This window comes from Chiloscyllium plagiosum, unplaced genomic scaffold (genome assembly GCF_037043375.1).
Source record: "Chiloscyllium plagiosum isolate Xiang-an unplaced genomic scaffold, Cpla_swu_hap1 HiC_scaffold_17, whole genome shotgun sequence".
In the NCBI taxonomy this organism is placed as follows: Eukaryota; Metazoa; Chordata; class Chondrichthyes; order Orectolobiformes; family Hemiscylliidae; genus Chiloscyllium; species Chiloscyllium plagiosum.
Window position 1 is genome coordinate 58904328 of NW_028270155.1, and position 576716 is coordinate 59481043.

At 42.6% G+C, this 576716-nt stretch overlaps 3 protein-coding genes across 16 annotated transcripts in view; 1 reads left to right on the forward strand and 2 right to left on the reverse strand.

Annotated features, from left to right (window-relative positions):
• Positions 1-18626: 18626 nt before the first annotated feature.
• Positions 18627-91747, forward strand: psme3ip1 (proteasome activator subunit 3 interacting protein 1). Its single transcript, XM_043707145.2, has 7 exons — positions 18627-18735; positions 18910-19038; positions 46212-46310; positions 48521-48642; positions 56354-56487; positions 83934-83998; positions 91091-91747. Exons 2-7 carry the CDS (start codon positions 18924-18926, stop codon positions 91312-91314), a joined length of 759 nt encoding a protein of 252 aa, XP_043563080.2. The 5' UTR covers positions 18627-18735; positions 18910-18923; the 3' UTR covers positions 91315-91747.
• Positions 91748-97147: 5400 nt separating this feature from the next.
• Positions 97148-360090, reverse strand: cpne2 (copine II). 4 transcript variants are annotated; one of them, XM_087995968.1, is made up of 16 exons: positions 359953-360086; positions 322507-322698; positions 312342-312521; positions 312180-312254; positions 310431-310502; positions 306355-306438; positions 290686-290775; positions 285845-285943; positions 253291-253377; positions 252962-253021; positions 210256-210389; positions 183347-183401; positions 157517-157568; positions 155179-155312; positions 117083-117319; positions 97148-97749 (listed from the first exon to the last, which is right to left on the reverse strand). In XM_087995968.1, the coding sequence occupies exons 1-16, from the start codon at positions 359953-359955 to the stop codon at positions 97642-97644; spliced, it is 1662 nt and encodes a 553-aa protein (XP_087852094.1). In that variant the 5' UTR covers positions 359956-360086; the 3' UTR covers positions 97148-97641. The 4 variants fall into 4 exon arrangements, with proteins under 4 accessions (XP_087852094.1, XP_043563078.1, XP_087852096.1 ...); XM_043707143.2 differs by lacking the exon at positions 359953-360086 and adding an exon at positions 359716-359923; XM_087995969.1 differs by lacking the exon at positions 97148-97749 and adding an exon at positions 116584-116644 and having other exon boundaries at positions 359953-360089.
• Positions 360091-398770: 38680 nt separating this feature from the next.
• The window catches only part of nlrc5 (NLR family, CARD domain containing 5), a 179509-nt gene continuing 1563 nt past the window's right edge, over positions 398771-576716 (reverse strand). Inside the window, exons 1-55 of one of the 11 annotated variants that reach the window (XR_015759976.1) lie at positions 551477-551614; positions 535513-535814; positions 534165-534239; positions 530866-530946; positions 529274-529393; positions 523357-525106; positions 513871-513954; positions 512869-512952; positions 512693-512776; positions 507970-508059; positions 505371-505433; positions 505211-505270; positions 498151-498234; positions 497392-497475; positions 496773-496862; positions 489737-489799; positions 488207-488293; positions 487476-487559; positions 485745-485828; positions 484261-484350; positions 482543-482590; positions 481111-481200; positions 480833-480916; positions 479388-479471; positions 478580-478669; positions 475571-475615; positions 474101-474151; positions 473037-473120; positions 472581-472664; positions 471500-471589; positions 468971-469033; positions 465748-465831; positions 458521-458604; positions 454797-454880; positions 453727-453810; positions 449059-449124; positions 448265-448312; positions 447972-448055; positions 445941-446024; positions 443905-443988; positions 438441-438524; positions 435835-435924; positions 433529-433612; positions 428547-428630; positions 425391-425474; positions 424226-424309; positions 421647-421730; positions 420453-420536; positions 419946-420029; positions 414166-414249; positions 412465-412548; positions 411599-411700; positions 405357-406875; positions 402247-402330; positions 399006-399051 (exon numbers count right to left, since the gene is read on the reverse strand). Coding sequence is in view for 8 of the 11 variants with exons in the window: in XM_043707149.2 (XP_043563084.2) it covers positions 398970-399051; positions 402247-402330; positions 412465-412548; positions 414166-414249; positions 419946-420029; positions 420453-420536; positions 421647-421730; positions 424226-424309; positions 425391-425474; positions 428547-428630; positions 433529-433612; positions 435835-435924; positions 438441-438524; positions 443905-443988; positions 445941-446024; positions 447972-448055; positions 448265-448312; positions 449059-449124; positions 453727-453810; positions 454797-454880; positions 458521-458604; positions 465748-465831; positions 468971-469033; positions 471500-471589; positions 472581-472664; positions 473037-473120; positions 474101-474151; positions 475571-475615; positions 478580-478669; positions 479388-479471; positions 480833-480916; positions 481111-481200; positions 482543-482590; positions 484261-484350; positions 485745-485828; positions 487476-487559; positions 488207-488293; positions 489737-489799; positions 496773-496862; positions 497392-497475; positions 498151-498234; positions 505211-505270; positions 505371-505433; positions 507970-508059; positions 512693-512776; positions 512869-512952; positions 513871-513954; positions 523357-525106; positions 529274-529393; positions 530866-530946; positions 534165-534239; positions 535513-535814; positions 551477-551544 (6138 nt within the window). In the remaining 3 variants the exon portion in view is untranslated. Of the gene's footprint in view, positions 399052-402246; positions 402331-405356; positions 406942-411598; positions 411701-412464; positions 412549-414165; positions 414250-419945; positions 420030-420452; positions 420537-421646; positions 421731-424225; positions 424310-425390; positions 425475-428546; positions 428631-433528; positions 433613-435834; positions 435925-438440; positions 438525-443904; positions 443989-445940; positions 446025-447971; positions 448056-448264; positions 448313-449058; positions 449125-453726; positions 453811-454796; positions 454881-458520; positions 458605-465747; positions 465832-468970; positions 469034-471499; positions 471590-472580; positions 472665-473036; positions 473121-474100; positions 474152-475570; positions 475616-478579; positions 478670-479387; positions 479472-480832; positions 480917-481110; positions 481201-482542; positions 482591-484260; positions 484351-485744; positions 485829-487475; positions 487560-488206; positions 488294-489736; positions 489800-496772; positions 496863-497391; positions 497476-498150; positions 498235-505210; positions 505271-505370; positions 505434-507969; positions 508060-512692; positions 512777-512868; positions 512953-513870; positions 513955-523356; positions 525107-529273; positions 529394-530865; positions 530947-534164; positions 534240-535512; positions 535815-551476; positions 551615-551757; positions 551860-562059; positions 562541-562676; positions 562873-576716 lie in introns of those variants that run through there. The other 10 variants (XR_015759975.1, XM_043707155.2, XM_043707156.2 and 7 more) reach the window with 10 other exon arrangements.

The window sequence follows — 576716 nt, forward strand, 5'->3', positions numbered from 1 at the left end:
CGACTGCATTATCTTTTGTCCACCTTCTCTGTTACTTAAACAAAGCATTAGATTTGCTGCATTACATTCTGCATCCTCTTGGTGGTGTCCTTCACAGCTTGCTGGAAGCAGCTTCATCTGTTTACAAGAGGGAGCGATAAGTTGTGAGTCTTTAAGCGCTAAAAGGGGAAAGATCTACAGGGCAATGAGAAAAGAACAGAGGAATGATATTTATTGGAATGCTCTTTCAAAGACCTAATACATGTCAGATGAGCTTCTGTCTTCACTGAATCATTGTGTGATTCCATGTTCCTGATCTGCTCAGATATTTTACATACTTCCATTAACTTTGTTGGAATTTCATAATTGTTTGGGATTTTAGTTTTTCCCAGTGTAATATTGAAGATACGTTTCTTTCGCACCTTTCTTGACCTTTAGACATCTCAAACTGCTTGGCAGCCAGTGCAGTCAGTATCGTCGCGTAGGAAATGGATCAGCCAATTTGTGCACGTGCTCCTACAGTAACAATTAGGAAACCAAATGCTATGTCGGCTTGATGGCAAAGAGTTCAAAGTACAAGAGTGGCTAAGACCTGCTTGCAACTATGTAGGTTTTGATGAGCCCATACCTGGAGAACTTCCAGAGGAGGAAGTGCTGGATGTCTTGAAACGGGTAAAGGTGGATAAATCCCCAGGACCTGATCAGGTGTACCCTGGAACTCTGTGGGAAGCTAGAGAAGTGATTGCTGGGCCTCTTGCTGAGATATTTGTCTCATCGATAGTCACAGGTGAGGTGCCGGAAGACTGGAGGTTGGCTAACGTGTTGCCACTGTTTAAGAAGGGTGGTAAGGACAAGCCAGGGAACTATAGACCAGTGAGCCTGACGTCGGTGGTGGGCAAGTTGTTGGAGGGAATCCTGAGGGACAGGATGTACATGTATTTGGAAAGGCAAGGACTGATTACGGATAGTCAACATGGCTTTGTGTGTGGGAAATCATGTCTCACAAACTTGATTGAGTTTTTTGAGAAAGTAACAAAGAGGATTGATGAGGGCAGAATGGTAGATGTGATCTATATGGACTTCAGTAAGGTGTTCGACAAGGTTCCCCATGGGAGACTGATTAGCAAGGTTAGATCTCATGGATTAGATTAGATTAGATTACAGTATGGAAACAGGCCCTTCGGCCCAACAAGTCCACACCGACCCGCCGAAGCGAAACCCACCCATACCACTACATTTACCCCTTACCCAACACTACGGGCAATTTAGTATGGCCAATTCACCTAACCTGCACATCTTTGGACTGTGGGAGGAAACCGGAGCACCCGGAGGAAACCCACGCAGACACGGGGAGAACGTGCAAACTCCACACAGTCAGTCGCCTGAGTCGGGAATTGAACCCGGGTCTCTGGCGCTGCGAGGGGAGAACTAGCCATTTGGATACAGAACTGGCTCAAAGGTAGAAGACAGAGGGTGCTGGTGGAGAGTTGTATTTCAGACTAGAGGCTTATGACTAGTGGAGTGCCACAAGGAACGGTGATGGGTCCTCTACTTTTTGTCATTTACATAAATGATTTGGAGCATAAGAGGTGCAGTTAGTAAGTTTGTAGATGACTCCAAAATTGGAGGTGTAGTGGACAGCGAAGAGGATTACCTCCGATTACAATAGGATCTGGACCAGATGGGCCAATGGGCCGAGAAGTGGCAGATGGAGTTTAATTCAGATAAATGTGAGGTGCTGCATTTTGGGAAAGCAAATCTTAGCAGGACTTATACACTGAATGGTAAGGTCCTAGGGATTGTTACTGAACAAAGAGACCTTGGAGGGAAGGTTCATAGCTCCTTGAAAGTGGAGTCACAGGTAGATGGGATGGTGAAGAAGGTGTTTGGTATGCTTTCCTTTATTGGTCAGAGTATTGAGTACAGGAGTTGGGAGGTCATGTTGCGGCTGGACAGGACATTGGTTAGGCCACTGTTGGAATATTGCGTGCAATTCTGGTCGTCTTCCTATTGGAAAGATGTTGTGAAACTTGAAAGGGTTCAGAAAAGATTTACAAGGATGTTGCCAGGGTTGGAGGATCTGAGCTACAGGGTGAGGCTGAACAGTCTGGTGCTGTTTTCCCTGGAGCGTTGGAGGCTGAGGGGTGACCTTATAGAGATTTACAAAATTATGAGGGGCATGGATAGGATAAATAGACAAAGTCTTTTCCCTGGGATCGGGGAGTCCAGAACTAGAGGGCATAGGTTTAGGGTGAGAGGGGAAAGATATAAAAGAAACCTAAGGGGCAACTCTTCGATCCAACCCGTCCATGCCGACCAGATATCCCAACCCAATCTAGTCCCACCTGCCAGCACCCGGCCCATATCCCTCTAAACCCTTCCTATTCATATACCCATCCAAATGTCTTTTCAATGTTGCAATTGTACCATCCTCCATCACTTCCTGTGGCAGTTCATTCCATACACGTACCACCCTCTGTGTCAAAAAGTTGCCCCTTAGGTCTCTTTTATATCTTTCCCCTCTCACCCTAAACCTATGCCCTCTCGTTCTGGACTCTCCGACCCCAGGGAAAAGACTTTGCCTACTTTCTCTATCCATGCCTCTCATAATTTTGTAAACCTCTATAAGGTCACCCCTCAGCCTCCGATGCTCCAGGGAAAACAGCCCCTGCCTGCTCAGCCTCTCCCTATAGCTCAAATCCTCCAACCCTGGCAACATCCTTGTAAATCTTTTCTGAACCCTTTCAAGTTTCACAACATCTTTCCGATAGGAGGGAGACCAAAATTGCACGCAATATTCCAACAGTGGCCTAACCAATGTCCTGTACAGCCGCAACATGACGTCCCAACTCCTGTACTCAATAGTCTGACCAATAAAGGAAAGCATACCAAACACCTCCTTCACCATCCTATCTACCTGCGACTCCACTTTCAAGGAGCTATGAACCTGCACTCCAAGGTCTCTTTTTTCAGCAACAATCCCTAGGACCTTACCATTAAGTGTATAAGTCCTGCGAAGATTTGCCTTCCCAAAATGCATCATCTCGCATTTATCTGAATTAAACTCCATCTACCACTTGTCAGCCCATTGGCCCAACTGGTCAAGATCCTGTTGTAACCTTGAGGTAACCTTTCCCATGCACAAAGCCATGTTGACTATCTGTAATCAGTCCTTGCCTTTCCAAATATATGTACATCCTGTTCCTCAGGATTCCCTCCAACAACTTGCCCACCATCGACGTCAGGCTCACCGGTCTAGAGTTCCCTGGTTTGTCCTTACCATCCTTCTTAAACAGTGGCACCATGTTAGCCAACCCCCAGTCTTCCAGCACCTCACCTGTGACTATCGATGATACAAATATCTCAGCAAGAGGCCCAGTAATCATTTCTCTAGCTTCCCACAGAGTTCCAGGGTACACCTGATCAGAAAATGGAGGAGATACTAAATGAGTATTTTGCATCCTGGGGATTTAAACCCCTTTACCCGTTTCAAGACATCCAGCACTTCCTCCTCTGTAATATGGACATTCTGCAAGATATCACCATGTATTTCCCGACAGTCTATATCTTCCATATCCTTTTCCACAGTAAATACTGATGCAAAATACTCATTTAGTGTCTCCTCCATTTTCTGTGGCTCTACACAAAGGCCGCCTTGATGATCTTTGATCAGCTGTGCTCAGATGGTGTATTTCTGCTCCTGTTGTCTTCTCAGCAATGTGATGGTGATCAGATAATTTGCTTTTGTGACTTCATTGAGAAATGAAGGGGTAACTCCCTTGCTGTTCTTCAAAGCCATTTTAAAATCTAGGTGATCATACCAAGAGGGTGATGTATTAAAGGTAGTATAGATGGCTGGGGATGCTGGTTATGGTAGTGAGCTGCTAAACCATGCACACAATCACATTTCAGAGTTTTACCCTTGACGGTGAGTTTTTGGAAATTTGTAGCTCAGGTTCTGGATGTGAGTTTGCTTGCCGAGCTGGAAGGTTCATTTTCAGACGTTTTGCCACCATACTAGGTAACATCACTAGTGAGCCTCCGATGAAGGTCTGGTGGTATGGCCCATTTTTATTTATGTGTTTAGGTTTCTTTGGGTTGGTGATGTCATTTCCTTTTTTTTCTCTGGTGGTAAATGGGATCCAAGTCAATGTGTTTGTTGATAAGAGTTCTAGCTGGAATGCCATGCTTCCAGGAATTCTCAGACATGTCTCTGTTTGGCTTGTCCTAGAATGGATACGTTGTCCCAGTTGAAGTGGTGTCCTTCCTCATCTGTATATAAAGATACTAGTGAGAGTCGGTCATGTCTTTTTGTGGCTAGTTGATGTGCATGTATCCTGGTGGCTAGTTTTCTGCCTGTTTGTCCAATGTAGTATTTGTTACAGTCCTTGCAAGGTATTTTGTAAATGACATTAGTTTTGCTTGTTGTCTGTTAAGGGTCTTTCAAGTTCATTAGCTGCTGTTTTAGTATGTTGGTGGATTTGGCAATCATTTCCTAGACGTCTTTGATGTCGGGGAGAGTGGCGAGGGTTTCTGAACGCGTTTTGTCTGCTTGTTTGGGTTTGTTGCTGAGAAATTGGCGGACTGTGTTCATTGGGTACCCATTCTGTTTCAACACAGTCTAGATGATTTTCCTCTGTTCTTTGTCACACCTATGTGCTGCAGTGTGTGGTGGCTCGTTGAAATAACGTTCTAATGTCGCTTCATTTGTGGGTGTTGGGATGATTGTTTCTGTAGTTCTTACCCTTGGTCTCTGATGCCAGCTGGAGCAGTCTTAGCAAGTTGCCTCGGTGCTTCCTGCTCCTGACCTCAACTTGCTGAATTCTACATTCTGGATGAGGACAGTGTTGACTTAATTGGTGTATTAATTAACCTGTCAAAACATTAAGCTTGCAATGTATCAGACCATAGGCTGTCTTTGAAACCAGCTCCTAAGCCCCATCTCAGGAAAATATTGATTACCTTCACAATAGGATGGACTTGCTCTCTGTTATTTGCAGCATAAGATAACAATAATCTGTGTCCATCATCGTCTGACAAGTGAAGTACTTGTTTCCATAACTTATTTAAATTTTGCTGCAGCACTATAAGCTTCTTGACAGAGGTACCATCTAGATGGAAATGCTGCAATCCAATTCATTTCTGTTATAGGTACTACACAATATGTGTTCTAATTAGAACAAGCAAAGCTGTTTGCTTCAACAGAGAGATAAAAAGTAGATCTGTCCCAATCATGGTTAAAAATCGCACAACACTAGGTATAGTCCAACAGGTTTAATTGGAAGCACACTAGCTTTCGGAGCGACGCTCCTTCACCTGATGAAGGAGCGTCGCTCCGAAAGCTAGTGTGCTTCCAATTAAACCTGTTGCACTATAACCTGGTGTTGTGTGATTTTTAACTTTGTACGCCCCAGTCCAACACCAGCATCTCCAAATCATGTCCCAATCATGGTTTGCTTCATGTTTTAGTACTGTGAACCAATGAGTTAGAGCTATATTAGGTATGAGTTTAATTTGCAATAGTATACTTCATCCACCAGGTGGTATTAGATGACTGTTTTCTTTCAAATACATTTTACCACACATCTCAAATTTTATATGTCCTAATTACCACCAACCAAATTTTGCAAATTGTCATCTCTTATTGTCAAGAGGTGATGGTAGTTGATGGATTTGCCTTTTGTGTCACATTCTTTTCCAATACGACATTGTCACTGAATCTCATCATGCTGTTTTATTGCTTTATTTGGGGAATCTGCCAAACATGTTTGACAACCTTGAAAATAAAATTCACCTTTTGAGGTGACTGTATTCAGTGGTTGGTAAGAGTTTAATGTGGTGGGTTATAACTGAGTTTTTGTGTGTGGCAATAAAACTGTATGGTGTATAACACGTTTTTACCATTGAAAGAGATTAGAGGTAATTGATACTAATTACTGTGTTTACACTGAGGTGAAAAATAGTTTTGGAAGAAATTCAGCTGTAATTGATCATTCTGTGTCATAAGATATAGGAGCAGCAGTAGGCTGTTCGGCCCCTCGAGCCTGCCCTGCCTTTCAGTAGGTCCATGGCTGCTGTAAAATTCCTCACATGCACTTGCATGCCTCTTTCCCAGAACTCTTGATTTCCTGACTGATCAAGAATCTATCCATCTCAGCATTACGTGTACACAAGACCTTGTTCCACCATGCAAATTGGACCTTCAATTAATTGACTTTGAAAATGGAACTAGTACCCCCAACTGTTGCAAAAAACCCATTTTACAAAAAAGTAAAGACTTTGAAACAAAAATGAATTGCTGGAAAAAACAGTCACTGGACCCAAAATGTTAACTCTGCTTTCTCTCCATAGATGGTGCCAGACCTGCTGAGTTTGTCCAGCAATTTCTGTTTTGGTTTGATTTCCAGCATCTTTTAGTTTGAAAAGTGTGTTAATGTCTGATCTGTCGAGTTTGTTCTTCCAAACTGAGCTTAACCAGGCTCACATCAAGTGTCTTGAACTTCACTCAGCTGTAATCCAGTGCTTCTGATATACCAACCCCAATCTCTTGTTTCCTTATCTCTGGATGCCCCTTCTCTCATTATTCTCATTTTTATTTTCTATGCTGCTGATCATCTGTGTTACTACATTCCTAAGCAGTATTGAATCATCGAATAATAGAACCCCTAGAGTGTGTAAACAGGCCATTTGGCCCAACAAGTCAGGCTGTTAAAAGAATTGAGGTGGGGGTTGAGTAGACATGTGGACAAAACTGTATCAAAATCTTGTGGGGGTTGAAAAGGGAAATAAAACAAAGAGTCATGGAGAATGCAGGGGAGTGAATCAAAATCTTTAGAGAGAATGTTTTGAGGCAACGATATTGATAAGGTGAAAGGAAAGGCAGGGAAAACAATACAAAAAACTTGTTATTGTAAATAAATACAGGGAGAGGATTTTTTTCTGTTGGCAGTGTCAGTGGAGATAAACAAGATTATTCTAGACAAACAAAAACAGGAATTCAAAGTCTGTGAGAAGATTTGTAGCTCGGGTGCTCGTTTGTTGTGGTTCTGTTCGCCGAGCTGGGAATTTGTGTTGCAGCACGTCTGCAACACACATTCCCAGCTTGGCGAACAGAACCAAAACAGGAATTCCTGGCAAAACTCAGCAGGTCTGGCAGCATCTGTGAAGAGAAAATAGAGTTAGTTTTGATTCCTGTGACCCTTCAGAATTGTTCTGAAGAAGGATCACAGGACTTGAAATGTTAATTCTGTTTTCTCTTGACAGATGCTGCCAGACCTGCTGGGTCTTTCCTGCAATTTCTGTTTTTGTTTGCTGTTTTATTTATTAAATATCATAGATATTTTCCTAATCCTGTTCAGAGATATTACACACATCGGGAGAAAGTGGGACTTGAACCTAAGTCCTCTGGCTCAGAAGCAGGGACATAACCACAGTATCACAGAGCTCTTAACAAGACTATTATATACTTGTGGATGTCCTAAGGAGTTCCATGTGGCAATTGAAGAACAAATACACTTTTTGGGTATAACAAGGTTTGAAGTTAGAGCACAGATGGACCAGAAATTAAAGACAGTATACATTTATGTAATTTTAAAATTTGTATAATAAATTCCCTTCATCACATCCATGATGAAAAGTGCTTATGTAAACTTGCCATGTTTTTATTGCACTGTTTTGTCACTGGTCAAACTATATTAGCTTCGCTGAGATCTGTGTCTTTATAGACGGAACAGTTTACATCAATAGCTTCCATGTCTGTGAGTGGACAGAAGAATTTTATTATAGACTACACATCACATGATGATAACATCCTTATTAATTTGTTTGACTTATTGTGAGCTGTGAGTGATCCATTAGTGTGTGTACCTGTTTAGACACTTTTGTCAAATGCACCTTGGTTCAATTATACATTAGGTGTTTTGCCTGTAGACGTGCAGATTGCATGCGACTGGTTTGGCTGTAATTTCACATTTCATAAATCAGAACTGAATTCGATGACCAAAGCAATCTTCCTATCCAAGGAAAATGTTTAGAGAGACTATGACATCTAAGAAAATTTGCATGTACAGGTTGCAACATCTACCATTAAAATACAGAACAAAAGCTAAAAAAAATTATATTTTTAACATCAATCTTATGTTTTCCATGAAGCTGAGGAGTCTGAAAGAGAAGTTTGGGTGGAATGCTGTGACCATTCATATGTCTTGTTTGTGGCTGGGCAGAAGTTTAGAATTGTTCTGCCCAATAACCCAGTTGTTTGCAATGTTTAGTAATTCTGGAGAAGTCCAACGCTTGAATCTTCAAAAATTTTCCATCATTTTTTAAAAGAGATTCTTTTAACAATTCAAATCACTCAGCATAGGACAGTCAAAGGTCTACAGGGAGATAGTCTGGAACAACAAATTCTGCCTTGGATGTTTGGTTGAGAGACAGAACTTATTGTACTTTGATGTGTCATTTCCTGAAGTGAACTTGTGGGACATTCTTGTAAGTGTGTGTGAACAGAAATTGTACTGGTCGTATCAATTAAAATTCATGATGTTCTTTTTTTCTACTCGAGTATTGATTGGTAAGAGAGACATGAACTTGGAGCTATTACCTGTGTACCAGAATGAGAGCTCTAGACACAGTCTTTTGATTATGGGTTTAATAGAGGAAATTGTACTCCAGAAGAACGCCTTATGACAGAAACGCTGTGGAAGATCTCAGTGTTACTGTTGCAGAGTGCATAAGTGCTATGATCAGTAGCTGCTCTTCCTAGCTTTCAATGACAGAGGTCTTGGTTATTAGCTCTCCATTAAATCATGTCCCTCCATTAAATCATGTCCCCCACATTGAATGAGCTTCACCCTTGGTTTACAGTATGATTTGTTCTTTGGATTAGAGGCAGATAGTAAAATTCCCTACTGGGTCTCAAGCCAGAGAACAAAAGCTATCTTGTCTTTTAACTTGTACATGAGATGTAAACATCATCATCAAAGAGATTTATTTGCCAGCAGGTCAACACTACACCAACAGTGTGTGGTTATCGGAATACTTTGACTGCAGTAAAGGTGGTTTGTATTGCAACTTTTGTGTAAGGTGATGTTTCACAAGGAAAACTATCAAAGCTTTGAGGACTAATCAGGAGATTAGTTTTGAGAGATAGAAACATAGAAAATAGGAGGGAGAGCAGGACATTTAGCTAATTGAGTCCACTCTGCCATTCAACATGATCAGGGCTGATCCTATATCTAATAGCCATGCTCCTGCTCTCTTCCCACATCCTTTGACACTTTTAACCTCTCGAACTCTATCAATTTCTTTCTTTGAGTATATTCGGTGACTTGGTCACCACAGCCTTCTGTGCTAGAGAATTCCGCAGGGCCATTACCCTTTGAAATTTCTTCTCATCTCAGTGCGAAATGGCCTGACTTTATCCTGAGGTTGTGACTCCTTGTTCTGGAAATATCCTCCCTGTATCCAGCTGGTCTAGCCCTTTCAGAAGTTTATATTAATCCATAAAATCCCACCTCAGTCATTTAAACTCCAGTTAATACAAACACAGTTGACCTAATCTCTCCTTATTGGACAAACCTACCACCTCTGGGCACAGCTTTGTGAACATTTGCTGCATTCCATCTGTGAAACGTTCAATTTTTTTCTCAGGTAGGGAGACTACAACTGCTCACAGTAGCCCAGATGTAGTCTCACAACTCACAGACAACTCGGAGAGTAATAAGGGTATAGAATGCTTTGCCTGCAACGGTAGTAGGTTCGCCAACTTTAAGTATATTTAAGTCATCATTGGACAAGCATATGGACGTACATGGAATAGTGTGGGTTGGATGGGCTTCAGATTGGTATGACAGGTCGGCGCAACATCGAGGGCCGAAGGGCCTGTACTGCACTGTTATGTTCTATAATGTTTTATGTAGATGAAGGTCCTGTACAGCTGAAGGAAGACTTGTAAGCATCCATACTTGAGCCCTCTTGCAATGAAGGCCAACATACTATTTACCTTCCTAACTGTTTGCTACACCTGCATGCTTGTTTTCAGTGACTGGTGTATAAAGCCTCTGATTTCCCAATCTGTTGCTACTTAAATAATACTGTTTTTCCGACCAAAGTGGACAACTTCACACTTACCCACTTTATACTGCATCAGTCATGCATTTGCCCATTCACTCAACTTGTCTTAAACACCTTTACATCTCGCCACTCAATCTGACCCAATATTGTATTGTCGCCAAACTTGGAAACATTACATTTGAAATCCGCATCCAAATTGTTGATGCATGTTGCGAATGTGGTAGACTAGTCAGGAAACTGCTGGGAGTAGTCGAGCGTTGAGCTGAGAATGACATGAATGAGGATGTTAGCAGAGGACAGGCATGGAGAGATTTGTGGAGAAAGTTTCAAATTGCAAGCAATGCTTTGGCCTGTAATTGACTTGAAAAAATTTCAAAACTATGAAAAATGTAGTTGTGGCCATAAGATAACTGGAGTAGCAGATAACCATCAAAAGCCTTAATCAATCACCTGATGTGCTACAAACACGGAATCCACTGGAATCAAATAAAGTCTGCAACGAGATACTGATGAAGTAGTAAACAGAAAATAACTCTGTACACTTTGTTCACTAAAGTGTACAAGAAAACTATCCATCTAAAATTTGAGCCTAATTTCTATAAAAATTGTAAATAGTTTTTAAAACTATATTTTGAAGATGAACTCTGAGTTAGCATTGTTCTGAGTACTGTCAGAAATGGGATTGACAGCTAAATTCTCAGATTGTTGCTTCTGACTGTTTGCATTGGAGAGATTTTTAAGGCATATGTTTAGTGAGAAATGTTAAAGTATATGTTTAGGATTGAATGGTGCCATTGAAGAAGTCTAATTCGTCAAAAATTGTGCTAATACTTACAGACTACCCACTCTGAATTTGCCCAGGTCACATAAATGAACCTATAATTTCTCAGTGGTTAAAAATTCATGTCCAAAGATTATTTATTAGATTTTAAGTTAACAATGTTAGACAATAGATTGTGAAATCTCTGCTGGCTTTATAAAAAAATGATACATTAAGTGTACATTGTTATACTCTAATTGGATTTACCTTAAGCTAATTCTGTATCTAAATGATGACTGCCTTTTCTTGAGAGTATTTAATTTGCTTGTGGGATTGAAAATTTGAAACATAGCAATCATTTATCAACACTTTGTCTTAAGGTGAGTACCTCTAAACTATTTGCATGTCGGTAGATAGCTATGACCTTTCTCCTGATGAGGTAGAAATCTAGTTGCTTGATGAAATTCACTTACTATTTAGATTGCTGGTACAATATAAATGTTACTATATTGCAAACTTGTTGTTCACATTGCAGTGCCATTACTGAGAGTTTGTGAAAGCAAGAGTTGGTTTTCGGTATTTTTCCTTTTGAAATGACTTTGCTCAAAGAAATGAGTGATAATTGCAATTTCATGACTGCTATGAGTAAATGTCTGCATTACAAATGTCATAGGAGTGTAGGTTCCTTACTCTTACTTTGTTGAAAAGGGAGGAACGATATCCCACAGATTTGATACTAACGTTGGAAGTGCTTCCAGGATGAGTTAGGAATTTACAGATCTGTTATAAAACATCTTTTTGAAAATCTGAAATGCTTAAGGATGCTCAAGACACAAGAGATGAAATGTAACTAAATATTAACAATGAATTGAAGAAAAATTGAAGAAAGCTGGGGCTCATTAGTACATGAACAGTAGCAGAAGATTGAAAAAGACCTGATGTTAAAAAGTCAAACACAATCTTAGAAAATAGAAGCCATTACTTTGACATTGAGCAGAAAAGTATTCACGCTTATTGTAAAAGAGAATTGAATATTTAATAAAAATAAGCTAATTTATTGAATTATTTAAGAATGATGATCAAGTGGCTGGGTAGGGTCAATGATTGTGAATTTGAAGGCAGGAAGGAATTGCATCGAAGTTTAAAAATACTTGACTTTGAGGGTGACCCATTTAGCAGTAATAAGGATGGATACAGTTAAAAATGTAAGGGGACAGCATGGCTCAGTGGTTAGCACTACTGCCTCACAGGACCAGGGACTTGGGTTTGACTCCACCCTTGGGCAACTCTTTGTGTGGAGTTTGCACATTCTCCCCGTGTCTGTGGGTTTCTTCTGAGTGCTCTGGGTTCCTCCCACCGTCTAAAGATGTACAAGTTAGGTGGATTAGCCATGCTAGAATTGCCCCGTGGGTGAGTTAGCCATGGGAAATGCAGAGTTACAGGGATAGGTTTGGGTGGGATGCTCTTTGAGGGTTGGTATGGACTTGACAGGCTGAATGGCCTGTTTCCACACTAAGGATTCTATGATTCTATTCTGGATAAAAATCTTCAATTATTTAATATTGAAATTATGTCATAGCTTCTAAATGGATCTATTGATATGAATACATAGAATAGTTGAACATATGTAGAGCTCTGGAACTTACATCTTAAGAAGAGGCACTGCAAAATTTTTGGAAAGTCCATCAAAATGTGTTCAAGACATTAGCCATTCTTTGTGAGTCTATCAATTAATGTAATTTGACCTATTTCCTCAAAACATATTGAGTTTTATGTATTAATGAAAGAATCAATAACCTGGATCTTTGTAGGGAGAGTGTGCTGCATTGGATTAGAACCAATAGACCTTTCTATAAAAAGAAAGATCAAAATGCTCAACTTTGATTAATCATTGGCGCAGTGATATATAGAACTGTTCTGTAAACAGTGACTTCAATAAGGTATCCAAATATAGTCAAATGAATCCTGCAGTGGAAGAAGGTGAGATAAATGGTCTGATTGGGTCTGAAGATATAGGATCGGCACTAGTGAATGAGATGTGTGGCCCTTTTCCTGACTTGTGTTTAAGACGTAGTCTTTAAATAATGGTGAGTGCTGAATAAGTATCCTAGAAATAATACTTTCCATCTATTTATTCTGATCCATCAGAACCTCTGGAATCAGATTTTTATTTTCAAAGAACTTTTTAAACGTGGAGTATTTCCTTACCTTAGAAACACAAATATAAGGAAATTGTTGCATTTAAGTAAAAATAAGATATTTTGCAGTTGCAGTAATTAGGTGTAATCAAAGCATGTATCCCTTTGAGCCAGGATGATTAAGAAAATAATTTGCTTGGGTGACCACTATTATGAGACATGGTATCTTCAGGCACCAAACTACCCTTTGAAGAATTGTTGTGTAGGAAAGTGCAGTAGCCAGTTTGTATGCTGAAAGGTGCCACAGACATCAATGAGACAAATAACCAGATAACTTATTTTAGTGATGCCGATTTTGGAACAAACATTGTTAGGGAATGGAAGAATTCCCTTGTCTCAGTCCCCACTCTGTCTTGAGTAGTGTCATGGGTTCTTTTGCATCTACCTAAGGAATTAGACAAAACATTGATTAAAATCTCAAACAAAAATAAGCATCATTGACATTTCCAGTGGCTCCTTCAATGTTACACTGAGTGTCAGTTTAGATGACATGCTTAAACTTTGGGACATGAACAGTAAAATGATTGGAAAACTCATAACCTTAGGAAAAAAGGAGGTTGCAGTAGTTTAGTGGTGGACTGAGTTATGCTATCCGTGCATAAATTAGAATTGCTCTAAATTGGAATCCTAGGTAGTTGCTGGTACCATTTCATGTGAAGTCAAATATGTGGCATTTCCCAATTTCAGTTAGCTCAGTTGGTTGAATGGCTGGTTTGCAAAGAGCGTGATGTCAGGAGTGTGGGTTCAATTCCCTCACCGGTTGAGGTTGCCATGAAAGACTTCCTCCTTCTCAACCTATCCCTTTACCTGAAACGTGGTGACTCTCCAGTTAAACTACTGCCGGTCATCTCGTTCTCTCGCGCTCTCTCGCTCTTGCTCTTTCACTCTCGCTCATGCTATTGCTCTCACTTGCTCGCTCTCGCTGTGTTTTTCGCTGTCGCTGTCTCTGTCTCTGGCTCTGGCTCTGGCTCTGGATTTCTTGCTCGCTGTCTCACTCTCACTCTGTCTCTTGCTCTCATGAGAGAATAGCCCTACAGTCTTACCAACTTGGCAACCTCTGGAATCAGTCTTTTTTTTTTCAAAAACTTTTATTACCCAGTTACTATTCTTAAATCTCCCTTTTATATCTGTGAAGCTTTACCTCCAGTATAGTTCTCAAACGAATCACTCGCAAGTGAGAATGGAGTAAAAAAGGCATTTGACAGATTGCAGAAGTAATTGGTTTTGGTGCTTTTGCATTTCTTGATGATGTGAGGTGTTTTAGTACATGAGTGACATTAGAGCCAGAAAGATAATTGGCATTCTGTTTGCAGCCCCTTACATCTGAAGTTTGATCAGTGTAGGCTGTTTTAAATCTAATTTAAATTAATGAATGTAACGTGCAAAATATGATCATTCTCAACCTTCATATCCATAACGAATTAAGCATTGATAAAAGTAATTGGAATTTTTGTTCCTCTCCATTGAGATTTAAGTTTTAATTTTGCTTAAATGTCAGCCTGTACCACATTAATATTAATTTAGTTTTTAAAATTTGTTTCAACTTGCAATGCAAATTTCCCTTGGTGATAATTTATATTGATGATGTCAACCTCTTTCTCTTTTTGTTTGTTTCCTTTTGTATAAAATTATCTTCTGAGGGTATGAAGTCTGCCTGGATTGAGTTGTATTCTTTGCTTTCTATTTTCCTTTTTCCCCTCATCACCCCAGTACGGAGCTATTTTCTTGGCATCCTCTTTGGCTGCAGCATTTTCACTCAGTTATTATAACCAGTGCACTGTCGGAAAAATTGTACCACAGTCAATATACTTCAATAGTTTTGCGTTAGTTTCAGCTGATGCCTATATTGCACTCCAGGACTTCTGTTATTTTGGAGCTATGAATCTTATTCCGCCCAGTAGGAGAGGATTCTGTCAGTATTGGTTATATGTTTAAACTGAGCTGCACTTCCCAGATCATAAATGTTTAATGGTTTCAGAACAAGGCCAGGCGTGTTTGCTTTCTCAAATCTTTAAAGTCTTTGCAGCACATTTATTGCCATTTCTCTGAGTACTTTTGAGGCAATCCTCAAATATTTCACAAGCAAAGAAGCTACTTTTCAGGTGGAGTCACTGTTGTAACATAGGAAAAGTAGCAGCTTTTTTTGCACAACACGCTCTGACAATCAACAGTGATATGAAGAAATATTTTCCTTGGGTAATGTTGGTTGAATTTTCTAATTTTATTGAGTCAAAATTTGTCTTTGTTGTACAGGAATAAAGCATTGTAAAATCAATGTGAATAACTGACAAAAAACATTAGGCATTTTGAAAAGAAACTATAAAAGCTGCCAGGAACACTCTGCAAATGCGCTGAATGGTGTATAATGATTATTAGCTTGTGTAAAGCCTTTGTCCAGCCCTGGTGTTCCAGGAGACTATCTTGAATTCTAGCAAGTATAAAATAAGTCGAACATTGAGCTCTTGTACAACAAAGCAAGTCTATAGGTACGAGGTGTAAAAACACTGGGAGAAAGTTATTTTTAAAGTGACACTCTGAAGTATCTTTAAATTGAGCAGAATAATTAACTAGATCTGCAAGCAGTCTTCCAATTATTATTACCACAATTTCCAGGTAAAGCAAAATGGATTTAAAGTTAGTTGAGGCTTCAAATGTTGGAATTATTTTCTTCAGAGAATTGTATATTTTCCATTGTTCAAAGCTGTGGTAGGTAATTTCTTTAATCTGTCAGGAGGCAAGGGATGTAGGAAATGGGGTGAGAAAATGGAGTCGAGGTAGAAGATGGTCATAGAGATCTACAACACAAAAAAAGGGAATGTCTGCTATGTACATGTGAAGATTTGGGAGGGCTAGTAACTGGATGCAAGAATGATGCAATTTCTGCTTTTGTAATGAGAGCAGAAATGGTATCGATACAGTCATCGGTGTATTGGAAAAGGTTAACGGAGGAAATGAGCAATTCAGTACCCGATACGTTCCAGATATCCCACAGAAAATGGCAAACCTGGTACCCACCTGGAGTTTTGCTTAAACACTTTTATTTGGAGGGAATTTTTTTTTGGATTAATTATTGTCACATGTACCTACATATAGTGAAAAGTTTTGTTTTGCGTGCAGTACAATCAGACCATAACATACAGGCATCATAGGGTGATAGAACAGAGTGAGGAATACAGTGTTACGGCCACAAAGAAGTTGCTCAACAAGCAAGATCAACATTAGATTTGAAATTTGAGAGGTCCATTCAGAAGGCTAATAACAGTGGGGAAGAAGCTGTTCTTGAACCTGTGGGTATGTGTGTTTAAGCTTTTATATCTTCTGCCTGACAGAAAAGGTTGGATGAGATTATAACCGGGATGGGGTGGCATTGTTGGCTGCGTTTCCAAGGCAGCGAGAAGTAGATGGTGTCAATGGATGGAAGGTTGGCTGGCTTGCGTGATTGACTGGCCTGTGTTCACATCTTTCTGGAGTTTCTATGGTCCTGAGCAGAGCAGTTGCCATACTCGATGCAACACGTACAATGATGCAGCTATACGTATTCTATCTGGATGCATCAAGTTGTCATAGGAGAAGCTATTCAGTATGACAAAAAGTTCTGTCAGGCAGAAGTGGGTGCTACTGGATGGAGACTGTTGAACCCTGTATATGGAAGAAGACAGCTCCCAAATTGTCTTGGTTAGGTTCGATGTAAAGGAGTTGGGTGGCCAGGGTGAAAGTCAGACAGTTAGGATCAGGAAAATGGAAACTGCAAAACTAGTGAAGAACATTAAAAAAAGCCTTGGAGTTGATGGGAAGAGAGTGGACGTGGGGGAAAAGTAGATTGGAGATTAAAAAATATCATTTCCCAGGGGTAAGAACAGGACAGAATAATGTTTGTGGATCTTGGATTGCAGATAGCAGCTTTGTTTGCGGATTGTGGATTGTATCCCTTGGTTACATGGAAGTAAGACTTTCAGAGAAAATGAAATCACTGACTTCCTCTGAGAGAGGGTCATGGGACCTGAAACATGAACTCTGATTTCTCTTCACAGATCCTGCCAGACTGTTGAGCTTTTCTAGCAACTTCTGTTTTTGTTTCTGATTAATAGATCTGCAGTGCTTTTCTTTTAATGAGAGAATTTGAGTTGGACCATGTCAGGGCATCAGTTTTCTGTGACAACATTCAGAAGTGGGTAAGAGGCTGGAGAGTGGTGCACAGGTGGAACAACAATTCAAAAGGTGGGAGGAAGGGTTTGCTATGCATGGGTGAAGGGTAAGACCCTTGCTAAAGAAGTGGACATTGAAATATATGGTGGGAGAAGAGCTCAATATCATACTGTGCTCCGACACCATTTGACGAGATGTGTATGTTGATGAAGCTGTGGATTTGCTGGGAACCCATTGTTTGGTCACAGAAGGATGAATCAGAAAGGATTGTAAGAAGATGGTGAGGGGTAAGATTGGTCATATGAAAATTAAAGGGAAGAATGATCTGGTGCAACATAGGTTTAAACAACACTTGGATACTGTCATCCTTGATACTTGGAAAGAAAAAGTGCAAAGAATGACATTATCTGCACCCAGTTTTGAGATAGTGAGTTGGTCCTGCTGGAGGGAGGGCTCCAAGGTTGCATGTAATAGCATTGTGTTGTTCAGGATGTGGCAGGAATGGCGGTGCTGTGGTAATGCCACTGGACAAGTAATCCAAAGCCCCAGGTTAAAATTCCGAGGAGAAGGTTTGGATTCCCGTTCTGGCAGATGGTGAAATTGAATTTAAAAACAAAAAAAGGGTTTGGAGTTAAGAAGCTGACTCAATGGGTAATATGAAAACCCATCTTGTCCACTTAAGTCCTTTGAGGAAAGAAATCTGTCAGCCTTACCTGATCTGGTCTACATGTGACTCCAGACCTACAACAATTCAATCGACTCTTAACTGCCCTTGGGCAACACAAAGGGAAATTAGGAATGGACAATAAAAATGCCAATAAATGAAAACAACAAAAAACACACTGGAGCAAGGCATGTTGAATATTTTGGACCTATCTGTAACAATGGGTGCATCTGAAACATGTTGGTTGGGAATTTGATTGAAATCCACGTGACATTGACTGGAATCGGGGATAAATACTGAGGAAAGATGCAGAATTGTGACAGGTGTCTGATCAAACAGGAAGGAAATCAGAAAATGGTGAAGCTGAGCAAGGTCACCTTTCATGAAAACAAGTCTGGCATCACCTGTGAGAGTAGAAACTGAGTTAATGTTACAATACCAATATGGCTCTTTGGAGCTGAAGAGAGAGGTGGAAAAGTCATGGCTTTTATACTCCTTTACTTAACCACATGCTGCATTTCCTTAATTTGAATTGTCAACCCTGACCCCATTTTGACCTCTCTCTTCAGCTTGCATCTGTTGTAATGAAACTCAGCATTGGTCCAAGGAACACCAATACAGCTTTTGATTTGATGCTTGACATTGGGCTCAACAATTCATTATGTAATCTCTGCCCCATTTTATTGGAAGGCAATTATTGGTGACAGTTCTGCTGACTTTTTCTTGAAACATCTTTTGTCATTTCTGACTACTTTTGCCTTGCACCATTGTACTGTTACTCATTTCATCTCCACTCCATTTCACTATGTTATAGATCCTCCTTTATGTTCTTGATGCATAAAGTAGAAAAAGCAGTCAGATTCACTGAGAAAGTAGTCCATCACTGAAAGCACAATTTGAAGACTTGCAGCCAGTAGGTAACTGATCTTGAATTCTTTGTCGGAATTTAGAAAGAAGAGCATTAGCACAATTCTGTATTGGTATTTGCATGATGTACTATTCAATTTTTCTTGAAATGTAAGTGTCTGTTTTTGGCAAAAAACTTGAGCTTGCTCAATAGTAGATAAAATCATCAAATTCGTGTATTACAGTCTCGCCTTGAAGCATGGATGAAGATAGCCTCATTAAAAGACGATTTGTAACTGAAGCTGAATTAGATGAAAGACGCAAACGAAGACAGGAAGAGTGGGAAAAGGTTCGGAAACCTGAAGATCCGGAAGGTACAGTACTGTGTCTGAACAATTGCTATGAACTGAGTCTTGTGGAAACTAAACAGAGTTTGTGGTGTAAGCTTTTAGGAGGACCTTTTAAATATTTGTATTCAGTGAAGGAGAGAAACATTCTGCTTTGGTCCACAAGTGGGAATTCCATGGTTTTGTGGTGGATCAGGAGCTCCTATCCACTGGACCTGCTCCTGAAACAAAGTAGCAATCTTTGGAACCCATTGGCAGTTCAGGGATGAAATTGATTTGTCCCTAACAGGGAAAGGTTGGAAGTGTGCTGAAAGACTGGTGAATGTGAGTGTAGTGCAGTGGCCATCATTAAAGGAAAGATACTCAGTAATCTGAAACATCTGAGGGTGGGTAAATCACCTGGGCTAGATGAACTACGCCTTGGGTTTTGAAGGAGATTGCTGAGGAAATTGGAGAGGCATTGGTGGTGACCTTTCAGGAATCGCTGGAGTCAGGAAAATTCCCAGAGGACTGGACAATGGTTAATGAAAACTTCTGTTTAAGAAAGATGTGAGGTAGAAGACAGGAAACTATAGTCCATTTAGCCTGAGCTTGGTAATTTGTAAGATATTATTATTAAGGATGAGATTGTGGAATACTTGAAAGTGCATGATAAAACAGCACGGTTTTGTCAAGGGACAGGGGGCCATGCATGACAAATCCATTAGAATTCTTTGAGGAGGTAATGAGCAAGTTAGACAAAGGAGAACCAGTGGATATGATCTACTTGGATTTCCAGAATGCCTTTAACAAGGTGTTGCACAGGAGGCTGCTAAATAAGATGAGAGCCCATGATATTAGGGGAAAGGTGCTGGCAAGGATAAAGGATTAGCTAAGTGGCAGATAGCAGAAAATTGAGATGAAGGCATCTTTACAGGATGGCAGCCATGGAGTTACACAGAGGTCAGTGTTGGGACCACAACTATTTACGTTATAAATAGTGAGGGCATTGTTACTAAATTTGCAGATGACAAAGGTAAGTTGGGGGGAGGGGGACGCAGGTAGTGTTGAGGAAGCAGGGAGGTTGCAGAAGGACTTGGATAGGCTAGGAGAGTGGCCAAAGAAGTGACAGATGAATTAGTATGCGGGAAAGTGTGAGGTTATGCACTTTGGTAAGAAGAATAGAGGAGTAGACTATTTAGTAAGAGAAAGGTTTCGGATACATGAATTTCTTTTTAGAATTTAGAATCCCTACAGTTTGAAACAGGCCCTTCGACCCAACAAGTCCACACCGACCCTTTGAAGAGTAACCCACCCAGACCCATTCCCATAACCTGTATTTACGCCTGACTAAATCTCCCTGTTTCTGCGTGGGTTTCCTCTGGGTGCTCCGGTTTCCTCCCACAGTCCAAAGATGTGCAGGTTAGGTCAATTGGCCATGCTAAATTGCCCGTAGTGTCAGATGCAGGGGTAAATGTAGGGGAATGGGTCTGGGTGGGTTACTGTTTGGAGGGTCGGTGTGGACTTGTTGGGCTGAAGGGCCTGTTTCCACGCTGTAGGGAATCTAATCTAATCTAATAACCTACACTATGGGCAATTTAGTATGGCCAATTCACCTAACCTGCACATCTTTTGGATTGTGGTAGAAAACCGGAGCACCAGGAGGAAACCCACGCAGACACTGGGGGAATGTGCAAGCTCCACACAGACACTTGCCCGAGGCTGGAATCGAACCCGGGTTCCTGGTGCTGTGAGACAGCAGTGCTAACCACTGAACCCAATGCACAGGGATTTGGGAGTCCGAGTTCAGAATTCTGCTAACATGCAGGTTCAGTTGGCAGCTACAAAGCAAATGCAATGTTAGCATTAATTTCAAGTGGGCTAGAATACAAGGGAAGGGATGTACTGCTGAGCTGTATAAGGCTCTGGCCAGACCGCATGTGGGCCTCTTATCTAACAGAGGACGTGCTGGTCTTGGTGGGAATCCAGAGGAGGTTTACAAGAATGACCCGAGGGGTGAAGAACTCATCCTGTGAGGAGCAGTTGGGGGCCTGTACTCGATGGAGTTTAGAAGGATGAGGGCAGATATAATTGAAACTTACAGAATACTGAGAAGCCTAGATAGAGTGGACATGGAGAAGATGTTTCCAATAGTAGGAGAGATTAGAACCTGAGCACACAGTTTCATGGTGAAGGCGCAACCCTTTAGAACTGAGGTGAAGAGGAATTTCTTCAGACAGAGGGTGGTTAAGCTATATAACTCATTGCCGTAGTGAGCTGTGAGGTCAAGTCATCGAGTATATTTAAGATTGATAAGTTCTTGATTGTTAAGGGGATCAAAGGTTACAGGTAGAAGGCAGGAGAATGTGATTGAGAAACATGTTAACCATGTTTGAATCGTGGAGCAGAACTGTTGAGCTGAATGGCCTAGTTCTGCATCCACATTGTATGGTCTTCTGATCTTGCTCACAAAAGTTCTTCTAATCTTCCTGACATTGCAAGATATTTTCTGTTTGGCTCAAAGCAGTTCAAACTGAAATGTAGTGGGAATGCATTTTAGTCTTTAGATTTAGGTTACCCATATCTGGTGAAATTGTTTGCATTATTTCTTTGGAGTTTGTGAAGGTAGAGGGGGTTCTTAGTCATGATCTTTCTCTGACACAAAGTCTGCATTTCAAAGACCCAAAGATTTTGAACTCTTGTAAAAAGTCTATCTTCGGACATTGCAACGAGTCAACTCACGTAATCCTTATTTACTGAAGCTAATTGTTTTCACCACTGGGTCTGTTCCCCAGTGCTTGGAGATGACAAATGTATTATACAAGTGCAGTAGGGGTACAGTTGCCACTAGTTCCATTGTCCAGTCAGGCTAACAGAGCTGTTTACAACCTTGGTGTCATGTGTGATGCCAAGTTGAGCTGTCAAACATATGATTTGTTCATCATAAAGTCAACCTGGATCCTTCTCCTTAATGTGATCCAGTTAACCACTTTAAAATATTCAACAAAATTGGCATGGCACTCCTTGGAGTCAGCATGGAACATGAATTTTGTCTGAACCCCTGCAGTAACTCAGGTAGGTACTTGGGCTGATTTCACTATATATTGGGCTGATTTCACTATATATTGGGCTGATTTCACTATATATTGGGCTGATTTCACTATATATTGAGTACAGTCCTTATTTAATTTTTAAAAAGATCTTAGAACCCAACTGAAAGGGTATTCTGACCAGTGCAGTAATACAAACATACTAAAGAAAATGTTTTTCCTCCTTTAAAAACAACAGCCATTAAATTGCAGACTAGGCAGAGTACTGGTTGATTTTATGCAGTCTGTGTGTATTCTGATGTACCTAAATTTGAATCAGAATCTTTAAGATAAGTTTCAGGTGGAACTAATAGTTGGCCATGACACAGTAATAATAGCCGTTATATATATTGAGTCCTTCATGTAACATTTCAGAAAAATGTGATAATTCAAAGCAACACAACAAAACACCTGACCCAAGAATGGAGTACAGTGTCTGGTGAGAAAAAAGCCAACTTAACTAGAAACAAAATACACAAGGTGAAAGTTGAAATGAATATTGAAGATGAAAAAGCCCACATTTCAAGTGGGTCTCTTCATCAAATCTCTTCTTTCAAGTGTATTTTTGGATGCTTTGCATTTTTACCATCTTCCATGTTAATTTGGATTTGTATCCCTTTTTTTAAAATCACAAATAAAATGTTTTTTTAAACTGCATCGCTACAATTTTAACAGATTTATTTAATAGTTGTGCTGACTTTCAGTATTTAACTATGTTGCCCTTTAAATACTAAAGAAAGGTATGACTTAAAACGTGGTGAGATAGTTTTACCATTTTAACTTCTGAAGGTTTAGAGTTTAAGCAAATACTTGTGATCTTAATCTTTAATTTTCCCCAGCACTACTGTACAAAATGATAGCAATCTTCAATTATAATGCCATTTTTTCTGTGTAGCTCTAAATGGTATGCTCAGAACCTTTTTCCCCAATAAAGCATTCTGGTGACCTCACAGTTTTCTGGAAAATGCTCAAAAATCCAGCTTTTCGACTTTCTAAAGGTCCCTGCCCTTTAACCCACCTCTTATGTTCAAACAGGGTTTCAGCACCTAATTACCTGAATTTTATCCTCCAAGTCTTTGAAGATGCCAGAGCTATGAAATATGAGCCAGGTATTGCAAGTTAATATCCATTTGCTGTCATTGACTGAATGAGTTATTTATTGTCATATAATTGAGAAAGATACATTGTAAAGTGTTTTGTTGCCACAATGCATCACCATTTTGAGTTATAAAAATAAGTTAAAAAGGTGGGAGAAAGTGAGGACTGCAGATGCTGGGCATCAGAGCGGAAAAATGTGTTGCTGGAAAAGCGCAGCAGGTCAGGCAGCATCCAAGGAGCAGGAGAATCGACATTTCGGGCATAAGCCCTTCTTCAGGAATCGGGTTTGATCCCAGCTTCAGGTGACTGTCTGTCTGTCTGTCTATGTAGAGTTTGCACGTTCTCCCCATGTCTGCGTGAGTTTCCTCCGGGTGCTCTGGTTTCATCCCACAGTTCAGATCTGCAAGTTTGGTAAATTGTCCATGCTAAATTGCCTGTAGTGTTCAGTGATGTGTAGGTTAGGTAGATGCATTAGTTAGGGGAAATGTAGAGTAATAGGGTAGGGGAATCGGTCTGGGTGGAATACTCTTTGGAGGGTTGCTGTGGACCCTGTTGGGCCAAATGGCCTGTTTCCACATTGTAGGGATTCTATCAAATCACTTAAATAGAGTTCATCTGCTGTACAAGGGGTCTTCCAACACGGCTCCACAGCTCCTGCAAGGTGTCCTGCACCTCAAGGAGTCCCTGCTCCAGGTACAGCAATAATGGCCCTGCCAAGAGTCCACAGTTCAAGGTTTCAGGGCTGCCAGGAATCCCCTCTCTAGGCACCGCGTCCACTGCAGTGACCTGTTGCCACTACAAGTTGTTCCCGCTCCAGTCGCTGCTGCTGACAACCCGCTGCTACCAAAAATGGATTCTCCGGGCATCACCGCCTCCGCAGCTGAAGACCTGCTACAGGTGATGACCCGCCAAGTCCACGCTTCAGGCCTACCGCAGCCAGAAATTCCCACGCTAGGTGCTGCCACTAATGCAGCCGAAGACCCACCAAGTCTACGACTCCCCTGCTCTGGGCGCTGCCACCAATTCAGCTGAAGATGCACCGACTCCACGGGTCCCTGCCTGGGAACTGCCACCAGTGACGCTGAAGATGCACCAAGTCCACAAGTCGCCTGCTCTGAGCACTGCCACCAGTGACGCTGAAGATGCACCGAGTCCATGAGTCCTCTGCTCTGGGCGGCACCACCAATGCAGCTGAAGACCCACCTAGTCCACGAGTCCTCTGCTCTGGGTGGCACCACCAATGCAGCTGAAGACCCACCGAGTCCACAAGTCCCCTGCTCTGGGCGCTGCCATTAGTGCAGTCGAAGACGCACTGAGTCAATAAGTCCACGTTTCGGACCTACCGTGCCCAGGAGTCATTGCTTTGGGTATTGCCACAACTGGAGCTGACACCGCTCCACTTTTCCCATGATGTCAAAAGATGAAGAAAAGAAAAAAAAGAAGCAAGAGAAAAGGACAGCGAGAGGAGGATGTGGCTGGCTTGGAGTGATTGGCCTCAGGAGCAGGCACCATCATCTTTCCCCTGCCCAGCCCAAGTTGTTGCTGTCCATCTAACCACACTGTACTAAATGATTGATTGACTGACTTCATGGCAGTTTCACTGAAAATTACCCTCTGCTGCAAAGTGTCATGGTAGAAATTGCCACATGGGTCAGGCTTCATTAACTTTACCAGTACCCAGTGCTTTATATCGATACATGTCAGTCATTTTAGCTGGAACCCCAAATCTACTACTTGCCTATATACCAGGCAAAGAAGGAAGAAGTTCGAGCCTTGTACAAGTCAGTTTGCAGATGGAAAAGACAAAATCCGGAGAAAACCCATATTTTAACCCCTTTTTGACTTTTTTTAAACAAATTTCCTCCCAATCATCATTAGGAAGTTACTTTTAGGGGAGCTGTATCTATATAAATGTAGCTTAAATCAGATGGTAAAATTGGATCCAGTTATTGTGCCTCATGACAGCATTGTAATCAAACTAATAACAAATTAATGGCTTCATAGGGAATTATTTATTTAACTTGTACTAATAGCCATAAGTTTAAAAATTATTTGTGGATGCTTTGGAATTTTGAAATGAGCCTGGATTTTACCACTAAATGCTATTTACCACTGACTTTATAATAACAAAGTTCCTGCAGGCCCTGGAGCCATCAGGAAGGTTGATCAACTGCTCAATTTAAGAAATTGAATGGACTGCAAATCAGAAAGTGACAAATGCTGAGTATCCTTCACTTGTTAATTAATTTACAGATGTTGAAATCAACACTGGGAAATTAGCGTCCAAGGAAGAAGCAGAGATATTATAAACAAACTTAAAGTACTTTATAATGCTAAAAATCCTGGAATTTTAAAATCCTGTTGGGGGGAATGTGACTCCAGACTTAAACTTTAGTTTTTAGGACAGAAAAGTTGTTAGATTGTAGTTTGTACCTGGTTTTAAGTTACTCTTTATTCAACAGGGTTGAATTTTCTAGTGTTTTTTGCAGAGGAAGTAATGTATAAAAAAAAGAAAATTCATGTCATACCAAGAATTCTATGTTACTTTCATTAGTGAAGATTTGGAGGTGCTGGTGTTGGACTGGGGTGTACAAAGTTAAAAATCACACAAAACCAGGTTATACTCCAACAGGTTTAATTGGAAGCATTAGCTTTCAGAGTGCTGCTCCTTCATCAGGTGGGTGGCGCTCTGAAAGCTAGTGCTTCCAATTAAACCTGTTGGACTATAACTTGGTGTTGTGTGATTTTTAACTTCATTAGTGAAGACTGGAATAGTGCAACCCATGGAAATGCAGACGGTCACTGACAGCAAGTGTGCCGGAAGTTAGTCAGTTTTACAAGATAATATTGCTGACACCGACAGTCGTACCGTCATTACAATTGCAAATTTTGCGCTATTAAATATTATCCAAAACTTGAACTGAGATGGATTTACAATTCGCTTTATAAACCTATTTTATTTATAGTTTCTATATTTCTATATGACCTGAAAAAAACATATTTGACTACTAGGTATCTTTTTAAGATTTAAATCAACCTTACATAATATGAATAAAGCAGTTACATAAGATAAACCACTCTCCACAGATTGACTGTTTTTTTATAGAATTGTTTAGGCCAGTATGTAAGAACATTGATTAAAAAATTGCAACCTGTTACAAAATTGTTGCTTGGTTTATTTCACCATCTTTTAACATGCTTTTTGACTCTTAGAACATAGAACAATACAGCACAGAACAGGCCCTTCGGCCCACGATGTTGTGCCGAACATTTTGTCCTAGCTTAAGCACCCATCCATGTACCTATCCAATTGCCGCTTAAAGGTCACCAAAGATTCTGACTCTACCACTCCCACAGGTAGCGCATTCCATGCCCCCACCACTCTCTGGGTAAAGAACCCACCCCTGACATCTCCCCTATACCTTCCACCCTTCACCTTAAATTTATGTCCCCTTGTAACACTCTGTTGTACCCGGGGAAAAAGTTTCTGACTGTCTACTCTATCTATTCCTCTGATCATCTTATAAACCTCTATCAAGTCACCCCTCATCCTTCACCGTTCCAATGAGAAAAGGCCTAGCACTCTCAACCTATCCTCGTACGACCTATTCTCCATTCCAGGCAACATCCTGGTAAATCTTCTCTGCACCCTCTCCAAAGCTTCCACATCTTTCCTAAAGTGAGGCGACCAGAACTGCACACAGTCCTCCAAATGTGGCCTAACCAAAGTCCTGTACAGTTGCAACATCACTTCACGACTCTTGAATTCAATCCCTCTGCTAATGAACGCTAATACACCATAGGCCTTCTTGCAAACTCTATCCACCTGAGTGGCAACTTTCAAAGACCTATGAACATAGACCCCAAGATCCCTCTGTTCCTCCACCTCACTAAGAACCCTACCGTTAACCCTGTATTCCGCATTCTTATTTGTCTTTCCAAAATGGACAACCTCACACTTGGCAGGGTTGAACTCCATCTGCCACTCCTCAGCCCAGCTCTGCATCATATCCAAGTCCCTTTGCAGCCGACAAGAGCCCTCCTCACTATCCACAACTCCACCAATCTTCGTATCATCTGCAAATTTACTGACCCACCCTTCGACTCCCTCATCCAAGTCATTAATAAAAATTACGAACAGCAGAGGACCCAGCACTGATCCCTGCGGAACTCCATTTGTAACTGGGCTCCAGGCTGAATATTTGCCATCTACCACCACTCTCTGACTTCGACCGGTTAGCCAGTTTTCTATCCAATTGGCCAAATTTCCCTCTATCCCATGCCTCCTGACTTTCCGCATAAGCCTACCATGGGGAACCTTATGCTTCACAGCGCCAGAGACCCGGGTTCAATTCCCGCCTCATGTGACTGACTGTGTGGAGTTTGCACATTCTCCCCGTGTCTGCGTGGGTTTCCTCCGGGCGCTCCGGTTTCCTCCCACAGTCCAAAAATGTGCAGGTCAGGTGAATTGGCCATGCTAAATTGCCCGTAGTGTTAGGTGAATGGGGTAAATGTAGGGGAATGGGTCTGGGTGGGTGCGCTTCGGCGGGTCGGTGTGGACTTGTTGGGCCGAAGGGCCTGTTTCCACACTGTAAAGTAATCTAATCTAATCTAATCTAATCTAATCTAATCTAATCTAAATGCCTTACTAAAATCCATGTATACTACATCCACTGCTCTACCCTCATCCACATGCTTGGTCACCTCCTCAAAGAATTCAATCAGACTTGTAAGGCAAGACCTACCCTTCACAAATCCGTGCTGGCTGTCCCTAATCAAGCAGTGCCTTTCCAGATACTCATAAATCCTATCCCTCAGTACCCTTTCCATTACTTTACCTACCACCGAAGTAAGACTAACTGGCCTGTAATTCCCGGGGTTATCCCTATTCCCTTTTTTGAACAGGGGCACAACATTCGCCACTCTCCAGTCCCCTGGTGCCACCCCTGTTGACAGTGAAGATGAAAAGATCATTGCCAACGGTACTGCAATTTCCTCTCTTGCTTCCCACATATCCCATCAGGCCCGGGGGACTTGTCTATCCTCAAGTTGTTCAAAATGTCCAACACATCTTCCTTCCTAACATGTATCTCCTCCAGCCTACCAGTCCGTTTCACACTCTCCTCTTCAACAATACGGTTCCTCTCATTCGTAAATACTGAAGAAAAGTACTAATTCAAGACCTCTCCTATCTCTTCCGACTCAATACACAGTCTCCCACTACTGTCCTTGATTGGACCTACCCTCGTTCTTGTCATTCTCATGTTTCTCACATACGCATAAAATGCCTTTGGGTTATCCTTGATCCTATCCGCCAGAGATTTTTCATGCCCTCTCTTGGCTCTCCTAATCCCTTTCTTCAGGTCCCTTCTGGCTATCCTGTATCCCTCCACTGCTCTGTCTGAACCCTGTTTCCTCAACCTTATGTAAGCCTCCTTCTTCCTCTTTACAAGACATTCAACCTCCCTCGTCAACCAAGGTTCCCTCACACGACCATTTCTTTCCTGCCTGACCGGTACATACATATCAAGGACACGTCGTATCTGTTCCTTGAAAAAAGTTCCACATTTCCACGACATCCTTCCCCGACAGCCTATGCTCCCAACTTATGCTCCTCAGATCCTGTCTTACAGCATCGTAATTACCCTTCCCCCAGTTGTAAAACCTACCCTGTTGCACGCACCTATCTCTCTCCATAACCAAGTTGAAAGTCACAGAATTGTGGTCACCATCACCAAAATGTTCACCCACTAACAAGCCCATCACTTGTCCCGGTTCATTACCGAATACCAAATCCAAAATGGCCTCCCCTCTGGTCGGACAATCTACATACTGTGTTAGAAAAGCTTCCTGGACACACTGCACAAACACCGCCCCATCCAATCTACTTGATCTAAAGAGCTTCCAATCAATATTTGGGAAGTTGAAATCGCCCATGACTACTACCCTGTGGCTTCTGCACCTTTCCAAAATCTGTTTCCCAATCTGTTTCTCCACATCTCTGCTGCTATTGGGGGGTCTATAGTAAACACCCAACAAGGTGACTGCACCTTTCCTATTTCTGACTTCAACCCATACTACCTCTAAAGGCAGATCCCCCTCGAACTGCCTTTCTGCAGCCGTTATACCATTTCTAATTAGCAACGCCACCCCCCCTCCTTTTTTACCACCCTCCCTAATCCTACTGAAACATCTGTAACCAGGAACCTCCAACAACCATTCCTGTCCCTCTTATTTTATAATTTTAAAAGCATTTACAGTTTGGGCATCTAATTGAACTGCACTATTAGTGATTTACTTTGCAACATCAGTTTTTCTTAAGTTGCAGTCAAACAGCAAGTGAAACCAATCAGTCCTCTTTTACTAATGTATGCAGCATTACCCCCAAGTTTGGTGGCTACCCTGTCAATCAGATTTGTATTAGCTTCCAGCTATGCCCTGAGGAGCACATGAGTTACTCCTGAATTTTTAAGTACAAAGCTGACATCGTACTGGCTCCAATGTTCATGGGCAGGTAGTTGTTGCAAAGAGGGATCGGGGCCACTATGTTCCTGCAAAGTTTCAATATTGTTGTCTTTCATCCCCCAACTAGCAGCCAGCCAGATTGACAACCTGACTAACAGCAAGAGGCTGAACCTGGGAAAGGCTGATGACACTCCATGGTAATCAGGAGAGATCAAAGGCGTGAGGTCTTTCCATGCTTGTGTGAGCCAAGATTGCAAAATTGCTACAGTTGTGTGAAAGATCTGTGCTAAACTCTAAGTAATGTGCTCTAAGTCCACCACCAAACATTTGGCAAAGCCTAGTAATTGGCAGAGAATGATGGAAAGATTCCTGGGTTGGGAGACTGTTGGAGCCTGGCACTGAAGGGGAATGATGGTGGATTGGGGTGGAAGTTCAGCTGCTTGGCCATTGGGATGGTGATGCTGGGGCATTTGGCCAATTACAGCAATAAAGAGAAGCTGTGTTTGACAGATGTGAGGCTAAAGTTTTGCTTAAGGAGCAGGCGAAGCATTCTAGTTCTCTCTGGCCTGTTAGTGACAATCATCTGCTGGAACCAACAGCTCCGTTTTCATTAACACTGAAAATGCTGGAAATGTTCAGCAGATCTGGCAGCATTTATGAAATGGTGGGGGTGGGGGGCAATTGAAGAAACATTTCTAGAATTATGAAATAAGCTCCTATATGCTGCTGACAGATCAGTTGCTTTTCTCCAGGTAGGAAGAATTTGCTGCCCTATACACACTGACCTTCTAAGTGTCCTTTTCCACTACCAACACTCCCATTCCTGACCCTCATTCAGGTGACTGCTATTCATTCCAAAAGTCCGTACCTTGCCTAATCATGGGCACTAACTGGGGGAAACTGGTGGTAATTTTCAAAAGAAGGTTTATTTTTCCCATGTTTGACCTGTTGTGATGAAACTGATATCCAGAGTGAATTTTAAGGAGTTCTAAGTCTTCTCCCTCCTTACTGTACACCATAACGCTGAGCGCTCTGGTGGGTCTTTCCTGTTGTCATGCCTCACCTGGATGACTCTCAGGCTTGGGATGATAAGTGGCAGGTTTACGTTCACACCAGAAGTATGTCAGGCACAAAACCATCCCAAGATGAGAGAGTTCCGTCTCCTTTGAGTGGTATTACTATCACTGAATCAATCACAATCAACATTCTTGAGGTTCCCATTGACCAGAAACTAAACTGGACCAGCCATATAAATACTCTGGCTACTAGAGTGGTCATAGTTGGGAGTCTGCATCATTTTAGTCACCTGTGTCCCCAAGCCCTGCCCACTGTTTACAAGGTAAAGATGTCAGAAGTAGGAAAGAATTTATTTCTCTTGCTTGGTTCAGTCCAATACCAACAAAACTGGAGTTTGACAGCATCCAGGACAAAGCAGCCTGCTTAATCAACATCCCATCTATCACCTTAATCATTCACTAATTTCTCAACCAGTGCACAATGGCTGCAGTGTATACTATCTATAAGATCCACTGCTGCAACTTACTGACTCTGTTTCCAAATCTATAACCTCTATAACTGGAAGAACAGGGACAACAGATACATGGAAACACCACCTGCAAATTCCTCTCAGTAAGTCTCTCAACATTTTGACGTGGAACTGGCTGTTGTTCACAGTCTCTGGTTCAAATCCCTTGACTTCATTTACATCTTGGGTGTAATTTCATGACACTGACTGCGATGGTTCAAGAATGCAGCAGTTAGCAGTATCTGCTGGGTTTGCTAGTAGTGCTCAAATGGAGAAAGGAACCCAGGTACAATGATGTTGCTGAAAGATGTTACTTCTATGAAAATGACTGTCAGGTTGCTGTTTGACTTGTCTATTGAACTGCTCTCCCAATTTTAGCCAAGATTCCCAGATATCAGTGAGGACATTGCAGGGTTGACTGAGAGTAGCTGCACATTTGTCATGTCTGAATCATCTATCTGCTTTTACTTGTATCATAGCTTTCTCTTATCTGCTTTAATACAACTTGATTTGGCCATTTCTCAGGGCAATTATAGTCAACTACTCTGCTGTGGGTTTGGCATCATGTAGCTCAGCTGGTTTCCTTCCCTCAATGATATTAGTAAAATAGACAGGTTTCTAAGACGGTTCAGTAGTTTAATCCTACAGACACGGGTTTTTTTATTTCAGATTTAGTTAACTAACTCAATATATTTACCCTTTGAGATTTGAATTCCAGATTACTAGTTCAGTAACCACTGTACTGTCATGTCTGAAAGAGTAATGTCATTGCTTGTGCTTTGTACACCTAGTAACTTTGTTGTTTGAGAAGAGAGCTGTTTGAAAGTGGGTTATGTTGTTTATGGTGGAGGTAACAATCATGCCTTCGCAAGTGAACAGCTATCATTCACAGAACATCATTCTCAGAAATCATTGGTTTGAACCCATGATGTTTTTATGATGTCAGTAATGACATTCATCAAAAGTTATAAATGGACTGTTCACTGTTTTAAGAGTAATTGTCTCATACAGTTTTTCTAATTCTGTGCCAGGATAAATAGTAGCCCCTGTTCCCTACTCTTCTGGGTTACTAAAACTATGTAGGATGCAGGAAAAAAATGTGTATTTGACAGTTTGCAATATATTGCAACTGAAGAGCTGTGGTTAATAATGCTATAATGTTGATGTGGGCTGATGGATGCTGTCACAAGAAGTTGTGTGAACGAATCGGTTATGTTTCACAGCTTCTTCTCCAACGTTAAGTAAATAAAACATAAAAGAATTGAAGATAAATCTTAACCACAAAGGAGCAGAAAATATCTTTGTTCTCTCTAGGCTTGACTATTCAAACTTATTCTTGGCTAACCATGGTTGACTGTCTAATATTGAGGTCAATCATAATTCTGCTGCCTTTCCTAATGTGCACCAGATTCAATTCAGTCTATGCTTGGTTGCCTACCTTGGCTCCAGTTAAACAAGCTTTGATTTTAAAATAATCTTTTTTTTTCAAATCTGACTGTGGCCCCATTCCTGTTTCTCTATAATCTCAATTTCCACAATCTTTTGAGATACCTGCATTCCTCCAACTCTGCTCTCTTGAGCAACCCCAATTTTAATTGTATTGACAATGACAGCTGCCCTTTCAATGGTTTAGCAACTCTGTGATCAAGAACAATTGAACTGCTCCCCAGACTTTACTCTCTCCAAACAACCTATATTTTATTGTTTGTATATACTGCATGTGTAGGAGGGGATTTATAAGGGGATTATAGTTTAACTAAGTAATTACATAATTTCCTTCCTTCTAATCTAAGTTAGAAAAACTGTGAAGTTAAAAGAGGAAAATAAACCTGTTTTACTAATAATGATCACATAACTACTGTTTTATTTTTGCAAAAACATATCTGTGCTGTCTGACTCTTATGACTGCATGATTCAGTGATATCCTTTTAAAGCAAGGAAATCTGATATGCTAACAAGGCTTGGCCTATATGTGACTCCAAGCTCATAGCAATAGGATCGATTCTCAGTTGTACCCTGTGCCTGACGAAGTCACTGAAAAGGCTGGCTTAAGGATAGAGGGACTTGGAGATATTAAAAATTATTTTCTTCTAGCTCCCTCTTCAGTCCACTCTTATCTTTCTTTCCTTTCCCTAACTCCATGGTGCCAGGCTTTCTTAAATCACATTTTACACATTTTGAAAAATCAGCACAAAAAATAGACCATATATATAAAGTAAGTTTCCAGGCATATTGCAGTTCCTTCCATCCCGATTTTTCTGAATTTCCAGGTTTTGTCGACAAATCATAACTGAATAAAGGCTTTTAAAACTTTGTTTTTGTAGCATTTCTATAACTCCTTTCATGACATCAGAACTTTCAGCATATGAGCAATGTTTTCTCAGTATTTTTTTGCTGAGTGCACCTCCAAACTCCAGAAGCAGAAGTGCCTATTGACGTGAGTGAATGCAGCCGTGCAGCTTAGAAGGAACATTGCATGATGGACACTCTTGTTGTGTACACCACAGACAATTTGTGCGCAGTGAGCTCCCACAAATAGCAAAAACAATGAGATAATCAGTTGTAACCAGTGGTGGAGTAAATGATGTGGGGAACTGCTCTGATCTTTGAATTGTGCCATGGGATCTTTTACAATGACATAAAAGGACAGATGAGCCTTATTATGCATGCTTTTTCTAATAGCAGTAGTTGTGAAGTGTACTCACCTTCTCTGATTTATAAGTGGAATTATATCTCAAATAATGATCACTGTAGTTTAATTTGGTTGAATAATTTATATTGGTTTGGTTTGGTATTAAATGTCCTTTTGGCTTCTGAACAATGTTGCTTTTTCGCGTACACACACACTCATGTTTTCCGTTTCAGTGACTTGTAAGAGTTTTTTTTAACTTGAACACCAAAAAGCAGGCCATTTTTATTTTGTCCTTCATGTACACTGTGCCTACTTGATGCAGTTCATATAATCGTATTCCTGGAAATTATTTTTAAAAACCCCTTGTGATTGATTATTTAGACTTTTTTTTTAAACATTTGTGTAGCTGTAGGAAATGGAGAGAAAGGAGAGAAAACAAACTTTATTTTCCATTAGCCAAATAGCAAGAGTGCAGTCATGCATCCACTTTAATTATTTTGTTTATTTATAAAATCACAATACTGGTAGTGTAAGAAAATTGGTAGCTACAGTACATAAATTGAAAAAGTTGAATTGGTTGGATATTTAATGAGGTCATCAACATGGCAAAGCAATGCAAATACATTTCCTGAACTGCAATGTATGTAGTGGTAGCTGTCATTTGTTGTACAATGCTATTATTCTTTTACCGTCATTGCAGTAATTGACTGCAGATGGACAAGTCTATTTGTTGCAACCCTGTTTAATTGGCTCCTGTCTTTTGCCATCCTGTTGATCACATACATTGTCCATCTGGAGCCCTCTATTGAGTGAATGACGGCTTCTGGAGACATCTGTCATGTTGATGTACATATGTATCAGTCGTATTTGTTGATAAGTCCTGTTTCAGCATCCAGCAGATTACAGGGGCATTGAGTGAATATCTAGGGAGCTGTAGCTATTATGCCTTGGAGCTCACCTAGGGAGCTTAGCAAATGTATAAAATTCATGTTGCTAACTAGTGAAAGAGTTGCAACCTCAATTTTGTAGTACAGTAGCGCCTCGATTTACGAACTTAATCCGTTCTGGGACGCGGCTCGCGAACCGAAAAGTTTGCGAACTGAATCAATTTTTCCCATTGTTCGGATAGCGTAAGAATGCTTGGATGGCTGTTCACAGCGCACGCGCCAAAGACGAACTGAATGAGATCACGCGGGGCCCGAGAACTTTTGCGTTCAACAAGCGCGTAGCACACGGGCTGTTTGCCTTTGTACCTTCGTTCGTACCTAGAATTTCGTACGTACGTTGAAGCAAACTTTTACGCACAATCGTGTTCGTGAACGGGGTCGTTCGTATGTCAAGGCGCTACTGTATTGGATGTTAGTGACCACTTTTTTAAAAATCTGTGACTCTGCTGTGTACATTTATATGTTTATCTTTAAGACACAAGTTTATCACCTTCACTGACTTGGAAAAGTAACTTTCCTGGATATTGATGTGACACATACTAGAAGGTTCAAGTAAAAAAAAACTGTAAAATTCTTCCTCTTTTTGTGGCTATATTTGGAACCATTTGATATTTCCATAATGTGGCCCAGGCGTTTCACTCAATTAGTCTTCAACTTCATAGTTTGATATAAAGTCATTGCAATAGCTTGCCCAGAGTCATAATATAGAAAGTTTGAGTTTTGTACCTTGGTTAGTGTACTCTATCTTTTTGTATGAATTTTTGCAATTTTCCAGATGGTGGATTGATGAACACTTCAATGACATATGGCCAATTCTGAACAAAGAGACTGGTTTCTACTTTTGTTACAGCATAACTTAGCAGGGTGTACTTTAGAATAGAAACATAGAAAATAGGAGCAGGAGTTGGTCATTCAGCCCTTCCAGTCTTATTTTCCAGTGTAATCATGGCTGATCATCCAACTCAGTATCCTCTTCCCTCTTTCCCCAAAAACCCTTTGAATCCTTTCGCCCTAAGTACTATACCTAACTCCTTGAAAACATTCTCAACAGCTTTCTATGGCAGGGAATTCCACAGTTTACCCACTGTCTGGGTAAAGAATGTTTTCATCTCAGTCCTACCCCAGACTGCAACCCCTGGTTCTAGAGGCCCCTGCCATCAGGAATGTTCCTGCTGCATTTATCCTGCCTAGCTTGTTAGAATTGAACTAAACACTTCCTGAATATCTCCCATTGGTTGATTTGACTGTTTGAACAGTTCAGAGAAGTTCATTACGTTTACTTCAACGTTTTTGCACTGGGACCCCCTCACTCTGTCCCCAGCCTGTATGCACTGGGACTCTTCACTTTGCCTGCAGTTTGGTTGGAGGAGACTAAACTCTTCAACCTGCTATCTAACTTCATAATGTGCTTCAGGTTCCCAAAAACCATCTAAACTGTCAACTGAATGGTGTGATCTGAGCACAGTCAGTCCTAGAATTCATCTCTCTTGCCAATGATTGTGGTGCAGTGACCTTTAGTGAGAACCTGCAGTGAACAGTGTGAAGAGTTTATTTAGGGCCAACAGCTATCCACAACATGTTCAAGGTTGAGGAAAACAGATTGTGTCAGTTAGCTGAAATTCGAAGTGACTGATTAAGGAGGGGATTTATTCTTTCAAGAAATGTGGGAATCACTGGCCAAGTCAGCATTTAGTGCCAATTCCTAATTGCCCTTGACAAGATAGTGGTGAACCACTTTCTTGAAGTTGAGCAATCTAAGGCGTGAGTAAACCTGTAGTGCTATTCGGAAGGCAGTTTTGGGATTAACACCCACAATGAAGGGATGACTATACAATTTCAAGTCAGAATGTTGTGTAGCCTGGAGGGGAGCCTGCAGGCGGTCGTGTTCACAAGCATTTGCTGACTTTATTCTTTAGTATAGTACAAGGTCGCAGGTTGGAAGGTGCTGTCGAAAGAGATTTAGTGAACTGCTGGTGTGTAAATTTTATAAAAGTACAGAGGAACCGCGATTATCCAAATATCGGATTATCTGGCAAGATCGCAAAGTGCCGATGCTTGGCTAAACTATGCTATCTGGCATTCGATTTTCCAGAATTCAATTAACCGAGCAAAATACTGCCCGCGCATGTCCTTTGGATAATCGAGGTTCCTCTGTATATGCTACTGGCACTGTCTGTAGGTGTTGAAGGGAGTGGATTTTTAAGGTGGTGGATGGTTTGACAATTGAGTGTGGACTGCTTGGTCCTGAATGATGTGGACTACTTGAGTTTTGTTGGAGCTAGATTCATGGAAACAGGTGAGAACTATTCCAACACACTCCTGCCTTGTGACTTGTAGACAGAGGACTCTGGACTGGCTTTTCCAGCAACAGTATTAATGTGGCTCATCTAGTTCAATTTCTGGTTAACGATAAGTGCCCAGGGTTTTGATCATGGAATTTCAGCAGTGGTAATGTTATTGAATGTAAAGGAGAGAGGTTAATTCTCTGTTGATGACAGTACTTGTTACCTGATGCTGATGTGGCATGACTCTTCTTTGCCACTTAAAAAACAAAGTCTGAAAATTGTGTAGATCTTGTTTTTCAGAGGTATGGACTACTTTAGTATCTGAATATTGTGCATTTGTCAGTGGAAATACCCATTATAACCCTGTGATGGAGGGAAGGTCATTGTATAAGCTTTCTTGAACATTTGAATATACCTGAACCTTGTGATCTACCCTGAGGAGCTCCCTCAGCAATGTCCTGATCCATGTGATTAGCTTCCAATAATGACAATAATCTTCATTTGTGCTAGGTATGACATCAGCTAATAAATGAAGCAATTTTCATTGGTTTCAGTTTTGCTAGGGCTCCTTAATGCCACACTTTCAAATGTTGCATCGACTTGAAGATTGTCACTTCCACCTTGCCTTTGGAATTCAGATCTTTTCTTGAATGTGTTTGCACTAAGGCTACAGGCCGGATAGCCCTGGCAGAACACAACTGAGTGTGGCTGAGTTGATTATAGCAAGTGCCCCTTGATAGAGCTTTGATCCCTTGCACCACTTTACATATGACCGGGAACAGATTGATGGAATGGGAGCTGGCCAGTTTGGATTTGTCCTGCTTTTTGTTTGTGCCTTGTTGGTTTTGAATGGATGCATTTTTCCTTATCACAGCTAACATTTACACGTGTTTTACATATTTATCTTTCCTTTACCATCATTAACACCCTTTGTCTTCTACTTTGAACACTCTCACCATCTGTCCTATTTGCTCCCACTCCGTCAACAATGTAAAAACAACAATTTGCCAGTTCCATTTCGTTCTGAAGAAGTCATATTAGACTTGAAGCATTAATTCTGCTTTTCTCTCCACAGGTGCTGTCAGACCTGTTGAGATTCTCCAGCACTTTTCATTTTTTTAATCTCCTGCGGCATACAAGATGTATTGCCTTGAGATGCTGAGAGAGTCGAGCTTTGAACCTGTCTGTTTGTAGTCCACAAATTTCTGGTGCGATCTTATTGAGAAGGTGATATAGAACATCATGGACCTATTATATCTGTAACTGAAGTTTTTTGACTTGATTCTCAGATTGCGAACATTGTCAGTGCCAGAAGTTATTGCCCATTCCTAATTGCTGTTGAGAAGACAGTGGCGAACAATTGTTTAGAACCATTGTGTTGGTTCCCTAACCCTAACCTGTAATGCTATTAGGGCTTCCACTCAGTGATTATTGAAGGAAAGACAATGTAGTTCCAGGATGGTGCAGGACTGGAGTGGGAATTTGCAGATGATAGTTTTTCATGTATCTCCTGCTTTTGTTCATCTCAAGGGTGGAACTCACTGGTTTGAAGGTACAATTGAAGGAGCACTGGTGTGTTGCTGCCCTACATCTTGTAAAGGTGCACACTGCTGCCACTATGTCCGTGATAAAGAGAGAGCAAACATTTATGGTGAAGAATGGAGTGATGATCAAACAGGCTGCTTTGTTTTGGATGGTGTCAAACTTATGTGTTTTTGGAGCTCCATTCACTCAGCTAAGTGAAGAAGATTCTATTACAGACCTGAGTTGTGCCTTGTAGATAGGGGGCAGGATTTGGGAAATGAGAAGGTGAGTTATGTGTTGTAGAATTCTCAGCCAGTGAAGACAGGAAATACTGTTGTCCAAAAGGTGTTTTTTAAATACCATCTTATTAAAGCTTTTCCATTCCAAATTCAGTAAACCTCTATTTTGCTGTAATGTTTAACAAGTCCACAACATTGTCATCATATGGCACTACATTAACACAGCAAGCCAAACCCATTTGATATCCCTTACTTGTTCAGCAAAATGCTTGGTTACAAAATACCATACACAAGAAAGTTGATGGGATTTCAGTGATGCAATTCCTTTTGGTGAGGGGGATGTTTATCCAAAGTTTCTCATGCTGCACATTTATTTATAGTGCAGCTTCCAGTAAATTGAGTTGAGCAGTTGAACGTAATGTCTATGTGAAATTTGCTGTGTCCTCCCACAACACAATAATAACTATCTTTCCATTTCTTTTAACATTTAGCAAGATTGTTTGTGCTTTTATAGCTTTTACATGTAAACAAGCAGTTACTGACCAATGAATAATCAGTGGCATGGTTGGATCCAGTTTTGGAACTTGCAGTCTGATCAAAAGCATGCCCATGATCAGGCAATTCCTTAAAAATCTTAGGTAAATTGTGTTACCTTAGGTAAGTATTTCGTTGAGATTGGATAGAACGATCTCTCTTCCATAAAAGTGGTGACTTTGCAGAAGCCAACATATTTGATAAGCTGCATTTGATAATTCTTTAATCTCACACATTTTCATGGGTGTTTATCAACTGTTCTTTTTACAGCAGGTTACTACATATGCACCATTGCTTAACCAATATGTTGAAGAGGTGACCTGTTTTCTGTTTTGTACCAAGTTTTTGTGTCACCTGTCTCTTTCATTTTATCCAGGTTACCTTTTTGTAATTAGCCCAGAAACATTGGAAATATTCTAAGAAGTAAAGGTTAAAAGGACCTTGATTAAACCATGCAATATGTTTGTACTTGAGACTCTATTTTTAACTGTGTACAAATAAAGATAATTAATATAGTATTGGCCACAACCTTACAACATCCTAAGATGCTTCACAGATAGTGAACTATAGTTGGCTATTGTTACAAAGGATAACGTGGAAAACAATTTTGCAAGTCACCAAAATAACAATAAGATAAATGAATAGATAATCAGTTTTACACATGCTTGTTGAAGGATAAATATTATTCAAGACACGGGAACAACTTGCCTGTTCTTTGTGCATTAGGGTTGTCCATCCTTTTTGCATGAGGAGAGAGTAATATTAATTTTCCTGTCATTTTTGGGGTAGTTGCTGGGGCAGTGAGCAACTATCAGCAAGTTATGATTTTACACATTGGAAAATTTGAATTTTAGTGAAAAAACATCCAAAGCAATAAATTCATAATTTAAATAAGCAATAAAAATTACCATTAAAGGTTGCCAAGCAGAACTAACTAATAAAACCTTTTCTCGCTAGCTGTTGATGTTGGGTTTCAAACTACATAAGCTCAGGTTTTGATTTACTAGTCCAGCAACATTACCACGACTTCCCCTAAGCTGTGTATATTCCTGTTTTTTTTTGTTAATCTGCTGTCAAAAATAGTTTGTACTTCAGAAAACTGTTTGGTCTTGTAGAGTTAACTTATCTAACCTGTTTATTAGAGCATGAATCATTGATCTCGGGACAATTTCCAGCTATTTTTAATAACCTCTCTCAAGACATTGCTTACGCTGGAAGGAGGCACATTCTGTATCAATTTGTAATATAAGCACTAAATGCTGGGTTATGTTGTTAAATAAAGATTTTGGAATGTTCAGTTGGCTGTTCATTCTGATAGGAGGTTGATTTGAAATATTGAATATAACCAGTTAAAAGTAAGTAGTATGTGGCTCAGTTCAGGAGAGCATTGTTTTGTTATTGCCTGCTAAGTGAATATGCTTAATGGATATACAAACTGTACTGTTCTATTCAGGTGCATTCTGTAGGTTTTAGAATAGTGGTATCTCTTCAAAGATTGAAGTGTGAATGGTTCCATAATCTTTCACTGTGGAGAGTAGATGTAATTTACTTGCATATCTCTTCCGTTCTATTTGTTGTATCAGACTAATGGTGGAGGAAGAAATAGCTCAACAAGTATTTTTTTCCCTCATTTATCCAAACAGATTTTCAGATGAATTTTACACATAGGAAATCATTGACAGGTGTACTCAGCCCTGCTGAATCTGAGAAATATTCATGACAGACTCAACATTATTTTTACTTGTACGTTTTATCAATTGCTATGCAACCTGTGCTAAGATACTTCGGGGTGTAATGTATTTTTGCAATTTTTTAATCAAGTAGAGTTTGCAAACAAGTGGTTTAAAAAAAAAATCTCTAATACGTAATGCGAAGTTAAATCTTTGAGCATCATTTGTGTTCCTGTATGTTGCATACATTTACTGTAGCCATTGTATGCATTGTAACCAGTTGTGTTGCACTGTGCATACAAAACTGTTCAGCTGTGAGACAAGGTGGTCAGATCTGAGAGCAGGCAGTAAAGTCTACCAGATTAGTGAAAAGAGATGACTTGAGGCCCCACCGCTCTGTATAAGACTATAGGCTGTATGTGCATAAGTAGGCCATTTAGCTGTTAAGTCTGCTGTGCCCATTTGGTGAGATCATGGTTGATCTGTTAATCCTCAGTTCAATTTTCCTGCCTTTTCCCATAATCCTTGATTCGCTTACTGATTTAAAAATGTGTCTATTTTGGTCTATTTTAACAATCCAGCCATAACAGCTCTCTACGGTAAAGAATTCTGAGATTGACTACCCTCTGAGAGAAGAAATTCCTTCTCACCTCCGTCTTATATGGGCGAATCCCTATTCTAAGATTATGCCCTCTGGGGCTAGACTCTCCCACAAGGGGAAACAACCTTTCTGTTCTACTCTGTCAAAGACCCTAAGAATCTTGTTGTTTCAATAAGGTTGCATGTCATTCTTCTAAACATCAATGAGTACAGGCACAACCCGCTTAATATCACCCCATAACACAGTCCCTGCGTATCCAGTATCAGCTTAGTGAATCTTCTCTGGACTGCCTCCAATGCCAGTATACCTTTCTTAGAAAACTCAGTTTTCCAGCTGTGGTCTAACTAGCGTCTTGAATGGTTTTAGCAAAACCTTCCTGTGGAGGAAGAGCTAGGAAGGACATTTTCCAAACGTATCAGAATTAGATTGTGTTCTCATGTACACTTAAGTATAGGGAAACATGAGGACAGTGAAAAAGTGTACATTCTCCAGAGTCGTAGAATCATAGAGATGTACAGCACAGAAACAGACCTTTTGGTCCAACTCGTCCACGCCGATCAGATATCCTAAATTAATCTAGTCCCATTTGCCAGCATTTGAACCATATCCCTTTTAAACCCTTCCTGTTCATATTCCCATCCAGATGCCTTTTAAATGTTGTACCAGCCTCCGCCATTTCCTCTGGCAGCTCATTCCATACATGTACCACCCTCTGCATGAAAAAGTTACCCCTTAGGTTCTTTTTAAGTCTTTTCCCTCTCACCTGAAACCTAGTTCTGGATTCTCCCCACCCCAAGGAAAAGGCATTGTTCATTTACCCTATCCATGCCCCTCATGATTTTATAAACCTCTATAATGTCACTCCTCAGTCATCTTGCTCACAAAACCAGAATATAAGAAATTTTTTCTTAAAAAAGTGTCAAAAGGTAAGAAAACATCCACATCTCAAATTCTAAAGTATTATCTTAATACAAGTGTTTGGAACACTCAGCCACCAATGCAGACACCTGGGCCTAGCCACGGCCTAAAGTTTTGGTCAGCCTGTGAGTCTCATATTGATTGCTGAGAGGAGCTGCGTTATTGTTGCTGTTGCTGCCTCCGATTGCAAGAGGGAGTTTGCTGCCACTGCTGCCCCCAAATGCTGGAAGGTACCATGTCATTGCTGGCGCTGCCACATCCAATCACCAGGATGGCCAGGACGCTGCCGCCATTACTGCATATACTGCAATCCCTTACATCAATTCCAGTACTGGGAGGAATGTGCCAAAATGAGGTCTCTTGGGGAGGGATTTTGATTCTCTATTCATCCACTGGGACAAGGCAACGACCTTAACTAGATTTGCAATCTTCTCGCCCCAGGCCTGTTCCTAGAGATGAGAATCCATTGTGAAATATTATTTAGCACCATTGCTATTATTGGTGGTCAAAGATGCCCAGTCTGTGAAGCTTATAGTACTCTGGATAGGTGATGTTCAACCTCCACTAGAAACTGGAGAAATGTCAGTCAATCAGAACCTCTCAATGAGGGACCTCACAGCCTCACTCAGTGCAATCATGCAGCAGCAATAAAGGGAGTCCCATTGGGATAATTGGTCAAGTGGAAGGGAATGACAGTTCCTCCTAAATTCTCACATTCAGAAGGTGACCATCTCAGCATGTGTACTGACTACCACTTACTTGTCTCGCATAATGCAACTTAAGGATTTATAACGAACAGTGCACACTGAACACAGTGCATGAGTATCATGAAAGATGGGTAAGGTGACCAAATCTGTGTCAAAAGATAATTAATAATGACGAATAAAATAGTATTACTGAAAAGTTACAGAAAACAAAATGCGCCAATCAGTTCTAACGCTTATTGCTTCTTGTAAAACCCAGGAAAGGATGTGCAATTTCTAGTCTTTATCTCAGGCATTCTGATTGCACCTTAGTTGAGTTTCAGGCAATGGAAAGCAAGAATTTCTGTTTCTTCATCATTTGCAAATGTTTGGTGGATGGTGGGGTCCTGTGAAATAAAATTCCAAATTTGCTTGGATGGGAATTCCACTGAAATAAGTTCTGCTTGTGTCGATATGGAAATCAAGATAGCAATTTTATGACGAACTTTCAGTATACTTGCTGGGTTCTTCCACCACTACTTGTATTTCTAGTTGGCCATATCAGAGCACAATAGTGTTTAAGGGGCAGGAGATTTGTGTCCTGTAATGTACAATGTATAATTCTGCTACTAAAGTAGAATTTTTATCACTTTTGAGGTCACAAAGTCTGTGTGTGGTGTTTAATTTAATTTTTTGATTAGGGAACCTTGCAAATTGGTAATTGAATGAGTTTCAATTGACAGTATAAAGCAACTTTTCCATTTATTGTTTGAAGATGGTTTTGTAGCAGCAATAATGTTTGATCATAAAATATTAGCCAGTTGTACTCTTTGATGATGGATCACTTACAATGGATAATGGTCATCTGGAGCAAATTTTGAAGAAAAATGGGCTTCAAAATAAACATAACCATCTTAAACTGGTATTCTAGGACAGACAATGCAAATTAATGTTGTGTAAATAGAATAATTCAAGCAAACGAAAAACTGAGAGCAATACCTAACACATTGTGTATTAACAGGATAAAACTACAAGGGCATGATTGAGATGCAGTATTTTCTCCATTTAAATTTGCCTTTCTTCGACAAATCTATCTGTGTTGTTTTTGACATTCCACTTATAGATTTATGATTAATGAATTCTTCTTCTTTTCAAAATTACCTTCAGACAAAATTTGCATTTATGCAGCGTTATATCACATTCTCAACATGAAGTGCAGTCGCTGTGATGTAGGGAAGAAATGACAGCTAATTTGTGCACAGGATCCTTAATAGAAATGAGTGCGTAACCAGATGATTTTTTTTAAGCTGAAAAGAGGAATGTTGTCCAGGGCACTCACATAACTTTCTATTAAAATTTGATTACGGGCACAGGAACCTGCATCCATTTCAACAGATAAATGGGCCTTTGTTTTAATATGTCAACCAAAATACACTGACTGAAACTCCTTTTAGCACTGCACTGAAGCCTTGTTGAAAGTTCACATTCAAATCCTAAGAGTGCAATGATCTGAGCTGAACTGATACTTAGAAAGGTAAAAGGAATTACTTTGTTAGTCCTTTTGGTTAGTAGCCTTGTTTTTTTTCAAAATTGTACTGCATTTATACTGTATCAAATGTTGTTACTGAGTAAGCACCATCTGCCTGATAATCTGTGGGAAACTTGTCCAGCTGTGCACAGGTGCAATTTGACCAACTAACCTTTTTTCAGGGGATGTCTGGGGATTGGAGCTCAACCTCTTGGCAGTAGTCAATGGCATCCAATTTACTGTGTGAAGTGAAGGCCTGGATTTTGTGCCAGTAGTGGCATTAAAATTGGCTGTGTTTGTGCTGTCATTACGTTTTTGAAACTGAAAGCAATGTTCGGATATGGCATGTGCAAATAAGCTCGGAAAATCAGAAAGTGCTATTAGTGACTGCATTTTTCCAGAGGGTGCACTATTGAGGCACTGCCAACTGCAATTAAATGGAAATCTAAGAACTGATGAGAACGTCTACCTTTTGCATTCAGAAGGAAAAGGTATATCATGTAAAACCAAGTGTAATTGAGATTTTAATGGATACTGAGTTCACAAATACTGTTAAATTCCTCAATGTGCTCAAAAGTTAATTTTATGGAGGTTTGGTGATAAATGCTTTCATTTAAGGGATTCCAGATTTTTAAAATGAAGTTTCATATACAATCTTTAAAAATATCTTTTATATTAATGCTGTGTGTATGCCTCAACTGTTTATACCATTCTTGGTAAAATCTAATTAAAAGCAAAGAACAATCAGGGCATTTTACTTCCCGGTTTGCTGTCTGTGCCATTGGTTCAATACAATTGGCTAATGACATCACAGCTGCTAGATTAGTCAAGGCCTCTTTGACTTGGTGCCAGAAACAACTAGATTTTTCAGGAACAAAAGAAATCTTGTCATGGAAATCCAGATTGTGATTGCTTGGTCAGTGAATGCTAAATCCAGCCCAAGATCCGCAAATTCTCAGAATCGATGATATTGTATGATATGTTTTGTTTTATATAATGCGGACTAGAATTTACAAAATTAAAAAAAAAACAATTCATGGGATGTTGGCATCGTTGGCTAGGCCATCATTTATTGCCCATCTCTAATTTCCCAGAGGGCAGTTGGACGTCAACCACATTGCTGTGAGAATGGAGTTGCGTGTAGACCAGATCAGGTAAGGACAGCAGATTTCCTTCCCTAAAGGACCTTAATGAACCAGATTTTTTTTTAGCAATACTTAAAGTGGTCATTTTTAAAATTCCAGGTTTTTAAATTGAATTCACATTTCACCATCATGAACCCAAATTCTCAGAACATTAACCTGGGTGTGCGGATTACTAGTCCATTGACACTACCATTTTTTCCTCCTTGGACAATGCATGAAAGCTGAATTATTTTAATTTTAGTACACAAACAATTGCAACATAACTAGATATATTGGAAAATGTTAACAAACTCACGGCACTATCTGTGGTCATACATGTTCCATTTATTCTTTTGCAGAATGTCCAGAGCAGGTCTATGATCCTCGATCATTGTATGAAAGGCTTCAAGAGCAGAAAGATAAGAAACAAGCTGAATTCGAGGAGCAGTTTAAATTCAGTAAGATGATGCCTTCATATTGATTCATTGAGACCTGTGCTTAAAAATGTTAAGTATAGCGATTTCTGTAACCCAACCCTCAAAATAACTGGCGCATAAGAACATAAGAAATTGGAGCTGGTGTAAATCATATGACCCCTTCAGCCTGCTCTGCCATTCAATCTGATACAGCTAAACTTCTGCCTCAACTTCATGTAACCTACTTGTTCCCCATATCCCTTCATTCCTTGAGCAACCAAAAATCTATCAATCTCAGCACTGAATATACTTAATCATGAAATATTTGCAACCCTCTGGCGTAGAAAGTTCCAAAGATGCACAAGCCATTGAATGAAGAAATTTTTCATCTCAAGACCATAATGATTGAACCCTTAACCTGAAACGGTACTGTTATTGAGATTCTTCAACAAGTTTGTACCTTGTCAAGTTTTGTCAGTATTTTTGAGAAAAAGTTCCCATTCATAAAACCCATTCAAACCCATTAAGATTCATTATTGGTATTCTCAAACACTATGAAACAACCGTCTGTTCGTATCTCACATCAAAGATAGTAAATTTTTTAGTAGCCTCTTCAAACTTTCAGTCAAGTTGTGCAGTCAGAACTCTCTGAGAAAGATCATTGGTTTGAAACTCAGCCACACACTCATGGGGAAATGTCACCAATGGGTGCTTGCGAAACTGCATAGCCAGGTGTTTTTTCCTTAACAAAATATGCCTGCCAATTAAAGCAGTACAGCAGAGGATTTTTTGTAAACTCTACTAGTGACTGCAAACTCTTTTTCAAAGTGTGTGACATTTAAAAAAAAGTTCAAAATCCAAGGTACACTGTCTCAGAATAAGGAATAGGCCATTCAGGACTGCGAAACGAGTTAGAATTTATTCACTTGTTGATTGAGGAATCTTTGAAATTCTTTACCCCAAAGCTCATTCATTGAGTATGATCAAGACAAAAATCAATATAATTTTTCATGTGGAGACATGGTGAAGGAAAATAGCATTCAGACAGAAGATCAGTCATGATCTCAAATGGCAGACCCTTCTGTTTCCTGTATTCCTGGTTTGAAGCATCTTGGGATGTTTTATTGCATTAAAGAAGCTTCATAAATTCAATTACTTGGTTTCTGATTCTATTACTTTGTTCAGCTACCATGTTTGGCACATCTCATTAAATGCTCGGTACCAAGACTATGTGAATTACGAGAGTCAACATCAAACATGGATTCAAAAATATTGAAATTATAGAATAGTAGAACACTCTGAGTACATTGTGGGTGAAAAAAAAAGTGGTTAAGATGTTACAGAAGCCTTCCCTGCATGCTGAATATCCAAGTTAAGTAATTATACTTCGAATGTTGAAAAATTACTATACTGAGGATGAGTGTTGAAATGCATTTACAATCTGCATCAAATTACTTCAGTGCTTTCTTTCCAGTTAGTGCATGTAATTTACTGGTATCCCTCATCATGATGAAGCCTGACCTCAGCAGCTTTGTTTCAGCGTCAAATGCAATTTCATTTGCTGAATCTTGGAGCGCATTTGATTATTACTATATGACTCCAAATTCAGCTGACTTAGAGTCATAGAGATGTACAGCACGGAAACAGACCCTTCGGTCCAACTCATCCATGCCGACCAGATATCCCAACCCAATCTAGTCCCTCCTGCCAGCACCTCGCCCATAACCCTCCAAACCCTTCCTATTCATACACCCATCCAGATGCCTTTTAAATCCATGGAAATATTACCTCTCCAGTTGAATAAGAAGTACTTTTGCTTCTAGGATTTGTTAAAATGGCTGTTGTGAGAAGTAGAATACAATGAAGGATCTTTCAAAGTCATATCTGAATATACTCCCATGACTGCACTGTGACTAGTGAATATCAGCATTGAGATGGGGGAAGCAGATTCATTTTGATGATTGTGTTTCTTCTGAGAGAGGTTGCTGAAACATTCAGTAACTTTTATGTTATTTTATTTTTTTGTAATGTGTGTGTATGCATACATATTCAGTGCATATTATGAAAGTTATTTATATTTTCCTGTATTTACTTCCTTGTATGGGCCAAAGAAAAAGAGCTGATCAAATTAAGCTTATCTTCTAAAAGCGTCTCTGTTTATTGTGTCTGTGGAATAATTTGTGAATAAGCCATCAGAAGAAACTACAAGTTGATTTTATGTTAAATTAACACGTTTTAATTTTTTTTTACAGAAAATATGGTAAGAGGCCTAGATGAGGAGGAAACAAACTACCTTGATGAAGTTGCCAGGCAACAGGTGCTCTTAGAGAAGCAACGTAGGGATGAAGATGATAAAGAGTTGAAAGAATATAGAATATCCTTTTGTTGGACCCCAGTTGAATCTTGATTGCAATGATGTAGGAACTTAGTGTCTGATTTCATCATAAAGCTTAAAACTCTGTCATAGATCCAATTCAATGATAGATGACTTTAACATATATTTTCCTTCTGGATATTTGACTCCAAAGACAGTATCTCCCTTTCATTTTTCTTTCAAAGTTTGCTTTGCCAATGATAATTATGTTCTAGCTTCATCAGTAAAATTGAGTTGTTATTTTAATAAGTTAAAACAGTAAATTCGGCAAGTACCATGTAATGAGGGAATACAGTACTCCAACAGTTTACTAGTTGTGCTTCTCTGATGTAGTTTATTCAAGTCACACTTTCTGAATTTCATCATCTCATTGCTTACATCAATTTTCTTCGCTTGTATATACTCTCTCTCTTTGACATTCTTTTATTGTCTTTTCTCTCTGCTTTGCACTTCAGGTAAGTCCTTTGTTTCATGTTTTCTCTCAATATACATTTGTTTTTTTTTATTTCATTGGACTTCCACTTTTTTCCCTCTTATTTATCTAAGAAGCCATTAAGCCACAGAGAGCATTCAAATTTTTGCTGCTGAATTTATCCTGTGTCACTTTTTCTCACTCTCTTCCCTCTGTCTCGAGTGTTTTGGAATAGACTCCCTCTTTCTCTGGAATATTTTCTTTCTTTGTGTTGGACCTGTTGTATACTTTGTCTACTTCTTCTATGCATGCACTGGTTCTCTTATGTTATCCCACCAATTCGGTTCCCCAAGTTCTGTTTTGCTTGTTTCATTTTCATCGATCTACACTTTTCCTCTTCTTACATCTGCACTGTTCCTTTCTCTTTGATTTTCATCTTTTCCTCCCACTTTCCAGCTGTGTCCTCACTCGTTTCTGTGATTTTCCCCTCTGTTTCATCATGTCCATAGCAAAACCTACTGTATATGCAGCAAACCAGATACCTGAAGATCCATAGTGAACCAGCCAATCAATGCTGATTAATGTGTGTCCTTCTTGAAGCAGAGAGACTGGGGAAGTGCTCACTGGTCATTTTATCAGGAAAGAAAGAAACTCCTTTTTGCATCAGGTGGTTGAAGTGCCACTATTCTCTTGTTCTGCGATCTGACTGCTTGGAGGATCTCTTACACTTTCAAAGCATAATACATCATATCAAAAAGATGGATAGATTCATTTGGATGGAAGGTGGCCAGTTTACTGACCTTGACTTCAAAAGGCTTATGAGCAGTGAAGAAACAAGGTTTGAACAGTTTTTAATAAATTTCCCTGAGGAAATAAGCAGAAATTATATTTTCAGCAAAGCATACATTCTTTAAATTAAAACGAACAACCCTAATATTCTGAATTTGATATGTTGTTTACTTGAGCTGCCTGTGGTTGAGTGTTAAGCCTGTTGAGGACCTGCTATATTTAGATAGCTAACATAGAACCTTTTCAAAATCTTCAGTGGTACAGACAATCTCGGCAATACATTTTATTGTATTGGTTAATTTAATGATATATTAATGGTGTTGATTTGTGAAGAATTTAATAACTTAAGGATGATGAACAGAATATATTATTTAACTGTATAGACTCAGAGTAAGAGGACCAAGGGAAATCAAGTTTAATCTTTGGTGCTGATGATGTACATGAACGTTTACTTGGTTCTCATTGTAAACTCTTTAGCATGTGCTGAACCATAGATTTTGCATTTCATTTTAAACTGTGTCATTTAGCCCAAGTTAAGCTATTTATTTATAAAATAACTTGATGCAAAAGGCTAGTAACCAACTTATCCTTCAAACAAAAGCAACATGTCTTTTGTGGGCTCTTTGAGTTCTTGATTCATGCGTTGTTGTTAATAAGCAGCCATTTGTTTGCCTAGTGTGGCACATTAGTCATAGAGTCATAGAGATGTACAGAATGGAACCAGACCCTTTGGTCCTACCCGTCCATGCTGACCAGACATCCCAATCCAATCTAGTCCCACCTGCCAGCACCCGGCCCATATCCCTCCAAACCCTACCTATTCATATACCCATCCAAATGCCTCTTAAATGTTTCAATTGTACCAGCCTCCACCACATCCTATGGCAGCTCATTCCATACACGTACCACCCTCTGCGTGAAAAAGTTGCCCCTTAGGTCTCTTTTATATCTTTCCCCTATCACCCTAAACCTATGCCCTCTAGTTCTGGACTCCCTGACCCCAGGGAAATGACTTTGTCTATTTATTCTATCCATGCCCCTCATAATTTTGTAAACCTCTATAAGATCACCCCTCAGCCTCCGACGCTCCAGGGAAAACAGCCCCAGCCTGTTCAGCCTCTCCCTATAGCTCAAATCCTCCAACCCTGGCAGCATTCTTGTAAATCTTTTCTGAACCCTTTCAAGTTTCACAACATCTTTTCGATAGGAAGGAGAGCAGAATTGCACGCAATATTCCAACAGTGGCCTAACCAATGTCCTGTACAGCCACAACATGACCTCCCAACTCCTGTACTCAATACTCTGACCAATAAAGGAAAGCATACCAAACGCTGCCTTCACTATCCTATCTATCTGCAACTCCACTTTCAAGGAGCTATGAACCTGCACTCCAAGGTCTCTTTGTTCAGCAACACTCCCTAGGACCTTACCATGAAGTGTGTAAGTCCTGCTAAGATTTGCTTTCCCAAAATGCAGCACCTTACATTTATCTGAATTAAACTCCATCTGCCACTTCTCAGCCCATTGGCCCATCTGGTCCAGATCCTGTTGTAATCTGAGGTAACCCTCTTCGCTGTCCACTACATCTCCAATTTTGGTGTCATCTGCAAACTTACTAACTGTACCTGTTATGCTCGCATCCAAATCATTTATGTAAATGACAAAAACTAGAGGACCCAGCACCGATCCTTGTGGCACTCCACTGGTCACAGGCCTCCAGTCTGAAAAACAACCCTCCACCACCACCCTCTGTCTTCTACCTTTGAGCCAGTTCTGTATCCAAATGGCTAGTTCTCCCTGTGTAACCTTGCTAATCAGTCTCCCATGAGGAACCTTGTCGAACGCCTTACTGAAGTCCATATAGATCACATCTACTGCTGTTTAGTGTTTAGACATTGGATAATAAATATAGGCATGGAAACCTCGTGGGTAAAACAAAATGTAATTTAAATTTTGTAGTTCTGAACTGCTTCCAAGATACTGAGACAGCTTTGTCATTTGGCAGCGGTGGGAGCAGCTGTCCAGTTACATGCTGTATTGGTGAACTGCCTCAGGTGACGCCACAATAAATCCTCGAGCTTTGTTCTCAATCTTGGGTACAGAGTCACAAGATGTAAAAAGAAAAGAATCTGGAGATTTGCAGCAGAACAGATCTGGAAATAACCAGTAAAATGCAGATTGGAATCAGAATGAGGGGCAAGAAGAATTTTCTAATTGTAGGTGAGAGCAAACCTTGTGACATAATAGAAGATAGTCCAGCAGGAAACACTGAAGAAACTTATTTATGTAGCGAGTAGGAAGAAAGTAGAACTTGCTAACACAAGAAATAGTTGTCTTAAATAGCACCGGGATATTTAAAATTGAAGCTAGTTAAACCCATGAGGGGAGAAAGGAATAGAGAAGTATATGTTGATGGGATTTGATGAGGAGTGAGAAGAGATCTATCTGGGGCAAAACTGCCAGTGTGAAATAATTGGTTCGGATGGCCTGCCCATTTGCTGCACATTTTATGCAACTCCATTCAACTATTGAGAAAAGTTGAAGTAAAGATTTTATTATCTGATAGCTTTCATTTTAATAAAAGAAGTGAATTTTGTGAAATGAAGGCTGTCCTTGAACCATATTGACTTCAGCTTTGTTAGGTCTGTCTGACGCTTTACTTGTTTGAATGCTACCCTGATGTCAATGGCAGTCATTCTCACCTCCCTTATAGATTTCAGTGCTTTTTGTTCATGTTTGAACTAAGGCGGTAATGAGGTCAGGAACTGAGAGGATCTGGCAAGCAGGGAACCCAGACTGAGCACATTATTGCTGAGCAAGTGCTGTTTGATGGCACAGTCCATGACACTTGCCATAACTTGGTTGCTGAATTGTGTTGCCCATTGCCTGCAGTGCGTCAGCAAAAAATATAAAATCAAACCAACCTGGTACTTCAGAAAACTTCACTGCATCTCTTGAAGTGCTCAGATATTTAGTGGCTAGAGCAGATGCTGGGAATCTTGCAGAAAGTGTAAAGACCATATTGTTTCATTTTACTTCTTTTTGCTTATGGACTGAATTGGTAAAAAGACCACAAAGAACTGAGGAAAGAATTGCTGTAGTTTTAAAAAAAGGTGGTTATGGAACCTCACTTTGTGTGGTGAGTATACTGCAACTTTGTTGAAGCAGTGGGGTTGGGGATGCAGGGTGGGAGTGGTTTTTGTACATGACTGCTCCAGGGGTCTGTGTACAAAGTGAGATTTGGCTGTCAACAAGTTGGTACTTGGTCTTTGGAGTTGTGACCAGTTGTGGATGCCAATGGTTATCAATCTGATTGGCATCTGGGTAGCTGAACAGCTTCTGGGTGTAAATGATGTTGTCAGAACTACTGGAAAGAGAGATGGTGTGCCTTGCTCTCTAGCAAGATACCTACAGCATGAAGAAAGGCAGTTTATTTTCTCCCAACAGTTGCTGTCAGCAGTTGTGTTTAACCAATAACTCAGAGACTTTATAATTTGTGAATGAGTCACTCTGTGCCTTCTGTGAAGAAGTGAAAGAACCTGAAGGAAAAGATCAAAGAACTGAAGGATGTATGAAAATAAGAGGGACACACCATCAAGTTCTGAGACTGGTGCTATTGAATAGTTTCCTCTCTATGTTTTTTGCTCTCTACCCATGATAGCAATGTTTTTCATCTGTTTGCCTGTGCAGTATGATTTTCAAAGGGGATTCAAGTTTTAACTAGTAGAGTTGTATATATATACAGGTTAGATATGCTTTTCTGCAGTTAGAATCAATCAGGTCGTAATAAATAGTAAATAGAGAAACACAGTCTCTGTTTTCCATGACCTTGAGTTTATTTAACAGGTAAAGTTTGGACTTTGCAACTTGTATACAATCTTTAACTTTTTTGATGACGCTGAGAGTAGCTTGGCCTCCTTTTCAGTGCGTGAGGTGGAACAGAAGTGAAGCTGGCCTGCAGAATGGCACTACACAGGTAGAAAGGAAGAACAATACCCTGTATCTTCATTGGTCTAGATGCAGGGTTTAAAAAGCAATTAGTTGTGAGGGTCAGTACCAGGAGTTCAGCATCGAAGACCATGTTGCAGTGAAGGCATTCAATTACCTCAAAAGAATTGACAAGATCAGGAAATGCATTCTCAAATGCCATATGCATCCAATTGCAACACTAGCTTCAGACACCATTCAATTCATCACACCCTCATCACTCATCAACCATCAGCCTCCAGCAGCCAGGATTTGTAGCTGATGTTCATATGCTACACCTCACCCTCATACACAATGTTGCATGCCATATACCCATACCATACAACTTGCAGATACTGACAGCTATTTGACCATGATGGCCATGACAGCCAAAATGATTCCACAAGGTTCATATTCCTCTTTTTTTTTTGCAAGGGCGAAAGTGCACAACCAGAGACAGCATGCACTCACTGGATGTGTACAAAGCAGTCCTGCTCATCTTGACCCCGAGGGAGGATACAGTACTGACTGTTTTCCAAAGTGACCTTGCTACAGCTTGGCCAGTGGCAGGATTGAAACCCAATGTTCCCTGTAATTTCCCTTTGTTGTGTGTGGGCCGTTTGTTGCATTTTACAGCTGCATCATAACTTGATCTCTCAAGCTCAGCTACCAGCTCAGATACTAATATTGTAGATATTGCATACAAAGTAAGATTTGCATGTGATAAGACACTATGCATAAATGGGCTACAGCTAATGCAAGTGTAGGAGTTGGTGTTTGTTTGGTAAAGGGTCATGCCTGTAGAGAACTCAGATGAGGAATTCAGTCAATGTCAAAGCACGCAGGAATCCAGCACCAACTTGACATGGGGATTACCACATAATAAGGAGCCCACTCATTGAGGCATGCGAGTGGTGGCCAACTCCACAAGCATAGTTCTGCCTGATGAATGAAGCAGCACCTGATAAACCATGCCTCATCTTGCACTGCAGCACAAGCAGCATCCACCTAATGTTGGGTGCTGCATTGGTAGCTCAGATCGCTGACACTGTTGAGTAGATACAAATGTGCAAAGAGGCTCCCAGGAAGTTAGAACACTCCTGCAATCTGTGCTCCTCTTCCTCCTCACTCTTCTGGCAGCTTGTCCTTCTCTGTGAAGCCTCTGCCTATTTACCTGGCAATGTTCAATGCCACAAGAAACTGTACTCTATCACCGTATCATTGATCACCTGTCTCATGTAGAAGCTTTCAAGTAAGGAAATGGCTTTTACGGTCAGCCACACCACACCCTTTTGACTTTAGCAACTTGAAAGAACAATGGAATGCACCAAACATTTGTGTCCTCTTGTTAACAACCAATCTATCAGTAGTTGTTGACATCTTTAGAAAATATTGATTGGGATGGTTGATATCGATTGATCCATTTTTCTTGATGCGTGTTTAGCTGTTGAGGTTAAGCAGGCCATTGGCTAGAATGTTAAATAGCAGCACTGGTGACAAATCATCATTGCACACTGAGAGACGTCATGAGCTGCTTGATCTGGATGTTTCTGAGATGGTGACAATATTTAAACCAATTCTGTGTTTTGAATAGAAAGTGCTAGAAAAACTCAACAGGCCATTATTTGTGTGAACAGACACTGAGTTTTCATTTGGGGTCTGGCCAGGTTTAAGGAAAGGCAATCATTTGCTGAGATTTAATGTGTGTCATGTCTACCAGTTGGAGAGTCATTGGGAGATCCACATCACTTTTCTCTGGAAGCCTAGATTTATTGCATTCCAGTCAGACACTTATCTGGGCAGTTTTGTACCTTGCATTAAGCACCCATGAGGATAGGGAGTAGGGTTCACTGGTAAGAGGAAGAGGGTGGCTTCTTGCAGGATCTCTACTCCCTAATGCTCAGTCCCTCAATCAGGCATAGATGCCCAAACACATTGGAAGCCCCCATCTCACCCTACTTCACGCCATAGCAATTGAAATGGGACTTCGCGTCTACGACTAATTGAATACCAATGGCAGTGGAGTAAAGCCTTTTAGGCCCAGACTTGATTGGAGGAAAGCATCTCCATCTCCACTCTGCTCACTTGGACCTGATCAAATGTGACCGACCACACACACACGACACACACCTCAAAAATATGCATTAATTCTGCATATCAACTGTGCCTTTGACTTCTCAGATACTATCTGACCTGTTGTTTGTTTCTAGTATTTTCTGTTTTCATGTCAGATGTTCAACATCTAGAGTATTTTGTTGTATTTTGTATTCATGAACTTTTTGTAATGACCATTCCTCAATTTGTATTTTTACAGCTGGAACCTGTGTTTCAATTACTATTTTGCCTTTGTTTGCAGTAGTTTTAGGTTTAGCATTTCTATATAGTGTACTCACTTTTATTTTTCCATGTTCAGTTACATCAAGGCTGAAAAGCCAGTTGTTCCAATTTCTTCTGAACTTTTGGAGCACAAGCTGTTAAAATTCCCTGAAATGTTGTTCAGAATTGGCACTGAATAATTTGTTTGGTCCTTAACAGAGAACTAACAGTGCCCGCACAAAACTTGCAGCAAATACTGACTCCAAAAAAGAGACTGAGAAGAAAGCAGCTGCTAAACCAGCAGAAAACAAGAGCAAGTTCTCTCAAGCAAAGCTGTTAGCTGGCGCTGTAAAACGCAAAAGGTTAGTGTCCTTTTAAAAGGCAATACCAGTGAAAGACAGAATCATCATTTGAAAGTATGATGTTAATGCAACCAAGTTGAAGCAAGGTGTCCTAATACTCAGTGACCCATAACAAATGTGGAACTAACCAAACTGCATGGTAAGATTTGTTATACTTGCTCCAACAAATATCTTTCTTCTCTGCAGCTTATTAATTCTTTGTTATTCCTGTCTTTCAATGTATTAGATAAGTAAATATGCTCACGTGTGCCATAATGATGGCTGTAGCTAGGCTGTTTGCCTACGGCAAGTAACATTAGCAGGCCATGACTTGTGGGTCATGATATTATAATGTTCAGAAAAACATGGCTTACTTTTTGTCCCTGTTCTATCCTTGGAATACCGAGATGAACTTAAATGCTTCAGTCACTGCTCTGATCACCAAGTAACTCTCAGTCAGGGTTTGAAGCTGATGTCTTCCTCATCTGTTTCTCAGAGTCTTCAGAGGTGCCTTTATGCTGGGGTGGGGGGGGGACCTAATATTCTTTGGCTGGTATCTTTTGTTTAAGATCTAAATGACTCTCCAATGGAGCAAATCCTGAGGCTTTATGTTTGTGCTCTCTGTAATACTCCTCCCTGTAATGTTGGATGACACCTCATTTGTATATTCAGTGCACAGTTGAACTCCAGAATCTATCATCTTGTCTTCAGCAGTTATATACTGAATTATTACGATGCTATTATATTGCTTTTTTTTGTGGTCTCTGGGATCTCATTAGTTTTTCCATTTGTTAAAATGGGCTTAACTTGGAGAATAGATTGCGAAGCACTGGTCTAGATAGAGGGAAAAATGTCTTCCCAGTTGGAAGAACCAAGAATTGGAGAATACTGATATAATGTGAATGGCAAAAACAAAATGATGAAATGAGAAAGAATGAATACTTTTCTTGCATCATGCCGATCGGATCTGCAGTGAACTGCCTGGGAGTGTGGTAGATGATACAATTCCGAGTCAGTTGTGGATTTTAAAAGGAAAATGGATGGTGTCTCTGTGTTGGTTTCAGATTTCCAGCATCAGCAGTATTTTGCATTTATTCACGTATTTGGTTGGTTGGTCACTGGGCTGTTAATTGTTCATCCTTCCCGCTATTCTGGATAATTCTGAAATCTCAAAACAGGAGTTGATGGAAAAGCTCAACAGGTCTGGCAGCATCCGTGGAGAGAAAAGTGTTAACGTTTCAGGTGCTTCCTCAGACTGATGGTAGCTGGGAAAATGCTGCCATGTTCCTATCTCCCAGGATGTTGCCTGGGCTGGAAAGTTTTGGTGAGGAAGAGAGATTGGACAGACTGAGGTTGTTTTGTTTTGAACAGAGGAGGCTGAGTGGGGGCATGATTGAGATGCATTAAGTTATGAGGAGCATAGATGGGGTAAACAGGACGGAATTTTGCCCTTGGTGGAAAGATCAATGTTAGGAATCTGGATCTCGGTGCCTGTAAGGATGGTAGAGGCTAGAAACCCTCATAACATTTAAGAAACTTTTAGATGTGTACTTGCGAAGCAAAGGCATACAAGACTATGGATTAAGTGCTGGAGATGAACTTAGAATAGTTAGAGTAGACAGTTCTGAAGAGAGTCATCCCAGACTAGAAATGTTAATTCTTCTTTTCTCTTCCTCTTGCCTGGATGGGCGCAGCCCCAACAACACTCAAGAAGTTTGACCCCATTCAGGACAAAGCAGCCCACTTGATCGACATGACATCCACAAGCATCCACTCCCTCCACCACTGACACTCAGTAGCAGCAGTGTGTACTATCAACAAGATGCCCTGCAGAAATTCAACAAAGATCCTCAGACAGCTTCTTTCAAACCCACGACCACATCCATCTAGAAGGACGAGGGCAGCAGAAATATGGGAACACCACCACCTTCAAGTTCCCCTTCAAGCCACTCCCCAACCTGACTTAGAAACACACTACCGTTCCTTCACTGTCACTGGGTCAAAATCCTGGAATTCCCTCCCTAATGACATTGTGGGTCAACCCACAGCAGTTGGACTGCAGCGGTTCAAGAAAGCAGCTCACTACCACCTTCTCAAGGGCATCTCAGGATGGGCAATAAATGCTGGCCCAGCCAGCAACACCCACGTCCCAAAATGAATAAATGAGATGCTACCAGAACTGCTGTGTTTCTCCGAATTCTGAGTTTGAACCAAATTCCTGAATTTGTTGAGTGACACAACTAACCAAAAGATGGTCATTGCAATAATGATGTGCTGCAGAAGATGTATTGTAGAGGTGGTAACATGTAAGCCAGAGAAAGTGGTAGAGGCGGGTACCGTTACAACACTTGAACAACATTTGGACAGGTACATGAATAGGAAAGGTTTTGAGGGATATGGGCCAAACACAGGCAAATGGGACTAGTTTAGCTGAGGAAACATGCTTGGCACGGATGAGTTGAACTGAAGGGTCTGTTTCTGTGCTGTATGACTCCATGACTCTAACGCTGATTACATTTGATCCCACCTGGAAACAAGGATAGGGCTAATTGCAGAGTCAATGAGAGATAACTCATTCTTTTGAGGTCAGTGAGCAATGCTTCTGTGGTTAATTAGTTCGTCAATGAAATGTAGTGAGAGGCAGTGACTCCATATTGTTAAAATGTTACCCTTAGCCGGCTATATGCAGTGGGGCTATGCTGAGCCACTGCATAGCTGGAACTGTGCCAGTGATTGGATACTGCAGAGCAGCTGTATAAAGCATAGTGGAAGGTGATTTTGGAGAAAAGATTGTGTAGCTGTGAGGTGAGCAGTTGTTGGCAACAATGTGGCAGAGGAAGCTGGGACTCTGTGTTTTGTCATGTGAGTATAATTTTGCTGGAGCAGTGGGACACAGTTTCAGAAGCAGACCAGTTCAGCTGGAAAAAAAAACACGTGATGCTGCGTCTAGCAGCTCATGGAAATCCAGATACATCACCAGCTTGATGAAGGTAGCTTGGCAAGAAGCTGAAATGTGCTGCAATATGCGTTTGTGAGCATCCTTGGGAAATTCAGGGCATGCCAGCATGGGAGGAGATTGAATCACCAAGATGAGTCCAGTTATTGAGACAAATTGTGATGGAGCAGTTTTGAGGAAGTCTGTCGACTAGATCTTAAAGTGAAAAATTGGAGTCCGTTGCAAAGAAGGCAAATTTATTTTAAGACTTGTTTGACTCTCAGTCTCACCTAATGGCTGGATGGGTTGCTGGAAGATATGAGCTCTGTCTTACCAGCTATGGAGCACGGCTTATTTACTAATTCAAGGTATTAGAGTATACTTGTTACTTTTCTAATCTTATAATGTAAAGTTTGTTTTATTTGTTCAAAACCATGGAATCTAATGGCTTTATTCTCTCATTAAGTATCTGAAGCTTAATATTCTTTATAAAGAAAAGTTTCTTATATTGTAACAAATTTGATAGTCTCATCAGGCATCATGCATAGTTGAATAAATAGATATTACAGAGATCAGTGTTATTGGTATATATTGTGCTTAGTCAAACAATCTGAATCGTTTTGTGATTTAAACAAGAGTCATGCAGATCCACCCTCTTCTCAACAGATGATTTTAATGTTCTCTCAAGCTATCTCTGAAGACATTTTAAAATCAACACACTCGTAGCAATATGCATTCCAGTTGGGAGCAGATATTATAAATACTCATATCTAATGTTTTGTTCATTATCGCCTCCTGATGGGTTAGCTAACTAACTTCAGCAACTCATTATGTCTTGCACCTTGGTGCACTGCATTCCTGGTCTCTAGTCTTAATTAGCCAGTTTATATTCTAGTATTCCTCTGTATTTCATGCTGATAAGACAGAAAGGTATCTTGTGATTTACTAGTCAGAATGCAAGATTTTCTTTTAATAACGAAGTGAGGGAAAAGTTATGATATTGTAATTGGTAAATCTAAATTAATCTTTTTTGTTTATTGCTTTTAAAACTTTTGGATTTTCTGCTAACAGAATTCCTATTTCATGCCTTCGCATCTTGAAGTTTGTGGTCGGTTGCTTTTTGGTTGCATTTGATTCGTGGTATTGTTGCAGTCCTGTAGCGTCCACTAACTTTTATAAAGGAATATAAATTTGCCCCTAGCCAAGGTAAAGAATCACAAGATGTGATTTCATGTTTTAAGACTTGCACTATAGCAAGCAAACTAAAATCAATATTCATAAGACCATAAGAAATATGAACAGGAGTAGGCCATTTGGCCCATTGAGCCTGCTCCACCGATCCATAGGATTATGGTTGATCCGACATTTCTCTTATCCACTTTCCTGCCCTTTCCCCAGAACCTTTGATTCCCCTACTGATGAAGACTTGTATTATTTTCAGCTGTCCACAAGGTCTCTGCCCCCAAAGCTCTCTATGGCAAAGAGTTCCAAAGACTGTCAACCCTCTGAAAGAAGAAATTCCTCCTCATCTCAGTCTTAAAATGCCACCCTTTTATTCTGGGACTATGCCCTCTTATCCCAGACTCTCTCCCATGAGGGGAAACGTCCTCTCAGCATTTACTCTATCAAGCCCCTTGAGAATCTGACGTGTTTCAGTGAGATTACCTTTCATGATTCTAAATTCCTATGAATTGTCCCAACCCGTTTATCTTTTGATCATAAAATAATCCCACTATAGTGTGGATCATCCTAGTGAACCTTCTTTGAACTGTCTCCAAAGAAATTATATCTTTCCTTAAATAAGGGGACCAAAACTGCTCAAGATGTATTTGAGTATTTCAGTTGTAGTCTCACCAGCACCTTGTACAATTGCAGTAAGATTTCCCTACTATTAAACACCAACCCCCTTGAAGTAAAGGCCAACATTCCATCAGCCTTTCTGATTACCTGCTGCACTTGCTGTGTTTCATGCACAAGCACTTACAAGTCTGCAGGTTTTCTCCATTTAAATAATACTGTTAATTTGTTCTCCTTTCCAAAATAAACAACTTCACATTTTTGCACATCATACATCTTTTGCCAATTTATTGCATACTTGTGTAATCTTTATTAGTACCTCTCATGAACCATTTGTAGCCCCCTTGCAACTTGCCTTTTTTATACTGTCTAAAACTTTGGCTACAAACATTTGCTTCCTTCCTCCAGGTCACTAATATATATATTGTAAGCAGTTTTGGATCTAGCACTTCGTCCTGTGGAACCTCACTGGTTACAGGTCATAAACGTGAGAAAGAACCCCCTTCTCCCCATTTCTTTCCTGGCCATTAGCTAATTCTCTGTCCAGGCCAGTGTATCACTTTTAACTCTGTGGACTCTCATCCTATTATTTAACCTTTTATGAGGTACCATCATGAATGCCTTCTAAAGGTTGGCTTGATGGTGGGAAGCAGAAGGTAATAGTGGAAGGATGCTTGTCGGACTGGAGGCCTGTGACTATTGGAGTGCCTCAGGGGTCAGTGCTGGGTCCATTGCTGTTTGTTATCAATGTCAATGATTTGGATGAGAATGTACAAGGCAAGATTAGTAAGTTTGCAGAAGACACTAAAATAGGTGGTATCGTGGACAGTGAGGAAGGTTATCAGAGATTGCAGCAGGACTTTGATCAGCTGGGGAAGTGGGCTGAGAAATGGCAAATGGAGTTTAATATAGATAAGTGTGAGTTCTTGCATTTTGGAAAGTCAAATCAAAGTAGGAGTTTCATGGTGAATGGTAGGGCCTTGAGGAGTGTAGTGAAACAGAGGGACCTTCGAGTCACAGGTAGACAGGGCAGTGAGGAAGGCTTTTGGAACAGTGTCCTTCATCAGTCAGGGCATTGAGTAAAGAAGTTGGGAAGTTATGTTGCAGTTGTACAGGACAAGTGAGGCCGCACTTGGAGTATTTTGTTCAGTTTGTTAAAGGGAGGATGTTATTAAACTGGCAAGAGTGCAGAAGAAATTTACAAGGATGTTGCCAGGACTCAAAGGTGTGAATTATAGGAAGAGGTTGGACAAGCTAGGACTTTTTTCTTCAGAATGTAGGAGACTGAGGGGGGATCTTGTAGAGGTGTATAAGATCATGAGAGGCATGGATAGGGTGAATGCACTAGTCTTATTCTCAGGATTGTGGAATCGAGGACTAGAGAGCATCAGTTTAAGGTTAAAGGGGAAAGCATAAAATGGAACCTGAGGGGCAACGTTTTTTATACAGAGGGTGGTAGGCATACGGAATGAGCTGCCAGCAGAAATGGTTGAGGCAGATACATTAACAACACTTAAAAGATATATGGATAGGAGAGGTTTAGAAGGATATGGGCCAAGTGCAGGGAAACATTTTGGTCAGCGTGGACCAGTTTGGGCTGAAGAGCCTGTCTCCATGCTGTAGGACTCTATGACTCTCTATGACATCTACTGGTTCCCCTCCATGCACTCTGGTTGAGACTTCCTCCAAAAACTCTGATGAACTAAGCATTGCTCTGGAAGCAATTAATATACTAAACTATGGAGAAAGTATTTTCCCTATTAATTAATTCACAAAAATGCCACACTACCCTTATACATCATAGTGCACTCTCAGCAGATATGCAACCTTGACATTCCTCCCGCTAATCCAACAGGTTGTGTTCCCCTGTTACATCAGGATGTGTCTTCCAGAGTCATTTTTCAAAGACATTTTGCAAAATCTCCTGAATTTGGGTCGACTGCTTGGTCTTCTAAGTATCTACAAATTCTATCTCTTCAAACAGGAAATCTGTTCTCACACCTTTTGCTTGCTAGTTAACACAGAAATGGTCTCTCTTCCACTTGCACAACAGTGCTATTTTTAGTCTTTACCTCAAAGTTTCAAAGTCTGACTAAGGCTAAGAGTTTGTTTCCAGCATTAAGGTATGAAAGCTGACACTTGACATTTTATGAGTTTCATTACAGCCCTGAATCCCATTGGGGACCAAATCACATGGGCCAGTTTCCAAGCAGAGTTCAGCATAATTACTGCCTCTCCCTGCCCAGGATATATAATTTTGCCTTAATCTTTGAAAAAGGATTATGACACCATAGGTCATTGTCAGGCGGCATGAAGAGAAATCCCAAAGGAAACTATGCCTTGTTGTCACAAATGTACAAAGGTTTGAAAGTTATGTAAAATTCCCCAGTTTCTTTTTTTTCCAGATCAGGTTGGCAGAAAGCACAAACCAGATTTCTGCACTTAGCAAGGATGACTATTTACTTGTAATAACTTGTAATTATTCTTATTATAGGTAAACAATTATGAACTTGTCGGCTTAATGGAAGGCCAGGCACCAGAAAAGGCAGTTCTGTGGTCTCTGTCCACAAGGTTTACTGAAATGATTTTTTTGCTGATTAGAACACTGCTTTTTGATTTTCCTTCGACAGATACTTTCACCAGTTTGCAGGTGAAACACGGTGACTGGCTCCCACTTACAAAAGCTTTAAACTTAGCAATTAATAGTCACACTTTACAGCGATTGAGAAAGGAAAATAGACTGGCTGTCTTCAGGCTGCAGATGCTTTTTACCGTTGAATGAAAATAGCTCTTTCTCCCCCTAACATTATTTCTGCCAAAACTTTCACATCCCAAGCCGTTCACCTGCCAGGGAGCCAGTCACATAGTTTTTGGCAGGCGAAAGGCCTTTGTCATTGATAACTGGGTCACTGGTCCATAGACCAATTACTTGTGGCTGGTGAAAGCTCCAATCCTACACACCCATCATCTCCAGCTCTTTTGTAAACTAGGCTTCCATTATTGCTTGGACAAGTGTCTGTACAAATAGTACTTTCAATAAGTGTCAGGTTCCTTGCTTTTAAAAAGTGCAGTACATCTCCAACAATCCTTAGTTTTTAAAACAGTTCTTCTCCCAATTCAGCCAACAATCAAAATTGCGAAAGAATTGAAACCAAAATAACTGTGGATGCTGTAAATCAGAAACAAAAAGAGAACTGAGGAAGGGTCACTTGACCTGAAACATTAACTGTTATTTCTCTCCATGGATGCTGCCAGACCTGCTAGGCTTTTCCAGCAATTTCTGTTTTTGTTACCTTGTCACCTTGCAATGGAAATTCTTGATGGGGGAGGTAAAGCTACACTGTCATTACCTTTCAGTTAGCCCCCAAGATGGGTCATCAGCACGGAAATGCCTCTCCTTGTTGCATGATTGAAATTGAAGCTTGTTGAATTGCATAAGTTTGCAATTCTGGGAGTCTAGGTCAGTTGCTGTTTGAACTCCAAAGAGAGAACAAGACTCCAGGCTGAGTTGGCAGCTTGCTTTGTACCCTCCATCTCTAACTCCAGCTTACTGGCTGTGAAGAAGCCTATACTTTGCTGGTAAGTAGGAATATATAAGAACATAAGAAATAGGAGCAGCAATAAGCCAAACGTCCCATCACACCTTCTCCACCATTCAATATGATCATAGCCCAATTTTTTTGTGAGCTGAAAATGTGTTGCTGGAAAAGCACAGCAGGTCAGGCAGCATCCCAGGAGCAGGAGAATCGACGTTTTTGGCATGAACCCTTCTTCAGGAATGAGGAACGTGTACCAAGCAGGCTAAGATAAAAGGTAGGGAGGAGGGACTTGGGGGAGGAGCGTTGGAAATGCGATAGGTGGAAGGAGGTCAAGGTGAGGGTGATAGGCCGGAATGGGGGTGGGGCAGAGAGGTCAGGAAGAAGATTGCAGGTTAGGAAGGTGGTGCTGAGTTCGAGGGTTGGGACTGAGACAAGGTGGTGGGAGGGGAAATGAGGAAACTGGAGAAATCTGAGTTCATCCCTTGTGGTTGGAGGGTTCCTAGGCGGAAGATGAGGCGCTCTTCCTCCAGCCGTCGTGTTGCTATGGTCTGGCGATGGAGGAGTCCAAGGACCTGCATGTCCTTGCTGGAGTGGGAGGGGGAGTTGAAGTGTTGAGCCACGGGGTGGTTGGGTTGGTTGGTCCGGGTGTCCCAGAGGTGTTCTCTGAAACGTTCCGCAAGTAGGCGGCCTGTCTCCCCAATATAGAGGAGGCCACATCGGGTGCAGCGGATGCAGTAAATGATGTGTGTGGAGGTCCTAGGCGGAAGATGCGCTCTTCCTCCAACCGTCATGTCCTAGGCGGAAGATGAGACGCTCTTCCTCCAGCCGTCATGTCCTAGGCAGAAGATGAGGCGCTCTTCCTCCAGCCGTCGTGTCCTAGGGGGGAGATGAGGCGCTTTTCCTCCAGCCATCGTGTCCTAGGCGGAAGATGAGGCGCTCTTCCTCCAGCTGTTGTGTCCTAGGCGGAAGATGAGGCGCTCTTCCTCCAGCTGTCGTGATAAGTACATTTTTTTGTGAGCCCAGCTCCACTTACCTGCCCGCTCATTATCATCCTTAATTCTTTTACTGTTCAAAAATCAATGTTTGCCTTAAAAAGCATTCACTGAATAGCCTCAACTGCTTCACTGGGGAGGGAATTCAACTGATTCACAATCCTTTGGGTGAAGAAGTTCCTCCTCAACTCAGTTCTAAATCTGTTCCCCCTTGTTTTGAGGCTATATCCCTTAGTTTGAGTTCCAATGGAAACAGTCTCCCTGCTTCTATCATATATGTCCCCTTCATAATTTTATATGTTTCTATAAGATCTCCCCCCCACTCATTTAAATTCCAATGAGTACAGTCTACTCCATCTCTCCTTAAAAGCCAACACTCTCGGCTCTGGAATCAAACTAGGGAATCTCCTGTATGCCCCCTCCAGTGCCAGTATGTCTTTTCTCAAATAAGGAGACCAAAACTGTACACGGTATTCCAGGTATGGCCTTGCCAGCACCTGATAACTACAGTATAACCTCCCTATTTTTGATCTCCACCCCCCCCCCCCCCCCACCCAAAAGCACTAAAGGAATATGTTCCATTTTCCTTCATATTTATCTGCTGCACCTGCAGTTTTGTGATTCATCCTACAGGGTCCAACTCACCAAGCAATTTTTTTTGAACATTGACCTTTTGGAAGTTGTAATTCACACGAGTTTATGTCAACAGCACAATATGTAAATTGCAAGCAGAAACAGAAATTGCTGGAAGAACACAACAGGTCTGGCAGCATCTGTGGAGAGAAATCAGAGTCAACGTTTCGGGTCCAGTGACCCCTCTTCAGTTTTGTTTTTATATTTATTTCTGATTTCCAGGATCCACGGTTCTTTGGTTTTTGTTGATGTAAAATGTGAGTTTTCATCATCTCTATTCCTGTACTGTTTTCCTTAATGTGCTGAGTGTTTGTGAATGTTGGTGGACTAGTGAAGCATTTCCCTTGCAATTTGACTACTTTGTTAACAAACCCTATTTTTTATTTAATTTTCAAGGATTTACTGTCGTTTTAATGTTAAAATGTGGAATTGAGAAAACATGGTTTGGGGAACATGCTTTGGCCTACTTCAGTAAGGTACAGGAATGACAAGAGTATGTCGACCAATATTTTGCTTTCTTGGGCTTAAGACTGGCAAAGAAATCCTAATTTAAATTCACTCCCATTCTCCAAGTCATCCTGATTTCATCATTATGTTTCCGAGGAACAAGCAATATCATTACAAATGTAATAAGTACATTTTGCTTCAGAAAGATTGATGGCTATTCCTGGGGAGTGTCGAAAAGTCTTGCTGGAGGCTTCACTCCTTGCTTGCTCCCTCCCCTGTCTCTTGCTCTGTGTTTGATATAGACCTCTTGCTCAGACCGAGATGGTGTAGTGAGACTTCAGAGAGGGGAAGGTAAGAAAAACAAGAAAATAACTTATTTTTAAAAAAAGGAAGCTGAAGCTGAGGTTCTACCTAATTATTACTGTCACTGTTGAAAATGCAGCAGTGTTTTTTTCCACATCTTAAGTGAATAGTCTTAACGAGTTTGGTGGCGAAGCTGTCAATTGAAGCCAGCTGCTGCAATTATCCATTATGCTGATTATCTTCTTTGAAACGTGATGCTTTGGTTCCAGTGCTCTTGAATCTGGAGCTGCAGTAGCTTCCTCCCACCTGTAGAACTGGGGAGTTAGTGGAGGAGGAAATTTCATTGACTCCGGGTGATTACGTCTTGGGTACAATATGTCATGTTGTTTAACCAGTTTTTTTTTACTATGCCTGCTTTAGTGTCCTGATTCATATCAGTTTGGCTCAGTGTTCTGGTTTCCCTTGTGCAGCAATTAACATAATTATCAGTGAAAATTTTCAAATTGTAATTGAAGGGTAGTTTCTTGTGGATAATGGAATATCTGTACAAGGGGTGGGGTGGAATATCAGGCTGATTCAGATAGGGTCATCGACCAGGAGTATACCATTCATCCACTGGAACCTTCTCTGCCAGTCAACTAGATCGTAGCTGATCATCTACCTCAGTGCCGTTTGCCTGCCATGCCCCCATTTCCCTTGAAGTCATTAGAATTTAGCAATCTATCAATCTCTGTCTTGAGCATAATCAGTGACTAAGTTTCCACATCTTTCTCATTGTGTAATACTCCCATCTGACAGAGACTGTCCTTATTGATTCCTTAATATTTGGCTTGCGAAAATAATCTTGTACTTATCCCAGGAATCTGGCCTCCATTGCATTTGTCGCTAGCTTCCTGTTCTTTATTATTTGGAAATGAGATTTGGGGATCTCTCAAAACATTCCATCCAATTTAAGTATGCACAAGCTCCGGGGCACTTTTGAGTTTGAGTTGCTGTTGAGGAGAGTAACTACTAGGTCACAAATATTTGAGGAATTTCAAATATATCAGGAATATGATTTCATGATGCTCGCAGTCGGTGGGTGGAAAATCAACCAACTTTTGAAAAATACCTCATGGAATGAAATCAGAGCATTGTCCTTTGGAGCAGGCTAGCTCTCTTCCGTTCTCCATAGGGATGGATGTGGGCCTTCATGGTGGCATCCATTAGTCTCGCATGACCATGGATCTATGCCTGGGAAGTCTTGCTTCAATCTTTGTTGGTGGATCAACGTCTGTCGTTGCTGTAGAGGCCCACGTGGGAGTGGCAGTCTCGGCAGCAGCAAATGCACTTGAAGGCGCTGTCCTCCAGTGTTGTCTTGATGCTGTTTTTTTCCCCGTGGGTGCGCTTTTGTTCAGCACCAAGCCTCATAACTTCCTATAGTTCGGTGCCCACAACTGTACACAATGTTGCAGCTGAAATTTAACCAGTATGCTATGTATAATCTCTCTGCTGCTGTTTTTTATGTCCCTATGAATGAAGCCTAGAATACTATGTGTTGTATTAACAGCTCTCTAAACCTGTCCTGCCACCTTTAATGTCTTATGCAAATATACTGTACACCCAGGTCTCTGCTCCTGCACACTCTTTAGGATGGTAGCCTTTATTTTATACTGCCTCTCTATGTTCTTTGTACCAAATTGTATCAGCTCATTCTCCTCCATATTGAACTTCATCTGCTGTCTATCTGCACACTCCTCCAACTGGTGGTCAATGTCCTTTTGAAGTTCTACACTGTTGTCCTCACAATTTATAGTTCTCCCAAATATTATGTTGCCCACAAACTTTGAGATTGACCCCATACCCCAAGATCTAGATTATTTACATATATCAAGATAGAATATATCAGGATAGAAGAGGGACAGGAATGCATGTTGGAGGTTCCTGGTTACAGATGTTTCAGTAAGATTAGGGAGGGTGGTAAAAAAAGGAGGGGGGGTGGCGTTGCTAATTAGAAATGGTATAACGGCTGCAGAAAGGCAGTTCGAGGGGGATCTGCCTTTGGAGGTAGTATGGGCTGAAGTCAGAAATAGGAAAGGTGCAGTCGCCTTGTTGGGTGTTTACTATAGGCCCCCCAATAGCAGCAGAGATGTGGAGAAACAGATTGGGAAACAGATTTTGGAAAGGTGCAGAAGCCACAGGGTAGTAGTCATGGGCGATTTCAACTTCCCAAATATTGATTGGAAGCTCTTTAGATCAAGTAGATTGGATGGGGCGGTGTTTGTGCAGTGTGTCCAGGAAGCTTTTCTAACTCAGTATGTAGATTGTCCGACCAGAGGGGAGGCCATATTGGATTTGGTACTTGGTAACGAACCGGGACAAATGATGGGCTTGTTAGTGGGTGAACATTTTGGTGATGGTGACCACAATTCTGTGACTTTCACCTTGGTTATGGAGAGAGATAGGTGCGTGCAACAGGGTAGGTTTTACAGTTGGGGGAAGGGTAATTACGATGCTGCAAGACAGGATCCGAGGAGCATAAGTTGGGAGCATAGGCTGTCGGGAAAGGATGTCGTGGAAATGTGGAACTTTTTCAAGGAACAGATACGACGTGTCCTTGATATGTATGTACCTGTCAGGCAGGAAAGAGATGGTCGTGTGAGGGAACCTTGGTTGACGAGGGAGGTTGAATGTCTTGTAAGGAGGAAGAAGGAGGCTTACATAAGGGTGAGGAAACAAGGTTCAGACAGAGCATTGGAGGGATACAGGATAGCCAGAAGGGAGCTGAAGAAAGGGATTAGGAGAGCTAAGAGAGGGCATGAAAAATCTTTAGCGGATAGGATCAAGGATAACCCCAAGGCATTTTATGCGTATGTGAGAAACATGAGAATGATGAGAACGAGGGTAGGTCCGATCAAGGACAGTAGTGGGAGACTGTGTATTGAGTTGGAAGAGATAGGCGAGGTCTTGAATGAGTACTTTTCTTCAGTATTTACAAATGAGAGGGAACGTATTGTTGAAGAGGAGAGTGTGAAACGGACTGGTAAGCTAGAGGAGATACTTGTTAGGAAGGAAGATGTGTTGGGCATTTTGAACAACTTGAGGATAGACAAGTCCCCCGGGCCTGACGGGATATATCCCTAGCATTATGTGGGAAGCAAGAGAGGAAATTGCAGAGCCGTTGGCAATGATCTTTTCGTCTTCACTGTCACCGGGGGTGGCACCAGGGGACTGGAGAGTGGCGAATGTTGTGCCCCTGTTCAAAAATGGGAATAGGGATAACCCCGGGAATTACAGACCAGTTAGTCTTACTTCGGTGGTGGGCAAAGTAATGGAAAGGGTACTGAGGGATAGGATTTATGAGTATCTGGAAAGACACTGCTTGATTAGGGATAGCCAGCACGGATTTGTGAAGGGTAGGTCTTGCCTTACAAGTCTTATTGAATTCTTTGAGGAGGTGACCAAGCATGTGGATGAGGGTAGAGCAGTGGATGTAGTGTACATGGATTTTAGTAAGGCATTTGATAAGGTTCCCCATGGTAGGCTTATGCGGAAAGTCAGGAGGGATGGGATAGAGGGAAATTTGGCCAGTTGGATAGAAAACTGGCTAACCGGTCGAAGTCAGAGAGTGGTGGTAGATGGTAAATATTCAGCCTGGAGCCCACTTACAAGTGGAGTTCCGCAGGGATCAGTTCTGGGTCCTCTGCTGTTTGTAATTTTTATTAATGACTTGGAAGAGGGAGTCGAAGGGTGGGTCAGTAAATTTGCAGATGATATGAAGATTAGTGTAGTTGTGGATAGTGAGGAGGGCTGTTGTCGGCTGCAAAGAGACTTAGATATGATGCAGAGCTGGGCTGAGGAGTGGCAGATGGAGTTCAACCCTGTCAAGTGTGAGGTTGTCCATTTTGGAAAGACAAATAAGAATGCAGAATACAGGGTTAACGGTAGGGTTCTTAGTAAGGTGGAGGAGCAGAGGGATCTTGGGGTCTATGTTCACAGATTTTTGAAAGTTGCCACTCGGGTGGATAGAGTTTGTAAGAAGGCCTATGGTGTATTAGTAATCATTAGCAGAGGGATTGAATTCAAGAGTCGTGAAGTGATGTTGCAGCTGTACAGGACCTTGGTTAGGCCACATTTGGAGGTCTGTGTGCAGTTCTGGTCGCCTCACTTTAGAAAGATGTGGAAGCTTTGGAGAGGTTGCAGAGAAGATTTACCAGGATGTTGCCTGGAATGGAGAATAGGTCGTACGAGAATAGGTTGAGAGTGCTAGGCCTTTTCTCATTGGAATGGCGAAGGATGAGGGGTGACTTGATAGAGGTTTATAAGATGATCAGAGGAATAGATAGAGTAGACAGTCAGAAACGTTTTCCCCGGGTACAACAGAGTGTTACAAGGGGACATAAATTTAAGGTGAAGGGTGGAAGGTATAGGGGGGATGTCAGGGGTAGGTTCTTTACCCAGAGAGTGGTGGGGGCATAGAATGCGCTGCCTGTGGGAGTGGCAGAGTCAGAATCATTGGCGACCTTTAAGTGGCAATTGGATAGGTACATGGATGGGTGCTTAAGCTAGGACAAATGTTCGGCACAACATCGTGGGCCGAAGGACCTGTTCTGTGCTGTATTGTTCTATGTTCTATCAAGAAAAGCCACAGACCCAACACTGACCCTAGGGAACTCCACTACAGACTTCTTTTCAACTCAAATAGTAACCAGGCGCCATGACTCCATTTCCTGTGTCTTGGCCAGGTTTGTATCCATCTTGCTACTCCATGTAGTTTTACACCAAGATCTATAACTTTACTAGCAAGTCTTTTGATTGACACTAAATCATTTTGGAAGTCCATGTGAACTATTAACAGGCTTGTCCTCATCAATCCGCTCTGTTCCCTCTATTATATTATATCTTGGTGATTTCCACTATTTTATTGTCATGATAATCTATTGACTCACTTGTACTTTCAATTCCATTAAACATTTTGTATCAAATTACATTTGATTAAATTTCATATTTTTTAACCGTATGCCATAGTATTGAAGTGGTGAAGAAATCAGGCAGGCAATTTGCCCAGTTTGACTGTTGAAATTCCACAATTTGTCTCCAGAAACAATTATTAACATATTAAATATATCAATTCTAGAAGTTTGTGATCTCAGTATTTGAACACTAATGTTGTGAGATGTAAATGTTTCCCCCAGGAGATAACACGTTTACAACTAAGTTTTATTTTGTAATTTGAAAATGAACAGCATTTTGATCTTGTCTTAATTTTGAAAATTGGAAACTGTAAAATTTGGACAAATACAACATTAGAATGAACTAAAGCTTTTGGCCCAACATACAGCACTTTATGGAGCTAGCTGACTCTTCTAAAACTGTTGCGATGATGTTATTCAAGAGAAAATTGAATCAGAATAAGGCAGCATTTAACAAAGAACTAATGGCAGATGTACTAGGCAAATCTAATATCAGGATGTTTATCAGGAAGAATTTAAAGCTACTGAGAAAAAGGGCTCCACGTACCACTAGTTGGTAAAACTGATCCCCCTTTCAGTGAAAAAAACTAAACTAGGAGAAAAATAAACAGAAAACTGTGGATGCTGAAAATCTGGAACAAAAACAGAAATTGTTGGAGAAAATCAGCAGGTTTGGAAACATCTGTACAGAGAAAGCAGAGTTAACGTTTTGAGTCCAGTGACCCTTCAGAACATTGTGAAGAAAGGTGACTGGACTTGATCTGTTAACTCTGCTCTCTCTAAAATAAACTAGTAGATTTTGCTTGATTCTGAGAATGTTGTAGCTCAACAATCAAAATATTGATGATGCAAAAGTGGACTGCCACAAAATAAGTTTTGTAGGATATTTTGAGTTGATGCAGACAATTTACAGAGGCAGTTTATGAGGAGACATATGAACTGATCCATTTACATTGAGAGGATAAAGTGGGAAAAGTGAAGGTGGCGGGATTATTTTGGATTTTCCCAGTAATGAATGGCATAGACTCAAAAATCTGCTTCAGTGCTTTAGACTGTCCACTATTCATTGATGCAATAGATTTTGCAAATTTCATAGTTTTTATTGCATAGATATTTGCTGCAGCACTAACTGCACTGACTGTTTATATTCCAATTATTTTCTTAGTTGGACAGAACAGACTCATAAGGATATTGGTTTACAAATGCCAAAATCTCTAAGAGACCATTAGGTGTTGCCTAGAGATAGACTTGATAATTATTTGACCATATACTGCATCACAGTAGGTTCTAATGCTTTTTACTTGCATGGGTGCCTTCCTGCAAAGATCATTATCAGAGACTGGAAGTAGGATGTCTGCCTTATTTCTTTATCTTGCACCCCCTTTAGCTCTTAAAAAAATAATTATAGAGACAACAGCAGTACACAGAACTAGGCGCTACCGACTCCTATCTAACCACTTTACCACATGGTTTTTAAAATCAAGAGCATTTATTTTGTATTCTTTGCGGTTCAGATATATTTAGTGTCAGGTTATGATTGATAGATTTTTGCAGCTAAATTTGCATGATGCATCCAAAGTAGTCTTCACATTCTTTTGTTAGTAATTTACTTTGTTTCTTTCAGCAGCAATTCATGGTAATTTAGAAGATTTCAGAACAGCATGCGATTCTATATTTTTTTTCCAAGCTTTGAACTCCATTCTGCCAGGTTTACTTCTTGAACTGGAGCTGATGTGACATGTCATTGACTTGTTCAGCAGCAGTCAAAATAAAAATAGTGCTGTGTGCTGTTCAGAAGCTGCTTTGTTCTCTTTGAAGTAAGTAAAACAGAATCACTTCAGATTTGCTGCATATTTTAAATTTTTTTCAGGAGGTGGGCATCCTTAATTGTCCTAAGGTGGTAGTGATGAGACATCTAGTTTTTTAGACTTGTAATGAAAACCATGCTGGGGCCACTTTCTAAGGATTTTACACCGGTTTTGTGCAAGGCTGAGATGATGTGTTGGCTGAAAGGCATTCATCAGTTTGTTTTGTTTTATGACAATTGATTAATCTCCTAATCCTTTCTTGTTTTTAAAATATAGTTTTATTGAAAAATAGATTTTAAAAAATATTACAACAAATACAAAACAATACAATTCAAAACAACACAAGGAAAGAACACAAAAAAAGTGTTTAAAAAAACCCAAAATGTATAAATATATATGGAAAAATATATATTAAAAAAACTATTTAACTAAATAAGTAATAACCAACAATAAACTAATAAATAGTAATAACTCAACTCAGCCGAGCAAAACACTCATACGTTCGCAGTTCCTCCTCCCTGGATACTGGATTTGAAAAGCACAATCATTACGACTATATGGAAGCCCTTATTAGTGTGACAGATAAATCTGTATCCATATATTCCAAAAGGGGCCACCATGTTTTATAGAAATTCTCAGTTTTGTGGTATACCATACTTGTGAGAAAATCCAAGGGGATATGCTCCATAACAATCTTCTGCTAACCCGACAGGCCAAGGGGGTTTTCCGATGCCCAACCTAACAAGATATTCTTACTTGCGCAGAAAGTGAGGATGTTGAAAAGTTTTTTTCTTATGCACATCTATAGGGAACACACTGGGCAGGCCAAGAAGAAGAAAGATCGGGTCCTTCTCCACCCTTACACCCAAAATCCCCTTCATTGCACCTGCCACAGCGCTCCAGTATGTTTGAAGCCTACCATAGGACCAAAGACAATGGGTAAGAGTGCCCATACTAACTCTACTGTTGGGGCATGTCGAGGATACCCCTGGTTTAAATTTTGGTAAATGATCTGGAGCCAAGTGGACCCTGTAGAGAATCTTCAACTGTAAAGCATGGGTCCTTTTGCAAATTCGTATCTTGCTTGCGTTTTCCCAAATATCTTCCCATGCCTCTGAGGAAACCTTAATGCCTAACACTCTCTCCCACACCCTGCAGAGTCGATCAAATTCATTTTGAGGGGGCACCTCCCCAATTGATGATATAAAGTGCTGATAGAAAGTGTACTATTAGCACTGAACACCCTCGTCTCTGTCAGATTTGTAAGGATCTGTCAAAAGTGTAGTGTATTTTTGGAATAAAATCCCTAACTTGAAAAAGCGTAAGAGACCCCTGTTCACTCGTATTTCCGTGCTAACTGATCAGAAGACATCATTGTGTCTCCCTCAAATAAATCACTCATGCAAGATGCATCTTTAGCTGCCCAATGTTTGAATCCTGAATCTATCATCTCTGGTTGAAAATCCGGCATACCTACTCTAGGTGTAAGAGAAGATGTTCTGCCAATATTGCCTTCCCTCTGCCAAATTGCCCTCCATGCTTTAACGGTATTGATAACTGTTGGGTTATGGCAATATTCCCTAAGTGTCCTCATTTTATCCAAAAACCGCAAGCCAGTCAGGGAGCACCTTGATTGGGAGGTTTTGATATCTAACCATATTGAAAGTGGGTCCCCACAAGCCCAATCACTCACGTAGGATAAAAGTGAGCTTAGTTGGTAGCTTTTAATGTCTGGGAGATCCACTCCTCCTATTCTGTGAGGCAATTGCAGTTTAGCTAATTTACTAAGGGGCCGCTTACGATGCCAAATAAAAGAGCTGAACCAGCCGTTCAGTCTCCTGAACGTTTGCTTATCGAAAATCAGGGGGAGCATCTGTGTTGGGTACAACAAACAGGGGAGAATATTCATCTTAATAAGTGCTATCTGACCAAACCACGAGACTGGAAACACCTTCCATCTTTGAAGGTCTTGTTTGCTTTTCTCAAATAATTGAACAAAATTAGCTTTGAACAACCAGTCCAGAACTGGAGTAATGAATATGCCCAAGTACACAAAACCCCCCTGTGACCACTTAAATGGGAATCAATATTCACCCTCAAGACCTAGTACCTTCGTAAGACAACCCACAGGCATAGCCTCTGATTTCGCAAGATTAATCATGTACCCCAAAAAGGCGAGGAACCGAAACAGCTGAATTTGACAAAAAAAAGGACATCGTTAGCATACAATGAAATCTTCTGCAATTTTGACCCCACTTCTGGAGCTGATATACTGGGATCCCTACAAATGGCCTCCGTCAATAGTTCGATCACCAAAGTAAAAAGCAATGGTGAAAGGGGACAGTCCTGCTGGCTGCCCCTAAAAATGTTAAAATTGCTGAATCACACTCCATTGGTGATGACCGTATTGGGAGGGTTACTGTACAGAACCTTTACCCATCTTATAAAGACTTTGTCCAAGCCAAACTGCTCTAGAGTATAAAAGGGTACAGCCACTCAACTTGGTCAGATGCCTTCTGTGCATCTAGAGAAATCACCAATCCCTGTATTGACTGTGTTGACACACTTGCATTAAGCATCCCCCTAACATTATTGGAGGATCTGCAGCCCTTTATGAAGCCCGTCTGATCCCCTTTAATAATAGAAGATAACATAGTCTCGAGCCTTAACGTGAGAGTGGATTTTAAACATCTTTGAGTGGATTTTAAAGTCCACATTTAAGAGTGAAATGTGCCTGTACGAAGCACTGTCCTCCAGGACCTTCCCTTTTTTAAGAATAAGTGAAATATTGGCCCCTCTCGGAGATGGCAGAAGACAATCATGGCTGTATGAGTCATTTGAACATGTTGAGCATTGGGGCTGACAATATGTTTATAAATTCCTTATAGAGTTCGCTGGGAAGTCCATCAGGATCAGACACCTTTACACTCTGAAGCTGCTTCCCAGCCTCCTGCTCCTCTTGCTCTGATGAGGGGGCTTTGAGAAAAGATTCTTATTCGGGGGTCACACCTGGGAGCTCCAGATCCTTGAAAAAGGACTCCATCTTGGCCCACCCCTCCTCATAGCCCTCTGATTGGTATAATTCAGAGTAAAATCTCTAGAATGCCACATTAATCTTTTTGGAGTCACATGTTAGGTTCCCTAATCGCTGTAATGGCTTAAGGGGCGCTCGCTTTTCCTTATGAGATATGCTAAGTATTTGCCTGGCCTGTCACCATGCTTATGTAACCTTTGCTTTGCGAAAGTAAGTTCCTTCTTTGCTGTCTGCGTGAGCATGGAATTCAATGCAGACCGCAGCACTGTAATCCTCTGTAACTTGACCAACGAGGATCTTGTCAAAGTAAGCCTTCTCGGCTGCCTTTAACCATGCTTTGAGGAGATGTTGCTGCTCACCCTTCTCCCACTTCCTACTGGTGGAGTAGGAAATAACTAATCCCCTGGCATTGGCTTTGGCAGTTTTCCAAAGGACAGACCAGCTACTAACTGAGCCTGAATTAATGTCTAGGACCGCCCAAAATTCCTTACTCCACAAGTACTCCACAAACTTATTATCCTTGAGGATAAAGGGATCCATTTACCAGTGCCTTGCACCCACTGTAACATCCTTAACCTTAATCATAACGTACACTGGAGCATGATTGGAGATGGTAATATTACCAATCGTACAAGATGCCACCAAGTCCAGGGTTGCCATGGGGTCAGAAAAAAAACATTCCTGGTGTGACTTCTGTGTGGATTGGGAAAAAAAAGTAAAATCCCTGCCTGTAGGGTGGAGACATCTCCAAATGTCTACCAACCCTAACTCCATACACAAATCCACTAATTGTTTAGTTTGTACAGAGGGATCAGGGGACCTCTGGGCAACCTGTCCACTGTGGGATTCATAAGACAAATACAATCTCCCCCTATGATGGTATGCCGGGACTCGAGACTGGTCAGTTTAGAGAACGTATCTACCAGAAATTTGAGAGGATGGGCCGGAAGGCAATAATAATTTAAAACACCATATTCTTCCCCGTTTCTCAGGACTTTGAGAATTACAAACCTCCTGTGTGTATCTTTAACACACTCTAGTCACTTAAATGGGAGGTTCCTCCTAACCAGTATTGTCGCTCCCCTACTTCTGGTTTAAAAGATGAAAAGTAAACCCGATCAAAGCCATTCTGCTGTAGCTCCCTATCATCCAAGTGTGTGTCCTGTAACAAAGCAATATTTAATCAAATGATTAACATTTTAGATTCTAGAGAGAAGGAACTTGAAATGCAAATCGCCGAGCCTTAGTGTCACAAGATCCATTGAACATAAAAACCACATAAACTAAGACCACTGCAGTTAACAAACCTACAAAGCTATCAAAGGGATTATATACAACAAAAACTAAAAAACAAACCAACGAATAAAGCGCCAATGGCGCTGAATAGGGGAACTCACTCCCTGCCTAAAGGGGGCAACTACCTATCCCAAAATCCAATTTCCCATCCCATTGCCAAGACTGCAGCCCAGGCATTTAAATTACCTGAACCGGGTATCAACTACCCATAAGTAGGCATCTGGACATCCCAGCTATTTTCCCTCCTCCTAGCTAGAGCTGCACTGAAAACATGAGCAGAAAAGAAAGAAAATACACTGTGGAATAGCAATGTAAATAAAGAATTTTTTTTTTAGAAGAAAGGGGATAAATACCCCACCCATCCTTTGGTATAAGTTAACTTAAAAATTGAAACCGCCGCCAAACATAGTTTAAGTCAGATTATTACCAATAAAAAAAGTAGGAAAAGAAAGCCCCAACTGGACTTCCTCTTTTTTAGGGAAAAAACAAAGGCATAACTAAACAACACTACTATTAGTAAATCATTCAGATTAAGTTAGTTTGTCCACAAAGTCTATTGCCTTCTGTGACGTGTCAAAGATAGGTACGATTCATCTAAGGTGAATCGAAGCACTGCCGGATATCTCAGAGAGTACTGGATCCCAAGCTCCCTCAGTCGTCTGTTGACACTGTCATAGGATTTTCTTTTCTGGATCACAGCTGCCTCAAAGAACATGATCTTCGCGCCCTTGTAAATTAGGGCCTTTGGATCCACCCCCTGGATTCTGGAAGCTTCCACAATTCTCTCCTTATCTCAATAGTGATAAAACCGCACCAGGAGAGGGCGAGGACGTTGACCCAGACCTAACCTCTGTGCCAGTGAGCCCTCTCGATCTTCAAGCCTGTCATGCCAGCCTCCAAGTTAAGGAATTTCGGCAGCCAGTCCTCAGTAAATTCCACCGGCACTCACCTTCCTTACCCTCCTTACAATCTGAATATTTTTTCTCCTGCCCCTGTTCTCAAGATCACCCACTTGGTCATGCAAATTGCGGACCTGGATCTCCAGGGCTTGGATCCTATCCTTGGAGGAACTGGTATCAGCTTCCACCGCTGTGACTCTGTGTTCAACCTCATCTGTCCTTTTTTCCCTGGTCTTCCAGCTGCTGTTCATATTTCTACAGCATGATAGAGACCGGGGCCAGCTTCTCCTCTATCTGCTTATCAAACATCTCGTGAGATTTCGTGAGTTCCTTCACTAGGGCCTGGTAAGTAATAGAGTCCCAACCGCAGGCCCAGCCTCAGATGCTTCTCCTCCCTTCGGCATCTGTGGATAAGTTGATTTTCAACAATATTCTGGGACTCTGCAAAGATGGTCTGGGTTGGGGTGGGTTATAAGTTTGTTACGCTTGTGCTGCGGTGCAGTGCGGAGCTGTGCAATGCGATCCTCTTAGATCGCTGCCATCTTGGATGCCACCCAGTCCCTTCTTGACCTCGCTTTTGTAATCTCTACCTTACTGCCGCTGCTTTCTGGAGTGTAGCACCCAATGGGAGCAAGAGATTTCAAATTTTTCACCTCTCCGTTGGAAGTGGATTCAGCTGGAAACATTGCATTTCAGGTTTTGATATTAGATTATGCCATTAATACATTAAAGAATTTAGAAGTGTTGCTAACCCTATGTTAGAGAATGATGTGAAGAGGAACTGCAAAAAAAGTGGGAAAGAAGTCGCATTATAAGAAAGAAAAATATTGAACGTTCAGGACTATCCTATACCCTATAATTGCTATAGTTCTATGATTGAATGTGCAGAGAAAAAAATCCGAGTAAATTGTCAGCAAAAGAGTCAAAAAGGAAAAAAAAAAGTAATGTTCTTCAAAGGATTATAACCTCAGCCTAATCCAGAAAATGCAGCTGCCGGATCAGCTAACTATGAGACAGGTCGGCTGGAGGGGAATGGAACTGGTGTGCAGTAATGTAGTGTTTTATATTGCCAGATCATAAGCAGTGATCTTTTGTGCAAACAAGAACAATCTAAAGCTTAGGCATTGAATGCTACCTGTTGATTAGTGGGGAACTGTAAGTTATGAGTATACAATTGATTCCACCCTTTGTGCCATCCTGAAAGCTAAGGAAAAGAGATGACCTTTAAACAGAACTTAGTTGAAAGGAAGGGTGAATTGGTTCATGAAATGAATGCAGAGATGACAAAAATGATGTCTGTGCAATTAAAGCTCTGAACACTGCTACCCTGTTTGTGGAGGATGTAAATGAAAGAGAATGTCAGATGTAAGGATGAAGAGGCCTGGTTTTCCTTGCAGAACAGGGTCTTGCTGCATCAAAGACTGCCCTCAGTGTGCATTAAATGTATCACAAAATGGCAAAACTGCAAGCAAAATGTCAAATAATTTTTGGTTGCTTGCATTTCATATTGCTGATGGTTCAGAAATCAATCAGAATCACAGTTGTGTTTCTTTTCCTGTGTCCAAAGCTATATATAGCCATTGTTCTGGTGAGCAATAGCAAGACTACGGTCAGCACATACTGAATGCATTTGACGTAATGATAAGCTTGAGTTATTTTTCTTTAAATCTGCAATCTGGAAAGATTGAAGCTTTTGTACATTTAAAATAACACTGCTAAGTTTAACTTATGCTCTGAGGTTATTTAATTTTCCTCCATAGTAAAACATATTCTATTGTAAATAGAGGGTATGGAGGTAATATATTATATTGTAAATAGGTTTTGAGCAAATTTACGATTATATAGATTGAAGATGAAATAATAGGATGCAGGCATGAATGAATTATGGTTTCAAGAGGGAAAGGTCAGTTGTTCTTTGATTTGATAAGCTTTTGCTTTAGCCTCCCAGATTTTAAACAACTCCCATTGAATTGATTTAATTTCTGTCAAAATGGTCAGTGTATTTGAATAATAAGATGAGTAGAATAATTTCAACCTCTGCACAGCAAAAAAAATCAAATGTGTATATCACATGTCACTTTATTTTCTATCGTATAATGAGTATTATTTAAATGATAATTATGCTATCCATATTTAGAACAACTTATTTCAATTGAATAACAAAGATCTTCTTAATTTTGCAAGGTATTATAAATTGTACAGTACGGTTCTCCCTGGTTTGTGTTGAGTTAGCTTTTGTCAGTCCGATTTTGACAGTCAGAGTAATTTCTGCAATGAAGAGTTGGCTGTGACTGAAAGGTCAGGTCAAGGCTACTAGAAACAAACTGAATGAGGCACAACAAATCACAGGTGGAGTTAAATCATTGTCAAACTTTACGAAAGAAATAAACTTTTAGTTGCACTTATTCAGGATATTTCCTAGAATATTGAACAATCAACGCTCCAAACTGGAGGGAAATGGTCACAGGCCCTGTTCTGACCCAAGGAGCAAGTATGTGTGGCTGAGGGCAGCAGGAATGGAAGGGAGAAGATCATACCTTGAACCAAACTGGCTGCAGAAATGGAAATTTCTTAAAGGGCCACCCCAGGTGAATCCTTTTCCTTGCAGAGTTGAATGATAACAGCAATTACTCATACATGAAGATTAATCAAGTGATGAAGAAAATATTCAGTGAAATCCTAATGTTCACAATGGTTCTGTAGAAAGTATCACTTCATTCTTCATTAGCAGACTTACAGCATCGCCTGTAAATTAAGGCACAACAGATCAATAAAGATTCCAGATGAGACAAAGCCAGCTGGTTGAGCCAGATTAGATGTTGGATTCTGAAATTGGCCTCAGCGAGTAAAGATTGTGGAGGGGGCAATAAAGTGACACCAAGGTTTGTATCCAGTGATTTGTGCTTAAAAAAAGCACAAATATATGCTAAATGAGAACAGAATTAAATTCGGTATTGATAGCCATCATGGTTAAACAGTTCGCCAACAGACACTGCTTAGGCACTTTGTTTTATTAATTTATAAGATGTGCACATTGTTGGCTGGTCCAGCATATATTGCCCATCTGTGATTGCTATGGAGAAACTGTTGGTGAGCTGTTGTCTTGCACTGCTGCAGTGCATGTTGTATAGGAACAAGTTTCAAAGTTTTAATGCAGAATCAGATTACTCAGCACAGAATTCTCAGCCTCTGTGAGCATAGTAGTTATTAGGCTGGTCCACTTCTTAAACTGACACAAGTTCACAACTTGAACTTCTAATTGATTCTTTGCCTGTTTGGGATCATACTTTGTTTTCTATTCTTGCTAATCTGTCCCTTTTTTTAAAGTATCATGACCAAAGTTGTTGACTATATTCCTGGTGTGGTATGGCCAATGCATTACTTCTGTTGTGGCTTTGAATCCCAATATATTGGTTTATTATACTGCTCATTTTCTCAATAATTGAAACTGCTGCGTCTCCTCTGCTGATTCTGTCCCTTTACTTCACACCCTCTGCTGATTCTGTCCCTTTACTTCACACCACACCATTTTTGTTTCTTTTTTTGTCCACAGCACAACATGTTGCAATTGTTCAAACAGAAATTAATTTGCCATTTGTTTCCCTAATTGCATTATATATCTAAGATTTTTTTCAAATTATTAAATCCTTTGAACTTCCCATTTTAGTGTCTATAAATACTGTATAACAATTACACTAAGTTTCTGATCCAGGCCATTTCAGTATGTAAGAAGTTATAATCTTATATTATTCCACCTAATATCTTCTCCTTTCTGATATGATACCTTTTAAGTCTCTGTTATTTCATTTTTTGATCCAAACTACACAATCATATTGTTTCTGATGAAGAATCACCAGATTCGAGATGTTAACTGTTTTCTCTCTGTTGATGCTGCTAGACCAATTGTGTTCCTCCAGCACTATCCATTTTTGTAACCCAATCATCTGTTGGATTCATGTGGGTTTTTCTTTCTTTGTAAGTCTCACAAGGTTCCTTGTCCAAAAATGTTTAAAAGTTCAAATCCAAATTTAGATTAGATTACATTACATTACCTACAGTGTCGAAACAGACCATTTGTCCTACTAAGTCCACACTGACTCTCCAAAGAGTAACCCACCCAGACCCATTCTCCTACATTTAGCTTGGCCAATTCACCTTACCTGCACGTCTTTGGATTGTGGGAGGAAACCCACGCAGACACGGGGAGAATGTGCAAACTCCATGTGGTCCGAGGCTGGAATTGAAGCTGGGTCCCTGGCGCTGTGAGGCAGCTGTGCTGACCACTAAGCCACTGTGCTGCCCAAATGAATTATGTGGAATTGAAGAATATTCACAGACAGGATGTTCTCTTTCTAAATCGATATTGGTACATGTCCAACCTATTTAGTGTAGTTCCTACAATTTTACCTGCTCTTGAAAGACTAAATACTTCCTTCCATGAGATTGTCTCCATTATAGATATTTTCATTTAATTTTGTGAAAGGGAAGATATTAACTTTTTCTGCTAGAACTATAACTAAGTGGTCTGAGGCAAATCCAGTATTCTTAACGCAGAAAGAGATCATTTACATCATATTCATATATTCTTGCTCTGCAGACATACTTAAAGCTGTGCATAATGTAGTGAAGGGAATTCTAAACATAAACTGATGTTATGTGCCCCTTCGTTCTCTGTTTTAACAGCAATAGGTACTCAGCGATTGTTTTTGTAACTCTTAATTTTAAGTGTTTTAAAAAATATTAATACATTATTGATCTCTGGAAGGGGAGAAAAAGTTTTCAAAATGTTATTTCCACTTTTATAAATTTATTTCCTTGTCACTTGATTCCAGCTCATCAAGCTCTGAAGTAGTTAAAAAACAGAAGGTGGATAACATTGACAGAAGTGATCATGATGGTAGGTGTTAATTTCAAAACTGTCTTTACCGTCTCTGCTATCTGTTCTGTATTAGCCAGAAATAACTCCAGATTGAGTAGTGTGTTACAGTCTGTTTAACATTCACCAAGAATGAACTGTGAAGTCACTTTTTTGATTATAATCCTCTGTATATTTGTAGCATTTTGCTTTCTATATACCATACTAGTTGTAAATTGTTTCAGCTGGAATCTTAGAGTCATACAGCATGGAAACAGACCCTTTGGTCCAACCATCCCATGCTGACCAAGTTCCCAAACTAAACTAGTCCCATCTGACTGCATTTGGCCCATATCCCTCCAAATCCTTCGTAATCACGTATCCTTTAAACATTGTAACTGTACCTGCATCCACCTCTTTCTCTGGCAGTTCATTCCACACACTAACCACTGTGTGCATGTGTGTGCGCGTGTGTGTGTGCGCGCATGCGTGCGTGTGTGTGTGTGTGTGTGCCTTTTTAAATCCGTCTCCTCTCACCTTAAAAAAAATGTGCCTCCTATATTTGAACTCCCCCCACCTTGGGGAGAAACACCTTTGCTATTCACCTTATCTATGTCCCTCATGATTTTATAGACCTCTATAAGGACACTCCTCAACCTCCTACGCTCCAGTGGAAAATGTCCCAGCCTATCCAGGCTATTTTTATAACTTAAATCTCCATTCCTGGCAACATTCTGGTAAATCTTTTCTGAACCCTATCCAGTTTAAAAATAGTATTTCTATAACAGGGTGACAAGAACTGTCACAATACTCCAGAATAAGCCTCACCAACATCCTGTATAACCTCAGCATGATATCCCAACTTCTATACTCATAGGTCTTTCTGTTCTTCAACTCTACACAGAGCCCTACCATTAAATGTGTAAGCCCTAGTTATTTTTACTTCTGCCCTGTCCCACCCAAAGCAGCAAGGAGGCTGCTATTTTTTTCATTGCTTCTACTCTATCTGGGGTGCAGTTCAATAGGCATTGGCCACTGTGAACTCACCCCCACCAAAGGCATAGCATCTGAGTCTGATCCTGCTCTTAAGTACATGAATGTGTAGTTATAGCCACTGTATCATGGTTATGGCAGGAGCTGGTTTCTTTTTCAACGTTCTCCTCCTCTTCCCCCCCCCCCCCCATCATTGTCCACAGGCATTGATGCATCTTCTCACTACAGTTTGACCAACTATGCACTGACAAAGAATCCTCCTCATCTCAGCATTTCAGTACCACATCGGGTGCACATTTCCCATTGATTGATCAGTTAGTCTTTAGCAATATCTCTTTGGTTTGCATTGTATTTGGTGCATTATGATTTTAATCTGGTACCTATTTTGATATCAGACATAACCTCAACTACAAGTTTGGGTACTGTACTTTTCAGTTCTAGGTCTATATATGTTTAGGATCACTATCATTGGTCTCACCCCTTGGGTTAGGCCATTAAAGTTTGCCCTCGCTAATATCTAGTTATGTGAAATGATTAGATTGTCATATCTAGCAGTGAATTATAACAATGAAAATCCCTTTAAAGAACTGGATACATTACTGATTGGGTGACTTGTGAGATTATTCTATCCTTTAACAGGAAGTCTGATGAACTCTAATAAAACAAATTAGTCTTTGGAATATGTGGATATAAAGACTAATAATTAGATCTTGTTTTACCTTACTCCATGACACATGATATATCTAATAGTGAAAATGAAGCATGCTGTACTTGGTGTTGTACACTGCTGTCAAATCAGTGCATGTCACAGTGATATTGAGCTTGCACTGCTACATTGTACATTGGTAATGCAACTTATATTAGCAAGATCCACATATTGGACTAACACCCTTGTGGAATCCATTAGCACTATGCTTAAAATGGGAGTCGATTCACTCCCTGAGACTCTTCCTCACCAGAGTGTTGTCTTTGCAATTTATATTTTCTTTTTTGCTGGAAAGGCTTGATCCCTGACCCTGACCATTACCCAGGTTTTTGAATTTGCCGGTTTGCTTGACAGTTCAACTGCTACCCACCAGGAAATTCTCTCAAGCTTGGTATCTGGCGATGCTCAGTGGAAATAGAAACCTTTTTGACCTTATTTGTGTGAACATCACCAGGAATGTGTTACAATGTATTAATGGCCTGCTCAACATCTTAAAAGGCTGTGGATAACAGTTTTGATGGCAGTCCTAACTCCCTCATGTGAGCACATTAAAATATCAAGCCCCGTTTTGTTCTTATGATGCCAGTCTTTCATTTTGTCATATCAGATTTTTACTTTAGTCATCAAATTTTGATTTTAAAAAGATGCTGGGCCTTTACTGAAACTGTCTTGAAAAACCTATTGTAACTGCAAAATGCCTTCTCAACATGCAGTTGCAAATTGTGAAATATGACAGTGGGATATAACCTTTTGTCCAACTTCAAGTTATGCTCCAACTGTTTACTGGGAGTACTCAGGAGTGACTGAAACAATCTTTCAGTCATTTCAGCTGGTGCTGCTTAACTTTACTAGCAATTTCCTTGTTTTAAACCATAGTCCTAACTCCCAATAAGTAGCTGACTTCCACAAAGAATTATGACATAGTCATAAAACACATGTATGCTTGATGGATTTTGAGCACTAGAACATAGTAGCAGAACATAATGAAATAATTTGTAATTTTGATTGCCTTTGGAATGCTCTCTCCTTTTTTTGAGGACACAGACAAAGAATTGCAAGTTCTAAAAATATAAACGGAATACGCTAGAATATTCAACTGTATTTCTTCAAAATGTAGCGAATCATAGCGTGACAGCCAATGTGCACTTGTACTGGGGCAAAGGCCCCAGTAGAAAGACTAGCTAATCTGTTTACAGGACACTGGGGATATAATTGTTGGCCAGGGCAGAGGAGAATTCCACTTCTTTAATGTCTCAATGTCTCAATGACTTGTTGACTTAGATTATGCTCTAGTCATATGTTGGAGCATGGGTCCAGGAACCTTTGACTCTCTCTCATCATGTAGTCAGTTTAGTCCAACAAGCCCGCTTCTTTTCATCAGTCAGTGAAATTGGTTATTCTGGATTTTGTGTTTTACAACATATCCGTAATATATAATGAAATCTCTACTGATAGATGCTTTTTATTTTAAGTTAAACCTCTGCAAATGTTGCTTTGTAAATGTGATAGTGTGTCAGTGTTGTATCCTTTGACACTGTTTGGCAAGTACAGGCTTTGGATTGGCTGTTGGATCATGATCAATATTATGAACCGTAGATGGAGAAAACCGAAGTCAAACAAAGTATACCAAACAAGTATTCTGATGTAGAAGTTTCGTAAGCATTGGAAATTAATAATCAACTTGTCAGCCCTGCACGGAGTAAACCTTTCAGTCAGAGCAAGCTGATCATCTCATCTTCATTCCCAGTCCACATAAATAGCTTACTATCAGTGACAAAATGTCAACCACTAAAATAGCTGGCTAGCTGGAATATTTATTTTTGGGAAATTTTTCACTTTGCAGGAACTCTCTCAGCTCCAATGGTGGAAATGTTCTTGAGTTATTTGGATTCTGTTCCATGAAGGCTGACACTGTGGGAAGAGACTTTCTTGTGAGGAGGTGGAATTATTAGATGGGAAATTACCCTGTTACATGGGAACGTGGGAAAAATGAGCAGGAGCCATTTGACTCCTTAAGTCTGCTCTGCTATTCAGTTAGATCATGGCAGGTCTCTATCTATGCCATTTTTCCTACATTATTCCCACCTCTTTTGATATCTTGGAGATCTATCAAATTTTGCCTTGAATATATTCCATTGTTGAAAATTACACATTCAATAAGCTACAGACTAGAAATTGGTGCAACTCTAAAAATAAAGTTTCAAAAATAAAAGACTTCAGACTGAAGAAACCTAGGAAAGTGGGAAGAAAGGAAGGTTCTGTTGCTCTATTTTTCTCTCTCCCCTGACCAACAGGTAGGATGGTGCACTTAAAATATAGGTGACGGGTGAATCCATCTGCTTAATCTCCACGTCACTACAAAACTTCACTCACAGGGATTTTCAGTCAGAGAGAAGTTATCCTCTGTTAGTTTGATGAACATATAAATTGGGAGCAGAAGTTGGTGATTCAACCCATCATGCTTGCTCCCACCATTCATGGCTATCAATGCATATTTTGAATGGCAGATTCCAACCTGCCCCCGATAATCTTTGATTCCTTTGCCTAACAAGAACCTGCCTAAAAAATATTCAATGACGTCACCTCCACCACCTTCTCTGGCCAAGTGTTATAAAGTCATACAACGTTCTGAGGGAAGAATATTCTCTTCATCTTTGCCCTAAAAGAGTAATTCCTAATTTTTAAATAGTGCCCCCTAGTTCTGGACTCACCCAGAAGAGTAAACATACTTTTCCTTGCGCACCTTATCAAGATTGTTCAAGGTCTTATCTACTTTAATTAAATGACCCCCCACCCATCTAATATAATGAAAACAAGCCTAGCCTGTCCAATTTTTCAACATATGACAACCTGCTCATGCCAGGTATCAATCCAGTAAATCTCCTCTGAATTACCACCAGTATGTTTATACTCTTCTTTAAATAAAATGATCAAAACTGCAATCGGTATATGAGATGCTGTCTTTCCAGTGCCCTGTAAAATTAAATCTTTCCTGTTCAATTCCTCTCATAATAAAGGGCAGCATCCCATTGGTCTTCTTGATCACAGGTTGTACCTGCATACTAACTTGTTGTCACTCATGCACTAGAACGCCCAGATCCCTAGGCACTTTAGAATTCTGTAGTTACTTCCCATTTGCTTATTCTTCCTGCCAAAGCTAACTTCATGTTTTCCCACATTATATGCTATCTGCCAAACTTCTGCACTTTAAGTACTTATATCTGTTTGCATCTTCCTTATGCCCTTCTACACAACATTCTTTCCAATTTAGCTTTGTGTCATCTGCAAATTTAGCTATCATGCCTTTGATCCCCTCATCTAAATCATTGAGAGAATTTGTAAAAGGCTACAGGTCCAGCAAAGATCTTTCATCACATCCTGCCAATCAGAAAAATACACATTTGTGCATACTTTGTTTTCTGCTAGCCAGCCTACCTTTGGCAAGCCTAAATATTGTCACCCTCTACGCCATGAACCACTACCTTGTGTGATTAACTTTGATGTGGAAAGGATTCCTGATGAAAGGTTTTGCTTGAAACATCAATTTTCCTGCTTCTCGGATGCTGCCTGACCTGCTGTGCTTTTCCAGCAGCACACTCTTGACTTTGATGTGGAAACCCTTGTCAGATTATTTCTGGAAATGCAAGTACAGTACATCTACATGCTCACCCAGTTTTTTCCCAGTCACAGGCTGGTTCTCACCTGTGCTTGTGGATGAAAGGTCAACAACAAATGTCAGAGAGAAACCACCTGTAATTGGAGCCTTAGATATGCTGGCAGTAAGGGGGTTGCTGAAAGCTTGGAGCAGGAGTCTTAAGGCTGAGAACCTGAGGCAGAGGGCGGGAGGCTGGAGTGGCCACTCTTTTTTGTTGAGATTGGAGTGCTGAGAGCATCCTTTTTGTTGGACTGACTATCTGCTTGGCTGATGTGGAGGGGACAAAGATGCTGGAAAGAGATAATTGGATTTGCAAGGCCCAATGTACAGTGATGAATAAATTAGGATACCTGTGTGTATCATTGTTGATGGCCCTGGGCCATTTAAGAAGTAAGTAAAATCTCTGTCACTCCCCAGTGTTCTCCTTTATGTGCTTTCTTGGGTAGATTCCTTTGGCTACTTAACCAACTATCAACGTTATTTTTAGATAAGTTAATGTAGTCAGTTTTTTGATATCCCATGAGCTACCTCCTCCGTGTTTAGGCCTTTCCAGTAGGTAATGTCATGAAAATCAGGATTGGATGTGTTTTTTTTTAACCCCTTTATGTCTGTCCCTCAGCCTATGTGGACCTGTCAGATGGGCCTTTTGGTCTCTGACTGTCTACCTTCCAGTGGGATAGTATCTTGTCTTTGCTTGCCCGGACGAGGATGCCAGGGGTGGGAGGATACAGGGAAGCTGGGTGGGGAGGTGAGATGCTGGAGGCTGCAAAGTGGGTGAACAGAAACTCCAAGAAGATGGGAGGGTAAGGAGGCAACAAAAGGCTAGGAAGGGGAGGGAATGTGCAAGGGTATAGGTGGGAAAGGGAGGAGTACAAGGAGGTAGTTTGGTGAGGGCATCTGCAAGGTCAAGGAAGAGACAGGGTGGTTGCAAAGTTTTAAACCTAACTAAAAAGGAAAACTCTGTAAAATAGGAGCTAGGAAATCTTGAAATCACTGGTGTAATGAATTATTTTACAAATGATTTATTTGTGCCCTAGTGGGATGCACGCTAGAAATGGTTTGGAAGAGCCGTTCACATACTTGGGCTAAGTTCTGTCAAAGCAGAAGAGATCTTGCATGTGGGTGGTATTGTTGATGAAGTTAGTTCCTTGTGCATCTGCCAAGGATGCCTGAATAGTTAGGAAGGAGCTCATGCTGTGGGAAAGAAATCACTGTTTGAAGTATTATTAGATGTTGTGTGAGTCGCCTTCTTTGAGTTACTTAAGCTTTTCATTAGCTGCTACACCACAGGGCTTAATGTTAGGATCAAAATATCTTTGTGTCAATAGCTTTTGCAGTGCACTTGAATTTTACAAATTAATTTTAAAAACAAGCCCCATCAAAATCCCACAGTTGTCAGTAGATGGATATTTGAGAATATGATGTCTAATTTCTAATACCATGTTAGATCCAGTAGTATTAAAAGTTATTTGCATCATTGTGGGATTGATGTGTAACTACCTTTCTGTGGATATTGGAAAAAGTTAAACTGTAGTTAGGCTGTACTGTATATATTTTTTTACCGAGGCGATTCTGATCTCTGCTGTTCATATATTTTTTTCTTTACAATCCCCAGGTTTTTCTTTTATTATTCCCCGCCAAACAGTGGTAGTGCTTATTTTCCCCAGCACCCATGTTGTATGTGCAGGTGTGAGACACAGTGAAAAACAACAAGTGCATAGATCTTTATTCATTTTTAGGCTGTACTGTGTTGTGTCACTTAATTTGATTCTTCTTACAGATGATGACCCCTGCAGTCAACCAGAGTCTGATTTCTTAACTGGCACAGCAATCCAGCATCCTTCAGCAAGTGTGTGTGTTGGAATTCTCCCAGGCCTTGGGGCTTACTCAGGGAGCAGTGACTCAGATGCAGAGTCCAGCTCAGACAGTGACATTATCATCAACACTGGAGGTCGAATCATCTCTTCAGTCTTTCGTTCCCACCCTATTCCTGAAAGCCCGTGAAGTGAAATATTCAAAATGGTGTTTTGTTTGTGTAAGGGTGCTTTGTAACAGCAGGTTCCTGCATAAAATGGTAAAGAAAAGGTTTGTTTTTGGCTCCTTCACCTCTGACAACCTTGTGCGAATACAAAATTTCAAATCCTGATTCAAACTCTGATTAGATATTGCAGCAGTTAACTGTGTAGAGGTGAATGCCTTTGGACTTGTATCCAAGGGCGAGATACATTGTTGAATATTGTCAACATTTTAAGTGTAAATAATCCTTTTTACACTTGCATGCTGAAGTAATACAGCTACTTATAAGTTAAGACAATAGAAATGGTAGCCATACTTTGGCTGGTAATGTACAGTGATGAATAAATTAGGATACCTGTGTGTATCACTGTTGATGGCCCTGGCCATTTAAGAAGTAAATAAAATCTCTGTCACTCCCCAATGTTCTCCTTCGTGTGCTTTCTTGGGTAGGTTCCTTTGGCTACTTATCTTTATTTTTAGGTAAGTTAATGTAGTCAGTTTTTTTGATATCCCATGAGCTACCTCCTCCATGTTTAGGCCTTTCCAGTAGGTAATGTCATGAAAATCAGGATTGGGTGTGTTTTTCTTAACCGCTTTATGTCTGTCCCTCAGCCTGTGTGGACCTGTCAAATGGGCTTTTTGGTCTCTGACTATCTGCCTTCCAGTGGGATAGTATCTTGTCTTTGCTTGCCATACAGTCACTGCAGACAGCTGTCTTCATGGTGAAATGTCAAGTTGAACTTGCTCATAACTAATTTGCTTCAGCATCTCAGTGCTGAGATCACTAACAATTTGCATGTTCACATGAAGTATTCATCTACAGTTAGTCAGAAACCTCAAAGAAAGAAAAAGGCAAAAATAGATTAGCAGTAATAAAGGTTTCTATTTTTACAGTGCCTTGCACACCTCTTAGTACAGCTCAGTGTGTCACAGCCAAGTGTATTCAGTGTTGTTTTGCAACAAGATGTGTCAGCAGTTTGCACAAAGCAAGTTCTCACAAAGTAAGATGAGATAAATGTAAAGTGAAGCTGTTTTGAGTGTTTGTGTTTGAGAGTTAAATTTGGCAAGGACACTAGGTGAAATCTGATCCACCCCTGTGGAAGGTATTAAAAGTCTTCTTGTTTAATCAATGTTATGAATCCTGGAAAACTGAAATTAAAAAACATCCTGGAAATACTCAGTAGGTCAGGTAACATCTGTGAAGAGAAACAGAGTTTGCGTTTCAAGTTGATCATGACCTTTCATTCTAACAGTTTCTGATGAAACATTTTTTTAAACCCTCATTGAAGCAGGCAGAATGGTGCTTTGATTAATCAGAAAGATAGCTTTTTCACCAAAGTTGGATTCCCTCTATTGTGCTGAAGTATCAACTCCAGTTCTTTAACCCATGATTTTCTCGGTGTGAGAGTGCTTCCCCGAAGCAAAGCTAATGCCCTAATTATACCATGGCTGTGCTTTAAGTACTTTGGTGGCTTTGTGGACTTGACTTTGTATCTTCCCCATGTTGGGATCAAATATGTGAAAATTGCTGCCTTGTAACTCTGTTATTCACAAAAATGGCAATACAGATGAATAGCTGGTGGCTGAATACTATTTACATATGGTGCTTCACCCCAGAAAGGACAAAACTACCTTTTTTTGTTGTATAGGTTTGATATCTGTCCCAGTATGAGATGAATGCTTGCTACTACTCTACTACAGATATGGATTAATTATAAACTGTCATGTTCTTGACCTCCTGAATTTTTTTTTTCAATAGTTTAGAGCTTTAGGTGGTAATGCACAATCATTCGCATTGTTCACCTTGGAACTTTAACACTCACGTTAAAATTGGCTTTCAAAAATGTTAAATGACATTTCTCCATGTGATTTTTAAAACATAATTTTTTAAAGATAAACATTTGATTTACCTCCGCACAAATTGCATCTGTTTTTCACCCTAACATAATTAATTGAATATCTAAGTTGAAAACAAAAGAGAGAAAAGGTAATAAAAACTTATATAAAAGTGGCATTTAAAAAAAAATGGTGTTTTAAAATTTTTTGGGAAAGAAGATCTTAAATTATGAATAAAATACTGCATGATGAAGTCCATCAGGCCTGTTATTTTTTAAACTGGCAAGCAAATATGTTCCTTTTTGTTTGATTTGTATGTGACGTGACATGCCACTTGTTTGCCATATTAAGACTTCCCTCTACTCCATCGGTGTTACTGCCACAGGACCACAGCACACAGATTCTGGTCTCCCCTCTTTACCTCTAGTGAGAACATTCCCTCTGTTTAGTGTTTACCATCACAATTGCAAATATGTTTTGAAAGTGCAGACTGTATTCTCACAATGATTTCTTGATCTGTTGACTTGTCATTGGTAAGCAAGCGTTTGAAGGAAGAAAATTGGAGAGTTTGTCCAATAAAGCGGTTCCTGCACATAATCTAAGAAGTTGAATATAGGGCAGTATTGCACAAGTCCTCTCCTCCGTCCCCCCCGCCCCCCCCCCCCCCCCCCCCCCCCGTAGACTGTAGACATAATTTTCTTCAGCTAATTTGTATGACATTAAAGTTTTCAGTCTTCACTTGTTACTATAATTATTTGTTTATTTGGAGAAAATGACTTTACCAGATTTTCTTTCCAGTGAATCAGTTATAAACTTGCAACATATGCAGTTTTGTAGAATATTTAAAAAGAACTTACTGTTGCTTTTTACTTTTGGGAGTAGCATTTCTTTAAGTATGAGGTGTGTATTAATTTCCTGTGCCCCTCTTCCCTGTCACAGCAGCTACGTAGATATTTACTTGGATAATGTCGCTTAGTGGGCTTACATCGTACTATATGCCACCAAGCTGTATAGCTCTCACTTCTCTGAACATCATCAATTCATAAAAGACTTTCCATTTGAAATTAATCTTATAATTGCATGACCTTTGCTCAGCCTTCCTTTTTGCTGACAATCATTATTATTTTCAACAAGTCCATATTTGCAGAGTCTGCTGCAGAGATTTAAATCATTTTGTTTTATATCAAAAATCATCTAATTTTTATTTTAGTTTAGGGCAGAGAGTCTACTATTGTCCATGTATTCGGTGAAATCTGAGAGAAGCAATGGTACAGTAGATATAATTACTGGGCCAGTTATTCAGAGTAGTTAAGCAACACCATTACTGAGTTGGTCAAGTCCCCAAGGACATTGCTGCTAGACTTAGTCTGTGGTGAGATGGTGAGGAAACCAACAACAAAAAAACTTGATTTCATCCTCATCAGTGTGCCTGCCACAGGTACATCTCTCCATGGCAACATTGGCAAGAGTAACAGTCAGACAGGATTTGGGGAGAGAAAGTACTGTCTTCCCTTTGACAATAGCCCCCATTATGCAGTATCTCCCTAACACTGTGTTAAATGGGATAGATGATAAACAAGTGTGGCAATGCATGACTTGGCATTCATAATGTGCTATGAGCATTCATCAGCAACAACAGAGTCAAAGTCCAACACAACCTTCAACCTCATCGCTTGGCAAATCCTACCACCACCTCCCCTCCCCCAACACCCGACTCTGCCATCAAGCAGGGAATCAACACTGCTTCAATGAAGAGTGCAAGAATGTATGTCAGGAGGAGCACCAGGTATACCTAAAAATGAGGTGTCAACCTGTTAAAACCATAAGACTACACGTGCTTCAAACAGGATAAGTAGCAAATGAGCTAGAGAGCTATGCAATTTGACAACCAATGGATTACATCTAAGGTATACAGTCCTACTGACTCCAGTAGTGAATGGCAGTGGACAATTACACCACTCACTGGAGGAGGAGATTCCACAAACATCCCTATCCTTAACATATCAGTGTAAAAGATGAAGCCAAAGCGTTTGCAACAACACTCATCCAGCAGTGCCGATTGGATGATCCATCTCAAAATCCTCCAAATCTCCTTACAGATTCTAGTCTTCGGCCAATTCGATTCACTACATGTGAATGGCTGGAGGTAATTGAACTGAAGACTTGTGCTTTAGAACTTGTCATACCCCTAGCCGAGCTGTTCCAGTGGAGCTACAATACTTGCATCTACTTGACAATATGGAAAATTGCTCAGGTACGTACTTTATGTAAGAATCAGGAGAAACACAACCCAGCCAGTTGTTAACCCATGAGTCTGCTCTTGATCATTGTCCTGGGGATTACCATTGACCAGAAACCAAACTGGACTAGCCATGTAAGTACCATAGCTCCAAGAACAGGTCAGGTATACAGAATCCTGCAGCATGTAACACACCTTCTGACCCACCAAAGTCACCATCTTTGAGGCACAAGTCAGACTGTAATGGAATGCTCCCCCTACCTGGCAGATCCAACAACATTCGAGAAGCTTGATATTATCCAGTACAAACTATCTCACGTGATTAACAGTAGCGTTAGTGAGTATCATCTACAATTACACTTCAGAAATACACCAATGTTCCTAAGGCAGCATCTTCCAAACCCATGACCTCTACTATCTAGAAGCTCAAGAACAGAAGATAACCACCACATGCAAGACCCCCTCCAATCCATACAATATTCTTACATGGAAATATATCACCATTCCTTTACTGTCGCTGGGTCAAAAACCTGTAATTCCTGCCCCAATGGCTTTGTGTGTGAACCCAGAGCAGGTGGACTGCAGTGGTTCAAGAAGACAGCTCACCACCACCTTCTCAAGGGGAATGAGGGACGGGCAAAATCTGCTGGCCTGTCAGCGATGCCCTATCCTAGCAATGAATAAAAACAATTAGTATTCTCTCAAGTCAGTATATTCCATTTGAAATCAATTAAATTTAATGAAGGGAAGTTAAGATAATTTGGAAATATCAAATTTGATTAACTATCTAAAACATAATAAAGCGGAAGGATACCCAGTACAGTGATACTATACAGCCTGGAAGTGTGAAGAGTTTTTTTTGATGTTCAAACTCCACGTCCTGACTAATCACACTAACTCTACTGCTGCAGGGATGAAACACTGCAGTAGTAGCACATTCAACCTTGGCTGGGAAATCGAATGAGCCAGAGGTGGCCTGATACATGCATCTACATGAGTATTTTCTCTTTTTGTATTCCACCAATTCTTTTGGATATTTTCTTAACCGGCCTATTCGGAGATCTTATTACATGCCACTGGAGTAGGTGAGACCTAAATCAGGGCCTCTTGGCTCAAAGGAGGGGACATTACCACAGCACCACAAGAGCCTTTGAGCTATATGGATTTAATTTCAAATCAATCTATTCAGAGATGTTATTACACACCTCTGCAGCAGGTGAGACCTGAACCTAGGCCTCCTGGTTCAAAGGTAGGGACACTATCACTGTTCCACAAGTACCCTTAAAAAGCAGGACAAATCCAATTGATTGCCATGACTTGAAACTGGGTCTGTTAGCTTATAGATAGGGATGTTACCACTGTGCCAGAAAAGCAGTCAAGCTGTTTGGAGAGTAAGCAGTTGTTTAGAACCTGACCAACAGGGTAATTCTCCAGTGGTCATTTTCCTAACCTTAGCTTTATTCAAGCCTTTGCTAGATGATGAAAGCACGACAATTGCAGACCTTTTATTCTGCATGGTTCAGTTAACATTATGTGCTTCGCATCACTCCCCTGTTCGTGTCTTATGAATCTTCTTTATTTGAGCTTTCATTCCTGGTAGATTGATTATTTCCTCTTGTCACCCTTAGTACTGAAGTAGTGATGAACTAATGCCAATCTCCTAGAAAAGCAATCTTCTTAAGTTAGCTATTAAGGCCACTTCAACCGTAATGAAAAGTACTTCCAAAGAAATGTCAAAGCCAAAACTTCTGGTAAATTCAACTTAATTTACTGAAACATTGCAACTGTAAGTATTACAGGTAAATAGTGTAAAATATCCAAACATAGTAGTTTGACAAAAAAGCAGTTTATTTTAATCATACAGACAACATTGACACAAAATGAGACTCATTACTTTCAGTTCTGTCTTTCCTTTACGTCAATAATGTTGTTTTCAAACTGTTAAAATAATTAAAAAACTTGGATACATAACACCCAATATTACAAAGGTACATTCAATACTTTAACAGTGGTAACAAGGAAAGTTGTTGACCACTTTTAGTGTTAATTCTTATACTTGTACAAAGCACCAGATTCTCCTTACAAACAAATTAAGACTTCAGTATTGGAAATTTCCATTTGTAACAATGAAAACATTACAAATGTGCTGCAAAACATGCAAAGATTTAGTCTGTAAACGTTTTCAGAGGACATGGTGGGGAATTTGGTATCATGCAGGTCCAAAGAGTGATGGTTTGGTGTTAGGCTGGATCAGAATTGACGGGCGGTAGGTTTCTTTGCTTGAAGTATTGAACAACTTGCTGGGGTAGTTCTGCCAGGACAGATTTGGCCAATGTTTCTTTAGGAGCCTGAACAACATAAAACAAGATGAAAGGTTTCAGTGTTAATTCATACAAGGCTCAGTGGCATGATTTTTGCTCAGAAAAAGAATTTGCAGAATCTTAAGTGAATTAAATCTGATCAAATTCCTAGGACCTGATGACCTACACCCCTAGAGTTCTAGAAGTGATACTTACAGAGGTAATAGATACACTGGTTATAGATACACATTCTAGAATGGTCTCGATGGATTGGAAGTTAGTAGAGGTAACATTGCTATTCAAAAAAGGGAGATGGAGCAACTACAGGCCAATTAGCCTGATATTAGAGGTTAGGACAATGCTGGAATCTATTAGGGTGGCACGGTGGCTCAGTTGTTAGTACTGCTGTCTCACAGTGCCAGCAACCCAGATTCGATTTCACCCTCAGGTGACTGTGTGGAGTTGGCACATTCTCCCAGTGTCTGTGTGGAATTCCTCTGGGTGCTCCGGTTTCCTCCCACAGTCCAAAGATGTGCAGGTTAGATGAATTGGCCATGCTAAATTGCCCGTAGTGTTCAGGGGATACTCTTTGGAGAGTCAGTGTGGACTTGTTGGGGCAAATAGCCTGTTCCACATTGTAAGGATTCTAAACCATGAAATATTACTAGTGAAGTCTTAATGATTCACGTAGAAAGCCATAAGATGATTGAACAGTGTCAGCATAAGTATGTGGGAGGGAAATCATGTTCGACAAATATATTGAGGTTTTTGAGAATGCAACTGAAAAGATAGATAAAGGGGAACCAGTCGATATATTTGGATTTCCAAAAGGCATTCATTCAGCAAGGTGCCATACAAAGTAAGGGCTGATGGAGATGACATTAAGATAGTAGCATGGATAGAGGATTAACGGAAGAAGCAGAGTAGAAATAGAGTAGCATTTTCAAGTTTACAAGTTGTGATTAGTGGTGTGCCACAAGGATTGGTGCTAGAGACTTTAGCCATTTATAAACCAAACTTTAAAGGGTTCAGAAAAGATTTGCAATGTTTTGCTTGGGTTGGAGGGTTTGAGCTATAGGGAGAGGCTGAATAGGCTAGGGCTGTTTTCCCTAGAGCGTCAGAGGCTGAGGGGTGATGTTATAGAAAAATTCATGAAATCATGAGGGCATGTATAGGGTAAATAGTCAAGATCTTTCACCAGGGTAGGGGATTCTAAAACTAGAAGGTTTAAGATGTAAGGAGAAAGATTTAAAAGGGACCTAAGGGGTAACTTTTTCATGCAGAGGGTGGTGCATGCATGGAATTAGCTTCCAGAGGAAGTTGAGGAGGCTGGTACAATTACAACATTTAAAAGGTATTTCGATGGGTACATGAATAGGAAGGGTTTAGAGGGATATGGGCCAAATACTGGCAAATGGGACTAGATTTATATAGAATATCTGGTCAGCATGGACAAGTTACACTGAAGTGCCTGTTTCCATACTGTACAACTCTAGGACTTCAGTGAATAGAGAGTATTGTATCTAAGTTTGCTGATGAAACAAAGCTGGGTGGGAACATAAACAGTGGGGAGGACCCAAAAGCTTGCAGAGATATAGACAGGTGGTAGACAGATTATTATGTGGAGAAATGTAGGGTTATTCACTTTGGTAGTGGATTGGAAAAAGAAAACAAAAGCATTTTAAAAGGCTTGGAGCTGGAAAACATTAATGTTCAGAGTCACTGGGGTGTATTCTAAAAAGTTGGAAAGTAAGTACAACAATTGGGAAGGCAACAAGCATGATAACTTTTATTACAAGGAGATTAAAGCAGAAGAATAAGGATGTCCTGCTACAGTTGTACAGGGCTTCAGGAAGGCCTCATCTTGGAGTACTGTGCAAAGTTGTCTCCATATTTAAGGAAGAACAACATTGGAAGTGAGGTTGAGATTGACTGGTTGGGGAACCTGGAATACCTGATCAGTTTGAACTGAAATGAAGAGAACTGTTGAATAGATTTCAGGCTGAGGTAGACAGACCTTTAGTCTCTCAGGGATTCAAGGAATATGGTGGGTAGAACTGAGGCAAAAGACTAGCTATGATCTTATTGAAACACAGACCAAACTGACAGGCTCTGGGGTCCACTTTTGTTTTCAATCCTTATGTTTAATCCAAGTCAGACAGACTCAATGAGTAAAGAATCCTTGACTTGCCTTGCATCAGGCATGAGTGCTCCATGAACATCTTGTAAGGTTGACATACCATACTTAACTAGGGTTTATTGAAACAAACAGCAAATGCTGGAAAGTGTTGATACATTATATTTTAAAAAAAGAGAAAAAAGGATTCAGTGAGTCAGGCAGCACCTGTGATGAGGAACAGACCAAATCAGTTGAATTTTACAGCTACTGTCATCAAGGTGGTTTTGAACATAAACTGAGTCAGGAGCTTGGTCCATCTCTTTCCTGCCTAGCCCTAACTGTTCCCCATAATTCTATGGATGAGAAAGTTGCCGATTAGGCCTCCCATCCCGGGGCCCATTGAATGCCTTATCTGACCAAGGACTTGGCAATTAAAGGCCTTAGAGTCGAAGAGTGTGGTGCTGGAAAAACACAGCCAGTCAGGCAGCATCCGAGGAGCAGCAGAGTCGACAATTTGAGCATAAGATCTTCATCAGGAGTCCTGATGAAGAGCTTATGCTCGAAACATCAATTCTCCTGCTCCTCGGATACTGCCTGACCTGCTGTGTGTTTCTAGCACCACACTCTTTGACTCTGATCTCCAGCATCTGCAGTCCTCACTTTCTCCTAATTAAAGGCCTCAATCACCTCCACTGCCATAAAATGCTGAGCAGAGCTGGGGTCTTCTGGTAGTGTCCCCACCTCTGAGTCAGAAGGTCTGGGTTACAGTCCCACCTGCTCCAGAGCTGTGTAATAGCATCTCTGAGCAGGTTGACTAAAACTATCAGAAATATTGGGCAGTGGCAGTCAGACCATATTTAAAATGGGAAGAGTGATGGGGGTGCTCAATGTGCATTGTGCACCCCCCCCCCCCACTTCCTCAGTCCTGATCGCTTGCCCTCCGAAACCTATCCCCACCCACACCATCCCTCTTCCCTCGGTTACCCTCGTTCCTCCCTTTAAGGCTTTCCAATCTCTCCCCGTCTACATGTCCTAGACCTACCTGCCACTTGCTAGTTTTCTGTGTGTGTCTCCTTGTAGTCCATGACATCCTCTACTCTGAGCTGCGTTGCTGCTGGGACAGCTAAAGCTGTTGGCCAGTTAAATCAGCAAGCAACACTGGAAGGTGGGGCTTGATGCCCGCTGAATGGCAGAAGGTGAGCCCTCAGCCTGTTTAGTCCAGCCCAACCCAGCATGCTGTCTACCATAAAATGCAGCCCAATGTCCTGTTCTCAGAACTCTTCTGATGAAAGGTCATTCAGCCTCAAACATTAGATTAGATTAGATTACTTACAGATTAGATTAGATTAGATTAGATTACTTATAGTGTGGAAACAGGCCCTTCGGCCCAACAAGTCCACACCGACCCGCCGAAGCACAACCCACCCATACCCCTACATTCTGTTTCTCTCACAGGCACTGCCTGATAGGCTTGAGTTTGTTCTTTTGTTTTGGATTCCTGGTATTTTGCTTTTGTATTGGCAACATAAAATGGTAAACGTCCTTTGGTTGGAAGCAATTGTGTGGACGTTACTGGAAATGATTAGACCCAGAGTGATTGAGCATTTAGAAAAATACAAGGTGAACAAAAACGTATTTGTGAACAGTAGGTCATGTCTGACTAAGTGAATTAGTCACCAGCATACTGTTCGGGCAAGTGTCTATTAACGTCTGTATGGACTTCCAAAGGCATTTATTAAGATTTTGCACAAGACTGTCCAAGATAAAAATGTGATTGCATGAGTCAGTAATCGCTTTAGAGGTAGGAGACTGAGTAAGAATAAAGATAACATCATCTGATTGGTGCAATTTGACAAGTGGCATTTGCTATCAATCTGTACTAAGACTTCAGCTTTTTAACTTGACTCAGTCAGATAAAGGAATATAGAAAACCTGAAAGCTACCTGTAAATGACTCTTCCTGATCTCCTGGGCTGAATTCACTGCCTACCAGTTTTCCTTTCAGCCTGATTTCTGCTGGTACTCAACCAAACCATTGAAGGTCTATCTTCCAGTCTTGACTCCCTGATGTACTCCTGACCTCATTCTGGTACATGCTACTCCCTCAGTTCTAACACTAAAGCTTCCAGGAGATCAAAAGTGCAGATAATGGAGGGCACTGCTGTCCAGGGTCACACTGTGTGGGTACTTGAGTTGCTTCATTTGCAGTAACTCTTTGGCGAGTGCAAGAAACACTAAATGCAAAGTCGACTCAGAACTGGGAATTTTGCTCAGCTGCATGGCAAGTGAAGAGTTATCTGTTTATATTCAAAGCATTAGATGAATTTTATAATAATCTACTTTTCCTTGTAGCTGTCAGCAGTAAAGGAGAAGGCAATATTTGCCTGGTGACAGCGGATTAGCAGCTTAATATTGCTTCAGCTAATAATCAAGCTAATCCACCCGGAGGGGGGTCAAGTGGGTGGTTTATACAGCAGTGATTCTATTTAATGTAGCTATGAGAAATTATTATTACATCGAGCAATATGTATTGGAACATATTTCCAAGCTGAAATTCTTCTGAAATGGATCACTTGTGATGTGAACGGACATTGAAGGAGGTCATTGCCTCCTGTCTTGATCTATTGGGGTGATATTGAGAAAAGAAACCAAGCTAGGGCAGCTGGTAAATGCAGTGACTGTAGCATTGCCCCTCTTGTATGCCTCTGACCACAGGTTTACATGTGAGCAGTAACTGGTAATGTAACCTAGCAACGGTGCATGTAATGAGATTGAAGAGTCACTCAGTTGAAGAATGGTATGCACACACATCTTCTTAGGGATGTCATTTTGTTTGGACAGTAATTCTGTTGCTGTGGTGGAATCCATTACATACCAATCCAAAGTCTTCTACTGAAAGCCGAGCTTACAGACAAGAGAGGTTATATATGAACGGGAGAATGATGTGGTTTGTGCATGGGAAATCTCTGATGGATAATCAGTTAGAATGAACTAGGAAAAGAAAAACTCTCCAGGGTAGCTCATTCCATACACACACCACCCTTTGTGTGAAAACGTTGCTCCTTAGGTCCCTTTTAAATCTTTCCCCTCTCACTCTAAACCTATGCCCTCTGGTTCTGGACTCCCCCACCCCAGAGAAGAGACCTTGTCTATTTACCCAATCCATGCCACTCATTATTATATAAACCCCTATCAGGTCACCCCATAGCCTTGAATGCTCCAGGGAAAACAACCCCTGCCTATTCAGCCTCTCCCTGCAGCTCAAACTCTCCAACCCTGGCAACTGGTACAATTACAACACTTAAAAGGCACCTGGATGGGAACATGAATAAGAAGAGTTCAGAGGGATATGGGCTGGTTGCTAGCAGGTTGGACTAGATTGTATTGGGATATCTGGTCGGCATGGACAAGTTGGACCGAAGGGTCTGTTTCTGTGCCGCACATCTCTATGACTCTATGACTCAGTTACAGATATTTTTAATTCTACATGTTATGACATATCTCTAGAGAAAGTGGGACTGGAATACTGGCCTCGAATTCTGGCCCAGAGAAAGGGGCACTACCACTAGAGTCCTCTATTGACCACCTGTGATGGCTTTTAACTATGGACACCTTTCACACTGCAACCAGTTTCAAATTGGCATGTTACAGAGTTTGAAGTGGAAATGAGATTTTAAACCGAGACATAATTTTTAATGCACTTTGGGATATATCATGTTTGTGATGAAGTGAATTTGTAAAAAGAGGTTGGCTATTGGCTTCAGGAGGATATTTGAGGTGGTCAGATTACAGGATGGTCCAATAAGGGAGGTATTCATCTAAAGTCTGAAATTAAATTGCATGTAAGTATTCCAGAGTTAACTACTCCCTCCCTATTCTTCCTTAATCTGTCTGTAGCCTTTCAAGTAGTTGAGCACACCTTCACCCTGCAAGGCCTCTTCACTCTAGGAATCTGGGTGAAAGTCCCTTTGTCCAGCTCCATCTCCAGTTTTGGCCAGAGTTTCACCTGCAATGGCTTCTCTTTCTGGTCCTGCCCAGTTATTTGTGAAGCTCCCCCCCAAAAAAGATTTACCTATGGCCCTCACCCAGTTCCTACTCCTTGACAACATCATCCGAAAGCACAAATTCAGGTTCCACGTATATACTGAATCCATCTACTACTAGATCAACACTGACCTTTCTCAACATCTCCACTGCCTCTGGTAATTGTAATTTCACCCACTTTCTCTCTTCCCTATTTACAGGCTATACTGGAATGATTTTTGTATGCGCTACATGAAGAAATGAGTAAAATAATTATTCATGACTTCTGCCATTTCTTTACTATCTACTGTTAACTCCCCAATTTCACTCTCTAAAGGACCAATGCTTACTTTACTTGCTCCTTTTTTCTTTAGATTCCTGCAGAACCTCTTGATATCTGCTTTACATTTCTAGCTGGCTTCCTCTCAAGCTGAAATTTATTAGTACCGATTAAGCTTTTAATTATTCTCTGCTGTTCTTTATATTCTGACCAGACCCCAGGCTCCTTAATTCTCTGCTGTGGATCTGAAGGATAGTGCAATTGTGACAGATTTTATGCTGGTAAAAAGTGGGGAGGAGCAAAAGGGAAGGTCGGGGACAGATTAGAGAGTTCTCAGCAGCTTAAAACTCATCATATTTCCACATCTCTTCACACTGTAAAAGAGTTGTATTGGGATTGAAACATTAACACTGTCTCTCTCTCTCTCTCTCTCTCCCTCTCTGAGATGCTGCCAAGTCTACTGAGTTTGTTCAGCACTTTCTATTTTTATTTCCGATCTCCACATGTGCAGTATTTTGTCTGTGCTCATAAATCTCTTCCTGAAAATAAAGCTGCTTAATATGATTAATTTCTATCTTCCTGACTGGTTATCTTCTTAGATAGCCAAACTTCAGCTGATGGAGCAGTTCTCCAAAAGCTTGTGATTTCAAATAAACCTGTTGGACTATAACCTGGTGTCATGTGACTTCTGACCTTGTCCATCCCAGTCCAACACAGGCACCTCCACATTATGGTTGCTCAAAGGATCTCCAAGAAGATTATGCATAGCAACACAAACACCACATTGCTGCAGAGATTAAAGAAAGCAGAGAACATCCTGAAGGGACTACAGATCGCGAACTCATTCAAATCGACCTGCAACATGGACTAAGCTGATACACCCTGCCATCGCACTTCTCTGACACTCCTCAACCATCTTGTACACCAACTCCACAGCAGACGTTGTAACCTTGAAATCGAGATAGACTCCATTTTCTCAGCTTGCTCTCATGACACACAGACTAGCCATGAGTCACTGCCAAGCAGATGAGGCAGCAGAAGAACGCCACCTACATGCAAACCAAAATCAGGAAACTGGAGAAATGTGGCATCACCACCAGCAGTAACCAAGCCTCCCTGGCACCATGGTTGGAACCGGTACCACCACAGAGAAGTCCATCGTCAACTTATCTGACCACATCGTTCAACCGACCTCACCCGGCGAAGGGGCAGCGCTCCAAAAGCTTGTGATTGCAAATAAACCTGTTGGACTATAATCTAGTGTCATGTGACTTCTAAATTTGTTATATTCTTGACTGCTGTCAAGCCCTTGTCTGATCATCTTCTTGTGCTGGTCAACAAGATGTCTTGAGCTTAGCCTCATTTCCATCCTTACTGACTGACATTGGATCTCAATGCCTAGATCTGAAACTCCTGTTGTTAAATTCCTTTATCTGTTACCCTGAACGTTTCCTAGCTGTGCATTGAGCCATCTTGGATCTATGCTCTGGAATGTCCTCCCTTAAAATTCCTCTGATTTTCCATCTCTTTTCAGATCCTCTTTCAAATCCATAAATTATTTTTAGCTACTCCTGGTATCTGCTTTCACCTGGTTTCCATTTATTTCCTTAAGCCTCTGCATTACACCGTAGGCCTTTTTCATGTTAAAAACAATTAGCTGCTGTTCAAATACACCTTTTCACAATTTTATTAACTTGAATAGAAATTTTGACTATGAATTGTTCAGATTGTGACATATACATTGACCCTTATGGAATTCAGGACTAAATATTTCTTTGGAAGTCAAGCTGATTACAATTTCCAAATTTTACTTTTGGCCAACTGTTTTTTTTAGAGTAGGGTGTTCTTCTTTAAAAATAAAACTATTCTAAATGGGGTAGCCTGATGGCTCACAGTGCCAGGGACCTAGGTTCGATTCCTTCCTCAGGTGACTGTCTGTATAGAGTTTGCACATTCTCCCTGTGTCTGTGTGGGTTTCCTCTCATAGCCTAAAGATATGCAGGTTAGGTGGATTGGCCATGCTAAACTGCCTGTACTATTCAGAATTATGCAGGCTTGGTGGTTTAGCAATGGGGAATGTGGGGGTTGGGCCTGGGTGGGCTGCTCTTTGGAGAGTCAGTGTGGACCTTATGGGCCAAATGGCCTTTTTCCACACTGGAGGGATTTTATTCTCCGATTCTCTAAAATGGATAGTTCATCTTCTGTATTCAGTTTACCTGAGTTCTTTCATTGAGTATTATAGGTTTTACATCTGCTTTTCAAAACCAACTCAGTTAGAATTTCTTCTGCTGCTTCAAATCCCAGGATCATCAGAATGCGGCCCCAACGAGGACAGGATTATCACTGAAATAGGTTTGAGTCTTAATACTAGCCAAGTTTGAGCCCACACAAAAACTGAAGTAATTTGCTTCAATATAGTTATTAAACCCTTTATCCAGTTTGACACTGGTTGAAATTTTTTTCATTCATGCTCCTCACAGTTGGTATCCCATCATAGAGTCATAGAGATGTACAGCACGGTAACAGACCCTGCGGTCCAACCCGTCCATGCCAACCAGATATCCCAACCCAATCTAGCCCCCGACCCATATCCCTCCAAACCCTTCCTATTCATATACCCATCCAGATGCCTTTTAAATGTTGCAGTTGTACCAGCCTCCACCACTTCCTCTGGCAGCTCATTTCATACGCATGTTCCAAATTCCATTTCATCTCTTTTTTTAAATGGAGAAACTGAATGGAAAATGAAGACTGAGATCTTCTCATGTTCAGACCATGTCTCTTAGCAGGAGAGTCGCCAAAAGGGAAATCCACAGTCCACTAAGGTGAGAAATCTTGCCGGATCCTCTGGTAATCAGGCAGTTGATTGCCAGTGAGCTTTCAATAATTAGGAACTTGGATTAGGAAGTCCTGCCAGCCTCTGAACCTGGCAGTGCCACAGCAGCGGCTGTAGGACCAACCTCTGAGACTCCCAGGATTGCTGATGGGAAGGGTAAATGGTGTTTGTGGGAGATTGGGTTACATCAAATAAGTGGAGCCAAAGGACATAAAAATAAACTTCAACTTCAGTCCTGTAATCATGAAAAAATCATGAGTTTCTTTTTCACAGAAACAAGCACTGATTCCTAACACAATCTGCAATAAATGTCCAACTTGGGGAGTTGGGGTTAGGGGTGTGGTCATGGGGACAGGGAGGCAGGAATGGAGCTGGGGAGAAAGGTTACTTGTCACTTTCCAACCCCTGCTCTCTCTCCAGTCCCTCAGTCATGCCAAAATTGGTGCAGATTGAGGGATTTTCTCTAATTTTCTGCCCGGAACTCAATCAGGTCAAGAATAGGAAGGTGCGGTGTTCAGGTCTGCCACCATCTTAATTAAACTGATTTCCCTCTGCCTCCAGATCCCCAGAAGATGTCTCCTAGTGTAGAACATAACCAGGGTTAAACAGGATGAGGTGAATCAAGCAGTACTGGTTAGGTAGATCATGATAGACAAGAGTTCTAATGCAAGACCATTCTAAGAGAAGTAAGTCTGCAGTTGTTCAGATGAAAGATCACAGGCATGAAACATTAACTCTCTTCCTCTCTTCATAGATGCTGCCTTACCCACCATGTATTTCCAGCATTCATCCATTTTTACACCTAAAAGCATTGGCCTGCATGAGGTGAAGAATAGCCAGATAAGAGATTTGTCACAATGGGGGACAGCTAGCAATTTATACTGAAAGTCCTGTGCATTCTCTTCCCCTTCACATTAATGATTTCACAAAGTTTTCACACAGTATCATGAACTCACAGCAGTAATCTGTCTGGAATTCGTCACCAGTTAGTCATTTCCTCTTAGAAATTCTGTGAAGCCATGCACAGTTCAAAATTGTACATTTAGTTGCAATTCCAGGACTGGGGATCAAATTGCTTTGTGAGAAAGGAGCTCTAATTTATGTAGTTCCAGAACTGCACTAAGTGTCAGGGATGATTCCCTCCCTAGCACTGATATATCTGTTTCAAGAAACAAAACAAACAAAAAACAACAATCAGTTAACTATGTTGATAGGTAGGAGACATGTATTGGGGGGAGTTAGCCAGGATTTCATGCAGGAACTCAGTTGTGCTGGTGTCAGGAGATGATGCAATATGGCCTGACGGTAGCAGCTGCTTTGCTAGTTCAGAACAGGTTGACTGAATGTGTGTGTAAGTTTTCCACACACTCACCACCTTCTGTTTGAAAACTATTGCCCCTCTGGACCCTTTTGTAGCTTTCCTCTCTAGTTTTAGCCTCCCCTACCATGGGGAAAGGCTAACTACCTTGTCTATGCCTCTCATGATTTTAAAGACCTCTACACAACTCTGTGTGGTATAGATCATAATGCAGTGAGTTCCTGATGGCTGGGTCTCGCTTTTGTAAACGTGGCAGCAGACTACATCATGCACCCTCCCCAGACTCCACTAGACTGCCCCACCGTCTCTGAGGGTCATTAAGAAAAAGACGCCAAATCACAGAGACCCTGGACCCATGAAAAGATGCTGAAGGAGGGTCATTGGAGACGAAACATTAAGTGTTTTCTCTCCATAGATGCTGCCAGACCTGCTGAGCTTCTCCAGAAATTTCTGTTCCAGTGACAGATGCTGGGTCGACGGTGCCAGGTTCATTGTTTGTACAAGGCGCAGAGGATTTCCTGTGTTTAATGAGCAGCAGCCGCACTCTCACAGTTGGCAGTGAAGGGGAGCCATGGCAGTGCCACTGCTGGTGCACAGTTCACCAGCTAATTCATTCAAATCGAACTGTGCCTACATTTTATCAGCACCTCCCACCTGCTCCTGACAACACTCTTCCAAAGTAAATAATCGACCATCAAGGGCAACAATTTGTTGTTGGGAATGGCTCTACAGAGCCACTGCCTTTCGGACAGGTGTTAAACCAAGGCCCCAAGTGCTCGCTCTCAGGTGGATTTCAAAGACCCCGTGAGTGCAGTCAATATTTACCTTTCAGCTGATGTGAACGATCTGGTCATGATCCCATCGCTGTTTGTGGCGTTTGTTGGACTGTGTAGACTTCACTCTTGCAATAATTACTACATTTCAAAAGTATACCACTGGTTTTGAAATGCTCTGGGATACCCTGAGGTTGCGCATGGTGCTATATAAATGCAAGTCTGTTTGTTTTCTTCCTCTGAAGTCTCTGACTTTTTTTACTTTAGCGGGCTTTGGTTCTACCCGGAATGAACTGTCCTTCACCGCCTTGCTCGCCTTCCCAGTGCACGGTGAGTCCTGCTCAGCTACCAGACCCTGGAGAACCACACCCCCGAAGCTAATGCTGTTCTCTTCCGAGTTGAGCTTTCTGGTAGCAGTCACTGGAAAGCCAACAGCAGAGCGTACCTGAGTGACTCCCTCATCTTCTCCTTCACCCTTCGGTGTGAATGTCTAACATATCCCCCACTAATTCCTGCCTTTAATCGGTTAATTAGACTTGGATTGAAGTAGAGATCCACCAGGTCAACTCAAGCCATGTTAGTTTTCCCACTTTGTAATCTATTTACTAACTGAGCTACAGGAGCTGCTACACTAGTAATGTGGAACCAGACTGACGATATCGAACTTTACTACCTACTCACAACTAGAATGATAGTTGAGTATTAAGGACATTGGGATACACATAATTGACATCAAGCAGACAAATCCTTTCTGTGATTTTGTTTATATACTCTAATATTCTTTCCTTTTTAGACACAAATTTTTATTTTATTTCCAGTATAAATATGATTTCTTCTCTATCAGTGATTCATTAACACAGGACTCTTCAATGAGTCAAACAATTCCACATAACACCCACTTTTTCACCTGATTTGATTGCTCATAAACATCACTTCTATTCACATTTCCTACAGTTACAGCCTAACTAGAGATAGGTGGATTGGCCATGCTAAATTGCCCATAGTGTTCAGGGATGTGCAGGCTGGGTGGGTTAGCCATAGGAAATGCTGGGTTACAAGGCTAGTGTGGGATGCTGTTGGAGGGTCGGTGTGGACTCATTGGGCCGAATAGCCTTCTTCCATACTTCAGGGATTCTATGATTCTATATATGTACAACAAGTTATAGAAGGATCAAATGCATGAATGTTCTACATTTCGTAACACATTTCAAAATCTGCTCAACTCAACTATTTTTCACAATTCAAGGCCCCAAATCTGTTCCACACACTGAGCCGAACCAATACATCATTGAAATTCAATAGGTCAGAGCAAAACACAATGGCAAGTAAATTGGTTCTTGGGAAATCTGGTCCTGCCAATTGGTGCTGAGCCTTTTGAACTGAGGAAGGATTGATTAGAGAGGGCCACCCACTGATGTGTGCTCCTTCTAGTCTTTGGCTTGTTTCAGGTCATTTCAACAAAAAATAATTGCACAAACGCCATTGGTTGGCTAGTTCAAAACCAACATGAGATCTTAATTTTACCCCAAGGCCCCCTGAATTTAGAATGCTTTCATGTTTTAAAATTGAGAGACCGTTACCTTGATTGTAATTTAATTTTCCTGAGTTTAAATTTAAGCTTGGCTGCAATTATTAAAGATTAAGCATAAGCATAGAATTTTGCTCCCTTTGTACAAAATTTCACTGTGCACTTGGGCAGTTCATATGGGACAGCATCAATTCTGGTTTCCAGTGCCCGCAGTTCTCTGTTTTTGTTTAGTGTGCCATGTAAATCAGTTTTCTATATATTTTAATCATATATTTATATTTTCATGTGACATTCTGGAATTCAATTGTGCATAAAACACATCTATAACTTTTAAAATACGTTATAGGCTTTTGATATAAAGTATCATATTTTACAATATAACTGATTAACAGAATATTTCACATGGATAATAGATGGACAGTTCAGGACTATATGAAAAGTCTGTTGGTCTCAGTTGAACAGACAAATACATTTCACAGAATATAATTACAGTAATGAGAATGGATAGCACGTATATTTGACTGCAAGTTATGCCTGTTATTATAGTTATATCAGATCAGACTTGTAGAGATGTAGAGTGGGTATTCAGAACTTTAAAAGTAATAGGCTTAACATTAATAATGCATTTACATGATTTGGATTAGGTAGCTCAGAGTGCTAAAGTGAGCTGCACTCACTAAAAGCAATGACAGAAGTGGTGTACACATCACTCAAACAACAGGGCAGTCTTAAAGAGGTGAGACAGTCATTGGAAACCTAGACTCTTCATTTGCATTATATTCGGGAACTTGTAAAATAATAATGGCAATGAAAAGACGGCTTGCTATGGATCAATAATTCTGACCAAGGGATCCAGATCATGTTGTAAAGTCTAAGAGCTCCTTCCCAATAATAATTGCATTTCCATCTCCCCCTGTCCTTTACAATCTTTCCTTATGATAAATGTACAGCCTGTTCTTTGCTTAGCAATTGTTTGGCCTTTTCTCTGATAACTACTGCTGCTCTGGTAACTAGTTGGTGGATGTGAGTACATTAGAATACAAGTAGTAATGGGATTTGGCAGACTGTGTAATCAATGCAGCCAAAACATTTTGGATTCATCTTTATGTATCAGCATTTTGGGATAATTTGTTTAATGGTGCGTATCTGTCAGAAATGTAGGCTGAAGTGTAAGTGCTTTGTAACATATATCAAACGAAACCTAAGGAGTAGAAGTAGGCCATTTGGCCCCTCAAACCTGCTTTACTATTTAATATGACCATGACAGATCTAATTGTACCCTTAAATCCACATTGCACCTACCTCTGTCAACTTTTCACATCCCTGCTTACCAAGAATCTACCCAACTTCTGTCTTAAACATCTTCAAAAACCCTGCTTCCAACACCTTTTCAGGGTCAGAGTTCCAAAGACTCAAGACCCTCTAAAAGAAAATATTTTACCTCAACTTGGTTTTAAATGGGTGAGCCCATCTTTTCAGATAGTGATCCCTAGGTGTAGATTCTTCTGGAAGAGGAAACATCTCCCCTCTACTTCCCATATTGAAACTGCTCAGGATTTTACACATTAAAATCAAGCTGCCTCTTACTTTTCTGAACTCCAGCTTTGATATAGGTCGCATCCAACTAGAATACAAGCCTGGATTAGTGGTGCTGGAAGAGCACAGCAGTTCAGGCAGCATCCAAGGAGCAGTAAAATCGACGTTTCGGGCAAAAGCCCTTCATCAGGAATAAAGGCAGAGAGCCTGAAGCGTGGAGAGATAAGCTCGAGGAGGGTGGGGGTGGGGAGAAAGTAGCACCTAGAATACAAGCCTACCTAGTGCAACCGTTCCTCATAAAACAAACTTCCTATTCCAGGTATTAGTTTGGTAAGTCTTACAACTATTTTAATTATTCCTTAAATAAGGTCACAGTGCTCCAGATATGATCTCACCAGTATTCTATACAATTGAAGCATAACCCGCCTATTTTTATACTCAATTCTTCTTGCAATAAATAATAACATGGTTTAGTTTACCTGCTTGCATGATGTACCTGCACAGTAGCCTTTTGTGATTCATGCACTAGAACATGGATATTTAAGCTTCTGTATTAAAATTTGAAGGTTTCAGCAAGCACTCAACTATTTGAGGGAGAAATAATGCAATTAGAGCCAGCAGCGTGCAAATAACCTGTAGTCTGAGGGTAATTAATGTATGTAACTTGCTGTTTTACAAATAATTTATTTCCAGAAATGTTGTTTGATATTTACAGCAATGGGATAGTTGGGATCATGCCAATAGCTCAAAGTCCCATCATTTATACTGGCTGGTGCCTAATAGACATTCAACAATTAAATTGACATTTACATTGGCGAGACTAGGGACTTGGACAACACACTGTCAGAGATTACAGGAAATTACCCCTTATTATTATGTTCGTCACAAATGAATCTGGCAGGCAACATTAAATTAATAATGCAGGTTTTCGGCTTTGATTTAATATACATTCACTCTATCATGCAATTTGTAAAATCTTTACATTCACTGTTCTTTGGGTAATGCTACATTTTTTGGCAACAGGTTTGAGATGAGAGGCACCCCATTTACTCTGTTGCTTTAGTTACATGCATTAGTGAGCTGGATGACCTATGCTTTGGTGCAGTTTCGCCCATAGATGTGTGCAGCCTGATCTAAGCAGTGGAGCACTTCTGATGATTTTAAATGTAAAATCTGAAATGCATGCATACATTCTTCAACTTAGTCATTCGAAAGCACTACCAACATAACTATTTCTGAAGAAGTGTCTCGCTGGACTTGAGACATTAACTCTTTTTCTCTCTCCACCGATGCTGCCAGACCTGCTGAGTCGCTTCAGCAATCTCTGTGCTTGTCTCAGATTTCCTGCATCCGCAGTAATTTGCTTTGACCAACAGGATATTTGTCCCACCCATTCGGAGGTACCAACTGCCTGTTTGGTTACTATGTCCGTCAAACGAGAGGCAAGAGGCAAGATTGAGAAAGTTGAGAGCTTAGAGAAGGCATTGCAATAATAAATGGGCCTTATTTTGTAAGTAGGAAATGTAAATGCTTTAGAATTTTCAAGTTCTATTGAGAGACAGGGATGCTCAAAAGTGACAAATGTGGAACAGCTCCGAAGATTCGGGATGAAGCCGATGCTGACCTCAGAAGGATGACAGACAGTCAACAGTAATCTGATCAAATCTGTTAATAATCTGTGAGAGGAGTTCACAAAGGAATTTAAAGTGATACAGAAACAGTTTATAACCCAAGGGACAAGGCCTCCACTCAATGAAGAAAGCTATCTGTGAACAACTAAAGTGATGAGCAAGAATATAGATCTAAAAAAATTGGTGTACAAAATGCAGACAAAGGACAGATCCTGGTAAATGAGAAGAGGGAGAGAGAGAAGCTCCAAAAGGTGACAATACAAAGTAGGAAGATGAAAAGAAATTTGCAAGGAATGTCAAATTCCACACAAACTAATTCCACAATTACTTCAGGGACAGGACAGAGCACTGTGGATACCTTGGACATTGGTAATGGTAATGTTGTAACTGAAAATGAGAAAAGGATCAGCATGCAGATTGCTTACTTTGTGTTAGTGTTTAGAATAGAGGATGAAGTCAGTGTGCCAGCCATCCTGAAGAGAATACACGCCTGAAAATTCGGATTGATTCTTCACAAGAGGTGACCAAAGTGGTGGACGCGACAATGTCTAAGTATCTTAATTAGTTGATAAGGGAGTGGTAGCTAGGGTTGAAGCTCATGAAATTGAAAGGTAAACTATTAATCTGGTGAGGAAATTGGCTGCGTGCCAGGGACAGAGAGTTGGTGGGAGTAGAATAGGCAAATACGCCAATTGGCATGTAAGAAAATAACTTGGGCATCAACTCAGCATATATATTATCAGCTTAGGTGATGGGATAAAAGCCATGTATCTAAATTTGCTGATGACACAAAGTTGTGCAGTAAGTGTAACATTACAAAGAGGTGAAGCGAATGGACAAAACTGTGGCAAATGGATCTTGGTGAGAGTAAATGTGAGGTCATCTACAATGGACCGAGAAAGGACAAAGCATGGAGTCTTCTAAATGGTGGGAAGTCAGAAATAGGAAGTCAAAACGAGACAGAGGAGGCCAGCAGTTAGATCATTAATATGTCACAGCAGGTACAGGAATCCTGGTCTTTCTATCGAGAGGATGAGAACATTAAGGGGTAGAAGTCATGCTTAAGTTATACAAAGATGGAAATGTGTTGCTGGAGAAGCGCAGCAGGTCAGGCTGCATCCAGGGAACAGGAGAATCGACGTTTCGGGCATTAGCCCTTCTTCAGGAATGAGGAAAGTTTGTCCAGCAGGCTAAGATAAAAGATAGGGAGGAGGGACTTGGGGGAGGGGCGTCGGAAATGTGATAGGTGGAAAAAGGTCAAGGTGGGGGTGATAGGACAGATTGGGGTGGGGGCGGAGAGGTCGGGAAGAAGATTGCAGGTTAGGGAGGCGGTGCTGAATTTGATGGATTTGACTGAGACAGGCTGGGGGGAGGGGAAATGAGGAAACTGGTGAATACAAAGCACTACCTCACCCGGAGCACTGTGGGTAGCACTGTGTGTAACATCTTAGTTACACATTCCGGGCCCTGGGTGTGAATGGAGCGTGGATTAACTAGAATGGTACCTCGACACCAAAGATAACACAAGGCGAGATAACACAAATGAGGGTAATTGTTTTGGAATTTGTCAGCTTTAGCAGTGATCTGATTGAAGGTTATGCATTATTCAGGGGATTTGGGGTAGGTAGACACTATTTCAGCTGGTTGAGAAATACTGGACGAGGAGGCATTGTCTAAAATTAGAGCTAGACCTTACAGGAGTGAAATTAGAAAATACTTCAACATACAGATGACTGTGTAAGTTTAGAACTATAGTGCTATTGATGCCATATTAATTGTTTAATTTAAAACTTAGACTGATATATTTTTATTAGTTCAGGGTTAACAATATTGCAGTTAGGTTGCAGAACAGCTATGATCGCACTGAATCAGAGATCAAGTTCAGGGGATTTAGTCCTGTTCCAATGTTCCTCTATCTGAATAAAGAACAAAGAAACTTTAAAGCCCAGGAACAGGCCCTTCGGCCCTCCAAGCCTGAGCCGATCCAAATGTACTGTCTAAACCTGTCAGTCAATTCCTAAGCATTTGTATCCCTCTGCTCCCCACCTACTCATGTAGATGCATGTTAAATATAGTATATGTTGCCTAATATTAATGAACGTTTAGTAGAGCTTCTGTTCTTGGGTGAGTTGTGACCTAACCATTGACCCATTTATAGGCTGTGACAGGGAGTGGTACCCAGAGCAGTTTTACACAGGAGGGTAATTCAAAGAGTAGGATTAGCCCTTCATCCATATGTAACTGTGCAACACACAGTCATTCCCTGTAAGAGGCAAACTTAGAACTGCCTTTCACCTTTGGATTTGTGTGGGGTACAGGGAGACCTAAAGGACATGTGCCAATACCATTTTGGATAAGGCCTCCTGTCAGTGAGCAACGCATCAGTTATTGCATCTTCTTCCAGTTGAAGGACATTGCTCCCAATTGGTGCATGGCCCCAGTGCAGTCCACTTCAACTGGAGCTTAGTGTGTGTGGAATTGTATGAGTCAGGCAAAAGATGATGCAATGCACTGGCTTTTGAATGCTTGACAACTATTCAAACCTTCTCTCCTCTTTGCTTCAGTATTTTCTTCTAAAACTAGAATCCCATAATCTGTGAGATTATGGGATCATGTTGGTGGAAATCTGGAAAACACCCCCTTAAAAGGTAGTTGCTGGGTGAGTGAAACATTTGAGACTGGGGGCGGGGGAACAAGCCCAGAACTATTGTATAGTTATTGCAAGCACATGGTCCACTGTTAAGCAACACGTAAACATACTTGCGTTTCTTTATTTTTAATGAGTATATTCCCGCCTAGAATTTTATACATCACCTTACATACCCTCACCCAGCAACAGTTTTCTCAGTTCACAGGTCTCTCCAGGGCATAGGAAGGGCAGTAGGTATCTGGTTTTGTAGCTGAAACACACACATACGAACAGATTCAAGAACAGCTTCTTCGCTGTTATCAGATTTCTGAATGGACCTCTCAAATTTTAAGTTTGATGTTGACCTTGTTCTCTGTGCACCTTCTCTGCAGCTGTAACGTTGTATTCCTCACTCTATTCTATTACCCTGATGCATTTGTACTGCATGCGAACCAAAACTTTTCACTGTACCTAGGAATGTGTGACAATAATAAACCAAATCAAAAGTCAGTGTTGTTGAGTAGTCAAGGGTAATTCCCACCTCATTTAGTTTCCCTCCTTGAGGAGGTGCCTGGTTTCTGCTTGGAACCTCCCTAAGGCACAGCTCGGATTGGATCAGAGACACACAACCTCACAATGACACTTTTCCTTCTTCCCCAGCAACTACATGACATGGTTTCTCTCAGACGGACTAGTCAGGTAGACTTACGTTTCGGAACTCCCGGAATGGCACAAATTGCACAATGTCCCGCGTGGCTTCTTCCCCAGTGTATGACCGCAGAACTCGACTGTCTCCATCCAGGAACTCCATGGCAGTGAAGTCCGCATTGCCAACTCCTACAATGATGATGGACATCGGCAGCTTGGCTGCCTGCACAATGGCGTGTCTGGTCTCGTCCATGTCACTGATAACACCGTCCGTTATGATCAGGAGGATAAAGTATTGCTGTCAATAAAGACAGAAAACCCTTTAGCAATAGCTATTGCCATTGTGCACTATAATTATGTCAAATAGTACTGAGATGCTTCTCTACCTACTAAACATAATTTTCTATAGAAAAAAAGATGTCCATGAGGGGCATGGGTAGGAGAAATAGACAAGGTATTTTCCTTGGGGTGGGGGAGTCCAGAACTAGAGGGCATAGGTTTAGGGTGAGAGGGGAAAGATATAAAAGGGACCTAAGGGGTAATTTTTTCATTCAGAGGGTGGTGCGTGTATGGAATGAGCTGCCAGAGGATGTGGTAGGAGGCTGGTACAATTGCAACATTTAAAAGGCATCTGGGTGGGTATATGAATAGGAAGGGTTTGGAGGGATATGGGCCCAGTGCTGGCAAATGGGACGAGATTAAGTTAGGATATCTGGTCGGCATGGATGAGTTATACTGAAGGGTCAGTTCCCATGCTATACATCTCTATGACTCTAATGGACTAAATATTAAATTGCAACTGAGAGGAAATTCTTTGTGAATCAGATGCATGCTGGAAGCTGTGCAAGTACTCAACAGTGGAATGGGCAAATGGAATTCATTGGCAGTAAAGAATGCATTCATTTTCTGTATTCCCTGGTCATTTAAATGAAATTAGCTTGGCATTTGTATTAATTTAAAATATAAAAGATACTGTGTGCAAAATACCAAATATGTTGCTTATGAATAAAACTGCAGCACCAGTAAACAATTTCAAAAGCTTCTACAAAACCATTATTATCTATTCAGAATGGAGATGACGCTTTCTTAGACCCACAGCAATAATTCTTCCTTATATCTACAGAAAGAAAAATGTAACCCTGTAATGATACAGAATATTTGACATAGATCATAAAGGAGGATTAATAAATCAATGGATTGAGCAAGATTGGCCACATAAATTGTACATTCAATACAATGACCATCAAATTAATGTTTGACAAGTGCCAAGTCCTCAGGATACTGATTATTATTGCACAAGTCACTGCCTGTACAAATGAACATTGCTTTCTTCATCTGAGTGGTGACACAGAAGTGAATATGGTTTTATTTGTCAATGGTGTCTGAAAGAATGTAGTACATGATTTGGATTTGGGTAGAGATATTAAACAAACAACCAAACTCTCCCCCCCCATCCCTTCCCACCACCGCCTCCCTCTCCCCCCCCCAGGCTCAATTTCCAGTCTGTGCTGAAGTTGTTGTACAGAATGAACCAGGATAGGGCTCAGTGCCCCGGCTTTGGGAGAGTTCAAGATTTGCTGCTGCAGTAGCTCTCCGATGTTTTGGGTGGAAAGGTTCAGTGTGCAAAAGCCAGCCGCAGGCACACTCAGAGCCAGCTCCAACATTGTTCACTGAACACGACAAAAGGTCCACTCGATGAGATACCAGAGGAACATGGGTGGATTATTACCTCAGCAAGAGCCAAGGGATTAAGACACGTGAGAAAATGGAGGTAGCAATTCGCATTATTGGAGCACCTTCAACACTGCATAATTCACAGGAGCATTATCGACACAGAATTGAGACGCAGCCACACGAGGAGGAATTCAGACAATTGAACAGATGTGGAGTCAAAGATGTGGTTTGAGGAATATCTCAAATGAGCACAGGTTAAAAGAAGAAAAAAAAGAAAGAATTGAGTTGATGTAACATCTTCCACAACCTCGGTACAAACCCAATCACTACCACATCCAATGAAGCATGTTAGAAATGTACAGCAGAATGTTTTTAGGGTCTGAGCAATGTGGGCTATGGGGAGAGTCGAGGCAGAAGTAGATGAGAAGGTTGCAAGGCTGATCTTGACATCCGGCCAATCATGCTCCACCTTTTATGCTTTTAAATGGTGAGACAACATTCTCGACAGGCAATGGCAACTTGTATATTAATTGTTAAGTGCCTTCGTCACGGCCCGATTCACCTCATTAATATTTAACTTTTTACCTTACCAATGTGCCAATCAAGCTAGACTTTGAGAAAATTCTACATTGAAAGCAGAGCAGGTACTTGGCAAATTCAGTTCACTGCTTCTTCCCAATAATTTCCATGTGGTGTACAATCAACTGTATTGCAGGACATCCTTGACCATGGACATTGACATCTGGTAGTTGCCAACCTCTCAGTGGCATCATGACACATGTCTCTGGAAGCATAGACTTGCACTGCAGGGTGCCCCAGTAGTGAGCACTGAAAGGCTACAGCAGGGACACTGCACACACAGGGTTAGGCACTCAGCTCATCAATTAGATGTCTGGGTTCCTCATCTTAGCGTTTGCTCACTGAGCTCCTAGCTGAAGGCTTGTGCAGTCACATAACCAAGCAGCTGTGTGGCTCAGCTCAGTCCAGGAGGAAGAGGACATCTTGCTATGCAGCAGTGTCTCCCGTCAATGTGGTACCTACAGCACATATCAGAGTAAACCCACTGCATATGCAGCAAGCAGGGAGCCATGGCTCAACGCCTTCAATCACTAACCGTCAGCCAAGTCCTTGGAGGTATCAGTCCATCAGGGGGTCCTGGCTCAGTCTAGGGTACAGCCTCCAATACCTCACCCAGGGGATCAGCCGCAGTCAGGTGTCCAGTCAGAGGAATCTGAATGAGAGGGTTGGTGAAGTGGATCCCCAGTTAGTCCCCAGCAGCTCCATAAGCAGCCACTTCAGGGGCTGGAGGGTAGGGCTTACATGATCATGGTAAACTACAGCCATGAGTCGGGGCTGAGCCCGTCTGGTGACATGCTCAATTGGGTGAGGGGCCACAATCTGTCCAGAGAACCTAAGGGGGTTGCTGCCGTGAGAAGAAAACCCGACAGATTATTCTGCAAGACTGGAAGCTGCAGGCTTTTAGGGGGAATGGGCAACAGTGTGTGCAGTAGGGATGGATATGGTAAAGCATGGATGGAAAGGGAACTATATGGGAGGGGTATGACCACACTTGACATGGTAATCTCCTACGTCAGTGGCTGTAGAGGAAAGGTGGGCAGGTTCAGACTCATCTCGATGGGTGGGGACTTGGGGAGGTGTGAAGCTTGTGCTGTTTGATGGGAAGGAAGCAGACACAGACGGATAGGGATTTACAGAAATGTAGAAATGGAGGCTTGAACCACTGGCCCAGGAGTGCTTACTCTCACCTTCCACTCAGCAGGAAATCGACAGTATGCAATGGGGAAGGAAATGGCTGTGTACACACCTGGTGCGGGTGGGGTGAGTGACTAGACCTGGAGGCAAGGTGGCTGTGAGACTCACTGATGGGACAGCCTTTAGAAAGAACATTACACACAGCCTCCTGCACAGGACCACAACCTGCCAGCTCCCTAATAATAGGAACAGCAGCAGGCCATTTAGCCCCTCCAGCTTATTCCAAAATTCAATGAAATTATGGCAGATCCGTAACTTAACTCCATAAGCCTGCCTTTTGTCCATATCACTTGATACTTTTGCTGCACAAAAACCTATCTCAGATTTAAAACTAACAACCAGTCTGGATCAACTTCCCTTCACGGAGACAATTCCAAACATCTACCACACTTTAAGTGTTTCCTAACATCTTACCTTAATGGCTTGGCCCTAATTTTCAGACTATGCCCCCTCATTCTAGAATTCCTAATCAGTGGGAATAGTTTATCTTTATCTACGCTGTTTTTTCCCATTAATATCTTGAAGACTTTGATCAGGTCATGCTTTAACCTTCTTAATGCTAGAGAGATCATATCTAATTTGCATAATTGTTCTTTCTAACTTAATCCCTGAAGTCCAGGTATCATTCTTGCAAACCTATGCTGTGCTCCTTCTAAGGCCAATACATCTTTCCTGAGGGGTAGTCCCCAGATCTGCTCACAGCACTGCATGGGGTCTAACCAGGGGTTTGTATAACTGCAGCATAACTTCTGCATCCTTGTACTGCAGTCCTCTAGATATAAATGCCAGCATCCCATTAAGCGTTCTTGAATATTTTCTGCACCTGGTTGTGATATTTTAAAGATCTATACACCTGAATCCCCTAGTGTCTTTGGACATCCACTGTGTTTAACTTCATACCATCTAGAAAGTGCCCCGATCTTTTTCAGTCCAAAATGGATAATCTTGTACTTGCTTACATTGAACTCCATTCACCTAGTCCATTAGTATCTCTTTGGAACTTTATGCTACCACCTACATTCTCCACAGTGCTGCCCGACATTGCAATCCTTGGCCATCCTAATGTATTGCATCCATGTTTGTGCTGCACCTCCCTGACCCACACATCACTGACCAATGCACAGTATGCACAACATTCTTGGCTGGGAAAGAATAGGATATTGTTGGAGGAGGATGAAAAGGAGTTAGCAGCACCTCGAGATCTAACTACATCTTGTATGCTTGCTCTCAGATGCTGCTTCAGGCTCGCAGCACATACATTGATCGATGGGGCATCATGTGCTGGAGAATCGCTGTGCCATCTTCCCCTTCTCCCAACGTATTCAGATTCTGATGGCAATAAACATCTGAATGCCAGTGCTCATCTGGGTACATTGTGGATGGCACCAGTGCTAAGGATCCTAGTCTTTTCAATGGACATCCAACAAGTGGTGAGTTGTTCTGGAAATGGTGTGTGTGTGGTAAGGCAGGACTGGAACTGAACCTGAGGGTGCTGTAGGTAGGTAATGACAAGAATTTGATAAGATTCAGCGAGAAAAGCTGATAGGCTTCACGGTGGAAAACCCCCCAAAAAGCTCAACACAACTTGTACTTAGCCCAAAAAATAAGATTGAGTCTAGAGTCTTTCTGGTTATGAAGTCAGAAAGGTGGAGGTATTTATAGAGAAAAACCCAGAGCTCAGGGTTTAGAGTTGAAAGCACAGCTATCAATGTTTGAGTGATGGGAATCAGGAATACATAATGGGGGAGCACAAATACTCAACTGCTATAAAAAGGCTTTATTTATCAAGTCATCCCTACATTTAACACACTGTAAAAATGTAGCTCATTTTCTATCTCTTATACTGGTACTTCTAAAGTAATATTCTTCATAGATTAATGCGATATATTTGCAATGTCTGGGATTATTTCTCCAGTTCTGTCAATACTCTGTGATAAAGACAGTTCACAGATGACCAGATCACCTCACAGACTTAGTTTTTAAGTGGTGTTGCCATGGACAGCTTCAGTACCATCAAGTCAAAGGAGGTCTACAACACAGGAGAATTATAATGTCAGGGTTTCAAAGGAAAATCCTTGAGACTGGGTGATTCAGACAGAATCTTTAAAGGCGAAATGACCATGATCAAGTACATATCAAGAGAAAAGCATAAACTGCATGTTGTGCTATCACTGCCCGGTCTCAGTGAGGTGACAGACACTGTCACATCCTGAAAGATTGTCTGGATATATAACTGCAGGCACAAGAACCCTCCATCGGAAAGGTGCAAATAGCGCTGGTGTCTTCAACTCAGGCAGAGAAATTGTGGACCCTGTGTTACGGATTAGGCTCAGACCACTCAAAATGTTCTTGAACAGGCAACCCTTACCATAACTTTGCATTTTGTTTCAGTAAGTGTACAGTGAAAATTACCCGGAGTAAGTTAGCTAGGTTGACTACCACGTTTTAAAACAAACAAAAATTTATTCACAAAATGAAACACAAAGAACAGAATAAAGAGCCCCTACAGAACTCAGTCTATTGCTGTGGTTCTGTTCACCGAGCTGGGAATTTGTGTTGCAGACGTTTCGTCCCCTGTCTCGGTGACATCCTCAGTGCTTGGGAGCCTCCTGTGAAGCGCTTCTGTGATGTTTCCTCCAGCATTTATAGTGGTTTGTACCTGCCGTTGTCAGTTCCAGCTGTCCGCTGCAGTGGTCGGTATATTGGGTCCAGGTCGATGTGTTTGTTGATAGAATCTGTGGATGAGTGCCATGCCTCTAGGAATTTCCTGGCTGTTCTCTGTTTGGCTTGTCCCATAATAGTAGTGTTGTCCCAGTCGAAGTCATGTTACCTGTCATCTGTGTGTGTGGCTACTAAGGATAGCTGGTAGCTATCCTTAGTAGCCACGTGTCGTTTCGTGGCTAGTTGGCGTTCATGGATACGAATCGTTAGCTGTCCTATTTCATCCTTTTTCATCTCTGTACTAAATTAGTCACCTCAGAACCAGGAGGGTTTTATGACCCATCTGAAAAAAAACCAAGGACACAGTATCCTGGAGAAAAGAAGCAGCTTTTAGAAAAAAGGGACCAACTTTGTGACATCTCCCCCCTTAAAAAAATGAACCATCAACATCAAAAGATGGCTTCATTTTTGAAACACTTCAAAAACACACATATACACTATACTAATTACACACATGCAAACGTGTACAACCACATGCGAATTCAGGCCGTGGCACACCTGCCACTGAAGGCCTCTGTATATCACTTGAGCCTCGATAACGCATCGGCAATCACGTTTTCGTGACCTGCCACACGTACAATTGTCAAATTGAATGGCTGCAACAGCAGCTCCATCTACACAGTCTGGCATTTTTGTCCTTAATTTTTTCCACAAATCTCAGTGGGTTATGGTCAGTGGAAACGATTGTCTCAGATGCATTGTTGGTAATATAAATGCTGAAACGTTGTAATGCCAACATCGAGCTTAATATCTATTTCTCCACCGCTGATTATTTCTGTTGATGAACTTTCAACTTCCTGGAAAAATACTCGATGGGTCTTTCTCGTCCCTCATCATCCTCCTGCAGGAGCACTGCACTGACACGCACATCACTGGCATTGATAGCCACCTTGAAAGGCTTTGTGTAATCCGATGTGGCTAATACTGGGGGGCAGTGGTTAACGCAGCTTTTAGGCTGTCAAATGCCTTTTGACAGTCTGCTGTCCGCTGTAATTTCTTGCGCGTTTTTAACATTTCGGTGAGTGGAGCAGCCACACTGCTAAAGTTCGGCACAAATATTTGGTTAAACCCAGTCAATCCCAGGAACCATAGTCCTACTTTTTTCATTGCCGGTGTGGGAAACTCCTCAATTACTTTTGTTTTTACATCCCATGGGGCCATTTGTCCATGTCCAATAACATGGCCCAGGAAGGTGACTTGGGCTTTGGCAAATTCACTTTTAGCCAGGTTTACCACCAAGCCTGCCTTCCAAAGTCGATCGAACAAGTCCGATAAATACTATAAATGTTCCTTCCATGAGTGACTAAAAACCACCAGGTCATTAATGTAAACAACACAATTGGGTAACCCAGCAATGACCTTATTAGTCAGTCTCTGAAATGTGGCTGGAGTGTTTTTCATACCAAATGGTATGACTTTGAACTGATATAGTCCATTTGGCGTTACGAAAGCTGAAATCGCCTTTGCTCTCTCTGACAGGGGTACTTACCAGTAGCCTCTGAGCAAGTCCAACTTAGAAATGTAAGTTGCTTATCCTCCGTTTTGGGCACAGTCCTCTAACCGTCAAATTGGATATGCGTCAGCCTTTGTAACGGCATTGACTTTGCGATAGTCCACACATAACCATTGGGTACTATCTGGCTTTGGCACCATGACTATGGGTGAGCTCCAGTCACTGAAACTCACTTTGATTATGCCATTGTGGAGCATGCGCTCTATCTCCTTCTGAATCTGTCCCAACTTTAAAAGGTTATGCCTATAAGGATGTCATTTAACCGGAACAGCATCTCCTACCTCTACATCATGCACAATTAGTTTAATTCCCAGTTTATTTCCACATCTCTCCCATGTGATAGTAATAACTCTTTCAAGTTATTTCAATTTTCTTCAAATTTCAATAATTTATCCCAATTTTTGACAACTTCCTATTGTCCAATTTGATTTGAGGAATGTCCAATTCAGAATCCTCTGAATCTGGTTCTTCCTTCTGTGCTGTAATCATTAATACCTTCTCTCTTGCTTTCCTTCCCTATCAAAATACCTTTTGAGCATATTCACATGACACACACTGTGAGATTTCTTTCTGTCTGGAGTCCTTATCAAGTAGTTCACCTTACTCAATTTCCTCTCGATTTGATAACATTGCTTTTAAAGGCTCACCTGTAACTGGAAGTAACACCAATACCTCATCCCCAGTTGCAAAATTGCGAATTTGTGATTTTTTAAAACCTGCTTCCTGTTTATTTATATGTTGTGATACTTCGAAATGCTGTCTAGCCAACTCTCCAGCTCTATTGAATCCTTCTCTGAAATGTGACACATAGTCCAAGTGGGTGTTCTCTGAATTCTGACTTATTAATTTCTCCTTAATCAATTTTAACAGTCCTCTTACTTCATGCCTAAAAATTAATTCAAATGGACTGAATTTGATCGATTTATTTGGAACATCTCTGATCGCAAAAAGTACAAACGGAACTCCTTTATCCCAATCATCTGAATAAGCCTGACCAGGAGCCCTCAACATGGTCTTGAGTGTTTGATGCCATCTCTGAAGTGCTCCCTGTGATTCTGGATGGTACACAATATATCAGAATTACTTTATTCCCAAGTAATCCAGAACCTCCTTGAATAGTTTGAATGTGAAATTTGATCCTTGGTCTGACTGGATCTCTATTGGTAGTCAGTATCTAGTAAAAAAACTAAGTAATTCTTCTACAACCCTTTTAGCTGTGATGTTGCGTAATGGGATTGCCTCTGGAAATCTAGTTGACACATTCATTATTGTTAATAAATACTTATTCCCACATTTTGTTTGAGGTAGGGGACCTACGCAATCAGTTAAGACTCTTGTGAAAGCTTCCTCAAATGCTGGAATAGGTATTAAAGGTGTTGGTTTTATTACTGCCTGTGGGTTTCCGATTAGCTGACATGTAATGACATGTCTGGCAAAATTCAACTACATCCAGGCCAGTAAAATGTCTTTGTATTTTAGCCTATGTTTTCCTCACTCCTAAATGGCCCCCAAGTGGTAGGTCATGCGCCACTCACAATACCTCCTTTCTATACACCTCCTTTTGTGGGCAGCACGGTGGTTAGCACTGCTGCCTCACAGTGCAAGAGACCCGGGTTCAATTCCCGCCTCAGGCGACTGACTGTGTGGAGTTTGCACATTCTCCCGGTGCCTGCGTGGGTTTCCTCTGGGTGCTCCAGTTTCCTCCCACAGTCTAAAAATGTACAGGTTAGGTGAATTGGCCATGCTAAATTGCCTGTAGTGTTAGGTGAAGGGGTAAATGTAGGAGAATGGGTCTGGGTGGGTTGCGTTTCGGAGGGTCGGTGTGGACTTGTTGGGCCGAAGGGCCTGTTTCCACACTCTAAGTAATCTAAACTAATCTAATCTAATCTAAGTAATCTAATCTAATCTAAGTAATCTATACCCTACTGGCAAAACAAATTGATGAACCTCTGCCCATTTCTCATCTGCTTGAATATGTGATGGTCTCCAGTTCCTTATTAAGATTAGATTAGATTAGATTAGATTAGATTACTTACAGTCTAAGGCATCATTTGTTAAGTAATAACACACAGGGATGCATTCACTCTCCTCTGTAAATGTCTTTTGTTACAACTATTTTAACTTCTCATCTTTCTGCTGTAATTCAATCATCTTAGCAGAGCTAAAGATACTTGCATGTTACCTATTTGCTCCTGCTCTGTCCAACTTATCTGATCAAAAAAAGTCTTGGATAAAGCTATGTCAGCTTTCTTATCTGTGCCTTTTCATCTCTCCTCCTTCAACCTGTGCCTCTGTGATCTTGTGCCCACACAATCTGGGAAAATTCCTTGATAAACATCCTTCATTTCTTCAGTTGCCTGTGTCTCCACTGGCTTTTCAACTAGGGTAGGCACCACACCTACCGGTGAGTCAGCTATATCATTTTCAAGGACAAACTGTATTCCTGGAGCTGAGAGTTTGTCCAGTACTCCTATCACAAATTTTTCACTCTTCTATGGACTCTCTCGCCTCACTTTACATAATTGAGCACTTTTTGTCACACCATGAATTCCTGTTACCAGTACCTTTTCTGGCAATAGTCCCTCAGGAGTACATATCTCCTCATCCTTCAGTATTACAGACTGAGAGGATCCTGTGTCCCTTAATATTGTAACCTGCTTACCTATGACTTCTGGTCTATGTGAATAAACTTTACCCTTGCTTGTATATTTTTAAGCAGATCTGGCACTTCCTCCTTAATCAATCTCTGATCATCTTGTACACTCTGAGGCAGTTGTCTAACTTCCTTTGCGCTTTTTGTTACTAGTCAAACAAAACTCCCAGGCTTGTCTGGTTTTCCTACACCTGACTTTCTCCTAGCCCACCAACACTGTGATTTTGTGTGGCCCACTTTATTACAATGAAAACACCGGAGCTTTTTAACTTCTTTGTCCCCCTCAAGGGTTCCTTTTTGTATCCAGTGGTTAGTTCTCTTTATGATCTTCACTGAGATCTACCTTTCCCTTTCCATGTGAGGATTCCTCTTTGCCCCAATTTTTATCTCTTATTGATTCTGGAAGATAAACCAAGTTTTGTGGACCAACTCATAATCATCAGCCCCTTCAGTTGATAACCTTGCTGTTTTAACTCTCTACTCTGCCATATGAGTTCGCACTACCTCCCCACTAAGGTTACCTTCAGCCTTTATCTCCAGCCTTTTATGCTGACTTTCTTTTTTAAGTGTCATTTACTGACGTTCAAAACCTCTCTCTTTTTCTTTCGCTTCTGTTGTTCTCTCTTTTTCTCTCTTCTGCTTTTAATTGTAACTCAAAATGTTTCATTTCTGCTGCCCTTTCCCCATCTCTTGCCTCTAACTCAAACTGCTTCATTTGCAATTGAATTCTTGTCATCTCTGTAGATTCTGATGGTTTCTCCAGCAAGTTTAAATGCTGAGCTACTGCTGTAATTATCTCTCCTTTCCTCACAGAAGCAGGCAGGTCCAATTCCAGTTTCTCTGCTAATTCCTGCAGCTTGGTCTTATTCAGCTTTTGTAAAACTTCCAAAGTCACCGCATCCATATCCAGAAATTTCTGGTGACTGAAAGAGCCATTACTATCCCAAGCTTTGTCTACCAACCAAACCAACACCCAAAATAAAGACACTAGCACCTACTACTCACTGATTAAAATCATGCAAAGAGCCCCCAGTCTGTTATGGACTAGGCCAGACCACTCAAAACAGGCAACCCAGACCATAACTTTGCAATTTGTTTTGGTAGGTGTACAGTGAAAAACACCCAGAATAAGTTAGCGAAATTGACTACCAGGTTTTAAAACAGTCAAAACTTTATTCACAAAATTATAGAGTGAAACACAAAGAATAGAATAAAGAACCCCTACTGAACTCAGTCTATCCAAACTCAACTTAATTATGATGTTCTGAATCTACACAACAGTCCCAATAAGTAAACCCTTTTAAAACACAGTAAAAATGGAGCAAATGCTTACTGGTTGAAGTTAGAAGGGCAGAAGGAGAGAGAGAGAGAGAGTTTAGCAGCCTGTTTCCACACAGCTCACAGTTGAACTCTGAACTAGTTCTGGACTGAACTACTCAGCTAGAGAGCTGACCACTCCTCTTTCATTATACAGGTCATTTCTAAAACATGACCACTTTGGCCTGAAGTCTCAATTGTTTACATATAAACAAAAAGCCTCTCAACATCCTTTTTCATCTCTGTACCAAACTCAGAGCTGGGAGGGTTTTATGACCCGTCTGAAAAAAAAATAAAAGACACAGTATCCTTGAGAAAAGGAACAGCTTTTAGAAAAAAGGGACCAGCTTTGTGTCAGCTTGCACAGGGCTTCGTGCTGGGCTCACAACCTTTTCCAATTTATATCAATGAAGAAATGGTAGCCAAATTTGCAGATGTCACAAAGATAGCTCAGAAAGTATATTATGAAGAGCACATAACAGGATACAGATCATTATTGACGGGTTAAATGAGTGATCAAAGATTGGGCAGATGGAGGATGTTGTGAGAAACTGAGAAGTTGTTCACTTTGGTAGAAAGGATGAAAAAGCAGAGCACTACGTAAATGCACAACATCTGCCGAATTCTGAGGTACAAGGGGTTCTAGGGGATTAATGGCTCACAAAACGTTGGTCTGCCTCTCGACTAATTGAGTTTGTCACATAGAACTTATTAGTGACTCATCATCTCTCCCATTCCTTGATCCAAAGGATGTTTACTAGTGGATCCTATTCGGGAAGGCTGCTCCAAACGAGAAGTTAGGATGGAAGGCCAGCAGTTGGTAAATTGATGAGATCATCACGGAGTGCTCAGTAAGGTGCAGCATGAATAGTTAGTGGGTTTTTGTCAGGCACCGGATGAGCACATGGGACAGAGTCTCAGTGATGTAATGGTGTTCTTTATGAATTAGTTAATTAGTGTTGGAGTGGTGGGATCTTCCCAAAGGGCATTCCAATGGGCTGAATGACTGCCCCTCATCATTATCTAACTTACGATCATGCGCCATATTAACCATCTACTATCTACTGAGTATTTTTTTTTAAAAAAGAGAAGTCTAAAAACAACACATAAATCATTCCATTTGTAGAAATATTGAACCAGGCAGCTAGTGAAGTTGTTCTCAGACATTATTTTGGTTGTCTTTTGTGATGGCAAGCTGCCAAAGTCAGTTAACATCTGAATATAGATACTGATTCTCCCGGGCTTCTGTTTACCAAACAGAAAGTACTGAGCCCTATAATGATTTTCTAGACAGAAGTACGCTGCTCTTCCTGAGCATAATAGGTTCAGAATGAAATGACTAGGTTGAGATATGCATGAGCTTGGCATTTATGAGTATGGAAAATGTGCTACATAAAGAAGCCTCAAAATAACATGTCAAAAAGTTTCCAATTGTTTTCCTTCAGTGAATTTGATGACGCTGTATTTACCAAACCAAATAGATTCCATCAGCAAAGACTCAGCAGCAGATAATGCGAGGGTATATATTTAACAACATAATATTCTTACTTTGTGCAAACGGAAGCTCTCTGATATTAAATAAAAGTAGAAAATGTTAAGAAGTTCAGCAGGTTCAGCATTTTACGTGGAGTGAGAAACAAAGCTAATATTTCAACTCACTGGCCTTTGAAAGGAAGTTGTTCTGCTAAGTTCTAAGTTAGTTGCTTAAAGCACCTCATCAGTATGTGACAAGTATCATCCAATTGTCTATCTTTAGCAACTGCCCTTGGAAAAGTTGCTATTTAGTGAGAGTTGGAAACAAATATTGATGTTTGTGAAGACGGTAAAATATGAACAAAATATGTATGGATTACTGAACAAAAAACAGCCTTTGAAAAATAGGAATATGATTTAGTCATATGAATTGCTGAAGGTTTTATTTAGAGAGAACATGACAAAGTTCTCAGTTTACGTGAAATGCTTGAACCATAAGTTCTCTTTTCTCCATTGAAAATGCATGACACGCCATATTCTTAATGAAGGTGGAATGAGATGTAGCTGAATTGAGAGATTGTATATGACATGACTAATTCCAGAAATGTGCTGAATAATTCAAGGTTTTATCTTTACTGGTTTGCATATCATTTTCTAAACATGCTTTTAAATAGGAGCTGCACCTCTTGCATTATTTTGTGCAAATATTATATTTTTCATAACAATCATGAGCCAAGGGATATATGCCACCTGTTTAAAGAGCAATCTTGCAAGTGTTTTAACATGAATTTAATAGCAACAATAATAGCTGTGGTATATTCTCAAGTATATATTATTTTGTTTGTCAAATGTTTTACTCATGTTATATCATGATACATCCAGCCTTAAAATGTAGCAATCAGTACTATCAAAGGGCTGTTGGCAAGCTTTTTCTGGAGCTAGTCATTGCCAATCCTTTTTAACATTTAGCATACCTTCCAACTGACATTGCGACGTCTTTGCGTAAACATTAAACACTACATTGTATGTCTTTATTAAAACCCAGTAAATAGCACATAGCGTTCACCTCGTTCTTCACTATATCCCAACACTCGTAGAAAACAAAAAATATAGTTGACTTCACAGGACTGGAACAAAATAGAAAACAAAATCGAATGTACGCTCAACCTCTGTCTGCCTGGGCAGATAAGAGCCTCAAGAATCCTACAGGACTACTTGAAGAGTTGTCTGGCTTTCTGGCTCTCTCCAATACTTGTCCTTCAAAACGACCAGTAAAACCACATTAACCTTGTTGCCGTTCACGTGTTCATGCTGTGTAGAGAACAGCTACCTTATTTTCTTACATTGCCACACTTCAAAAGTAAATTAATTGCAAGTGAAGCATTTTACGATGTGATCTGACATTACTTAAAGGCAAATCTTTTTCAACCAATGCTTAGGAACAAGCACGTGCCCTAACCGGGGCGGCACAGTGGCTCAGTGGTTAGCACTGCTGCCCTGCAGTGCCAGGGTCCTGAGTTCGATTCCTGCCTTGGGCGACTGTCTGTGTGGAGTTTGCACATTCTCCCCGCGTCTGCGTGGGTTTCCACAATCCAAAGATGTGCAGGTTAGGTGAATTGGCCGTGCTAAATTGTCCATAGTATTAGGTGCATTTGTAGGGGAATGGGTGTGGGTGGGTTACTCTTTGAAGGGTCGGTGTGGACTTGTTGGGCTGAAGGGCCTGTTTCCATACTGTAGGGAATCTAATCTAATCTCATGACAGTTATATAAGGAACTGCAATCATTGGATCTGGTATTTCTCCCTTATCCTCCAACTCATGGTTGATCTACTCTGATATTGTACACATAGAGATAGCTAAATATGAATTCCTCCCATCTTAAACCAATGAACATGAGAAAATATCCAAATAAACAGCCTCCTGACAGAATTATATCCACAAGTGAATGACATGATCCATTAGCCAAGAGCTTCTCAGTAGTTTCTGCATATCACTGAAGTACTATGTATATAGGAGGATTCAAAGCATTAATTGTCCACTCAAGGCCATGGGCCGGCAACTCACCAGTGCTTCCCACCTTGTCTGTACAGACTTGGACGGGGGAAGGGTGGACCGACAGTGGGTACATCACTGATGGCGTGGTGCCCTAACTTGTGAGTCCAGCCCCCTCTTCTCCTGTCTGTGAAGGAGGCCCATCAAATTTAACCCAGAATCAAGGCTGGGACTGCAGTACTAACAGAGTACTCTGCTATCTGAGGTGCTATTGGCTATGTAAACAACGCCGTAGCACTATTCTGAAGATGAACAAGAGAGCTCCCACTGGTGTCCTGGCAACCATTACTCTCTCAATCAACACCATAAGGACATTGGAGAAACTCAACAGGTCTGACAATGTCTGTGGTGAGAAATAGAGTTACTGTTTTGAGTCTGATATGATTCTTCTTCAGAACTGATTAAGAACTAACACTGCTTCTCTATCCACTGATGCTGCTGAGCTTCTCCAGCACTTTCTCTTTTTATTTCAGATGTCCAGCATCCACAATATTTTGCTTTCACCACAATAACATTTGCTGGTCATTGTCACGTTGTGGTGAGTGGGAGCTTGCCTGTTGGCTGATTGGCTGCCTGTGTCTCTTATACTGCAACCGTGACTACACTTCCCAAATACGTGACTGGTTGTAAGGTATTTTGAAATGTCCTGAGGCCACAACAGGCTCTATGTAAAAGCACGTTTTTCCTTTCACTATGCTTCTCCAAGCCTCAGCAGTGGGAAATGTCCATAACTCAGGACTAATTAGTTTGAACAGCTCATTCATCAAAGACCATCTGTGATTCAGGTCAAGTTGACTCTGACTTGAAAATATGCAAATTCGATTTTGCATGTGCATTCTGACACTCCCTTCAAAATGATTTGTCCATTGACCAGATTTGCGCCCCAGGGAGGTGATATTAAGTAAATGCCAACGAAGACTCCATTTAGATCAATGAGTTGCGATTGAATCTGATATCTTGAGTAAACAGAGTAATTGACAGGTCCAGAGAGGAAATCAAAACGACCTTTCCACAGTCATTAATCACAATCAGATTAATCACATTGTCCTGCAGGGATTTCATGTTGGTCCGTATGTGCCAAATCATTAACTGGCAAATGGGTCTTTGTAGTTAAAGCTGTAAGCACAATATTGTCACAAGAGCATCGCAACAGTATTAATGCCAGGCAACAGCTGTAATTGAACACTGAATTCAACTCTGAACATTTGTCACTCACCAGTGAACTAAATCTTTATTTGACCCCTCTTTCACATTTTATTTTTTCTGCCAAGAAATCATGCATCATTGCCTCAAAGAAAAGTGCTAGCTGGTGAAACATGGCCCTGTAGCTAATATGATTGTTAATCAGGTAGCAGGAAGATTGAAGTAGCCAAGGTTCACTCAGTTCTCCGACAGGCAATTACGAAGCAGTTTATTAACCAGAGAGTGGTGAGAATATGGAGCTCACTGCCATGGGTGTAACAAGAAGCGAATGCCAAAAATATGGATGGCACAGTGGAGCTCAGTGGTTGGCACTACTGCCTCACAGCGCCAGGAACTCAGGTTTGATTCCAGCCTCGGGCGACTGTCTGTGTGGGGTTTGCACGTTCTTCCCGTGTCTGCGTGAGTTGCCTCTGGGTGCTCCGGTTTCCTCCCACTGTCCAAAGATGTGCAGGCTAGGTGGATGAACCATGAGAAATGCAGGGGTACAGGGATAGAGTAGGGTGGGGGGGGGGGGGTCTGGGTTGGACACTGGACCCAATGGGCTGAATAGTCTGCTTGCACACTGAAGGGATTCTATGTTTAAAGGGAAGCTGGATAAAGAGAAGGAGAAAAGAACAGAGGGGGATGTTGATAAGATTAGATTAATTTGCAAAAACGGGAAGCAACGAGGAATTAGTCATAAAAATCAACAGCACAGAAAAAGGCTCTTTGGCCCATCATCTCATGCCAGCCAGAAACATAAACAACCAACTAACTACTCTAATCCCATTTCCTAGCACTTGGGCCATAGCCTTGTAGACCTTGGCTTCACAAGTGTACATCTACATACTTCAGAAATGTTATGACAGGTTTGCGACTCTAATCTCTTACAGGCAGTGAGTTCCAGAAACCCACTACCCACTAAGTGAAAAATATTCCCCTTACGTTACGAAAATCAGAATTATGACAGTCAGCCGAGCAGCTAACTTAAAAAGAAATCCCAAAGTCTTCTATGAGTACATCAACAGTGAAAAGGTGGTAAAAGGAGGAGTAAAGCCAAGTAGGAACCAAACAAGACGATTTATTCAAAGAAAGGAGAGGCAAGGCTGAGGCGTTAAATTAATATTTTGCATCTGTCTTTGCCTATGCCCAGGCCATGATGAGGGCGAGGAAACTCAGACACAAAAATTGATAAAAATAGAGGATAAGCTGTCAGTACTAATGTTGACAAGGAACTGGGAGTGGATAAGATGCGTCTAAAGATAATGAAGGAGTTGAGAGTGAAAATTGCAGCGGCACTGGTCTTAATCGTCAGGGCTGGTGGTGGAAGACTGTAGTGTTGCACACGTTACATCCTTGTCTACAGAAGATTGGAGGGATAAGTTCAGCAATTACGGACCAGTCAGTTTAACTTTGGTGGTGGGGCAAGCTCTGGAAACAGTAACTTGGGATAGAATTAATAGTCACACAATAGTTTACAAAGAATGACGCCAGGGATGAAGGGCTTGTCACGTAAAGAGTGGCTAAGGACTCTGGGTCCGTACCAGAGGGAGTTTAAAAGATTGGGAGTGGGTCTGATTGAAACCTACAGAATACCGTGAGGCCCAGACAGAATGGATGTGGAGAAGATGTTTCCACTCAGAGGAGAGACTAAGACCCGAGGGCACTGCCTCAGAGTGAAGTGATGACCCTTTATAACTGGGATAAGGAGGAATCTCTTCAGCCTAAGGAACTCATTGCTGCAAAAGACTGTGGAGACCAAGTCATTGAGTATATTTAAGACAGAGATAGATAAGGTTCTTGATTGGTGAGGGGATCAAGGGTTATGGGGAGAAGGCAAGAGAATGGAGTCGAGAAATTTATCAGCCATGATCGAATGGTGTAGCTTTAGAATGAGTGTAGAATTATACCGAATGGCCTAATTTTGCTCCAAGGTCTTATGGTCTAATGGTCGTGTGGAAAAATGTGGATTGTTTGGAAGTGTCGGTATGGATTTGTTGATGGAAAATTGTGTGTCACTAACTTGCTGGAGGTTTTGAAGAGGTAAGAGATACGGTTGATGAGGGGAGATCCATTGATGTGGTAAACACAGATTTCTGAAAGGGCATTCGATACAATGCCACACAACAGGCTTGCAATTCAGGTGCAAACTCGTGTGGACCACCACTATTTTGTTGGATCAAATGGCCCATTTCTGGATTGGACATTCTCTGCAATTACCTACTCCTGAGGGGAGTGCATCCCACTCGCTTGGGAAACCTCTGATAGCACAGGTCAGTCAGGAAGTGGAGAGACAAATGTGTACTCCACCAATTGCTGTCAGAGTTATGGGACTGTCAGGCCAGATTTAAACACTGTGCAACAACACATTTCATTTCCATAGCATCATTATGTTTCAAGGTGCTTTACAGTGGCATTATCATTGAAAATTGCAAGAAATTTACCAAGGGCTTCAAGGTGTTATCAGGGGGACAGAATCTCTTCTGCATATTATTGGGGATTCTCTCAGCCTTCCTTATTGCTAATTCTCTGTTATTGTTATCTCTCAGTTGGTTGTAGTCCCATTGTCATCCACTACTCATCTGATGGGACCCACATTGCCACCAATCCCCACCCACAATGGCAATATGGGTATGTTCCAAAAACAGATCTCTTGGCAATGATTGAGGTCTGCAGTCCTGATTCATAAGCCCCCGGCTTCTCTAACCCCAGGGAGGGAGAGTGTGGCTGCTATTTCGCCATTGGACCTGAGTCACAGGCAATTCGTAGCCAGTCCAGATGGAATTAGTGAACTCAGTCCAAAATGAGAATGGGAACCGCATGATCTTCTGCACTGACTATCCTCAGCAGGGGTCCTGTGTGCAGGATGACTGGACTGTGGACAGGTTTGACTTTGACTGCTGACATCAGTTTTTCATGCATGTTGCAAGCATGTACATTAAAATAGCTCCAATTCAGAACACATTATCCAATATTACAGTAGGTTATAGAGGAAGGCTGGTGGGAGTGCTCAGCATGGAGTGCTGAGGGTGTGTTGCAAACGGTCATTTGGGTGGGGTGATTGAGGATGAATTGAGCAGGGGGCGTGCGGAGAGGAGAGGGGAGTGAGGAGCAGGGGAAGGGGAGAGAGAGGAGAGGGGGACAGCAAAGAGTGGAGAGGGGAGAGGATGGGGGCAGGGAGAGAGAGGAGTTGTGTGTTGGGAGGGGGGGAGATAAAAGAGGAGAAAGAAAGGGGCAATGAAGGAAGTGGGCAGTGAGGGGAGGAAGTGGGGAGAGGAGTTTCAAAAGGGGAGTGCTGGGAGAAGGGTGTGGGGAGAGGAGAGTGTGGAGAGGATGTGTCAGCAGAGGGGAGTGGGAGAGGGGAGAAGGAGTGGGGTGTGAGCGGTGTGCTGGAGGAGAGAGGAGTGGGGAGTGAATGGGGTGCTGGGGGAGAGAGCAATGAGGAGTGAGTGGCGTGCAGGGGGACAGAGGATTGGGGAGTGAGCAGTGTGCTGGGGGAGAGAGGAGTGGGGAGTGAGTGGTGTTGGGGGAGAGAGGAGTGGGGAGTGAGTGGTGTTGGGAGAGAGAGGAGTGGGGAGTGAGTGGTGTTGGGAGAGAGAGGAGTGGGGAGTGAGTGGAGTGTTGGGGGAGAGAGGGGTGGGCAGTGAATGGTGTGCAGGGGGAGAGGGAGCAATGGGCCGTGAGTGGTGTGCGGGGGGAGAGAGGAGTGGGGAGTGAGTGGAGTGTTGGGGGAGAGGGGGTGGGGAGTGAGTGGTGTGCTGGGGGAGAGAGGAGTGGGGAGTGAGTGGTGTTGGGGGAGAGAGGAGTGGGGAGTGAGTGGTGTTGGGGGAGAGAGAAGTGGACAGTGAGTGCTGTTGGGGAGAGAGGAGTGGGGAATGAGTGGTGTGCTGGGGAGAGGGGAGTGGGTAGTGAGCGGTGTGCTGCGGGGAGAGGAGTGGGGAGTGAGCGGTGTGCTGGGTGAGAGAGGAGTGGGGAGTGAGTGGTGTGTTGAGGGAGAGGGGAGTGGGGAGTGAGTGGTGTGCTGGGGGAGAGAGGAGTGGGGAGTGAGTGGTGTGCTGGGGGAGAGAGGACTGGGCAGTGAATGGAGAGCTGGGGGAGAGAGGGGTGGGGAGTGAGTGGTGCTGGGGGAGAGAGGAGTGGGCAGTCATGGTGTGTTGGGGAGAGTGGAGTGGGGAGTGAGTGGTGTGCTGGGGGAGAGAGGAGTGGGCAGTGAGCGGTGTGTTGGGGGAGAGAGGATTGGGGAGTGAGTGGAGTGTTGGGGAGAGAGGAATGGGGAGTGAGTGGAGTGTTGGGGGAGAGAGGGGTGGGGAGTGAGTGGTGTGCTGGGGAGAGAGGAGTGGGGAGTGAATGGTGTTCTGAGGGAGAGAGGAGTGGGGAGTGAGTGATGTTGGGGGAGAGAAGTGTGGGGAATGAGTGGTGTGCTGGGGGAGAGAGGAGTGGGCAGTGAGTGGAGTTGGGGGAGAGAGGAGTGGGGAGTGAGCGATGTTGGGGGAGAGTGGAGTGGGGAGTGAGTGGAGTGTTGGGGAGAGAGGGGTGGGGAGTGAGTGGAGTGTTAGGGGAGAGAGGAGTGGGAGTGAGTGGAGTGTTGGGGGAGAGAGGGGTAGGGAGTGAGTGGAGTGTTGGGGGAGAGAGGAGTGGGCAGTGAGTGGTGTTGGGGGAGAGAGTAGTGGGGAGTGTGTGGCGTGCTGGAGGAGAGAGGAGTGGGCAGTGAGTGGTGTGCTGGGGGAGAGAGGAGTGGGAGTGAGTGGTGTGCTGAGGGAGAGAGGAGTGGGCAGTGAGTGGTGTTCTGGGGGAGAGAGGGGTGGGAGTGAGTGGTGTGCTGGGGGAGAGAGGGTTGGGGAGTGAGTGGTGTGCTGGGGGAGAGAGGAGTGGGGAGTGAGCGGTGTACTGGGGGAGAGAGGAGTGGGGAGTGAGTGGTATGCTGGGGTAAGGAGGAGTGGGGAGTTAGCGGTGTACTGGGGGAGAGAGGAGTGGGCAGTGAGCGGTGTACTGGGGGAGAGAGGTGTGGTCAGTGAGTGGTCTGCTGGGGGAGAGAGGAGTGGGGAGTGAGTGGTGTGCTGGGGTAGAGAGGAGTGGGCTGTGAGTGTTGTGCTGGGGGAGAGAGGAGTGGGGAGTGAGTGGTGTGCTGGTGTAAGGAGGAGTGGGCAGTGAGTGGTGTGCTGGGGGAGGGAGGAGTGGGGAGTGAGTGGTGTGCTGGGGGAGAGAGGAGTGGGCAATGAGTGGTGTGCTGGGGGAGAGAGGAGTGGGCAGTGAGTGGTGTTGGGGGAGAGAGTAGTGGGGAGTGTGTGGTGTGCTGGGGGAGAGAGGAGTGGGAGTGAGTGGTGTGCTGGGGGAGAGAGGAGTGGGCAGTGAGTGGTGTGCTGGGGAGAGAGGAGTGGGGAGTGAGTGGTGTGCTGGGGGAAAGAGGAGTGGGAATGAGTGGGGTGTTGGGGGAGAGAGGAGTGGTTAGTGTGTGGTGTGCTGGGGGAGAAGAGTGGGCAGTGAGCGGGGTGCGGGGGGAGAGGAGTGGGGAGTGAGCGGTGTGCTTGGGGAGAGAAGAGTGGGGAGCGAGCGGTGTGCTGGGGGAGAGAGGAGTGGGAGTGAGTGGTGTGCTGGGGGAGAGAGGAGTGGGCAGTGAGTGGTGTGCTGGGGGAGAGAGGGGTGGGAGTGAGTGGTGTGCCGGGGGAGAGAGGGTTGGGGAGTGAGTGGTGTGCTGGCGGAGAGAGGAGTGGGGAGTGAGCGGTGTGCTGGGGGAGAGAGGAGTGGGGAGTGAGCAGTGTACTGGGGGAGAGAGGAGTGGGGAGTGGGCGGTGTACTGGGGGAGAGAGGATTGGAGAGTGAGTGGTGTGCTGGGGGAGAGAGGAGTGGGGAGTGAGTGGTATGCTGGAGGAGAGAGGAGTGGGCAGTGAGTGGTGTGCTGGGGTAAGGAGGAGTGGGCAGTGAGTGGTGTGCTGGGGGAGGGAGCAGTGGGGAGTGAGTGGTGTGCTGGGGGAGAGAGGAGTGGGGAGTGAGTGGTGTGCTGGGGTAAGGAGGAGTGGGCAGTGAGTGGTGTGCTGTGGGAGAGAGGAGTGGGGAGTGAGTGGTGTGCTGGGGTAAGGAGGAGTGGGCAGTGAGTGGTGTGCTGGGGGAGGGAGCAGTGGGGAGTGAGTGGTGTGCTGGGGGAGAGAGGAGTGGGCAGTGAGTGGTGTGCTGGGGAGAGAGGATTGGGGAGTGAGTGGTGTGCTGGCGGAGAGAGGAGTGGGAGTGAGTGGGGTATTGAGGGAGAGAGGAGTGGGTAGTGTGTGGTGTGCTGGGGGAGAGGAGTGGGCAGTGAGTGGGGTGCTGGGGGAGAGGAGTGGGCAGTGAGCGGGGTGCTGGGGGAGAGGAGTGGGGAGTGAGCGGTGTGCTTGGGGAGAGAGGAGTGGGGAGGGAGCGGTGTGCTGGGGGAGAGAGGAGTGGGAGTGAGTGGTGTGCTGGGGGAGAGAGGAGTGGGCAGTGAGTGGTGTGCTGGGGGAGAGAGGGGTGGGAATGTGTGGAGTGCTGGGGGAGAGAGGGTTAGGGAGTGAGTGGTGTGCAGGCGGAGAGAGGAGTAGGGAGTGAGCGGTGTGCTGGGGGAGAGAGGAGTGGGGAGTGAGCGGTGTACTGGGGGAGAGAGGAGTGGGGAGTGAGTGGTGTGCTGGGGTAAGGAGGAGTGGGGAGTTAGCGATGTACTGGGGGAGAGAGGAGTGGGGAGTGAGCGGTGTACTGGGGGAGAGAGGATTGGGGAGTGAGTGGTGTGCTGGGGGAGAGAGGAGTGGGGAGTGAGTGGTATGTTGGGGGAGAGAGGAGTGGGCAGTGAGTGGTGTGCTGGGGAGAGAGGAGTGGGAGTGAGTGGGGTGTTGGGGGAGAGAGGAATGGGTAGTGTGTGGTGTGCTTGGGGAGAGGAGTGGGCAGTGAGCGGGGTGCTGGGGGAGAGGAGTGGGCAGTGAGCGGGGTGCTGCGGGAGAGGAGTGGGGAGTGAGCGGTCTGCTTGGGGAGAGAGGAGTGGGGAGCGAGCGGTGTGCTGGGGGAGAGAGGAGTGGGGAGTGAGTGGTGTGCTGGGAGAGAGAGGAGTGGCCAGTGAGTGGTATGCTGGGGGAGAGAGGAGTGGGCAGTGAGTGGTGTGCTGGGGGTGGGAGGAGTGGGGAGAGAGTGGTGTGCTGGGGGAGAGAGGAGTGGGGAGTGAGTGGTGTGCTGGGGGAGAGAGGAGTGGGGAGTGAGCGGTGTGCTGGGGAGAGGGATGGGGAGTGAGCGGTGTGCTGGGAGTGAGAGGAATGGGGAGTGAGCAGTGTGCTGGTGAGAGAGGAGTGGGCAGTGAGTGGTGCTGGGGGTGAAAGGAGTGGAGAGTGAGTGGTGCTGGGGGAGAGAGGAGTGGGCAGTGAGTGGTGCTGGGGGTGAGAGGAGTGGGGAGTGAGTGGTGCTGGGGGAGAGAGGAGTGGGCAGTGAGTGGTGCTGGGGGCGAGAGGAGTGGGGAGTGAGCGGTGTGCTGGGGAGAGGGATGGGGAGTGAGCGGTGTGCTGGGAGTGAGAGGAGTGGGGAGTGAGCAGTGTGCTGGGGGAGAGAGGAGTGGGGAGTGAGCGGTGTGCTGGGGGGAGAGAGGAGTGGGCAGTGAGTGGGGTGCTGGGGGAGAGAGGAGTTGGGAGTGAGTGGGATGCTCTGGGAGAGGAGTGGGGAGTGAGCGGGGTGCTGGGGGAGAGGAATGGGGAGTGAGTGGTGTGCTGGGGGAGAGCGGAGTGGGCAGTGAGTGGTGTGCTGGGGGAGAGAGGAGTGGGGAGTGAGTGGTGTGCTGGAGGAGAGAGGAGTCGGGAGTGAGCGGGGTGCTGGGGGAGAGGAGTAGGCAGTGAGTGGTGTGCTGGGGAGAGAGGAGTGGGGAGTGAGTGGGGTGTTGGGGGAGAGAGCAGTGGTGAGTGATTGGGGTGCTGGGGGAGAGGAGTGGGCAGTGAGCGAGGTGCTGGGGGAGAGGAGTGGGGAGTGAGTGGTGTGCTTGGGGAGAGAGGAGTGGGGAGCGAGCGGTGTGCTGGGGGAGAGAGGAGTGGGCAGTGAGTCGGGTGCTGGTGGAGAGGAGTGGAGAGTGAGCGGGGTGCTGGGGGAGAGGGATGGGGAGTGAGCGGTGTGCTGGTGAGAGAGGAGTGGGCAGTGAGTGGTGCTGGGGGAGAGAGGAGTGGGCAGTAAGTCGGGTGCTGCTGGAGAGGAATGGAGAGTGAGCGGGGTGCTGGGAGAGAGGAGTGGTGAGTGAGCGGTGTGCTGGGGGAGAGGGATGGGGAGTGAGCGGTGTGCTGAGAGTGAGAGGAGTGGGGAGTGAGCAGTGTGCTGGTGAGAGAGGAGTGGGCAGTGAGTGGTGCTGGGGGAGAGAGGAGTGGGCAGTGAGTGGTGCTGGGGGTGAGAGGAGTGGGGAGTGAGTGGTGGTGGGGGCGAGAGGAGTGGGGTGTGAGCGGTATGCTGGGGGAGAGGGGTGGGGAGTGAGCGGTGTGCTGGGGGAGAGGGGTGGGGAGTGAGCGGTGTGCTGGGGGAGAGGAGTTGGCAGCGAGTGGTGTGCTAGGGGAGAGGAGTGGGGAGTGAGTGGTGTGCTGGGGGAGAGGAGTTGGCAGTGAGTGGTGTGCTGGGGGAGAGGAGTGGGGATTGAGTGGTGTGCTGGGGGAGAGAGGAGTGGGGAGTGAGTGGTGTGCTGGGGGAGAGAGGAGTGGGGAGTGAGTGGTGCTGGGGGAGAGAGGAGTGGGCAGTGAGTGGTGCTGGGGGCGAGAGGAGTGGGGAGTGAGCGGTGTGCTGGGGGAGAGGAGTGGGGAGTGAGCGGTGTGCTGGGGGAGAGGAGTTGGCAGTGAGTGGTGTGCTGGGGGAGAGGAGTGGCGAGTGAGTGGTGTGCTGGGGGAGAGGAGTTGGCAGTGAGTGGTGTGCTGGGGGAGAGGAGTGGGGAGTGAGTGGTGTGCTGGGGGAGAGGAGTTGGCAGTGAGTGGTGTGCTGGGGGAGAGGAGTGGGGATTGAGTGGTGTGCTGGGGGAGAGAGGAGTGGGGAGTGAGTGGTGTGCTGGGGGAGAGAGGAGTGGGGAGTGAGTGGTGCTGGGGGAGAGAGGAGTGGGCAGTGAGTGGTTCTTGGGGGAGAGGGGTGGGGAGTGAGCGGTGTGCTGGGGGAGAGGGGTGGGAAGTGAGCGGTGTGCTGGAGGAGAGGAGTTGGCAGTGAGTGGTGTGCTGGGGGAGAGGAGTGGGGAGAGAGTGGTGTGCTGGGGAGAGGAGTTGGCAGTGAGTGGTGTGCTGGGGGAGAGGAGTGGGGAGTGAGTGGTATGCTGGGGGAGAGAGGAGTGGGGAGTGAGTGGGGTGCTGGGGGAGAGGAGTGGGGAGCAAGTGGTGTGCTGGGGGAGAGGAGTTGGCAGTGAGTGGTGTGCTGGGGAGAGAGGAGTGGGGAGTGAGTGGGGTGCTGGGGGAGAGGAGTGGGGAGCAAGTGGTGTGCTGGGGGAGAGGAGTTGGCAGTGAGTGGTGTGCTGGGGAGAGAGGAGTGGGGAGTGAGTGGGGTGCTGGGGGAGACAGAACAGGACTGAGGTCATGATTAATTGTTCTCCCGGAATCTGAAGGGCCACACACCCCATGAGGAGGAGTGGGTTTGGAAACCTCACTGACTCTGTCGAGAGGTTGAGTTGGTTAGGTTTATTTTCATTAGCAAAAAGGAGATTGAGGGGGGACCTGATTGAGGTTTACAAAATCATGATGGGTATAGACAGGGTGGACAGAGATAAAGACAATGACTGCAGATGCTGGAAACCAGAGTCTAGATTAGAGTGGTGCTGGAAAAGCACAGCAGTTCAGGCAGCATCCGAGGAGCAGGAAAATCGACGTTTTGGGCAAAAGCTCTTCATCAGGAATACAGCTGTATTCCTGATGAAGGGCTTTTGCCCGAAACGTCAATTTTCCTGCTCCTTGGATGCTGCCTGAACTGCTGTGCTTTTCCAGCACCATTCTAATCTCGACTCTAGATTGAGATAAGCTTTTTCCCAGGGTGAGGGATTCAATAACGAGAGGTCACGCGTTCAAGGTGAGAGGTGAAAACCTTAAGGGGGATACATGCAGTATGTACTTTACACGGAGGGTGGTAGGTGCCTGGAATGCATTGCCAGCAGAGGTAATAGAGGCAGGAACAGCAAATTCATTTCAGGTGCGTCTGGACAGATGCATGTGTCGGTGGGGAGCAGAGAGATACAGATGCTTAGGATTTGGGCGATAGGTTTAGACAGTAGATTTGGATTGGCTCAGGCTTGGAGCATCTGAGGGCCTGTTCCTGGGCTGTAAATTTTCTTTGTTCTCTTTGCTCTTACATGTTCTCTTCTTGGAGTATTTAAGAAGAAATAACTTGTTTTTTCAAAGAAATTCTACTACCCTTGGACCTGTGAGCAGGTCTGATCTTAACTGCATACTGTTTGGCAAAGTGAGCCATGCTATGTTACAGAGGATTGGCTGATCAGTGTAACGTATCCCTGAAGAAATACGCATCAACATTACCGGCTACACGCTTCAACCAGAGCAGCCTGAGCAGCAACAGCACCCCCTCCAGGAATGTCAGCAAACTACAACCACAACAGAAGTTGGTGGTGGGCAGGGGAGCGGGAAGGAGCAGCAATGTCTTGTTACTGACATCAAAGGGAAGAGGAATGAGAGACTGTAATAATGAGTCACAAGGTTATTTCTAATCAAGAGTGTGGGTGTTGCATTTGCAGCTGAATTCTCTTGGTCATGACATGAAGGAGCAGACCAGTCAGCACCACCCCAACTCCCAGCTCCTTCTTGTATCAAAACACAATGGTATCCTCAATACTATGTCCAGCTCCCTTCAGAATGCTTCCATGCTGCAGTGATCTGAGGGTGTTCCATGTTTTAATCACGCTGTGCATGGAGTAATGCTTCCTTAACATCATTCCTCAACATGCCACAGCTTGCTCCTATGTCTCCTTGCCTTACTGTCTTGGTTTATCTCAAAACAATTCTCTAGGTTAATCTTTTCCGCTGCTACTGATATGCATCTTTTTAAATGTCTCCTGCCTAGGCTGAAAATGCTCTTGATGTCCACCTTCCAACCATTTCCAGGACTCCGAGATCTCCTAGTTGGTGATGAGAATAAAGTTCAAGGTGAGGCCACTATAAAGATTCAGCACGGCCGCATCATGTTTAGAGTTTACTATTCCATTTGTTTCACTGCTGCCGTGCAGATAAGGAGAACAATTAACATCAATATCAATGATTAGTCATGTCTAATGTTGAACCTAAATTGTCCCAATATCCTTTCTTTTACCCCTCAGCCATTTTGATGCTATTCCTACCTCCTTCCTTTGCAATACGTAACACTTGTCTGATCTGTATTTATCTCCATATAACTTCCTGCCACCATCTCTATAGCTTGCTGTTCCTTCTGACTTTAGTGGCAGTTATAAGTTTGACAGCTTTACTCCTTTATCTAAGTTATTAATGTAGATGGTGAAAAACTGAAGGAACAGTACAGATGTCTGGGCAATCATCATTTGTCACATTCCTCCAATTTGTACTGAGTCCCTTTAACTCAACTCTCTAACTTCTAACTCCCAACCAATTACCAAGCCCTGTCACCAGCCTACCTCCAATTCCCACTTCCTCTGATGTTTGTCATTAAAATCTTCTGTACAACATTCTCAAATGCCTTTTAGGAGTCCATATAAATGACATCCACAGGTGTCCACATTGTTAGTGATCACCTCACAACATACAACTCAATTAGGCAGCCACTTTGTAAATGTTCAGTCTCTGTGTTCCCTAATGGTTCATTCCAGTCATTTCCAGCTTCCTGGTTAAGCAACCACTTGACGTTAAAATTCTCATCCTTGTTTCCCAATCCCTTCCTAGCTCTGTAATCTCCGTCAACCCCATAACACTCTGAGCTGTCTTTTTCTCCAGTCCTCATATTTGTTCTGATGTATAATTGCTTCAGCCAGTATCCTGGTCTCCAAACTTCAGAGTTCCCTCCTGACCCCAGTCTGCTTGCTTTGCTTTTTAAACGACATTCCTTAAAACCTAGCCCTTAGTGCAAGCTTTTGTTCACCTGACCTAATAGCGTCTTGTGTGACCCAGATTTACATATGGTTTCACAATCTTCCCCTGAAGTGCCTGTGATGATTAATTCCAGTAAAGAGGCACTAGATAAGTTGTTGGTATTGTTTCCCATTACTGATGTGAAACCGCCAGCTCCACAGTTTCCTGAAGCTCCCTCCCTCATTAAATGATATTGCTTGCCTTATATAGGATTGCAATTAATGGGGGTGATATCATGTGAGTGCTGCGGGCTGGGCATAGCATTCATATTGAAAAGCTCTTAGCTAGCAGTTGAACCATTTAAATTCCCTTATCACAGAGTCCAACCTCTCACAGCTTTAAAAACACTAATTTCAGGGTTATTATAACATCTGAGCGTATTTTTCAAAGTCAGCATTTATTAAGTTCCGGTGTTGTATGATATTGGGCAGACCCGTTAAAAGCATACTGACAAATCATGTCCTTAGACAAGAGCTCTTCAAAGGCTCAATTATGCAGTAGAGTATATGTTTGGAAATCCATCATTAATATGTTATAAACTAACACAAAGTAAAAATCTACAAACTGCCATGGAGTGATAAAGAAGGTTTCTCATGGAACTTTGCCTTACATACATATTTTAACCCCAATGTCAGTTATGAAATATATACTGAATGTGCAATTCACAATGCTTATTAATTATACATACATGCATCTATCTCTATCCTCATAAACTGCCAGTTTTAGATCACTACCATCGATCTGCAGGCTAACACTGCTAACAAAAGTCGCATTAAAAAATCAACAAGCACAACCTGTCGATAAAGTTGATATTGATTCTCCAACACTACGAAGCTGAATAAATGTCACATGCAAGGAGAGCCTAAGTTTCTTTTCCACTCGATGGTTTAAACTTGAGTTGAAAAGATTTCCTGAAGTAGCATCTTGGATCCAACTGCACTTGCCTTTGTTTACAAAATGGCTGCTGCTTGCCTCCTGAATCGTACTTTATAAATAGTACATTGGCTGTGAAGCACTTTGGGATAACTTGAAACCATGTAATGTGCGATATAACTGCAGACTCTTTATCTTCTCTTTATTGAACAAAGCAAATCTTTTCCTTGGAATATCAAATAGATTGACTGTGGTGACATTTCAGACTCTTTGTACCATCACCTGAACTCAAACAGGCTATTAATTTAGCTGCCACTTCCCACGACAAATACTGTAGGCCCCTTGATAACTGGGTTTCCAAAACTGGAAGGGGCAGTCTTAAAATCCCAGTCAATTATAGGTGACTATTGTTATCATCTTATAGAGACCAAATCCCAGTTATTTTACTAAAACAATGAATGAGGCCACAAAATTCCATGGTTTAAGACTGTAAAATATTTAGTATACAATCAAATAAAGCAAACACAAAACACTATCGTAAATAACCTCCAATACTCTAAAACATCCAGAATTTGCATGTTAAACATGATTGAAGAGGCAAATTGCAGTCAATTATGTGCCATAAATTACGACACTGAGCAGCAAAGACATCTAAGATGGATCTCCCGAATTAGATTAGATTAGATTGCCTACAGTGTGGAAACAGGCCCTTCGGCCCAACCAGTCCGCACTGACCCTCTGAAGAGTAACCAACCAAGACCCATTTCCCTCTGACTAATGCACCTAATACATACTGATGCTACTGAGCATCGATGATGGAGGGAGTGGATGCTTGTGGATTTAGATTAGATTCTCTACAATGTGGAAACAGACCCTTCAGCCCAACCAATCCACACTGACCCTCCAAAGAGCAACCCACCCCCCTCTGACTAATGCACCTAACACTACGGGCAATTTAACATGGCCAATTCACCTAACCTACACATCTTTGGACTATGGGAATTGGAGCACCCGGAGGAAACCCACGCAGACACGGGGAGAATGTGCAAACTCCACACAGACAGTCACCCGAGGCTGGAATCGAACCTGGGACCCTGGTGCTGTGAGGCTAACCACTGAGCCACTTAGCTCAGCACACTGCGCAACACATAAGTTGTTAAGCTCAATCACAAAGTTCTTAAATTCAGTCTTCCTTGCAATATTTCAGCTCCTCGCTCTTTAGGAGCTAACAATCCTCTATCAACACTCAAACTGAGTTCCACAGGTATGGCATTCACCAGAAAGGGCAAACATCTGCAGAAACCTCTGAACTTGGTGTGGATGGTGTCAGTCCCACCAATGTTACTTTAAAGCAACAAAAAACAGGGATAGGAAATTACTCCCTACTTCAGGATTAAGCCTGTATCTGCCTGTACTGCACATGTGTGCTCAGGAAATGCTAATGCTGAGCTTGGATGGCAGAGTGCCCTTTTTTATAGCCCCAACCAATGACAGTCCTCCCAGAAATTTCAGTTTCCAATCTCAGTTTTAGTTTTCATTTCCTTAGAAACTGAGAAAATCGGTTTCAGTTTTCCACTTCCTTTTTTCAGTTCCTGGTATCTGTTATGATTGGCCTCAAATCAGACAAATTTCTAAGGCACAGATTCCGTCAGCACTAAAGCTTTTCTGTTTCTTTGCAACTGCTGTACAGGTTTTACCATCTGTACAACTCCCCTCTGTAATTGGGGTGAGTTGTTGGAGAGAAGTATACCTCACGTACTGATGCACAGTTCTGCAAAAGATGTCATGACTTTATTTTCCAATATAACATACCTAGGCACTGCAGAGACGTAAGAATTCGGAAGAGAAAGTGGGGTTGAGGGGGAGGGTGGAGGAGGAGGGCGGACAAAGACGATAAGGCCATAGGATGGAGGCTTGCAGGGCGAGGAGGAGGTGGGCGTGAGGAGGGAGGGAGGAAGAAGGTGATTGACAATGAGCTGAAAGCATTCTCGTTGGTGGCAGTTGTGTTCCTGCGGCACACCATTCTCTCAGCAATGTAGAAACAGCCTGCCCTGTACATTACCACAATTGCCAGAGAATATCCTCCTTAAGACAGTTCGTCATGTCCTGTAAAAAGTCCACATCTCACCTTCTGTAATCTCGGCAGATTTAGGCTGCTCCTTAATGAGGTTTAAATCAAACACCACAAGTATAATTTATCCAATTCTCCTATGTGAAGTTACAATACTCGCCTGCATTTAATTGCTCATTAAAAATGTTCAGATGCTTCACTCAAATGCTTTTAATTGGATTCCAGTGAAGAATACTGCTCGCTGCAACAAAGACTGATTTTTCCATAACTGGCTGAGAATTTTTAACATGATAAGAGCCTTTAACCTTTGACTTGGTTGATTTGATTAACTCTCACACTGAGCTTCACATCAAAAGAGCATCGTGCAAATAATATTGGACAAAATGCCTGCAGGATATGAGTAAACTATATTTAGGCTCATCTCGTCTTTCTGCTGTGCATTCAATTACATTTTAGAATTAATGCAAAAAGATCAACAGCATAAATATATTTTGCAGGGCAGCAGCTTGTTGCTGGCAGTTCTCGGCTATTTTACCCAGTCTCTTTGACCCTTTAGTTGTGTCTTTTAATTTTTCTTTCCTTGGTTTGCCTAACATTTCTCCTCATAGATTGTCCTGTGATTTGTTTTGACATTAAGCGTCTGTTGTCTGCAGTTATGAGCCCAGTTATTGAGTGGCGGTGGACTACTGTATCGATGTGTGGTTGTATGTCAATAGAACTGAAGCCAGTCCTGTCCCACTGTATGGTCTAATACATGCAGGTAACTGGATGGTAATTCTCAAGATCAGGACAATGTAAAGAGCCATGTCCTTGATTACCAATACCAACAACCTGAATTATGGGGAAACGGGGACTCCCTAGCCTCCAAAATAACCAGCTGTGTGCTGTTGTCAGGGATGCAAAGATTAAAGATGCAGTCAGAAAATCTCTTCAACTAAAGCTGGGCAACAGGACAAGAAAGCATAGGCTCCAAGGTATTAAAAGAATACTTCACTGGGACCACTCTGGAAGAGGTCTGTGATATTGACAGCACTGTATTAGTAGCAGGAGTAGGTCATTCAGCCCTTCAGGCCCAGTCTACTACTCAACAAGCTGACAGCTGTACTGACTGCAATCTTAAAATCTCAGTCTTGTCTGCCCCGATTGGTCTTTCAGCCCCTTGCTAGTAAGAATTTATTTACCTCTACCTGAATAATGTTCAAGGACTTAAAGGTTGGTGTGGGAGAAATAGAGTTTTGAATTCATGGGGCACTGGCACTGGGAAGAAGGGACCTGTTCTGATCTTCATCTGAACTGTACTGGGAGCAGAGTCCTAGCGAATCACATTACAAGGGCGTGAAACAGGGCTTTAAACAAAATGGGAGGGAGAGGGGTGGATGAGGGTTCACTTATATGGGAAATTAGTAAACCTAACTTAAAGGAGGAGGTAGGAGTGCAGGTTAGCAATGTGGCGGATGGCTACTAGATAATAAAGGTGAAAGACAGAACAAGTGAATATCTTCATGCACCAAGGAATTATAAAGAAGTAGGGAAATTTAACAGTGGGACAAATTTACAAGCTTTGTATATAAATGCACGAAGCATTGGAAAATTAATGAGTTAATAGCGCAAATAGAAACAAAAGGGTACGATTTGGTAGTGATCACTGGGACACGGTTACAGGGAGACCAGGTCTGGGAACTGAATATTCAACGGTACTCAGCATTGCGGAAGGATAGACTGAAAGGAAAAGCAGGTGGTGTAGCTTTGCTGATGAAGAAAGGGATCTGTGCTGTAATGAGAAATGACATAAGCACCAGAGATCAAGATGTGGAATCAGTCTGGACAGAAATAAGCAATAGGAAAGGGAGGAAGTAATAATATAAGTCTCCAAACAGTTGCTCCCTAATGGGCACAGTATAAACCAGGAAACATTCGAGGCTTGCAAGAAAGGAACAGCAATAATCATAGGTAATTTTAACATGACTATAGATTGGAAGAATCCAATTGGCAAGGGTAGCATAGAGGCACAGTTTATAGAATGTATTAGAGATTGCTTATTGGAGCAGTATGTTGTGGAACCAACCAGGGAGCAGGCTACTCTGGATTTGGTATTGTGTAATGAGGAGAGATTAGTTAACAACAACATAGTTTAAGGATCCTCTAGGGACTAGTGACCACAGTATGTTAGAATTCAATGTTCAGTTTGGGGGTGAGAAAGTGGAGTCCCACATTAGTGTTCTGGAATTAAACAAAGGAAATGATATAGGCATGAGGACAGATTTGGCGTAGGCAGATAAGGCAGGAAGGCTAAAAGGTAAGACAGAGGATGAGCAGTGGCAGATGCTTAAGGAGCTACTCAATTCCTCGCTTCTACAATATATCCCGTCGAGGAGGAAAGATGGTAAGCGAGGGTAAAAAAAATCCATGGTCAAATAAGGAGGTCAAGGACAATATAAAGTCTAAAACCAAGGTATACCATATTGCAAAGGCCATTGGCAGGCTGGAAGATCGGGAAACTTTCAAACTTAAACAAAGGATACTAAAAACTTAATAAAAAGATCTAAGGCAAATTACGAAAGAAAACTAGCACAAAGTATGAGAAAGGATAGCAAAAGCTACTATAGCTACATAAGAGGGAAAAGGCTCGGTAATGTTGGTCTCTTGGAAGATTAAACTGCAGAGTTAATAGTGGGGAACATTGAAATGGCAGAGATGCTGAATCAATACTTTGCCTCAGTTTTCATGGTGGTGGACAATAGTACCGTTCCTATTGTAACAGGCAAATCAGAGGCAACAGATAAGGTAGAACTTAGAACAATCAACATTAATAGGGAAAAGGTACTCAGCAAACTATTAGGATTGAGGACAGTCAAGTCTCCTAGGCCTGATGGCCCACATCTTAGGATATTAAAGAAACTAGCAGCGGAGATAGTAGATCTATTTGTTACAATATTCCAAAATTCCCTGGACACGGGAAAGGTTCCAGTGGATTGGAAAATGGCTAATATAATGCCCTCATTCAAAAAGGGTGGGAGGCAAAATGTGGGAAATTACAGACCAGTTAGTTTAACATCTGTTGTTGGAGAAGTGTTAGAATCAATTATCAAGGAAGCAATTTCAGGACATTTGGAAAGTCAAAACACTATCCATCAGAGTCAGCATGGCTTTATGAAGAGCAAATCATGTTTGACTAATTTGCTAGAGTTCTTCAAAGGTGTAACAAGCAAAGTGGATAATGGGGATCCTGTAAATGAAATATATCTGGACTTTGATAAGGTACCACACAAAAAGTTAATTCATAAGGTTGAATCATATGGATTAGGGGTAATTTATTAGCCTGGATAGAAGATTGACTGATGGTCAGAAGATAGAGAGTAGGGATAAATGTTTTTTTTTGGATGGCAAAATGTAACTAGTGGGGTGCCACGGGGTTCGTTCCTTGGACCCCAGCTATTTACAATCATCATTAATGACTTGGATACAGGGATATAAGCCTCTATAGCCAAATTTGTGGATGACACAAAAATAGGCAGGATGGTAAATTGCAATGAGGAAATAAGTACCTTACAAATGGATATAGATCGGTTAGGAGAGTGAGCCAAAATGTGGCAGATGGAGTTTGATTTGGATAAGTGTGAAATCATGCATTTGGGTCAACAAAATGGGAAGGCGACCTATTATCTAAATGCGGAGAGACCTTGGCGTGCTCTGGTGCAGAGGGATCTGGGCCATCCTCGTTCATGAGTCACTGAAAACTAGCATGCAGCCACAGCAGATAATAAAGAAAGGGAATGGAATGTTGGCTTTCATAGCTAAAGAAATAGAATATAAAGGTAAGGAAGTACTGTTGGAACTATACAAAGTATTGGTGAAACCGCACCTGGAGAATTGTGTGCAGTTTTGGTCCCCTTATTTGAGGAAAGATGTAGTGGCATTGGAGGCAGTTCAGAGGAGGTTTACTAGATTGATCCTAGAGATGAGGGGTTTGTTGTATGAAGAGAGATTAAACAGTTTAGGCCTATACTCTCTGAAATTTAGAAGAATGAGGGGAATCAAATTGAGGTATTGCAATCCAGGATTGCAACACGGTGGGATGTGAGGAAATCTCTCAAATCGAAAAAAAAATTGATAAACAATCAACATTTTAAAGCTGCAACCTTAAAACGCCCCAGAGCTTTCAACTGGTAATAAACACTCCTGAATCAATCGGGAACATGGGAAAATTTATATTCATTCCTCTGGTCCATACAGGGTTTCACACATAGTTAAAGGCAGTTGCTTCATTATCCATTTGACTAGCCGCTCATGCCTCCTGAGCATCACTTAATTATTGCAAAATGAAAAGGTTTTTGGGCATGAAGTAATTTTCCACATGGTCTCTAGTTTGAGTTCCTTTCTGAATACGTGTTCACTCGGGCTCAGCTGCTAATGTTCCAGACTAGGTCACGCAGTTAACACCACTCCCACAAGGGCAAAAACATGTGAGCTTCTGTATACTGGAGGCAGCTACATCTGGGAAAATAGTAGCTCCAACCACACAGCAGCTCCTGCAGTAACTCAGGGCTTCTACGTAGGACTTATTACTAACGGTGGTACGGGAGAGAGGGAGGGGGGTGATTGAAGGAAGGAGAAATAGTCTACTCTTTTAACAGCCAGTACCTGCTAGAAGCAATTCAAGGGCCAAGGATGTCTTTGTTACAGATATCGACTTGGAGATACTCTGCTTATCAAATTGCTGATTCCGTGGATGGACACAACTTAGGCTATTCATCCATTTGGCTCAAACTGCATTTCTTCTACATTCTGAATAAAAACTGTCAGAGGCTGAGGGGTGACCTTATAGATGTTTATAAAATCATGAGAGGCATGGATAGGATAAATAGACAAAGTCTTTTCACTAGGATGGGGAATCCAGAACTCGAGGGCATATATTTAGGGTGAGAGGGGATAGATATAAAAGAGACCTAAGGGCCAACTTTTTCATGCAGAGGGTGGTACGTATATGGAATGAGCTGCCAGAGGAAGTGGTGGAGGCTTGGTACAATTGCAGCATTTTAAAGGCATCTGGATGGGTATATGAATAGGAAGGATATGGGGAGAAAGTGAGGGCTGCAGATGCTGGAGATCAGAGCTGAAAATGTGTTGCTGGAAAAGCGCAGCAGGTCAGGCAGCATCCAAGGAACAGGAGAATCGATGTTTCGGACACAAGCCCTTCTTCAGGAATGAGGAAAGTGAGTCCAGCAGGCTAAGATAAAAGGTAGGGAGGAGGGACTTGGGGGAGGGGCTTTGGAAATGCGATAGGTGGAGGGAGGTTTTGTCGGTACGGCGGGAAAGGAAGAAGCGGAGGGCTTTAAGTCCTTCGTGAGGGGGATGGAGGTGTACAGGGATTGGATGTCCATGGTGAAGATAAGGCGTTGGGGACCGGGGAAGCGAAAATCATGGAGGAGGTGGAGGGCGTGGGTGGTGTCCCGAACGTAGGTGGGGAGTTCTTGGACTAAGGGGGACAGGACCGTGTCGAGGTATGCAGAGATGAGTTTGGTGGGGCAGGAGCAGGCTGAGACAATGGGTCGGCCGGGGCAGTCAGGTTTGTGGATTTTGGGCAGGAGGTAGAAGCGGGCGGTGCGGGGTTGTGGGACTATGAGGTTGGAGGCGGTGGGTGGGAGATCCCCTGAGGTGATGAGGTTGCCTCCCTCCACCTATCGCATTTCCAAAGCCCCTCCCCCAAGTCCCTCCTCCCCACCTTTTATCTTAGCCTGGTGGACACACTTTCCTCATTCCTGAAGAAGGGCTTATGCCCGAAACGTCGATTCTCCTGTTCCTTGGATGCTGCCTGACCTGCTGCGCTTTTCCAGCAACACATTTTCAGCTAGGAAGGATATGGGCCAAGTGCTGGCAGGTGGGACTAGATTAGGTTGGGATATCTGGTAGGCATGGACGGGTTGGACCAAAGGGTTTGTTTCCGTGTTGTACATCTCTTTGACTATGACTAAATAAACGTTATACAATCACAAAGCATGGAAAGTGGCCATTCAGCCCAATGGGTCTGAGCTATAAATTAGTTGCAATGTGCTGCTTTGTCCCCAGTGCCCGGCAAAAGGTTCATTTTCCAATAAATATCCACTTCCTTTTAAAATTAATGTTACGGGCATTGCTTTCCTTTGAGAAGTGGAGTAAGGTGTGGAGTACAGATTCCTCTCGATGCCCGTAAGTCATATTCAGGAGAAAGCTTGGATTGAGAGATGATTCCTATAAAATTAAATGATTTTCCTCAAGCAATTGATCATCTGGCTTGAGTACCAGGGCACTCCTGTATTTCACCAAAATCATCTCATCTATTCCTGAGCTTTGAACAAGTATCTGGATGTAATCCAACAATAGGGTGTTCACAGCCAAGCCTGGTCACATATCCTGTCTGTAATGAGACAAAAACTCCCACTGCAGCAGTGCGTAAGTTCTACATCACTTGCTTCATTTTATATTCTAAGCTTTTACATTCAAAATTATTCCCACTTAATTACCTTGGGGGATTTCTTTACTCTGGACAAATACATGAACGGAAATGACTGCTGTTGACTGATATATTACTGCGTCGACTACTAGTTAACTGACATGAGTAAGGAAATCCCTATTTTCCTGGTCAGTTCTACTCCACACCCAATAACCCCTGCAATACAACAATAAAACTGCTCCATATATCCATCATAAGGCTCATTATGGAGCTTAATGTACCCTGAACAGCAATTATGGGCTCTGAGAGGCTTCTTCACCACACATACTGCAGCAGTAATGGATCTGCATTAACTGTAAACTCAAAAAGTGCTGTTATCTTAAGGCTTTTACAGATTCTTTCCACTTACCGCTGCTACTTTCTGTGGGATGGCTTGGCTGGCAAATCGTGCCACGTGATTGATTATTGGCGAAAAGTTGGTAGGTCCATAAAATCGAATGTGGGGTAGACAGGTAGTGTAAGCTTGCACAATGCCTTCTACACCTGTAGCAAAAGGAAACCAGGAGATTACAGCTGAATTCATCTATTACCATCAGTAATAGAAACTCATTCCCAGGGTTATAATGGACATACCCGCATTAATGTGGACAAAGGTAGTTTTAGTACAAATTTCTTTATATATTCATTTACACATTGTTATTTAACCTACAAGTTAAAGTTGTTATATGTGGCTGGGTTCCAAGACTTGTAACCCAGAGAAAGCAAAATTAAAATTACCCCAGAAGAGTTTGAAATTGCAGATAAAAATCTGCAAATTAAGGGCAATATACCCCTTTCATTATCTCCCTAAAAGCTTTGCTTGCCTGTTTTCTTTAATTAGCAAGTTTATCAGAGCTCACATTAAACTGTTACAGCATGTGCCAAGAAACCACACAAATTCCCCTCTTCCTCAGTAAAAAGTACCTTTGATCCATAAAGTATATAATGTCTTCCTTTATTTTTGCATTGGTTATAAATAGGGATTTGTAGTCCCCACAATAGCCTCTGAGGAACCTGAATATTGTGTAGCTGCTATAAGAACAATAGAATGGCTCATCATCATCTTCTCAAAACAACTAGGAATTGGCAATAAATGCTAGCCATACCAGTGATGTCCATGTGCTTATGTGGAGTCATAGAGATGTACAGCATGGAAACCTAGACCTTTTGGTCCAACTCGTCCATGCCGACCAGATATCCCAACCTGATCTAGTCCCAACTGCCAGCACCCGACCCATATCCCTCCAAACCCTTCCTATTCATATACCCATCCAGATGCCTTTTAAATGTTGCCTCCACCACTTCCTCTGGCAGCTCATTCCATACATGTACCACCCTCTGCGTGTAAAAGTTGCCTCTTAGGTCTCTTTTATATCTTTCCCCTCTCACCCTAATCCTATGCCCTCTAGTTCTGGACTCAGTAGTGTTGCCATCATAAAGAAATGAGAGAGGAGTATGAGAGCAGAAGAATAGAGCCCCCTTGGATGACTTTTACCTGAAGGATGCCATGTGATGTGCTTCAGTGTGATTTATTGTCAGATTACAAAGTGGCTTGTGGCCATGGAAACCTAACTGTACAGTTTTAATTCGAAAAAGAGCCCGTTCTGACCCTTCAAATTTTAGGGAAGTACAAATTATTTTTTTGGTTAAGATTTAAAGTAAAATGAATCAGCTAAGACCAAGTTTGGACTGGGTTCAATTTGCAGGAAGCACAATCCCTTGACCTGCTCAGATTTCAGGATCAGTCCGTTTTTCGTGACAATGAACAGAATTTGTTGTTCAGTGTGTTTGGTTAATGCCAAATCACAGCTGTTATAAATCATTCAATAGTTTAAGAAAAGTCTATTAAAAAAAGCATAAAATCTTACAAAAGGAGTCGGCATTTCTCACAGAATCATTGCTCACTTATGGAAGGAAATACTACCAGATCCTTATTGATGGGAGATACTGATGGAGCAAAGGGCCCTACAGAAACAAAAAGGCTGAGTTCATTCCTTTCTTCCTCCTGTCTGGGTTCCTTCTTCGTCCCGTACAAAATTCCCCGAGAGAAAAACATGTAAGGATATGAGATTCTCACTTCTCCCCAGCTGCTTTTCCACCTGCATCATTGCACAGTCTAATGGCATCCAGGAGACTGTGCAGAGATAAGGACTATCTTTTGCCTGAAATGTCGATTTTCCTGCTCATCGGATGCTGCCTGACCTGCTATACTTTTCCAATCTTAACTCTAATCTCCAGCATCTACAGTATCCACTTCTGCCTCTTAAAACCAGAACAGCACAATGCAATGGCCATTACATAATACGTAGAGACTTTGTTTAGGACTAATTATTTGAAACTAAGTATGAAAGGTTTGGACACCAATAATATGAACAATTTATTAAAATGGGAGCAGTTTGACAGGATTATTAAAGCATTCATTTTCTCTAGAAATTGCAGCAATCCAAAGACAATCTCTTTGTAAAGTCAGATGTTCACATGTGTAACTTCATAACAGCAAAACACACAGAAAATAATGTTAGCAGTAACCAGCACACTGGAGGATTTAAGAACTTGTATCATTGCAGTGAACACTGCTAATTATTGGGAACTGGATGCCTCCAAACAAAACTAGCTGAAAAGAACACAGTACTTGCAGATAGAAACCCGACTCTGGGAATCAGAGCGAGTGCAGCCAGGTGGAGAGAGTTACAGGAGAAGAAACTAACCTGTACAAAAGGGGTTTGTAGGATTGAAGTTGATGGCAAATTCATGAGACACCTAGGAAAACAGAAGCAATGAAACACATCAGTCCATGTTATCCTGATTCTTCCTGAAAGCTGTCAATAAATATGATAACAGCTTATGTTGGTTCTTTCTGAGTTGTATTATAGTCCCGCTCACACCTCCCCATATGTCTTTAAACTTGTATTTGTTTTCCTTACAGTTCCATTGTCTATCTTCTTAGCAACAAGGGTTGTCAGTTTGCTCTAAGGTAAACATTAATGCAGCTCTATGACTATTTTCCTGGATCTGTGCACACATCCGGTCTGGTCCCAAATTATAAACAGAACCAAAGACCTAAGCGCAAGCCTATGGCCTAGTCTCACCCTTTCATAGAAAATCATCTGAGAATAAGGAGTGACAGCAGTGTAGTGGTAACCTCACTGAGTTACTAACTCCAAGGTCCAGGCTAATTCTCTAGGATATCGTTTCAAATACCACCATGTTAGTTGGTGAGTTTAAATTTGATCAATAAATCTGGAATTAAAGCTGCTCCCATTAAAGCATATGTGGTTTATTAATGTTCTTAAGGGAAGGAAATTTGTCATCCTCTAGAGCTACAGCAATGTGGTTGACTCTGCAATTGTTTAGTAAAACACTCAGATTATAGACAATTAGGATTAACAAATGAAGACTTTGTCTGATATAGCACCATCCCATGAAAGAATAAAAATAAAAATAACCAGATGACTGGTTACTGAGAGGCAAGTTAACTTGCAGCTTAATGTGTTGAAAATATGAAAATCAGATTGGAATGCTTGATGGAATAAAAACCAACTCTGAAGTCAGTAAGGTACACTTTATAGCAAGGTATTTTGGAGTGAGGTTCAATTTTCAGAGCTGTAAGGCACTGGCAATGATCGCCACACCAATCTGGTTGCCACACCAATCTGGCAATGGTACTGGAATGCTGCCTGCTGAAGATAACAAATAAAAGAAGGGCTGAAGGATATTCGCACACTGTTAGGTTGGTCAAGGTCAAAATATGTCACACATCAATTGTAAAAAAAAAGCTCTAATCCCTGCATGTCATGGTATATACTCATGGAAACACAGCTGTAAAGATTGGCAATGCACGCACGTGCTTGCACACACACGTACACAAACATACAGACACACACACAAACCTACACACACATACACAAACCTACACTCGCAAACACAAACTTACACACGCACACATAAACATACAGACATACACAAACACAGACACAAACCTACACACACAAACATACAGACATACACAAACACAGACACAAACCTAGACACACACACAAACATACAGACATACACAAACACAGACACAAACCTAGACACGCACACACAAATATATAGACATACACAGACACAGAACCAACCTAGACACACACAAACATACAGACATACACAAACACAGACACACACACAAACATACAGACATACACAAACACAGACACAAACACAGACACACACACAAACATACAGACATACACAAACACAGACACAAACCTAGACACACACACAAATATACAGACATACACAAACACAGACACAAACCTAGACACACACACAAATATACAGACATACACAAACACAGACACAAACCTAGACACGCATACAAACATACAGACATACACAAACACAGACACAAACCTAGACACGTACACACAAATATACAGACATACACAAACACAGACACAAACCTAGACACGCATACAAACATACAGACATACACAGACACAGAACCAAACTTAGACACACACACAAACATACAGACATACACAAACACAGAACCAAACCTAGACACACACACAAACATACAGACATACACAAACACAGAACCAAACCTAGACACACACACAAACATACAGACATACACAAACACAGACACAAACCTAGACACGCATACAAACATACAGATATATACAAACACAGACACAAACCTAGACACGCACACACAAATATGCAGACATACACAAACACAGAACCAAACCTAGACACACACACAAACATACAGACATACACAAACACAGACACAAACCTAGACACACACACACCAACATACAGACATACACAAACACAGACACAAACCTACACACACAAACATACAGACATACACAAACACAGAACCAAATCTAGACACGCACACAAACATACAGACATACACAAACACAGAACCAAACCTAGACACGCATACAAACATACAGACATATACAAACACAGACACAAACCTAGACACACACACAAACATACAGACATACACAAACACAGGCACAAACCTACACACACAAACATACAGACATACACAAACACAGGCACAAACCTACACACACAAACATACAGACATACACAAACACAGACACAAACCTAGACACACACACAAACATACAGACATATACAAACACAGGCACAAACCTACACACACAAACATACAGATATACACAAACACAGACACAAACCTAGACACGCATACAAACATACAGACATACACAAACACAGACACAAACCTAGACACACACACAAACATACAGACATACACAAACACAGGCACAAACCTACACACACAAACATACAGACTTACACAAACACAGACACAAACCTACACACACAAATATGCAGACATACACAAACACAGGCACAAACCTAGACACGGACATAAACATACAGACATACACAAACACAGACACAAACCTAGACACGCACACACAAATATACAGACATACACAGACACAGAACCAAACCTAGACACGCACACAAACATACAGACAGACACAAATCTAGACACACACACAAACATACAGACATACACAAACACAGGCACAAACCTACACACACAAACATACAGACATACACAAACACAGAACCAAACCTAGACACACATACAAACATACACAAACACAGGCACAAACCTACACACACAAACATACAGACATACACAAACACAGAACCAAATCTAGACACGCATACAAACATACAGACATACACAAACACAGACACAAACCTAGACACACACACAAACATACAGACATACACAAACACAGATACAAACCTACACACACAAACATACAGACATACACAAACACAGACACAAACCTAGACACACACACAAACATACAGACATACACAAACACAGGCACAAACCTACACACACAAATATACAGACATACACAAACACAGAACCAAACTTAGACACGCACATAAACATACAGACATACAAACACAGACACTAATCTACACACGCACATAAACATACAGACATACAAACACAGACACAAACCTACACACGCATACAAACATACAGACAAACACAGACACAAACCTACACACACATACAAACATACAGACATACACAAACACAGACACAAACCTACACATGCACACAGACATACAGACATACACAAACACAGACACAAACCTAGACATGCACACAAACATACAGACATACACACAGAACCAAACCTAGACACACAAACAAACATACAGACATACACAAACACAGACACAAACCTACACACAAATCTACAAACACACACAAACATACAGGCACACACAAACATACAGGAACGCACACACACAAACATATAGGCACACACAAACATACAGGAACACACACGCACAAACACACACATACAGACACACATATACAAATATATAGGCACACACACACATACAGACATGCACACATATACACAAACCTACACACACATGCAAACATGCAGACATGCACAAACCTACACGCATACATAAACATACACAAACCTACACACACATACACAAACATTCAGACATACATACACATATAGAAGCCTGCACACATACCTACACAAACATACACACAAATGCTCAGACAGACATACATGCATCCAGACTTACATGTACAGAGATATAAAGAGAAAGTGTAAAGCATTGTTCAAAATGCTAGTTCCTCTAAAATCTGCTGAATGTTTTATGTCTGAAAATGCAACTAAATCTTCATCAGCCTTTTAAGTGTTCAAATGACCCGTCAGGTTAATAGTCAGCACACATATTATAACATTGATATTTCATAGTGGCTAAAACGACAGGTCAGCAGGAACTGTATCCACTAATTCACTGGGATGCTGGTGATTGAAATGTTTTCTCTTTTAGTACCAGTTTATGATGCATGATGATATACTGGTCTCCCAGTGCCTTCACAGTGAAGATGACTTTTGTGGTTATTTTTTGGAGTGTAGAATTTATTTATAGTGGCTCACTGGATCAATAAGAATTCCAACATGGAAAACAAAGGCTGTGCTTCTACTTTCGCCCTGATGAAAAGGCTGAATTGTTCAGCACCTGACCCTCATTTTGAATTCTCAGTCCTTCGGGTGACAAGCTTATAACTCTGGACTTAACAAATCACAGCTAACATTAGTTTTTAAAATTCATTTCTCAGAAGAGGGTGCTGCTGGTAAAGCAGGTATTTGCTGCCCCTCCATAGTTGACATTAAGAAGGTGATGTGTGTTATCTTGACAACTGAATGCCTTGCTAGGCCTGTTCAGTCACAAATGAACCACATTGCTTAGAGTTTAGAATTCTGAGCAGGCCAGACTGGGTAGGGATGGCTAATTTCCTGTCCTGAAGTACAGTAGTGCACTAGAGAACTTTTATGATAATTCAGTAGTTGCATGATAGCTGTCATGATGAGATTTTATCGCACATTTAGTTGCTTAACTGAATTTGAATTTCCCAACTTCCACCCTCGTAGGAAACATTACACCAATGCACAAACTTTGAAATGATTCCAAACCTTTGATCAATATCAGAAAAAGGGTCTCAGAACTGATCCCTGGGGAATATCACTCCAAACCTCCCTGAAAAATACCCATTGACTATTACTCTATACTTTTGATCTCACAGCTAATTGCTACTGTCCAATTTACCCCATGAGCTATGACTTTTCTCACAAGTCTGTTGTATGGAATTGCATTGAATGCCTTTTGGAAGTCCTTGTACACCACATTAACAGCATTCCCTCATCAACCTTGTCTGTTAGCTCTTCAAAACGTCCAGCAAGTTAGTTGGACTTTATGTTCCCTTCATAAATCCTTGCTGGCTCTTCCACATTGACCATAGCTTCTGAGGTCATTATTAGTCCTATCTCAAGTATTAGTTTCCAGAAGTTGTCCCACTGCTGAAGTTAAACTGACTGGTTCATTGCTGGGCTTATCCTTACAAAAGTTCCGATCAGTGCATTGAGGTTTACAGAGGCAGAGAAGAAACGGATTGTGATATACTGTCCCAACCACTGTCCTACATGGTCAGCTCTTATGAGAGGTGTATGAGAGAGGTCTTGGACAACCACGATGCGGTGTAGGTGACCATGACCGGGGAAAACACTGCAATAACCCTGCGGGGTCAGATGAGAGTTTGGCAGCTCAGAGAGACAGAGAGTTTGACCTGGAGGCGGGAGGTATTTAATTCAATATGATCATTGCTAACCCAATTACTACACACTCCCGATAGCAACGCAGTCCTCCCCTGTTCATGGAATCTGGGCAGAATGGCGTAGGGGTCTGAGTGATGTCTGGCACAATCGGGTAATACGTTTGCTGAGGCCTACCTCAGTGTGGAGAGGAGCTTGCTGTAGCTTTTATACATCTGATGAGCACCACGGTGGCCTTCTTACACGGCAGTGGGTGAGTAGCTGATTAAGGAGCTACTTCTGCTTGTTAAACGCCTCATTAATGCCACAGTACAATGGAACAGAGATCCTTGCCATCTGACCTGACAAGCTTGATGTCAAGAAAACGTGCCAGCAGGAAGCAGAACGGGCATGATCTGATCCATCTCCCAGCCTGCTCAGGACAACCCTGTGAGCTCGGTTAAACTGCAGCTCAGGGCAGAATCGACGGGCACCAGCTGCATGCCCCTATTGCCCATGAACTTTGGCATCTGGCAGCAACACTCCTAAGCACCTCTCTGGTTAACTTGCAGACCACTTAGGAGGCACAGACTGGCACTGCAGGGTGCACTGGCAGCTGGCTGCTGCAAGGAAGGGCACCTAGTTCCTGGCTGGAACGGGCAGAATTGCAGGGTGGTTCACTTGCTCTCTGGGCACTCAGTGCTAACCTGCACCCTTGCACCATCCATGCCTTGCCTTGCTGTGCCGTGCCATTCCCGTTAGTGTACAGGGACCAAACAGGATCTGTTCCATTGTACTGTGGTGCTCTTTTGCTCAGACACACAGCCAGGCTACTGCCTGACGGCAGGGAGGTACCGCACACCAAGATGTCAATTGAATAGCTCTGCCTGTGTAGCCAATACAGAACGCAGTGAGCTCAACTAAAACGCCCTGTCAGAAGCTGGTGGGAGCTAGTTCTCGGTCCAGTCAATGAGGGAGCTGCTGTAGTCAGGGGTCACAGTAACATCAGTCAGGGGCACAGTCTGCACACACTGCACACGCTTCAACACAGTCTGTCATTCATTTCAGTGGCTCACGGCCAGGGGATCTGACCTTGGGAGCTAGTCAGCAGTCAGTTCCATGGGACAATCACAGGCAGCCATGGAAACTGGAGAGCTGCAAAGACAAGGGTCAGGGTTCAGGGGTCTGCTCCATGTCCATCAGAGGGTTGGGGCAAACCGCTCCCTGGCAGTCCGTCCATCAACCTTTCAGATAGGTTTGAGGCAGCCTGTAGGGGGCAGTGTCAGTGGAATCACTACCAGAAGAGGTGAGGGAGTCAAAGCTGAGCTAGGGAAAGCAGAAACATCTGCAGAGGTAGGGAAAGGACAGTGAGGTGTGAATCTCAATGTGTATGGCGGTATGTGGAACAGCATTCAAGGGCATGGCTGACTGACTCTGGGTGGTGGGGTGGGGCGCAGTTTTAGTTTCAGTCACCATCACCAGGACCTCCAAAGGGACAGCGTGGAGAGGCAGGATGGGCATCATTAAGGTCTAACATCAGGAGAACAGTCATAGGTGAAGTTCGATCTAGTGGGTGTCCTTATGAGTGGCGATGGTGAAAATGGGCTGTCAGGCTAATGTGAAGTTAAAGGGGAGATGTAGGCTCATGGGATGCGGGTGGAGGGGGAGGGCAGTAATCAGGCAAGGCCCAGAGCTGACAATGTCCACCATTTGCTGTCCTTCCTGCCACTTCCTACTGATCTCCAGAGACACAGTGCTACGTGTTAAGGGCTGGAACAATATCCAGGGTGTATGCAGTCAGTGTGATTAGCAAAACATGGGAGATCCATGTTTGCTGGATACCAGGATATTGTAGCAGCAAATACACGAAGCAGCCATTTGCTCAGTCCTGCTACAAGTAATGCGCAATCATTTCATCGGACATTTGCTATGTCTGCAGACTGAGGGCTCTCAGGGGTCAGAGGCTGGTCAAATGCCACTATTGCGTGCAATTTGAACTTGGGCATCCCAATGATATGAAGTTAATAACAATGACATTCCAGAAGGCCAATGCTGACCACAGGCAAACCACTATTTGTTAAACTTCCATGTGTACTTCTCACATCATTTCCTCACTTGTCCTGTCAGTCTAATGATGGTCTGTACTGGATGCAGTGAGGGGGTTGAGGGTTTGATGTGGGCCTGGCCTAGGAAGGGTGTCAGAGCACTGTACGCACTCTCCCACTGGCACTGGGGGACACTCAGCTGCTGAGGTCCCTTTACCAAGTTGCTGCCCAGACTGAGCCTGAGTGGGGAGGGGATGATTGTTCTCAGGGAGCAGCTCTGCTGTCACTGAGCACCGATGTGAAATCAATATTTCAAATTAGCTGTATTACCACATGCACAGTACAGTGAAAACCTTTTGAGTCACCACTTACAGTGCCATCTGAGGTACAAAGATACTGAGTTAACAGCTTCTTCAGTTACGAGACCAAACATCAGAGAAATAAAAAGTCCAGCACTGCCGAAATACAAGTTCAGAACTTCCACCCCAGACCACACTGACCCCTGGCCTCCAGTCACACTGGGCCTTGGCTCTAGACTGCGCTGGGCTTCACCTCATGAGACACTCGAAGAATCACCTCGAGACCGGAGGACCACACTGAGGCTGTGCCAGGCCAAGAGACTGCCATGTACAGTCGGAAGACCAGCATGCCAGGCTGAGAGGACGCCATGTCAGGCTGAAAGACTGCCAAGCCATTCCGAGAGGATGCCACACCACTCTTTGGGTCGTTCTGATCGTGACGTGGGTCATTTCCACTGAGAGACATGATGTTGCCGCTGGTGGGATACTGCTCTCTGTGGCTGCCTTCCTTAACAGGGTGACGATAGTTACAGGATGATCCAGGCTGAACACACAGCTCAGCTACATTGGGCCACATTGAGAGGTTCCAGCAGACCATCACCTACTGTCAAACACTCACTGCTGATGATGCTGCTGAAATCTGGTTAGCAATGCTGGGGGGTGGGGACTGCTCCCATTTGCAATTGTCCAATTGTTTTCTGTCTGCGATATTCCCAACCGGACAAAGTCAATCTGTGACTCTCCAGTGGCCATGACTCAGAGGGTGTTCACGTGGAATGTGGTAAAGTGTGTGACCTGGTGGTTGAGCTGTGACTAGTGGGAGTATGTGTGAGCTCAGACCTGCTGAGCTGTTCCAGCAATTTCTGCTTTTGTTTCTGATTTACGGCATCTACAGTTCTTTCGGTTTTTAACCATGATTCAGCCTTGATTCCACTGCCTTTCAAAGAAGGGTGTTCCAAAAAAAAACACAGCCCTCTGTGAGAAATATTTTCCCATAAGAACCAGGAGCAGGAGTAGGCCGTCCGGCCCTTCGAGCCAGCTCTGCCATTCAATAAGATCATGGCTGATCTCTTCATGGACTCAGCTCTACTAACCTACCCACTCACCAAACCCTTAATTCCTTTACTGTTCAAAAATCCATCTTTGCCTTAAAAACATTCACTGAGGTAGCCTCAGCTGTTTCACTGGGCAGGGAATTCCACAGATTCACAACCCTTTGGGTGAAGATGTTCCTCCTCAACTCAGTCCTAAATCTGCTCCTCCTTATTTTGAGGCTATGCCCCTTTGTTCTAGTTTCACTTGCCAGTGGAAACTACCTTCCTGCTTCTATCTTCTCAATATCCTTCATAATTTTACATGTTTTGAAAAGACCCCTCTCATTTTTCTGAATTCCAATATTTGCAGTCTACAGTCGCAGTCTACTCAAGCTGTATCCCAAACACCTCATCCTGACCCCCAGCTCCAGAAGATACACCTACACACACACGCGCACATACACACAGACGCACACATACACACACACGCACACAGACACACACAGATGCACACACACAGACAGACAAACAGATAGACACATAAACACAGAAATACGCACACACACACGCGCACATACACACAGACATACACAGATGCACACACACACACAGACACACATACACACACACACACACGCACACAGACACACACAGATGCACACACACACACAGACAGACAGATAGACACATACACACAGAAATACGCACACAGACATAGACAGACAGACATACACACACAACACACACAGACACACACTCTCCCGCTTTACATCCACCACTCCAAGACCCTCAGGATCTCACGTGCAGGTTCTGATCTCACTTCAATAAACTGCAATGTCAGACCTACACAGGTGTCCCTCTTATCGATGACACCAGATCCAGGTAAAGCAGGAATCAACAAAGACTGCTCTTTCTGACTCACAGTTTGAGAGTTGTTTGGCTTTGCCTTGTGATGTCTTCCTTCAAACAATTGGGATTCTGTTTTCAGGCAGTAAGCCTCCAGCTGGTAGTCTGACTTGGTAGGGGGCGGGGGGGATGTCACTGGCAGAGATAAGTCACTGGGACCTGCGCCTGGGGATGTGGTTTGTCTTCTGCAGCTGCACACTGCCACGGGCAGCTGGCATCTCTGTCAAAATGAGGCACCTCGCATCTTGTGGTGGAGTTGGGTTCCTCGGAGCCTGTTCAGATGGGTACAGATTAAAAGCTATGGCTCTCCAGGCACTTTCCATTTCTGAAAGGGCTGTAGGACAGCTGCTGCAAGTCAAACTGCTGAAAGCGGAACCGTGAGTAGGCCAAAGATGCACTGAAATGGCTCGCAGGCTCTCTGTGGAGGAACAACCAATGTCCTCCTTCATGGTACTAATCTGTGATGACCTCAGTGCTCTCCTGCCCTTAAAAAACTGGGTTTAGGAATGAGTGGATTGTCTTATACATAAGAACACAAGAACTAGGAGCAGGAGTGGGCCATCTGGCCTTTTCAGCCTGCTCCGTCATTCAATATGATCAGAGCTGATCTCTTCATGGCCTCAGCTCCAATTACCCATGCTCTCACCACAACCCTTAATTCCTTTACTATTCAAAAAATATCTATCTTAGCTTTAAATTCATGCACAAGGACACCCAGGTCCCTCTGCATAGCAGCATACTGCAACTTGTTACCAACCAAGTCATAGTCCATTTTACTATTACAGAGAAACCTCCATTATCCAAACGAGAAGGTTCAGGAGGGTTTCCTAACTCAGTACGTTGACAGGCCAATGAGGGGAGAGGCCATTTTGGATTTGGAGCTCAGCAGAGCATTTTGGGGATAGTGACCACATCTGCCTCACATCTACATAGCTATGGAGAGGGAGAGAAGCAGGCACAATGGGAGGATATTTAATTGGGGAAAAGGAAACTATGATACTATCAGATGTGCGTTGGGAAGCATGGACTGGGAGCAATTGTCCCATGGAAAGGGCACTATAGACATGTGGAGACTGTTTAAGGAACAGTTGTTGCGAGTGATGCATAAATGTGTTCCTCTGAGACAGGCAAGAAGGGGAAAGATAAAGGAACCTTGGATGATGAGAGCGGTGGAGCTTCTCGTCAAAAGTAAGTAGGCAGCTTACATAAGGTGGAGGAAGCAAGGGTCTTGCTCAGCTCTACAGGATTACAGGCAGGTGAGGAAGGAGCTCAAAAATGGTCTGAGGAGAGCCAGGAGGGGGCACGAGAAAGGCTTGGCAGGAAGGATTAGGGAGAATCCAAAGGCATTTTACACGTATGTGAGGAATAGGAGAATGATCAAAGAAAGAGTAGGGCCGATCAGGGATAGCATAGGGAACTTGTGCATAGAGTCTGAGGTGTGAGGGGAAGCCCTAAATGAGATTTTTGCTTCTATCTTTACAAAAGAAAAGTGAATGAAACCATTGGGGAGCAGGTAAGCATGCTGGAACGGATAGAGATTGAGGAAGCTGATATGTTGAAAATTTTGACAAACATTGAGATTGACAAGTCGCCAGGGCCAGACCAGATTTGTCCTCAGCTGCTTTGGGAAGCGAGAAATGTGATTGCTTCGCCGCTTGCGAAGATCTTTGCATCCTCGCTCTCCACCAGAGTCGTACCTGAGGACTGGAGAGAGGCAAATGTAATTCCTCTCTTCAAGAAAGGAAATAGGGAAATCCCCAGCAATTACAGACCAGTCAGTCTCACGTCTGTCGTCTACAAGGTGTTAGAAAGGATTGAGGGATAGGATTTATGACCATCTGGAAGAGCATGGCTTGATTAAAGGCAGTCAACATGGCTTTGTGAGGGGCAGGTCATGCCTCACAAATCTTATTGAGTTCTTTGAGGATGTTACTAGATAAGTTGATGAAGGTCGAGCGGTGGATATTGTGTATATGGACTTCAGTAAGGCATTTGATAAGGTTCCCCGTGGTAGGCTTGTTCAGAAGGTCAGGAGGAATGGGATACAGGGAAATTTAGCTGTCTGGATACAGAATTGGCTGGTCGACAGAAGACAGTGAGTGGTGGTGGAAGGAAAATATTCTTCCTGGAAGTCTGTGGTGAGTGGTGTTCCACAGAGCTGTGTTCTTGGGCCTCTACTCTTTGTAATTTTTATTAATGACTTGGATGAGGAGATTGAAGGATGGGTTAGCAAGTTTGCAGACGACACAAAGGTTAGAGGTGTCGTTGACAGTATAGAGGGCTGTTGTAGGCTGCAGCGGGACATTGGCAGAATGCAGAGATGGGCTGAGAGGTGGCAGATGGAGTTCAACCTGGATAAATGTGAGGTGATGCATTTTGGAAGGTCGAACTTGAAAGTTGAATACAGGATTAAAGACAGGATTCTTGGCAGTGTGGAGGAACAGCGGGATGTTGGTGTGCAGGTATATAGATCCCTTAAAATTGCCACCCAGGTGGACAGGGTTGTTAAGAAAGCATATGGTATTTTGGCTTTCATTAACAAGGGGATTGAGTTTAAGAGCCATGGGATCTTGTTGCAGCTCTATAAAACTTTGGTTAGACCGCACTTGGAATATTGTGTCCAGTTCTGGTCGCCCTATTATAGGAAAGATGTGGATGCTTTGGAGAGGGTTCAGAGGAGGTTTACCAGGATGCTGCCTAGAATGGAGGGCTTATCTTACGAAGAGAGGTTGACTGAGCTCGGACTTTTCTCATTGGAAAAAAGAAGTAAGAGAGGGGATCTAATTGAGGTATACAAGATAATGAGAGGCATAGATAGAGTTGATAGCCAGAAACTTTTTCCCAGGGCAGAAATTGTTAACACGAGGGGTCATAGTTTTAAGCTGTTTGGCGGAGAGTGTAGAGGGGATGTCAGAGGTGGGTTATTTACGCAGAGAGTTGTGAGGGCATGGAATGTGTTGCCAGCAGCAGTTGTGGAAGCGAGGTCATTGGGGATATTTAAGAGACTGCTGGACATGCATATGGTCACAGAAATTTGAGGGTTCGTACATTAGGTTTACCTCACATGAGGATTAATGGTCGGCACAACATCGTGGGCTGAAGGGCCTGTTCTGTGCTGTCCTGTTCTATGTTCTATATTCTATGTTCTATGAGAAGGGAGGGCACTATTTCATTTGGATATTTGATTATTTGGTTAATTGATTCAATGTCTCTCCTCTGGGGCTCTGAGTTTTCGGAAGTTTCCTTTATCCTCGCTCTGCCTGCCTTACTCCCTCTCTCTGTCTCAGGATTTGTTTCTGAGCAGAGACACACTTGTGTGTGAGGGACCTGCAGCAGTGCTGAAGCCTCCCGCACCCCTCCCCCATCAGTTCAATGGGATTGACTTGCTAAGTCTGCTCCCTGTTCAGGAGACTAGGCAGCAGCACACCACCCGCGAGCCCCTCTCCCCCCCCCATCTGCCCCCACACTACCCCAATCCACTGTCCACCCTCCCACCCTGGCTCCAGGGCAGCAGTCTTTGGGGGTTGAGTCTCGAAATAGCGTATATATACACACACACAGACACACACACTGCAACCACACACACACACACATACACACAAAACCCCATGTACACACACAGCCACACACGCAACCACACACAGACACACACACACACAAAACCCCACGTACACACACAGCCACACACGCAACCACACCCACACCCACACACACAAAACCCCACGTACACACACAGCCACACACGCAACCACACCCACACCCACACACACAAAACCCCACGTACACACACAGCCACACACGCAACCACACCCACACCCACACACACACACCCACACACAAAACCTTTTACTGTAACGTTTTGACAGGTGCCACCTTTGCCCTGTACAGGACAATGTTGGAGAGATTATTTTGGGAAAGGGGTTTAGGGTATACCCCTGTGTAGAGAGAGAGGGCTGGAGGTCAGTCATATGGAGAAGGTGCCTGGGCTCCCGTCGATGTCCAGGACTGTTCTCGGCAGCATTTCAGTCAGCAGGGGTTGTTTTTAATCATTGTAAACAAAAGACACAATCAGTGTTGAAACACTTCTTTGATGTAATATTTCTATCGGGACCCTGAGATCTTCTTTGGATAATCCAAAATTCAGATAATTCTTTTTCGGATAATCTGTACTCCAAGCAAAATGGATGACTTCACATTTATTAACATTGTATTCTATTTGCCAGATCTTTGCCCATTCACTTAAAGTATTTATGTTCCTCTGCAAAGTTTCACAATCCTCTGCACACTTTGCTCTGCCACTCACCTTAGAGTCATTTGCAAACTTTGACACACAACATGTGGTTGCTAACCCCAAATCATCTATGTAAATTGTGAATAATTGCGGTCCCAATATTGATCCCTGAGGCACTCCACTAGTTACTGATTGCCAACAAGAATAGCATTATGAGATTCAGAAGATTTGGAGGGGAGAGGGGGTAATTTGTTGTAAGATTGTCCTCTGCAGTCGTGGCAATATCTGGCTACATTTGGACAGGTAAATGCTCATCCGAGAAAAGGGACTGTTAATGAACTGGCCAACAGAGGAGGTTTGCTGGGATGCCCAAGTCTGCAAGAGACCAGCAAATGAATGGTAGGCTTAGGTATCCCAAGAGAAAATGGAAGGAAAGTACAGAGAAACATTGTTTCAGGGCTGGAGGCAAGGGGAAAAGAGGAAACAACCACTCATGATCACCACACACACACACACACAGTTGGAGGCTCCGAAGATTTAGAAAGATATTTTCACCAAGATGGTCCGAGAGCAGCGGGTGGTTTTGACATTGAAACATGAAACCGAGTTACAATTGATTTGTCGCTGCCAAATCTAGATCGTTGATCTGGGAGACAGATGCACCTCAGGCAGCAGGACTGGGTGTGGACTTGGCAGGTGAATGACCAAAGTGAGAGAGAGAGAGAGAGAGAAGAAAGGTTTCACCTCAAACAAGGGCATAAAATGATGGTGAGATGAGAGTGCTTGACATAATATCATAGCGAATGCCACAGGCTGGAGAGTTGACAGTTTGGAAGTTTCATTGTTTAGTGTTAACAGAAAACTTATAGTTTGATTAAAAATTAAGCTTCCAATGATTTTAATCTATCCTTGTTCTATCCTGTAAACAATAAACTGACTGCAAATGTTTACAAAGTGCAATGTTCTTTGGTATCTTATGATCATTGAGTTAATTTAAAACATTTTATACAAAATAACTCATGTCAGTTTACTTTAAGCACAGAAAGCTAACAACATGAATTAACCTTGTTAAACCTTGGGAAGTGCAAAATAAAATCAGCTAGATTGTTGGATGAAGTTGCTGCTGGATGGTCCTTGTTGGAAAGGAATGTGTGGGGTCAGTGAATGAGGACTGGCTCCTACTTGACCATCCACACCCATCAGGTAGCCCTCCCACCAGCTCCATCCACTGTTTCACAAGTGAGGGGCCTTCACTGGTTCTGGGTGTTTGAAGTTTAATATTTGCCTCATCATGGGGTAGAAATAGCCCCAAGTACTTAGACCAGATGTCATGCTGAGTACATGTACCTACAGATTAGGTCCTGAACCTTTGCAGACTGTTTCAGCAGACAATTTGCCAGCCTGAGTTTGGGAAGACAGAGAGGCTTTTGCTTGTTCCCAGTGAGATTGAAAGCAGGTGGTACCCCGTAAAGTACAGTTCACTGTGACTCCAGGCCGTGGGCAGGGAAGTGGCTGCAAGGAGTACTCCGGCCTGTACCCCCTTCACCACACCCCATTGCCAGAACTCTCCTCTGAGTACTGCAACACATTCCCAGGCCTTCTGCTGCAGCAATCTGTACCAGCCACTTTCTGACCCATGCTTTCTCCACCATCTCCTCACTTCTACCATTCACCAGCGACACTATTCCCCCTTCTCAGAACATCTCACTGGCCTAACACATGCCCCGTGTGAAGACTAGGTCAAGGACATCAAATTCAGGAGGATGTGCCAGGAGCCAGGAGAATAAGGCTTGTCAGGTTTTTAATGCACCTCTGCCCTCTTTCCCCTCTCATTAAATCTCACCTTTTCACTCAAGGCATCATAGGTTGCATGAGAAGCAACTCTTTAGTCTCGGCTCCCCCAGTGGCAATAAATAGTTCTCCTCTCTGAGGAAACAGAAGTGTGACTGACTGTAGGTACCTTAACATTAAAGCCAGTAAAAACGCTAGTCTGTACCGCAATTTCAAAATTACTCCTTGTTTTTCTTTGCCTCTTCCTTTCAATCTGTCACACAGGCGAAGAAGAACGGAAATGACTGGTATTTAATGTCTTTGTTGCTGTGAATGGGGACCTTTTTCATGGACTAGCTTTTCCCTCCAGGTGTTCTGCATTACTGTAATTGGTCTATCGTGCTAATTATTGTGGCATACAAATCATTAAAGAAAGAAAAATCACTAATGTAAAGATTAATTTCAGCTAAATTGATTGCATTGAAAATTACAAATGCTTGCACCAGTGATGCTTTATTCAAAAGTCTCCTCTGGCATTTACACTTTTCCCCCATCTAAGTACATCTCCATGTAAACAGCTTGCTGTTTGATGGGAATATAATTACTTTGCTATTATATACCCACATATATTTTTTTGCTGTTCTAAGTTGTTTCAATCGTTAATGCCATTCACATCAAGCGCAAATGGCATCATGTAACCACGGTGACATTCACAATATGATGCAGTGGGTCATTCATACAGCATTTTCTCTCCTCTAGCTTTTGGCAAGATAGTTGTTCCAAGATTACATCAGCCCTGGCTCAGTGGTAGAACTCTTACCTTTGGATCAGACCCGTTTGGGTTCAAGCCTTAATACAGAGGCTTCATTGAATCCCTACAGTGTGGAAGCAGGCTATTCGACCCATCGAGTCTACACTGATCCTCTGAAAAGTATTCCCACCCTGCTACCCTATCCCTGTAACCCTGCATTTCCTGTGGCCAATCCACTTAACCTTGAACAAATCATTCAGCCCAATGCTTCAACCAAGTATGAAGGATTGCTGCACTGCCGGAGGTGCCTTCCTTCAACTGAGAGGTTAAATCGAAGACCCATTTACCTTTTCATTTGGCATAAAAGCTGCCATGGCACAATAAAAAAAAGTACAGAAGCTCATAGACTGGCCAATATTGATCCCTCAGCTGGTGTCAGTAAAAGAGATTATCTGCTCATTAATTCACGGCAGTTTATAAAGCATAAAATGACCATTTGAGATGTGGCAATTGCAGAGTCACATTTGTGCAGTCGATGGCTCCTGGACCATTGGCCATACTGCTGCCCAAGAACAGACACATGTCTTCGGTACCTGTTTCCCACTACCTCAAGAAAAACATTGTGAAGTCCCTATCCTTACACATAAGGTGGCAGCACCCTGAAACCCATTAAGAATGTTAACATGTTTGCCATTACATGAATATTAATCAATGAATGCTAGAGCACATTATATTTTCCCTCCTTCTTGTTCCACAGTACCCTGGTCTTTACTTTAGCAGCCCTTTATCCACACAGTTGGCATTGTAGATATTTTTCAGTAAACCTGTTCAGATGTTTTCTTACACACCTCTAAAGCAGGGTGAGGCTTGAACCTTGGGTCTTTTGGCTCAGAGGTAGTGACACTACCACTGCACCTGAAGGGCCCCTACATTTAACACAGTAATGCATTGTACACGATCAGTAGCATTAATCGTGTGGTTGCTCATTCTTTATGTCATCTGGGTTCCCCACTCTGTTCACTATTGGACACAACAAACCTATTGTAAAACTATACTTCTCTATGAGATATCATCAACATCCAGAAGAAATTGTTCACATAATGTTCCCCTTCCGGGTTATGCCTGAGTTCGGGATCCTGAGTGTGGGAACACTGAGACAGAAACATCAACTGTCAATGTGTTCACTCTGAATTGTCGACAATGTCCATGTCTTGTAATCCAGATACATATCCTTCTCTACATTAGTTAATCCATATTTTAAATTGTTTTGTATAAACTATGCTGGACCAAACAGTAAACCATGGGCAAAAATTTGAAATCAATACAGCCTCAAGTTTACACAAAACACAGCATGCATTGGAAGCAAAATGGCAAACACTCCTCTTTCTCTAAACAAAAATGTACTCTGTGTGATTCCGGTCTTTACTGATTTATGCGTCTTTAGTTTTGACTCCTCTTCCCCATTTAAATTCCTATTTTCCAAAAAATGACCGAATGAAACCTGCTTGTTTTGTTTGCCAAAACAGAACACTCTTTACACTCGGAAATAAATTTGTCAATTAAAATGTCTTTTCCGCATGTTAATGAATTTGTGAGAGGTGCTGCATATTGCAAGTTGCTGTTGTGGATGGTGTGGTTAACAAAAAAGATTACCACAGGCACTTTTCCACCAACGCTATTTGAAGATTAAATACTAGCTTTCCCAATTTTAGTCTCGAGATACTGCTGTGTCATGGCAACAAACACATCCACAATGAGCAATTATCATGCCCCTAATGACGTAGGCTCTTTCATTCACAGTCTACAGATCTTAGAGAGAACGGTCCACAAAGATTTATACACTCGGCACAGTGCAACTGGAGTCCAGATTCATCATTCACTGAAGTGCATCTGTAGCTAATTAACAAGGATGTTTTGAATTTGGCAATAAATGTGCACAATCAATAATACAATAGATGCATTACGTAGTTCTGCAAGTAACTGACAGTAGAAATGTCAATTTAGAAAAAGCAAAACAGATTACTAATGACAGAATTTACATGAAAAATGGCAGCCCATGTCACTTTACACTCAACTATTTCATTCACTAAATGCACATTTCGGAACTTGCCATAGCAACGTAGCTCTCAAAATAACTGCAAATCAGACCAGGAGAGATCATCATTATGATCAATGCAATGCAAACACAGAATAAAGAATGGGGAATCACAGGCTGAGTTAGCATCATGCTTATTTGCATTTCAAAATTTGCCTCTGCAAAATAGATCTGAACATCTGAACAAATATGGAGTAGCATGCTATTCATCGAGATACCTTGGCAGCCTCAGATTTCCAGTGAACATTCGGAACTTTCACCTCTTATGAACAATTATTGCTGGGTCAATTCATTAGACAAGGGATCGAAGCATTGTGGACCTGAGATATATGAATGGAGTTAAAATATGGAGCAGAGATTATCTAATTTAGTAACATTACAGTCTTGTGAACATTGCTTCTGTATCAGCCTATGGGATAGACTCTTTCAGGAGACAGTGGAAATAGTTAATGTTAACAGTGAAAATTAGACATTTCTTTCAGAAAGTAGGCTTTTTTGAGATTCACTATATGGGCAAGTTGAGGCACAACAAGAGAGCATTGCACATTTTGGAGGAAAGAGGTGATTCAGATCCGAGGGTTCTCAGCACTCATTTTCCTCATGTTGTTTCTGGGCCGGTTGTAGATAAACTGAAACCTTGACGGCTGAGATTCATCAGTAGCTCCACTCTGGGTGTAAACATCAATGATCAGGATGGTTAAGGGCAGTCAGGTGCAAATTCTCACACACCCCCAAAGCCCCACATACAGCAGTGACATAAACAACCACATTATTTTCTTTTATGTGATTCTGGCTTAGGGGTAAATACTTGCCAGGACATTGGAAGAGCCCTTCTTTGAAATAACACCATGAAGGCAGTACACAGTGAGGGCTAACTTCTAGGACTCACATCACAGGCTCCCCTTAACTCCTGTTAAAATTGTGAGCACGTCAAGAGTAAAGGGCAGAAGTCAACAGGACAACACCTTGCTGAACTGCTTATATCAGAATAAAAATCCTTGAATCAAATCAGTTTTGTTCTCTAGTTTATGTTTGACAGAGGGGAAGAAAGGACAACCAGGTCTAAAGATTTGTAACCGTAGATCATTCACAGGGAACCATTGTCATTCTCCAAGTTCAATTAATGAGAGGCAAACATTAGATCTCCTGCTGCTGCTTAACTGATTCAATGTTTCTGCTCAGGCACCTGCTGCTGTTTCCCATAGGGGAGATTATATTTGCTCCCAGAACAATCTTGTTTACATGATGCACACAGACAAGGCCCTATTAGATTTGTCTGTACGTGTTGTTAATCATAGGCAATTTGGCAACAAATGGAAATTAACATTATTAAGGATTTGCATATAGCTGACAAAAGGCACATCTTTGTTTTGCGCTCATCAGAACAATTTGCAAGAATTTCAATGCAAAGGGAGAGCACTGTTTTAGACTGTATAAAATGAGAATGTTGATTGGTAGAGGTATTACCTCTAGATTATGACATTAATTAATTAAAATCTACTTAATTAAAAGGGTTAATAGACCTAATAGCCCAGATATGAATCCTTAATGACTGATCTTCTCCTGAACACAGCAGAACCTTGGATTTAATTAATCGATATCACATCTTTGTCAGCACCTGGCAAGGTTACAGGTTCTTCTTGGCCACTCGCTCCTTACCAGGTAGGAATACACATGCTGTGATCAGGAGAAGGCCTCCAGAAACATAATGGTTTCTCTCAATAGCAGTCACTGAGGCAGCGGGAGAAGCTTGCAGAACTTAGCAGCACTGAGAGGACCTCCCACTTCTATGGGTGTGGCAAGGGGAGGGGAGTGGGGGGGTGGGGTCAAGTTCTCAATGTAACAGCATGACACAGAGCTAAGTACTGCCAATAAGTACCAACAGAACAGACTGTAGAACAACAAATGGAAATTGCACTGCCACAAAGATGGCTCAGTGGTTAGCGCTGCTGCCTCACAGTGCCAGGGACCTGGGTTTGATTCCACCCTCGGCTGACTGTCCGTGTGGAGCTTGCACATTCTCCCCATGTCTGCATGGGTTTCCTCTGGGTGCTCCAGCTTCCTCCCACTGTCCAAAGATGTATAGGTAAGGTGGATTGACAGTGATAAATTGCCCATAGTGTCACAGTGATATGTAAACTAAGTGGATTAGCCACGGGAAATAGGGGATAGGGCTAGGTCTGGGTGGTTTACCCCTTTGGAGAGTCAGTGTGGACTCAATGGGCTGAATGACCTCTATTCAAACTGTAGGGATTCCATGACTTGCTAGCATTTGCTCTGTTCAAATAGCAGCTTTCCTAGTCCATGACTGCTTCTGAAAATCCGCACAGATCTAATTCACAAACAGGGACAGTTTTTTTAAAATCTCAAAAAATGAAGCTCAAGCTGACCATCCATTTGCTCTGTCATCTGTCAGAATATTTTATACTTGATGAGTCATTCCAATGCTTTAAAGACAGTATTTAATGTGTGCTGATTTGCTTCTATTGAGGAGTTGTGATGTGTGGTGACCATTACCCATCTGTCCAGCAGAGATATTGCACAGAGATAGGCCCAGCCTCTGCAAATGATGGCCTTTTCAGACATCACAATGCACTCTCTTTCTTGCACTCATTCAGTCTTTAGGAGTCGTACAGGGTGAATATTACAGAGGATTTAAATTAACCTCCCACAATGATGAAATCGCAAGAATGTACTTCATCCAAACCTGTGCAATCCATGTGAGGCTTACTGGATGGAATGAGTAAAGTTAAAATCACTGCAGTATCATCCCACTCCAGTAACTGGATTTCAACACTGCTCTGTTCAAACAGAAGAGGGTTCCATTGTATCATATAGTGTATTCAAAACATCATATTCTTCAAATACCATCTGCAGACATTAGATTAATATCAGTCCCGTCACAGTCACAGCATCCAATCTGATTTGCTGTCGGTTCAATTGTACTAAAAATAGTACAGTCTGTTCATGTAAACTTTAATAGAATAAAGGTTGTGATTCCAGAAGGCAACATGGTCCCAACACATATGAAAAAAGGAGCTCACTTGTTCTGTTCAATTTACAACAGAGTGAGCAGGGTAAGCAGCTCCCAGCTTTCAAATCTCGTCCAGCAGTCTTGGTTTCAGAGGAGATACTGCCTCCTGAATCAGAAGTGTCCAAAGAATGGCGATTTCTGCACTCAGATGGATTAGGATCTGAATTAAATTCTAGGAGGTGAAACGCAACCTCGAGTTTGGCACTGTCCCTTCACTTCATTGCCCTCGAAGCATTAGGATTACTATCTTCAAGAAAACATAGAAACTGTAGTTTGGCTTTTGATCCTTGAAACCACAGTAGAATATCAATTAGAATATTTATTTCATTAAATTAAACCATATCTTTGCAGAGTGTCATTGTGAAAATAACGACCAGAGTGTTTGATTGTTTACCCTCAGTGTCGACAATATAAGATAAATACGGTTATAATTCTGAACATATAACTAAAGGAACAATATAAACAAAACATGCTATTTATTGGAATCTGCAAGCAATGAATCAACCTGTGGTGATTATTTGGCATCCCACCAGGAATCTATTTCACGTTCCCCATACACACCTCCTTCTCCCCATTCCCCACACTCACCTCCACAGCATGGAAACAGAACCTTCGGCCTAACCTGTCCATGCTGAACAGATATCCTAAGTTAATCTATCCCATTTGCCAGCATTTGACCCATATCCCTCTAAACCCTTCATATTCATATACTAATCCAGGTGTCTTTTAAATGTTGTAATTGTACCAGCCTCCACCAGTTCCTCTGGCAGCTCATTCCATACACACAACACCCTCTGCATGAAAAAAAAGTTATTCCTAAGAGAACTTTCAAATCTTTCCCCTCTTACCCTAAACCTATAGAACATAGAACAATACAGCACAGTACAAGCCCTTCAGCCCTTGATGTTGCGCCAAACTGTGAAACCAATCTGAAGCCCATCTAACCTACACTACTCCACTATCATCCATATATTTATCCAATGACCATTTAAATGCGAGGTTGGACTAGTACCAATACAGGTTTAAAAAGAGAATATCCTGTCAGTGAACATTCTTCGATTCCACATACTTCATTTGGGCGGCACAGTGGCTCAGTGGTTAGCATTGCAGCCTCACAGTGCCAGGGACCCAGGTTTGACTCCCAGCCTTAGGTGACTGTCTGTGTGGAGTTTGCACATTCTCCCTGTGTCTGTGTGGGTTTCCTCCCACAATCCAAAGACTGCAGGTTAGGTAGATTGGCCATGCTAAATTGCCAATAGTGTTCAGGGATGTGTAGGTTAAGGGTAAGTGTAGAGTAATGTGAAATGGGTCTGGGTGGGTTACTCTTCGGAGGGTCAGTGCAGACTTGAAGGGCCTGTTGCCATGCTGTAAGGATTCTATTCTACTACTATTGCAGGCAGGGCTTTCCATGCCTTTACTACTGTCTGAGTAAAGAACCTACCTCTGACATCTGTCCTATATCTATCACCCCTTAGTTTAAAGCTATGTCTCCTCATGCTAACCATCACCATTCGAGGAAAAAGGCTCTCACTGTCCACCCTATCTAATCCTCTGATCATCTTGTACGCCTCCATTAAGTCACCTCTTAACCTTCTTCACTCCAACAAAAACATCCTCAAGTCCCTCAGCCTTTCCTCATAAGACCTTTCCTCCATGCCAGGCAACATCCTGGTAAATCTCCTCTGCACCCTTTCCAATGCTTCCATGTCTTTTCTATAATGCAGTGACCAGAACTGCATGCAATAATCCAAGTGCCGCCCTCCAGTTTTGGACTCCCCTACCATGGGGAAAGACCTTGTCCACTCATCCTATCCATGCCCCTCATGATTTTATAAACCTCTATCAGGTCACCCATCAGCCTCCGACGCTTCAGGAAGAACAGCCCCAGCCTGTTCAGACTCTCCCTATAGCTCAAATCCTCCAACCCTGGCAACATCCTTGTAAATCTCTGAACCCTTACAAGCTTCACAACATCCTTCCTATACCAGAGAAACCAGAGTTGAAAGCAATATTCCAAATGTGGCTTAACCAATGTCCTATACAGCCACAACATGACCTCCCAACTCCTTTCGTTCATGCTCTGCTCAATAAAGGCAAGCATATCAAACACTTCCTTCACTATCTAGTCTACCTGCGACACAATTTTCAAGGAATTATGAACCTGCACACCGAGGTCTCTTTGTTCAGGAACACTTCTCAGGAATTTATTATTAAGTGTATAAGTTCCACTTGGATTTGCCTTTCCAAATACAACACCTCACATTTATTTAAATTAAACTCCATCTGCCGCTCCTCAATTCCCTACAGTCAGTACATTACTGACCACTTGTCAGACTTGGAACATATCCCCCACATTCAAGCCCTTCTGTGCCTGCACACAATAAGGGTGGCATGATGGCTCAGTGGTTAGCACTTCTGCCTCACAATAGTGTTCAGGGATGTGTAGGTTAAGGGTAAGTGTAGAGTAATGTGAAATGGGTCTGGGTGGGTTACTCTTCGGAGGGTCAGTGCAGACTTGAAGGGCCTGTTGCCATGCTGTAAGGATTCTATTCTACTACTATTGCAGGCAGGGCTTTCCATGCCTTTACTACTGTCTGAGTAAAGAACCTACCTCTGACATCTGTCCTATATCTATCACCCCTTAGTTTAAAGCTATGTCTCCTCATGCTAACCATCACCATTCGAGGAAAAAGGCTCTCACTGTCCACCCTATCTAATCCTCTGATCATCTTGTACGCCTCCATTAAGTCACCTCTTAACCTTCTTCACTCCAACAAAAACATCCTCAAGTCCCTCAGCCTTTCCTCATAAGACCTTTCCTCCATGCCAGGCAATATCCTGGTAAATCTCCTCTGCACTTGGGTTCAATTCCAACCTTGGATGACTGTGTGTGGAGTTTGCACATTCTCCCTGTTTCTGCATGGGTAAATATATGATAGGGGATTGGGCCTGGGTGGGTAACTTTGGAGGGCTGGTTGGGCCCAAAGGCCTGTTTACACACTGTAGGGATTCTATGATATACCTTCCCCTTGATCACTATCCTGCGTCAGTAATACTGCTACAACTCACAGTTGTACCCTACCAGTGCTCCAAGGCCTCATATATAAACAGCACCCAGTACTTTATATTTAGATAACATATTCCTGGAGCAGTAATGTGAATGATTGAATAAATAGTTTGAAACACTGGATGGTGAATTGGCAATATAGGACTCTGCTAAACATGGGTTGCTGCTGAACTGGAAGTAATCAAGATTGAATGGAGTTTTATTTATATCACTTAACTAGTAATGATGAATAAAAAGGCAGGGAATTTATTACCCATACTCTCCACCCCCAACCAACCTGCATGTGAATACATTGTTCAGGAGCTCTATTGACTACAATTGATCGGTGACAGTGAGGGTCAGTAGTGAGAAAACCATGAGGAAACAGGTTTGTTACTGTGAGAGAAAATTAAATCCTTTTGTAACTGGACAGCAAGAAACAAACACACTGTGAATCATTCACATTTTCAACAATTGTGTTGTGCTTCTGTTCAGGTTTAAAAACATTCTAATTTTTTTGTGAGCAGTTGAACTTATGAAATGGAGGGGCCTTCGTGCAAGGGGGTGGAATTTAAAAAGAAATCTAGTGTCAATACTGAGCGCAGACGCCATACGGACTGAATCCTTCCATAATATTTCACAACAGTGCCACAATATTGGAAGGGCTTTCTCAGTCTCCACAAGTTTGATAGAAGCTGAATGTAAAGCTGCAGGCTGCCAAACTGAGGACTTGTGACTAGCAGTCGCTTGGCAGGACTGAGCTTGAGTATTGCCAATAAGACTAAACAGGTTACTAAAGCTTTTCATCTTGCACTCTTCGGGATAAACACAAGAATGTCACATGTCAAACAATCCCAACTATTTATGCCACTGGAGAAACGAGGTGCTGATTAATTTGACGAGTTGATTCCAATTAGCTGACACATGAACTCCCAGTCTTGCGGCTATCCAAACTCTATTCATGTAAAACTCAAGTGAGAGAGGACACTTTCATCTCATCGATTTAGCACTGCACACACACACATATATACATAGAATTGCATATATACATAGGTAACTGGTAGAACGACCCTGCTTTTTCCTGTTATATCCATTATTAAAATACAGGATCCTGACAGGTACAATATGTATAAAACATGTCTGACTTACAGCAAAGTAATTGGAGTTAGGAATTAATGTCAAAAATTGAGAAGCTCACCTTCCAGTCAGGAGGTAACTGTGCACCAAAGCCCAGGGCTGGAAACATCTTGTCACTGTGGTATGCCAGAAGGAAGGATGAAAGGGAAAAGAAAACAATAGGTTTTTTTTCTTTCAATTACATTAAGAATTCTAACAGTTCTTTCCAGAGCCAATTATTTGTGATGATCAGTGGCACATAGAATATCTTAATTGCCAGAACTATCAACAATCTTAAAGGGGTTGATATATAAAATTCAAATGTCATATGACTGATAATATACAAGATAGTGTATAGAAAAATAAATACAATTTGGCTCCATTATCTAATGGTGACATTAGTAGCAATGAAAACAATTCCAAAAGGATCACATATCTTTAATGGCTAGTGAGGGAAGAAATCTATTTAGCAAACATCCACATTGAGTTGAATTATGGTTCCAGGGTTTCATTCCAATATATATTAATACTGCCTCAGGCAGAAAAAGTCTTGAATCGAGGCAGAATGTCTGCAATCCTTAATTTATACTAGCAATCCTTATAAAGAACAATCAAACAGCTGGAGGGCTGTCTTGTGATGGATGATTTCCATAAAACTAAATTCCTGTAGCTTTACTGACAGGCAGGAATCTTAATACAGACATCAAGGCTCAACTTTAGTAAATTCCAACATTTAAAAGGCATCTGGATGGGTATATGAATAGGAAGGGTTTGGAGGGATATGGGCCGGGTGTTGGCAGATGTGACTAGATTGGTTGGAGATCTGGTCGGCATGGACGAGTTGGACTGAAGGGTCTGTTTCCATGCTATGACTCTATTATGATAATGTTATGGAAGTGCCAATCTGTTGATGTTTCAGACAAATGTATCACAGGCTGTGCAAATTAAAGATGTGGATTATCATAACAAGCATCACTCAAGATCACCCTCGCTAATATCAAAATATTATTAAAACTTGACGTAGCACCAAATGTTTTAATTAGTCAGATTAAGGGTGTGCTTTTTTCAGGCCTCTGTGGTGGTTAGTCTCTGGCTTGGCAGAAGCACGTGGCACCACGAGGAAGATTGGCATATGTGACACAGTATGACAGCCAATTGGGAACAGAGAGGGTGGCATGGGATAGGTGATGGTGGGACAGGGCAGGTAGTGAGGACAAAACAACTGAAAGTGAGGGGTGACCATCCACAAAGCTAGCCTTACGAGAGAGATTGTCTAGCTAGGAATGACAAGGGTGCCATGGGAATAGTCTGGGAGAGAAGGAAAGGAATAGGATGCAGATATGGCATAACAGAAATGGCATGCGAAGGACTGAGTGACATGAGATGAGGATAACATGAGTGGGAGGCGGCGGCTTGGCAGAGGTCGACAGAATAATGGATTTGTTTAAGTCTGGCAAGAAAAGACAATTCACTGATATAACCGATGATTAAAAAGCTGTTCTTTGTGCTTGAAACAAAGAGTCACTCGATTTGAGTGAAAATGTTTCAGAGAAATTCCCTGGGGTATTGAGATAATAGGCCAGTGGTGAGTCCATAGGCTAAGAAGATGCCAACAGTTCACACCCTCTGAAGGTTATACCCATGCTAAATGCCAACAGCCAGGCACCTCAGGAATTTTGACTGCGACTTTCACTCCCTGATTGGGAATGCAGAGACTCAGGCTCTGCAAATCCGAGCAAGGAATAAGTGCCCTGGAAGGTTGGAGTTTTGTTCTGAGGTGGCAGACTTCCTCAGGAAGTGGGCAGAGAGATCTCGGAAGGACAGTGGACCCTGGTGGTTGTGGGCTGGTTCCAGGGTTGCTTCCATGCCTGTCCTGACATTTTCACCAGGATAGAAAGTCTTGCTATTGTGGCCAAACTCTGAGCTGAGACTGAAGCAGTTATAATATTGCTACAAGGATTGAATCCTGAATAAGGCCAAGTACTGAACAAGGTCGTTGTAAACACGCAGTTTACAAACAAAAAGAATGTTTACTCCTCAAATCAAACTGAATTAATCAGAAACAAAACTGAGTTTTCGGAAACAGTTCCTGATTAGACTTTTATATACTGCTTTAAACAACACACAACACTAGGCTCAATGGAAGTCATCTTTATATTTGGTTTCACACATGAACAGTTTTATGTAGGTTTTTTCAGAATGAAAAGTCTAGATTCTGTTCAAAACTTTGGTAAAATAAACATGAGAATTCCTGTACTTCTGGAAGAGCTGTCACAATAAAGATATTGACTGCAAATGTTCTGCAGGTCTCCCTGTGAGTGACCTAGGAGATTTATTGAGTGATATGAAGGAGTCAATGGGAGTGGAACTGTTGCTCAACTAACAATCCAGAGACCCAGGTACTGTTTGAATCCCACCATGACACATTTGAATTGTGGAATTTGAACTGAACACAAACAAAATCTGGAATGAAAAATCTGATGATGACCATTGTCAATTGTCATTAAAAACCTTTCTGGTTCACAGACATCATTTGAGCAAGGCAATCTGCTAACCTTACCTGGTCTGGCCTATGTGTGTCTCCAGACCCAAAGCACTGGTATAGCAAGCTACTAAATTGTATCAAACCACTAAAAAGTCTCAAAAGAGGAATGGAATTGGATGAACCAAATAGCATTGACGATGGAATGGGAAACAACAATGGTAAGCTCAGAAATGTTAACCCTGCAAAGTCCTCCTTACCGAACATCTGGTGGGGGAGGTGCCAAAATTGGGAGAACAGCAGTCTCCTTGGTTGTGTCCTGTGCCATTGGCAGATAAGAATGGCCACCACATGGTACTTGTGGAGACAAAGTCCCAACTTCACATTGAGATTAACCTTCAACAGTTCCTTTCTCCAAGGTCTGAGGGCAACAGTGACTTCTACAAACTGGAAGTCACTGTGTTGACATGGTGATCAGCATGCTCAGACCCTCCAAGACACTTCAGAGTGGTCACACTGCTTACAGGAACATTGTTCTTCATTGTGTCATGTGGTACCAATCTGGTGCTAAATGGGATAGACTTAGAACAGATCTAGGAATGCAAGACTGGGCATCCATGAGGTGCTGTGGACCATCAACAAAATTGTACTCCAGCACAATCTGCAGCCTCAAGGCTTGGTATATCCCCCAATCATTACCATCAAACGACAGGATCAGTGGAGAGTGCAGGAGGATATGCCAGGAGCTACACCAGGTATGAAAATGGCGTTAACCTGGTGAAGCCTCCTAACAAGGACTACTTGCATGTCAAACAGCATTAGCAACAAGTGACAGACACAGCTAAGTAATCCCACAATCAACGGATCAGTTCTAAGCTCTGTGGTTCTGCTACATCCAGTTATGAATGGCGATGGACAATTAAACAACTCACTGGAGGAGGCTCCACAAATGTCCCCACCCTCAACGATGAAAGAGCCCATCAGTGCAAAAGATAAGGCTGAAGCTTTCACAGCATTCTTCAGCCAGAAGCGCCGAGTGGATAATCCATCTCAGCCTCCTCCAGTGGTCCGCATTATCATAGATGTCAGACCTGAACCAATTCAATTCACTCCACGTGATGTCAAGAAATGGTTGGAGACACTGGATACTGCAAAGGATCTGGGCCTTGACAACACTTTGGCAATAGCACTGAAGACGTATGCTCCACAACTTGCCGCTCCCCTAGCCAAGCTCTTCGAGTACAGTTACAACACCGGACAATGTGGAAAATTGTCCAAGTATGTCCTATACATAAAATGCAGGACAAATCCAACCCAGCCAATTACCACCCATCAGTCTACTCTCGGTCATCAGTAAAGTGATGAAAGAAGTCATCAACAGTGCTATCAAGCCAGCATCATCTCAGTAATAACCTGCTCAGTGATGCTCAGTTTAGGTTGCACCAGGCATTCAGCTCCTGAGCTCATTACAGTCTCATTAAATGGATAAATAGCTGAATTCCAGAGGTGAGGTGAGACCGACTTAATATCAAGGCACGATTTGACCAAATGCTGCACTAAGCAGTCCAAGCTGGAGTCAATGGATATCAGGGGAAATTCTCCATTGGCTGAAGTCTCACCTGGCATATAGGAAGATGTTTGTTCATGGTAAGTCATTTCAGCTCCAGGACATCTCTGCAGGAGTTCCTCAGGTTAGCGTGCTAGGCCCCATCAACTTCAGCCGCGTCATCAATAACCTTCCCTCCATCATAAAGTTAGAAGTGAGGATGTTCGCATTCACCACTCCTCAGATGCTGAACAGTTCATGGTTAAATACAGCAAGACCTGGACAAAATGCAGGCTTGGACTGACAAGTGGCAAATATCATTTACACCACAAAAGAGCCTAGCAAAAATGATCTCCAACAAGACAGAATCTAGCTATTGGCCTCAGCATTCAGTGGCATTGCCACCTCTGAATCTCCCACTATCAATATCCTGGGGAGTTATCATTAACCAGAAACTGAACTGAACTTGCTATATAAATATAGCTACAAGAGCAGGTCAGAGGCTTGGAATCCTGTACCGAGTCACACCTCCTGACTCCCAAAGTCTGTCCACAATCTACAAGGCCCATGTCAGGAGTGTGATGGAATACTCCCTACTTATCTGGATGGGTGCAGCTCCAACAACACTCAGGAAACTTTACATCATCCAAGACAAAGCAACCCACATGATCAACACTGCATCCATAGATAGCAACTCCTTCCACCACCAATGCTCAGTAGCAGCAGTGTGTACTATCTACAAGATGTCCTGAAGAAAGTCAAAAATCCTTAGACAGCAGTTTCCAAATCCACAGCCTCTACAGTCTAGAAGGATGAGGACAACAGATATATGGGAACGTCACCATCCGCAAATTCCCCTCCAAGTCTTTTAGTATTCTGCCTTGAAAGTATTGACTGATTGATTGCCATGAGTACTGAAGTACAGTGAAAAGCTTTGGCAGATCACAGTAAGCACGGGTGTACAGATCAGAGGTTGGAAAAGACTTAGACAGAGGCATACAGGTTACATTGCGCAGGGTGTGCACTAAGCAAGATCAACATTAACAAGATCAGCTTTATTTGAGGCCACAGAGTCCATACAGCAATCTACTAACAGCAGCTAGGTAGAAGCTGTTCCTGAACCTGCTGGTGTGTGTGTTCAGGCTTCTGTGTCTTCTGCCTGATGGAAGAGGTTGTAGGAGATCATTACCAGGGTGTGATGGGTCTTTGATGGTGTCGGCTGGCTTTCCACGGCAGTTGTTTCTTCATTGTTGCTGGGTCAAAATTCAAAACCCCCTCTTTAACAGCACAGTGAGTGTCCCTACACCAAACCGAGTAGTTCAAGAAGGTTGCTCAGCATTACCATCCCAACTGCAGTTAGAGGAAGAGCAACAAATGCTGGCTTGTTCAGCAAAGTCCACGTCCCATAAATGATTTGAAAAAACATTTTTGCCATTTCACTGTTTACTTACAAAAAAACAGAAGGAGCTGGAAAAGCTCAGCAGGTCGAGCAGCACCTGTGGAGAGAAATCAAAGTTATCGTTTCTGGTCTGGTGACTCTTCATCAGAAGGGTTTGAGGCAGGGTCACTGGTCTCGAAATGTCAACTCTGATTTCTCTTCACAGTTGCTGTCAGACCTGCTGAGCTTTTTCAGCTACTTCTGTTTTTGTTTCTGATTTACAGCATCTGCACACCTATCTGTTCATATTCACTGTTTATTTACTTTCACTATAGAGGGGATAAAAGCACTACAGCCCTTCGTTCCTTCCAGTTTGACCTTCATGACATATGTTTTACAGTTACTCTTATGGGACTGAAGAGAAATCAGTTGAATTATAATATGAAGTTGCTCATATAAAATTCTTCTTTATGATCACAGGGTTACGCTGAGAGAATGGCAAATCAGATTTATTAATCAATTGATCATAAAAATATTGAACAAACCCTTCAAAAAGTGAGCATCAGTTACTATAGAAACGGACATGTGGTTGCTAGGGGGACCAATGGACATGACTGCATTTCATTTTTAAGATTCTAAAAAGGAAAGAAAATATTGTTTCCTCTCTTCCCCTGCCGTCCCAGGTCAAGATTCACGTTTGGCATCAGTTTGCTCGGAGTGTTGGAACTTTGACCATTCCCGTGTGCAGAAGGGCTTCCAAATAACTTCCCGAGAGCATGACAACAGGGGTCCCCACTGAAGCTGGTGGAGAATCTATTCATAGTCCTGGTGATGTGGTTTTGGAAAGGAAGTACTTTTTTTCGAAGCCGCTCCATGAAATCACTGCCATTTGTAAATGAAAGCCTTGACTGTCAGGAATCAACTGCAACCTCACAGAGGCAATCAGCTGGAAATTACCCCCGGAAGCGGGTGTTTGGCCTGACATCTCCTGATTTGGTAGCCATCCTGGGTATGAGCTGTAGTCCTAATCCCTTGTCCTCGACTGCTCCATTATTTTCTTTGCCTTTAACAGTTCCTTCAGTGTCAGACATGGTTCATTAGGTGGCACCCTCCACCTCTAAATCATAGAGATTAACATTCAAACCCCCTTCCGGAATCTGAGTTCAAAAGTCTGAGGCAGTGTTTTGTCGCCAATACAGAAACAAAAGAAACCCTGCATTTATACAGCCAATGCATGACCACACATTGCTCCAAAACACCTTACAACCAATGAAGAACTTTTAAAGTATAACACAGAACCTTAATTAGCCAAACGAGATGGGGCGGGTACTATTTCGTTTGGATAATTGATTATTCAGTTAATTGATTCAACGTCTCTCCTCTGGGGCTTGGAGTTTTCGGAAGTTTCCTTTATCCTCACTCTGTCTCAGAGCTTGTTTCTGAGCAGAGACACACTTGCGTGTAAGGGACCTGCAGCAGTGCTTAAGCCCCTTGCACCCCTCCCTCACCAGTTTAATGGGATTGACACGGCAAGCACTTGCTAAATCTGCTCCCCATTCAGGAGAAGAAGCAGCAGCACGAGCCCCCGTCCCCCACAACTCCGTCCAACCCCACCCCCCCAATCATGTCCCCATCTGCCCCATCCAAACCCTCCCACGTCCGCCCCCCCAACCCTGTCCAAAACTCTCCCCCATCCGCTACCAACCCTGTCCAAACCCTCCCCCGTCCGCCCCCAAACCTGTCCAAACCTTCCCCCCCGTCCGCCCCCAACCCTGTCCAAACCCTCCACCGTCCGCCCCCAACCCTGTCCAAACCCTCCCCCGTCCGTCCCCCCAACTCTGTCCAAACCCTCCCCCGTCCGTCCCCCCAACCCTGTCCAAACCCTCCCCCTGTCCGCGCCGCCAACCCTGTCCAAACCCTCCCCCCGTCCGCCCCCCAACCCTGTCCAAACCCTACCCTCGTCAGCCCCCCAACCCTATCCACACCCTCCCCTCATCCAACCCCCAACCCTTTCCAAACCCTCCCCCTGTCTGCCCCCAAACCTGTCCAAACCATCCCCCCGTCTGCCTCCCAACACTGTCCAAACACTCCCCTGTCCGCCCCCGAACCTGTCCAAACCGTTCCCCATCCGCCCCCCCAACCCTGTCCAAACCTTCCCCCCGTCCGCCCACCAACCCTGTCCAAACCCTTCCCCGTCCGCCCCCAACCCTGTCCAAACCGTTCCCCATCCGCTCCCTCAACCCTGTGCAAACCCTCCCCTGTCCGCCCCGCCAACCGTGTCCAAACCCTACCCCCGTCAGCCCCCCACACCTGTCCAAACCCTCCCCCTGTCCACCCCCCCCAACCCTGTCCACACCCTCCCCTCGTCCACCCCCCCTTTCCAAACCCTACCCCCATCCACCCTTCAACCCTGTCCACACCCTCCCCCGTCCTCCCACAACCCTGTCCAAACCTTCCCCCCATCCGCCCCCAAAACCCTGTCCAAACCCTCCCCCATCCGCCCCCCCAACCCTGTCCAAACCCTCCCCCATCCATCTCCCCAACCCTGTCCAAACCCTACCCCCCTCCGCCCCCTGAACCTGTCCAAACCCTCCCCCCGACCCTGTCCAAACCCTCCCCGCGTCCGCCCCCCTCGATTCTGTCCAAATCCTCCCCCCACCCGCCCCCAACCCTGTCCACATCCTCCCCCCGTCCGCCCCCCCCACCCTGTCCAAACCCTCCTCCCATCTGCCCCCCCAACCCTGTCCAAACCCTACCCCATCTGCCCCCTAGCCCTGTCCACACCCTCCCCCTGTCCTCCCCTAATCCTGTCCAAACCCTCCCCCCATCCGCGCCCCCAACCCTATCCAAACCCTCCCCCGTCCGCCCCCCCAATCTTGTCCAAACCCTCCCCCGTCCTCCCCCCAACCCTGTCCAAACCCTCCCCCCGTCCGCCCCCCAACCCTATCCAAACCCTCCCCCCGTCTGCCCCCCCAACCCTGTCTAAACCCTCCCCCCGTCCGCGCCCCCAACCCTATCCAAACCCTCCACCATCCTCCCCCCAACCCTGTCCAAACCCTCCCCCATCTGCGCCCCAACCCTGTCCAAACCTTCCCTCCGTCCACCCCCCACTATCTGCCCCCTCCCACCTTCCGCACCCCCACTTGCCACCTCCCCCTCACTTGCCACGGCAGCCAGACTGGACACCAACAGTAAGACCGGGTCTGCCTTTGGGGGGTGAGTCTCAAAATAGCATGCGTGTGGGGAAGGGGGTTTTAGGGTACACCTCTGTGTAGAACTCCAGGGAAAGTGTGGGGGGGAGAGAGAGAGAGAGAGAGAGAGAGAGCGGGTGGTCAGTTATTTTGACAGTGCGTGGGCTCCCGTCGATGTCCAGGACTGTCCAGGACTGTAAACAAAAGACACAATCAGTGTTGAAACACCTCTTTGATGTAATGTTTCTATTGGGAGCTTGAGATCTTCTTTAGATAATCCGAAATTCGGATAAATGATATTCGGATAATCGCGGGTCCTCTGTAATTGTTTTAATGTAAGAAACACTGCAGCCAATTGCTGCACAGTGAGCTCCCACAGACAGCAATCTAATGATGAGCCGTGAGTCAGTTTTCGTGATGTTGACTGGGGATAACTGTCAGCCAGGACACTCCCTGTTTTTCAGTAAAATAGCGCCAAGCAATTGTTTGGTACGAGGCTGCAATTTAGCATCACATTCAGAAGCGGTTACCACCAACTGTGCAGAGCTCCCTTAATGGACTGTCAGCCTCGATTTGATTTCATTAATCTATTCCTACAGACCGACACAGTTTCTGCTTCGAATACGAACTTTGGTAGTATATCCCACAGTCTCCTAGCCATCCTTGTGTATGGATTTCTGCTGTTCTCTGGCCTAAACCTTTTATATTTAATTTTCTTTTAACGATCCATTTACTAGGATGCTCAAACACTGGAAACAATCATGCCCCATCTACGCTGCATCATCCTGCTGTAATTTTAAATCTACCTTTCAAATTTTTCATGTCTTTACTACTTAGAGTCATAAAGCTGTACAGCACGGAAACAGGCCCTTCGATCCAACTCTCCCATGCCGACCAGATAAGCTAAACTGATCTAGTCCCATTTGCTAGCACTTGGTCCATATCCTTCTAAACCCTTCCTAATCATATACCTATCCAGATGCCTTTTTCATGTTGTAATTGTACCAGCTTCCACCGTTTCCTCTGGCAGCTCATTCCATACATGCACCACCCTCTGCGTGAAAAAGTTGCCCCTCGGTCCCTTTTAAATCTTTCCCCTCTCATCTTAAGCTCTCCTACCCTGGGGAAAAGACCTTGGCTATTTACCCCATCCATGCCCCTCATGATTCTATAAATCTCTATCTGGTAACCCTCAATCTCCGAAATTCCAGGGACAACAGCCCCAGGCTATTAGACTCTCTCTATAGCTCAAACCTTCCAACTAGGGCATTGTCCTTTTCAGAACCCCTTCAAGTTAAACAACATCTTTCCTATAGCAGGGAAACCAGAATTGCATGCAGTGTTCCAAAAGTGGCCTAACCAATGTCCTGTACAGCCACAAAATGACCTCCCAACTCCTGTACTCAATGCTCTGACCAATAAAAGCAAGCAAACCAAACACCTTCTTCACTATCCTGTCTAACTGCGACTACACCTCCAAGGAACTATAAACCTGCACCCCAAGGTCTCTTTGTTCAGTAACACTCCCTAGGAACCTACTATTAAGTGTATAAGTGCTGCCCGGATTTGCCCTACCAAAATACAATGCCTCACATTTATCTAAATTAAACTCTGTCTGCCACGTCTTGACCCGATGGCTTATCTGATCTTATCTTATCTGAACCTTCTTCACTATCCACTACACAAACAATTTTGGTGTCATCTGCAAATTTACTAACCATACCTCCTCTATTCACATCTAAATCATTTGCTTCAATGACAAAAAGCAGTAAGCCTTGCACTGATCCTTGTGGCACACTGCTGGTCACAGGCCACTCTGAAAAGCTACCCTCTACCACCGCCCTCTCTCTTCTACCTTCAAGCCAGGTGGTGGATTGCCCCGTTGTGTCCAGGGATGTGCAGGCTGGGTAGATTAGCCATGGGAAGTGCAGGGTTACAGGAGTGAGGTGGGTCATGGTGAGATGCTCTTTGAAGGGTCGGTGCAAACTTGATGGGCCGAATGGCCTCTATCTGCGTTGTAAGGGTTCTATAAGGAGGACCATGTATGTAATAAATTTAATCGCTTACCTGTACTTCTGTATTTCACGAATTTTTCCCTTTGTCAATGTTCACCCACAGCTATTTGCCTTCTGACCAAGAACTGTGCAATTTGTAGATGACAGGTGGGTAACACCATAGAGGAGAACCACCATGTGTTTTACGGCACTATCACCAAATGTTTGCAAAGCTGGGTTACCTTTAGCAGGCATTACTTCTGAGCAATCCAAAGCAGCTTTCCAGTTCTCCCTTCCCGACAGCACCTTCCCCTCCTGAGGTCGGTTAAATCAGGCTACAGATCAAACCCAAGACCGGTGTGCTTTGCCATAGCTCAGCTCAGAGTGGGAAAAGCCCCGCAAATTCTGTTTTCTATGCAGCAACACCATTGTGCAGAATCTGATGCTAGCAGATGCTAGTTACAGCAGGAAGCATTGTTGCGAGATACAAAGGAAGTTCAACTCAGAGGTAAATGGAAAACAATATGTGTTAAAACCACTTAAAACACTTGCTGCATAAAGTCACAGAACATAGAATTGTAATCAGCCCGACAAAGCATCTCTGCTAACAGATACAAGATTGGGGATGGAGCTAATGCTAAACGACACCTCTTTCCAGTATATTTTTAAAGCTATAAACTCGTATGATCATATGTCAGGTCTCAGTGTTGAAAATGTTCAACATCAATTTACATCTAAGCCCTGTGGGTGAGAAAACGGGCACACATTTTCTGACCACAACAAGTGCCCTTAAAATAATAGCTTCCAGTTGTGGGTGTGCAGTCAATACCCACAGAAAACGTGCACATCATGTACACCATCTAACAACAACTTCTATTTATATGGCACCTCTAAAATTAAAACATTTTCAGGCTTTTTGCTGTCACCTCATTTATTGCCCGTCCTTAGTTGCCCTTGAGAAGGCGGTGAGCTGGCTTTTTGAAGCATGGCAGTTCACCTGCCATAGTACCCCCACCATTAGGGAGAGAATTCCAGGATTTTGACCCAGTGACACTGGAGGAACAGTGATATTTTTAAATCAGGATGGCGAGTGGATTGGAGGGGAGATTACAGGCCGTGTTGTCCCTATGTATACAGTGCCCTTGTCCTTCTAGATGGAAGAGGTTGTGAGTTTGGAAAGTACTGTCTAAGGATCTTTGGTGAATGTTTGCTGTTCGCCATGTAGTTAGTGTACACTGCTGCTCCTGATTGTCAGTGGTGGAGGGAGTGGATGCTTGTGGATGTGATGTCAATCAAGCGGACTGCTTGGTCCTGAATGGTGCTGAGCTTCATGAGTATTGTTGGAGCTGCACTCATTCAGGCAAGTGAGGAATATTCCATCGCAGTCCTGCCTTGTGCCTTGCAGATGATGGACAGGCTTTGAGAAGTCAGGTGGTGAGTTATTCGCTGCAGTACTCTTAGCCTCTGACTTGTTCTTGTAGCCACTGTGTTTATGTGGTGAGTCCAGTTGCGTTTCTGATCAATGGTCACCACCAGGATGTTGACAGTGAGTATTCAATGATGGCAACACCATTGAATCTCATGGGGTAATGGTTAGATTGGTTTTTATTTGAGATGATTATTTCCTGGCATTTCTGTGGTGAAAATGTTACCTGCCACATGTCAGTCCAAGCCTGGATATTGTTCGGATCTTGTTGCATTTGAACATGGATTATGTCACTATCCGAGGAATGGTGCTGAACATTGTGGAATCATCAGCAAACATCCCCACTTTGGAGCTTATAATGGAGGGAAGAAGGATGGAGAAGCAACTTCTATCAGGAAATAGATAAGACACCAAAGAATTAGAGGAGTACAGGTATCTGCTGTGGGGTTGGATGAGATTATAGAGATAGGAAAGTGGCAGGGCCATGGATGGATTTGAAAACAAGGGCAGAAATTTTAAGACTGGGGCAAAGATAGATAATGAGGTAGGAACAGGCAGTTTTAGTGATGGTTATCAGTATGAGGGCTGAACCTTGTCCTGGGGTAAAGTGTGACACCAAGTTTGCAAACAGACTGGCTTAAACCCAAATTGTTGCCAGAGACAAGAATGGAGTTGGTAGCTTGGGAATGGAAGATAGAGCAGGAGCAAAAAAAAAACCGGCTTCGGTCTTCTCAATATTTAATTGGGAGACAATTTCTCCTCCTGCAGTATTGGATGTCAGATAAGCAGTCTAATAAATTAATCACAAGAGAAGTTGAGAGGATGGTGATGGTGATTTAGAATTGGTTACATGGATATACCCGGCTTATGTGTAAAAATTATGACTGTGCTTCTAGACAATGCCATGATGGTAGTGTGTAGCATGAAACAGGAGTGAATGTGCAATGTCTATTTGATGTCAGCATGCCTAGATTGGAGTTCAACATTCCAACCAACGTTCTTTCTTAACTTCACAACCATGTATTCAACAGCATCAAGTACTCCCTACCGTTGCTATTTAAAGAGATCATCAAATTAACTTACAAATTAATTGCTGGTTGATTACTTCTGATTGTTGCCTTGATGTGACAAGTGTTTGTAACTTCCTATTGTTGTTTTAAATTGCTGATGTTTACAGGGAGCCGTGTGGCAGCTGCTGAAGAACTATTTGTTGAACTTCAAGATTTCTGCATTAATCAGTTACTTCCAGGCAGGAGGGCACAAGTAGGCATTCCCTTTAAAATCTGACTCAGCATGACTCAGAGAATGAGCAGAGGGCATGCAGAACAGGGCAGGCGGCTTGAAGGAGGCGGATTGGCAAAGGGTTCTCAGCAGGGAGACCACATCAGTCAGAGAGTCATCCTCCTATTGGAACAGTGTGCCACACCTGCTCTTTCTGGATGGACATCCTCATGCAATCTACCATATCCTATTGTAGAACAAGGCAAGGACTACACAGTTTATGGTAACAAAGGTCACTGTGATCATGGATTTGATTTGATTTAGTTAATTATTGTCACATTTACCTAGATACAGTGAAAAGTTTTGTTTGTGTGCTGTACAGGTAGATCAAATTTAATGTTGATCTCACTCTTTGTGCACCTCCTTTGCAGGCATAACATTCGCTCTTGTTCTATCATCCCTACGCATCTTGTTGAGATCCATTCAGAAGTCTGATAACAGTGCGGAAGAAGCTGTTCTTGAATCTGTTGGTATGTGTATTTAAGCATTTGTATCTTCTATCTGATGGAAGAGGTTGGGAGAGATTATAACCAGGTTGGAATGGGCCTTTGATGATGTTTGCTGCCTTTCTGAGGAAGTGAGAAGTATAGATGGAGTCAATGGATGGAAGGTTGGCTTCTGTGATGGACACCCCTGTCACAACTCTCTGTAGTTGCTTACAGTCCTTGGTAGAGCAGTTGTCATACCAAGCCATGTTGCATCTGTCTGTTTCCAGGCTGCAACTGGAAACTGGTCTGAAGTCTCTGAGGCTTGCTATTCACATTTCACTCTCCCTCGCCATTGTGAGTGAGCCAGTAGCTGTGTTCTGTTTGTAGGATTCTCCATGCCATTGGCAGCATGGATATTGTTTTGTGGAGCCTGGAGTCATCTCTGTCTACCTGTACAGCACACAAACAAAACTTTTCACTGTATCTAGGTACATGTGACAATAATTAACTAAATCAAATCACATCCATGATCACAGTGACCTTTGTTACCACAAACTGTGTAGTCCTTGCCTTGTTCTACAATAGGATATGGTAGATTGCATGAGAATGTCCATCCAGAAAGAGCAGGTGTGGCACACTGTTCCAATAGGAGGATGACTCTCTGACTGATGTGGTCTCCCTGCTGAGAACTCCTTTACTGTTGAGCTGATGTGTGACCACAGCCAGAAAATGGTGCTGATCACTGCCTGGGATCAGTTCTGCAGTTACAATGCCTTCCTTCCGCTGTGCCAGTGAAATTTGAGCCACCATAACAAAAAGGGGCAGCACGGTGGCACAGTGGTTAGCACTGCTGCCTCACAGTGCCAGGGACCTGGGTTCAATTCCCGCCTCGGGCGACTGTCTGTGTGGAGTTTGCACATTCTCCCCGTGTCTGCGTGGGTTTCCTCCGGGTGCTCCGGTTTCCTCCCACAGTCCAAAGATGTGCAGGTCAGGTGAACTGGCCATGCTAAATTGCCCATAGTGATAGGTGCATTAATCAGGGGTAAATGTAGGGTAGGGGAATAGATCTGGTTGATTTACTCTTTGAGGGTCAGTGTGGACTTGTAGGGCCAAATAGCCTGTTTCCTGTAGGGGCTCTAATCTAATCTAAAAACCAAAGGGTGGCTATTGAGTGGCAAGAGCTGTCTGCTGATGGCATGGTTCACGACTCAGATACACACATGAGCAACATTCCGACAATATGAGCCATGTTGCCCCACAAGTTGTAGCAGAATTAATCACTGGCTTACTGTGAGAACATTTCCACTTCCCTGGAGGAGGAGCCCTGATGTACAGAGCAGAGTGGATGCCCAGATTCATGGTGGTCTGCTGAATGATGAATAACTTTGCTATCATTAAGAGACAGGTCTTTACCACAAGCTACACAACTGAGGAGCTGGAGCACCATTCAGAGGAGGAGGAAGAGGAAGGGAAGAGGCAACAAAGATAGCTCCTTTCAGTTGAGGGAATGTCGGCATGTCTGTCCCTTCCTGGTTAGCTCCTGCTGCCTCTGTGTCTACTCCAGGTTGGTCTGTTCAAGAGAGGGAGGTGTGTTAGTGAGTGCAGTGCAATCTGTTGAGCTGAAGTGACTGTAATGATTGAAAAGGTGTCCACATGGACCAGCTGTGAAACATGGGCGTGAGGCGTACAGCAGGGGAGATGAAGTGAAGCATCTGAACGCTAGCTCTGAGCCTGGCTGACAGTGATTGGTAGTGGGTGAACGATGGGTTGTGGTGACATGAGCAGCAGCTGAAGCTTCCCGTGGCAATGGCAGATTATAACAACTGAGGCTATGTTTGCTGACTCAATTACATATGTCCAGTCAATGAACAGCACTGAAGGCACTGGCTGGAAACTCAAATCATTCAAAGTGACTTGGGTGCTATCTGCACTTCAATCAATGGGTGGGATCAACTGCACATCACTCTCCCCCGGGCCCACCAACAAAGGCTTTTCAATTTAGCTCCCAACATGCTTCTATGAGCAACATCTGACTGTTGTAAATGCACAACTGTAGATTACATTCACCCCAACTGTAGATTAAATTTATCCCAACTCAGTTCCATATCATCTCCAACATAAGCTCTAAAGTATTTGCTCTGATCAAAGTTAAAAATCAGACAACACCAGGTTATAGTCCAAAAGGTTTAATTGGAAGCACTAGCCTTAGGAGCACTGCTCCTTCATCAGGTGGTTGTGGATCAACCCATTGATCAAACATAGGAGGGAGTTCATTAACTATTTAGCAGCAAAGAGCAATTCAGTGACGGGGCAGTAATACACATTTCAATCATAAATCTGCAGAACTGTCGGATTTTAGCTTAAAGAATGTCAGGTCAAAGCTTACAAAGGCTTCTTCTGATGAGTTTTCCCCACATTTCCAGCTGTTTCTCAAAACAGTAAGTCAATATAAGATGTCTCTATATAACCTGTTTCCAAAAACAAACCTGATGGATTTTCTTGATGAAGGCTTTTGCCCGAAACATCGGCTCTCCTGCTCCTCAGATGCTGCCTGACCTGCTGTGCTTTTCCAACACCACCCACTCAACTCACTAGCTACTCATATACAATAGCTACAGAACGGTTACTATTCAGCTTTCCCCTCCAGTGTGGCCTTTGGTACAGCATCAATGCTGTACGAACACTACCTTCAAGTTACTCTCTGACTCACCCACCCATCTTGACGAGGGTATGTGTCAATAGCCCTTTATCACTGGGGGCTCATCTTGTGTGAATTCCCTACCAAAACCATGATTGCAAAGACTGCAGCAGTCCACAGTGCTACCTCGCCAACTCCTTGTCAGAGTATGTGAGAAAGGGCAATGATTGCATCCTTGCTGGAGTCATGCATATTCTGAAAATAGATAAAAATAACACCCTTGTTTTTATGAAGTTCCTACCCCAGCGGAAACAACACCACAGACCACCAGCTATTCACATAAGCAAAGGCTTTGAGACACTTGAGCCGTGCCTCTGTTGTCACACTCTCAATTATGCAAATTTTGGTGTGACACGTTAAAAAGAGACAAAGAAATCTAATCATTACCAATCTGCAGGAAAACCCTACCCAGTAATTGAAAAAGCTTCTAATTATACTCCCAAATTACAATTAAGAAAGTGCTTCTTTCCTTCTGACCTCGACCCAATCTAAAAATCTGCTCGAAGTAACTGGCTTTTAACAGAATGCAAGGAGTCACGGCAATTATCCCCTGTAGCTTCAAAAAGGATGTATCAGATTATCTACAGCAGCAATTTAGTAGTTAAATAAAGCTTTGAACACTACATTTGTTAAATGCTCATGTATTTATAAAACAATGTACCCTTTGGGATCAGCTCTTTGGAAGATTTATCCAGAAGTAAGTATCCTTTTTATTTAAGAAATCATCCTTTTGACAATCTAATCCTGCTTCAAGTCAGCTTTAAATTGACAAAGGGACCATCTAGTGATCTACTGCAGGAACGGGTCAATAGTGGTTCCAAAACTAAAAGCAAGAAGAATGCACTTATCAATGATCAAGTTTCCCTATTGCTAAAGCCTACAGTTTACTGAACTACTGAAGAGTGAATTTTGCTTTCAGGTAAATGTTAAAAGGAGAACTCCAGTAATGAGGGGCTCCTCTCTTGTGGCATTACCCTATAACACAACCATAATCCTCATGAAACTATTTCTGATTTGACCTCTGGACTGTTTGGAGTTACTTGAGTCCACCAATGTTTAGAATTTGTTCATGGGATGTGGGCATGGCAGACTAGGCTAGCAGTTGTTGAAATTCATGTCAATGTTTAGATCTCATGGATTAGATGGACAGAAATGGAATCGTGTTTCTGAGCTGTGAATGTGGATGTCAGAGCATCATTTGTGGAGTGCTGGGGTCCTTCCATGCTGTACATCTCAATGACTCTATGACTCTAACTCACACCAACTAAAATCATGTACCACCACTTTGCTTATTGACCTTAACTGCCTTCCAGGCCAATAATATCTTGACTTGACAATACTCACCTTTCATTCAAATCCTTCCACAGCCATTGCTGCAATCTCTTCCATGCCCAAAAGCCACAGAAATATCCAGGTTTCTCCAATTCTGGTTTCTTGCTCATGCCTTTCACCTATCAAAGCCTGCAGTGCGGAGTTCTGCCTCACTTTCCTCCTTTAAGGGCAGAATATTGCCAGACCTTCAACGACATGGACCAGGCCGAGAAGATGGCAAATAAAAGCAAACGAGATGCCCAGTGAGGAGCTTCTCAATGTCATAGCAAAAAATTCCACTTTCCAACTGAGTGTTGAAAGATGACAGGCCTGTTTGTGTGCATTAACATCTCATCTTTACTTAATCTCACCTCATGATTATGCACAGTTTCCTTTTCTTCCATCGCCACGTGACACCGAGAATTCCCGACATGGAAGTCAGAGCGGGTAATGAGCGACTTCAGCTGACTGCTTGCTCCTTCAGGTCTCCCAGATTTTGGACACTTGGCACCAACCTCTCAGTGAGCAAGTGAGGACTGCAGATGCTGGAGATCAGAGCTGAAAAATATGTTGCTGGTAAAGCGCTGCAGGTCAGGCAGAATTCAAGGAGCAGGAGAATCGACGTTTTGGGCATAAGCCCTTCTTCAGGTTTATGCCCGAAATGTCGATTCTCTTGCTCCTTGGATGCTGCCTGACCTGCTACGCTTTTCCAGCAACATATTTTTCAGCACCAACGTCTCAGGGAATGGCCAATGGGCAGTGAGCACGTGCAGGACAATTTGCATGCACAGAGAGGGATCCAGCTCATGGACTGGGCCAGGCTGCATCTCAGTGACCCTCCCTTCCTTTGGTAGGGCTCACTCACTCTGTGCCTACTGGGATGCTCACAGCATCTCTGCCTTGCCTTGCTTTCTGGTACTATGTTCCGTCAGCTGCACCTTAAAGGCTCTCTGTACTTCTGTCTTCCTTATCACAGACATAAAACTAGGTAGCCAATCCTTGTTGTTAGCAATGATTAGTCAAGGGTGTGGATATGTTGTTGTAAGGTGCTGTGTGACATTGACCTTGCAGCCACACCATGGGGCAGCAGTATACACAGCAAGCACACTGCATGGGCTTCAACTAAATGTCTGAAAATCTAAGTGTAGTCCTCAGTCAAGTTAAGGGAGACTATAGTCAGTCAGTCAATCAGCCAGGGGGCCCTGTGTACTGTCATTGTGTGATCACAGTGCAGTGGCTTGGGCACAATCAGTCGTCCATTTAGGGGCAGTCGGAATCATGGGGTCCACATCGACTCTCCGAAGAGCAACTTACCCAGAACCATCCCACTACCCTATCCCTGTAACCCTGCATTTTCCATGGCTAATCCAACTGGCCTGCACGTCCCTGGACACTATGGAGTATGGTCAATCCACCTAACCTGCACATCCTTGGACTGTGGGAGGAAACCGGAGCACCTGGAGGGAACCCACGCAGACACAGGGAGAATGTGCAAACTCCACACAGACAGTTGTTCGAAGGTGGAATTGAACCTAGGTCCCTGGCAGTCTGAGGCAGCAGTGCTAACCACTGAGCCACCATGCCACCTGTGTGATGGAGACTCATGCACTGGGAGGGCTGGAGCAGCCATCTGAGGAGGAGGAGGTTGAGGGAGTATTGAGGGGAAGGAATACCACCTTCTGCATGATGGAGTACGATTGCTTTGGGCACTACAAACCAGTGTTGGTAACTGGGTTCCACCCTTAAATCTGTCTTCATTCAGTATTCGATATGTGGTATTTCCTGTGTAACCTGAAACCTCATTTCACCGTGTTCCGTTCATCACTAGCTTTCCAAAGTAGAAACAAATGATTTAAAAGGCATCAAACTAGCCTACTATGAATGCAAGGTTTACAGACCTAAGGTTTTGTTCTTAAAAAGGATGTAAACTTACCTTCAAATGGAGATGGGCAAATGGATAATGAGTTCCCTTGACATCATGATTAGCTGGTCATTGCCATTGGCTGAGGGAGTTTAGTCAGGTGACTGACACAGCCTAGATATCTAACTCCCAATGTAATGTATATTGAAGGGATAGGTGGGGCAGAGCGGGGTATAAGGAAGATGATCCGGGGGGGAAAAGCCACCATGGGAAGACCAGGGGTTCCCCTACCTCAGGGTAGGCAGTGTGACTCGGTGCTGAAACAGTGATGGATGGAGGAATGTGCAATTGTATGTTTAATGAGACCTTAGCCAAGCCATGTTCATGGTGAAGCGCATCTCCAGACTGCCAACACTTGGCTCAGTGCACAGCCCAGATGGGCCCAGGAATCCTGGGATATCCCAGCAGTAGCGAGATCTTCTGCCTATGCTGAGGGGCAGAATCAAAAAAATGGGACAGGTGCATAGCTAATAAGTTGAGTTTGGGATGATGGGGCAAAAAAGCTCACAAAGCCTTATGGAGAGGAACTTGACAAAAATATTATTTAGCCTAGGATTCAATGAAGCAACTCAATAGTTACTTCATCAGCACATTCCTCTGTTGTGAGGTTTAGAACATGTCCTAGCAACAAGTTTCATGACAACAGGGCCTTTAACTTAGGATAACATCTTAAGTCAGTGCCTAGGGAGCGCTGTTGTGCAAAAATTGACATTGACCAACAGAAGGCGATTTTATAACAGGTGAGTAAAAGTTTGGTAACAGAGATGGATTTTAGGGAGTCCCTCAGGTACAATTGTCAATGCCACAGCAATGAAAATTGGGGAAGCACAAGAGAGACCAGATTTAGAGCAGCAAAGATCTCAGAGGGCTAGAGAAGCTTACAGAGATACAGAGGGGGGAAGCCATGGAGGGAATGAGGTTGAGGCATTTTCAAAACAGGGGCCAGTGCTTAATGATGGCAAACAGGATTTGATGGGAATAAGGGTATGACATATGAGCAGGGTTTTCAATGAACTCAAGTTTACAATAAACAGAAACAAATGTATGTCTGACAGGACAGCAATACCCTTTGTACAGCAAGTACTTAATTAATACAATAGTATTTCTATATTTAAAGTTGAAGATAGAAAATCCCCCCAAAAAATGATTATTTTAAAAAATCCCAAAAAAGTGATTAATTTAACAATGGCAATACAAAAATAATGGAATCTTAATCCAGAGATTGAACGAGAAAATCCTCTGAAATCCGAAAACTGGACATCGAAAATGAAAGGTTATGCCGGACTAACTCTTTATTGATTCTTTGACGAGGTAACAGAAAGTATAAACAAGGTAAATGTAGCAGATGTAATATATTTAGGGTTTCAAGTAGTTTTGATGAGATACTGCATTGTAGTTTAATTAGATAGGCACAGAATAGATAGTGAGCTGGCTACAAAATAGTCAACAGAGCATTACAGATTGAATTTGCAGATTTACTGCAGTTCGAAAATGTTGTTTCACATGGATTTACGCTAAAGTTACTGCTGTTTTAAATTTTAGGAAGTGATATAGACTTGTGTAGCAGAAGCATAATTTTAAAAACTTTAAGCATGCACATAAAACCAAACTTAGGCTGTAGTTAATACAAAAGAGGATTGTGATAAAATATAAGATGACATTAATTAACTTGCAGAATGGGTGATTAATTAGGAAATGAATTTCGAAACAGACAAGTGTCAACTGGTGAATTTTCATCAGAAGAATAAGGAGATTACAAATTACTCAGATAATAAGTGTGTAAATGATGTGAAGGAGCAAAGGGATCCAGGGATAGGATGCACAAATCACTACAAGTATTGATAAAGACAAACAAAAGACTGGAGATTATTTCTAAAGGGATACAACTGAAAAATTGGGTAGTCACCATGAAACTTGTTTGGAACCTTGGTTAGATATTACCTCGAATATTGTGTACAATCTGGTCTGCACCTTCTAGAATAAAGGACAGGCTGCAAGATGCTTGCAAGGATGAAACTAAAGTTGAGAAGTTATGTCTATCAGGAAAGATTTAATAAACAGGAGGTTCTTTTCTTTAGAAAAGAGCAGGCCAATGGACATCCTAAGGGGCTCAAAATAGTGGATGTTAATAAACTCTTATTACTTGTACAATTAAAGACCCAATGAATGTATATAGTCACTGAGGGTTGAATTTATGCTTTGTTTTAACCATGTCTGAGTTGTTTCATGTTTTTTGCAGGGATTTCTGCTGTAAGGTCAAGTGAGATTCCTTTTTGCACCTGACCAAACTCAAGTCTTGAACTACCTACCTCACCTCTACAGCGTCTCTCAAATCCAAATCTAGGCCCATCTCACCACATGCTTTCACCACTTAGCAGACATCCTGGAATTTACCAGCACCCCCTTGCATCAGTGCCATCTCTCAAAGCCCTTTGAGCATGCAGACAGCACTGTCAGTCTGGAGCTGCTATATGCTGTCCTGAAGATTTGCTCCAGGACACGCATATGGGAAAAGAACTGCTCCACGTTACAGGCAAGGACTAGGAGCACTTGCTGTATGTGCTGGTGCCCAGGCAGGACTTCCTATTCTTCCAGGACCAGCAGAGGAGGCCATGACACCACACCATGCCAGGCTGGTCTGAAACTGGCACCTGGGTGAAACCAATCTCTCTGGAGGAACGCCCAGCACAGTAGGAAGAAGGTCAATCACCTTTTCAGCTCTGACCAGGTAGGTTATATCATCTTCTCTCCAATATCTCACTCTATCTCAATATATCACACTTATTATCTGAGTAATTTGTAATCTCCTTATTCTTCTGATGAAAATTCACCACTTAACACTTGTCTATTTTGAAATTCATTTCCTAATTAATTGGATTGGATTGGTTCATGCTGTATCCCTCTCACCATAGCCTGCAATATTTTCCCTCACTCACCCTCACCCAATCCAACTCCACCCCCCAACCCCCACCCCCAATACCACTACCCCTGCATGCCCTCCACACTGTCTATTCACTGTCTCAGGACACTTCCCCTCCTGCATAACATTCCAAACATGTGCAGGTTAGGTGGACTGGCCATACTAAATCACCCGTAATGGTCCAGGGATATGCAGGCTAAGTGGATTGACCAGGGGAAATTCGGGAGGGAGGGGTCTGGGTGGGCTGACCTTGACAGGGTTGATGTGGACCCAATGGGATGAAAGGCCTGCTTCTACACTGTATGGATTCTGTCAGTCATTCACTGTTGTCTCCCTTATTTCCTGCCTTTCTCTTATTCCAGGAGGAAAACAGCTCACAATAGAGCAGAAAGATTCAAGATAGAGCAGGCCAACACTTAGCTCCTTTTTCCCAGCTTTGTGCCTGCACTAAACAGCAAGGTGAGACAGAAGTAATATGAGTTTTGTATCTCTGTCTGAGGGGCAACATGTGAAAAGGCAAGGCAGGACATTGCGAGGTAGCAATGCTGTGAGCATTCTGGTTGGCTCAGAGCGAGCAAGTGCTACACGCTACAGCCTGGCTCAGCATATGAGCTGGGAGTGTGTCCCCGAGTGCACAGTGTTCTTGCAGTGTCTTTACAATAAGAGTGGACAGTGTAGCATTGAAGTACAGAAGTAATTGGATTGGAGATGTGCCCTCAGGGTTCTTAGAGGTTGGCACGCCAGAAGCCAATGTCCGCAGATGTCAGGCACCTGTAGATGGGCGCACATGCAGATGTTGGTGTCCAATGTGGTGGCGGTTCGGAAGAAGCAGTCAGTTGAATTTACCAGGTACTTGTTCTGGTTTCCATTTTGACTCATTTCAATGTCTAACTTCTTTGGCAATAGGGAAAACTGAATATTAACGAGGCATGATGTAGAATCAGCAAAACGCGTTTAACAAACGTTCCGAACTGGCAACTCGCTGCTGCCCAGTAAGAACCCCCACCATACTGCTCAGAAAAAGTGTGAAAGGGGTGAGACACTCCCTGACCTTATGGGTGTCACGCGCTACAAATCTCACCATCGCCCGCAACCCCCCCCCCCCCACCATGTCCTTCAAAACCCTATAATACTGCACCAGAGTAAATCCCAGAAAGAATTTGCAAGATCCTTTCTTGCCCGAAGGGTGGCAGGATTGTGAAAAGGTGTGGAGTGCAAATTCAGGCTGACGCTGGTTGAGTTGAATGGTCTGCTTCTGTGCAGAATAATTTGGTCCATTAGATTTTTTTATCTCCCCACTCAGGCAGAGCAAATCATTTTCACAAAGAACACATACAGAGATTGTTAGGTTTCAATTAAGCTACTGGTTGCAGAACACAAGATGACTTGATGGAGTTAAGATCCAGAGCAGCCATTGATTGGTGGAACAGGCATCAGGGGCTGAATCATCTGCCTCAAAGAGATGGAGGCCTGAGGGAATTCATCATAATTGGGCAGGCGGTAAAAGTTCAAGCTGCCCATGTCGGGTTAACGTTTTGCTATTGAGTTCTCAAATCCTTTCAGGCAGGCTGGCTTTCCCAACCTTCATGGTTCGGAATGCATTTTTCATTCATTAGCATGCCATAATATTCATTAATATCCATACAACCTCATTAGCTGGAAATGGGAAACTCAGCTATTCACAAACCTGACCAAATCTATGAAGCATGTACCTTCGGTTGTATAGTTCCTCTACCAACTTCTTCTGGTGAGTACGAACTTCTTCAGTAGTTTGGCTCCTTCATTACCACAGTCCTTGTTTCTGTAGACGCTTGGGTGAAGGCTGACTGGGTCATATAGCCTACCTGGGCAAGACAGCCACAATGGCTGGATGTAGGAAATCTGACCAGGGCATGAAATGGGGCAGGAAGCCTGGAGAGAGATGCGGTGGCTTTTGTCGAGGTTCATTACGAGCAGCTCCGTGACGCGGGACTCTGTGCTCTATTGTCTGTTACCTGGAATGCACACTGAGACAAACATCAACTGTGCCTGGAAGACCATCATCCTGGTGAAAGATGCTCTTTGGTCTGTCTGAAACTTGTTGGTTTTCTGCAACAAGGAGTTGACCTTGAACGAGTGTTACAGACTGGCACGTTCCAAGGTCCAGGACTACGTGCTGAGGGTCGCACTAAAGCTTGGGAGAGCTGCTGCTAAGACACAGTGGGGAAAGACCACTGTCTGAGGTCTTCCTGCTGAAGTTACTTGGGGGTCTGTTCAGTTATCATACCCTCCTAGTGCCTCAATGAATGTAAAAATAGTATTGTATGTGTAAGAGAGGTCTTTGGTTTTCTGGATAGAGTCAAATCCTAGTTTGCAGAACAGAATTGTGTTTGTGACTATGTATATATACAAAGATACATTTTAATGAATAAAGTGTATTTTTGAAGTAATATAAAATAAATGTGGCCTTGATATGCTACTGTACAGAACCAAACTGCATTTGTGACTATGTATATACATAATGGTTTCTTTTATGAATAAAGTATATTTTTGAAATAAAAAAAATTACATGGGGCCAAATAAGGAATACCTTGGGTTTGTTTGCTGGCAAGAGTCAAATTCCAACATTTGTTGGTTTTCTTCATTTGCTACTGTACAGAACTGAACTGCTTTAGGGACTTTGTATGCATGTATATTTTTTAATGTGCAAAATATATTTTTGAAATAAAAAAATGAAATGGGCCTTACAGAGACTCAAATATATGTAAATATATCTTGTACAAGTAAGAGATGCCTTGGGTCTGTTTGCTGGATAGAGTCAAACTCCAATGTTTGTTTGTTTTTCCATATGCTACTGGACAGAACTGAACTGCTTTAGTGACTATGTATGTACATAAAGATACTTTCATGAATAAAGTATATCTTTGAAATAAAGAAAATGAAATGGGGCTAAACTTGAATTGGGGAAATCAACTCAAATGGCCATTTTGTTGGATGTGCGCTCTTATTTCTTGCAAGCCTTTGGTGAAAGCTTTCAGATGTGCATGTTGTGATGAAAGATCAGTGAGATGATGGTGTGTGAGCTGCTGAGTGTTGAAAGTAGCTCCTTTTAAGTGTAAACTCTGGCAGATGCGTGAGAGGCAGCAGCACTATTGTGTCACTATTGTTATACTGGTAGCTGCAATGAAGTGACAGGCACTGGAACGCAACCTCCTTTGTAACAGTCCCCTGCAGTGACCGCCCCTACAATGCTAGCTCATACTCACAGTAGCTTGCAGCATTGCGTAAACATTGGCACATACCCTGGCAGAGGGCATTCATCCTGCAGCTAGCTTCTCTTGAGTAGCTCACAGGCACTGCCCTCTGTCCAAGGACTTTCTTCAGTCAGACAAGATGGCCTCTTGTGATCATCCATCAGGAAATAGTTCTCCCTTTGGACACCTTTCAAGAAAACGTCACAGGAGACATCGCTGAAGCTTGGTGTCAATCATGCCTGGCCTCCAACACCTCCAGGGATTTCCTGGGGTGATGAAAAGGACTTGGCTGATGGTTCCTGGGGTGCAAAGTTTGCCGCTTAAATCTGGCCCAGAGATGTTGGTACTCGCAAGATCCCAGTGGGGCCTGAAACTGTTTGTTCAAAAAATTCAGCACTTTTTCCCAGCAGGAAGAATGCAATCACAGGGGAAAACCTAATTCGACTCTGAACGGAAGTCTCTTGATGCTTTTATGTCTGGCTCCAAAATTTGTCTCAAAAAAATGAAAATTCCACCCTACATTCCTACAAATAGGAAACCTACCCACTAATAGACAGTAACTGTTTTATGTCAAAACAGCAAAGGTGCTTTCTTCATTTTGGTAAATCGTAAAAATAATCACCATTTAAACCCGATAAATGTATAATAAGCTGCGGACATTAAACTCTTCCCCACCAATTACTGCACTAAGAGGCTGGTATCTGTAGAAGGACAGGAACTTGGAATCATTTCCAGTGAAATTATTGTGGAGAACAATTTAATATCCTCTGGACTTTACTCCAACAACTTTAAATTAAGAATAGCAATTTACAGGATCTGAAATTATTCGTTGAGCAACAGAATAGAACCAAAAACACCTTAAAGTATGTATTTCTGCTGAAGTAACTTGAGTCGAATGCTAGTCATTCGATGAAGTTATGAGTAGATTAAGCATGTTCCAGGGACTAATCATTATAAACTACATTGTTGAAGCTCATTTTACATTATTTTAGACAAGTGTTGAGCTTGGCTCTAACGGAGTGAATGGGAAGTGTTCCACTACTCTGCCTTGCGATGAATTATGATTACAGTAGGAACTGATTGTAAATTATATGCTAGTACCTAGCATATGCATTAACCCAATGACTTGCACTTCCTTCCTATTAACTACCTTTGCGAATAGAAAACATATGGAAAACTTACGAGTCATAATCTTGGATGATTTGTCCCACTGCCCAAATAGCAGCAAGGTACTCATTGGATTCCATGGAGTTAATGTAATGCAGAGAGCTGGCATCACGAGGGCTTCCATTAGATGCTGTGAAGTCAATCCCGACCTGCGAATAAAACACAGCACGCACTGTCATTAGACAACAGCCAAGCCAATCAGCAGTACCCAAATTTATAATTTAGGGCGGCACGGTGGCACAGTGGTTAGCACTACTGTCTCACACCGCCAGAGACCTGGGTTCAATTCCCACCTCAGGCAACTGTCTGTGTGGAGTTTGCACATTCTCCCCGTGTCTGCGTGGGTTTCCTCCGGGTGCTCCAGTTTCCTCTCACAATCCAAAAAATGTGCAGGTTAGGTGAATTGGCCATGCTAAATTGCCTGTAGTGTTAGCTGAAGGGGTAAATGAAGAGGAATGGGTGGGTTGCTCTTTGGAGGGTTGGTGTGGACTTGTTGGGCTGAAGGGCCTGTTTCCACACTGTAAGTAAGTAATCCTCTCCTATATTGTGCTGGGGTACAATTCCATTCTGAACTTTGCCTGTATCTTTCCAAAACGAAAACGCTTCATTTGTGAGCTTAACCACGGTATATCGATAAGTTGTTCATGTTTTGAGACCACCCTTGCCCTCACTGGGTGTTCACACTCATGTACATTCCACCAGGCCTAATCTGGAACTAGATTTCTCTGTTCTTTTCTCCCTCTATGTCCTAGTTTGTGGTCCCTCCGGAGCTGAGCAATTCCATTGCTAGGATTTGCTGCCCAACACAGATTTTACTAGCTCTCCAACTTCTTAATTTTTTTTGTGAACTCGCACGATGTTTCTCCTCAGGACTTGCTTGCCCGGAAGGCTGACTGTATATTAGGAGCACCGTAGTACACTTTGTTTAACATGCTGTCATCTTTTGATCTTACATAGGAACACACTCTGACATTCTGGAAAGTCACTTTCTATGCAAACTGTACAACCGAGGCATGATTTCTGGGTGTCAAGCTTCAGAAATATCAACCATGTTTTAAGTACCAGGAAGATCCTTATATTCACCCTTGTATGTAACCAGTGTTTGAGGAGAAAGTGAGGTCTGCAGATACTGGAGATCAGAGCTGAAAATGTGTTGCTGGAAAAGCGCAGCAGGTCAGGCAGCATCCAAGGAACAGGAGAATCGACGTTTCGGGCATAAGTTTCCTGAAGCAGGGCTTATGCCCGAAACGTCGATTCTCCTGTTCCTTGGATTCTGCCTGACCTGCTGCGCTTTTCCAGCAACACATTTTCAGCTGTAACCAGTGTTTACCTAATTAGGTGTAACCTTAAAGGGAACTCACATATTTCACCATGATATAATGGTCTTGAAATTGGATCATGCAGCACTATCAGGTTGTAAAGGATTTCATTTGGTATGCTTGCTCTTTCAGTGCTAGCTATATTCACATTGTATCAAGGTGCCTGCTCATAACAAGCATTAGGCCCAGTGTTTTTACAAATCGGTGACCTAACATGTGGTTCAGATCCCTTTCCAACTTCAGCAACAATTAGTCTTAAAAGGATTACTAGAGGTTGTCACTGTTATATATATTTATCTACCTGAATTAAGTGGCAGAATGTTCCACATTAAATCTCTGGGCTTTTATCAACTACTGGTAATATCAGCTGATTTTCAGCCCATACGCAGAAGATATCCAATAATCCTACTGGCCATTCTTCATTGTATTCAGTGCTACCCATATGCTGCCAATTGGTGTTTTCTATATATCTGACCATGCATGGTGACTCATTTCTCCTGCTACTCCAGTTCATTAACTTTGGGTTGTATTTACTATAGGAGATACACGTCGTTAAATGCTGCTCAACATAATGTTATTAGCAAATTCTAAGCCCAATGCTCCTGATCATATCCAGATATTGTCACCCTCTCTTATGATGGGCAAGAAACCCACCAGCAATGTTATAAAAGATATTGCACAATGTCTTAATGCACTTCACGTTGACTGACTTGAGCTCACTTCGGAATTACTCTCCCTTCCCGAACAGTTCAAATTTTAAAGCTAATTGACAACAAGGAACAAAAAAGCAAAATTTAACCATGTAGGTGACATATAGAAAAAGGATATACTACCGTAGAAGCCCTACAGTGTGGGAGCAGGCCATTCAGCCCATACCAACCCTCCAAAGGGCCACCCACCCAGACCCAACCTCATCTCCTTAACCCCACAGCTTTCACTACGGGAAAGTCAGCATTGTCAATCCACCCAACCTGCACATCTTTGGACTGTGGGAGGAAACTGAAACACCCTAAAGAAACCCACGTAGAATGTGCAAACTCCACACAAACAGTCACCCAAGGGTGGAATTGAACCCAGGTCCCTGGCGCTGTGAGTCAGCAGTGCTAACCACTAAGCCACCATTACTCATATATCATCTTTATTTTTACGGAAAGGACTGAATGATTCCCCTGACGCTGGCACTTGTGGCAGATGCCAATCCCTGTAGCTTAACTGTGTGCACACCAGTGTATGTTTACAGCACGTGGTCACCTGGTTGCTCACTTCCAGTTCATAGTTCCGTGTGAGGGTGCACACGGTGCAAAGAGTGGACTGGCCAACTGGAAGCACCTCTGCTGGACATGGGCACTGCTGAGGCAGAAGGTCAGTGTGTGGGCACCTCAAAACAGAGATGCTCTCAAAACACTGCAATATTCTCATCACAAAACATGTCCAAAGCTGTTAGGACTGCTCCCCTTCTTGTCCATAATAAGCCTGGTAAGATTTTGGCTATGGCTGTGGCTGTTTCAGTCTTTGTAGGTCTGTCACAGGGGCATGGAGAGCAGGATCTGATGGCATTTTGGAGCCTCTCTCCAAATCATTGGGCTCTGAACTCAGTGAGGAAGTCACCCACAACTGGGTAAGACCTTTGTAAGGTCTTAACTGGGCTCCATGAAACTTGGCTTGCTGATTGCCATGGTAACTCAGCAAGGGAAACGTTTCTGGGATAGCATTCTGATGGGGTTTTGAACCATTTCTCCACCTGCCCTGCCATGAAAGAACTGCATGGGAAAGTTCCAGCTATGGTTTCCTGGACCTTACTGCAAATTCCTGGAGATTGTCTCTCTAGAGGGACCACACTCAATTCTGTGCGGTGAGTCTGAAAGACAATTTGAAGTACTTGGATCAAGCTGGAGTTATTGGCTTGGACTGTACGGAGTACTACTTTCCCTGTCAATGGTACGGTACCTCCTAATGGGCTGCTTCCATGACAATCATCATTATCCTCCAGAATTAGGGAAATCAGTCATAGTCATAGAGTCATATAACACGGAAACAGACCCTTTGGTCCAACCAATCCATGCCGACCATGTTCCCAAACTAAACTAGTCCCACCTGCCTGAGATTGGCCCACATCCCTCCAAAACTTTCTTATTCATGTATCTAAATGTTTTTTAAACGTTGTAACTGTGCCCACGTTCACCGCTTCCCCAGGAAGCTCATTCCACACACGAACCACTCTCTGTGTATCAGTCTTTCTCCTTCAGTTTATATTTGCCACTTTCTAATCTAATGGAACATTTCCTGAATCCAGAGAATTTTGAAAAATTAATACCAACACATCAACTATCTTGTTGGCGACTTCCTTTAGGACCCTAGGATGAAATCTAGAATTGGCTTGGAGGCTGGTGAGTTTGATTAGTACCACTACCATCATGACAGTGATTTCAATGTATTCTCGCTCCCTTCCCCTACCTGATGTACAGGTACTACTTGAATGTGCTTTGTATCCTCAAAGAGAAGACAGTGGCGTAATTTGTTCACTTCATATGCCATTTCCCTATTACCTACTAGTCACACCTTGTCCTCACTCTCTTTAAAAAAAAACATTCACTTTACTTTCTAGATAATCATCATGCCAACATTTATTACCCACCCTCAATTGCTCAGAGGGCAGTCAAGAGTCAACCACATTGCTATGGGTCTGGCGTCACATCCAGACCTGAGCAGGGACGGATGGCATTTTCCTTCCCTAAAGGGCATCAGTCAGCCAGATGGATTTTTCCTGACAATCAACAACGGATTCACGGTCATCTTTGGACTCTTATTGCAAATTTTCATTGAGTTTATATTCCACAATCTGCCATGGCAGGATTCAAACCCAGGTCGCCAGAACATTTCCTGGATTAACAGTTCAGTGATAATACCACCAGGCAATCTGACCTGTCACTATTCATTGCACAGCTAGATGTTTTATTCCCTTAAGTTTGATGTTCTCCTCAACTTCTTTAGATAACTACAGATAGCCCATCTGCAATTCATCTATTCTTTGTATTCTGAAATTTCCCCTTAAATGTCTATCACTATTCTCTATTGAGCTATCCATTTTTATTGGAGCAGAAGAATCGACGTTTCAGACATAAGCCCTTCATCAGAATGCTTATGCCCGAAACGTCGATTCTCCTGCTCCTCAGATGCTGCCTGACCTGCTGTGCTTTTCCAGCACCACACTCTCGACTCTGATCTCCGGCATCTGCAGTCCTCACTTTCTTCTATCTAGTTTTATGTTTATTAATTTCAGCTAGCTCAGCTTTCATGCCCACATGGTAGCCTTTATTTAGGTTTAAAATAGACCCAATCTTTTCTCCAAATTGTGATTTGACCTTCTCGCTTTCAAACTGAATATAAAATTCAATCATATTGTACTAGCCGCTACCAAGGTGTGCATTAATCGGAGGTCACCTGCTCTCTGATTGGTTCCAGAATATGCAGCTCACCGAAACTATGTCAACAGCATTCTATGAAATCCATTTGCTTTTCACCTGATTTTCCAGTTTATCTGTAAATGAAAATCACCCATAATTATTACAGTCCCACCATCACAAGCACCCAATTTAGCTTCTTGCATACTGTGTCCTACACTATGATTGCTATGAGACGGGGCCAGTGGACAACTCCTACTAGTAGCTTCTTTCTCTGGCTATTCCTGGGTGCTACCCAAACCAATTCTGTATCCCAATCTCCTGAACAACAGATATTTCCCACAATTGCACAACTGTCATGCTTAACTATGCTACCCCTTCACTTTTACCTAGCCTTCTGCACCTCTTCAATATCATGCATCCTTCAGCATTCAACATCTAATCCTTGCCATCTACAACCACATCTCAGGAATGGCTCTCAACTTACACATTTCTTTCGATCTGCACAATTGATTTGTTGACCTTGCCATGGATGCTAAGTGCATTTAGATACAACACTTTTATCATATCATAGAATCCCCATAGTGTGGAAACAGATTGTAATCAACCCAACAAATCCACACTGACCCTCTGAAAAGTAAGCCACTCAGACCCATTCCCCTACTCTATATTTCATCTGACTAATGCACCTAACCTACCCATCCCTGTAATACTATGGGCAATTTAGCATGGTCAATTCACCTAAACTACACATCATTGGACTGTGGGAGGAAACTGGAGGAAGCCCATACAGACACGGGGAGAACATGCAAACTCCGCACAGACAGTCACCCGAAGCTGGAATCGAACCCAGGTCCCTGGCGCTGTGAGGCAGCCGTGCCAACCATTGAGCCACTGTGCTGCCTGTATTCATTTTGTACTGCCTAGACTTCACCATTGGCCCTTTTTTCTTTTTAGCTTTCCTTTCTCTCTGTCCCGTCCTGCCATCCTTTGGCCTTCATTTCCCATTATTATTTTACTGCCATGCCTCTTTGCCTCAATGTGCAGCTTCTACCCAAGCTTGGTCCTTCACCCTTGACTTCGTTTAGTTTAAAGTGCTCTCTGCTTACGTGGCCCCTGAAAACACCAGTCCCTGACAGTACAGGTAATCTTCTGAGGCACTGCACTGACAGATTATGGTCTTTGCAGGAAAAAGAATTTGTCCATACATTGGATCTTGCGATTGGGGAAAGAGTTATGAAGACTGCCAATCCCTGCTGTATTCCCAGTGCTAATGCCCTGGCCAGAGTCTGCCTGCCTGCTCTGAGTTGCATCAGGTAACCAAGACTGACAGTGAACACTTCCTGCTGCATCTGAAGGTTAACTGTGGTCCAACAAATCCACTTTCCATCTTGCATTAATTGACACATGCATCTCCATCAAGGATGGACACCTCAGCTACCGCAAACCCACAGACAACCTCACCCAAAACATATTAAAACAGCCATCGCCTATGGACAAACCCTACGCATACACCGGATCTGCTCAGATGAGGAAGAACATGACAGACACCTGGAAGTACTCAGTGATGCCCTCACAAGAATGGGGTACAATGCCCAACTCATCGACCGCCAGTTCCGATGTGCCACAGCAAGGAACCATAATGACCTCCGAAGGAGACAGACATGTGCTGCAACCGACAGGGTACCCTTCATTGTTCAGTATTTCCCAGGAGCTAAAGAACTACACCATGTTCTTTGTGATCTGCAACACATTATCAATGAGGATGAGCACTTCGCCAAGACCTTCCCCACACCTCCACTGCTCGCCTTTAAACAACCGCCAAACCTCAAACAGATTGTTGTTCGTAGCAAGCTGCCCGGCTCTCAGGACAACTCCATACAATCCTGTCACGGTAGGCGCTGCAAGACATGTCAGAGTATGGACATAGATACCACCATTACGCGTGGGGACACCTCCCACCTTGTATGTGGCAGGTACTCATGTGACTCAGCCAACATTGTCTATCTTATACGTTGCAGGCAAGGATGCCCAGAGGCATGGTACATTGGGGAAACCGAGCAAAGGCTACGACAACGGATGATTGGGCACCGCACAACAATCAACAGACAGGAGGGTTCCCTCCCAGTTGGGGAACACTTCAGTGGTCCAGGACATTCGACCTCGGATCTTCGGGTGACCATCCTCCAAGGCGGACTTCGGGACAGGCAGCAGCGAAATGTGGCCAAGCAGAGGCTGATAGCTAAGTTCGGTACCAATAGAGAGGGCCTCAACTGGGACCTTGGGTTCATGTCACATTACAGGTGACCACCATTGCACTATACACACACACAGATACTCCTACACCCACACGCACTCTTACACACACACAGACACACATATACACAGACGCGCACACAGACACCCATACACACCCTTACAGACACACACACTCCCACACTCATACATGCACCCCCTCACAGACTTAAGACACTCTGCACTCACTACACACACACACAGATACACTTTCTCACACTCACAACCCCCAACCCAGACAGACAGACACACACACAAACAGACAGACAAAGACCCACATGCACACATATATTTTGAGGGGTGAATTTGTACTTGCAGGGTTACATTGTACTTTGCTCAAAAACTGCATGAATTCATGTAGAACTCCGTTATCTCACTTTTTAGATTAGAATCAATCTAAACGTCATGGCATAGACAGAGAACACAGGGGGCCAACACCTTCAACATATTGTCTAGCTATCACCATTGTTAACAGCTAACCCGAGAATGCAACTTTTTCAAAAAAAGGTTTTGTGATTTACACATGAAAGAAGTGAAACTATCATGGTATTCTAACAGATGAAAGGCTTAACAGACAATTAATTTTTCAATATATAATTTCAGTTACATCACAATTTTTGCTATAAATTCTGTGTGTTAGGATCGAGCCCTTCACTGCCACCTGATAAAGGAGTGTCGCTCCGAAAGCTAGTGCTTCCAATTAAACCTGTTGGACTATAACCTGGTGTTGTGTGATTTTTAACTTTGCACACTCCAGTCCAACACCAGCATCTCCAAAGCAATAATTGATGTTCTCTTTCTAAGTTTGATTTCTTGAATGGCAATCCTGATAAAAGCAAAATGAATAGTTTTAAAAGTTTTATTTATAGAAATAGTTTCTGCAATATTCAAAGGGGTGAACAGAAGAAAGTTTATTTTGTGTGAACCTGAAAAAATTCTGCCTTTGCTGGTTTTCATGGTATGGATTTCTATTGCTTCCCCATAACGGGAATTTCCATTTTTCTTCATAGCTTGGTACCATTTGGCAGGGAAAGTCCAGTAAATCTACACTGCATCTGGCCTTTCCCAGACAGTGCAGTTTAAAATTAATGCCTCAAATGAAACTTAACCATGAACTAATCAGATTAGAGATGAGCTGGTTCTCAGCCAGAACAGATCTGGACACAGGGACCTACTATTGCAGTGATAGTCAGGGGATGACTGTGGATGGGAAAAAGATAATTTCTTATGGAGTGATTAGACAATGGTTGTTGTGTAGAACCTTAGTCTTTATAGAACAATTGATGCCCATCTCCCTCTGCTATGTCCTCAACTGCAGTAATCTTCTCTAATCCCATTCCTGTTATATCCTTTCATCTTCAAGAGTGTTTCCAATTATACAATATTCTAATGTGTCAGTAGCCTGGTAAAGTATCCCTGCTGTAATATGGCTCTGAATGAAATATTTTATTAAAGTTCCTCCTTCAATTTGCTTATGATAATCCTGCATAATAATGCTGTCCGATATATCTGTGAAAAAATCTGCTTTCCTCCAACTCGAGCCTCTCATTTACAGACTGACAAATTTGGAGTTAAGTAGGCCATTTAACCATTTATGTTTACTTGGCCATTCAATAAGATCAAGGTTGATTGGTCTGTGTTTTGAATTCCACATTCCCACTTATCCTGATAATCTTTGACTCCCCTAGTCTAAAAAGAACCTATCTACGTCTGCCTTAAAAAGATCCAATTACCCCATCACCTCTCCCTTCTGAGGCAGGGAGTTCCAAAGTTGCTCAAACCTCTGAGATATCAACACTGCCTTCATCTCTGACCTGAAAGGGTGACTCCTAATTTTACACAGTGACCCCTAGCAATTATAGACTCACCTACAGGAGTAATCATCCTTTTCACATTCACCTTAACAAAACCATTCATGATTTTATAAATTTCAACCAAATCTCCTCTTGCACTTCTGAATTCTAGTGAAAACAAGCCCAAGCTTGTTCAATCCTTCTACATAAGACGACACATTCATTCCAGGTATCAGTCTAGTAAACATCCATTGAATCACCACCAGTGCATTTACAGTGTTTCTTAAATAAGGAGACCCAAACTGCACACAGTAGTTGGGATGTGGTCTCACCATAGCCCAGTTGACATACAGCATCACCTCCTTACTTTTAGGTTCAATTCTCCTCACAATAAATGATAGCAACCTACTAGCCTTCCTACAAACCTTTCATGACTCATGCAGTGGAACACCTCAATGCCTCTGCGCTTGGAATTCTTCAGTGATTCTACATGAAACTATTAATCTGAGGTTTAGTTCGACCACCCCCCCCCCCCCCACAAAGTGAACAATTTCACAGTTTCCCAGACTATATTACATCTGCCAGATTATATCAGACTGCATCTTCTTATGTCCCTTCACAACATACTTTCTCACCTATCTTTGTGTCAACTGTAAATTTAGCAACTGTACCACTGACAGACGTTGTAAAAAGTTGAAAGGCCAGTAGAGGCCTCTTCAAGATCCCACTTGGCATATTGTTACAATCATAAACAGACCCATTTATGCATAGTCTGTTTTCTGACAGCCAGCCAATCTCAGAATTACAGAACCTCTACAGCACAAAAAGAGACCATTTAGCCCATTGAGTCCAAACCAACCTTCCAAAGAGTATCCCATCCACCCTGACCAAATCTCCATAACTCGGCATTTCCCATGGCTAACCCACCTAGCCTGCACATCTCTGGTTACTATGAGGCAATTTAGCATGGCCAATCCACCTAATCTGCACATCTTTGCACTGTGGGAGAAAACCAGAGCAACCGGAGGAAACCCAGGGAGAATGTGCAAACTCCACACAGTCACCCGAGAGTGGAACTGAACTTGGATGCCTGGCACTTGGATGCCTGGAGCCACTGTGCTGCCCACTTCTATCAATGCTAGTCTGTTGCCATGACTTCCTACTTTATGCAATAGCCTTTCACTTGGAACCTTGCCAAATACCTTCTGGAAATCCAAGTCCAATACATCAGAGGCTCTCCAAATCTACAGCATCCCTAGCTTTTTAAACCAACTGTTGGCAGCTGTTCCTTCAACTATGTAGCCTCCAAAGTCTGAAAATCCCTCCCTAAATCTCTTTACCTTTGCAACTTGCTGTTCTTTGGGATGTTGTTAACTATCAGGGTTTTCTGACCCCGATTGGGTCACCTACCCTAATGGGTCCCTCTTTGATGACGTTTGACTGGTTATAGTCTCATGAAACATCTTGGCCTATTTTTCTACACTGAAGGAATTTTATAAATTGATGTTTTTGCTGTTGTTGAAGAAATGAATGCAGTTGAATATTTCAGAATTTTTTTAATGCTTTCTCATGGTGCTGATGGAAATGCCTTACAGGTTTAAATGGAAGTATCATCATTTGCACATAGAGAAAAGTCAAGATGATTACTAGCCAAGTATCATTGTGGTAATAAACAGAAACTTTCGCCTAGCAAACATCAGTTGTCAAGGCAACAAGTCACAGATGAGAAAATCAAAGCTCAACTCACTCCAGATTCAGTGAGACTGATTGAACAGAAGGTCTGAAGACAATCCCAGTACAAACACACATGGAGATTTGAATAGAAGAGTATGGCTTTAGAAATCCTCTTGAATAGAATTCTGTATTAAAGAATAAAACTTAGCTGCAGGATGGCTGGAGCTGTTTGGGTTAACTCATTGGTGATCAAGGCTGGCTGATCCGCAGATATTCAATCTGCAGCTGATTCATATTCATGTCAAACTATGGAGGGCAAGGCAACATTTTAGCTTTGCAGATGCATCTGCCAAGACCAACTGTTCCATCACCAGTGATTAACCTTGCATCAATTAAATGTCCAGCAAAGGGCATGAGATCTCAGAGTTATGTCCCAAAAATAAGTGAGAGCTTGACTTGCTTTGACTCGGAGAGGCTTTCTTCACCAAACCATTCAGGGAGAAGGAAAGCTTGTTGAGAATGATGGTCATCATTCGACTCCTAATTCCAGACTTTTGCTGAATATAAATTCTGCTGTGGTGGGATTCGAACCCAGGTCTCCTGAACATTACCTGGGTCTCTGGATTTACAGTCCAACGATAATATCACTGGGCCTCCCTGCTGTTGGGGATTACAAATCCCAGTGCAATCGCAGCTCCTAGGAAGGCTTTCATTGTGCCAAGAAAAGGACAAGGTCATATCTGCACCATTCTAAGAGACTCAATGGGTACAGTGCAAGCTGCTCACAAAGGACTGCCCCTTTCCAGGTCAATGAGTTGAGAGGCAAAACAGAAAATGTGGGTGGGGTTTTTTTTGGGGCGGGTGGGGTGCTTTACTTTGGGCTGAAGGTCAACATCCAGTAAATGAACCACAGCGTGCTCTAAATGGGAAAAAGTTGTCAAACAAGAGACACCTGCCTCCCTTTCATCTGCCAGCAAATGGCTAAGGAGTGCACTGAGATTACAAACAACATTTAACTGAGCACAGCCCTCACTTTCAGCTCATTTTGTAAGGGTTTCAACAAATATTCACCTCAGTGAGAGGCGAGAAGCCATATTTGAAGTATCATGCACAACTACAACCATTCACACATACATTCGTTGAGCCTAAAATGGAAGCGGTAATCACAAAATAGCTCACAGAGAGAAAGGCACCAAGGCCGAGATCTTCATATATCAGGCAGATGTTCATCTCTGCAGTGAGGGAAGTTTTAAGAGCTGCTTTGACCCAACACCATGAGCTCAATTGTTCAAAATGCATTTCTCGTTCACAGACTATCAAAGTCTGTCATCCTCAAGAAAAATAAGGAGGAGTTCACCATGACAGGCACAATCTTATTATCCTAAGGTCACATTCAGCAAAACTCAATGAACTCAAAACTAAACCTTTGCTCTGTTTGCCCATTCTTTGGTTAAGTGGCATTTCCTGGACGACAAGTGGCTCAGAACATATTTTCTAGCCCCACTGAAGTGGACCACAAAGACAGGTTAGTGTTAAATCAAATTGTATTTAAATCCCCAAGCAAGGAGAGTCTCAGAATGAATTGGGTAGAAATCAGTATATATTGTCCTCTTTCTCAACATGTTAAACAAGGCTATGGCACTTTATTTCACAATGGGACACGGTTTCCAACCTACGCAATTATTTGTTCTATCTCTAAATTCACCAAACCCCAATGTTTAATGAGTGCTAGTCTCCTTTAACATGTCTAGCAATTGCATGTTTCAATGAGGCACGAATAACTCTTGAAGGAACAGTTTATAAAATTAGTTACCACAAAATAGGGACAGGGGTTCTACCTGATGCATTCAGGATTTGTCAGCGTACCCCAGTGAAAGCTGAGAGTCAATTATTTCGTTTAAAAAGGGACCTTTCTGTGAACCCAGGCGGAGCAGAAGGTTGGCAGTCCAAGTTTGCCCATTCCACCAGAAGGTCACTGCCTGTGGAAATTGAGCAGAGCTCTCAAAATGCCAAGACGGGGCCTGGGGTCAAATTTCAGGTCAGTCTCAAGCCTTCTTTTCCCTTGGGCATGATCCTGTGAATGTACATGCATTAATCGAGCTGCAGGCAGTGTTCTCCGGTTATGAAGTTGCAATTTCGAATGCAAGAGGAACACTGCCAGAGGAAGGCCTCAGTAACTGTAAGGACAAAAAAAAGGGGAAAACTACTGAAGTCATTTTGCACCAGGCTTTTTTATTGGACGGGGAGAGTAGAAGGGAGCAGAGCCTAAAAGATTGCTCCAATTTAATTTTTACCACATTGCATATTGGAATTTAATTGGTTCAGCTTTTGCCCATTTACTGCCTCAATTTCCACCTTCCTCATTAAGCTGGGTAATAATGGATTTTTAATGCACTGAGAAGCTATTAACAGTTTATGGCTGCTACTTAACCAAAAATATACTTCATGACCTGCAGTGATTGAGTGGTATAGCGGACAGCAAAGAGGGTTGTTGAAGATTACAGAGATCAAATGGGTCAATGGGCTAAGGAATTAGAATCAGAACTCCTACAGTGTGGAAACAGGCCCTTCAATCTAACAAGTCCATACCAACCATCCAAACAGTAACCCACCCAGACCCATTCCCCTACCCTATATTTAGCCCTGACTAATACACCTAACCTACACACCCCCGAGCACCATGGGCAATTTAGCATGGCCAATTCACCTAACCTGCACTCTTTCGATTGTGGGAGGAAACCCACACAGACACAGGGAGAATGTGCAAACTCCACACTGACAGTCACCCAAGGCTGGAATCAAACTAGTGGTCCTGGCGCTATGAGGCAGCAGTACTAACTACTGAGCCACCATGCTGTCCCAAATGGCAGATGAAGTGTAATTTGGATAAGTAAGAGGTATTGCATTTTGGCAAAAAAAACAAGAGCTGGACCTATACCATTAATGATAGGGCCCTGGATAGTGTTGTCGAAAAGAGAGACTTGGGAGTTCAGGTTCATAGTTCTTTGAAGTTTGCATCAGATTTAGACAGATGGTTAAGGCAGCATTGGCTTCCTTGCCTTCATTGCTCAGAGCTTTGAGTACTGTGTCCAGTTCTATTATAGGAAGGATATTGCTCAGCTGGAGAGGATTCAGAAGGGACTTACCAGGATGTTGCAGGGAATGGAAGCTTTGAGTTGTATGGAGAGGCTGGGTAGGCTGGGACCTTTTTCATTGGACCATAGGAAGTTGAGAGGTGAGTTTATAGAGGTTTATAAAAACATGAGGGGTACATATAAGATGAATGGTGGGGGAGAGGGATTTCAAGAGTGGGGGCATATTTTTAAGATGATAGGAGAAAGATTTTAAAAAGGCACGAGGTGCAATTTGTTTACACAAAGAGTGGTTAGTGTGTGGAATGAACTTCCAGGGGAAGTGGTGGATGCGGGTGCAGTTACAACATTTAAAAGACATTTACATAAGTATATGGTTAAGGAAGGTTTCGAGGGATATGGGCCAAATGCAGGCAAGTGGGATTAGTTTAGTTTGGGAATATGGTTGGCATGGATTAGCCGTACCGCGGGGTCTGTTTCCCTGCTGTATGACTCTGTGACTCTATGAGTGGGACAGTTGATCAATTGCTAGTAAAGCCAAGAACACAAAATTCTACAACTGGACTGCCTCTGCTTGACTATCCCCTCATCCCCTGTCAAAGAAAACCTTAGTGCAGTCAGTTTAGTCGTTTTCTGAATTTCTGTCTTTACAGTTGCTGCGAAACTGGGGCCTTCCTGTGCCAGATCCCTTGCATTTGAATGAGCAAATTCACAGCCAGGGAGCGTGGACTGCAGCTGGATGTATGGTATTTTAAATTCATATGAGCGTGCCACTTATTAAACTCATTATCTTTTGCCAGCAGTGAACGCATTCTGCAAAAATGAACAGAGTTAAACTTCACATTATAATTATGAACTGTTTAAATTAACTTTAAACACAATTGGGTGTGGGAAGGGGTGGGTGTTGATGGTATAGCATAGTATTCCCAAGCATTGTGCACTGTTTTGGTTAATATCATTTAATTACCAGTAACACTGACCCTTCAACTGCGTTGTAGGTTGGAAGTGTTGTTCAAAAGCCGAAGATGCAGAAGACAATCACAGCATGGTGCTCTGTACACAAAAGGCAGTGAACACAGGCTGCTGGGATTACAGTGAAGTGCACTGAAATCCTTCCCCAACCTGCTCAAGGTCCTGCACTCCACACACATCAGCCAATATCAAAACACAATGTCACTGAATCCGACTGAAAGCCATTCGGTCCATCACACCTGTGCCACCTCACAGAAAGAGCTTTCCAATCAGCCCCACTCTTTCTGAATCCCGTTTTTACTTTTCTCTTTTTTTTCTACAGTATATAATCAAATTCTGTTTTGAAAGTTAATATTAAAGCTACCTCCCCCATTCCAGATCGTTGTAACTTACTGCGCAGTCCTCTCATCTTCCTTCTGCTTTTTTTGGCAATCATCTTCAGTCTGTTCCCTTTGTTTATCCATCATCTCGTCAGTGGAATCAGTTTCACCTTATTCATTCTTATTGGAACCATTTTTGAGATTTTGAGAACCTTGATTGAATTCCCATTCATCTTACAGCACAGAAACAGGCCCTTTGGTCCAACCCGTCCATGTCAACCAGATATCCCAACCCAATCGAGTCCCATTTGCTAGCACTTGGCCCATATCCCTCTAAACCCTTCCTATTCATGTACCCATCCGGATGCCTTTTAAACATCACTTCCACTGGCAGCTCATTCCGTACATGCACCACCCTCTGTGTGAAAAGGTTGTCCCTTAGGTCCCTTTTAAATCTTTCTCCAATCTCTCCTCAGGATGGGCGTCTGTGCTCCACGGGATAAGCACAGAATGAAACCTTTAATTTTACGTAGTGTTTTTTTTTGTGAAACCTTTCTGTTCCATCTTCTCAGGCTACGCTTTTGAGACAATATATTTCCTATGTTAGAGGGGAGGGTCTTTATCTGGCCTGCTACTTATGTTGCTCTTAGCTGCGAGCTAGCAGTAAAAGTCAATGGTTCACTGATGATAGTCTTTCACCTCTTCCCATCTCACTGTGAATTCTGATTGGTGTTTCCTGATGTCAAACATTAGCAACTGAATGGAAAATTCATAAACTTCTGCTCGGTGTAGGGTGGAGTACCTTATACCGTGCATAGATGTGCAGTCATTACAGTCTTTTGTTCTAAAGAAACAATTACAAACAATATAAATGGAGGTTGCTTTCTTTTGGCTCTCACACTATTTGAGAGTTTATGAATGGAATCATTAGCACATTTGTCAGATTTCTTCTCAAACTTAGATTGTGCACATTTTATATTTTAAAACAACAAACCAATGCTGGAGCAGAATGCCGAGATCAGGGAAGTGCCGAAGGGGAAATGTTTATGTCACTTGGGTGTTGTCAGTGTTGACCTGAACTGTCTGGTTGCCTCTTTCCAGTGTGCAGCAAGTCCTGGCTATTGTTCCTTCACTCTCTTCATCTCTCACTCCCTTTCTCTGTTTGTCTCCCAGGTTTTGATAATTTCAGGTTTGCTCTTTGTCTTTACCACTCCAAGGGGTAAATAATAGAAGACAAACCTCAGAAAGCTAAAGCTTTTGACTATACTATTAGAAGAATGAAGGGGGATCTCATAAAAACTTTAAAAATTCTAACAGGACTAGACCAGGTAGATGCAGGAAGGATGTTCCCAAAAACAAGGAATTCCAGAGCCAGAGTTCATGGCCTTAAGGATAAGGGGTAAACCATTTAGGACTGAGATGAGGAGAAATTTCTTCATCTAGACAGTGGTGAGCCTGTGGAATTCAGTATCACAGAAAGTGGTTGAGGCCAAAATATTATGTGTTTTCCAGAAGGAGATAGATCCAGCTTTTGTGGCTAAAGGGATAAAGGGATTGGGATGGCCTTACAGCACCAAGGATCTGGGTTCGATACCAGCCTCGGGTGACTGTCTGTGTGGAGTTTGCACACTGTCCCCGTGTCTGCGTGGGTTTCCTTCGGGTGCTCCGGTTTCCTCCCACAGTCCAAAGATTTGCAGGTTAGGTGAATTGGCCATGGGAAATTGCCCATAGAGTCTGGGGATATGCAGGCTAGATGGTTTTGCAATGATAACAACCCCATGTGGCTTTACGGGGATGGGGTGTGGGGGTGGGTCTGGGTGGGATATGTTTCAGATGGTTGGTGCAGACTCAATGGGCAGAATGGCCTCTTTCTTCATGGTAGGGATTCTATGATCCAAATGCAGAGGGGAGGGTGGGGATTAGGCTGTTGAGCGAAATGATCAGCCATGATCATATTGAATGGTGGAGTCGGCTCAAGGGGTCGAATGGCCTCCTCCAGCTCCTATCTTCTTTGGTTCTATGCATACTTGAGGCATGAGATCGCAGACATATGCTCGAGACCCCCACTGCTTGCACAGCAATCGATTCCAGTTTGTCTGGGTCTATCACTTTATACTGACAGCAATCCAGATGCATGGTGAGCATTCCATAACACTACTGACTTACAGAGGCTTTGACTGTTAAGGAAATGAAGTACTCATCATTCAGTACCCAACCACTAGTCCTGGGCAGCTATATGTTTGATCTGCCTTATCCAGATATACCCTGGCCAGTGATGACTTCCCAGATTTGTGACAGTAGTTTCAATAAAGGTGGAACATATGGAGCCAGGGAGAAATGGTTCCGTTTCTTTTCTAGTTTGAGAACCTGACTCGTCCTCAGTTCTGGAGCCAAAACATTAACTCTGATTTCTCACTGGAGACACTGCCAGACCTGCTGAGCTTTTCCAGCAATTTCTGTTTTTGTCTGATTTACAGCATCCGCAGATCTTTTGGATTTCATTTGATATCTTTGAAGCCACTTTAAGCCCCTATCACATTCTAGGGATAAGACTCTTTTATTGGAACAACTGTTTTGCCTTTTGAGTCTTTGCACTTTGAGCTCAGGGCACGGATACCTTCCCAGCAGACACAGGGCCAAAATTGCAGCATAAAATGGGTAAATGATTATCAATGTGCTGTTCACAAAGTTACAGGGAGGTGTTCTCTCTCACACTTGGTTCAGCCGAATAAAAATTTTTTTTTGGCAAAAAAAACCAGAAGCATATATTTTAGTGATGGAAAAGGCAACTTACCCCAGCACCTTCACACATTAAAGCTGCCTTGTGTAAAAAGCCCATGGGGTTCATTCCAAAAACTGTTGTTCCTCACCATTGTTCATCAGCGAAACATAGTGTGGGTACCATGAGCAAGGCAGCCATTGATAGTTCATCCTGAATTGTCCTCGAGGAGGTGCTGGTGAATTGACTTTTTGAGCTTCTGCAGTTTGCATGGTGTAGATATGTCCTCAGTGCTGTCACCGAGATACTTGCAGGACTTTGCTCCATTGATGTTGAAGAAGGGAAGGCGATTATACATCCAAACTGGGGTGGCGTGTAATTTGGATGGGAACTTGTGTTTCTCAATAACCAAGGACTTGTTCCTCTCATTTTTGCAGCTCTGGGAAATCCAGTTCTTGACATGTATTTGATTGTCTCTCCTTCAGTAGTGAACCTTAGCGAAGGACCCAGCTCCAGTCCAATCCTGTCTTTCCCAGTTGCCAAAGATGGTGACCAGGAGCAGACGCACCAACTTTTTTTTTCTTACATTCCTTAGCACGGGAAATAGTGACCAATTTGAAAACTGCTGCCACATGACTACCAACCAATTCTATACAAATCTTTGTGCTCTCTCTGATTGAAGAATTGGTGTGGTTATAATATAAGAAAATTACCAAGTAGAAATTTAAGAAGCTCAGTGACATCACCAGCACTCAAATCGTTTGATGTAAGTAATTATTTTGAAGGTTATAGTGCTCAGTTTTGATGCAAACACTTCTGCACTTAGGAGCGTGGAGATAAAAATTGGGGTAACTCAACGTGACTATCAGTTGAGAAGAAGGGACACATTGACTTTGAGCAATTTTTAAAATTCAGGACAAGAGAACAATGTGAGCAAAAAACAAACATCATCCTGCGAAAAGGCCTACATTCACGAAAACACCTCCAGCCCAATAGTAGGTGCTCCTCCAACTGAATATGGCAGGTTGACATTTGCAGGAGTGAGAGAGCGAGCTTTTATCTGATCACATGACCAGTGTGCAGGTTCGAAAAGGTAGACTCTTCTGTATTGAGGTGAATACATAATAAACACACAACACCAAGTACCCAAAGCAAATTAGTTCGAACAACAGATTAGACTGAGTTAGGTAAAAACAAGGACTGCAGACGCTGGAAACCAGAGTCCAGATTAGAGTGGTGCTGGAAAAGCACAGCAGGTCAGGCAGCATCCAAGGAGCAGGAAAATCGACGTTTCGGGCAAAAGCCCTTCATCAGGAATAGAATTCCCTCTTAGAATCAGTTGCTCTCAATGACTTATCTGCACAAAAGCCAGCTATGAAGAAGCTCGATTTTCTTCTTCGTTGGTAGTGGTGGATTATGGGCATATCTTGACAGGACAAGAACACAAATGTGACAGCCCTCTCAAACGCTTAGTGCCCATGGATTTTGGCACTTGACAAAGAGAGGCAGCATCGAAGAACCAGGCACATCCCTCAGGTTAGGGACTGGTGCAAGGGCAGAGTGGTTTGGTTCTCAGCAGGCTCTTGACCAGGCAATTACGTTTGAACCAGGAACCCCAATCCAAAGGTTTACTTGGCATGATCCCCAGCTGATAAATCATCCAGTTGGGAAAGTGTCTTTCTACAGATGTCAGATAAGGTCGGGGCCTCAAATAGTCAAGGTCTAGGCTCAAATGAAGTAAAGGCATTGAGTACAATACAGGAAAGCAGCGATGATTCCGGTGGAAGATTAAAATGAGCCAGGGCAGCAAAAGAGATATCATCACTAATAATTATATTGTCCTTGCTTATTCTTGGCAGCTAAGTTGCTAACTGTTTGTGACTAACCTCAGGATGGACGTGTCAAGCATACCCACTATCTCAAGGAGCTTGCCATAGACTCCCACTTGTAACTGGCTTTACAGTTCCAAGAGAGATTTTATCTCTCATCCACACTTCATTCTGCTGCTACTGTTCAATAGCTCCTCACTCCTCCTCACCCTCTGTCCTCTCTTGTTCTGCCTTTTTGGTACTGTACTCTCCCACAAAGTCAATCTTCTGGTTTTAGCACGAGATGAAGGTTTATTCAGTAAACTGAAGCCTGTTACATTAGAGAACAAACTCTCTATAACTCGTAGAGAAAACCTGCAGACTTAGATTAGATTACTTACAGTGTGGAACCAGGCCCTTTGGCCCAACAAGTCCATACCGACCCTCCGAAGAGCAACCCACCCAGACCCATTCCCCTACATTTACACCTTCATCTAACACTACAGTCAATTTAGCGTGGCCAATTCACCTAACCTGCACATTTTTGGACTGTGGGAGGAAACTGGAGCACCCGGAGGAAACCCACACAGACACGGGGAGAATATGCAAATTCCACACAGACAGTTGTCTGAGGTGGGAATTGAACCCGGGTCTCTGGCACTGTGAGGCAGCAGTGTTAACCACTGTGCCACCGTGCCGCCCAACTTGGTATTGTTTTGGACACACAGTACAAGATCACACAGCATAAAAGACAACACCACAACTAGAAAGACTACTTTAACCACTTGCACATGAGATGGTGAACATAGAGATAACAATTGGGTCAATCAATTGGGTGGTATGTGATGGAATACTGATTAGACACTTGTCTCAGCGGTGCAGCATTAGGTTCCAAAAAAAGGCTTTATTTTAGAAAAGGCTAAACATTTAACAGATCAATGCAATGAAACTCAGCTCCATTGCAACAGCTCTGATCAATCTTTCATCATCATCTATTATCATTTTTACTGGGGGCTTGCTAATAATGTTTCTGACAAGCTTAAGATAACCACAAGCTTTCATTCCGACAAGCTTAAGGTAACTGCGAGTTTTTGTTCTGAGCTTAAATTTAAAGTAGTCCATCAGTTTCGAAAATGTTATGCTTTTTAGAAAGTCAGCAGATTGTTAAGACAATTCAAAAGTGTGCATAACACCAAGATAAACACCACCTTCGATACAAATACACAGGTGATGTATTAGATTGCAGTTTTCTTTACAAAATCATTGTTTGTGCCTGATCGTCCTTTCAGAAAAAGAGCCTAATCGCAGAGTCATAGAGACCTACAGCACAGAAACATACCCTTCTGTCCGACTCATCCACGTCGACCAGATATCCTAAACTGACCTCTTCCCATTTGCCACCATTTTGCCCCTACCTCCCTAAACTCTTCTTATTCATATACCCATCCAGATGCCTTTTAAATGCTGTAATTGTACCAGCCTCCACCCCTTCCTCTGGCAGCTCATTCCATACATGCACCATCCTCTGTGTTAAAAAGTTGCCCCTTAGGTCCCTTTCAAATCTTTCCCCTCTTATCTTAAACCTCTGCCCTCTAGTTCTGGACTCCCCTACCACAGGGAAAAGACCTTGTCTATTTAGCCTATCCATGCCCCTCATGATTTTATAAACCTCTGTAAGGTCACCCCTCAGCCTACGACATTCCAGGGAAAACAGCCCCAGTCTATTCAGCCTCTCCCTATAGCTCAAACCCTCCAACCCTACAATATCCTTATATATCTTTTCTGAACCCTTTCAAGTTCAACTACACCTTTCCAATAGCAAGGAGGCCAGAATTGAACCAGTACTCCAAAAATGGCCTATCCAATGTCCTGTACAGCCACAACATGACCTCACAGCTTTTAGTAGAAAGTGAGGTCTGCAGATCAGAGTTGAGAGTGTAGTGCAGAAAAAGCACAGCATGTCAGGCAGCATCCGAGGAGCAGGAGAATCAACATTTTGGACATAAGCCCTGATGAAGGACTCCTGCCTGAAACGTCGATTCTCCTGCTCCTCGGATGCTGCCTGACCTGTTGTGCTTTTCCAGCACCACATTCCCAATCCCTATACTCAATGCACTGCCCAATAAAGGCAAGCATATCAAACACCTTCTTCACTATCCTGTCCATCTGTGACCACTTTTAAGGAACTATGAACCTGCACAATGAACCATTCGAGTTAAAAATAAAATTAACTTGTTGGCGGTAATAGAAAACAAAACTAAAACATCAATGCAAAATACAAAACGTAAAATCACCTTGGTGGGCATTGTAACTGAAGGAGCAATAGTCCTAGAGAAGAGAAAGATTTTCTCATTGTAAAAGGTGCCTGCTTGGAATGATTAGCCCTAAATAGAACACAACTCTGACTTTTTCTTCATGAGGCACAGAAGGATCTGTTTAGCCCAGCTGGCTCTCAGTGTGGTGTTGGCCCATGTATAAATATCTGCATTTGGCTACCACTCAGTCTTCTATTGTGTAACAGGAAGCTTCAAGAAAATCAATAATGATATCAATGCTCATAAGGTAATGGAATGACAATAGTTCCCTTGTGCAGTGTACATTACTCAGAGCACCTAAGGCAGCACAGGAACCACACATACATCACATTCATTGGACACCTTTACACTGAATCCATTTCTAGAGACTGGGCAATGTAATATTCTACTTTTGAGGAATGTACTTCAGGAAAATATTTCAGGAGAATTTCCTGGAAGACCTATTTCCAGAAAGTCAAGGGCACAGTGAAGGTTCTTGGATGGTAGTTTAGCATTTAGCTGGCTTAAAACCTTCTACCACAATACCATTAGTGTCAGATTATTGGTCCAACATTACTCCTACCTCTATGTGAATTGCCTTCACCTTGGAACTGCCTGAGTCAGAAATAAGGAGGGTAGATGGGGTATGGGAATGGTGGGTGTTGAAAGGATTCCCAAGAAGACCTGAATTACACTCCTCTGGAGCAGCTCTATAAAGCACCATTTTCAATGTTCCAACCTGGGCAGTAAGACACCACAGCAGATCATTTATCCTTTACCAAAGCTGTCTATTCCACCTGTTTCAATGAACACTTAACCATTTTGCCTGCTTCTGAGTGAAGGATGACTTTCCCTAGTGACTTAATTTAGTGTTTATTTTTGTACATTTGGGCGTCACTGGCTGGCCAGCATTGATAGTCCATCTCTATTTGCCCTTGGTGGTGTGCTGACTTCTTGAATCGCTGTAGTTGTGACTTTCTAGCGATTGACACAACTGAGTGGCTTGCTAGGCTGGTCAGAGGGCAGTTTAGAGTCAACCACATTGCTGTAGCTCTGGAGTCACATGTAGGCCAGACCAAGTAAGGATGGCAGATTTCCTTCCCTAATGGATATCAGTGAACCAGATGGGTTTTTCTGACAATTGACAATGGTTTCATGGTTCTCAGTTGACTCTTAATTCCAGACTTTCTTAATCTGAATTTAAATTCCACCATCTGGCATGGCATGATTCGATCCCAGGTTCCCCTGAACATTATTCTGGGTTTCTGGATTAATAGTCAAGTGATAATACCACTAGGCCATCACCTTGCAGGGTTATCGCAGGGTTCATCTCTGAAGTAACAGGAAGTGGTCAAGGTACGAGAGGAAATGGAGGGAAACAAGGAACAAAATAATCAGTCGTCAAGTTATTCTAACCATGCAGAAGGTCATTAAGACCAACAAGTCAGTGCTGGATCTCTGCATAACAATCCACGTGTCACATCCAGGTATTCTATTCAGTTAACTTTATTTCCCACAAGATCCCCCATTCAATTTCCTTTCAGAACTGGAGTTCACTTCCATCAGCAGGTACTGAGCTCCAGGTCTTCACCACTCACTGCACAAAAATGTTCTTTCCTCTCACTCGTCCTGTCCAAAACCTTAAACCATGTCCCCTGGTCCTCATACCATCAGCTAATGAAAGCAACCTTTCTTTGTTTATCATATCTAAGTCTGTCATAATGTCGTTAGCCTCCATCAAACATCCTCTCAAAAGAAGCACAACCCCCCACTTCCTTCTCTCGCGTTGAATTCCCCTCCAGCTGGAGCCAACCTGGTCAATCTCTTCAGCACCCTCGCATGATCTTTCCCAAACACGTGGCAGCCAGAGCAGGGCACATTGCTTTAGCTGTGCCCTAAGCAGAGCTTTATAAAGATTTTGCAAACAGGGAAACTAACAAGCTATGGAAATGGAGTCACAGAAATGTTATGGCACAGAAGGGGGCCATTTGGCCCAACACGTCTGCTTGTCAAACAAGCTACATTACATCGGGCCAGTCTCCTGCTTTAAACCGTACACTTGCACAACATTTCGGTCTAAATAATTAGAGCCAGTAGAATGGGAGCCTGGGTCTACAGGGCTCTGGATGGGATATCCTCTCTCACCATCCTCAGTATGGGCAGCCCCTGGGTTCCATTCTGGAGTTCCTTCACAAGTCAATATATGCATAAGTTGGAACATAATGCAGGCACAATATAAACTAGTCATTCATAAGGACATAAGGAAATGCCTAATGTCAGTTCTTCAAAATTACACCTCTACATGAGATCGCTTTCACACACACAGATTTTCGTAAATCAGATTTTAAAAAACTGGGGACCTCCTGTATACTGTCATGTTTCATAAAAGCCTGTTGCTGTTCACATACAATAGTGTAGACTTCACATTATTACAGTAACTTGTAAGTTTTATATAAGTCACTTACAGAGACTATTTTATATATTTTATATATATGTATATATATATAGTATCAATACAGACCAACATCAAATCTTATTTTTTCCAAGCCCCAGCATTGAAACTAGAGAACAAAAAAAATGATTATACTTCGCAAAATCACCTGACTGGGTGCGGTTTGATGTTATATTTCACTGTAAATAACTCTACCAAATTCTGTTTACTGTAAATTTCTGTTTAACCCTGGTATTCCAGAATGAAATCTTTTCTGCAAGAAACCACCACAACAAGCAAAACACTTTAAAAATAAAAAAAGTACTGTATTCATGTAAAAGCCTCCAGCATGCCATCAAAAAGGAAATTCAAGGTTGGTATTTGCCCAAATGGGAGACAAAGCTATTACTTGGATCACATGATTGGACTGCAGGGAAACTGAAAAAAATCTTTTTGCACAGAGCTGAATAAATATTAAAGAAAAACTTTGATCACCCGCAGGAAATTTGTTTCAGAATGACAGGGGAGTGTTCGATTGGTACACTCGCAGTGCTTTCAAAGTACAAAGCCCAGCATTTAACTGCACACTAAGTACAGAAACAGTTGTTTCACAATGTAGCCATCACCATAGAAACCATCCTATCTTCCTGTATCGCTCCCACTTATGAATACAAGTTTCTGATGATAGACGGGCAGCACAGTGCAAAATTCATACCATCAGTTATGGCATGTGATTGTTCAAAAGCTTGTTTATTATTTGACCAAGTAAGACAGTAGGCCCAGCAAATTCGATTCCCTATAGTAGCCAGTTCGCAACTTACAGGTTTTTCTCACTGCACCTGTTGGTCTTCGCTTCTCCCCTTTCTCACAATTGTTTTTTAAAATGTATTATTTTCCATTATTATTTCATTTTGTTTCTTGTTGCGTATGTGCACCTATTTCCCCTCATTCTCTGTTCCCTTGCCCCTCACTCCTTTGAATGCGTGCTGCATCAATACAAGTAAATGTTCCTTCACCATTTGGAGTGGTTTACATGCCTTTACTTTTAATGCACTTATGGGACATGGACATTGCTGGCTGGCGAATGTGAGGACTGCCGATGCTGGAAATTAAAGTTGAGAATATGGTGCTGGAAAAGCACATCCAGTCAGGCAGCATCTGAGGAGCATGAAAATTGATGTTTTAGGCAATAGCTCTTCATCAGGAATGAGGCCTCATTCCTGACGAAGGGCTTTTGCCTGAAACGTGAGTTTTCACACTCCTCGGATGCTGCCTGACCAGCTGTGTTTTTCCAGCACCACAATCTCGGCCAGCATTGATTGCCCGTCCCTGGCTGCCCTTGAACTGAGTGGCTTGCTCGGCCATTTCAGAGGACAGTTGAGAGTCAAACATATTGCTGTGTACCTGGAGTCACGTGTAGGCCAGGCCAGGTGAGGATGGCAGATTCCTCCCCTAAAGTGAACCGGGTGGGGTTTTTCCAACAATCGAGGAGAAAGTGAGGTCTGCAGATGCTGGAGATCAAAGTTGAAACTTTATTGCTGGAACAGCACAGCAGGTCAGGCAGCATCCAGGGAACAGGAGATTCGACATTTCGGGCACAGGCCCTTCTTCAGGATTCCTGAAGAAGGGCCTGTGCCCGAAACGTCGAATCTCCTGTTCCCTGGATGCTGCCTGACCTGCTGTGCTGTTCCAGCAATCAAGTTTCAACTTTTTCCAACAATCGACAACATTTTCATGGTCATCATTAGATTCTTAATTCCAGACCTTTTTTTTCTGGGTGAGGGCAGGGATTTTGCAGATTGTTGAGTTGCTTACCCCTCAGCATGTTAATTTTTAGCAACACACAGTTTAAAAAAAAACACTTGAGTGAGTGTAATATTTGACTGCACAGTTACAGAATGTTGCATGGGCTCAAGTGAAAATGACCTCTCATCTCTCTCCGGATTTCTTGAATGCTCAGGAATCTGTTTTTCCACAGGTACGAATAGCCTGAACTTTGTTAAATGCAAGTCAAACAGCACTCAAGTTCAGAATCTCCATTTCATGCTTTTTATTCAATTGTCTTTTCGATAAAACTGTTGTAAACCTCAAGCCCAGGTCATTTATGAGTCATAGGGATGTATGGCACGAAACAGACCCTTTGGTCCAATGCGTCCATGTCGACCAGATATCCTAACCTATCTAATCCCATTTGCAACCACCTGGCCCATATCTCTCCAAACTCCTCCTATTCATATACCCATCAAGATGCCTTTTAAATGTTGCAATTGTACCAGCCTCCACCACTTCCTCTGGCAGTTCATTCCACACACTCACCACCTTTTGTGTGAAAAAGTTGCCCCTTAGGCGCCTTTTAATTCTTTGTCCTCTCACTCTAAACCAATACCCTCTAGTTCTGGACACCCCTACCCCAGGGAAAAGACATTGTCTATTTACCTTCTCCATGCCCCTCATGATTTTGTGAAGTACATGCAGTCAATTCGTTACCTCGTTGCTGGCTTGCAATGTGTTGGTGACAAAAAAGTTAAAGGTTAAAGTCTTGACTGCCACTGCCTATGTTGCAAGTTGGTTTCAGATGGCACTCCAAAGTTCCGCATCTGCCAAGTGTGAGTGTATAACCACAGCAAGAGGGTGAGCTCAGTCATTAGCAAGATGGTGGACTCAGATCTCCAGATCTATATGGTAGGATAATGGTCTAGGAGTCTGTTTGCTTCCTTCTTTTCCTTTCATACAGAATGCAATTTGTACTGGATGCCTGTCCCAAACAAGCTTAACCTTTCACTGCTTCCCAGGATGTATTCTGAACCTTGTACATATATTTCCCATTGCCTCCTAAGCTTCAATAGGATCGCCCTTGGAAAAAGTCATTATTATGTGCCTTTCCTGTGGAATTGCATTAAGTACTTTCACGGAATGTTTCAGGGAACATCTCTGGGACACACGCACCAAACAACCTCACCGCCCTGTGACCGACCACTTCAACTCCCTCTCCCACTCCGCCCAGGACAAGAAAGTCCTGGCCCTCCTCCACCACCTAAGCCTAGCCCCCGACCACTGGAGCAAGGAAGCCTCATTTTCTGCCTTGGGACCCTGCAACCATACGGCATCAACGTCAACTTCACCAATTTCCTCATCTCCCCTACCCCACCTCATCCCAGACCCAAATCGGCTCCACGTTCTTGAACTGTCCTACCAGTCCATCTTCCTTCCCATCTATCCACTCCACCCTCCCCTCCAATCTATCATCACCACACCCCACCTCATCTATCTATTGCCTTCCCAGTTACCTTCCCCCTACCCACACTCCCACTCTCCTATTTATCTCTCAGCCCCCTCAAATTTCTGATGAAGGGCTTATGCCCGAAACAATGATTCTCCTGCTCCTCAGATGCTGACTGACCTGCTGTGCTGTGTTGATTACTGTGTTGATTAAATAAAACCCATCTGCTCCCAGGAAGAGCATATCGGTGGAAGTCAATAATAAAATGTACAGCGCACTGAGAAAGCACTGTAAGCATTAAAACAGCCAAAAATCACACAACCTGTTCTTTTTAAACATTCTATCTTGCATCTTTGCCTGTTCCAGTGAAATTGGATACAGATGCAATGAACATTTGCCAAGTCCTCATTTGAATATAATAGTTCCAGGAATGGGGAATGTCAGTTCTGCAGGTAACTTAGAGAAATTGGAACTGTTTACCCAGAAGGGAAGGCTGCGAGGAGAGTTGATAAATCTATTCCAAGTCGTGAAGGGTGTGCTCACAGTAGATAGGGAACAAATAGTTCCCATTGGTTGAAGATCGAGAACAATTGAGCACAGATTGAAAGTAATTAGTAAAAGAGGCAATGATGACTTGAGGACAACTTTTTCCTCACACTGAGCGATTGGGATCTGGAAAACATTGCTGGAGACTCCAGTGGATGTAGGCTCAATTTAGGCATTCAGGACAAAATTTGACTATTTTCCAAAAAAGGCAGAATGAAAAGGGCTATGGAGAAATGTGGGATGCTGCACTAAACATGCTGTTCCGTTGGAGTTCTAGTGTAGAGCTGGCTGGCCAAATGGCCCCTTTTTTTATTGGAATCATTCTGTAATTCTCTTTACACTCTGGTGCCTTAAAGAAGCCACGGCACTTAATGGGGATGCGTTCTGACTCTTGTCTACAAAATATGACTCACTGACACAGTAAAGGGCTACAGTCTGCTTGAGTTCAGATGAACCTTTGACCTTCTGCAGAACAAAACAGAACATTCTTACCAATGTACTGTCTGTCCTCTCTTGTGGACTTAAAACACCTTTGAAGAAGAACAGAGAAGATATTCCTACAGCCAGAGAGTCATACAGCACGGAAACAAACAACCACTCCATTCCAAACATAATCTCAAATTAAATTAATCTCACCTGCCCACTCCTAGCCCATGTCCCACCATATCTTTCCTATTCATGTATTTATCCAAATGTCTTTTAAACACTGTTATTGTGCCCACATCCAGCACTTCCTCAGGAAGTTCATTCCACATGCAACTCACACTCTGTGTAAAAAATTTGCCCCTCATGTCTTTTTTAAATCTCTCGCCTTTCTCCTTAAAAATGTAACTCCTATTCTTGAAATCCCACATTCTAAAGTAAAGACAGCTCTCCATAACCCCAGTTATACCCCTCATGATTTTATAAACTTCCACAAGGTCACCTGTCAACCTCCTACGCTCCAGTGAATAAGGTCCCAGCCTAACCAGCCTTTCTTTATAATTCAAACTTTACATACCCAGCAACACTATGGTAAATCTCTTTTGACCTCTCTCCAGCTTGATAATATCCTTCCTGAAAGTGTACAATATTATCCTTAGTCAAGATCACAAAAAGCAGATCACAATGCCGGAGGAAACAACACAGAAGCGCTTCACAGGAGGCTCCCAAGCACTGAGGATGTCACCTAGACAGGGGACGAAACGTCTCCAACACAAATTCCCAGCTCGGCGAACAGAACCACAACAGATCACAATTCTGTCTGTGGGAGCTTGATCTGCACAAATTGGCCTCTGTGCTTCCTAAGTTACAATTCTTCCCACTGTTGTATCACATTCCAACACTGTATGAAAGTCTGAGGTCATAATGGCATCATACACATGCAGTTCATTTATTTTTATCCCTTCATATCTCTAGCAGAAGACACAATGGAACATGCAAAGCAAATTACTCAATGTTTGATTTCACATAACACAGCAAATGGAAATGATCAACATGTCAGTAAAACTTCAGGCATGCAGTATTGTTTGTGCATTACAAAGACATTGCCTTCAGCAGATTAAAGAAAGACAAATGAAATGAAAGTTTTGGTACACCACACTTTATGCGTCTTGAGTGAATTAACGCTGTTTACATGGATCACAGCACTAATTTGAATCAAATTGAACTGAATGAAATTGTTTCATTTTTCATTTCTTCTTTGTTAAATGCAAGAGCTGCATAGAGGAAAGGACATGCACGCCTCAGGCAAAAGAATAACAATATTATTAGATTGTTGAAGAAGTCTCAATCTTGCAAACTGCGATGCACAATGGAGAACAGTCCGACAGTTATGTCATGAGAGTGGAAAAGGCACAAGATCATTAGTCGTGAGTAATGGAGTTATAGGTAGATGGAGAGTACACAATTGATTTTTGGTAAAATTGCTGTTCAAAGTTAGAGGATTGTGCCCATCTCGTCTCTACTAGCCCTCCAAATCAGCAGGTGAACATTGTTCCATTCTCCTGCTAACCCTGCACATTGTTTCAGTTCAGATAATTGCACAACACCCTCTTAAATGCCATGATTGTAGGCTGCCTCCACTACATTCCAGGCAATGCAATCCAGACGCTAACCACTAACTGTGTGAAAAGGCTTTATTTATTACTTGCAATTTTTCATTTGCAGAAACTGTCAAATCTGTGCCCTCTCACCTTTGATATTTTTCGAAGTAGGAACCATTTCTACTTTAATTAAAACACTCATGATATTGAGAAATCATCTGTCAAGTCTCTTTTTAGCCTTCTCCTCGCCAAAGGAAACAATTCCAACTTCCCAATCGCTCTTCATAACTGAAGCTTCTCATTCCTGGAACCATTCTTGTAATAGAAACTCAACTGGTTTTATCATATAAACATAGTGGCTACTAGAGCAGGTCAGAGGCTCGAAATACTGCGGTGAGTAACTTACCTCCTGACTATTCAAAGCCTGTCCATCACCGGCAAGGCACAAGTCAGGAGTATGATGGAATATTCCCCATTTGCCTTGATGGGTTCAGCTCCAAAAACTTGCAAAAGCTTGACACCATCGAGAACAAAGCAGCTCGCTTGATTGCAAACACATCCACAAGCATCCATGCCCTAAACCACTGATGCTCAGTAGCAGCAGTATGTACTACAGAAATTCACCAAAGATCCTCAGACAGCACCTTCCAAATCCACAACCACTTCCATCTAGAAGGAATAGGCCAGCAGATACGTGGAAACACCACCAACTGCAAGTTCCCTTGCAAACTGCATGCTGACTTGGAAATATATCACTGTTCCTTTAATGTCACTGGGTTAAAATCCTGGAATTCCCTCCTTAGTGGCATTGTGTGTCTCCTTACAGCACATGGAGTGCAGTAATTCAAGAAGCGAATTCACCACCTTCTCAAGGACAATTATGGACAGGCAAGAAGAACTGCTTCTGCACTCTTCTCAATGTGCATACATCCTCCCTGAAGTGGGATGTTTAGTAATGTAAACAACGCCTCAGCTAACGTCTAAGTAGTATCTGAGACATGTTTGGCAATAACCTTCTTGCTCGTGAACTCTATGCTCCTAATAATAAAGCTGAGGATACTGTACGCTTAACTGTAATCTCCACTTGTCCTGACACTTTTAATGACTTGTGCACACATGTACAACATGTACAACATGTACAACATGTACAACATGTACAACATGTACAACATGTACAACATGTACAACATGCAAACAATAAACTTCACTGATCCAGGTGTTTCATCTGAACAGTCTTTGGAGGACAATTTCAACATCTGTCACCCCCTTGGTACACTAACTAAATGAACATCAAGCCTCCAAAACTTTGCATCGTGACCTGTCATTCTCACTAAGGAAGTGCATTGAATGACAGTCTTAGATCCTGTTGCTTTTTGCCTTACCTTGTCCTAGAGCTCCTCATATCAAACTTGAGATCAATTGGACAGAGTTTGCTCTTAAGGGCTTATGCCCGAAACGTCGATTCCCCTGTTCCCTGGATGCTGCCTGACCTGCTGCGCTGTTCCAGCAACACATTTTCAGCTCTGATCTCCAGCATCTGCAGACCTCACTTTCTCCTCAAAGAGTTTGCTCTTCACCATCCCTGTGCTACAGGCTTAACGAGATCTCCTTAAAGGGACACCAAGATGTTTTCAGCTTATACTTTTGCCAGTTGAGTTGAAATATTACATCTCTGTTGGGACCAAAAAACAAATTCTCCAGCCTATTTGCCACCCACCCTGCTCTAGATTCAGGCTCCTTCCTCCCCATCCACCCCACCAGACAAAATCACTTTCCTCACCACCTTGAACAGTGGGCTGCAATGGAAATCTAGCTTGTCCCTATCAACTCAAGGCTCAATCCAAACTTCGCTGACACCATCAGAACATACACGAGAACAAGTGTTGCCATTGGCCAAATCACCTCAGGTCTATTTAGCACAAACCACGTTCCTTCTCTATTATTTCATGGCACAGGGTGGGCTTTTGATCCAAATTTTAATAATTAATGATGTTCAGTTTACAGTGTGGAAGCAGGCCATTTGGCTCATCGAATCCACACCAATCTTCCGAAGAGCAGCCCACCCAGACCCACTCTATCCCTGTAACCCTGTATTTCCCATGGCTAACCCACCTAACCTACACATCCCTGCACAGAATGGGCAATTTAGCATTGCCAATCCACCCTAACGTGCTCATCTTTGGACTGTGGGAGGAAACCCGAGCAGCCGGATGAAACCCAAACAGCCACAAGGAAAATGTGCCAACCCCACACAGACAGTCATCCAGAGGGTGGAATGGAACCCAGGTCCCTGGCACTGTGAGGTAGCAGTGTTAACCACTGAGCCACCGTGCCACCCAACTCCTTCCTGAAAACATTCAATATTTTGGCTTACTGTGGCAGAGAGTTCCAAACGCTCACCGCTCACTTGATGATGAAATCTCTCCTCATCTCAGTCTTAAATGGTTACCTTGTATCCTTAGATTGTGATTCCTGGTTCTGGTCATTGTGAATATCCTTCCTATGTTTACACTGTCTAGCCCTATTAGAACTTTATAAGCTTCTATGAGATCCCTTCTCACTTTTTTGAACTCACTAAATATAGGCCTAATTCTAACCCAGCCCCTCTTCATCTATCAATTGTGTCCAATGAATGGTAGGACCCGAGCAAGTACTGAAGTTCAGAAGGACCTTGGTGTGTATATCCATAAATCACTAAAGATAGCAGAGCAGGTAGATGGGAGGATTAATAAGTCATATGGGATACTTGCATTTATTAATTGAGCAAGGAGGTTATCGTGGAACTGTATGAAACACTGGCTGGGCCGCATCTGAAATACTGTGTGCAGTTTTGGTCATGACATTACAGGAAAGATGTGATCACAGTAGGAAGTGTGCATAGGAGATTTACCAGGATGCTGCCTGGGCTGCAGGGTCTCAGCTATGACGAAAGACTGGAGAGGCCAGGATTATTGTCTTTGAAGCAGCAAAGGTTGAGAGGAGAACCTGACGGAGGTGCATAGGATTATGAGGGTCAGAGATAGGGTGAATCAGAAGGCACACTTTCATTAGTGGAGGAGTCAACAACCAGGGGTTTAAGGTAAGAGGTAGAAGGTTAAGAGGTGAGTTGAGGAGAAGTTTATTTTTCACGCACAGGAGGTTGGGAGTCTGGAACTCACCATCTGAAAGGGTGATTGAATCAGAATCTCTTCTAACATCTGAATATTTAAATATTCACATGCCATAGTCTTCAGAGCCAAACACTGGAAAATGATATCGTCATCTATATGCTCGGGTCCCATAACTGAAACCATCCTCCCTCCCCAATACTGCAGTTTTAGACTGAACATTAACCGTGACTTCTAGTGGTATGTCTCACAATCAATATTTTGTCATTTAAGGAAACATTTGGACAAGTACATGGATGGGATAGGAATGGAGGGATATGGACCAAATGCAGGCAAGTTGGGATAATTTAATTGTGAGAAATGGGTGGCACGGACATGTTGGGCCAAAGGGCCTGTTTCATGCTGTAGACCTCTATGACTCTACTGCTTTCAGACTGGCTGTCCTCCAGAAACCTCCTGTGATACTGCAGTCTGCCTGGGTCAATAGAAGCTTTCGACAGGATACTTCCTCTGACAGTGAAGTGGAAAACATTTCATTGCTGGGCTTTGCAGCAACCAAGGCCGTATTATGCATTAATAGCTCAAGCCATGCCCACCAACAATCCTTCACACTTCAGGCATTAAATGGGGAAGCCGGCTTTACAATGTACTAATTTTCTTGCCATTATGAGCCAAGTATCTTCATCCAATATCATCCCAACTGCAAAACAATTAGAACCTGAATCAGAAAGATGGTTTATTGCAATTTGAGTTGAGTAGCTAATTTTCGAATAAATCAACATTACCTATGTTAATTTAACTCTACTTGCAATCCTTTCACCATTAGAATGATACTTTTCACATCTGGTTAGAAATGACTCACTTATCAGCATGGATTGATAAACAGCATCACAGCTAGGGAGCAAAGCTGCTTCACGCTCTTTGGTCACAGTGGTCATGCTCAGCCTCAGTTATGCCGAGATGACTGGAGGTGACAAGAATGGAACAGATTTGGCTTGGTTTGGTGTTATAGCTGTTAATTTGGGCAGACCGTTTTCCTAAAGTCACTTGCAGTCTTAACTATTTAAACATGTGACAAGACATAAACATATTTAAAAGGAAGCACAAGTGGGAAGGTAATGGCAAGATATGTTACTAGGATTGGATGAAAATGGGCAAAAGGAAGATGGTGAGGTTTCATGACCTCTTTCTGTGCTTAATATTCAATGTAATACTGAACAGTTTGTTGTTTTAATCATCCTGCTAATAAGTCTGAGGTGTGTAGCAATGTAATTTTCAGATATATACGGGTTTCACATTCATTCCAGTTATGAGTGCAGCAGTCTGCTTTTTTTTCTGAATGAGGCCTCCTGTTATGAATTTCTATTGAGCTTTGGCAGCAGATCAGGCAGCTATAAAAAGCAGGCAACTGGAAAGGATCCTCGCAGCCTACTGGAATTGAACAAGCTAAGATCTGCAGAAAGAGGCAGTTAGCTTTCTCTGAGCTCCCACCGCACAGAAGAGAATATGTACAGAAATTCATTGTCACAGAATCACGGAACTGATACAGTGCAGCTTTACACTGGCCAGTCAGCCCATCATGTCTCTGCACCAGCCTTTGAGATTTGTGACAATTTCTGGTTTTATCTTTCAAGGAGAGAAATGATCGATGGAATATATGTGTGTATATATGGAAATGGAATGTATTTGTGGGCCACACTGTCTGTATTAAATGAGCTAAAAACTGTGTTTGGGTAGTTTCATGTGGTTCAGAACACAACATCTGTCCACAGCTATTTGCGGTAACTAGTTTAATTTTGTTTAAAACTAAATTGAGATCTAATGTGACATTGGACCATTGATTGAGGGCTGGGGGTAGATGTGTGGAAGCAATAGACTTATTTTTATCAGGCCGGTGTTTGTGATTGTTGAGATGGACATGGTAAAGGCAATGTTTCCCAAACCTTTTCCAACTGTGACAACATTGGAAACGATTACAAGCCCCTCACTGAACCTTTCCGGTGTTCTACGTTGGCCGTTGCTGCCTCATGAACTCTAAGTTACATCTCGTAATTCCATTTGGGCTCCCAAACTGCACATTGGGAAGGCCGGACTGAGGAGTTGGGAGAATGTTTGAAGATAAGACAGTCAAAAAACCCAGTGTTAAGAAGTGCTACAAAACCCTAAATGAATCAATTGATTTCAGCTGGAGGAGTTTAACTTTGTACAATTACTATTTACTTACACCCTCATCTTTTTTTATAAATTGTTGTTTTCTTGTTAAAGCTGGTTTCAGCCCTGAAGTGTGCAAGACAAAACACTTCAAATCCATGTCTCTTTCTGGCAATGTTTGGTTTTCAGCAATTAATGTGAGGATGGTAGTTCTCCCCACATTCTTTCTTATTTTACAGGTTATGCAAAGCTTGTCAAGTAGACATAATCTACAATTGCACATAAACTCATCTAAAGTGTGAGGGAGAGAGAGTGGAGGCAATAGGGAGTGTGATTATGTGTGCATTGGTTGGCAACACTGAGAAAAGCTTAAAATGTGCCCTATCAATACATGGCTTTTTTTTGTTTTCAGTTTCTACTGCAATTCAGTTTTAAAAAAGGGAAACGTCCATTTTAACTCTGAAATATATGCTCAACATTTGTATCATCGATGTCATGGAGTCATACAGCACGGAAACAGACTCTTCGGTCCAACCAGTCTATGTCGACCATAATCCCAAACTAAACTAGTCCCATCTATCTGAGCTTGCCCCATATTCACTTCAAACATTTCTTGTTGATGTACTTATCCAAATATCTTTCAAACATTGTAACTGTTCCACTTCCTTTGGAAGTTCATTCCACATTCTCTGTGTAAAAATGTTGGCCCTCATGTCTCTTTCATATCTTTCTCCTCTCACCTTAAACATTGCTCCACCCCCAGTCTTGAAATCCCCACTTATCAGAAACCTCTGACACACTGTTCAACACATGAAACATCAGATATTTCCCAATCTCCAGAAAATGAGGTCAGAAACTTGAGAACAGCCAGAGTTGGCTTTTAGTCTTGGCTTGTAGAAAAGGTACATTCTGTCATTTGGCTCCATTCCCAATTCCATTCAGATTGCAGATGAATTAGCAAGCTCCACAGACTTTATCACTATGCCCAGTAAATGGTAGAACAGACTGTTAGCTAATGTACCAAATTATCACGTTGAAGGGGTCGATCCAAATTTGTCACTTACTGACAGCGTTATTAAAAATCTACATTTCACTGATTCTCAGCCTGCAACCATTGGATTGCTTTTCGTTTGACTGTATGTCACAGAGAGGGCTCTTCTTCCCTGACCCTCTCTACCACAAGATGGAAGGGTGTGTCAATTGGTGTGGAGGCCACCAACTAAAGGATGCAGATTTAAGGTAACAGAGTATGGGTTCCCAAAGCGAAAGATGGCCATTGTGGCTAGCGCATATACAGATGGTCCTTAGGTCATTAGTCAGCTGCAACACGACCTCTATTGTTAGCTTGCTTTGACATCAGCATGCACAGATAGATCAGCTCTGTGGGAGACATACGCTTTGGAGTGTAAGTATTCCAAAGATCCACACAGGTTCTGTGCTCTACAAATCTAAGTCTTAGCTGAAACTTGAGTTGAGTTCTACAATACTACAAAAACCTTGTGCCTCTGTATTCCTGACTTCTCATGCATTCCTAACCCCCTTTGACCTCATGTTTGGCGCATTTGCCTTAACCATACCTCAAGTTGTTGCTTTAAAATATTTCCCAAGAATGTGAAGAGACACCAGGACTAAATTCAGACCACGTACTCCTTCCTATTTGAGAAACAGGTCCTGCAAGCTGTTATAAATTCTTCTTTGTAGAAGCATTCTTGGTGCTGAAAGTCAGTAATTTTGTGAGAATGGAAACATTATAACATATGGGGGTGCAGATAGCCCCGGAGTGGCTGGGGACATTCAGGACAGTTCAGGGGTCAGAGAATTCCTACAGTGTGGACAGAAGTCACTCGACCCTTCACTGAAAGGGAGTTCCGGGCTCACAAATAGTTGGAGAAAGAGACAGAGACAGTGGCAAATGCCACAGTCCGAGCGTTGATTTTTACCTGTCCTGCATGGAAGGAGCTTCCAAATTGTGCTATTATCCCAGCAGACTGCTGACTTTATGTTACGTTCCCAGACATGGTCACAAACTTATGTTACAGCTTGTGGATTTTCAACCCCATTCTCTCAGCTGCTCTGACCTCGTGAACCTACGCTGCACTCCCTCAATAGCCAGAATGTCTTTCCTCAAATTTAGAGACCAAAACTGCGCACAATATTCCAGGTGCGGTCTCACCAGGGCCCTGTACAGCTGCAGAAGGACCTCTTTGCTTCTATACTCAATTCCTCTTGTTATGAAGGTCAGCATGCTATTAGCTTTCTTCACTGCCTGCTGTACCTGCATGCTTGCTTTCATTGACTGCTGGACAAGAACACCTAGATCTTGTTGTGCTGCCCCTTTACCCAACTTGACTCCATTTAGGTAGTAATCTGCTTTCCTGTTCTTGCCGCCAAAGTGGATAACCATACATTTATCCACATTAAACTGCATCTGCCATGCATCCATCCACTCATCTAGCCTGTCCAGGTCATTCTGTAATCTCCTAACATCCTCCTCACATTTCACCCTGCCACCCAGCTTTGTGTCATCAGCAAATTTGCTAATATTACTTTTAATATCATCATCTATATCATTAATGTACATTGTAAAAAGCTGCGGTCCCAGCACTGATCCCTGCGGCACACCACTGGTCACTGCCTGCCATTCCGAAAGGGAGCCGTTTATCACTACTCTTTGTTTCCTGTCAGCCAACCAATTTTCAGTCCATGACAGCATTTTGCCCCTAATACCATGTGCCCTAATTTTGCTCACTAACCTCCTATGTGGGACTTTATCAAAGGCTTTCTGAAAGTCCAGGTATATTATATCCACTGGATCTCCCTTGTCCATCTTCAGAGTTGCATCCTCAAAAAATTCCAGAAGATTAGTCGAGCATGATTTCCCCTTCATAAATCCATGCTCACTCTGACCTATCCTGTTTATGCTATCCAGATGTGTCGTAATTTCATCCTTTATAATTGACTCCAGCATTTCTCCCACCACTGAGGTCAGACTAACTGGTCTATAATTCTCTGTTTTCTCTCTCCCTCCTTTCTTAAAAAGTGGGACAACATTAGCCACCCTCCAATCCGCAGGAACTGATCCTGAATCTATAGAACATTGGAAAATGATCACCAATGCATCCACGATTTCTCGAGCCACCTCCTTCAGTACCCTGGGATGTAGACCATCAGGTCCCGGGGACTTATCAGCCTTCAGTCTCTCCAACACCATTTCTTGCCTAATATAAATTCCCTTCAGTTCAGGTCCTTCAGCCACTATTACATCTGGGAGATTGCTCGTGTCTTCCCCAGTGAAGACAGATCTAAAGTACCAATTCAACTCTTCTGCCATTTCTTTGTTCCCCGTAATAAATTCACCTGTTTCTGTCTTCAAGGGCCCAATTTTAGTCTTAACCATTTTTTTTCTTTTCACATACCTAAAAAAGCCTTTACTATCCTCCTTTATATTTTTGGCCAGTTTACCTTCGTACCTTATTTTATCTTTGTGTATTTCCTTTTTAGTTATCCTCTGTTGTTCTTTAAAAGCTTCCCAGTCCTCCGATTTCCCACTCATCTTTGCTATGTTATACTTTTTCCCTTTTGTCTTTATATGGTCCTTAACTTCCCTCGTCAGCCATGGCCACCCCTGCCTCCCCTTAGGATCTTTCTTCCTTTTTGGAATGAACTGATCTGCATCTTCTGTATTATACCCAGAAATACCTGCCATTGTTGTTCCACTGCCATCCCTGCTAGGGTACTGCACCATTGAACTTTGGCCAGCTCCTCCCTCATAGCTCCATAGTTCCCCTTATTCAACTGAAATATTGTCACTTCCAATTCTACCCTCTCCATTTCAGACTGCAGTTTAAAGCTTATTGTATTGTGGTCACTACCTCCTAATGGCTCCTTTACTTCGAGGTCCCTGATCAAATCCAGTTCGTTGCACAACACCAGATCCAGAATTGCTTTCTCCCTGGTAGGCTCCAGCACCAGCTGTTCTAAGAATCCATCTCGGAGGCACTCCACAAACTTTCTTTCTTGGGGTCCAGTACCATCCTGATTCTCCCATTCTACCTGCATGTTGAAATCCCCCATAACAACTGTAGTAACATCTTTGCAACAGGCCAATTTCAGCTCCTGATTCAACTTACACACTACATCCAAGCTACTGTTTGGGGACCTGTAGATAACTCCCATTAGGGTCTTTCTACCCTTAGAATTTCTCAGCTCTATCCATAGTGACTCTACATCCCCTGATCCTAGGTCCTACCTCACAAGGGACTGAATATCATTCCTTACCAACAGGGCCATCCCACTCCCTCTGCCAGTCAGTCTGTCCTTAAGGTAGCACGTATAGCCTTGAATATTTATTTCCTAGGCCCTGTCCACTTGAAGCCACGTCTCAGTTATCCCCACAACATCGTAACTGCCAATTTCCAAATGAGCCTCAAGCTCATCCACCTTATTTCTAATGCTTCGTGCATTCATATATAATATTTTTAATTTGTTACTCTCCTCGCCCTTCCTATCAATCCCTATTTCACTTGACCTTACGGCATGATCCTTTTTTGAGTTTTCTGCTCCATTGATTCCATTGTCCTTCTTGACTTCTCTTGCTCTAACTTTCCCTTTAACTTCCTTCTTAAAATTCCAGTTTGTCCCCTCCCCCCCACTATTTAGTTTAAACGCAAGTGTGTTGCAGTGGCAAACCTACCTGCCAGAGTCTACCCCATCTCTGTCTCTTCCTCCAACTATCTGTGAACCCAGAACTCCCCTTCAGTCTCCTCTGATTTGTCATCCCATCACAAAGCTCAGTACCTGCAACTGAGTGTAATTTCCTATTTGGATTTGGGTGTCCTTGTGCACCAGTCGCTGAAGGTATGTAAGTAGTATATTGGCCTTTATTGCGAGAGGTTTTTGAGTACCGGAGCGGGGATATGTTGCTGCAGTTATACAGGGCCTTGGTGAGGCCACACCTCGAATATAGTGTGCAGTTTTGGTCTCTTTTTCTGAGGAAGGATACTCTTGCTCTTGAGGACATGAAGCGAAGGTTTACCAGACTGCTTTCGGGGATAGCAGGTCTGACATATGAGGATGGATTGACTGGGTTAGGGTTGTTTTCGCGGGAGTTCAGACAAGTGAGTGGGGAATCTTATAGAGACTTGTGAAATTCTAACAAGACTATACAGTGTAGATGCAGGGAGGAATTCCTGATGGTGGGTGTGTCCAGAACCAGGGATCACAGTCTGACGATTCAGGGTAAACCATTTAGGATGGAGATGAGGAGACATTTCTTCAGCCAAAGAGTGATGAGCCTGTGGATTTCATTACCACAGGAAGTAATTGATGCCAAAACGTTGAATGTATTCAAGAGGTGGCTAGATATAGCACTTGGGGTGAATGGGATCAAAGGTTATGGGGAGAAAGCAGGATTAGGCTATTGAGTTGGATGATCAGCCATGATCGAGATGAATGGCAGGCTGAAAGGGCTGAATGGTCTCCTCCTGCTCCTATCTTCTATGTTTCTATTGTGCACCATGCAACCAAGCAGGGACTGGTAGCAGGGACTAGATGCAACATTATAGTTGTTTCATTGCTACTGAACAATTTCTTAAACTGCAACTTTGACCTGGGGGGGAAGCAGTGACCATGGATTAAGTGAGAGAAGGTCACCTTCCAACTGGTGGACATGACCTCTACTGAACTTGTGATGTCATAGAGACATAGCCATAAAGCTATACAGCACAGAAACAGACCCTTTGGTCCAACCCGTTCATGCCGACCAATTATCCTAAATTAATCTAGTCCCATTTGCCAGCACTTGGCCCATATCCCTCTAAACCCTTCCTATTCATTTACCCAACCAGATGCCTTTTAAATATTGTAATTGTACCAGCCTCTACTACTTCCTCTGGCAGCTCATTCCATACATGTACCACCCTCTGCGTGAAAAAGTTGCCCCTTAGGTCTCTTTTATATCTTTCCGCTCTCACCCTAAACCTATGCCCTCTAGTTCTGGACTCCCCCATCCTAGGGAAAAGACCTTGTCTATTTACCCTGTTGATGCCCCTCATGATTTTACAAACCTCTATAAGGTCACCCCTCAGCCTTCGAAGCTCCAGGGAGAACAGTCCCAGCCTATTCAACCTCTCGCTATAGCTCAAACCCTTCAACCCTGGCAACATCCGTGTAAATCTTTTCTGAACCCTTTCAAGTTTGATAACATCCTTCCAATAGTAGGTTGATCAGAACTGCATGCCATCTTTCAAACGTGGCCTAACCAATGTCCTGAACGGTCGCAACATGATCTCCCAACTCCTGTACTCAATGTTCTGACCAATAAAGGAAGGCATACCAAAGTGTGGTCACAAGTTTAAAGGAAAGGCAGGTCATCATTGGAAACAGGCTAATCAGCGACCTCAATGAGCTGTCACAACACCTTTGCATTTTGCAGGCAGCATAGAGTGAAGTTAACAATTCTAACAGTCGCTGTTGTTAGAATGATGATTTTATCATTGGTCAATAATTAAGTATGTAGTAATGCTCCCCTAGTGCCAGGACTAAACTTCCAGACTGATACTTGAGCCACAAATAAATATTATTAAGTCACATTCAGAAGTGTCCAAAAACCTTGCCTTTGTGGCTAATAATGCTCTTCTCTACATACTTAGAGATAGTGAGGACTCTAGATGTTGGAAGGTCAGAGACGATAAAATGTAGAACAGGAAAAAGCACAGCGGGATCAGGGGAGCAGGAAAGTCAATGTTTCAGGCAGGAACCTTCCATCAGGAGGAGTCCTGCCCAATATGTCAACTCTCCTACTCCTCTGAAGCTGCTTGACCTGCTGTGCTTTTTCCAGCTCTACATTTTATGGACTCTCTTCTACATATCAGTGTTCTCAGGGCTTTCAAACCTCGAAAGTTACAGGCACCAGCAACCTCAAGATTCCTGAAATAGGAGTTTCCCTCAATAAAAGCCACAGCGTCTTAGGATTGCCTTGCAGTCTCCAGGAATTAAGGATTAATCTCCAAAGCCCCAAAGCGAGCAACTCAGGAGAAATACCGTCATGAAAAAAAAAAATACATTGCTTTGATTTTCTTTGCGCACTTTCATTTTGGGAAAATTGGCTGTTTGACTGAACAAGTAACACATGTCTGCTCATTTTATACTTGCCATGGAAGAGTGCTGGTTTTCAGAATTTTTTTTTTTACTTGAGCTGTTCAGAGAAGTGAAGACACATCTCTAGAGCAGGTCGGACTTTGAACCTCCGGGCTCAAAGGTAAAGATACTACCACAGTGCCATAAAAGCCCTTTGATGGTGTTGTGCAAGGTGACAAAGTGATAGAATGGAATGGGATGGAGTGTCTAGGATATGACCAACATGAGTCTCAGTCAGTCAATTTTGAAGATATAATTTCATAAAACCTTTATTTGTTCAACAGCCACTGCTTTCCAGATAATTACAGATGGTCACCAGCATTTGACTGAGGTCAATAAGTACACATTTGCCTATCACTATCTACACATTGACTAAATGTAAAAGAATGTAAAGGAAGTTGATGAATTCTTTACTTACAGTGAACATCAGCTGGCAACCACCAAGAATATAATCCAGGAAGGAGTAATCCCTGGTTACCTGAGGCAAATAAAATCACAACTGTTAGCATTTGTTTGGCCCTGTTTACATATTTTAAAATAATTTCCCAGCTGTACACATAATGAGTTAATTTGCACATTATAATAATCACAGGTCACACCATTCAAGACAATCTTCACATATCATTTACATAATTAGTGTGCTAAAAGCTGTTCAAATCTTATTAAAATAGGTGGTTAGTTGCTAACCCTCTCACGCAATTAGATTTCAAATAAAAGAGCTGCATTTTAATGACACAAAACCTTTACCTTGCAGGATTTGACAATAATTATTCCAGAGTTCTTGTAGTTTTTCTTCTTCTTTTGTTTCTTGGAATTAATGCATTCAAATTCAACCTGTGAGAAAGAGGGGAGAACCCATTCAGAAAGGTTTACCTCTTAAAAGCACAGTTTGGAGTCAATTCTTTTGCAAACTGGAACTAATGGATTTGTTCAAACAGGAACAGGCCACATGAGGTACTAGGTATCACTTTCAGTGCTCATCTCACTGGAATTCAGAGGGCTCCTACTCTTCACCACCACCACCCCATTACACAACGTGTATCATCTCCTGGCAGCTTATATAAGGTGACAAAGAGATGGTAGTCATGGAAATATCTAGGGTACACAATATCTCATCCAGTTAAGAAGAGCAAACGGGAGAGGAATTAAAATCAGGAAGTTAAATTATGGGAGCAAGCCTGCAAACATATGGCTGCGGTGAGCTGGTAGCAGTTTTTCACCTTTCTGTATTTATGAATAAAGAAATAAAGACGTTAAAAAAAGACATTGGTTAGTTATGAGGAGAACTGCATATAATGCGCCTGCCCCATTGTATAAAGGAGAAAGTGAGGTCTGCAGATGCTGGAGATCAGAGCTGAAAATGTGTTGCTGGAACAGCGCAGCAGGTCAGGCAGCATCCAGGGAACAGGAGAATCGACGTTTCGGGCATAAGCCCTTCTTCAGGAATCATCATTGTATAAAGAGTCATTAAGTCATATAGATGATAGATTTACTCCATTTGACCTTGAACCTCCAGCCAAGCCTAGTGTTGCCTTCACAAAAATAACTCACCTCTCTCTGTGCATCTTGTAGCAACCACTAATAAACTGAACTTTCAATCCAATGTAATCTGCAATGAAGTAGCTCAGAATGGGGAAGGTTGGGGCTGGAGGGCATTAATATTTCGTGGAAGGGAGCAAGTTTTTTTTTTAATGGGTGTCAGAGTCACTGGCTGGCCAGCATTTATTGCCCGTCCCTAACTGCCCTTGAGAAGGTGGTGGGGAGCTGCCTTCTTGAACTGCTGCAGTCCATATGCTGTAGCTAGACCCACATTGCCCTCAGGAAGGGAATTCCAGGATGTTGACCTGGCGACAGTGACGGAACAGTGATATATTTCCAAATCAGGATGGTGAGTGTTCCCATATATCTACTGCCCTTATCCTTCTGGATGGAAGTGGTCATGGGATTGGAAGGTGCTGTCTGAGGATCTTTGGTGAATTTCTGCAGTGCATCTTGGAGACAGTACACACTGATGCTACCGAGTGTTAGTGTTGGAGGGAGTGGGTGCTTGCATATGTGGTGCCAGTCAAGCGGGGGCTGCTTTGCCCTGGATGGTGTCAAGCTTCTTGAGTGTTGTTGGAGCTGCACCCATCCAGGCAAGTGGGGAGTATTCCATCATACTCCTGACTTGTGCCTTGTAGATGGTGGACAGCCTTTTGGGTGCCAGGAGGTGAGTTACTCGCTGCAGTAGCCTCTGAGTATAAAGGAGATCAAGAGTTATGGGGAGGACGTGGGAGAATGGGGTTGAGAAACTTATCAGCAATGATTGAATGATGGAGTAGACTCGATGGGCTGAATGACCTAATTTCTGCTCCTATGTTATGGTCTTATGACCTGCTTTTGTAGTTTATATGGTGTTTATGTGGTGAATCCAGTTGAGTTTCTGGTCAATGATAATGCCAGGAGGTTGATAATGGAGGAATTCAGTGATAGTGACACCATTGAAGTCAAGAGGCAGTGATTAAATGGTCTCTTACTGGACATGGTCATGGCCTGGCATTTATGTGGCATGAATGTTACTTACCAATTTCCAGCCTGGTTGTGTTGGTATTGCAGATGTGAACCTTTTGTCAGGGCTTTGTCCTTTTTTTCTCTTCAGATGCTGATGTTCCCGCGCTTTCCATTTTCTATTTGCATTTATGGCCCATTGCAGCCTTTTATTCTTTCAATCACCTCACTTTTATGATTGTCAATGGTTTGCACTTTTACCCAGCTTTTCATGCAGAAAAATCCAGCCTTTCTCTTCCATTGCTTCAATTACATTAAGGGACTGATTCATCTCTCAGACGTGTAGGAAAATTTACACAAGAATGACTAATCTGTAGCTGTTAAAGTGTGTGCGAGATTTAAATATAATTTTGATTCAGGTGGACTCATCAGACTGCATGCTAACATGCAAAGTAATGCTGGCAGAATCAGGCTAAATAGCACCCAAGGCTTCTTCCAACATTTGACGGCTCAGTTGGTCATATTCTTACCTCAGATTCAGAAGGTTGTGTATTTAAGTCCCATTTCAGGGAGCTCAGTGTCTATTTTAGGTTAACACCACAGCTCAGTAATGAGGTAGCGCTGCAACTTTGATTAGACTAGCTTTCAGAAGACAAGTTAAGTTGAGGTCCTGACTGGTTTTTCAAGTGGACATATTCCTTTCAAACAGGGGCAAATGGAGTTATCCCTGGCATTCTGGACAACATTCTCGAACTATATCAGCAAAATGGATTACGTGGTCGATTTCCGCTTGTGCACAATTTGGCAGCCATGTTCATACAGTACGGTGCAAAACGAAAAGACATCTAGTGTATGTCGGCAAAACACGTTGGAATGTTCCAAGCTCTTCAGAGGTTCTGTAAAACTGCAAGTTTTTCTTGTTTTTAAAATCTGCTTTGTGCCACCTCAATAAATTGCTCTTTGCTTTGTGCATCGACTTCCGACAATTGGTCCAAACTTGCAAACAGAAAATGATGGATGAGGCCACAGGTAATAGTGTGTTGGCTAAGGAATTCTATCACATTCCAACCCGGAGGAAAGGCTGGATGTTTTAATTTCTATATTCAGGAAGTGTCTCTGTTGCAGGCTGCTGAACTGACAAATACCATATACACATGTCTGGAAGGCTACCCTTTGTTTTTACACCTGTCCCATTTACAGTTTTACCTTATATCATTATCTTCTTTTTTTTTAATGACGCCGGGTTTTGCACAGACCATCATTTGTTCTTTCCTTGACCTCATGGTCCCCAACCTGACAGCATTTGCTTGATTTTGTTAGTCTCCAAAATCTTCCGATGTTTCTTGTTTCTCCCTCCACAAATACTGCCCGGCCTGGTAAGAGTTTCCAGTATTTTCTGTTTTTCGTCATAGAGTCATAGAGATGTACAGCATGGAAACAGACCCTTCAGTCCAACCCGTCCATGTCGACCAGATATCCCAACCCAATCTAGTCCCACCTGCCAGCGCCCGGCCCATATCCCTCCAAACCCTTCCTATTCATATACCCATCCAAATGCCTCTTAAATGTTGCAATTGTACCAGCCTCCACCACATCCTCTGGTGGCTAATTCCAGACACGTACCACCCTGTGCGTGAAAAAGTTGCCCCTTAGGTCTCTTTTATATCTTTCCCTATCACCCTAAACCTATGTCCTCTAGTTCTGGACTCGCCCACCTCAGGGAAAAGACTTTGTCTATTTATCCTATCCATGCCCCTCATAATTTTGTAAACCTCTATAAGGTCACCCCTCAGCCTCTGATGCTCCAGGGAAAACAGCCCCAGCCTGTTTAGCCTTTCCCTATAGCTCAGATCCTCCAACCCTGGCAACATCATTGTAAATCTTTTCTGAACCCTTTCAAGTTTCACAACATCCTTCCGATAGGAAAGAGACCAGAATTGCATGCAATATTCCAACAGTGGCCTAATCAATGTCCTGTACAGCCCCATAATATGACTTCCTGTCTCCTATACTCAATACTCTGACCAATAAAGAAAAGCCTTCTTCACTATCCTATCTACCTGTAACTCCACTTTCAAGGAACTATGAACCTGCACTCCAAGGTCTCTTTGTTCAGCAACACTCCCTAGGACCTTACCATTAAGTGTATAAGTCCTGCTAAGATTTGCTTTCCCAAAATGCAGCACCTCGCATTTATCTGAATTAAACTCCATCTTCCGCTTCTCAGCCCATTGGCCCATCTGGTCCAGATCCTGTTGTAATCTGAGGTAACCCTCTTTGCTGTCCACTACACCTCCAATTTTGGTGTCATCTGTAAACTTACTAGCTGTACCTCTTATGCTCGCATCCAAATCATTTATGTAAATGACAAAAAGTAGAGGGCCCATCACCGATCCTTGTGGCACTCCACTGGTCACAGGCCTCCAGTCTGAAAGACAACCCTCCACCACCACCCTCTGTCTTCTACCTTTGAGCCAGTTCTGTATCCAAATGGCTAGTTCTCCCTGTATTCCATGAGATCTAACCTTGCTAATCAGTCTCCCATGGGGAAGCTTGTCGAACGCCTTACTGAAGTCCATATAGATCACATCTACTGCTCAGCCCTCATCAATCTTCTTTGTTACTTCTTCCAAAAACTCAATCAACTTTGTGAGACATGATTTCCCACGCACAAAGCCATGTTGACTATCCCGAATCAGTCCTTGCCTTTCCAAATACATGTACATCCTGTCCCTCAGGATTCCCTCCAACAATTTGCCCACCACCGAGGTCAGGCTCACCGGTCTATAGTTCCCTGGCTTGTCTTTACTGCCCTTCGTAAACAGTGGCACCACGTTTGCCAACCTCCAGTCTTCTGGCACCTCACCTGTGACTATCGATGATACAAATATCTCAGCAAGATGCCCAGCAATCACTTCTCTAGCTTCCCACAGAGTTCTCGGGTACACCTGATCAGATCCTGGGAATTTGTCATACAGCATGGAATCAGACCCTTTGCTCCAACCAGTCCATGCTGAGCATAATCCCAAACTAAACTAGTTCCACCTGCCTGCTCCTGGCCCATATCCTCCAAACCTTTCCTATTCATGTATCTATCCGAATGTCTTTTGAACATTGCAATTGTGCCGACATCCACCACTTCCTGAGGAAGTTCATTCTACATGCAAACCACCCTCCGTAACAAATTTGCTTCTTATGCCTTTGTAAAAATCTCTATCCCCTCACCTTAAAAATGTGTCCGCTAGTCTTGAAATTCCCCTTCCTAGGGAAAAGACAAATACCATTCATCCTACCGTTGCATACTTTGATCCAAATATTCTAAGTGCCTGGGTTCACTAGGGACTCATGTCCAACGTTTACAAGGCAAGATACCTTCTGGTCCAACAAGAAATCTTGAGGAGTGTTGAACATATAATTTATTGCATCTCTCCAACCATTTACCACTTACCAGAAGAGGCTCTACATTGCTTCAAGGAGTGTTAAAAAGACCAAGCCTTAGGTTCGTCTCTCACAAAATCCTACCTCTCTCTTGAACCAAGCCCTCTCAGTGTCATCACGCACTTAATCAAGTATTGACCGTTTCTGTCCCTTCCACATCCATATTTAATGGATTTGTTGATTTGTCATGACATAAAGCAAAATGCCAATGAAATTCTGGTGATGCAAGTAAACGTTGCTTGTGTTACAGTTTGAAGTTTTATGGGAAAAGCCTGGGGAAAGAATTTGGGGAGATTGATAGGGGATGGTGTGTGATAAAAAATGAATGATGATAGCTCATTCAAATTAATTTAGTCAAAGACAGCCTGCAGGCTGTACATGACATTGGTGGGTGTGATATGTGAAGGTATGTGCTGGGAATGCGGAAACCCAGATGCTGCCAATTCTGTTCTGCTTGGTGGTTCAAATTTCTGGGCTGTAGAAGTGGCTGACGGAGACAAAGTTCCAACTGGTATTTAATCTTGGCCTGAAGGAACAGATTTTGTCAGTAGTGTAGAGAGCAGAATTGTGCTCCAGTTTGATCACTCAGCATGTCTAGTAGAGTCAACTGCTGCCAAACACTCTTTGTAGACTTTGCCAAGTAGCCAACAATGAATTTTTGTAGTTATGAATGAATCAAACCTCTTCCACAACATTCAGTGAGAATGAATGTTTAAATTATGCGCAGTAGACCAGGACAACTTGATGGGTGAAATGTACGTTATATATTGGAAATCTAAACTTCCAGGAACAGTTAAATTGTGCTTTACTGCTTAACAGGAGTACGTGGGAGGAATAATGAAATTTATATAAATTGCCTGCAAATATCTATTATTAAGTTCCCAATAAAGTAGACAAATGGATATTCCCTTGTAACTAAAAGAATGAATGAAGCTGACTGACAGAAACAGACTAGCTTTTCCTTCAAGCCTGCCCCATCCTCATGATATCTCAAGCATCATGACTGGATATTACCTGGCCACTGGAAGATAAGTTAAATCCTAGGAGAAGCCAAAAAGAAGAGTCCCAGGCTAAAAAAAAACACAAATCTATACAGTAAAAATACATTGGAAACCACCACCACCACCACTAACCCCCCCACCCCCCTCAGGCAACTGAAAGCAGTCCAGGAGAAGTGGCCCTATGTAATGTACCCAATCTCACTGAGTCATTTTGAGTGATGACATGGGGAAGGCACATTAAAGAACAGAACCATAATATTCAGTGTGAGGCCTACAAAGGGTTAAAAGTCCTTGCGAAAGAAAGTGCACTGAGATTAATTTGGTGACAGGGCTGAGTCACTGCCAAAGTAAAGCAAAAACATCACCTTAAAATTCCAGTTATGCAAACCTCAGCTCGACTGAGCATTTCGGTCATCCTTTGAGAAGCATAAAACAATAATTCATTCATGTGTGATTATTCTCCCTGCCCACATGCAAACACCTCCCGCAGAAAGGCTGCACTCAACAATCAACCTTTCCAACTGTACAGGTCTATTTTAAGATTTGAACGGCTTTCTTTGATACACAAAAGTCTTCTTCCACTTTCTCACTACTTGGAGACTTTCCACTTTGATGATTTCACAGAATCGATAATAAAGGAAGTTTTCTTCCCAAGCCAAGAAACAAAATATATCCCACTCTCACTGGAAATCATTCAGAATGTTAAGGTGGACATTTTTACATATTCTATTGTCTATTTACTGAGCAGTTGCTTCAGATGCACAGTACTGGAATTGAAAAAGCAGTTATATTGTCCCTAATCTAAGACTGTCACAAAGTGCTCCATACATTGTCACAGTCAAGGAGACAGGAGCAGTTGGAGGAGTGACCAAGGAGTTTTTGAAAGGAGTGGAGACATAGAGGAGTTTTAGCCAATGAGTTAGACATAAGGCCATGCCGACCAGGGTGAAGTGTGGAATGGGACCATTGAAGGATTGGAGCCAAGCAAAGGTTAATCTGCCTGGAAACAGAAACCTCGTGTTGGTCAGCTAAGATGGGACAGCAATGCATTAGTGGGACTTGGTATAGAACAGAAGGTAACTGGGTCTTCTGAACAAACTGGAGTTTAGGGTGCTGTGGGGAAGGGTTGGAGAACAGTGATCTGGATGCTGGTGTTAATAAGCCTGAGGGTACCAAAACTTTGGCTCAAGGTTTCAGGGGTGATAACGTTGAGGTAAGGGTGGAGGTGATCAAATTGAAACAGGTAGAGATTGTAGGATTTGGAACTCAGCTCTGGACAAAACACGATGCCAAAGCCTCACACAGTTAGGGTGGCCTTTTCATTTTGTTTAAATCCCTGCCTCTTGGCAAAACAACACAAAACCATTCAACCGGCTCCATCATTAATGTTCCTTACTGAACCCTAAGTTGAAGCTGAGGCGAGAAGCATACTGGCGTGGGGTAGCGCGTCCGTGATACCAACTATTCTTCAATAGCCCCAGAATTATACCATGGTTCAGACACTAAATAGGGAATCAAACAGTTTTCCTGTGCGTTCCAAAACCTGTCCAGTTAGCCAGTGGCTGAACAGGAGAGGGACTCTTTCGCTGTCAGGAAGGGGCCTTGAGAGGGAGTGGCAGTTGTTAAAAGCCGCTTCCCCATCCTTTCCTTCACCAACTGCCCAGTTCCACAAGCCCCAACATACCCTCACTCTCCTATGTCGAGGGATCTAGCAGGATCTAGCAGTAATGCCTGGTGACTTCCATACAGCATTGGTGACAACAGTGGCACTGCCAGCAATAGGGAGCCATCAGCCTCTGATTGGCTGGCAGTTCCTGATAGGGATGGCGGGTAACACCCCAAGGGACTAAATCCCAGTGAGGCCCTGACAGTGGTCAGTTCATTTCATCTTGGCTCCTTCACAGAAGTGATGCTGGTCTTCTGCCAATTCTCCAGCAGGTGAGTGCGACCCTGACTGCCCACATTAAACCAAGCCCTGAATTAATATTTTAGAATTGAAACCTCTCCCTCTCCCCACAGATGATACCTGACTCACTGAACATTTCCTACCTTTCCTGTTTTACTGCCAATTCCCTGCACCTCCACTGTTTTGCTTTTGTCTTTGAAGTTAATGTGCCCTACTTAAAGGCAGGAGAAAGTGAGGACTGCAGGTGCTGGGGATCAGAGCTGAAAAATGTGTTGCTGGAAAAGTGCAGCAGGTCAGGCAGCATCAAAGGAGCAGGAGAATCGATGTTTCGGGCATAAACGTCGATTCTCCTGCTCCATTGATGCTGCCTGACCTGCTGCGCTTTTCCAGCAACATATTTTCCTACTTAAAGGCAGTCTGTTCCTCTTAAAGGTGATGTGCCTAGTGGCTAAAGCAGTAGAAATCCATGCTTAAGGCCCTGCTGGCAAGGCCTGAATAGTGGCAGAACAAGAGAAACTAAGGTGTCCTGATACCACTCTCTTTTTGTTAAATATAATTTTATTGAAAAATCGAATTTTTAATATTACAACACATACAAAACAATACAATTGAAAACAATACAAAGAAAGAATACCAAAAAAAAGTAAAAAAAACCTAAATCGCCCTCATGTACAAATGTATAAAAAGTATTTGTTAAAAAAACCCAACCAACTATTTAACTAAATAAATAATAACTAACAAGAAACTAATAAATAATAATAATACAGCTCAGCCAAACAAAACACTAACTCTCGAATATCGAGAGCATTAATTTTCACCTATTCACACATTCGCAGTTCCCCCTCTCTGGATATTGGACTCGTAAAGCACAATCGTTACGTCTATATAAAAGCCCTTATTAGTGTGGCAGACATATCTGTATCCAGGTAGGCCAAAAAGGGCTGCCATGTCTTATAGAAACTCTCAGTTTTGTGGTGTACTATACTTGTGAAAAAATCCAAGGGGATATGCTCCATAATAATCTTCCAGCACCACTAATCCAGAATCCATAATATTCCGCCTACCCGACAGGCCTGGGGGATTTTTGGATAGCCAAGCTAACAAGATATTCTTTCTTGCGCAGAAAATGAGGATGTTGAATAGTCTTTTCTTCTGTGCATCTACAGGGAACACACTGGGCACGCCAAGAAGAAGAAAGATCGGGTCCTTCTCCAACCTTACACCCAAAGTCCCCTCCATTGCACCCACCACAGCGCTCCTGTATGTTTGAAGCCTACCACAGGACTAAAGACAATGGGTAAGAGTGCCCATACTAACTCCACACTTGGGGCATGTTGAGGATACCCCTGGTTTAAATTTTGACAAATGATCCGGAGCCAAGTAGACCCTGTGGAGAATCTTCAACTGTAAAGCATGAGTCCTATTGCAAAATGATATCTTCCTTGCGTTTTCCCAAATATCTTCCCATGCTTCTGAGAGACCTCAATGCCTAACTCTCTCTCCCACCCTGCAGAATTGATCAAACTCAGCTGAGGACCCCCCCACCCCAGTTGATGATATAAAGTGTTGACAGAAAGTTTACTCTTAGCACTGAGCACTCTCCTCTCCATGTCGGATTTGTAGGGATCAGTCAAAAGTGTAGTCTTTTTTTTAATAAAATCCCTAACTTGAAACAAAAACGAGAGACCCCTGCTGGATAGCTCATATTTCCGTGCTAACTGATCAAAAGGCATCATTGTGTCTCTCTCAAATAAATCATCCATGCAAGATACACCCCTTGCTGCCCAATGTTTGAATCCTGAATCCATCATCGCTGGTTGAAAACCCAGCATACCCCCTATAGGTTTAAGAGAAGATGCTTGGTCAATATTGCCTTCCCTCTGCCAAATTACCCTCCATGCTTTAACAGTATTGATGACTATTGGGTTATGGCAATATTCCCTAACTGTCCTCATTTTATCCAAAAATAGCAAACTAGTAAGGGGGCACTTTGCCTGAGAGGTTTCGATATTTAACCATATTGAAAGAGGATCCCCACAGGCCCAATCACTCAAGTAGGATAAGAGCGAGCTTAGTTGATAGTTTTTAATGTCCGGGAGATCCCCCCAGTCTGTGAGGCAATTGCAGTTTTGCCAATTTAATGATGGGCTGCTTACAATGCCAAATAAAAGCTGAACCAGCCATTCAGTCTCCTGAACGTTTGCTTATCGAAAATCGGACGAGCATCCGTATTGGGTACAACGAACATTCATCTCAATAAGTGCGATCTGACCCAACCACGAGACTGGAAGCAACTCCCATCTTTGAAGGTCTTGTTTGAATTGGTCAAATAGCTTTAAACATCAAGAACTGCAGTGATGAATATGTCCAAATACATAAAGCCCCCTGTGACGACTTAAATGGGAATTGAAATTTGCCCTCAAGACCTAACCCCAGTGAAAGACCACCCATCAGCATAGCCTCGGATTCTTGTTACCCAAAAAGGCGCCAAACGCACTGATGCACTGTATCAGGCGAGTTGACAAAAAATAAGGACATCGTCCGTGTACAATGAAATCTGATATAATTTTGACCCCACTTCTGGAGCTGATATATTAGGATCCCTATGAATGGCCTCCACCAATGGTTCAATCACCAATATAAAAAAAAAATGGTGAAAAAGGAAAGCCCTGCCAGCTGCCCCTAAAAATGTTAAAATTGCTTGATCGTACCCCCTTGGTGATGACCGCAGCGAGAGGGTCACTGTAGACAAACTTTACCCATCTTATAAAGACTTCACCCAAGCCAAACCACTCCAGAGTATAAAAAAGATACGGCCACTCAACTCGGTCAAATGCCTTCTCTGCTTCTAGAGAAATCACCAATCCCTGTATTGACTGCTGTTTACATGCTTGAATTACATTAAGCAGCCTCCTAACATTATTGGAGGATCTGCAGCTCTTTATGAAGCCCGTCAGATCCTCTTTAATAATAGAAGGTAACACAGTCTCCAGCCTTAACACGAGAGTCTTAGAGAGAATTTTAAAGTCCACATTTAAGAGTGAAATGGGCCTGTATGAAGTACAGTCCTCCAGGACCTTCCCTTTTTAAGAATAAGTGAAATATTGGCCTCTCTCAGAGATGGTAGAAGACAATCATGACTGAATGAGTCATTGAACTTGTTGAGCATCGGGCCTGACAAAATGTTTACAAATTCCTGATAGAATTCGCTGGGAAATCCATCAGGATCAGACACTTTTACACTCTGAAACTGCTTTCCAGCCTCCTGCTCCTCTTGCTCTGATAGGGGGGCATTGAGAAAAGATTCTTATTCGGGGGTCACACCTGGGAGCTCCAGATCCTTGAAAAAGGACTCCATCTTGGCCCACCCCTCCTCATAGCCCTCGGATTGGTATAATTCAGAATAAAATCTCTGGAATGCCACATTAATCTTTTTGGAGTCACATGTTGGGTTCCAGACCCTGTAATGGGTTGAGGGCGCTCCCTTTCCTGGTGAGATATGCTAAGTATTTGCCTGGCCTGTCACCATGCTTATGTAACCTTTGCTTTGCAAAAGTAAGCTCCTTCTTTGCTGTCTGCGTAAGCATAGAATTCAATGCAGACCCCAGCACTGTAATCCTCTGTAACTTGACTGAGGGCTTGTCAAAGTAAGCTTTCTCGGCTGCCTTTAACCGTGCTTCAAGGAGACGTTGCTGCTCACCCTTCTGCTGCTTCCTACTGGCAGAGTAGGAAATAACTAACCCGCTGGCATAGGCTTTGGCAGTTTCCCAAAGGATAGACAGGCTACTAACCGAGCGTGGGTTAATGTCTAGGAAAAGCCCAAAATTCCTTAGAGAAGTACTCCATAAACTTATTAACCTTGAGGATAAAGGGATCCATTCGCCAGTGTCTCGGACCCACTATAGCGTCCTTAATCTTAACCAGCAGGTACAATGGAGCACGTTTGGAGATGGTAATATTACCAATCGTACAAGATGCCACCAAGTCCAGGGTTGCCAAGGGGGTCAGAAAAAAATCAATCCTGGTGTAACATCTGTGTGGATTGGGAAAAAAAAGTAAAATCTCTGCCTGTAGGGTGTAGACGCCTCCAGACATCCACCAGCCGTAACTCCACACACAGATCCACGAATTGTTTAGTTTGTACAGAGGGTATCGGGGGGCCTTTGGGCAACGTATCCACTGTGAGATCCATGAGACAGTTAAAATCTCCCCATATAATGATATGCCGAGACTCGAGACTGATCAGTTTAGAGAAAGTATCTACCGGAAATTTGAGGGGATGGACAGGAGGGCAATAAACATTTAAAACACCATATTCTTCTCCGTTTATCAGGACTTTGAGAATTACAAACCTCCCGTGTGTGTCTTTAACACACTCTAGTAATGTAAATGGGAGTTTCCTCCTAACCAGTATTGTCACTCCCCTACTTCTGGTATTAAAAGATGAAAAATAAACTTGATCAGAGCCATTCTGCTGTAGTTTCAAATGCTCCCTATCATCCAATGTGTTTCCTGTATCAAAGCAATATCCACCTTTTCCTTTCTAAGACTCAAAAGTACCTTCTTCCTCTTAATTGGTGAGTGACTCCCCATGACATTCCAGACACACCATTTAAACAAGTCATTAGCCATAACCTTCTGCAGTAACATTTAGATTCCAGAGAGAAGGAACTCGAACCACAAATCACAGAGCCTTAGTGTCACAAGATCCATTAAATATAAAAACTACATAAACTAAAACCATTACAGTTAACAAACCTACAAAGCTATCAAAGACTATATATAACGAAAACCAAAACACTAACCGACATATAAAGTGACAATGACACTGAATAGGAGAACTCACACCCTGCCTAAAGGGGGCATCTACCCAGCCCAGAAGCCAACTTCCCATCCAGCTGCCAATACTGCAGCCTGGGCATATAAATACCTGAACCGGGTATAAACTACCCATAAGTTGGCATCTAGCCATCCCAACCATTTTCCATCCTCCTAGCTAGAGTTGCACCACAAACACAAGCTGAAAAGAAAGCAAATACACCATGGAATAGCAATGTAAATAAAGAAACTTTGAAAAAAAAACGGTAAGTACCCTACCCATCCTTTGGTAAAACTTAGAAATTGAAAATACACATCCTGACCGTCCCAAACATAGTTTAGACCAGATTATTCCCAATAGAGAAAAATTAGGAAAAGCCAACCCCAACTGGACTTTCTCTTTTTTGTAAAGAAAAGTAGAGACACACCCAAACAACACTACTATTTGTAATACTAAATTGTTCAGATTAAGTAAATTTTTCCTCAAAGCCTCTTGCCTTCTCCGACGTGTCAAAGAGATGTACGGATCCATCTAAGGTGATCCAAAGCACTGCCAGATACCTCAGAGAGTACTGGATCCCAAGCTCCCTCAGTCGTCTCTTGACACCGTCAAAGGAATTTCTTTTCCAGATCATCACCGCTGAGAATTCTGGAAGAACATGATCTTAGAGCCCTCGTAAACTCGTGTCTTCGGATCCTTCCCCTGGATTCTGGAAGCTTCACGATTTTCTCCTTATCTCGATAGTGATGAAACCGCACCAGGAGAAGACGAGGATGTTGACCCAGACCTAACCTCTGTGCCATGCCCTGGTGAGCCCTCTCAATCATCAAGTCTCTCATTCCAGCCTCCAAGTTAAAGAATTTCGACAGCCAGTCCTCAATAAATTCCACCAGCGACGATCCAAATATTTTTTCTCCTGCCCCTGTTCTCGAGAGTCATCAACTTGATCAAGAAAATTACGGACCTGCATCTCCAAGGCTTGGATCCTATCCTTGGAGGAACTGCTATCAGCTTCCACCACTGTGTCTCTGTGTTCAACCTCATCCGTCCTTTTTTTCCAGGTCTCCCAGCTGCTGTTCATGCTTCTGCAGTATGATAGAGATCGGGGCCAGCTTCTCCTCTATCTGCTTATCCAACATCTTGAGAGATTTCGTGAGCTCGTTCACCAGAGCTGAAAAGTAGCCGAGTCCAAGGATTCTGCAGGCTGGGCCGTGGGCCTGACCTTAGGTGTACCTCCTCCCTTCTTTGGCATCCCAGATGGCGAAAACCAAGGTAAGTTGCTCTCTGACAGTTTCCTGGGACTTCACGACCTTTCCAGAGTTCCAGAATATCGCAGTGGTCCAGAAAGGGCAGGTTAGGACTTCGTAGCTCTGCAACATGACCTTTCTGGATCGCCGCCATCTTGGATTCCTCAATACCACTCTCTTAGCCGTGGTGAAAGGGGCATGTAGGAGGAGAGAAGACTCATATCTGTTGCTCCTAACAAATGCCCAGAGTAAATGGGACTCTGATGTTCAATCCCAGGAGACAAGACCAATGGGCAAGGTCACAGTGTCACAGAACGATCAATGAGCAGACAAGAATGCTTAAGATTCTCAAGTTGGCAAGCTCTACATAGCATCATTAGTCTCAGACTCTTCACACTCACTACCAGCGACTTTGATTAATCAGAACGTTTACAAGGGTTTACATTGCTTTAGCACCTTTAACATCCCAAGGATATGCTTTCAGGAGTATTGTAAAAAGATGTATGAGATTGAGTACAGGAGATGACAAAACAGGGATGACCAAACCACCCCTTGGAGGCTGAGGGATGACCTCATGGAGGTCATGGAGGGACATGGACAGGGTGAATAGCCAAGGTTTTGATTTGATTTATTGCCACATGTACCTAAGCACAGTGAAAAGCTTTGTTTTGTGAGCAGTATGGGCAGATCATAGCAAACAAGGGCATGCAGATCACAGGATGCTTAGACAGAGTGAGACATTCAGGTTAGAGCTGCACAGGAGATGCATGAAGCATGATCAACATCAGCAAGATCGAGGAGAAAGTAAGGACTGCAGATGCTGGAGATCAGAGATGAAAAGTGTGGCGCTGGAAAAGCACAGCAGGTCAGGCAGCATCTGAGGAGCAGGAGAATCAGCGTTTCAAGCAAAGGCCCTTCCTGATGATGGTCCTGCCTGACAGAAGAGGCCATAGGAGAGCATTATCGGGGTGGGAGGGGTCTTTGATGATGTTGGCATCCTTTCTGCCGTAACAAGTTATGTAAATGGAGTCCATGGATGGAAGGTTGGCTTCCGTGATAATCTGGACTGTGCACAGCACCTTCTGTAGTTCCTTACGTTCCTGGGCAGAGCAGTTACCATACCAGGCCATTATGCACCTGGACAGTATGGTCTCGCTGATGCATCTGTAAAAGTCGGTGAGGGTCCTAATGGGAATGATGAATTTCCTGAGCCACCTGAGGAAGGAGAGGCATTCTTGTGCCTTCTTCACTGTTGCATCTACATGGGAAGTCCAGGACAGGTCTTTTCCCCAGTGAATGGGACCTCAAAACTGGAGGGCATATATTTAAGGTAAGAGGGGAAAGATTTAACAAGGACCCGGGGGGGGAACATTTTCACGCAGAGGATGGTACATGTGTGGAAAGAGCTGCCAAAAGAAGTGGTGCAGGGTGATACAATTACAACATTGAAAAGGCATCTGGATAGGTACATGAACAGGAAGGGTTTGAGGGATATGGGCCAAGTGCTGGCAAATGGAATTTAGGATATCTGGTCGGCATAAACGAGTTGGACGAAGGGTCTGTTTCTGTGCTTTACATCTCTATGACTCGAAAAATTTGATATAAAGGTAGGTTCTCAGGAATGATTAAAGGAGGAAAGTGAAGTGTAAAGTTATTGAGATTGAATGCAGAGCTTAGGGCCCAGTCAACTGAAGGCACAGCAATCAATGACAGAGAGATTAACATCAGGGTCAATCAAGGGGCCAGAATTAGAAGAGCACGGATAGATCAAACAGTTGTACTGCAGGAGGAGGTAACGGTGTTAGGGTAGGGAGAGACTGTGGAGGAGTTTGAAAACAGGGGCGGAATGTTTTAAATCAAGACCTTGCTTGACTGGGTTGAAGCGAAATGTGACAGCACAATGGGGGGAAGGAAATGCATTTTGGTATGAGTTAAAACACAACCAGCTGCGGTTTGGTTCACCTCAAGTCTATGAAGGGTAAGACATGAGAGATCAGATAAGAGTATGATGTGGAATGGTCAAACGTAGAGGGATCAAAGCCGTGAATGAGGGCTTCAGCAACTGACCAGCTAGGACAGGAGGGAAGTCAAATGATGTTGAGATAGTAATAGACAATCTTAATAACAGTACAGGTATAAGGCTGGAAGCTCATCTTGGGGTCAGATAAGACCCCAAGACTTAATCCCATTGCTTCATCTCAGACCATTGCCAGGGAGAGGGATGGAGTTAGTACTCAGCATCCAGACCATGAATGTATCTTTAGCTGTGCATGTTTTCATATTCTTTAGCATTGAGCTCCTCAATGGTAAGCCTGGCATCAATCAGTGTTGCACATTGACTGAAACCACGGTCTGGATCAGTGGTGCTGGAAGAGCACAGCAATTCAGGCAGCATCCGAGGACAGGCCTGCTCTGCAATGGTCTTCTGTTTCCAACAGAAAGCACACGCTAATGCTTTCACTGGCCGCATCAGCATAGCACACACTGATAGATGAACACGAGCACCATGTTTGAACCTCTAAGACCACCAGTGTGTTGCCAAACAACACAGCATCCACAGTTTGCGCCTGACACATCTAAGCTGGAGTTATTCGCCAAACTCAAGTAGACTTTCCCTGTTGTGGAGAGTAATTGTGGTTATCTGGATTCCTGCTGACATATCCCATGCCCCCCAGAATTTAGCAGTTGCATAAATAATAGTGAAGAGGGATGGGTTTTGCCACCATGGCTGAGTCACATTGGGGAAGTATTAGATAGGTCAGGAATTTCCTCAAAGCTGCTCTGATCTACCCCATACAGTCACTGCATGATCAGTTTACAGGTCAAAGCCAGACTTGGGTAACATCCAAGAAAGGCTACAATGTGGAAAGGGAGCTACTCTGGGGACCTCCTGGCACTATTCGTGATTATTTTCCTCTCTAAAGTCAATGACAGCTCACTGAGTGAGAAAAATAATAAGAATGGAACCAAGTCAAAGTGGTGAATGGATGGACCCTTAAGAGCTAATTACCATTTAGGAAATCCTTCAGAAATGCGAAGTGAAGACCATTATAAAGTTCTCTAGAGCAAGAAATTTTAAATGCAGGTTTGTGTTTACATCATGTTTGTGTTTTTTGGAGAGAGGAACTCAGTACTTACACTGACAGTAAACACTGCAGATCAATATTTATATTGTAAAGCTGCTTTTAACAAACTCAGTTTTCTCACAGGTGCCAACTCTTAATGACAGTGGTGCAGGCTGCAAATTTAGAAAGCTAATTTGGAGTGCTTTCTTAATAGTGAGAAACTAGGAACTGTAAAGTTTCTCACAGCAAACAATTAAGACAAATGGAGTTTTGGTCTTTATTGCTAGGGAGTAGGAGTTTAAAAATAGGGAAGTCTTGTTACAACAGGACAAAGTTTTGGTGAGGCTGCAACTGGAGTACTGTATAGCTTTGGACCTTGTACTTAAGAAAGGATATACTTTTTTAAAGTAATTTGAAACAGGTGCACTTTGCTGATTCCTGGGATGAAGGGGTTGACTTATCAAAAATGACTAAACAGGCCTTTATTCTTTAGAGTTCAGAAAAATGAGAGGTGATCTTGTTGAAGCATAGACGATTCTGAGGGGGCTTGTCAAGATAGATGTTGAGAAGATGTTTCCATTAATGGAGGAATCTCAAACTAAAGGACATGGTTACAGAATAAGGGGACATTCATTTACAATTGAGATGTGACCGATTCCATCTCCCAAAAGGAACTGTATGAATGGAGTTCACCACCCCAAGGAATTGGGGAGGCCAGATCAATGAAGGTGTTTAAAGAGGAGGTAGCCAGATTTTCTTTTGAGCTATCAAGGAGTTGAAGGCTATGAGGAGCTGGCATGAAAGAGGCGTTAAAACCTGGGGAAGACCAGCCATGGCTTTATAGAGTGGCAGATTTGTGGATGACTCCTGATGATTTATCTTGTGCTCTAATGCAAAGGAGCGAAAGAAATTGAGTAAGCAAATATACTCACCATTGAGCACAAGGAGATAGGAACAAAAGGTTATCAAAAGGACTAATGGAATGTGGTCCTCAATACAAAAGTGAAAAAAATTAGGCTTCTGTTGTATTGAGCCTTGATCAGATGCCATCTCGGGTTTTATGTTCAGCTCTGGGCTCTCAGGGAGGAGATATCAGCTTTGGAAAGCTGGACAGCAAGTTTACTAATATGACACCATTTCTAAAAGGGTTATGTTATAAAAGCTGTTTGCTTATTTGTTTTATTTAATGTTTGAGTTTAAATGGTCGACACGTGAGTTAATCCTAGAGGTAACAACGAGAAGGGATTTACTAAGGTAAATACATACAAATTATTTTCTCTGTTGGAGGGTAGAACCAAGAGGCATAACCTTAGAACTAAAGCTAAGCCACTCAGCAGCTCCATAACAAAAGCCTAGTGGCAATCTCTCCAAAAGCTGTGGGACTGCTGGGTCAAACATAAGAACACCATGCTCAGAGATGACACACCCTATTTCTAATTTCAAACACGGACTACATTTGTGTGCATGCTTCTGCTGTTAGCTTTGACGTTTTGAAATAGACAGTCACAAAATGGCTAAGGTGGTTGCCAAGATCTGGTGCCAACATAATCTACCACCAGTTTTGGGAAATCAACCCAAATCATACAGTACAGGAGCCTACTCCCAACCTGAGCCCCGAATGGAGGCAGCCAGGTGGAACCTGTAGGAATTACATCTCCACTGTCTTTGATTTACCCCATAACTACAGTCAATAAACCACACCACTGCTCCTCTGACTTCACATATCCAAGGTGAATATTTAACAAAGGAGGCCAATTATTCTGAAGTAAATGTGAAACGACCATCAGCTACATCCATTATATGGGGCTAAGCATTGACACAGAAGTAGTTTTAGAAAGTCGCGACACATTTAATAAGTCATCAGAAACAGATGGGTTTGCAACCAAGAGAACTGAGGAAAGTAAGATGAAATTGTGGAAAGATCAGCCAGAACGCCCCAGTCCTCTTGAATAGAGGATGATGCAGAGGATTGGTGATTTACAAATGTCATATTCATGCTCAAAGAGTGTGAAAGGATAAACCGAACAAGACAGAATTAGCTTGGAATGGCATCATGATCAGCACAGGCACAGTGGGCAGAAGGGCCTGTTTCTGGGCTGTACTGTTCTAACTTTTATGAGGGAGCATGGTAGGGAACTTTTGGACTGTTACAACATCTCACTTCCAGACTGGAGTACAGAGCCTACTCACAAAGTTCAATGCAAGCTTTGTAAAGGGAGATTTATCAGCCCTGAGCCTATTTGATACCACTTGGGCTATATTCCTGCTTCACTGTTTGCAAAACTTGAATGGAATACTCCACCAAACTTGAGAAAGGCTGTTCTCGTTTCCCATCACAGGGTACAGTTGAAAGATTGTTATCAGATTGACAATCACTCTCAGTTTCTTTTAGCCTCCTTGATCTTTAGCCCACCCTTCCCTTACCTTCTCTATTTTAGTCTTGCCACTCTGAGCTTACCCTGCTGTTCCTTCTCAACGCCAAAATCCAGTGTTACAGACCATTCAAATTTAACCTGCTTCACACAAGATATCTTCCCATCTTAGGAGTGATGTGGAGGAGCCGATGTTGGACTGGGGTAGACAAAGTTAAAAATCACACAACACCAAGTTTATTTGGAAGCACTAGCTTTCTGAGCACTGCACCTTCACAAGGTAGCATAGTGGTTTAGTGGTTAGCACTGCTGCCTCACAACACTAGGGACCTGGGATCAATCCCAACCTCAGATGACTGTCCGTGTGGAGTTTGCACATTCTCCCCGTGTCTGCATGGGTTTCCTCCCGCAATCCAAAAATGTGCAGGTTGGATGAATTGGCCATGCTAAATTGCGTATAGTGTTCTGTGATGTGTAGGGTAGATGAGTTACCCATGGGAAATGCAGAGTTACAGGGACAGTATTGTGGGATGCTCTTCAGAGGGCCAAGGTGGACTTGTTTGGTCTGCTTCCATGCCTTAAGGATTCTATGGATAAATTCAGCTAGACCCATGACAATCAAGCAGAGACAAATCGGTGCTTAGAAATTAGGCAATGTTCCTCTCTAATAGCTGTGCAAGATGCAGAATGGACATATGCAATGATGGCGATGGGAGTTTTGACTTGCTTGCTGCTATGTATGCTGCTCATTAGAGAATGTGAATAATTTTCAATTTCATTGGGTCAGCATTTAAAAAATCTATCCAGGAATGTATATCTTATACGATCACTAACATTCTTCTCAAATTACCAGGATAAATTTCTCCCTAAAGAATGAAGAGTAGTTAAAGTTACAATCACTACGCATGAATGTTTTATATGTTATCGTTTTTATATATCCCCTCAGTGCACTTCTTGGAATCACAAATGTGCGTCTTGCATGAAAGACTTGCAGTTCAATGGGTTTCAATGCTTTTCTTAACATCTTTATGTGTGTTTGCACCCATATCTGTGGGTATCTGTGTATGTTCACACTGCACCATAAATATAGGGGAAACAATCAGCTCTAAGATAGCGATGAAGGTCACTGCAAATTCAGTTTTTGCTTAATACTGAACAATTTTACATCTGTCATTGATTGCGAAAATAAAGCCATATAAATGTTGGTCCAACAATAAGGTTAGCAACATACACATTCTGGACTTTATAACTCATGTTTAAACTCCTGTTCTAAAACACACAGCCTACCTAAAATCCATAAGTTAGAGAGCCTTTCACTTACATTCCACTATTTCCTCAATCTTCAATTTACACACTATTAATAATGCAAGTGTTAAAAGAAAGGCAGATTAACAACTAATGTGATGGTCTGCTATTGCCATCATAAAAATGCAAACACGACAGTTTAAACTCAGTTTTAAATTTCAACCTGAGCATGTTGGATATAATTGCTCACTCATTGTTCATTTCTTAGTGGAGACAGTGTTAGTGGGTTAGCTTCTTGTAGTATTAAATGGTGTTCAATACAGCTCAGAAATTTGCATGGGGCTCTTTTGAAGCCAGTTAATAGACTGTCATTTTGATGTGGAGCTAGAGATACAGATAAGCCAGACTGGCTATCTATCTAAACTAGACATTAGTGAGTATAAGGATAGACAACTTATGCTGCAGCTTTATAGAATTTCAGTTAGGCCACACTTGGAATATTGCGTACAGTTCTGGGCATCACACTACCAGAAGGATGGGGATGCTTTGGAGAGGGTACAGAAAAGGTTTACCAGGATGTATGTCACCTGGTACGTCACCTGGATGAATACACAAATAGCAAGGATTATAGAATCATAGAGATGAACAGCGTGGAAACAGACCCTTCGGTTGAATTCGTCCATGCCGACCAGATATCCCAACCCAATCTAGTCCCACCTGCCAGCACCTGGCCCATATCCCTTCCTATTCATATACCCATCCAAATGCCTCTTAAATGTTGCAATTGTACCAGCCTCCACCACTTCCTCTGGTGGCTCATTCCATACACGTACCACCCTCTGTGTTGCCCCTTAAGTCTCCTTTATATCTTTCCCCTCTCACCCTAAATGTATGCCCTCTAGTTCTGGACTCCCCGACTCCAGGGAAAAGACTTTGCCTATTTACCCTATCCATGCCCCTCATAATTTTGTAAACCTCTATAAGGTCACTGCTCAGCCTCCGACACTCCAGGGAAAACAGCCTCAGCCTGTTCAGCCTCTCCCTATAGTTCAAATCCTCCTGGCAACATCCTTGTAAATCTTTTCTGAATCCTTTCAAGTTTCACAACATCTTTCCGATAGGAAGGAGACAAGAATTGCATGCAACATTCCAACAGTGGCCTAACCAATGTCCTGTACAGCCGCAACATGATCTCCTACCTCCTGTATTCAATACACTGACCAATAAAGGAAAGCATACCAAATGTCTTCTTCACTATCCTACCTACCTGCGACTCCACTTTCAAGGAGCTATGAACCTGCACTCCAAGGTCTCTTTGTTCAGCAATACTCCCTAGGACCTTACCATTAAGTGTATAAGTCTTGCTAAGATTTGCTTTCCCAAACTGCAGCACCTCGCATTTATCTGGATTAAACTCCATCTACCACTTCTCAGCCCATTGGCCCATCTGGTCCAGATCCTGTTGCAATCTGAGGTAACCCTCTTCGCTGTCCACGACACCTCCAATTTTGGTGTCATTTGCAAACTTACTAACTGTACCTCTTATGCTCGCATCCAAATCATTTATGTAAATGACAAAAAGTAGAGGACCCAGCACCGATCCTTGTGGCACTCCATTTTCTGTGGCTCCACACAAAGGCTGCCTTGCTGATCTTTGAGGGGAGAAAGTGAGGTCTGCAGATGCTGGAGATCAGAGCTGAAAATGTGTTGCTGGAAAAGCGCAGCAGGTCAGGCAGCATCCAGGGAACAGGAGAATCGACATTTCGGGCATAAGCCCTTCTTCAGGAATGAAGAAGGGCTTATGCCCGAAACGTCGATTCTCCTGTTCCCTGGATGCTGCCTGACCTGCTGCGCTTTTCCAACTGATCTTTGAGGGGCCCTATTCTCTCCCTAATTACCCTTTTGTCCTTAATGTATTTGTAAAAACCCTTTGGATTTTCCTTAATTCTATTTGCCAAAGCTACCTCATGTCTCCTTTTTGCCCTCCTGATTTCCCTTTTAAGTATACTCCTACTTCCTTTATACTCTTCTAAAGATTCACTTGATCTATCCTGTCAATACCTGACATATGCTTTCTTCTTTTTCTTAACCAAACCCTCAATTTCTTTAATCATCCAGCATTCCCTCTACCTACCAGCCTTTCCTTTCATTCTGACAGGAATATACTTTTTCTGGATTCTTGTTATCTCATTTCTAAAGGCATCCCATTTTCCAGCTGTCCCTTTACCTGCGAACATCTTCCCCCAAACAGCTTTAGAAAGTTCTTGCCTAATTACATCAAAATTGGCCTTTCTCCAATTTAGAACTTCAACTTTTGATCTGGTCTATCCTTTTCCATCACTATTTTAAATCTAATAGAATTATGGTCGCTGGCCCCAAAGTGCTCCCCCACTAACACCTCAGTCACCTGCCCTGCCTTATTTCCCAAGAGAAGGACAAGTTTTGCACTTTCTCTAGTGGGTACATCCACATACTGAATCAGAAAATTGTCTTGTACGCACTTAACAAATTCCTCTCCATTTAAACCTTTAACACTATGGCAGTCCCAGTTGATGGTTGGAAAGTTAAAATCCCTGACCTTACAGATAGCTGCGATCTCCTTAAAAGTTTGTTTCTCAATTTTCCTCCAACTGTTAGGGGGTCTATAATACAATCCCAATAAGGTGATCATCCCTTTCTTATTTCTCAATTCCACCTAAATAACTTCCCTGGATATATTTCCAGGAATATCCTCCCTTAGCACAGCTGTAATGCTTTCCCTTATCAAAACTGCCACTCCCCCTCCTTTCTTGCCTCCCTTTCTATCCTTCCTGTAGCATTTGTATCCTGGAACATTAAGCTGCCAGTCCTGCCCATCCCTGAGCCATGTTTCCGCAATTGCTATGATATCCCAGTCCCATGTTCCTAACCATGCCCTGAGTTCATCTGCCTTCCCTGTTAGGCTCCTTGCATTGAAATAAATGCAGTTTAATTTATTAGTCCTACCTTGTTCCTGCCTGCCCTGACTGTTTGACTCGCTTCTGTTCTCAACTGTACCAGTCTCAGATTGATCTCTTTCCTCACTATCTCCCTGGGTCCCATCCCCCACCTTCCTAGTTTAAATCCTCCCAAGCAGTTCTAGCAAATCTCCCTGCCAGTACATTAGTCCCCTTCCAATTTAGGTGCAATCCATCCTTCTTGTACACGTCACTTCTACTTCAAAAGATATTCCAATGATCCAAAAATGTGGATCCTTCTCCCATACACCAGCTCCTCAGCCATGCATTCATCTCCTCTATCCTCCTATTCCTGCCCTCACTAGCTCACAGCACTGGGAGTAATTTAGATATTACTACTCTTGAGGACCTCCTTTTTAAATTTCTGCCGAACTCTCTGTAATCTCCCTTCAGAATCTCAACCTTTTCCCTTCCTGTATTGTTGGTTCCAATGTGGACAATGACCTCCTGCTGGCCCCTCTTCCCCCGTGAGAACATTCTGCACCCTCTCTGAGACAACCTTAATCCTGGCACCAGGGAAACACCACACCATTCTGCTTTTTCTCTGCTGGCCACAGAAACGTCTGTCTGTACCTCGGACGACAGAATCCCCTAACACAATTGATTGCTTGGAACCCGACGTACCCCTCGTTGCATTAGAGCCAGTCTCAATACCAGAAACTTGGCTGTTCGTGCTACATTCCCCTGAGAATCCATCACCCCCTACATTTTCCAAAACAGCATACCTGTTTGAAATGGGTATATTCACAAAAGACTCCTGCCTTAGGTGCCGACCTCTCTTACCTTTCCTGGAGTTAACCCATCTATGTGATTGTATCTGAGACTTCCCCCCTTCCTATAACTGCCATCCATCACATACTGTTGCTGTTGCAAATTCCTCATCGCTTCTAACTGTCTCTCCATCCGATCCATTCAATCTGATAAAATTCGCATCCAACAGCATTTATGGCAGATATAATCCACAATAACCCTTAAACTCTTTTTAAACTCCCACTTCTGACAAGAAGTACATGTCACTGCAAAGACCATTTTTGCTCCATCACAATCTACAGACCCAGAAAATAACACTGTTTATTGCTCTCCAAAATACTGCCCCAGATTAAATTAATAGTTATGGCTTATATTTTAAGTTTAATAAAGAGACATATCTCCACAAACATATAATCAAGAAAGAACCCACTCTACTCACTACTGCAGCCTTTCTCTTGGACAGACTTAAAACAACAATTAACTTATCTGATTCTGTGCTATGAACTTCACCCAAACCGGTTCCTCCAAGATCAGGTGTGAATTTCACTGTTTGTTAATTTTCCCAGACGCATTCCGATGTCCAGCGACACGTGAATTCAAAACAGCAAAGGCAGTAACTGTGCAGGTTCTCTCTCTCTCTCTCCTGCACTGACCTCACTATGCGCTTCCTTTGTCTGGTCTTCTCCCTTTTAAAACTGCTGTTGTTTTGACTTTTTTTTTCCAAAGTTCCAAAACAATGCAACAGCGTATAAAACAGTAATTGCTGCTCCTGGAATTCGAGGAAATCACCTCCAGCACCTAAAATACCTCAATAAAGGAGCAGCTCTTACAGCCAGAAATTTTTCCTGTAAGTGAAGACAGTTTTAGTATGGAAGGACAAAATGCACTGGCGCAGGCTTGGAGGGCTGAAGGGCCTGTTCCTGTACTGGATTGTTTTTTATTATTTGAACCAATTCATTTTTGTGGCAATCTGACAACCTCTATATCACATTTACTGATCACAGCTTTTAAAAATGTTTAAAGTAGAATTCAAATTCTCAAACCAGAGATTTGACCATTCCAGCCCCCATGTTAATAAGGTGGTGGAGAGGGGATGTGGCAGTTGGGGAATATGAAAATGCAGACAACTTGGAGGTCCTACTCAGTGTAATGACTGAGCCTCAGACTAATGTTTATCTCTATTTCTTGAGCTAAGCGGGTGTTGAGTGGCTGTTGAAAGGCTTGCAGCACACAGTTAAAGGTGGGGAGTGGGCTTTGTCTGTCAGGAAACAGTGTGGGTTATGAGGAGGGAGGAGTGCAGGGTACAGGGGCAAACAATTATGGAAGGGAGGGTTCATCAATTCACAGAGAAGGGCATCAACTTGCATAGGAGGAAGCATGTCTCAAGGAGGGAAGTAGTGGGTGGGAGCTGGGGAAGGAGGGGATGCTAATCCTGATCTGCTTCTCACCTTGCTTCAGCCTCTGACTTCCCTGAGCTCTGGGAAAAATCAGGCAGCAGCATGTCAACCTAAGCCTCAATTAAATTGAACCTCATCACTATACTGAAAGACGATGGTTGGATATAGGACAGACTACGGTGCAAATATAGTTCAGCTTTAAAGTTCAGTTTGAAAGAATGAAGTTATCTGGAGTGACACTATTCTCAGGCTGCAGGCCAAAGTGAGGGAGAATGCAGCAGCCACCAGTATACACTGATCTGATTTATTTTGTCAACCTGGTCATTCCCTTTGAACCATGTTGCCAGTGGCTTATAATTCAAAGATATTCTGACCAACATTTAATTAACCCAAAAGCAATGTCACAAAGACAGATCGTTAGCATATGGAGAGATGTGGGAGTTGGTGTGTACATACTGGCTGCTGCACTTCTTACACTACAACACTTCAAATGTACTCCATTGGATTTCAGAGGATGAGAAAGTCACCATATGATTGTAACTGGTACAAGTGCAGTATTTAAAAGGCATCTGGATGGCTATATGAATAGGATGGGTTTACAGGTATATGGTCCAAGTACTGGCAAATGGGTCTAGATTAGATTAGGATATCTGGTCGGCATGGACGAGTTGGACCAAAGGGTGTGTACATCTCTATAACTCTCTGACTCTTTCTTCACTTGGCCTTATACAATATCTTACGCTGATCAACAGCACAGACACTGAAATAACTAGCTATCATAGAAGTAAATGTGCTTCTGTTGACAACTCCAGCAGCTGCCACAGAGAGGATTATGCTGAAGGAACAAGTTACTGTCTGACAAACAATCACTCTCATCAAAATTGAGAAGGAAACATCACCTATTCAGGGTCTTTATTTTTGTACATGCCTTTTGTGATTTCTTTGTGATCAGACATGTCGTGGCTCAGGATCTTAATTCAGAAAATACTCAATAACTCAATAATTTGGAAGGTGAATTAATGGGGCTTTGAAAAGAGATTTTCTCAGAGAACTCAAATTTGCCATGGCAACCACATCGGCTTACGTCAGCCTCATTTTGCATTAAGGTCACAGAATAAATTCTTCTCCACATGAAAAGGAGCAATTTTTGATTTTTACTTTTGACCATATTGCATTACCAATCCCACACTGCATTTGCCCTGGTGAGTGAGAGATGAACATTACATATCTTTACACTCTTTGTCAGTGTAAGGATGTTGCACGTCATAATTGCCCACCACCTCCCTTCCACTTTATCCTTTATCAACTCCTACCCTGTTGTGTCATGGTAGCTTTATCATGGCAATACTGTAAATCAGTCTAACAATTTTTGACACTTAATCCATCTTCCAACATACTGGAGTAAGCTTTTCCTGTTGTACACAATGCTATATGTAAGAGAATGTGCAGGATTGAGAATTGTAACGGTGAATTACTTACATTGCGGCAATTTCTTATAATTGATGGTTTCTTACAGTTCAACTGCACTTTGAGTTGAGAAATTATTGTGTGCAATTTAAGTCTACAATTCCTTCTGTCTGCTATTTTAATGCAAGTGTAAGTTCAATTACTTTAAACTTCGCAAATATCCAAGTTGAGAGTTTTTCCTATAAACATATAAAACATTTGTTTGGCTAAAATGATCAGCCGCAGTATCTCAGCTTCAGTCCAAAAAGACTAAGCGAAAGTGAGGACTGCAGATGCTGGTGTTCAGAGTCTAAATTAGAGTGGTGCTGGAAAAGCACAGCAGGTCAGGCAGCATCTGAGGAGCAGGAAAATCAATGTTTCAGGCAAAAGCCCTTCAGAAGGGCTTTTGACCGAAACGTCGATTTTCCTACTCCTCGGATGCTGCCTGACCTGCTGTGCTTTTCCAGCACCACTCTAATCTAGACTCCAGTCCAAGAAGTGACCGTTAATAAGTAAAAGTGCTTTTTATTGTAGGGACTGTTATAGGACCATCACAATAGAACTTAGCCACATTAAATTTCATGTATTATGTTCGGATTAGGATCCTTAGCCTTGCAAAACAAGACCGGGTACAATACTCTGAAATTGTCTCCACCACAGGGTAATTCACATGTTCACAGTCCTGTCCCCACCATTTGATTCTGGATCTGGCAAGCTGGCCCTGGTGGAAACCCTGTGTGTGACTATGTTTATGTTGGAGACTCCGCACACCATCATGGTCCACACAATCTTGCCAGGTTGGCAGTCAGATTTTGATAGCAAAATGAGCAGGAACACTTCGCCCGCTGCAGGCTTCTTCTGCCCTTGCAGCCAGTGAGACGCACAGTCTTTCATCATCTTGCCAACTGTTCGGGTCATTGTGGGATCCCTTTTGTCTGGTATTTCCTGTCAACTTTGGTGGGCCTATCAGGAAGAAAGGAGCTCCATATCCACCAGGGAATTGCTCAAGGGATCGCTGGAGACCAGCAATGTCTCTACCTGCAAAGTTGACAATCGATGCAGGGTCACCTTAACTGGGCACCTTACAGCAGTTACGCCCAGAAAGATATAAAAAATAATCCTTGAGCATAGGAGCTGGGAGGTCATACTGCAGCTGTACAAGTCATTGGTTAGGCCACTTTTGGAATACTGCATTAAATTCTGGTCTCCCTGATATAGGAAAGATGTTGTGAAACTTGAGAAGGTGCAGAAAAGATTTACAAGGATGTTGCCAGAGTTTGTGGGGATAGGAAGAGGCTGAATAGGCTGGGGCTGTTTTCTCTGGAGTGTTGGAGGCTGAGGAGTGACCTTATAGAGGTTTATAAAATTATGAGGGGCATAGATATGGTGAGAAGTCATGATCTTTTCCCCTGGTGTAGGAAGAACAAAACTAGAGGGCATAGGTTTAAGGTGAGAGGACCAAGAATTCAAAGGGACCTAAGGGGCATCTTTTTCAAGCAGAGGGTGGTGTGTGTATGGAATGAGCTGCCAAAGGAAGTGGTGGAGACTAGCACAAATACAGCATTTAAAAGGTATCTGGGTGGGTATATGAATAGGAAGGGTTAAGTGGCATATGGCCCAAATGCTGGCAAATGGGACTAGGTTAATTTAGGATATCTGGTCGGCATGGACAAGTTGGACCAAAGGGTCAGTTTCCGTGCTGTACAAATCTATGACAAAGTGATCCTGAGCCTGAGAAATCAATAAGGGGATCACGAATGTGGCCATTCCTCAGGCAGGGCCTTGCTGACGTTTCATCACCACAGCAACCGATCAGACATTTCTGTCGCTATGATATTTGCCTGGCACTGTAAAAATGATTATTTAATAGAAGAAAACATTAAAAAGAGAAAAAGCCAGGTAATTTTGTGGCCATCTTTTCTGCTGCTCCCAGCCCAAACCTTACAAACTATTTCCGCCATTCCTTGTGGTTCAGACACCAATTTCAACTCAGTTAACAGTCAGGCTGAAATCCAGTGAAGGCCACCAAAGGCCAGAGACCAGTCGTGGGATGTTGGACCAGCACAGGTTCAGTTCTTACCAAGGTTATAAGAATGTGTTCCAAGTAAAGTAAGAAGGCCAAATAAAGGAAAGGAAAACTGAAAATAGAACAAAAAGGAGAAAACTCAGTAAGAGAAACACCAACAGGAGAGAGGGGACAAGGATGTATCAGCTACTTATTATGCAATTTATACCTCATTTGGAAGTTGACAGCTCTGCTTCAATTGTTTTACAAAAAAATACGTTCATTTATTGGTGATTATTTGTTGCTGAAATACATAAGGTTTGATCTGTGTGCATTAGGTGTAGGGAAAACATAACTGACTTCAAGGATTCAGTATTGTTTCACATCGGGAAATGTTTTCCCACGTGATATTGCCAATGCAGAAGATACAAAAGATTATGGTAACAGAACCATGGCATTAGGAAGAATAGATGAGATTGTGTCCAATATTTGGCTATGGACCTGTCAAATCTGAGCCTTGTGGTATCATGACTGACGAATAAATTCCTAGTCAACATCACAGTCTGTGAAATTCTAACTCAAAATTATCTTTGCAAACGAATTTCCATCCAGATGAGTACTATTTAAAAGAAGGAGGCCATTTGGTCCATTATGTTGGTGTCATCTGTACAAATGAACACTTTATCTGGTGCCATTCTCCGCCCTCTCTCCTACACACTTGCCCTTTCCAGATAACAATCCAGTTCTTTGTTGAATGCTTCAATTGAACCTGCCTCCAACTCAGGCAGGATATTCCTGACCTTAACCACTCACTGAAAGGAAAATATTTCCCTCATATCAATTTTGTTTCTATACTCTTTACTTTAAATTTGTGCCCTCAGATTCTTGATTCCTTCATGAGTTAAAGCAGTTTTTCCCTTGCTATTTTGTTCCAAGCCCTTCAAGGCTTGAATAATTGAGTCAAATCTCCTCTCTTTTCTCCAGGGAAAACAGTTCTAAGTTTTCCAGTCTCTTTTCATGATTGAAGTTCCTCATTCATGGAATCACTCTTGGGAATTGTCTCTGCACTGTCCGATACTATCACATCCTTCCTAAAGTGCGGTTCCTCAAATTGGACATAATACTCCATCTGAAACCAAACGCGTGTTTGTACGATTTCAATGTAACCTTCATGCCCTTGCACTGTAGTCCTTTATTAATAAAGCTGAGGGGTTTACTGACCTCACAACTTGGCCTGCCCCCAAAAATAAATAAGACACACGTACAATCAAGTGCCTCTACTTCTCTCACAGTGAGAGGTAACTTTGTTAAAACTAAAACCAAAGAAACTATCATCTATCAAACTAAATTTCCGTCTGGGGTCTGATTTGTCCAGTAATAAGATCAGCGAGAATCAAAACAACATACAACTGGACTGCCCTCATCAATCCTCTTCAAAATACTCCAACAAGTTAGTTAAACACAATTCTCCTGCAAGAAATTAATATTTCTTTTATTTACCCACATTCATCCCTGTGATTATTAATTTTGTCCCAAATTATTGTTGCTAAATGTTTCCCCATCACCAAAATTAAACTGACTGTCTATAGTTGCTGGGATTATCTTTATACCCTTTATTGAACAGGATTTTACACCCTTTATTGCAATTCCCCAGGCCTCTGTCAACACCCCATGTCTAAGATAGAATACAAAATTATGACCAGTGCCTCTGTAATTTCAACACTCTCTTCATTCCATATCCTTGGATGTACCTCATCAGATCCTGGTGCCTCCTGATGAAGGGCTTTGGCCCGAAATGTCGATTTTCCTGCTCCTCGGATGTTGCCTGACCCGCTGTGCTTTTCCAGCACCACTCTAATCTAGACTCTGGTTTCCAGCATCTGCAGTCCTTGTTTTTACCTAGATCCTGGTGCCTCGTCTACAGTCAGACTATCTCATACCCCCACCTAATCAACTTCAATCCCTTCTGGTGAAATACCTCCGTTTTCATCACCATCTGGGTAATGTAATCCTCCTTTGCAAATGCAAATACAAAGTATTCATTTAATTCCTCCTCCATATCCTACATGTACAAACACTCTTTTTGGTTCCTAACTGGCCCTCTCCTTCTTTTACCACTTGTGTACTATAGATGTTCTGATGGAAAGCTTTTAGATTTAGATTTATGTTCGCTGCTAATCTCTTTTCATACTCTCTCTTTGCTCCTCTTATTTGCATTTTCACTGCCCCTTTGAACTCTTTACATTCACCCTGGGTGTCTCCATTGTATTTTCCTTTCTGACATCTATTATAAGCTCACTATTTCTTCTTTATTTTAATTGCTCATTCAAGGGACTGTATCTGACTACTTCTGAGCAAATATTGTGTTTGGATTACCTCCTTGCTGATGGTCATCCATTGTTCTCCTGCTAATCTTTCACGTCATTTGAGTGAAATTCTAAAACTATTTAAATTTATTTATTTGCACTTGCTTTGAATTTATTCAACTCGGACCTATGCTTACCCCATTGAAGCTAGCTTTTCTCCAATTAATTATTCTTACTCTAAATTGTTCTTTGCCCTTTTCCATAGTCTGCTGTGGCTTATATTAGTATGATTACTGTCCCCTCAACACTTTCCTACTGATATATGATTCATTTAGCGAATATCTTTCTCAGGAACAGGTCAACGTTGCCTCTTTTAAGTAAATACAGTACAAGCTTGAAAGTATTCATAGTTAAAAATCACACAACACCAGGTTTTAGTCCAACAGGTTTAATTGAAAGCACACTAGCTTTCGGAGCGTCGCTCCTTCATCACTACCACCTGATGAAGGAGCGACACTCCGAAAACTAGTGTGCTTCCAATTAAACCTGTTGGACTATAACCTGGTGTTGTGTGATTTTTAACTTTGTACACCCCAGTCCAACACCGGCATCTCCAAATCATGACTACTATCGGAAAGTATTCATGTTACTGATGTGAACTGTGAGCTTTCCCACCAGAAACCAAAGCAACCTGTACCAGAATATGCACAGCAACATGACTATATTGTAGGATCCCAATCCCTAATGGAGAAATCCAAAACCAGCCCAGAGTATTACTAAGCTGACAACTAGAGAGGTGCCATATAGCTAGCCATTCGTACCTCCATCGAGTTGCTTGCTTCAGACATCTTGGAAACTGTTGTCTGGCTCTCTCCGATAAAATCATGTCCACCATCATTATCATAATCATAACAAAGAATCTGGTAGAGGAGAAAGACAAACGCAGCATATTAACATCTGAACTGCGACCAAAAACAGATTAAAAAGAATGATTCATTCACGAGATTTGGGTTTTGTTGGCTAGGACAGCAATTTTTTCCTAATTACCCTGCAGAATGTCATCTTATACTGTCATAGTCCTTGTGCTGTAGGGACACCCACCATGCTATTAAGGAGAGAGATCCAGGCTCTTGACCAAGTGACAGTGAGGGATTGGTGATAAAGTTCTACGTCAGGCTGATGCATGACTTGGAGGTGAAGATGGTGTTGGTGTTCCCATGTACCTGCTGCGCTAATGGTGGAGATCCCGGGTTTGGGAGGTGTAGTCAAAAGAGTCTTGATGAGCTGCTACAGTGCGTCGTGTAGATGGTACACACTACTGCCACTGTGTAACAGAATGGTTGAGGAAATGAAGGTTGAAGGTGATAGAGATGGAGTCATTCAAGCAGCCTGCTTTGTCCTGAATGGGAAGTTTCCTGTGTTGTTGGAGCTGCATTTATCCCCACTCCAGGGTATGGGGAGTATTCCATTACACTCCTGACTTGTGCCTTGTAGATTTTGGAGAGTCTTTGGGGAATCAGGAAGTGATTTAGTCGCTGTGGTATTCCTAATCTCTAGCCTGCTCTTGTAGCCACTGTGTTTATAGGGCAAGTCCAGTTCAGTTTCTGATGAATGGGAACTCCCAGAATTTATATAGTGGGGATTCTGCAATAGTAAAGCCATTGAACAAACTAAAAATTACATTTTAAAAAATGAAAACTTTCATAAATGCTGAGCCTGCGTAGTTGATGCATAGGCAGTTTTGGAACCCACTTTACAGTTTGTGTCATTTGCTTTGCACTATTTCATCCATTTTTATAGTGAATAGAATGGCACAAAACATAACCATTCTGCTCACTAAGACTCTGCTAACTATTTGATTGAAGTATTCAATTAATCCCGCTTCCCCATCTTCCTCATATCCCTGTGAATCGTACTCTTTGATACACTTATCCAATTTCCTTTTGCAAGTTCTTTCCCACCAGCCTTTCAGGCAGTACATTCCAAATCACAATAACTCACCTTATGTCACCTTGATTCTAATCTATTAAATCAGTGAGCTCTCATTTACTGGCCCTCCCCGACACTGAATACAGTTTTCTCCTAATGTACTCCACTGAAACCTTCCATCTAGCCATTACTGTTTGCCTCATTTCCCAGGGGAGGCATTCTAAGCTTTGTGCTTATTTCCCACTTCTCAGGCAGTATGTGATAAGCAGTGCTACCCAGGTGTTCCATCCTTCAGTAAAATGCAGTGGGAAGGAAGGGCACGACATGAGATGTTCAACTGAGACTTTGGAGAGCTCTTCTGGCACATTTGTAATGACCTTATCGCTGGGCTGGATGGCCCAGGTTCAAGTCCCTTCTGCTCCAGAACTGTTTCATAACATCCCTGAATAGAGTGAATGGAAATATTGGATCTGAGATCCCATTTACCCTCTTACAACATAATTCAAAGAAAAACAGAGAAGCCACAATGTGGATGCTCTGGCTAAGATTTAGCACTCAACCAGCATCACAAAAACAGATTATTTGATGTTTGCAAAATTAGTATTTTCTGGAAGTCTGTTGTGCCCAAATTGGCTGCTCTGTTTCCTACATTACAACACTGAATATGCAAGATCGCAATATCTTTCTCTAAACCAGCACAAAATCTTTCATTACTGGGGACAGGATAGAGCAGGGGTGCTGTTTCAGAGCTAGTCTGGAGAGTCTGGGCCTGAGACTCCATCCCCATTGGGGTTGTCGCGCAGTGAGTGTTGCTTCGCTAGTCAGGAACATTCTGCCATGAATCCTCCAGCAGCCTGATCGCTGCATCAATCTAACTGGGGAGGCTCATTTTTGTACAACTATTTTTGTAAAATAAGCTTGATTGCTTGCGGAATGCTCAGCTGACAGGGAAAGAGGAAAATGGACGCTGAGGCATATGAGATTGATGTTAAGTTATATCTATTCTCAGCTCAGCTCTGATCCATGTCTGTGATGAGAGTGGAGTGACTCTCTTAAACCACTGGAACATAGCCTTTGGCGATGATCTTTGCGTCCTCAATGTCCATTGGAGTAATGACAGATGATTGGAGGATGGCAAATGTTATTCCCTTGTTCAAGAAAAGGAATAGGAATAACCCTGGGAATTACATTAGTCAGTCTTACATTAGTGGTGGACACATTATTGGATGGGATTCTGACAGACGGGATTTATGGTAATTTGGAAAAGCATAGCTTGATTAGAGATAGTCAGCATGGCTTTGTGAGGGGTAGGTCACACATCACAAGTCTTATTGAATTCTTTGAGGATGTGACAAAACACATTGATGAAGGTATAGCAGTAGATGTGGTGCATATGGATTTTAGCAAGGCGTTTGCGAAGAGTCCCCATGGTGGGCTCATTCAGAAAGTAAGGAGGCATGGGATACAGGGAAATTTGGTTGTCTGGATACAGAATTGGCTGGCCTATAGAAGACAGAGGGTGATAGTTGATGGAAAGTATTCAGCCTGGATCGCGGTGCCCTGTGGTGTTCCACAGGGATCAGTTCTGAGATCTCTGCTCATTGTGATTTTTATAAATGACTTGGATGAGGAAGTGAAGGGGTGGATTAGTAAGTTTGCCAATGACATGAAAGTTGATGAGTTGTGGATAGTGTGTGTGTGTATGTGCGTGGGTGGGGGGAGGTGGGGCTGTTGTAGATTGCAACAGGACATTGACAGGATGCAGAGCTTATAAGTGGCAGATGAAGTTCAATCTGGATAAGTGTGAAGTGATTCACTTTGGAAGGTAGAATTTGAATGCAGATTATAGGGTTAAAGGCAAGATTCATGGCAGTGTGGAGGGACAAAGGGATCTTGGGATCCATGTCCATGGATTCCCTCAAAGTTGCCGCCCAAGTTGATAGGGTTATTGAGAAGGCATATGGTGTATTGGCTTTCATTAGCTGGGGGATTGAGTTTAATAGCCGTGAGATTATGCTGCAGCCCTGTAAAGCCCTGGTTAAACTGAACTTAGAATATTGTGTTCAGTTCTGGTCACCCTATTGTAGGAAAGATGTGGAAGCCTTAGTGAGGAGATTTACCAGGATATATCTTATGAAGGAAAATTGAAGGAGGTAGAGCTTTTCTCATTGGAGTGAAGAAGGATGAGAGGTGACTTGATAGAGGTGTACAAGATACAAGACCCATAGACAGAGTGGATGGCCAGAGACCTTTTTCCATGACGGAAAAGGCCATCATGAGGGGACATAATTTTAAGGTGATTGGAGGAAGGTTTAGGGGAGATGTCAGAGTAGGTTCTTTACACAGAGAGTGGTGGGTGTATGGAATGCACTGCCATCGGTGGCAGTAGAGTCAGACACATTAGGGACATTTAAGCAACTCTTGGATAGGCACATGGATGAAAATAAAATGAAGGGTATGTAGGTTAGTTTGATCTTAGAGTAGCATAAAAGGTCGGCACAACATTGAAGTCTGAAGGGCCTGTACTCTACTGTGCTGTTCAATGTAACAGTAGTGGGCCATTCCATTTTTTGAGCCTGATCTACTACTCAATTAGATTGAGGTTGATTTGTTTCTAAATTCAGTCTTCTTCCCTTTCCTTAACATCCCTTAAGATGCACACTGAACAAAAATTCCTCAGGTGTAGTTTGGAAATTTTCAATTCCCAACCAGCCTCAAAGCCCTTTTGGGGGAAGGGAGTTCCACATTTCCGAGGTGACAGGAAGCTGATCAACATCACCTACGTGTAGTGTATCGGTGAACAAGTTAGTCATGAGTTGGTGTTGCTTGGTAGCATTTCTGATTATGCTTTCAATCGCTTTACTGACAGCTGGGGATGGAAGGGTAGACTAATGGGCAGTAATTAGAGGAGAAACTTCCTGTTCTTGTTGATAAGAAATACCTGAGCAATTTGTTACCTCACCATGTGGATGCCAGTGTCATCATTATTTTATACGGAGTTAATCTTTGATCCCTTTAAAGGGCGCGTGCGAGAGAGAGAGATTTTTGTGTGGGGAGGAAGGGAGAGAGCGCAAGAGAGAGAGTGTGTGTATGTGCGAGAGAGAGAGAGAGAGATAGAGAGATGTTTCTCTAGTTTGGAATGTACTGTCTAAGAATCTGGTGAAGGCAGGTTCAATTCAATTAACTCTGGTTCTCTCCACAGATGCTGACTGGTCTGCTGAGTATTTCTGACATTTGAATCACAGACTTCCAGTATCATCGTATTTTTTCTTGCGTATTAGATATTTGTGATGTCTCCAGGAAAGAAGTGAAGAACCGATACCAATCTCATTGGCAATTAGATATGGTTCTCTTGCTGTGGTCACCTCTGCCAACTGTTTCATTCAGACCATATCCTCCTATCGAGGGAGAAATATCTGCCATTAATCAGAGACAGGCTGCTGTCTGCTATTCCCAAAGATAGTGAATATTCTAACGTTAAGCTGACTGTTATGTGAGGAGTGCATGTTGATTGATAGGCAAAAGGGAATGATCTACGGGAATACACACGGTCTGAATAGAGGCATTGAAAAGCAGCATTGATTGGCGTGTTATAGATCTCTAATCAAAACAGTATCGTACATGTTGTCTCCTAGAATGCTTGTATCTTGGGTGTCCATATAATGTCCATAAAAACAGCCTAGAACTCAGGGATTGCTTTTAGAGCAGATCATTCATTAGTGACCCAAATTACCTTTATAGTTTTTTCTACATCTCCATTACACAAGGACACTAATGGCATACTAAAAGGCTTCCAGACAGGATCAAGAGTATTCTTTATAACCTGCAAAAGAATTGAGAAAATAGTTAGCAACACCACTGGTAACAGCGCTCTAGGAACACTTAGACAATGGCCTCTGTTCAGTCGATTTACAATATCGAATGAGAAAACACGGACGAGCTAAATCAAATAACATTCAACAGTATCTTGTGCGTTACCTTGATGCGTCACTGAATTTAGCCTGGGCGTAATGAAGCACTTTACTTGAAAAATGTCAGGGTTTTGTGTCTTGGCCTGTGCTAAACTAGTTGGCCTCTCAAGTTTCTATTCCTGCCCAGAATTCCCTTCTGGAATTGCACTGGGTTTGATAGCAACACCCCTGGGATTCCATAGCGAGCAACACCATTGCCTTCATACTTCACACTGAAACAACCTTCATGAATAATGGTCAATTAGAGTGTCCAACATCTGTCAAATCAGCCAGTTACCAACTTCAGGACAGGGAGGGAGGGGTGGGGACAAAGTCGGTGAAGGGATCAAACTTTGCGTTGGTAGCAACAAAGTTATGCTCACCTAAAAGGAAGAAGGAAAGCTATGTGGTGCAGCAGAAAGAATACTGTTTCTCTGTCGCTCAGTTTGGGATTTGCTTCCAGTCCAGAACATGACATCAATTATAAATCTGTTTTGGGCCAGCTCAGTTTCCAGCAGACAAAGTAGCACTGTATTCTGACTGGAACATCCCACACTGCCACAAAGAAAGGCAAAACTGGCCAAACATTGTTGGCAATGGAAGGCTCACTTTGGTGCAGAGAGGAGAAAGCATTTTAAGTCACATCCTGAGTAGCTGTATACTATATCTCAACCGGACATAATGACGTTAGAAATTTATCCTGGGCAGAAATGCTAAACAGGCGATGGGCTGACGTCATGCTTGTGGGTTCAGTGGAACTGAACAGGAGATGTGCAGTATAACAGTAGGACAATGAAATATTGCCCATTTATGTGAATGCAAATTTGTTTCTCATATCATCTGGGATAACTTAGATGTCAGAGAAAAACATTACAATCCTCCTCTTTGAAAGAATTGAGAAACAAATGCGTTTTTCAGCTCAATATTTATCTGATGTAAATGGAAATGAGCTAGGTTCAGAATATCTGGTGACTGTTCAAAGTTCTGTCAAAACTCTTGATTTTTTTCCCTTGGTTTAAGGTGTGAGTCAGTCTGGGCAAACTGCTTCCACATGGCTGTTGCTGTCTTGGCCAGCAAGACTAATTTGGTTAATGTTTCTCCTCAATGTGGAATATTCCATCTAAATGTTTTGGATGAGATCTTGCATAAATAAGACTGCAGACATGGAGGAGTCAAAATTTTTAGAGTCCACCATCTAGGTGCCAGTGAGCAGTTGTCTCCCAATCCCCCTTTGTTCATCAGTCGAACATGTGGTTTAGTGATTGTCAAATTTTAAGATCAAATCTCACAATGCTGCCTTTCTCCCCCTTCGGGACTGACATGAACTCAATGGGTCAAATGGCCTCCTTCTGTGTCATAATGACTCTAGGCCATTGGTTTAAATGTGGCCCACTCATGAAGGATGAAACTTTCCTCTGCTAGTGACGATCCTGCACAAAATTATTTGGTCATCTCAATTCCTTGTGAGAGAGCATTCGTCATAATTCAAAACAGACAAAGGAAAGCATACTTAGAGGGACGGCTGATGTGGGAACTTCAGCCATGTACGATGGATGGAGGCTGCACTCTTGAGACAGAGGCAGTGGATGGACCTTTAACCCTGCATCGAACCCATGCTACTGAAAACAAACCAGACTCTGATTTCTCTCCACAGATGCTGCCAGACCTGCTGAGCTTTTCCAGTAATTTCTGGTTTTGTTTCTGATTTACAGCATCCGCAGTTCTTTCGGTTTCCATTCTACCTGAAGCTAAATCGTGCTTCACGTGAACCTGGAGCTCCAATACCCGAAACTCTTGTTTTCACCCTGCAAAGCACAAACAGCCAACCCCTCCAAATATCAACTTCAGGTTAATGAAAGTAATTTAAATTTTAGCCTTATCCATATAACATAGATCAGTTTTATTCATCACCGTAAGGCAGAGAGAGGGAAGCTATGATGTGTGCCAAGAGAGAAAGCGAGATCTGTTTATTGATCATTCCCCATTATAAATATGATTTTATATATTCATTTCAAATGATGGGGTAAAGCAATGAGTATAAAAATAAATCTGCAGCAAAACCAGAAGTGTCTCACTTGACCTTTATAGCAGAGCTGGGAGACAATGAAGTGATTCATATGCAATAAAATCTTTCCACGCAAGCTGTGATTTTAAAAGGCATTTGAGATCGCATGTGTCTGACGTGACACAAATTCTAACCAGGTACACTTGTGATTGTCACATTGAAAATATGCAACCATTCATTATTGCCTCCTCAACATGGGTTATTTGGCACCAGTGCATGATGCCTGTTTTTGCCCTGGTTAACGGGGATGTGAGAGTGTGTCTGTGTTTTTTTCCCCTGATGCCTCGGATGAGCCACAAAATGACGAGTCTAATGCCTCGCTCAATAAAAGCTGGAAAAATTGTTTGAAGAAGCATGCCGCTCAGTGAGCACAGTCAGAAAGGTCTCAGCTCAACTTTTGGATTGGCATGTCTCAGTCAAGCCTCTGTAATCTGGGGTATTGTTATCAGCTTCACCCTCCGACTCAAAGGAGGGGGTTTCAATTACATAAGATCAGCAAGTGGAGGCAGAATTTCCTGTGTACATGCACCACCAGGAGGTACACGTAACTGAAATGTAAAGCAAATACCCATTGAAAAATGTCAAGGAAAGTTGGGTGTAACCATACCAAAACTTCCTTGCTATTTTATGCTCATCTATGGAGCCCAATACCTGAATACATCTCAGCCGATTGCAATGGCTCTTCTAAAAACTAAACAGCCATACCCATAAACTCTTGCAATTGCACTGATTCAAAAACAAAATGTTATGTAGGAAAACAAAAGAAAAATCTTGGAATTCCTTTCACAGTTTCAAGCAGGTTTCTGTTGCTTTGAATATATTTTTCTGGCATCAGTGCAAGTCTCATTGAAAGTCAAGAAGCATCCGTACATCGCTTGTTTTTAAATCACGCAGCATCTAATGAATGATAGTGAGATGGCTTGAAATTTTAATTTTTGCATTTCAAGAAGGAACATATCACGTGCGATCCAGACTCCCTCAGCTCTGATTGCTTCTGCCAACCTTTACATTTTGATATGAGGTCAACAGGAAAGTTAAGTGTGATTGGACATTGGTGCAATGGGTGTGTGCCATAGTATAATTCCACGATTATTTCCAATGCTGGAAATTCCTCACTCCCAATCATTATCTAATCAGCCTGCATAAAAAGTATTCACATCAGGAGACCTTATGATCAGGTTCAACTCCGACAGGTCCCCAGACTCGGTTACTGAGATCCACTCACACCATGGAGTGTAAAGATTACAACTGCCAAAGGAACTGAATTGTTATAACAGCCACAACCTTCAGGAGAGGAAGAGAGATGCTGGGGGAGGAGGTGGAGACGGAGTTTTCCAAGCTATAATTTTTTTCAGCCAAATAAAATCTTGAAGCTTTAAATGCTCATGTTGTAAATAAAGACACCTACACTTAATCGCTATTAAAACTGTGAAAATCAATGCAATTTGTTTAAAGTTCTCAAAAGAGCTCACACACATGAATATCTTGTATATGTTTTGACTGACCTGTGCCTGTAGGAGTGTACAGATACATTTCAGCGTTGAGGCTGGTGCTGGGAATTGTGTGGGTCAAGGATTTAGCAACTGGTGTTTTACTTCTTCTGGGGATTCGAGAGATCATGTATCAGTGATGTCCTTATGTTCTTGGCAATTTGGTTGAAGTGGGCCACCTTTCACTGTCAATAGGTGCAAAGCTAGTGCAGCTGATGTTGAGTGAGCTTCCCAGAACAGAGCCCAGATAGTTTGACATTTCTTCAGTCCCAGGTGGAGACCAAAACAGGTCTTGTTCTGAGCGGAATATGTTCCACATGTGCTTCAGTTTATGGAAATGAGCAGGGAGTGCAAAACTGGCCTGAACACTGCAGCAAAGTGCTCAGTGAATGAGGGCTGGTTCTCAAGGACGGTATCACCAGTCATTATCCTTGTGATCTCCTAGCAAAGTGTAGAAGCAAGCAGTGTGCAACAATGTCCATATGGAGGTGCTTCTCTGGCTGTAGAGTTTACGTGGTATGAAGGGGAGAAATTTATGGAATTGAAAGTGGAATATTGTATCTGTAATTAATGATATTGATGTCTAATCTCTGAATTTTCCTCCTTAAACCTCTCTGACAACTTAGCACTCTTTTAAATTGATGCATAAAGCTTACTAGGCTTTTGGTTATCTGCCTTATTATCTCATAGATTGCCTACACCGTGGAAAGAGGCCATTTGGCCCATCGAGTCTACACTGACACTCCAATGAGCATCCCATCCCCTTCACCCTATAACCTTCCATTTCCTATGGCTAACCCACCTAGCCTGCACATCCTGAGACGTTACAGAACAATTTACTATGGCCAATCCACCTAACCTGCACCCAGAGGAAACCCACGCACACATTGGGAGAATGTGCAAACTCCAAACAAACGGTTATCCGAGGCTGGAATTCAACCTGGTTCTATGAGGCAGAAGTGATAACCACTGAGCCAGAATGCCACCTTATGTGACTCAGTATCAAATTTACTTTGCAGCACATGGAATGTTTTATTGCACGAAAGGCTCGATGCAGATACAGATTGTTGTTATTGCTGGTTGTGGCACTCATGATTACTGACATTTTACAGTCTCACCCTTTCGTGCACAATGCCCCAGCAGAGTAGCCAAGTAGAAGCCTCACCCAAGAGGCCAAGGCTATGTGCAGCCGGATCTTCTGTCCACAGATGGGCTTCTATAATCCACAGTGGATGGTAATCAAAACTCCTGACTCTGCATATGGAATCCTTGCCTTCGTTCTTATGATTCACTCATAGTTGTTACCAGCTGTCCAGCATTTATTGCCCTTCTTTAGTTTCCCTTGAGAGGATGGTGGTTAACTACCTTCTTAAAGCACTGTAGTCTATGTGTGATTGATAGACCCACAATGTCCTTCAAGGAACGGTGATATATTTCCAAGTCAGGATGGTGAGTGGCGTTCCCATGTACCTGCTGCCCTTGTCAGTCTAGACGGAAGTGGTGTGGGTTCAGAAGGTGTTGTCTATAGATCTTTGGTGAATTTCTGCAGTGCTTCTTGTAGATAGTATACATTGCTGCTACTTAGAATGTCAGTGGTGGAGGGAGTGGATGTGATACCACTCAAACAGGCTGTGTTGTCCTGGATGGTGTCAGGCTTTTAGAGTGTTGTTGGGGCTGCACTCATCCAGGCAAGTGGGGAATATTCCATCAGATTCCTGACTTGTGCCTTGTAGATGGAGGACAGTCTTTGAGGAGACAGGAGATGAGTTCCTGCTGCCGAATTCCTAGCCTCTGACCTGCTCTTGTAGACATTACATTTACACAGTGAGCTCTTATTTTTGAAAAGCATAGGAAATCATTCAGACAAAAACAATATCCTGCAGATGCTGGAAATATGAAACCAACACAGTGGATCTAGCAGTATCTGTGGGGAAAGAAAAACAGTCAGCATTTCAATTGTATCACTCATTTTCAGAACTGGTGGGTTCCAAAGAAGAGGCATATCAGATTTCTGTTTCTCTCTTTACTTAAGCTGCTGGATCTGCTGAGCTTCTCTAGCACTTTCTGACTTTATTCATGGGAAATCACTTTTCCTACTAAAGGGTTTATTCTTTGAATGGAATCTGACTCACCATTACTTACATTCTTATTTTAATTTGATTGCCATAATAGGCTGATGGAATCTTAGTTTAATTATTTCAGTGAGTAAGTGAGATGTTGAGTGTTCATCCCCATCAGGAAATCCATAACATGTCCTCTGTACATCAGAAGGAGTATACCCAAAGGAACATGTGGCTCTCCATTGACATTTTATGGCATTACCCCTAATGTACAAATTAAGGCTCGTTAATTCAAACATTTATAGACCTCGAGCTAGTAACAGTTTCTTCAACCACTTCAAAGGTTAACCATTACAGTGTCTGGAGGACTATAGGACAGCAGCTAACTGATATCTTCATGAACCATCTACTGTCAATTAAAACCAAAAATAAATTCCAAGAAGAAGCATTGTAAAGGTTGCAGTTTATGTGGAACTTGCTAATGACAGACAGGATGGTGAATTGGGCAGAAGCTTGGCAGATAGCATCTAATACTGAAAGTGTCCGGTGATGCTCTGTGGAAAGATAGATCCGGAAAGACAGAATAGATAAGCAGAGGTATTTTGGTGTCCACACATAGAAGTTTTTGAAGATGACAGGGCAAGTTTATAAGGTGGCTATAAAGAAATAGATCAGTTACTTGGGCTAATAATTACAGAGTTGATATAAAAGCTGAGCGATTACATTATTATATTTTACATTAGTGAAATCATTCGCGGGTCCTCAGGTGAAGTATTGCCAACAATTTTAGGCAGCGCACTTCAAGAAAGAAGTAAAGGCTTTGGAAAAGATACAAAGAAGGCTTACTGGGACATGGACCTGAAACGAGAGCCTTTGCTGATGAAGAGAATCTGAAGGATTTAGGATGATTTGCCTTGGACTAGAGAAAGTTAAGAAGGGCCAAGTGAGTGATTGATGAAAGATTCTGAAGTTGATGGAGGAAATTCTGAAAGTTGATGGTGGAAATTACTTGTTATGATAAGTGCATCAATATCTAGAAGTCATTGATACAAAACAATTGACAACAGATGTAGAGGGCATGTACAGAGACTGACTTTAACCTAAAACTGTGATAGAAGCCAATTCTATAAATAGTTTTAAAGATGAGTTGAACCGACAAGAGGATAAGGAATGTACAGGGTTACAAGCAAAAAGCAGGGAACATGGGATTAAATGTGACTCCTCTTTTCAAGTATATAATAAAACAAAGAACTGCGGATGCTGGAGATCTGAAACGAAAACAGAGAAATTGCTGGAGAAACTCTGCAAGTCTGGGAACATCTTTGGGAAGAAAGCAGAACTGATGAAGAGTCAGTGGACTCAAAACATACTCTGCTTTCTCCACACAGATACTGCCAGACCTGCTGCGTTTCTCCAGCAATTTCTAGTCTTCTCGAGGCTCAGTGAAAGCATGAAGGGCCTGAGTAGCTTGTTTGCAATACTACAAGATACTTTGATATGATGAAATGGGGTGAAAAAATCCACAACCACTGGAGCCTGACAGGTACATTTGCACCAAACATCAAGAAAGAAGTGTGTTCTTTTGAAACAGTAGTAACATCCCCCAATTTTGCTCTCACGTCCAGTTGCAAATTTATAATCATTTCTGCAGATGGCCCATGCTCTCCATGATCTCTGCTATTTCTAATGAGTAACTGGACCTTGCTTAATGAATAGCCTTTATTTGCAGTTCTTTTAGTCAGTGGGATGCTGCTGAATAAATATTAATTTGGTAATTTAAAATGATTTCCTAGTGTGATTTCACATCTGCAAAACTAGAACTCAGGAGGAAATGACTATGCATTACACAACACAAACACTAAAGCCATTTCCTTTCCAACATTGAAGACGGAAAGCCGCTTATTTAAACAAATAAATGTTGCCATCTTTTTCTCCCACTCCGTCTCTTACACACACAGTTGGCTGTTTGACTTATTGGGGTCAGGTTATATAAGAGAGATGATAGGGAGTGCAGTAAAAGGAGCAGGGAGAGACTGGGAGAAAAACAGGAAGGCAACAAGGCAGAGATGAATGGGCAAAGGATTCAGAGTGAGATAAACAGACAGAGGCAGGTTTGAGCTGTATGTGTATTATTGTCAAATGAATTCTGAATTGGTCAGCTGCAGGTACAAATTGGAAACTGAGCGGTATAATAGAAAACTGTCGGAGATATGGGTTAGACTAGGTCAGATTTGGGTCACAAACATCGCTTGGTTACAAAACAGTCAGAACAGAATCAGCAGGAAACAAAATATTGGTATTATTCAAAGAACTATTTTAATGCTGCAACACAATGATGACACAGAGAACATTGCAAATGTTAAGTGTGTTTGCTCAGATTCAAACTGTATGAAAGGGACTGCATTGCCACAACCACCTGATGGAGGAGCTGCGCTCCGAAAGCTAGTGCTTCCAAATAAACCTGTTAGACTATAACCTGGTGTTCTGTGATTTTAACTTTGTATTGTTAATAGGACTTGATTACAGAGTAACTACAAGTTGAAATGGGATGAGGAGGTATGTAGACAAATATATGAAACAGTAGGTCTAAAGTTAAAAGCTTTAAATATACAGTAACAGACCATGGTAAACATAGTGAGTATTGTCTTTAAAATGTGCCCAGCACTGCTTTCTAGATCAGTGAATTTTTTGGTTTAATCATAGAATCCTCACAATATAGATTAAGACCATTCAGCCCATTGAGTCTGCACCAATTGTCCAAACAGCATCCCACCCTATTTCTGTAATTATGCATTTACTATGGCCAATCCACCTCACCTGCATACCTCTGGATTACTAGAGGAAATGGGAGCACTCATTGAAACCCACGCAGACACAGGGAGAATGGGCAAACTCCACATAAGCAGTCACCTGAGGCGGGAATTGAACCCAGGTCCCTGGCACTGTAAAGCAGCAGTACTAACCAATGTACCAGCACACCACTTTCAGACATGTTATGATACACCCCGGAACAAGAGAAACTTGAAACTTGACCTTCTGGCTCAGGAGGTAGGGTCACTACCACTGCACCACAACAGCCTCACATGGATGCAACTTTCAAAAATCAGAAACAGATGGAAATACTCCACAGGTAAGGCAGCACCTAGAAAACCAGCTCAACATGCAATTACCGAGGATTGCAATGCCAGCACTTCCAGAGGTTAGACATGGCCCAAATCAACTTCAGCCTCTCAGCCTGCCTCAATCCCTTGCAATTTGCCAAATGGCATAGATGCAGAAGCCATCCATGGCAGAAGCTATCTCCATAGTCCAACACACATCCCTGGAACATCTGGACACTAAGGTTACCTACACCTGGCTTCTACTTATCAACTACAGCTCTACCTTCAACACTACCATCCCAACCAAACTGATATCCAAAGTCTGAGTCCTAGGTCTCGGCTCCACCCTCTGCAACTGGATTCTCAACTTCCTGACTCACAGGATGCAATCAGTGAGAATAGGTAACAGCATCTCCTGCATGACAATGCTCTATACTGGTGCCCCACAAAGATGTGTACTCAGCCCCTTGCTCTATTCCCTGTAAACTAATAACTGTGTGGCCAAACTTCATCCAAATTCCATCTACACGTTCACTGACGACACCACCAATGTAGGCTTCATATCAAGCAATGATGAGATGGAATACAGGAAACAGTTGAAGTGCTTGGTAAGGTAATGTAAAGATAAGACTCGCTCCCTCAATGTCAGCAAAACTGAAGAGCTGATCATTGACTTCAGGAAGCAGGGAGGAGGGTATACTCCTATCTATATCATTGGAGCTGAGGTGGGGATGGTTGAGAACATCAAGTTCCTGGAGTGACAATCACCACCAATCCATCTTCGATCACCTAAGGCAGCATAACAATGTCTCTTCTTCTTCAGGAGGCTAAGGAAATTTGGCATTCCCATAAGGACCCTCACCAACTTTTACACATGCACCATAGAAAGCATTCTATCTGGACGCAACATTGTTTGGTACAGCAACTGCTCTGCCCAGGACTGTAAGAAACTGCAGAGAATTGTGAACACAGCCCAGGCTACCACTCAAGCTAACCCTCCATCCACTGACTCCATCTGCACTTCTTACTGCTGTGGAAAAGGCATCCAACATCAAAGATCCCTCTCACCCTGGTTACAGTTTCTTCCAACCTTTTCCATCAGGTAGAAGATACAGAAGCTTGAACACATGTACCAATAGGTTCAGGAACACCTTCTTTCTGCTGTTTTGGACTTCTGAATGGGACTCTCATATTTGAGGTCTAACCATCTTGTCTATTGTGCACCTTATCTGCAGCCTTAACTTTGTATTCCTCGTTCTGTTCAATCACCCTGTGATCCTTTCGTAGGGTATGCTCTGCCTGTGCTCCAGGCAAAACATAACTTTTCACTGTATCTGGGTAAACCTGACAATAATAAATCAAATCAAAACTTTTAACTTCAAAATATAGGTACATTGGCAAACCCAGCAGAGAAACCTGGCAGAAACTTCTAACCTGTTGACTGTAGTTTCCATATTAATGGTATGAAAATGCTATTGTGTTAATATATTAATCAATGATCAAGATAAATAACTGTAATTGTAAAAGAATTGAAACAGCGCCTTTGTGGAATTAAGACATTTTCTAACGTGGATGTCTGGCGCAAATAATAAAATGGCTTTTATACATTCAACTCTCTGACTTCTTAGACAAAACTTGAATTCTCTTGACAAACCTTTGATGCATTTAGTTAGAAATAAACTTTAACAGCAATAAAGGTTAGCCCGACATTCAAAGTGCTGAATTCATGCAACTGGATTATGTTGGATTACTCAACTGATAACCACATCTCACAATACTCTACCCAGATCAGTCCTGAAAGCTCCCAACTGCTCCAACATTCACCCATTAGGGAAACTGAGTCCCCGATATTTGCTGGTCTTTGAATAAGAACATACTTCTCAATTTTCCTCCTCAAGCACAAAGTTCAAATTCTAAGATGGTGCTTCCATTATTTCCTCCCACATTCCAAAGTTATGCAGGTTAGGTGGGTTGGCCATGCTAAATTGCCCCATAAGGATGTGCAGGCTTAGTGGGTTAGACATAGAAATACAAGGTTGTGCAGTGGGGAATAGGTCTAGGTAGGATGTTCTTTGGAGGGTCAGTGTGAACACGATGGGTCAAATGGCCTGCTTCCGCACTGTAGGGATTCTATAATACTCCCAGGACACATTTAAGAGGTGAATATTGTCTGTTGGGACTGATAGAAGTATGTATGAGTGTGCATACAAATTGCAAAAACTCATGAACTGTCAATCTCATTGGAATTGGCAAAAATAACCAGAAAAGCTGTCAAAAGGAACGGTAAAAAAATGTTCTGGTGTTTTCAAACATCTGCCCTTCAAAATAAATGTCGGGAGTATTCCAGAAATCTGAAGAATCAATACCGTATGATTGGTTTCACAACCTTCTGTTATCACATTAGGATGTCTGCCATTTCAGTTTTATGGACAACTCAGAATGGTTAGAGACTCTATGAAGTGCAACTATGAATTTCAAAGGTTGCAATGTTACAGATTATGCACCTGAATGGAATGTTTGTAGCTATGAAATATTATATTGTTGAAGGAAATAAAATTGTGAATATTTTATTTAATGGAAGTTTTCTTTTAACATAGTGAACTCTAGTGAACTTTATTTCCTTTCTGTATAGATTCTGAGGTCTGTCCATGGTGAATAGTAGGTGAGTTGGCAGGAAGGTGCAGAGACAAACAGTGGTGATATTCATGGGCTGACATGAGTTGGCATAAGACTATAAAGAGTCATTATGTGGTGAGCAGGGGTCATGCAGGATATAATAGGATTATGGGTGGTGGGCAGAGGAACATAGGTGATATAAAAGGCCATTAGGGTGGGAAGGGGGACATACACTGGCATGGAGTTCATGAATCATTATGGATACAGAGCCACAGATTGGCAAGGACAAAATGAGGCACCATGGGGGCGTGGAAGCGCATACATGGCGAGACTTGGTATGAATCGGCTGTGGTTATGCGGACAGCTGTGGGGACTGTGAGGAATAGGGCTGGAGAGTTCTTTTGTTTCATTGTTTGACAAAAAAAATCAACACACTGTTGAAGCATCAAGGGAGACACCATCCAGCCAACCCACCTCCACACCCAGCGACTTGTTCAGGGGTTGTCTGATCTGACTCCCAGGAGCTTCGCCATCCGAGAATGAAAATCCCAACCTCTGGACCACTTTCCATTGGCGCATGTTTGTAGAGCTGGGAACTGCCCAATTCGGTGCTTCCATCACTCATTGAGCATCAACACATTACACGCAGTTGACCATTCTATCCTGAATAAATCCTCAGGAATATCCTCATCACTGTTAAGTTCCTATCTATGAAGGTTGCTGATCGTGTAACAGAATCTGTGGTTTTAAGATGTGTACTCATTATTAGGCCAGACTCCACTTGAAAATGAAACTGAATCTTCAGATTTAAGTTGGTTGATAGCCCTTTGATACATCTTTTTCTCTCTTTTTGTTCTTATGCAGTACAATGAAATCTCACATGACAGTGGAATGTATGGAGTAAGGATACAGACTATTATGTGATGGTGATCCTCACAGTACATGCAATCAGCCCATTATCTCCACCATGGCCACCATTACACAGTCACTGATACTCACACAAAAACCATGCTGACACCATTCAGTCAATATGTAAACCTGAGAGGCTTCTGCACAGGTTATAGCATTGGTGTGTTGCTCAGGCTCAGTTAAGACACTAGGTCAAACTCAAAGTGGAATCTTGGATGATACAGCTATCAGCAGTAACATGTGGGTCAGTGCAGTTTTACTGCAGTTAGTGACCCAGGAGGTTTGTCAAACTTTAGACAGGCACTCACTGAATGTCTTGGTTTTAAAAGAGGGAGGATAGTGATACATCCATTGGGTCAGTGTGCACATAATTCCAAGATAATTCAATGAAGTGTAAACACTTATCATAATTAATGGACTGTGGGCTGTCCACATATAGGAGAAGCTATTTGGGGAAACAGTTTTTGTAAGCCTTCCTGCTCTGCGTTCTTTTAGTTCCCCTGTTCATTATAACTTCCATTAGATCACTCAACTGAGGAATCTGTTAATAATTCTTTGTGAAGCAGTTTAATTTATTGAGTATTGTGTAGATTTACATATTGCTACAGTATTTTGTTCCTACTTGACAAATGAGCTCGATACCATTAACAGAGCATCCATTGCCTCGGGTTTTTTTTTCTATGTTTGTCTTTGTTTCAAAAATTAGTTAGAGGATTTATTTATCAAAACTCTTGCCTGTTAAGTTCATGTTTCGATTTGGGAAATAGTGGAGATAGCAATAGGGCTAGGGTTACAATATCGTTATTGATCAGAGTGACTTGAAGCTAAAGAAGAAGGGCAAAGCTCAAACCAAACTTATCCAAGAACACGGTAGCTTCCAACCATTGATTAATCTATTGACAGACAATGTTTTAACTTATACATGTAGAATGGTAAAGTTCCTAAAGGTTATCAATAACTATTGATCTGAACTAGGGAGATGTCAGAGATCACAAGAAATAGCGAAAAGCAGATGGGACTAAAATTCCACCATAAATGGGCACAAAAAAAGGTAGAATATACATCCATATATAGTAAGACAGGACAAATTTCACCACAGAGTTTCTGAAATTTCAAAGGAGCTAGAATATCTCATGATGCTGCAATAAATTTAATCTAAACATTTAATCCAAAATATAAAACCTCTGAAAGTATTCTTGAAGAATTATCGAAAAGTCCCTGCCTGTGAGCCTGCAGCAGATCCTTGCAGGAAATCACAGGAGTCTCAGAGATACAGAAAGGAAGCCAATAATGTTTCACTGTTAATTCCTGCACAGGCTGCAGTCTCTCTCTGTGGCAAGCTGCTCAACAATTTCATCAACTCTCAGTGATTGCAGGATTGTCAGGCTGATTGAGAAGCAGCTCCATACATTAACTACACGAAAAGGATAACGACACGGCTTCCTGTGAATATTGGATTTTTTGTTCCGAAGGGAAGCTGACTAGATAACTCGAGAAATGAAAGATACAATGCAAGTCTCACCACTGGACCACAAACAGCATTAGGACTTGAGCAAGGTGTATTGATCATTCAGTTCATCATGCTCTGTATCTTTTTTTTTAAGTTTCTAGATTTCTGTACACGAGTTACGTGGCTGTGGCACTAACAACGGTCAGCAAAACCCAGATGCAATTATTGACACAGGATGACGAATGATGAATGCTGGGAAATTAATGATGGTGAGCTCAAAATCAGCAGATGCAGCTTTTCCTTCTCATTTTAGTTTATTTTAACATTTACAACAGCTTGAATCCTTTGGCCCACAAGATATAAATGAAGAGAAACATGACAAGTATCCATTGTTGCTGATGCTGAACTGAATCATTCAAATTCAGCTTTTAATAGAAAGAAGGGGCTTAATTGTCATTGACTCATACAGCCATACAAGATGGAAATAGACGCTTTGGTCCAACAGTCCATACCGACCATGTTCCCAAACTAAACTGGACCCACCTAGCTACGCTTGACCCATATCCCTCCAAACCTCTCTGATTCATGAGCTTATCCAAATATCCACTAAACGTTGTGTGTCATACAGTTATAGATATGTACAGCACGGAAACACACCCTTTGGTCCAACACATTCATGCCGACCAGATATCCCAACCCAATCTAGTCCCACCTGCCAGCACCCAACGCATATCTCTCCGAACCCTTCCTATTCATATACCCATCCAGATGCCTCTTAAATGTTGCAATTGCATCAGTCTCCACCACATCCTCTGGCAGCTCATTCCATACACGTACCACCCTCTGTGTGAAATAGTTGCCCCTTAGGTCTTTTTTTATATCTCTCCCCTCTCACCCTAAACCTATGCCCTCTAGTTCTGGACTCCTCCACCAGGGAAAAGACTTTGACTTTGTAAGTATACCCACATCCATCAATTTCTCTGGCAGTTCATTCCATGCACGAACCATACTGAGCAAAAGAAGTTGCCCTTGTGTACTTTTTAAATCTTTCTCATCTCACCTTAAAAATATGGCCTCTAGTTTTGAATTGTCCCACCCTAGGGAAAAGATCTTCTCTTTCACCTTATTCATGCCCCTCATGGTTTTATAAACCCCACTAAGGTCACCCCTCAATCTCCTACGCTCCAGTGAAAAAACTTCTAATTGTATGTTTGCCCTTTCATGGGATGCAGATGGCAAGGCCAATATTGATTTCCCTTCCTCGGTTGCCCTTAAGAAAGTGGTGATGATGCACCTTCTTGAGCTGTTGTAGACTGTACGTGCATCTTCAGTGTCATTCGTAGAAAGTTTCAGGCTTTGTGAGGATAAAGGATTGGTAACATTTTTCAAAGTCGGGCAGGCCTGAGAGTTGACGGGGAACTTGTGGGTGATAGTGTTCACATGAACCTGCCGTCATTCTGGGTAGTAGTGATTGTTTGTTTGGAATCTTTTTTTAAACTCTTTTAGCTAACTCTACTTCCCCTCAATCACCCTCTGCTAGCAACCCCACCCCTCTCCCTTTCACCACCCGCACCCACTCCATTCCCCTTACCACCCCTCCCCCTCAAAAACAAAAATGGTAAACTTAATACCTTGCAGCGCTTTGATACGGGCAAATGAGAGTACTACCGGCGTAGATAGAGAGGGTTTCATGGGGAAACATTTTGCTCTACATTCTCACCACACTAAAAGCAGATGATTCAGTTCAACAAGTAAAACTACCTCTGTTCGATGTACCAGCATCCATTTTTCATCTTCCTCTTGTTTATAGAATTCCAAATAGGGATCGGATTTCCCAAAAAGATCCTGTAAGAAAATTAATGCCTATTTAAATAGGGCAATATTCAAATTATTCTTGGAAGGATGCCACTTTTGGATTCGTGGATAGCTCAATGTTAAAGACAGACATCTTTCCTAGAGATGAGTTACTGCAGATTAAAAGGCCCTGGTAATACAGGAAGGATTCCTAACTCATATACACACAGCACTGACAGAGCAGCAGCTAACACTCACTAACGTTCTTGGATCCTGGTGCTACGGCTGTGAGCAACTTAAGAAATGGTTTGGCCTTGAAAGAAAATCAGAATGCTCCATATTTAACCCGAGTAAATGGCATCCTTTTGCCGTCGCTACTGTTAGCCAGTCACTTCCACCCTGTTGAAGGCTGGGACATATTCATGCAAACTATAAGGCTGCACTCCTGATGTGGAGCTCTCTGAAGCGAGAGGTGGATGTGGTGCAGATGCTAAGGGCACAAACACATCTTTGATTGCTGCCTCAGCCATGCCAGTATGCCTCATTGCTCAGTGATCTGCACAGGCTCAAAAACATTGTGCACCCCATTGCTCCCAGCTGCAGCCCGAACCTCCCAAGTAGTCCGACAGATTGAAATTAGTATCCGCATGAAAATGAGCAATTTCAACACGGGTTGCATATATAAAGCGAAGGGCACACTCTGTAAATAAAACCACACAAACCATTTATGCTTGGGGCTGGGGAGGGAGTTATGGAGAAGGTGGGATATCATTGCCTGGTGTCACCCCCTCCAACCTAATAAGGAAGTGATAACATGAGAGCAGTTTATACAGCTAACAATTCTGACAGATAGTGGAGTCCGAAAAAAAAACTGGACAGTTTTTATAAGCTGGCTCCAGTTTAAGTGGGTAAAAATAATGACTGCAGATGCTGGAAAGCAGAGTCTAGATTAGAGTGGTGCTGGAAAAGCACAGCAGTTCAGGCAGCATCCGAGGAGCAGTAAAATTGACGTTTTGGGCAAAAGCCCTTCATCAGGATGCTGCCTGAACTGCTGTGCTTTTCCAGCACCACTCTAATCTAGACTCCAGTTTAAGTGGGTATGGTAACTGTTTTGTTCTCGGAGGGTGGGAATTCATTTTTGAGCAATATGAGGCCCTTTAGAGAGCAAAGATAATCCACCTACCGAAACAAATATAACTATGGCAGGGCAAGTGGCAATACACTTGGAAGGGCCCTGCTAAAGGACATTGAGGTGTTCACTATCCTGTGGCTTAGGGGCAAGATTCATCACTGGAACATACCCCATCTGAATAATCAGATTGCTCTCCTCAAATATAATCTACCAAGTGCCTCATTCCCGTGAGGTCTGATTTTCAGCCACATCTTCAGCTAAGTGCTTGCATGGGCGGATGAACAACAATAATTATTGTAATCCAAATGCCTGCAATTGTACAGTCCTAATAAGGACCTCACAAAGACACAACTGAAGGAAGAAGGAAAATAATGTAAGTTAGTAATGTTTCAACTGTCAGGACTCCCGATGCCCACCCCTCCACTCTGCCAGCCCCTCTGAACCCTGTAGGAAGTCGGACCGAAGAGGGTGAATCTGCATTTGGTTAGGGCCAGCTCAGTATATGCTAAAATCATTACCACTTGATCATTTTCTAAGATTAATAGGGGAATCAAGGGTGAGAGGGAAAGGACAGGAAAGTGGATGTGAGGAATGTCAGATCAGTCATGATCCTACTGTGTACAAACACACCCAGAATCTGGGTGTTAAAGCAGGTTCACATAATACGTGGTGCTTGCAGACGTCCTTCCATTTACTGTCTGGGTCTCTACATAATGCTGTTGCTCTTTAAAGGGTCTCTATTTGCTCAAAAATGAATTCCCACCCACAAAGAACAAAACAGATACCCCACCCACTGCACGTGAGGTGGCAGCTATTTCTGTTCAGTTGCACACTTGTTATTTAGAGACTGACAGAAGGAAACAGCGGTCACTCCTCTCTCTCTTTCTCTCTCTCTCTCTCGGGCCCAGCCTCTTAACTTTCGTGAACCCGCAAATATACATATCCCTTCTTGGTAGCTCTCCCCACCAGCCCCATTGGTGCTGAACTTCCCAGATTCCCACCTATCCCATCCATCAAATTCTTTTACTCAACCCCCCAGCCCAGACATATTGAGTCAACCTGTTGGATCCAGGAGTGCACTGACCTTGCTGTGGGAGCCAGGGTGTCACTGACTGTGAATGATGCCTCCACCACATACACTCCTACCCTACTCCTTTCCTTTTCATGATCTATAAATCTTCCCTCACTTCCAGACTCAGTTGCTTCCATTCCCAATTCTTATCCCGTCTGCACCCCAGCATGCTGCTTCCAACCTCCACAAACAGTCTCCCCAGGGCAAGCAAGCAGCTTGAGATGCAGTCTGGTCTAGTCTGTGAGCTGGGTGTCCTCCTTTATAGGCAAACTGTCCTTGCAGCAGCTTTGCAATGAAAGTTGCTGGTTCACTCCAAATTGCAGCATTGAAATACAAAGCCATCTTGTAAATAGATCAGAGATTGGTCAACAGGGTGATGCCAAAGCCTGTGAGAGGGGGGTTTGTGTGTGGTGACTTCCCACAGAGCATGCCCTGAGATCTTGTATCAGGTGTCCACAAATGACCAGAACAAGACTATCAGAAATAGGAACAGGAGTAGGCTGTTTGGCCCTTCGAGACTGTTCTGCCATTCAGTAGGATCATGGCTGATCCAACATTCCTTAAATCCATTTTCCTGACCTTTCCCTGTAACCCTTGATTCTCCTATTGATCAAGATCTTAGATAATGATCAAGAGATAATCATCTTAGCCTCAAAGATACACAAGAAATCTGCCCCATAGCTCTCTGTGGCAAGGAATTCCAAAGAACCGCTACCCTCTGGGAGATGAAATTTCTCATTATCTCAGTCTTAACTTGATGCCTCTTTATTCTGAGACTATGCATCTGGTCCTAGACTCTCTCCCATGTCTCTGCATTCACCCTGTCCAGCCCCTTAAGAATTCTCAATGTTTCAATAAGATTACCTCTCATTCTTCTAAACTCCAGTGAGTAGAATCCCAACCTGTTTAGGCTTTGTCCTCAAGATAATCCCTCCATACCAGGGATCATCCGAGTGAACCGTCTCTGAACTGCCTCCAATCAAATAAGATCTTTCATTAAATATGGGGATGAAAACTGGTCATAGTACACCATATGTAGCCTCACCAGCTCCTTGTACAGTAAGACTTCCCTACTCTTATACTCTAACCTCTTTGAAATAAGAGCCAACCTGCCATTACCCTTCCTGATTACCTGCTGCACTTGTGTGCTAGCTTGCTAAGTTTCATGCACAAGAACCTCACAAGTACCTGCAATATTTTGCCTGCTTACTTAACCTATCAATATCTCTCCGTAAACTGTCTGTATCTATCTCACAATCCTACTTTCCAGCTAATTTTGGGTCATCTGCAAATTTGGCTCCAATACATTTGTTTCCTTCCTCCATGTCTTTGGTATATATTGTGCACAGTTACAGTCCCAGCACTGAACTCTGTGGAACTCCACTGGTCAAGGTTCCCCTTATCCCCAGTCACTATTCCCTGTCCATCTGCCATTGTATTAGCCACGCTAACATGCTGCCTCCAACAATGAGGGCTCCAATCTCATAATTTAACCTATGACTCATTCTGCAGTGATTTGCTGAGAAATTATGTAACAGTAATTGATGTTTAAAAGGAACTCATCTGGTTTTTAAAATATAGTTGCCTGTCCATGCAGTAGTTACCACAGGTCTGTAGGAAGCACATAATATCACAGGAGTTATTAAAATCTAAAGAGAGCTAAGTATCACTTTGGGAAGCAAGGAATTCATCGCGCTTGCTAGTAATTAAGATTGAACTGTTGTCTGAGTTTCACTAATGTGCTCTCTTGGAGCATCTTTACTTGATAGTGAGTATAGCAATGGAGTGGTCGCAGTCCATTCTATGTTTCCATAGACCGTATTAGAGACAGAAGCCTACCTTCTTGTCCAGCTTTCTTCCAGCCATGCTGAGGGTGATTACTCTATTATCGGAGATTTCTTGGGCACTTATCTGTAAAGGCAGGTGAAGATGCATCAACATGTCATTTGGTAAATGTTTTCGATCTGTCGTTATGAATATGTCTCCTATACACTAGGTAGGTGACTTTAGAATTTGCAGCAACACAAACCCCACTCGTTGAGGAGCCAGCATGATGTCCAGGTATATAATACAGAAGTTTATTCACTAATCTAGTTGGGTGTTAACTGATAAGTTCAGCACACTCAGATCAGCTGCATAGTGATGTATAGAATAAAGCATATTCTGGTTTCTCCAATTTTATTTCTCCGTTGTATCAACTCCCAGTTCCAAATTGTAATTCGCCAGATTAGAAACTCAACACAATTGAGCTGTTCAGAATGGTCAATCAACTTGGTTTGTCACCCTCATCAAGTTGGTCTGCTTTGGTCATTTCACTTTAGCAGTTTATTTTGCTGAAATATTGGAAGGGGTACAACACAGAGACAGACAGCCAAACCAAATCAGCCTTATTATTTCTGTATTCACAACACAGTAAACTTCAAACATTCAAAAGACACCCAAAATTAACCTCAATGGCTCCTAACCAGGCTTATCTGTCACCAATCCCACACTTTGCAAATACTCAATTCTTGACACATGTTTGTAATTTAAACAAAAGACTTGGGAATTTATTAACAATACAATAACTTTACTAGAACAAAATGAAACAATAAAGTAATTGAATTGGTCTGTGCTATAAACCCAAACACCTTTGTTTTCAGCCCCATTCACACAAAGCACAGATGAACAAATGCAGTTAAGTGATAAGTGACAGAACATAACAAAACTGGCCAGATTACTTAAGTGGGTTCCACAACACATTGTTCCTCAGGTATAAATGATTGTTTCACGATTGATTTTCAGAAGATTTCGATCGGGGTCACTTTTCCAGTTCACCCAGAAAAAGGCAGTACTGCCTATAATTAGCCTTCTCTTCTGAGCTTCTAACATGTGCTCATGGGAGGTTAGGCAGGCACCTTTCAAATCTTTATGCTGCAGTATCAACAGGCAGATTCGTTCTCACAGAAAACACAGTCCAAAATCCAATTCAAACTCCAACGATGTCCTCATAGACCGTCTCTTCTATGAGGTGCCAGTTAGCATTTAATGTCTGCCATCTGTTTGAACATAAGGTTTTTTCTGGAAATGCTGGAATCAATTCCCAGGTACTGACTTCATTAGTGGCCGACTTCTGCTATCATTTTAAACATAATGCTCTTTTTGGTAATGAGGCTTCTGCAGAACCTTTCGATCAGGAACCAACCTGCAATTAATTTTCAGGCCTGATCTCACAAGTAAACAAAACTCATTTGGAAATCACAGCAGGTCAGGCAGCATCCATGGTGAGACAGCAAGCTAACATTTCAAGTCTGGATGACTCTTCATGAAGCTTATTCTCTCTCCAAGGATTTTTCTTGATGCTCTGTGATTTCCAGCATTTTTTTGTTTTCAGTACAGATTCCAGAATCTACAGCAATTTGCTCCGAAAAAGGCTTGTTAGGTCTGTTTTCCTTTTAACACAAACACAAACTTTTACTACAGTACAAAAGAATTCTTTAGCTCACTGCTCCCAATGCGCAGCTCCAAACCAAACTTGAGAAAATAATAAAATAAAAATAAGGTTAAATCAGTGACTCTAACAAAAGTAAAAATTAAACTTGACTGTACCAATATTGTTCCTTTTCCAGCCGGTTTCCCATTGGTCAGAACAAGCGGCCTTGTTATCTTCTTACTTGAAACGATCTGCATCATGAATCAAAATTTTACTTTTGTAACTTAAGTTACTGAAGATTTAGAATAATTCAAGATTGTACAAAAAAAGAGACCTACCACTCCGAGAGTACATGAAAATTCTCCAAGGAAGTCATGCTCGTAAAGCTGTTTACTGGATTTGTCTTGGTCAAACAAGGCAAATTTCAGTTTCTGCACTTCTTCAAAATGATAGTCTACCACAAACTTCTTGGCAAATACTGGATTTAGATTGTTCATGGCTGTTTCTGTTCGGCCAATCTGTCAGAGGAGACAACAGGAAGACTTTAATTTTAGGCAAATGTCCTAACACAGAGACAATTGTACACTGGGTATTTATTTCCTAATGTATTATACAGTGGTGTGGATGCTGAGTGATGTGCCTTGCTTAAATTCAGTATTGTAGAAGATAGAGATCTGGGATATTATTCAATCCATTGAGCATAAGGTATCACATCTACCTTTTGCATGAATCTGTTTGAGAGTGGAGGGAGTAACTTGGTACTTCAAGGCAATAAACACTGACCAGGAGGCAGGCTCTTCAGCTTTGTCTTTTTAAGGATTTCTGCAGCAGATGGTTTTATGTGGAGTATCTACACATCTTTGCTTTATGTCTCTGGGTTCACTTCTCTACTTTTATTATGTACCGTATGATATGTGCATTTTTTAAACAATATATTCCTCTCTCCTTCTCTTTGGCCTGGCACCAAATATAAAACCCACAGTGTTCTCCCTCCTAGCAACTTGAATGAATATAACAGAATTTTGAGGCACTTGCAATAAATTGTAGGCCATTGTCTCTTTTCTTCATCTGGGCAGTTAGTCCCCCAGGTATCTCAAATTTATCTTTTCTATTATTCATGCTGGAATCCCTTCTGGCTTTGTCCCTCCCCAATCTTTGCAACTTCCTCTAACCCTCCAATTTCCTTCCCTCAAACTCTTATCCCAAATCCTGCGCATTGGCTCCTTGCTCTCTCTGATGTCTACATTTTTATCTACTCAGGTCACATTCTTGTGAATTACCTTTGCACATCCCTCTGGCATTGCACATGCCCTTCTTATTTACCTGCTCCTTGAGTCCCACCTCTTTAACCAAGTTTTTATCTCAACTCTTCTAACAACTTACTGCCTTTGCTGGTTTTGAATTCATGTGTTGTTGGACATCGGAGTGCGTCTGGAAAATTAACAAACAGTGAATTTCACAACTAATCTTGGAGGAACCGGTTTGGGCAAAGTTCATAGCACAGAATCAGATAAGTTAATTGTTGTTTTAAGTCTGTCCAAGAGAAAGGCTGCAGTAGTGAGTAGAGTGGGTTCTTTCTTGATTATATGTTTTTGGAGATAAGTCTCTTGATTAAACTTAAAATATAAGCCATAGCTCTTAATTTAACCTGGGGCAGTATTTTGGAGAGGAATAAGACGGTGTTATTTTCTGGGTCTGTAGATTGTGAAGGAGCATAAATGGCCTTTGCAGTGATAAGTACTTCTTGTCAGAAGTGTGAGTTTAAAGAGAATTTAAGGGTTACTGCGGATTATATCTGCCATAAATGCTGTTGGGTGCGAATCTTATCAGATTGAGTGGATCGGTTGGAGAGACAGATAGAAGCGATGAGGAACTTACAATAGCAACAGTATGTGATGAATGGCAGTTATAGGAAGGGGGGAAAGTCTCAGATACAGTCACATAGATGGGTTAACTCCAGGAAGGGTAAGAGAGGTCGGCACCTAGGGCAGGAGTCTTTTGTGGACTATTTCAAACAGGTATGTTGTTTTGGAAAATGTAAGGGGTGATGGATTCTCAGGGGAACGTAGCACAAACAGCCAAGTTTCTGGTATCGAGACTGGCTCTAATGCAACGAGGGGTACGTCGGCTTCCAAGAGATCAATTGTGTTAGGGGATTCTGTAGTCCGAGGTACAGACAGACGTTTCTGTGGCCATCAGAGATAAAGCAGAATGGTGTGTTGTTTCCCTGGTGCCAGGATCAATGATGTCTCAGAGAGGATGCAGAATGTTCTCATGGGGGAGAGAGGCCAGCAAGAGGTCATTGTCCACATTGGAACCAACGATATAGGAAGGGTAAAGGTCGAGACTCTGAAGGGAGATATTACAGAGTGTTAGGCAGAAATTTAAAAAGGAGGTCCTCAAGGGTCGTAATATCTGGATTACTCCCAGTGCTACGAGCTAGTGAGGGCAGGAATAGGAGGATAGAGCAGATGAATGCATGGCTGAGGAGCTGGTGTATGGGAGAAGGATTCACATTTTTGGATCATTGGAATCTCTTTTGGGGTAGAAGTTACCTGTACAAGAAGGATGGATTGCACCTAAATTGGAAGGAGACTAATGTACTGGCAGGGAAATTTGCTAGAACTGCTTGGAGGATTTAAACTAGTAAGGTGGGGGGGTGGGACCCAGGGAGATAGTGAGGAAAGAGATCGATCTGAGACGGGTACAGTTGAGAACAGAAGTGATTCAAACAGTCAGGGCAGGCAGGGACAAGGTAGGAATAATAAATTAAACTGCATTTATTTCAATACAAAGGGCCTAACAGGGAAGAAACAGGAGAAGTGACATTTCGGGCATAAGCCCTTCCTCAGGAATCATTCAGGTGATCATTCCTGAAGAAGGGCTTATGCCCGAAACGTCGATTCTCCTGTTCCTTGGATGCTGCCTGATGCTGCGCTTTTCCAGCAACACATTTTCAACTCTGATCTCCAGCATCTGCAGTCCTCACTTTCTCCTCGCCTAACAGGGAAGGCAGATGAACTCAGGGCATGGTTAGGAACATGAGACTGGGATATCACAGCAATTACAGAAACATGGCTCAGGGATGGGCAGGACTGGCAGCTTAATGTTCCAGGATACAAATGCTACAGGAAGGATAGAAAGGGAGGCAAGAGAGGAGGGGGAGTGGCATTTTTGATAAGGGATAGCATTACAGCTGTGCTGAGGGAGGATATTCCCGGAAATACATCCAGGCAAGTTATTTGGGTGGAACTGAGAAATACAAAAGGGATGATCACCTTATTGGGATTGTATTATAGACCCCATAATAGTCAGACGGAAATTGAGAAATAAACTTGTAAGGAGATCTCAGCTATCTGTAAGAATAATAGGGTAGTTATGGTCGAGGATTTTAACTTTCCAGACATCGACTGGGACTGCCATACTGTTAAAGGTTTAGATGGAGAGGAATTTCTTAAGTGTGTACAAGACAATTTTCTGATTCAGTATGTGGATGTGACCTACTCTTGGGAAATATAGCAGGGCAGGTGTCAGTGGGGCCAGCGACCATAATTCTATTCGTTTTAAAATAGTGATGGAAAAGGATAGACCAGATCTAAAAGTTGAAGTTCTAAATTGGAGAAAGGCCAATTTTGATGGTATTAGGCAAGAACTTTCGAAAGCTGATTGAAGGCAGATGTTCGCAGGTAAAGGGACGGCTGGAAAATGGGAAGCCTTCAGGAATGAGATAACAAGAATCCAGAGAAAGTATATTCCTGTCAGGGTGAAAGGGAAGGCTGGTAGATATAGGGAATGCTGGATGACTAAAGAAATTGAGGGTTTGGTTAAGAAAAAGAAGGAAGCATACGTCAGGTATAGACAGGAAAGATTGAGTGAATCCTTAGAAAAGTATAAAGGAAGTAGGAGTATACTTAAGAGGGAAATCAGGAGGGCAAAAGGGGGACGTGAGATAGCTTTGGCAAATAGAATTAAGGAGAATCCAAAGGGTTTTTATAAATATATTAAGGACAAAAGGGTAACTAGGGAGAGAATAGGGCCCCTCAAAGATCAGCAAGGCGGCCTTTGTGTGGAGCCACAAAATGAGGGAGATACTAAATGAATATTTTGCATCAGTATTTACTGTGGAAAAGGATATGGAAGACATAGATTGTAGGGAAATAGATGGTGACATCTTGCAAAATGTCCAGATTACAGAGGAGGAAGTGCTGGATGTCTTGAAACACATAAAGGTGGATAAATCCCCAGGACCTGATCAGGTGTACCCAAGAACTCTGTGGGAAGCTAGGGAAGTGATTGCTGGGCCTCTTGCTGAGATATTTGCATCATCGATAGTCACAGGTGAGGTGCCGGAAGACTGGAGGTTGGCAAACGTGGTGCCACTGTTTAAGAAGGGCGGTAAAGACAAGCCAGGGAACTATAGACCGGTGAGCCTGACCTCAGTGGTGGGCAGGTTGGGGAGTCCAGACTAGAGGGCATAGGTTTAGGGTGAGAGGGGAAAGATATAAAAGAGACCTAAGAAGCAACCTTTTCACGCAGAGGGTGGTATGTGTATGGAATGAGCTGCCAGAGGATGTGGTGAAGGCTGGAACAATTGCAACATTTAATAGGCATTTGGATGGGTATATGAATAGGAAGAGTTTGGAGGGATATGGGCCAGGTGCTGGCAGGTGGGACTAGATTGGGTTGGGATATCCGGTCGGCATAGACGGGTTGGACCGAAGGGTCTGTTTCCATGCTGTACATCTCTATGACTCGATGTATTTGGAAAGGCAAGGATTGATTAGGGATAGTCAACATGGCTTTGTGCGTGGGAAATCATGTCTCACAAACTTGATCGAGTTTTTTGAAGAAGTAACAAAGAAGATTGATGAGGGCAGAGCAGTAGATGTGATCTATATGGACTTCAGTAAGGTGTTCGACAAGGTTCCCCATGGGAGACTGGTTAGCAAGGGAGAACTAGCCATTTGGATACAGAACTGGCTCAAAGGTAGAAGACAGAGGGTGGTGTTGGAGGGTTGTTTTTCAGACTGGAGTGCCACAAGGATCGGTGCTGGGCCATCTACATTTTGTCATTTACATAAATGATTTGGATGCAAGCATAAGAGGTACAGTTAGTAAGTTTGCAGATGACATCAAAATTGGAGGTGTAGTGGACAGCGAAAAGGGTTACCTCAGATTACAACAGGATCTGGACCAGATGGGCCAATGGGCTGAGAAGCGGAAGATGGAGTTTAATTCAGATAAATGTGAGGTGCTGCATTTTGGGAAAGCAAATCTTAGCAGGACTTATACACTTAATGGTAAGGTCCTAGGGAGTGTTGCTGAACAAAGAGACCTTGGAGTTCAGGTTCATAGCTCCTTGAAAGTGGAGTCTCAGGTAGATAGGATAGTGAAGAAGGCGTTTGGTATGCTTTCCTTTATTGGTCACAGTATTGAGTACAGGAGTTGGAAGGTCATGTTGCAGCTGTACAGGACATTGGTTAGACCACTGTTGGAATATTGCGTGCAATTCTGGTCTCCTTCCTATCGGAAAAATGTTGTGAAACTTGTAAGGGTTTAGAAAAGATTTACAAGGATGCTGCCACGGTTGGAGGATTTGAGCTATAGGGAGAGGCTGAACAGGCTGGGGCTGTTTTCCCTGGAGCGTCGGAGGCTGAGGGGTGACCTTATAGAGATTTATAAAATCATAAGGGGCATGGGTAGGATAAATAGACAAAGTCTTTTTCCTGGGATCGGGGAGTCCAGAACTAGAGGGCATAGGTTTAGGGTGAGAGGGGAAAGATATAAAAGAGACCTAAGGGGTAACGTTTTCACGCAGAGGGTGGTACGTGTATGGAATGAGCTGCCAGAGGAAGTGGTGAAGGCTGGGACAATTGCAACATTTAAGAGGCATTTGGATGGGTATATGAATAGGAAGGGTTTGGAGGGATATGGGCCGGGTGCTGGCGGGTGGGACTAGATCGGGTTGGAATATCTGGTCGGTGTGGACGGGTTGGACCAAAGGGTCTGTTTCCACACTGTACATCTCTATGACTCTATGACACTATAACTTGCCCTTAGTGACTAAGTATCACATTTTTTGATTTTACCTCTATGAAATTGCCAGAGGTCATTTTTCTATTTTAAAGAATGCCATGCTGTTCTTCAACGATGAACTCAGATAGACACTCTACAACAGCTAACAGCTATTTACAACTAAAGGGGACACAAACACAATCTGCAAAATACTGATTAAAGTGCAAATTTACAAGTTTGTATCTTTATAGAACGATTTTATCTCTCACTCTGCAATACAGAAAATAATCAGAGAAGGTAATTAACCTTCACAAGAACTACTTCTGAAGAAATAAAACAGTTTTTCTACTTTAAGGAAACACCAGTCTTAATTACTAACAAAACGAATTTACTCGTTGCATCTTCTTGTTTGGTCTGCATAAGTCTGGACTATAGGCGTCAACTGTCTCTCACCAACATGACTGATTCTTAACTTAAGGAGAAAGTGAGGACTGCAGATGCTGAAGATCAGCATCCTGAAGAAGGGCTCATGCCCGAAACGTCGATTCTCCTGTTCCTTGGATGCTGCCTGACCTGCTGCGCTTTTCCAGCAACACATTTTCAGCTCTGATTCTTAACTTAACTCTGAACTGGTCCTCAAGCCACTCCATTGTGATAAATTACAACCCAGCTTTTCAAAAACATCAGAGGAAGTGAGGTCTGCAGATGCTGGAGATCCGAGTCGAGAGTGTGGTGCTGGAAAAGCACAGCCGGTCAGGCAGCATCCGAGGAGCAGGAGAGGCAACATTTTGAGCATTAGTGCTTATGAGGTGGCACAGTGGCTCAGTGGTTAGCATTGCTGCCTCATAGCACCAGGGACCCGGGCATGATTCCAGCCTCGGACAACTGTCTGTGTGGAGTTTGCATGTTCTCCCTGTGGCTGTGCGGGTTTCCTCCCACATTCCAAAGATGTGCAGGTTAAATGAATTGGCCAAGCAACATTGCCCATAATGTTCAGGGATGTGTAGGTTAGGTACATTAGTCAGGGGGTAAATATAGGGTAAGGGAATAGGTCTGGGTGGGTTACTCTTCAGAGGGTTGGTGTGAACTTGTTGGGCTGAAGGGTCTGTTTCCAACACTTTAGGGATTCCATTCTACGACTCTCATGCTGCCGGACTGGCTGTGCTTTTCCAGCACCACACTCTTTAACCTTCAAAAAAGTTGGCCTAACAAGAGTTGGACAATAGATGCAGCTGTGCCAGATAATTCCCACATTTCTAACACAAATAACGTAAGAAATATTAAACTTGCCTGTATTAAGCTTGGGAATTGATTATGAATTTTCCAGATGCATCAAATACGGGAATTCAGTAGATTTCGGTATTCGATGGACGAAATGATCACAGGAAATGAATAGTTTGGGCCATAGTGAGACAGTTGGGAAAACTGGGTGAGGTTTCCAGAAAGGAGCTTCCAACTTCAAGAGCAAGAAGTCCCAATTTCCGAGTAAATGTGATGAGAGGCCTACTGCATGTATTAGCATGCACTACCAGCTAATCTCCCCTCATAAATATACAGTTTCTATACTCTCCCACCCGCTGGATAGAAACTAGACATTTACAATTCCCGACATAGAAGTCAGAGCGGGTATCTGTCAACTTCCATCTTGGATACTTGGCACCATATCTCAGAACACACTCTGGGCAATAATCGCCTACCACCAATAGGATGTTGGCATCTGACATGCACCCAGCCTCGCCGCACCCTCTTGGCAAATCATTAATTCACATCCAAGGGAGTTTTGTACTTCAATGCTGCAATTTGGAGTGAACTGGCAGCTTTCGTACAGCAAGGAGAGTCGGCCCGGGGGGAGGACACTCGCGGCGTGGACTGGACCAGGCTACATCTCAGGGCTGCTCGCTTGCTCTCTCAGCACTCACTCACTTTGATGCTGACAGCATCCCAGCCCTGTTTCCCTCCTTCATCCAGAGCTTAGAAGCTCTCAGTCCTGCCTCACCTTTTTAGTGCTGACACAAAACCGAGTAACTCATCCTGGTAGTCAGCAACTATTAGTCACGTCGCTCTACAACACTACATCTCTCTCACAGCAGCACCGTGTACCAGCAGCCTGCACAACTTCACATTCCTCAGCCAAATGACCATTTCTCAATTTCTAAAGGAGTAGAATTGTCAGTCAAATCATGGAGACAGTTTACAGTCAGAGGGGGTGGGGGTGTCTGGGTATAATAAATCAAGATCAGCCACTGATGTCAGTCCAGGGGCTTGAGGACAGTTAGTCACTTGATCCAGGGGGTTATCACAATCAGGATCTGTGAGATGGTACCTCTACAGTCTAGGCAATGGATCAGTCAGAGAGCTGCACAGAGATCAGTCAGGGGTCTGATCAGCCATTAGTTGGGCCTGTCTGTCCAGAGGTGGCCAAGGCAGGAAGGCATTTCTGAGGGTCCTTCCATTAAAAGACAAGGGAGAGTTGTCAGGGGTGCTGCTGTGGGAGGGAAGTTGGGCAACTCAGTTGTGGTGATTAGAGGCAATATGCTGGGGTGCAGAGGGGATAGAAATTGTGAAGTGAGGCAACAAAATACTTAACAGAGTTGTGGGGGAGCAAGGAGGGAGAATATAGAGCCTTGAAGGGAAAGGGATTATGTGGGAAGTGGGGGGGAGGGGGGGGCCTCATCAACAGTCAGTAACACTCTGGCTTCAATGCCGGGGGGTGAGGGGAACACAATGGACTAGTTTATTGCGCATGCTGACTGAATATCTCTCAGTCTGTGGGACAAAGTACAAGGTAAAGGTTTAGATAAGATTGGACCTTAGGAACTTGAAACCGGAGAATCGACTGGGAGGTTACCAAGGAAGGAATTTGAATATTTGGGAGTTCACCAAAGATAAGAGGCTAGGACCCTCTGCCTGAGGAGTGACCATTGTTTCCTTCTATCAGGCCTGTAATAACAAGTGCACAATGGAGCTGGAAATAGTTCCCACTATCCCTTGAAAGTGGGTGGGCTACATGCTTTGTTCTCTCATCGATATGAGATCCCTTAATGGGCAACAGCATTACACAGACACTTAATACTAAAACTGAAACACACTTGCAAGAGCCCTATGCTTTTTTGTGTGAACTTTAGGCACTACTCTACAGTGTGCAGTCCACTGTTTGCCCCAAGCACCACATCATAGAGCACCGGGAATGAGACTCACACCTGACTATGATGTGCTAGCAATGTATTCTGGCCTGGAAAGATCTGCTCTCAGTGATGAGTTAGTGAGCACTTTCCAAGTTCCTACAGCCTGCACATGCTGTGGGAGCTGCTACTGTCACACATTGGAGTGTAAACCCTCATGAAGTGGGAAAGAAGGCCCCTGTACCTTCAGTGTTACAGTTATGGCTAAACAGACATTCTCTCACACAGCTAACAATGAAAAGTGAACTTTGTATTTACAAACGTGGGGAGGTATTTAAAATGAAGTGTTAACCATGCCAACTATGTGATGTCAGAGGCTTCTCCCCTTCCCTTCCACTACATCTGTGTGTAGCACTGGGATGTAGTGCTACACACTACATGGTTGAAGTAGAAGACCACCCTCCAGTAGAGCCTATGCCCATTGGAGTTTTGGTTGGGCGATCTTCAGGGTGTTTGCAGCAGGAGGACCCGAGACATGATGAGCGTATCCTGCCCAAAGGTAGGTACACCTCTTTGACTCGACTGCCCCAATGGGCAAGGGTGGTAGGAAGAGTGTGGACATCCTGACAGGAGACTTCCACAAAGCCAGCATGGGGTTCCTCCTCTGACTGCACGCTCACTGGCACCACCCTGATTCTATGTAAAGAGTGAGGCCAGGGTCCCTCAGTCCCCCCTCACCTTGTCAATGGCGCTAGGCTAATGGAGTGATGATGTATACAGTCTGTGAACTGATCCAGCCCAACCTGGTTTTCCATAGCAAACACCAAACAGTGCATGGAGGCAGCCAGACACTGGTGTGCCAGCTGCAGCTTGACGCCAACAGTGTTGGTGCAGCCCTGGGGCTTTTAAGTCAACTTGCCCAATGCCTTCCTGTGTCTGTTTGGGCACTGCAATGAAGTTCTTACTCACTGGCACCTGAGTGTCCTGTCCTGTTTTTAAACCTACATCTCTAGCTCCACTGTTGTCATTTCATGCCTTTCATATTCCATCACCTCCCTCTCTTTGGATTCCAACTCCCAAAAGGTAAAGGCTGCTTTCTTATTTTGTATATGAGACATACTAATCAGCAAGGGAATGAAGGCTTATGGGGGAAAAGAGGGGTAAGTGAATGATCAGATCCTTTAATCTTCCGTCTCTTGCCTTGGTCACTTCATCTCTTTCTACACATCTCCATTTTCTGCCAGGTTTTCCCAGTCAGACCTTTTTCAAAAGGAAACCGCGCTCATTCAAAACTATTTTTATGAACTGACTGAGGCAGGCTGAAGTTACATGCTTTATCCAGACAGCACAATAATTATTCTCCTACCTCTGACCATTTTCCATTGTTATCCATGAACACGACGCAGAATGGATCAGATTTCGACGTGACATCCCTGTCTAGGAGATTCTGACCAGATACAGAGAGCTCCACTTTACAGACGCAGCACTGGGCTGAGCCGACAAGTGCGGCAGGATCTGGGGTTAGTGTGTACGCCATGTAGCTTTTCAGCGCAGAGACCTGTCGGTTTGAGAAGGAAAACACCACCTCCAGGTAAGTCACCTTGTACAAGATCAACAGAAGCCACATAGAGAAAGCAAAACGCAACAAATGGGCACCATCATTTGTGGGCACAAAACACCTGAAAGCAGACTTTTGAAATCAACTTAAAGTAAAAATCAAGCTTTGAGAGTGGTCTCTACAACAAAAGGGTGACATTAAATAGTATAAATGGTGTTATGAGCAGGTACAACGTGTGCACAACTAAAATATGAATACATAAAAAGGTTGCCAAAGTGTTTAATTGGAGCTAAACATGCCTTGCACACTCAACTAAAAATTCTCCCTCAAATAAAAAGCACAGTACTGAGAATGCAGGATATCTGAAATAGAAACAGAAATTGCTGGAGAAACTCAGCAGGTCTGGTAGCAGCTGGAGAGAGAGTAACAGACTGAACTGTTTCAAATCCAAGAGGACTATTCTTCAGAACTCAAAGAAAGTCATCCCAGATTCAAAACATTAACTCTGTTACTCCTTTCCACAGATGCTACCAGGCCTGCTGAGTTTCTCCAGCACTTGCTGTTTTGATTGTATATTCTTCCAGCTGCAAGTTCAACTCACCATCCTAACTTGGAAATATATCACCATTCCTTTGGTGTCGTTGGCCAAAACCCTGGAATTCCCTCATGGTTCAAGAAGGCATTTTACCACCATCTTCTCAAGTGGTAACTAGGGCCGGGCAATAAATGCTGACCAAGCCAGCAATGTCTGCATCCCACAAATGAATAAATTAAAAAGACCTTCACTCCATCTTGAGGCTTTATTTATAATCTTGACCTCACAATCTCTCCTGTTTTCAAAGAGAACTCCACCTTTCCTTCAGACGATAAAGTTGCTTCCAACTAGCTGGTTTCCTTTATCCTGTCTACTCCTCAAGAAAGAAACTCACATACCCAAGGTTTCAATACATGCTGTTTTCGACTCAAAGATGCTCTTACACCATCATCTACTCAAGTGCAATTAAAAATGAATTCCCTTCTCAAGCCTCCAGCATCTCCCTTGCAATACAATTTCCGTCAAAAATAATACTTATTTTTAATTGATACAATCTTTACTGCTCCTCTGATATTCATCTTGTTCCTCCTAAGCCCCAGTTATCGTCATCCTACCCACACTTTCTCTTGCTAGTAACCTCGCTATGTTAAAATTGTAACTCATTGCTGTGCTATTGTTTGAACAAACTCCGTTGTTCTTACAATTTTCACACCTTTAGTCTGCGGGAGACAACCCACACAGACATGGGCAGAATGTGCAAACTCAACACGGACAGTTGCCCAAGCATAGAATCAAACCTAGGACCCTGGTACTGTGAGATAGCAGTGCTAACCACTGACCCACCATTCAGCCCCAGTACCACCTATTAATATAGATCTTGGGTCAGCCATCCTAAATGCAGTAAAGTTCACTATGTAAGTACAGAAACTATGAAGTGCATTCAGAACATATCCTCCCTCAGTCACTGGGTTGCTACACTTAAAGAAATGAAGTGATCCTTGATCATGTTCTGGATCAGAAAGCAGTGAAAATAGACAAGCTAAAAGTAGGGGAACTTTGGGGAAAATTTGAACACAATAGGATTCATTATTAAAAGAAAGGGTATTTAATTTAAAATTTTAGTATGGATTTCGCATGGATTAAAATGGAATACAAATGATCAACTAGAACTGCAGACCAAAAATAGGCAGTATTAATACAGGAAATGGAAAGCTTGCATGGCCCAATGCATTCCTGTAATGGAAGAGGAAATGGGAGCAGTTCATGCTTGAAGAGGAAAATTAAATTAAATTTGGCTATGTAGTCAACGTGATGGTATTTGTGCTTTGAGAGCTTTTGTTTTGTTTTAGATGGACCCTAACTGGAAAAAAAAACAGCCACAAAGAGAAACTAAATTTGTAGCTGAGATTGGAAACTAACTTCTGGGGAGATTGAAACTACTTGAAAATATAAAATGTGCATAGCAGGCAAGCTGAAGAAAACAGAGGCCAGATCTAGAAGCTGAGAATAAGCAACTACTCAATTCAGTAGCTGTTTTTGTTGCTTGAAGATAGTATTGGTCTTCCACACCAAGCTGAGAACGTTCCACATACGTGCACCATCTTTTGTTCGGGACGATGCCCATGGGACTCTGGTTGGATGTGGTTTGCTGCTGTGGAGGGAGTGAGGAAGACTCCCTCACTCCCTCCACAGGAGGGAGGACCTTTTGTGACTGATTTTGACTCCCTATATTCTAAGTAAATTGCTCAGCCAATTCCTTAGATTTGTCTTAGTTGTATCGGCTTTTTGATGAGTAATTTAGTTCATAATTGACCAATTCATGTTTATCTTCTGGCATTGAGAGTATAAGAGATTGTCAAAAATAATGCTAATTGTTTGCTTTGTCTAAATCCTTTATACTAAAAATTCTTGTGTTTTAAATCTTTTGTGGCATCATTATTTGAATAATTAACTGGGATATTGGGGTTTTTTTTAAGAAAATGACTGGTGTTTATTAAGATTGTAACAGTAGAAGCAGTGTTTAATATTTATAGTCGAGATGAAATGTAAATCAGAACTGATATGAAATACGTTGCAAAGAAAATTGGAAAAGCTACAAAGTGATATGAGAGAATATTTACAAGTTAATGATGATTGCAATGGGACCCCTAAGGAAATCAAGGAACAAATTTTGAGATGGGAGGGTTGGCAAAATAAATCCTTAAAAACATCATGTTCTTGCCACCAATTGCACTGGTTACTGTCTCAGCTGAAACAGTCTGTTTGCAGACACAGATTTTGATTTGGCTTCAAGTTGAGTTGCCTCTGTCCTAAAGACCACTTACTTCCATTTCTTTTCTTATCTCAACTCCTCTGCCCCAGAAAGCACCATTCAGGATTTTGTCACCTCCAAACTCAACTGATTCGACAGTGCCCCAGCCATCCTCCCATCGGGGATCATGCTGAATTCTGCCATCACATCCCACCCCCAGCCATGTTCTGCTCACACATTACCCCATGCTCTCTTGATCTACAACACTTCAACACTTGACATTGTCCAGCCCTACCTCTGTAATCTCCCACTCTCCTCACAAAACTTTCTACTCAAAACAATATTTTCTTTACTCCTAGCGTTCTGAGGAAGCGTCACTTGACCCGAAATGTTAACTCTGATTTCTCTCCACAGATGCTGCCAGACCCTGCTGAACTTTTCCCGCAATTTCCGTATTTGTTTCTTGTTACTTTTACTTTGCTGTGTGAAACCTTGATTGGGATAGTCCATTTAACATTGCTGCAAGTTACATTTGTGTACCTTAAAAGGGAAGATACTTGTGCTGAGCATGTTTGCTTTGGTTGGGTGAATATTGTGGATTTCTGGACCGTCACACTGCTGAGAGAGAACAATTATCTTCAACTCTCACCCATTGTGCATTCCTTTCTTCCTTTTCCCCACTATTTCCATTCATCTGCCTAGGCCACATGACCTGCAATTCCCTGCCTCCATTTATTCGCTCCATTTTTCCATTTCACTAATTATCTACTTCTTTAACCAAGTTCTTGCTTAACCCTCTTAGTACCTCCTTCATAAGGCTTTATGAAGGGCCACGTTGGCCATTTTTATACATGATAAAAAACAGTAATCAAGAGCTCCTGTTACTGCTATCATTACCAAGGTATACAAGCTGCCAGGACCTGAAATGTCCTTGAAGGGATCAAGGGACGAAGTAGTACGGTATTGTACTCTGATTTTCCAAAACTCTGAAAAGGCAGACAATACCAGAGGACAGGACCTCTCTTTAAAACAAGAGATAGGAAAAAAACCAGACCATAACGTTTTTTGTTTTGATAAATATGCCAGATAAACACCTGGAAAACTAATTATTACGGCATTTCACCATGAATTTCTCATATGTCAATTGTGGTTAATCAAATTTACAATATCGTTTGGAGAAACAACAGAATAGACTCAAAGTGAAGGATGTGGTTTATGTAGATTAGCACGCAATAGTTAAGGTACTCTAATGATAGAGTTATGGCCAAGAAAATAGTGTTGAAGGAGATGTAGATGGAAATATTGAACGGCAGAAGCATAGTCTCATGCTGGGTCTTGGTTGCCAAATACGATCGATGAACTGGATTTAGGGATTGAAGGTACAGTATTTTTTGATAAAACCAGACTTGGGGGTATGGCAGACTTTGATGGAAAATGATGATAGCAGTAAACAGACTCAAGGACTACGCAAAGGCTTCCAAGAGTTTGAGATGGATAATGCACGGAGCTCAATGTAAAAAAGCATGAAGTATGGAATGATGTATTGGGATCTAAGAATAATGGATGGAACGACACAGAGTAACCAACTCATTATTAAAGAAAGCGTATAAAAGGAAAATGAAAATGGCTAATGTAAATTGTGTACAATGTGACTACACTGTAAGTGTTAATGTTACTAAAAGAGACAGAGGAAGTTTGGTTTTCTTTCCTGCAGCCAGGGTTAAAGTGTTAAAATGATAACGAGGATTTCCAGGCTGATTGATAAGATATGATAACACAATTTTAAGCTAAGAATAAGGAATTAAATGTGAGTTTGGGAGCTTTGGAAAATGATCGTAGAATGCAAAATTCTTTGCTATAAGTTGTTGCCAAAAGATTCTGCATGAGAATTAGTTATGTGAGAAAATAACAATATTAAAGGAGATGCAGGGTAAGCAGAGAGAGAGTACTAAATAAAAACCAAACAAACACTGTAACTCAGAAACAAAAACAGAAGTTGCTGGAAAAGGTCAGCAAGTCTGGCAGTATCTGTGAAGACAAATCAAAGTTAACTTTTCAGGTCTCTGGACCCTTCCTCAGAACTGGTGACTCCACCACCCAAAACATTAACTCTGATTTCTCTTCACAGATGCTACCAGACTTGCTGAGCTTTTCTAACAACTTCTGTTTTTATTGTTTAAGCAGAGGGAGAGAGAGAGGACAGAGAGGGGTGGGGGGGTGGGTTAGAGAAAGAGAGAGATAGAGAGAGAGAGAGTAAAGGACTGATATTGCCTTGCTGAGCCAAAGAGGCTGTTTCTGATAGAACCATTGCTAGTTCGAATTAAAATTAGGTTTTATCTTCACACGTACTCAAGTACAGGAACACAAGACTTCAGTGAAAAGTGTACAAAGTCACCATTCCCAGCACCATCTTAGGTACAAAGGTGCCAAAGTACAAAATGGAGATCAAAGAAATATGAGCTAATATCAAGTGTATTTGTATCCCTCACCTCTATAACTGAATCATAGAATGGTTACAAACACCGGAGGCAACCATTCCTTTCTGTGCTAGCCATCTGGAGGAGTCATTTACCGAGTACCGTTTCCACAATTTCTCCCAGTAACCTTGTACGTTCTTCATTTTCAGAAAATAATCCAACTTTCCCTTGAATGGCTCGATCAAAACTGCCTTCACCAAATTCTCAGGCAGTGAGTTCCAGATCCTACCCACACATTGGGTCAGTGATGGGTCCACTGCTTTTCATCATTTATATAAATGATTTGGATATGGACATACGAGGCAGAATTAGTAAGTTTGCAGATGACACCAAAATCAGTGGTGTAGTGGACAGCGAAAAAAGTTACTTCAGAGTACAATGGGATGTCGATCAGATGGGCCAATGGGGCCGAGGAGTGGCAGATGGACTTTAATTTTGATAAATTAAGGTGCTACATTTTGAAAAGGCAAACCAGGGTAGGACTTATACACTTAATGGTAAGGTCTTGGGGAGTGTTACTGAACAAAGAGACCTTGAATTGCAGGTTCATAGCTCCATGAAAGTAGAGTCGCCGGTAGATAGGATAGTGAAGAAGGCGTTTGGTATGCTCTGCTTTATTGGTCAGAGTATTGAGTACAGGAGTTGGGAGGTCATGTTGCAGCTGTACGGGATATCGGTTAGGCCACTTTTGGAATATTGCATGCAATTCTGGTCGCCCTCCTATCAAAAGGATACTGTGAACTTTGAAAGTGTTCAGAAAAGATTCACAAGGATGTTGCGAGGGTTGGAAGATTTGAGCTACAGGGAGAGGTTGAATAGGCTAGGGCTGTTTTCCCTGGGCATCGGAGGCTGAGGGGTGACCTTATAGAGGTTATAAAATCATGAGGGGCATGGATAGGGGAAATAGACAAGGTCTTTTCCCTGGGGTGGGGGAGTCCAGAACTAGAAGGCATAAGTTTAGGGTGACAGGGAAAAGATTTAAAAGGGATATAAGGGACAATTTTGTTCATGCAGAGGGTGGTCCATGTATGGAATGACCTGCCAAAGGAAGTAGTGGAGGCTAGTACAATTGCAACATTTAAAAGGCATCTGGATGGGTATATGAATAGGAAGGATTTGGAGGGATATTGGCTGGGTGCTGGCAGGTGGGACTAGATTGGGTTGGGATATCTGGTCGGCATGGACAATTTGGACCGAAGGGTCTGTTTCCATGCTGTACATCTTTATGACTCGATGACATTGGGTGGAAACACTTTTCGTCAAGTCTCCACTGCTTCTTATCTTAAATCTATGAACTCTTATTCTTGATCCTTCCACCATGGGGAATATTTTACCCCATCTAAGCAGATCCCTCATGATTTTGAATACCGCTATTAAATCTCCTCAGAACCTTCTCTTCTCCAAAGAGAACCTCCGTAAATTCTCCAATTGACGCACGTTCCTCACCCCTGGAAATACACTCAGGAATCACTCCTTCACTCTCTCAAAACAGCTTTGCATCATTCCTAGAACGTGGGCCCCAGAACCGGATGAAACACCTGCAGTATTCACCCGCAAACTAGGTTTCCCATGTGCCAATTCCACAGCAACATTCAAAATACTATCATGCCTCACTGGGGAAGCAGACTGGGAATTAAGCCCTGATTTACCTTTAGTGATGACTCCAGGAAGTAATAATTAAAGTTTACATAAAACCCTTATTTAACTTTATTTCAGTTGCAGGTTGTCCCACAGCATTGCTTTGCATTCCATTCTTAATAAGAATTAATATTTATTACAAAGGAATAGACCAGTTACAGGTAAATAATTATTAACTGATGACACATACCTCTACTAATTAACCCCTTATAAACTCCCCCGAGGAAGGCAGTTCAATGACTGTGTGCAGTTTTGGTCTGAGGAACGACATTCTTACTCATGAGGGAGCCCAGCGAAGATTCAGCACTGATTCTGGAATGTCAGGACTGACGTATAGAGATGAACAGCATGGAAACAGACCCTTCAGTCCAACACGTCCATGCCGACCAGATATCCCAACCCAACCTAGTCCCACCTGCCAGCACCCAACTCATATCCTCCAAACCCTTCCTATTCATATACCCATCCAAATGCCTTTTAAATGTTGCAATTGTACTAGCGTCCACCATATCCTCTGACAGCTCATTCCATACACGTACCATCCTCTGCATGAAAAGGTTGCCCCTTAGGTCTCTTTTATATCTTTCCCCACTCACCTGAAACCTATGCCCTCTAGTTCTGGACTCCACCAACACAGGAAAGGACTTTGTCTATTTATCCTAACCATGCCCTGCATGATCTTATAAACCTCTATAAGGTCACCCCTCAGCCTCCAACGCTCCAGAGAAAACAGCCCCAGCCTATTCAACCTCTCCCTGCAGCGCAAATCCTCCAGCCCTGGCAACATCCTTGTAAATCTTTTCTAAACCCTTTCAAGTTTCACAATATCCTTCCGATAGGAAGGAGACAAGAATTGCATGCAATATTCCAAAAGTGGCCTAACCAACATCCTGTACAGACACAACATGACCTCCCAACTCCTGTACTCAATACTCTGACCAATAAACAAAAGCATACCAAAAGCCTTCTTCACTATCCTATCTATCTGCGACTCTACTTTCAAGGAGCTATGAACCTGCACTCCAAGGTCTCTTTGTTCAGCAACACTCCATAGGACTTTACCATTAAGTGTATAAGTCCTTGCTAAGATTTGCTTTCCCAAAATGCAGCACCTCATATTTATCAAAATTAAACTCTATCTGCCACTCCTCAGCCTATTGGCCCATCTGGTCAAGATCCTGTTGTAATCTGAGGTAACCTTCTTCACTGTGCACTGCACCTCTAATTTTGGTGTCATCTGCAAACTTACTAACTCTACCTCTTATGCTCACATCCAGATCATTTATATAAATGACGAAAAGTAGTGGACCGAGCACCGATCCTTGTGGCACTCACTGGTCACAGGCCTCCAGTCTGAAAAACAACCCTACAACACCACCCTCTGTCTTCTACCTTTGAGCCAGTTCTGTATCCAAATGGCTAGTTCTCCCTGTATTCCATGAGATCTAACCTTGCCAACCAGTCTTCTATGGGGAACCATGTCAAACACCTTACTGAAGTCCATATAGATAACATCTACCACTCTGCCCTCATCAATCTTCTTTGTTACTTTTTCAAAAAGCTCAATCCAGTTCATGAGAGAGACTGGATTGGCTAGGTTTATACTCACTGGAATTTAGAGGAATGAGGGTGACCTCACTGAAACATCTAAAATCCTTATGGAATTGGATTGGCGTGATGTGGGAAGAATGTCCTCAATGTTGTGGAAGTCCCGAACTAGGGGTCACAATCTAAGAATGAGGGGTAAGCCATTCATGACAAAGATGACAAAGAATTTCTTCACTCAGAGTTGTGAATCTGTGGAATTCTCTACTACAGGAAGCTGTTGGGCCCAGTTCATTAGAGGGAGCTGGACATAGCACTTTTAGCAAAAAGGATCGAGAGTCAGAATCTGTGAGGAACTGTTCCTCCCGTCACAGATTCAGTCTCGAATGCTACTGCCTCAGCCCCACCAACTACAAGTCCAACCCCCACACACCCCCACACACCGGCCCCCTTCCCCCCACCCCCATCCCACTACTCTTGCTGTTCTTGCCGAGACAGCAACCACAAGCGAAGGAGCAGCAAGGGCAGGTGGAAGGGAACCTGGAATACTTGGAGAGGTTACTCGAGCTGATCCCAGAGCCATCCCGCAGCAATGATTCAGGAGGCTGGAGCAGCAGCTGGTCAGCAAGGTGCATACCCATCAGTGCCAGACTGGAGGAGACAAAATAGCACTCCAGGCCCAAATGCTGGTTGATGCGCTAATGTTTGGGTAGGTACCACAGCTTTTATGCATAATTTAACTCTAACCATCACCCGCCACGTTAATTGAAGTTTATAACCTCTCAAGATAATCAAAGTGCTGACAGGAAAGGGCTCACACAAGGAATTTCTGTAAAGGGGAAAGCAATCAGGATAGCTGATTTTTAAAAATTATATATGGAAGCTCAGAATATAAAGGAATCTGTAAACTGTTTTGCTAGATGACATCTGACATTCACTTTTTACGAAGATTTTCAGGAATTTGTAAATTTACAAGTTACATTTTTTCCTAATCAGAAATAATAAACCAATATTAATACAACATCATTTTTAAATAAGATATGGACTTGGCTCTTTGCTTTGGCGAATGCATTCAAATATATATCGTGTGAGATTGGTTTCTAAAAAATTATTAAAAAGCATCTTACTTATGGATTCCAAGTTGAAAGATGTAATCACATGTACATGTATTTATGCAATCTGGTGTTTGTGTGGTCTTATCTACTCAAAGAAGGAACCTGTAAAAATAAACCATGTACAAAAAGAACTGTTACTACATGACTGCATCATCTATAAATGGAGTTAGTGAGAATGAAAATGGAGCCCCTGATAATCAAAAAGCATCCTTCAAGAAAAATGAATTGTTTCACTCCCTGGCACACAGAAGAGGCATATGTGCTATCAGTTCCCAGGACTCTGCCAATGTCATTTTTGAGTTGGAACCAAATACGGGCAAGCCTTAACTTTCCTCTCGTTTCTCGAAACATGTCTAGGCGTAGAATTTCTGCTTGATTGTGCTCAAATCCCCTCAAGTTTGGCATAACCAGCGCAAAAGATAGCAGAGGGTCAAGAACAAGCTGACTTTCCTTGATCTATTTGCCCTAGTTTTAAAATCACGATAGTCCACAATGCTGACCACACCCTGAGGATGAATCATAGAACCCCTACAGTGCGGAAGCAGGCCTTTCAATCCATCAAGTCCTAAATCCTTTTGAAGAGCATCCCACCTAGATCCACCCCATCTTTGTCATTGTGTTTGCCATGGTTTATCCACCTCACCTGCACATCTCTGGACATTATGTGCAAATTAGCACAGCCAATCCACCCTGCCTGCATGTCTTTGGACTGTTGGAGAAAACCCAGGGAGAATGTGCAAACTGCACACAAACAAACAGCTGCCCAAGGGTGGGATTGAACCCAGGTGCATAGCACTATAAAGCAGCAGTGCTAACCACTGAGCCATCATGCCATTCTATAAACTGGTCACCATTGACAGTTGGCCCTCACTGTCTGCAGACATTTGAGGAGGCTTCAAAAATTTAAAGTATAATTATTATGCACAAAAACATTACTAAGTACACTTGCAAATAAAAACATCTTACAAATTTACTAAGGAACCATAAAGGCATTCCATAGTGGAAAATAAAGTCACAGTCACTAATTTATGCTTATGGTTGACAGAAAGTTTTTACTTTGTACAATAAACCCATTGTATTAATCATGCTGCATCAAGGTACCACCCTTAAATATAGCAAGCAACAATTTTAAAGGGAGTGTTGCTTTAAAATAGGTTTTAAATATCACTTATTGGGCTGGTTCATGATAGATTTTGTCTTTGGCAATATGCAAATTAGTATGTGAAGCACTGTGGAGGGAGAACAAAGTGTGCACAATTTTGATCGGAATTGCTGATCACACCTGAAGTGAAAACATTTTCTTTCATTCTCCAATAGTCCCCAAACTCCCATAGCTCACAGGATGAATTAGCTAGAACTTCATATCCAATGATTTAAGCTGTGATTCATTCACACTTCAACATACTGTGCCCATGTAGCACTTCTTCTCAGATGTTTAAACTTTCTCAAAAGTAAATGTTCACACCGCTGAGATCTCTTCTTTAGCTTGTTGCTGTGTTACAGCACTCCAGCAAAACCATTTACTCTGTCATGAATTTTACCTCATCAGAGGAATGTTCTGCCTGAAAAAAACTCCCTGATCTCCAAAAGTGGTGAAGTCAAATGACCAAATGTTCAACCTTAGTCTGCTGCAATTCACAGATAGCATTTGGCCAACTTCATGAATGAATGAATGAATGTGTCTCATGTTGGTGATCGTTTAATCTTGCCATGACTCAGATATTTCTCCAACCTTTCCTGAATTAATCCATCAACACAGCTAATAATTAGCTTAGCCAATGAAGACCATATCTAAGATTCAGTGAGGCAAAATGTATTAAGGCTAAGCTCATCTTCCACTGGTTTTGTGCTGGTAATCCAAGTGAAATAATTACTCATGACTCATTTGTAACTGTCAAGAATTTAACATAACCTGAATCATGCCTTCCATTTGTTTGCAATCGGATTGTATCTTTAAAAAAATTTCTCTTCATAAAACCACAAATCTTTACTTCAGCTCTTTACTGAACATTGCATTCCAAAGTGTTTTGAAAGTAGGGTTCTCAAAACTATACACTAGATTCTAATGTCAAAAAGGTACCAGTGAAAGACTGTTTATCCATTTTTCAAGAATGAATTATGAGATATAAGCATCGCTAGCTTGAGCAGTGTTTGTTGCTCATCCCTAACTGGTGGTGGTAGCAATGGTGAACCGTCTTCTTAACCACTGCAGCCCATGTGCACTCAAGACACCCACGGTGTTGACAGAGTTGCAGGACTTTGACCCAGTGACAGTAAAGAAACAGATATATTTCCAAGTCAGGATGATGTAGAGCTTTGAATGGAAATCACAGTTGGGGGTGTGACTATGGATCTGCTGCCCTTGTTCCTCGCGATGGTAGAGCATACAGGTTTCAAAGATGCTGATGGCGGAGCCTTGGTGAGTTGCTGCAGTGCATCTTGTAGACATTACACACTGCTGCCAAGGTTTCCATCCTGGAGGAAATGAATGCTAAAGATCGTGGGTATGTTGCCATTGCTTGATTGGGATTGTCCAAGCTTTGTCCTGGCTAAGGTAAAGATTCTGGAGTGTTGTTGGAACTGCACCTATCCTGGCAAGAGAGGAGTATTCCATTACACTCCTTTGTGCCTTGTACCTTGTAGATACTGATTGGCTTTAAGGAGTCAGGGAGTGAGCTATTTGCCTTAGATTCCATAAATCTGACTTTCTCTTGTAGCCCCAGCATTTATACAACAAGATCCAATTCTGTTTCTGGTCAATGGTAACCACCAGGATGTCAGTAATGGTAATGGTAATGGCAATGCCAATGAATGTTAAAGGGAAATGATTAGATTTCCTTTTATCGGAGATGGTTATTCACACCACACTCGTGCTGTGCAATTTTAATTACCCCTTATCAGATCAAGATTGGAGATTTCCTAGGGCTAGCTGCACATGACATGGACTACTTCGCTATGTGAGGAGTCATAAATGGTGCTGAAAATGTTGCAATCATTGGCGAACATCCCCACTTCTGACCTTATGATGAAGGGAAGATCATTGATGAAACAGGTGAAGACGGTGGAACCTAGGACACTCCCCTGAGGAACTCCTGCAGAGATGTCCTGGAGCTGAGATGACTGACCTCCAACAACCACAACCATCTTCCTATGTGCTAGGTATGACTCCAATCAATGGAGGGATTTACCCCCTTTCCCATTGACTTTAATTTTGTCAGGGTTCCTTGATGCCCAATGTTGCCTCAATGTCAAGCGTGGTCACTTTCTCCTTACTTCTGGAGCTTAGCTTTGTACATGTTTGGACAAAGACTGTAATGTGGTCAGAAGCCAAATTGCTCTAGCAGAGTCCAAAATAAGCATCATGAGGAGATGTTCTTTATTCACTTGTGAGATGTAGGAGTCACTCCTTTGCTCATCATAATTGTCTATGAGAAGAGCTGCCTTCCTGAAGTGCTAAAGTCCATTCGGTGCGGGAGCAACCAAAATGCCATGAGGGAGGGTGATCCTGCTGACTACTGATGACTAAATCCCAAGAGACTGCACTGTCGACAATTTCTTACTTCACTTTGCTGATAGGAGACCGATGTGTGTATGGGACATTTCTGGGTAACTTTCCACATGGCCAGGCAGATACCAGTGTTGAGAGTGTTCTGCAACAGCTTGGCTAGGGATGCAGCAAGTTCTGGAGCTACATTTCTTCAGTACTATTGCTGGAATGTTGTCAGGATTCAGAGATGCTGTAGTATTCTGCTGCTTCTTGAAAGCAAATGGAGTGAACCAAATTGGCTGACGGGCATCTGTGGTGTTAGGGATCTCAAAAGAACCTGAGATGGATCATCTACTTGGCATTCCTGGCTGAGATGTTTGCAAATGTTTCAGCCTTGTGTTCTGTAACGGTGTTTTGTGAGTTCCTTTCTTTGAGAATGGGGATATGTATGCAGCCTCCTCCTCCAGTGACTGACAGGCCTACAGAGTTTGGAGCTGATCCATTGATTGTGCAATCACTTGGCCTTGTTTATTGATCGCTGCTTCTGCTGTTTAACATGCAAGTAATTCCTACGTTGTAGCGTCACTGGGTTGACACTTCAATTTTAGCTAAGCACAGTATTGCTCCTGGCAGGTCCTCCTGCATTCTCTACTAAACCAGGTTTGCTCTCCCACCTTGATGATAATGACAGAGTGGGGAATTTGCTGGGCCTTGAGGGTACACATTGTGGTTGAGTACATTTCTGCTGTTGACGATGGCCCACAGCACCTCATGGAGGCCCAGTTTGGAGTTGCTAGATCTGTTCAAAAGCCACATCATTCACCGCTCAATACCGTTGATGGTACTGTCAAGGTGAAGATGAGACTTTGTCTCCATAATGTCTGTTTTGCACAGATACATCGGTGATAGGAGAATCTGTGAGAATGAGGCCAAGTAGGATTCCCAACTACCTCAGGTCTATTCTAGCAGTTATGTCCTTTAGGACTTAACTAGCTCAGTCACCGGTGATGCCACCTTTGGTGCTGGACATTGTGGATCCCCCCACCCCAACCAAGAGTTCATTATGAACCCTTGCCAGCCTCAGAATACCCTCCAAGTATGTTCAATATAAGAGATCTGATTATCAGCCAAGGGGAAAAGGAGGGGGTGCTGTTTGGTAGTAATCACCATGTTTGACTTGATGCTGTGAGACTGCATGAGATCTCAGATTAAAATGATGCAACTCCCTCCAAATGGTGTACCGCAGTATCACCACCTGTGGTGGCGGGCAAGACATAGAGATGGTGATGTCTGGGTCATTGCTGGCAGTGAGAATGTCCATGTCATGCTGTTGTTTGATTAGCCCATGGGATAGGGCACCAATTTTGACATTAGACCCCAGATGTTAGTAAAAAAGAACTTTGTCGCCTCAATACTGTTAACTTTGCTATTTGTTGTTTGTAATGCCTAGGTCAAAACTGAATGGTCCATATAGCCCCCTAGAAGTTTTATAAGTTTCAGTAAAGGCCTATTATTATTCTTCAAAACTCCAATAAATACAAGCTCAACCTCTCCTCAGAACAAAATCCATATCAGAGATAAACTGAGTGACTGTCTCCAATGTCAAGTATTGTTTTCCTTCGATCTGGGGACCAAATCTATTCACAGGCTGCCAAGTGTGGTCTGACTAGTGCATTGTATGGTTTTAGCAAGAGTTCCCTATGGCCATGTTCCATTCCATTTGAAATAAAGGTCAAAAAAAAGGAAAATTCCATTTTCCTCCTGACTATCTACTGAACTTGGATGCTAGAGTTTGGTAAATTCATGAACAAGGAATCCCAAATTCCTCTACGCTGCAGCTTTCTCTATTTAAATAATATTCAGCTCTTCTGTTCTTCCTGCTAACATGCATGACCTCACACTTTCCCACATTATATGAGAGTTAGAGTTCCAAAAATGACTTGTATTGCGCTGGAAGCTACGTTGATGAAGCCTTTAGTGTGTGCACAGCAAACATTCACTGAACACATGTTGAGCAGGAAGATCACATTGTCAATCAGCATACAGTATTGATTTAATAACACAGTCATTTTGAAACTCAGTTCTCAGCTAATGGCCTGAACGTGTATTCAGTAGCAGGTAGGAGCTTTCGGAAGAGAATAAAGTCTTCTTGCTGGTAGGTTTCTTCTGGCTATTCTCTGATTTGACAAGTGCCATATGTTTCCTAACGTTGTCTAAAGTCTCCAGGGCATTGTGTGGCAAGTGCTGAAGGGCCGTTAGTTGAATTTGAGCAAAACTGTAAGCCATTTGTTGCCTACAAGACCTTCTCCCTCCAAACCAAAGCATTCAAGAGGACTTGGAGAACAAAAAGAGCTCCTTACAACCATCCACTGGAAGAGGGATGAGGAACAGGAGGAGGAGGAGGAGGTCTCTGAGGACAAGGTCATGTGTACACGCAGGATAATCGGGACACAATTTCCCTCCCCAAATCTCAACAAGGAGCAATGTTTGCTCTTCAGTAAGGTTTGCTTTTTCAGTTAGTAAGGATATGTTAACTGAAATCTGCCACTTACTGAAGCCATAAGTGCAAACACGGAACAGGACAAAGACAAATTTGCATGGGCTGTGAAAGTGACCACAGTCATGAACCCTTCTACAACTGACTCCTTCTAAACTTGTGCTGGAGAGATTTATCAATACAGCAAGCTGGCCTTATTCTTTACACTACTACGTTGAAGTGCTTGTCTATATTCTCTGCAGCAGTATCTGTATGTGATCTCACTCTCTGCTGAGCTGCCACCTATTCCTTCCTTGCCATCTTCCCTGGTCACAGTCCACTTGTGCCAACTGGCTTACCACCTGCAGATTCCACTTGTTCCATCCTTAAATGTATTCATTGCATATGTGCGTGTGCATGTACAGTTCATTCTGCTATAATACAAATTTGCAATAATGAGATCAACAAATTGGGAACAATGTTTCTATAGCGAAACTTTCAAAGAATGCATTGATTATAATGCATTTGTTTAAATGGTGCAGCTATTACACAAGTTTCTTACAACATAGGATTGCCCGAGATTGAAACTACCATGTTATAGCAGAACTGACTGTATTTTAGTCCCTTGGAATGAGGGTGACATTTGTTCATAGCAAGAACTTGTGTGGCATCTTTAGCTGTAGGATGGCTGTTGTGCCATTGCTACCACACAGATCTGGCTAACCAGGAGACTCACCAACTTGTCACAGGCACAGCAAAAGGATTGACCTATTGATTTACATCTTTCATGGCCATCAAATTCTAAAGTGGGACTTGAACCCAAAGAAAGGCACATTACCCAATGCACTACAAGATTTACAATGTCAGCATTGGAACCAATGGCTACGCCAGCAGTTATTACCCATTCCTAATTGCCCAGAGGGCAGTTGAGAGTCAACCAAATTGCCATGGGCTGTAAGTCATATGGAGGCCAGGCTAGGATGACATCTTCCTTCCCCAAAGGTGATGCAGATAGGTTTTTCAGACAATGGATGCATGGTCATCAGCAGACTCTTAACCCCAGATCAACCATGGTGGGATTTAAACCCAGAGTCTAGAACATCACCTTGGTCTACTGGGTTAACAACCCAGTGACAAGACCATTACACTCCTTGATACTAGCCAATTGCCTGCATAACATCAAATAGGTGAGAAGCAGATTGAGACTCACACTCAATTAGGGGCTATCCAATTTAACCCCCAGTACTTTAAATTGCATTGTTTTCATTTAAGGAAACTAAGATGTCAGGTTATGCTGGGTTACAGCTGAGACAAAAAAAGATTTTTAACAAAGTACAACACACGCCCATTGTGAGCCAGCTCAGGAGATAATGAAATGTCTTGCAATAGACCAAAACATCCAAATGGACTTCACTGAAGATTCTCCATGTTTGCCACTGTATAGAATAACTCTGTGCCTCAGTCTGTTTAGGTAAACCTGTCTGCAAAAGCATTCAGTGCAAGATGGAAATTATAAATCGCTTTAATTACATAGTGAAATAAAGTAAACAGGACTGGGCAGACTGCAACCCAATCAGCTGCAGACAACATGTCCTGACTTATACACAAGCATTATGCTGTAACCCTGTAGGTAGCACATCACTCTCAACTTGAGGAAGAAGGAAACTGGTAATTAAAAAGAAATGCAATCACCACTTAATGTTTGATCACTTTTGGCCGGGAAGGGCATCAGAAACTGACTGGCCTGTTTGTGCATGCCTGCACATCATCAGGAATATTTTGTTATGCAGTGTGGCTTCCTTCATTTGATTTATAGAACTTCTCCTTCCCCTGTTATTCATTGTCTTTTACTGTATCACCCAGTAATTTTGTATTTCTCCTTTCTTGCACTCGGACCAGTTTGAAACATTTGTATCTACTGCATTGTTTTTTTTACACTTTATCTCTTGCTCTTTGACCATCACTTCTTATCTTATTTTCACACACGGCAAAGATTATTTTTAGGACTCCCCTGAGTGAATCAAAGAAAAACAAGTTGAAATACAGCAAGAAAGGTGTACAGAAAATTCACAGAGCTATAATTCAACAAGCCGTTGTTTTAGTCTGGAAAAACATTTGTATAAACTCACCTTGCAAGCAGATGGCACATGCAGTGTGGCAAGTTTTAAACACGGCTTTGGAAGGAGGTTATTTTTGTAACTTCGAAATCGAGGATATCAGAATACAAGTCCTTCTCTTGTTCATTTAGCAGTGAACATAAGAATTGCAGGATGGAGTTCTGTATGGCCTGTCCTTGTAAATTTACAATACCATGCTCTCCCGACTGGTGTCCACCTATTTGTATTTTCTGGTCTTTGTGGTAATGTGTTATTAAACCTTGATGGCCACAGGAAGAAAATATCAAAACCCAACTGGATCAATCTGGAGCTATTGACAACGCTGATTTGGTATCTATTCACCAATGAGGTAACAGTACAATTGTTATCAACTGTTCTTTTAGCTCCAGCTCACAAAGTTCAAACAGGACCAACCAGTAACAAACGCAAGTGGAGTTTTCAGCATTTGGGCCATTAGTTTAGACATCCTAGGTCTCCAAACCCAAAGCGCATTCATTTCAGTCCTTACAATATTGGATCAGGATTGCCAGTGTTGGAATCAAACTCAATGGCAGTGGAGAGTTTACAAGCTGTGAATTTACCATTGAATTACTTCCATCTGTAGGTTGTTTTAAACTTCACTGAAGAAGCCTCCAGACCCATAAGCCTATATGACAAAATGCCTCAATTTGTTCAGTCCTAAAGATTCAGTCTCCTGTGGCTTCTCCAAAGTAATTTCCTTTCTGAGAAACTTTTGCAAAATTATTACAACAGGAATGAAAAGAAAACCAGTGCTCAATGCTTTGTGTTTTGTAGACTCATACATATCTACAGCAATGGAAAAAGGCCCTTTGGCCCATTCATTCAGTACCAGTCAAAAACAACCAAAATGTAATCCCATTTCCCAGCACATGGCTCACTGTCCTTTAAGTCTTACTTCTTACATGTTACAGTGTACTTACAACTACAATGGTGACAAATGTTGGGTATGTGGCAGTGTCAGGGTTTTGTCATCAGATTAGCAATCCAGGAAACAGAAATTCAAATCCCAGTACACTTGGAAAACTTGAAGTTAGCTTTAATTTTTAAAAGTTGAGGAATAAAACGCTGGCCTCAATAACAGTGATCATTAAACAATTTGACTGTTGCAAAAACCCGACTGGTGATAACTATGGCCTCCAGGGAAGGAAGCCTGACCTGGGTGTCCTTATATACGATCACAATACTAGGATTGATGCTTAATTGCTTTCTTAAGTGATCAAGGACATTATTTAGTTATATTTCAAGACATCAGCAACTCACAACCATCATGCGCATTGAACAAATAGGCACTGATTAAAAAGTTGAGAAAATTGCATAAGCCTGGCAACGAGGAGCTTCTCAACATCAAGAGCAAGTAGTCCCATTTTCCAAACAGGCACCAATTTCAAAATGAGATTGTTGGTAGTGAGCAACAAAGGCCAATTGGCATGCATGAACATCTCATTATTTGCTACTCTGACCTCAATGATATGCAGTTTCTCATTCTTCCACCAACTGCATAGAAACTAGTTGTTGACCATTCCAGATATGAAAGTCTGGGCAGTTACTTGGAACATCCAGTTCACTGAACTTACTCTTCTGGACCTCCAGCTTGGACACTAAGCCCAATATCTCAGGATACACCATGGCAGCAACCATGCACATTTAGTGGGATCCAGAATGTACCAACTTCACCAAACCCTTGTGGCACACCTCTACTCCCCATGCCCAATGGACCTGCAATTCAGTGCTGCACTTTGGAGTGCACCAACATCTTTCATTGCAATGCTGCTGCAAGGACACTTTGCAAGGGACAGACACCCAGCTCATGCATTGGAGCAGGGAGCATCTTAGCAATCCCGTGTGCTCTCTTAGTGCAGATTTGTTTTGCACCTACGTGGAAGCTCATAGAATTCCTGTCTTGCCTTGTTTTACTTTACCTTTATCTTTTTGCACTTGTCACCTCAGCCACAACTTAAAGGCTGACAGTACTTCGGGCTCCGGCCCGAAATGTCGATTTTGCTGCTTCTCGGATGCTGCCTGACCTGCTGTGTTTTTCCAGCAATACACTCTCAACCCTGATCTCCAGCATCTGCAGACCTCACTGTCTCCTAATACTTCTATCTTGTCTTGCCTTTCAGATAGAAATCCATGCTCATCAATGGGGGTGGTGGCACGTGTGTGAGAGGGGTGCTGATGAGGGGGATATAGGGGGTGTGGCATGTAGAAAATCATGCTAGGGAAAACAGAGAGAAATCCTCCATGCAATTCATCAAGTACCACACAGCCAATTTGTTGTACAATTCTGCCCTACCTCACAACCACTAGAGACAGACAAAAATGCTGGCTTCATCCTCTATGGCCACATCCTAGGAGCAAAATACATAAAGTTGGGGTACAATTGTTTCAGTAATATTGAACTTCAGGATATCATAATTATTCGATTGACCACTGTAGCAAATTGTTAGCAGGTCAATTGTACAGGGATAGGCCGAGTTTACTTGCTGGTATGTGACCTCAGTTCAGCACTCACTGGGATACTTGGGGTTCCCAGTTTAGAATTAATTGACACCTCTTATTAAAAGTAAAGATATCAAAGTTAATGTTCAAGTGAATGTTGCCTGGAGTGTGTGAATTTGAACAGGTATCCAGATTGGCCTCCATTCTCCATACAGTGGGTTTATTCTATCCTTGGGCAAAATTGAGCAGATGCTGATAGAGCACTGACACAACCCAATGATCAACATGGAGAAAAAAATTAATTAAGTAATGCTGAAATCTCATGGAAGTGTAGAGTTGGAAATGTGACCACCAGTTTGTAAACAGCCAAGTCCATGTGATAAATGATCAATGATACTTTTCTGAGCTGGACGTTTCTTTTAAGATCCCTTGAGTTGGCTGCTTTTCACTGAACACAACTTATTGTAGACTGAGAGACAATACATTTCATCGTCACAAGAATTTTCATTAGAAACTCTTCAGTAATGATCACAGATGAGAAATCTAAGTGCAGGGGAACACGTTTATGAGGGGTGCCTCACTGAAACCTGTAAAACTCTCACAGGACGAGACAAGGCAAATGCAGGGAGGATGCTTCCAATGACCAGTAAGCCTAGAATCAGGGGTCGCAGTCCAAGGATACAGGTAGGCCATTTAAGACTGAGATGAGGAAAAGTTTCTTCACCCAGAAAGTGGTGAGTCTGAGGAATTCTCAGGCACAGAAAGAATTTGAGGCTAAAACCAGGTGCTCCGGTTTCCTCCCACAGTCCAAAGATGTGCAGGTTAGGTGAATTGGCCATGCTAAATTGCCCATAGAGTTAGGTGCATTAGTCAGAGGGGAATGGGACTGGGTGAGCTACTCTTCGGATAGTCGGTGTGGACTTGTTGGGCCGAAAGGCCTGTTTCCGCACTGTAGGTAATCTAATCTAATATAGTTCTTAGAGTTAAAGGGATCAAAGGGTATGGGGAGGAGAAAACGGGAGCAGGGATGATCAGCTGTGATCATATTGAATGGTAGAGCAGGTTCATAGGGCTGAATGGTTTAGTCCTGTTCCTGTTTTCTATGTTCCCTGAATGTCTATAATTAAGACAAAGACCAAAGTAATAAATTGAAGACAAAACAAAGGGATAAAACAGAATAGACAAAGTAAACAGGTCACCATTAGTGACAAAGAAAGAAATGGAACAAAGGATGTCCGATGTATAGGAGAAATATGGGTCATCAAAAACAAGAACAAACTAGGAATGATATATCTGTTAATAAAGAAGTGAAGGAAAACTCCAACTAAAGAAAAAGGCATACATTAAGAACTTAGACACCAAAGGAGGGGATGACATGAGGGAATTCAAAAAGCTTATGAAACAATCAAAGAGAAAGGATCAGAAAGTGAAAATTAAATTGACCAGGATCACAAAAACTAAACAGCAAAGCATTTTACAGTAAGAAAATAATAATAAAAACTGATAGGGATAGAGCCACGAAGGGATACATACAATAAACTCAGAAAACAGCAATGAAATACCACAATTATTAAATAATGACTTCGTTTATCAAGGACGTGGGCATTAAGCCATCAAAACATTTGAAATAGAAAGGTCTGGGTAGCAGATAATTGATAAACTAAATCAAGCTTGAGAGAATAAATACCCTGGTTTGCATGGATTATAAGCACACACATTACAAGTTAAGAAAATGATCAAAGCTGTATTATTATAACATAGAAAAAACAATTAATTAGAAAAGGGGAGAGTACCATAAGATGGGTAGACATCTAATGCAATTCCTATAAAAAAGGGATGCAAGAATAAGTCAAAGGAACTATAGACAAAATAGCTTATCAGTGGCAAGAAACATAATGGAATCTTTATCTGAAGGTGCAATAGGAAAACCTGAAGATATAATAAAAAATTTCAAAAGGAAAACTGTGCTTAATCAACCCTTACTGAATTCTCCGAATCATACAGTAGATGCCAATCTTTCCAGATAACCACATGTTAGTGGCTTCTCTTCCCAGTCTTAAACTGTTATCACTCAGGTCCAAATAGACTTATCCTTGGCTGTCCCCTATTTCCTATCTATATTGTGGCCCTTGGCAGTAATACCTGAGAAGAAACTCTTACAATGCCAAGCTTTACCTCACAATCATTTCACTTGATATCTCACCATCTCTGATTTGTCACATTTTGTTCAAATCTGGTACTGCATGAGCAGAAATGCCTTCCAACTTAAAAACAATTAGGAAGACTAAGACCATTGTCTATGGTCCCCATTACAAGCTCTATTCTCTGACCAGTTAATTCTGGCCAATTTCTGAGAAAAGCCAGATCATTTGCAATCTTGGCATCCTGTCCCATCCTAGGATGTTCTTCCAACCACATATCCAACTCCATCCCCAAAGACTGCCTACTTCCACCTCCAGAACATCACCTGACTGCATACAACTCATTTGAGATAACACAAATCCAGCTACTACTTCCAGAGTTGACTAAGGCTGCCCATCCAACTTGCATTTTTCACAAACCTGAGTTTAGCCTAAACTTTGTAAAAACAAGGACTGCAGATTAGAGTGGTGCTGGAAAAGCACAGCATCCGAGGAGCAGGAAAATCAACGTTTCGGGCAAAAGCCCTTCATCTATTCCTGATGAAGGGCTTTTGCCCGAAACATCGATTTACCTGCTCCTTGGATGCTGCCTGACCAGTTGTGCTTTTTCAGCACTGCTCTAATCGAGACTTTAGCCAAAACTTTGTTGCCCACATCCTAATTTACAGCCAGTTCCTTTTACCACCCCTCAGCCTTATGTTGACTTACATTGAATTCTGGTCAGGCAATGTTTCAATTGTAAAATTTTCAGCCAGGATTTCAAATCCCTCTGTGGCCTGAAATATCTACGTTCTTCCCATTTTGGTCTCCTTCACATCACTCCATTATAATTACTCCAAATGACTTCAGCTACCTAGATCGTGAGCTCTGGAATTCCCTTGCTAAATACCTCAGTGAATTAAAATGTTATTACTATAGGTGATCTATTCCTACATAAAGGCTGAATTCTACATTTCTTTTGATAGTGGGAATGAGCAAAAAGATAATTGAAAGCAGTCCTGATACACTTTGACTCTTAATGAAATGCTAAGACTCAATGATGGACATAAACAGGTGAGCCAAAAAGTACTCACAGATGAGAGTGAGTGATGAGTATTTCAAGGTGACTATGAAAAGCAACACAGATCTATGGTGCAAAGCAGAATCATATAATGAAGGCATCGAGTGAATCATTAAAGGTGAGGGTTTAAGTCCCCTTGAAAACCAATGAATCAGAGATTTTCCATTTTGCAAGGAGCTCTTTACTGTTACAATCCCAGGGAAAGAATCCTTTAGTTCAAACAAATGCACTGCAACTTTGCCAGAACCAGCACATTCATCATGGTTAACATAGGTTCAGGGACAATGGGACTTACATATTGAGCATGGGTTAATACAAGTCACCATTTACATAAACCAACATGGATTTACTTTGTACAATTCAAGAAAAGCTACTGTTTTTTTTTGTTCATTCACATGACAAGGGCATGCTGGTTTGACCAGCATTTATTGCTCTTCCCTAATTGCCCAGAGGGCAGTTTAAGAGTCAGCCATACTCCTGTGGGTCTGGAGCCATATGTAGTCCAGATCAGGTGAGGGTGGCAGTTTTTTTCTTTACAGGACATTAGTGATCAAGATAGGTCCTTTAAACAATCAGTAATGGATTTGTGGTTATTAGACTTTTAATTCCAGATTACTATTGAATTCAAATTCTACCATCTGTCACGGCAGGATTTGAACCCAGGTCCCCAAGATAGAGTCAAGAATCCTAGAGATGTACAGCCTGGAAACAGACCCTTCGGTCCAACCCGTCTATGCCGACCAGATATCCCAACCCTACCTAGTCCCACCTGCCAGCACCCGGCCCATATCCCTCCAAACCCTTCCCATTCATATACCCATCCAAATGCCTTTTAAATATTGTAATTATACTATCCTCCACCACTTTCTCTGGCAGCGCATTCCATACACGTACCAGGGCTCCCCCACACCAGGGAAAAGACTTTGTCTATTTACCCTATCCATGCCCCTCATGATTTTATAAACCTCTATAAGGTCACCCCTCAGCCTCCAACACTCCAGAGAAAACAGCCCTAGCTTAATCAACCTCTCCCTTTAGCTCAAATCCTCCAACCCTGGCAACATTCTTGTAAATCTTTTCTGAACCCTTTCAAGTTTCACAATATACTGTCGATGGAAAGTGAGGACTGCAGGTACTGGAGATCAGAATCAAAACGTACGACGCTGGAAAAGCACAACAAATCAGGCAGCATCCAAGGAGCAGGAGAGTCAACGTTTTGAGTATAAGCCATTTCTGATGAAGGGCTTATGCTCGAAGCATCGACTCTTCTGCTTTCTGAATTAATAATCTAGCATTAATACCAACAAGCCATCGCCTCCCCTAAATTATCAACATTAAACTAATTTAGTTTTCAAACAGATTGTAAAGTCCAGGCTGAGTGATGATCAATTAATCTTCTATCTGAATATGGATTGATGTAACAGAAGGTAATCAGGAGGGTCACTGGACTTGAAACATCAATTTTGCTTTCTCTCCACAGATGCTGCTAGACCAGCTGAGTTTCTCCAGCAGTTTCTGTTTTTGTTTCAGGAATGCACTGACTAGTACAACATGCAAATAACACAGCTGGAGATAACAACATAAATTAAACCAGGACAGAGGTTGCTGCTATTTATTGGTGAAGGTTCCCTAATTACAGTCATAGAGATGTACAGCATAGAAACGGACCCTTCGGTCCAACTCATCCATGCTGACTAGATATCCTAAATTAACCTAGTCCCATTTGCCAGCACCCGGCCCATATCCCTCTAAGCCCTTCCTATTCATGTCCCCATCCAGATGCCTTTTAAATGTTGTAATTGTACCAGCCTCTACCACTTCCTCTGGCAGCTCATTCCACACGCGTACCACCCATCGCATGAAAAAGTTGTCCCTTAAGTCCTTTTTAAATCTTTCCACTCTCACTTTAAACCTGTGTTGGATTTCCCCCACCCTGGGGAAAAGTCCTTGTCTATTCATTCTGTACATGTCTGTGTGATTTTATAAATCTCTGTAAGGTTAATCCTCAGCCTCAGACGCTCCGAGAAAATAGCTCCAGCCTGTTCAGCCTCTTCCTGTAGCTCAATCCATCCAACCCTGACAACATCCTTGTAAGTCTTTTCTGAACCCTTTCAAGTTTTACAACATATTTCCAAAAACAGAGAGAGCTGAATTGCACACAGCATTCAAACTGTGGACTAACCAATGTCCTGTGGAGCCGCAGGAACTCCTATATTCAATGCAATGACCAATAAAAGCAAGCATACCTAACTCCTTCTTCACTATGCTGTCTACCTGCAACTCCACTTTTAAGGAATTATGAACCTGCACTCCAAGATCTCTTTGTTCAGCAACACTCCCCGCACCTTAAAATTAAGTGGATAAGTTCTGCCCTGATTTGTCTTACCAAAATGCAGCACCCCACATTTATCTAAATTAAACTTCATCTGCCACTCTTCAGCCCATTGACCCATCTGATCAAGATCCCATTGTAATCTGAGGCAATCCTCTTTGCTGTCCACTACACCTCCAATTTTGTTGTCATCTGCAAACTTACTAACTATACCTCCTGTATTCACACACAAAACATTTATATAAATGACGAAAAGTAGTGGACCCAGCACCGATCCTTGTCACACATTGCTGGTCACAGGCCTCCAACCCTCCACCACCACCCTCTGTCTTCTACGTTTGAGCCAATTCTCTATCCAAATGGCTGGTGCTCCCATATAATAATAAAAAAAAACACAGTGCCCTTTATAAAATCAAATCCAGCTTTGTTTGGGTGCTCAGATAACAGAATGAATGTTGTCAACAGAGCATTTTTGCAAACAAAATGCAGGGAGATTATCTATATAATAATAGAGACTACACTTCAGAAACCATTGGACAGCAAGTACTTAGCACATTGATTAGGCCACTTTTGGAATACTGCATTCTGCTTTCCTTATTTTGGAAAGATGTTTGAAACTTGAAAAGTTTCAGAAAAGATGTAAAAGGATGTTGCTAGAGTTGGATGGTTTAACCAAAGGGAGAGGCTGAATATGCTGGGACTGTTTTCCCTGGAGTCTCAGTGGTTGAGGGGTGATCTTATAGAGGTTTATAAAAGGGGCATGGATAGGGTGAATAGAACAAGACCTTTACCCCAGAGTAGGGGAGTCCAAAACTAGACGGCACAATTTTAAGGTAAGAGGGGAATTATTAAAAAGAGACCTAAGGGGCAACTTTTTCACACAGTGGGTGGTGGGTGTATGAAATGAGCTGTCAGAGGAAGTGGTGTAGGCTGGTACAAATACAGCATTTAAGAGTCATCTGAATAAGTATATGAATAGTAAGGATTTAAAGGAATATGGACAAATGGGATAATTTGGAAATCTGATCAAGATGAGTTGGACTGAAGGGTCTGTTTCTCTGCTGTACATCTCTATGACGATGACTGCACTTAAGCATTTTCCAATATATTTGAGAAGGTGCCATTTAAGTACAAATTCTTTCTGTCACACAGTATTCTATGTCTCACACACACACGTACACATACATACACCAAGTTTTTTAAAAAAGTGAAGCATTCATAATCAGTGGAAAAAATATTTGGCTATGGCTATTCCATTTGCAAACACAAAATGGATGCACAACTTCAACCAGATCATCAGATACCTCCACACCATGCTAAAATATCACAATCATCTGGACTAACTGGCTTCATCTCAATTTTCAGGATCTGAATAGGGCCAAATGGATGGTCTGTATTTAGCTGAACAACCAATGCACTCACACTCAATGGAATTCATGGACAAATTCTGGTCATAGGTTTTTGATAGAGTGTTTTGGTTGTGTACCTAGATAGTCAAACCTCTATAACTTGCTCTCATTTTCCAGATAAGTAAAAGTAACAGAAAAGCCAATTTTTTTCACTCAATGGATGTGGGCATCACTGGCTAAGTCAACATGGATTGCCCAGGCAGTAGTTAAAAGTCAACCACCTTATTCTGTGAGTGGAATCACATGTAGGACAGATTTCTTTCCCTAAATGAACCTGCACATTTTTACATTTTTTTTAAAATTCCAAATCTTCATTGAATTCAAATTTCATCATCTGTCATGGCGAGTTTCATACCCACAGCTTTGGTTTGGGTCTCTAGATCGCTAATCGAGTGACATTATCACTACAGTACCACCACCTACCCGGACCCCTCACTCTCCCTCAACTGCAAGGCTGTGAAGAAAGCATGAGGAAAACAAAAGAAAAAGCACAAAGAGAGAAGGGTAAGGAGAAAGAGAATGATATGTGAGAATCATGAAGATCACTACCTCCACATATCCAGTGGGAGAAAGTGAGGACTGCAGATGCTGGAGATCAGGATCGTGAGTGTGGTGCTGGAAAAGCACAGCCTGTCAGGCAACAGCTGAGGAGCAGGAAATGATGGGCTTATGCCCGAAATGTTGATTCTCCTGCTCCTCGGATGCTGCCTGACTGGCTGTGCTTTTCCAGCACCACACTCTCAATCCACATATCTGGTGCTCTGACAGTTCCTAATATTACCCCAAGCCATATGCTCACTTATTTGTTTACATTATTTAATGTTGAGAAATACATTTGGCATTTAAAACATGCAAGAAGATGCTGGGTCGCCTTCAGGTCCCCATGTGACTCCAAGAGTGAAACTTTGTTGAGAGCTGGAGAGTCAGTGAGAGACATCAGCTTTCCCTTTATGGCAAGGCTAGTGGAATCAGACATCAACCAGACAGTGGCAAGGCCACCAGCAGGCCTTCCCCTGGCATCAACCCCAGAGGACTTGCCCATTTGAGCTGCCTGTCAATTGGCCCAGCAGCAAGGCAGACAGTGCGTACCACATGAAAACACTGAGCAGAGTCTCAGGATTGCACAGCGGCCCAGGTCCCGCAGTAAGTCAAGTTGGTGGGTTTGGAGAGGGTGGAGAGGTCGTTTCACAAGTTTGGGTGGGCGGAGTATTGGAAAGGGTGGTTCCTAGTGGGCACACCAAGGTGGCCACATCGTTGTTGACACAGTGCACACAGAATGACAACATGCCCACCTGCATCTGGGATCACATCAGGAGGACTGCGATGAAGTCCTTACGTGGCCATTAATTGGCCAATTAACGGCCTCAGTTGGAATGGTTGACTATACACCTTCCTGCACAGAATCTAACCCTGGCAGAGATGGGACTGTGGTACCGCTCAGGTTTGAAATAGGACCCATTTTCCTACATGCCCTTCACATCTCTAAGGTCAGCTCGAGTAAGTGAAGGCTCCGTCCAAACAAGATGGTCAACCTCTAAACCATGACGCAGGTTCAGCAGGAGGATTTTCTTAAAAAACAATTTTGTACCTTTTTTTTAAATTGGAGGGGCATTGCAATGCCTGTTTTCATATAACAACAAATTGCCACACTTGTACATGCCAAATGACCTGATCGGCTGAAAATATCTCTTTATAAAGTTTTGGGGAGATGCAATTTCAGGTGATCTAATGAGGATGGAAGAAAGTAGCACTGACATCAGCAGCAGCAAGACTGTACGTTCAAATTAGATTAAAAGTGGACACCTGCAGTGTTAGTATTGTAATAGATTTTATATATAAACCACAGCAATACTAACACTGTAGAGTTGTCAGGGCTTAAAAAGCTGAAAGTAGTGAAGCTTTAAATCAATGATACATCCTTCCATCAGTCAGTGAGAAACAAGCTGGATAATTGAGCTTTTTCAGCATCCAATTAGCACTGTTTCACAAAGGCAGTGAAAGACAGCTGTCAGTATGGAACTGCCAGACTACCTGTGTCACACCATCACCAACTTGATTTATATTTATAAGCCCACAAAATTAAATTTGTTCACAGAGCATCAACTCCTCCCTACAATCTGGAAAATCTCTCATGTTTGTCTCAACCAGGTTCATTACCCTGTTCAGATTCTGAAGATTCAACTCACACAGTTTTATAGAATACCAGATAGATAACACTTTTTACTCGATCTTAAGTATGAACTATCTTGCATACTTGGATATACACTTGGAGTGCAGGACACTTCCCATCCCTCCATTTGAATATATATCCATAACAGTGAACCCAAACCCCACTCTAATTACTCCCAGCACCTCCTGAGTCAGGGGCCCATGCTGAAATTATGCACTCAATATCCTTGAGTAACTTACCCAACTGATCAAGTTTGTTTAGTACCCTGTAAACAGTGGGTATTGGCAGGCTCCCTAACAGTGCTGATGGCACAACCGAAACTCTTGTGTTCAGCCAATAACCACAGTGATGCTTTTCAGCAGGTACTACGAGCATTGAAAATACAAAAAAGCAGAAATTGGCCTTTTGGTTCCTTCAGGCTGCTCTGCCATTCAATAAAAACAGAGCTGTTTTGAATCCTACAGCCCCAGGTAATTGTTGATACCCTTCTGAAATTAGAATCACTGGGAATAAGGAATGGCTATCTTTGGCCCCTCATGAGAAAAAGTGACTGCACGGTGGTACAGTGGTTAGTACTGCTATCTGTTGGTACGAGGATCCTGGGTTCAATTCTTTCAGTGGTAGGGTAAGTATGAGATTCACTCAGAGCTTTCAAAAGAAAGGTGGATATGTTCTTGCAAACAGAAGGAAGGTTTTTGGTTAAAATTCGTTCTTGGGATTCAAATATCACTGGTTATACCCAGTGACAGTGAAAGGGATGGCAATATAATTCCAAATCAGCATCAGTGCCTTAGATAGAGGCCACCATGCATCTGATACCTTTATACTGCTGGGCGTCCTATGTTACAGGACATTTATGAGCTGCCATGTCTTTTGGAGCCTATGCAGGTCAGAAATGATTTTAGTCACTTTGTTTTTTTTTTCACTAAATTGCTCCGAGGATCTTTCCAAAGTTCAGAGGAAGGAGTATATATCTGAAAAGGAGAATTTTTATTCTCTCCATGGGTGCTGTCTGACCTGCTGCATATTTTCCTACTTTTTGTCAGATGTTCAACAGCCTCAAGTGTTGCTAAAGCCAATTTTGCATCTTTTCTGGTGATTGGGATGTTAAAATTTCCATTAGGTGGAAATTGCACAATGTATAGATTAGTTGATCCTCTTGGGACTCTTTTTCAGAACTGCCTGTACTGTTTGATGAAACAATACCGTTCAGTGTGGATTCATACATCTCTATGACTCTATATGTTGTCACCAGATGTTGAATTCTAACCTTACCCTGCTGTATACATCTGTTTGCAAAGCACAGATTCTCTTGGTTAGTGTGCACTTGAACAATTCTACTATGTGAAGCAAATCATTTTGTTCAGGAAAAAGTCAGTGAGGAAACAAAAAAATATATAATTTTACATTTACACAACATGAAATTACATGTTTCTGAAAATATTATATTCGCCTGCAATTTTCTCAGGGCAAAACAGCTAGTCACAAGTGCCAATTTTTTGAATACTTCCAGTGGCTCTATTCAAAGTGTAAATGTGAAATTCTGGTGGCAAGATGCCAACTACAACTATTCTGCAGCTGGCACAGCATGAGACAATGGATGAACTCTTCCTTGCTGCTGTTGCACACATAGCATGCAAAATATCACTAGGGAATTGAATTTGGATACTACATGGAAGCTGTTTAAAAAAAAAATTGTTGTCTTATGGTGCATTTATTTTATAACAGTGACAGTGAAACACTGATTGGTTGAAGTTTTCCCACAGAACTCCAGTTTTCTCAGTAGAGAGAGGCTGCAGTCATAGAGTTATGGAGGTGTACAGCATGGAAACAGATCCTTCAGTCCAACCCATCCATGCCGACCAGACATCCCAATCCAATCTAGTCCCACCTGACAGCACCCGCCCATATCCCTCCAAATCTTTCCTATTCATATACCCATCCAGATGCCTCTTAAATGTTGCAATTGTATCAGCTTCCACCACTTCCTTTGGCAGCTCATTTCATATATGTACCATCCTCTGCATGATAAAGGTGCACCTTAGGTCTCTTTTATACCTTTCCCCAATCACCCGAAAACTATGCCCTCTAGTTCTGGACTCCACCAACCCAGGGAGATGACTTTGTCTATTTATGCAATCCATGCCCCACATGATTTTATAAACCTCTATAAGGTCACCCCTCAGTCTCCGACGCACCAGGGGAAACAGCCCCAGCCTGTTCAGCCTCTCCCTATAGCTCAAATCCTCCAACCCTGGCAACATCCTTGTAAATCTTTTCTGAACCCTTTCATGTTTCACAACATCCTTCAGATAGGAAGGAGACCAGAACTGTACGAAATATTCCAAAAGTAGCCTAACCAATGCCCTGTACAGCCGCAACATGACCTCCCAACTCCAATACTCAATACTCTGACCAATAAAGGAAAGCATACCAAACGCCTTCTTCACTATCCTACCTACCGGCGACTCTACTTTCAAGGAACTATGAACCTGCACTCCAAAGTTTCTTTGTTCCGCAACATTCCCTAGGACCTTACCATTAAGTGTATAAGTCCTGCTAAGATTTGCTTTCCCAAAATGCAGCACCTCACATTTATCTGAATTAAACTCCATCAGCCACTTCTCAGCCCATTGGCCCATCTGGTCCAAATCCCATTGTAATCAGGGGTAACCTTCTTCAATGTCCACTGCACCTCCAATTTAAGTGTCATCTGCTAACTGACTAACTGTACCTCTTATGCTCACATCCAAATCATTTATATAAATGACGAAAAGTAGTGGACCCAGCACCAATGCTTGTGGCACTCCACTGGTCACAGGCCTCCAGTCTGAAAAATAACCCTCCACCTTCACCCTCTGTCTTCTACCTTTCAGCCAGTTCTCTATCCAAATGGCTAGTTCTCCCTGTATTCCATGAGATCTAACCTTGGTAACCAGTCTCCCATGTGGAACGTTATTGAACGCCTTACTGAAGTCCACATAGATCACATCTACCACTCTGCCCTCATCAATCCTCTTTGTTACTTTTTTTAAAAAAACTACATCAAGTTTGTGAGACATGATTTCCCATGCACAAAGCTAGCAATCACTTCGCTAGCTTCTCACAGAGTTCTTGGGTACACCTGATCAGATCCTGGGGATTTATACACTTTTATGCATTTCAAGACATCCAGCACTTCCTCCTCCGTAATGTGGACATTTTTCAAGATGTCACCATCTATTTCCCTACATTCTATATCTTCCATGTCTTCTTCCACAGTAAATACTGATGCAAAATACTTGTTTAGTATCTCCCCATCTCCTGCGGCTCCACACAAAGGCTGCCTTGCTGATCTTTGAGGGACCCTATTCTCTCCCTAGTTACCCTTTTGTCCTTAATGTATTTGTAAAACCCCTTTTGATTCTCCTTAATTCTATTTGCCAAAGCTATCTCATGTCCCCTTTTTGCTCTCCTGATTTCCCTCTTAAGTATACTCCTACTTCCTTTATACTCTAAGAATTCACTTGATATATCCTGTCTATACCTGACATATGCTTCCTTCTTTTTCTGAACCAAACCCTCAATTTCTTTAGTTATCCAGCATTCCCCACACCTACCCAGCCTTTCCTTTCACCCTGACAGGAATATACTTTCTCTGGATTCTTGTTATCTCATTTCTGAAGGCTTCCCATTTTCCAGCCATCCCTTTACCTGTGAACATCTGCCTTTTGAAAGTTCTTGCCTCATACCGTCAAAATTGGCCTCTCTCCAATTTAGAACTTCAACTTTTAGAGTTGGTCTATCCTTTTCCATCATTATTTTAAAACGAATAGAATTATGGTCGTGGGCCCCAAAGTGCTCCCCTACTGACACCTCAGTCACCTGCCCGTCCTATTTCCCAAGAGTAGGTCAAGTTTTGCACCTTCTCTAGAAGGTACATCCACATACTGAATCAGAAAATTGTCTTGTAGACACTTAACAAATTCCTCTCCATCTAAATCCTTAACACTATGGCAGTCCCAGTCTATGTTTGGAAAGTTAAAATCCCCTGCCATAAATACCCTATTATTCTAACAGATAACTGAGATCTCCTGCCAAATTTGTTTCTCAATTTCCATCTGACTATTAGGGGGTCTATAATACAATCCCAATAAGGTGATCATCCCTTTCTTATTTCTCAGTTCCACCCAAATAACTTCTCTGGATGTATTTCCGGGAATAGCTTCCCTCACCAGGACAAGTTAAATAAAATATCAAAAGCAAGCTGGACGCTCAACAGAACTTTTAAAAAAAACTTAATCTTGCTGGAAATCTAAAATTGGCAGACTCCAGGGAGTAAGCAGAGAACATAATACTTCTCCTTAGGCTTTCCAGCAGGATATAAAGAGTGACCACTTTCCTTTTTCAGCATTTGCAGCTGTAAAATTATACCAGATTGTCTGATGAGGTGTAAGAGACACCCAACTGGATTACACAAGTAGAATCGAAGAATCCCTACAACGTAGAAGCAGGCCATTCAGCCCATCAAGTCCACACCAACCGTCCAAAGAGCATCCCACCCAGACCCACCGCCCTACTCAATCCCTGCATTTCCCATGGCTAACCCGACTAGCCTGATTTGGAGATGCCGGTGTTGGACTGGGGTGTACAAAGTTAAAAATCACATAACACCAGGTTATAGTCCAACAGGTTTAATTGGAAGCACACTAGTTTGCTTCCAATTAAACCTGTTGGATATAACCAACTAGCCTGCACATCCCTGGACCACTATGGTCAATTTACCATGGCCAATCCACTTTTCGTGCACATCTTTGGACTGTGGGAGGAAACAAGAGGGCCCAGAGGAAACCCATACAGTCAGAGAGAATATGCAAACTCCATACAGACAGTTGCCCGAGGGTGGAAGTGAACCTGGGTCCCTGGTGCTAAACACTGAGCCACTGTTCCAGTCTAGTCCAACAGAAATTTGGCACACACTCTCGACTGGCAGCCCACTGCAATGAAAAGGGAATACTGCACTGTCAAAGGAATGGTAATCTTCAGGTGAAACATCAAATGTAACAGAGTCCATGATGTTATTTTGAACTGAGAAAAAAACATTTCTTCTGGTAAAGCCAACATGGTGCGAACTCTTTCAGGTCTTGAGAAAGACAATCACACACATGGGGAACCATGGAACAGCATTTGCAGGTGGCTAGTCCAAACCTACAAAGACAGTGCTGTTTCTGCCTTGTGTTTAATGATTCTGACATTTACATTGGCCAGATCTTGGCTCGTAGGTTATCTTAGATTATAAATGTCAACAGACTTTATTGGCTGGAAAGAGCTTTGGAAAAATCCTGAGATCACCAGAAGCCCTACATAAAATGGAATCTTTTGTTTTAAAACAAGTAACAGTACTGAGACTCCAGATGGGTATCTTAAAACTGCACACTTGCAAGAAAATAGTTTTTTGGATCTGTCCCCTCATCTCCACAGAGTAAATCTCTCATTCTTAAAAGGTGTGCAGTACATTCTGTACATTTGTATCTGACATTAACCCCTCACCCCAAGCAAATAGTGAGAATGATGGATGTTCAAGTAACAATTATGGTTTTCAATGGATAAAGCAACGGGTAATCCTATAATGCAAACAGGACAAGTAGAAAGTCCACAGTAACCTTTTAGTAAACTAACTCATGGCTGCGGAGGGTGGAATTTAGCAATTTAAAGCTATATTGACAAATAGCCTGTTCCTTTAATCTGACCCCGTTCCATGAACTCACTCTGTCTTAGTCCACTGCTGCAGATTTTTGAAATTTATTTTGCACAAGTTGACAAGGTAAAAGGCCCCAAGCAGCACCTCATTGCTTATCTCACAGCGTTGCTTCCCTTGCTATTTAGTGGTCAAAGTTATATCGCATATAAAAGGAAAAGAAACAAAACCAGTGACCTTTATGTGCTTACATACAGGGCTGACCTCATTCAGTGTCCACGGACCCAGTCTGCAAAGTTCACCAACTAAGCACTGCAGAAGCCCAAGCAACTCATCACCACATTGATAATTTAAATGTTTTCAGAACCCATGACACCAATGGGGAAAGACCACAGTCCAAGGTCTTACTGCCTAAGTATGATGGATGTTCGTTCAAATACATGTAAATCGCACTTTGCATAATTAAGAAATGCCTTCAGATCTATTGTAATTATAGAGAAAGTGAACCTCCAATTGTTCTCAATATGCCAAGAATGTACAGAACTGAACTGCTTTAAAAACTGTGTATGTATATAAAGTTTTTTTATGAAATAAAATATACTTTTGCAAAACAAAAAGGCTCAGCTAGGTCCGTGAGTGCTGGCTGTAAGAATCTACCTTTTTTTGGCATTCAGGAATAAAACAGGTCTGAGCTGACGGGTTGGTTCGGCAGTGAATACTGAAGAATGTGAGGATTCTGAACGTGCCCAAACAACACTTAGAGGAAAAGAGCAGTGATGATAAACTATCAAAGCTGATCAGTGAAGCTCATGTCATCGCTGCTATAGGTAACGCATTGAAATAGTTGAAGAAACAGATTGAAAAACTAAGTAACATACATGATGGGGGGGGGGGATGGCAATAGTTAGAAAGAACCTGTCATAGCACAGACAACCAGACACAGCCGTTGCAGTCAGATAGCACTAAAAGTGAGCAGATTGTGTGTTTTGCTGGATGTTGTTTGAGGGAGATAGGGTTCATCCAGACATAGATAAATGCTCCTCTGTGTCACTGGACATTCACAACCCCGAGAGAGATGACACTTCAGTTTGTCTGGGAGTATCCCAGAGTGCAGCCAGCATTTCTCCCACTGTGCTGAGGACCTTCAGCCTGAGAGGAGACTGTGCCCTCCCACTGAGCCCAGCTCTGCTGACAGAGCCCACTGTGGAGCGAGTTGCAGCTCTACCCCCATGACGGTTCGCCCAGGGAGAGCGGGTGGCTCTACATTTGCCCCTTTTGTCGCGATGCAGTTGGAGAGCCCACTGATGTGGAGAGGGCACTCGCTGTACACGGGAAGGAGGGCGGAAAACTCAGGGAGCTCCTCAGCGACCAGATCGACGAGGGGGCTCTCCTGTCACTGACTTGTCCCAATGGTCATCAAAACTATTCTCCCTCACTGTCAAACCTCAACCCGGGCTCGCTGCTTCAAAACGTGCGGCTGCTTTTATTTCCGCACCATGTCGACCAGCAGGACCTCTGAGGGGGTGGGGGTGGGGGGGGGGGTGGATTTTGAACCCTGCAGACGGAGACCCTCTCGGGAGGAAGGGGCTGGTGTCCCAGTTGACCCTAGGTCTCTGTGCATTTAGCCACCTGTTTCCGGAGCTACGGGAAATCTGGTCGGTCTCCCGCCAAACCCCAACTCAACCCAGGAGGAGGAGGGAGGATCCCATCACCAATCTGCTCTGGTCAACCAAGTCCCTTCCTTTGGTTTGTTGGATGGAGTCACACTCCAGTGTTTGCTTGTTTTCTCTGTGCTAATGGTGAATATATTTTTACGAATAAAGTATTTTTTTTTGAAAAAGAATATTGAGTCCCTTCTAAATCCCATTTGAGGACCTAAATGAATCGACTCTCCTCACGATGGTGGCAAGTGCAGTTAGAAGGACGGAGGTGGTTTGGATTTATAAATCCTGTGTACGGGTGATAACACAATGAAAGGAGTTTGGAAATAGTACTGTGCACGTCCAATGTAGGAGCCCAGAGCTCCTGAGGGTCCAGTTCATCGTCGAGACACACAGTCGGACCATCAGGAAGGATAGCAGCAGCCCCGCTCGGCCATTCACACCCGTGCTAGCTCCAACACCTTACCTGCGTTTTGGTTCAGCCGCTCTTGGTCCTGGGCTGTCCGCTCTCAGCAAGTTGCCCTACGCCCAGCAGAAGTTCAGAATGGAAGTTACATTCGCCACAAGGTACGGGGCCACCCAGCGCCTGGGCAGGAAGCGGCTGGGGGGGGGGGGGGGGGGAGGAACAAAATCCACAAGCGCCCGAACTGGAAAATTCAGCCTGAAACAGGCGCTCTCACTGCGAGGCAGCAGACCGGCTTACCATTGCCTCCACTCACTCACACTGTCAGCAAACTTCCGATCATCTTCACTCCCCTCTCCTCTCCAATGACAAATGTGTGTAAAACATAACACATACACACACATTGCAGCTGAGACTCCGCCTTGTTGTTGTTTTGAGTGAAGGACGTCCTCTGTTCACACGGTATAATCGGAGGTGCAATCCTGCTCTCCTGTGGTAAGGGGACGGCATTAGCTGCTCTCTCACACACACAAAGTTGGGTTTGTTGAGATGTCAGACAGCAAAAGCATCAACGCACTCTCGGGACTTAGCGATACTGCGCTCGAGTTATTCTTTAAAATCCATCTCTATACCAGAACGTGGTAATGTGCTGTTTTCACCCGATATTCCGCACTGATTTTGCCCTTTCTGTTAATCTGGGGTGCCCCACAGATAGCCTCACACCTTCAATGTATTATCTGGGTCAACATGGCACCTATTGTTAAAGTTCACTTGAGAATGTAACTTTAAGAAAGTTCTGGGATTTACATAGGAAAGGACTGAAACCAACATAGTCATTCTAAAAGATGAGAAACGTAAACACTCCAGGTCTTTTTCAATATGTAATTTCAGTTACATCACACTGTAAACTTTTGCTATAAATTGTGTCCTATGATCTTATACTCCACAACCACCTGATGAAGGAGCAGCGCTCCAAAAGCTAGTGTGCTTCCAAACAAACCTGTTGGACTATAACCTGGTGTTGTGTGATTTTTAACTTTGTATATCCCAGCACTTCCAAATCCTGAATACAAGCTAGTCCCTGGATACCTTTACCAGCCGCCACATCTCCATTTCCCCCATAAACAAGATCTTACTCTGCAGCTATAGGTCTCCCTCTCTAACTTGTGAATTAAGTATCAGTGTGCAAATTGAGCTCGACGATTCACAGGAATGATAATCAAGATTTCAAACTAAACTAAGTCCTATATCTACGAAATAAGCTCAATGTAACCATATAACAACATCACCAATTAAAACAGACACTGCTGGAGGAATGCAGCAACTACCAGGATGTTTTTAAACTGGAGATGGTGCAGAAAAGGTTTACAAGGACGATGCCGGCATTGAAAGGTTTGAGGTACGGAGAGAGGCTGGATAGGTTGGGGCTGTTTTCCTTGGAGCATTGGAGGCTGAAGGCGGAGCTTATATAGGATTATAACTTCATGAGGGGTACTGATAAGGTGAATAGCCAAGGTCTTTGTCCTTGGCTGGGGGAGTCCAAAACTAGAGGGCATAGGTTTAAGGTGAGAGGGAAAAGATTTAAAAGAGATGGAAGGGGTAACCTTTTCATGCAGAGGGTGGTGCATGCATGGAATGAGCTGCCAGAGGAGGTGGCGGAGGCTGGTACAATTCCAACATTTAAAAGACATCTGATGAGCATCTGATAGGAAGTATTTAGAGGGATATGGGCTAAATGCTGGCAAGTGGGACCAGGTCAGGTTGGGATGTCTGGTCGGCATGGGCAAGTCAGACCAAAGGGTTTGTCTCCATGCAATCTAACTTTGAATTACATTACAGTGTGGAAACAGGCCCTTCAGCCCAACAAGTCCACACCGGCCCGCCGAAGCGCAACCCACCCATACACTACGGGCAATTTAGCATGTCCAATTCACCTGACCTGCACATCTTTGTGACTGTGGGAGGAAACCAGAGCACCCGGAGGAAATCCACGCAGATACAGGGAGAACGTGCAAACTCCACACAGTCAGTCGTCTGAGGCGGGAATTGAACCTGGCTCTCTGGCGCTGTGAGGCAGCAGCGCTAACCACTGTGCCACCCACAAACTCTATGTCTCGACTGAAGAAGACATACACCAGACGCTCTCTCTCTTTCTCCACAGATGCTGCCAGCCTTGCGCTTTGTCCAGCACATTGTTTTTAATTCCATTCTGACTGCAGTCCATTACCTGCTGCTCTCCACTGACTGACACATGCAATGCTGTAACTGTAGTGGGCACTAATTGCAGCCAAGCTCAAGGGAAAGTTTCCAGGGACCCTCCGATGACCAGATGGGTTGTTTGGAGATTGTTTGTTCTATTCATTCATGGAATGTATGTTTTACCGGAAGGGCTAGTGTTTATTTCCCATTCCTAGTTGCCCCTGAGAAAGTGGTAAATAAGGTAAACTGCCATCTTGAAATGGTGCAATTCATTTAGAATAGTTAGATCCCCAATGCCATAAGGGTGAGGTAATTCCAAGATTTTGATCTAGCACCATTGTAGGAATGTTGATATAGTTTCAGGATAGAGAGGAACTTGCAGATAGAGGTGTTCCTGTGTAACTGCTGCCTTTGTCCTTCTCAATGGAAGTGGTCTGGGATTTTGGAAGGAACTGTCTAAGAAGTTTTGATGAATTTCTACAGTGCATTTTGTAGATCATATGCAGGATTGTTTCTGTGCATTTGTGATGGAGGGAGTGGATGCTTGTAGATGGGATGCTAATCAAGCGGGTTGCTTTGTCCTGGATGGTGGCAAGCTTCTTGAGTATTGTTGGAGCTGCATCCATCCAGGCAGTATTCCATCACAGTCCTGACTTGTGCCTTGTCGATGGTGGATAGACTTTGGGGAGTTGGGAGGTGAATTATATGCTGCAGAATTCCTAGCCTCTGACTTGCTCTGTAGTCACAGTATTTATGTGGGTTGTTCAGTCCCTGGTCAATGGTAACTCCCAGGATATTTAGAGTGGGGGATTCAGCAAGTGTAATGCCACTTAAAATCAAGGGATGATGATTGGATTTTTTTTTGGAGATGGTGATTGCCTGACATTTGCGTGGCTTGAATGTTACTTATCACATGTCAGCCCAAGCTTGGGTATTGTCTAGTTCTTGCTGAATTTGGACATGGACTGTTTCAGTATCTTAAAATTTGCAGTGCTAGTGAACATCCCCACCTCTGACCTGATAATAGAGGAAAGGTCATTGATGAAGCAGCTGTAGATGGTTGGGCCTAGGACACTACCCTGAGGAACTCCTGCAGAAATGTCCTGGATCTGAAATGACAGACCTTCAGTAACCACAACCATCTTTCTATGTGCCGGGTATGACTCCAATGAACAGAGAGTTTTTCCCCTGATTCCCATTGACCCTAGTTATACTTGGGCTCTTTGATTCCACACTCAATCAATGACTACCTTAATGTTTGGGACAATCACTCCCACCTCTGAAGTTCAGCAAGATTCACCATTTTTGAACCAAGGCTGTAATGAGGTCAGGACTGAGTGGTCCTGGCAAAACACAAATTGAATATGGTGAGGAAGTTATTGCTAAACAATACAGCTTCACATATATTGATAACACCTTCCATCATTTGACTGGTGATACCATTTTAATCACTTTACTTACAACTGAACTTGGGAAAGAATTGCACCCTGTGTGGTGACCATGCAGCCAATCAGTCTACAGCAACTCTAACAACACTCAAGAAACTTGACACCACCTAGGACAAAGCAGCCCGCAATTACCTTTAATTTTCATTCCCTCTAACACCAACACACAGCAGTGCGTATCATGTACAAGATGCACTGCAATAACCCACCAATGCTTCTTCTCTAGCACTTTCTAAATCCTCCACTTCTCCCACAATGTAGGATGAGATGGATGGAACACCACCACCTGCAGGTTCCACACAAAGCCACTCACCATCCTGATTTGGAAAGGTATCACTGTTCCTTCACTGTCACTGGGTCAAAATCCTGGAATTCCTTCTCTGCAGTGTGGGGCCACTACACCCCAAGGATGGCAGCAGTTCAAGAAAGTAGCTGACAACCATTTTCTACAGTTTCAAAAGTGAATTTAAAAAAATTCCTCCTCAAATCACAAGCTGAGGGGGAAATTCAGTCAGTGTTTGATATGCAACGTCTGCTGCCACTCTCTGTTTCTGAAGTGAACAGCTGCTGAGATAGAATGTATTGGTTAAAGCAAATGAGGTCTACACACAATTAGCTATATGTGTCCAGCAGGTCAATGTGATGTGCCCAGTGTGTGGGTGAAAACAGTTAACATGCTTTCTCCTTCTTTCTACATACTGACTTCTCGTTTACAGCCTACATTGCTGGCAGGCAGAGCAATTGGAAAAATAGAGTCATATTTGTAAGTCTTTCCCCTGTCAGTAATCAGTCTCTCCAACTGCAAACTCTCAGCTGCACCTCCTCCTGGTGACACACACAAATTACAGATTAAAGCTTCGGAGGAACTCAGTGGAGGTTTTGACCCCAGGCACACAGAGTGCATGCCTTCTAGACACATTGGCACTCAAGAGTCAAATTCCCAGCTGTGGATAAGTAGCTCCAGTGGCTTGCGGATAACTCAGGAAAGTTGAAAACTGAGACGTAAAAAACTGACAAAACATCTGGAATGGAACTGAAAAGTGGGCTGATATCTAAATGTCTGGATCAGTGGTGCTGGAAGAGCACAGCAATTCAGGCAGCATCCGACGAGCAGCAAAATCGATGTTTCGGGCAAAAGCCCTTCATCAAGAATAAATGTGTCAGGCAACTTGTGCAACTAAACTGGTGCCAACTGTAGTGCTTTGCATTTCTTTAGACTCAATCAGGGAGGACGATAGGATGCCCCCAACATTTAGGCAGCCTACATTATAATACATTTCACCCAGGTTTCCACCCTGGAACTGACACTCTAATATGTCTGTAGAGTAATAACATAGGTGACAGCATTACCAGTAATTAACCCAATTCAACAGGGCACTACAGTAACACAAGCTGCCTTCCATAGTGGGAGGGACCACGGTGTTCCAGTGGTCAGCCACTGTCCATTCCAGTTCAGGCAGATCCCAACTTGTAGAGGGCCAACTTGATGGACTGAAGATTGACATAACTTCCTTACAGGAGACCAGAGAAAGGATCACTGAAAGAACAGCACATTTACTTGACAAGGGGAAGGCTTCAGAGGAAATTTGTGAGCAAGGTATAGGCTTTGCTGAAGGAACCCATTATCCTCAATGGTAGAACCCACTCCACAAACAATTCAGAACTAGTAACCTCATGTGTATCTCTGCTCCAATATTGGGCTCCACTTGAGAGGTAAAAGACCAGCTCTGGGTGGAGCTATCAACAGAATCCCTAAGACAGATAATCTTTATCTGCTGGATAATACAGATAATATAGGTTTCAATATTGTTGTGGTTATGAGCCATCTACCCCAAACATTATGGTTTGGTGAAATAAATATGAGTGGGAATAGAGACTTGTTTGAGTTTTATGACAATAGACAATAGACAATAGGTGCAGGAGTAAGCCATTCTGCCCTTCGAGCCTGCACCACCATTCAATATGATCATGGCTGATCATCCTTAATCAGTATCCTGTTCCTGCCTTATCTCCATAACCCTTGATTCCACTATCCTTGAGAGCTCTATCCAACTCTTTCTTAAATGAATCCAGAGACTGGGCCTCCACTGCCCTCTGGGGCAGAGCATTCCACACAGCCACCACTCTCTGGGTGAAGAAGTTTCTCCTCATCTCTGTCCTAAATGGTCTACCCCGTATTTTTAAGCTGTGTCCTCTGGTTCGGCACTCACCCATCTGCGGAAACATGTTTCCTGCCACCAGAGTGTCCAAACCTTTAATAATCTTACATGTCTCAATCAGATCCCCTCTCAGTCTTCTAAATTCAAGGGTATACAAGCACAGTCGCTCCAGTCTTTCAGTGTAAGGTAGTCCCACCATTCCAGGAATTGACCTTGTGAACCTACGCTGCACTCCCTCAATAGCCAGAATGTCTTTGCTCAAATTTGGAGACCAGAACTGCACACAGTACTCCAGGTGTGGTCTCACCAGGGCCCTGTACAGCTGCAGAAGAACCTCTTTGCTTCTATACTCAATCCCTCTTGTTATGAATGCCAGCATGCTATTAGCCTTCTTCGCTACCTGCTGTACCTGCATGCTTACCTTCATTGACTGGTGTACAAGATCACCCAGATCTCTCTATACTGTCCCTTTACCTAAATTGATTCCATTTAGGTAGTAATCTGCCTTCCTGTTCTTGCCACCAAAGTGGATAACCATACATTTATCCACATTAAACTGCATCTGCCATGCATCTGACCACTTACCTAATTTGTCCAGGTCACCCTGTAATCTCCTAACATCCTCCTCACATTTCACCCTGCCACCCAGTTTAGTATCATCAGCAAATTTGCTCATGTTATTGCTAATATCATCTTCTATATCATTAACATATATTGTAAAAAGCTGCGGTCCTAGTACTGATCCCTGCGGTACCCACTGGTCACTGCCTGCCATTCCGAAATGGAGCCGTTTATCACTCCTCTTTGTTTCCTATCAGCCAACTAACTTTCAATCTAAGTTAGTACTTTGCCCCCAATACCATGTGCCCTAATTTTGCTCACTAACCTCCTATGTGGGACTTTATCAAAAGCTTTCTGAAGGTCCAGGTACACCGCATCTACTGGCTCTCCCTCATCTATCTTCAGAGTTATATCCTCAAAAAATTCCAGAAGATTAGTCAAGCATGATTTCCCCTTCATAAATCCACGCTGACTCTGACCTATCCTGTTACTACTATCCAGATGTGTTGTAATTTCATCCTTTACAATAGACTCCAGCATCTTTCCCACCACCAAGGTCAGACTAACTGGTCTATAATTTCCTGCTTGATCTCTCCCACCTTTCTTAAAAAGTGGTACAACATTAGCCACCCTCCAATCCGCAGGAACTGATCCCAAATCTATCGAACTCTGGAAAATAATCACCAACACATCCACAATTTCTTGAGCCACCTCCTTCAGTACCCTGGGATGTGGACCATCAGGCCCCGGGCACTTATCAACCGAGGCAAGAGCAAGGCCATGCTCTTCGGGAACTGGGCCAACCAATCCTCCAACCCCTTCACCGTCAGGACTGACCACCTGAAGGTGCTGGGTATTTAGTTCAGAGGGGCTGGGGTGTACACCAGGTTTTGGGGGGAGCATATCAGGAATGCTCTCCAACACCAATTCCTGGCAAATATAAATTCCCTTCAGTTCAGGTCCTTCAGCCACTGTTACCTCAGGGAGATTGCTTGTGTCTTCCCCAGTGAACACAGATCTGAAGTACCAATTCAATTCTTCTGCCATTTCTTTGTTCCCCGTAATATATTTCCCTGTTTCTGTCTTCAAGGCCCAATTTTAGTCTTCATCATTTTTTTTGCTTTTCACATACCTAAAAAAGCTTTTAGTATCCTCCTTTATATTATTGGCCAGTTTACCTTCGTACCTCATTTTTTCTCTGCGTATTTCCTTCTTAGTAATCCTCTGTTGTTCTTTAAAAGCTTCCCAGTCCTCCGTTTTCCCACTTATCTTCGCTATGTTATACTTTTTCTCTTTTAACTTTATATGTTTCTTAACTTCCCCCATCAGCCACGGCCACCCATGCCTCCTCCTAGGATCTTTCTTCCTTTTTGGAATGAACTGATCATGCATCTTCTGCATTATACACAGAAATATCTGCCATTATTCCTCCACTGTCATCCCTGCTAAGGTATTGCACCATTGAACTTTGGCCAGCTCTTCCCTCATAGCTCCATAGTTCCCTTTATTGAACAGAAATATTGTCACTTCCGATTGTACCCTCTCCCTCTCAAATTGCAGATTGAAGCTTATTGTATTATGGTCACTACTTCCGAATGGCTCCTTCACTTCGAGGTCCCTGACCAATTCTGGTTCGTTGCACAATACCAGATCCAGAATTGCCTTCTCCCTGGTCGGCTCCAGTACCAGCTGTTCTAAGAATCCATCTCGGAGGCAGTCCACAAAGTCTCTTTCTTGAGGTCCAATACCATCCTGATTCTCCCAGTCTACCTGTATGTTGAAATCCCCCATAACAACTGTAGTAACATCTTTGCGAAAGGCCAATTTCAGCTCCTGATTCAACTTACATCCGACATCCAGACTACTGTTTGGGGGCCTGTAGATGACTCCCAAGAAGGTCTTTTCACCCTTAGTATTTCTCAACTCTATCCACATTGACTCTACATCCCCTGATTCTAGGTCCCCCCGCGCAAGGGACTGAATATTATCCCTTACCAACATGGCCATCCCACCCCCTCTGCCAGTCAGTCTGTCCTTACGATAGCACGTGTAGCCTTGAATATTAATTTCCCAGGCCCTGTCCACTTGAAGCCACGTCTCAGTTATCCCCACAATATCATATCTGCCACTACAAGCCTTGTGTAAGTAACTTCTTTCAGAACAAGCCATGCAACAAAGTATCTCAGAGTGGCATTGACACCAGCTGGATTTGAACATTACTAGCCATGATTCTTTGAACAGCATTCTCAACACAGGCAGTGACCACAGCATTGACTGAGATACAGAATATTCCTTGGTTTACACATTCTTAAAAAGGTTGTTTGTATTTCACCTTCTATTTTAATTCCAAGTGCAATGTTGAATTCTTTACTTCTTCTGGAACATTTTAAATACAAGTGAAAAATTCAGTGCATTTACTTTCTGATCACTGTCTGTGAGATTGGTTGCTTGCAGTGTTTGATGATGTCACTGATGATATCCCATCACTTGGTGTCAGATCCAAACTAACGTTGAGAAAGGGGCCCTGCATTGTCTAGAGATTGTGTGCAGTTTTCCTGCAGGTCATTGACAATGGCCAACATTTCACACAGAGAGAAAAACTCTGGCCAAGAAAAGAATAGTTGGAACAAGTCTCAAAAGGGAGATGTTGGTTGTGCAATCTAAATTATTTTATTAAGAAAGCAACATAAACAGTAGACAAGTATAACATTGTGCTTTCAACACATATGAACTTTCAAAAGTAGATTCATAACCAAGCATATGAAATCAGAGAGACATGTTTAAAAAAAGGATAACAGTTTGGACAAAAGAATAGTAAACCAGAGCTTAAGTGTTAAAGATAGTTACTTAGATTGGTACAATACAAGTTCGATTTTGATGTTTCACAGGAATTGATTCATGGCCCACTGTTATTCGCTATTGCAGTGATTGGAACCAGAACCAGGTGGATCGCATTGACGATGAGATCTTTGATTGGGGCTGTTAACCTGGGCCAATCAAGGAACCTTCGCTGACAGATATCAATTCCAACTCTATTTTGATTTAGTCCCTACCCTCCCCTTCACTGTTTTGATCACACAGCACTGCCCTTTGATGTGAAGGGCAGTGCTTGTCACTGGCCACCCGGGTGTTTTCCTATCTTCCTGGTGGTGGAAATTGAATAAAGATTCGTGCACTTTGTGTCTTTCACTGTGTCTCACACCTGCACACACACACCATGGGTGCTGGGGAAAAAATAAGCACTACCGCACTTAGGTGGTAGTGTGGGGGTTAAAGGGGATTAAAGAAAAAAAGAAAAATATATATATAAGAAAAAAAAAGAAAAAAAAATCAATTCCAACTCTATTTTGATTTAGTCCCTACCCTCCCCTTCACTGTTTTGATCACACAGCACTGCCCTTTGATGTGAAGGGCAGTGTTTGTCACTGGCCACCCGGGTGTTTTCCTATCTTCCTGGTGGTGGAAATTGAATAACGATTCGTGCACTTTGTGTCTTTCACTGTGTCTCACACCTGAACACACACACACACCATGGGTGCTGGAAAAAAAAAATAAACAGGAGTATCCCTTCGATGTGAAGGGCACTGCTTGTCACTGGCCACTCGGGTGTTAATAAAGAAAAAAAAATCAATTCCAACTCTATTTTGATTTAGTCCCTACCCTCCCCTTCACTGTTTTGATCACACAGCACTGCCCTTTGATGTGAAGGGCAGTGTTTGTCACTGGCCACCCGGGTGCTTTCCTATCTTCCTGGTGGTGGAAATTGAATAAAGATTCGTGCACCTTGTGTCTCTCACTGTGTCTCACACCTGCACACACACACCATGGGTGCTGGGGAAAAAATAAGCACTACCGCACTTAGGTGGTAGTGTGGGGGTTAAAGGGGATTAAAGAAAAAAAGAAAAATATATATAAGAAAAAAAAAGAAAAAAAAATCAATTCCAACTCTATTTTGATTTAGTCCCTACCCTCCCCTTCACTGTTTTGATCACACAGCACTGCCCTTTGATGTGAAGGGCAGTGTTTGTCACTGGCCACCCGGGTGTTTTCCTATCTTCCTGGTGGTGGAAATTGAATAACGATTCGTGCACTTTGTGTCTTTCACTGTGTCTCACACCTGAACACACACACACACCATGGGTGCTGGAAAAAAAAAATAAACAGGAGTATCCCTTCGATGTGAAGGGCACTGCTTGTCACTGGCCACTCGGGTGTTAATAAAGAAAAAAAAATCAATTCCAACTCTATTTTGATTTAGTCCCTACCCTCCCCTTCACTGTTTTGATCACACAGCACTGCCCTTTGATGTGAAGGGCAGTGTTTGTCACTGGCCACCCGGGTGTTTTCCTATCTTCCTGGTGGTGGAAATTGAATAAAGATTTGTGCACCTTGTGTCTCTCACTGTGTCTCACACCTGCACACACACACCATGGGTGCTGGGGAAAAAATAAGCACTACTGCACTTAGGTGGTAGTGTGGGGGTAAAAAAAAGGAAAAAAAAAGAAAAAAAAATCAATAAGAGATTCAGAGATTCTCCTCATTCTCAGACTGGCTCTGAACTAGCTTGTCAGAGCCTTTGTACTGTGCATGTGTAAATAAATGCCCAAAATGTCGATTCTCCTGCTTCTCGGATGCTTCCTGACCTGTTGTGCTTTTCCAGTGCCACACTTTCCAACTGTAAATAAAGGGTGACTTGGTGATGGCCTCTGTGTAGTCATTTCAAATATGTACCTAAATTATTTATTTAGATGCAGGAATGTGCATTGTGCCAAATGAGAGAATGAGAGTTTGTGTAGTTAATAATGAATGCAAGATGCTAACAAATACATAGAATCAATGTGTAAGGACTAAATTAATCTCAGTATGGGATTCTGGTAGAATGGCCACATGCTGTTTGGAAAATGCAAGTCTAAATAGGATGTAGGAGCAGACATTCACAAATCCTTAAATGTGGCAGTGCAGGTTAACAAAGCTATCAAACATTCATGTCAAGGAAAAGCTAAATCAAAAGCAGTGAAGTTACATTAAACACATATAAGCCTGGTCAAAAAATAAAACTTGGGGGAGATGATGTACAGTTCTGTTCTCTATATCACAAAAATGAATATAGAAGCACTCTAAAAAGTGAAAACAAAAAAGATTTGGAAGGAATTTTCTGGAACTGAGAACTGAACAGGTTGGAGTTCTTTCCTGCAGAAAGTGAAGTTGAAGGAACAGAAAGGTAGGTTGATACAGTGAGTCGAACTAAAGGTAAAAGGAGGCAAATGTGAACAATTACAATGCATTGGTGAACAAAAAGGAAAGTCTGCAATTTGTTGTTTTATGAAGGGTCAACTGCCATTCATTTGTAGAAGAACTGTTAAAATGATAGGATGATCAGTCACAAGACTTGAGTATAATAAAATAATTTAAAAATCAAAGCCAGAGCCCTGGAAATTGAGGTACAGCATTTTAAATTAGACAAACAGAATGAACAACATGCCTGTTGCAGAATCAGTTCTCAAATGTTTTACATTTGCATGTCTAAATAATACTGTTATGATTCATCTTGCTGTTGTTTTGGCCAATGTAGGCAGTAAAACATGTGTATGAATGTGGTATGAAACCATTGAGTAAATGCTATCAAACAATGAGTCCCACAGCTAGGATTTAATCACACACCATAAGAAGGTCTTGAACTGTGCCTTTAAACACCTGTGTGTTTTTTTCCAAACAATTATTTGTTTCCCACACTTCGTTTTTACCATGTGCAAATTCTAAAGTACAGGAAAAAAATAACTTTCTTTTAAAGTTCTTCATTAGTTCAACCAAAACTACACCTAAATACCAACAGAACAAAGATGTTCCACTCCCAAAGTATATCAGCTTAGACATGACTGACAATATGAGCAGGCTAATACACAATACCTTGCAGAGTTGTCCTATTGTTGCATGGGAAACTATTTTTATGAATATAAAAAGATTTAATGAGATACAGGTAAAAGAGATGATTCCACAGAGTGGAGACCAAAAACTGGGGACTATAATATGAGTCACTTACAAATCCAATAGGATATTGAGGGGAAACTTCTTTATCCATCTCAAAAAGCAGGTTAAGTGTGGAACCCGCCACCAAGTGGAGTTGTTGTGACCAATAGCATGGATGCATTTAAGGAAAAGCAGATAATCATATAAAGAATGAAGGTTGTACTGAAAGGATCAGAATGAGAGGTGATAGGGAAAGGTTTATGAGGATCTTAAACAGTAGGCATGATCCAGTTAGACTGAGTGGGCTGTTCCTCTGTTCCACATTCTGTGTAATATGAAATTATCTGTATATTAAGCACTCATTGGTCTGCCAAAATTGTTTCTAGGTTACTATTCCTTATCTAATCCTACCGAGCAAGTACAAATCATGATCCAAAAGTGAGATGCTGTCGGGCTATCTGTTTTGTATACCCATTGCAACTGAATCTCAGTCATACCACATGTTCAGCATTCATCCTTTGCACAATAGGGACGCCAAGCTGCATAATGCTGCTTCCATCTGGACCAGTTTGCCTTGTACTACCAGCTGTCTTGCTCACCCTCTTGGCAGCCAAGGTACAGAAGCAACAGAGAGAGAGAGAGAGAGAGAGAAAAACAAGGAGGAATTTGTACAATTCACCGCATCGCAAATGCTTCCTTCAAAACAAAAAGGAAATGTTGTAAATCAAACTAAAAATAGCCAACTGGTATCCAACTATACAAAAGCAGAATGATATGTTTTTCTAGAATATGTGGAGTCATTTCTCATCCATTATCACCTGCTGATGGCTACATTAAATGCCATTGTTACTGTTGCCTCTCCTGGCACATTTTCATGGGCTGGTTAGCACCACAGGGATTACCGCATCAAATCGACACACACAATAACTGAAGGATTTTGGTTTAAAAGTTTCCCTTTTGCCATGTTGAAACTGAATTTTTATAAGTTGTGCTTTCCTAAATCACAGTTCCAACCACCAATCTGTTTATCAGCTAATGAAAGTGAGCCCATTTGCTGCCATCTTTGTGGATGAATTATAAAAGATATAAATTGTGCAACTAATTTTAACAATGTATCTAGATTCTATTTTCTTTTATGCTTCTTTCCATTTAAATCAACAATTTGTAAGACAACTATATTAGCAGCTCCCTTTAAAGTGGGCTCTTGTGTTGATCTTTTTCACGGAACACGGGGCCCCATTAATACAGACCCAGAACATCCTGGAAATCGGTAGTGATATCAAATAAACCCATTTTATTGCAAAGTTTTACTTAAGGTTGTTACATTATAAACACAAGTTCATACTTAGAAATAATTTGCAATCAGAAATAGAAGCATATTAATGTTAAAATATTATTTCTGCAACTGTGCTGTCTATGAATGCTACAAACTCCCTTTGCCATCTCATCTTAAAGTACTTTTTCTCTCAACAATAAAGAACCTAATGTCATAAAGGAGGCCAGATCTATTCTGGATTGCAATCTGTTTATTGGCAGGATTAGTTCGTTTTCAAGTCTAATGGTTTTGCAAAGAATGTGTTCTTTTTTGTTGTGTTTATATCAATTACATGGTTCCAAATGGAAGATATTAGTCAATTGTCAAATATACTGCAAGCCAACTGCAAAAACTTTTGTTTTTGAATTAGGTAATTGGGTTAATATTTTTTATCTGGAATTTCTTTCCTTCATTCACAGGATCTATGTGTTGCAGGCTAATCCCTAATTGCCAGAAAGTTGCCACCCAGATTGATAGGTTGTTAAGAAGGTATACAGTGTGTTAGCTTTTATTGGAAGTGGAATTGAGTTTTGGAGCCACAAGGTCGTGTTGCAGCTGTACAAAACTTCGGTGCGGCCGCACTTGGAATATTGCATACAGTTCTGGTCGCTGCATTATAGGAAGCATGTGGAAGATTTGGAAAGAGTTCAGAGGAGATTTACTAGGATGTTGCCTGGTATGGATGGAAGATCTTATGAGGAAGGGCTGAGGGACTTGAGTCTGTTTCGTCAGAGAGAAGAAGGTCGAGAGGTGACTGAATTGAGACCTACAAGATAATTCTGGAGTTAAATAGGATGGACAGTGAGAGCCTTTTTCCTCGAATGGTGATTGCTAGCATGAGGGGACATACTTTAAATTGAAGGGTGATAGATATTGGACGGATTTCAGAGATAGTTTCTTTACTCAGAGAGTAGTAGGAGCATGGAATGCACTGCCTGCAAGAGTTGTAGACTAGCCAACACTAAGGGCATTTAAATAGTCATTGGCTATACCTATGGATGAAAATAGAAGAGTGTAGGATAGATGGGCCTCAGATCGGTTTTACAGGTCAGCGCAACATTGAGGGCCAAAGGGCCTGTACTGCTCTATACCTACAGGGCAGTTAGGAGCCCATCATATTGCTACATGCCTGGAAGGCAGATAAGATAAGGAGGTCAGATTGCCTGCCCTAAAGGATATTAGTGACAATCAACAGTGGATTGTCATTAGACTAACAATGTTTAAATTCCATGGTTTTTGTTTGAGTTCAAATTTCACTATCAGCCAAGGTTGGATTTGAACTCACATATCCAGAACATTAGCCTAGAGCTCTATTACTTGTCTAGTGACATTACCATTGCACCACCAATGCAAGCAGGATCTTTGTACCAAAGGACCAGTCAAGGAGAAAGGAAATCTAATTAGCAACCTATCGGTTAATGAAAAGCAGAGGATGTCACACAGTTTGAAGCAAGACAAAAAAATGGAAAGTAAACCGAACGCACAAGGGATCCCAAAAGAGGAGTGGATCAAAGAAAAGTTCATTTTCTGTCGTACTGCAAATGTTAGTATTTATCGAAAATATTTATAAAAAATATGCCTTCATTATATACCATTTTGCTCTGGTTAAAATCATAACCTCTAAAGCATTAATCCATTTGGTAAATATTCTAAATACTATAACATTACACTAAAATACAAAATCATTCTAGATCAGTTGGTGAGTATCATATACAATGTATCTTACCCTCTTTCTCCAATTGCAGTATTTTTGGCTGATACCTTCCACACAGAATTTGTTTGACGCAAAAGGGAAAGATTCATGTTTAGGAGCTGGCACTTTGCATCCTTTGACTTTGTGTGATAATGTAAAACATATGGGCCCGCCACTTCTTGTTTCAGTGCATTTTTACTCAACAGTAAAGAAACTGAACGGAAATGTAAAGCAGGGTGCTGATTTACTATCGGCCATTTTGCACTACTGCAGAAAGACAGCATTTATTATCACATCTCTTGAGAAGGATCAAGCTTTGTTTGAAAGATTCTATCGTCTCTTTGGGGGCTGAGTGACATCTTCAACCTATCAGCAGTGACTGGATATCTGCTGCTTGTGGAAACATTTTTCTGCCAGCGATAAAGTATTTAAAATATTAAAAATTCCTCTTTAAAGTGCTTTTCTGACTTAGAGCACAATGTTCCAATGAATGCTCAAACTGTGCAAAATTAACTGCAAATCATGTCATGATATTATGACATGCTGTAATATTATGACGTGCAAAAACCAAGATAATCACAGACTCATTTTCCCTACAGCATTGTAATTAGAAACCAGAAATAAGTATATTGAAAATATGTATCTGATTTGAAACAATCTGAGAGGACACCATTGAATTGGCCAAGGTACACTTGAACAAAGTATGACATTTCTACTTGCATGTTTTGGTTTTGTTTTTGGTCTAATTTGTCTGAAAGTAACAACAACTGCAAAAGCAACAATGGAGTTATAACATGAATTATGTCAATTATGCAAATTGAATTTCATGATTCTTTGGAATAATTTTTCAAAAAATCATTAGATCTGTCTTTTCCACAAATTTAGCAACAACCCAGATTGCATTAAGCACCACTCAAGATGGTGGCAGAATATCAATTCTAGGTGCAGGCTTTTCCTTTGGGGCTCCCACGCTCCCACATGTTTTCTTTTTGTCTCTGTCTTTTTACTACTGCTCTTTTATTTCATTTCTTTTCTTTCATTTTTCTTTTCTTTGGAGCCTTTTGCAGCGGGTTAGTAGGCGAAGTCAGCGTGGTTAGGGAAAAATCATTCTTCTAGTATTTTTGCATTCTGTCCAATGTTCTGACCTCATACCCATTTTTGCAAAGCTTATTAAGTTGGTAACAGCTTTAACTTCTTAATTAATCAAAGGCAGTAGTCCCTACATGGAATTTTTCTTTCTCATTTGAACGTATCTCTTCTTTATCTTCTGAAATATCTAATTAAAATGTCGGCCACTGCTTCTCTATCAACCCATACCTAACCAGTTTACTTAGCTAGCTCTATTTTCATGCCTGCATAATTGTCCTTTATTAAGGTTAAAATTCAGCTTCTGGACCTACTCCTTTCTCCTTCAAACTAACTTTAAATCCCATCATATTATGATTGTTTCCTTCACTATAATGTAGTTAATTAATTCTATCTCACCGTATAATGGCAGGCGTAGCCTGTTCTCTGGCTGACTCCATAATGTACTATTCTAAAGAATTATCCAGAAAACATTGTATGAATTCTTTATCCTTTTGCTCATTTGATTTTTCCACTCGAGATTAAAACCTCCATGATTATCACCTAACCTTTCCCATTATTTCTTCCCTTGTACTCCATCCTACTATGTGATTAGTTAGGGTCATAGAGTCATAGAGGTGGACAGTACAGAAACAGACCCTGACCAGATAACCTGAATTAATCTACTCCCATTTGCCAGCACTTGGCCCATATCCCTCTAAACCATTCCCATTCATATACCAATCCAGATGCCTTTTAAATTCTGTAACTGGATCAGCCTCCACCACTTCCTCTGGCAGCTCATTCTATACACACATCATCCTCAGCATGAAAATGTTGCTCCTTGGGTCCCTTTTAAATCTTTCGCCTCTCACTCTAAACCTATACCCTCCAGTTCTAGACTCCCCCAACGCCAGGGAAAAATCCTTGTCTGTTTATCCTATCCATGCCCCTCATGATGTTATAAACCTCTATAAGATCACCCCTCAGCCTTCGATGCTCCAGGGAAAACAGCCACAGCCTATTCAGCCTCTCGCTATAGTTCAAATCCTCCAACCCTGGCAACACCCTTGTAAATCTTTTCTGAACACTTTCAAGTTTCACAATATCCTTCCTATAGGAGGGAGACCAGAATTGCTCCCAAAGTTCCAAAGTGGCCTACCCAATGTCCTGTCCTGCCGTAACATGACCTCCCAACTCCTATACTCAATGCACTGACAAAGAAGTGCAAACACATTCACTATCCTATTGACTTCACATTCACTTTCAAGGAACTATGAACTTGCACTCCAAGGTCTCTTTCTTCAGTAACACTCCCCAGGACCTTACCATTAAGCATATATGTCCTACCTTGATTTGCCTTTCCAAAGTTCAGCACCTCACATTTATCTAAATTAATTCCATCTGCCACTACTTGGCCCATTGGCCCTGATCAGTTGGATCCTGGAACTCTATGGGAAGCTAGAGAAGTGATTGCTGGACCTCTTGCTGAGATATTTGCATCATCGATAGTCACAGGTGAGGTGCCAGAAGACTGGAGGTTGGCTAACGTGGTGCCACTGTTTAAGAAGGGTGGTAAGGACAAACCAGGGAACTATAGACCGGTGGGCCTGACATCAGTGGTGGGCAAGTTGTTGGAGGGAATCCTGAGGGATAGGATGTACATGTATTTGGAAAGGCAAGGACTGATTAGGGATAGTCAACATGGCTTTGTGTGTGGGAAATAATGTCTCACAAACTTGATTGAGTTTTTTGAAGAAGTAACAAAGAGGATTGATGAGGACAGAGCAGTAGACGTGATCTATATGGATTTCAGTAAGGCATTTGACAAGGTTCCCCATGGGAGACTGGTGAGCAAGGCTAGATCTCACGGAATACAGGGAGAACTCGCCATTTGGATACAGAACTGGCTCAAAGGTAGATGACAGAGAGTGCTGGTTGAGGGTTGTTTTTCAGACTGGAGGCCTGAGACCAGTGGAGTGCCACAAGGATCGGTGCTGATTAGATCCACTATTTTTTGTCATTTATATAAATGATTTGGATGCGAGTTTAAGATGTACAGTTAGTAAGTTTGCAGATTACAACAAAATTGGAGGTGTAGTGGACAGCGAAGAAGTTTACCTCAGATTACAATGGGATCTTGACCAGATGGGCCAATGGGCTGAGGACTGGCAGATGGAGTTTAATTTATATAAATGCGAGATGCTGCATTTTGGGAAAGCAAATCTTAGCAGCACTTATACACTTAATGGTAATGTCCTAGGGAGTGTTACTGAACAAAGAGACCTTGGAGTGCAGGGTCATAGCTCCTTGAAAGTAGGATTACAGGTAGATAGGATAGTGAAGAAGGTGCTTGGTATGCTTTCCTTTATTGGTCAGATTATTGAGTACAGGAGTTGGGAGGTCATGTTGCAGCTGTACAGGATGTTGGTTAGGCCACTTTTGGCATATTGCATGCAATCCTGGTCTCCTTCCTATTGGAAGGATGTTGTGAAACTTGAAAGGGTTCAGAAAAGATTTACAAAAATATTGCCAGGCTTGGAATATTTGAGCTATAGGGAGAGGCTTAATAGGTTAGGGCTGTTTACCCTGGAGCATCAGAGGCTGAGGGGTGACCTCATAGAGGTTTATAAAATCATGAGGGGCATGGATAGGATAAATAGATAAGGTCTTTTCCCTGGGGTGGGGGAACCCAGAAATAGAGAGCATAGGTTTAGGGTGAGAGGGGAAACATTTAAAAGAGACCTAAGGGGCAACTTTTTCATGCAGAGGGTGGTGTGCGCGTGGAATGGGCTGCCAGAGGAAGTGATGGAGGCTGCAACATTTAAAAGGCATCTGAATAGGTATATGATTAAGAAGGGTTTGGTGGGATATTGACTGGGTGCTGGCAGATGGGACTAGATTGAGTTGGGGTATTTGGTCGGCAAGGACGAGTTGGATGAATCGGTCTGTCTCTGTGCTGTACATCTCTATGACTCTATGACTCTATAAGACATCTAGCACCTCATTCTCTGTAATATGGACATTTTTCAAGATGTCACCATCTATTTCCTCACAGTCTATATCTTCCATGCCCTTCTTCACGGCACACACTGATGCAAAATACTTATTTAGTATCTCCCCCACCTGCTGTGGCTCCCCTCAAATTACTTTCTGCCTTTATCATTTCTCCTCTAACCAAATCTTTGCTATACCCATGTGTCCTGAGTTTGGGTCACACCTCTTTATTGTGATAATAAGATCATAATTGACAGAGCCACTCTTCCACTTTTTTCCAGTTTTCTGATTTAGATAAATGTCACATATCCTTCAACATACAGGTCCCAATCTCTGGTATCCATCCATGACCGTCAGATCATATATAATTATTTCTATTTACGTTACCAGTGCAACTTTCATGTTTTGAATGCTATGCATATGCATTGAGCCTCTCCATTTGTCATTTTATTACTTCTCCAACCTCTGGTCTTATCTGTTGATGGACTCTTCTTCGATTCACACTTTCCTGTCTTGGTCTGTTTATCATTTCCTATATTAATACCATTTTGCATTGTATTGTCTCTATTGTTTGGATTACCACATCTGCCCAAATTTGATAGAAATTGGTGGAGAGACTCATCAGATCTGGCAGCATCTGTGGAGAAAGGAGCAGAGTTAACACTTTCAGCCCGATAAGAATCTTCTCGGAAGGATGTGTTTTTATGCTATTCATGAAAGGATAAGAGGAGTAAGTGAACAGATTGTGAGGGTGTTCAGAGGGAAAAGCAAAGTTAGTGCTAATGAAGTAGAGAAGATATTCAGATGAAAGATAGATATTGATATTGGGGTTGGGGAAAGGGATGTTTTTGTTTTTTGATGCATTTTCTATTTTTAATTGAGATGTCCACAGCCCATGGTACGTTACTTTTACCTTTGCCATCACTATTCATTTTTAAACCCTCTCTCCCACCATGGTTATATGACCCACTTGAACACTGGCCCCAGCTTGGTACAGGTGAAGACTGTCCCATCTGTAAAGATGCCACTTTTCTCAATACTAGTGCCCATGCCCTGGCATGAAAACCCATTGTTCCCATGCATTCATCTCTAATTTAGTTTACCTAATGACAAATTCCTTGTGGTTCAAGTTGTAATATAAAGATTGTTAACTTCGAGGTGTGCTTTCAGATTTAGCCCTTGCTGTTTATACTCTCTCATCAGAACTTCTTTCCTAGCTCTACCTCTGTCATTTATATCTATATCAACCATAAACCATTGCTTCCTTCTATACTCACCACACGTTCCTCTCTGGCACTGAGCAGACGTCCTGAACTCTGGCACCAGCTATGCCTTCTTGCTCTTGGTTACAGAGAACTGTGTCAATTCCCCTAACTGTGCTTTCCTTTACTACCACTACATTCCTATTAACTCCCCATTCGAGTAGTCAATTGTATTGCCTTGTCATTGTCAGTTCTCTCAGCCATCCTGCCACTCCCACTGTCATCCAATTGAGCTGAAAGGACCTCAAACCTGTTGGAAAACTGCAAAAGCTGAGGATCCACCACTCTCACCCTCTTTATCACTTACCTGCCTTACTCACAGTCATATCCTCCTGTCCCTACCTTGAACCAAATCAGACAATCCATCGAAGGGATGTGACCAATTTCTAGAATAAAGTGTCCAAGTAACTAGCCTCCTCCCTGATATGCCACAGTTTGCACAGCTTGGACTCCAGCTCATGAATCTAGTTGAATTTCCTGCAGCTGCAGACACTAGCTTCAGATCTGACAGACCCTGGAGGACACTTGTATCCAGAAACTCCCACAACCTGCAGTTGTAGCATATCACCCACTTTAGCCAATTCTTTCTGATGTGCTAAGGAACTAACAGCAATACTCCTATGTAACTCACAAATTGCGCAATATTGTTTTGAAAATCATTTTCAACTATATGTTTAAAATCAGGTTACTCAGAATTGAATTGAATTGAGTTAAATTTATTGTCACGGTACCGAGATACAGTGAAAAGCTTTGTCTTGTGAACAATACAAGCAGATCACAGAGTTTAATACCATAGATAAGTAAATAATAGGTAAACAGCAGCAAAAACAAAAACACAGGTACAGGTGAATGTTACGAATTTGTGTGTCCATTCAGTATTCTAACAACAGTAGGGTAGAAGCTGTTACGAAACCGGCTGGTGCGTGTGTTCAGGCTTCTGTACCTTCTCCCCGATGGTAGAGGTTGTAGAAAAACATTACCAGGGTGGGATGGATCTTTGAGAATGCTGGCGGCCTTTCCTTGACAGCGGGCCTAGTAGATGGATTCTATAGATGGGAGGTTGGCCTTCGTGATTGTCTGGGCCAAGTTCACCACTCTCTGTAACCATCTCCAATCTTGAATGTCACAGTTGCCATACCAAGTAGTAATACATCCAGACAAAATGCTCTCAATGGTGCACCTATAAAAGTTGGCAAGGGTACTCGCCGTCATGCCAAATTTCCTCAGCTGCCTGAGGAAGAAGAGTTGGGGCCTTTGTAACCAGTGTGTCCACATGAAGAGTCCAAGAAAGCTTGTTGTGGATGACCTCTCCCAGGAGCTTGACACTCTCCACTCGTTCCACCTCTGTGCTGTTAATGTGTATGAGTAACATCCCGCCGAAAGTCAATAATGAGTTCCTTGGTTTTGCCAGTATTGAGAGCTAGGTTGTTCTCAATGCACCATTTTTCCAGGTCTTCCACCTCCTGCCTGTAGTCTGTTTCGTCATCATCTGAGATTCAAACAAATATGATGGTGTCATCAGCGAACTTGTAAACGGCATTAGTCTGGTATTTGGCAATGCGGTCATGGGTGGACAATGAGTAGAGTTGGGGGCTGAGTACGTACCCCTGGGGAGGCTCCAGTGTTGAGTGTTAGAGATGATGAAGTATTGGCCCCAATCTTCACTGATTGTGGCCTGTGGGTCAGGAAACTGAGGATCCAGTTGCAGAGAGTGGGGCTTAGTCCGAGATTATTAAGTTTAGTAATCAGTCTCGAGGGGATAATGGTGTTGAAGGCTGAACTGTAGTCAATGAGTAGGATTCTTACGTAGCTGTTCTTGGTGTCAAGATGTTCTAGGGAGGAGTGAAGGGCAAGTGATATGGCATCTGTCGTGGATCTGTTGGTCCAATAGGCAAATTGGAGTGGGTCAAGAGTAGTGGGGAGGCTGGAGTTGATTCATGCCATGACCAGCCTTTCAAAGGACTTCATGACAACCGAAGTTAGGGTCCCTGGGCGGTCGTCATTGAGACATGCTGCACGAGCCTTCTTAGGCACAGGGATGATGTTGACCCTCTTGAAACAGGCAGGGACAGTAGCAGACATTTTGGTTAATAATACTTTCTGTTATGATAAACCCAATCTGTTAATAATAATCAATTCATCACTGTTCAATGTATCAAACAAATATTTTAAGCAATAAGCATTTTTAAAAGAAGTTCTGTTCTAAAATGCTGGCTAGTTGCCAGTGTGCTAATGAGCTTGCACAGAAACTACAGAGGAGAAAATGTGCGCAATTTGAATAAAGTTGGATCCTAGATTGCTGATTGGATCCAAAACAGAAACTCTACCCCCACAGGTTCAGTGACATTTTGTAATATTGAATATCTGTCTAATGGGCCACCAATGCAGTATTTTACTTAAATTGAGGATGCAGTCATGGCAGTGTTAATGGTTTGATTTTATGAGGGCAGCAGACTGCAATTCACGAGCACCATATCGGGACCAAAATAAACAGAGTGAGAAGCTATTTGCTGTAGTAATATTTTATTTATTATATAAATGCTGACGATGCTCACCTTGTAATATATGCTGTCAGACCTCTACTAGCATTACTGTGCCTAACTAAAGTGAAGTCAAAAAAATGCTGGAAATACTTAGCAGGTCAGTTAACATCTAGGGATAGAAAGAAGCAGAGGGTTCAAAGTTCCCAAAATCATCTATGCGTTAATTTCAAGGAGCTTCACAGAAACTTTTCCTGCATGCATTCCAATGAGTTACCTGAGGCAATTTTCAGCTGCTCTCCTCACGGAGCATGCTCCACGCCCCTACTGTACTGCTCCCACGCTATTCCCAGCTCATCAGCAGTGAGGTATTTACCATTGCCATCACCTTCCCAAGTTCCTACCACTGGGGCCATACTTAAAGCCCAGCTCAATCACTGCCAGCCAGGCATAGCCCTTTACAGTAAATGTTAGGGAGGGAAATGAAAATGTCAAGATTTCAAGGGCTCATAGATGGCATGAGTAACACTCTTGAACAGGTGGCACAGTAGTTCAGTGGTTAGCACTACTGCCTCACAGTGCCAGGGACCTGGGTTTGATTCCAGCCTCGGGTGAATGTCTGTGTGGAGTTTGCACATTCCCCCTGTGTCTTAGTGGGTTTCCTCCGGGTGCTCCGGTTTCCTCCTGCAATCCAAAGATGTGCAGGTTAGGTGAATTGGCCATGCTAAACTGTCAAGTCAGGAGTAAATATAGGGTAGGGGACTGAGTCTGGGTAGGTTACTCTATGGAGGGTCAGTGTGGACTTGTGGGGCCGAAGGGCCTGTTTCCATACCGCAGGGAATCTAATCTAGAATACAATAGTCATAAATAGAATGGCACTTTAAATCATTACCTGTTTGACTATCATTGTAGTCCCCTGCCCTCAGGATTGACCATAGCCCATCTCTGGCTGACTTGGAAGAAGAACCGTGAAGGATGAGGGACAGGACCCTTGGCGGTTTCCTGTGCACTACTAACTACCACTAACCCCTGACTGGTCGTACTGGACTTGCAGGACTCTGGACCATTCCCTGGACTGTAATGATGCGGACCTCCTGACCCTGGCTACCTCAAGCAGCTGACAGACCTTGTCCAAGTCCTGAGACTGAGTCTGGCCTATGTCCTTGGTATCAACCCTTTCCTGATGATAGTCCCTTTCAACTTGACTGAAGACTACTCCCCTTAGATATTGAGACACGACCAGGCATTCAAAGTACATTGTGTTTGTCAATTGTGCTGTTGGAATACGGTTTAGGTGTGACATTGATCTAGCACAATGTCATTAAGCAACATGTCCACCCCCCTGATGAATCACTGCTGGCAAAATAGCAGGCTGGCTGGTTATATGTCAGCACTCAGAGGCAAGGAAAGACAAAAGTATTATAAACCTGTAAGTCTGAATAAGGTGCCAATGCATAAAAAGGCAAGGCAAATGAAAATGCAATGAGTATCCAAGTAGATGCAGTTAGTAAGTGCTAAGAGGGTAAGCACTGAGTGCACCCTGTTCCAATCCATGAGGTAGATGTCTATCCCGGCAGGTTAACTGCCTTATCATCAGCAGCAACAATGCAAAACAAGGTATCAGTGAGTTCCAAAGTGAGTAGTGAAATGATGAACTATATTCTTATTGAGTCAGATTTTCCATGATAATGTGGTGAGCTTGGAGCTTGTTAGAATTGGAGGTAGTTGAGCACTTTGGTGATAGTGACCATAATTCGGTTATGTTTACTTTAGTGATGGAAAGGGATAGGTATATACCACAGGGCAACAGTTATTGCTGGCAGAAAGGCAATTATGATGCGATTAGGCGAGATTTAGGTTGCAGAGATGGGGAAGGAAACTGCAGGGGATGGGCACAATTGAAATGTGAAGCTTATTCAAAGAACGGCTACTGCAGGTCCTTGACAAGTATGTACCTGTCAGGGAGGGAGGGAGTCGTCGAGTGAGGGAGCCGTGGTTTACTAAAGAAGTGGAATCTCTTGTCAAGGGAAAGAAGAATGCTTATGTTAGGATGAGACGTGAAGGCTCAGTTAGGGCGCTTGAGAGTTAAAAGTTAGCCAGGAAAGACCTAAAGAGAGAGCTAAGAAGAGCCAGGAGGGGACATGAGAAATCATTGACAGGTAGGAAAACCCTAAAGCTTTCTAAAGGTATATCAGGAAGAAAAGAATGACTAGAAAAAGATTAGGGCCAATCAAGGATGGTAGTGCGAATTTATGCATGGAGTCCGATGAGATAGGAGAAGTACTAAATGAATATTTTCCATCAGTATTCACACTGGAAAATTACAATGTTGTCGAAGAGAATACTGAGATACAGGCTGCTAGACTAAGTGGGATTGAGGCTCATAAGGAGGAGGTGTTAGCAATTCTGGAAAGTGTGAAAATAGATAAGTCCCCTGGGCCAGATGGGAGTTATCCTAGAATTCTCTGGGAAGTCAGGGAGGAGATTGCAGGACCTTTGGCTTTGATCTTCATGTTGTCATTGTCTACAGGAATAGTGCAAAAGACTGGAGGATAGCAAATGTTGTCCCCTTGTTCAAGAAGGGGAGTAGAGATAATCCTGGTAATTATAGACCAGTGAGACTTACTTCAGTTGTAGGTAAAGTGTTGAAAAAGGTTATAAGAGATAGGATTTATAATCAAATTGAGAGGAATAAGTTGATTAGGGATGGATAACACGGTTTTGTGAAGGGTGGATCATGCTTCACAAACTTTATTGAGTTCTTTGAGAAGGTGACCAACCAGGTGGGTGAGGGTAAAGCAGTTGATGTGGTGTATATGGATTTCAGTAAGGTGCTTGACAAGGTTCCCGTGGAAGGCTACTGCACAAAATACGGAGGGAAGGGATTGAGGATGATTGAATGGTTTGGATCAGAAATTGCCTAGGTGAAAGAAGACAGAGGGTGATGTTTGATGGGAAATGTTCAGTCTGGAGTTTAGTTATTAGTGGTGTATGGCAAGGATTTGTTTTAGGGCCACTGCTGTTTGTCAATTTTATAAATGACCTAGATGAGGGCGTAGAGGGATGAGTTAGTAAATTTGTGGATGACACTAAGGTCAATGGAATTGTGGATAGTGCTGAAGGATGTTGCAGGTTAAAGAGGGACATAGATAAGCTGCAGAGCTGGACTGAGAGGTGGAAAATGGAGTTTAATGTGGAAAAATGTGAGGTGATTCACTTTGGAAGGAGCAACAGGAATAAAGAGTACTGAGTTAATGGTAAGATTCTTGGTAGTGTAGATGAGCAGAGAGATCTTGGTGTCCATGTACATGGATACCTGAATGGCCACCCAGGTTGATAATGTTGTTGAGAGAGCATACAGTGTGTTAGCTTCTATTGGTAGAGGGATTGAGTTTTGGAGACATGAGGTCATGTTGCAGCTGTACAAACCTTTGGTGCAGCTGCACTTGGAGTATTGAGTACAGTTCTGGTCATTGCATTATTGGAAGGATGTGGAAGCTTTGGAAAGGGTTCAGAGGAGATTTATTAGGATGTTGCGTGGTATGGAGGGAAGGTCTTATGAGGAAAGGCTGAGGGACTTAAGGATGTTTTTGTTAGGGAAAAGAAGGTTGAGAGGTGACTTAATTCAGACATATAAGATAATCAGACAGTTAGATAGGGTGGACAGTGAGAACCTTTTTCCTCAGATGGTGATGACTAGCACGAGGGGACATAGCTTTAAATTGAGGGATGATAGATATAGGACAGATGTCAGAGGTAGTTTCTTATTCAGAGAGTAGTAAGGGTGTGGAATACCCTGCCTGTAACAGTAGCAGACTCGCATTTAAATGATCATTGGATAGGCATCTGGACGAGAATGGAATAGTGTAGGTTAGATGGGCTTCAGATTGGTTTTCCACAGGTTGGCACAACGTCAAGGGCTGTACTGCACTGTAATGTTCTATGTTCTACGTTCTAATCAGCATTCAGAAAGGATCATTTCCTCCTTTCCAGCCTGATTCACTGTTGGCTCATTGCTAACATCCTTCTTACCACAATATGTTCCCATACATGGACATTAAAGGCAACCTTTGTCCTTTCACTACTTACCTTCCTCCTATCCAAGGCCTCAAACACAATCATCTTCCAGCAGCATCAGCACATTATTTGCTTGTACTTGTTTCATTTTAATGTATCCTATTTGCTGCTTACTGTATCGACTTGTTCACATTTGGGTGGAGTTTAGATCAGCGTTTTGCTGAACCCATCTGTTCTTCTGAGATACGGCTCTGAGCTCCTGTTGCTTGCCTTTTTAATTCACTGCATCACTCCCACTCTGAGCTCTGTTTCCTTGGCCTCCCACACTAATCCAACAACACGTGAAGTTGGTGAAATTGCACATTGTCTTTCGATTAAGCACCCCAGCTCTCAGGGAACAACACAGATTTCAATAATTTCAAATCATAATCACCCCTCCCATCGTTTTCAAACAACAGATGTGGTGATAACTCGACTGTTACTTTTTGACTCATCTTTTGCTTCATTACTTGTCCTATTGTGACCCATCGTTGCCTTGCACCAACTTCCCTTGATCTATCTCACACTATCACAAATGTTCCCATTCTTTCTCTCCCCCTCCCTGCTTCCTCTGGCTTAATTTCTCTCCCTCCTGTGTCTCTATGTGGTCTATCAAAGCAGCAGCTTTACAGAGCTGCCGTAGAACAGAAAATCACTCTAAGTTAACTTGTTACTTTATATTAATAAAGGCTGATGCTATTTCCAACATAGCACAGACACTCTTTTATGAAGTTTTGCAATGATGATTTCAACACTCCAGACACCAGTGATAGATCAGGAAAAAGACTTGTTATCTGTGCAGCTGAAACCAACAATGTTTGAAGCACTTTGAGAGAATTGTAAGCTGACAGCAACTTTGAAACAGCTCAGAACCAGCTGGTAAACAACTTGTGCAATGGTCTCTTGTCAGTTATAGAATCAATGACTTTTACAGCACAGGAGGCGGCCATTTTGTCAGTCATGTCTGTACTGGCTGGTTATTACATAAAATGCCAGAGCAGCTTGGATGTGACTCTTCCTCCAGGAAAACACTTATCCCAATTCCTCTCCTGATGCCATAATTCATATCTACAATATAAGGAGCTAAACAGTGAAAGAATAATGCAGTGAACTTGTCCTCTCAAAACCCAACCACCTACATGGTGTTTCGTTATCGTTTTTACTTTATGTGAAATACCATTGTTGGGCACAAAGAAAGTTAGATCAAGGGACATATAATAGATATGACTCATGTTGTATTTTTCCCCTGGTGTCTTTTGTTTGAAACTGTGACATTTGAGTTAAGAGATACATATAATGATTCTGATCACGCTGGTTAAACCACCATTTGTTTTCGTCAGCTTTGCTTTGCTTGTGCATGCAGATCCTCATTTAATGAAAAATAACCAAATGAAGTCACCAGCTGCTGAAATGATACAATATTGCCAAACCAACAAGCGTAGGTTAGCAATGGGAGAAAATTAATCATGCACTCAGTCTGAGAATTTACTCTGTAACACTGTCATTTTGGAAACCAGTATGTCTCAGGCAAGACTACATACTCGACTGAATAATGATTTTGCTACACTGTGTACCTCTTATTTAATATTCATTCATGGGATGAGGGCATCGCTGGCTAGATCAGCATTTATTGCCCATCTCTAATTACCCAGAGGGCAGTTAGGAGTCAACTACGCTGTTGTGAGTTCTGGGGTAAAATGTAGGCCAGGTCAGGTAAGGATGGCAGTTTTCTTCCCTAAAGGACATCAGTGATCCAGATGAGATTTTCTAACAATTGGCAATGGATTCATACTCATCATTAGACTCTTAATTCCAGATTTTTCATTAAATTCAAATTCCACTATCTGCCATGGGTCCCAAGAACATTACCTGGGTCTCCAGATTAAGAGAGGAATTGGGATAAGTGTTTTCCTGGAAGAAGAGTCACATCCAAGCTGCTCTGGCATTTTATGTAATAACCAGCCAGTACAGACATGACTGACAAAATGGCCGCCTCCTGTGCTGTAAAAGTCATTGATTCTATGACTGACAAGAGACCATTGCACAAGTTGTTTACCAGCTGGTTCTGAGCTGTTTCAAAGTTGCTGTCAGCTTACAATTCTCTCAAAGTGCTTCAAACATTGTTGGTTTCAGCTGCACAGATAACAAGTCTTTTTCCTGATCTATCACTGATGTCTGGAGTGTTGAAATCATCGTTGCAAAACTTCATAAAAGAGTGTCTGTGTTATGTTGGAAATAGCATCAGCCTTTATTAATATAAAGTAACAAGTTAACTTAGAGAAGAACGCCTCATCTTCTGCCTCGGAAACGCATGGAAGAAGAACGCCTCATCTTCCGCCTCGGAAGACGCATGGAAGAAGAACGCCTCATCTTCCGCCTCGGAACACTTCAACCCCAGGGCATCAATGTGGATTTCAACAGCTTCTTCATTTCCCCTTCCCCCACCTCATCCTAGTTTCTAACCTCCAGCAACACGATCCCCTTGACTTGTCCGGACTTGTCCGACCTGCCCAGCTCCTTTTCCACCTATCCACTCCACCCTCTCCTCCCTGACCTATCACCTTCATCTCCTCCCCCACTGACCTATTGTACTCTATGCTACTCTATCCCCACCCCCACCCTCCTCTAGCTTATCTCTCCACGCTTCAGGCTCTCTGCCTTTATTCCTGATGAAGGGCTTTTGCCCGAAACGTCGATTTTGCCTGTCCTCGGATGCTGCCTGAATTGCTATGCTCTTCCAGCACCACTGATCCAGAATCTGGTTTCCAGCATCTGCAGTCATTGTTTTTACCTCTTCAGATTAACAGTCCAGTGATAATTCCACTAGGTGACACCACCTCCATCTGATCACAGACTGGCTTCTATAGAAATATCAGTTATGATATTAAGCCAAGACCCGGTTCCAAGTCATTGAGTCATAGAGATGTACAGCGCAGAAACATACCTTTCGGTCCATCTCGTCCATGCTGACCAGATATCCTAAATGAATTTAGTCTCATTTGCCAGCATTTGGCCCATATCCCTCTAAACCCTTCCTATTCATATACCATCCAGATGCAAACTTACTAACCATACCTCCTATGTTTACATCTAAATCATTTATATAAATATCAAAAAGCAGTGGACCCAGCACCAATTCTTGTGCCACACCGCTGGTCACCGGCCTCCAGTCTGAAAAGCAACCCTCTACCATAACCCTCTGTCTTCTACCTTCGAGCCAGTTCTGTACCCAAGTAGCCAGTTCTCCCTTTATTCCATATAGGAAGAGTTTTATGAGGTGTGTATGTGCATGTGACTGTGTGTGTGTCTGTGTGTGTGTGTCTGTGTGCGTGTGTATGTGTACGTGTGTGTTGGTGGTTTGGTGACTGATCTTGGAATTGTCAGACAAAACATGAGAAGGAAACTCAGCAACTCAGAATATGAAATTACAGTTGAATTGAAACAATGAGATTTGTCTTCTATATTTCACAATTCCAAACTATGCAGTCATCTACACCCACATAATCTAATCCCAGATCAATATGAAGGGATAACATACAAATAGAGATTGGTGGAACTGGTAGATGTTTAAGATGAATGCATATCATGATAAAAGGTGTCTGATTTTTATTTATTAATATCAATATTGAGTGTGGATATTAAAATAATGACATTGTAGGTTGATTACTTTTCCAAAGGACCTGAAATAAAATTAGGTCAGACAGTCCTTCTGGAACAGTGACCTAATCCAGTAAAGTCTTAGGGAGCAAGAAAACTCTTGAGTGTTGATGGAAGAATATTTTTACTGGTGGCTTATGATAGATAGGGTCGATGTTGACATACATTGGCTAGTTTTTGGCTCAGGTTAATCAAGGACCAATCTTAACTGAGAAAATCCCGAGGTTAAATGCTTTGGACAGCTCAGAGAAGAGCTAAGTGAGGTCAGAAGAAAATATAGTTTCTCTCCTAAAAAAGGAGAGAAAAGTTCAGGGGAAGAACAGTTGCCTCAGTAGAGTAGTTTACTTTGAGCAATTTCCAGGACAGTAGTGTTTGATTAGAAATCTGCAGAGTACACGGAGAAAGTCTCAGCTCTCAATTTTTTTGAGTATCCATGAAAAAAGACTTCACAGTTCACAGCAAAGAAGTGAGGAAAATCAGCTACGCTGAACTTAAAAATTTGATTTAAAAGTGTAATATCTCTGGAATTGAATTGCTCTCAGGTGATGGTGTTGGGAATAGGTTGAAACATTGTTCTGTCGAGTTTAAAACTATTCCTTCTAGCTGTGGTATATATTTGGATAACATTTTTATCATTTTTGTCTTTTGTGTAATAGAATTCTGTTCTGTTTTATTAGGAAAAAATCTTTGCCACCTCATGTGACAATGTTTTTCGATAATGGCCACCATATTAACTAAAAATGATCTATCAAGCCAGATTTCATTCAAGGATCTGACTTATCCAGTAGTACCATCGGCGAGGATCTTAATAATACAGAGCAAGGGCAGCAATGAAAGTCTGCATTGGGGGTGCAATCCTTTCCAGACTCTGCTCAACTGAATACAGATGCCTAACAATGGGGTGATTATTAAGGAGGAAGACAAAGGTGCATTAATGACTTAATCAGACACGGGCAGACATACTGCATATACTGTCTTTTTTAGAAAATCTGAATGATTGGAACTTAATTGCTAAGGGAGTGGTGAAGCAGGAAAGCGCAAAAATACCTAGCATGAGGGAATCGCCACCTCAGTGGATTTCAAGCAGGGGTCCACACAGACTTTGAATCAGAACTTGCCTGAAGCCTTAAACAGCATGACAAATACTTCAGATGAAGCCTTGCAAGACCATTGATATTTCCCAAGCTAGTGTCCAGTTGATATAGTAGGAGGGTTGTGGCCCTGGCTCATGAGATGGTATAGGTCTACGTGGAAGTGGGAACTCCACTCAATGTGCTCCCACTTCTGACTCAGTAACGTCGCCCTACCCCACTCCTCCCTAGTCAGGACCTGACATACTGCCCTGTTTCTCAATCATAAGGTCAGACTTCAAAATCCCTTAAGGATTTTGAAACACAGGAAGTATCTAAGTTTGCACATTCTCCCTGTGTCTGTGTGGGTTTCCTCCAGGTACACCGGTTTCCTCCCACAATCCAAAGGTGTGCAGGTTAGGTGAATCAGCCATGCTAGATTGCCCACACTGTAGGGATTCTATGATTCTATGAAGTATCTCAGCAATGAGAGGAGGCTTTGGGAGTCTGGCAGTTTGCTGCACATTGAGCTATTAAGAAGGTGACAAAGAAGGCAGAGCTGGGCACTCAAATATGTAACTGGTGGGACTCCACTTCTGATGTACTTTGGCCTTTATTATACAGGGAATAAGTACAACAATAAGGTGCACCACTCTAATCTTGACAACAATAAGGAAACCTTGTCACATTTGTAAAGGGCTTTTATGAAAGTGTTTCTGGAGCACCGAACCAGGTTTTGGCCTCCATCATTGTGGAAAGATGCACTTGCCCCGGAGGCTGTATGACAGATTCACCAGGCTGGTGAAAAACTGCTTTATGGCTCATTAAATAGCTGTTCAACTTGCTGTGTGTAAAAAATGCAGCAGGAAAATTGCACTTAGCAAGGTCCCATAAACTATACTCGGATAATGACAAGATAGCTGTTTCTAGGAAGAAGTCTCGCATGATAGTAAAAGCATCCCTGCCTCCGAGCTAGAATGGGGTCAGTTAACTCAGTTGGCTGCAGAGCTAGTTTGTTATGCAGAGTGATGCGGGCAGCATAGGGTTTAATTCCTGCACTGGCTGAGGTCACCATGAAGGTCCTGCAATCTTGACGTCGCCCTCACCACCACTGGGAATTAGTCCGCCGAGTCTATGCGGACTTTACCTTTACCTAATATGTAACAAACTCAAGACCTTTGATATGTATGTAGTATACTGGGAGTTTAATTTAGATGAGTATACTGGGCTGATTTGAAATCCTTTTTTCCATAAAATAATGGAGATTTTTAACCTAAATAAAAGAGAGCAATGTCAGACAAATGCATTGTTTGTCCACATGTTTCATGCTGCAATTTGAAGACTTTAGATTCATGGAGTCATAGAGATGTGCAGCATGAAAACAGACTTTTCGGTCCAATTCATCCATGCGGACCAGATATGCAAAATAAATCTAGTCCCATTTGCCAGCATTTAGCCCATATCCCTCTCAACCCTTCTTAATCATATACCCATCCAGATGCCTTTTAATGTTGTAATTGTACCAGCCTCCACCACTTCCTCTGGCAGCTCATTCCATACACACACCACGCTCTGCGTGAAATGGTTGCCCTTTAGGTCTCTTTTAAATCATTCCCCTCTCACCTCAAACCCATGGCCTCTAGTTCTGGACTTCTGGTGGGAAAAGACATTGTCTATTCACCCTATTCATGCCCCTCATGATTTAATGAACCTTTATAAAGTCACCCCTGAGCCTCTGATGTTCCAGGGAAAATAGCCTTCGCATATTCAGTCTCTCCCATCTCTGGCAACCACCTCGTAAATCTTTTCTGAACCCGTTTCAAGTTTCACAACATCCTTCCTATAGCAGAAAGACCAGAAGTGCACACTCTATTCCAAAAATGGCCGAACCAATGACCTTTACCATGACATGGCTGTAACATGACCTCCCAACTCCTGTGCTCAATGCACCGACCAATAAAGGCAAGCATACAAAACACCACCTTCACTACCCTATTCATAAAGACAGATTTCTTTATACACAACAATGTTCTGTAATTCAAAAGCAAATCTTTCCCAACAATCTATCCTTTATGTATCAGCTAAACAAGCAGTGTGAATCTAATTTGAATACTTACACACAAAGGGAAAAAAGCAACTTATTACTGTTTTGTTCTGGTTGTATTCTAAGTTCTTTAAATGTCATGATTTGTCTGTCAAATTAGATCACATGCTGAAGTTTCCACTGTATTATTGCACATAAGTAAAAGAAGGACATTGTTCTAAAGAAGCAGACATTTAAGAATACCTACCTGACCTCTCTTTCCCCCACCCCAAGTCGGCAAGAATATATCACATAACAGCACATGGAATACAGGAAGAACTAGCCATTTGGATACAGAACTGGCTCAAAGATAGAACTCAGAGGGTGGTGGGGGAGGACTCTTTTTCAGACTGGAGGCCTGTCATCAGTGGAGTGCCACAAGGATCGGTGCTGGGTCTGCTGTTTTTCGTCATTTATATAAATGATTTGGATGCGAGCATAAGAGGTAGAGTTAGTAAGTTAGCAGATGACACCAAAATTGGAGATGTAGTGGACAGCAAAGAAGGTTACCTCGTATTACAACAGGATCTTGACCAGATGGGCCAATGGGCTGAGAAGTGGTAGATGGAGTTTAATTTAGATAAATGCGAGGTGCTGCATTTTGGGACAGCAAATCTTAGCAGGACTTATACACTTAATGGTAAGGTCCTAGGGAGTGTTGCAGAAGAAAGATACCTTGGAGTGCAGGTTCATAGCTGCAAGTGTCACAGGTAGAGAGGATAGTGAAGGAGGTGTTTGGTATGCTTTCCATTATTGCTCAGAGTCTTGAGTACAGGTGTTAGGAGGTCATGATACAACTGTACAGGATATCGGTTAGGCCACTTTTTGGAATATTGCGTGCAATTCTGGTCTCCTTCCTATTGGGAAGATGTTGTGAAACTTGAAAGGGTTCAGAAAAGATTTACAAGGATGTTGCCAGGGTTGGAGAATTTGAACTATAGGGAAAGGTTGAATAGACTGGGGCTGTTTTCCTTGTAGTGTCGGAGGCTGAAAGGTGACCTCATAGAGGTTTACAAAATCAAGAGGGTCATAGATAGGATAACTAGACAAGGCCTTTTCCCTTGGGTGGGTGGAGACCAGAAATAGAGGGAACAGGTTTAGGGTGAGAGGGGAAAGATATAAAAGAGACCTAAGGGGCAACATTTTCATGCAGAGGGTGGTGCATGTATGGTAAGGGCTGCCAGAGGAAATGGTGGAGGCTACAACAATTGCAACATTTAAAAGGTGCCTGGATTGGTATATAAATAGAAAGGGTTTGGAAGGATATGGGCCAGGTGCTGGCAAGTGGGACTAGATTAGGTTGGGATAACTGGTCAGCATGGATGAGTTGGACCGAAGGGTCTGTTTCTGTGCTGTACATCTCTATGATTATATGACTTTGGAGCCAATATGTTAAATCAATTGCTTGTAGTTTTACAACATACAGTTCCCCACTAATCCCAATTACGGATGTCAGAAAGTGCAGCAAGCAGACCTTTCACTGTCATGCCTGAATCTCCAAAGGTTGTTTCTTGTTATATAAGAACCGAAATTAGGCCATTCAGCCCATCAAGTCTGCTCCACCATTCAATCTTGTCTGGTATGTTTCTCAACTCCATTCGCCTGTTTTCTCCCTGTAATGCTTGATCCCTTTGACAATCAATCTCTGTCTTAAATATACTCAGTGACCTGGCCTCCACAACCTCCCATGACAGTGAATTGCATAGATTCACTCTCTGGCTGAAGATGTTCCTCGTTATCACCATTCTAAAAGCTCTTCCCTTTACTTTAAGGCTGTGCCCTGAGGTCCTAATCTCTCCTACCACAGTGTCCACTCTGACATTCAGTATTCTGCAAGTTTCAATTAGACCCCCCCCCCACCCATTCCATCTAAACTCCAACAAGTATAGACCCAGAGTCCTCAAATGTTCCTCATATGTTAAGCTTTTCCTTTCTGGGACCATTCTCATGAACCTCCTCTGAAGTCACTCAGCATTCTTGGAGCTGAGAGTTTGTTCAGTAATCCCATTATGACTTCTCCACTCTTCACTGACACTCTAACCTCACTTTACATAACTTGGCGCTTCTTGTCTAACTGTAAATTCCCTTTACTCGCACTTTTTCTGGCAATAGTCCTTCAGAGATACATATCTCCTCATTTTTCAACACTACAGATTGAGAGGGTCCTGTATCTCTTAATAATGTAATCTCTTTTCCTGCTGCCCTTGGCCTATGTGAGTAAACTCTACCTTCTCGAGTATCTCGTTTAAGAAGATCTGGCACTTCCTCCTTCACCAAACTCCGACCATTCAGGTGCAGTTTTCTAGCCTCCATTGTGCTTTCTGTTACCACTACAACAATATTTATGGGCTTATCCTGTTTCCTACATCTGGCTTCCCAGTGCTTTTTCTAACCCATCAACACTGTAATTTCATGTGGCCTACTTTATTACAGTGACAACAACGGAGCTTTTTAAGTTCTCTTTCCCCTTCAAGGGTTTCCCTTTTACCCTGTGGTGAGTTATTCTTATGAGCTTCATGTAGATCTACCTCTCCATTTCCACATGAGGATTTCTCTTTTCCCCAAATTCTATCCCTCACAGGTTAAAATTCATTTCGGAAGCCAAACATTGATTTATAGACCAACTCATAATTTCTCAGTAAAGGCCAGAGTAGTTGGCTTTCATCAGATATTTGGGGTTTTATTTCATACATTGATTAACTTTTGAATCGTAGACTTCCTGATGTTGTGGAAGCAGACCATTCAGTCCATCAAGTCCACATTCCAAACCCTCCCACCCAGACCCACCCCATCATTTCCCATGGCGAATCCACCTCGCTTGTACATCATTGGACAATTTAGCATGTCCAGTCCACTTAAGATCCACAGTCTGATAAAACCAGAGCACCTGGAGGAAATCCATGCAGACACAGGAAGAACATGCAAGCTCCACACAGTCACCCAAGGCTGGAATTGAAGCAGCAATGCTAACCATTGAGCCATCTATTCTAAAAATATTACCTCTAGCCTGAATCTATGGGATCTTGTTTCCACAACTCCAGTTTAACTTAATATTGCAGATTAATGTTTCATTCACTCGTAACAATCTAATGCATCTCCATAAAATCAGGTGCTTTCTTTCCAGGCAAAGACCAGTTACCAGAAATTAGCTAAGTATCATTTTCAGCTAGTTTCATGCAGGGTTTCTCTCTGTGAGTCACACAAGTTTTCTCACACTGTCTTCCCTAGGTAATCTCAAGTACCAACGCATCACTCCCCATTTGGGCCCCACTCACTCTATTCTCCCATTCACCACAATGGCAGCACTGGCCACTGCTGGGTCCTCCTGGTACGAGTACTGTAATGCCCATTCATTTACCCTGTCAAGCAGTGGCAGACCTCAGCTGCCCTGCTTGGCTCCAGTCAATTGCCCTAGACATGTTTGTCAGAGGGGAATGGGCAACCAGCTTTGGAAATGGGGATTCCTGTTGGGTGGAGGTTGTGTGCATTTGCTGCCCAGGGATTGTGCCCCAAAATGTTGGTGACTACTAAAGGCCTGGAGGAGAGAGAGGTGAACGGGAATCACCAGATACCCGCTCTCCAACTTTCATGTTAGGAATTGTTGTGGCCCAGATTCTATTGGCGGGTGAGAGGAGGGGAATCTGCTTGTCAATGAGGTGACCTGATGAAATTGTGAGGATATTAATGAGTGCAATCAGGCCTCTTGCTACTGACTAGAGAGAATCTTGTCTCACTGTTCAGCACTTAAGTGGAAAAGCAGAAATGTAGTTCTCGACAATGGGAAGATCCTCACCGTCAAATTTTACATGACTTTCCCGGCTTTCTTGCCAATGTCCATGTCGTTCAGAGCCTGGGAATATTCCACTCTGGCCTTCTCCAGTTTAGTTCTCATAGCTCAAGGAGAGGTAACCTAATGACACTGTGTTACCTCCAGTGTCTCACTGACGTGGTTCTGGCCCAGCAACAACTTTCAGCGCCTTTGTTGGTTCTCATCCCACTCTAGGTCACACAACAGCAAGCATAAGAGAGAGGGTGGAGGCACAAGAGAGTGGTAGGAGGCCCGAGAGAGTGGTTGGAGGCACGAGAGAGTGGTTGGATGTGTGTTGTACAAGGCAATGCCAATGAAAGTGTTAATCCTCATGTTGCATTGGGCTCCACCCAACCTGATGATATCACAGCATCTGGGTAGAGACAGTTGAGCTCTGAATGATGCATTCTGGGCAGTTCCTGAGAATCTTTAATAATTAAGCCTGGCTAATAAATGTAAACTGTGTTCATTGCAATGTCTTTTCTGTTTAGACTCATCAGTGGTCTATCCTCCACTATTGATAATTAGACAGGCCCTGGACTCGGTGTAGAGAAACGAGGACTGATGACAGTAAATCCCCAAACTAGGGATACTGCATTCCGGTGATGGGGCTGCTGGCACAAGGAAAAAAAAATCAAGAGGAAACAAAATCTCAAAATGCCCATGCGGACGAAATGTTCTCTCCACAGAGAGAACATCTCTGACACAAAGATTCATTCACCCAATCTTGAACACTGAAGCTTTACCAGGTCAAATGATCAATTATTACAGGGCCAGCTTTCTGCAGTAGCAATACAGATCTTCTCCTACTTGTTCTTAGAATTCAATACGTGTCTAAATTGCTGCCCAGTTAATCTTGTGCTTTAAGTCAGCACAGTTACTTGCAATTGAGGTACTGGTCTGGAGTATCATTGGCTGTGGGTGTAATGTCCAAGGTCTCTCTCCAAACATGGTCATTTTAGACTAGTATCTTCAAGGTCACATGAGCAGGGTATTATCATGACTGATCTGAATCTTATTATGCCACATGCCGAACCCTTGATAACCTGTTGCAGCAGAGAGAGGTCAGTAGTGAGCCCATTGGCTAGTATCCAGTGGAGAAGATATCTCAGCATTTACAAGGGGATGTTTGTCGTGAAGAAATGGCAGGATAAGGCAAAAGGAACAATACATCATGTTGAGAACAAATCATCAAAAGAAGACAAAGAGATTGATGGAGTTCCTCACAACAACTCCGCTGTACATACAAATTGATAAATAAAGTGACTATTCAGTGAGAAAGACAAAATAGAACAAACCTATTAATTTGTACAAAATGTTTTATTTGCATGAACAAAATGGCTTTGTAAAAATAGCAAGACAAAAATGTCTTAAAATAAATACAATCAATATAATTAAAGATTCACATTGAAAACAAAGTACATGAAATAGTGCAAATCCAATTCCATCAATACTGCATACAACATTTACATAAAATGATTGCATGTTATAAGTGCTATTCTAAACGGAGAGGAAATTTAATCTGGAATCCTGTTCCTGAAGACTATGTTCCCTGTCCTTCGATATTTTGTTCTTCCACAATCTGCATGGATAAGGAGGGAACATTTAGACCATAAGACTATAAAACATAGGAGTTGAAGTTCGCTATTTGGTCCATCAAGTCTGTTCTGACATTCAATCATGGCTGATAAGTTTCTCAACACATTCTCTCGCTTTCTCCCCGTAATACTTGATCCTGTTGACAATCAAGAATCTATCTATCTCAGTCTTAAATACACTCAATGATCTGGCCTCCACAGCCTTTAGTGGCAGTGAATTCCATAGATTCACCCCACTCTCTGGTTGAAAAAGTTTCTCCTTATCTCCATTCTAAAAGGTCTTCCCTTTACTCAAAGGCTGTGCCTGCAGGTTCTAATCTCTCCTACCAATGGAAACATCTTCCCAACATCTACTCTGTCCAGGCCATTAAATATTCTGTAAGTTTCAATTAGATCCCCCTCGTCCTTCTAAACTCCATTGAGGATAGACACAGAGTCCTCAAATCTTTCTCATTTGTTCAGCTTTTCATTCCTGAGACCATTCTCATGAACCTCCTCTGAATGCTCTCCAGGATTAATATATCCTTCAGAGATATGGGGCCCAAAACTGCACACAAATAAGTTAATCTTCTCTTTGCAAACCTGTAGCTGAAAGAATTGTAGCTGTGGTTGCACCTCAGTTCAATCTCTTGCAAGATGGATCGATAAAACCATGCAGCATCTGAATACTGAGGTTTAAATTGTACTGTGGGCTTCAGGACCCTGAACAAATAGTTCCCCAGCAACTGGTGACAGATCCCGCTCAACAATGTTCCCACAGTCTGTCTCCAAATTATGATTCGGAGATGCCGGTGTTGGACTGAGGTGTGCAAAGTTAAACATCACACAACACCAGGTTATAGTCCAACAGGTTTAATTGGAAGCACACTAGCTTTTGGAGCGTCGCTCCTTCATCTATCACCACTATCCACTATCACCTGATGAAGGAGCGACGCTGCAAAAGCTAGTGTGCTTCCAATTAAACCTGTTGGACTATAACCTGGTGTTGTGTGGTTTTTAACTTTGTCTCCAAATTAGTCAGCAGTGGGCCTGATATCTAACAGAGGACAACAGGAAGACTCCTGATACAGCCAGTCCCATCAGGAGGTGGAACAGCGGCTCAGTGGTTCGCAGATTAAAGGGTAATTTTCAAAACAGTGTCGAAGAAATAGTGAAGAAAAATTTGCAGGGCTATGGTGAGAGAGGAGTGGGGGGGTTGAGACTAATTGGCAATGGCTTTCAAAGAGCTGCCACAGGCACAATGGGATTTCTTCCATGCTGCAACTTTGCCTCTCGCCAAAGCTAAGGTGCGATGTCTGTTTCATTGTGTAGGGTTGATGAAACGGCCCAGGCTGTTTCAGTGACAGCAGACGGTCTCTGGGATATTGCCTGCAGTCATTAGAACACTGGCTTGCACACTGTACTGACAGCCTGTCATAGCTAAAGATGTTATTTTGCTAAAATAAGGTTGCGAGCAATCCAGAAAATCCCATGTCAGATGTTGAGAAAACATTCTGCCCTGCCAAGCCTTATCATGGAAACAAAAATAGTCGACATTTTAATTTAGCTGTTCTGCAGCGTAGATGAGATATTGTTAAAAATATGAGTTATTGGTTTAGGCAATCCCATTGGTTTAGTGGTGAAATAAACAGCACGGTGTAATAGTATCATCTCAGTGGTAGCACTCTCACCTCTGGGTCAGAAAGTTAAGTCCACTCCATAAAACAGAGCACAACTAAATTGCCCCCTAGTGTTCAGGGATGTGCAGGTCAGGTGTATTAGTTAGGAGATAAAGTAAAGTAACGGGGTAAGGGAATGGGTCTGGGTGAGATACTCTTTGGAGGGTCAGTGTGGACTTGCTGGGCCAAAAGGCCTGTTTCTACACTGTAGGGATTCAGTGAAAATCTGTCATTCCAGTGCAATACAGTGGGAGTGCTGCACTGCTGAATGTATGGTCTTTCAGATGAAACACTAAATTGAGGCACCATCTACCATTCTGCCTCAGGCTCTTCATCCCATCACATACGGATGTAAAAGCTTCCATTTTAAATGTCCCCAGAGACCTGGACAACATTTATTGTTCAACTATTGTCTAAGAGTGGATTATTTGATCATATTATTGCTTGTCAGAATGTGCTGTGCATAATTTGACTGCAGCTTTTCTCAAATGGTTGCATTTCAAAACCACTTCAATGGCTGTAAAATAGTTTGCAACTGCCCTGACATTTGCTTTATTAATGTGAGCCTCCTCCTTGTTTGAAACCAAGTCACATAAACCAGGCCAATACTACATTTGATGCCCAACCTGTGTTCAATCTTACCTGAGGCATTCATAAGAGATTTGTAGGCAGGCATCAGTGTCACAGGTTAAAGGGAGAGCAGGGAAAAGATGGGGAGAGGGTTTGCTACCAGCTATGGTTTCATCAAAATTAGTATCTTCAGATACTGGCTGGATAGCTGGCACTGGACACTATTGGGTAGTGGCAGCGTCAGGACAACTTTCACGGTTCAATAGCTTGGCCACACAATCACAAAAATGCCCCATGGATGAGCCTGAACCTTCAGGAGTGGGAGGGATGGGGAAGAGTGAAATAAGCAAACCACATTCACTGTCTGCTAGCATGGAAACCTATGTGAGAGAGAGAAAGAGAGAGAGAGAAAGAGAGAGAGAGAGAGAGAGAGATTTTAGAAAACTGCGAAATTAGTCAAAATCCGGAAATTCTTGAGATTCAGTTAAAGATAAAGGCACTCGATTGAATATTGAGTAATCTTTATGGTCACTTCAAATTCCCAAGCGACCATGACAGGGAGTGAGTCTCACAAGACAGATCATTGTCTTCCCTGTTCCCATTTCAGGATCACAACCTTTCACTTTCCTGGATTGAAGAAAAGCCCCTCAGAAGATTCAAAAAGTGCTTGTTAGACATTTAAATAGTTTTGATAGCCCATCAGTGTGATAGGGAAATGCAGCAGCCAATGTGCTCAATGTCAGACCCCATTGTCAAATGAAAGATTAGATATCCATTTTACTCCTTTTGGTTGAGGGGCAAAATTTTTGGATCACAATTTTGAACCTTTCCGTTGCAGCATGATTAATCTCATGTTTAATCTGTGGGTATAATGAAACTTAGAGATTCTTTGAGCACTCAATGTTGTGTAAGCCTATCAGTGCCTGAGCTGGTTTACAACACAACACTTACCGAATTACCTCAACAAAGGAGCATTGATGGAGACTTGCTGCCAGCTTTTCTGCTCCAGCTGCTGTGATTTTGTTTCCTTCCAAACTAGGAGAAAGGCAGGAAAACATTTTGTTATTCGGAATAAAATCCTTCAAATGGCCACAGAACACACACTAGTCCCAAAAAGAAAGCAACCGTCTTGTGAGGATAGCTCACGGGGACCCTCTGTCCATCTCTGAGGTTTGCTCAGGACCTGGAATGTAAATGGATGACAAAGAGTCTAAAAAACTTATTTGCAGCTGTTGTGGTTTTCACATTGCACCGATTCTTCTCTGAAAACAGCAGGAAGGTATTCAACTTTAATATGGAGATTTGCTCAAGCACACAAAGATGTGCTATGGTCAAAATGTTGAAATTTTGGAACAGCATTGCACCTTACAATATTAAAACCTACAAAAATACCTCTTGCATTCAAATATACCTTTTGTGAAGTTGTTGAGTAGTTTGGTTACCGGTGTGAGCTGCAGGAGTGAGCTGCATAAGTGAAAGTTGGTTACATACTCACTCCAGGAATAACGCAGGTTCACAGGTTCTAACAATTAGTGGCTATTCGATCCCAAGTGTTAAATTGGTCAAGGAAAATGCACATCATTTACAGATTTATGAGCTTCGAAAAAGCATAATGATTGTTCATCAATAGTCACAGGTGAGGTGCTGGAAGACTGGGGGTTGGCTAACATGGTGCCACTGTTTAAGAAGGATGGTAAGGAAAAGCCAGGGAACTATAGACCAGTGAGCCTGACATACGTGGTGGCAAGTTGTTGGAGGGAATCCTGAGGGACAGGATCTACATGTATTTGGAAAGGCAAGGATTGATTAGGGATAGTCAACATGGCTTTATATGTGGGAAATCATGTCTCACAAACTTGATTGAGTTTTTTGAAGAAGTAACAAAGCGGATTGATAAGGGAAGAGCAGTAGATGTGATCTATATGGACTTCAGTAAGGCGTTCGATAAGGTTCCCCACAAGAAACTGGTGAGCAAGATTAGACCTCATGGAATACAGAAAGAACTCGCCATTTGGATAGAGAACTGGCTCAAAGGTAGGGTGGTGGTGGTGGAGGGTTGTTTTTCAGACTGGAGGCCTGTGACCAGTGGAGTGCCACAAGGATCGGTGCTGGGTCTATTACTTTTCATCATTTATGTAACTGATTTGGATGTGAGCATAAGAGGTATAGTTAGTAAGTTTGCAGATGACACCAAAATTGGAGGTGTAGCTGACAGTGAAGAAAATTACCTCAGATTACAACAGGATCTTGATCAGCTGGGCCAATGGGCTGAGGAGTCACAGATAGAGTTTAATTTAGATAAATGTGAGGTGCTGCATTTTGGGAAAGCAAGTCTTAGCAGGACTTATACACTTAATGGTAAGGTCCTAGGGAGTGTTGCTGAACAAAGAGACCTTGGAGTGCAGGTTCATAGCTCCTTGAAAGTGGAGTCGCAGGTAGATAGGATAGTGAAGGCGGCATTTGGTATGCTTTCCTTTATTGGTCAGAGTATTGAGTACAGGAGTTGGGAGGTCATGTTACAGCTGTAAAGGACATCGGCCTCCTTCCTATCAGAAAGATGTTGTGAAACTTGAAAAGGTTCAGAAAAGATTTACAAGGATGTTGCCAGGGTTGGAGGATTTGAGCTATAGGGAGAGGTTGAATAGGCTAGGGCTGTTTTCCCTGGAGGATCGGAGGCTGAGGGGTGACCTTAAAGAGATTTATAAAATCATGAGGGGCATGGATAGGATAAGTAGACAGTCTTTTCCCTGTGATGGGGGAGTCCAGAACTAGAGGTCATAGGTTTAGGGTGAGAGCGGAAAGGTATAAAAGAGATCTAAGGGGCAACTTTTTACTCAGAGGGTGTTACGTGTATGGAATGAGCTGCCAGAGGAAGTGGTGGAGGCTAGTACGATTGCAACATTTAAAAAGCATTTGGATGGGTATATAAATAGGAAGGGTTTGGAGGTATACGTGCCAGGTGCTGGCAGGTGGGACTAGATTGGGTTGGGATATCTGCTTGGCGTGGACAAGTTGGACCAAAGAGTCTGTTTCTGTGCTGTATATCTCCATGACTCTATGTTCAACAGCCGAGTTAAGTGATGCTTGCTTATTTTGACAGTTATGTACATCTGATAAGGATAATTAGAGTCATAGATCCCTACAGCATGGAGACAGGCCCTTTGGCTCAAACTGATCCATACGGACCAAAATGTCCATTCACACCAACCCCATTTCCATGCACTTGGCCCATATCCTTCTAAACCTTTCCTATTCATGTATTTGTCCAAATGCCTTTTAAATGTTGTTAATGTATCTGCCTCAACCACTTCCACTGGCAGCTCATTCTGTATGCAAACCACCCTCTGTGTAAAAGGTATTGCCCCTCAGATTCCCTTTTATTCTACCCCCTTTAACCTTGAACTGATGCCCTCTAGTCCTTGATTCCCCAACCCTGGGAAAAAGACTGAGTGCATTTACCCTATGATCTTATACACTTCTTTAAGATTCCCCTCTCAGTCTCCTCTGCTCTAAAGAAATAAGTCCGAGCTTGTCCAACCTTTCCCTATAACTCACACCCTTGAGTCCTGGCAACACTCTTGTAAATTTCTTCTGCACTCTTTCCATTTTAATAACATCCTTCCTATAGCAGGGTGACCACAATTGAACACAGTACTCCAAGTGCGGCCTCACCAACGTCCTGTACAACTGCAACACAACTTTCCAACTTCTATACTCAATGCCCTGACTAATGAAGGCCAGTTTTCCAAAAGCCTTCTTCAATGCCCTATCTACCTGTGACTCCACTTTCAGAGAACCATGCACATGAACTCCAAAGTTCCTCTGTTTCACTACACTCCTTAAGGCCCTACCATTCACTATGAAACTCCTACTTTGATTTGATTTACCAAAATGTAAGACCTCACACTTATCTATATTAAACTCCATTTGCCATTTCTTGGCTCACTTCCCCAGCTGATTAAGGTCCTGCTGCAATTTATGATAATCTTTCTTACTATCCATAATATAGGGTGTAGGTTTGCTCACTGAGCTGTAGGTTTGATATCCAAACGTTTCATTACCTGGCTAGGTAACATCATCAGTGGCGACCTCCAAGTGAAGCGAAGCTGTTGTCTCCTGCTTTCTATTTATATCTTTCTCCTGGATGGGGTTCCTGGGGTTAGTGGTGATGTCATTTTCTGTTCGTTTTCCAAGGGGTTGATAGATGGCATCTAGATCTATGTGCTTGTTTATGGTGTTGTGGTTGGAGTGCCAGGCCTCGAGGAATTCTCTGGCATGTCTTTGCTTAGCCTGTCCCAGTCGAAATGGTGGTTTTTTTTCATCTGTGTGTAGGGCTATGTGGGAGAGGGGGTCGTGTCTTTTTGTGGCTCGCTGGTGTTCATGTATCCTGGTGGCTAACTTTCTTCCTGTTTGTCCTACGTAGTGTTTGTGGCAGTCCTTGCATGGAATTTTATAGATGACGTTGGTTTTGTCCATGGGTTGTACTGGGTCTTTTAAGTTTGTTAGTTTTTGTTTGAGAGTGTTGGTGGGTTTGTGTGTTACTAGGATTCTGAGGGGTCTTCGTAGTCTGGCTGTCATTTCTGTCCATAATATCTCCTATTTTACTGTCATCTGCAAATTTACTAATCTTGCCTTGTACATTCTCATCCAAACCATTGATATAGATAACAAACAACAATGGGTCCAGCACCAACCCTGAGGCACTTCACAAGGCACAGGCCTCCAGTCCGACAAGCATCCTTCCACTATTACCCTCTGCTTCCTACCATCAAGCCAATTGTGTATCCAATTTGCCAGCTCCTCCTCAATTCCATACAATCTTACCTTCCAGAGCAGCCTACCATGCAGAACCTTATCAAAGGCCTTAATGAAATCCATATAGACTACATCTACCGCATTGCACTCATCAACCTTCCTGGTCACCTCCTCAAAGAACTCTAACAAATTTGTGAGGTGTGATCGCCCACGCACAAAGCCATGCTGACTACTCCTAATCAAACTCTGTCTTTCCAAATACATGTATATCTTATCTCTCAGAATCTTCTCAAGGAACTTACCTACCACAGGCGTTAGGCTCACTGGTCTATAGTTTCCAAGTTTTTCTTTGCAGCCCTTCTTGAATAAGGGCACAACATTCGCTACCCTCCAGTTTTCTGGGACCTCACTCATGGCTAACCATGATGTAAAAATATCAGCCAGGGCCCAGAAATTTCTTCTCTAGCCTCTTGTAGGGTTCTTAGATATATCTGGTCAGGACCAGGAGATTAATCCACCTTTATACATTCTAATACATCCAACACCTCCTCTACTGTGATATGGACTGTCCCTAACATATAACCACTAACTTCCCTAATTGTTTTTGAAGTGCCTATTCAAGTACTGGTCACTTTCATTATCAGATATAGAAACTTCTCAATGACTCCCCTGTTATGACATGGCTTGGGAGTGCTGCTTATAAAATTGACACCATGTATATCAGATAGGGACAGGGCAGATTGTCATTTTTGGAAGGTGTGGGATTGAGGGGCTGAGGTTTGCAGGAGAATGGGGTTAATGGGCTGAGAGTGATGGTGCAGGGTTCTAAAGAGATGAGTGAAGTTTGAGTAGGTGTGAGGAGGTGTGAGGGACAGTGGGGGTTGAGAGTAGCTAATGGTAGTGTTAAGTGGGTAGGGTAAGGGAGGGTGCGAGAGATACGGGAGCGAAAGAGGCAATGAAGAAAGAGAAACACAAATTGGAAAGAGAATGAAACAAATAAAAACATAGGAACACAGAAAATACATCAGCAGTAGGCTATTCGGCCCTTCGAGCCCATTCCACCTTTCAATCCAATCATAACTAATCACTCAACTCCATAGTCTGTTCCTGCTTTTCCTTCACATCCTTTGATCCCTTTAGCCCCAAATGCTACATCCAACTTCTGCTTAAAATCATACAATGCTTTGTCCTTGACTGCTTTCTGTGGCATAGGATTCTACAGGCTCACTGCTTTCTGGATGAAGAAATTTCTTTTCATCTCAGCCTTAAATTGTTTAGCCTGTATCTTAGACAGTGAACCCTGGTTCAAGAGGCACCTGTAATCTAACCTGTCTAGCCCTTTTAGAATTTTATGGGCTTCTGTGAGATTCCCTCTCATTCTTATCTCCTGCAAATATAATCCTAATGAATTCAACCTCTCTTCATATGTCAGTTCTGCCATCCCAGGAATCAGTTGTGTGAACATTCAATGCACTCCCTCAACAGCAATAACATCTTCCTCAGATGTGGAAACCAAAACTGCAAACAAGGAGAAGTTCAAATAAACACCACACTGAGATACAAGGAGTGGCTCGGTGGTTAGCACTGTTGCCTCACCGTGCTGGGGACCTGCGTTCGATTCTACCTTTGGACAACAGTCTGTGTGGAGTTGCCATATTCTCCCTCTGTCCGTGTGGGTTTCCGCCAGGTGCTCCAGTTTCCTCCCACAGTCTGAAGATGGGTGTATTGTCTCATAGTGTTCAGGGATGTGGAAGTGCCAGTGTTGGACTGGGGTGGACAAAGTTAAAAATCACACAACACCAGGTTATAGTCCAACAGGCTTATCAGCCACCTGACGAAGGAGCAGCGCTTTGGGAAAGGCAGTACTTCCAAATAAACCTGTTGGACGATAAGCTGGTGTTGTGTGATTTTTAACTTTGTCCAGGTTAGGTGTGTTAGCCATGGGAAACACTGGGATAAAGAGTAGGGGGATGGGTCTGGGTGGGATGCTCTTCGGAAGATCAGTGTGGACCTGTTGGGCTGAATGGCCTGTTTCCACACTGTAAAAATTCTAATGGATTTGTGATAAAGTGGATGGGATTCCTTGGAAAATTGCTTGTGATAAGAAGGGTCAGGTTTGCATGTGCTAAATTATCACCGGGTGGATGTTTGTTGACTATATTTGATGTACAAATATAGTGATAACATGTGATATTAATGAAATAATTAACAGTCTTCCCTGTGGCTATCTCTCCCAAACACTTACTTGTCTCCATGGAACCAACAGTGAGGTGAAAGGCCAGTGAACTGCTCGGATAGAAAGAACATTAGGAAACAGAAAACTGGTCAAACAATTCTTGTGACTGTTAATACACTGGAGTTTTACATTTCTGGGACTGTAGCCACCAGCTATAGGGGTTGATAGGGTATATAAGAATAAGAAGTATATGTAAAGGAAAAAATCCTCAATTAACAGTGAATCACAGAGAAATTTAAAGTGAACCATCAGTTCCAGTTTCTCATCCAAACGGCACCACCTACAGGATCATGCTGAAAATTGTACCAGTCAATTTAATCTCAGATTACTGTACACAAGGCACTGCAAACAAATCAAGTGTACAGACACAGCTACAAACATCTTCATAACAAATGAAAATGCTCTAATGTTTGTCACTAAACTTACTTTTATTGGCTAATAATGTGTAAAAATACAACAACTATTTACATCACATGATTTAGAGGTGGGGGCTGGGGGGAAAGGGGAAAGGAGACCATAGCGGGAGGTGTTCCTTCACGAACCCTGCATGAGCAGAATGACCTGCAGAATAGCAACCCAGCCCTGAACTCCTGACACTGACTTCAATGCGGAGGCCAAGGAGAAAGCTGCTGTGTATTGCACTGGGACAATGGAGCAGTACATTACTGAGTGTAAATGAATAGACAGGATACAGCTAGAAGATTCTGGAAGGGCACCACTGGAAGGAAAAACTCTAGAGACAGGAAAGTTGGATCACACACACTGCCACACCCTTCCAACCCACCCACCCACACACGCCCACACACACTGCCACACCCTTCCAACCCACCCACCCACACATGCCCACACACACTGCCACATCCTTCCAACCCACCCACCCATGCCCACACACACTGCCACACCCTTCCAACCCATCCACCCACCCATGCCCACACACTGCCACACCCTTCCAACCCACTCACCCACACATGCCCACACACACTGCCACACCCTTCCAACCCACCCACCCATGCCCACACACACTGCCACACCCTTCCAACCCACTCACCCACACACGCCCACACACACTGCCACACCCTTCCAACCCACTCACCCACACACGCCCACACACACTGCCACACCCTTCCAACCCACACACGCCCACACACACTGCCACACCCTTCCAACCCACCCATGCCCACACACACTGCCACACCCTTCCAACCCACTCACCCACACACGCCCACACACACTGCCACACCCTTCCAACCCACACACGCCCACACACACTGCCACACCCTTCCAACCCACACACGCCCACACACACTGCCACACCCTTCCAACCCACCCATGCCCACACACACTGCCACACCCACCCACCCCCCACACATGCCCACCCCACACTGCCACACCCACCCACCCCCCACACATGCCCACCCCACACACACCACCACACCCACCCCCCACACATGCCCACCCCACACACACCACCACACCCACCCCCACACATGCCCACCCCACACATACCACCACACCCACCCAATCACCCGCACACCACCACACCCACCCACACCGCCACACCCTCTCATAGACACACACATACACCGCCACACCCACCCACACACTCATACTGCCACACCCACCCACACACACCGCCACACCCACCCACCCACAGACACCACCACACCCACTCACCCACATACCCACTCACCCACATATAAACACATACACACACTGCCACACCCACCCACATATAGACACATACACACACACAGCCACACCCACCCACCGACACACACATACCACCACACCCACTCACCCACATACAGACACATACATACACACACACAGCCACACCCACCCACCGACACACACACATACCACCACACCCACATACAGACACATACACACACACACACTGCCACACCCACCCACTTACATACTGCCACACCCACACACAGACATACAGACTGCCACAGCCACCCACAGACACACACTGCCACCGCCACCCACAACGCCACACCCACCCACACACCGCCACACCCACACACACACAGACACACACGCACTGCCACAGAACTGCTCACAGCACTCTCGCTGTGGCCTAACTAATGTTACACAACTCCATTATAACCTCATTGCTCTTATATTCAATGCCTCGACTAATACAGAAGACCATTTGTCTTCTTGACCACCTTATTGGCTTGTCCTGCTGCCTTCTAGGATCTATGGACATGTACACCAAGGTCTGCTGATCCTCTGTGGAGCCCAGCATCTTGTCATTCACCATGAACTCCCTTGCCTTGTTTGTCCTCCAAGCGTGCATCACTTCACATTTCCATCTGCAGCGAGGTCCAAAACCGTGGTCTGATTTTTGATCAGTAAAGGAGTGAAAGATTATGGTGAGCAGGTTAAGTGGGGCTGAGACCATGAGAAGATCAGCGATGATCTTATTGAATGGTGGAGCAGGCTCGATGGGCCAGGTGGCCTATTCCTGCTCCTAATTCTGATGTTCTTATTAAAGCTTACTTCCTCTGCATTTATCACACCATCTATTTTCGTGTCATCTGTGGAACTTACTAATCAAACTTCCTACCTTCATGTCTGGATCATTAATGCTAATCACAAACTGCAAAGGACCCAGCACTGAACTCTGTGTTCCGCTACTGGACATAAGCTTCTAAAATTTCTCAAAAGACCTTTTGACCATCACTCTGTGCTTCCTGCCGCTAAGTCAGTTTTGGATCTAATTTGCCGAATGGCCCAGATCTCAAGGGCTCTTACCTTCTTGACCAGTCTCCCATGAGACAACCTGTCAAAAGGCCTTACTGAGATCCATGTAGACTATAACAACTGCACTGCCCTCACCCACATACCAATCACCTCCATTAGAAAATCAAATTTGTTAGTTATGATCTCCCTCTGACAAAGCCAATAAATAAAACAAACTAAATTGAGAAATTCTGTCCCTCAGAACGTTTCCAAAAGGTTCCCTACCACTGATATTAGATACACTGGTTTATAGCTCTCTGGTTAATCCCCATGATCCTTCCTGATTAATAGCACTGCATGAGCTGTTTCCAATCCTTTGGCATCTCCTGTATCCAGGCAGGATTGGAAAATGTAGGTCAAGGCCCCCCCATCCCTCGCCTTGCCTCATACAGCAGGCTTGGATAGATCTCTGATCTTAAGCCTGCTAAAACCTCTTCCCTCTCCAAGCTAATTTGTTCAAGATGATTACATGTCATCCACCCTGATTCCTATATCTTCCTTATTCTTCTCGATAGTGAATAGCCTCACCCCACTGCAGAAAGTACTCATCTAAATCTTCACCTCCATCTTCTGGCTTCACACACAAATTGCCACCTTGGTCCCTCCTTCTTCCCTGATCGAAGTCTGAAGACAGTCCCTCATTTTGCTTTCTCCTTTACCAGTCTGTAATGAAGGAGAAAGTGAGAGCTGCAGATGCTGGAGAGTCAGAGTTGAAAGCAGCTGCCCTGGAAAAGCACAACAGGTCAGACAGCATCCAAGGAGCAGAAGAGTCACGACTCTCAGGAATAAGCCCTTCATCAGGAACCCAAATTCAGGGTACAGCATTAAACCACCACACATTAAAATGGCCACTTAAGGACCTCAACTGGAGCAAGGGCAGGAGGATTGGCCTATGTCTAGTCCCCTGCCCTAGAAGTGGGAACAGGTTGGCATTAGCAGGAGGGTATTCAAAAGGCCTCACAATGAACTTTGTAGGTCCTTCCCTTACCACAGGCATGCCAATGTAACATTCTAGGTGAAAGTTAGTACCGCGGATGCTGGAGATCAGAGTCGTGAGTGTGGTGCTGGAAAAGTACAGCAAGACAGGCAGCATTCGAGGAGCAGGGGAATCGACGTTTTGGGCAAAAGCCCTTCATCAGGAATATAACATTCTGCCATGTACAGTTTTCACTCACTTGTATTATAATGTATTGGGCCCTTGTGTTATCATCTCTATATTTATACGGCAAACCAACTGAACCTTATACCCAGCAGAAATATCGGTCAGCTTCTCAGCGGTATATAGGGCAGGCATATCATTAATGGATGATAATGTCCAAATCCAGTACATTATTACAAACCACATAATGTACCATTGCCATATCTCTTTCACCAGCACGAGAGCCTTGCCAACATGATGTGCTCCTGAAATTCAATGTTGTACTTACTCGAGTTTCTTCAAGCACAGCATTCTTGGTAGGGCATCAGCCAGCCTCACTGCACCCTCGTCACCAATGTCATTCCAAGATAGGCTGTGAAAAGTTACGAAGAGTTAGAACAGTTTTCATCAGGACCTCACCTCATCAAAGTGCAGTAAGTAAGGCATCAAAGGCCTGTGGCTTTAGATTGTAATGGGGGAGAACTCAGAATGCTGAGTAACCCACGTGGAAAGGATCATGGGTCAAGACTTGATCTTTCAACAGCACTCACCCCTTCACATTGCAGAAATGCTGCATTTATGATGCAGTGTTCCACATTTATATCATGGACGTGAGTAGAATCAGCAGTATTGCCCTTATCCTGGGCAAAAAGTCCTCGGTCCCCCTGAGATTTTGTTTTCCAGCACAGTGTAAGAGCTGGGACTCATTGTTGGATGGGGACATTCTAAGGCTTTGGCTTCAGTTTTAGGTTTTATCAATTTTTGGATGAACTGCTATCAGCTAAATATCCTTAAGATGGCCCCCTGGATGTGATGTGCCCTTTTGCATTCAGGTGAAAGGTACATTGAGGGAAAATGTAGAGCGTCCGTTGCTAGGATGGTCAAATCATTAGTCAGAAGGGTTCATAAAACCAAACGCCAGGCTGAATAAGGGGCACCTACCCTTAAACCAAACGCCAGGCTGTATAAGGGGCACCCACCTTTACACCAAATACCAGGCCTAATAAGGGGCACCTACCCTTAAACCAAACGCCAGGCCGTATAAGGGGCACCTATCCTTAAACCTACTCGCTTAATGTAAGAAAAGAAAAAAAAAGTTTGTATTCTATAACCCGGATGACCGAATTTATTGCTGCCATCTCAGTTATGATGCCAGCTTGGCACTGGAGAAATGTACAATGGAACAAGATGAATCATCCACGCAAAGAGCTCATTGGGAGGTGGCAGTATCACGCAGTTGGTGACAACCTCATCCACAAATTCACACAGAGCACTCTGTAATTTGTGCCATGCACTACCAGTGACAGTAAGAGATCAGAAAATTAGCCTTCAGCCTGATATTTATTTTTAAAAAGAACTCTGACCAACTATTAATCAAAATCATTACAGTGCAGTAAACATATGTTTTACAACAATCAATTCAACAAAAGGTCAATTCAGGTTACACATTCACCGACTTCATGTCACTGTGTAACCAGGATGCTTTGCATTGTCACACAATGAGGTAAGCACTTCAACTGGCTGCAGTACATTTAAATCCAGACAGAGAGAGGGGGAGGGACACAGAGACAGAGGGAATAAAGGCAGAAAGACAGAGCGAGACAGAAACAAAAGGAGACAGACAGAGAGAATCAGTCAGAGGCTACAGAGGGATGCACAGGCAGGGAGACAGAGATAGAGGGAGACAGGCACAGAGACAGACAGAGGCAGACAGAAGGAACCAGAGGGGGTCACTTCAATAGTTTAAGCAAAACAAAATGAAGAAAAAAGTTCAACCTCTTTATGGTCATCAGGAGAGAACAAGGCAGGATGGAAAACTGAATCTTTTAATGACTAACATGAAATGTGTTCACATGTTTTGAAATGAGAGTCAGCTTGATGCTGTTAATTAAAACTGCAGCAATTTGGTTAAACCAGAGCTCCCGTTTATCTCAAAATCAGACACCAGCTGTCTCACGGTCTCTTCGCATCAAAGAGATGTAACACTTACATGACCTCTTCAATACTGGGACAGCACACAAGTCCAGCTGTGAGCTCCGCTGCAACACGGTCATCAAACCTGTTCAGCCGCAGGCTACAAGAGAGAACACCACGGTAGGTAAATCCGAAAACAACGAACAACACAATGTTCACACACGCTTTGGCACAGAAAACTAACTTTTCTTCCAACATCCTGGTACCATAGCCCAGAAAAAAAATTTGCCCCATTGTCGAATCAGATCCAGGCTAATTGGTGAGAAAAACTAAACCTATCTCTCTTTGTGGATACAGTTTATTAATCACTCAGCCTTACAGCTGCTTTCACACACTAGTCCTCCCTTTTCTTATAGAAGCAACCTGTTCAGCGATGTAATAATGTAGCGCTGGAGCAGGTACGACTTGAACCCACGCCTCCTAGCTCAGAGGTTGGGGCACTACCACTACACCTCAGGAATCTAGGCTTTTCTACCTTTATATTTCCTAATCACCTTGTTCAGGGTTATTATTAAACATCTCTGGAGTAGTTGGGTCTTGAACCCAGGTCTCCAGGCTCAGAGATAGGGACACTACCACTTCACCATAGCAGCCCTAGCTTTTCTAACTTTATTTTATTTCTCTTTTATATCCAGAAGTGGCATCACGCTCAACTGACGTGCCCCATTACCAAAACCAGCATGACTTCTTTTTTAAAAACTATTATTTGTCACCAGTAAAACACCCGTATGGCCAATCAGATATAGTCAAGAAAACCTTACAACCAATGCAAACCGTCACAAGTTAGGAGGAGGTAGGAAGAGAGGGAAGGGGTTAAATCAAAATGAATTTGGAGGTGGAATAAAACATTGATCACCCATGATGCCCATCTCTCTCCATATCTAACTTAACATTTACCCTGTCAATTCACCCCAATCACCTGCTGAACTACTGAGATATTAATATAGATTAGATTCCCTACAGTATGGAAACAGGCCCTTCAGCCCAACCAATCCACACCGACCCTCTGAAGAGTAACCCACCCAGTCCCATTTCCCTCTGACTAATGCACCTAACACTACGGACAATTTAGCATGGCCAATTCACCCAACTTGCACGTCTTTGGACTGTGGGAGGAAACCGGAGCACCCGGAGGAAACCCATGCAGACACGGGGGGAATGTGCAAACTCCACACAGACAGTCGCCCGAGGTTGGAATTGAACCTGGGTCCCTGGCGCTGTGGGGCAGCAGTGCTAACCACTGAGCCACCGTGTCCCGCTTCTTAAATAAAAACTTTTAATGAAATAAACATTCTTGAACACAACTAATGAAGAGTAAAGAAAATCATGATTTTATATTGTGTCTTATTTTAAAATACAACCCATCAATAGTGAAATTATATATTTTTCATAATCAAAATAATACTATTGATTGTTCATATTCTCCCTGTTTTCTATGTACTAAAACATTAAAACACAAAGTGATGCAAAAAATTAGTTTTGTTTTCCTTTTTCTGAAGCACTTCTCATGTTATCTTTTTTTGAGGATTTCCAATCATTTCCTGGACCAAGCATCATTTTATTTTGTTGTGCAAGAATCTAACAACTTATGATTTCCATTGGCCTACTTCATTTTTTAAAAATCGCTTTACTTCTTAATATTTCGTTTATACTGGGGAGGTCAATCCTCAACCAATTCTCAGAGACACCCTTTCCTGAATGTACATTAATGTGAAAGGGTGGAATGGTGATAAGAAATAGTAGAGTAAGATCTGGTGCAGGGGCCTCGCAAAGTGTTGCTTCATGTTGGCACCATCTTGAATCCTTGAACGGTTATCCACTTAACATTCTATTCTTTCAATATTTCTCAGATTTCCCTTTCCTTGAGATTGTTGCTCATGTGTACCTGTAGCTTCTGCTTGTGCCAACGTTTCACCAGGTAAGGGGTAACTAGTCTTTTTATTTTCCTGGCTCCCCAGCCCTAAAAACATTCCTTATTTTTTCCCAACAAACTGACGATAAACACTGCTGTACTAGAATAGCCTTGTTGTAGATTGGCATGTGAAACCTTGCTAAGAAGGATTAGCTACATATATTCTGGGTCACACAAGGCTGGAAATGTGAATGTGCTCTTTTGTGAAATTAATTTGAAATAACTTTACAGAGGCCAGTATCCCATCGCCAAGTCACCCTTTATTTACACAGTACAGGATGCTGATCCAGCTAGCTCAGAGTTGGCTTGTAGAGTGAAGAGAAGTCCTGTTTATATCTGCCAGGCCTGATTCATTGCTTTACCAGATTAACAGCCCCAATCAGGGAACTCATATGCTACAATATTCATCTGGCTGACCTTGTTCCAATCGCGATGTAATTTCTTTAAGATTATTTGTACTCGCTCTGCAGACTTACTCAACAGTGCCATGTTTCATTCTCCACTATCAATGTCACTCTTGTTCTAAGCCAGTCAATGAAACAGAAACCAAAATATCTTTCTGTGTCGAAGACGTTTATTAAGTACTCAGTCTTACAGCTCATTGCATACCACTCACCTGCTCCAACTCTTTATTTCAACCCAATTGCCTGGTTAATTTTTCACTATATTTACACCTTGGCTTGGAATAACCTTCAGGATCAGGTTTCCCTGGCTGGTTTCCTTGAAACTCACCTCTAGCCAGTGTTAGTTAAAACCAAAGCAGAACCCTTCACCCATCGCCCTGGGCTGATGTTAGCCATTTCTAGGAGCTGAATGGAGACTCTTTCTGCATTAAATCAGGAATGGTGCCTCCTTGGTGTCACATGGGAGCTCTGAACACTCATAAAACCTGGGGTTCACAGTGCCACAAATGTGTGTAAAACAGGGCATTGCAAATAATTATATGCCAATAACTTTTGACATTCCTAATGGTGTATAACATAGCATATGCGTCAATATTACAGTATGTTTTTTTTTCAGTATTAAAGGTGCACCACTTGTGGATTTACAAATACTTTGTTGTTTACTGTGCATTTCATGGTGCCCACAGAATTATCATCCATGGCTCTGGAGCTTCCTTAACCTGCAGGGAGGTAACTCATCCTGTAAATATTCATCAGTACTGTCCCATTCATAGCTACAGAATCAAATATGCATTATGGATTGCAAATTCAATCATCTGATTTAACACTTGGGACTTCCACAGACTGAAATAGTTTTCAAAAAAAGGATGAAAAATACAGATTTAAAATGGTCGCAGGCATCACGTGACCACAAAGTTGCCATGTTTGATGGAGCCAAGGTGGACTAGACAGGAGGTCGCTGAGCTGAGATGAACATTTTATCTGTAGGCAATCAAACCAGCTGGCGACATCCTCCCTCTCCCCTCGATCCCCTCCTTAGGAGTGGTAATCCTTCTCCTCTCTAATTTGTACCTTCATGAGTGAGATAACCGCACAGAGGCTGGTATCACATCACCAAGTCCCCCTTTTACTTGCATGTGCACAGTACACTGGATGTGACCTGCTAGCTTGGAGGCAGGCCCTTGACGTCTGGAGACATTCTGAGACTCCTGTTTTTTTTTCCAGGAAGAAACGAAACACCCGAGTGGTCAGTGAGACACTCCTGTTTCTCTTTTTTTTCTTTATTTAACCCCCACACTACCGCCTAACTGTGGTAGTGCTTATTTTTCCCCAGCACCCATGGTGTGTGGGTGCAGGTGTGAGACACAGTGAGAGACATAAGGTGCACGAATCTTTATCCAGAGACTCCTGTTTATATCTGTCAGCCAGGACACCCTGATTGGACCAGTTAATAACCCCACTCAAGGATGTCATAGTCAATAAGACCTACCTAGTTCCAGTCACTACCATGAAATTTGTTTTAACAGGACGGAATGAAATATTACCTACAGATGGTGAATACAACCAGCATGTATCTCAAGGTAAAAGAAAAGCAGGGAGGTGGATTTTTGGCTGCAGAACTGAAACAGTCTGATAGACCACCTTCTGAAGAAAACAGGTTGATGACAATACTGACTGAAAAGAGAATACCAGGAAATGAAGAATTTAAGAGGGAATGTACTTGAAAATGGTAGCTGTAATAACGTATTTTTCTTATTTTTCTCAGGGTATAGCAGATAATAAACTTGTCTTTTTTTAAACTTGTGATTGGTGCATTACTGCTACAGCAGAAATTAGTTAACTACATGGCATTGCCCCATGCTAAAACAGTGGCCAACCATTTCAACTTTTGAAAAGGAAAGACAATTCATTCCTTCTCACTTGTGGCAACAGTTTCAAACATTGTGGGAGTGAACCTCAGCTCATTGCTCTTGTTTTTTATAACATCTGCCTAACAATTGTCTTTATGTAGCACCGTTAACATTATAAATCACCACACATCATCTCACAGGAGAGTTAGCAGGTAAAATTTGACACTGATCAGACACCATGTGGAGATTTTGAGTGAAACCCTGCAAGTCCACCATGAGACAATTTGCTATCCATCACCTTTATGAAGGATACCACTGATTCCTCAGTTTCCTAAACATACTTCACAAAATGTTACTCACAAAGTAGAGTTTCCCTGGTATTATCTGTTGTCCTAGTTCCTGGCTATCATTATGTCATAGCCACCCATGACATAATGATGACAAACATATGACCCTCTTACATGTGCAGGCCTTCCCACTTTGAGAGGAAACAGGGATTGACTATGTGACAGCTAGCATCACCACAACCATTGCCTTACTGCAGGGGAAATGGGGCACCACTCACAAATGTCAAGGCATTTCCAATTCCAAACAGGTCATGTGATCACCAAGATTGTGGCCTTCTCTCAAACTTCAGAGAAAACACCGCCCCACTGGTCATCAAGACCCAGCAGCAGGGGAACAACAGCAGATGGCGAACCCTACTGATTAGGAAGCGGGTTCTGATAGCAGCAGTCTTGTTATTGTTGTCAGAAAGCTGGCTGTCTGTGTGGTCATAGAGTCATAGAGATGTACAGCATGGAACATTCTCCCTGTGTCTGTGTGGGTTTCCACCAGATGCTCCAGTTTCCTCCCACAGTGCAAAGATGTGCAGGTTTGGTGAATTGGCCAAGTTAAATTGTCCATAGTGTTCCGGGATGTGCAGGCTAGGTGGGTTCGCCATAGGAAATGTGGGCTAATGTGGTGCATCTGGGACGGATGTTCTTCACAGGAACAGTGTAGACTTGACGGGCTAAATGGCTTCTATCTGCACTGTGGGGATTCTGTGATTCTAAGTTATCTCCGGAGGCAAAATATATTCTTCACAGTGTACGCAATTCAGCCCCTTTTTCGTGCTCTGCTAATCAGATCTCAGCTGATGTGCAGCACAACTCTAGATATCCATCTTGTCTTCTTGGCTCTTGCGGCAAAATGGTAGTATCCCTGTCTCTGAACCAGGAGATCAAGCCCCACTAGCTCCAGAGGTGTGTCATAACATCTCGGAACAGGTCGATAAAATATACCTATCCATCACCTATCCTGTCTTCTACCTTTCAATGCCCAAACACAACAAAACGCTTCACCTTGAAGTTTTCAATTGATCTGTAATTGCTTTGTTGTTGGGGGGACAGAGGTTAAGATTTCCACTACCCTCTGTGTGAAGATATTCTCTATCACGTTGGACCTTCATTATATTCTTAAACGGGGAATTAACATGGAAATCGGAACTTTCACATGAAGTAATCAACACTTTTCAGTCACAAATCTTGAATTAACATTTAAGACCTAAAGAAGAAACCTCATTTATAGCCATGTATCATAGCCTGGTAATTGCCCAATATCTCACACACACTGCATGTGAGGCACTTACTCCAGCGTTTTTAAAGATGTCATTTTTTGTAGAGCCATTGCGAGCTCCATCACTCCTTTGTTCCCAATGTGGTTTTCAGGTAAACTGCAGAATACAAGAAAATGAGCAATGAGTGCAATGACACAGCATTTTACCATCACCGAGAAGCAGCCCTTTCTCTGCTGTATTTTTGTGAACTGGGTAGATAACTTTTAGGAGCTTTGTGGCACTTCCCAAAGTTGGATATTTAGTTTTCAAATCTTTTCTATTAGATATCGGTGTTTCTTTTTAATGGATGCAGGGCCCAGGAAGGTGAGACCTGGATGACTGTGGTGGCTGGGAATCTGATAATTTCTTCATGTGGATCCAAACGTGCAGAAAGTGTCGGGCTACCGTCTTAATCTAAAATATTGATCTTAATAAAAGCAATAATTTTAGACTGTGAAATGGACAACAGCCTCTGGATATTTGGAAGAGGGAATAAACTTGCTTGATATGATAACTTAGAAAATGCCCGAAAATGTTCACCTTATTACTTCGATACTTGAGCACAGTGCAAGATGTTGTGCCAGGATCTCTCCGCCATCAGAACTGAGCTCAGTGGAATGGAGGCTGAAACGTGAGGCAGACAAGAGTGGGTTATTTCTGGCTCAAGTTATACTTTAGCCAGACTTACAAAACAACTAGTGCATCATTTTAACCTAACTGCTCATGGACAGGCCAGGGGATCAGGTAGGACATCAATATTTCACACTGCCTGACCCTCCTTCCCAATATCAAAAGTGACAAACCAGCACTGCACTTGCCCTGTCATAGAATCACTACAGTGTGAAAGCAGGCTATTCAGCCCATTGCATTCATATCGATCCTCTGAAGAGTACCCCACTCAAACCCTTACACTATTCCTGTAACCTTGCATTTCCCATGGCTGCTCCACCTAACCTGCACACCTCTGAACACTATTTAGCATGGCCAATCCACCTAACATGCACAGCTTTGGACTGTGGGAAGAAACTGGAGCACATCCACACAGACATGCGGCGAATGTGCAAACTCCACAGTCACCTGAGGCTGGAATCGAACCCAAGTCCCTGGCGCTGTGAGGCAGCAGTGCTAACCACTGAGCCACCGTGCCACCCTGGCAGGTCCCAATGAATGGGTTGAGTTAAAAATTCCCACCAGCAGATGGAGACATGACACCTCTTATTAAATCATTTACATTTCCTTTAAAAAGAGCCTCAAACTACAGTACATTAGGAATCTGCAAGAGTTCTAGGAAATAGTTGTCTGGTGGTCTGCGAAAGTATTGCCAAAGATGGACATATTTTATCAACGCTTTTTTTATTTTACAATCATCAGAACAATTTGCAAGAAATACCAATTTAAATGAGAAAGAAAAAAATTCTACTGAACGAGAGGAGAGTGCGGAATAGTTGACAAGTGGACTCTGATTGGTAGACGCATTGTTATGGAGAAGGCACTAGTTAGATGATGATTGACAGTTAACCACCAAGCTTTGCCGACATTTAAACCAAGCAGCTTTGACAAAATGTATCTCTTCTCAGCTATACTCAATTTTAGAAATGTGGAAATAACAAAAAAAGTGAAATTCTTATTCAGTTAAGGGCAGATAGAGAGTGATCCTTAATAAATTACATGAAGCCTATTGATCAATACATCCACAGCACACACATACAAGAATGAACATCAGACAGCACTTACTTCAACGTCTTTAAATAGGGCAGCTTGGGCAGGGCTTCCGACAATTTCTTTGCAGTCTGATCGCCGATCTTGTTTGTGGACAAACTGCATGTTTGCGTTAGTCAGGCAAAGTGAAAAGAAATTGCTGTCAGTATTCAATAACCCTTACAGGAACACCATGAATGGTTGCACCAACTGTTAATGACAAGGTCAGGCTTGAAAGAAAATGCTGGAGAACATTCAGTCTGAAATATCTTCAGGTCAGAGCCAGAGTTTGAAAGTAATCTTCAGATTTGATTTGAATTTAGCAGGAGTGGTACACAAGATTAGTTTAAAAAAAACTGAAGTTCGGAAATAGTTGGGTTGCAGAGGGATGAAAATGTGTGTTTTCAGGCTCTTCTTAATAAGTGACACACAGGCCCTCATAATGATGGCTTCGGGAAATGACACAGCCCGCAAAAGTGGCAAACAACAATTACAAGGCAGATTCGCCACTAAATCCCAGCTGCAATTTTCCAAACTGTGCCTATCCTTGGGAAGGTGCTTCTCCAAGGGAGAGAATCCGGAATGGATTGTGAGTACAGAGAAGGTTTTGGATTTCCCATCTGTTTGGGCTTTACTGCTGCCTTAAAGACCATTTTTGTGCCCCAAAGTGGAGCGATTTTATACATATACATCTCCCTGCTATTTGGTCATATCTGTGTCTGACCTTCCTGAGCCAATGTATTAATGATTAGTTCTTGCTGCTGGCCTCAAGTTCTTTCACTGTTGAATTTGCAATTGGAGGGCAAGCCAATGTGTTTGGAGGATGAAATTTAGTCCGTTAGAGGGTGCCGTCACATCCTGGAATCTCTCTCTCTCTCTCCCTGTAGATCTACCTCACTTTGGTGACAGACAATGACAATGGGGAGGGTCTATTTCCAACTGACTCCCTCGCTCACTCCCACAACGCCAACTCCAATGCCCAAAGATTCTGGATAGTTTTGCAGAAGCCCTCGAACTACACTGCATATCCCGGTGACAGAAACTACACAGAGTGGGTCATGACCTAGCTTCATGAGACAGACAGTATCCACCGAGGTGGCATTAACTCTCTTTGACAGGTGCTGGCTACCTTGGAACTAATTGCTTCAAGGGCTTGGGTTAGGAAAGAGGCAGATGCCAAGTGATGCCCCATGCTGTAGAAGTGCCTGTCCTGACTGGTGCAACAATGGGAAGAACCCGCAGGACAACTGAGGCCTGAAACATACCTGCTCCCTCATGACACAATGCTGTGGCGTGGCATGGTGGGGGAGGGGGGGGGCACCCCTCCTCACCCTCGATCGAACATCACCCACTGTTTCCCCATTTCAAGCAACTGCCAAACCAAGGGATCAGTTCTGAACCTGCTCTCTCTCTCTCTCTCTACTGAAGAATGCTCTTTCCTTTTGCGATTTCCCACCACCACTTAATGCCTTACCCCTTCAGGATTTGGAAAGGCTCCTTCACTGGTGGAGAGGGCTTTCTGAAACTCCCACCCACCCCATTCGCTTTCCAGATTCTTACTTCAAAACACTCCGTCCCTTTAAACTCCACGTGCATGCAATCTCCCTCGAACCATCACGAACATCCTTTCTCCATCCATCTCAGTCCCACTTTCCATGGCTTAGTGTTAAATTATAAGTCCCTAGCCACCATACTTTGGTATTTTTGATGCTACAATTTAAGAATGGTGACCATGGGAAATCACGGAATTAGAGTCAACCTAAGCCTATTCTCAGCAAAAGTCTGGGCTCTGCAATTAAAGGTAAAGTGACGAGGCAGATTGAACAATTTTGATGCTCGGAAGATTTGAGCAAATAAGGCTGCACAGGAATGCTGAATAGGCTGGTGCTGTTTTCTCTGGAGCGTCGGAGGCTGAGGGACGATGATTTAGAAGTTTGTAAAATCATGAGGGGCATAGATAGAGTGAATAGTCAGAGTCTTTTTCCCAGGATAGGGGAGTCCAAAACTAGAGGGGAAAGATTTTAAAGGGACCTAAGGAGCAATTTGTTCACACAGAGGGTGGTGCATGTATTGAATGAGCTGCCAGAGGAAGTGGTGGAGGCTGGTACAATTGCAACATTTAAAAGGCATCTGGATGGTATTATGAACAGGAAGGGTTAAGAGAGATATGGGTCAAATGCAGGGATTAATTTAGGATATCTGGTTGGCATGGACAGGTTGGAATGAAGGGTCTGTTTCCATGCTGTACAGCCCTATGACTCCATGAACTACCAGAAACTACAATTGGCTACATTCCTGATTCACTTAGAACTACATGGAGGTGAAAATCTGCTCCCTTTACAAAAATGGGATCTGGGAGAAGACCAATCGTGTGCAGTGTTTTGAGAGTATACAGGCAGCCAACTCTCTTAATACAAGTGGATGGTACTTTCTCAAACCAGATCTGACCAATCAGCATGATGTATGTGGATAATGCTCCAGGTCACTGACCTTCTATTGATCTGAAATGCGAACTCGGCTTCTCTCTCTGTGGCAACTGCTGACCTGCTGAGCATGTCCAGCATTTTCTGCCATGACTTCAGATTTCCAAACCTGTAACATTACAATGCACTCACTGAATCTCTTCCACCGATGGGCACTGCTTGAGAGCTTGTGCCAATCTCTCCCCACCGGTCGCTGTGATGTTGTTCTGAGTCAAGCTAATAATCAAAAGACAAAAAGTGTGTGAAACATATCGAAATGTACCGAATGCTAAAGCTCCTGTTGCTTTGTCACATCACAACGATGTGTACTGCCATCTGCAGTCAAAGTAATGTTCAAATGAAATTAGTTGCTTATTGATATTTTGATGGGATTGATATCCCACTTTCAATGGTTTTGTATTAAATTACAAGTCCCTAGTCCCCATACTTTGATATTTTTGATGCTACAATTTAAGAATGGTGACCATGGGAAATCAGAGAATTAGTGCCTACCTAAGCCTATTCTCAGCAAATGGCTGGGCTCTGCAGTTAAGGATAGAGTGACGAGGCTGCTTGAACATTGTTAGCTCATCAAAGAAATAAAATAGAACAGAAATGAATTATTATGTGTACTTTTACACGAACAGTACAGTGAAAAGTTTTACAAGTTGCAAAGAGACGACCAACATGGAATTGTGAAACCCACAGCATACTAGAGAAACCCAGCCAGTCTGGCTGCAGCTGCTGAATTTCTGCAGCTTTCCCTGGGCTTGTTTCAGGTTTTCAGCGTCCACAGTATGTTGTTTTTAATGGGTTTGTGAAAGGTAGGTGCCAGACGATAATTGCTTGCTGTTTTTGAAGAGAGGAGTAAAGTGGCCCACAGGGAAATGTCTGTGAATATTATTTCTGTGGACTTCCAGTTGCAATGCGAAGAGATCCCTCATTAGAGACTGTCAACTAAAATGAAAGCTCAACGAATTGAAGGAATGTATTGGCTAGGTTCAGAAAACTGGCTAAAAACCAGACAAACAGAGATTGGGAATAAAATGTGGCGTTCGAGTCAGAAAGAAGTGACTCACAATATTCCACAGTGATCTATGAAGGGACCTGCCCCCAACTATTCCTATATTTATTGATAATTCAGGTGAATATATGGTTATATACACATTCAGTTTTGCTGATAATATGATCATGGAAGCATTGAATTATAAACAAATATTAACAGATTAAGTTCATGAGTCAAACTCAACTAGGGTCGCTGCTGCAGATTCTTAATTTGCCCACAAGCCTCAGTCAGGATTCTTACGCAATCACTTACTTCAATATCTTCAAATGCTTCATAACAGGAAGGACATCAGCAAGTTTCATCACTCCCATATCTTCGATGGTGTTGCCACATAAGCTGAATCGGAACAGAGAATGTATTTATTTTAGAATTTACAGGAACAAAGCTGTTCTTTCTCAACATGACTTAGCACATCAGAACAATAAGATGAAAGATAATATGTCTTGCATTTTTATTTTGACTTGGTGTTCCACACAATTTCATGGCAGCACATACTCTTGACAACAAACCCTCACTGGACTAAATGGACTCAGCCTGTCCTACAGTGCAAGATATTAGGAACAAACCTCTCAAGAGAGCTTAGTGAATTCTGTCATCTAGTTTTTTTGAGCTAAAGCATTACCCTGGGTTACCAAACTTTCCCTGACTCTGTGCCCTTTGGAGACCCTCTATCTTACAGTGAGCATGCTCATATTGGACCATGCGGTATGGCAGTAGCATTATAATCGTAAACGTAAAGATCTATTGGTGCTTCCTTTTTGGTTGGATATCCTTAATCATTCCTTAAATATTTGTTAGAAAGTTACAGTACACGGTGGCAGATGGAATACGATGCGGCATAGTGGGAGATTACACATTTTGCTTGAAAGAATAGAGGTATAGACTAGTTTCTAAATGGGGAAAGGCTTCGGGAGATCTGAAGTGCAAAGGGACTTGGGAATCCTAGTTTAGGACTCTCTTGGGGTTAATGTGCAAATATTAACAGATTAAGTTCATGAGTCAAACTCAATTCGGATCGCTGCTGCAGATTCTTAATTTGCCCACAAGCCTCAGTCAGGATTCTTACTTTCCTGATGAAGGGCTTATGCCCAAAACATCGACTCTCCTGCTCCTTGGATGCTGCCTGATCTGCTGTGCTTTTCCAGCACCACACTCCCGACTCTAATCTGCAGTCCTCACTTGAGCCTATCAAAGCAGAAATGTCATGCTGAGGCTGCACAAAGCTCTGGTCAGAGCACATTTGGAACATTGTGAGCAGTCTTAAGCCCTGTAGCTAAGGAAGATGCGCTAGCATTGGAGGGGATCCAGAAGAGGTTTCCAAGAATGATCCCAGGGATGAAGAGTTTGTCATACAAGGAGCAATTGAGGACTCTGGGTCTGTACTCAATGGAGTTTAGAAGGATGTGGGGGCGGGTCTGATTGAACCCTACAGGCTAGAGTGGACATGCAGAAGATGTTTCTATGAGTTGGAGAGACTAAGATTGGAGGGTACAGCCTCAGGGTGATGGGATGACCCTTTAGCACTGAGATGAGGAGAAATACCTTCAGCCAGACAGTGGGGAACTAACTGCAGCAGGAGGATGTGGAGGCCAGTTATTGAGTGTATTTAAGACAGATAGGTTGGGTCTTGATTAGTAAGGGGGTCAAGGGTTACAAGGAGAAGGCAGGGGTTGAAACATTTTGCAGCCACAATCAAATGGCGGAGCAGATTTGATGGGCTGAATGGTCTAATTCTGCTCCCATATCTAATGGTCTCCTGGTCTAAAAGTCAGTCCCCATCCATCGCTTGCCACATTCCAACTGAATGTTGTTACTGAGAGGCTCTAACAGTCTTAATTTATGATCGATCATAGGTACCCTTCATTCATGAGGTCTAAACTGAATTAATCTCAATTTGAAAAGCTTTGTGGTCTCACAAACACGAAGACACACCTGATCACACGTGGTCAGACTGCTCACTGGAAGCAAGAGAAGCAAGGTAGTGTTTCTTGTTATTTTGTCGAGCCTGTTTGGGTGTTTACTTCTTTTTTTTGACTACCTTTATCCTTCCAGTTGGATGGTCTATTCGGAGGGATGGTGCATTTTGGGAAGTGAGCTTGCTGTTCTGTCGTGGTCAGGAAAAAGTACCAACGCATCACCCAGGGCTAACTGCTCTCTTTTTGTATTCTTTCACAGGACATGGGCGCTGCTGGCAGGGTCAGGATTTGTTGGCCATCTCTTACTGACCCTGAACAAAGTGGCTCTCTAGGCCATTTCAGAGGTCAATTAAAAGGCAACCATATTGTTTTGGGTCTGGAGTTATATGTGGACAAGATGGCACAAAAAGATGGCAGATTTCCTCTCCCAGAGGACATTATTAATACGATGAATGTTTAGAACAAAAATCCAATGTTATCATGGTCATCATTATTGAGAGTAGCTTTAAGATCCAGATTTATTCATGAAATTTAAATTCCACTGCTAAAACAGTGAGATTCAAATCTATGCCTGTAGGATGAGGCTAGCTAGTGTATTAACCCAGTGACATTACAAATCTGCCACATGTTCTCCTTTCCCAGCAAGGAATTCTGCAGTGAATAACTCACCTTCCTGACACCTGAAAGCCTGTCCACCATCTACAAGTGACAAGTCAGGAGTGTGATAGATCACTCCTCACTAGCCTGGATGGGTGCAGTTCCAACAACACTCATGAAACTTGCCTTCCTGATGAAGGGCTTTTGCCCGAAACGTCGATTTCGAAGCTCCTCGGATGCTGCCTGAATTGCTGTGCTCTTTCAGCACCACTGATCCACCGTCCAGGACAAAGCAACCTGCTTGATTGGCACCACATCCACAAGCAACCACTCCCTCCACCACAGACGCTCAGTAGCAGCAGTGTATACTATCTACAACACCTTCCAAACCCACAACCGCTTCTCTCTGGAAGGACAAGAGCAGCAGCTATATGGGAACACCACCAGCTGCAAATTCCCCTCCAAGCCCTCACTGTGCTGACTTGGAAATATATCACCATTCCTTTGCTGTTGCTGGGTGAAAATCCTGGAATTCCCTCCCTAACAGCACAATGGGTGCACCTACATTAGGGTGGACAGCAGTGACTCACCACCACCACCTTCTCAAGGGCAGGGACATGGGTAGTAAATACCAGTCCAGCCAGTAATGCTCAGATCCAATTAACAAACGCAAGAACTCCTACTCTTCCAACACCCCTTTCAGATGGTGCTGGATTGCCAGATGAGATGTTACTGATCTCTCCTGACTGAGATTCAGTCAAAGTAATTAGCTGTGCACAAAATGGTTTCAAAATGTTTCTGAGGATCCCTTAAGTTTTGTAATGAAATATGCTAGCAGAGAGTCTCACCGCTGCGTGAAGTGAAATCAGACAGATCAATGAGGTAATGTACTTACTCGATTTCCACAATTGCAGGACAGCTTTTCAGTCCACTCGCCAGATGGGCTGCCCCTTTCCAACCAATGGAATTTGACCTCAAACTAAGAGAAGAACAGGAGGTGACATTAACGCCTCTGCTAACCACTCAGGCCATTCCCAATGCCAAAAACACTTGGAGGTGCTCAGAGGCATTGGAAGAAAGTTCTCAGTGTCTTCAACTCTTCTTTGTTCCCACAAATCATTACCACACATTGTTCAATACCATTACTGTTCAACAGCACAGACAAACAACCCAGGCCAATTATTTGTTAAAAACACAATTGGTGCACCTGACCAAGGACAGGTTGCACCTGAACCAGAAGGGCACCAATATCCTGGGGGGTAGGTTTGCTAGCTATCTTCGGGGGGGGGTTTAAACTAATTTGGCAGGGGGAAGGGATCCAGACATGTAGTGCAGCAAGTAGATTAGCTGTTTTTCAGGATGTCCAAGAATGTAGGGAGGCTGTGAAGAAGGTAGCACAGACAGGGAATACTTGCGGACACAGAGATGGGTTCAAGTGCGTATAGTTCAACGCAAGGAGTATCAGAAATAAGGTGGGTGAACTTAAGGCGTGGATCGGTACCTGGGACTACGATGTTGTGGCCATCACGGAAACGTGGATAGAAGAGGGACAGGAATGGTTGTTGGAGGTTCCTGGTTACAGATGTTTCAGTAAGATTGGGGGGGGGGGTAAAAAAGGAGGGGGGGTGGCATTGCTAATTAGAAATGGTATAACGGCTGCAGAAAGGCAGTTCAAGGGGGATCTGCCTTTGGAGGTAGTATGGGCTTAGTTAAAAATAGGAAAGGTGCAGTCACCTTGTTGGGTGTTTACTAAGGGCCCCCCAATAGCAGCAGAGATGTGGAGAAACAGATTGGGAAACAGATTTTGGAAAGGTGCAGAAGCCACAGGGTAGTAGTCATGGGCGATTTCAACTTCCCAAATATTGATTGGAAGCTCTTTAGATCAAGTAGATTAGACGGGGCAGTGTTTGTGCAGTGTGTCCAGGAAGCTTTTCTAACTCAGTATGTAGATTGTCCGACCAGAGAGGAGGCCATATTGGATTTGGTACTTGGTAACGAACCAGGACAAGTGATGGGCTTGTTAGTGGGTGAGCATTTTGGTGATGGTGACCACAATTCTGTGACTTTCACCTTGGTTATGGAGAGAGATAGGTGCGTGCAACAGGGTAGGTTTTACAATTGGGGGAAGGGTAATTACGATGCTGTAAGACAGGATCTGAGGAGCATAAATTGGGAGCATAGGCTGTCAGGGAAGGATGTGGTGGAAATGTGGAACTTTTTCAAGGAACAGATACAACGTGTCCTTGATATGTATGTACCTGTCAGGCAGGAAAGAGATGGTCGTGTGAGGGAACCTTGGTTGATGAGGGAGGTTGAATATCTTGTAAGGAGGAAGAAGGAGGCTTACATAAGGTTGAGGAAACAAGGTTCAGACAGAGCGTTGGAGGGATACAGGATAGCCAGGAGGGAGTTGAAGAAAGGGATTAGGAGAGCTAAGAGAGGGCATGAAAAATCTTTGGCGGGTAGGATCAAGGATAACCCCAAGGCCTTTTATGCATATGTGAGAAACATGAGAATGACGAGAACGAGGGTAGGTCCGATCAAGGACAGTAGTGGGAGACTGTGTATTGAGTCGGAAGAGATAGGAGAGGTCTTGAATGAGTACTTTTCTTCAGTATTTACAAATGAGAGGGACCGTATTGTTGAAGAGGAAAGTATGAAACGGACTGGTAAGCTAGAGGAGATACTTGTTAAGAAGGAAGATGTGTTGATCATTTTGAAAAAAACTTGAGGATAGAGACATCCCCCGGTCCTGACGGGATATATCCTAGGATTATGTGGGAAGCAAGAGAGGAAATTGCAGAACTGTTGGCAACGATCTTTTCGTCTTCACTGTCAACGGGGGTGGTACCAGGGGACTGGAGAGTGGCGAATGTTGTGCCCCTGTTCAAAAAAGGGAATAGGGATAACCCCGGGAATTACAGGCCAGTTAGTCTTACTTCGGTGGTAGGCAAAGTAATGGAAAGGGTACTGAGGGATAGGATTTATGAGTATCTGGAAAGACACTGCTTGATTAGGGACAGCCAGCACGGATTTGTGAAGGGGAGGTCTTGCCTTACAAGTCTTATTGAATTCTTTGAGGAGGTGACCAAGCATGTGGATAAGGGTAGAGCAGTGGATGTAGTATACATGGATTTTAGTAAGGCATTTGATAAGGTTCCCCATGGTAGGCTTATGCGGAAAGTCAGGAGGCATGGGATAGTGGGAAATTTGGCCAGTTGGGTAGAGAACTGGCTAACCAGTTGAAGTCAGAGAGTGGTGGTAGATGGTAAATATTCAGCCTGGAGCCCAGTTACAAGTGAAGTTCCGCAGGGATCCGTTCTGGGTCCTCTGCTGTTTGTAATTTTTATTAATGACTTGGAAGAGGGAGTCGAAGGGTGGGTCAGTAAATTTGCAGATGATACGAAGATTGGTGGAGTTGTGGATAGTGAGGAGGGCTGTTGTCGGCTGCAAAGAGACTTAGATATGATGCATAGCTGGGCTGAGGAGTGGCAGATGGAGTTCAACCCTGTCAAGTGTGAGGTTGTCCATTTTGGATGGACAAATAAGAATGCGGAATACAGGATTAACAGTAGGATTCTTAGTAAGGTGGAGGAGCAGAGGGATCTTGGGGTCTATGTTCATAGATCTTTGAAAGTTGCCACTCAGGTGGATAGAGCATGTAAGAAGGCCTATGGTGTATTAGTGTTCATTAGCAGAGGGACTGAATTCAAGAGTCGTGAGGTGATGTTGCAGCTGTACAGGACCTTGGTTAGGCCACATTTGGAATACTGTGTGCAGTTCTGGTCGCCTCATTTTAGGAAAGATGTGAAAGCTTTGGAGAGGGTGCAGAGGAGATTTACCAGGATGTTGCCTAGAATGGAGAATAGGTCGTACGAGGATAGGCTGAGAGTACTAGGCCTTTTCTCATTGGAACGGCGAAGGATGAGGGGTGACTTGATAGAGGTTTATAAGATGATCAGGGGAATAGATAGAGTAGACAGTCAGAGACTTTTTCCCTGGGTACAACAGAGTGTCACAAGGGGACATAAATTTAAGGTGAAGGGTGGAAGGTATAGGGGGGATGTCAGGGGTAGGTTCTTTACCCAGAGAGTGGTGGGGGCATGGAATGCACTGCCTGTGAGAGTGGCAGAGTCAGAATCTTTGGTGACCTTTAAGCGGCAATTAGATAGGGACATGGATAGGTGCTTAAGCTAGGACAAATGTTCGGCACAACATCGTGGGCCGAAGGGCCTGTTCTGTGCTGTATTGCTCTATGTTCTATGGTGGGTGGAGGGGAGGAGATAAAACCCTATGTGTTTTTTTCACACGTCATTTAAGAGGATATTCCTGTTTGCTTTTCCCTTTTCTTTTTATAATCTTCTTCCTTGACTTCCTGATGTAGGCATCAGATGTTTGTGCACCTTTTCCTTCAACTTTCCTGGCAGTGATACCAATTGCTGGCCACAAGGAGGCAGCAGAGACCACAGATTGCATTGAAATAATGGCACATGAAACCTGTGCTGTTGGTGAAAACGGATATTGAGACAGCAAAACGCATCTGCTCTGAATCAAACAGTGCCATGGGATCTTTTATGTGGAAACGCAAAGATAGACAAGCAACCTTCCCTTAACAGGTTAGGCATTTATTCATTAGAATTTAGAAGAACGAGGAGTTATCTTACTGAAACTACAATATTCTGAGGGGGTTTGACTGGGTCAATGTTGAATGTTTTCGGTGGTGGGGGGAATCTCAAACACAGGGACATAGTTACAGAATAAGGAGACACTCATTTCATACCGAGATCATGAGGAATTTCTTTTCCTAGTTGGTAGTGAATGTTTGGAAGTCTTTACCCCAAAGTGTTGTGGAGGCTGGATCACAAAAGTATTTAAGTGGAGGTAGATAGGTTATTTTAAATAGAGGAGTTGAGACCTGGGACAGTCAAACATGATCTGGTGGATCATAAGATACAGAAGCAGAATGAGGCCCATCGGTGGCAGGATAGGCTTGGGGAGCTGAATGGGCCTCTGACATTTGATGGGAAATCAGCTTAGATCATGTGTTCAAGACACTGTAACAGAGTTTGAACGTATGGTCACCCTTCGTGCATACCAGGTATATCGCCACTCTTTCTGTATCCTGCTTGTTGAGTTTAGAATGCGAACATCAACTGAGCAGCAGAAAAGCAGCTTACTAAAACTCCGGGTGGATTTCGATCATTCCTCTGCAGAAAGACACCGTTTGGATAACAAGGCAGTATCTAGAGTTTTGTTTGACTGCAGTGAAGCCTATAAACGTATAGCATGTTATGGATGATAGGAATTGAAGAGGGAATCAATGGAAAAAGATGTCTCCTTTTACTGTCTGATTGACAACTATTGCCATAAATTTAACACTAGCTGGAGTAAAGCAATATTTACTTTTGTGTAGAATGGAACTTTTGACCAAAAACAGCAGTGGAAACAAAATCCAATCCAACTTATAAAAGGGACATGGATGAACAGCCAAGAAAGAAAAGTTTGAAAGGGCTCAAGGGAAAGACAGGGAGCCAGTATGGTCACGAGGGGCCAAATGGCCACTTTCTATAAATGTCTTTGGGTTTATGGAGTAGATTTTCCACTTGCGGCCTGTTATGATGCCTGTCATTGAAAGCACTTAGCTGACAGCTCTAATGGCTGAATGGTAACGGATGGTCAATCACCAATTCCTGTTCACACCCAAGAGGGACATATTGAGCATCTATCCAGAAGATTCACTTTTCAGGAAATGGGGAGCAGATGTCACTACAACCCAGGGATTTCCTGTTGAGTGTGTGTGCGCATTGGAAAATCCACCCTGCCACTTTCTTCACGCCTCTTCCTGTCGAATTTGAACAAATAATCGCAAGAACTCACTTTAGTTTCTTCAGCCCGGCCATCTTTAGCATCCTGTCGGCTAACAGCTGTGCCCCGCTGTCGCTCAGTGTCAACGAATCCAAACTGCACAAGGAGAGACAAGGAGGGAGGCAGTGCCAAACAGGTCAATTGTTTTTGGAGTGTATTAATTGGAAGAGCAGAATGCAGCACCGCCAGGTGTGCCAACTGCCTTATGGCAGAGGATGTAAACGATCCCTTGCCACCCTACAGAAGACGACCAGGGAAGATATCCCTGTTCCTTTTAGCAAGAGTAGATGATACTGACATTAATGCAAGGCTATAATCATTTCCTGTGCACATCAGACTGGGACCTTCCCTGCACCAGGAAATGTACACTACTCAACATTAGCACCCAGCGACAACACCTCAAAGAGATGTCATTGATGGCAAAATGTTTATGCTGTCAATGGTTGCAAAAACCCTCCAAAAATAAAGGTCTTCCTTTTTTTTGACCCATGCCCATTAAGTAATTTAACTCAGAATCCCTACAGTGTAGAAACAGTCCAATTGACCCAACAAGTCCACACCAACCCTCCGAAGAGTAACCCACCCAGACGATTTCCCTATCCCTATACATTTACCCCTAACTAATGCACCTAACCTATACATCCCTGAACACTATGGGCAATTTAACATGGCCAATTCACTTAACCTGCACATCTTTAGGTCGTGGAAGGAAACTGGAGCACCCAGAGTAAAGCCAGGCAGACACAGGGAGAATGTGCAAACTCCACACAGGCAGTCACCCGAGGCTGGATTTGAACCTGGGTCTCTGGCGCTGTGAGGCAGCAGTGCTAACCACTGAGCTGCCGTGCCACCCTTGCTGGTAATGGATCAACGCGGTTTCTTTGACTGATTGGACCGACAGGCGAGTGGGTTGCACTCGATTGATAGAGCGATGGATCAGTAACAAAATGAAGAGAGCAGCAGGAGATCAGAATTAGGAGCAGGAGTTCACCACATGGCTGACAGAATCTGCTCTGCCACTCAATACGATCAAAGCTAATCCCTAGTCTTAACTCTGCTTTCTCACTCACTCCCCAAAACCCTCGATTTCCTGAGAGACCAGGATCAGTCTGCCTCAGCCTTCAGTATATTTAACAATGGAGCATTTCCAACTCTCCGCAATGGAGGATTGCAAAGTTCAATGCTTTGAATGAAGTCTTTTCTCCTCAGTTCAGTGATCGGCCTTTAATCAACAGACCATAATCCAACATTTTAGATTTCCCAGCCAAGGGAAACATTTCCTCAATGTTCGATCCTGTCAAATGCCTTGTGGGTATCAATGAGATCACCTCACATGTTTCCACACTCCAGACAATTTTGACCCATTTCCCTCTGCCCCTTGTCAGATCCCTTATTCCAGAGGCCTATCGCATGAGACTGTTACACAGCCTCTGGTGCACTTTCTGGCTTTCTCTGGGAGTCTGTGTCACATATTCCACAGAAAATTGGACGCTTACTGAGTCAGATGGCTTGAGGTTTATTAACAACACTATTTACAAAGCCAGAATATCATCACAGACTTACACACACAGTCTGGCTTCTGTGCTTATTGATGTAGTGTACATTATGTACACATAGCTGACTGACTAAAGACAATACACTGTCTCAATCACACACAGAGAGCATGACTGAAGTGAGGGAGATATATTTATACCAGAATGTTACACATCGCGATGGCGAGGGTAATTGTCTTGAAGGCCTGACTGGTCTGGAATTTCTGCCATCATGCAGAAGCCTACAAACTATGTTTATCCTTCTTTAAACATGGAAACCAAAAGACTCACGGTATTCCTAGTGGAAGGTTCACCAAAGCCCTGCCCAACTTTGGTCTGACTTCCTTACTCCTATAATCTAATCACCTTACAATAAAAGCTAACATACCATTTGCTTTCCTAACTACTTGTATATACGTGTTATCTTCCTGTATTCATTCTAGGGACCACTGGGATTGAGTCAGGGGCTGGGAACTGGGCCAGGAGCAGCACTAGTACCTGTGATTTCTGGTCTGGATTATGATATTTCTTTATCTATCCACCCCCCTCCTCACCATCAGGCGATGGCATATCCATTTCATTTCTCTCCCTTCACTTTCCATTTCCTGTGTGCTCTCTCTCTCACTCTCTCTTGGCCTCTTCACCACTGATCCTTTTCTTTTAGACCCCAACCCGACCTCTCTCTTTCCTGTTTGGCTCATGCTGCCAAGTTACTCGTATTAATTCAGTACAGTGGGCAAACTTCCCACAATTCCTACACGAGAAATGAGGCCGTGCTCCACTCACTTTATCTCCTCCAGTATCGTGCAGTTGCTGAGTCCCGTGACCAGTCTATTTGTTCCGACCAAACCTGCAGCTGTAGAAGTTCCAGAGAAGCTGAAACAACAGAAATATGAGGTAACAAATAGAAGGGAAAACCAGGCAAACTTGGAACTGACACACATACTCGTGTCTTGTGCATCTGAAAATGGAGCTCCACCTCCAACCACTTCTTCTGTTCGACAGTTAATTTACTGTTTTGTTTCTCTCTCTAAGCCGATTATCCCCTCAAGTCCGTTCTATCAATCTGTCGAGCACCATCAGTATCCAATAGTCTGAATAAGATTACCCCTCATTCCTCTAAACTCTGATGAGTGCTCAACTTTTCCCTAAAGCTAAATCCCTTCTCTCCAGGTTTCCAGTGAGCAAACCTTCTCTGAGAACTTCCATTGAATATATACACCGCCTTAGGTATGGAGACCAAAACTGAGCACATTACTCCTTGTGCAGTCTCTCCAATACAAGACGCGCCTACTCTTGTAGACCAGCCCCGTTGTAATAAAGATCAACATTCTATTGGATTTCAGAGGTTCGTACTGTAGCTGTAAAGAAAAATCAGAAACCTCATGCCAAAGCTCAGCTCTGATAACAGTGCCATGTTTCACAACTGAATGAGGCCATGTTTGCCTGGTTGTCTAATCTGTGGAGAGTATGGTGAAATGTAGAGTCTTCATTTAACATCACTTGCTAAAGATCTGGCCTCAGGTTTATGGAAACAGAGCGGAGGAAAGAAACCGTTACTGATTAAGTGATTAAGTAGCACATATCATGCCAAACATATTAAAGGAGTTACACACTTCAAACCAGAAACTTAAAAACACCTCAGGCACCTCACACTGAATTAGAATTTTATGTGAGTTGAATAAATGCGTACCTGTAGTGGCATGTTTTATAAAATAAAGATAAAACAGGATTTTAAGGAACTTATTTTATGTTTTAATAAATATAGATTTTTAAAATTAATGTCTACTAATATGACATTAGCTTCAGACCGTTTGGTTGGAATTATTAAGTTTGTACAGAGTCAAAACTCCCACTTAAATCTCACAATAAAAACACCCCAAATAACTGCTGGAAATCTGAAACAAAAACAGACATTGTTGGAAAACCTCAGCAGGTTTGGGCAGCATCTGTAGAGAGAAACAGAAATAATAATTCTGGTCAGAGACCCTTCTTCAGAACAGTTAAACCTCACTGGAGCAAGGTGCTTTTACAATGAGAATAACAGACTATTCAATCATCAAGCAGCCTTCTGCATGGTCTAACAAGAAACAACATGTTAGGCATCTGCATAAGAGTATTAAATACTGAGATTTACAAGGATATTGCCAGGGTTGGAGGATTTGAGCTAGAGGGAAAGGTTGAATAGGCTGGGGCTGTTTTCCCTGGAGTGTCGGAGGCTGAGGGGTGACCTTATAAAGGTTTATAAAATCATGAGGGACATGGATAAGATAAATAGACAAAGTATTTTCCCTGGGGTGGGGGAATCCAGAACTAGAGGACAGAGATTTAGGGTGAGAGGGGAAAGATATAAAAGAGACCTAAGAGGCAACTTTTTCACGCAGAGGGTGGTATGTGTATGGAATGGGCTGCCAGAGGAAGTGGTGGAGGCTGGTACAATTGCAACATTTAAGAGGCATTTGGATGGGTATATGAATAGGAAGGGTTTGGAGGGATATGGGCCGGGTGCTAGCAGGTGGGACCAGATTGGGTTGGGATATCTGGTTGGCATGGACGGGCTGGACCGAAGGGTCTGTTTCCATGCTGTACATCTCTGTGACTCTGTGACATTTACATTTAGTCAAAGTCTAAAGCTCAACAAGAACATTAATTGGAAGATTTAATGACAGCCTAAAACTTCAACATATATCTTTCTGATTCCCTTCGTTTAGAGAGAACAATATTATCTGAAAAGATGGATGGTCACAAACATTGCCAGTGAATTTAAGGTTTGAGATGTACCAAGGGGTGATGAAACCTCGTGTTAATCTCACTCCCATTTTTCTGGAGAAGGATCACTGACCTGAAACATTAACTCTGCTTTCTCTCCACAGATGCTGCCAGACCTGCTGAGTTTTTCTGTTTGTGTTCCCGACTCCCGTTTTACCTGGATTATAGCCTCACGTGAGTTGGGGAGATGCTGGCGTCGTGGTAATGTCACTAGGCTAGCAATCCATGATGCTGCAAGTGACATGGGCTCAAGCCTCATCACAGCAGAGAGTAAAATTTGAATTCAGGACAAGTCTGGAATAGAAGGTTTACCTCGTACCAACCAGACCCACAACAATGTGGTTGACTCTTAACACCCCCGGGCAATTGGGAATGGGGAGTAAACACTTGCCGGTTGTGAATGAGTAAGAACGCTGAGAAAGCAATGCTAAAGACAATTAAATTAATGGAATTTCAGATCCTGAGAAACTATTCTGAGGATATAGGTGTGGATAGTGTCCCGTGATTTATAGGCAAGTTTAAGGGAATCCCCTTACTTTACATTTGAGAATCAGGTATCATAGAGACATTTCCGGTCTGGTGTAATGGTAAAGAATGACTAATCTAAAATCGAGGAATCTTACTTGATTTTCTTCAGCTGTTCCAGCCCCAGTAGGATTTTCCCCAGTTCGGTTGCTCCCTCCTCTCCCAGCTCGTTTTGTGACAAGCTGAAATGACAGAGAAAGAACAGAGGTTCCGTAAGACAACAGGTTAGTAACTGGTGCTGCCTGGCTTGATGAGTTTGATCAGCTGGTCGCTTGTTGGATGAGGAGTCAATATTGGCCGGGATAGGAGCAGGAGGAGGCGCTTTGGCCCTTCAAGCTTATTCCACCACAATCATGGCTGACCGTCCAACTCAATAGCCTAATCCTGCTTTCTCCCCATAACCTTTGATCCCATTTGCCCCAATAGCGATATCTAGTGGCCTCCTGTGGTAATGAATTCCACAGGCTCACCACTCTTTGGGTGAGGAAATGTCTCCTCATCTCCGTCCTAAATGTCTACCCCAAATCCTCAGACTGGGACCCCTGATTCTGGACACGTCCACCACCGGGAACATCCTCTGCATCTATCTGGTCTAGTCCTGTGAGAATTTTATAAGTCTCTGTGAGATACCCTCTCGTTCACCTGAACTCCAGTGGAAACAATCCTAACCCAGTCAAATCTCTCCTCATATGTCAGACCCGCCATCCCCAAATCAGCCTGGTAAACCTTCGCTGCACTCCCTCGAGAGTAAGAGTATCCTTCCTCAGAAAAGGAGGTGTAGCCAATAGCCAGTAGCAGCTCCAAGTGGGTGAAGTTGCCTGTAGGTGTCAGGGTGCCATTGCCGGAACTATGTCTCCTCTCCACTCACTGTCCAATCAGAGACGGTGGGTGTCTCACTGATGGGGAGGAACCATTTGGTTAGAGCACAGGAAAGAGCAGCTCAATGGAACCGGGTCCTCGCTGCTGAGGAAGGCAGAGAGACTGATAGCTCCTCATCATCTCAATCTACTGCCAGAGAGCCTGTTTGAGCTGGTTTCTACAGATATATTTCACGGCTGGAACATATCCATTATCGAGGAGGGTCCTGCGGCTCGGTGGTCATGTCCCCAGTCCTGTTCAAGTCCCACCTGTCTCTGAGCAGCTTCATTTGAAAGGTCTACATCGTGACTGAAACAAATGGACCCTGAGCAGCTTGGAAAGTGTCTGACAGGGAATTACAGAATGACAAATGAAGGTGCTAAAGAGAGCGATATGGTGCAGGGAATTGGTACTTGCACGTTAACAGTGAAAGTCTTGTTACTTCATGTGAGTGAAACCATCACAACAAATATCAACTTGAAGACCAACAGGGACAGCGATTCAAGAAGTGACAGTAAGACCTCAAGGGAGGAGCTCAACTTCACACCACGTCATAAAGACTTGAACGTAATGTCCCAACACCTCATGATCTTCCAATGTCTTTGAACACTAAGACAGTGTCATCCTTGTTATGATGCAGGAAGTGACACGATCGCTTATGAAACTGTCCAGAGTTTCCTTTTCTTTAAAATCAAAGACAATGAAATGAATGCTGGAGCTTTCACCCACTTTAACATCTCCATATCTGATCCTGACCCAATCAGATGTCAGCAGCTTCTGGGTCCCCACGTCAAGGCCTATTCTCTGGGAGATCTGGTGGCGAGAAGCCAAATCATTTTTATCCTCTTGTAGGAGGGTAGTTATCGTGGGGAGAGGAGGGCTTAGAAGCAAACCTCTTGCCCCTACTCTCCCAACCATTGAGGGGAATTGGAGACCCCTCAAACTGACGTGTTAGGGAGCGGGCCACACCCCCTCAACATAGGTGATAGCCCAGACCCTAATTTTTTATTATTTTAAAGGCAAGTGCCAGGCATTGCCTTGCGGATGCAATTAGATTGGTCAAGATTGCCAGATTTGAAGCCACACTTTATTCATCTACTTTAATCAAAATACAACAAAAGAAAGAAGAAATTGGAATAACAACGCTATTGGAAAACTTAACAGAATAATAGGTTATTTAACTACTAAAGAGCAACTGTTCCAATACAGTAACATTCCACAAACACACCCTTAGCAAAGGCAAATTCAGAAAATTAGATTGTCTCATATGCAATTCCAATAGCAGGAAGAGAACCGTGGCTTTTAGCTGTAACAGAGAGAGGAAGAAATAGCTTCCACATCCAGCTTCAAGACCACAACAGAAACTACTACTGAAAAACCAAAACTAAAACGCCTGGTTCTGAGGGAGCTTGACCCCACCCATTCAGGCTGCTTCCACTGTTCCAACTTTTTATTTAAAATATTCCCAAGGCATCACCAACTGTTTATTGATGCTGAGGAGACCACTCTTCACCTCTGTCTCAATCGTGCTTCATTAAAAAATAACCAGGACAAAATCTCTCTTATAGCCGCACTATAGTCACACAGGCAGGTCATCATGTTTCACTGAATCACTACAGCATGGAAACAGGCCCTTCAGCCCAACAAGTCCACATTGACCCTCCCCCTACCCTATATTTACCCCAGAGTAATGCACTTAACCTACACATTCCTGAACACTATGGGCAATTTAACATGGCCAATCTACCTAACCTGCACATCTCTTAGACTGTGGGAGGAAACCAGAGCAAGCCCGTGCAGACATGGGGAGAATGTGCAAACTCCACACATACAATCAGCCGAGGCTGGAATCGAGCCCGGGTCCCTGGTGCTGTGAGGCAGCAGTGCTAACCACTGAGCCACTGTGCCGACTAGTCAGGAAACTAGCCACTTTTCTTGCCTGCTGGGGTGAGAGCTGAATGGAGAAGTGAAGAATTGAGGCCCTTAAGTGACAATTAACTGACTCCTAAAAGCCTGTAATTGCTGGTGAGTCAAGGAAGTGCTTTCCTGCCCGGTGCATATTTGCTCGGGGTAACAAGCAAAGGACGAGTTTCTCTCCAGGAACCACTCATTCCATCTTTTTTTTTTCCTTTCTTGCCACGTCTCTCACCATCTCCTGGGAAAACTGCACTGTTTTTACTGGCAGAAACTAGGTCTTGCCCAATACTCCTGACGGAAAACCACGTGGCTCACAGATCCATTTCTTCGTGTCATTTTCAAGAAGCTGAATTGCAGATTACCAAGTCCCGATAACCTGCTGAAACATGGTACAAAATCGAACCTAACGTAGAGGGCTTTAAAAATAAAACTGGAACAAAAATCGTTGGGGGACAATAAACGTCTACAAGCCTCGTGAAATATTTAAGAAGTTGCTTACCACACCTTCCCCAAAAATATAGGAGCCCATTTTTATGCTGTTAATACATGAATTGACCTGTTCAACACTCAGTGGGATCATGAAACAACCAGTTTGAGAATAAAACATTGCAAACACTAGGCAGTGAGTTCCTTGAAGACTTTTCTGTGCACGGTTAGACCAAGCTTCAGTCACCTACTCGGCTCATAGTTACTACCCTCTTTTAGGGAAGTTAAAGCCAATGATTTCCTCGGTTCAAAATGTAAAAGATAACCAGAACCAGTGGGTTTGCCCTCCTGTTCATCTGCAGAGTCAGAGTTCAAAGAAAGACATGGTCAGAGATGGGGAAGTCACTGTTAGCAAGGCAATGGTTATGGAGCAATGAGGTGGATCATTATGATCTCACGGAATGGTGGAATAGGCTCGAGGAACTGTCAGGCTCTGCTCCTGCTCTGATGTGAATGGTGGTAATTGACTGGTTTCAACTAATCAGTCAGGCTATAGAATGCACAGCACATAAATAAAGCATTTAGCTTGAATTATTTGTGCTACTGTATATACTCCACACCAACTCTCTCCCCTTCTTTCTCCTCTCACATTACTGACATATCTTTCTATTCGTTTCATCCTGATGAAGCAGCCCAGATTCTCCTGACGGCATCTACGCCCATCCCTTTAAATATTCCATATGGTGGCAGCTTCACACTCTAACCAGGTTAAGCGGACAAGGTCAGCCAGTTGATTGCTGGGAAATTGGAGGCAAAGTGTCACAGGCGTGTCTGTGCATTTGCCAGTCACCATTTCCGTGCGTGTGTCTGCGTATTTCTGTGTCTCAGTGTCTGTGTGGGTCTCTGTGTCCATGTGTGTGTCTGTGACTGTACATGTGTCTGTGCGTGTCTCTGTGTTCATGGAATGTATCTGTGTCAATGTGTGTCTGTGCGTATCTCTATGTCTGTGCATGTGTGTATGTGTCTCTGTGTCTGTGCACATATCTGTGTGTGTCACTGTGTCGGTGTCGTTGCATGTGTGTGTGTGTGTGTGTGTGTCTTTCTGTGTCTGTGCATGTGTCTGTGTCCTTGCACGTGTCTGTGTGTGTCTCTGTGTCTGTGTTTCCGTGTGCGTCTCTGTATCCATGCGTGTGTGTGTGTGTGTCTCTGTACGTGTCTGCGTCCTTGTGTGTCTCTGTGTGTCTGTTTCTGTGTGCATCTCTGTATCCGTGCATGCGTATGTGTGTGTGTCTTTGTGTGTGTGTGTGGTTCTGTGTGAGTCGTGTGTCTGTGTCTGCGCATGCATGTGTGTGTGTATCTGTCTCCGTACATGTGTCTGTTTATGTCTCTGTGTCCATGCCTGTGTCTGTGTCTCTGTGTCCATGCATGTGTGTGTGTGTCGGTGTCTTTACGCGTGTCTGTGTGTCTCTGTGTCCATGCATGTGTCTCTGTATGTCTGTGTGTGTCTCTGCGTCCGTGTGTGTATATGTGTGTCTCTGTGATGGTGCATGTGCCTGTGTGTTTTATGTGTGTGTGTCTGCGTCTGTGCGTATGTATGTGTGTCTGTGTCTGTACATGTCTCTGTATGAGTTTCTGTGTCAATGTTTCTGTCTGTGTCTGTACACGTGTCTGTGTGTCTCTGTGTCTGTGTGTTTTTCTGTACGTGTCTCTATTCGTGCATGTGTCTGTGTGTGTTTCTGTGTCAATGTGTGTGTCGGTGTGTGTCTCTGTGTCAGTGCGTGTTTCTGTGTGTCTCTGTCTGTACATGTGTCTCTGTGTCCGTGCGTGTGTCTGTGTCCGTACATGTCTCTGTGCCTGTGTGTGTATCTGTTGTGTCTCGGTGTCCATGCATGAGTCTGTCCGTGTCTCTGTATCTGTGTGTGTCTGTGTCTGTGCATGTTTCTGTATGTGTCTGTGTCCACGCATGTCTGTGTATGTTTCTCTGTGTGTCTCTGTGTCCATGCATATGTCTGTACATCTCAATGTGTCTGCATCTGCATAAGTGCCTGAGTAAATGTGTCCCCGTGTGTACCTGTGTCTCTGTGCACCTGTGCCTGTGTCTCCTCGATGTATCCTTACTTCAGGTGACCGCTCCTTATTGATCAGGGAGATATTGGAAGTTGCTGTAGCAACCCAACAAGACAAAGAACTGAAGCCATTGGCTCCCGGGTGGTGGGAAATATAGACAGTGACAACAGAGTGAATGTCAAATAAAATGGATCAAGGGGGTCAAGGATATTTTCCACACAAGTAAGAAATGTTCAGAACTCAAAATAAAGTGAAGATAGTGACATCAAGCCAAAAAGAAAAATGTGAACTTACTTGATCTCTTTGATGTCGCGACATTTGCAGAGACTTGCTGCGAGGGTCACCATCCCCTGAGAGTTGATGTCGATGGCTTCGAGGCTGCAAGAAGAGAGGAAACGTAATGGTGCCCACAGCAACAACATTGGTGCATGGGCAAGAGCTGCTTTCTCAGCGGGAGGAAGAAGACCATAACGATATAACTAATTTGAACTAAATGCTCAGTGACAAACCGGAGCGAAATTGGTGCTAAGATCATGCTTGTTTTAAATCACGCTTTATTAGTCTACCCTCAATTACTTACCATTCACTCCTCAAGGTGGAAATGACTTGCTGAGGTCCAATTCCACTGGGACCACCTATCCTCCACCAGTGGACACAAGTCAGCATTGTTATGTAACAGGTCGGTCAGAGAAGGATTTTCTTCACAAGATGCTGCTCATCAGGAATGGGCCTGAGCGAGGTTAAATTTCCAGGGTGCAGACAGAACCTCATTGGCTGAAAAACAGTCAGTGAAAGGAGCTGGGTTGGACCCCTGAGGACTGGGCTGAGTGGTGGGGTCAGCATTACAGAACTGAAGTGGTGACGTCATTACTGTCATGGCCACAGACTGCCTAGAGAAGGGCAATTCCCTCTCTGCAAGGGCAGTTCTGACACTTGTGAATGATGTTCCCTTTGAAATTTTGAAGTTGCTGATTCCTCAATCTTCAGACACTCTCTCTCCCCTCTTCTACATTTGTATCAGTGAGCTGCCTCTCTCACAGGAACGCAGGACTAGATGGCTCTCCAGCTTTGGGATTTCTCTCTCTCTCTCTCTCCCTCTCCTCCTCCCACCCCACTCCTAACCTCAGGCCATTATTTGATCATTTCCTCAAATATCATCTCAGGTCACCATTCTCAAACTTAGGATTAAGCTCCAACCCAGGCTCTTAGACCACAGGGTGGTCGCAACTTGGCCTGACCTTGCCCCCTAACCGCACAGAGGTGGAATGAGTGGAGAGTGTCAAGCTCCTGGGAGAGATCATCCACAACAAGCTTTCTTGGACTCTTCGTGTGGACGCACTGGTTACAAAGGCCCAACAACGTCTCTTTTTCCTCAGGCAGCTGAGGAAATTTGGCATGACAGTGAATACCTTTGCCAACTTTTATAGGTGTGCCATCGAGAGCATTCTGTCTGGATGTATTACTACCTGATGTGGCAGCTGTACCATTCAAGATCGGAGACGGTTACAGAGAGTGGTGAACTCAGCCCGGACAATCACAAAGGCCAACCTCCCATCTATAGAATCCATCTACCAGGCCCGCTGTCAAGAAAAGGCCGCCAGCATTCTCAAAGATCCATCCCACCCTGGTAATGTTTTTCTATAACCTCTACCATCGGGGAGAAGGTACAGAAGCCTGAACACACGCACCAGACAGTTTCATAACAGCTTCTACCCTACTGTTGTTAGAATGCTGAATGGACACACAAACTTAGCATTCACCTGTACCTGTGTTTTTGTTTTTGCTGTTGTTTACCTATTATTTACTTATCCATGGTATTAAACTCTGTGATCTGCCTGTATTGCTCGCAAGACAAAGCTTTTCACTGTGCCTCGGTACACATGACAATAAATTAATTTAATTCTATTCTATTCAATATGTTGGAAGCAGCAGAGGAGCTCTTGACCTGCTGTGGTAGTGTAACTGCCTCTGGGCCAGGAGAGATGGGTTCAACTTTCAGCTTCTCTAGAAGTTTGTCACAATATCTCTGAACAGGGTCATTAGAAAATATCTGTACTACTCCCCTTCCAGCCCTTTGCCCTGCAGCACTGACACTTAGGGTAGAACCTCTACTCTTAATTCAGTATAGCTGAAGATCATCAAGATCTTACTGCTGTGTAGCACAGTTTCACATTATGTAGTGCACTTGACACATGAATTATCTAAGAAGCTCCTCCACATCCTTAATTTCAAGCACATTTTATGAAACAATTTAATGTAAAATTAGTTAGATTTATAAAAGGCTCCTAGATATTCTCAAGTGTTTCATGAACAGCTGTTCCGGAACTCACCTCAGCTTCTTCAGCCTCTGGAACACAGGAAGGATCGCAGCCAGTATTTCCGCTCCTTTGTTGCCGATTTTATTTCGAAATAAACTGGAAATACACGAGGCAGATCACTAACTCCATAAACAATAAGACACTGAACAACTTGCCCAGTTTGCTCGGACAGCGTCTCCTAAACTCAGGTGCAGCAGCCACTCACTCTCTTAGCCATCCAGCACTGACTAAGCCAAAATCTCCAAGACTCCTGCTCCGTGGCATTGGGTTATAGCCACTGAATACTTCCACTGCCTACAGCAGATACAGACATCCTCACCTCCGATCACAATGACAGACCTCGAAAAACATGCTCTCTTAAACGCCCCAATTCAGTTGACCTAAACTGAATGCATTTGAATGGCAGTGACTGTCCTTCAATATGGTAACCATTGTGTAAAATAGATCCCAAAATAATCCACTAATCTGTTCTTGCCCATGATAGTTGAGGGAGGAATATCGGTCAAGACACTAAGTGATCTCCAAGTTCTTCTGTAGTTAATGGCAAGACATTTTTAATAACCATGTGACGCAAAGGAGAAACGTTTGGCTTACTGTCCCATTAAAACATGGGACCTCTGTCAATACAAATTAAAAATCACACCACACCAGGTTATAGTCCAACAGGTTTATGTGGAAGCACTAGCTTTCGGAGCACCGCTCCTTCTTCAGGAGATCGTCAGGTAAAGCTAGTGTTTCCACATAAACCTGTTGGGCTATAACCTGGTGTGGTGTGATTTTAAAAACTTTGTCCACCTCAGTCCAACACCGGCTCCTCCAAGTCAATACACATTTGTTAGATGACAGGAACTATGGTGGGACTTAAGCCTCTCCCCACGGTCAAAACTGGAGGGCATAGGTTTAAGGTGAGAGGGGAAACATTTAAAAGGGACCTAAGGGACAACTTTTCCATGCTGAGGGTACTACGTGTGTGGAATGAGCTGCCAGAGGAAGCGGTGGAGGCTGATACTATTGCAACATTTAAAAGGCCTCTGGATGGGTACATGAATAGGAAGGTTTGGAGGGATATGGGCCAAATGTTGGCAAATTGGACTAGATTCATTTAAGATATTTGATCAGCACAGACGATTTGGACTGAAGGGTCTGTTTGCACGCTACACAACTCTACAACTATATGACACAGAAAATTACAATTACTAACACATTAATGAGATTCACTGAACCAGCAAATACTGTGATAAGAGAAAAGACATAGGCTGGGTCCTACTTTGGGCAGGATTACAATTCAATTCACTGTTTAATCTTCCACAGCATAGGAGTTAGACCCAGCAAATAACAAAATCTAAAAAGTACAAAATAGCAATGTACAAGGGGTAAATATGCTCTTCAAAACAATTCTATCCATAGTGAGGACGTGATGGTTAAGCTCACTGCTTTATTTAATAAATTACATTTTACAGTAGAGTTATGAAAGGTGCCTGGATTCTTCTTAGCTTTTGCAAATTGAATTTTGTGATTCTACCATTTTGTTTCTGAAAAGCTATAACTGTATCCATGGGACAACACACTAAGAGCTCCTGCTACACATTTGCAGGAGGTATATTGTCAGAGGTGCTTTATGCTATACACAGGTTCTGTAAGCAGAGTGCAGAACCACTTGAACAGCAAAACAAACAAAAAACAAATAGCTGCAGATGTTGGAGACCTGAAACAAGATCAGAAATTGCTGGAGAAACTCAGCGGGTGTGGCAGTGGAGAGAAAGTAGAGTCAATGTTTCGGGTCCAGTGACCCTTCTTCAGAACTATTGGAACTGCCATCACTCAGCGAATAAATCACTTCAGCAAACCAGGCAGCATCTAAGCAAAAGATCGGAAAAATTGTGGGCTGCCTTTAGGTCATGTGAAGGTTGGTAGAAGGTAAACGAGATGATCCTCAGCCTTTTTCAGCTGAGCAATTTGTGTTTATGAACAAGATACAAGCATGTTACAGTCATTCTCACACACACGCACACACGTGAAAGGTCTGATGAGGGAGTGACTTACTGGAGCTCCACTAGGTCTGAACACTGTTTAATTATGGGTGCGAGACGGAGGAGCTGCGGAGCCTCAATTCCACACTCGTATAAACTGAAAATTGGCAAAAGGACAAAGGCATTTACTTGACAATTGGGAATGTTACCAATAAACAATTCACTGTATACAATTTGATGCTTTTCCATTAAACTTCTGCAGATCAACTACGGGTGCATTAAGTATAAAAATAACAATTAAATATCCTCACAATATAGTCTGAATTCAAACAGAGCATTTTACAGTAAATCAAATGGAATGGTCACCTGATGGATTGTAAAGATGGATGCTGTGCTCCAGGGTCTATTCTGGTGCTGAAAGGGATCAGAAAGATCTCGGATTAGTTCTGTTTATTGCATATCTCTGGAGATTAGATGCTCTGTGAATATGTAACACCAGTGAGCCAGGTGTCTTTCCAGGCACAATATGGTCCAGTGAAACTGTACTGTACTGTCCTTAGTCTTGAGTTTCTGACTCGTTAGCAATGCAGCTATCAGCTACACTGAACTGCGTTATGTTTTGGAGCAGTGTGGTGGATACATTATGAGAGACAGAGGCACCAAGAATCTCTTGAGGTCAGGAAACTTTGCCCAGTGACTTCAGATTGCATTTTGTTATGGACCTATGAGCACAGTGCTCCCAGAGACAGCCAGAAACCTGCAAACAAGGAACATCTCTCCCTCTCTGTTCCCTTCCTTCTCCGGGTAAGTGAAAAGACAAAAAAAAACCCCTAGGGATTCAAAAGAAAGTTGTCTAATACAAAAGAGAGACCTAGTCCACCCGATCAGCTATTGAATCAAAGATAACTATCATGCAGCAGACAATACCTCATGTCAGCATTACTAAAAGCAAAAGATCTGTGAGATTAACTCTCCACCTTGGGGTCAGCACATTGGGATCTACAGAAATTGCTTTCCCTGCTTATTTTTTCTCACATATAATATTTGCAACAAACTCTCTACTGGTTTTGAATTCATATTCATGAATGAATGTGTGCGCATGTGTGTTGGGGGGGGGGGGGCGCGAGGGGGTGGTGGGTGGTAGTTCAAGGGTCTCATACCTGTCATCATTAGCAAGTCGCCAACCCTCGTCAACCAGTCTTATTGAAACCGTACTCTTCTTCACACTACAAAAGCAAGTTTTCATTGACATCAATAAAATGCAGATTCTCAAACAGGACAGACATTTTGAGTAATTTCTTTTGAAAGACCCAATATAGGACTCCTGAAATTTGAGAATTAAATGAAAATAGTGCAATTGGGAAGTCAGCCATAACAGGTAGCCTTTAAGGGGATGGTTAGTCAGTGAACGAATAGCAGTGAGCACCTGAGAACATCTCTTGGACTGACTTATCTTTCAATATTCTTTATAGTGGCTACACAGTGGTGTTACTGTCACTAATGAAGCACAGAATCACCTCAAGGTGACAACAGATATCACAAGAGGCCAAGAGCAAAGGAGATGCCAATTGGCAACATTCTGTTGATAACCAGGTTGGATGGCCGTCACCTGCCCAATGAGGCCAAACCGCCTTGGTTCATATTTCAGTGAGTACAGACGATTGGTGCAGTGACCTGACTCAAGTGTTCAACAGACTAAAATGCTTCGATAAATTGAATATTGAGAAACTATTCCCTCCAATGGAGAAATCAAGAACAAGGGGACATCTTGAAATTGAAGTGAAGAATTTAGGAAGGAAATCAGGAAGGAATTTCTCACATAAAAGTAATCAGAAATCTGCAACCTTCTCAATCAAAGGATAATAAGATTTTAGGAGAATTTTCAGACTATGGTGGGTGGGATTTCGTTAGCCAAGGGTCTCAAAAGATTTGAAGCAAATGCAAGTCAATGGAGTCAAACTGAACATCAACCAGATCCAAATGAATGGTGCAGAAAAGGCTAAATGGCCTAGTCTTGTCTCCAAGTTCCTGGAAAGGTGAGCCTGCAGTGAGGTTCCCCGATTGGTCCATTGTCCAAACCCCCACAATTTTCTGAGGAAAACATGTAGGCAGCAATAAAAGACAAATCATTCTGACAGTTTTCATGACAGTGCATGCACAGACTGCTATCCACAGGCAGCTATTTGTGGTGAATCTGCCACTCACTTGGCATGTGGCGGATTCCACATCAAGGTAATCACAGCACCACACTGAACAGGTGGCATTAGTCATATGGTTTCACTTTGTTTTTATCTCTCATCTCAAGCTTCCTTAGATCACCAAAGAATCTTCAAGTGAGACAGCCACACGAAACCAAACTATTTCCTAAATACTGCAATCCATCTGTCGTCTAACAACCACGTTCCTGTAAGAGGCTGGACTGCCCTAGCAAAGATTACTCTTTGACATCCTCCTTCACAGTTCCAGTGTGGAAGTTCTCACTGCATGGCAAGTAATTATATATAGCTCCTTGGAAGTAGAGTTGCAGGTAGATAGGATAGTGAAGAAGGCATTTGGTAAGCTTGCCTTTATTGTTCAGCATATAGAAATTGGGAGGTCATGTTGCAGCTATGCAGGGCATTGGTTAGGCCACTTTTGAGATACTGCGTGGAATTCTGGTCTCCCTATTCTTGGAAGGATGTTGTGAAACATGAAAGGTTTCAGAAAAGATTTACAAGGATGTTTCCAGGGTTGGAGGGTTAGATCCATAGGGAGAGGCTTAATAGGCTGGGGCTGTTTTCCCAGGAGCATCGAAGGCTGAGGGGTGACTTTATAGAAGTTTATAAAATCATGCGGGACATGATAGGGTGAATAGCCAAGCTCTTTTCCCCAGGGTGGGGGAGTCCAAAACTAGAAGGCATAGTTTAAGGTGAGAGGGGAAAGACTTAAAAGGGATCTAAGGGCAACTTTCTCACGCAGAGTGGTGTGTGTATGGAATGAACTGCCAAAGGGAGTGGTGGAGGCTGTACAATTATATTTAAAAGGCATCTGGATGGGTATATGAATAGAAAGGATTTAGAGGGATATGGAGAAAGTGAGGACTGCAGATGCTGGAGATCAGAGCTGAAAAATGTGTTGCTGGAAAAACGTAGCAGGCCAGGCAGCATCCAAGGAGCAGGAGAAACGACGTTTCAGGAATAAGCCCTTCTTCAGGAATGAGGAAGGTGTGCCAAGCAGGCTAAGATAAAAGGTAGGGAGGAGGGACTTGGAGGAGAGGCGTTGGGAATGCGATAGGTGGAAGGAGGTTAAGGTGAGGGTGATATGCCGGAGAGGGGGTGGGGGCGGAGAGATCGGGAAGAAGATTGCGGGTCAAGAAGGCGGTGCTAAGTCCGAGGGTTGGGACTGAGATAAGGCGGGGGGAGGGGAAATGAGGAAGCTGGAGAAATCTGCATTCATCCCTTGTGGTTGGAGGGTTCCTAGGCGGAAGATGAGGCGCTCTTCCTCCAGGCGTCGTGTGGCCAAGGTCTGGCGATGGAGGAGGCCAAGGACCTGCATGTCCTTGGCGGAGTGGGAGGGGGAGTTAAAGTGTTCAGCCATGGGCTGGTTGGGTTGGTTGGTGCGGGTGTCCCAGAGGTGTTCTCTGAAACGTTCCGCAAGTAGGCGGCCTGTCTCCCCAATGTAGAAGAGGCCACATCGGGTGCAGCGGATGCAGTAAATGATGTGTGTGGAAGTGCAGGTGAATTTGTGACGGATATGGAAGGATCCCTTGGGGCCTTGGAGGGAAGTGACGGGGGGAGGTGTGGGCGCAAGTTTTGCATTTCTTGCGGTTGCAGGGGAAAGTGCCGGGAGTGGAGGTTGGGTTGGTGGGGGGTGTGGACCTGACGAGAAGGAGTGGTCTTTCCAGAACGCTGATAGGGGAGGGGAGGGAAATATATCCTTGGTGGTGGGGTCTATTTGGAGGTGGCGGAAATGACGAAGGTTGATACAATGTATCTGGAGGTTAGTGGGGTGGTAGGTGAGGACCAGTGGGGTTTAGTCATAGTGGCGATTGGAGGGGCGGGGCTCAAGGGCGGAGGAGCGAGAAGTGGAGGAGATGCGGTGGAGAGCATCATCAACCACGTCTGGGGGGAAATTGCAGTCTTTGAAGGAGGCCATCTGGGTTGTTCGGTATTGGAATTGGTCCTCCTGGGAGCAGATGCGGCGGAGGCGAAGGAATTGGGAATATGGGATGGCGTTTTCACATGGGGCAGGGTGGGAGGAGATGTAATCTAGGTAGCTGTGGGAGTCAGTCGGCTTATAGCAAATGTCCGTGTTGAGTCGGTCGCCCGAGATTGAAATGGAAAGGTCTAGGAAGGGGAGGGAGGAGTCTGAGACGGTCCAGGTGAATTTGAGGTCGGGGTGGAAGGTGTTAGTAAAGTGGATGAACTGTTCAACCTCCTCGTGGGAGCACGAGGAAGTCCCAACCCTCGGACTCAGCACCGCCTTCTTGACCCGCAATCTTCTTCCCGACCTTTCCGTCCCCACCCCCTCTCCAGCCTATCACCCTCACCTTAACCTCCTTCCACCTATCACATTCCCAATGCCCCTCCCCGAAGTCCCTCCTCCCTACCTTTTATCTTAGCCTGCTTTGCACACTTTCCTCATTCCTGAAGAAGGGCTTATGCCCGAAACATCGATTCGCCTGCTCCTTGGATGCTGCCTGACCTGCTGCGCTTTTCCAGCAACACATTTTTCAGCTTAGAGGGATATGGGCCAAGTGCTGGCAAATGGGACTAGATTAGGTTAAGATAACTGATCGGCATGGATTAGTTGGACAGTAGGTTCTGTTTCAGTGCTGTGCAGCTCTATGACTGTAATTACATGGGGAAGACCAAATGTAATGGCAATGTCATTGCACGAATAGCTCATCTGTCATACCAAATCAGACAGACCTTTTTAACGGGAAAGCCTAATGCGCTCTTCAAATCTTGTTACCTGAACCATTTAGCTTCTGGGAATTAACAGTATTAGAATATTTACTGATACAGGAGTTTTTTTTTAAGAAACTAAATGTTTTGAAAGCCTGGGTAAAGATATGCCTTATTTTGCAATCTAATGCAAGCTTGAATAATATTGGGAATTGATTTGGCATTAAGCGATAGTGTAAAAGGGGCCAGTATTTGATCAGCTGTATATTACAAAATTCCTCCTGGTATGCTTTTACATATCCAGCCAGGACAGATATAAAATAGATGGATGATTCAATATTGCACGTTTTGAGAGGCACAACGTGAATTTGAAAATTGAGGTGCTTTTGAATGGGATTCCAGACACCTCTTTCCCCAAAACTGAGCAAAAACTCTATCTGATAAGGCGAGAATGGGGTAGGCTCACGTCAAATTTCCAGAGCTTTTTCTTTCCCTTACTGGCCCTGTTCTTTCCCTCTCCCAATGGCTATTGGGACATAGGGAGTGAGGGGCAGGCTTGAGTGATTGCTTGGTCTTTTCCTATTTGTGTCTGGAGGTCAGATTCCCAGCCAGCCTGACTTTGCACTGAGCTGGATTTTAACTTACACAAAAACCAGTTGGTTATATGGTGTTAAAATTGGACCCATTTGCTTTAATGGAAGAATCCAAACAGGGTCAAGTTATGGGCATCCAACCTTAACATCCTTCATCCTGCCCAGGGCGCTAAAGTTAGAAAGCAGGATGTAGTATGCAGTGCCTTCCATTTTCCAGCAGTGTTCACTTCAATCCCAAAGAATAAATCTTAAAATTTAACAGGCAATAAATATTGATTTAATGGCAGTAATAGATTTAAACTAGGCAATTGATAGAATAGTTCATTTCTTTTGACCCGTTCTTACTGACCCAATGTCCGCGACATTCAGATGAGTACAGATACATTGTGTAAGATTGGCAGCATCTTCACCAGTGATCCACGGCTCTTCAAACCTGAAAAGCAAACCAAAAGTGCCACTGCCGATGACTGCATTTTAACTTCAATACCACAGATTCTTAGGTGACCAAGGCAAGAATTTTCAGCCCCAGTCAAGCCTCGGAACTGAGGGGACAAAAAGACAGTACGCAAGGCCCTTGGCTCCGTCCTGCACCAGGGCGGGTTACCCAGAGGCAAAGCAGGGTGGAGAGGAGCAGAAGAGCTATATGTCAACAAGTAGCAGGTGCTTGATGAAGCTACAGACTATCCAGTCACGTGGGATGCTCCAATTAGCTTCCAGATCTTCACAGGCACCTGGGATCAGTGAGCTATCCACAAGCAGCTTCTTGGTGGTTGACTAGGTTTTGGGGAAGTGGGGGGAGCAGGAGCAAACAGGGCGTGGTGCAAACAGGCGGCGCAGTAGGCATGCTTAAACAACCTCTCCATTTGTCTGGATTTAGCTCAGCAACAGCCTGTGGTGCGTCCTGCACCATCATTCCCTCCTCACTCCATCCCACCTACCCATCCTCTAAACGTGGCCCAGTTGCAAAGATCGTTTTCGATTTTAGATTTGCCATAGCTCCCCAGCTCTGCGGATGGTGAGCTTGTCCACTGGCTGCTAATTGATCATTACAGGAAAAATCACATGCTGTTTCCAGGGGAGATGGGACATTTCCCCCCCCCCCCCCACTTGTACCTGATGGAAGGAACCTACAGGAAAAATTATGGCCCTGGAGTCAATTTGGGATCTTGAAGTGAGATTCCTAAAGTCTTTGCTGAAATTTTCAATTTACCAGCTTCTAAATGGTGAAAAAGAAAAAAAGTATCCCCATGATAATTCACATGCAGGAGTCTCAAAGGTCAGGTCACAATGACCTGAGGACAGAATGGTTGACAGGCATCAAAGCCAATAAGCAGCATGGACAGTACAGTTGGAAGAGAAATAATTTAGAAATAATGAACACTGCATCATTTCTTTCACCTCAGGCAGCAACACTCTTACCTGACTGTTAATGCTTTAGGACAAGCCATACATGCCTCCAAGAGACTCTCCATTGCAGCAAGAGAAATTCCATTCCTCTGTAGGCTGGAGAAAAAGACATTACAAGTCTCACATTTCCAAGGAAGTGAAGTGAAGGGAAGGGAAGGTTTATTAACTGTCCAATACCAGTGAGATCTATGTAATGAAGGTTTTCAGTAATTCTAACAAAGAACCAGGCACTTACTTGGGCATTGTTGCCCACAATCCTCTGCTTTATTTTCTGTCCCCTCCCCCCACAGGGTTAAATCCTGAATAGAGCTGTGATTCCGCCACTCGGGTGTTTTCCTATCTTCCTGGTGGTGGAAATTGCATAAAGATTCGTGCACTTTGTGTCTCGCACTGTGTCTCATACCTGCACACAAACCATGGGTGCTGGGGAAAAGAAAAGCGCTACCGCAGTTAGGCGGTAGTGTGGGGGTTATATTAAACAAAAAATAGAGCTGTGATTCCATCCCCAAGAGAGACACCGACTGCTTGGACGCATCCTACAGTGCCACTGAGAGTGGTGGACACTGCCAGTACTGCATGTCGGAATTTACTAGGGACTGATGCTGCACCCCTGGGTGAGAGGGAAGTGAAAAAGGTTTAGATTAGATTAGATTAATTACAGTGTGAAAACAGGCCCTTCGGCCCAACAAGTCCACACCAACCCGCCGAAGCGTAACCCACCCAGACCCATTCGCCTACATTTACCCCTTCACCTAACACTATGCGCAATTTAACATGGCCAATTCACCTAACCTGCACATTTTTTTTTGTTGGAGGAAACCGGAGCACCCGGAGGAAACCCACGCAGACACGGGGAGAATGTGCAAACTCCACACAGTCAGTCGCCTGAGGCGGGAATTGAACCCGGGTCTCAGGCGCTGTGAGGCAGCAGTGCTAACCACTGTGCCACCATGTCGCCCACATTTTTGTTGAAGTTAATTCTAAAAGTCTCACTAAGAAATATCTACAAGTCAGATTGAATCCAGCTAAATGCCAGCCAATACAATGTTGTGTAAAAGTTTTTTTTTGAGCAGTAAGAATTGCTCTCCTCTCCTAAACTTGCCATACTTTCCTGAGTAAATAGTGTTGACACCATCTTGCAGGACAAGTGACCAATTTTGTTCATTAGAACAAATTGGCTGAAACATTTCTTTAGGAGCTAAGTTTTAATCATCCCTTGAATGTTTGTTGGAGAGTGTAGAATTAAGCTGAATGGACAGAATGGGTCATATGAATGCATTTATGGTTTTCTTAAAGGCATTATACAAAGATGATTTTCCACATTGTTTTGAAAATCATCAAATGCAAACCAAAATAGCATAAAGCACACTTCAGATCTGTCAGGTATTGTTATGAAAGATTGCCTGCTTAGAGCACATGATTGCCCAGGGATTCTAAATCTGTATTAAGAATCTGTAATGGGTTAGCTTGTCTACTGAATTTTTTGGTTGTCTGACTTTTAGATCATTTCTATATTTTCTCCTTAACAATTGACAGGCATATAATAAGGTGATCAGCAAACTGCAGTTCTTGACACAGTCTGTTACACTGTAGAAGACTAAAGCGTCGTCTTTGCTATTGCACTAGTTGCTTGTTCTTGTAATCGATTTGTTGATTGTGCCTGACCACTGTTCAGTGCTGGAGCAGACCTTCTCATCCATTCAACATTGATTTATGACTTTCCATTCTTCCATCATTGCTACATGACCATCTCCTCTCTATATTAACTAGTATCTCTCTGCATCTCTTGCACCTGCTGTTGCCCTGAAGTCTGATTATTTCATTGCACTCCTAACCATACTTCACCCTTTATGCAGCTAGCTGCATATTTGCCATTTGTAAGTCCTTTCATGTCTGTGATCTTGGAGCATCACTAAATGTTAGCTCCATAAACTCTCCAGGTCAAGATCAGATAGAACATTCTCTGCTTCAGACAACATGGAAAAATCTACAAAGTGCAATCCATGTTGGTTTTGAAAATGGAATATGGTCATCTTGGCAAATGTGTACAAACATACTGGCATTCAGAATACATTACTTGTGTATGGCTATAATTATCTGTAGTCGTGCATTTATAAGACATCGTATCTTGAGCACTTTTTAAATATAACCTGATATTAGTTAAGGAATTTGTCTTTTCCTGTTTCAGGTGTGGACATTGTCAGAATTTAGCCCCAGAGTGGAAAAAAGCTGCATCAGCCTTGAAGGTTGTATTTTTAATTAAATGCAATTTAATGAACCTTTTGGTTGTGAATCATGTTTCAAGACTAATTGTCTGGAAATGAGAATTTTTTGGGGATTTATTTGAATACTTATTGACAGTACTTTAGGAAGGATGTGAAGTCATTTAGAGGCTGCAGTGTGGAGGTGTTTTTCAAGGATAAGAGATTTTAAATACAAAATTAAGTTGAGAAGGTGATTTGTTCTTGGAGCAAAGGAGATTGAGGGGAGATGTACAAGGTTATGGTAGGGTTAGATAAAGTAGACAAAAAGCTTTTCTCATTAAGAGATGGTATAAGGACTGGGGACAGATTTTAAGATTCTGGGTAAGAGCTATGGAATTTTTTTGTATAGCAAATATAATGTCATAACTCATTGCTTAACAGGATGGTGTTTGTAATTTCTTAGTTAATCAGCAATCATATAGTTTGAATTATAAAAGGACTTATTGTTGCAGGTTATAGTCAGTATGGAGTGCTGCAAGTGAGAGGAGTGATATGGGTCAATAGTGAGGATTGTGAAAATGGAGGGGGTGGTGTGTTTGTGGAATGAACTGCCAGAGAGAAATGATAGATGCAGGTACAGTTACAGCACTTAAAAGGCATTTCCTGAAGAAGGGCTTATGCCTGAAACGTCGATCCTCCTGCTCGTTGGATGCTGCCTGACCTGCTGCACTTTTCCAGCAACACATTTTTCAGCTTTGATACTCCAGCATCTGCAGTCCTCACTTTCTCCTCCTTAAAAGGCATTTGGACAGGTACACAAATAGGAAAGGTTTAGAGGGATATGGGGCCAAACACAGGCAAATGTGACTAATTCAGTTTAGGAAGACTGGTCAGCCTGAACGGGTTGGATCGAAGGGTCTATTTCTGTCCTGTATGACTGCATGAGCCCCGCTGACCAGTGATGAAGTTCTAGCTGTTGTGGGATAAGGCCCTTAGGGAGCCAGTTATGAGCCTCAGCTGTCCTCAGGGAAGGAAGGACACACCCCCTAGCACCCTCCCACCAATCAAACAGCCAGTCCTGCCATCCCCCCGCCCCTGCCCAAAAACCTGTCTGATCGTAAAGCTGTGTCCCTTGTTTTGTGGGCACTTATTCACAAAGCAGGTAAAGGTTCCTTTTGGATATTTCACTGGATGAATACAGTAGACATCTTTAACGACATAAATGCATCTTGTTCCCCTCAGTGGCCACCAGAAAAACGACTGAATTCTGTTTAAATGTCTCAACATTATTGCTTGCCAGGAAAATAAAGACTAGGATAAAGTGAGGACTGCAGATGCTGGAGATCAGAGTCAAATAGCGTGGTGCTGGAAAAGCACAGCAGGTCAGGCAGCATCCGAGCAGCAGGAGAGTCAACATTTCAGGCATCAGGAATGTGAAAATAAAGGCACCTAGACTGACAAGGTTCCTCCTCTCTCATTAGTAAGATTTAATTAGGCATTCATGTCCTTTGCTGCGTTTGTGCTCGACTCACTTGAGTTCCTTTAAGTCTTTGAGATTGGTCACGACTTCCACCAAACTGCGTAGACCTTCATCCCCCATCATGTTGCGGGTCAGGCTACAATGAAACAAAACAGTTCAGTTTGGCACAGTCTCAAGCAGCTCTCCTGAACACAATCGTTTCCCAATGGTTAACAAATTGCTTTCACAACTGCTCTTCTCCAATTATAGTCGAAACGGAAGCATGACAAAACCTTTACTGAGCTGTGAATTCCCGACTGCAGAGCAGCATTCAAATAACACGGTATAAATCAGAGGAATAGACTCCATTAACATCATTGCACATACAGAGTCAGCTCAGAATGCATGTGGAGATCATCCAAATCTTTGAAACAACACAAGATAAAGTGGCAACTCTGTTCACCGACTGAAATGAAAATAGACATGAAAAGCCTACTGGATCAAGTCCACTAAGTGCACTCTGGCTTTGACTGTTCTAACATTCGAGGAGTATGGTTCCTGCTCATTTCCCCAGATTGTGTTCAACTAGCACAGAAAAGTAACGTGCATCCCACATGGCTGGGTAGTTGACATCTCCCAGATCTGTAAGCTCAGCCCTCTCTCTTTTACAACAGAAAGAATTCAATTTTTTATTAAATTGCAGACTTTTCAACAATAGTATGGAGATTAGCCAGCCCAGTCTTCTGCATAACTAATATACTGGTGAATGTGCAGTGTTTTATTCTTTTGTGCCACTGATTAGGATAATATCACACAGCATAAAACCAAGTTGAATGACACTGTGTAGAAACCCTCCATAAGTGATGCTCAGTAGCAGCAGTGTGTACTATCTCCAAGATGCCCTGCAGAAATTCACCAAAAGTTCCTCAGACAGCACCTTTCAAACCCACAACCACCTCCATCTAGAAAAATAAGGGCAGCACATACATGGGAACACCACCCCATGCATGTCACCCCTCCCTCTACAAAGCCACTCACCACTGATTTGGATCTAAACTGCTGTACCTTCACTGTCACTGGGTCAAAATCTTGGAAATCCCCCCCTAAGGACATTGTGGGTCTACCTGCACATGGACCACAGCAGTTCAAGAAGGCAGCTCATCACTATCTTTCCTGTTCTGAGGGAGGGTCACCGGATGCAAAACTTTAACTCTGATTTCTCTTCACAGATGCTGCCAGACCTGCTGAGCTTTTCTAGCAATTTCTGTTTTTGTCACCACTATCTACTCAAGGGGAACTAGGGACGGACAGTAAATGCTGGTCCAGCCCATGCCACCCACGACCCACAAGTGAATCACAAAAAGCAAAATACAGTGTGGCCATGTAGAATACTGTGAATTTCTGCAGTGCATCTTGTGGACAGCACTCACTACTGCTACTGAGCGTCAATTGTGGAGAGAGTGATTCTGAAGAGAGATTTTATGTAGTGTCATTTAACCTGTTTTTATCTGTACAGTCAAGGTACCCATTACTATATTCCGTAAAACTAGCTGAAGGCTAGTGCTGGGTTAGGGTTAGGGCCAGGGCCAGTCTTTACACACTTCTATATTTATTTATCGGGTTACACATTACTAACATACACTTGATGCTCTTGCTCAGAATTCTGCATCATGCATCTTTCAATGACCCTGCTTCTCTACAGTTCATCACAGAACCATACCTCAAATCACTGAAGTGATTCATCAGTTAACTGATCCCTGGGCATATTTTACCTGTTACTGGTCGTTCTGCTATACGCACATTTCATTAATGCGAATTTGCTGTAACATGAATGATGAATTGGGGACACTGTTTCTAAAGTGTGCACGGTGACTCAGTGGTTAGCACTGCTGCCACACAGTACTAGAGATCTGGCTTCGATCCCATCCTCAGGTGACTGTCTATGTGGAGTCCGTGCATTCTCCCTGTGTCTGCATGGGTTTCCTCCCACAATGCAAAGATGTGTGGTTTAGGTGAATTGGCCATGTTAAATTGCAGAGTGTTCAGGGATGTGCAGGTTAGGTGCATTAGTCAGGGGTAAAACGTAGGGGAATGGGTCTGGGTGGGTTATTCTTTGGAAGGATGGTTGGGTCGAGGGGCCTGTTTCCATATGGTAGGGATTCTATGAACTGAATCAGGTCATAATGTGATTCCGGCCCCTTTAGTTTAAATGGTGCTGCTATTACGCAATTTTCTTATAACATGGGATTGCACGACAATGAAACTACCATGTTATAGCAGAACTGACTGTATTGCTAATCTATTACAGTCTTACAGAGAAAGTGAAGTCACATGGTGTGCAGGGTGTTCTAGCTAGGTAGATAAAGAACTGGTTGACCAACAGGAGACAGAGAGTAGTAGTTGAAGGGAGTTTCTCAAAATGGAGAAAGGTGACCAGTGGTGTTCCACAGGGGTCAGTGCTGGGGCCACTGTTGTTTGTGATATACATAAATGATCTGGAAGAGGGCACTGTTGGTATGATCAGCAAGTTTGCAGATGACACGAAGATTGGTGGAGTAGCATACTATGTTGGTGGAGAACATAGATAGACTGGAGAGTTGGGCGGAGAAGTGGCAGATGGAGTTCAATCCAGACAAATGTGAGGTGATGCATTTAGGCAAGACTAATTCTAGAGCGAATTATACAGTGAATGGAAGAGCCTTGGGAAAGGTTGATGAGCAGAGAGATCTGGGAGTTCAGGTCCATTGTACCCTGAAGGTTGCTGCACAGGTGGATAGAGTGGTCAAGAAGGCATATGGTATGCTTGCCTTCATCAGACGGGATATTGAGTATAAGAGCTGGCAGGTCATGTTAAAATTGTACACAATGTTGGTTCAGCCGCATTTAGAATACTGTGTACAGTTCTGGTCACCACATTACCAAAAGGATGTGGACGCTTTGGAGAGGGTGCAGAGAAGGTTTACGAGGATGTTGCCTGGTGTGGAAGGTTGCTAGCTATGAAGAGAGGTTGAGTAGGTTAGGTTTGTTTTCATTAGAAAAAAGGAGCTTGAGGGGGGATCTGATTGAAGTCTACAAAATCATGAAGGGTATAGACAGGGTAGATAGAGATAAGCTTTTTCCCAGGGTGAAGGATTCAATAATGAGGGGTCACGCCTTCAAGGTGAGTGGTGAAGAGTTTAAGCAAGATACACACAGCAAGTACTTTACGCAGAGGATGATGGGTGCCTTGAATGCATTGCCAGCAGAAGTAGTAGAGGCAGGCACAGTAGATTCATTTAAGATGCATCTGGACAGATGCATGAGTAGGTGGGGAGCAGAGGGATACAGGTTTAGACAGAGGATTTGGATCGGCTCAGGCTTGAAGGGTCAAAGGGCCTGTTCCTGTGCTGTAAATTTTCTTTGTTGTTTTTTGTTCTTTGTACAGCTGTATAAACGACAGCATCTGTAATAACTGCATCTAACTCTCAGAATAATTTTCTTCAGATTTTAATATGGTACAAAGTGACAACTGCAAGGCCACTCTCTTCATTTAGGACCTAATCTATTTCCACTTCATTCTCTCACTGAACATATGGTTTAGACTCCAAGAATATCAGAGGATGATCGTACTTCAGCAATTTACAGTTGCATTTTCTGCCATTGTTCACAATGAGTGTTACAAGCGTAGTTTTGTCTTTTTTTCCTTTGCTCACCTTTGCCTTGAGGCAACCATTTTCTGCTAATATTCCGTAAAGCCAGTGATGAAGGATAGAACTGGAGCCAATCTTTATACTCATTTATACATTTCTATAGTTAACCAGGGAGGCAAATAGAATTGATGCCAAGGCGCTTTATACATCTATAAGGAGCAAAAGGGTAGCTGGGAAATAGGTAGATCCACTCAAGGACAATGAAGGGAATTTATGTGTGGAGCCAGAGGAAGTAGGTGAGGTCCTAAATGAATATTTTGCATCTGTATTCACAAAGGTTAAGGATACAGTGGGTGGTGAGTCTCGGGAAGGGTATGTTAGTATTCTAGGGCATGTTAATACAGAAAAGGTGGCGGCACTGGGTGTTTTGAAAAGCATTAAGGTAACCAAATCCCCACGATCTAATGGGAGCTATCCCAGAATGCTGAGAGAGGCAGGTGCGGAAATTGCTGGAGCCTTGTACGAAAGCTCTTCAGTCACAGGAGTGGTCCCAGAGGATTGGAGAAGAGCAGACACTGTCCCTTTGTTTAAGAAGCGCAGCTGGAATAATTCGGGAAATTATAGGCTGCTGGTCAGCCTTACGTCAGTGTTGGGGAAATTATTGGAGAAGATTATTCTAGGGATTGGATTTACTCACATTTGGAAAACTAACAACTTATTAGAGATAGGCAGCATGGTTTTGTGCGAGGGAAGTCCTGACTCACAAACGTATTTGGGTTTTTTTGAGAAAGTGGCAAAGATAATGGATGAGAGCAGGCGGGTATACAGAACTGGCTTGGTCATAGAAGACTGAGAGTGGTAATTCTGACTGGAGATCTGTGGCCAGTGGTGTTCAATGAGGATCAATGCTAGGACCCCTGTTGTTTGTAATATATATAAGTGGCTTGGAGGATAATATAGGTAAGTTAGTGGATAACACAAAGATTAGGGGAGCTGCAGATATTGAGGAGGATTGTCAGAGAATACAGCAGGGTATAGGTAGGCTGGACTCTTGGGCGGAAAAATGGCAGATGGAGTTTAATCTGGAAAAATGCAAGGTTAATCATTTTGGTACATCTAATGTAGGAAGGAAGTATACAAAAAATGACAGAACCCTCTGTAGCATCAACATACAGAGGGATCTATGCATACAGCTCTGAAAATGGCAACACAAGTGGATAAGATGGTTGAGAAGGAATATGACATGGTTGCCTTCATCATTTGGGGCATGGAGTCTAAAATTTGGCAAGTCATGTTGTAGTTGTATAGAACTTTAGTTAGGCTATATTTGGAATATTGCATACATTTCTGGTTGCCATACTACCAGAAGGATGTGGAGGCTTTGGAGAGGTTACAGAAACAGTTTCCCAGGACATTGTCTGTTTTGGAGGATATTAACTGTGAGGAGAGATTGGACAAAACTGGTTTGTTTTCACTTGAACGTCAAAGGATGAGGAGTGACCTGATAGAAGTTTACAAAATGGTGAGAGGCATGGATAGTCAGAGGCTTTTTCCCAGACTAAAAATGTCAATTCCTAGGGGACTTAGGTTTAAGGTAAAATGTTTAAAAGAGATGTAAGGGGCAAGTTTTTTTTACACAAAGGTTAGTAAGTGTCTAGAATGCATTGCCAGATGAGATGATGGAGGCAGATGTAATAGCAACGCTTAAGAAGCATCTGGGCAGATATATGAATGGACAGGGAATAGAGGGATACAAACCGAGTAGAGGTGAAAAGGTTTTTAGTTTAGAAAGGCATGTGTTAGTGCAGTCTTGGTGGGCCAATGGGCCTGTTTCTATGTTGTACTGTCCTTTGCTCTTTGAGGCGGTGACCTAACTAGCGATATTATCGCTAGACTATTAATCCAGAAACCCAGGTATTGTTCTGGGGACCCGAGTCCAAATCCTACCATGGTAGATGCTGGAATTTAGAATCAATTTTACAAAAAAATCTAGAACTAAGTAATGATTATCATGAAACCATTGCTGATTGTCAGGGAAATTCCATATGATTCACTAATGCCCTTTAGGGAAGGAAACTATTATCCTTACCTGGTCTAGCTCACATGTGACTCCAACATGATTGGGATGACCAATGGATGCTGGCCTAGCAGCATGACATATCCCATGAACAAATAAAGGAAACAAAAAATCACTTCCTGAAGCAACAACTGGGGTTATTTTAATCTGTTTGGATATACTGCAAGACAGTGTTGGGACTCAAAACACTTCGAAAATCACTGCTTGATTACCCAGTTCCATAAGACTCCTTTAGTTGGTGGGTGTCCATTTACAGGGACTCAAATAAATTAATTTAATGCCCCACCACTTGCATACAGTTCAACACAATTTATTTGCATCGAAACTAGAGGTGGGCATTGCAGGGGTTAGAGTACTTTATCTTCCCTTCCAACTCCAGTTTGATTTATCCCCCTTGTCCCTCTCCCTCACCTCTGATGGTCAGTGTTGCCCTTAACAGGCTTTGCATGTCAATTAATCAACTGAAAAACCTGGGTGATTTCCTGCTGGTGGTTCATAGAATGAAAAAAAATGTCATGAGGTATACAATTGGTGATAGAGTTAGAAAATATACATGTAAAGTCCCACCTGCTCCAGCAGTGTGTAATCGCATCTCTGAGCAGGTTGGTTAGAAAATGCAGGTATTGAACACTCTACCTTGGAGCGAGAGTGCCAAAGTTCAAGTCCCACTTCCTCCAGTGTTTTGTAATAGCATAGCCCAACAAGTTAGTTAAAATGAAATACATTTGACATTCGCTTATCACAAACAAATGCCTTCTACTCTGTGTGCACCAACTTATTACCTGGCACTCCATTCACACCAGTTGGATTCTATCCATGCCTCTCATAATTTTGTTAACTGTTATCAGGTTCTAACCTCAGCCCTCATCGTTCGAGTGAAAACAAACCAAATTTGTCCAGTGTCTCCTCACAGCTTTTGATCTCTCTGCACATGAACTCTGCCTGTGTGCCCTGCTCTCTCACTGCAACTGAAGAAGGGGCTGTGCTCCGAAAACTTGTGCGATTTCAAATAAGCCTGTTGGACTCTAATCTGGTGTTGTGTGACTTCCAACTTAAGACTACTGCTGTGGTCAAATCACTGTTTTCTGAACCAGAGATCCCTACAGTGCAGAAATAAGCCATTTGGCACAGCAAGTCCACACTAACCCTCCAAACAGCATCCCACCCAGACCCCAACCCCCGACCCTATAACCCTGTTTTTCAATGGCTCACCCACCTGGCCTGAACAACGCTGGACACTATGGCAATTTAGTGTGGCCCATCCACCTAACTGCACATCTTTGGACTGTGGGAGGAAACAGGAGCATCCAGAGGAAACCCACGCAGACACGGGGAGAACATGAAAACTCTACACAGACAGACACCAAAAGTGGAATCGAACTCGGGTCCCTGGCATTGTGAGGCAGCAGTACTAACCACTGAGCCACCCTCTGTTGTGTGCAAGGGTCATACTAAAAACAAATCTGGAACTAAGAGTCTAATGATCACAATGAAACCATTGCTGTTTATCAGGGAAATCCCAATTGGTTCACTAATACCCTTTATTGAAGCACCTCGCGAATAAGGTAGCACGTTAGAGCAAGACCGTACTTACTTCAGTTCTGTCAGATGGGTGCACTGTTCAATAATGGAGAATAATTTGAAGAGCTCCCTCTCTTTAAATTTACACTCCTTCACACTGCGAACAACCCATGAAGAAAAGAAATGTGACGTGTCAACATTATCAAAAACAGTTCAGCATTCGCTAGTCCCTACAATGTGTGAAACATAATCGAGCACTGAATCACAACAACTGCTGAGGCATATTAATTAAAAAGCAAGCATCAAGTTACAAAGGAAACTCAGCAGCAAGAATAACCGTCAAGAATAGGAACCGAAAGCTGGCCAAAAATCCTACTGAAATAGAGAAATAAGGATTCAAATGAATATAAACAAATCTTGATGGAAAGTAATGGAAGTTAATCATTTCAAACCCGCAGGTAAAGTTAATGGCTAGTTATGAAACTGCACTCAAATTCACATTTTTACTGCTTTGATTTGAACACTGAGAATGTCCACAGAGTTTCAAATTGGCAATCAGCTGCATATGTTTCTGGATACCATTTTGTGAAGATGTTGCCACATGTGAAGCGAGCATTTGAGGCAAGTCTACAGAACCAAACAAACCTGTCTAGTCCTGGATTAGAGTGGTGCTGGAAAAGTACAGCAGTTCAGGCAGCATCCAAGGAGCAGTAAAATCGACGTTTCGGGCAAAAGCCCTTCATCAGGAATACAGGGAGAGAGCCTGAAGGGTGGAGAGATAAGTGAGAGGAGGGTGGGGTGGGGAGAAAATAGCATAGAGTACAATAGATGAGTGGGGGAGGGGATGAAGGTGATAGGTCAGGGGGTGGAGGGTAGAGTGGATAGGTGGAAAAGAAGATAGGCAGGTAGGACAAGTCATGGGGACAGTGCTGAGCTGGAAGTTTGGAACTGGGGTGAGGTGGGGGAAGGGGAAAATGAGGAAACTGTTGAAGTCCACATTGATGCCCTGGGGTTGAAGTGTTCTGAGGCAGAAGATGAGGCGTTCTTCCTCCAGGCGTCTTGTGGTGAGGGAGCGGCGGTGAAGGAAGCCCAGGACCTCCTTTCCTCGGCAGAGTGGGAGGGGGAGTTGAAATGTTGGGCCACGGGGCGGTGTGGTTGATTGGTGCGGGTGTCCCAGAGATGTTCCCTAAAGCGCTCTGCTAGGAGGCGTCCAGTCTCCTCAATGTACAGGAGACCACATCGGGAGCAACGGATACAATAAATGATATTAGTGGATGTGCAGGTAAAACTTTGATGAATGTGGAAGGCTCCTTTAGGGCCTTGGATGGATGTGAGGGAGGAAATCCACCTATCCACTCCACCCTCCCCCCGACCTATCACCTTCATCCCCTCCCCCACTCACCTATGTTACTCTATGCTACTTTCTCCCCACCCCCACCTTCCTCTCACTTATCTCTCCACCCTTCAGGCTCTCTGCCTGTATTCCTGATGAAGGGATTTTGCCCGAAACATCAATGTTACTGCTCCTCGGATGCTGCCTGAACTGCTGTGCTTTTCCAGCACCACTTTAATCCAGAATCTGGTTTCCAGCATCTGCAGTCATTGTTTTTACCAAACCTGTCTAATCCACTGACGTTGAGAGGAATCTCAGAGTTCAGATCTATGCGCCGACATTTGTGAGAAACATTTTAATATACTCACCCAATACAAGTAAATATACATCAAGTGTTTATATTTATGTAATGAGCATCCATCAGCAAGGAAATGAAGTGCTCACAATGGTGAAGAAAAGTAGCACTCTACTTTTTTTTCCTTTCTTCTTTAACCAACAAATGCACCAAGTTTACAAGGTGTCACCCTCACACAATTGGGATTTATAAAGAACAAATTTGAAGTGATACTTTATCTTAAATCAAAGGAGTCAGGTGGCCTTTACCAGCAACACATAACTGAGCTACAAAACCTCCTGAGATCATTTCCATGGCTTGGCAAATGTTTTAAAATGCAAACACCCTTTCTGGACATATGCTCGAGAAATCACTAAAATGCTAAAGACTGTTCACGTAGTTAGTGCCTGCCCCTTCTCCAAATAATTTAAGAAACTGAAGGACTCATGGGAGATGGGCATAGGGTGGCACAAGTGGAAATGGGAGCACAAAAGTGGACATAGGTTGGCACAGAGAATATGACGGTCCATGGAAGATGGTTAAATGGGATTAGGATGGTACAGGAGATTGGAGGGGACATGGACATGGGTGCATGGGCTCTGTTATTATGGTTGGGACATGGAAAGTGAGGCAATGACAGTAGGAGGAATGTTTTTTGTTCAATACTCATTTTAAACTTCGCACATGTGTCAGAATCCCTGAGCAAGCTTTCCGTCCTACCCTCTTCAGGAACCAGACAGCTACCTCGGCTCCTCCAAGGTCATCTAACCTGACTGCCAATCCAGCCCACCATCCCCTGATTGAGAAAGGATAGTGTCAGCAGGGTGTAGGTTTGCTCGCTGAGCTGTAGGTTTGATATCCAGACGTTTCATTACCTGGCTAGGTAACATCAGTGGCAACCTCCAAGTGAAGTGAAGCTGTTATCTCCTGCTTTCTATTTATATGTTTGTCCTGGATGGGGTTCCTGGGGTTTGTGGTGATGTCATTTCCTGTTTGTTTTCTGAGGGGTTGATAGATAGTATCTAGATCTATGTGTTTGTTTATGGCGTTGTGGTTGGAGTGCCAGGCCTCTAGGAGTTCTCTTAGCCTGTCCCAGGTTAGATGTGTTGTCCCATCTATTGGGACAGGCTAAGCAAAGACATGCCAGAGAATTCCTAGAGGTCTGGCACTCCAACCACAACGCCATAAACAAACACATAGATCTAGATACCATCTATCAACCTCTCAGAAAACAAACAGGAAATGACATCACCACAAACCCCAGGAACCTCATCCAGGACAAGCATATAAATAGAAAGCAGGAGACAACAGCTTCGCTTCACTTGGAGGTCGCCACTGATGGTGTTACTTAGCCAGGTAATGAAACGTCTGGATATCAAACCTACAACTCAGCGAGCAAACCTACACCCTAAACCTCAACCTAAGCTACAAGCCTTCACAAACCTTGCAAAAATAGTGTCAGCAGTCATCTATAAAGGTGACGTTTGCATAACTACAATTTCTCCCACATCTGCACTCTCAATCCCAAAACAAAAACTGGGGCATCGCTGCTGTTTGGGGACCTAACCACTTTGAACTATAATGATGGCACAATAATCGCACTCATACATAACCAAAGAACTCACTCACCTGCACACTTTCTTTTCACATCTCCTCGCAAACTTTATTAGGGATCTTCCAGGTGAAGCCAAACTATGCAAATAAATAAAACCATCAAACAAACATCATCTATGTTAAAACGTCCCACCCACAAAACTGAATAAAGGATTTACTGTAAGAGCTGATCTCAAACAGATCTTTAGATACAGCCTAAATCCCACGTGAATTGGATCTGCGTTGAGTACCTGATATTCAAAGTGATGGCCCACCCATTTAATTGCACCAAGTTCTAACACAGTGAACTGATGCAGTTGCATGGATCTTTAATGGATTTCCTTTATGAAATTCTTCATTATCATTACACCTCATCTCGCTAAATCCTGGACTCAGTGAATGGTTAATCCACTGCCATGTTGCAGTGCCACCATGTGACTTTACATATTGGTGTTGTGGTTTTATGTTTACTCACTAATTGGGCTTCTACCAGGGGCACCTTCTTGATTGGCACAGAGGCAGGCTCCTGTCCAATTAAAAGTCCCACATGGGCTCTTGAAGACAATCAATTTATCTGAACAAGTCATTATAATTCTTTTTCACTTGTGGACCCACAGCCTGCAGACTCATCCTGGTATAGAATGTACTTTGCTTCATACTAAATATTTATATCATACCCAATGTGTATTCTTTCTTAGCCTTTAAAATAATCACTTGGAGGTTGGCTAACGTGATGCCACTATTTAAGAAAGATAGTAAGGAAAAGCCAGGAAGCTATAGATCGGTGAACCGGACATCTGTGGTGGGCAAGTTGGAGGGCATCCTGAGAGGCACGATTTACATGTATTTGGAAAGGCAAGGAATGATTAGGGATAGTCAGCATGGATCTGTGCATGAGAAATCATGTCTCGCGAACTTGATTGAGTTTTTTGAAGAAGTAACAAAGAGGATTAATGAGGGAAGTGTGGTGGATGTGATCTACACAGACTTCAGTAAGGCGTTCAACAAGGTTCCATGGGAGATTGGTTAAAAAGATTAGATCGCATGGAACACAGGGAGAACTAGCCATGTGGATACAGAACTGACTCGAAGGTAGAAGACAGAGGGGGTGGTGGAAAGTTTATTTTCAGACTGGAGGCCTGTGACCAGTGGAGTGCCACAAGGATCGGCGCTGAGTCCATTGCTTTTCGTTATTTATATAAATAATTTGGATGTGAGCATAAGAGATATAGTTAGTAAGTTTGCAGATTTGAGGTGTAGTGAACAGTGAAGAAGGTTACCTCAAAGTACAACAAGATCTTGATCAGATGGGACAATGGGCTGAGGAGTGGCAGATGGAGTTTAATTTAGAAAAATGCAAGGTGCTGCATTTTGGAAAAGCAAATGAGAGCAGGACCTATACACTTAATGGTAAGGTCCTCGGGAATGTTGCTGAACAAAGAGATCTTGGAGTGCAGGTTCATAGTTCCTTGAAAGTGGAGTCTCAGGTAGGTAGGATAGTGAAGAAGGCATTTGGTATGCTTTCCTTTATTGGTCAGAGCATTGAGTATAGGAGTTGGAAGGCCATGTTGTGGTGTACAGGGTATTGTTTAGTTCGCTGTTGGAATATTGCGTGCAATTCTGGTCTCCTTCCTATCGAAGGATGTTGTGAAACTTGAAAGGGTCCAGAAAAGATTTACAAGGATTTTGCCAGGGTTAGAGGATTTGAGCTATAGGGAGAGGCTGTACAGGCTGGGGCTGTTTTCCCTGGAGCATTGGAGGCTGAGGGGTGACCTCATAGAAGTTTATACAATCATGAAGGACATGGATAGGAAAAATAGAAAAGGTCTTTTCCGTGGGATAGGGAGCCCAGAACTATAGGGCATAGGTTTAGGGTGAGAGGGGAAAGACATAGAGGAGACTTAAGGGGCAACCTTTTTCAGACAGAAAGTGGTATGTGTATATGGAATGAGCTGCCAGAGGAAGTGGTAGAGGCTGGTACAGTTACAACCCTTAAAAGGCATCTGGATGGGAATATGAATAGGAAGGATTTGGAGGTATATGGGCCAAGTGCTGGCAAATGGGACTAGATTAGGTTATGATATCTGGTCAGCATGGATGAGTTGGACCAAAGGGTGTGTTTCCATGCTGTATATTTCTATGACTCTTTAACTTAAACCTGTTCCTGTTAGGTATCTCTGAGCAAAATATGATGCCACTTGAACAGGAAGTTAATTTTAGCCCAATACCAGATTTCCACTGAATAAAAATAAAATGTGTCTCTTTGCTGCAAGATACAAAGTTTGTCCTTTCCCGCTCCTATGTACTTTAGTTGATATTTACTCACATTGAAATCCACCTGCCAGATTTCTACCAATTTACATATTTGCACTTTTCTACATATATATATATATATATATATATATATATAAATAAACACACGAAAATAACAGGCTAAAAAGAGCAGCTGGTGCAGAGATGCTTAGATCATGACTTCTGATCTCCCAGAGGCCACATTATAACCAAATATGAAGATAGAAAGAGCAAACTGTTTCTGAATTAAAAAGATGAGTACTGAGTGTGTACCTCACTTCAACCTCTGTGACATTGCTGCAGGTATACAAAGATTCCACCAGGTACAGAACACCAGCTGGGGAGATTCTGTTGTTGCTAACACTGCAGCCAGATCAGACATAAAACACAGGTGTTAGCAAAATTGTGCTGATTCACTTTGTCGACAATAGACAATAGGAAGAAAATCTGATAGACCATGCAGCTAACCTAATTTCTTTTGTTTAATACAAACTGCAAGAATACAGGCAGACCCTCCCTTTCAGTATATTGCTTGTAGTTCTTGAAGAAATGATTTGCTGTATTCATTATTGGTAGTCACAACATTTGTAAGTAGCTGAACCATTTATTTGACCATTCCCAGTGTTTCTAATGGAATGATCTGGATGGAAACACTGGAATATATTTTCACTTTGCTCTCTAGTGTAAAATTGCATTGCAGATGGCCCAGTTCTATTGAGTAAAAACCTAAAGAGGGCTGGATCTACCTGGCACTAAGTCAACTTGGGGCTTGTTCTACAGCTATCGGCATCTATAGTGGGCAACAGTGTCAGACCATAACATCTAGAGTGGAGATTCAATCCATCACATTACTATCATGGTATGGGCAGCAAGTAGATTTGAAATGTTATAATTTGACTTCAACAATAGAGTGTGGTTCTAACGTAATGCTTGGGTAATAAGACTTCCGAGTCAGCAGTGGCTGCTTATTTGAGAGAATCAATTAGAAATGGTCAAGAGAAGATGGTTCAAAGCACAGTTAAACATCAATTATAACAATCATTCTTTATAGACTTTATATGCTTCTTGACCCCTGATTCTCCTTATATAATGTATCAAGCAAAAAGTGAAGTGACCATTGTTTGATTACATTTCAATACATTAATGTCATTGTAAGAATCACTCTTAATCATGCAATTGCAATTCAGATTGATGGTGGGAAAGGAAAATGATTTAAAGAAAAAAAAAACAGAAATTGCTGGAGAAACTCAGCAGGTCTGTGCAGACAAAGCAGAGTTATAATATGATGAAAGGATCCTTTGTGAAAATAAACTTTATCTGCAAGATTCATTGATTAATAAAAGCAAATACTCACTTGATTACTTTTAAAAATTGCAGCTTCGGTAAGGAATCCCGCAAATACTGCACTCCTTCATCTCCAAGTGAATTGCAGGACAGGCTAAAACATGATTGATAAACAGACTTTTATGGGAGAGCTACATAAATCATATCAACATTTTGTTAGGCCATTTAAAAAAAGCTTCCTTGAAGGTTGACTTCTGGGGGAGATTGTGAACTTTTACATTCTCAATTACATTTTGCCTGTTCGTCATCAAGCACCAAACTAAAAGTGTATTCTGCACCAGTTAAACTGCAAATGCAACCTTCAGATGCTGCAAACAACATTCATGATTGTAACTTGTAAACCAGATAAAAGACATGCACTTCCCACAACACAAGGCATGTAAATAAGTGCTAACTCAGGTAACTAAACAACTCCAGCCACACTGTTCACATACTCAGACACAGTTCCGCTCAACAATGTACTTACTCCAGCTCAGTCAGATCTTTGCTGTGTTTGAGAATCTTGAATAGACTTTCTACACTCCTCTTGTCCAGGTTACACTCCTTCAGACTTAGAAAACAAGGGATAATGTTCATTTTTCTGCATTGCAAATTAAAGCAGCACACAACAGAACAAGGTGAAGGATGTAGGGTGGCATGGTGGCTAACATTACTGCCTCTCAGCACCAGGGAGCTGGGTTCAATTCCACCTTTGTGTAGAAACAGCTACAAAACTGAGAGCTACACTCAACAAAATTCAATGAAACTTGTTCTGACAAAACAATCGGTCTTTTTTAAAAGGAAATTGCATGCAGAGTGGCTGAACTTGGAAAAGAGAGTTGATCACAGCTCTGAGTCTCTCACAAGTTCATGCTTACAGAGGGAAAAGCTGGAATCTTTATACTTAAAACTTATCAATAGCTTTCAATAACTATCACGAGAGGCTAGTCATCCATTAGATCGGTACATTGTATTATGATCTGAGTTATTACTTCAGAGGTTTGTCATATTGACCTCACAAAACCTGGTGCCACAAACATCATTTTATAATCTCGTCCTTGTTAGGGGTTCAAAGGATTTTGTGGAATGTCTTTATTTGGGCTTTGTCAGTGTCCCAGAATTTATATGGAGCCAGCCTAATCAAGCTCTGCCGAGGTCTATCAAGGTTAAAGAATTTATGTGGACTCAGCCTACTTCAAGTCCTGCTGATGTTAGCAATGCTTTGACCTTTGTTATAGTCATAACTTGTGTTGTGTCAAGTGGCTCTGGGATCGTACAAAGGACAGTCAAAGTGTATGTTACAACCAGGAGTTGGCCAGTTTTCCCATCATGCAATTGCACACTTGGATGAGTCTGCATGGTTTTCCTCTGGGTGCTCCAGTTTCTTCCCACAGTCCAAAGATGTGCAGGTTAGGTGGATTGCCCATACTAAATTGTCTTGTCATGTCCTGGGATCTGCAGCCATGGGAAATACAGGATTATAAGGTAGGGGGAATGGATCTGGGTGAGCATGGACTCAACATGGGCACACTGTAGGGATTCTATGGTTACCTGAGAATCTGTGAGGGAAGGGGATCTGGTTTCTTCCCATTTCCTTCAAGACTGCAAAAAGAAAAGGGAGAACATTAACAAGCGAACAAGCAACTCACACAAATAGGGTTGTTACTAAACACTGCCACAGTGAGATTTCATACAACAAAACACTGAGGGTACGAGGTACAGGACAGCAACTTCTCTATTGCAAACATATTTTAAGTATCAGGAGAAAGTGGGGGCTGCGGATGCTGGAGATCAGAGTCAAAACGTGTGGTGCTGGAAAAGCACAGCCAGTCAGGAGAATCTTTGGATTCCACAGCATCTTCAGATTCTGCCTGACCAGCTGTGCTTTTCCAGCACCACACTTTTTGACTCATATTTTACTTTTTGACTCAGCTGAAGTGGGCAAACAACTAGCAAAAATCTTTTATACTGAGTTGTCCATAATTTTAATTGGTCCATAATACAATATTAATAGGTTTACACTTGACTCCAGTGGAAAAAGACTGCAAAGTGGAGGAGGTAAAGTAGACAGGACTTTTCAACACAAATATGACAGTACTGCTGCTAACTATGATTGATTAACACAGAGCAAGTATTACGAAAGATTTCAGTAAACTTTAGATAACACAGAAAAGTACACAGTGGGAAGTGAAGACATGGAATGGTGTAAATTTATATAGCACCTTCAATTGGTGGAGTATCCCAAGGTACTTTACAGGTGCATTCTAAAATAAAGTGTAACTTCAAACCACAGAAGGAGATATTAAACTAGAGGATTTTATGTGTAATTTACAAAATCAAGAATCATTTTGGTGCAGTGGTCTAGACTAAATTACACTCTTTGATATTACTTACCAGTTCCCAGTTTTGGAGTACATCATGTACATGTATAGATTTGTAAACTGTGCATAATATGGTGATGCACAGCACGAAAACAGACCCTTCGGTCCAACTCGTCCATGCCAGTCAAAGTTCACTCATCGTTATACCACCCCTTACATTTTGCTGCCCTATTTATTCACCCCGTGGTTGTACCTACCCTGGGCCAAAGCGATAAATTTTAAGAAGTTAACTTAGATTCATAGAGATGTACAGCATGCAGCAGACCCGTCAGTCCAACTCGTCCATGATGATCAGATATCCTAAACTAATCTAGTCCCATTTGCTAGCATTTGGCCCAGAACCCTCTAAACCCTTCCTATTCATATACCCATCCAGATGCCTCTTAAATGTTGTTATTGTACCAGCCTCCATCACCTCCTCTGGCAGCTCATTCCAGAATTGCATGCAATATTCCAAATGTGGCCTAACCAATGTCCCGTACAGCCGCAATACGGCATCCCAACCCTTATACTCAATACTCTGACCAATAAAGGCATGTTGAAGGAAGAGAATGATATATAGACTGTGTGCGTGTGTGCATGTCTGTATATATCCATGTATTCGTGAAAGAGAATCAATGACGTGTTGAAAATATAATACCTGTAAACATTCTTCTCAAGTCTTATTGAGGCTCTCCCACTTGCTCTGTAACAGAAAACAGCCAAGATGTTGTGATTTTGTTCCTCTCTTGTACATTTGGATAGTGCTTAGTCACTATTGTAGGGCTCGGTCAGGGAAGAGGGGATTGGGGCTGGATTATTAAGAAGTGCACACATCTTTCAGAACATGTTTGCTGGCTCTGAAAGTCCACAGGACATGAGACTGATCTTTCCTAGTCTGAGCAGTTTCTCCAGTGTTTCTGTCAGTCTACTGCTGGAGGTACTGTGGGACACTGCTGGTAATACAACAGAACTTCTCTTTATGAGGCTAGGAGAGCAGAGCAGGCTTGCATTCACTGCAGTGACTGAAAGAAACTGTTTGGAAAACAGTGAGAAATCAAGCTCATTAACATTTTTTATTTCATCACAGGAATATTCCTAACTGTCATACATACAGACTAAAATTACAGCTTTCTTCATATTAGTTCAAGACCTAAACAAGATCATTCATTTGACCTTATTTCCATTGTATCTGACTGAAATTGATGCTATTAGAAAGAAAGATCTTTTGACCGACTATCATGAATGTGGAAGAGATACTGAAGAATGCGGGTGGGTGGGGGGGCACAAGAGGTTACATTCATTAAAGAGACCACCATCACTGTAAAAACAATCTTTCGAATCAGAGCCTAAAAATGGAGATGCAGCTTATTGCTATCTCAGGCAAATGTTAAAGGCCTATACCATGAAAAGTAAAGCTCCCTTAACCTCACTACTAAAAACAGCACAACTTCTCATTTATTTGAGCGTTACTTGTGGGATTTTACAAGGCATGTATTTGCTACCCTACTTGCCTAGATTATAACGGTACTTCAAATAATAGCAAATAAATCAATCAGAAAGGACTCCATTAGCCTAGCTCCATGCTGTGGATTCAAACGATTCTGTGTCTAATTTACAAAATCAATAATCATTTCAGTTCAGTGGGCCTGGTCTAAATTATGCTATTTGATTTTTTTTTTTACCAGTTCCCAGTTTTGGAGTAAATCATGTACATGTATAAATTTGTAAACCATGCATATATGGAATGAGTAATATAGTATAGAATTTTAGGAAAGACTACAATGTAAATATGTGGAAAACTATTTGGATCAGGCCCAAGTTTTCTTGAGAGTTTTGTGACCCTTTTCTGACCTCAACTAACTTCCTCAAGGCAGACAGACTGAAATATTCACAGCAGTGCTACTGACAATAAATGTTTGAAGAATACTTTTTACCCGTTGTTAATTTCCTTGTGAAATTAATCACTTCTATAATTAACTTGTGTGAAGGAAGATGGCTGTCTTTTTACAGCTCCCCTACCCCTCCCACATCCCCCCAACTCCTCCCAAGCTTCAACACCCTCCACCCATTCTTGTTCTCACTTATCCTCAGGACTCCAGAATGGAAGAGAATCTCCTGATGTTTTGGAATGAAATGTAGAACAATGATTTACATTCACCATCCCTCAATTCAGCTGTCTCAACTGTCACCATTGTCACTGCCGCAGAAAATTCCAGAAGAGTCCTTAAAACTGGAGCAGTAGCTCCATGACTCAATTCCCATTTCTCTGTCTGGAATCTCCACTAAAAATGGGCATAAAAATAAAGGAATAGCTGAGAACTGCTTATTGCATTGCAACTCCAAGTCTTTCTGTTTGTGGTTGATGTGAAGCAGTTACTGGAAAAAATGTAAACTTTTCACTGGACCTCTGGAAGTATCAACCACACTGCCCTGTAGCCCAACATTTCAACTCCCCCTCCCACTCTGCCGAGGACATGGAGGTCCTGGGCCTCCTTCACTACCGCTCCCTCTCCACCAGATGCCTGGAGGAAGAACGCCTCGGAACACTTCAACCCTAGGGCATCAATGTGGACTTCAACAGTTTCCTCATTTCCCCTTCCCCCACCTCATCCCAGTTCCAAACTTCCAGCTCAGCACTGTCCCCATGACTTGTCCTACCTGCCTATCTTCTTTTCCACCTATCTACTCCCCCCTCTCCCCTAACCTATCTCCTTAATCCCCTCCCCCACTCACCTATTGTACTCTCTGCTACTTTCTCCCCATCCTCACCCTCCTCTCACTTATCTCTCCACCCTTCAGGCTTTCTGCCTGTATTCCTGATGAAGGGCTTTTGCCCGAAACGTCGATTTTACTGCTTCTCGGATGCTGCCTGAACTGCTGTGCTTTTCCAGCACCACTCTAATCTAGACTCTGGAAGTATCCCAAAAAGACTCTTGAAGGGACGCTAACTGATAACTTTAAAGCTGAGATTCAGAGACTGATGTTCTGTATGGCTGCTAAGGATTTTTGACTCAAGGTGGTAATTCGATGTTAACATACAGACCAGCCATGGTCTGATCACATGGTGGAACAGGAGGAAGGTTCTGATTGGCCTATTTCTGACTTTCCTCCCTCACTCCTTGTCCACTTGACATTGGGAGTTAGATATCTAACGGTCTTCAGAAATTCCCATCAGGGTGATAGCTAAGATGGCTTATTCAAGCCAACAGAGCTGGAAGCCATGTTTTTTTTAAAAAACTCATTCATGGGATGAGGGTGTTGCCAATCCCTAACCGTTGAGAGTCAACTACTTTGTTGTGGGTCTGGAATCTCACGTAGGCCAGACCATATAAGGATGGCAGATTTCCTTCCCTAAAGGGGATTAGTAAACCAGATGGGCTCTTCCCCAACAATTGGAAATGGATTCATGGTCATCATTGAACTCTTAATTCCAGATTTTTACTGAATTCAAATTCCACCCTCTGCAGCAGTGGGACTTGAACCTGAATCCCCAGAACATTACCGAGATGTCCTGAGACATAGTCTAGCAATAATACCATTCGGCTATTGCCTCTCCTGTACAGCTTGTGTTTCACTGTTCCAACCAGATGTGTCATAGTGAACTGTGTTTGCTTTTCATTGTACAATCATTGCATTTTATTTCTATGCATGATCTCTCTGCCCTTACCTGACTTCTACTTTCAACACATTTTCACAGATGTTCAGAGAATTAGCCAGCAAAAGGATAGCCTCTGGCGAAATAATGTTATCCGTAATGCTACAAGATACAGAAAGATAAATGAACAAGTGAGTTTTTCCTGCATGAACAGAACGCAGTTTGCTTGGGAAAAGAGATGGGCTATCCTTCTGTATGCTACCACGAACTGGTTAAGAAAATCTTAGAGCTTTTAAGGCTTAGGAAGGTAGCTTGCATGCGAGTATATTTTTAACAGTGCTGGCATGTTGTAGTATTCAACTGATTTCACAACGGGAAAATAAATTACAAGCAACTGAGACAAAATGAGTTGCATCAGAGCAAATATTTCAATTCCCCATTAATACACATTCTGAATGTTCAGATCAAGGTTTCTTCCTCTTTTCACATGTTACATGGAGGCAGCACAATGCTTACTACCTCCCCATTGATCAGCACTGAGGGACAGACACCAGCACAGGTTGGCTGGCCTGGCTGAGTTCTTTCACTCCAAAAGGTTGGCTCTGAAGCCAGATGAGCTGCTAACAAGCCACTCTAATGCCAGTAAGATGCAGATTCAATCCACAAAAATCCCAGCACAGCTTATTTAGGAACAGTGCAAGTTCTCAGTGGACGGTCAACAACTAATTCCATTTGTAAGTGGGCTTCTCCTCAATGCCACCCTCCCTGCTATTTTAGGACATTTAACCAACATCAGTTGTGAGAGTTTTTAAATGTTAGGCAGTGTACTTGGAGACTCTAAACATAACATGGCAATGATAAAGAACATTGAATGGATTACGTCAAAATCTTCAAGTCACGAAGGTTTGGCAGATGATTCAGTAGTTCTGTGATGACGTCGTCACTCAGTGCATTATTTGACAAGCTGCAAGAGGATAGAATATAGGTCAAGCCAGACAAACAGTAATCTCTTTAGGTAATTTGCAATTAAGTCTTAAAAGTATTTACACATCTGAATACATGGTGGCACATGAATTTACCTCGGACAAATTAACGCCAGCAGAACACCTACATGCACAGTGCCAAGACTTACTTCTACTTGTCTACTCTGTGTCTCCATTGATATTTTTGCTAATCTTCTGCTAAAGTTTACAGGTAGATATAGAGAATTTCCACTAAACTTCCAGGCCATTGACTCCAAGAATATGGTGAGATAGCTTCTCATCTCGCTCAATTAATGCGCTTTCAAAATGTACGCATCTGACCTCAGGCTCCTGTTACACTACACCCACCAGTCTTACAAGTACATTAGATGTCAGCCTACATATTACCAAAGGCATACTGTGAACAGTATAGCCTTATGCTCAGCTGGCATGAGACTCTGAGTGAATATTTACTATCTGCAGTAATTCCTCAATCAGCACATTTTTAATGTTTTGACGGCACAGTTGGGAACACCAACTGTGCTCTTCATGAAAACGATTGCATGGTAAGTTTATAAAATGGCCATACTCTCCAAGTAACAGCCTGAACATTTCAAATTGTCGAATACAGCACAGCACACACGCCGTTCTCCTGAAATTACTGGAAGAGATTTCACTCCAATACTGTCCAGGATCAGGATCACAGATCTGCAGTAAAGTCCCACTATTTGTGTACCTACTTGACTTTCGTGAATTTGCTCATTTGTACAAAATGTACCGTACATCTTTTTGCCAACTACAAGTCCGATGATAATTTGCTTATCCAGTTTTAAACAAAAAGAAACACATGCTTCCTGGAGTGTCAGTTCCGTGTATCTTGCTTTGTGCACGCACAGTCACCAGTTTGTGGAAAGTAGCTTATGGGGTTTTGGATGATGCTCGTGATGAGTGTGACTTCAGTGTTATTACCAAGTGATATTTTAGAATGTGCATTGGTAGCTTCTCCCCACTTTGGCAGACTGGAAAGTGGGGTGAAATGAAAATTTCAACTCCTGGCTACCTCGCCCAACTGCCTGTTGTTCCTGTCAGCATTTTCTTCCAAAGGAAGTTTTAAAAATTGTGTCTCTCTGCTGAGTATTTTTGGCATGAATTTTTAAATTTATTTTCTGATAGAAGTCATATGAAACTGGCAATATTCAACAGATTACACGTCCCCTTTTCCCAAATATAGCACTCCAACCATCAACCAAAGGTCAAGTGCTGACTGCCATTACTGGGTTGACTGAAAAGAAGTGTTTGACCTTTGGTGTCTATATCCGATGGTGTTTCTCTTGCCTGTTTTTCATCAATATCTTGTACTTACTCAAGCTCTGTAAGTCCAGAACACTGTTCAAGTATCAAACAGAGGTTTCCCATAGTTTCAACATCTGTTTCACAATCTTCAAGTCTATAATGGAAAGGGCCAAATATAAGTGGAAATGAATTATTAAAAAGCAAAGCCGCACATAAAAGACTCTAAATTTCTGAAATAACTGGTAAGAACTCCTTATATGCTGGAATAAAATTAGTGTTTCCAACACTCTTTTATATTTCAAAAAGGTTCTGCAATTACATTATATTTTTATGATGAAACATTCATACCTAATTTTTTTTGGCACAGATATATCTTGTTTTCCATATTGTGTTTCAAATGACAATGCTGATTCTTGGAATTCGTTTACCCTTTGAAGTCTGGAGAAAGTGCAACAAAATAAATCATCTGACCATCACTCGCTGTAGTTTCATGCAGATAAACATTAATTTTGTACCTTTTTTGTCATAGATTGTCATTCATCTGAATGGGAAATCAGAATTCTGCACACTGCACGAATTTAAGCAAAAAGTCCTGAAAATTTTTGAATGTGATAAGTATGACTTCTTCCTTGTAAATCTAAATCTGACTTTGTTAGTGTTTCTCTATCTTAATTATAAAAATGGATATCAAAACAATGCAAACTCTCTCATTGAGGATTCTGGGTAACTCAAGATGGAGGACAGGAAAAAATCATGGCTGTAAGAGCTGCTCCTTTTTTGAGGTATTTTAGGTGTTGGAGATGATTTCCTCGAATTCCAGGAGTAGCAATGACTGATTTATATGCTGTTGCATTGTTTTGCAACTTTGGAGAAAAGATGTCAAAATAACAGCACTTTTAAAAGGGAGAAGGACAGTAGAGGGTGGTACATGTATGGAATGAGCTGCCAGAGGAAGTGGTGGAGGCTGGTACAATTACAACATTTGAAAGGCATCTGGATGGTTATATGAATAGGAAGGGTTTAGAGGGATATAGGCTAAGTGCTGGCAAATGGGAACAGAATAGGTTGGGATATCTGGTCGGCATGGTTGGACCAAAAGGTCTGTTTCTATGCTGTACATCTCTATGACTCTATGAATAGCGAGCAGGAAAAATGAGAAGGATAAATTTTGAGCACCAGGTAACGAACTGATACTTAACAGAACTCAACATGATCACATTGGAGAAAACAAATTGCAAGGAAACATAATTCAGTCTAAAACAGAAAAGGCATGTATTGTTTGAAGGTGACCTGAGGGACACAGTGCCTTTTACTTCTTCAATGTTTTTAAATTGAATAATACTATGAACCTGGGAAAACTGAGTGTAAACAAGTCAACTGGCAGCCAGATCAACACGCCTGGACTTATCTCTTCCCCTGGTGTGTCTGAAGACAGAGGTCAGGTTAATCCACTGAGAAGCCTACTTACCAGCTCCTTTTCCCATTAAAGTTATAACAATAACAGGGTGTCTGCAGGACACCCTGCCTGCTCGTACTCATTTAATAAACTCCCCACAAATCTGAGATTCTCATTGTTCTCATTTACTCTGCAACAAAACTGGCCCTAATGCTAATTATAAAAAAATGTTTGTCCAATCCTTTAGAACACAAAATGGCTGCTCCACCAATGTTGCTGCACTTCAGTGCAAAGTAGCTCACGTTGGGAAGTTCTTTGAGATATTTGGCAGTAAACTTAAATACTTCTTTAAAATGCTGATAATCCAAAGAAGAGTTAAATTACCTGCATTTCCCATGGAACTTAATTAATCCTTTTCCACTCTTCCCCAGACTAAAATAGGAATGAAAAGATAGATGAAGTCCATTTAACATCAAACTAATACTGTTAAACAGTGTATTATTCTAAATCTTTCCTCCTACAAGATTACCATCACCCTCACTCGGATAAATTTCCCAGATGTCACCGGGTCAACTCCCTAACCAACAGCATATTGCAAGTATCTACAATGTACACACTGTCGTCACCATTATAAGTTATCCCTTCTAAAACTTCTCCAGAGTTATAAGGGATAACCAAAAACAAAATTAAATAAATAAACATGTGATTGTGAGAGCAGACTGCAGTCTTCAGCAATCTGGGTTTTAAAATGGCAGGGTGGTCACAATTTGGATAAGGACATAACCTGACTTAGTTTTAAGCAGGCAAGGGATTTTATTGAAATGGTTTTGCTGACCTGTGCATTTCAAACCACTTTGGTAGTGGGGACTTGACCACAGCTGTTCAAAGGTATAAACCTGCCCAACATTGCTATAACCAGAACCTTTTACTAACTCTCTGAAGTAACATTAGTAAATATTGTACATCATGTAAATATTGGAGGCTCGACTCCCACTCATTCCATGAGATGAAAATTATCTTCTGAACCATTTCGATACAGTGTAGCTGTGATGGTAAACTTCATTCATTCTGATGACAAAACAAAGTGAGTGTTCTGTATACTAAACAATTGTTATTTACAACCTATCAAGCTACCTGAAAAGGAAAGGCCATTTACATAATGAAATAGCCTTTGCTGAGATACTGGGAATATTCACTGGGATTTTCCCCAATCAGCTGATGGATGATAAATGGAAATCTTGTTTACCCAGGATTTCCAACAATCTTCCACCAGTAGTACAGCAACCAATCAGGACGGGCACCTGCCAATCCACAATTGCCTTCCTCCCTTCCTCTCAGGCTTCCCCTAGAAATGTCTAATCTAAGTCACTAACTCGAAATGTATTGATCCCCTCGGTTATTCTCTTTATAATGTACATAGATTAAAACCTATTGTGGCTGTAGACTTTTTTTAATACAAGGGGAACAGGGATTCCGTATGTGAAAAAAAGTTCTAATTTGTATTTCAAATCTGGCGGTGACTTTTTTTACCTTGGCACTGGAGGGCAATTTGATGTGTGCTGGTTAGGAAGGTAATTAGGTGGTTAAGTAAAGAGCAAGGGCTCAGGGAAAACAACAGGGACACCAGCTTCTTGCATCTTGGAATACACAGGCACCTCGATTATCGGAACAGCATGGGCGGGGAGTATTTTGTCGGATAATCGAATGCCAGATAACACAGTTTACCCAAGCATCGGAACCCTGCGATCTTGTCTGGATAATCCGAAATTCGGATAATCGAATGCCGGATAATCGAGGTTCCTCTGTAACCCTCAGAAAGAAGGCAGTCTTTATCTGGGTGAGATGATTGCACATGGTCCATGGGCCAAGTAGCCTTCGCTCCATCAGCATTCTTTTTGTTCCTTTACGTGTTTAAGTTAACATGTTTTTTGAAGTTCCTCTTTGAGAACATCTTACTGCTGCTTAACAATTGTAGCTTCATCACCAGACAATGGAGTTGTCCTACACAACCTACACAGACACTGAAGTTGGAAAATACAGATTTGTTTTCTGAGTGAATTGAAATCAAATGCCAGCCTTTTAAAAAAACGTGCACCACTCACCTCACTTCCACCTCCGTTATGTTTCTGACATGGTTCAGACACCCAGCCAAGCTCAGAACCCCAGCCAATGAGATGAAATTATTGCTGATGCTGCAGAGAACATTGAATATTACTTTGGACGTCGGGGGTTCATGTTGTAGATGTACTTGCTATGGTTACCAACCAGTTTAAACCATCAATGGTACTAAGTATAAATCCCTTCACACACATTTTAATCCAGTTGTTTTAAAACTGAAAGTCAATTCATCCCAAGGAGGCCAAAATCTTGGAACTTATACTGAAAGAATAAAGGCTGAGAGATAAATTTACTGTTTGATCTCCTCTTCCCTCTTCTCTAATCACAGACCTTGCTATAAACAATTGTTTGTAATCCAATTTATTTTGCAACCTCTCTCTGGTGCCAATATAGGCCTCCATTGGTCATCAATTTCCCCTTGATAGACCAAGTGATGCAGGTTAAGGAAGTTATCAGAGGTTTGTTTGCTAATTAAAGATTTAATCGCCTATTATCTAGGATGAAGGTCTTTGCAGCCATTCAGCTGGCATGGAAAGAGGTACGTCAGAGATTTTGCTTTCCACCAAGCTGGTCTGTTGCAGTGATCTCATTCTTGTATTTTCAACTCTTTCAGATATAATGGTTGTAGCTGCAATGCAAACATATTCCAGGATTGTGTCCATTCAGAAGAACATTAAAACGTTTAGGCTGCAAACCAGTGTATTCCAGCTCGAAGGTGGTGCTTTCATGTTAGCTCAATTTGTAGACAATGTGAAAGGAGATAAACCCTTTGTGATTGTGTTAGAAGACAATATGAAGATAAAAGTTATATTTTATGGACCCCTGCTAACGGGAATTTATTTCACAACCCTCATCAATGGCAACCCATAAACAGATTTGGACACGCCAGTGTTGGACTGGGGTGTATAAAGTTACAAATCACACAACACCAGGTTATAGTCCAACAGGTTTATTTGGAAGCCCTAGCTTTTAGAGCGCTGCTCCTTCATCAGGTGGTTGTGGTTCTCCACTACCACCTGATGAAGGAGCAGCGCTCTGAAAGCTAGGGCTTCCAAATAAACCTGTTGGACTACAACCTGGTGTTGTGTGATTTTTAACTTTGTAAACCCACAAACTGTACATTGTAAAGCAAATACCCATTACTAGATCCATGTTATTTCCTGTTCCTGGGACATGGAAGCAAATGTTCTCAAATACATGGATAAAGCAACATAAAATGCAACTTTCAGAAACACACATAGTGTTTTACTATGTTTCATTAGTAAAACATAGTGAAATCTAGCCTTTATACTTGTGCCAGGAGTACTTATATATCCCAACTCATGCCTTGCTTAGATTTTGACTGCAGCTGAATCCATGTATTCTATAAAACATATCACTGGAAATCTAAATAAAATGCCACTGAATGGAAGTAGCAGTTTCTGTTTTCTCTCACATGGACATCAATAAGATTTTCACATGATCTTACTTGATTAGTCTTGAAACCTGCAGCTTTGGTAAGAGCTTGACAAACATTTCAATTCCTCCATCTCCAAGTGCATTATTTGATAAGCTGCAAACAGAAATTAGTAGTGAGCAGAGAATGTAGAAGTTTAGTGAAGTACACTATAGAGGCCTTTCAACCAGTCCAGTGAGTCTCACTCCCCAGCTTACACTGTCAAAATCATACAGCATGGAAACAGACCCTTCAGTCCAAACATTCCACACCAACCATGTTCCCAAACTAAACTAGTCTCACTTGCCTGCGTTTGGCCCATATTCCTCCAAACCTTTCCTATTCATGTACTGATCCAAATGTCTTTTAAATGTTGTAACTGTACCTGCATCTACCACTCCCTCTGCAAGTTCATTCTACACATAAACCACACTGTGTGTAAAAAATTTGCCTCTCATATCCCTTTTAAAACTTTCTCCTCTCACCTTAAAAACAGTTTGGAATTCCCTCCCCCCCAGGGAAAAAAAACTTTCACATCTACCTGTAATTTCTTCTCCCAAGTGTGAGTACCTCAGGTAATGGAGGCTGATGTTCACTGTCATTTCAAGAGTAGAAACCAGCATGGAGAATCAGGCTATTGAATCTGTGCTAGCCCACACCTGTGATACACAAACTCTGACTGCCACTTCACACAGGTTCGGGAATGTGCCTCATCTTGAGCAAACCACCACATGGGCATGAGCATGAAGCCAAGTCTTCTCCAAGTGTCAGCCACAAAATGGAGACTGGGCAAATGAAAATTCTTACAGCAGCGAGCTCCACACAAATGATGGCTTCCGTTCCAACCCAGAGCAGGAATTGTTTATAGGGAAGATAAGTGGACAAGGTCAATTAGCAAACACTCTTGTTAGCCTAAGGGTCATGCCAAGATGATTATAATTTTCGGATATCACATAATTGCCCCAAACAAGCAAGAGTAAGCTGCAGAGCGGACACCTGTCAGGTGGCCTAAGGCCCCTGTATGGTGCCCAAGAAAGTGGCCTCACAAAGAAAATGATTTGATTATGTGGAAGGCCTCTTTCTCATTCTCCAAATAGAAATGTTTTCACAGTTCAACTTGAGGCTCCCCATCTCCCAGATTAAAAGGCATCTGGCTGAGTATATGAATCAGAAGGGTTTTAGAGGGATATAGACCAAATGCTGGCAAATGGGACTAGATTAATTTAAGATATCTGGTTGGCATGGATAAATTGGACCAAAGGGTTGTTTCCGTGCTGTACATCACGATGACTCAATGACTATGACTGTTGTGGCAAAAGTGACATTGCACAATATTAAGGTCTTGCATTTCCATAAGTGTTAATGGTTTTATAATACATCTGTTTATTTCAGTCTGTGTGAAGCGTAAATGTAACTGTGCCAGAACGGTATCTAACATCATGTCCCTAGAGGATGGATTAATGTCTATGTTGAGAACCTACTGCAGCATGTGGAAGCATTAAGAACAAGGCATATACAGGGCAATGGGATCTGCTGGCATGGGTTATTACACTAGCAACTTAAAATAAAGTACAATTTTTATCTTTGTGATCAAATGTGGTTGAGCTGTTGTGATGTAAAAGCATTTATTGCAACTTGAAGGAGCAATATTGCATAAGGATTGATAACATTATTTCGACACATGAAGCTGCAAAGACAACTAACAAAAGGGAACAAAAACAATCTTATTAAAACGGTGAATAAAAATCTTTTGCCATCACTCACTCCAGCTCTGCTAGATCATTGCAGTTCTCTAGTGAACAGCCCAATTCTTCCAAATGCTTCAGTTGAAAGCAACAGTTGGTCAGACTGAAAAAAAGAGTTCAAGATAAGATTATTTAAATGGATCAGCACAGGAAGGACAATGATTACTCAATGGTTTGCAGATCTGAGCAACTCAGTGCAAGGGTCTGTTACCTAGGAATACTTTCTGATGCTCAGGCATGCAAAGTGTGAATGGTGATACGACACAATGCACCTTGACGCACAACTGTTTGGATTTGTGAGGGGAAAGCTACACTCCATTCTCGATTTGACATTGTCTCACTTGTTGGAATGCCTGGCCTCAAGCTTTCTTTGGGGAATCCAAATTTTACTAATTGAAGATTCCTCAAATTAATTTTAGTTGCAGGCATCCCATCTACTAAGAAAAGAATTGGGAATCTACGACCTGAAAGATGTGTTTGATTTGTTATGTTGTATGAACACTATATGGTGTGCTACATATGACAAATTATGAAGGTTTTTCATACCCCTTTAATGCTTTTATGGTTTTAAGTACTACCTTTTGAATGCAGTGACGTGGAGCAGAATGTAGAACATTTATTGTGTTGCCTGCATTAAAACTGTAATGTGAAGTGCTGTGGGGAATCCTGAGAATAGAAGCAAGCGTCGTTGGACACTTATCTATGCTTCTTTTTTTCTGAGGCATTCATTGATATCTTCAAGTGAATTACCTTAGTTTCTTCAGTGGCGCAGGCATGATCTTTGAATCTCCAGTGCCACTCAATTTAAACACCATCGGCTGGGGATTCAGTTCATCTCTGTAAAAAACACAAATGGACTGTCCAGTCATTGTAACATTAGCCCTTTTTTATATTTGAAAAGACTTAGCATAGAATGGCTATTATTAATAGCAATAAATCCCAACTCAAAAGCGACAAAGTAATGTTGGGATTTGATATTAGACCTAATCGTTTTACTGCACTTGGACTTTTATAGATTAGTTTTTCCTACTTGGAATGGAAAGAAAGGCTGAAACCATTCCACTCACTAACTGGGAAAGCACAACGTCTGAGTTTCCAACAGAATTCTGCCAGATTGGTCATTGTCAATAGTGGAAATAGCATTCAAGAGTCATACAGCATGGAAACAGTCCCTTTGTTCCAACTCGTCCATGCCAACTAGATATCCTAAATCAATCTAGATCATTTGCCAGCATTTGGCCCATATCTCTCTAAACCCTTCCTATTCGTGTACCCATCCAGATGCCTTTTAAATGTTGGAATTGTACCAGCCCCCTACCACTTCACATGTATATCCAGGATTTTGGGTTCAAAGACTGCATACCACACCCTTCACCTCCCACCACTACGCCCCCGTTCCCGCCACCACAAGCCTAAGGAAATTCCCAGTGAATTTATTTTCCAAATCAGGAAACTTGCCAGCTTCCAAATCTTCACCCAATGAATTCATCACTGTTTTGTCAGAAAATTGTTATATTGCAAGCATCAAACTGTCCATTGATTGTTCAAATGTAACCTTAAACAACTTGAATTCAAACATAAGATTTTGTGAGTTCTAGTGCAGTTAACAATTTAGACCATGTTTAATTTGTTGAACTGAACTATAATGAGACAAAATGAAATGAAACCAAACTGAACCATCAAACTAAAACAATTAGTCATCACAAAACAGTAAGTTATTTGGAAAGGTAACTTAACAATGAATCATTAAAGTTACCAGTCTGTGGCTTTCATGGAAAATTAGACCAAATCAGTGAATTTGAATGCCAAATATCAGGAAATACCAATGCAATCCTGTCAAACAGGAAGAAGTTTGTTTCCGTCAATCAGCAGAAGCTGACAGAAAACAGATCCTAAAACAGCAGTATAATTCTCAGAAAATCCAAATTTCCACTGCCAAATATCAGTGACCTGAAAGCAAAAGTTCAGGGGTTGAGATTCTGGAATACCCTGTTCTGAGAAAGGGGTTAGTTGGCTGAACAGCTGGTTTGTGATGCACATTGATGCCAACTGCATGGGTTCAATTCCCACTCCAGCTGAGGTTACCATGAAGGACTCTCCTTCTCAACTTTGACCCTCATCTGAGGAAAGGTGACCCTCAGGTTAAAGCACCACCAGTCATCTCTCCCAAATGGGGATGCAGCCATATTAGGACCAGGGTAACATTATCTTTTAACATTCAGGAGAAGAGTTTGAAGAAGATTGATTTAAATGAGTTTTGTTTTGTACAGAATTTCTCACCTCACTTCAGTGTCCTTGTTTTGTTCTGAAAATTTAAGAAACACTGTCTGGTCATGTTTCAGGCTGTAGAAAGGAAAATACAAATACAACAGTGAAGTTAAATGCTCTTATACATGTAGTTCACCTTCAATCACGAAGGTCCATGAAACCAATACTCTTGTCAAAATAAGCCAATAATTACAGTGGTGGCACATCCTACTCATATGGCTCCTCCTTCATATGGCTTTAATCTTAATACTACAGTTTTGTTAAAGAGTGCAATGTTCAGATAGATAATTTGGAGGAGTAGCATGAGTCTTATCATAGCGAAAAACAAAGTTTGGTGCTTGGCTGTATGACTGAGATTAGGTCATCCCATAGAGTTAATAATTGTGTGTTCTTAACAACTAACAAATTCAATAAGCAATGGTCCAGCAGGCTAGTAAACTCAATGATATAACATGCAGCCACCCAGGCCAAAAACAAAATACAAAGTTCCATTAGCTAATTTATGAACATAGGAATTGTTGGATGTGGGAGATTAGAAATGTTGTTTTTGCAGTTGGGGGAGGGGGTGTAGTGGGGGGAAGGGAAGGGGAACATTATACAAATGGTCGCGGAATTCTTGTAGCATGTAGCATACTTAAGGCTAAGACTTTAATGAATATAGAGGGTCTTTTAAAGAAAACAGTTTTAAGCTAGGGAATAACTTTAAAGTGTTGTAGTTGACCACAAAAAGAAGCAGCAGGGGCATTTCACAATAAAGCTTATAGTATGATAAGAGAAACTGGATAAAAGAACAAGCTGTAACAAACAAGGAACAAAAAATGCAGACAAGGACAGCAGGATGGCCAGATAAGAAAATAACTAACAAGTGAGGTAATCGGCTTATGATAGGATGGAAAAAGGGAGGCGTGATTCCGCAACTTGTAAACTGAATAAGAAAGCTAACAGGCTCTGTTTTGGCGCGCATTTCTGCTTGATTGCAGAAGCGTCCGGTACTTGCAAGACTGTAATAGATTGTTCTTGTTTCCAAGGCTTTGTCTCAGGCTGTTTTATGAGTGAGTTCTGTTTCTCACATTAGACAACTTAAATACAAGGCTAATCAAGTTCACTTTGTACCCTCTTGGTCGTACCATGCAATGGTAATGGAATTGTTGATAACTCACAGCAATCAGTCTCTAACAATGGATCTACTCCAAGCCAGACATGAGGTGAGGAAAACACTTCATGTGGAAACCTATGGATAGCACAGGTTCAAAATCGCGTCTGGCTCCCAAACATGCTACACCTGGACATCTTGTCTTAAATTACTCTTGCAATTTATTTCCAAAGTTAAAGAACACACAACACCCAACAGGTTTATTTGGAAGCATTAGCTTTTGGAGCGCTGCTCCTTCATCAGGTGGTTGTGGAGCATAAGATCGTAAGACACAGAATTTATAGCAGAAGTTTACAGTGTGAGGTCACTGATATTATATATTGAAAAAGACCTGGATTGTTTATTAAATCTCTCATCTTTTAGAATGACCACATTGGTTTCAGTTCTTTCATTTTTATCCCAGAATCTTTTTGAAGTTACATTCTCAAGTGAACTTTAACAATAGGTGCCATGTTCACCCAGATAATGCATTGAAGGTGTGAGGTGTCCTGTGTGAGGCTGTCTGTGCCTCAATGTTCAGACTGATTCTTTTTGTAAAAAAGGGGATTTACAGAATCTTACATAGATTCATGCAATTTTTGAGCAAAATAAAATGTAATTCTGCAAGTACAAATTCACCCCACAAACTTATATATATATATATGTGTGTGTGTGTGTGTGGCCGGGGGGGGGGGGGGGGGGGGGGGTTGTTGTTCACAACCATTATCAGTGAGGATGAGCACCCCGTCAACACCTTCCCCACACCTCCACTGCTCATCTTTAAACAACCACCAAACCTCAAACAGATCATTATTCGTAGCAAACTGCCCAGTTTTCAGGACAACACCATACAACCCTGTCACGACAGATGCTGCAAGACGTGTCAGAGTGTGAACATGGATACCACCATTACATGTGGGGATACCTTCCACCAAGAATGTGGCAGGTACTCATGCGACTCAGCCAATGTTGTCTATCTCATACGCTGCAGGCAAGGATGCCCTGAAGTATGGTACATTAGTGAGACCGACCAGAGGCTACGGCAACAGATAAATGGACACCGCACAACAATCAACACACAGGAGTGTCCCCTCCCAGTCGGAAACACTTCAGCGGTCTGGGACATTCAACTCGGACCTTCGGGTGACCGTCCTCCAAAGAGGATTTCGGGGCAGGCAACAACGCAGAGTGGCAGAGCAGAGGTTGATAGCCAAGTTCGGTACCCATGGGGATGGCCTCAACTGGAACCTTGGGTTCATGTCACACTATAGGTGACCACACACACACACACACACACAAGCTCTCTTTCATATGCTCAAACATACACACCCACACTCTCTCACAGACTTAGACCACTCTACTTACACACACACACACACACACACACACACACACACACACACACACACACACACACACACACACACACACACACACACACACACACACACACACACACACACACACACACACACACACACACACACAACACACACGGTGAATTTCAATGCATTATCCAGGCCAACATGGCACCTATTGTTAAGGTCCACTTTAGAATGTAACCTTAAAAAAATGCTCTGGGATTTACATTTGAAAGAACTAAAACCAACATGGTCATTCTAAAAGATGAGAGACTTAAACAATCCAGGTCTTTTTCATATTATAATTTCATACTGTAAACTTTTGCTATAAATTCTGTGTCTTATGATCTTATACTCCACTACCACCTGAAGGAGCAGCGCTCCGAAAGCTAGTGCTTCCAGTTAAACCTGTGGGACTATAACCTGGTGTTATGTGATTTTTAACTTTGTACACCCCAGTCCAACATCAGCACCTCCAAATCATGAATTTATTTCCAAATGACATTTTCTGAAATGTATCTCCAGAAAATGAAAGCTTCCAGCATGACTGTTCCCTGAAGTGTTTCCAGCAAATAATTTAACATGTGCTCTCCCTACAAGCACAGGCCATGCCCTGGTGTTCTGGTTAAGATACAATAGTTTGACGTGATCTACCCATAATCTACTTTCTTTAATATCCTTAAAGTAGCATTAAATATGATAGACTGTCATGGCAATTGACTTGGCAACAAAAACTTCCAGCTCGGCGAACAGAACCACAACAACGAGCACCCGAGCTACAAATCTTCACCCAAACATTGAATACTTACGGGCGAGAGACGTTGAGACAAGCCAGAAAATGGGAATCCTGCGCTAACCGACTAAGCGCCACATACGAACAACTCCGGTTCCTACACGAATGCCGAAAGAATCGAATCCTTCCACCAAGTGTCAGATACAGACCGCCAGTCAACAACCCACAAGCCAGAGACACAGCCAGACAGAACGGATTCAGGATGATCCAGGTAATGATCACAGACGTGCACAACCGACTCCATAGATACAGACATGAAATTGCGCGCCAAAAGTCGTTAATTTCAAAAACCACGAATCAGGAATGGACCCGGACCATAGAACAGGCTGTCACCATAGGACAGAACAGGACAACACACCGCAAAAAAACGGCACTAAAAGAAAAAATGGCCAAACTAACACACAACAAAAAGGACACTACAACACACACCTGGGTTTAAAACCTCTCCCACAGACAGCTCACAGACACGGAAAGAACAATACTGGCCAAGGGACTCAACTACAACCACAGGGCCTCCAGACAGCAGACTTCCTAGCAGCACTAGAATGCACACTCAGGAACAATGGACTGACAGAAGAGACACAACAAACAGTGAGACAAACTGTTGTACCTGTGATAACAAGGAAAAGACAAACACATAACCTCAACACCAAGGAGAGGGAAGCACTGAAATCACTAAGAAACGATAAGAACATAATCATACTACCAGCAGATAAAGGCAGAATGACGGTCATCCTAGATAAATCTGATTACATCCAAAAAGCACAACAACTACTTGCAGATATCAACACCTACCAAATGAAGGAATTTGACCCCACACCACAACTCACCAATAGGATAAATAACACACTAAGGAATCTACAAAAAAACAGACCTACAAAGAATGAAACCGGAAAGCAACAACACCCCCAGATTCTATGGATTACCTAAAGTACACAAACCAGACATCCCACTCAGACCCATAGTATCACTACCAGGGACACCATCATACAAACTGGCCAAAGAACTACAACAGAAACTGAAACACCTGGTCAGTGGATCCAAACACTCTATACAATCAACACAGGAATTCTTGGACATCATCAGAAATATACACATAGACAAAGAAGAAACCATGATATCATTCGACGTGACGGCACTGTTCACTTCGATTGAGAAAACCCTAGCCAGAGAAACAATAGCCAACCTACTGGACATACAGAACAGAAAACAGGACGCTGAACCTATCAACAAAGACGGCATACTTAAACTACTGGACTTGTGCCTCACAACACAATTCACATTCAACAACCAGATATACGAACAAATCAACGGAACACCCATGGGATCACCAATCTCGGGACTCATAGCAGAGGCAGTTATGCAAAGGTTAGAACAAACAGTCCTACCACAAATTCAACCCAAACTCTGGGTCAGATATGTCGATGACACGTTTGTAATCATTAAAAACACGGAAATAGAAAAAACACACCGGACCATCAATGCCACACTCACAGGAATCCGATTCACGAGAGAAGAAGAAAAGGATAGCCAACTCCCATTCCTAGACGTGATGGTACAGAGAACACCGAACGGAGAATTCACTACAAGGGTATACAGGGAAGCCACACACACAGACCAAGTCCTAAACTATGAAAGTAACCACCCCAACACACACAAACGAAGCTGCATCAGGACACTATTCAAAAGGGCCACAACACACTGCAGTACACCAGAACTGCAAAAAGAAGAAGAGGAACACCTATACAAGGTATTCGCCAAAAACAGATACCCGCGCAACTTCATCAACAGATGCCTAAGAGAAAGACCACGGAACGAGGACATACCACAACCAAAAGGACTAGCCACACTACCATACATCAGGAGCATCTCAGAACTGACAGCCAGACTACTGCGACCCCTAGGACTCATAATGGCACACAAACCAACAGCCACGCTCAGACAACAACTCACCAGAACGAAGGACCCGATACCCAACATGAGCAAAACTAATGTAGTGTACAAAATCCCATGCAAGGACTGCACAAAACACTATATAGGACAAACAGGAAGACAGCTAACAATCCGCATACATGAACATCAACTAGCCACGAAACGACACAACCAGCTATCCTTAGTGGCCACACACGCAGACAACAAGCAACATGTATTCGACTGGGACAACACTACTATCATAGGGCAAGCCAAACAGAGAACAGCCAGGGAATTCCTAGAGGCATGGCATTCATCCACAAACTCCATCAACAAACACATCGACCTGGACCCAATATACCAACCACTACAGCGGACAGCTGAAACTGACAACCGGAAGCAGCAGGGACAGACCACTATAAACACCGGAGGAAACATCAAAGAAGCGCTTCGCAGGAGGCTCCCAAGCACTGATGATGTCGCCTAGCCAGGGGACGAAACATTTGCAACAAAACTTCCAGCTCGGCGAACAGAACCACAACAGAATCTTATTCCTTAATATGTTACAATGAAAATGGCAGTGCTTACTAACTTTCAGTGCCACCTCCACTATATCAAGTATCATAACCTCCAGTCCTTGAGATGCTCCCAGAGATTCACAAACTACATACCAGGAGCACGCTAGAACATACTGAGAGGAAACAATCTCCGTGATGGGATGGTCCCATTGTCCTGGGTCATTCTGAGGAATGGGCAGTGGGCAGCATTGCTATAAGTAGCAGTGCGTCCTGCACAAATCATCCCAATCAATGGAGGTGGGGCAGGGAAATTAGATTAAGGGAATAAAGTAAAGAAGGAAGAACAGGGCACTGTCAACATTGCCAGAGCAGTGGCCACAATAGGCCTTTGAGCACTTTTCTCCATAAATATTTAAACAGCTCCCAATAGTTCATAATTACAAAAGGAAATCTTGGAATACACCAGCATTTATCATCCAACTCTAGTTGTCCTGAGAAGGTAATAATGGGTCTTCTGCTTGCTAGTGCCTTGTAGTGGGTCAGTGCAGGGTTTCCAGGTTTCTCCACAGAGTCCTCAAGAGATAATCACCGTGGTGTTGGATTGAAGCCGTATGTAGTTTAGGTGGGGCAGGAATGGCAGTTTTGCTTCCCTAAAGGATATTTGCGAACCAGTTTGGGGTTGACCATAATCCAAGAGATATGTCGTCATGCACTGAGATCAGTATTTTAGTTCCAGAAGTTTTACACAGTTTAATTGTCATGGTGAGATCTGAGTTTATGCTCTCTGGATTAGCACAGAAAAAAGAAGCAGAACTTTGCCATTCCTTTCTTTGGGAGCAACTTTACACCCTTTCTGGTGTGAAAACTCACTTCTCTACTGGCTTCCATGACCAATTCTCAGCATGGTCGATGGGGACAGATGGTTCAGATGTTTCACTTACAGGTGATACTGATCCATATGAGAGGGCTGGGTAGGAAGTGCCCAAGTATATAAGAAGGATATTGTTTATCTAAATTCCAGATCACAATTTTGAAAATATCTTAAAACAAAACAAAGAGATCTTAACAAACTTCGCATTTCCATTTGGAGATATACTAATAGAGTACAAGCCTTCTAAGTGGTACCCTCAGGATGAAACTTTCTTCAGATGGAGGGCATATTCTGGAGACAACTGATTTATCCTTCTCCATTCTGTAATGGCCGTCTGACTGAACGGGATATCGTCCTTATCAATGTCAGATTGAAAGGCCACAATGACTGAGCTTCACTTTGTGAATTACACCCATACCTTACTAACCCCTTTGGCAAAGGCTTTAATTTGTTTTTGTTTACCTCACTTCGACCGCAGACATCCAGGGGCATTTCTTCAGTACTGAGGCCAAGCAAAGAACCCCATCTTCTGAGATGCTGTTGTTGCTGAGGCTGAGAAAAAGAATTATTAGAAAGCTCGCAGGAACACAAACAGCAGATACACAAACACATTGTATTTCTCAGGATCTATCGCTGAGTATAGCAAATTCTAGTTGAATTACAGCAAACCATGGTCAGCATTCCTCTATGTTAATGTACATTGGGCACCTAAACCACCTAGACTGAATGGGAATGACAACGTTAAAGTTGAAACAGCATACTCTTACCTCATACTCTACTGCAGCTAACTGAACAATGCTCATGTACTAGTCCCCTCGCTGTCCTCTAGTAGGGACCACATTAGTACAATGTGGCACCAATAGTTTTTTTAATGTTTAGGACTGAATTTCAGATGGTTAAGGAGTCCCTTACTGATCAGTGTCTTTGAATTTACAACTATCCTGAAAAGAAACTGCAGCAGGTATCTCTGCAATTCAAGCTTGATGTACGATTCAATATCAAACAATAGGCTCACTGTTCCTGCAGAATACTCGGGGAGTTACTTGCATATCTAGCTGTTATTGAGGATCCAAAGACTTACTTAATCAGTTTGAGGATATGACAATCTTGGAGGATATCAACAAGTCTTCTTAGCCCATGGTCTTTCAGTTCATTGCCAGACAAGCTGAAGAGAAAACACAGGAAGGATTGAGACCCCTGCTAGCAAAGACATTCGAGCTAAGATTCTGCACTAGCTGCAACAGAATTAGAGGAAGTTCGGTGTCAAACCTGGGTGAAAGATTTTGGACAATAACAGCCAATTGAAGTCAGTAGCTTATCAATCAGCTGTGTCTTTACCTAGATCCATTTTCGTGGTAGAGGTCGACAAGTTTCAATGGATTTGATTCCCGGGTTTATCTCCACTTGTCACAGGGACACATCATTACTGAAAGGAAATGGCCATGTTACTGCAAAATGAGACCTACTGTTGCATATGAGACAGGGAGGGCCCAGTATAACCTGTGCGTGTGTGTGTGTGTGTGTGTGTGTGTGTGTGTGTGTGTGTGTGTGTGTGTGTGTGTGTGTGTGTGTGTAATCCTTCATGGTGCGCAACGGTGGGGATTCTGTGGGGTGCCCTCCATTGGAGTAACACCTGCCTGACCATCAGAAAAATCCAGGTCATGACATAGTCCCTATTCTCCACACAAACACAACACACCCACCTCCTCAAACAACGATCACCACCCCTATACCCACCAGACCCTCACTGATCAGCTGTGACACTCATTCATTTGGCCGATTCCCAGAGCAGGGATGTTGTTTCTACTTTAAGACATTGCAATGAAGTTATTGGACTTACTCCAGACAGCCCAGCAAGGGGCAACGCTGTAGGATTTCACCGAGGGCATGTACATGCTGTGCTGCTAATCTGCAGCTCACAAGGCTGGAAAAGAAAGATACCTGATAAAGACAAGGTGTTAGCAATTTAATGATCCAACTAACCTTTTATACACAGTTGCACTACCCTTTCCCTGCCATTACTACCCCACTTCCAAAGTCTTGAGGTTTCCCCATGTTTGAGCTGGTACTACTGTCACCTCTGAATCAGAATCATGTGAGTTCAAGGCCAGTCCAGAGCTCAGAGCACTTAATCTCAACCAGCGCTCCACTATAGTACTGTGGGAGTGATGGACTGCTGGGTGAGATGTCAAACCAAGGATACTCCAAACCCCTGATGAGGACACAAAAGATCCTACGGCACTATTCCAAAGAAGGACAGGGTATTCTTCCCACTATCCTGACAAATGTTGACCTTGTAACCCACATTATTGTAAAGCTGTTTGGGGGATCTTATTGTACACAAACTTAGTCCACCATTTCCTACATAACAACAGTTGGATAGACACTTAAAGTTACATTTCATTGGTGAGAAAGTGCTTTGACTCCTCAGGAGGTCATAAAAGGCACTATATTAATGCAAGTTTGCTCTTTGTCTAAAGAGTGGCCTCCCTCCGGTTGCCAGGTTCAGGTTGATAGTACGACAAACAGATTAAGGCCATAAATATTTTCCCTCATATTTCCCAATGCAGAGAACTGGTACATTATACAGTGAGGCCAAACAATCAATACAGAAACTAAAGAAACGCTGGGACCTAACATTCTGCACTAAACTAATTTTTTGTTACAGCTTGGCATCCCGCTGCATTTACTGTGCAATGATTGACAAGCAGGCTTGTGTATTTAACTGGGAAAACCACAAGGATCAGTGCTAGGTACACTACTTTGCGTCATTTATATCAATGATTTGGATGCGAGCATAAGAGGTATAGTTAGTAAGTTTGCAGATGACACCAAAATCGGAAGGGTAGCGGACAGCGAAGAGGGTTACCTCAGATTACAATAGGATCTGGACCAGATGGGCCAATGGGCTGAGAAGTGGCAGATGGAGTTTAATTCAGATAAATGCAAGGTGCTGCATTTTGGGAAAGCAAATCTTAGCAGGACTTATACACTTAATGGTAAGGTCCTAGGGAGTGTTGCTGAACAAAGAGACCTTGGAGTGCAGGTTCATAGCTCCTTGAATGTAGAGTCGCGGGAGATGGGATAGTGAAGAAGGCGTTTAGTATGCTTTCCTTTATTGGTCAGAGTATTGAGTACAGGGGTTGCGAGGTCATGTTAGTCCGCTGCTGGAAGATTGTGTGCAATTCTGGTTTCCCTCCTATCGGAAGGATGTTGTGAAACTTGAAAGGGTTCAGAAAAGATTTACAAGGATGTTGCCAGAGTGGGAGGATTTGAGCTAAATGGAGAGGTTGAATAGGCTGGGGCTGTTTTCCCTGTAGTGTTGGAGGGTGAAGGGGTGGCCTCGTAGAGGTTTATAAAATCATGAAGGGCATGGATAGGATAAATAGACAAGGTCTTTCCCCTGGGGTGGGAAGTCCAGAACTAGAGGGCATAGGTTTAGGGTGAGAGGGAAAAGATATAAAAGAGACGTAAGGGGCAACCTTTTCACGCAGGGGGTGGTGCATGTGTGGAATGAGCTGCCAGAGGAAGTGGTGGAGGCTGGTACAATTGCAACATTTAAAAGGCATCTGGATGGGTATATGAATAGGAGAGGCTTGGAGGGATATGGTCCAGGTGCTGGCAGGTGGGACTAGATTGGGTTGGGATATCTGGTCGGCATGGACAGGTTGGACTGAAGGGTCTGTTTCCATGCTGTACATCTCTATGACTCTATGTGTAGTCAGTGTATTGAGTTAACTTTATTTACACCTCTCCAAAACAAACAGATAAATGGAGGTCTTGTGGTATAGTGGTGGTGGGGGGGGGGGGGGGGAGGGAGGGAGGGGGGGAGAATCCCTGCTTCTGATTCAGAAACTCTGGGCTTAACCCCCAATCCTAATTTTTAATCTGCTCCTTAACTGCCTTTGAGATTCACACACATTTTATCTCTTGCTTCACCCCAAGTAATGTTAAATACGACAGAGGATTCATTGGTCAGCTGAATGAGCAGAGTAGGTGGCATTCTACAGGAGGTTTCCTTTGTCTTTGTAAGATCTGACACTGAAGGCCCAAACAGCTCAGCCATATTATGAAGCTGTGATGGATGTAGTTCAGCTCATGGGGCTGAATGTGATGAGAAATCCACTGAATGTCGACTAGGCCAGAGCGAGTTTTCTCACATGATTGTCCGAAATGTGCCTCATTCGCCCCCAGCGTCCCACTTTCCTTCTTGGCACAGACGGAAGTGATGGCCACTGCTGGGACTTCCCAGGATTCCTGGCACCAATGCCACCTTTAAAGACCAGCCATGCACCCAGACAAAAGTTGGCAGTCTACAGCTGGCCACTGACCAGGGCATGGACAGGAATTGGCACCCTGCTTCGCTGAGCAGGAACCAAGAGGTCCTGCTGGCTGGGAGGTGTCTGATCACTGGTCATGGAGCGTACCTTGAGATGTTGGTGACTGGTGGAGGTCAGGAGGAGCATGTGGTGAGCGGGAGTCACCAGGTAGCTGCTATCTTTTTCATGTCGGGGATTGTGGCCTCCTAGATTCTATCAGGGGTGGGGTGGAGGGGTATCTGCCTTCAATGAGGTGACATGAGGTAATCGTGAGGCCATTAATGGGTACAAGCAGATCTCTCGCAGCTCACTAGATAGAATCTCATCTCACCATTCTACACCGTCTTGGTAAATGGGTCTCTTTTGTTCTCAACCTCAAGATGCTATCTCACATGATTTTTCCAACTTGGTCTCATGGCCCACATCATGTGGGGGCTGGGAAAGTTCTGCCCACGCTCTGCTTAGCTATTTCACTCTAAACCCGATGCATTACTCCACCTTATATTTAGTGACAGGAACATTCATGTAACACTTCACCGCTCTCACTCACTTCACCGCTCTCACTCACTTCACCGCTCTCACTGCTCCAGCAACTCATGCGACACTCTTGGGAATCAAATCTCGAGACGCCTGAATAAATATTACCTCACTGGACCTGAAAAGTTAACTCTGTTATTCTCTCAGCAGATGCTGCCAGACCTGCTGAGTTTCTCTCTGTTTTCGTTGCCTCCAACCTTTGTTGTGCAGGAAGCTGTGTATATTCTGGACTCTAAAAGGGAAAAGTTGTCTAAATACCTCCTCACCTGAAGACACCACCCATGGACAACATGCCTAACTCCTGGTTAGCACTGCTGCCTCACAGCACCAGAGACCTGGGTTCAATTCCCACCTCAGGCGACTGACTGTGTGGAGTTTGCACGTTCTCCCCATGTCTGCGTGGGTTTCCTCCGGGTGCTCCGGTTTCCTCCCACAGTCCAAAGATGTGCAGGTCAGGTGAATTGGCCATGCTAAATTGCCCGTAGTGTTAGGTAAGGGGTAAATGTAGGGGTATGGGTGGGTTGCGCTTCGGCGGGTCAGTGTGGACTTGTTGGGCCGAAGGGCCTGTTTCCACAGTGTAAAGTAATCTTATTTCTAACTTGCTCTCTGGAAATAATGCTTTCACGCACTAGGGTGTGGTCCACAGACTGCAGCACACCCCACTATATTGTGTCCTGTCACAGTTTGTTCCCCTAAGTTGATGCTCAGAGTTTGGGTGTTTACTTGCTTACACACATGACAACAGGGGAAGACCTGTGTCTGTGGTTTCGGCAATGACTCAGTTGATAGTCGTTTGCTCCTGTGAATAGCAACGCATTTGATAAGAAGCACAAAACCACTCATTGCTGGAAAGTCCCCTCATCGAGAGTAAAGAGAAAATATCTGTTCAGTTAGAAGCTTCTTGCCCAGCTGGCACCACACCAACATGACCTGGCGGGAGGTCACAACACTGCTCCACCAACTGCGAGCTGGCTCAGGGGAAAAAGATAATCCATCACAATATTCGCCCACACGACGTTACAGCTGCCCTCTACCACTTTATGATACATCTAAGTGATTATCTACTAACTTTCAGGCAGACTTTCACTTCCTTTGTAAGTCAGCAGAGCCAATCTATAAGCAAATTTACATAGAGAAAGACTTACAGTTGCACTTGACTCTCATCACCCCAACAGAACCCTAGTACTTGGCCAATTGCAATGCATTTGTGGAGCAAAAGACCACTAACTACTCCTGCACAAGCTTACACATATGTGTAACTGAACATTAGCCCCCCAGAAACTGCTGCAAATAAAAGAAAAATCAACAGGGACTGAATTATTACGTTTGCGGGTAGACTGCTGGATTGAATTGGATGGAAGCTGGAGGTAAAGTCAGGAAATTTCCAGGAATAATGCCAGATGGAGTTGGCAATCATTCCTGAGCTGCCACTGGCGAAGTCATCGGGGGGAGCTCATGTTTGGGTCTGGCAGTTGCTGCAGCAACAGTTCCTTGTTAAAAATGATGGAGAGGTGGGTCATGTCGGAAATCCAGGGTAAAGGAAGTGTGGAAAAGGGGACAGGTAACAGGTTCCATTTACACAGACTCCATATCTTACAGACAAAATTAAAGCTAGCTGTCCTCCACAAAGCTAATAGAATCACTCACACATTTGTACATGCAGGGCAAACAGCTTCCCCCATTTACAGTAAACAGATTGTGGAGTTCACCACAGCAAACACTAACAGGAGGTACATATCAACACTACATTCTAGTGAACAACAGCTAGCTCCCTCAGCTGCCACATCATCCCATGTCAAGCTGTGTATTTGACTCAAATACATCAGAGAAACCATTGGGGCTGAAACGATTTACATCTGACAACCACAGCTATCTTCCTTTGTGCTAGGTATGACTCCAGCCCGTGAAGAGCCTTTCCCCAATTTCCATCGACTGCAATTTTACTTGGGCTCCTTGATGTTACCCTCAGTTAAGTTATATGGCATGGGTAATCATTCCCAACTCACCTCTTGAATTCTGCTTTTCTCTTCATGTTTAGACCTGGTCTGGAGCTGAGCAGTTCAATGATCAATGCAAACTGAGCGTCAGTAGCAGATCATTGTTGACTAAAGGTCTCTTGACATTTTCTTTATATCCAGAAGTGCTCTTTCACACAACTGAACATGATTTCACCCCCTCACCAAAACACTCATAGTACTTTTTCAATGCCACCACCAGTAAGTCACTCGTGTTTTGCAACTGATTAATCAGCATGCAAAGCCCCTTAACAGCGATGCAGACCAAAGGTGATGGAGAGGTAGGGAGATGGGCAGGGGGCTAAATCAAAATGGAGTTGGAGAAGTGTCTCTTGATAACACTGATGATTACTCTTTCCACCTTTCCGCTAATGATTGAGAGTTGACTCGCCCATAATTGGTCTGACTATGTTTGCCGTGTCTTTTGTGGGCAGCTTGGTCAGCTGTGCAAGTTTCACAAGCTACAGTTTCTGTCAGGGAGGCTCCACACCATGAGCAACACCTCAGGAATTCAAGGCATTACCATCCCCAAAACAAACTCGAGAGAGAGAGACATGACATCACCCAAAAGGAGTGGGTCTGCAGCATCTTTCAGATTGACAATAACACTTGACATTGAGGAGAAAGTGAGGTCTGCAGATGCTGGAGATCAGAGCTGGAAATGTGTTGCTGGAAAAGCGCAGCAGGTCAGGCAGCATCTAGGGAACAAGGCTTATGCCCGAAACGTCGATTCTCCTGTTCCCTGGATGCTGCCTGACCTGCTGCGCTTTTCCAGCAACACATTCCCACACTTGACATTGAGCCAATCAGTTGAAGAGTGTGTCTGCTCTTGTTGAAAGAACACAGTGATTTCTATCAATGACCTGTTAACCAACTGAAGAGCGAGTGTCTAATAATAGTACCAAAGGAGAGGTGAATAAGTGAGTGGCACAGAGGGTGGAAACATATCAGATTTCATGAGACATTCAAGCATTTGACATTGGCAATATTAATGGCTCCTCACAATGACATGGCAGCACTCAACCTGAAACTGAAATCTTATATGCAAAAAAACTGAAATCTCACTTAGCAGCTTACAAAGTCTTGCATGCAAATTATGCCTTTTATGGATAAAGGTAAACTTCTTCTGTAACATGGTTGACACGACAAAGGGAGATCAATAACACAATGTGCAAGAGGAGGGGCCTGACCTGTCTGAAAGAGAGGCCAGTAGGGGTCAGTCTTTTGAATACTCATATGCTTTGTCCATCAGGAACATGAACCAAAGGATTGGGGATCAATGTTTTGTACACCTGCGACATGCCGTTTTATGTCAGAAAGTGAAGAAAACCACACAGAGAGGCAGAACTCATGAAGCTTTCTATTAGAATCTGCCTAACGTTAGCTGACTGCTGGCTTGTACCTGATTCTATAGCATGGCCACATGTTGCCAGGTCTGTGTGAGCACATATTGCAAATTCTGACCAGACAGTGAAAGGGGATGAGACTTTTATGTGGCAAGGAATGGGAGCTCTCTTTACTCAACTATTTCATACTAACAAGAAATGAAACTCGATCTGTTTCCAACAGTTAGCTGCCACACAAAACAAAAATAAACAAAAACTGGTTTTGAATAGCTTCCATCATTATACTCGAATCCAACAATGCACCTGAATTATACCAGTCATTGGAGAAACATTTGGGCAGGTACATGAATGGGACAGGTTTGGAGGGGTATGGACCCAAATACAGGCAAATGGGGCAAGTTTAAATTATGAAAACTGGGAGGCATGGTGAGTTGGGCCAAAGGGCCTGTTTCCAAGCTGCAGACCACTATGACTCTATCAGAATGTCCCAGCTTCCCTCCCTATCACCACCACAATCACCTAAGAATGGTATAAGCCAGCTTCCACTGTCCCAGTTCAGTTCAATCAGTCCTCCAGCACTTGGGTACTGTCAGTCTGGAACAGGTTGATTTATACGACACAAGATTCTTCATGCACTGTGGACACAGAGTAAAAGGAAAAGCCAGGACATGATCCTCCATTACCTTAGCTTCCTGAGTGGTGTCTCGTGGCTGCCTTCATATTCCATCGAAGATGATAAAGATCTGTGCAGCAAAAACGAAATAAATGTAGGAACTCTGGAACACGACCATCAACAGTGACAATTAACTGAGACTTTAAAGTTTCCTATTTGAACTGAAATACCTGTTAATTGGGTTGCTGGTTGAGCTGGAGAAAAATCGAATTGTTGCAACATTCCCACCATCACTGGAGAAAAATATAATTGACATATTAGTCTAAATATTTTGTCATTTTACAATCATTATAGTGCTTCAGGTAAATAAGACTAACCAGAAAAATGAAAATACTTGAATTTCCTGTGCTATAAGAAAACACGAACAATAGACAAAAGCTGATAAAATCTAATACAAGATTATACACACGCCACAGGAAAAAGAATTTGCAGGTCCATTAGCAGCAGTTTGAATCTAAAGCAATTAATGCTTATTCATAATAGACATTTACTTCTTGCTTCCCTGACAGACTGCCTGAATGCTGCACAGTCTGTTTAACTAGGGGTCTGAAATTCTGAAACAGCATTCCCAATTTCAGTGTCAAACAAATCCTTATTAAACCTTTCCCAGCACTCATCAATGATGATAGAACCTGACACTGATACAATTCATGATTCAGGGGAGCTACTTGGGTGAATTTGTACCTGTAAGGCAGAAATGTTGGCCAGGCCCAGCTAAACTTTTCACGTTTCTGCATGGACCAGAATTGTTGTTTTGAGCCCAAACCTGCAAGATACAGCCTGTGGTTGTTGCAGATATTTTGCAACAGTTAAATCAGAAAACTAGAGTTCTACAAAAATACAGACAAACATTGTGACACCAATTCTCCAACCTACCATCTATCTGGTATGAATGCGCCTTCTGATTTTTTTTGCAAACTTTGTTCCCGTTACTTTAACATAGATATATGGTCTGCTTAAACTAAATGAACAAACACCTCCATTAAAAGCATTAATGATCACCCAGCAGGATCTCACAGTGAGATCTCAGGGCTAAGGCAGATATTTTTGCTTTCAAAAAATATTTTCCTTCCGGACATTATTGAGTTGTGAGGATGTGAGTTCACAGGCACTAGTTACCTTTCAACTCATGTATGTGTAAGCCTGGAAAGTAAGCATTGGTGGGATGTCTAGAAACATAGTGGAGGGGGAATCATTGACAAACTTAATTCTGTCTTCAGCTCCCTCCAAATCCAGACATCCTAGCAGGAATCACTGGTGAGCAGTTAGGAACTGGATGCTTTCTGCGTTCTCCTTAAACTGGGAGCAAGAGAGACAACCGTACATTGTTTTCCCCTTTTTTTATGTTAACTGGATGAGTTGGCAGTCTGGGAGGTAATGTCAGTTGGCAAACACAGAGTTGTTGGTTGAAAGGACTTGGTGCATGTCAATATAGGATGAGATAATGTTTGCAGGGAGTGAAAGATGGGAGATAAGCCAGGAGGCCATTGGAATTGTCAACCTCGAGCAGGACCTTCTTTGACTTTCCCATCACTGAGCTATGCACTTAGCAACAGCATGAGGAAATTTTTATATCTGATCAAAACAAATATTCAGCTTTTCCCTTCATCTAGTCTTTGTTAAATTGATCCATCTCCTATGTTGGGGCTGTGCTCGAAGGAAGTGTGGGTCAGAGTTGAGCTACAACACTGTTGCACCAAATCTCCAACTTAACATGTATTAAATGTAACTCCTCCCTATTTCCTCTCATACCAAGTTGTCTGAATTTATCCTGTATACAAGAGCTTTAACCCAAAGTGTCCTTTATTGAAATCTATATATATTGAAACTGGTGCAAAGCTAGTTACTGATATCAAATGCTTTCTAGCCACCAGCAAAATCATTCCTCCATATCCCAAAAAGGAAATCAGCTCAAGCTTTGAAAGACAAAAGAAGATGAGGTGTTGGAAATGTTCCTTACAAACAAGCCTTTGAAGAGCTCAGCCATTCACAGATGCAAGAGAAAATCTCCAGAATTTGTTCAATCTCTCCAGTTGATATGCTGCTGCCCAAAACCATCACCCAATTAAAAATCCTGTCCACTTTTCCAGCTTCAATCCTCAGTCTCCTATGTTAAGGTCAAGTTCAAGACAGAAACCAAGCCACCTTCCCTTGTGTCTGGAGTTTATTAACTATTCAGTCTTACTGCTGCTTCCACAGACCAGCACTGTCCTTTATATTATTTTATTAAACAAATTACAAAAACAGTTTACAACAAACAGTTACATTTACAGCTGCATACAAGAGACAGCAATTTTACAAGGGAGAGGAGCAGCAAAGCTAGGCCCCAAACCCTACCATTCAAACAGTTTACAGGGACATGAGGACAAACCTCAAATCCCAGTTTCACAAAGATATAAAAGAGACAACAGCAGTGACAGTTGTACATTAGACAGTATTGTTACATACAAAAGTGCAGACAATACAGACCCAGCAAGCCCCCATCCCTAGCACTGTCCTTTATATCCACCCAGTCAATTAATTAATCAATTAACCATCATTACCAGCTTAACTACTTGGTACATTAATATTTTAGTTGCCCTGAACAAGAATAATCTCAGTGTTTACTGCTCAGTGACAATTCCCCAACTCTCCCCATAACATATGAATGGGACTGTATAACCATGTAGAGTCCTACACCCAGAAGGATGATGCAATCTACACTCTATGCAGCCATATCAGAGAATAAACAAATGTCTGGCATAAATATTCAACAATAATGTCTCTTACCTGACATGGATATCCAGGATATTTGAACAGGTGTTTATAGTGTTTGCTATTCTAAGAATTCCATCTATGGTGATATTATTGTCACCTAATCTGAAATAAAAGAAGGATTTTAAGTTATATTTCCAGAATGCTTGTGTCTTACAGATTTACAAATAGGTTAGGATCAGCTCTTATAGCCATCTTCTCAAGACTAGTGGCCCCATTTTAAACTGTCCGTTCTAACATAAGGTAAAACAAAATGCCCTGGAATAGTGGTGTGGAGTTGTAGTGAACTTCACCCTGAGACAGGCCCACTGATCAGATTGCTGGGGGGACAATGAGCCAAGGTGAAACTCAGTTTAAAGTCACATTTGAGCTTTTACTTCCTGCTAGACACAAAGGAGGAGGCAGCTTGTCTAGCTGCTGGCAGATTCTCACAGGCAGTCAGACTGAGTGCTGGAGAAATAGACACAAAGAGGTACCACTGTGCCAAGTAGAAATAGAGAACTGTTATGGAGCTAACCATCAAGTGGCAGGATTATAATGACTGAACCCATGGTCTAGGAACCAATAGTTGTAAAGAGTGAAAGACTACAGAATTGCAACAGGCTATCTTGCAATGGGAAGTTTATTTGATTATTGTCAGAGGGTTGAGTGAAGGAGTCTTTGTTTAAAAGGACACTGGAAGATTCATCCTGGTGAAGCAGGGAGAAGAGATGCTGTTAGAATCAGGAGGAACTGTACATTAAAATCAAAACTATATATATCTACTGAGAGTGTAGTATGCTGCATAGGCACAACTGAACATTACATTCGAAATGTAAAGGAGAATATCTTTTCAGTACAAATTGCCTTCTAACTAATGTTTATTTGATGTTGATTAAAATTGTTAGAGTAATAGTCTTAAAATGTGAAATCTTGCTGTGCAATTGTTTGCATTGGGCATTTGAGAATTCATACTGCATTTGAGAAGGCTCTATAGAAGTGATAACACCTCCCGACATGGCAGCCTAAGCCTCCTAGGATTCAGATTCTTTAAGGAAGCTTCTCCCTCTGTTTGAAGAGCTGGCTTTATCGCTCAGTCAACAACAGCTCTCTGTTGATTTCCCTCCCTCCTGCAGAAGAGCAGGTCTGTGAGGAGCAGTCTGCTGCCTTCGGTGCTTGTGCGACAGAAGCTGTGTCTGCTCCAGTTGTTCTGACTCCAGCCGGTCATGTTGGTGCTCATCTGAGATCCAAAGGGACTCAGCTTAAGGGAAATTCGCGCTGCAGGACAGCTCCAAGCTCCAGACATACAGACAGTCAAAGCTGTCAGCACAGGTGAGCGAAGCCTTTTGTGCAAACAGACGAGTAAGCAGCGGTGAGGTTTCAGTACATATCTGTACTGAATGGAGGGACCTTCTGCCCCCTCCATTGAAACTATTTTCTCTTGCTTTCACTGGTGGCATTCAGTAAACCCATAGAACCAGCTGTAAACTGCAAAGGCCACGTTAGTAATCATTGACACTTTCAACATGCTACAATTGCAAACTGCCACGCCTGAGGGAGATGGTCACACACAGCCTGGAGTGGGGAATTTGGACAGAAAAGATATTCCCCTTTAAATGTCCTGATTCTAACAGCACCTCTTCTCCTTAAAGTTGTATTAGTAGCAGATTAGTACAAGTTTTGAAACAAAAGAACAATCAAAAGTTTCCTTTTAAGTTGTAGTCAGAACATTGTAGCCAGAACTCCAAATATACTTGCACTACATTTTGAGTGAACTTCCTGATGCGTTATCAATCATAGAATCTCCACTGTGTGGAAGCAGGCCATTTGATCCATTGAGTCCACATTGACCCACCGAAGAGCATCCCAATCAGACCCACAGCCCCCTACCTTAACCCTATAACCCTGCATTTCCCATGGCTAACCCACTTAGCCTGCATATCTTTGGACTGTGGAAGTGAATTGGAGCACCTGGAGGAAACCCATGCAGACATGGGGAGAACGTGCAAACTCCACACAGACAGTCACCCGAGGGTCAAATCGAACTGGGTCCCTGGTGTTGTGAGGCAGCAGTGCTAACCACTGAGTCACCTTGCCACCCCAACTCACTCAGTCAGCACTCACACAAACCTCACAAACACCTGCTCCCAAATAGACACAGCCCTGGACTTTACAATTCAGTCTGGATGGACAGGGAAGACACATTGACCTCAAAAATGGTGACATGGAAGAAGGACCAGAAAACAAAAACATGAGGAAGATATTCAAAATGGTCTTTTTTTTTAATTGTACTGAGGAGAACCACTGTCCTGGCACCTGCATGTTGAAAAGAGTAAGAGATTGGATAAACTTAGATATCATGATTGGGTTGAAGTTATTAAGAAGGTTACTGAAGGAGCTAGAGAGTCTGAAGTCATAAGAAGGTTCACATTTGCAAGACTGTGTCAAAGAATCACAGAAAAATGTGTAAGTCTTAAATCACATCATAATGTAGGAAAAGGATGCCATTATGGAATTATAGAGCGGAAAAGGAAATTCAGAAAAGCATGGCCAAAGGTGTTTTCATCTAATAAGGAAAGACATAAGAAGTTCTAATGAAGAAGAACAGAATAATTATGAGGTCTTGCACTTTGGAAAAAAGAATACAAGCATGGACTACTTTCTAAACAGTGAGAAAATTTGTAAAGCCAAAGTACAGAGGGATCTGGGAGTGCTAGTTGAGGATTCTCTAAAGGTAAACATGCAGGTTGAGTCCGTGATTAAGAAAGCGAATGCAATGTTGTCAATTACCTCAAGAGGGTTGGAATATAAAAGCACCGTTGTGCTACTGAGACTTTATAAAGCTCTGGTTAGGCCCCATTTGGAGTACTGTGTCCAGTTTTGGTCCCCACACCTCAGGAAGGACATACTGGCACTGGAGCGTGTCCAGCGGAGATTCACATGGATGATCCCTGAAACGGTAGGTCTAACATATGAGGAACGGCTGAGGATCCTGGGATTGTATTCATTGGAGTTTAGAAGATTAAGGGGAGATCCAATAGAAACTTAAAAGATAATACATGGCTTGGAGAGGGTGGACGCTAGGAAATTGTTTCCGTTAGGTGAGGAGACTAGGACCCGTGGACACAGCCTTAGAATTAGAGGGGGTAAATTCAGAACAGAAATGCAGAGACATTTCTTCAGCCAGAGAGCAGTGGGCCTGTGGAATTCATTGCCACAGTGTGCAGTGGAGGCTGGGACGCTAAATGTCTTCAAGGCAGAAATTGATAAATTCTTGATGTCACAAGGAATTAAGGGTTATGGGGAGAGTACAGGTAAGTGGAGTTGAAATGCCCTTCAGCCATGATTGAATGGCAGAGTGGACCCGATGGGCCGAATGGCCTTACTTCTGCTCCTATGTCTTATGGTCTTATAATTACAAATAAAGAATGCATAACAAAAATGTCAGGGCTTTCATAAAAAATGTTGGACAGCCAACAATAATTACAGAACTGAACAGAGGTGGCTCAGTGGTTAGCACTGGGGACCAGTGCCAGGGGACCTAGCACAGCGCCAGGGACCCGGTTTTGATTCCAGCCTCAGGCGACTGCCTGTGCGGAGTTTGCACATTCTTCCCGTGTCTGCGTGGGTTTCCTCCAGGTGCTCCAGTTTCCACCCACAGTCCAAAGATGTGCAAGTTAAGTGAATTGACCATGATAATTGCCCGTAGTGTTCAGGGATGTGTAGGTTAGGTGCATTAGTCAGAGGTAATTAGAGTAATAGGGTATGGGAATGAGTCTGGGTAGACTTGTTGGTCCAAATGGCCTGTTTCCACGCTGTAGGGATTCTATGATTCTAATTACTAGGCACTACTCTGATTGTACTGTTCAGTCAGTATGATATACACAAAATAATCATCAGTACCTGGGGTTAATTCTTTGTCTAGAATCAAATCAATGGGTTCAGACCACCTATACAGGAAATTATTATTACTGTACTGAGGATAATCACTGACATGAATTTAATTTAGGGATACATATTGTTTATTGTTAGAATAACAGATACTGTATTTGGAAGGATCAACTGTCATCCATCTTACTGAAGGGATCAAATAAAAACCATCCCAAATGAAAGTTTAACATCAGATGACTAAATCTATTAGTCATTCAAGTAACTGAAGTAGGGGAAATTCCTGTCATTCCTTTTGACAAATTCCTATAAACATTATTTCTAAACTTAATTTATGTTGATTAAAATCAATCTTAAAGTAATATGAGTAGCAGATTGGTACAAGTCTTGAAACAAAAGAACACTCATTCAAAAGTTTCCATTTAAGTTGTAGTCAGAACACTGCAGCAAGAACTCTAAATGTGCTTGTTTGGCATTATAATCTACACAGAAACAACAAGGGTTGCAATGTTATCTCTGCAATGTAGTTCAGCTCACAAAAATCAGCAGTTGGTTCATCAAAAAGATCACTGCACCAACTAATGATGATGTGAGGTTGGCAGGATGTCCTCCTACAGTGCCACCTGAACCTGGCAGGGCTGTGGTAGAAATGAGGGGATATTGAAGCCTGACTATGCAGCAACTCTCCTCTGCAAGTTTCCTCAGGTCCCTTACTGCCTCCTCCTCTCCCTCTCACTCGATGTAAATGTCATTTAGGGTTAGAACCTGCTGGCCAATTGGTTTTCCTTCTATCCCCCCAGGTTCCTGGAAGGACAAACTAAGAACGCTTGCTATATCCAGATGTACCTTGTCAGATAAAAACTCAACTTACTCAATTTTTCTCAGACTTCCCATTTCAGGAAGCACGTCAACAAGTACAGTAATGCCAGCATCCCCGAGTTCATTATCTTGCAAGCTGGGGAGAAATTGCAACTCAAAATGGTAAGAAATGTCAGGAAGAAATAGAAGAACTTCATGTAACTTGGTGGAATTTTCTGTGATACTTACTTTATTTCTTCCAAGTGATGACAGATTTTCAGTGCAGAAGCCAAGTGGGTAATACCCATCTCACTAATACTACAGGATGTAAGGCTGGAATCAAAAGTTGACGTTTGCAAATTAAAGTAAATTAAAGCTTCGAAGAAAAATGACCAACACGATCAAAGTACGCAACAAACTTCAAAAAGAACAACTTACACATATGTAATGTAAATAAAACATTCCAAAATATTCCATAGTTGCAATGGCAAAGCTAACACTGGACCAGGGAGGAGACATTAGGACAGTTGATTAAAAGCTTCATCAGTGGGCTAGGTTTAAGGGTATTTTAAACACAGATGGCAAACTAGACAGATGGAGAGGTTTAGGGGGAGCTTAGGACAACGACAGCTGAAGGGATGGTGACCCCACCAACAGCAGGCTGAAGGAAGTGCAGAATGGTCAAGTGGTCAGAGTTGGTGGCACCCAGAGGTCTCAAAAGGTTGTTGTTTTGGAGTAGGTAACAGAGACGGAAGGGCATCACCCTCCCAGTCAAGCTTTAATCTCTGCTCAACATTATCCTAAAATGTACACTTTCCAACAGCACTCAAAGAATATTGTAAGCAGGGAGTAGTGATGGATTTGCCAACTTCCCTATGTAAGTGTCATGGGTGCAATTAGACTAACCAAACAGGGATCAGCTAAATCAAAACACACAAGGACAACTTAATACCTCTAAGGAGTGAGGGGAGTTTTTGTCCGATGTACCTTTAACATCACAGGTTTTAGGGACTCCGATCATGGACTAAAAATGTAACATCTAATAGTAAGGAACTAAATGAAACCAATAAATGAGCATCAAGTTGTTATATGAGATGGTATCCAGTTAGGGTGATGTTCTATTACAGTATTGGAACTCATTGCATTGTTACTGTCTTCCTTATGTAATTGCTGCAGTTCCAACAGGAGTTACTACTGACCAGATTAAATTAGACACTACAATTATGACCATGGTGTTAATAAAGTTCTTACATCAGCTTCTTTAAGCTGCTGACTTTAGGAATGATTTCAGATAGCGTTCCAGCAAACCTGTCCTCATACTTTCTGCTTTTGAAACTGTAAGAGGAAAAGAGAGAATTAAAACATATTTATTTTGTATTATTTTACTGGTGGAATAGAAAGAAAGCACGTTTTGATGGACAGCATTAAATTTTGCATTTCAGGCAGCAATATATTCGCTTTTTCACCATCCAACTATATCGTCCAGAATCTTAAGTGTCAAGTTAACAGAAAACATGTCGCATACATGATCAGGTCTGATCTTGGCCCCATCTCTACTTTTCGGCCTCTTGATTTCATCCCTTGATTCTCCAAGGCCAAAAATCAGACTATCTCGTTTGTAAATGATTGTGCTTGTGTTAGACTAACAATGTGTAACTCAGTCTCTGTTTACACACAGGTGAACCACAGAGGAGAGAGAAAGGAATGCAACACAATTTGTCTCCTGTTCCAAATGTCATAAGATACACTTTAAAAATGGGTTTGTATCACATATTTTTTTAAAATCAAAGATTCCATGAGCTGGAGACAGGAACATTGTAGCTTTTAAACAGAGCACAATGGTACAGATTATCCAAACGACATGGGTGGGAAACATTTTGGTGGATAATCAAATGCCAGATAACCGAATGCCAGATAACACAGTTTAGACATGCATTAGGACCTTGCGATCTTGTTCGGATAATCCGAAATTCGGATAATCGAGGTTAGTCTATATTTGTGGGCAGAAGGACAATGCCATAATTCCTCATTCTTTGCCCTGGTCTAAGGAGCTATTTGGTTTTCAACAGTAGAGAAGCAACCGCTTAACAAATCCTAACAAGAGGGTCCTGCTTTAATAAGACATAGTTTATAACAGGATAGCAGGTAGACACAAAATTCATTAGCTAGTTAGACATCATTACTAAAGACTATTGGGAGAGATAGATGACACATTGATCCCCTTTGAGTCCTGTTTGCTCAATTTCCCCATCTAATATTGCACATCATCATCATCAGATTGGTACAATGTAATGCAGTCTCCAACATTAACCTTTTCAGAACCATTATCTTACACTACAGGGACTTCTTCCCCTTCCACATTTAAGAAATGGTTTGACAAATTGTTACAAATGATTCTGTGTCCTTTCATCCTGGGACTTGTATGTGATTCAGACCTTTGCAATCACTTGTCCATGAAGCATCATCCTAAGTTAAATAAAATCAGTCCACCAATTGGTATTAATTTACTGAGCTAATTCAGGGAAGTCAAATGATAGCTGGTATATGAAATGGAGGAGAAGACACCAACTAAGGCTGGCTCTTATACTAGCCTTGAATATACGACATATGATTGGAATGGGACAGAAGGATGTTAACTCTGCAGCTGGATTATGCCTGTCGACTGCAAGAGCAGAAAGACAGGTCACAGCTCTCAGGTCACTATCAATCCCACCTTTGCAAGCCCAGTGGGAGATGCACTGAGAAGTCCTGCCTTTATCTTCCCCTCCCACCTCTCTGTCCAACTTGGTTTGCTTTCCTTCCCCAGGAATCTGCCACTGCCTGTCAATGTGGCTAAAGTCACAAAAGTGCTATCCTTTGTGGTTGGGCAGCAGAGACAGAAGGAAGAAAGATAAAAAGCAGGCACAATACTTCCAGTTGGAATGTCTATTTATTACTCTGTTCAAGCAGGAGACTCGGTACCTCGTTGCTAATCTAATGTTTAAGACCAGGTGAGACTGACTTTTCATCTCAGAAAATCAAGAGATAAAATGAACGGATGGAGAGGTGAAGGTGAGGCCCAACATCAGCCACGTCATACAGAATGGCAGAGAAGACTCAAGGAGCTAAATGGTCAACTTCCCTGTTCCCAAATGTAGGTGCTAAGAATGAAAGAGTCAGAACATTCCAATAAGGGAGACAAGGAAATATTAACTGCCTTTCTACCATTGATGTGAGCTCTTGATATGCTAGATAGATAAGATATAGGTTTCCAGTTCCAAATAAAATTAGATGCAAATACCCAGTGTATTATATTACTTTATGCACAAGATTTGCATTGAATACATTTCAGATTGTGCAATAAATGTGACACAGTTGTGTAAAGAATACTCACATGCAAATTTGATATTTCTGGTTGAGCCAAGTTCAGAATAATAAAAACAGACATAAACTGTCAGAAATAGTCAGCAGATGAGCCAGCATCTCTGAAGAAAGGAGAGCTGACCTGATCATCAATGTTTCAGGTCAAAGAGATTAACTCCTAATTTCATCCCGTTCTCATATGGTGTAGAGGGGGAAGGATAAATGAAGGGATCAAAGTGCAGAAGTGAAGATGTGCAGTAGAATGGAAGATAGGAGGGCTTTAAGTGGCAGAAAGATGATGGTGCAATGCAAAGGGAGGGTGAGTAATGCAATGAGAAAGGCAACAAAAGGGGTGTAAAGTGTTAATTGTGTTTTTTGTTTTGTAGGATGTGAGTATCACTGGCAAGGTCAGGGTTCATTGACCACTGCAAACTGCCCTTGAAGATGATGGGGAACTCTATCTTTGAATCGATGCAGTTCATCTGCAGTTCAGACGTGTCGGAGGGAGGAGTGGTAGAATTTGAGGATCTTGACCCAATCTCTCTAAAGCAATGGTGATTTACTTCCAAATCAGGGTATCGTGTGGCATAGGTTTGATTTTGCAAACTATTGCCATTATCTATTTATTTGTTGGACTTGATTTTTGTTGGAGCCAAGATGGCGGTGGTAGCAGGGCAGGAAGTATTTGGGCTCTGTGCCTGTACGGTCCCGCTTTCCTTGCTGGCTGTTTTGGTTTTTCATTTCTCTCTTGCATCAAAGTTCACCTTTTCTTCCATTCTGCGGTTGCAATGGAGGAAGGGGGCAACTTGGTGCATTCGGATGTCCATTCTTCGTGGCCATAGCAGTTGTGGCTTTGTCGAAAGCTTCAACATGATGGGTCTGGTCTGTTCCCCTTGCTGGCAAAGTCAGTGATGACTTCATTCCCCGTGGCTATGGCAGCAATGTGGCAGCTTTGGGTGGCGACTGAAGTGGTACCAACTTGAGAGATAGCTTCAGCACCGGGTCTCGTTGGGTCCAATCTGTCCCTCCTTGCTATGGCAGCGATACAATGGCTTCAGTGGAGGCAGCATGGTGGATCGGTCCAGAAATCCTTGCTTTGGCAGCTTCAGCTGTGGCATTTCATAGCCACTGCAGGAACCCAGATTGCCATGGAGGGGACAAAAGGTGAACTTTGACCTAACTTTGTCTCAATTGTTTCTTTTTATAATTTCTCAAATCAAAATGGCACCGAATTGTGGTGACTTATTCACGTCTCACAAATTACAAGTGACAATAAATTGTTATTCTGTTCTGGAGTTTGCAGGTTTCGAAGGCGCTGTTGAAAGAGACTTGAAAAATTGATGTAGTGTATCTTGTTCATGGTACACACTGTTGCCACTTGGTGTAAGGAGTGAAGATGCAAGGTGGTGGGTGTTGTACCAATCAAGGAGGCTTGATGTTGATCTTCCTGAGTGTAGTTGGAGTTGCATTCATCCATGCAAGTGGAGTGTATTCATTCTACCACACTCCTTTACCTTGTAAATGGTGAACAGGCTTTGGGGAGTCAAAGGTCAAGATACTCACCATAGAATTCCCAGACTAGAAACTAATGTCACAGCCTCAGTGTTCATATAGCTGGTCTAATTATGTTTCTGTTCAATGATTATGCCAATACACTGATGCTGTAGGATTCAGTGATTGCATTAACATTGAATTTCAAGAGGAGATCATCAGATGCTCTCTTGTTGGAGATAGTTATTTCCTGGCATTTGGCAGGCAAGAATGTTACTTGCCACTAGTCAGTCCCAATTCTAATGATACCGGGTTTTATCGCATAAGGACACAGGCTGCTTTAGTATCTGAGGAGTCATAAATGGTTTTGAACATTGTGCACTCAAGAGTACACCCACAGCTCAACCTTACTATGGAGGGAAGATCATTTAAAGCTAATTGAAGTACATCATCATGATGCAGCATTGTCCTGAGGCTAGGTTGATAGGCTTCCAACAACCACAACCACCTTCTTACGTGCTCAGCATTAATTCAACCAAAGGATTGAATTTGGTTGTGCCCTGAAAGCTATCTAGGAGTTGGTTAGTTCAGTTGGCTGAACGACTGGTTTACAATGTAGAGTAATACCAAACAATACCAATACCAACCAAACAGTTCACTTTTAGAGTTAAAACAAAATGATTTTTTATTCTTTAAATAGTGGAATTTGGGGAGTTCTCTGTCACTCATACTTTAACGGATTACGAGGTGAGGTTAGTTTTTCTCAGTGTTTGGTTTAATTAGTAGAGGGGTTTACCGCCATGTCATAACAATACTGATGTGCTGAGATCTCCAGCATTGAGGTAGGGAATATTTGCTGAGCTTCCTCCTCTTGTTGATTGAAGGTGAGGTTCACAAATATACAATGTTCAAATGTTTGTTTAGTTCTAGCTGCAGAGAACTATGATGTTTATCAATTTCACATAAAACTCTATCCAAATTGGGTTGGGTATGATTCACTCAAATTGTGGGTTTATGGTGTGTAACGTCTGCAGTAGACCTGAGGGTCTTCCCATACCAGCAACCTAGTAAGCAGGAAGCATCAAGGTAATGGTATCAATCTGTGACGGCCACTCACATCCCAGAATCAAACTCATGCAAGGCACACAGAAGCTGACCATGTTGCAAAAACTAGAAGCAAGATAGAGGAGTGTAGTTACTGGAATCAGGGTGGATCTCACTGACTATGAAATCCTTGACTGAGGTTGTTAACATGGGCCAATCAGTATTAACAGGGGATTCAGAATCTCCTCATTGCAGAGGACTGACTCCGAGCTGGCTGGTCACAGCCAGTGTACTGTGCAGATGTAAGTAAAGGGGGACTTGGTGACGGGATATCAGCCTCTGTGCAGTTATTTCAAGGAGCAATCAGCAAGGTACCACCGAGAGGTGATAAGGGGGAAGAAAAATTGAATATGAAAATAAATCAGGATGAAATGCAAAAAAAAGAGCTTGTAAGGGATTTTATAAAAATGTAAAAAGGAAGAGAATAGCTAGACTAATCTTTGGACTCTTAGAAGCAGAGACAGGAGAAACGGTAAAGGCATTGAACAAAGTCCGTGTTTTCACCATGGAATATACAAGCATAATGCCAGATCTAAATGGTAACCTGGGGCTAAAAGCAGGAAATTAACATCATTAGTATCAACAGAGAAAAAGTATTGGACTAAAATTCCCAGTATGTGATAGCCTTCAGTGCAAGGCTCCAAAGGAGGTAGCAGGCAATCAGCGAACTATAATTTTCCAGAAGTCCTTTGGTTTGGGAACAATCCCAACAAATTGGAAATTTGCAAAAGCTTAAGTTAGGAGGAAGCAAGAAAACAGTCCTCTCCAGGCCAGTTAACTGACGGGAATTTATTATCAAAGAAGTCTTAATAAAGCACTTAGAAAAGCATAGGACAAGTAAATATGGTTTCACTGAAGGGGAACCCTGCTTGGCAAGTTTATTAGATCTGAGGGTGTAACTAGCCAGACAGATAAATGGGAACCAATGGACGATAAGAATGTATTTTGGAAATCAATTTGACTATGTGATGCCACACTAAAAGCTAATAGGCAAGATAAGGGCATCTCAGATATTTACGATATACGTTAATAACTTAGATGAAGAGGCCGAGAGTAATGTTACTAAATTTGCTAATGACAAAAGGTTAGGTGGAAATGTATATGATGTGAAAGGCACAGAGAGGCTGCAAAGAGTTATTGATAGGTGAAATGAGTGAGCAAAAAGATGAGAGTATAACGGAGGAACGTGTGACATTATTCACTCTGTTATGAGAACAGAAATGCAGAAAATTGTTTAAAAGATGTAGACATTCAAAGAGAATTGAGAGCACTCATACAGGAAAGTCAGCATGCAGATGCAGCAAGCAATTCAGAAGATAACTGCCATGTCGGCCATTGTTGCAAAGGGACTGGAGTACAGAAATAAGGAGGTCTTGCTAACATTGTTCAGGATTTTGGTGAGACCCCATCCGCAGTATTGAGTGCACTTTCAGTCTCCGATTGTGAAAGGATATATTTGTAGTGGAGGCATGAAAGTAAAGATTAATTGAAATAATCCCTTGGATAAGGGGGTCCACCTTATGATTAATGGTTGAGCAAATTAGGTGCATATTTTCTGGAGTTTAGAAGAACGAGAGGCAAATTCATTGAGACATACTAGATTCTGAAGGGATGGATACAGAGATTATTTGTGCTAGTCAGAAAATCTAAACACAGTGACACGACCTTAGGATAAAGGGCCCAATCGCTTAGGACTGAGGGGAGCACAGATTATGTCACTCCGAGTGGTGACGATACGGAATTCTCCACCCAAAGGACGTGGATGCTTTGGAGTTCCAAGAGACAGAAGTTTTCTGTCTCGGAATCAAACAATGTGGGGAGTGGGCAGGAAAGTGAAGATAAAAGCCAAGATCAGCCGTGATTATATTGAATGGAGGAGTAGGCCCAATGAGCCAAATGGCCTACTCCTGTTCTTATTTCTTGTCTCTGATATTCTAGTGTTGTGGTTCTGTTCACCGAGCTGGGAATTTGTGTTGCAGATGTTTTGTCCCCTGTCTAGGTGACATCCTCAGTGCTTGGGAGCCTCCTGTGAAGCACTTCTGTGATGTTTCCTCCAGCATTTATAGTGGTTTGTACCTGCCGCTTCCGGTTGTCAGTTCCAGCTGTCCGCTGCAGTGGCCGGTATATTGGGTCCAGGTCGATGTGCTTATTGATTGAATCTGTGGATGAGTGCCATGTCTCTAGGAATTCCCTGGCTGTTCTCTGTTTGGCTTGTCCTATAATAGTAGTGTTGTCCCAGTCGAATTCATGTTGCTTGTCATCTGCGTGTGTGGCTACTAAGGATAGCTGGTCGTGTCGTTTCGTAGCTAGTTGGTGTTCATGGATGCGGACCGTTAGCTGTCTTCCTGTTTGTCCTATGTAGTGTTTTGTGCAGTCCTTGCATGGGACTTTGTACACTACATTGGTTTTGCTCATGCTGGGTATTGGGTCCTTCATTCTGGTGAGTTGTTGTCTGAGAGTGGCTGTTGGTTTGTGTGCTGTTATGAATCCTAGTGGTCGCAGTAGTCTGGCTGTCAGTTCGGAAATGCTCCTGATGTATGGTAGTGTGGCTAGTCCTACACAGTCCTAGGCACACACAGACCAAGTCCTAAACTACGAAAGCAACCACCCCAACGCACACAAAAGAAGTTGCATCAAGACACTATTCAAAAGGGCCACAACACACTGCAGTACACCAAAACTGCAAAAAGAGGAAGAAGAACACCTATACAATGTATTCGCCAAAAACGGATACCTGCGCAATTTCGTCAACAGATGCCTAAGGGAAAGACAATGGAATGAGGACATGCCGCAACCCAAAGGACTAGCCACACTACCATACATCAAGAACATCTCTGAAATGACAGCCAGACTACTGCGACCACTAGGATTCATAACAGCACACAAACCAACAGCCACTCTCAGACAACAACTCACCAGAACGAAGGACCCAATACCCAGCATGAGCAAAACCAATGTAGTGTACAAAGTCACATGCAAGGACTGCACAAAACACTACATAGGACAAACAGGAAGACAGCTAACGGTCCGCATCCATGAACACCAACTAGCTACAAAACGACACGACCAGCTATCCTTAGTAGCCACACACGCAGATGACAAGCAACATGAATTCGACTGGGACAACACTACTATTATAGGACAAACCAAACAGAGAACAGCCAGGGAATTCCTAGAGGCATGGCACTCATCCACAGATTCAATCAATAAGCACATCGACCTGGACCCAATATACCGGCCACTGCAGCGGACAGCTGGAACTGACAACCGGAAGCGGCAGATACAAATCACTATAAATGCCGGAGGAAACATCACAGAAGCGCTTCACAGGAGGCTCCCAAGCACTGAGGATGTCACCGAGACAGGGGACGAAACGTCTGTAACACAATTCCCAGCTCGGTGAACAGAACCACAGCAACGAGCACCCGAGCTACCAATCTTCTCCCAAACTTTGGTTAAGGGGTGACCTTATAAAGCCATGTGAGATAAGGTAAAGAGCCAAGGTCTTTTCCCAAGGGTGGGGGAGTCCAAAGCTAGAGGGCACAGGTTTAAGGTAAGGGGGATAGATTTAAAAGGGGGGAACTTTTTCACACAGAGGGTGGTGCATGTATAGAATGAGCTGCCAAAGGAAGTGACAGAATTGAGTGCAATTACAACATTTAAAAAGTCATTTAGGGAGGTTCATGAATAGGAAAGGTTTCGAAGGATATGGGCTAAGCAGCAGATTCAAACCACTATAAATGCCAGAGGAAACAACACAGAAGCGCTTCACAGGAGGCTCCCAAGCACTGAGGATGTCACCTAGACAGGGGACGAAACATCTGCAACACAAACTCCCAGCTCGGCGAACAGAACCACAACAACGAGCACCCGAGCTACAAATCTTCTCACAGACTTTGAATATTCTAGTGTCGTGAGATGTCACTAGCAACATGGATGACAATGGTTAACTGTATATTTTGCAAGACTCCACTTCTGGTGAAGAGACTTGCCCAGTGAGAGCCAAGATCAGAGAGAATCAGCCACACCCAGATTTCCAATAGTTGAAATGAACGGCAAGCATCACAAATCAGAATAATTTTTTTGCCAGATTGCCAAATCAGCATGATTTGTATGCCTGGTTCCCAAATCAGCATGACCTCAGTACCTGATTCCCAAATCAGCATAATCTCAGTGCCCGATTCTCAAATCAACATGATCCCAGTGCCTGATTCCCAAATCAGCATGACCCCAGTGCCTGATTCCCAAATCAGCATGATCCCAGTGCCTGATTCTCAAATCAACATGATCAGTGCCTGATTCCAAAATCAACATGATCCCAGTGCCTGATTCCCAAATCAGCACGATCCCAATGCGATTCTCAAATCAGCATGACCCCAGTGCCTGATTCCCAAATCAGCATGATCCCAGTGCCTGATTCCAAAATCAACATGATCCCAGTGCCTGATTCCAAAATCAGCACGATCCCAATGCGATTGTCAAATCAGCATGATCCCAATGCCTGATTCCCAAATCAGTATGATCCCAGTGCCTCATTCTCAAATCAGCATGATCCCAGTGCCTCATTCTCAAATCAGCATTATATTGGTGTGAATCTGTGCTGCGATGAAGTGAAGATATTGACCAGATATGAAAAGTTGATCTCAAATGTAGACCCTAAAGTTTACAGTGCTTGATACGTGCTGTGGATTGAAGTCAGCAGCAGAATTCCAGGTGATGTAAGGCCTTGGCAATCCCTGACAAACCCACAAAGTCAACAGAACTGAAAACCCCTGCCAAAAACCACATGCATGCACTCACACTAGAACTTCTATGTTCTTGCAAGTTCCTAGAATGGCGACACATTCGAGATCCATGGCACAGCCTCCAATATCCAGAGAGATGCAGCTGGCTCCACTGTTTATCACAAATGTCAGAACAGTCATATCTGCGGGAGTAAGCCTGAAGTTTCGAAGCTCAAACTTGGACTTTAACTGTGCTGCAACTTCCTGAGCAAGATCACAGTCTTGTGTTTCATACACGCAGTGACACAACTCAATTATTTTTGGCCCAGTTAGGTTTGTGGTGGCCAACTTTTGCAAGTTCTGTAAAATGGCCTTCTGCTTAATTTGCACCCATGCTTCATTCTTGTTTGCTAATGTACTGAGGAACTGCTTACATCCCTTCGACGCTAACCCAGATAAAAATACATGAATGGCTGCGGTGAACTCATGTCTCAGGTCATTCTTTGATGTCCATTTTGACTTGAGGGAAAATGTGCGTTTTAGCACCTGGTCAGAAATGGTGTTGTCAATCATCTGGTGAAGTGCTGCCAGGAACTCCTGCAGGGTCAGGTGAATAAAGGCGTGTCCATTCTCCTGGTTCTGATCTATTGTCTTCACTTCAAAAGTGGTAAGAAATCCATACAAGGAAGCAAAGTCAACGATTTTTTCAGAAAGGAGGTCTCGCAAATAAAACACAGATTTACTCTCCTGCAGCCCTTTTATTGCAAGTTCGCAAAGTCCATGAATGTCTTCTCTGTGTTTGTTTAGCAACCGTGTTTCAGTATTAGCTCTAGCCCGCTTACTAGTGGTACCCTTGCTTAAAAATACGGTGAGCATTTTGATGTAGAACTGCGTCATTGTGTGAGGTAGCTTGGGTTCTGCAGTGCATGGAGTTAACAAGCGCTCAAGACAGAGAAAAACTATCCAGCACATGGCAGGAATGTAGCACATGTTTAAAATCTTTCTATTCTTCTGCAAGTGGCAGATTGCTTGATGATTTTGTTTACTGTCTCTGAAAAATCGACGTGCATACTCTTCGATTTTACTTTGGTTGAACCCTGAGACTTCTCCCACCTGACCCACCACATCTAAAGGCAAGGAGAGGACGTCTTTTGGTCTGGATGTTATTAGGATCGTACAGCCTGGGAGCAGTTTGCCGTTATACAGGCTGGAAAATAACTGTCCCACTGACAGTGGAGCCATGGGGTCATTGGAAACAGGGGCGGTGTGAACAGAGGCCTTCCCCGCAAACTCATCGAAGCCATCAAACAGGATTAATATCTTCTCTGGATTTCCTATGATGAATCGAAATACAGCATGGGAGTTCCTTTGTGGCTGAAGGAACAAGTCAAACAGCATACTCTTCAGATCTATGCTCTTATTGATCAGATTGAGTTGGCGAAACTCAAACAAAAATACATACTGGAAATGACTGAGAGTCCCTTGTGCCCACTCGTAGCAAACTTTGTGCATCAACTTTGTCTTTCCAGTTCCCGCTTTTCCAAGTAGGATGTGCACTCTACAGTTGGAGACGTGTTTTTTGCTCAGGAACTCCGTTAGGTTTGCAACTGTGTCCTGATTCTCTTCAAGCCCTGGTGAACTGAGTACATCATCGCGGCTAGCATCGATTCTCTCCTTCAGTTTGGCCACATTTCCATCTTTCATGGTCAGACTCCTAAACGTCTGGTCAATGATTACTTGTTTCATTTGGTCTTCTTTCGCCATATTGGCCTCATACTTCTCAGAGACACACTTTACCATTAACGATTTGTAATCTTCTGCAAAGTCTGCCAACACAAAACATAAAAAGTCTGAAAAATGAAAACTCTACAAGAATGGTTTACAGCACATCTGTACCATTAAAAATTTGCTGCACATTCATTGAGTTTTCCAGTATCCTGGCCAAAGTTATCTCTTCATGAAACTTACTGTATAAAAAGATTCGGATCTTTGTAATATTGCTATTTGCAGGAGCTCACTGTTTTTTATTTATGGGATGTGCAAGCACACTGGATTGACCTAATTGGATGGTTAGGTCAGCATTTATTGCCTGTCTCTAACTGCTCTGGGTGGCGTGGTGATGCGTTATCTGCCTGAACTGCTGCAGAGGTACAGGGACAACCACTGCATTGTCAGGAAGTTGCAGGATTTTGAAGCAGTGATACTGAAGGTACAGGGATGTTTTCCAAGTCAGGATGCTTAGAGTTGGAGAAGAGCATGCAGAAGGTGGTATTCCCATCCTTCTACATGGCAGAGGTCACAGGTTTGGAAGGTGCTGTTGGAGGAGACTTGGTAAGTTGCTGCAGTCCATCTTGTAGATGGTACTCACTGCTGCTACTGTGCATCTGTGGTGAAGACAGCGAATGCTGAAGATGTAGGTTGGAGTGAAGATCAAGCGGGTTGCTTTGTCCTGGATGGTGATGAGCTTCTTGAGTGTTGTTGAAGCCACACCCATCCAGGCAATTGGGGAGTATTCCATCACACTCCTGACTTGTAAATGGTGGACAGTTTTTGGGGAGTCAGGAGCTAAGTTACTTGGTGCAGTTGTCTCAGGATAACTCCTACCTAACTGTATCCCACTGTGCCACCACCTCTGCGGAGTCTGTCCAGCACATGGGCCAGGACATATCCAGGGATGGTGATAGTGCTGTCTGGGACATTGTCGGTCAGGTATGGTTCTGTGAGGATGACTATGTCAGGCTGTTGCTTGACTCGTCTATGCAACAACTCTCTTAATTTCAGCATTAGCTCCCCCATATTGGCGAAGAATACTTTGCAAGGTCAACAGAGCTGTGTTTGTTAATGCCAGACCAGTTGCAGTTTTTAGACTTTGTGGAGTTTGATATAACTGCTAGCTTCTTCCAAGGGCAGTTAAGAGGCAACCACATCATTGTGGGTCTGCAGTCATATATAGGCCAGATTATTTTCCCTAAAGACTATGAGTGAGACAGATAGGTTTTAAAATAATTGACAGTGGTTGTAATTAGGCTAGCTTTTAATTACAGATTTTATTGAATTCAAATTCTACCCTCTGCCACAAGGGATTCAAAGTCGAGTCCTCAGAACATTAGCCCAGGACTCTGAACTGCCAGTACCAGGCAGTACTACTGCCTGCACTGAAATGTGGCAACTGAGCTTCCTACATTGCAAGGCAGACCACACTTTAGAAGTACCTCATTGGTTGTAAAGCACTTTCGTAAGAAGGCACTGTATAAATGCAAGCCTTTCTTTAATTATGTTGCATCTTACGTATTGCATCTAAAATTTGAGTGGGTCACCCTATGTATATCATATCCCAGCATCACACTTCTGCTGAAGATAAGTTTGTGGTAACTGAGGTCCAAATTGATTTATTAACTTGGCTTACAGTTGATGATAATTAGAGGAAATTTGACTTAGTTAATATGAGTAAGGAACAAATATGCAGCAGAACACCGAGTTATCAAATTGCACAGCTCCCTGTTTGAAAGCTAGCAATCACAGAATAGCACGTGGCAGGAAGCAAAGCATTCAATTGTTCCACAATCATTCGGACTGTAGTTTCACATGCTATCGTGAACATTTTCCTCAGCTGAAACTCAAAGCAAAGTAGCATTTAAAATGTTAATAAAAATGTTAATTTCTACTCCTAAGGTTACTTCAGTGGTGCATTAAATCCCTGACAAAGACTTAACCCCTTTGAGAAACTGGGACTCAATTATGAATACTGGCTGGAAGCTTGGCTTATCATGTAGTTTGCTAAGAAGTGAGGGAGTAGAAAGGGTGAACGTTAGAGGATTTGTAACAGATAGGATAAGGCTTTGTTGGCAAATTGGTTTATGGTTCATCCAGGTTGACCACTTTCCACCTGGTAAAAACTTTACCCACTTCCATTTTGTCCCAGAATGCCAGTTAGGCTCCCTCTCGTTTGAGACTCGTGAACACCATCACTTAACACACTGGACATTTTTGTGATAGACAGCAAGATCAGCCATGCACCCAGCATGCCAAAATCTGCTGCTTGTAAGCCTTACCACAGTTCATCACTTTCTAAATTTGGAATAGTGTAAAATAGGTAAATTGATCTTCCAGCTGTCAGTATGAAGATGCAATAACTCAGCCTATAATTGCTATAAGAGATCAATTACAAGGTATAATGAACATGTATGCTCAATGTCTATTGTATGCTAACTAACATTTTGGAAGTAAACTCTGTGGGAGAAATTTGTTCACTAACATTACTGCTAACATACAGGTATTAAATGCAGGATGTTGCATGACTGTGTAATAACAGCCCAATGTGCCGCACACTCCAGGTCTGCATTTTCTCCCTATCAGCGGTGTCCTGTTGACTTTCTGATCTTCATAAACTGACCTTGCTCCATGGAAGGAAGCAGGGATTCAAGAGGAGCTGACAATTTGTACAACACTCCCTCAACTGCCTTCACAATAGGCCTTTGTTTGACCATTTAATTCCCAAGAAAGACCATGAGCAATGAGTTTACTGGGACAGGCCAGGCAGAATGCAGCTTGTTCTTAATAAATAAATATCACAAGGTCTCCATAGCCCAGCCCTGAGCAATGGTAATACATGCTGGTTGGATAATCACAGTATTGAAATAGCCTTCTACAAAAGGTTACAGCAGATTTGAAGATTTCAGAATGCATCCACAAATTGCAAATAGATCTTCCATATTCCAGCCTACCCTCAACAGTCTAGTGCAGGCTGTAACATCAGTCCCTCAGTTTGTGCTGCAGTGTTGCTGAAAGTGAGGGTGTGCCCTGGAGGGAGTGACAGTAGATCCTTGAAGGATGGGTTTGCTGTCCTCTCATGATGGCTGCTTTGGTGGTTCCTCAACTGCCACTTGCTCAGTGCCCTGGCTCTTGCCAGGCAGATATCCAGCTAGAAAGCTGCCACCCATGCTGAGGTAGTGCAGTCCTCTAGGCCTAGAGTTGTGTGAAGATGACCTGCAAGCTTAGCTGTGGTCTCCTCAACTGAAAGTCTTTCATCTACAATCACAAGCACTATGATAGGCAAAGACACCTGGAGGACAGGAATATAGAAGAGCTTGGCTTTGTATGCAATGTTGGATGATTTGATTGATAAGCATTACACAGACTGACAGACATTGGAATCTGCCTTTCCTACACATTTCCAATACTCACTCCCATTCTGTGCACTTATCCTGAATGGCATCCAGCACAGCCTGCACCAAAGTGTGCAATCGCTTGCAAAATGATGAACCGCCAGTGGACATTTTGTATCCAAATTTTACAGCCATAGAATTTAAAAGCATAGAATGCTTTCAGCCCGTTGTGAGCTTCATAAGAGCTTTCCAAATGGTCCAATCCCCTACCCTTTCCCTGCACATCTTCCCTAAACAGAAACAAAACTTGCTGGAAAAGCTCAGCACATCTGGCAGCATCTGTGGAGAGAAAACAAGAGTTAAAGCTCGGGTCGAGTGACCCTTCCTCAGAACCTTTCCTATCCTAGCACATACACATTTCGCTTCTGAAAGATATTCTTGAACCTCCTTTTATAATGAATTCCAGATTGTTGCAGCTTGTTGTGCAAAATCCAAACTCTTCCTCTCCTACAGTTTCTTTTGCTGATTATCTTAAATCTGGATCTTTCGATGATTTGTTCTCCAGTCACTGGGGACAATTTGCTCTTACATTCTCGAACAGCGCCCCACATAATTTGGAATATCTTCTTTCAATCTCTCATTTATCTTCAGCTTCTCTGCTCAATCCCAATTCCTCTCATCTCTCCACATCTCTGAAGTGCTTCATCCCTCTGAAGGAACCTGACTTCCTTTCTGATGAGTTGAGCCTTGAATTAGACACATCACACTAGCTGAAGCCCAATAATTGTTATAGATTTAGTAGAATGTACTTGCTTTTGTACTCTGTGCCACTATTGGTAAAGAGAAAGAACAAATGAACTTAGAAATAGTATGAAATATAAAAACTACCTGATATTGCTGGCAAATTCAAATACTCCTCTCCTGCTTGAAATGACATGTCCACTTCTTGAGACTCTGTGAAAGGAGCTGTAGAACAGGATTTTACTTCTCTAGCTTGGCAAGAATTAGCTTAAACAGAACAGGAAAGAATACATTTTAAGGTTTACATATGAACGTCTTTCAAATGCCCCACATAAATACAGCTAGGGAGAATCAAGACTTGATTCTTTCAAACACTCCATAATTATGTAATCTAATACAGAGATTCCAAAAAAAGGGTAATAAGCATAGTTAACTAAGGGGAAAAGACTCTGGAAAATAGATCTCCCTTGGGTGCTTAATTCAAGAGATTATATTTCAATAGTGAGATCAGATGGCTAAGTCATTAATCTCAACAAAGACCATTAATTTCAATTATTCAACCAAACGCAGGCCAATACCTTCCTTGTTGCTGAGTTCAATTCTTGTAATAACCAACCTATCGTCAAAGTGTCACTAAGGGACTACAGTGAACATTCAGGGCTAGATAACAAAGTGCAGTCTTGTTCCCAGAACCGATCAGGTATCCAACTTGGAAAAAGCAATGGTGTGCAACATAGATTCTGGCCTACAGTGTGACTCCAGTCCAAGTCAGGGGGCTCAATTTGCACAGGCCCAGGCTGAGGAGCCAGGAGATAGGGGAGAGGAAAATAGAGTCGTAACTTTATTAGGACAGGCCCCTAATGCATTCCGCCAACAGAGTAAGTTCTTGCAGGGGTGGACCATCATGCAGGTGGGTTGCCCCCATGACCATGACTGATTCTGTCCAACAAAGACAAGGCCATACCTCACAGCCCCAACAATCCATGTTATCAGATTTTCCTAGCACCTTCGCCTCCTTTAAATTCTTATATTTGCAGCTTCAAAGGAGTTGTGATTTAGAGGCGGGATCTGCCAGGGTTCCAGAGTTGCTGGTTCTCTGATTGAGCCTGTAGGACTGAGAGATCACACCCACACTCCTAAACTGGGGCAATGGAGCAAATTAGGAGGCGATTTTCAGGAATATTCCTGTGTCAGTAATGTTTATGTTGCAGATCACCCTACTGAAAGCTTGTGAATCCTCCTTTCTATATGTCTATTCTATATGTCTACAGGCCTGTTCAGTCATTAGTGGTAAAGGATGAACCACCAATTTAGCAACTTAGCGAGGACTGAGGTTATCTTAACAACAGAATGTACATTATTGGATGATTTCAATAGGTACTTTGAATAGTTTGATGTTATCATTAAGACTAACAGGAGCTATAGATGACACATTGGAATCTCTGGAGCTATAGATGACACATTGGGAGCTAGACTGTCCATCCAAACTGTGTAACATGATCAGACTGGGTATAGCCTAATACAATCTCTAACATTTACATTTTCAGAACAATTCCTTTAATCAAACTGGTTGGCAACTGCAAGCTTGGGAACCAAGGCTCTATCCCAAAACCCATCGAAAACAGTATATAGTATAGTATATAGTCCCAGGGCAAATGCCTGCCACCAAACCATCTACCAAGTGCAAGTTGCTACCGCAATTCTACTATCTCTACATTAATACTGGTGTTTCAGTTTACCTTTTCTCACTCGTTTTACTTTGGCAGATTTCTGGTTTGCCGCTTTTGCTGCTTTACGTTTTCTTCCAGTCTGTGGGTTATCTAAAGAAGTTGCCAAAATATTAAAGACATTTTAGTGAAGAGGTTAAGAAGGAATGTTAGTTCAGGGCATCAAGACCAACATAAAATTACTCAGATTGTTGGAAATTTGATCAGAGCATTTCTTATGCTAAGTTGCAAACTATTTCTAGGCGAAAGTGAGGATCGCAGATGCTGGAGATTAAAGTCAAGATTAGAGTGGTGCTGGAAAAGCACAGCAGGTCAGGCAGCATCCAAGAGCAGGAAAATTGAAGTTTCAGGCAAGAGCCCTTCATCAGGAATGAGGCTGGAAGCCTCGGGGGTGGGGCTGGGGAGAAGGTAGTTGAGAGTGCAATAGGTGGATGAAAAAAGGGGTATAGATCGGAGAGGAGGGTGGAGCAGATAGGTGGGAAGGGAGATTGGCAGGTAGGACAGGTCATGAGGATGGTGCTGAGCTGGAAGGTTGGAAGTGGGGTAAGGTGGGGAGAGGGGAAATGAGGAAACTGGTGAAGTCCACATTGATGCCCTGGGGTTGTAGGGTTCCGAGGCAGAAGATGAGGCGTTCTTCCTCCAGGCGTCAGGCGGTGAGGGAGTGGCAGTGGAGGAAGCCCAGGATCTGCATGTCCTCAGCAGAGTGGGAGGGAGAGTTGAAATGTTTCGGCCACAGGGCGATGGGGTTGATTGGTGAGGGTATCGTGAAGATGTTCCCTAAAGCGCTCTGTGAGAAGCCGTCCAGTCTCCCCAATGTAACAGAGATGAGGAGCAACGGATACAATAAATGACATGTGTGCAGTGCAGGTGAAACTTTGATGGATGTGGAAGGCTCCTTTGGGGCCTTGTATGGAGGTGAGGGAGGAGGTGTGGGCACAGGTTTTGCAATTCCTGCAGTGGCAGGGGAAGGTGCCAGGAGGAGAGGGTGGGTTGTTGGGGGGGGCATGGACCTGACCAGGTAGTCACGGATAGGGATGGAGAAGGAAATATATGCCTGGTGGTGGGGTCCATTTGGAGGTGGTGCAAATGTCGGCGGATGATGCGGTTTATGCCGAGTTTGGTGGGGTGAGGATTGGGGGGGGAGGGGGTTCTGTCCTTGTTGTGGTGCTCATCGCTAACTACTCACATACAGACATTACCGCTGGGTCAAAAGGTAGAAGTTTTATATTCCATCCCACAGACCGAAGAGTAAAGTCTCAGGTGACTCTCCACGGCAGTACAGGGGTGCTGTACCATCAGAGGTGCCACTGACTGGTTGAGGAGTCAAACCAAGATCCCATCTGCTTTCTCTCAGAGATTGTGCAACATGACGTTGAAGAAAGGAGGTGGGGGAGTTATTCTCAACATCCTGACCTATGTTTAACCTTCAATCAACATCAGTGAAGAACACAACTAGTCATGAACCTCATTGCTGCTTGCAGGCCTTTGCTGTAGAACAGCTGCTGTATTTCTTATACAGATCAAAGTCTTGCTTATTTTGTTTTATGTTTGCTGAACACCAGGTCTCTGTCAAATTGCTGGCACTGTAGAATCTGCCATGGAGTAGACTGGGATGTTTGCTATTTAACTTGGGTTTCATCTGAATGAAATAGTCAGCCTTTACTGTCACATGCCCAGAAAAATAGGTATCATTTAATTCATCTGGAGATCAGAAAAGGATAATCTGTACATTTCTATTTTAAAATATCTAAATCTAAGTATTGTAACTTTGTTTAAAAGAGAGATCCATCACAAAGTAAGCAATCTGTGGATTTTATTCGGATTGTTAAGTTTCTGAGTGAGTGTTTTTTGTGACTACCCAAACAAAAGACTGATTGGATTACCAAATGAGTGACAAGGTTCTCATCTTCACATTTTTTGTGTAAATAGATGCATTTCAGGGTCTTGTAATTGATCCAAACATTTACATTGCTACTGGTTACCAATGACATGCACAAAGTACTTCTGCGAGTTGTTTCAGGGGTAGAAATAAATTTGGCAATATTGTCATAATAGCTAAAGCTTTCACCACACTAATTCCAGAGCAAGTCCTGGGTTGCATGTTTGTTTTGTCCCATCATTTCTAACATTAGGAACAGAATGGGGCAAGTTAGTCCCTTGAGTCTTGTTCTACCTTTGATTACCAAAATTCTATTAATAGCAGATTTTAAATTAACAATTTTAATCAGATAATGACCAACTAAGGCAATGGCCTAGTGGTATTATCGCTAGACTATTAATCCATAAGTCCAGATAACATTCTGGGGAAATGGGTTCAAATCCCAACATGGCAGATGATGGAATTTGAATTCAATAAAAATCAGGAATTAAGTGTCTTCTTCTTAGAAGAATGGCAATCCAGCTGGGAGAGATGAGCATGCTCACTGTAGAAGTGGAACAGTCATGAGACTAGGAGGATTGGGAGCAATTCAGAACATAGCAAAGAATGAATTGAAGACACTGAAAATGGGAAAAAAGAGATTGAATGAGTGAAGAACATAAAGATAGACTGTCAACACTTCTTTAGGTACGTGAACAGTACATTTTGGAATCCTTGACATCAGAGGACTGTGGAAGCTCAATCATTCAGAGAAAAGTCGAGAGATTTCCAGAGACAATGACATCAAAGGATCTAGTGCAAGTAAGCAGTATTGATTATTTCTGTACTTAAAGTCCTTTTTAGAAAACTGAAACGACTTCAGTGGGTGCCTCAACACTGTCCCCCTCTGTAGTGATTGGAAGCAGTGTCAGGTGGATCTCATTGATATGAGATCCTTGATTGGGGTTGTTAACCTGGCCAATCAGGGAGCCCTGGCTGACAGATATAAACAGGGGATCCCCCTTCACTGTTTTGATCACACAGCACTAAAAAAAAAATGGGGGAAGCACTACCGCACTTAGGTGGTAAAAAAAAGAAAAAGAAAAAGAAATAAACAGGGGATTCAGAGAGTCTCCTCAGTCTAAGGAATGGCTTTGAGCTGGCTGGTCACATGCAAAAAAAGAGCAACTTGGTGACAGGATACCAGCCTCTGTAGATCCTCCCACAGGAGGCATGGTCTTCTCTATCATCCTTCTACGACTACAGCAAAATGCAGGGCTGGCATCCATAAATGATTCCAACTGGAGAGTTAGTCTAAAATCTGGTCTGAATGGAATACTCTTCAGAGGACTGGTGCAGATGTGATGGGCTGAATGGCCACTTTCTGCACCGTGATTTCTCTTTCACTTTCTATGATTCTAAAAAGGATCTATGCTATGGTTTCCACCCTTACCTGTTGCAACTAATTCTACTTCAGAGTTTGTGGCACCACTGGAATTGGATTCACTCAGCTCCCGTGACCACAAAACTGGAAAGAAAAAAAAAGCGTTTATATCAGTCACATTAGTTATATTCTCATAAATGTGCAGAACTGTATTTGACCAACTGACTGACAGATATAATCAACTATAATATAAGCCTTAAGTGATCCCCTTGGGGAAACTAGACTAATATGTGTGCCTTTCTAATTTTATATAACCTCAAACCATCTGAAAACGTCATGGTATTCGGATCATAAACAAGATTTGAACATGTAAATTAAGAAAACAGCGGAGCACATTAAGTCAGCATTCCGTTCAGATCACTTTAATTTAAATAAGGTAATTCAAAATGTTTCTCACTTATTTTCTTTTTACTCTTTCCTCTTATCTGCTGCTCCACAATCAACTGAAAATTGAATTTCATGTCTATATTTGGACCTGGTGAAAGTGAGCCACTGTTCATTCACAGTATGCAATCAGACCTAGAGAATGGCACCCCATTCTCATCCCTGATAATTGCTGGGAAATTTCTTTTGAGACATGTAGACATGCTCAAAAACTAGTTATAATCTAGTCATTTCTGTGTCGGAAAAGGAAATTTAAAATCATAAGAAGTCAATTCAATCTCAGCATCTGTGCACTGGTGGCAAAGTCATCCTTTATTGACCAATCCTGGGTGACCTTCAACAGGATGTAGTCAATGCCTTCTTTAACCATAGCGATGTGTGATGTGAAGGTACTCCCACAGCACTATTTGATAACGAATACCAGGATTTCAACTCAAGATGAAGGGTAGGTTACATATATCCAAGTCAGAATGGTGTGTGCAATTGAGGGGAACTTTGAGATGATGATGTTTCTCTGCATTTGCTGCCTTTGTCCTTCTAAAAGATAGTGGTCATAGTTTAGGAGGTGCTGTCACTGTATCTTAACAGTAAGCTGTAAAATGTGATCTACATTACATCTTATCTCTGCCACAGCTGCACTAAGTGGTCCCCGTGTTGAATATATAAAGAAGAAATTTTTCAGAGCTCAATACAGATCCCTTTCCACATGTTTAAACTACAGTTGCAATGACATGGAAAACAGTTATAGTATAAAGAAATGTTAAGTCCTGAGTTATAGTTTAATGCAACCTAAGCCACAGAATAAGACCATGCTCTTTCCTCATCTAGCAATCCCTCTGTTTGACAAAGTGAACCAACTCCAAACAGCTTGGATAATAACTGACCAAATACAAAAGCATAGTGCTCCTTTTTAAACAGTGTGGATTCCGGTGGTCTTTAGGTTGTAATCTATTTTAATCACAGCACCAAGTACCTTCATGATCTCCAGCTGCCATAAACAAATTCTCCAGGCGCATTGGAAATATGCCATCCTGTATCCTGATAATGAGAGTTTCGAAGAATTTCTTGCAGGTCTCATTATCTTTGGTCATCAATTTGTTTAGCAGTATTGAAACCTTTTCCACGTTTGTTCTTTTGCTCATGATAAGATCCAGTTCCCCCTTACTAAGGATACCCTTAGCCTCTTCAAGAACGCAGTCAGCTTCCGGACTGAGGCATTCCACTATTTGACCATAGTTGCTCTCCAACACTTCCTTAATTCCACTGGTGCTCATCCTAGCAAAGAAACCACATTGACAAGTTGGAAATAATATTAGAGATTTAAAATATTCAAATATCCTTTGTATTTGAATAAAAGAAAATTTGCCAAGGCAAACTTCAGTTAAAGCTTATTTAAACAGTGTTTTTATATATAGCAAACTTTGTTTTAACGGGTAATTTGTGATGGTTACCCTCAATAAACTGGCAATTATGGGATTATGATTAGGTGGACATATTGATCAGCTGGCACACTCCTGGTCCCATAGGTGATGGTTAATAAAAATTTGCTGTAGCAATTTTACTGTAGTGAAGGATTTCATAACACTAAATTTAAAATCATTAATGTCTTCAGTTGAGGATTTTGACAAAACATGCAGTCATACCAGCACTGACAGTCTTCTCTGAAGTTCATGCAAGGAAGTTTAATTTGATACCATTCCCCACCTCTACAAATTGCTTCATGAATTGTCAATTCATCTCATAACCAGTTGTCATTGATTACATTTCAGTACAACACATTGTTGTTTTGTATTTACTATGTAACTTTATAAAGGGAGGACAGTTAGGTGTCAATTATGTACTGAGGGCTCATTTCATTCCACAACCTTATGTCTGATGCTAAATCTATCCAGAGAAGAAGTCGACTTTGAAGTGAAACACAGTGAGAATCCCTTGTCCATGAGCCTAATTCTGGACTTCCACTACACCCAAGGTTAGTACAAAATGAAATGTCTCTACAAAAGATGTACAAATATAAGAACAAGGAGCTGACGTTAGCAATTCAGCCCCTTGAACCTGCTGTGCCATTTAACATGATCATGGCTGACTTCATCTCGCTCTCAACTCCATTTTCCTGTTCACTCTCCGTAACTCTAATTCCTAATTAAAGATCTGTCAACATCCTCAAATTTATTCAGCATGCCAGCATCAACCTAATCTGAAGTGGTGAATTCCACAGATTCATGACCTTTTGAGAAAAGTAATTCCTCCTTATCTCGGTTTTAAATCTGCCACCTCTTAGCTAAATCTATGACCTCTCATTCTAGATTGCCTCACAATGCACATTGGCACTAGTGGAATTTGATGCCAACATAAAATGCACTAAGATGAAACAAACAACAGAAAGCTGCTTAGTATTAACCAAGGACAGACTTTGCTCTTCTTAGAGTGCACTGACAACACAGTTCATTTGCCAGGACCTGAACCGAGGCAACTTTCCAAGTTCAGGTCAGCTAAATGGGCTCAACTTTCTCACAGGAGCTGAGCACAGAAACACTGCTAGTGAAGGACATGGGATTAGCTCACAGATCATCCACAAACAATGAGGGGCAGAACAGGTTGAACAAGTTAAATAGGCTGCTCTGGATGTTTCTACAAAACCCAAACACTGCTAAGCGATGTGTAGCAGCAGGAAAGACAAAAGCACCATATTTGTGGAGGACTGCTCTCTCATTAGTGAGACAACTGGTGGTGAGTTTAACTTGAGGGTCACCACAGCTCAGGTGACGGGTAAGATTGAGAAGGAATCTTGATGATAATATCAGCTGGTACTGCAATTTGAACCCATGCTGTTGTTGTCACTTTGCATTGCAAAGCAGCTATCCAGCCCACTGAGATGACTGATCCCTGGATAGCTTGCATGCTTATTAATAAACATATGAGTTAGGAACAATAGGCCATTCAGCCCCATTAGCCTGTACCATACAATAAGAACATGGTTAATCTGAATGTAACCTCAAACCTACACACCTGTCTACTGCTGAAGACTTGTCACGCTCGTATTTAACAAGAATCAATCTAAGTCGGTCTTAAAAATATTTAAGCAGTCGACAACCTTCGCAGGAAAAGATTTCCGAAGACTCACCTCTGTTTTAAATAAGCAACTCCTGAATTTTAAACAACGGCTCCTAGTTCGGTACTGTCCCATAAGAGGAAATACCCTCTCCACCTATACCCTGTGAAGACCTTTTAGGACCTTGAATGTTTCAATCAAGTCATTTCTTATTCCTTCAGAGTCCAATGGATACAAGCTGAGCCTGTCTAACCTTCCCTTCTCGACAACAACTCCATTCCAGGTATCAGTCTAGTAAACCTTCTCTGAATGCATTGAAATCCTTCTTTAAATAAGGTGATCAATACTGTACACAGTACACAAGATGTAGTCGTGCCAGTGCCCTGTAAAACTGAAACTTAATCTTCCCAATTTTGTTTCCCTTATAATACATTACAACATTATATTAGCTTTCCTGATAACATGCTGCACCTGCCTACTAACCCTACTGTGATTCACGCACAAGGATATACAGATCTGTCTGCATTCTGAATCTCTCATGATTAGATAATGTGGTTCATTATCATACTTCTTGCAAAAATGCACAATTCCACATTTGCCAACATTATACTCTATTTGCCACATCTTTGACCAATCATGTATCTTCTTGTAGCCTCTTTACTTCCTCTTCAAACTTTCTTTCATACCAATCGTCGTGTCAGTAAATTTGGCATTTATACCTTATTTCCTTTCACCTAAGTCACTTATATAAATTGCACCTTTATGCCAACTTTCAGTGACTTATAATTAAGGACACCTAGGTCCCTTTGGACATCAGCATTTTCCAATCTCTCACTATTTAAGAAATAGTCTGCACCGCCTCCCAAAGTGGATAACTTCACAATTATCCACATTATATTCCATCTGTCATACTCTTGACCACTCTCGTAGACTATCTACATCCTCTTGCAGTTTCTTTGCACCGTCCTCATTACTCAACCTCCAACCAAATTCTCCATCATCTGCAAACTTGGAAATATTACAATTGATTCAAAAATCTAAATCAATAGAATCCCTACAATGCGGAAGCAGGCCGTTCAAGTTCACATCGACCCTCCGAAGAGCATCCCATCCAGACCCAACCCCCTATCCTATCCCTGTAACCCTGCATTTCCCATGGCTAAGCAACCAAGCGTGCACATCCCTGGACACAATGGGAAATTTAGCATGATTAATTCACCTACCCTGCACATCTTTGGACTATGGGAGGAAACACACACAGACATGGGGAGAATGTGTGAAATTTGCACACAGTCACCCAAGGGTGGAAACAAACCTGGGTCCCTGGCATTGTGAGACAGCAGTCCAAACACTGAGCCACCACGGCACCCTCACATCCTCCAAACAAATTTTGTATCCTCGTTAAGTTTGGAAATATTATAATTGGTTCCCAAATCTAAATCAATAGGGCCCAAACATTGATCCTTGTGGTACCCAACTAATTACAGCCTGCCAACCTATGAATGTTATGAGCAGAATTGATATGGATGAACCAGCAAAGATGGTACATTTTGTTTTCTACCTGCTAACTAATCCTTGATCCATGCCGGTATATGACTTCCAATCCATGCAGCCTTACTTTTGCATTAACTTCCTGTATGGAACTTTACCAAAAGGCTTCTGAAAATCAAAATGTACCACCTTTGCTGGTTCATTCATATCAATTCTGCTCACACTATAACATCCTTATAAAAGCAGCACTAACTACATGTCACTGAACAAAATTAACTTTTATTAAAAATTGTCATTTTCAACATTACAGACATACAAACAAAAGATGACACAATTACAAAATTAATAACAAGAAATATCTCTGCAAGAAATTTCTAAGTCACTTCAATATAATTCTATTTTAAGCTTTCAGCCTGATTAACTTCAATGCTTTTTATTTCCCTCCTGCTTGCTAAGGTTGCTAAAAAACTGCTATCAAAGCCACATCCCCTTCCTCGGTGACTGTCTCTGGTTCTGCCTTACACCACATGGACTTCAACTGAAGTTGCATCCTTCATATTCCTACTTTCTAATCCAGCCAGGTGACAGGCTTCTCTGTGATGTACAACACTCCTCAGACAGCTCTTCCTGCCACATCCTGAAATCCAGACACAATGTGCGGCCACATGCACACTCTCCACCTCTCTGTCCAGAATGCCATCTCACACTAGCTTGAGGCTGATCCTGGTCCTCAGTTCTATTACTTTCTTCATCTTGTTAGACACCTAGAGTTTGGAAGAACACTCATACTGGACATGTTAATACTGATTCTCTCTTTACAGATGCTGCTAGACGTGCTAGGTTTCTCCAGCATTCTCTGTTTCTCTTCCTTCTGATTTTACATCAAAGAGAATGTTAAAAGAAATGTAACTGCTTCTTTTATGATCTCTTTAAGGACCATTGTCTATGCTTCTATGAAGTCTGAGAAACTAGGTAGTGCTTGCACCATGTAAACTCCTACTGAATTAAATCAATATCCTGTCCTAAAATCTAAACTTATACTCGGCAAATAGCAGAGTGGGTTTCTTGCATCTTTCAAAAAGAAAGTAAAATGTTTCCACAGGAAATGGAATGAAGAAACATGAAGGGAAAATATTGCTTCAATAGTTGCAGTTAGCTATTTAGTTTCAAATAACTAATTCTTAGCTCTCATCGAAACAATTAAAACAATGAATGGTAATCATCTGCAGTAAAGTCTTCAATTATTAATATCTCAAATCACAACAGAAATCCAAGCATAGCACATTTATTAATTTTACAGTTATGACCATGACGTGCAATTCTGCAAACAAAAACTGCTAACATTGATGAACATAGGAAAATAGTTCTGTTATCTGTGACCAGAGAAAGATTATGTTGTAATGGAAAGCTAAAAATCACAGAAGATCAAATCACAAAACAATGATTTCTTTCCAAATAACTAGAAGGTTGCAGATGCTGCAAACATAAATGAGAAACAGATAACTGCAGGAAACATTCTTCTGTGAGAGTAGAGTATCTCACCTCTTTGCTCTGACCCCTTCAACAAAACTTATAAAGAATCATACCTAAAGTTGTAAATATTTTTTCCTCGCTGCACAGATACTGATCTACTAATTGTTTCTAAGAACTTTGACTTATTCTTATTGTAGACTGTAGTGTAACCCTTGGTTCTTGACTGTTTGATTGAAAACTTAATAAGAACTCACGATCCAAGAGTGTAAAACTAACTTAACAGAAAAAAATTATATGCTACTTTCTCCCCACCCCCACCCTCCTCTCATTTAGCTCTCCACCCTTCAGGCACTCTGCCTGTATTCCTGATGAAGGGCTTTTGCCCGAAACGTCAATTTTACTGCCCTTCAGATGCTGGCTGAACTGCTGTGCTTTTCCAGCACCACTAATCCAGAAAAAAAATTATAATCAGGAACACATCATTTTCAAATACTTGAAGGTACAAAATTCCTTGTTTGTATTTTTTTTCCTATTTCTCCATAGGACACATTTATGTTGATTAGCAATACCCTATATTCTTTAACATAGTCCCATTTTCAGAGACCTCCATTTTGTGGTTGAACTCTAACCAGGTTTTGAGCACATGAATTAGGCTGTGAAAGTGCAAGGCAGTCAAAGTAACTGTGCCTTTGCAATATAGAGCTTTACAGGCCCTCCATTTGTTTTGAAACTGGATTTGTTTAGAATAATCCCAATTTTTTTTATTGTAAGATTATGGTCCTACTAGTCTATGCCAAACAGGTTTCCTAAACCGATCTAGCTCTTGGACCACAGAAAACTGCACATTTCTTTAAACAGTGAATTCTGCTCCTAGCAAGACAAGGCACATTAGTATTCATTAACAGCAGAACCAAAACCTGTCATAGTTGCAGATGCTATTCACTTCAGCTATCTGAAACAGTAGCTTATTGGTCATGTTGCTGGACTAATAATACATTTATCAGTCCAGATTCCACGGTGATAAAACTTCGAGAATTCTTTTTCTATCGGAAACTAAAAATTTGGCATACATGATCAGGAAATCTAAGGAACCACATCCCCTCATTTCTACTTGCAAGTTCAGCCTAGCTGTGAGATTTAATTGACAACTGTAACATGGAGGCAGAAACATAGACAGCTATGGGTGCATGCACAGAAATCTGAGGTGGCACGTGACAGCTTAAGCAGAGGTATAGACTACATAGGTCAGAAGTCACATGACACCAGGTTATAGTCCAACAGGTTCATTTAAAATCACAAACTTTCGGAGTTTTGTCAGGTAAAGTGAAGAGAAGCACCACAAGCACTGAATTTATCGGCAGACAGGTCAACCCCATTTGTATGATCTTTTGATTCTACTCCATTTTTGCAAAAACATTTCAGCTTCAATCTTACAGAGTTTGCAAAAATATTCAACTTATTCCACAAAATATGTTCCACTTAATACAATTAAGGCAGACTGAATATTCACAAAATATATGTCATGTAGGGTCTCCAGCCCAAGAGTGAAAGCAACTCAAATTAGAAATTACAAGAAGTGCAAAATTTGAAAAATTTCCTTCTGTACGCCACACTGCACTTTGATGTGCCTCTGATGTTCAATGCTCTGCTTTTATTCTACATTATGGAAGGCTCACAACATTCAGAGTTCTACAATTTCTAGCCCCTTGGTATACTGTGGCTGAAATGTCAAAGCAGACAAACTACTTTCCCCCACTGGACCTCTGCAGCTGCAGTCCCAAGCTTTAGAGCACCCAGAAATGTGCCAGTTTGCAATACTCAGTCAAAAACAACTCCTCACACTGGAAGACTGGCGGGTTCTGAGCAAACCAGAAAGCACCTTTCACCAGGCTGAATGGTCATCTCGTCTTGGTTTGTCTTGGTGTGCACCCTTTGGAACAGCCTGTAGAGTATTGGGTCACAAAGCTGCTGAGCATGATTTACAGCAAAGAACTGTATTTCAATCTTCTTTGCAAACTCAACATTCCACAAGGAGGTGGCGAAAAGGTCTTTTCCACACAGATACCTCAAAGGCAACATGCAGAGAGCTGAGGGTTTTGTGCACGTAGGAAGGGTCTGATTGCTGGAGCCTTTATCATCAAAAGTCATTCATAAAAAGCACCCGATATTAAAATCAATGTCTGAGCTCTCAGTCAAACCTCATTGTGCATTGTACATTTTTACAGGGCAATCTCCCATGAGCAACTAGTTTCAAAGTTTTGTCAATGACTTTCTCTCCAAGTCAGACGTGGTACCAAATATTCCCCAATGATTGTACAATGCTTGCTTCTAATCACACCTCCTCATGTCTATGGACCTTGTCTTGGTGATGGTGTAAAAGGGTTTCATTGGGATGGTACCAGAATTAAAAGAATATTCTTATAGGAAAGACTGGGTAAGCTGTGATTTCCTTAGCAGAAGAGAAGGCTGAGGGGTGACCTTTTGCTCTTCACAATAATGTAAAGGTTCTGTTGGGTACACACAGAAAATATTGCCTCTGGTTGGTGAGTGCAAGACTGGAGCTTCTTAATATCAGACAAACTTTTGCCATTTTATTGCTGCTTATCTGATTAAGGACATGTGGCTTTTATAATTTTAATACCAAATTCTGTATAAAGACAGCTTGTTTGCAGCACTAAGGAGAGTAGCCTGAGAGAGCTCTTAAGGGTAGGAGCTGGTGCTGCTACTCTGCTAATGGATTTAGAACCTTAGCTCAAGCCTGGCTTGTAGGTATCTATGTTATAATGGGTGGCACGGTGGCACAGTGGTTAGCACTGCTGCCTCACAGTGCCGGAGACCCGGGTTCAATTCCTGCCTCAGGCGACTGACTGTGTGGAGTTTGCACGTTCTCCCCGTGTCTGTGTGGGTTTCCTCCGGGTGCTCTGGTTTCCTCCCACAGTCCAAAGATGTGCAGGTCAGGTGAATTGGCCATGCTAAATTGCCCGTAGTGTTAGGTAAGGGGTAAATGTAGGGGTATGGGTGGGTTGCGCTTTGGCGGGTCGGTGTGGACTTGTTGGGCCGAAGGGCCTGTTTCCACACTGTAATGTAATCTAATGTAATCATAACATTGACGCCATTGGTAAATAAAGGCAATGATTTAAACTAAACTGTCCGAAGAGTCTTACATTCCAGACTACCCCCCGGGACGAACCAAGAGAGACTTACAGGTCAAGTCCATCAGGGATTCCCTAAGCCATCTCAAATAGGTATTTCAACAGAGCTAGCAGGAATGAAGGATATATTTGCATTTCAGAATGACATGAAACTTTGGGCTGACGATATTTTGGCTGTGTCATTTTCCTTGCATTCCATGGAGAGTTTCTGTCCATCACTCTGGTCCTTGAGCTCTCCACAATCTGAAGGAATGCCCAGCAATAAAGGAAGAGGGTTAATGTCTCCCTCTACTCTGCCAGGGTTAGTGCTACTGTTTTCTCTTTGCTACGTCACACTCAATCTACTGTAGCCACCCACCAACAAGGCTCATTTTGTACTGCTCTCACTACTGTCTGAAACAGCTTCTCTCTCCTGCTCTTACCTACCCCAATCCCTGTCCACCACTAACCCTGCATGCCCACTGTGCTGCCTACTCACTCACTAAGACACCTCGCCACATTTCCTCTGCCTGTACCAGAACCAACAGCTGTACCAGTCACTTTCATCTCAATCAATCCCTCCCATTGGGGCATTCATAAGAAAACAGCCTAAGGGGCTGGATGATCAATTCCAAATCCCCAGACTGATATCAGAGGCTGCCTTTGACCTAAAATTCTGGGAGGAAGTGGGTACAGCAGATACTGGAGATTAAAGACAAGATTAGAGTGGTGCTGTAAAAGAACAGCAGGGCTTCTGAGGAGCAGGAGAGTCAAGGTTTCGGGCAAAAAGCCCTGCATCCAGAATAAAATGGTGGGAGCCCCTGACTTACATGTGTCTCACTTAACTTCCCCTGAAGTCTGCTCCTTTTAGATTTTGAGATGTGGTTAGAAGCACATGTAATGTGTTTGCTCTGTGAGCTGCGGGCACATAATGTGGTTGTGAGCTTGATGTGGCACACTGTTGCAGAGTGAGGTGACCACCCCTTTAACTAATGAATGCTGGTAACTGGTTGGCTTTGTGGCTGAGCTGAAGTGCAAGTTAACACAGCAGCACTGTCAGCCTTACAGCTCTGGCTGGGGGGCAAAATGCAAAAGGGCAAGGCAAGGCAAAGAAAGGCAGGGATACTGCCAGCATCCAATGGCACAAGCTAAGTAAGTGAGCACTAAGACAGCAAGCAAACAGCCTGCTCCAGTCCATGAGCTTGGTGCCTCTTCTTGCATGCAATGTTTCCTTGCAGCAGGATTGCAATGACAGTGTGATCCTGAGGGAATGATCCAACTGAAAGACAATAAAGCACTGTATGTGAATCAGAAATGTTCCAAGTTGGTCCAGAGAAGCGGGCACCTGTGAAATGTTAGTGTCTATGGATGTGGGCTGCATGCAGCCAGTGCCCATGAAGCATGCCTTTTGAAATGTTGATACCAGCTGTCCAAGAGGGTGGTCTGGAGGAGCAAGCAGCAAGCTCAAGTCGTTTGGCAACCGCTTAGACTTTCATGTTGGAAATTCTTTGCATTTTTCCAGTGGGGGGTAATCAGAAACTGCATGTTAATGAGGTGAGACTAGATCACAATGAGGGGATAATGATCAATAATCCGCACTAAAGCCTTTCGCCACTCAAAAGCATGGGTCTTGTCCCAACATCCAGAACTCCACTGGAAAATGCAATCTTCCTGACTTTTTAATAAGATTCTCCCAAATTTCCTGCCGTCCATATAGTCAAGGCCTGTGAAGCTTTTGCCCTTAAAGGAGGTAGTGTTTCCATGTGTTCATATACTTGTTCATTCCAGACAGGAGAGGTTGCAGGTTGAGAGGTGCTGGTGAAACTGTCTTGGTGCTGTACAATTAGTAGATGGCACACACTGTTGGCATTGTGCAACAGTGGGAGAGGCAACAAATGTTTGAGAAGGTGGATGGGGTGTCAATCAAATAATCTGCTTTGTCCTCGATTATATCGAGACTTCTGAGTGGTTTTGGAATCCAAGCAAGTAGAAAGTATTCTATCACACTCCAGACCTGTGTAGCTTAGATGGCTAGCAGGATGTTAATGGTAACGGATTTAATTACATTAATGTGACTCAATATCAAGTAGATGTCTCTATTTATGAGGCTCAAATGTTACCTTTCACTTATCAGCCCATATTTGAATGTCCTGATCATACAAGTAAGGACAGCTTGAATATCTAAGTAATTGCAATGGAGCTGAGCACTATGCTATCATCAAGCCTCATTCCTGATGAAGGGCTTATGCCTAAAATGCCGATTCTCCTGCTCCTTGGATGCTGCCTGTCCTGCTGTATCTTTGGTAGCAGATCAGCGCTGGGTCTATATTAAAAATTATTTCTCTTCATAATTTAATCTGAATGGCATCAAATTGAGACAGAGGCTCAATACAGAGGAACAAGTGGCTAGGAACTTTTCATAATCACAGTAATGGACATAGAATTAGCAGGTTTTAAGAAGATTTGTAGCTCAGGTTTAGGTTCTGGATGTAGGTTTGCTCACTGAGCTGGAAAGTTCGTTTTCAGACGTTTTGTCACCCTACTAGGTAACATCTTCAGTGGGCCTCTGGGCGAAACACTGCTGATAATTCCTGTTTTCTAGTTATATGTTTGGGTTTTTTGGGGGTTGGTGATGTCATTTCCTGTGATGTCATTTCCTGTTCTTTTTCTCAGGGGGTGGTAGATGAGGTCTAACTCAATGTATTTGTTGATAGAGTTGCGGTTGGAATGCCATGCTTCTAGGAATTCACGTGCGTATCTCTGTTTGGCTTGTCCTAGGATGGATGTTTTGTCCTAGTCGAAGTGATGGCCTTCCTTATCTGTATGTAAGGATACTGGTGAGAAAGGGTCATGTCATTTTGTGGCTAGTTGATGTTCATGTATCCTGGTGACTAGTTTTCTGCCTGTTTGTCCAATGTAGTGTTTGTTACAGTTCTTGCACGGTATTTTGTATATGATATGAGTTTTGTTTGATGTCTGTATAGGGTCTTTCAAGTCCATTAGCTGGTGTTTTAGTGTGTTGGTGGGTTTGTGGGCTACCATGATGCCAAGGGGTCTGAGTAAACTGGCAGTCATTTCCGAGATGTCTTTGATGTAGGGGAGAGTGGCTAGTATTTTTGGACGTGTTTTGTCTGCTTGTTTGAGTTTGTTGCTGAGAAATTGGCAGACTGTCTTCATTGGGTACCCATTCTTTTTGAATATACGGTATAGGTGATTTTCCTCTGCTCTGCGGAAATGACCAGGATGTCAAGGGGTCTATGCAGTCTGGCAGTCATGCTGTCTAAATGAATTTTAAAAATGAGCCAAATTGGAGGCAAGCTGGCTCTGAACAAGCTTCCCAGCTGATTTCTCCCATTTATGAAAAGAGAACCCTCGACATTAGTTCTGGATGAATTGCATTTATACTTTGAAAGTATGACTAAAAGGATATCATCAAGGTTGTGAGTAAGCTGCATCTACAAAGCTTCAAAGACAACTGGGTATGGTTAGCAACTTGACCATATATGTCACTACATCGGAGAAACAGCATATGAACATGATCAGGAGAAGGCAATTCTGTGCCTCAAGCCTGTTCTGTCATTTAATACGATCATGCATGATCCCATCAGAGTCTCAAATCCACTTTCCTGCCCACTCACCACAATCCTTCAGGTAGCTGATGAAGGAGTGGCGCTCTAAAAGTGTGTACTTCCAAATAAACCTGTTGGACTATACCTGGTGTTGTGTGATTTTTTTTAAAAAACATTTGTATTGAGAACTTTTTTTGTTACAAAATTATAAAATTGCAACAATATAACAATTTAAAATTACAACAACAATTGCAATAAACTAACTACTACCATACTCTACAAGACAAATCAAAACTACACTCATTACAAAGTTCTCAATAAATAAATAAATAAATAAATAAGTCCAGTCAGTGCAACCACACCGAGGCTCCCAACCTTTGGGAGCATTAATTATTACACCCGTATTTGTTTGGGATTGTTCCTACCGGGGCACAAGGCTCACTAAACCTAACCATCATGGCTAAACAAATGCCCTAATTAAAATAGCAGACAAGTCTGCCTCCAGGTAATTCAAAAAGGACTGCCATGTCTTATAAAAAAGTTCCATTTTATGGTGCACTATTTTTGTGAGGAAATCCAAAGGGATATGTTCCATAATTAACTTGTGCCATCCGAACAGGCCCGGAGGGTTCTCAGACACCCAGCTCATCAAAATATTCTTCCTCGCACAGTAAGTGAAAATGTTAAATAGCTTTTTCCCATGTGCGTCTAAGGAAGATAAATTCGATAGACCCAAGAGCAGAGAGACTACCTTAACTTCTGTCTACCTTAACTTCTGTCCCCAGGACCCTCTCTATTACTCCTGCCACAATGCTCCAGTACCTAAGATTCTTGTGGCATGACCACAAACAATGAGTGAAGGTACCTACACTTACTTTGCATTTGGGGCATATTGGAGATGCTCCCTTTTTGAATTTTGCAAGACAATCTCGTGCCATATGAACCCTATGAAGAACATTCAACTGCAGAGTGTATGTTCTGTTACAGATCGAGATCTTTCTCGCGTTCTCCCAAATGTCCTCCCATGTCTCTGAGGGAATCTCCACTCCCAGCTCTTGTTCCCAGACCTCACATAGTCACTCAATGTCGCTCAAGGCACCGCACCCTAGTAGATAGTAAAGAGTACTAAACGAGAGAGTGCTTGTGGCATGAAGCACTCTCCTCTGTGTTGGACCTGTAGGGGTTGGTCAAAAGTGTAGTCTTTCTTTGGATGAAGTCCCTAACCTGAAAGTAACATGGAAGATCTTTGCTGGGCAATCCATACTTGCAGCTCATTTCGTAGAAGGACATGGTGACCTCCCCCTCAAACAGATCTCCCAAACAGGAGACTCCCCTCATTCCCCGTAGTTTAAATCCAGGATCCATCATCTCTGGCCGGAATCCCAGCGTACCAACTATAGGGCTAAGAAAGGAGCTATTAGATAAACTGCCCTCGTTCTGTCGCATTGCTCTCCATGCTTTGACCATATTAATAATGATTGGATTCCAACAGTATTCCACAACTGTCCTCATCTTATCCACTAACAACAGATAGTAAGGGGACACTTTGCCTGGGAGGCCTCAGTATCCAACCATATTGATCTCAGGTGCTCACAAGCCCAGTCGGTCATTAAGGACAAAGGGGAGCTTAGTTGGTATCTCTTAATATCGGAAAGTTTACACCCCAACCCTTGGAGTAACTGCAATTGGCCAGCTTAATGTGGGGCCACCTGTGATGTCAAATAAAAAAACTAAACCAGCCAGTGAGCCTCCACAACATTTGCCTGGGAAACATCAGAGGGAGTATTCACATAGGATATAACAGGAAAGGAAGGACATTCATTTTGATAAGGGCTACTCAAACTAACCAGGAAATTGGAAGGTTGTGTGATTTTTAACTTTGTTCTACCTTTGTGCCAGTTCTATATCCAAATGGCTAGCTCTCCCTGTATTCCATGTGATCTAACCTTGCTAACCAGTTTCCCATGAGAAACTCTTGTCAAATGCCTTACTGAAATCCATATAGATCACATTTACCACGCTAGCCTCATCAATCATTTGTTACTTCTTCAAAAAACTTAATCAAGTTAGTGAGACTTGATTTCCCACACACAAAGCCATGTTAACTATCCCTTATCGGTCCTATCCAAATACACATAAATCCTGTCCTTCAGGATTCCCTCCAACAACTTACCCATCACTGATGTCAGGCTCACCAGTCTATAGTTCCCTGGCATTTCCTTACCAACTTTCTTAAACAGTGGCACCATGTTAGCCAATCGCCAGTCTTCTGGCACCTCACCTGTGACTATCGATGATCCAAACATCTCAGTAAGAGGCCCAGCAATCATTTCCATAGCTTTCCACAGTGTTCTGGGGTACACCTGATCAGGTCTTGAGGATTTATCCACTTTTACATGTTTAAGACATCCAGCACCTTCTCCTCTGTGATATGGATATTTTTAAAGATATCACCATCTAATTTCCCCACATTCTATATTTTCAGTGTCCTTCTCGACAGTACCAAAATATTCATTTGGTATCACCCCCATCTCCTGCAGTTCCACACATAGGCTGCCTTGCTGATCTTTGAGGGGCCCTATTGTCTCCCTTGTTATCCTTTTGTCCTTAGTCTATTTACATAAATTCTTTGGATTCTCCTTAACCCTATTTGCCAAAGCTATCTCATGTCCCCGTTTTGCCCTCCTGATTCCCCTCTTAAATATACTCCTACTGCCTTTATACTCTAAGAAATCACTCGATCTCTGTTTTCTATAACACCTGACACATGCTTATCCGCCTCCAATCAACTTTGAAAGTTCTTGCCTAATACCATCAAAATTGGCTTTCCTCCAATTTAGAACTTCAACTTTTAGATCTGGTCTAACCTTTTCCAACACTATTTTAAAACGAATAGAATTATGGTTGCTGGCCCCAAAGTGCTTCCCCACTGACACCTAAGTCACCTGCCATGCCTTATTTCCCAAGAGTAGGTCAAGTTTTGCACCTTCTCTAGTAGGTACATCCACATACTGAATCAGAAAATTTTCCTGGACACACTTAAATTCCTATCCATCTAAACCCTTAACAGTCTATGTTAATATCCCCTAGCATAACCACCCTATTATTCTTACAGGTGAATTGGCGGCTCAGTGGTTAGCACTGCTGCCTCACAGAACCAGGGTCCTGGGTTCGATTCCTGTCTGTGTGGAGTTTGCACATTCTGTGAGGATTTCCTCTGGGTGCTCTGGTTTCCTCCCACAATCCAAAGATGTGCAGGTTAGGTGAATTGGCCATGCTAAATTGCCCACAGTGCAAATCTAATCTCATGACTGAGATCTCCTTACAAATCTGTTTCTCAACTTCATGCTGGCAACTGGGGGGTTCTATAAAGTTAAAAAAAAAATCACACAACACCAGGTTATAATCCAACAGGTTTAATTGGAAGCTTTTGGAGTGACACTCCATCAGGTACTATAGTACTAACCCAATAAAGTGATCATCCATTTTTTATTTATCAGTTACATCTTGATTTTATTTAACACTGAACTTATAATTGTGTTTATTAAGAAACTTGATTAATATTGTTTAAATAGAAGGCATTTAATTGGTCATGTTGGTCATTGGATAAAAAGTATTATTATTTTATTTTGTGGTGATCAATATTCTTCCGAATTATTCGTTCTTCTACATAGTCCTCTGAGATCCATACATAGCTCACAAAGGCTCCTGTGCAAAGACCTCAACCAGTGCCACGCAGAAGCCACAAAAGACAATGTGGTTCAAAATCATTGCTAGTGACTATCAAACCAGCAGAGGTAACTCTGTAAAATGTGATAGCCAGCCCATATTTACATTCCCTGTCTCTAAAATCTGCAATTATTCCGCACACCAGCGTCCCTACATCTCATCGTTTTATTCTGTCAGTCTCCCTGCATCGTGCCCACTTTTGCTCTGGCATTTTCCACGCGTCCTTTCTCTGATGCGTTCTCGCCAGAAACTGAAGTTTCACTGCAGCCCCGTTCCGCCCGCGCACTTGCAAATCTGCAAGTGTAAAACAAAACAGACGTGAAACAATCACTCGGCTCTTGGGGAGGGCAGCGCTGCTGACCGCTCACAATTCTCCAGAAGCCGGCTGAGAATTGGAAGTTCGCTGAGCTGGACAGCTCATACAACACAGCATTCAATGAAAAAAAAAAGTTGCCCTAGCCAGGGGGTTAAACGCTTCTGCCTCCGACCTACCCTGTCACCAGCGGCTCCCCATCCAATTGCTGCCCCCAGGACAGGCCGGCAGTCCCATCTCGCAACATGAGCCTTAACTCCACCCGCACCGAAACTGAAACACAGCAGCATCTTACTCCTCACACAGTTTCCAGGAAACACTACGAGGACTTGCTTTATAGGAAATCACGTGGCTCAAGTATAGGGCAGAGACTGGGTGGGGATCATCGAAGCGCTCGCCTCCTACTGGTGCAGCCGTTTGGTGACTGACTCACACTCTCCGGTGACAAGTTTCTGCTTACCTTGTGAAATTCAGGTGCCTGCAACCTTCCCAACCTCACAAGCCATTTGCTCTCAATACTCGCCGAGAAGAAGTGGCCACCATACCGGGGCAGAGCGTCATGCTGGGGAGGCAACCAAACACAAAAACATGTCACACTTTTCTTCGTCGTCCCGAGTCTGTGCTGGGATGTTGTGGCCAGCATTTAATCTGAAAATGTGTTGCTGGAAAAGCGCAGCAGGTCAGGCAGCATCCAAGGAGCAGGAGAATCGACCGATTCTCCTGCTCCTTGGATGCTGCCTGGCCTGCTGCGCTTTTCCAGCAACACATTTTCAGCTCTGATCTCCAGCATCTGCAGTTCTCACTTTCTCCCAGCATTTAATCTCCAATGTAACCGTTTTGCTCGATTTACTTTCCTCCTGGTGTGTTAGTTCATGTGTACAGTATTATCTTAAAGTAGTAGTGGGACATGCTGGAAATACAGTACTCGGGTTAGGCAGTGCTTTTGCAAAGGGAAAGAGAGAGAGAGGGAGCTTTTCAGGAATGCCACTTTTCATCAGAACCTTCATGCTACTATCTCACTGAGACTGACGGAAAAGTTATCTACTTAGCTTCATTTCTCTGCACTATCTCTCTCTCTGCCTGTTCATTTCTCTCTTCAGGGATTGATCCCAATTCCTTTTTGAAAGTTATTATGGAGTCAGCTCCCGCTATCCCTTCCTAATGTCTACTGCAGCTTAGAAACGAACTGCATTTCAGTGTCTCTGGTTCTTTTGCCAATTTCCTCAATTTTGGTTTCTCTGATTGTCAGCATTTTCACAAATGGTGCAATTTCCTCCTTCATTACAATATCAACATCCCCCACCAATTTTGAATACCTGTGCCCAATCTCCCCTCACCTTCCACTGCACCAAAGAATACCATCCCAGTTTGTCCTGGCTGTCCATGTGACTGAAGTCCTATTACCATCCCATTCCCCTGTTTCTCCTCTCGGGTCTTGACATCTTCCTTAAAAATTGATGCCCCAAAATTGGCACAGGGCTCCAGCAATGCTTTCATATAGATTTATGATAACCTCCCTCAGTTTATCATGTCAACCATCCTTTTCTGTAATTAAATGAATCATTTCACATCCCACACTGTTAAATTTTATCTGTCCCATTTCAACACTCCATCCTCCTGAAGCATGTTTCAATCCTCTTCGATATTTATTTTCCAAGTTTCGTGTCACTGGTAAACTTTGAAATGATGGCTGTCCTACCCAGGGCAAGATAATTTATACATATTAAAAAGAGCAGTCATTACAAGCAGTGCCCCTGGATACACTACTGTAGGTATTCAAGATCATATGAAATAGGAACAGCAGTGGGCTATTTGGCCTCTCGAGCCGACTCTGCCATTCAATACACTCTTAGCTCATCCGACATTCCTCACATCCACCTTCCTGAGTTTTATCCAGAACACTTGATCCCTCCTCCTGATCAAAAACCTATCTCCCAGAATTAAAAACACAGAAGAACTCTGTCCCACAGCTCTCTGTGGCAAGGAATCAAAAGATTCACAACCCTCTGGAAAATGAAATTCCATCTTATCTCAGTCTTAAATTTGGAATTCCTTATTCTGAGACTGTGCTCTCTCATCCCAAACTCTCCCATGTATCCTCTCAGTATTTACCCTGTCAAGCCTTTAATACCAGTGAGGAGACTCCCAACCTGCTTAGCTTTTACTTATAACACAATATCTTCCAATCAGGATTCATTCTCGTCAACCTTCTCTGAACTGCCTCCAATGAAACAATATCTTAACTTGAAGATGGGGACCAAAACTGCTCTCAGTACTCCAGACGTGGTCTCATTATGACCTTGAACAACTGTAGTAAAACTTTCCTACTTTTATACTCCAAACACCTTGAAATAAGAGCCAAAAATCCATTAGCCTTCCTGATTACCTGCTGTAACTCTGTGCTCACTTTCTGTGTTTCATGTCCAAGTCCCTTTCTGTCACAGTTTTCTGCAGCAATTTTCTATTTAAATAATACTGTTCTTTTGTTTTCCTTCCAAAATGAACACCTTCACTTTTTATCACATTATACTACATTTGCCAACTTACTTAACCTATCAATATCTCTCTGCAAACTGTTTGTGTCCAGCTTGCAACCTGCCTTTCCACCTATTTTTGCATCATCTGCAAATTTGGCTACAATACATTCACTTTGTTCCTCCCAGATATTAATATATATTGTAAACCCCACTGGTCACTGGCTGCCAACTGGGAAAAAAGAACCCTTAGCCCCACTTGCTAATTCTTGAGCACCAGCCAATTCTCAATCCATGCCAACATACTACCTCCAACACTGTGGGCTCTTATCTTATGACTTAACCTTTTGTGAGGTACCTTGGTGAACATCTTCTGGAAGTCCAAATACATCTGCTGGTTCCCCTCTATCCACTCTGTCTGAGATTTGCTCGAGAAACTCTAATAAAATAGTCGGACCCAGTTTCCCTTACATGTAGTTATGCTGACTCTGCTTGATTGAATTTTGATTTTCCAAATGTGCTGATGTTCCTTCCTTAATAATTAATTCCCACATTTATCCAACAATAGATATTAGGCTAATCAGTTAATTAGCTGCTTTTTGCTTTCCTCCCTTTTTGAATAGAGGTATCACATTGGCAATTTTCCAATCCTCTGCTACTTCTTCAGAATCTTTGGATTTTTTGAAAAATATTCCTATTTCTTATGGTCTCATGATCTTTTGGAAAGCCACCATTACTTTCTACTTATGCTGCTGCCTGCTGTTGTGTTGATGAACCAGATTGAATTTTATAAAGCAGACTGGATTTCACTCCTCCATTCAGAAGAAGCATTTTGTCTCCTTTTGCAACTTTTCTCCCAAGTGATCCCTTGTGGGTTTAGGAACATAAGATGACAGGAATCACATGGCATCGCTTATATCCTTCTCTCACAAATGGTATAAATTTGTGGTATAAATTCCAGAAATCCACCAATATAAAATTTAACTAACTCTCAGGGTAAGTTCCAACACATCTAATTGTATAAGTCAGTGCTTAAAATGCCTCTCACTACTTACTATTCCCTGGAATATTTTTCCATGTGTTGCCGACTTATGGTCATACCAGCCCAGACCTTGCTATTGTATGGTATGTGCATCTAAATATTATCTTTCCATAATGTATCATTCTAAATCCAATATTCCTATGACTTATCACATTAACATTTTCAAAGGTTTGACCACCAAACATTGTCTTTCAACTTAATAAATGTGCATGCATTTACCATATTATGGTTTATTCAACATGGAAATAAAATTGTTTACTTCAACAAAATATTTTCTGAGTTACTGGCAAGAAAGAGGAACAGACACCTTAAAAGAGCATTTGGTCTAAATCCATTTGTGTTCTGGACAGAGGTTCAAACCTTTTAATGGCCTACATTTTGCCACTAGAATGAGGGTGAGGCCATCAGCATTCAATGTTATTAAGAAATAAACTGAACAGCAATATTTGGTGTCTGCACCTGCACAGTTATACATGGGAGTCAGGACCCTTCCCCTCCGTGAGTTTTAACACACTGGCACCTGGTCAATAGTCTCAGCAAATCAGATACATGAAGACATGAAGCTATGGTATTTTACCCAATAGGTAACTAATGAATGTGCCAGGAAAGGTTGCGATTTTTAACAATATGTGATCAGAGGAACAGGAATAGACCATTCAGCCCATTTAGTCTGCTCCCCCTATCCAACTGGATTATGGCTGACCATCTACATCAATGTCACTTTCCCCACTATCCCTATATCCATTAATGCCATCAGTCTCCTGAAATCTATCAATTGCTGTCTTAAATGTACTCAATAATTAATCTTCCACAGTTCAGAGTAAAGAATTCCAAAGATTCATTGACCGCTAAGTAAGGAATTCCTCCTCAACTCATCCCTTAAACAGGCTACCCGTTTTTCTAGTTGATTCTTATTTGCCTTCTGGGCAATTAGGGATGGGCAATAAATGCTGGCCTAGCCAGTGAGGCCTTCATCTTTTGAATGAATAGAAAACAATGTCCTGAGATTATGTCCCTTCATTGTAGACTCACCAGCCAGGGGAAACATGTCATCTACATCCATCAGGTACAAATTTTTAAGTTTAGATGACATCGCCCTTTATTCTTTCAAACTCTAGGAAATACATACTAAATCTGCTCAATTTCTTCTCACAACATACTTCCACCATCCCAGAGACTAATCTGGTTGCACTCTTGCTATGGCAAGTGTATCCCTCCTCACAGATAACTGGACCAAATCTGTACACAATACTCCAAATGAAGTCTCAGAAAGACTCTATACAAATGCCGCAAGACATCTTCACTTCTGTACTCAAAACTCCCTTGTGATGATGGCAGCAACCTATTGGTTTTTCAAATTACGCACTGCATGTGAATGAACTGCATCATGAACTGCATGAACTGCAAGGACACTAAGGTCCTTTTTACATCTGCACTTCCCACCGTATCAGCATTTAGAAAATATTCTGCTTCTTTCTGGATTTTCTTTCTAATGAAGTGAATAACTTCACCCTTATTCATATAACATTGATTTTGCAATGCTCTAGGCCCTTAGATTAGATTAGATTAGATTACTTACAGTGTGGAAACAGGCCCTTCAGCCCAACAAGTCCACACCGCCCTGCCGAAGCGCAACCCACCCATACCCCTACATGTACCCCTTACCTAACACTACGGGCAATTTAGCATGGCCAATTCACCTGACCTGCACATCTTTGGACTGTGAGAGGAAACCGGAGCACCCGGAGGAAACTCATGCAGACACGGGGAGAACGTGCAAACTCCACACAGTCAGTCGTCTGAGGCGGGAATTGAACCGGGTCTCTGGCGCTGTGAGGCAGCAGTGCTAACCACTGTGCCACCATGCCGCCCACTCTCGTATCTTGTCTAAGTCCTCTTGAATGTCCCTGTATCCTCCTCACAAATTATGTTCCCTCCCACTTTTGGTACCATCAGCAAATTTGGAAATATTACATTTCATCCCATATCCAAATCATTTCTATGCATTGTGAATATCTGTGAACCTTGTACCCCATGAGTAACACCCTGCTATCTTGAGAATGAGCTATTTATTTTAACTCTTTGCTTTCGTTCTGCCAACCAATTCTTAATTCATGCTGGTATATTATCTTCAATGCCATGCTCTCTTATTGTACTCAGTGACCTCCTCTGTGGGATCTGATAAAAAGCTTTCTGAACCTCCAAATAATACATCCACTTGTTCTCCTTTATCAATAGTTCCAGTAACATCCTCAAAAACTCTAACACACTTATCAAACATGACTTCCTCTTCATAAATTCATGTTGATTCTGATGAATTTTACTATTCTTTTCTAAACATGTATCTTTAGGATATGAGTATTGTTAAAGTGGCCAGAATTTTTCACATATCCCTAACTGTCCGTCAGAAGGTGTGGGTGAGCTGCCTTCTTGAATTACTGTAGTCCTTGTGCTGTGGATTCTTCCATAGTAGCGTAAAGGATTGAGCTCCACAATTTTGTTTCAGTTACAGTGAAAGAACAGGGACATAGTTAGTGGAGGAATACTTATGTGAATGATTGCAGCTCCAATTTCACTCAAGGTGCCAAATATCACTTCCAAGCCATAGCAACCTGTTTTATAGTAATATCAAATAAATTTTCTGCTACTGAAAATTAAACAAATGAGGACTCTCCATCCTTTATATCTTAATTATTGTTAGAGATATTTTAGAAAGTAAAATTAGTGATCATTTTCAAACTTATTTCTATCTCTCTTTTATTTATCACTGCTAATTCCATTTTCCTTCGCTTCTATTTATTTCATTTTCTTCACATGATTTTACATTGAATTAAACATTCTAATGTACAACTTCTGGTTAGGATTCTACAGTTATACATTCTGCAATCTGCTTGAAGAAATAAGCTCTTTTTGCAATGATTATACACCACCTAAATGGTGCATAACAGAACCTTTATTACTTTCAGTTCCAGTTAAAAGTCCAAAACCATCTTTGGGCAACTGTACGTGTAATGAACATTGTTACGATTGTAGTAAAAATAGTCTCTCAGTATTACACTTATCATCTGATTCTAAGACCTGAAACTTTCATGGAGTATAAAATGGGTTAAAAAATGACAAAAACAGACCTAAACTGGCTGCTATGATCACCTGACCAGGTTGAGCCATACTCACAAAGCTAACAGTAAAGTGGATCAGTCTGAGCCAAAATTAACATTATTATTAAAAGACATTGAAATTCAGCTCAAATTCTCCTATATTTAAACATCTTCCTAGAAGTTACATGTTGAGCTGACTGGTCATAAGCACAATGATGAGTGAGTTCAAGAATATACAAGTGAACCTTCATCAACAGCTGCTTCTGAGCAGCAGAGCAGGAAGAAGGAGAAATTGACTTGTATTGAAGAACAGTGGGGCTTTTTTCACTGGAGCATAGAAGGTTGAGGGGCGATCTTAAAGAAGTTTATAAAATAATGAGGGGTATAGATAGGGTGACGAGGTGAGAGGAGAGAGATTTAAAAAAGACAAGAGGACCAAATGTTCTACACATAGGGTGGTTTGCATGTGGAATGAACTTCCTGAGGAAGTGGTGGATGTGGGCACAATTATGTTTAAAAGACATTTGAATAATTACATGAATAGGAAAGGTTTGGAGGGATATGAACCGGGAGCAGGCAGGTGGGAGTAGTTTGGGATTATGCTTGGAATGGACTGGTTGGACCGAAAGGTCTGTTTCTGTGCTGTATAACTCTATGTCTCTATAACTGGGAGATATTCTATCTGTCTCTCTCTTTCAAGCTCATTCTCAAAAGTTGATACAATAATTTCAAGGAAAAAGCAACTTGAGACAACAACTTTGCATGAAGAACTCAGGATTAATCCAGTATTGCCATGCCTGAGGAAACAGGACAACAATCATTGGAACTCAGGTTTCACTCAAACACTTGAAAACAACTTAAATTGCAACTGCGTGCACCTTTCTGTCTGTACAGCCACTTTCCTCCTCACACATCTTTTGAAACGTATTACCTGTGTTGTGTTTGATTTCACAGTTTGCTATTTCATTTAGGATTAACAGATAATAAAACCCCACTCTCTTTGATCCAAGAAAACTTTTGGATTAGTACTCTGTCATTTTTGGTCTGGTTAGCTAAGTTTAATTCAAGTATGATAGGTCCATGACCAAAAGAAATCTAAATGTTTGTTGCAACTGACTGAGAGGGGGTTAGAAAGAGGGGAGTTGTTCACCCCTCCTCACCTGGTCACAGCAACATTAAGCACTATCTGTTCATCATCTGAACTCAAAATCCAGACCAACGTTCTTCAAACATTTAGAGCTTATAAAGAATGATGAGGCATAATATATATTAGATCATCAAGTAGTTTACACAGCAACATATATTGAGGTACAGTAGGTGGCAATCACAAGATTAAATTTGAGTTCGTATTCAACATGGGACTGTTTCTATTTAAGCTTCCTCAGCAAATTCACTTGTCCCTCATTCCCCTTAATGTCATGTCATTTAGGTTCATTGCATATAAACCTCAATCGCCACAACCTTTCTCTTCCCTTTATTCTAAGTGTGAGCTTACTGATTTTATACACTGCTCCCTGAGTAATTTAGGGTGTACTTGCTCAATAAGTTCAGCATTGAAGTCATATGTGTAGTGGAATTACAGAGCTAAGGCCAGCCAGAGTAGAGCGTCCTTGTCCAGACAGGCTCCTTCTGCTTTGCTCCAGTGTCAGGAGAGATGATAAGTCAGGATTCCACAATGTTTTGTGCATTGGTGTGAAGTGAAAGAAGCACAACGGTAGTCTAGAACCATACATGGGGTAAGTTTGAAGTATGGCAATGAATATTAAATCTGCCAACAATCAGTGCATGAAGATTTCAGACCATAGGCTGATTCCCCGAGCAGAAAGGTCCAGTGAAAATCCACATCTTTTAGATAATGTGCCTTAAATTAGGAGCTTTTGACCCATAATTTTGCAGCAGTACCCTTCACAATCTCCAGTCCTCCAGGTGAAATATTATACAATCTCACGTGACATTTATAGCACAGAAAGAGGTAATTTGGTCCAGTAGGTTAATGCTCATGCATAACTCAACAAGAGCCTCTTCCCAGCCTTTTTCATACAGTCTCGCCAATGTATTGCCTCAGATATATTTTACGTAGTTTCCAATATCGCCACAGCATATATGGTAAATCTGATTTCCAAAAGGACGTCATTGACAGCAAAGTGTTATAACTGTACCTGCATCCTCCACCACTTCTTCTGGCAGTTCACTGCACACACGAAACACTTTCCATATAAAAAAAGTTGCCCCTGAGGTCCTTCTTAAATCTTTCTCCACTCACCTTATAAATATGCCCCCTAGTTTTGAACTCACCCACCCGAGGGAAAAGACTGTTGCTATTCACCTTATCTATGCCCTTCATGAGTTTATAAACTTCTAGAAGGTCACCCGTCAATCTCTGACACTCCAGTCGACCCCGACTCTCCTTATAGCTCAAACATTCCATTCCCGGCAACATTCTGGCAAATCTTTTCTGAACCCGCTGCAATTTAATAATTCCTTGCTGTAACAGGGCAACCAGAACTGTACACAGTATTCCAGGAGAGGCTTTCCACAATATCTTGTACAACCTCAACATGATGCCCCACCTGCTGTACTCAAAGTTCTGATCAATTAAGGCAAGTGTGCTAAACGCCTTCTTAACCACACTGTCTACCTGCAGTACAAATTTCAAAGAACTACATACCTGAACCCCTAGGTTTCTTTGGTCTAGGACTATACCACTAATTGTAGAAGTCCTGCATTTAAATTCCCAGCAGCCCTGTTGGAATTTGAACTGCAAACTCCAGATTATCAATCTGGATTACAAATCCTGTGACATATTCATTACGTTTCCTTATCTTCTAACTTAGTGACAAAACCTTGTTATGCAGATGACACCCACATACATTCCTCTGAAACTGAACTCTAGGTCATGGATGACTATTTCTCCAAAACATAGGAGAAAATAGGCCTTTTACTAAATAGCTGGAAAATGAAAGCTCTCGTCCACTCAGCTGCCAGAGCAGAGCACCTCTCCATGTTGATTAGAAATCAATGCTCGAAAATGGGAATCACTTCCCTATCTTGAGAGTCTCCTTTCAATGAAGACAGGCAGAGATATCGAGCTTCATCTTCATGCCCAAATGTGTCAGTTCAGGCTTTGTCTGATTGAGGGAGAGAGTATTTGAAAACTGGGATCTCAATCCCAAGATTCGGGTCCTGCTTTACCAGGTAGCAGTGATCCCTACACTGCACACCTGTACTATTCGGAGACGTGGAGAGCGCACCCAGGCACAGCAGCATTATAGACATCCATCAATGATGCCTCAGAAGATCCTTTGAATCTAATGGGTGGAAAGCTGGTCCAGCAGGGGTGTGCCCTCACAAGCCAACTTGTCCAATGTTGAAGTCTTAATAATAGATTGTTGAAGCAACTGTTATATTTGGAAATCTGTCCGAGAGTGTGAGAAACACTTTAGGATATTCTTGAAGAGGTGTAACATTCTCCCCATGTCTGCGTGGGTTTCCTCCGGGTGCTCCGGTTTCCTCCCACAGTCCAAAGATGTGCTAAATTGCCCATAGTGTTAGGTAAAGGGGTAAATGTATGAGAATGGATGGGTTGCGGGTCAGTGTGGACTTGTTGGGCCGAAGGGCCTGTTTCCATACTGTAAGTAATCTAATCCCCCAAGGACTCATGGATTGGGCCTGACCTAAACTTCCCAATTGAGTCCAACTGTATTGGACTCAATTGGGAAGGTACCATACACATGGCGAGACTTCAAGTATTTACAGAGTCAAAGACATCAGAGGGAGCACACTAACCTCTAAACAATCCACCTATCACCGCCCTACTTGTGGCAGAGCCTGTAGGGGCAAATTACTGCCGATGCTGAAAGCTGTGCAAAAAAACAATAAATGCGGGTCAGGCAGCATCCATGGTGACAGAGAGCGAGCTAAGGAGTCTAATCTGGGTGACTCTAAATGAGTCTAAAGGCTGCCTCCTCTACATTTTACGTCTGATGAGTCATCCTTTTTCGAAACGTTAGTTTGCTCTCTCTCTCCATGTTTGTGGCGGGAACTTGCACTGACTCTCCCAAAGGGAAGAAACGTCTCCTGGATCCCCAGGTGACTAAGAAGGATCGTTCATCGTTAATGATTAAACACTCTATTCTAATTTGCACTACCTCTTCCAGGCCGTATGGCTAAGCAAGGATTCTTCAATCGGATTCGGGGTCGTTTGCCCTGATCCTGAATGCTCTGTCAGCGGCTAACAACAGACGGATTTCTCATGAGCTCCGATGTCCTGTGCTACGCCAATTCTATGTCACCAAGGCGCGAAGGAAGTCTGAGGTGGCGCCCGGCGTGGCATCTTCTATCAATGTAGCAGCACATCCTCACGGAACAGCATCATCCTCGCTGCCTTAAACTTTGAGCTGGCCTCACGGTAGAATCTCACCGCTAACAAAGACAAGTTGTCAAGAACACAAACGATTCTCCGAAATCTTAGTAACTAGCTTTGAGGAGAAGTGAAACTGAAACTAATTGCTACAATACAATTCATTGTGGCGTTAGCTAAATGAGAATTGTTCCAAACAAAAACACGGCATGCCACCAGAATTCAGGTCTTGCTGTAGTACCGTTGTATTTTACAGATGACAGCAAGGTGACACAGTCTCATGACCCCTTTCACTATGTAGCAGCCCCAGGTAATGGTGAATCCCGAAAAATAAAAATCTTCCCAAGTTTCCTTAGTATCAAACACCTCACCACCACTTTAAGGTTATGACTCCAGGTTCCATACCTTCCCAAAGGAAGATTCCAGTGTGTCCTTTTGTCTCCAAAACTCCGTGCTATTTATTTTCTTATCTAGTCAAGTACAAAACCGGTGCATTCCTTGCTACTGCTCGCGATTAAATGAAAATGGATTTGTTCTGGCGATTATTTTTTTTTACAAAACTTTGGCCATGTCAAAGGCGTGATGTGAACGGGGGCAATTCCCGTGGAGTGCACAGAATCGCTTTCGCTTTCTGCAAATAGTTTCCGTTTTATTTTGTTTTTTTTTAGCCGAAGCTTTCGAGTCGGAACTGACAGCTGAATCGGTCTCCTTCAAGGCAAATACCCAAATGCAAATCAAAGAATGATCAGAACCACAAGGGGGTTTGAAAGTCAACTCTCAATCCACACTCTGTCTTGTCTTTCTCCTTCTCACTCTCATTCTGCCTTTTGAGAGCCCCATAGGTGGATCTCCTGTGATTCGACATTGTGCCAATAGGTTGTTTGTCTGAGCGTATAACTTCACCATTGTTCACTCGAAGTAAACCCCTCTTCACGGGACTTTGAATTCGAACATTTGCAAACCTCCTACTCCCCCCCCCACCCACCCACCCACACACACACACACACACACGCACGCATGTAAAAGTTCACATATCCACCCACATACACACGCACAAACATACACATCCACACTCAAACATCCTGACACCTGTAAACACCACCCCCACCACTCACACTCAGACACTTACACAGCCATCCATATACACACCCAGACACAAACACCCTCACACTCGCCCACCCCATACACGCACACCCATATACACACCCACAGATAAACATCCTCACACTCACCCACCCCAGACACACACCCCCACATACATACCCACACACACAAACACATACACACGTTGCTCAGCGGTTAGCACTGCTGCCTCACAACTCTAGGGTCCCAGGTTCGATTCCAGCCTCGGGCGATTGTCTGTGCGGAGTTTACACATTCTCACCCCTGTGTCTGCGTGAGCTGGGTTTCCTCCTCCAGGTTAGGTGAACAGGCCGTGCTAAATTTCCCACAGGTTAGTGCATTAGTCAGAGGGAAATGGGTCTGGGTGAGTTACTCTTCGGAGGGTCGGTGTGGACTGGTTGGGACGAAGGGCCTGTTTCCACACTGTAGGGAATCTAATCTAATCACACACAAATATAAAACCACAGCCAGACACGTACACCCGATGCAGCCCTGACGAAGGGCCTCTGCTTTCTCTCCACAGATCTGCTGAGTTTGTTTCAGATTTCCCGCATCCACAGTCCGTTGTACCGTATCATCCACTTTAGAAGCAGTTTGGTTTGTCTTCAGAGAATTGGAAAAATCATTTCAAAACCTAAACGACAACTGCAGAATATACTACATAAAATGCCATCTGCAGATGAATGTGGTTGATACATCCATAGACCATCAAGGATGGACAGCACTCTCCAACTGGACCCCAGTGACCGACACACGGACTGTGTTAAGACTCTGGATTGTATATATATATTGAAAGTGAGTGTGTTGAGAGTGTTAAAGTGTAACAGAAAATTATGCAAATCACGGAGCGACTTGAGACCAGTTAAATTACCTTCCGTTGCTGCAAAAAATATCCGTTGTTGTAACACATTTCAAGATGATGGGGCGGTGAGAGCTCACATTCAAGGCTTTCCTGTCCTTTTCGAAATGATGAACATTGACTCCTCAATGGGCTCGGAAATTAGAGGCTAGACTGATATTAAAAAAATGGAAGTTCTTCAAAAGTAATGTTGGTCCAAATGCTGAGATATTCGTGCATTCCACCTTGGTCACCCCAAAGCTGTTATTGCAGATATTTACAATGCAATCACTGTCTCAATTCTCAATCGTTGTTTGACATGCAGAAAGCTGACCAGGAACTGGTGGCTCAGCAGTTAGCACTGCTATCTCACTGCACCAGGGGACCCAGGTTCGATTCCGGCCTCTGTGTGGAGTTTGCACATTCTTCCTGTATCTGGGTGGGTTTCCTCCGGGTGCTCTGCTTTCCTCCCACAGTCCAAAGATATGCAGGTTAGGTGAATTGGCCACGCTAAATTACCCATAATGTTTGGTGCATTCGTTAGAGTGAAATGGGTCTGGGTGGGTTACTCTTCGGAGGGTCGGTGTGGACTGTAGGGAATATTAAAAAAAAAGAAACGCTGGGATGGAGTTTTGCTCGGCCTTGTCCATTGCTGACGGACAATGGACTCTAATGCATCACTGACTCCTCTAGTTAAACTCCAATCCAATCCCAACACTCCATGTTACATTGGGACCCTCTGAAACCAACTGAACATACACAAGGTAAAAACAATGACTGCAGATGCTGGAAACCAGATTCTGGATTAGTGGTGCTGGAAGAGCACAGCAGTTCAGGCAGCATCCAAGGAGCTTCGAAATCGACGTTTCGGGCAAAAGCCCTTCATCAGGAATAAAAGAACATACACAAGGCCTAGCCAACTTCCACTGACTGACCAGGGATCTCTAACGCTGACCGTGAGCCGCAATCTGACCACACCGAAACCGCAGAGCAGACATATCAGTACGGGAATGCATTTTGCTGCGACTACTTGTATCGAGTAAGCCCCGGAACATTGAACATTACAGCGCAGTACAGGCCCTTCGGCCCTCGCTGTTGCGCCGCCCCGTGGAACCAATCTGAAGCCCATCTCTCCTACACTATTCTATTTTCATTCACATATTTATCCCCTTCGACCCCAGGATAATACTTTTCTCCTTTCAATGGAACGACAGCCCATTGTAACAATAAATATAGGAACTCCGTGTTTACGAACTGTTGAAAAGAGCTTCAAAATGAACAGAGATGCAAATATTTAATGGTGAACATAATTACAGTTTAAAAGATAACACGGCGGATAATTAGAACTGTAAATAAATTCGGACAGCGGATTACATGGTAATGAATTGGAGAGAGAAACAAATGCCATGAATTAAATTGGAGACATATTCACAAAGGCCTAGGGAGATCAGGGAGACTGTGAAATGAACTATTCAGAGATTGTCTATCATTGAGTCATTTGAATGAGGAACATCAGTGGCCAACTCAAGCACAAATATTTCGGGTCTTGAAACTTTAACTCTGATTTCTTTTCACAGCTGCTGTCAGACCTGCTGAGCTTTTCCGGCAACTTTTTTTTTTGGACAAATATTACCGGAACGCACTGCACGCCATTCCTAATCCAGCTCTATTGTTCACTCTTAAACCGCAAGGAGTCAATGTGAGTCCTGACCAATATGATTCCACCGGAAATTGCTATCTTGATCAGATAGCTGAGGGTGAGGTGAGGCGGCCTATCTTTCCTGTCAGATTCCTCCTCCCTGGTGGCTCTGACAGAGCCGAGACATCACGTCCTTCTGCAGTATGCTTTTGCAGAGTCGGTTGAGCAGGAGGTGCAGTGCTTTCTGAAAAGGTTCGTCACCCACTCGCACCCCTGAGTTGTTCAATGGGGGAGTGGGCACCATTTGAGGAGCCCTTGAACCGCTGTGCAGGGGGGAGGCTGCTGTGTGGAAACTCCCTTGTTAAATGTAAACGTCAGGAGCACTGCAATGATATTCAGGCACTTCGGGAGCAGAACCCGTTTTTATAGGGAAGAAAAGCTGAACTCTCCTTGTCTGTAATGATGGTTTGGAATGGTTTCGTCAGTTAGAATGCCCTTTTCCATTGGGAAACCAGATTAAAATAATTCATAAAATCTCTACAGTGTGAAAACAGGCCATTAGGCCCAGTAAATCCACACAGACCCTCCAAAGAGTATCCCTCGCAGGCCCATTTCCCTATCCTATTAGTTTTCATTAACCCTGACTACAGTAATGCACCTAACCTACACATCCCTGAACAGATGGGCAATTTAGCTTGGTCAATTCAACTAACCTGTACATCGGTGTGACTATGGGAGGGAACCCACGCAGACAGAGGGAGAATGTGCAAACCCCACACGAACAGTCGCCTGAGGTTGGAATCGAACCCGGCTCCCTAGCATTGGTAGGCTGCAGTGAGGCACCATTCGGTAAAGCACACAATCGGGCCAAATCGAATATTTGGACTCCCTCTCAAACAGGCCTCATCACTCAAACTAAGAGCTGACCAAGGTCATTGAACACACGGTTAAGGCGCCAGCAGCTGCTGAAGTGGCCTCGACTGTCCAGGCCACAGCCACTCGGTTCAGCTGAAGGTGGATTCTAGATCAGTGGTGCTGGAAGAGCACAGCAATTCAGGCAGCATCCGAAGACAGGCAAAATCGACGTTTCGGGCAAAAGCCCTTCATCAGGAATAAAGGCAGAGAGCCTGAAGCATGGAGAGATAAACTAGAGGAGGGTGGGGGTGGGGAGAGAGTAGCATAGAGTACAAAAGGTAGTTGGGGAAGGAGATGAAGGTGATAGGTCAGGGAAGAGAGGGTGGAGTGGATAGGTGGAAAAGGAGCTGGGCAGGTCGGACAAGTCCGGACAGGTCGAGTTACTGGAGGTTAGAAACTAGGATGAGGTGGGGGAAGGGGAAATGAGGAAACTGTTGAAATCCACATTGATGCCCTGGGGTTGAAGTGTTCCGAGGCGGAAGATGAGGCGTTCTTCCTCCAGGCGTCTGGTGGTGAGGGAGCGGCGGTGGAGGAGGCCCAGCACCTCCATATCCTCGGCAGAGTGGGAGGGGGAGTTGAAATGTTGAGCCACTGGGCGATTTGGTTGATTTATGCGGGTGTCTCTGAGATATTCCCTAAAGCGCTCTGCTAGGAGGCGTCCAGTCTCCCCAATGTAGAGGAGACCGCATCGGGAGCAACGGGTTATCTCAGCTGAAGGTGGAGGCGAGGCCGGCTCGACACCTGGAATGTAAGGATCACTCGAGGGTTGGGAGTGTTTGGGCCAGGGAAGCTGGACTCTGGGGGTGACCGAGAGCTCCAGGAGCAGAGTTCAAAAAATTGTGATTTCACGGATCCTGGATTACAATGTAATTCCATCCCATGGGAGACCCTGTTGCGGCTTTCAGTGAAGTCTAACCTGCCATTCAAAAGTGTGTTCCCCCTCTCCTGTTCACGGCCCATGCTGACAAGGGGAACATTCTCATTGACCGCGACCACTGGGAACTGCTTTCAAGCCTGAGCCGTCCTGAGTGTTTGATCATGTTCAGTTTTCAGTTGGGCAGGCTGGGGCTACAGCCTGTTTTCAGGTGAACTGAACACTCATCGGCAGCAGCAAGCGGACAGACCCATCCCTGGCTACTGCGAGAAACTGAAGTTCCCCTCTGCAATGAATTCAAGGTCTTTCTTTTCATTCATGGGATGCGTTATTCATCGGCGCCTGCATTATTACCCACCTCTTGCTTCCCTTAAGGAAGCCGGGATGAGCTGCCTTCTTGTAGTCTTTATGTGGAATGTTGTTAGGGAAGCAGGGATTTTGACCCAGCGATAGTGAGGGATATAATTCCAGGTCAGGGTGGTGACTGAGGGTAACTGTCAAACGCTAGGCCGCAAACAGATCTCTTCAGTCCCTGCCGTCCTGGTTCGAGTGCATCTTCAGATACAGGAAAGACAGACCCCAATCCGTGAGTCCAAAGAGATAGTTACAATTCCTTGCCGCACCTTCATGGGGATTTGAATGCCTGGGCTGCTGAATGTGAAACATTAATACTAACGCTGGACTTTGTGCATGCACCTCTACTGCACACAGTACCTAGAAGCAAGCAGTTAGTAAAACGCCTGATAAACGTTATTTTCACAATCGCCTGCATTTGCAATATTACTTAACTTACACAATCACCTGATGAAGGAGCGTCGCTCCGAAAGCTAGTGCGCTTCCAATTAAACCTGTTGGACTATAACCTGGTGTTGTGTGATTTTTAACTTTGTACACCCCAGTCCAACACCGGCATCTCCGAATCATTCCTTAACTTATATAATCTATGCCCCAAAAGACTATTCATAGACGCCAAAACGTGTTAATTCTATTTTTTTCCCCCGGAAAACACTTTCTATGTTAGGACCGGGCATTTCAAGCTTATATGGGGTTTAGACAAATAGCGGGGCTGTGTTAAATGATCTGAGCTTAATAACTGTTAAAAATAATCAAGTCTTGACTCCTGACCCAAGTCTGGTTATAAGCAAGGTTCAGCACGGCTGCCTCACAGCGCTAGGGCCCCGGGTTCGATTCCAGCCTCTGGTAAGGTCCGGTTGTAAGTTCATGATGTGCCTACCGAGTCTGACCGTTGGAGTGGCTGAGTTGATCGGAATTATGGAAGTTTGTCGCAGGGAGTGGTAGCTGGTTTGAGAAGTAACATTTGTTCCTCAGTACGTGCCCATTGAGGCTTCTGCAGTACAGGTTCCCGCACTAACACTAGACCCTAGTGTCCAGCTACCCCTCGGTGTTAGAGCATGCGTCAGTTTCCTTGGGGGGGGGGGGGGGGGGGTCACAGCTTGACTTTATCTGAAGCCTCCAGACCCAAACTGCAAATTGGGAGGACCACATCGGCTCGCCTACCTCAAATCCCCTCCGACTGATTGAAAACCTCCTCTGAGAGTCTCACCCAGAGCCAACTGAAACTCCAGGAAAGGAGACAAGTTCAGAACCGACCAAACTACACAATTGTTGACGATGAAGCGAGTGTCCAAATCAGTGCAGGTTCACTTCACCGCGGGCCCCTAGCCACTAACTACCCAAATCCGGCCGAGGCTTTGAACTATTCCAACCAGAGCCCCTCCCCCCCAAGTCTCATGCCGCTGTCTTTCGCCCACAGAGGGAGCTCTCTGTAATCTTTGGTCTGAACGCTATGACCCCGGCACCTAGGATGGTTGGAGGCTGGTTCCCTCCACCTGGGCTGTATACGGCAGAGAGCAGATTGAGAGTGGGCACTTTCCTGGCACGGCTATCGCATCCACGTGCCAGCCAAGTGGCACCTTCCTTGCTCTTTGACCCTCCCCAGTACACCCCTCCAAAAGGTGTCCGCCTTTCCTCCAGTCCAGTTGCCTGATCTCTCTACACGTGTCCCATTGTCGTTAGCAGGCGCTGGAGTTACTCAGGCTGATTATCTATTTGCTGACTGCTAGCCGCTGGTGAAAAGTAAGCGACACAGAGTCCTGTTTGTTCCCCTATCCAATGGACGCCACAATCGTGGAGACACGGCTGCGCAGATGAAAGTGAAACAAAATTGGTGGTTACCCAGAGTGGCACAATGAAGATCCCCAGGTTGGCAAAGAGGGCACGACTGTGTCCGCACCCACCAGGATTCCCTGACCATTTCAACTTGAGAACCAGAGAAGGCCAATTTCCTTGCAAGTTTGGTGCCCAGCGGTTAAAACAAAAATGCTGTCTTCTTTTCCCTGTTAATTATGGGATTCCTGGTGGGTGCTGGGTTTGAGCTGTGTAAACCTCAACACTGGGAGATGGAGGGGGCGACCTAGGATCAGTCTGACTGCAGCTCAAGGCAGGGTGTTACCCTGATCTACAAAATACTTAAGGTGTGGGTCACAGAACGAACATTTCAAGCCTTTACATACATCCACGTCAACCTATCAGCTGAGCAAATAGGAAAGTTTTGTTTTCCAATCTACTGTGGACTTCAGGTACAGTCTGTCATAGGCCAGTAAAGAGCAGGCAGGTGAAGTGGTAAGTCTGCCTGTGCTGTTTCACCCTCAGCCTGACCCCTTTGAATCCACCTATGTTTTCAACCTCCCTTTTGCGTGGCACCAACATCCCATTTTACCATTTACTCTCTGCTACCCCTCACCTTATCGCGGATCCCTTCTTCTACCTCGCATACCCATCCCCACCTTTTACTCCCTCTGTATTTGCTTATTAACTGGGACTCCTTTCAGATGCAACCCTGAGGTATTAGGTCCGTTTGTCTCAGCAGGGGTGTTACCTGAGTGGCTGAAGTGTTACCCAGCATTTCCTGATTTGATTGAAGATATTGGGTGTGCTGCTGCTGCCTTAGATAAGAACATTAACTTGGTACATGCATTACTCACGCCTGACCTTTGTCTCAAGAATAACATACTTGTCTCCCCGACCAATTACGCAGCTTTCTCCACAAAGATTGTGTCTACCAAAATCTAGCCATAAGCATTCAGTTGTGTTACCAATTTATTTTTATTATTTCTATATGGGATATGGGTATCGTTGGCAAGGCTAGCATTTGTTCCCGTCCCTATTTGCCTTTGAATGAATTGGCCAAGTGAGCCTAATGGCTGCACAGCAGCAATCAATGAGATTATGGCTAATCTGATAATCCCCAACTCTACTTTCTTCCGTTATCCCCATAATGCTTGATTCCCTCATTAATTAAACATGTATCTTTTTCAGCCTTGAATTCAATCATTGATTATGCCTTGACAGCCCTCTATGGTCCACAGATTCACTATCTTCTGAGAGAAAAAAAATCTTCCTCATCTCAGTCTTAAATTTGTGACCCTTACTCTGAGATTATACCCTCTGCTCCAAGACTTTTCCACAAGGGCAAACAACTGTTTCGCATTTACCCTATCAAGTCCCCTAAAAGTCATATATCTTAATAAGATTGCCTCTCATTCTTCTGAATTCTAAAAAGTACAAGCCCAATCTACTCAACCTCTCCTCATAAAACAGTGCATCTCAGCTGGACTGGACTGAAAGAGTAAGTTAGTCTGCTCAGAATCTGTGATTATGATTTTGGAGAAGATTTGTAGCTCAGGTTGTGGATCAGGTGCTGGTGGATCTATGCTTATGTTTGTATGCATCCAGATCATAAGTATACGGCTTCTTGGAAGTGGACTGGATTTTTTTTTAGCAGAAGGGAATTGAATTATCAGAAAACTGATCTTCCAGAGCCTTTTCTCGATTTGATTATCCAGCAGTTGTTGGCAGTGATGGCAAATTGACAAAATGTAGGAGTGTTAAATTCTTCTCTGATTCTATACCTGAAGACAACACGTGTCAGGTTCAAAATCCTTTTTTTTAAAAAAAACAAAATTCATTCATTGTCACAAGTTCCTCAGAACACTCAGTAGTTGAGTTCTTGAACTTTCCCTGGATTCTTCCCTATCCATGAAATGCGCAAGTACCAGGAAACAATTTAAGATCAAGGTCGGTAGGGCAAACTAACAATATGACAGCCAACAACTGATTGTCCACAACCAGGAAGTGCTTTCCCAGATAGTGCATCATAAATTGGGAATAGTCAGAAGTAACAGCAGTCTTCACTGAAGGAATCAATGCATAAACTAAACAAACCTGGAAGAGAACTAATCTAAATGACCAATTCTTGGCAATGATAAGGTAGAACATCTCTGAGGAGGCAGTAGGGGGGAAGAGGTTGGTGGGAGTGCAATTAACCATCTGATTCCTGTTGGTACATGTAATCTCAATTATCATACATATTGTAAGACTAGTCTGCAACGGACAGACTGTTATTAAAGAATGCCTACAATGGGTAGATTTCAATGGGAGTGAAGCTTAGGAACAGGAATAGACTGTTCCTCTTGAGTGTCTTCTGATGGTCAATTAAATCAAGCATCATCTGCATCTTTACACAGTCAACCTGCTTCAGACCTCCAATCTTTCATGCTCCTGCATGATAAAATCCATGAATCCCAACTCAGAAATGCTCAACTGACCAAGCCTCAAGTCTTTTCCCTAAATGACTAATTACAGCCTTCCACAATGACAATTGCATTTCTATACTGCCTTGAATTCAGTAAAGCAGCCCAGGATACGTCAAACAAGTCTTGACACTGAGCACCATAAGTAGACATAAAGGTAGATGAGCAAAAGCTCATCTGAAGAGAGAGTTTTTTTAAGGATCAGATTCAGAGTGAAAGAGAAGTTACAAGAGGGATTTGGAAGGCACCGCCAGCAATGATGAAGTGAAAAAAACACAGGCATTCTGAAGAGACATCAATTGCAAGAATACAGATATCTCTACATATCGGAGGATTGGAATAGACTGTAGCAATAGGCAAGACTGAGGGCATGGGAGGAGTTGAAAATTTGAGAATTTTTAAAATTGAGGCATTGCTTAACCAGGAGCCAATATAGGTCAGGGAACACTGGAGTGATGGGGATTGAAATTTGATGTGAATTAGGAGAGAGGTAGCAGAGGTTTGGTTGATCTCAAGATCATGAAGGCTAAGAAATGGGAGATTAAGCAGGACTACATTTGAATCATCAAGTCTTGAGATAACAAAGGTATGGGTGAGGATTTTAGCTGCATAAGCTAAGGCATGATTGATGACTGGTAATGTTAAGGAGATGGAAATAAATAGTCTTAATCATCATATAATATGCCGCTGGAAGTTCATCTTAGAGTCAAATTTACCGCCATGATTGTGAACTTCAGTAATTTCAGTCTCAGTTACAAGGAAAAGAGTTGAATTTGATGGCTATGAAATGGAAATTATGGTGGGGTCATAACATAAATGCTTTCAGTACATCCAGTATATCCAATAATGGATGTTGGAGAAACAGTCTGAGTTGAGAAACAACAGAGCAGGAAGGATGAGAGGTGGTCAAATGATGTCTGCTGGTGAAACGGCGTCACTAGCATGGAAATGGAAACTGACATGTGACTGAAGAGCAGCAAATAGTTGAGAAATAGGAGGGGGCTAGGGATAGATCATGGGAGGCCAAGAGATGGAGTGGAACAGAAATCATTACAGATCATGTATGCCTAGAATTGGACAGACAAGAATGGAAGAGAGCCTATTGATTCCCCTCAATGGGAATTCTAGAACTGGAGGACACGGTTTAAAAATCAGAACACTTTGATTTAAGATGGAGATGAGGACAAATTTCTTCTCTCAGAAGTTTGTTCTCTTTCCTAGTGGGGATAGGGTCAAATAATATACTCACAACTTATTTTTAAACTATGTCCCCTACTTTTAGCCTCTTGTTCAAGAGGAATCATATTTCAGCATGCACTCTATCAAGCCCTCTCAGGATCAGACAGTTTCAATATGAACACCTTTCATTTTTTCTAAACTACAGGGAAAAAAATTCCAAATTGTCCAACTTCTCCTCAAAAGACAATTCTTCATCCCAGGAATCTGTTGAGTGATCTGATTCCACTACATTTATGTCCTCTTGTAAATAAGGAGATCAAAATTGTACACAGTACTCCAAATGCGGTCTTACCAGCGCCCTGTACAAACTGTCGCAAAACCTCCCTACTTTTATATTCCATTTCACTTGCAATAAACAACAACATTCCATTTGTCTTTTTAATCACTTTCCATACCTCCATGCATTTTTTTCTGTGATTCAAGTACCAGGACATCCAGATTCCTCTGTGCTGCAGAGTTATTCAATCTCTCTGCAGCTAAGTATGATACTGCTTTCCTATTTTCACTGCCAAAGTGGGCAAGTTCACATTTTTCCACATTATGCTCCATCTGCCAAATGTTTGTCCACTTACTTAATCTAAATCTTGTTGCAACCCATTTATGTCCTCTTCATAACTTACTTTTCTACCTATCTCTATGTTATCAGCAAACTTAGCGACAATACATTTGACTCTTTCCTCCAAGTCATTAATGTAAACTGCATGTAGTTGAGGCTCTAACATTGATCCTGATCTTGCTAACTGGAATTAACTTATGTATGTTTCCTGTCAGGTAACCAATCATGTCACTAGGTCATGCCCTACACGACGAGCTCATTTTTGGTTTAATAATCTTTGCTGTGGCATGATTTCCAATGCTTTCCGGAAATCCTAGTAGAATGATTGAACCATAGAAATTTTACAGCACAGAAAGAGGCCTTTCAGCCCATCATGTCTACACCGACTGAATAAACGAGCTTCCCATTTCAATCCCTTTTTGCAGGACCAGTTCCAGGGTCTGGCAAGTTACTGCTTTTGAGGTCCAGATCTTGAGGTGAGGATTTATGCCTCAACCACCAAATTAGGCATCAAATTCCAGACACAGACTACCCTGTTGGTGCAGATGGTTTTTCCCAGGTCTCCTCTAATCCCTATACAAATCACCTTAAATCCCTGCCTGCCACAGTAACTGACTACTCTACTGGAGAAAACAGCTCTAAGCCTGTCATCATTTTGTATACCATTTCCACAAGTTCTCCTTTATCTTGGTAGCTCATTCATTCATCAAGCAACTATAGTAAATTAATTAAACATGATTTCCCTTTTACAAAGCCATGTTGACGCTGCCTGAGATTTTCTCATTGTCTTGCAATTCCTTAGTGATAGATTTTCCATAATCCATTTTCCATTTGGAAAATATTAGGCTAACTGCTATGCTGTGTCCTGCTTTCTCCATGCCTCATTTTTAAAAACTTAATTAGATCACCACTTAACCTTCTACATTAAGGGAATACAATCTGATTAATGCAACCTGTCTTAATAAATCTAACCTATTTCAGCAAATTCCAAAAAAAATTCTGGGCAGCACTCACTCCAAGGCCAATATATGTTTGAGGAGGGATGTCAACATCTGAACACAGTATTCCAGGTGTGAAATATGAAACCAGAAACAAGCATGAGGTAGCATAAGTTACAACATTGTATATGGAAAAGGAAACTTTTGTGTGGATGTTGTAGGTGTAAGAAGTTGCGCTTTGGTGTGATTGGAAGATTGGCTGGCAACCAGGAGGGAGACACTAAACATAATTGGGTCTTTTTCAAGTTTGGTAAGATGTAATAAATGGTTGCCATAGGCATCAGTCCTGGGAATTCAACTATTTACAATGTACATGAATTAGATGAAATGGAGGGAAGGTATAGTTGCCTAATTTGCAGATAACCCAAAGGTAGGTATGAAAGTAAGTTGTAAAGAAGACAGAAAGGGGCTACAAAAATGTATAGACAGGTTAAGTGACTGAACAAAGATGTGAGAAAGTACAATGTGGGAAGTTTGAAATTGTCCATTATGGCAATACAAAAGCGTATTACCAAATGGTGAGAGTTTGCAGAACTCTGAGATACAGAGACATCTTGGTGACATAGTGCATGAATCACAAAAGATTAGTATCCAGGTACAGCAAGTAATTAGGAAAGCAAATAGAATGTTATCATTTAGAATGAGGGAAATTGAATACAAAAGTAGTGAGATCATTCTTCAGATGTACAGGACACCAGTGAGACCACATCTGGAGTACTATGCACTGTATTGGTCACTTTACTTAAGATGGATGTTCGTGGATTAGAATCAGTTCAGAGAAGGTTTGATAAGTTAACACCGGAAATGTGAGGTTCATCTTATGAGGAAAAATTGGGCAGGTTAGGCTTTATCCACTGAAGTTTATGAGGTGACTGAAACATATCAGATCCTGAGAGCTCATAGTAGGTACATATCTACAGGATGTTTCCCTTTATGGGAGAACTTAGTATTAGGCGTCACTGTTTATAATTCAAGGGTCACCAGAGGTAGATAGATTCTTAAGTGAGGGAGTGATAAATGACCTGGAGGAGGTGGCAGTCTGGAGGATTTGAGATTAATCAGATCAGCCATGATCTTATTGGATGATGCAACAGGCTTGAAGGGCTAAAAAGCTCATGTCTGCTCTTAATTCACATGTGCATCTAAAGTCATAGAGTCATACAGATGTACAGCTTGGAGACAAATCTGTCAGTCCAACCCATCCATGCCAACCAGATATCCTAAATTAATCGAGTCCCATTTGCAAGCATTTGGCTCTTATCCCTCCCTTTCAATTCATTTACCCATCCGGGTGCCTTTAAAATGTTGTAATTGTACCAATCTTTACCACTTCCTCTGGCAGCTCATTCCAAACACACACCACCCTCTGTATGAAAACATTGCCTGTTAGGTCCCTGTTAAATCTTTTCCCTTTCACCTTAAACCTATGCCCTCTAGTTTTGGACTCCACTACCCTGGGGACAAGACCTTAGCTATTTACACTCTCCATTTATTACTTCATATTCCAGTTCCTTTGTGATAAAGACTATCATTCCATTAGACTTATTAATTAATGTTTGCACCTGTAATTTTAAAAATTATTTCTGTCACTCTACTGTATGCTCATTCACAGTCCTTTGTTTCTTGCTACTTGGAAACACTTGGATTTATC

Coding starts and splice junctions, on each gene's coding strand:
- psme3ip1 (XM_043707145.2), top strand. CDS start 18,924: ATGGATGAAGATAGCCTCATTAAAAGACGATTTGTAACTGAAGCTGAA. Junction 48,643..56,353: donor AAGAGTTGAAAGAATATAGA/ATATCCTTTTGT, acceptor CAGAGAACTAAC/AGTGCCCGCACAAAACTTGC. Junction 83,999..91,090: donor TGACAGAAGTGATCATGATG/GTAGGTGTTAAT, acceptor TTCTTCTTACAG/ATGATGACCCCTGCAGTCAA.
- cpne2 (XM_087995968.1), bottom strand. Junction 310,503..312,179: donor CTGGAAAAGGAACAATATTG/GTACAGTCAAGT, acceptor CTGCCTTTACAG/ATAAGTGCCCAAGAAATCTC. Junction 253,022..253,290: donor TTATTGTCAAATCCTGCAAG/GTAAAGGTTTTG, acceptor TATTTGCCTCAG/GTAACCAGGGATTACTCCTT.